This window comes from Chrysemys picta, chromosome 11, assembly GCF_011386835.1.
Source record: "Chrysemys picta bellii isolate R12L10 chromosome 11, ASM1138683v2, whole genome shotgun sequence".
In the NCBI taxonomy this organism is placed as follows: domain Eukaryota; kingdom Metazoa; phylum Chordata; order Testudines; family Emydidae; genus Chrysemys; species Chrysemys picta.
In genome coordinates, this window is record NC_088801.1 from 54,726,132 (window position 1) to 55,157,556 (window position 431,425).

The 431,425-nt window shown below is 42.0% G+C and overlaps 3 protein-coding genes and 1 long non-coding RNA gene across 16 annotated transcripts; 2 read left to right on the plus strand and 2 right to left on the minus strand.

The window, feature by feature from the left end:
- Positions 1-105,065: 105,065 nt before the first annotated feature.
- On the plus strand, positions 105,066-184,879 carry SLC39A10 (solute carrier family 39 member 10). Of its 10 annotated transcripts, XM_065562039.1 has the most exons (13): positions 119,295-119,485; positions 131,167-131,308; positions 132,137-132,368; positions 133,707-133,899; positions 144,331-145,593; positions 146,706-146,913; positions 151,665-151,834; positions 153,159-153,377; positions 158,720-158,882; positions 160,303-160,671; positions 162,073-162,153; positions 176,268-176,458; positions 181,653-184,879. In XM_065562039.1, the coding sequence occupies exons 5-13, from the start codon at positions 144,340-144,342 to the stop codon at positions 181,809-181,811; spliced, it is 2,814 nt and encodes a 937-aa protein (XP_065418111.1). In that variant the 5' UTR covers positions 119,295-119,485; positions 131,167-131,308; positions 132,137-132,368; positions 133,707-133,899; positions 144,331-144,339; the 3' UTR covers positions 181,812-184,879. The 10 variants fall into 10 exon arrangements, with proteins under 10 accessions (XP_065418109.1, XP_008172449.2, XP_023966546.2 ...); XM_065562041.1 differs by lacking the exon at positions 131,167-131,308; XM_065562038.1 differs by lacking the exons at positions 131,167-131,308; positions 132,137-132,368; positions 133,707-133,899 and adding an exon at positions 121,525-121,627.
- Positions 111,413-119,200, minus strand: LOC135974382 (uncharacterized). 2 transcript variants are annotated; one of them, XR_010591639.1, is made up of 2 exons: positions 118,723-119,200; positions 111,413-115,983 (listed from the first exon to the last, which is right to left on the minus strand). It is a non-coding gene; the product is annotated as an uncharacterized LOC135974382 (long non-coding RNA). The 2 variants fall into 2 exon arrangements; XR_010591638.1 differs by having other exon boundaries at positions 119,082-119,195.
- A 6-nt stretch (positions 184,880-184,885) lies between the features above and the next one.
- Positions 184,886-428,755, minus strand: DNAH7 (dynein axonemal heavy chain 7). Of its 2 annotated transcripts, XM_005294268.5 has the most exons (64): positions 428,566-428,754; positions 420,179-420,244; positions 418,399-418,507; positions 416,911-417,064; positions 414,226-414,319; positions 407,243-407,423; positions 406,769-406,844; positions 400,229-400,354; positions 392,332-392,451; positions 389,829-390,012; positions 387,462-387,641; positions 385,598-385,873; positions 375,484-375,611; positions 375,137-375,215; positions 371,563-371,787; positions 369,866-370,012; positions 367,474-368,159; positions 362,473-362,659; positions 355,519-355,712; positions 354,045-354,243; positions 349,343-349,483; positions 338,003-338,215; positions 333,865-333,974; positions 332,720-332,888; positions 329,891-329,993; positions 329,650-329,777; positions 326,274-326,486; positions 322,868-322,966; positions 320,360-320,608; positions 312,907-313,056; positions 311,412-311,594; positions 310,381-310,557; positions 309,935-310,066; positions 306,574-306,798; positions 302,580-302,777; positions 285,075-285,230; positions 284,232-284,400; positions 281,106-281,232; positions 268,957-269,176; positions 267,090-267,962; positions 261,346-261,575; positions 259,913-260,243; positions 249,740-250,086; positions 242,947-243,127; positions 236,757-236,942; positions 233,582-233,745; positions 232,383-232,537; positions 230,991-231,181; positions 226,325-226,458; positions 225,480-225,815; positions 220,445-220,571; positions 218,820-219,014; positions 209,513-209,605; positions 201,972-202,148; positions 199,482-199,643; positions 197,842-198,042; positions 196,568-196,729; positions 193,308-193,493; positions 192,387-192,524; positions 190,615-190,845; positions 187,943-188,095; positions 186,969-187,146; positions 185,738-185,841; positions 184,886-185,288 (listed from the first exon to the last, which is right to left on the minus strand). In XM_005294268.5, exons 1-64 carry the CDS (start codon positions 428,578-428,580, stop codon positions 185,082-185,084), a joined length of 12,030 nt encoding a protein of 4,009 aa, XP_005294325.2. In that variant the 5' UTR covers positions 428,581-428,754; the 3' UTR covers positions 184,886-185,081. The 2 variants fall into 2 exon arrangements, with proteins under 2 accessions (XP_005294325.2, XP_042707603.2); XM_042851669.2 differs by lacking the exon at positions 201,972-202,148 and having other exon boundaries at positions 428,566-428,755.
- LOC101942470 (baculoviral IAP repeat-containing protein 5.1-like) lies at positions 203,314-209,911 on the plus strand. 2 transcript variants are annotated; one of them, XM_005294267.3, is made up of 4 exons: positions 203,314-203,673; positions 206,282-206,391; positions 207,533-207,650; positions 208,538-209,901. In XM_005294267.3, the coding sequence occupies exons 1-4, from the start codon at positions 203,536-203,538 to the stop codon at positions 208,679-208,681; spliced, it is 510 nt and encodes a 169-aa protein (XP_005294324.2). In that variant the 5' UTR covers positions 203,314-203,535; the 3' UTR covers positions 208,682-209,901. The 2 variants fall into 2 exon arrangements, with proteins under 2 accessions (XP_005294324.2, XP_065418118.1); XM_065562046.1 differs by lacking the exon at positions 203,314-203,673 and adding an exon at positions 203,747-203,871 and having other exon boundaries at positions 208,538-209,911.
- Positions 428,756-431,425: the final 2,670 nt, after the last annotated feature.

The window sequence follows — 431,425 nt, forward strand, 5'->3', positions numbered from 1 at the left end:
TCCGCCATTGGAGGTTTTTAAGAACAGCTTAGAAAAACAGCTGTCAGGGATGGTCTAGAAAAATACTTAGTCCTGCCTCAGTGCAGGGGACTGGACTAGATGACCTACCAAGGCCCCTTCCAGTCCCACATTTCTATGATTCTATGAAAAACCTGCTTTGTTTCTGGTCATTGCCACAGTTAGATATTCTTCCATTTGTCCTTCTCCATTGGTGTTTGTCCTTGTTCAGAATGCAATAGCTACATTAAGAAGTTACACTAATTGGATGATTGCTGTGAGGCTCCCACCAACACAGTATTTGGAAATGTAACAGACTTTTTTGTTCCAAAGAATATTTGTTAAACACAGAGAGTGGAATAATACACTCTGTAGACACAAAGACAGTGTGGAACATTAAAGTGAACTTTGCTTGCAAACAGGGTGACCTGAGGAATTGGTATATTGTCTCTAATATCTTAAATTCAGTGGTTTTAATTCCCAGTTCTGCACTGTGTTTGACAGACCATTCATTTGAAGGGCTTCTGGGATATGCAGGTGACTCAAGTTCAGATAGTTATTTTAAGGATATGTCGCTTGTGTTTATTTTTTAATGCTAAAGAGAACACACAGAGAGGAGCCAAGAAGGACCTTTTGCACACAAAGAAAACTGTGCTTTCCAGAAGGAGAATATTTTGACATTTAACTGAGTTTATTTTGGGATACATTTCCTTTAAACTGTAACATTGGTAACAGAGGTGTCTCAGTTAACACTACTTTTAACTTTCACTGAAGCAGAGTCTCCTCTTGACAGGTGGAGAACTATTATTATAACGCTGATTGTTATTTATTATTCTTGCTGTTATTATTAATAGCATTTTTCTCCTAGGTAGCATCTTTGATCTGAAAGTGCATATTTTTAACAGCGAGGATAATTAATCATTGAAACAATTTACCAAGGGTTATGGTAGATCATCTCTGCCAATTTTTTTAAGTCAAGGATGGCTGTTTTCCTAAAACGTGTGCTCTAGTTCAAACAGGAATTAAGGCAGGGAAGTTATGTGGCCTATGTTATGCAGGAGGCCAGACTAGATGATCACAGAGGTCCCGTCTATGAATCTCAGACGGTGACAGAGTCAGAAATTAAACGTAGGAGTCCTGCCCTCTGGTCCCTTGAGCCTAACCATTAGAAACATTGCCTCCATACTAGAAGCTACTGTACCATATTCATTACTTCACCTGAGTGGAAATCAGATTAGACTAGTCAAGGACTAAACAAAATGTCTTGACCTACCTCAGATGCCCCTTTGTTGAAAAAAGCTCACTGTGTGTTTTTGTTGCAGTTTTCTTTGTAAGTTTTCTCTAATTTTGCAAAAGTTCCCCAATAAAAATGCAAGGCAATGCGCTATCCTGCAAGTGTTCTGCACGAGTAGACTCTGCACCTCCACTAAACATCATTATCTTCAATGGGCACAGGCATCTGCCTCTATGGAACAACTAAAGGATGGACATCTAAGTGATATGATCTTTTGACAATATCGCTAATAAGATTACCATATTTAGACCCAGTCCTGCAACTGACTTCACCAGGACCCTGCATGGGTGCAGCAGCCCACCTGCTCACAAGAAGTTGCAGAACAGGAGTCTTAAGCTGTACTCTTAAAATGCTGCAGTCGCTAATTATAAACATAAATAAATAAAGCAAAGATGAACACAGAGAATAAATGAGTAAATTCTAGGAAATGTTAGTTTGTTTTTCCATTTGTTTTTCTTTAACAGCCTTTTACCATATGTTCTCTAAGTTATGGTCTTTTTGCCACTCTGAAGGTAACAGCCATAATATTACCTGGTTGACCTTTTGTTGTGCAAAATAAAAGAAAATCTATAAAATAAACTGCAACAACAACAAAAGGTTTACAAAGTCAGAAATTTCACAACTGAACATCTAAAGGAGAATGGGGTCTCCTGTATAAGCATTAGGGTGCGATTTTCAGAGATTCTGAGCACTCCCAGATGTTGATGGGAGTTTTAAGTGCTAGGTGCCTCTGAAAATCAGATCCTAAGGACTTCAATAGCCAGAGGCCTTTAGGATAGTTTGAGGGGATTAGAGAGAGTTGGAAGAGCTGGGCAGGAGGCAGTTCCCAAAGGCATTGTCAGTGAATCAGAATGAATTGAGAAGCACTTGGGGAATGTACATCTCTGGCTGCCTCTGTAACATTTCTCTCCACTCCCACTTCTGCTTCATAAACACAGCTTGTGCTAGCCAACATGCAGCTGCATGCAGTTCATCTTCTGCTAGCCAGCACAATCATACCTCCTAACCTCATGCCAGGTGGAGCTGAGGCTCCCCTACTCCTCCCATTCCCCTGTCAGCCAGACCGTCTGCCTGTCCACCACTTTCCTCACTCCACGCACTTCTCCAGCCACTGCTAGGCTCCCACTCCCTTCCCTCCCCAGCTGCTCCAACTTCTGCCTTGCCACTTCTCCCAATACTCAGGTTCCCCAGTGCTTACCTCTCGGCTTTACTGTTACTTCTATCCCTCTCCTCCCCCTCCCCCCACCCCCCCATCCACCCGATAGTTCTGATATTAATCCAATTCTTCCATCTGCTGCTCAGACTCATCTGCCTACTACCCACCTCACAGCCTCCAAGGGACGCCTCCAGCAGCCAAACATTCCTCCACAACCTGGCACTGAAAATACAGGGGTGAAGGGAAGCACATCCACAACTCCCAGTTAGCAGTAAACACTTTGCTTTATCATCTTTGGAGTACTGTGTGCAGTTCTGGTCTCCCATGTTTAAAAAAGATGAACTTAAACTGGAACGGGTGCAGAGAAGGGCCACTAGGATGATCAGAGGAATGGAAAACCTGTCGTATGAAAGGAGACTAGAGGAGCTTGGGTTGTTTAGTCTGACAAAGCGAAGGCTGAGGGGGGATATGATTGCTATCTTTAAATATATTAGAGGGATTAATACAAGGGAGGGAGAGGAATTATTCCAGCTTAGTACTAATGTGGATACGAGAACGAATGGATATAAACTGGCCGTGGGGAAGTTCAGGCTTGAAATTAGACGAAGGTTTCTGACCGTCAGAGGGGTGAAATATTGGAACGGCCTTCCGAGGGAAACGGTGGGGGCGACGGACCTGTCTGGTTTTAAGATTAAGTTAGATAAGTTTATGGAGGGAATGGTTTAATGGTAAAACATAGTGGTCAAGGAAAATGGCTAACAGGGGTCAGGCTGGAGACTCTTGCCTATATGCTCGGGGTCTTACTGATCGCCATATTTGGGGTCGGGAAGGAATTTTCCTCCAGGGCAGATTGGCTGAGCCTCTGGAGGTTTTTCGCCTTCCTCTGCAGCATGGGGCAGGGATCACTAGCAGGAGGGTCTCTGCCGTTTGAAGTCACTAAAAACAGGATTGGGGACTTCAACAGCAGAGTCCAGGGAAGAGGTAGGGATGGTTTTATGGCCTGCAGCATGCAGGGGGTCAGACCAGATGATCATAATGGTCCCTTCTGACCTTAAAGTCTATGAGTCTATGAGTAATCTTTGTTTTCTGGTGAATGCCATGCTGGCGGAAGTGTCTGTGTGGTTTGAGCCAGTCCCTACGTAAGCTTCACCATGTAGCTCTTCCAGTGCACTTCAGTAACGACCTGCTGTTCCACCCCTGGGTTTTTTCTATGCAGAGAATGATGATCTGCCAAATCGCATGCTGATTTTTTTTCACATAGACAAACATCCAGTAGGGAATAACATGAGTTCATGAATCTCTCTTACTAGAAAGATAGAAAGCCTGGTTCCCAGAGGTGACAGCCTAGTGCATTATCCACTCCACTACCTAGTCCTCTAATAACAGGTTATTTCTCTAAAGAACAACTTCCTTCATATTCACAAGGTTTTCATTTAGCTTCCCTTAATATCCTTATGAATATTTTAAATTGGCCTATACCAGCAGTACTTCTTTCACACATTATTTTCCTGGGGACCTGGTTCACAATTTACGTACCATTTATCTGAAAATATTTTACTCAGAATGACTATATGCATCTGTAATTCACCTAAGTATTGTTCATTCTCATATACCAGTGCATTGGGCTACCTTTCCACTGCGTCTGAGTATCGTGGGAATCAATGTGCAGCTAAGTGAAAAAAGCTATATCTGTCCTGCACCGAGTTGTGCAGATTTTCTCACTGCCTCTGTCATGTTGTTTTATCTTTTAAATGTACTCACCTGGCACCATTTGCATTTCACATTAGAAAAAAAATATGCACTAGCTAGCCTAGGAAATCTGTCATATTTCCCCTTCTCCCTCCTGTTGTTTGTTGAGCCCACTTGCTGTAGCTGAAAGCATATAATTGCACTTTAGGTGTGGAAAAAACATACCACTGACTCACTGGCTGTTATCCAAGTGATCTACAAAGAGCAGTACTTCAAAAATGGGCTGAAGATAAATTGGTTTCTGGCCAATTGTCAAGTCATTTCAATGCTTAACATAGCTTTCATGAAAACACTTGACAGTATAACTGCAGTCATTATTTCACTGGGTACTTGATTAATCCTTTCACTAGTAGTGTGGATGGCATAACTATCTCTGTTTTCACTGTAATTCAGAATTAATTATCCAGACCAGTGTGTTAGTTTGTTGGTGTTTTGATATTATTTGTTTTGAGACAGCATTGAGTTATTAATTCAACACCTTTTTTCTTTTTCTAATTTTAAGTAAATTTTAATTTTCATGAAAGGTGTTAGGATTAAAAGACCTAGAGACTGAAGTCCTCTGTGTAGTTACACTACAGATACAGCATCTGCAGAAGTAGTGCAAGATTCCTCACCCTGTCCTATCAATGCACTTCAGTCCTGTTCTGGAAGGCTGGGGAAGAAGTGATGTCTCAGTATGTGCAAGACAATGGGCAGTCAGCTAGTGAGTGACAGCATGGTTGTATAGCTAGAAGGCACTGCTGCCAGGCTCTTGTTCTCTAATAGGGGCTCTGATGGGCTCAGTCAGCAAAACCAATTGTGCTTTGTGTGGCCTTGGGCCTAGAGACTTATGAAAAATGAGAACAGGGGTTGCTGAAGGAAGGGGAGGTTGGGTGGAAGAGGGAGCATGGTGTCTTTCTGGGTACCTTGCCTTACTATGGAGAGCCAATTTCCAGGAGAGCTGGGTATGGAAACTAGACCTCCTTGTTTATTTGGAGGAAGCTCCAGAACCCACACTATGGATACAGTGATGGGGGAGCAATCTGGAAGTTAGGGCATGTATCAGTGGCTGCCAGAGCTTGAGCTAGGAAGGAGAGGTCTCTAGAATGGCAAAGAGATGACCATGCACTTGGGTCTCCCTACTCTCTAACAGAGACAGGTGATGGGAGCCACAACGGTGGCTGACGGAGTGGAGATAAAGTGGCAGCAGATCTGTGTTGTCCTTCTACCCCAACATTCACTAGAATCTGTATTGGGTTTCTGCAGTTGTCCCAGGATTGTTTGTGTGTGCTAGAGAGAAGAAACTGTCTCTCTCTAATCCAGTCTTTTTTACATTTTGGTATATTTTGGAAACATTACTTGTGTTCCCTGTAAGAATTCCATGTGTACTTTGATTAAAAGGAAGTGAGATGCTGAATTTTACACAAAAGAAACAAAACAGTTAACTCCCTGAAATTCTTGGCTTAACTGAATGCAGCAGCTATCTCTCTGGTGCTGCTTTTTTCAATTCCGCTTTAAAAGGGGAAGGGGGAATGAGTTTAAAAATATTAACATTTGTCCTGTGATGACTTTCTGCAAGCTGCTGAGCAGGATATTTTTCAAGTACTGAAAATTTCAGCAGGATTGCCTTCCATTCTAATCAGGTGAAAATTGGCTACAGTCATTTAAATGCGTTGTGCAAAGGCAAACTCTTTAAAATCTGGAGCATAACTTATTGAACAGCAAGCAAAAGAGCATCTGAGATTTTTTTTAACTTACTGCCAGAAATGAAGCATGTGAACATCTACATCAAAAAAACAGGTAAGTGCATCAATTCTGATATTTTGATGCTAACATGCTATAAATTAAACCATATTTAGAACCTCAGCTTTCCCCAATGAAGTCAATGATAAAACTTAATGGACAAAACTCAGGAACAGGCCCTAATCTCTCTGATTTGCTGTGTGGTTGCAGTTGCACAGAATAATTTTTCATAGATAATTTCACTGCATATTTTACACTCCAATCCTGCAACTCCCTCGCTGCACCCAGTAGAGCCCCGGTGAAATCAATTCAGTTCCAAATCCAGGCATTGCTCATGAAAAACTTTAACTATTGGTCATAATTATATGATAATGCACTTGCTTCCGAGCAGCTAGGAAGGGTTTGTTCTCCTGGAAGAAGTTAATTCTTTGTTGGGAGAGGGATGAAAGGACACACTGAGACCAGTCTTTCCTAGTCTATTTTTAGTTAAAATATGCACATATAGCAGTTCATGTTGGCCAATCTTTTATCAAGGCAATATCAACAAAACAGTTGTAAAGATTACAGTTCACAGCCCCTTTTTCAGAATTCCAGCATGAGCAGCTTTGTTTGAACATCTTTGCTTAGATAGCCTGTTTCTGTGTCAAAACTGTCTCAAGATACCTCTTTGTATGGGTATGTTTTAATCTCTGCCCAGAACTCATTAAAACTCCACCCACTTGGGTGATTGCTACAAAAACACCTTGGATTTGAAGTTGCTGTGTTTGAGGGTACAAAATTGGGGCCAAATTGAGACCATTTGGAAAATCAGGGCCACAATATGTAGTCAACAGCAACAACATAATTTCACATCAAACAGAAATATTCTGTACTGAGTGTACGAAATTGTTTCTGGTTAGTCCTTTAGTGCACTCTTAATTCGAAGTCCTCACATTTTCTTACAGCTAGTTGTTATTTTGATTATGGTGAATCAAGTAAAAAAGATCAAATCACATAGATTACTTCTTCCTTTTTCTGGTCTTGATAATAGGCTTTTATTTTGTTTTTTGTATGGGAGAATTAAAGTGTTCAGCATCTAATTAATAAGTCGAACTATTACTGAATGCAAGAGCAGATTTTAAAATGTTGAATACTACACTTTTTAGCAATGGTACATAAAGAGAAGTAAATAAACTTAGCCAAGTAGTTCTGGCCACCAAGCTGAGAAAAATAACCTATTATGAAGAAGTGGGTTTGAACTGAAAGCCTGGATATGAATGTAATCAAAACTTTGGGAAACACTGGATCCAGATCAAAATGTCTCAGACAATGACTATTTTTGTAATGGCCTACACCAAACCCCAGATTTGAACACACCCAGCTGTGAGGAGGTGTTCTCTCCACACCCCACCTGAAGGGGTAAGGTAGCTTGGAAGAGGCTAATTAACCTGGTAGGCTGCACCTGTGGGAGAATTAGGCTGCATAGACAAGCCCTAGTGGAAGATGAAGCTCAGCTAAGCAGGTGTAAGCTTATACAAAGCTAGGACGCTGACAACAGAAGGGGCTACAGGAGAAGTAGGCTTTAGTCACTTCCTGGGAGTTGAGAGCTTGAGTTTGAGCCCCTGGGTGGGCCAGAACATCAAAAAAGAGACGTGAAGTAGGAAGAAGCACAGGGAAACAGCAATGGGGTCTGGGAGCGAGCAGCCCAAGGTTACTGGATAGAGGATCCCTGGGCTAGATTCTGGAGTAGTGTGCAGGCCCAGATTCCCCTACCTGCCACTGGGAAGGTGGCATAGTCTTAGATTAGAGGAAGGCCTGGAGAGTTGGACAGTTGGTTTGTCCCCACCCTGCCACAGAAGGAGAAAACAACAGTGACCTGGCCAGAGGGCAAAGCCATGAAGAAGGAGCAGCCAAGCCCATGAACAGAGCCGGCTCCAGGCACCAGCGAAGGAAGCAGGTACTTGGGGCAGCCAATGGAAAGGGGCGGCATGTCCAAGTCTTGACGGCAATTCGGCAGCTGGTCTCTCAATCAGGGCCATCCTTAGGCATACGCAACATAGGCAGCTGCGTAGGGCACCATGAAATTCGGGGCACCAAATTGCCCCAAATTTCATGGTGCCCTAAGCAGCTGTGTGCTGCATACACGGCAGCACCAGCCCCGGCGACCAGCCCTATCCCTCGGCCGGCCCCACCATGGTCTGCGCCCATGGAAAGGGGCAGGGCCGTCCCTGGTGGGGGGTGAGGCTCCGGACAATTCCCTCTGCTCCACCTCTTACCCTTCCCCCTGCTCCGCCCCTCTTCTCCCAGCGACCCCACACTCACCGGCAGCGGCGGGAAGCGGAGCAATCTGGCCCCAGCCCGCTCCACTTCGCTTCCTGCCACCAGTGTGTGAGGGGAGGTTGGGGAAAGGACGCCCCCCGCACTCACTGGCGGCGGGAAGCAGAGCACCGCAGCAGGAGCTGGCAGAGTAGAGTGGGCTGGGGCCGGGCTGCTCTGTTTCCCGCTGGTGAGTGCGGGGGGGGGAATATCCCTTCCCCCAAGCCTCCTCCCCCGAGTGACACGGCTGGGACTGGGGTGAGGGAAGCGGAGCAGACTGTTCCCGGCCCCCTGCTAATCCCCTGGGCCACTCTGGGCCTGTGGGGCCCCCAAAAGTGCCCCCCCCACAGCTCCTGCCTCCCAGACCCTGGGGGGGCTGGGTAGGACACCCAAATGGCTAGGGATGGCCCTGCCCTCAGTCTCTCTCTTCCTCTTTGAGCTGCCGCCAAAGTGCTACCGAAGAGGAAAAGAGAGCGAAGGACCCACTGCCGAATTGCCGCCAAAGAATGGAGCGGCACAATTGAGCTGCCACCGAAACGCCGTTGATGGGCTATATATTTTTTTTTTTTTTTTTTTTTTTTTTTTTTTGGTTCTCCGCTTCCGGCGGCAAAAAAGCTGGAGGCAGCCCTGCCCATGAAGAGGGAGCATGCTGAGTCCTGCGGGGGGAGGCTGCTAAGAGAGCAAAGGAAGAAAAGGGGCATTGGACCATTGGACCTGAATGGAGCTAATCCCCAGAATAGCCAGGAGGAGCTGCCAAAAGGTGAGTGTCACCCCTGGCACCCTTCTGAGGGATAGTTTGGGCCCATCTGTCCTATTACTCAATCCTGAAGAGTCAAAAGATACTATGGATTTTTTAGCATATAGGAGAAGAAATTCAAATCTCTGAATAGTGTGGGATGAGATTTTAAAATAAGTAGTAATCACATCTTTCCAGTATCCCATTTTATCTACTTTGCATGCCTTTCTTTCAGTGAAAATAAAATATTCAATATCCTATGATCAAACAGTTGCTCCAAATGAGCTGTGTTTGAATAATGAATCTATTGAATTCAGTCTAGGAGTCATTGTCTGTGACTCCCGAAAGTAAATTCTCAAAAAAAAAATTATCTTTTTAATAGTACAAGAACAATTTTATTCTAAAATTCCCTGAGAAGGACTCTACCTCCTCTTAATCCTTCCCTAATAATAAAAACAAGGAAAGCTGAACTGTAAGTGATAGCGATGTGAATTAAGAGCAACGTCCATATTTGTTTTTGCTGTGATACGTATTTCATGTAACTAGCTCACACACATACACATGTATTTTGCATCTAATGCATATTTGGAGGTAATATCTATGTGATAAATTACAGAGCTATGTGGCATATTCACTTATCATGCACCTCTGACTTCTTTGCCTGCCCAACAAATCCATCTCCCTGGGCATTATTCTAAAATCCCAACTCTGTCATCCGTTTCAAACAGCCACCGTTTCAAAAAAATCCAGACGACAAGAGAAATATTTCCGCTCCCCCGTTGTGGAACTTCCCCTAACCTTGCACCTGCCTGTGACTCAGGCTGGGCATTATTTAGTCCTGGGCTAGTGATAGCTTTATTAGGCATAAAACTGTCATGACTCTAAAGTGCAAAATCTCCGGATACTTCCGGCCTAGACACATTAAATATAAGCTTTCCCAATCTCAAACTAGCTCCTGTTCCGTCTGTGGATCCTGCTCACAGGAGAGACATCTCCAACCTGGCTACCTGCTCATGGTGAGAAATCGCTCCCCACTGCCTCACAGCTCCTGCTCAGAGGAGAGCACCCCCTACATGGCCCCTTCTTTCTGAGGTGCACTCTGTCAGAATGTCCACAGATGCTATCCCACATGCAAGCACCCTCCTGAAGGGTGGAGACTCCTCCCCTCTGCCCTACATGTTATTTTTTTTTAAGTTACATTGTCAGCTTGAAAAAGGAAAAAAAGGGATCTGAGGCAGGGATAGAGCCTACCCCGCTCTCCTCACTCCGGCACTTCATCACCATAGGATTTGCTAGAAATTTTGCTTCTCCAGCAAGCCCTCTGCCAGATTTGCAAGTTGCTGCAACACAGTTACTATGGTAATTATATGATAGCAGCTCCCCCTGCTGCTAGCACAGAACAATACTAGTTTCGGATAATCCAGTTGTTTCAATGAGTTTACTCAGGATTTATAGTAACTGACATCAGAGTTTGTCCCATTGTGTGTCTTTTGAAACAGTGAAGTTTATGAATGAAGTGAACATGAAATGAGAAATTCCTGTCTTGAGACTGCCGATATTGCTGCACTTTGCTATAAATAATGAACTCTCATATCTCAGTGTTTAGCTGACTAAAAACTAAAACAATTTGCTTGCTTTTATGCAAATAGCTGTTTATTTCCTCCCCATTCCCTCTTGCACATTTCACAAACTAAACCTAAAAATCCCTAAGAGCTTTAAGATTTTTAAAAGTTTTCAGTGAAACCCACTGGCAACTAACATAGCGGCTGAGATCCTGCAACTAGACTCCATGCTGTAATCAAGGAAGTGGTTTGGGAAATAAGGAAACAATGTTTCATAAGGAAAAATTCTCTTCCCATTTAGTGACTCATCTCTAGTGACCAGTTTTTTCAGATAATCACAGAGAAAAGAGCACTTAAGTGCCTGAGCTGCCAGAACCACCAATAGCACACAGATGTCGAGCAGGGAAGTAGCAATATCAGTAGCGATATTCCACATTGTGATTTTAAAATGTATGGAATAGGTGCCCAGAGCACAGATGGGCACCTATAGAATGGGGGGGGAGGGTTGTGTATGGAATTTGATAAATAAATAAATATGAAACATATTTAATATGAATCTAAAAAAACCACTTGAAACTTGCCTGTTTTAAAGTGCATAGTGCTTAGACAAACAGGCTGTGAGGATATGTGTATTGTACCATTAAATGCATATAGAAAGCCAGGCCAAAAGAGGGCTGGAGAAGATTCCAGACAGAAGCTCTAGAGTGAAGCAGAGAAACAGAATAAAAACACAAAAATTTCTTTGCAAGATCAGGGGTTACTCAAGCCCAATATCCTGCCTCCCCCAGTAGCCAGTACTGGATGCTTCTGAAGAAAGTGCAAGAACTCCAAAAAGGGCATAATCTGCCCAAAGGGGAAATTCTTCCTAAAACCCTCAGTAAAAAGTTGACTGATGTCCTAAAGCATGAGGGTTCATATTCCCTCCAAACTTATGGGCTGGTTATTTATTTTAACCTTAAATATACACAATGGTAAGTAGATGACGCTGTGACTATCCTTTCTCACGTAAACATTTGGCTTGTTCTTTCAGCTCTATTGCTGCCTGTGTTTGCTAATAAAGTCAATCTCTGGGCCGCCCTGCCTCCGTGCCCTTAATTCTCTTCTACACACCTCATGTCCTTTTTGGTAAAGCTGGCAAAAAGGCTGCCAGTGGATTTACTAGCTGGCATTCTCATTGGGTGACTTAGATAGCTGCAGAGATAAGACAATTCATCTCACAACAGACTTTTAGACTAGTAGTCAGACCATTGTTTACATGTATTGAGAACCCACTAGATCAACTTTAGGAGAGCAAACATGGACAAGGGGGTCACAAGGGAGCAGAACCATCATAAAGTCTTCTCTCTTTCTGTCTCTCTCTACTTTTCAACAGAATTAAATACCAATAAATTCCTCATTTCTGAGTCATTTGTAGTCCATCTCTAGTAACAAAAAGTGTCTTAAACACAAGTGTCAGATAATGATTAGCTGAGTATCAGAGATATGAACAAATCAGAAGCCTGAATTTTAAATACCTTCCTCCTTCCAAACGTGCAAGCTACTCAGTCTGAATCTACACATGGATCCACATGTAATGTCTGGCCATTCTCTCTACAATGGACTAAACCAAAACCTGGGTCTGAATACCTTTGAACTGGATTGATATCCAGAGCTGGATCCAAATTTGGTGACTCAGTGAGTACATGGGAGTCAAACAGCTCTTACAGACTGAGGAAGAAAGAACACTCACATTTTAAAGATGAAAACAGGAGTCATTCTGACCAGCGTAAAACCCATTCTGCAGTGAAATACTTGAAAACATGGTGACTCTAATCCTATGATTTCTCATACTAATGAGAAATTGCTAAAAATTAATCTGCCAAGTAGCTATCAGAAAAATGTGCAGAATATTAGCTGCATAAATATGAAAATTCCATTTATCCTGCTTTTCCCTGTCCTGCAGCTACCTTTTCTTACAGTCAATGACAAACAAGGAATAAGAAAGTTAAACTTCACAGTCTACGCAAAACCTATTTTGCTTCCTACCCATTTATTAGGTTGGCATTTTCACTCATAGGAAAACACTGCAGCAAGCCGTGCATTTATTTCCAAGTGTTCAAACATATGAGCGAAACCTGCTATGATTATGTTAAATAGCTGTGTGTGCAAAGTGTTATGCAGTAGATCTCCATATTGTTTCTTTTCCCAGCTTTTGCGTCTTACCTAATGTGGTAACGTTTTTGTTTTGTTTTGTTTTTTTAAATAAGTCAAAAATAAAAATGTTCTCATGTGGAAGCGAATTGCACCACAAGTTGGGTCAGCACCAGCAGGGTTAGGACACTTAGATTTATAGCACAGACTTTTGCCACTGGAGCTAATGGAGTGACTGATGGTGGTGGGCTGTTACACTTTACATAGATCAAGCACTAGAAGTGGGGGGAGGCACCTTTTACCAGTGGGTTTTACAGCTATTTGCTGACAGCAGAAGACTCCTGGAATCAGTTCCAGGTTCTAGAGAGGAGTGTGCTCTACTGGTTTATAGACCCTCTGTCCTGTCCCCACCACAAGCCTGTCTTTGTCTCCCCCATCCCCTCCACCCGCTCTATCTTCGCACCCTAGCTACTGTCCCTGACCCCCTGTCTTCCTATCTACCTCCTCATCCCATTGATAGCAAGGGAGAGGCAGTCAGCAGGCTCTGAATTCTTGTCCCTGGTTCTACAGTACCCCACGATCACCAGGAGCGGGACTTGTAGGAGAAATCCTGCTCTGCCCCTGCAGCCCCGGCTGGAGCATGCTCAATGCAGACAGAATCTTTAAAGAATTTAGCTGACATATTCCAACAAGTCTCTACTGAGCATGAACAAACTGAGATTTTTTCAAAGGCTAATAACTGCCCCCTGGGAACTCATGCCAAATTTTCAGACCCTATTCCAAAGCCAAGAGGAACTAGTGCTTCTGAACTAAACAGTTATAAGAATTCTTTTTAACGTGGGGAAAACAACATATTTTCTCCTAATCTTATTCTTAGAAACACCTGAATTGTTTTCGCTGAAACTTTCCAAAGACCGTTAGCCTGAGGCAGACACTCAGTATGGAAAATTTCACTCCAAATTGTTAATATTTGGCAATGTTATAAGCAAATGAAAAGATAGTGGATAGTATCAAGCAGCCTGTATTATAGGCCTCACCACCAGCTCCACCTGTCATTAGGATCACAGTTATTTTGCTTGGTTTAAAAAAAATGGATAGTGCACTCTACCTTCCCTTGCAGCTCTGACCAGTTCAACTGGCTGATACAGAGAGTAAAAAGATAGCATCCCATTTTTTCTCTGCACCATTGAAATGCTTGGGGTGGGCAGTTCTGAATTCAGGACTGAAACTGTCTCTCAACATTGTAGGGAGAGCATAAGGCATGTGGGTGGTAAGGCTTCTTGATCTGAACACCCACACGAACTGGCCCTATATATAGTTCTGTCAATGAGCTTTGAAATGAAATACTATGGTTGTCTTTAAGACTATGCTATAAAAAGAACACTAAGGTAGGTAAGATTATTCCTGCAAGACGTGGACTCATAGCAGAGCCTGGAATTAGATTAAACAAACTGACAAGTTGCATATATTTCTTAAACTCTTGACATTTATTTAACAACATTTGTGCTCTAGTTGGATTAAATCATGGAAAGAAATGTCTTGTCAGAAAAGTGCACTGTGATGAACATTGAATAACTGCCTTTCTAAGTAACTTCTGTTACTCTAAGATGATGGAAGTAGTTGCTTAGTTTCCATTATACAATTATTGGACTTCTAATTCTTTTATGGGCCATAATCTGACTTCAGGCCTTTTCCCATCCATAGCTATAGCTGTAATTGAGTTTACTAAGGAAGTGAATTATGCAGTTGTCAGTAAGAAAACTGACAGCCTAATTTTTCTAGTTCTCAAAAGCTAATCATGCAAACAGCCATAATATCTGGCATAATATATTAGGAAACCTAGTTATTTGTCTATCCATTCAGCAGTTTGTCTTCACTGTCTGTCCATCTCTACATTAATTTACAAGTTTAATATTCCTTCCTGAGGGTCAGGGAGATTCAGTAAAGGGAGACGGGTAAGTGTCAGCAACAGAAAGTGGTTTAGTTACCTGCACTAACTTGCAAATTTTCAAAAAGGCTAGATGGGCCAGAATGTTCCCATACAGCAGATTAGATAAATCCGCCCCAAAGTCAATGAGGTTTAGATCTGGTATTCGGCTCAGTTCCATTTCATAGAAATGGGTGCAAACAGGGAGGATTGGGCCCAGTGTTGGGTTGAGGAACTAGGCTGCAGAGGAGGTGGAGACCAGGGGTTCTCAACCTGTTGCAAAAAGTAAAATTGGCAAAAACCCTCCAGGAGTGTAAAAAGCATTCCAAAACATTCCAATTCAGTTCTCCCGAAGAGGAATTCTTCTGGAAATCTCTTCCCATGAAAAGTCTCACATTACAGACTTTTCATCCCAATTTGGGATTAATTATTTTTCAAAAACATAACATGTTTGGTTGGAAGTGACTTCCATTTTCTGGCCAGCTCTAGGCAGACAGGGGTCAGGGTGCCCATGTGTGCTACCCTCTGCCTCCAGCGAAATACTTTCTGGAGCTTACCTGGGTGCGAGCTCCCTGACACCACCAGTCTAATAGCCACCCAAACAGTCTTCTCAGGGCTCTGCCTTGCAGGTTAACAATAGGTGCACCGCAGTCCCCATGCTCCCTTGGAGCGTTCCCCTGTAGTATCCAGCCCCTGTTACTGGCTACTCACAAAAATACCAGGTTTGCAGTCCCAAAGCGCTCAGTGTACACATTAGCTTGTTTGATTCAACTGCGGATCAGCTCCTATATAACCGTGGCTCTCAACCTTTCCAGACTACTTCTGTATCCCTTTCAAGAATCCGATTTGTCTTGTGTACCCACAAGTTTCACCTCACTTAAAAACTACTTAAAATATCAGACATAAACATACAAAAGTGTCACAGCAATTACTGAAAAATTGCTTACTTTCTCATTTTTACCATATAATTATAAAATAAATCAATTGGAATATAAATATTGTACTTAGATTTCAGAGTATAGTATATAGAGTAATATAAACAAGTCATTGTCTGGATGAAATTTTAGTGTGTACTGACTTTGCTAGTGCTTTTTTATGTAGCCTGTTGTAAAACTAGGCAAATATCTAGATGAGCTGCTGTACCCCCTGGAAGACCTCTGCGTACCCTCAGGTTGCAGAGAGAACCACTGCTGTATAACATCACAACACTGAGATATATTTATAGTGGAAACAAATTTATTATCAAAGATTAAGATATAAGTGATCGTAAGTAAGGATAATGATGAAAACAGAAATAGTTACATATTTTTTAAAAAAATCTAAAGGGTGCAAATGTGGGTCTGCATTTATCAATGGTTACCTAATCTATGTAATAAGAGATTTTTCTCCAAAGGTTTAGTCTTTTGCAGAGCTATCTAGTTTCAGACAAATCAGGATCCAAGCATTTTATGAGGCAGGGGTTTTCCTCAGTGAATGGATAACAAAATGTCTCCTTGCATTCTATTCATATTCTTCAAAGTTCATTTTATGCCCACAGAGACAAGACAACTCCCTGTGGTTTAGTATTTGGTGTTTTCTCACCCCTGTTGACTTCATATGTAAATTGGGCTCCAATTGTGTTGGCTTACAGTGTTTAATTTTAACAGTGAACTGCAATAGGCAGGTGAATATACATCCTAACTCCTGTCTGGAAGAAACCTGTTTTTCTCTTTGGTTGGTGACTTTAAAACATATTTTCAGTACATATACACAACTCCTTATTAAACATTAGTACATACATTATACAATGATTATGAGAATCAGTATGATATAAGATTTTATTTGAGACCTTACATAGATAAATACTATGAAAGCAGTGTACTAGTTGTGGTGAGTTTTCCAGGTCAGCTAAGAGTTGCTGTTATAGAACAATAAACCCTTTGCCAGTTGACACTGAGGGATTCTTAGGGTCACAGCGGGAAATGTTATGGATATAGGATGTTCATTTCTTATCTTAAGTGCTTATCTTTTTTCACCAGCAAAACATCTCTCTCTCTCTCTCCTCTCCTCTCCCTGGTTCAGTTTTAGCTGAATATTCTTCATCCAGGTGCTGATTACTCTCAGGCCCTGAGATAATTGTAAGATGGTGTTGTTAATGTGAGAGAGATTGCAACTGCATGCAATATCTTTGGGGACCATATTGTACTGCATTTATGTATCCCTGTGGGCCAGGGATTGTAGGCAATTCCAGAGAGGAGGATTACCACAGCTCTTACAGAAACCAAAAAACAGTGTGGAGGTGGGGAGGGGGGGTGATTAAGGCAAGTCACTGAGACTAAACAACTCCAGAGAAGTTCCATTCCTTGGGGTGGTTTGCATATACTGGTTCAGACTGGGTTTTCCAGAGACTAGAAAACAAAGAAAGGGCTTTAGATATAAAAAGATGAGCTTGAACTGACTCATGGTCTTCTTTCTGATCCAGCAAATGGACAGGATCCTTGGGACCCTCAACCCTTCCAGAAGTATTGGAAAGACTTTGGATTACTAGGGCCCCATAAGACTGATGGGTGATCTCTGATAAGTTTTTACCAAGAGTATAGGAACTCTTACTTTAAAAAAAAAATGTTTTTGCTGTAATGCTTTTACCTTAAGAATAAATGTGCTTGCTTAGAAAGATTTGCATTGTCTCTTGCAATTGCTGGCAATGCACTGTTCATAGCTCTCAGAGAGAAAGCAAAGCATAGGCATTGCCCTTTAGGCAGACTAGCTTGCTGAGGATATCACAGTCGATAGCAGGGTAGCCTTAAAATCCTGGTCACCAGTGAGTGGGACAGGTGTCCATGACCAGTGACAGGTGATGGCTGGAGACCTGAGACCTGTGTGGGCACCCTGAAACTATGACAATTAGCATTTGGATGCTGTCTGTGTGTTGCTCATACTTGAGCCAAATACTGATGCATGATCTCCCGCAATGGCCTCATGCAAATGTTGAATAGAGCAGGGGAAAGAAGTGAGCCTCATGGGATTTCAGAGGTGGAAACCCTAGAAGAGGTAGTGTAGTTGCCCATTACAACGCTCTGAGTTCAGCCAAAGAGAAAAGATGGGAGCCATCTCAGTGTTCTCTTGTTCAACCCTGTGAAGTCTCTGAGGCAAGACAGATGTATGTGGTGGTGGGAGGTATCAAATACCATGGAAGGCTCTATCAGAATGAATTTAGATGTATGTCTTTTATCCATGGATAAGAAAAGGTCACAATCTCCAATTAAAAACTGACCTTGACTGCTGCCACATCTTCAAAGTCTAGGCTCCAATTACACAGAAGACAGTGTTAAAAGAATCCACCTTATGATATGCTTGCATGTCAATAATATTAATTATATTTCCACACCCACAGTGACAAGGAGAAGATATGATGTCTTTTCTTTTATATGAAATCCTAAAACTTTCATTTTGTTACAGATAAATCATTCTAAAGGAATTCTCTATCGATGACCACACTTTAGAGTTTCTGGTGCCCTAAGTAAGAGTGAATTAAAGTTCTATCAAAAAAGTATAGGAAAATCAAACCAAGATGGCCTGCGCATCATCCACAAAACTGTTAGTTCTGATTCCAGAATCTTTTTCTGTTGATCATTACATACAAAGCAAAAAGAACATAATTTGATGTTCAGATACTGTCTTGAGTTTGCTGGGCTTACAGAGGGGGGAAAAAATCGTGTTCAAACTACAACTCTAAGGAAATTTGATATGAAATCATTGACATTCCATATTTGTCATTCATCAATGTTTTACTGACCAAACTCCATATTAAGTGCTTATAGCTGCTTGAATAGCCAGTTGCATGCAATAAAAATACAGGGTATTCTGCCAATAGAATTGTTACTTTTGACATAGTTTTGCCACATAGTTCTATGGTTCAAATTCTGCTCTTGGTTACACAGTTGAAACCACATTTAATTTGAACCACTGTTGCAAATACCCATACTAGAGTTCTAACTAGGATAAGAAATTGTTATACTAAGGAGACCCACAATGATTAACATATAGTCATTCTCTAATTTAAAACAATTTATGTAGTGAATACTGAAAAAATATTTTTAAGTGGTGCCCTTCATTTAAAAATGTACACTAGTGAAAAGGGCACTGTATCTAATTATTAATTAATTCCAATCACATGTAAGCAAATTGGGAATGTTCATTTTCAAGAGGGATTATGCTTTGTATTTTCTAGCAGTAATCTGGATTTGACATTTGTAATATTGTCTTGCTCATGAGAGTTATTCAGGAGCTTGTAGGTGATCAACATAAGAAGCCAGTTCCTATTCTGGTACAGTCATTACAGCTTTCTACTTCTGTAGATCTTGGTTATTCAGATGAACTGTTTGTGTAACAGGCAGGGCCGGATTAACTTTTTGTGGGCCCGGTGCCAAACATATTGGTGGGCCCCCATGTGGTTGTGATGAACCCCTTCCAGATATGGTCCTAGAGTGACAGCACCATTGATGCCATAGTAAATGTGGTATTGCCGGGATGGGGATGAAAACATTTATTCAAAAACAAAATAAGCCAAACTGCGACCTCCACTCAGCCCATAGAGAACAAACTGGGCTAACATCAATGTACTCAGAACACTGAATTTGGTTTGTGTGGGAGGGGGGTTGTTAGTTTTGTCTTTTTTCTTTAAACACTCAGGGCCTGCTTAGGGCCCTGAACACAAGTGCTTAATTAGCACACTTATGAGCCATATTAAGCCCGGCTGCAGCAGTCAGTGGTGTCGCACCTGCATTTCCCCACCACCACCTCCTCCACCCAAATTTATGTTTCCTAAATACATTTTTTGAAAGCTGCATTTTCTGCTTTGGTACAATAATATTTACAAAACTTTGGGGCGGGGTGTGGGGAGGAAAATTGCTGGTTCCCATCTTTTGCAGGGAGAAAGGGCCACTGAAACACACACACTTTACCACAAAGGCTACCACAATCCAGCCTCAAATTCTTACCCCAATCTTCACACCTGGGCTCTCCTCCCATCCCTACTACTGTCCCCATCCCACACAATTAACCCCCTAACAAAGGCTCTCCTCAATCTCCCTGCTACTGCCCACTCCCTACACACTTTCACCCCAGGGCTGTCACCTCCCTTTCTTCTACTACCCCCCTTCTATACACACACACACTGAGCCAACCCCCATCTTCAACCCAGACTCTCCCCTCCCTCCCTCTGCCCCCTGCCACATCAACCCCCACCTTAACACCCTGCTTCTCCTACACCCCCCACACGGAGTCACCGCCAGCTCCCCATCGCACCCGGACTTGCCCCACAACTGCCCCTTTCCCCCAAAACTGGGCTGCGCCCCCTCCCCGGAGTGCAGGGAGGTAGTTTCTGGGCATTCCCACTGGCAGGGGGCGTGGCAGCCAGCACTGACAAGCCCCGCTGTCACTGCCCCCTCGTGCTCCCAGGCACCACAGACAATCCGTGTGTGGGGGTGCTGAGGAGGTGTGAGGGGAGTGCAGGGTCAGGGCAGGGGCTCAGGGGCCTGGGGGGTTGCAGGGGTTAGGGTGGGCAGGGGGCTGGGGGGTGCTCATGCAGGGGGCTGGAGGGAGTATGCCCCAATTCCAGCCCCTTCCCCAAGGCCTCACCCCGGCTTGTCTTCTCCTCCTCCCCGGAGTGGTGTGCTGCGGCTCGCTCCTCCTTGCCCCCCTCCTGCCTGCAAGCCTGATCCAACTGACCAGCGGGGGGGAGGGGAGGAACGTAGCATGCTGAGGAAAGAGGCGGGGGAGAGGCCTCATCCCCGCCTCTTCTTCTCCTCCTCCCCCCCGGACTCGGAGCAGCGTGCTGCAGCTCCCTCCTCCCCCCGGCAAGACATACGTAGCATGCTGGGGAAAGGGGCGGGGCAGGAGCCAGGCTGCTGGCAGAGGCTGCCAAGGAGCTGCAGCAGCCCGCAGCATCAAGCTCTGACCCCACAGGAGGGGGGGTGGAGGAGAGCGTGCCGGGGCCCCTTTTGACTGTGGACTCGGCGCCATGGCGCCACTGGCACCATTATAAATCTGGTATTGGTAACAGGGCACCATAGAAGGGAATGGATTGTCCATATTGCTGGGTTGGTTTAAAAATAGGCTGTCAATTATTTCTTCAGAAGTTGAAGTTTCTGGTTTTGAACTCCAGAGTAAACAATTTGTGCCCTGAGAAACCGAGATTGGTATAACTTCACATGGAAAAATTCAGTTTTGCAAAATGAGCATTCTGACAGAAATTCCCCAACCAGCTCTACTCCCACCCTTTGGGCATCAAGGCAATCTGCTGCCTTCAGACCCCGTAGGTTATGTGTACACTGCAACTGAAAGTAGCCTTCCAACCCAGGGAGACAGACTCATGTTGGGGAAGGCGGGGCTCGAGCAAGCACTAAAAATAGCAGTGTGACTGCTGCAGCACCAGGAGAGGCTTGGGCTGGCCACCCAAGCTCAGACTAACCTCACCCAGGGCAGGCTCCAGGGCTTTTGCCGCCCCAAGCGGCGCAAAAAAAAAAAAAAAAAAAAAAAAAAAAAAAAGCCGCGATCGCAATCTGCGGCGGCAATTCGGCGGGAGGTCCTTCGCTCCGAGTGGGAGTGAGGGACCGTCCACCGAATTGCTGCTGAATAGTTGGACCTGCCGCCCCTCTCCGGAGTGGCCGCCCCAAGCACCTGCTTGGCAAGCTGGTGCCTGGAGCCGGCCCTGACCTCACCCCTGGGTCCAAGCTCAGGTTACTAGCCCGAGCTTCCACCAGTGCAGATCCTGTCTTTCCAACAGGAATTTGGACAATTAAATATATTGGGATAAATTATTTTGAGGTTTGGAATTTCAGTGCAGTTTAGCAGGTAAGTGCAGTTACAGTTGGGATGAATTGGGTCCACTATGTTTAGTACTGATTTGAATGGCACGGGGAAATTTGAGGGTAGCCTTAGGTTGAATAAATTCATCTCTTCCTTCTGAGTCCCAGACAGGACTAAAACCAGATCTTCTTCTTCAGCTATCCCTCGATGCGAGGATGATGTCTGCCAAGGAGGTCCATTGGTGGGTTTTTAAGTGGCTGAGAAGCCCAATTCGTGCCCTGCAGATTTTCCCACTGAAGTGACAGGTGTAATCTTGGAGGAAACATAGTTTTTGGCTGGACTGTTGTCCCCCTTTCTTTCCTCCTTTGTCGCTTCTCTGTCTCATGAGCACGTCAGTTCTCCTCAAAGTGGGCTGTGGCTTGGTGTATGGTGTGGCTGCGCTGAGTCCTCCCAGTTTGTTGGGTTGATGCCTCCCTTTGTAAGGTGTGTTTTCAGTATGTCTTTGAAGCACTTCCGCTGCCCTCCACAGATATGTTTAAAGTGTAATAGAAAGGCTGTTCTACTATATTTCTGGCCAGATGGTTGCAGGAAATATTGGAAATCTTATGAAATTTCCAGTCCAGTTTGGCAGACTCCAGAGGTTCAGATAAGCATCTGAAGTTTGGTCTGTTTAACTCTGAACGCTGACACTGTAGAGATTCTTCTATCACTTATTTTCAGACAGGTTTTTGACCTAATGAGCCCTGAGGCTAAAACCCAATTTTAAAATATTCTAAGTCATTATATAAAAGAATTAATTGTTCTTAGTAACAAGCACATTATTGCTTTAAACTGACACCTGGGCCAACTGGATATTTTCAAAAAGGAGTGGTTAGCAGCTAATACACAGCACATACTCCATGCAGCACTTTGAAAAGGCACCCATTACAGGCACATTCTCATCACAATGCTCAGGCAGTTCTGCAAACAACTCCCATTAAGTATCAGGGGGTAGCCGTGTTAGTCTGTATCTACAAAAACAACAAGGAGTCTGGTGGCACCTTAAAGACTAACAGATTTATTTGGGCATAAGCTTTCGTGAGTAAAAACCTCACTTCTTCGGATGCAGCTTATGCCCAAATAAATCTGTTAGTCTTTAAACTCCCATTAACACACTCATAGGAGCTATGCATGCAGTTCATACTGTAATGAGAATTCTGCATAGTGGAATTCTGAATTGATGACCCAGTGTGACTTTGTTACTCTGTTACCAAGTTCCTCCGGGAAACTTAACCACCTAAGTATTACTATTGAAGCCCTTTAAGAAGTCTGAGCTAAGCCCCTTTTCTCCTTTGATTTGTGTGTTGCAGCATACAAAGGGTTAAACACTGAGGTCTGATCTACACTGAGGCCTGGTCTACACTAGAAAATTAGGTCTATTTAACTACATCAGTCAGGGATGTGAAAATCCACACCTCTGAGCGACATAGTTAAGCCTACCTAAGTCCCCATGAAGATAGCCCTAGAAAATTCTTCCAATCCACCTAGCTACCGACTCTCATTGAGGTGGCTTACCTACACAATGGAAGAACCCTTCCCATCAGCCTAGGTAATGTCTACACCAGGGATCAGCAACCTTTGGTGCATGATCCGTCAGGGAAATCCACTGGCAGGCCGGGATGGTTTGTTTACCGGCAGCGTCCGCAGGTTCGGCCGATCGCAGCTCCCACTGGCTGTGGTTTGCCGTCCCAGGCCAATGGGGGCTGCGGGAAGTGGCGCGGGCCGAGGGATGCCCTAGCATGCACAAGGAAAGCCGGGATTTGCACAAGGATTTATGTATGCTTTAGAGCAGTGGTGCTGAAAGCCGGTCCACCGCCGCAGGAAGCGGCGCGGGCCGAGGGATGTACTGGCTGCCTCTTCCCGCAGCCCCCATTGGCCTGGAGCGGCAAGCCGCGGCCAGTGGGAGCCGCGATCAGCCGAACCTGCGGACGCAGCAGGTAAACAAACCAGCCCGGCCCGCCAGCGGCTTTCCCTGAACAAGCGGCGGACCGGCTTTCAGAACCACTGCCCTAGCATGCACAATGAAAGCCAGGATTTGCACAAGAGCAACTTACCCCAATTTCAAGCAGGTATAATTTGCACTGGTGCAAATCAACACATGATGAGGGCCAACTATTTATGGGTATAATGGATCTGGACCAGAGGGCAAGCGTGGGTGCAAGGAACAGACACACGTGTAAGAAGATTTAGGTCCAGATCCTCAAAAGACTTTAGCTGTCTAACAGGAGTTAGGTACCTAAATAATTTTGAGGATCTAAGCTTTGGGCCATAGATATACAGCTGTTTCTCCTATCACTCAGGGTATGTCCACACTCGAAATGCTACAGCAGCACAGCTGCAGCACACTATTTGACTGGTTAGATTATGCCTACCCTATAGGATTGGTTTGTTTTTCTGCTGGATGTTTTATAAATACCCTAAGCCCCAAGGTTTTCTTATGCAGCATTATGCCTGGTGTGATAAATTACGAGGTAACCACCGATAATGAGAGTGCTGGCAGCAGGATCAAACCCCATAAACAGTCTTCCTGTAAATCCATATTAAAAATCAATATTTCAGATAACTTTGTCAAGGGTAGGAGAGTCAGTTTAAAAGCAAACAAAAGAGCAGCAGCATGAGTGACAGCTTTACTAAGACATTAGGTTTCACCTTAGGCCAAAAGCTAGTATAAGTGAAATAAAATTGCCAGTAATCTTCTTGGTCATTAATGCTTAATTATGCATTTCATTATGTGAAGTTTTTATTGTAAAGGAGTTCATTAGTAACAATTAGCCTGCCTCTCTATTCTAATTTATATGCACCTGTCCCTGATTACAGTGGAACTATATCAATACTAGAAAACCCTTAACCCTTTTATGTTCTGTGGATATATACCGGGGTGGGCAAACTTTTTGGGCCGAGGGCTACATCTGGGTATTGAAATTGTATGGCAGGCCATGAATGCTCATTAAATTGAGGGTTGGGGTGCGGGAGGGGGTGAGGGCTCCGGCTGGGGGTGCAGGCTCTGTGGCGGGTCCAGAAATTAGGAGTTCAGTGTGCAGGAAGGGGCTCCGAGCTAGGGCATGGGGGTTGGGGTGTAGGGAGTGAGGGCTCCGACTGGGGGTGCAGGATCGGGGGTGGGGCTCTGGATGAGGGTTTGGGGTGCAGGAGGGTGCTACATGGAGGAGCAGCCAGGCAGCGCTGTGTGCTGCCCCGTCCACAGACGCCGCCCCTGCATCTCCCATTGGCCATGGTTCCCGGCCAATAGGAGCTACAGGGTCAGCACATGGGATGGGGGCAGCATGCAGAGCCCCTTGGCTGCCTCTACATAGAATCATAGAATATCAGGGTTGGAAGGGACCTCAGGAGCTCATCTAGTCCAACCCCCTGCTCAAAGCAGGACCAATCCCCAGACAGGTTTTTGCCCCAGATCTCTAAATGGCCCCCTCAAGGATTGAAATCACAACCCTGGGTTTAGCAGGCCAATGCTCAAACCACTGAGCTATCCCTCCCACCCTGTAGGAACCGGAGGAGGACATGCCACTGCTTCCAGGAGCCATGTGGAGCGGGGCAAACCCCCAACTCCGCTCCCCAACCAGAGCGCCAAAGTGGGGCAAGCCTTGGACCCTGCTCCTCGGCGGGAGCTTGAGGGCTGGATTAAAATCTCTGAAGGGCCGGATGCGGCCTCCGGGCTGTAGTTTGCCCACCCCTGCTGTATACTATACCAGTTGTGCTGCGCTGACATACGATATACATCCTGCTACCTCTTGGTGCTTTTTTGCACCATCAGATCATTTGCTGAATACCAGCTTCAACTAGAATTGCTAAACAAACAATTCTCTTTGTTCCCAAACCAAGCTGAATTAATTTTGTGTTTGCTGTAACCACCGAGCATCACACCGAAGATAGAAGATATCTGAATCGATGTTTAGATCTTTCTAATCTATTTTAAATAAACTTAACATTCATGTTTCCCCTTTTTCTCTGAATATTATCTATCTTACTTCTAGAGTCTGTGTCATTTTTATGTATCATGGCAGGACACAGTATATGTACCGGTAATTGGACTTGTTAAAGGCAACCTGCAATGGCATTAGAATTTAATTCAGACTATGTTTGTGACTTGTGAGACCCTAGTTTTTAGGCTAGGAATGGTAATAAGATATCAACATTAGTGAACCTAGACTCAGAAGTGATATGTGAGAGGATAGTTATCAATGCACTACTAATATTATGTTTCAGGCTGAACATAACCCTTAAGTGAAATACATAATACAGTAGACATCTTCACCTCTTACAGTATTTTCACTTTGTCTTCTGTAACTAATGGTGTTTTCCCATATGCTTACCAAAAATTAGTTGTGTTTTCTAACATTTAAAGTTGATAGGAGTCGAAGTTTTAACCAGATCCTGCCAACCCTTATTCACATGATCAATCCCTTCAATAGAGCGTAAGTAAGGTTGAAGAGTGATGCCCTAGAATTACTGGGTTCTGGCACTGAAAATGGGAAATAGAGTGAAATATATTTCCTTATATTGATCTATCCAACCTTCTTATAGCACCTTCATTTGCTTCTGTAATGTCCAGAGGCAGATCATGCCTTTCCCCGAGATGTATTTATTAAAAACAAATTGTTCATCTGAATTTTCAAAAGGACTGCCACTTGATAGATATTGCAGCTCCGCAAGCTAAGAAAATGGTATAAGAGCAAATCAAACCTCAGACATAAACAGGAAGTCTCATCACCTACAGGAAGCTAAGAACATTGCAGATCCCGGCACTTCAGGATTCCCTCTGCATAAGAGTACCCAGTAGCATTAGGCCTCCCAGGTCTTAGTGCACAGTAGGGCTGCCAGAAAAGGGCCTTGTGGCTCTGACAGCCTGGCACAAGTAAAGTCCCAGCCTTTATGCCTGGGAAGGGCAAATGTTACTTAAAATCATCCTTGCATCCCTGTGGTTGAGCACAGTTCAGCCAAACCAAAGAACTGGGCCCATTGTTTCAAAACTCATCACGGTAAAGTCTTAGACAACTGAAACTGATCTCCACAATTAAATGCCAGTGAAAATATGAAACTGCATTCTCCTTTTGCCAGCTCTGGATATCATCTCTGTATTAACCTTTGCATTCAGATTTAGATATCATAGGACTTAAATGGAAAGGGCTACTCCAACCAAATAGGAGAGAGTCAGTGAAAATTATAGACAGCAGGCATTAACAAACAGGATGAGTATCAAAGCAGCAAAGAGTCCTGTGGCACCTTATAGACTAACAGACCTATTGGAGCATGAGCTTTCATGGGTGAATACCCACTTCGTCGGATGCATGAGTATGTCATCCCCACCATCTGCTTTGAGACCAAGGGCTGCCAAAATAACTTCTGGGCCACATAACATTAAAAAAAAAAAAATCCTATCCACTGCCACTTACTTCATAGAATCATGTACAAATCCACCTCATCCCAATGCTCTGGGTTTCTTGCCGGGTCACCCACCCACTTTTTCAAGCAGCAATGACATTGAAGTGGCCTCTGTGTGAGGAAGATTTCAATATTTCCTTCCCCTAGCCAGCCCCAGAAATCACATTGTATTCTTCTCTGCTTTTGGTGTTTGACTGTGCAGAGCAGAGAGAGGAGTGATGGATTAGAGGCAGTGTTGCAGGACAAGCCTGTGACAGTAGTGAAATATTAGCAGCACTCTCTCCAATATGGTTAGTACTGAGAGAAATACCTAACTAGAAAAATCTGGACCTGAGAAACTCTAGTAAACTTGAATACCATGAATAATCCTCATCTCTCTTAGCAACCCTGATGAAAGCATAATTGCAGTTACTATTTAAGGATACGACACGCACCGATAACAACAAATCTACAGCTGCTCATCTGTGTGAGAATTCTTTTTATATAGATTTCTTTTAATCTATTCAAATTAAAATTGTATATTGTACCCAAGGGTGGATATTCTCTTGAGCTCCAAACCTACACAACAAATTCCAAGTTAAAGAGGTCTACCTGTAAAATTGACTTGGGGAGAAAAGTGGAAAAATTGCCTTTCTATGTAGGAGATTAAGATACTAACATGGTAGTGGAACCTCCAAGGAATAACTGAGTGGTCTAGCAAGTACACACTAGAAGCAAGACCAAATCCAAACACTCTCAAATTTGAGACAGTTGGATTAGAATCTGAACTATGTAGCTCAGACCCATCTCTAGTAATCACGAACAAACCATAAAGTAGTGTAAACCAGACCTAATGCCTAAATTCTGCTCTGAGTCTAGAACAAGAAACATCCACTGGAGTCAATCGAGTGTTGGGTGTGAGATAAAAACCTACCCAATAATGGTTATTTAAGTGCACTGTGTTGAAGCGGATTGTCAAATTTTAACCTTTTTCTGTACCCTTAGGTGCTGAAAAGAACGAAATCAAAGAAACTGAATGGTTCTCTAAAAATAATGAAGAATTCCACAAACATTATTTATTAAAAACCTTTATTTAGACAAACAATCTCCCAAAGGAATATTTTGTTCACATAAGAACAGCTGCAAAAATTAATTCAGCACAGAATCACGTTTTCCATATATGCGATAGGCAATTACAATTTATTACCACAAGAAAATATTTAAGAACAATTCAAAACTAGCAGATGTAGTCACAGAAACTAGTTAATTCTCCAGACTGACCATTGTAAGTGTTTTTCGTTTTTGTTTTTTCTTCCTTGAGAGTGAATTCAGTGTTCATGAAAGTGAGGGGGACTAATAAAAGTAGACAGTATCGGACAAGCATTCCCTGTTCTGTCACTGCACCTCTGTAGCAAGCTTCAAATACCTCCGCTATTCCAGTCCTGGACCTCTCTTGAGTATACTGCCAATCATACTGAAATGTGTAGTGGTCTTGTGATGTGCAAAAATTATGTCTCAATTCCCTTCTTCCTCTGTAGCGTATCCAAGGGTAGTGATGCAGTACTAGACTTTTGTCTGGTTTTGGATCAATCATGAAGACTCCACTGCCATAAAGCAACTAGAGATGTTCATTAATCTTCTGCACCAATAGTTTTATCTTTGATGAAGTAAAATTGATTTCCTTATCTCAGCTTGTGAAGATCCGGAATGTGTCTCTGTCTTGATTCCTTGCCCAGGTTGGGAAGTAATGAAGAGGCTGTGAAAGCATCAGCTTTTAGGGTTCCAGAAATGGCAACTTTAGATGCAACAGCTTCAGAGTAACACGTGGGCAGATTGTGTAATGCACAGCAACTGGATAAGGCGAGGAAACTAAGAAACCAGTTTTTTGTTGTGCAGAAATGGGGATTCTGTCAGATAATGAATACTCTACAATATAGAAAATTGAGCTCAGTCCTGGGGGTTAACTACCAAACAGATGCCACTTCAGGCCGCCCAGAGGATTCAGGGGGCCTGGGGCAAAGCAATTGCGGGGGCCCCTTCCATAAAAAAAAGTTGCAATACTGTAGTAACATGTATTTGGAAATGTAAAAAATAACCAGTGAAATACATTCAAAAATTAATTTTTAATAATTTGAAAATACATGAAATACCATTAAAGCATTTAATGTTTTTAAATAATGTATGTATACATTTGCAATTACATAATGGGCTGTCACTGGGTGATGGTGATGGTTGGTGCCAATGGGCTGTCGCTGCCTGGGGGTGGCGCTACTGTTTCCCAGGGCTGGGTGGGGAGCTGGGCTCTGGGTCGGGGGGTGCCCAGCTCAGAGGTGCTGGGCTCGGAGATGGGGGTCAGGGCTGCGGGAGGGGTGGGGTCGGGGGTGCCCGGCACAGAGGGACTGGGCTCAGAGCTGGAGGTCAGGGCTGGAGGGGGGTGCCTGGCTCAGAGGGGCTGGGCTCAGAGCTGGGGGTCAGGGCTGGGGGGGTGCCCGGCTCAGAGGGGCTGGGCTCAGAGCGGGGGGTCAGGGCTGGGGGGGGGGGGATGGGGTCGTGGGGTGCCCAGCTCAGAGGGGCTGGGCTTGGAGCTGGGGGTCAGGGCTGGGGGAGGATGGGGTCGGGGAGTGCCCAGCTCAGATTGGCTGGGCTCGGAACTGGGGGTCAGGGCTGAAGGGGGGGGGAATGGAGTCAGCGGGTGCCCAGCTCAGAAGGGCTGGGCTCGGAGCTGGGGGTCAGGGTTGGGGGGGTGCCCAGCTCAGAAGGGCTGGGCTCGGAGCTGGGGGTCAGGGCTGAAGGGGGGCGAATGGAGTCAGCAGGTGCCCAGCTCAGAAGAGCTGGGCTCGGAGCTGGGGGTCAGGGTTGGGGGGGTGCCCAGCTCAGAAGGGCTGGGCTCGGAGCTGGGGGTCAGGGTTGGGGGGGTGCCCGGCTCAGAGGGGCTGGGCTCGGAGCGGGGGGTCAGGGCTGGGGGGGATGGGGTTGTGAGGTGCCTGCCTCAGAGGGGCTGGGCTCGGAGCTGGGGATGCCCGGCTCAGAGTGGCTGGGCTCGGAGCTGGGGGTCAGGGCTGGGGGGTGCCCGGCTCAGAGGGGCTTACCCCGCCGCTTATCCCCTCTCCCAGAGCCTCAGCGAGCCACGTCCAGTAGCTCCTGCCGCTCAGCCCGCCAAAGCTCGCAGCCCAGCCCCCTTACCACGCGGCTCCGAGCGGGAGGACCTCAGGCCCTGCCCGAGCCACGCCACTGCAGAGCTGTCCCCGGCCGCTCCTGGACGCAGCGCACTGAGGCACCAGGGGATGGGGAAAGGCGGAGGCGGGGGGGGAGCCTCCGACATTCTCGTGGGGGCCCCTGTGGGGCCCGGGGCCTGGGGCAAATTGCCCCACTTGCCCCCCTCTGCCCCCCCCCCCCCCCCTCTGGGCAGCCCTGTGCCACTTACCTGTAAAAGCAGCATTACTTCACACACTCCTATTCTGGCTGGTCTGGGACAGGAGTGCCCACAGAATCCTCACACAGCCATCATCCCAATACTCAAACCAGAAACCCTAGCAGTCTAAGCAAAAAGGCAGATGCAATGGGGCTGTTGGAATCTCAGTGGCTATTCCCTCTATGACCCCTAAACCCTGCCCGGCAATTCTCTTCCGCAGCAGGCCTGTGGAGTGTGAACTCTAATGTAGGGATAACTGGGTGCTATTTTAAGTAATTGAAATATAGGATGGGCTCAGGGTTTATTTTTAATGCTTTCACCTTTTTCCTCTACATAGGTTACTTTTGTCTGCCTTGAAGTTTTAAGCAATCAATCACTTCAGTGTATCTTTTATAAAGGTATTAAAAGATTAAACAGGCAGTTAAATTAGTTTTAAGCAAAATATATGACTAGCTAATTAAACATAGTTTTCCTAGCCTAATTTAAAATAATAACCATAGAATAGCCAAATCAAGGTTATAATTGAAATATAATCAGTAAGTCAATGGTTCAGTTTATCTGGCTCGCAAATTACTACAATAAGTAATTAAATCAAATTGTAATAAACAACTTAAGGAAACCAGTTCTCAATTTTAATGGGAAAGTTAAGAAGGGAAGCAATTCTTTTTGATTTAAGCTGTTTAGCTAAGAGTCTGATAAAGGCTGAGACTAGTCCTTGCCTTGGTTTTAAAGAAGTATAGCCTGCAAGTGATTTCCTCGTAACTCCTTTGGCTGCTCTCTGTTCATAGAACTCACATCAAGCTTTTGTTTATCTAGTCTATATCCCATCCCCTCTTTAACACATTTGTTTCATTCTGGCAGTCTTGCACAGATACAAAATGAGTTCTAGTATGCCATTCTTGTAGCTGTTTTAAAATGAGAGTGGCTTAACCCAGAGATCTTACTATTTAGATAACAGACTTAGGGGTTTTGTGTCTACTTCAGGGAACTGTCAGTCACACACACACACTATCACACTAATGGGCATTGGAGTCCATCAAGAGTCCTCAAATTGCTCTACAGAAGGATTTTTACATCTTCTCGAAATCTTTAAACTCATGTGATTGATCTTATGTCTACACTGGGGGAGTTACAGCGCTGGCAGGTACAGCGCCGCTCAGAGAGCACTGAAGGGAAACCACTGTTGTGTGTTCACACTACACAATAGTGTGTTCACATTGCGGCACTTGAAGCTGTATTTGGAGCAGTGCACTCTGGGCAGCTATCCCACAAAACATCTCTTCCTCTTCTGCCGCTAAGAGTTGTGGGAAGGCGGAGGGGGTCATGGGGCATCCTGGGTCCTGTCCCAATGCCCCGTGATGCATTACTTCACATCCCAGCAATCTCTGTGCTTACGTCCACATTTGGTGCCATCTTTCAACGGTTTGTGTACTGCGCACTCTGCCTCTTTGGTCTGCAGGAATGGATCCCGCACTGTTGAGCAATATGTTGCTTGCTCTCACTAACACGTCACGAGTGACAGTGGAGTTATTCCTTAGACTACAAAGGCAAGAGGAGTTTGACAGTGATCTCACCACACATACTAGCTACGACATGAGATTGCTTGTGGCATTCACGGACCACCGTGGAATGCCACTTTTGGGCTCGGGGAAACAAGCACTGAGTAGTGGGATCACATCGCCATGCATGTCTGGGATGATGAGCTATGGCTGCAGAACTTTTGGATGAGGAAAGCCACATTCATGGGACTGTGTGATGAGGTCACCCCAGCCCTGTGGCACAAAGACATGAGAATGAGAGCTGCCCTGCCATTGGAGAAGGGCGTGGCGATTGCACTGTGGAAGCTGGCTACTCCAGACTGCTTCCGATGGGTCGCTAACCAGTTCGGAGTGGGAAAGTTGACCGTTGGACTCATGTTGACGGAAGTGTGCAGGGCCATTAATCGCATCCTGCTCCGAAAGACCGTGACTCTGGGCAACGTGCATGACACTGTGGATGGCTTTCCACAAATGGGCTTCCCTAACTGTGGAGGGTTGATATATGGCACGCATATTCAAATTCTGGCACCAGACCATGTAGCCACTGAGTACATTAATCGGAAGGGGTATTTCTCAATGGTTCTCCAGGTACTTGTGGATCACTGTGGGCATTTCACGGACATTAACTTAGGCTGGTCCAGAAAGGTGCATGATGTATGTATTTTTCGGAACACTGGCCTGTTTAGGAAGTTGCAAGCAGGGACTTTCTTCCCGGACCAGAAGGTCACCGTAGGGCAGGGTTTCCAAAACTTGGTTCATGACTTGTTCAGGGTAAGCCCCTGGTGGGCCACGAGACACTTTGTTTATCTGAGCATCCACAGGTACGGCCGCTCACAGGAACAGCGAATCGCGGCCACTGAGAGCTGCGAGTGGCCGTACCTGCGGACGCTCAGGTAAACAAAGCGTCTCGCAGCCCATCAGGGGCTTACCCTGAACAAGCCGCAAACCAAGTTTGGGAACCCCTGCCATAGGGGAAGTCAAAATGCCCATTGTGATCCTGGGAGACCCTGCCTACCCTTTAATGCCGTGGCTTATGAAGCCATACACTGGGCACCTTGACAGCAGCAAAGAACAGTTCAGCAACAGGCTGAACAAGTGCAGAATGACTGTTGAGTGTGCTTTTGGCCATTTAAAGGCCCACTGGCGCTGCCTAGCTGGAAAGCTGGACCTGGCCGATGACAATATTCCTTTGCTTATAGCCACGTGCTGTACGCTCCATTATATTTGTGAAGGGATGAGTAAAAGCTTTGCTCGGGCTGGACCACTGAGGTTCAGCGCCTGGAGGCTGAATTTGAATAGCCAGAGACCAGGGCTATTAGAGGGGCGCAGCACGGGCCATAAAGATTAGGGGTGCCTTGAGGAAGCAATTTGAAGCTGAAAGCCACTAAAATTTGTTGCTATGATCGGGAGTGCAGTGCTTCTAAAGCTAGGAGGTGACTGTGCAGACAATGCATATGAAGGTTTAAGAAAATTGCCTGTTGCTTTTCAGGGCTCTGTTTGCTTTCAATTAATAGAATAAAGATTGCTTTCAAACCAACGCAATTATTTTATTAAACCGGAGGAGAGAGACAAACAAAAAAAAACACATCAGCATTGAGCGGGATGGGGGAAGGGAGGGTCCCAGGATGAGATGGGGTCCTGGGATGGTTAAAGATTTGTGTATGTCCAGGTATCATATCCAACCTTCTCCTTTGGAATACAGTGCAGCGGGTACTGTACTTCAGCAGAGCTAAACTTCAGAGGGATGGGTGTTGAGTGCAGTGGGTACTGGGAGTCCGCAGTGCTGGACTGTGACAGGGGAGGAGTGAAATGCCACGGGTACAGACTGGAACCAGGGGGTTGATAAGAGTGTGTTGGCGGTGTTGGGAGGGCGCATGGGAAAGAGTATTGCCACAGCGGCTGCAGGGGAGGGCGGGCACGGAGCTCCTCAGTTTGCAGTGCTAGTAGTACCTGGAGCGTATCCACTTCACGCTCCATAACATTTAGGAGCTCTGTCACGCCACATTCTCCTTTCAGTCCCTCTTCTCGCTGTCCCACCACTCCTTCTATTCTTGTTTTGTGGCCGCACAGTGGATCATGACATCACACACAAAGTCCTCTTTAGTTCTTCGTGGCCACTTTATAAATCTGCACGGCCATTCAGCCAGCAATAAAAAAGAGGGAGGCTGGGCTCTCAAGGTCATATCTGTGAAGCCAAAATGCAACATTTTACAGAAGCAGTATTGTTTGCAACACAGAGACCACTGATTCAGTGATTTAAAATACAGTCGCTAGTCACATACCTGTCACTAACTGGCTGACCCCAGGCAAGCACACATGAGCCACAAGACCCCCAAAATGGTGAGTAACTGCAGGGGCAGGGGAAATCAGTGTCCCAGGACCGTACTGTACACTGGGCACGTGGCTCTTGGGGAGAGCCAGCACTGTCGGTGGGGCCTTATAATCATTACTGTCCCCACATTTTCCACAGGCTGTGTTCATTATGGAAGATATCTCACTGTTGAGGGTGAGCAGGGAATCAACGGAGGGTCTTCTCTGAGACTGTGACTTCCACCCTGGCCCTTATGTGGCTTGCCTGTGTGCAGCAATGGTCCCGTTGCACAACCCCTCCCCAATGATAGCAGAGTGGTGCGGGAAAGTTACCCTTAATGGGGCAAGAAACAAAACAGCTTTGCCAAAGAACCTGTGGCTGCGGATTGACGAGTATTGCCATGAGAGTTTCCTGGAGATCTCTGAGGCAGATTCCCGTGAAGTGAGGAAGTCAATCAACACCCTGTTCCGACGCTCAGACTAGGCATGTGGTGGTACACGCATCATACAGACACAAGCCTACTTCCTGCAACCCTCCTTCCCCCAACAACTCACTTGAGTGATTCCCAAAATCAAAGCCACTTACCAGGGGCCTCCTCTCCTGATTGCACGTCGCCAAGCTTTGACAGCTGTGACTGGCTAGCCTCCTTCAGGGTAGAGAAGAGCTCGTGGCTGCATGCATCTCTGACCTCCAAATCGTCCTCTGCTTCTGGGTCCCCCTCTCCATCCACATCCTCATCCAAGATTTCCTGCTCCTGGCTCAGTCCACTCTCAACTAGCACATGAGCCACCGAAGTATCCAGAGTGGCCTTCGCAGTGGGGGTGGGGTCACCATCGAGTATCGTGTCCAGCTCTTTGTAGAACCAGCAGCTCATGGGTGCAGCCGTGCCTTGTGGTAGGTGTTCCGCAGCTCCTTCACTTTGACCCTGCACTGAGTGTGTCCCGATCATGGCCCCTTTCTGTCATGCATCATGAAATCTGTCCATAGGTGGTATAATTCCTATGGCTGGAGCACAGCTGGGACTGCATAGCCTCCTCTCCCCAAATGCTGATGAAGTCCATCAGCTCGGCATTGCTCCACGTGGGTGATCGCCTGGTGTGTGAAGCAGGCATGGTCACCTGCACTGAGACCACTGCATGCATCACTGAGAAAACAGGAAGGGGACTTAAAAATTTCCAAGGAATTTAAGGGGTGTGGTTCATGATTGGTCACCTGAGGGCAGGGAGTAGAGTTCAAACCCGATGACCAGAGAGGCAAGAACAGGCATTGCGGGACACCTCCCAGAGGCCAATCACAGCGCTGTAATCAACCAGGGTGTCTACACTGGCACCGTGGCGCTGTAGCCCTGGCACAGAAAGTTGGACGCCTCTCGTCGGGATGGTTTTTTTACAGCGCTGCAACTGCACAGTTTCTGTGCACTAAGTGGCTTGGCAGCGTGTACACCTCGGGAGTTACAGAGCAGAAAGCTGCTTTACTGCACAGAAACTGCCAATGCAGACAAGGCCTCAGTTTGGAACTAAGTTGACGTTTACTGGAGTTTCTATCAGTGACAGGATGAGTTTGAAGCTTTTCACCTGCAGGGGTGTGATGGACCTTGGTCTCTGCTCTCTCTCAGTTGTAGACTTCAGGCTTGACTTACCCATTGGTCAGCGTCTTTCACCTCTCCTCCTTTGGATACCCAGTCCAGGGAAGACAGTGGGATACAACTTTGTATGCTGTTATTGTTGCAAGAGAGCCCCCACTTTCCTCCACATGGTTAGGGTCTTTTGTAGGGATCAGTGTCCTTTTACTCCATCTCAGAGGACACCCCAATATCTTCAAAGGCCAATTAGGGGTTGCAGTCTGGTAGCCATAATCTGATGTGAGTTAATGGTCTGCGATCACATTGAAGGTTCCAGTTTAGTGTGTATGTGTCTCGTATCAATTCATTGATAAGCACAACCAGATGTCTCTCGAAAACAGGATGCAAGAATGTGCCATGTGATAAGGAGCTGGGAGGCAAACTTCTGTTTAGAACCATAACATAAATGTCTTAATTGTTTAAATGTAATTTATGACTTGTCAGCTCTCTCATACCCACTCATTCCCATGCAGCCTCGTGACAATAAGTTAATTATGAAACTGGAAAAGTAACTCTGAGAGGTGGAGGCACAGTCTAGGGCAAGTAGATGACCTTACCCTAATAAACTTTTGCCTACAAGCCAGAAAGCCGCTTTGACTATCTTGTAGTAATGCTAACTTTCATTAAACATATGCCCAACTAAAATTACTCAGGCCTAAATCTAAATATGACCTATGTTCCGTACACCAAGTTTGTGGGGGAGACAGAATTGGCACAACAGTTTTGTCCCATAACCCAGCCATATGTAAAAACCAAAAGTAATTTGGAGTTTCCCCATTTACTAAGATATTTGATTTGACCCTTTCACTGGTGAGTAGAATAAAATAAAAAAATCTCTGCACCCATGTTTATAATTCCCACTCAAGCAATCCAACAGCAATATCTATCAAGATGAACATATGCAGGCATGCAGTTTGGTTGACCTTGTTGTTGAATACCATTTAGCCAACACAATGATCTTCCCAGAGAGATACATAGGAGGAGAATATGCACACATGATATCAGAAATCCAAAACAGATCTCTCACTCTGCTACTCTAAAGGTAGTCTAGTACATTTTTCAGCTTGTAAAAAGAAAGCCAATTCTGCCTGGAGAATTAACCTGACATTTTTAAACTTAATTCAAAATTAAACAAATCTGATATTTGGACAAAACTGACAAAGGGGCTTCAGAGCTTCTTTTTATCTACAACCCAGTTAGAGAAAGCACTTAAACATGTGCTTAACACACTTAAGCATGTTCATAATCCCAATTATTTCTGTGGTGGATTTATTTGCTTAAGTGTGTATCTGGATTGGGACCTTGCTCTACATTTTTAAAGGGACACTATCAAGATGTATATCATATTAAATGAAATCCTTATTCATGTCATCAGTTCACTTTTTGCTAGATCGATTTTTGAGGCTCAGCTGGGCACTCAATAATGCCTCTCTCAAGCTATGATGTGATTATTGGATATATAAGGACATCACAATTCCATGCCACCTCAAAACTGCTTGAAGTGACACAGACATCATGAGACTTACTACACAGTAGACTACTGCACTAACATTCAAAAATCCACATGGAAACTGGGGGAGTTCTTGGCAGTCTGCTCTTCATTCTTCTGGTAATGCACTCATGTGTCACATTTGACTTTCAGTGGTCATGGATATTTAACATGCTTTATAATGGCCTTATTCACCAGATGGTTGTATTACTGTTTTGATGGCAGGCAGTTGCTGGGACCCAGTATCTGAGATGCAGGTCAAAGACACTGGAAACTAGATTTGTGTTTTTTATGAAACTCTGGACTCTCAGACTGCACCTGTGATTCCCCCTCCACTCCCACTGGAAAAACATTGATTGTGGTGGCATTTGGGATACCCACATTTAAACTTGTGGGTAGGGAGTTTACCACAAACCTCTCAATGCAAAAGATACTCAGAGCTTGAGGATCGCCTTAGGAAGAAGAAAAGAATGTGCCCCAACACCACCACAAACAGCCAGGACACATAGCATAAAGAGCTGCAGGACTGTATTGTGTTGTACTCCACCCACAGTCCACAATTTGCAGGCACAGGCAAAGTTTGTTCAAAAGTATCAAAGAAAGACTGAGTAAGCTCTCCTGCCCCGCTTAATTGTTTGGAGAGCAAAGTAGTCACCAGCGACCCCATCACACAAAAGGGAAACCTTGAACTCTTCCAAAGGGGATGAGATGCTTCATTGGCTGCCAAATAAGGGGACATTGCTCACCGTGGAGTAGCTTTGTGACTTCAGCAAGTTCTTTTTGGGAGGTTGATTCTTTTTTGCACAACACAAAATTTGTTCAAAAGTTTGGTTAGTGTTTTCTTTGTGATTTTTTTTAAATTATACACTTAATTCTTCATATTCTAATGAAATTTATTGTGGATTATAAATCTATATTTTTCCTAAAATAATGATGGGCTGGATGTGTTTCTCAGGAGCCCCTTGTTACAATCCCACTACCAAACTGAAAAGGACAGTGAATCAGACCAGGCACTGAAGAGCTATATGCCTTATTTTGGTTTAAATTTAGTTTGGAATTACTACTGTCTAAACCCACTTTCATACAGTGTAACTGAGAGCAGATTCAGGCCCCCAGAGGACTGGCAGTGGTGCATAGTGAATGAGTCCTAGGTCCACTTGTGGGAAAATGAGAATAAAATAAGAGTTGAACAGCTGTCTCATTCACTGTGCATTGTCCAACCTACTCACTGAGTACATTTACCCTGATGCAAAGAAGCAGCACATTGCCTATGCACCAGGTAAGACCCACATAAGACCTCAAAATAAGATGTAGGTGAGCCTAAATCAGTGCATAGATAATGTGTTGGCCCTCTGTAGTGGGGTGAATTTCACTCTGAATAAAGCAGAGATCTTGTGGAAATAACAGCATGTGATTGAATATCACAACACATATGTACAACGGGACAGAGTTAGGGCTGCATGAGAAACCTTAACTTTGGCATTTCCTATGCTTCATTTGCAAATGTAATGTTCCCTAACACAGATTTTAATATAAATAATATTAATATAGGACTAAAGTAGCAGTCCTTTATTCTTCAAATGTCATTAAAAATGAAGGTAAATACACCTACCAGTGCAAGAAAACTTTCATAGTTATAGGGAAAAATCAATGAGCTGCAGCAGTTCTCTTAAAACCTTATTACTTCAATGGATCACATTTATGAAGACACTAATAATTATAATATAAATACGGCACTCAGAACGATGTAAAATCACCCATCATATAATAGTCAGTAAGTCAACTTTATTACTACACAGTTACAATTACTGAAGTTAAATAGAGAAATATAAGACACATACAGAAAGTAATTGAGATAAAAGAGCACAGATTGGCATGGTACTGTGGAAAGTGATGAGCCACAATCATTAATCTCAACAATTACAAACACAGAGGCAAATTCTGCTCATCTTATTTACATGACTAATCATGTTAAAGTTAGTGGTCCAAATTCATCCCTGGTGCAACTCCACTTGGCCCTAACGCCTTCTTGATTTAAGGCATGCAGGATCGGAGCCATAGACACACCTACGAATGCTGTATCACAATTTAGTGAAATCTCTCTCTGTTTTTTAAATTAACTGCATTCAGATTCATTAAAATATAGCCTGGGATTTTTTTAATTCCCTGACTCCATTGATGAGGAATCCCAGACAATAGTTTTTAATGTATTTGGCTGAAGTCCTGAGATTCACAAAAGGAAATCTTTGGACTCTGGTGAAAGTGTGCACGTGTGTGTGTTTAACAGTGCATAGCCTCAGCTGTGAGATTGAATGAAAGGAAAGAGCTTTATGCGGATGGGTTAGAGAGTTATTTCTATGCCAGACTCATCCTCATTGCTGTAAGGAGGTGCAAATTACCAACCTGGCATACTGCACCCTGGGATTTCTGGGTTGAAAGCTTGTCTCTCTCACCAACAGATGTTGCTCTAATAAAAGATATTACCTCACCCACCTTTTCTTTCTTTGCCCTGGGGAGGAATTCATCCACAGGTAAGGGCAGGCCTTATTTCCACCACTACTCTTCTTCAGGTGTTCAAAGTTGCTCGGTGGATCTACACATCCCCTACCACCTTAGTCAGACCCCTTCCCAGGCGAGGGCATTCCATTATTGGAGCTGCACTGGTTGGCTGTGGGGTGAAGATTGCATCTCTCTCTGTACCCATGGTGATGACTCTGACCCTGGGTAAAGTATTTCACAAAAGCAGAAAGAGCTTCTTCGTTATTGTGAGAAGTTTCTTTGTTCCTTGATGTTTCAGCCTGGCTTAGACTTGACAGTGTTAGTTTCTGCTTATAAAGCAGGAATCACTGAATGTAAAGGGTGAATTGTCTCCATTATTCCCCTGAAAGTATAGGGCGATATTTCAAGGACATACTTACATCAATTTTGATACAGACCAGTTAGCAGCATTTATTAGAATGAAGTCAAATCAGATGCAAGCTGACTTCTCATCCACTTCTACAAAGGATAAAATAGACCAGCTCTTGGAGTCAGTTTTAGAGGACAATTTAGAAATGGTGGTGGTAAGCACAGCATACAAAGAGCTTCATGCAATAAGCTAGCTGCAGTGCACAGCAAAAAAGTTTTATTGATCCAATAAAAACCAGGAATAATGCTGCGAATGCTTGAGTACCATCTACTGGCACTTTATCTGTTGCCTATTTACACATCTACAGATATCTCAAGCACTTCTGTATCAGGTGGGGACCTGATTTTTCTGAGCACCCATAACTCCCAGTGCCTTAAACAGCAGTTGTGAGTGCTTAGCATTAGAGTTGGGTGAAGTGTGTCAGATGAACAGTTTGTTCAATGAAAAATATATTTTTGGCCAATCCAAAATCATTTGCAAATTTGATGTAAATAGTTTCACAAAATGACCATAGACAGAGGAGGAGGCTGTTGGTGCTGCTTCTACTTCCCACCCCCTTCCCCTCCCCCCACCCCTTTATAACTTTAAGCCCAATGGTTAGGGCATTCTCCTGGGTTGCTGAAGAGCCAGGTTCACATCCCTACTCTAGAACAGACCAGAAAATGGACTTCTTCAATTCACCAAAAATTCCAAAAAAATGTCAGATTTGGTTTGATTCAAAACAATTTTCTTTTCAGTTTTCCAGAACGGCCACCAAATCAAAAAAATCAGTTATTCACCCGGCTCTGTGAAGCACTTCTGAACAATCAGACCCTTAAACATGGAAGCAGAATTCCTGCTGGAATCAATTGCAGTTGCATAGGAGAAGCAACAACAGAAGTATATCCTTTGAGAGAGATCCTGACCTGGTGTCAGTAAGCATAGCTCCCATTACGTCAATGGAATTACACTGATTTATGCCTGCTAAGGAGCTGGGCCAATTTTTCTAGGTCTGCAGCTTTTCTGGACAGACAAGTCTTGAAATGAACAGAGTTCATTGCTCTTGGATTCAGAAAGTTCTGACATTTTTTCTTTTAATTTTTAAATGATTGTGGGCTGAAGATATTTTTGTCTTTTTGAAAGTGTGTTAGCGTTTAGTTCATATAGTTCAACTGGCTGCTGCTATGTTGAATCAGGTCTCTGTAATACACCTGTATCAGACCCATGTTCTAAAGTGTGTTTAAACAATTGACCTATGAGTTAGAAAATAATGTTGTCTGATGTATTTATTTTCCTTTTAGAAATAGTTAAGGAAGAACCTTGTCTTTTTTTTATTTTCCCTCTACTTACAGCCTAATGGAGATATTTACAACTGGGGAAGGCTTTTATTTTTTTATTTAAGTGTTGTGTTGTGAATAGTGATTTTATCGGGACTGTCCCGATATTTACTTGTTTGTCCCACATCCCGACCGATGTTTGGTCAGGATGCGAATTGTCCCGATATTTTGTGCTCCGGCGCACAGGCAGAGGGGGCTCACGCCCCCCCCACCCTAACTCCGCCCTCTCCCTCCCCCATTGGATCCCTCCCCAAATTCCCGCTCTTTCCCTGCCCCCAGCCCCGCCCCCTCACTGCCCCATTGGATCCCTCCCCAAATCCCCGCCCTGGCCCCGCCTCTTCCCCAAGAACGCCACATTCCTCCTCCTCACCCCTCCCTCCCAGGCTTGCACTAATCAACCCCCTCCCCTCCTCCCCCCACGTCCCGATATTTCACGTCTCTCATCTGGTCACCCTAGTTGTGAATCCCTGGTTTTGTGATCAATTGTTGTCATATTGGAACCATTGGGATTTTGATTGTTGTCCATTATGCAAATGATTAATAAAGAAATATATTAATTAAAAAGCCTCCCAGCCTACAGTAATGTTATAAAACTTTGTCCTAAGATCTGTGACTGCACATCTGTTAGGGTCTAATTCAAGATCCACTGAAGTTAAGGGAAACACTTCCATTGACTTCAGTGGTCTTTGGATCAAGTCTTTTGAGATAGACAGATGAGTTATTGGGATAGAGGTACAATGTTGTCAAATTCCCTGCCCATGGTTTTGAATTTGCTAGAGACAGAATTATTAGCATTTCTAACACTGGTCTTTCTCAAATTAGCTCAGTCTCATTCTGTTATTGTAGCATAACTGATTTTTTTCTTATTCTACTTAATAACCAGTAACTGGTTTGGGGACATAACTCCAAATGTGCTGTTCTGATTGAGAGTTATTAGTTTATAATCAGGTTATACAAATGATTATACACAAAATTTTAGTCCCATTATGAGTGTATTTTCAAAGTCTTGGGTAAGAAGGTTGGAACTCCCTCACCCCCACTCTATCATTTGTAAACTTATTACATTAGTAACAAAACACAAAAAATAATTTTTACACTTCAAGGAAAATGTCATAAATATGAAAAAAGTTAGACATTAGCATAACTCAGACAAGAAATTTCATGTAACGGCCTGCCAGCTTTATCAGCGTTATGTTAAATGATCCCATCCTCCATTTGCTTCATTGAGTCTTAATAACGTTTGCCTTTCTTCCTGAAATTAAATCATGTTAGCATGACAAACACTAGAAAAGAAATCTCCTGGGTGATTTACGGGAATGATTTATGGGAACTTGATACAAGGGCTTTATATAACACCTAATCCTGGAACCTTGGCCACGACCTTCATTAACCAGAGAACTTCACTAGTTATTAAAGAAAGATGAACTTCAAATGTCAAGTTTATATAAAGAAGACATAAAACAAAGGGATGGCAAGAGAAGCAGAGTCAGGGAGAGGAGGTAGGGAATGGGTGTTTAGAAAAAAGAGGCTTTGAAACTAATTTCCAAAGCAAAATTGAGTAACTACTTAAGACCAAATTCTGGATGCTGTGCACAACCTGTAGAAGCAGGGCGCTCCACTGGGGACAATAGGGATGGGAGAAAGGAATGCTCCCCACAGGTCACAAAGTGACAACAGAACAACTATGCAGCCTCTACTGAATAGTCCTCTTCTGGCAGGTGGAGCTAGGGAGCGGATCTGACAAATTAAAGTCTTTGCTGTCTTGGGGCCTGATCCTGCACCCTTTGAAGCCAATAAAAGTTTGGGGCCCAGAATCAGGCCTTTGGAGACAAAGGAACACACACGATTGTCTACAATGGGTGATATATTGAGTTTATATTAGATCCCCCCTCCACAGAGTGACTTGCTCACAGTTCTTTCCTTGTGTAACCTTAGAACGCAGTTTCTCTTACAGCCTGATGCAACTCCAACTGAAGTCAATGGGAGCTTTTCTATTGACTTTAGTGAGAAATGGATCCGGCCTTTCCTGTTTTTCCTTGACTATGAGTGATTTGTGCCTTTCTACTGTTTATATTTGCTCTGTTTGGTGGTTTTTTTTGCCATTAAAAGAAAAATGTTTTCAAATCTTTGGGTATGTCTACACAGCTTTTTGGAGCCTGCAGAAGCAAGCCTCCTAGCGTGGGTTGACAGACTCAGGATAGTGGGCTCTAAACATAGCGGTGTAGACAGCACGTTGAAGTTGCGGCTCTGGCTGGAGTTCAGGCAGGAAGAGTAGGGAGGGGAGTGGGCTTTGGAGCCTGAGCTCTAACCTAAGCCAGACCTTCAAAGAACTGCCTACACAGCTATTTTGAATGTGCTATTATTTGCATGAGTATTATTAGCCCAAGTCTGCTAACCTGGGCTGGGAGGCTCACTCCCACGAGCTCCAAAATGCTGTGTAAATGTACCCTTTGTGACTACAGTACTAATTCCACACGTTGTTGTTTGTATTACTGTAATGCCTAGGATCCCAAGTCATGGATCAGGGCCCCATTGTGCTAGGCCACTATTTTGCTCATGAGCCACTAAGCAAACACGGTGAAAACAAAAGGAGCTGCCTGTGTCTGCCATTAAACTCTTCTGGGTTATTCTGCAAGATCTTCAATGCCATACCAATCTTCTGGGCAGCCATTTGTAGCTGGTTATGCGCTATGCCCAGAATGTGTATCGAGAATGCTATATAAAACATCTGTGGCAAGGATAAGATGACCATGTGAACATTATTTCTTGAATAGGGTTTTGTCTCTCAGCTGCACTGAAGGACATTCCCACTGTATTAGCAAATTCCTACCTTTGCATTGACTTTTTATCATCAAAATGGAGAACAAAGGAGAATAAAATGGTGGAGGGGGGGAGGGAGGAAGAGAGTCAAACTTCCAGGCAAATAATCAGTGTGTACTGACTGGAATTCACAAGGCTGTGACAATTATGTCTCTGAACTGTAAAAACTATTCAATACGCTACAGTAAATATCACTGCTGAGTATCATTTTATGCTCCTAAATTCCCAATAAGCCATATGGAAAATGTCTTTCTAATGTGGACTAGCCAGAGCTTTTTGGAGAACTAAAACCCCACACACATGCTAAACTCTTCCAAAGTAATTCATATAGTCAGCTATGTGCAGTTTTTACAGCCTAATGGATACAGTAGATACTTAAGGGATAACTAAACTTTAGCAGCTGTCTTGTGTTGCATCACATTACTCTGCAATGGAAGCATTGGCACACAACATATGACCTCTAAAATGTAAAAGACGGTACATCTTATTCTTGCTGCAGAGAGTTGGGTTTGAAGGTTGGTATCTAAGTCCAAGTGATGTCTCCTCAATCTCACAAATTAGACACTTTCTAGAAGTTAGATAAATTGCTCAGGAATATTTCACATCTAAGCATCAAAAAGTAGTTCCATGGCAGCCCCATCTGTATTCAAAAATAAAATAAATAAAATAAAATAAGGACCCACTTGCTGGCAAGACACACACAATTCTTTGTCAGCAAACATGATGTTAATTACAATCTGTGTATTTCCCAGACTTATTATGTTAGTTTCTGAATAGAGTAAGCATTTTAAATATGCTCTCATCAGATATTTTTGGCTATGGCAATGGATGCAAGTCCCAACATGGGGAATAATCGCAAGCATTTCAAACTGGCAGATATGAAAAATTCCCAGTGGCTTACAATAACTGTTGAAATCCCATAAAAGTAACAATTTTTAGTTACGAAGAGTTCTGAATGTGGAATCTTCTTTAAGGAATTGATCCAAAGCTCACTGGATTCAACAGAAGTATTTCTATTGACTTTAATGGAGTTTGAATCCTGTCTTAAGCTTGTGAGATTTCAGTGGGACCAAAATGGTCATATCATGTACTCCATGCTCCTAAATCTGACTACCCTTAAAAGCTCTATAATCTGGCGGGGAAATCTTTCCCCATCTTCACTAGGAAATAATAGTAAAAAACAAAATAGTCCTTGCCCTTGCAATATTTGTTCTCTTATAACAATCCACCCAACAGGAGCACAACATCTATTCCCAGCCAGAACTGTCCCTCCGCTATTGATGGTATGCATGATACCAAGGAAATCAATGCACCAAAGCTATTAGACCTGGGCCAAACATGTTAAAATTTGGGATTCTGAAAACATTTTTTCATCAAAATTTCTAACTTCAACCAAAGAGAATGAATTTCTTGTGACAATGTTGTTGTTTTTCAAGCAGCTCTAAAACCATGCTGGCTGCTGCTCCATAAGGAACAGAAGTGGTAAAAGCAAATAGAAAAATGACAAAACATATAGGGAAAGAGCTTTCTTTCAAGCTTCTAACAAGCTATGAGAGCAAGGACTGACTACTACAAGCTGCTGTTGGGCGCTCTCATCTGGGTTCTCAGAAAGACTAGGCCTTGAACAAAAATGTAAAATTTATGAAGGATGTGACAGTGTTGTTTTAAACTGGGATACAGAAAAAATTACAAAATTGAGATATTATACTTAGGCCTTGACTGTGCAATCTAATCCATACAGGCAAACCCTGCACCCAGGGAATTGATATGAAGAGCCAGATCAGGGACGTCAATGAGGCTTTACACAGGAGCCGCCATCTGCAGGTTGCAAGATTGTGGCCTAATACAATATTCAACATGGGGGGGGGGAAACAATTCTGTCAGCAAAACATTTTGAGATGGGTAAAATGCCAAAAGCCTAAAAATTAACTTGTATCAGGGAGGAGCAGGAACTGAAGTCATACTATGCTCAGTGCAGAAAAAATACCTTTAATCTCACTGGTGAAGTGTGTGAGTTGAGAGGTATTAATTTAATACATGTACAACAACTGTAATTATAGTACCGCCACAAATGAACTCATAAATTACAAATTATTAAGGGAACATTTTTGTTATTAAAAAAATGTACAGACAATTAAAGCCTCTGAGTCATACTGTCATAATTGTGTACGTCAATTACAACTTAACACTGGTGTCCAGTGAGAAAAATAACATTTACAAAGGTCTTAAACATGAAATGAGATGAGAAATGTTTTCAAAGATAGCCTCAGAGGCTGATGGGAGTGGGAGGAACTTGGACCTATATAAACCAGACCCAGCTCATTCTGTGGGAAAGAGAAGGACAAGGTAGCATTCTAACCGGCTGAAGTAGTGCTTGGGGGGGAAAAAGAAATAGCTCAAGAAAGGGGCAGGAGAAGAGACACCTGCTGCGGAAAAGGTGCTGAGTTTGGGAAGAGCTGGGCACAGGCTGTGGCCTGCCTCCCCAGAAAACTGTGCTCTTGCTGTAAAGGTAAGAGGATAATGGGACTAAAGACTTCAGGTTACATGGTAAACTATATACTGATCTGTCCCTTTTATAAGTATTAGCATGTTAATGATAGCCTACCAAACTGCATGGAGCTGGTGAAGATGCACTGGTTTACGTACTCTATACCCACACTGTGGGCTAGCTGATTTAAAGGAGAAGTGTTAAGGTCTAGATTGCTTTACAAAATGGTGTGAAGTCCTCTATTAAAATCTCAAGAGGCTATTACCCTATTCAGTAAGGCTGGGGGATTAAGGCAATTCTTTTTATATGCAGCTGAACCACAGTCAGAAGGTGGTAGGGTTCCAACCAGCTTGCTTGCTGCTTCTGTAGTAAGTTTAAAAAATTGTTTACAGATATGGCACCTTAGGGTAGTACAAGCAATATAATTTCTCCATTATGCAGCATGTACAAGTAAAAACATACATGGAAAATCAGAAAATGTCTAGTCAAAATTATTTCTAAGTAACCTTGAAGTAAATTTTAAAAGCTAGAATTTACTGAAACACTCTAGTAATTATTTACAACTACAACATAAGTAATTAATTACAAATATTCTTCTGTAGCTTTTTTATTGCTGATAACCACACACTTTACTGGTTTTTAAGAAGTCTTATTTCATGGCAATCACAGATTTTTATAGTACATGTGAGACTATCCCATCTTTAGTTTAAACTTCCATGGTATCTAACTTTTCATTTGAGTCTTCACAAGATCAGCACTCTTCCTCACATGTCCTTATGAAATGACAAAGAGGAAGGCATTTTATCTTGTAAATGAACATTTAGACATTTTGGAGTGATGGTTGAGGGCTGTACCTTGTTCATTAGCACAATTACTGACCTAGCCATAATTAAATGAACACTGCATTGGAAGTAATATGCTGTAAACAGCAATGTACCAGGGCACCTAAACAGCAATTTAAATGCATCCATTTTTGTGGCATAAGCATTTAAATGCATTTGTTCATATTAGAAACAATTTCTTGCCTTACTCAGTATCTCTATATTTGATGTACTTATTTAGTCTTATCAATACCACTGGTGCTATTTCTTATTATAATGATAACATCAAAGTCACTTTACCAGGAATCTTATTTTCCATAATTGCTTCCCTACATTAGAACTTTTCAGAAATGACAACCTGACATTATTTTGTGGGGTGATATTGGAAGTTGAGGAGCAATCTCCTAGTCTTCACCCCTGCAAAAAAAAAAAAAAAACCCTGATATTTTCATATTGCTTGCAGGGATAAATTTTCAAGTGTCTTTTAAATCAGGAATTGAGTCTTCTGAAAAATCAGAATTCTCCTGCGAAGAAACAAGATGATGCTATCCCAGTCAGTCCAGTGCAAGTAGTATGTAGGGTTTTTCCTGGAACAAAGTTCATAATATTTACTGTAAGTACTGACATCAGAAGAAAGATCTCCTAATAGCAATGATTTAATATTCCATATCTCCTGTATCAGGTTCTGCTGCTTTTAATTCTCTGAACTGTCCAAATTTAGAAGCACTAGGATGAATGTGTTGTGGGGAGGTGGTTTGCTTTATCTGTCATTTACTTAGTTTAGGATGCTAGTGGTGGTCTGTTCGTATTCACTGAGCCAGGTTCATGCTGGTACCAGTAATGTAAACCCTGGCATGAAATATTGACAATAGATGGAGATTGTAGTGGTGGAAAGTCCTCTGAACTGCAATGGTTGTAGGAACTAGAACAGCTCAAAGAGTGGGCAGCAACAGGGAGGAAGGATATGCTGATTCAGTGTCTCTCCTCGGCACCCTCCTCTGGTGGGGCACAGTTACCAGAACTGCCCTGATTGAAAACACCAAGAGACTGCAACAGTAGTAGGGACACCCGCTGTCTAGGTAAATCCCACCTGAGGCACAAAGAAACTAGTTGGTGCAGGGAGCTATAGCTTGGATAAAAATGGTGTGAGATTAGAATTGGACCCCAAATGTATGGAGATACTTTCTCTATGAATCGGTCTGCAGAGCAAACCACCCTACAAAGAATTGTGGAAGTGTATCTTGGAAGAGTTTGAGCTCACCCCAATATCAGAGGTTCTAAACTTCCCTACAACCTCGGGTTGATGTTCTGTGTTGTGCCTCCCAGAGGGGCAGCTTAGAAGACACAGCCCAGACAGTGGAGAAGTCAAAGGTGCTTTATGTCACTTTTGCTCCATCAGGATTCTGGGTTGCTCCAGGAGCCAAAATTGCCACCAATACAAATTAGAGCAACCCCAGGGATGCTCTAGTTTATAGCAGCTTCCTGAAGGCTGTCAGGTACAGCCACAGGCAAATTAGAATCACAGTAGATGCAAATGCTATGTAGACTATCCTTCTACCCCCAGCATGCCCTCTGCACCAGGATCTTGGGAGAGGTATCAGTATCAGGTCTCTTACAGCAGACTGAAACATTGCCTGCACCTGTGGAATTCTTCCCTGGCCCTTGGTGTCCCAATCTGTTGCTGAGTCTCTTTGACGCTTGCACTCTAGAGTGAAGGCCTAAAAGGAATGACCTGAAAGAGCCCTGAAATCAAGATACAGCAAGATAGAAATGATGCAGCCACTTCAAAATCATTTGAATGTGAGAAATCCATTGGGCTGTGAGGTCCAGGGACAAAGAACCCAAGCCGAGTCTCTCCAGTAAGGAGACCAGATGCAGAACTCCCTTAGCCAGACACTGAAAATGGCACTCCTTCATTTCAAATATATAGGGGGTTGGGGCTAGATAGGCACCCCCAGTCAGCTCTGTTGTAGGAAACATGGGCCCCTACAAGTTTACCATACCTTTTCCAACATTGGAAAACCTTTTAAAGAGGCAAATATCTAAAGCCTCAATCCTGTAAGTTACTCCATGCACTAAGATTCCTGCTCTTGTGCAGACGCCCACTGACTTCAATATGGAACTATTGGCAGAATCCTGGCCCAAATGTGACCGGCACTAGCATTTCCTGCTATCATGTCTCAGGCCTGCCTCATTGTATTCTCCTGTAAATAGAAGATGACTTATAAATAGGTGTCCACCTGGAAGGCTTAATTACCTACTTTTTGTATAGGTCTCTCTTTAAGATGAAAAGTGCTATATAAAAGCTGATGGTATTCTAGTGTGCCATTAATGGACATATAGACTACGATATACTAGGAAGTATGTTTATTTTCAGTGTATGACTTTTAAGTTCATGGTATCCCTTAGACTCCCAATATTCTATTCAAAACTAAGATTGTGAAAAGTACAGTTTTTCCACCACGCTAATCAATTTCTGCAAGAAATGCATACGCTGCTTTTCATATACAACCTGGTAACACACTTAAAGGACAGCAGTACTTTTTGTAAAGATGTTTAAAGCAAGGCCACATGAAGGTATGTGAATTGGTTAGGCACTTTCATTAGCCAGAGGTAGCTCAATGGCTTTTGTAATCTGGAACAGTTATTTCATGATCCTTAGCTAGCAAGATGAACAGTACTGTTGATTAAATGAAATATTTTATCTTCTTTCAGTGTAGAAATACCCCATGGAACATGACAGTATATTTTTGCTGGCTTTTGAAAGCTGGTGTTCTAAAGATATCTATCTTTAAGGCTAGTACCTAGCAAGGCTTTCTCTACTAATTAACAACACCTGTATAGGCCTGACCAGCTCCTGTGGTTTACAGCTCAGGTGCTGTAGGGCTTCTAAAAAAAGCAGAGTCTTTGCTTTGCCTTTTAACCTATTTTATAATAGTTTAAGACTATATAAATTGAGACATAAAAGCAGTTCCCTGCCCTTGCTAGAGGATTTTTAACTTTATTCTAAGTGAAGTAATAGCACCACTTCCTTTATGTAAGCATTGGGAAAAGAGGGGACTGGAAAGCAAGAGGAGAAGAGACTGGAACTGTAAAAACTAGCACCCAGCATACAGACATCCAGGTAGGTATAATTTACATTCCTTTATTTCTTGAATAGTGCCCAAGAAAGCGGCTAAATTCTGATCGTATGTATGGTTCCAGCAACACATTAAAGCATGTAATGCAACAAAATACACTATTTTACTATACCAGCTTTAACTCTATTGGCAAGAATCCTCTGTATTTCATTTGGCTCACTGGTGTGTTCTTTTCTTACGGTGCAATCATGCAAACACTCACGAGTTAGCATATGAGTAAGAACTATACTTGGTTGTGATTGCAGGTTTAGGACCTCTCTCTGTGTTTGGGAGATTTTGTTTTCTGAACCATGATCAGATGTTTTTGTTCTTAATTGCTCAAAAGGTCACTTATTGAACATGTATTTTATTTGTAAGAAACACATAAGGGGTCCTCTTCTTCATTTCTATTTTATGTATCTTTCTATAATTCAATTTTCCTCTTTTACAAAGGTGGTTCATAGTAAACTAAATTATCGCACAGAGTAAAAATCATGCTAGAATTCTTGCGGCGGAGGGGTTGTTTTGTTTGTTTTTATCAGCACTTCTGAGATTCTTCTGGAGACTTAAGAGAAATAACAGTTCAGTAGTGTATTCATTTTATGTACATCAACAAAATATTAGCTCTGTCATAACAATCATGAAAAAGACTTATGACACTCTTGCTGGAAGCAGGAACAGGATAATTCTTTGTTCCTCCATGACGGGTACTGGAACAATTTGTACAGTGGGGGTGCTGAACCATTGAACCAAACTGTCCATCTTGTATATGATGGAAACCACTTCAAGCCAGGGGGTGCAGCAGCACCCCCAACAGCCCTAGATCCAGCATCTATGCTCCATGAATAGCAAAAACTCAGTACAAACATTGTCTGTTATCTATGTTTCACTGCCAGAAAATCCCTTTACTTTCTGTTTGCCTGTTGATCATACGGAAGCAAGGGTCTTATGGGTTTTATGAAGTGTTTATCATGAGAACTTTTGCCTCTATCATGTCGGGAAAGGAACTTTCTGTTCCTTCTACCACCGTAAATGAAAGCGTCTGTTTGCATTAGCTATGCTTCGAAAGCTTGTACTCTGCAAAAGTTCACTGCCCAAAGATAGATAATTTTTAACAACAATCTTGAAATAACTCTTTCTGAAGTCTACTCTTACTGGCATATTAAACCCTGTTTGGTTTATAGTTTTGTTTTGTTTTCTGTGTCCTGTAAACTTCCTCCTACCCTTGCTATTTAACCTCAACTGGTCACAAGATATCTGCCTGTGGTCACAAGGAAGGCTCTGCTGCATAACAGCAAAGTACTTGAAGTTTTGAGGGATGGTGAGATGAACAAACACTTTCCAAAATATATGTTGGAAAGGAAGTTTGTCTCAAATGTAAAGTATGCACTTATTCATGCAGCAGATCTTGGGTTCTATTCAGCACCTTCTATACTCAAGGTATTCCAAATTGTTTCAACAGAGCAATGAGTTAGGATTGATTAGCCATATTTATACTGTTGTGGGAGCAGAGAAAGAACTGTCATGCATTGCATCCCCTTCCTGTCAGTTCTGTCTCTGCTTCCACACTGTCATATTTTACACATGAAAGTGTATGTACATAGCCTTGGATTAAACCTATATTTACTGAGGAGATAAATATTTGCCATACTAACAGTTGTTCCTTACTCTTGTCAAAAGTGCTACCAGATCTTTTTCACACTTGGCCAATAGAGTTCGGTTCATTATCTAATCTAAAAAGACTGGTGGAACTAACAAATCAGTGCATTTTCCCTGCCTCCCTTCCCCTACACCCCCCCCCCCCGCCCCGCTCCCTCTCCCATACTTAATATTTTACTGCAGTGCCAGCGCAAGGTGTGAGCCCAAGTTCTGATAGGCAAATTGAACTCGAGTCCTTCTAAGGCTCCCTGCTCTGGCCCTTAATTGTTTTAGTCTAGAGATGACAGTGCTCCATTATGAGCAATACTTAGTGGGACCCAATCCTGCAACTGGATCCCTGTTGGCGGATATCTACATCTGTATGGTGACCCATGAATGTCAATGGAAACCCATTTGTTAAAAGAAGAGCTAAATCCTCTTCTCTGCCCACCACCACCAAACAAAGCTCCTTCTTGAGTGTTGGGACAAGCTTGTTTAGCCTGACTTCTCACTTTGTGTGGATAGCTGTAATGGACAGAAGACCCTGTTACCAAAGTACTCCCTAGTCAGTGAAATATTGAGGGACGGGGGTAGGAAGCTTGGAAAGATAGAGCTTGCAGAAAACTACCATACAGAGTCTTTGGATTAATGGAGGGTAGGAAAATTAATCCAGATCTCCAAACAATGCAGTTAAACCAATCTAACTCCCAGTGCAGACAGCACTAGGTCCATGGGAGAATTCTCCCATCAGCCTAGCTACTGCCTCTCAGGGAGGTGGAGTACCTATGTCAACAGGAAAACCCCTCCCATCAGTGCAGGTAGTGTCTTCACTGACGTGCTATAGCAATGCAAGAGCAGCAGAGCTGCTGCAGCATTTTAAGTGTAGACAAGCTCTTAGGCCTTGGCTACACTTACCCGCTAGTTCGGCGGCTGGCAATCGAACTTCTGGGTTCGACTTATCGCGTCTAGTCTGGACGCGATAAGTCGAACCTGGAAGTGCTCGCCGTCGACTGCGGTACTCCAGCTCGGCGAGAGGAGTACCGCGGAGTCGACGGGGGAGCCTGCCTGCCGAGTGTGGACCAAGGTAAGTTCGAACTAAGGTACTTCGACTTCAGCTACGTTATTCACGTAGCTGAAGTTGCGTACCTTAGTTCGAATTAGGGGGGTAGTGTAGACCAAGCCTTAGATAGCTCTATTAACACTATTTTTGGACTTAACTTTAGAAATGTTTTTTTTAAAGTTTGTAGATATGCAAATGTATTGGAATTTCTACCATTGCCACTAAATAGCAGTACTTAAACACAAAGTGGCCAGGCCGTGAGCGGCTGTAAATCAGCATGGTTCTATTGACTTCAAGCCCCAGAAGAGGATCTGACCAAAGGCATGATGCACTACTTTTTTTTTATTTAAATTACTCTCAATATTGTTTGGTGCAGTAAGTGGGTTTTCTGTGGCAGATTACTCATCTAACATCAGACCTGAGCCAGTCTATTTTTTTTATTTTTATTTTTATTTTAAATGGCATCTCAAACCTATAATCCTTAATTTTGACAACTCAGCAGCTGTGAAACTTCCCAGTTTTCTGCACTGACACAGAGTCCCAGAGTCTGCAGTAGAAGTCGTCTTTCAATTTCACATTGACTCTCTTGGTGTTTGTCATTTTAGAGCTTTAGGAAGTTTGCAGTGCCTGGATTCATTAGATAAGGGAAATGGGTAATCTAAATCTTAGCAAACCCTGGCTGCTACAGAGATTCACTACTGCAAACTTCTTTCAAGATTAAAATGGAAAGAAACCCCATAGGTCTCGGTCAGCGCTGACTTCTGATGGTTACTGTTATAACAGCTGCTGAAGTTGGTGTCTTGATAAAAAGTCTATTTTAAGTTTCTGTATCTTTAAAAAAAATGTATTTTCTTTAATATATATGCTGAGTACTGTGGAAATGCGGGAGGAAATGTGGATTTAAAGTTCAGTTTGCCAGTCACATGAGAAGAGAATTCATTTTAAAAGGAGCTTTTCTGCATGAAAAGGCCAAATTCTGCTCTTGTTAAAAGCAATGTAGTCTGGAATAAATCCCTTGCATTCTGTGTGTCACTCTAGATTTATACTGGTGTAATTTAGATCAGAATTTCTCACATAATGATTAAGAGCACAAAAAAAGTCACGTCTAGTCTCAGACACATTTTATAGGACTCTGCAAGAACTCTGAGCCAGCCTGTAGGATATCCTTTGACTCAAAACAAACAGAGCTATAATTCCAGCCTGAACAGGAGCTCCATGTTCTTGCTTGGAATTCCTGAACATATCAATCATCATAGACTATTGATTAGCTATAGCTCCTATGGCTTGCACCTTAGATTGGTACCTACTCAAAAGAATGAATTCCCTTTGTCTGGAAAAAGTGGGCTCTGTCAATAGACTTTTAAAATGTATTGGGGGGGGGAATGACTGTGATAGCTGTAAGAGACAAGGTGGGTGAGGGAGTATCTCTTATTGAACCAACTTCTGTTTGGTGAGAGACAAGCTTTCAGAACAGAAGTTGGTCCAATAAAAGTGATTATTTCCCCCACCTTGTGCTTCTAATATCTTGGGACTGACATCAGCTGCACTGCGTGTGGCAGCTCTAGGCATCATGGTCTGTAAGTAGGTTGTTAGTTTCTTCATCATGATCTTATAAATAGACATGTATGTGGACTAGGGTGACCAGATATCCTGATTTTTTTTTTTTTTTTTTTTTTTTTTTATAGGGACAGTCCCGATTTTGGAGTCTTTTTCTTATATAGGATCCTATTACCCCCAGCACCCCCTGTCCCGATTTTTACACTTGTTGTCTGGTCACCCTAATTTGGACTTTAATTCTTCAAATTGCAGTGGAGGAGCAAAAGCTTGAGTGGCTCTGTCAGTGGGCTTCAGCAGGTTCTGTGTTGTATATCTGATAAGTTGTTGTGTTTTTTAAATAAAATATATAGACAAAAGTTCACTTAAAAACCTTAAGTACTGAAGCTGAGATTAAGGAGAAGTTTCTTGAATTTGAAGTCCAAGGGTTGGTTGGTTGGTTGTTTTTCATAAAACTTGGTTGATATTTGAAGTCAATTGCTTCAAATCAAAGTATGAATATCCTATCAACTGAAGACAATAGGCCTAATTCTAACTGCCCCTTAAACAACTTCCTTAAAGTCAGTAGGATTGCATAGGGTGGGTAGTCAGTGCAGAGAATAGAGTGGTACTTTATATCGAGGTAGCAAAATATGCATGCCTTGCTCGGTTTGCAAGGAAATCTATAGGGGATGCCTAAGAAAGATCTCTGTGCCTGATTTTCTCCACCTGTGATAGCAATGGTGAGACAGCTAGCATAGATGTGGCCACCAGCATTTCAAGACTAGTGTCATCTTAAACTGGCTCAGAGCAGGTTTACACAACATGATGATTTAGATGCTGGCAGCTACCAACACCTTGTCTGAACAGATGCTCCAATAATGAATAGTGATAGCAACTCTCAGCTAAGTTTTGGCCCAAAATTAGCTCACTTTAGACAAGGCCAAAGATGAAGTCCCCTGAAAAGGTCACCGACAAAAGAAAGCATTGTCTTATTCACATGGGGAATAGAGGCAGGAGGAGTAATATTGTAATGGTGATGCAAGGAAATTTAGGACAAACTGCTTTGGGACTTCTTTCCTGTGGAGGAAAAGGAGAGAGTAGTGTTCAGGAAGCCTAAAAGTTTCTTTTCTCTCTCTTCGGAGGGAGGTCAAATCACACGGAATAGAGAGAATGTTCCGGGCTGATGGAGGAGGATTCTGAAGCAGTACAACAGTTGGCAATGACTACAGAGCTGCCATGCCATTAGCACTCCTACAGTGTAGCAATTGCAGCAGGGTTGGTTTCCATATGGGGAAAACATGAGAAATTTTGGTGCAGCTACTCTAGGTTTTTGTTGTTGTTTTGTTCTCTAATGCTTAACAATGGGGGAGGCGATAAATAGCAAGGTTTACATGGAGAAGAGCCTTTCAACAATGCTTTTGCGATGGGTATTTCAGGGAACAAAACTGTTGCATGTTGCCATCATCTGATGTAGGGATGTCATGGAGTTGCGGGGGAGCGGCATCAAATCAGGACAGACTCTTGGAAAGTTGGTTGGGTTTTGGAGAGTAGGCTTGTTTTTTAGGACACTGGTGACCAAAATTTAGATGAAAGATCACTGAACTTTTATCCCTGAACTGAATACTGCCAGTTCACTTGAAAGAAAAAGCAATTTTCACTCTGGTAGTAAACCTCTGCCTTTGCCAGTAATAACTGAAGGGAATGAATAACAGGTGATAGGAAGGAATGCAGTGGAAAAGAGGAAATGCCATATTTATTACATACAGTATTGGTGATAAACTTGTGAGTCTCTTTCCAGATTTTGAACATAAACGCTAATTTAAAGCTCAGAAATCCTAAGGCAGTCTAAAAGATTGCATGTAACTATCAAGGTCAGGTTGTCCTCTTGAAAAGTACTGGCTCTGTGTTTTTTGTGTGTGAGTTAGTGGTGTTTCCCTTCTAAGGGCTTGCCTGTGGAGAGGATAAGTAGCCTACTTTTTCTTTTTTTCTTTAGTTCAAATAGTAATGACCTGAAGGGTGGTGGTGGGGTTTTTTTGTTTGTTTGTTGTTTTGTTTTTGTTTTTTAGCCAAAGCCTCACTGCGATCTTACATGGAAACTGACTTCGGTCTACCAACATGAATTCATCACACTTCTTCTTCTGTGTTTATATGGACAATAACTATTAACTGTGTTAATGGACAATAACTATCAAAGTTACGTGATGCTCAAGGTGGCCTATTAAAATGAATCTGTTTGAGGTGAACATTGCAAATTGAATTGTCTGTCCTGTAACAAGTGTCAAAACTACTTATTTTATTCATGCAACACAATAGTGTGGTAGTCCTCAAGCAATTGGGGGATACATGGATTCACTGTTATATTAGATCTTAATAGAATTTCTTCTTAGGATTTATTTTATAGTGCTAAAGCATGCTATGTAAATCATCTCACATGAGCAAAATCAGTCATAATGGCTTACCATCTAAGACCCTAATCCTGCAATTCACTATACTTCTGTGCCTGCACAGAGCCCAACTAACATTCAGGTCCTAATCCTTCAAGTCACTCATAGCCCAATGAGTGGGAATGACAAATTATATGGAGGGGATAGGGAAAGAAAGGATGAGGGTTACAGCAGTACTATTACATGGTTACTCAGTTCGGACTGAAAGGTATGAGGGTCAAGTCTGAGTGGAGCGAGTCACAGACTACACAGGACCCTGAGCAGCCGCTAGTAAGAATGTTTTTGCTGCTACTTCAAAGAACACAAGAAACTGACATCTCCTGAGTAGCAGTGGTGGGCTGATAGAAATAGTGCAAGGTGGGAAAGAAACATTTAAGACATCTGATAAGGTGGGACTCTCTCTGGCTGTGCTTGCAGGACCCACTGAATGCCAGAAATAAAATACATAGATGTTGGCAACTTAACTTTGCAGTATTTGATATAATTTTATTTCTGTGACTCTAGTTGTGGAGAGGGCAATCTGACACTACAGCAGAATTAATAACATGAACAATTAATGCTCTTTGTTTATGGGCTGTGCTTGTATTTCTCTGTAAGATTTTGGACTTTATTCATACAAGATGAAAACTTGAGTTCAAATAAGAGATGCATGTTTTCTCTACTTGTGTGAGCTTGAGCTGCTATTACCCCCTGCTTTTACTAATGTAAGGGCCCAATCCTGCACAGATTTATGCATGACACTAACTTTCAGGGGTGCTGGAACAATTTGTATAGTGGGGGTGCTGAGAGCCATTGAACCGAACTGTAAACCCTGTATATAATGTAAACCACTTCAAGCCAGGGGGTGTGGCAGCTCCCCTAGTTCCAGCACGTGTGCTAACTTTACTCATGTGCTTAGTCCCACTGAACTACTATGCGATTATTCACATGTACGAAGTACCTTGCATGTTTGGTTTGTGTTCACAGGATCAGGACTGTCATTACCCAAATTAATTGACAGTAGTGATTGTAGAATCTGACTGGTTCTTTTTCAGTATCCCACAGTTTGTCAATGGCAACATCAAGGTAAAACATCCCTTGTTCTCCAAGATGCTCAAGGAAGTTTGTTCAGCTTGAGGTGGTCTGGTTTAGAGCATTTAAACAAACAGAAATGTCAGTTTACTTTCCTAAATATGTGCTTCGGTTTGTGCCTTCTCCTTAATCTCTGCACTACATTTTTATTGAGCTCATTGGCTGCTGTACCACAGTAAAAGCAGCACTGGTAACTCAAATGCTGCTGCCAGCTTTCTCTGTGTATTTTTGCCAATATCTAGCCTTAAGCTATTGAACTCAAGGATTAAGGCATGCCAGAACAAAGCACCTGGACATTTGACAGCTGTGGTTTATTACCACTAACTTTGAGTGAGTAAACTGACATTTGTATACAAGAGGGTGAGGGGAGGAGGGGGGCAATGTAACTTATTTACGATAGTCTCTGCATAAGGAACCTAATGTTTACAAGGGTTTTGTGTTTTTTTTTTTATTATTATTATTTTTTATTTTACCCAAGTACTGTTGAATATTTTGAAGCCCAGATTTAGCCATGGAATCTGTTTTCAAACCTAATACATGAGATATTGAAATTGTTTTAAAGACAAACAAAATAAAAATCGCAGACCTTCTCTAACCTTTTTCCAGGAGTTACATAATGAAATGGGGAGGGGGGGAGTTCTCACAAGGTTTGATATATCCTCCTCCACTTACTCTTCTTCTTCCATCATATCTATACACACAACTTTGTATTTTATTATAATTTTTAATTGAGGCAAGGAATGATTTAGGGTTAAGGCACAGCCTCAAGTGGCATGATGCAGTTAGCAAAAAATGATCAAACCATACTATTTCAAAATACAAAAGAAACCCAGGTAAAGAACAGGACATCTTGCAGGGCAGATGTTAATGCTCTTTTGGATCATACTAGAACAATAGGGGGGATGCTTTCAAGTAATTCTATCACAATCACAAAGAAATCTACTCTAGATGGAAGATAAAGAAAACTTAACAATACTGGGAATAACTTCAATGCTTTTAACAAGTATGTAGAAAATCTATAACCTCTATTGCAACTTTGCATAGCCTTCCCTTATTTCCTCTTTGAGGTCTGTTTTAAATTGGTGTCCCTTATTTCTGAAGCCACATCGAATTCAGAAGCCTACAGTGTTGAAATACAGGGGTTATTCTGTGAAATGGAACTAGACTCCCATCTGCTATAGGAAATGGAGGGCAGCTGATTTGATTTAGGCCCTCCAGCTTCAAAACACAAGAGGTGTACAGCCTCCAGGCCTAATGCCTGTGCTCCCCCATCCGGGGGATCATTCAGGACCGTGAGGCAAAGGAGAGAAGAGAATGTATCCTATAGATAGGTGAGTGTGCAGGTATGCACAGAGGAAGTTAAGAAAAAGTACATGAAAGTTTCCTGTTAAACAGGAAGAGATGGAAATCTGAAGTGCTCCAGCAAAGGCCATGATGGGGATGGGGGGGGGGGGGGGAGGGGGGAAAAGGCATCCTGATTCCCTGCTTAGGTTGTCACCTTGGTGCTTTTATTTAACATAAAATAGCTCATTCTCCCCACAACTGGCGCATGAGCAGTGAAATGCTAGTGTAATATGCAGTCTGTGCATGATCATTGTTGGAGTATCTATGAGCCAGGATCTCTATGGTTGTAGGCTGAGCAGCATTTTAAAGCCATATTATTATGTCTTAAGGCAATAATGTAATGCTGAAAGGGGAAGGAAACCTGGACTTGAAAGACTGGGAATATTCATTCTGGATTTTCTGGTTTCTTTAAGTGAAAAATAACAAACTAACCATTGTGTTAATGTAGCGTGGAACATATATCCATTCTATGTACACAGCAATATCAAGGCTTGAACCCCTGTAAAGCTTCACCATTGCCACTCTGCTGACACCAGAATTTCAAAGTTTACTTTAATTTGGAGCTATACTAGACAAAGTTATATCTTCCAGATAGTAATACTTGAGGCTGTAAATTGACGCTTTATAATTGAACGAAGCATACTAGATATTCTTCCAGTGACAAGAACAAGTTAATAAAATCTTATAGGAAGACTTCAGGGGCTGTAACAGTAGTCACTGAAAACTATGGATACTGAGCCTTGTCATGAGACTGCAGTATTATAACTCTGACCTGTGACTGGGGCCAGGGAGTAAAGATCAGTCTTTTACCAGCCCTACTATGTCACTGAACTTCTACTGTACCTCATAGCTATCTACTTCTGGTTTTACTGTACTACATACTTACTAATAAATTAAAAATGGTTCCTAATGAAAGCTACAGAACTACTACTTCCTTCTAACTTTTCTTCACAAACTGAAAGTGGAATGTACTCTGGACAGGCTATAGTCTTTAGTCTCAACATTCTTTTGCTTATATTAGGATTTGTCCATAAACACATCTGCCTCACTAATGTGCGTAGCCCTTTGATTTCAGTGGAATTAGGTAAGCAAGTAAAGCAAGCAGGATTCGGCTCTTGCAGGGTTAAGTTTTTTAACATGCTTTTTTGTATCTGCTTTAAGTGCAGCTGTCCTCTTAAAAAGTAATTGTTACAAAGCCTCATGGTGCGTTGTTTTGTTTTTAATATACATATGTATCTCAACAGATCACATTTGATGTTGTCATTGAGCAGTAAAGTGGTGGTGGTTTTTCTTCTGACTGCCAGCCCTGCAAACTGAACCTGGCATTTAAGAGTCAAGCTGAGTTCTTTCCTTCCTGTTCATTACCAATCATAAAGGTTGGCAGGCCAGATTAGGCCTCCATTGACAACGCTGTTAAACCTCATGGAGTTGCAGCTGACTAGAACTGAGCAAATCGCTCGCCCGATGAGGAGCAAGAAGCAGCCAAATCTGTAGCTCTTTCCTGGCTGTGTCTGATTCACCTGGGGGTGGAGGGTGAATGCCTCGGGAACAGGAGCAGGAAATAATGTCCATACCTTTTTGCATTAAGCTCTGCTTGAAGTCCACTGTAGGCAGGTGACCCCTGTCCACTATCAGTGGCTTCAGACATCTGCTGTGATACACAGGTGCCCAGGAAACATCAAGCATCTATCCTGAAGGTAACCGAGCCAGTCAGCCACAACAGAAGCTTGTCACACATTTGTGGACAGGACTCGGGTATTCTGTGTGGTGGCTTTTCTCCATGTCCCTCTGTCTTTACTGACTGAAGTGCTCTGAGATGCATGTGGTTGTTTCTTGTTTCTCTCTTTAAAGACGTCGTGTGACTAAAACCATTTGCTGACTCCATTTTTTTTCCCTTCCCACAGTGATGGTAGGTGGAAGCAGCCTGAGATACCAGGTGACCAAATACTCTAGCATGGATATTGCTTGCTATTCATGGAACCTCTGTATGAAATAGTAATATGGTAGTGTCTTTGGGGTTTGTCACAAATTATTATTCAATAATAGTATTCCTATATAGCACTCTACAGGTTGAGGTCTGTACAAACTAACCCTGAAGATCTGTGAGGTAACTGGGGATTATTAGCTATATTTTAGCAATGACCGTGGGAGGGGTGGCGGGGAATGGGGGGAGGAGGAAGAGTTACAGTAAAGATGGCATGGTGGCCACATTCCTTGTTCAGCCAGTAAGAAGAAACAGGATAAAGCATGTGGGGGTTTGTTTTGTTGTGACTCCCTCCCTCCCCACTCCCTTTAACTTCCCCCTGGCTGAGCACGTACCCTCCAGAGAGTCCTCATGCTAGCTGACAGGATTTTCTGGTGAACTCCTTAGGCACATGTATAGTTGTACCAGTATACACTCTCTATAGATTCCAAAACCTTAACTAAACATTTTATACCCTTAAAAGAACACTGTTCCTTATACACCCCATGTTACCAAGAGATCATAAAGAGCTTAATTCTTTTGTATAAGAATTTACGCCTTCATCCATATAAATGAAAACCGGGTGCAAACTGCACACATTCTCATGGTGTTTACAGCAAGGATCCTAGTATACAACTGTTGGCTAGAGGGAAGCTTGACAAGTGGAACAGTTTCTCCCTTCTCTTGCCGGTCTCTCTGTTTGGGGAGGGAATTGCAGGGGGGGGGGGAAACAGGGACAGCTTGCTTCAAGCAGAGATATGTACAATATGACAAGCAGTGAGACAAAAAGGAGATGTTGAAACAAGCTTATTGCAAGCACTAAATGCAGCTCTTTATAGTAATAAGCTATCCCTGTGTGTTATGTTCAAACATGTATTGGAATTGCAACTGAGCCACAGATGTTCTGTTTATATATCTAGTATCAGGAGAATTTAGGTTACATTCAGAAAACTTTCCTCTCCCCTTTTAAGAAGGGGAAGAAAAAATAACTAAAACTAAATTAGCCCAGTACCAGAAAGAACAGAATTCTCAGCAAACAAGTACCATTGCAAGAAACTAGTGTAGAGCAGAGCTCAAAACCCTACTAATTTCAGTGGAATTGTAGCAGTGTCTGAGGGTATAATCTGACTCCTGTATTCTCTAGGGTAACACTGACATAGAACTGCACCCATGAAACTTGCACAAGATGTCCTACCCTAGCTATGATTCAATGAACAACAGAGTATAAAATACAAAACTGGAGGAAACATTGTCACTTAACTCCAGGGAAAAATGAATATTGGAGCATTACACTGGTCTACAATTTTTGAGAAGTCGTCTGCTTCAGAGATGAAAATGTGCTATTTATTATGTATTTTGATGTGCTGAATTCAAATATGACAATTAAAACAACTGATTGGCTACTGTTTCTAAGATATTTAAGTTTTTACATTTTATGTCTATGTATATGGTGTAGATAGTATAGTTTTAATCATAAATTGTAAACCTAGGTCTTTTCATGTGTTTATGGTTGCTTTACATGATAATATTTCACCTGTCCTGTTTATGTAACACTTTAAAAATCAGCAAAAGGGTTATATAAATAAAATTTATTATGAAACAAAAAGCAAAAAAGTATTATGTACATAGTTTAGTCCTAGTCAGTGTCTACTCGGCGCTTCTTGGCTTGTCTCTTGTATTCATTAAATGGAGCATCTCTTGTCACTGTCCAGCAATAGTCTGCAAGCATTGATGGGCTCCATTTGCCCTGATAGCGTTCCTCCATTGTTGCAATGTCCTGGTGAAATCGCTCGTCGCTCACTGCTCCACAGTTCGGTGGAAAAAAATCTAGATGAGAGTGCAAAAAATGTATCTTTAGTGACATGTTGCAACCAAGGCTTTTGTATGCCTTGAGGAGGTTTTCCACCAACAACCTGTAGTTGTCTGCCTTGTTGTTTCAGAGAAAATTTATTGCCACTAACTGGAAGGCATTCCATGCCGTCTTTTCCTTGCCACGCAGTGCATGGTCAAATGCATCATCTCGAAGAAGTTCACGAATCTGAGGACCAACAAAGACACCTTCCTTTATCTTAGCTTCACTTAACCTTGGAAATTTTCTACGGAGGTACTTGAAAGCTGCTTGTGTTTTGTCAATGGCCTTGACAAAGTTCTTCATCAGACCCAGCTTGATGTGTAAGGGTGGTAACAAAATCTTCCTTGATTCAACAAGTGGTGGATGCTGAACAGTTTTTCCTCCCAGGCTCCAATGACTGTCGGAGTGGCCAATCTTTCTTGATGTAGTGGGAATCTCTTGCACGACTATCCCATTTGCAGAGAAAACAGCAGTACTTTGTGTATCCAGTCTACAGACCAAGCAAGAGAGCAACAACCTTCAAATTGCCACAAAGCTGCCACTGATGTTGGTCCTAGTTTATGCACCTCAAAAGTTGTTTCATGTTGTCATAGGTTTCCTTCATATGGACTGCATGACCAACTGGAATTGATGGCAAAACATTGCCATTATGCAGTAAAACAGCTTTAAGACTCCTCTTCGATGAATCAATGAACAGTCTACACTCATCTGGATCGTGAACGATGTTGAGGGCTGCCATCACACATCGATGTTGTTGCAGGCTACAATATCCCCTTCCAAGAAGAAGAATGGGACAAGATCCTTTTGACGGTCACGGAACATGGAAACCCTAACATCATCTGCCAGGAGATTCCACTGCTGTAGTCTGGAGCCCAACAGCTCTGCCTTACTCTTGGGTAGTTCCAAATCCCTGACAAGGTCATTTAGTTCACCTTGTGTTATGAGGTGTGGTTCAGAGGAGGAGGATGGGAGAAAATGTGGGTCCTGTGAAATTGATGGTTCAGGACCAGAAGTTTCATCCTCTTCCTCTTCCTCATCTGACTCAAGTGAGAATGATTCTGATGCATCAGGAACCGGCAGTCCTTCTCCGTGGGGTACTGGGCGTATAGCTGATGGAATGTTTGGATAATGCACAGTCCACTTTTTCTTCTTTGACACACCTTTCCCAACTGGAGGCACCATGCAGAAGTAACAATTGCTGGTATGATCTGTTGGCTCTCTCCAAATCATTGGCACTGCAAAAGGCATAGATTTCCTTTTCCTGTTCAACCACTGGCGAAGATTTGTTGCACAAGTGTTGCAGCATATGTGTGGGGCCCACCTCTTGTCCTGATCTCCAATTTTGCAGCCAAAATAAAGGTAATAGGCTTTCTTAACCATAGTGGTTATACTGTGCTTTTGTGAGGCAAAAGTCACTTCACCACAAAGATAGCAGAAGTTTATCTGCACTGTTCACATGTACGAGGCATCTCTGCTCACTTTGGCTAAACAGAAATGTGTCCCTTTGCAAAATCAAACACTGACAAATAAGAGCACGACACTGTATGATTTCTAGAGCTGATATAGGGCAATTTGTTCAGCAGAGTGATGCAAGCTTCGTTATGATTGCATCATCCATGACTTCTAGGAATAACATGATGCAATACCAGCTTCAGATTGCATCATTCATTGTTTTGCTTAAAAAGCAAGTACTGTCTAAACCCAGTCATAGATGTATTCATAGATCCAGTCAAAGATGTATTTTAGTCATTTCTGGTTTAAATTGAGATCCCTTCACTTTATAACTCACTTATCCTCCGCCATTCCCAAGTCAAGGGTCGTATATACTGACCCAATTGCATACCTTGAAAACTAGAGCCAATCCACAATTTTAAGCATCATTTTCGTTCTCAGTGACCCAGAATTAGGAAAGTTTGACTACATTTATTTCAGAAGCATTTTGGCTGTAGAGCAGTGTTATTAGCAGAGTGGGGTGGCACCAGTGTAAACATATCAGCACTTGCAAATTATCTGTGGCACTACAGTTTTATTTTTCTTGTCAAAACCTGAGTCATTACGGCATGATTGTATCGGTTACTAACACTGAATGTGAGACTGATCTTGCACTCTAGTAACCTCATCAGCTTTTCTCTGGAAGTGAGGTGAGGGCAGATCCAGCTCCTCTATATCTAAGCATTTTTATCAGCAGCATATAGAGAGCCCAACTGAGATCATGGCCCCGTTGTGCTAGGAGCTGTGCAAACACAAATGTGTCAAACATCAGAAATGCTAAAATGAAGAAAACTTCTTAGGAATGTGCTGCTGGTTGCTATTCGAAAGCAAGTCTCTCCTCACTGCACTGCTAAATCTGTAAAAGGACAATAGATGTGTGCAACTTTTGCAGCTCTATAATGCATGTGAGATCCAGAAATTAGATGGGATTTTGTTCTTGTTGAGGTGTTCTGGTGTGTTTTTGTACTGGATGTTTGTTTGTTTTGTTTGTTTTTGGGTGGGTGGGTGGGGTGTGTGTTTTCATGTATGTCTCGGATGTGCCCAGTGAGCTTTCTCCGCCTTTAGATGAAAGAGAATGGCAGGTTAAATCTTTATAAAAAGAGTAAGATCTTCGTTCAGCTAAAACAATGTTGGAAATATTTATGAATAAAAATCACTTCACCTTTCATAGTCTAACTGGCTTTCAATCTATCATAATTGAGTTCTCCATATGTCCATAAAATCTTTTTGCATAACTAATTTTAAGACTTCAGGCCTTTAGTCAAGAAAAAAGACTGCACATGTATGAGATTTTGGGGGGCGGGGGTTGTGTGGTTTGGGAGGAGGAAGGTGGCATAGTTATTTTTGTTCTGTGTGGGGTTATTTGTTTTGTTTTCTGAGAGATGTTTGCTTTGCAGTTCACTTTTAAAATCCAAGACCACGTTTGTTCAGGTGGTACTTTCCTCAGATAAATGCAACTTAACTTACATAGCATGAAGTATAGCACACAACTGTAACATTTCGAGGCTTACTAGTTACTACAGAAATAGTATAGTGTAGATCCAAAAGAAATGTGACACATACATTTATATTTAAGACCTACTGTTAGCACCACTCTACTGACATTAATACAAGTGGTCTAAAAACATAATTCATCATTTTTATTTTTGCCATAATTTTAGTTACCGATCAGAAGTATTACCTTTTTCTCTTTTATTTGGTGAAAAGGGATCTATAGAAATATTCATTAAGTAAGAATTCTGACTTGGGCACTTTAACCTCTCTTTATATTCTTTCCTTCCATATGTGTTCCCTGTTTCAAGATTTGAATAGTTCACTCTCCATTCAAAATAGAAAGATTTAACTTAATTCTGTCACCCTTTCCCTCCCCCCCCCCCCCCGAGACAACTACTGCTAAGTGTGAAAATGTACAGATTCAGAAGTCCATCTCCTCTTGATTTGTTATGTCTTAATACATTGTGGTAGGGTGTCTGGGATGCCTTCTCATCTGAATAGGTTACTTAGAAAGGGTTTGGGGAGAAACACTTAGTACCTTGGTTTAAAGCTAAGTTCCTTACCCTCCTCTGCCTGTCAAAAGATTTCTCTGAAACTGGCTTTGGTTATCGAGATTTTTCCTTGCCTATGACAAAATAAAGGGAATTAGACTGTTTGGGATTTTTCTTTAGAAAGTCTCTCTAACTTCCAGGTAACAGTGTAATCTTAGATCAGTAATATATAATGTTAATGCCATCAGCTTTCTAAACACCTCATTATATGGTCACCTGCTTTTTTTAGAGCAGCTAACTTTCATCAAGAGCGCTGTTAATTGCAGTAGGTAAAAAACATGCCATTAACCCCTTACCTTGTGTAGACACCAAGATGTCTGTAGGAGCAGGTAGCACAACAATGGCTAAATAACTGGTTTTAAGTTAAGTTCTCTGTTTTAACTGATAACTGAATTTTAACGCATGAAAACCACAGTTAGACATCATAATGCTATGGCAAAGGTAGTAATAAAAGGCAGATTAAGAATTAGTGATACATCAAGTAGCTGATGTAAAAGGTTAAATGTAGCTTTTCTCAAACGACCCATAATGGTTGGCTCTAGCAACCATGCCTGGATGGATCATAAGGGTTCTCTTGTTCGGGCTGGACACTTGTAGAGATGCCAGTTCCAATGGACATTGTCTGACTAGCTGAACCTATTTTGAGTCATAAGAACAGTCATACTAGGTCAGACCAATGGTCCATCTAGCCCAGTATCCTGTCTTCTGACAGTGGGGAACGATAGACTTATTCCCTCTGAAGCACCTATGTTCCAGAGCAGCTGGAGAAAAGTGGATGTGAGATCTAATGCCCAGGACCATCTGAAGTAGCCAATGCAGAGTACTGACAACAAGGACCATGTGACTTTTGGCTAAGAGAAGCTTCACAGGTGAGAACAGATTGCAGGCACAACAGTATCTACTAGAAGCAGGCCCAAGAGAGTAAGTGTGTGTCTATTCTTGTTGAGAGTCTTGTGTATCCACATTAAGTGATCTGCAACAGCTGTTGCACAAGCATTACATACTGTGACAGACCCAGACCAGTCGGGTACAGGAGTCTGGTAGAGGGCAAATATACTGGTCACTGGATGAGTAGTTTTCTATTCCCTGAGTGACCAGAGCAGGGGCTGCACTAGAGTAATCAGGAACCTGCTAGAACCAGTTAAGGAAGGCAGGCTAATTAGGACACCTGGAGCCAATTAAGAAGCTGCTAGAATCAATTAAGGCAGGCTAATCAGGGCACCTGGGTTTTAAAAGGAGCTCACTTCAGTTTGTGGGGCGAGTGTGAAGAGCTGGGAGCAAGAGGCGCAAGAAGCTGAGAGTGAGAGGGTGTGTTGCTGGAGGACTGAGAAGCACAAGTGTTATCAGACACCAGGAGGAAGGTCCTGTGGTGAGAATAAGGATGGTGTTTGGAGGAGGCCATGGGGAAGTAGCCCAGGGAGTTGTAGCTGTCATGCAGCTGTTACAGGAGGCACTATCGACAGCTGCAGCTCACAGGGCCCTGGGCTGGAACCCGGAGTAGAGGGCAGGTCCGGGTTCCCCCCCAAACCTCCCAATTGACCTGGACTGTGGGTTCTCCCAGAGGGGAAGGTCTCTGGGCTGTTCCCCAACCCACATGGTGAATCTCTGAGGCAAGAAAATCCGCCAATAAGCGCAGGACCCACCAAGATAGAGGAGGAACTTTGTCACAATACCCAACACCATGTTATCCTGTGGTTCAGCTACAACACTACCATCTTTCAAAATAACTGCTCCGCATTCTGGTCAGGCATCCCATTGCTCTGCCACTGTATTGTATGCATTCTGGGATTTTTTTGTGCTGTGCATTTGTGGGATTGGGGTCAAACGACATGATTTTTATTTTTCATTCTATCATCCATCTTTTTTTAAAGCCAGCACCACATACAAGTGCTGTCAGGCACCATGGAGGAAACATTGAGTGATGTGATCCTCACTGTGATGACTATAAACCAGCTGCTGCAAGAATATCTAAAACAGTTCAGTGACTTCAGAACCAGGGTGATAAAGGCACCTAAGTAGGATAAGGCTATCATCACTTTTCTTGGATGGTTGGAGATCAAGATGGGCAAGCTTGATCTTCTTACAGATTGGGCCGAGCAGCCATTTGTAAGTATGTCCTATACTCAGTGGTTCTCAAACTAGGGCTGCTGCTTGTTCAGGGTAAGGCCCGGCCGGGACAGTTTGTTTACCTGTCGCGTCCACAGGTTCGGCCGATCGCAGCTCCCACTAGTCATGGTTCACCGCTCCAGGCCAATGGGGGCTGCAGGAAGCGGTGCAGACGCAGCATGTAAACAAACCTGAACAAGCGGCGGGCCTAATTTTAGAACCACTGCTATACATCTCTCCACTCCCTTCAACCAGCTAGATCATCAGAGGTATCTCCCGTAGTTTCTATACTGAGGACCTGGTATCAACTGGAAACTTCTAGTTGTGTAGAATTTCTTTTGGTCCTCCTTTTCCTTGGTCACAGCCTGCCCCTCCTCATCTGTCTCAGTTAGACTGTGTGAGCTCTCCCAGAGGCCCTGTTATTGTCTTTAACTTTCTTATAGCCCAGCAGGAGCACCTCTGCCTTACTGCAGCACTGACTTGCATCACATTTGTTGCCCCTGCCCTATATTACTTGTGATCTATAAACAGATGATTACCATTCAGATGGGACAGGAGTGTATACAGGCCGCAGAAAGTAATGAAGTCCAGGGTCTCCGTTTGGGACCACACTGAAACATGAGACATGACTGCACTGCTGATTATTCAGCAGTCATATCACACAGTTATATGAACTCGCCACAAGCTAGAATTGCAAAGAACAGCACCTGGCTGCACATGAGCATTTAAACAGTGAAGTGTCCTCCTGTCAGGAGGAGCCGGAAGGATATACAAGTAAACAGACGGGCAGACCCAGTTAACCAGCAAAGCAGTGTGGGATATCAGTGGGAGGACTCCTTAACTGCATCTCTATCCCAAAACCTACCTGCTTTGTGGGTAAACTCATTCTGCATCTCATTAAACCCACTTTGGAAGTGGGTTTAATAAGGCACTTTAAAACATCCAATTTACACTCCAAAAAATGTTTGGATGCATGACTTTTGAATGTAGGACATGTTAACGTGAAATAACTAGAGTTAACCCCAACAAACTTCAAGTGTAGATGACCCCTAAGGGTCAGAGAAGAGCTGGACATAGCAATGCCTTAGCTGTGGTGGGGAAGGTTCTATAGGTGAAATGGCCTGCGGGAAGCCATATTACTGGGGGCGGGGGTTCCACTCTGTTCAGTGTAAACAGGACTCCTATACATAATCTAAACATAGATGTAGAGGAGGAAATATCTGGAGTATCTCATGGATTTATCTTCTTACAAGAAACTGACCCATTCCACGCCCTCCAAAACTGCTATCCTTTGGCAAAGGGACAACTATATATGCAATACACTTCATTCCAGCAAAAGCAATATTATGTCTTCAGAGACAATCCTAACACACACATGCTGATATTACCAAGCAAATTGCCTAGCCAGTGAGTTAATCTTGTTATAAAAATCTAAAGAAGGTGAGCAGAGGTTAAGAGGCCATGAGGGAAAACAAGGTTCTGGTGACCTCCTAATTAAAACAGCAAAATATTGTGATAACCTCTGTTAGAAGAAGCTTGTGGGTTTTTTTTTTTTTTTTTTTTTTTTGGAAGCTCTGCAGCTACATGGAGTCAAACCTAGGCCTTAGAACAAGAAAGCCTGCTCATGGCAAGGAAGGAGGTAGATCAAGAAGGCTCAAGTTGAAACTTCCAGCTGTACAGAGTTTGTTACAGCTAAAGCTAACATTTTATTCTTCCCTCTCTACGGGATCAGGAAAACTCTGTCCTAAAGCTTTGAGTCACAACATACAGTGCAGCCCATCTGCTTTGGTAAGTGCTGCCTCTGGAAACTGAACTTGAGACTCAGAAACACATTTTCTGGGTGGATTTATGACCAGGGTGTGCAGTGTTATACCAATAGAATAAAAACCAGCAGGATCTTATTAAGAGGGATAAGGCAAAGATGCCACATTTATTGTAAATATACTGATAAAGCAAAAGATAAAAGTAAACAACGTTGTTTGACTACTTATTGCGCGCGCACACGCACACGCACACACACACACAGATTCATTCACACAATCATTCATTCAAGTTCTGTATAGGTGTTATAGTTACCAGTCTAGAAGTTGCTCATGCCAAGTTACTGGCCAGGTATCTTGGTCATGAGGATGGAGCCAAGTCTATGTCAGGTGCACCTGATGCTCCTGGAGGTTGGCAGCAGAACCAGAGACTCAAAGTCATCAGTCTTTAGAGTCCATTCTTATAGGAATTAATTCCTATGTTAGTCTATGGGAACTGTTTCATCCTGCTGTTGCTGACTCAATCAGCAGATGGCACATTCCTGTCCAAAGTGGCACATTCCTGGTGGCTCCACACTGTCCAAAGTTTGTTTCTCATCCTTCCAGGTGATGGGGTGGATCCCAGTTTACCCTCAGGGGGTTGTCTGGGGTCCTACTTGACACATTCTTCGGCCGATGGATACTCCCTTTCTAGGCTGGCACCTCCCTAACCATCCATGTTTATCGAGCATTCATCAGCATACATTCCATACCTTAACCATATTTTAATTTACTGTCTCCACCACTTTCAGGGTGTGTGCTAATTCATTTGAGACTCCCGGCCCTTTAATCATAGAGGGTGAGGGTCTGTCCTAGGAGCCCTTGAATGAAGTGAAAATCACCCCTCAGAAACAAATTTTCTGGGTGGATTTATGACCAGGGTGTGCAGCACTAGTTGGATAAAGGAATATGAAGAACAGTTAAGCTTTGCCAGTAAAGGGCTACTTTAAATTCTCAGCTGTAAGAGATCATATTAGCAGAAAGAGAAATGATGGTGAAGCCCCAGCTGTGCCCACAATTATTCAGAATCCTTTAAGTTCCTATAGGAAGGAAAAATCTTTATTCCATAGTTTTCCTGGAGCAAATTATTTCCCTCCAAATTAGATAGTGAAGTTCAAGATGACCCAATATATGTAGTTACTGTAAATGCATAGGGTTTTGCCATAGGGTTAACAAAACAGAAAACACTACTGACATAGTTTCAGATCAGACTGATTCTTAGCAGCAGCTGGTGGCAGGGGGAAGAGATGCTTTTAACCTACTCACAGGCCTGGGCTCTGCCAGACACATGGGGGCCAGAAGGGAAACTTTCCAAGAAAAAAATGGAGCTTCAATTCTGTACCCAGCAATGTTTGTTACGTGATTATAAAAGCAAAATGTACATCTCTTGGGGATTCAAAATCAGCTAGCTGGATCATAGATGAAAACTAAGGATAAGCTCCTGAAGAAGAGTTACAGGAGTGACCGCTCCAGTTAGATCTAGATTCTAGATCTTGGTTGGCTTGTAATGTTCTATAAGAAATTAAAGTACCTTCAGCTACAAAGATTTTGCTGAATCTTGGTTTCTTGCTACATTAAATTTTTGCTTTGCTGCTATCTCCTCCTAAAATCTATAGATGGATATTTTAAGATTTCTAGCTATATGCTGTGATGCATTATCTGAAAAGGAAACACTGTTTATTGGGGAAGGGGGATATGCACACATCCTTAGAGGGCAACCTAGTCCCAAGTTAATATCCATATTGAAATATTAAAACAATAAAATCCCTGCAAAGACGTAGACACGTACTTAACTTTAGGCACATGAATAGGCCCGCTAAAGTCAAGGGGACAATTAATGTGTAAAATAAGTATTTATGTAAGTCTTTGCAGGATCAGGGCCTTGTATAGCACACAAGTCATGCTGAAGACCTGCTCTAGTGTCTCTCTGCCTCTGTTGCATGACCTAGTAACGCAGCTCACCGGGGAGAGCTGGACTCCTTGGAGCTAAAGTCTTGAATCCTGATTTTGTATGTGTGTCGCCATGGATTGTTATATAAATATTTCACTCCTCATAAGCATCTTATAGTTTTAAAACATTACTGAATTCCTTACTCTAGAGCAGGGGTTTGTGTATCCCAAGGGGCATGCAGAGATCTTCCAGGGGGTACATCAACTCATCTATATATATGGCTTAACAGATTGTTAGAATAGATCATATTCCTTTCATTTTGAAATATAGAATTGTGCCATTTCTTTAAGGCACTTGCTGCGACTAATGTTGCCTAATTTGTCTCTCCAAACTAGCTGCTTAAAATACCTTGTAAATTTACAACATACAACAAAATTGAGATCCCAGTTTTTAGGCTATTCAAATAGGTATAACCAAATGCCCTTTATCTTTAGCATTGATTGATTGCATTTAAACTGAATTCTGAGATTGCTTACATAATGGTGCCATATATTTATGAATGTAAATAAGACTTTTAACGTAGAACTTGGGTTTGTGTAGCACATCATATTCCAGGTGTCTCGAAGAACCTACAGAGTGATGTTAGAACTTACAGTTCCATCTGCAACATGTGGGTTTGAAAAGAAATTGCTTTAAAGGCACATTCTAGTCTCTTGGCTAAAAACAATTTGAAGCAGCAAGTTTGTAGATCTTAGAGAAGTCAAAATCCTTTTAGATCTTTTAGTCCAGTCCTCTGCCAATACATGACTGTTCTTTCACTGTTTTATACCTAATTGACATGATTAGATCTAATCAAACACTCTGCTATAGCAAGAACCTCTAAACCGATACTTCAGCATAGATTAGAGACATTTAATCATATTTTCATTCTTGAAACCATCCCATCTATTGTAAGTATAACAGCCAGTTCTTGCTTTCTCAATATGGTGTCTTTCAAATTACTCTTTGTTCCTCTTTATCCATGGATATATTGTACATAAGTTCGGGGTTTTTTTTATAAAACTATTTAAATTTCCAAAGCTTATTCAGTCTTTTAAACTCTTCCATTATTAAAGCACATACTATCCAGAAAGATTTAGCAGGGAAGTTAAAATGTCTGATAGAAACTGAATCTACAAACATTCTTCAACTGAGGGTGTCTGTGGCTGTTTTGAGGGGGTTGTTTTTAGTGGGAGGGGGGTTAATATCCAGATGCCCCGGGATGGCTCTCTTAACATACAGTAGTTTGCCTTCAGTGCTTAAAAGCTTCTGAAAGTTTGCAATAACACTGCAAATAATAGAGAGACAAGGTGGGTGAGGTAATATCTTTTATTGGACCAACTTCTGTTGGTGAGAGAGACAACTTCTCAGCTGTGTAAGATTGTCTCTCTCACTAATGGAAGTTGATCCAAAAAACAGGTATTCCCTCACCCACCCGTCTCTGTAATACCCTGGGACCGCCACAGCTCCAACAACACTGCATATGTAGCAAATAAAAGCTGCGTTGCAACAGCTCACCTCTGTACACTAAAGCAGGGGTGTCAAAGCTGCGTGGATTTTAAGTGCATGAGACAGAGTTTAGAAAAGCTTCCAAAAAATGAAACATATCCTTAATCTGGTGTTAAGGGTTGTTTGATCTTTTGTAACCTGAAAAAGTCAAAGAAGCCTATATAGGGCTACAAGAGGCTCTTGCACAAATGCACTTAATTTTTAATAATAATAGTCCATTTAAAAACTCCCACACATCTTGACATTTGGCTATAAGGCTGGGATTTTCAAGAGACCAGATGCCCAAATGCCACTACATTTTAGTGTGATTGGACTGCCTGACTCCCTTAGGCTTTTTGGAAAGCCCCAGCCCAAAGTGATGTTCCCAATTGGCAGTTCAAATCTAAAGGTATATTTGACTTTTGTATGCTAGACTAATGCAAGCTACCACTGTAATCGCACATAAAGCCATAACCTTTTATATTGGCTCTGAATAATGCAGTCATTATTATAGCTAAATAACTCTATCTTCAAATGGCTATTTCATCTTCCTATTATGTCCTATCTTGATTTATTTTTTTTTCTCTTCCACAGACATTAAAGAGAGAACTAGCATGGGCCAAATACTGCCATTCCCATTCCCGTGTTGCAAATCCCAAGTAAGTGGGCTTTGCAAAGGAGATCTAAGATGGGTTTGGGAAGGAATCCCCAGTCCATTCCCTTCCAGTTATGGTGGATAAGCATGGAACAACTGCACAGCCACCACTTCAACTCACAGATTGTAGCAATTCCCCCAAGGGGATTTAAATGAGTGGATTTGCATGATTGTGGATCTACCTGCTCTTCCCGTAACCAAATGTCAAGGCTGTCAGAGCCATGCATGATATTTAGGTTGGGGAATTTCCCTGTATGGTAGAACAGTGGGAGGGGGGACTTACTGTCTCCACTGAGAGGATAGGCACCAGCAGGTGTTCCTTTGTCTTGGTTCTCCTTGGCATAAATCCTGAATTTCAGGTACGTCTTCCACATGTACTGTACTCTCCCATCCAAGCACTTCCTGAAATTAGAGTTCTTTAAAAAGTAGAGTTCTTTAGGGGGAGGGATAGTTCAGTGGTTTGAGCATTGGCCTGCTAAACCCAGGGTTGTCAGTTCAATCCTTGAGGGAGCCATTTAGGGATCTGGGGCAAAATCAGTACTTGGTCCTGCTACTGAAGGCAGGGGGGAGGCTGGACTTGATGAACTTTCAGGGTCCCTTCCAGTTCTATGAGAAAGGTATATCTCCATTTAAAAAAAAAAAAAAAGCTATCCTGTGCATACGCATATTACATGCTACTCTATTCCCTACTGTGCCAGCAAGAACTGCAGGAAGTTTTCGGGGCATGTAAACTGCTACAGTCCCCAGCATTATGACTTTGCTGCCCAGGACAGACTTGGTTTCCCTCATCTTATAAGATAAGGTGAGAATTGCTGGAAGCAAGTAGGCCCTACATTTTTTTCTTATCATTATTCCTTTATCTCCATTAAACTGAGAAAGCTCAATTTAACCCCATTTCCCCCACCCAATGTTGCCTTCTGCAAGAGGGCAGGGGGATGGAGTGAAAGAGGTGGAGGGAGTGGGGGAAACTTTGAATGGACTCAGAGGGGAGTATAGGGGACTGAATAAGAGGACTGGCTTTTTCCCAGTATCCCCTCCTCAAATGCATTTTAAGGAATCAGGATTTCGCTCTTGCACATAGACCCCCCCCAGCCCCATGAAAGAAAGTGTTTTAGGATGAAGTCCAGATCAGTCCATAATTAATTCCTGTTTGTGATAATTTATTTGAAGAGCAGTACTCATAAGTACAAAGGATGAACCTAAAACTCTGTTTAGATCCTGTAGTATATAATGTAAATAGCAGATATAGCACACAGATATCACTCTGGATTTGCATACAGCAGAACCCCATCACTGAAGAACAGTTGCATTCTTCTGAATAATCCATTAATTTGAGACAATTGTTTAAAAGAATGCTTGTCACTCAATCAAACGGAACCAAATTAAAGTTATATGTTGTGTGTATGTGGTATAGCATCAGGGCTGTAGATGGTTCTGAGTTACAAAACTCATTTCTAATAGCAGTATATATGCTAAATCAGGCTATGCTAGTAATTCCCTGCGCTCCCTCTACTGCCATTCACTGTTGAAGGAATTCTGTGCCTAACAATTCTGCACACAATATTTTAAAATTCTGCAAATTTTATTTGTCAAATGTGGAGACTCCAGCATGGCAGTGGGGCGCACAGACCACTGGCTGCATGGAAGTGGGAGATCACCTTGCAGTGCCCTCTGTCCCCCCAGGACACTGACTCAGTAGTGAAGCTGTACCCAAGCCTGACACCGCGCAAGGGCCGGGGCTGCCCCAGAAAAACCCCAGGGCCCTGCTGCTCTATGCCTGGTGCGGCCAGGCAGGCTCAGCCCAGCAAGATTCAAGTGTGAAGGGGCTAATCTGAATGCACAGGGGCTTGTTGAGTGCAGGGGCAACAGGATGCTGCAGGGGGGTCCAAGTGAAGGTGGTTGGAGCTCAGCAGAGGGGATATGGATGGGGGCGGGGAAGGGGTCCAGGTGTGTATCTCTCATGCTAAGTAAAGGGTAATAGTGCTTCAGAATCCTGGGTGTCTGTTGGCTTTCACTATCATGTACCTCTGAAGAAAAACTATAAACCAGAAGGCTCATACCATCAGTGGTATCCTGTGGAATATGCAAGAGCTGCCCGAGAAACCCCTCATTTTCAGCCCCATCCCAGAACCCGCACCTCCACCCCACCACCCAACCGGCTGCCCCAGCCAAGGTCCCCCTCCCCCACCATGAACCCCTCATTTCTGGCTGCACCTCCAGCCCAGAGCCTGTATACCATCCCACACCCCAACCCTCCATCCCCGCCTGGAGCCCCCTCCAACCCCCCAAGCCCCTTATCTCCAGCCCCAACCCAGAGCCGACAGCCACATCCCAATCCCCTTCCCCAGCCCGGTGAAAATGAGCAAGTGAGCAAGGGTGGGGAAGAGCAAGTGATGGAGGGGGGATGGAGTGAGCGGGGGCAGGGCCTCAGAGAAGGTGCGGGGCGGGGCAGGGCAGGGCAAGGATGTTCTGCAAATAGAAAGTTGGCAACCCTAGGGGGAGATGGCATTAGTCTCAGAGCATAGGTATTTGGACTGTGGTGTGCCCACTTCCAAGAGGAGTGGAAGATAGGAGGGCCGCACCTGGAACATGTGCCCAGAGGCTCAGAGCCAGGACAGTGCCTAAACTCATCCCTGCACCTAGTAAGTTACAGGTAGGTGGGATGCAGCCTTTGGATCCCCTCAGAGTAATCCGGAGAGTGTCCAGGGGGACCTCAGCCATAACCATGACACCAGAGACACCGCCTGCTTTTGGACTAGTCTCTGCTTTTATCCTTAAAAGGGCTTTCTATGCCACGCTTGATGCTGAGAGAGCCTTAAAAATGTAACATTTCTAAATGTAGGTTTGTCAGACTCCTTTCCTCCCCCCAAGTTATCTACTGCCCCTAACCTTGCCCCTCCCATACAGAGCTGCGCAAATAACTGGCACTCTCTTCAGTTCACTGGCCTTTCCAAAAAAATAAGTAGCTCAAGCTAAACTGAAACCAATTGTTCTGGTGAATCAAAAGCTTAAGTTTGAGTCAAACAACATTTTGTTTGAATGAAATAGTTTTGTTGTGAATCAGGGCACTTTTAACTTCTATTTAAATAGAAGCAAAGGCGAAGGCTAGATTTACACAATGGGTTGCAGTTGTTGTCATTAGGCCAGAGAGTGAGACTAACTGTCCCTCTAGTCTAGTAGTTAGGGTATTCACCTGTGAGGTGGAAAGAACTGGGTTTCATCCTCACTCCAGAGAGGGGGTTTGAATCTGACCCTTGCCTACATCCCACCAGAGTGTCCTAACCTCTGAACTGAGGGGGGCTAGCACCACTTTTTGTAAATAGCACCTTAAGTCCACCTGTGAATATAGCTCCCCCCATCCAAAAAACCTATAGTGGTAATCAAGAAAGTAGCAGGGAGGGGTGGATGGGAAATCAGGAAAGAGAATATGGGCGGGGGGGAAGAAATACAACCTGGGAGTGAGCAAGACGTGGAAAACAGGGAATTGGAAGTGAATTGGAGAATAAGTGGCAGAAGAACGGATGAGGTTCGTCAGCTATAAAAGCAGTGAGGTTGAAATTAAATTAAGGAATTAATCAGAAAAAAGGTGCACACATTCTAAACTAGCAAATTGTAATTATTTCTCTGGCAGATGTTCTACAATTTTGTGCAAGGAGGTGGGGGAGGGAGTGGAGAGTATAAATGGGGAAAGGTTCTGAGAGTGCTTGTTAACCACCTGGCAGAACGGTTATGCTAGTGTAACAGCAGCAGTAAGGGCCAGGTTCCATATATTTAGAGTCCCTCTTGACAAATAACTAAAGTGGGTTGAGTCTTAACGCAGAAATCAGGAAAATTAAATGATCCTTCCCGGTGTGGCTTTAACAGGCAGAACTTCCCTACCTGCAGCAGTACTCTCACTGTGTACAAATGAGGAAATCTATACAAGAGGAAGAAACAGTCAAACTTGGCAAAACCCAACAACAGAATATAGAGGCCCACCACCACCCTTTCAGTAACTTGGCAGTAGTCCAACTCCAATTCTGACTGCCAGTGAATACATTGACAGGTGGTAGTTCCTTGGCTGCATCTTCATCTAAGGTGCTGGGTACACTGCTCCTGTCCTTTGGGATGGTTCTTGCAGTGAAGCCCATGTGGGAGAGGAACCAAGACCACTTAGTACCTCTGAGCAGACTCCTGCTGCTCGGAAATGAGCTCTCTGCTAACCAGTGCTCCGTGGGTGTCACTACTCATCCACACAAAATTTAAGTTCATGTATAATTGTGACCTCCCAAACCTTCCCAAGGTTTGCTAGATGAATTGTGGATAGGTAGCCCATGTAAATGAAGCTCTATTCCCTTTTCATCCAACAGAGGGAAGAGAGAGCAATTTACCTTGTGGGGCTTTTGCCCATAGGGCTTACACTAGCTGGCTGACTCTGCTGGATTTTGTAGTTCAATAACTGAAGTTTGGAGCCCCAGGCTTGTTTGGAGAATTGTCCCTTGGAATAAAATGTTATGCCTTGAACCCACTACTGTCTTCTGGCCTCCTTTTCTTATTCTGAAAAGGAGATGAATGAGGAGCACAACTAATCCCATTTTCCCCATCCCTCTTGTATATAAAATGGTGCGCTTAAGTTGGGGGGAGAAGGCAAAGAATCATCTTGTGGCTCATTCCAACAATCCGAAAACCTGTTCTGTGAAAAATGGTGTGATCAGGATTAACCAGTGTCAATGGAGTTTGGGGTGTGGGGGGGGGGAGTAACTGGAACTTTTGGTAAAATTGTTCTGCAAGCTCCCCATAAAATCTTTAAGGTTGATCCATGACACCTTCACAAACAAGGAGAAATGAATGAACTCTTCTTTTTTGTCGGGGGAAGGAGGGGGAAGAAGTATTTTTGAAAGATTCCAGGCTGGTCTACACTGAAAACCTACATTGCCGTAACCACACCCCTGAGAGACATAACTATGCCCACCTAATTCCCATTGTAGACCATGCTTGGTTGATGGAAGAGTTCTTCCACTGACCTAGCTGCTGTCTCTCAGGGAGGTGGATAACTACAGTGACAGGAGAACCACTCCCGTCACTGTAGTGAGTGTCTACACTGAAGCGCTACAGCAGTGCCATGGTAGTGTTTTATGTGTAGACATACCCTCAGTGTGTCACCTTGAATAAGCTTACCCAAGAGGCTCCTACTTTGTCTTGTTTAGGCTCATTGACTGCTTTGTAGAACACTGATGCCCCTAATCTGTCTCTTACAGACAAGCATATGGAAGAATCCTTTTTCCTGTCTAAAAAAGGAGCTGATACAGGGCAGGTCTACACTACCCGCTTGAATCGGCGGGTAGAAATCGATCTCTCGGGGATCAAATTATTGCATCTCGTTGGGACACAACTGTGACGTTGTGCAGTCTATATGGTTTTATAAAAATATAAGTGAATATAATGTAACTGGGATATGCTTCATGCAAAAGGTTTCTTGTAAGGTATCATTACAAAGCTCATAATCTACTGAGTGTGATCATCCTATTTGTAGAAATGTACCACTCTTGTATCTAAAACTAGAAATATAAAACATAACTCTGAAGGCCTATTGTAATTATGTAAAGTGTGGGCCATTAAGGATGGTTTGGAATCTCGATGACTCCCATTGTCTGCAGATGGCTGTATTTACCTGTGAGTCTTCCTGTATATGTGTGTGCTGGCAAGTGAGTAATGAAGTCTTGCAGTGACATGTGATCATGTCACCTGAACTGGAATCCATCTTTAACCGGGTGCTTTTCCAGTGAGGGGGGGTGGAAACCCAGAGGGACAAAGGGTTCCCGCCTTATGCAAAAGATATATAAAGGGGTGGAAGAGAACAAGAGGAGAGAGGAGCCATCATAAAGAATCCCCTAGCTATCACCTGAGCTGCAACAAGAGCTGTACCAGGGGAAAGAATTGTGCCCAGGCCTGGAAGGTGTCTAGTCTGAGAAAAAACTTACTGAAGCATCTGAGGGTTAGATTATCTGTATTCAGTTTGATTAGGCATAGATATGCACATTTTATTTTATTTTGCTTGGTGACTTACTTTGTTCTGTCTGTTACTACTTTGAACCACTGAAATCCTACTGCCTGTATTTAATAAAATCACTTTTTATTTAGTAATTTACTCAGAGTATGTATTAATACCTGAGGGAGTAAACAACTGTGCATATCTCTCTGTCAGTGTTATAGAGGGCGAACAATTTATGAGTTTGCCCTACATAAGCTTTATGCAGGGTAAAACAGATTTATCTGGGTTTAGACCCCATTGGGAGTTGGGCATCTGAGTGCTAAAGACAAGCACACTACTGTGAGCTGTTTTCAGGTAAACTTGCAGCTTTAGGACAAGTGATTCAGACCCTGGGTCTGTGTTAGAGCCAGACAGGAGTGTCTGGCTCAGCAAGACAGGGTGCTGGAGTCCTGAGCTGGCAGGGAAAACAGGAGCAGGGGTAGTCTTTCGCACATCGGGTGGCAGCTCCCAAGGGGGTTTCTGTGATCCAACCCGTCACAGTGACAATCGATCCCCGAATTGACGCTTCTACTCCACCAGCAGAGATAGGAGTAAGAGCCGTCGACGGGGGAGCCGCGGAGGTCGATTTGCCGCCGTCCTCACAGCGGGGTAAGTCGGCTCCGATATGTCGAATTCAGCTACGCTATTCGCATAGCTGAATTTACGTATCTTAAATCGACACACACACCCCCCGTAGTGAGGACGTAGCCACATTCTTAGGAGTGTTTATCTTCACTGAAGGGAGATAACCTTGAAAAGAGAAGGTAAAACATGAAGACATAGTATACAAGACATTTCTATACAACAGAGGTAGGGAAATGCGGACCCCCATTTGCCTCCTTTTTGGATTGAGGAAAGGAGGCCACAAGATGGTACTAGGGACAAGGTGTAACTGCTGCCAATGCTTCCAACTTAAAGCCTTTAGACAGACTTTATATCCAAAACTTTTTTCTTATTCCTCTTAATATAGTCAGTTTATGATCATGTCAATTTTTAATTCAGTAAAATAAAGATCCTATAAACAAGTGTAATACTTTGAAATCTGAAACATTATGAATGTCAAATATTTAGGAATGGGAAAATCTCTAGAAGGTTCTAAATTGTATATAAGCTTTTAAATATGCTCTTCAACCTGCCCTCTCTCTTTGGTCTCAGGCTTATTGTACCCAAGGAACAATGAAATCTTGGTATGAAAAACCATTTTGGTGTCTTAGTTATTCACTGAAGAATTAAACAATAAGATATTGCACTGTGGAAGTTCCTTCAGATATAGAAAAATGGCTGGCCTTAAATAGACCCATCTCCTGCATTCTTTGATTCTCCTGCCCTCTTTCAATTGGGAACCTATTCATCAGAGATACTGTAGAACTATTCACTATTTCACCAGTACAGGAGTCTCTTGTTATCTTAAATCTTGCATCATTGTTCTTATTCCTGTCATACAGAGACTGCACAATTTCATTATTTTAAGTTAAAGACACTGATGTGATGTGCCAGACGCGTCCATTTATAAATAGCCCCAGACAATAAGAAAACTCCCCTTTTCCTGAATAGATTAAGTTGCTAATCCCCTTGTCTGCAATTTCTAGGCAAGTGTTTTCAAGCTGGTATAGACCTCTCTTTTTGCAAAGACTGTCATCAACAAAATGGGGGAAATAATTTGGAACAACTGAGAGAATGCATGAATAATTGTTCAGCTAAATCATGCAAAAGCTTGTTACTTGGCTCTTATTCACAAGAGCTAAGTAGTGATTGGACATGATTCTGCAACCCCTTATCACACTGAGTAGCACTTATATGAATAACACTATGTGACTTGCTTGAGTAAATATTACTCACTGTGAAGTAATGGTTGCAGAACTGGCCCCACTATATGTAATCAATAATTCATTATATAGTGTGCCAGACAATGTACTATGTCAGTTACTCAGAAGAATCTTGGCAGTTCCACTAGATTTCCGAGAAAAAGGAATAGGGAACTCTTACAATCCCAGGCGTCTTCAGCACCAATCCATCTTGAAAGTGAAGGAAAGGACTTTCAGTGCTGCTGATGATATTAACTAATAAATGCATACCTTGGAGTGTGGTGTTCTCACTAGTAAAACATGCAATAAAAACTAAACTGGATAGGCAGAATCTAATCACCTATACTGGATTTTGGCAAGAATAATGATGCAAACTGTAACATGCCTACTCTTGCCAAAGATTACTAATAACCATATATAGTCAGAACTTTGATCGTGCATCCAAAAAAGACATTTCCAGTGGCAAAGTACTCTCTTTTAAAAACATGCTGGGGCATTGGTTTAGTACAGGCTAACAGTTTGTCATGAGATGCTACTGAATTACCAATGCTTCTTTCTGCAGCAGGATTGTCCTGGGAATTCTTCCATCCAAATACTTACTTAGATTTAATAAACTAAGTACTAACAGGAAAACAGCTCAAGGCTGTATGGCTACTGCCACTAACTAGTGTCATGTCAAGCAAGCTCCTCTGCTGAACAGCTACTGTGATGACCTTATGCTGCAAGGAAAAGGACCTCAATAGTGATGAGACGCAGTGTGGTCTAGTGGACTGAGTGGAAGGGCTTAATCTCAGCTCTGTCACTGACTCCTTCTGTGGCCTTTGTCAAGTTATGCAGACCAAAGTTTTCAGACTTGGATTACTAAATCTAGGAGTGTTGATTGTCCCAAACTCCCAGTGTAGGAGCTGCAGATTCTCAGCAGCTCTAAAAATCATTTAGGTCCCTACATGTGGATTTTTTAGGTGGCTAGTTTTATACATGTATGCTTGAAAATTTTGGCTTGAACCTCTTTGCCTCCGTTCCCACATCTGTACAATGGAATAATATGAAACAGTAAATCATTTTAATGCTTATTAAAATGCCAAGTAAATCGTAACGCTTGCCCCAATATATACACCACACTACAGTGGCTGGGACCTAGAAACCAAACTTCTTTGAACAAGTGTCCCCTGCAAAACTTTACTAAATGTTGGCAACTAAGTACAGACCCCAACAAAAAATGCTTGAGTGGATAAGGGGTTTGGTGGGGGGAAGAGTTATCATAGGCAGGAAAAGGAGTGGTGGAACCCATGGGTGGAGGGGGAATAGGAAAAAGAAGAGGAAAAGGTGGAGGAAAGACAATGATCCAGAAGGGGACAGATAAGTGTGAATTACAAACAACGCTGTAGTTTATCAGAGGGATAGCCGTGTTAGTCTGAATCTGTAAAAAGCAACAGAGGGTCCTGCGGCACCTTTAAGACTAACAGAAGTATTGGGAGCAAAAGCTTTCGTGAGTAAGAACCTCACTTCTTCAGATGCAAGTAATGGAAATTTCCAGAGGCAGGTATAAATCAGTATGGAGATAACGAGGTTAGTTCAATCAGGGAGGGTGAGGTGCTCTGCTAGCAGTTGAGGTGTGAACACCAAGGGAGGAGAAACTGCTTCTGTAGTTGGATAGCCATTCACAGTCTTTGTTTAATCCTGATCTGATGGTGTCAAATTTGCAAATGAACTGGAGCTCAGCAGTTTCTCTTTGGAGTCTGGTCCTGAAGTTTTTTTGCTGTAAGATGGCTACCTTTACATCTGCTATTGTGTGGCCAGGGAGGTTGAAGTGTTCTCCTACAGGTTTTTGTATATTGCCATTCCTGATATCTGACTTGTGTCCATTTATCCTCTTGCGTAGTGACTGTCCAGTTTGGCCAATGTACATAGCAGAGGGGCATTGCTGGCACATGATGGCATATATAACATTGGTGGACGTGCAGGTGAATGAACCAGTGATATTGTAGCTGATCTGGTTAGGTCCTGTGATGGTGTTGCTGGTGTAGATATGTGGGCAAAGTTGGCATCGAGGTTTGTTGCATGGGTTGGTTCCTGAGTTAGAGTTGTTATGGTGCGGTGTGTGGTTGCTCGTGAGAATATGCTTAAGGTTGGCGGGTTCTCTGTGGGCGAGGACTGGCCTGCCTCCCACGGTCTGTGAAAGTGAGGGATCATTGTCCAGGATGGGTTGTAGATCACTGATGAAGCGTTGGAGAGGTTTAAGCTGAGGACTGTAGGTGATGGCCAGTGGAGTTCTGTTGGTTTCTTTTTTGGGCCTGTCTTGTAGCAGGAGGCTTCTGGGTACACGTCTGGCTCTGTTGATTTGTTTCTCTATTTCCCTGTGTGGGTATCGTAGTTTTGAGAATGCTTGGTGAAGATCTTGTAGGTGTTGGTCTCTGTCTGAGGGGCTGGAGCAGATGCGGTTGTACCTCAGCACTTGGCTGTAGACGATGGATCGTGTGGTGTGTCTGGGGTGGAAGCTGGAGGCATGAAGGTAGGCGTAGCAGTCGGTGGGTTTTTTTTATACAAAAATATGCAAGAATTGTTTTGGGGTATATTAAAAATATGTAAGGCAAAGGTTACAAAGATGTCCTGGATCTCAAAAGGTTTAGTTTATACAATAAAGTAAGTGAGGAACACAGCTGGCCACACAATAGCAGATGTAAAGGTAGCCATCTTACAGCAAAAAAACTTCAAGACCAGACTCCAAAGAGAAACTGCTGAGCTCCAGTTCATTTGCAAATTTGACACCATCAGATCAAGACTGTGAATGGCTATCCAACTACAGAAGCAGTTTCTCCTCCCTTGGTGTTCACACCTCAACTGCTAGCAGAGCACCTCACCCTCCCTGATTGAACTAACCTTGTTATCTCCATACTGATTTATACCTGCCTCTGGAAATTTCCATTACTTGCATCTGAAGAAGTGAGGTTCTTACCCACGAAAGCTTTTGCTCCCAATACTTCTGTTAGTCTTAAAGGTGCCATAGGACCCTCTGTTGCTTAACACTGTAGTGGAGTCGGTAGAAAGAGACCATGTAATGGGAAGCGGGGGGAGGAATGGTGGGGAACAGAGAATGGGATAAAAGATGAAAATATGAGGGGGGGGGAAGCTGTTGCTCTTCAAGGAAATGATAGGACATAGGAGGGAGGGTGAAGGAAGAAACATGGAGACAGAAGAACATTTTAATATTATAATTTTGGGCATCTATCACTATCATACCTAAGCACTATAGCAAGAAAGGTAACAGTGCAGTGGAAAAACTCTGAAAACCACATGGGAATTTACAAAATGCAAAGATCTTGGGTTTTAGTCACTGGAATTTTTATGTATACATTTGGTTATTTCATTCAGAGGTAAAGTCAATTTGGCAGAAACTTGCAGAGTTGTGTGCTGGGATTCGGCTAAACAGCGCATTAAAGTTAATGAGAGTCAAACAACTAAATCTCTTTGTACTAAAATATTGAACGCCTACCCCTGAAAGTCTAACTGCTGTCACAGATCTACTTAAAATTTTTCCCCTGCTCATATGATTAATCCACTGGTTTAAACTAATTTGGCATTCTAAAAGAGCAGTTTGCATAGAATAATTGCTCAATATTCTTGCCTGTGTGCATGCAGGCATATCACCCTTTTATGTAGTCAAAAATGCTGTGCCATTTAAAAAAAAAAAAAAAAAAAAGCAAGGTCAAACTTCAAGGGGTTCTCATCTCTTGTAGTGTTAGCCATTATAAAGCAAAAGCAAATTGCCAGTGCTTTTATACGTTAATTTTCTTTATTGTTATGGTCTTAGGGCCTGACCTTGTGATTCTTTTTTTTTAAACACAAAAGATACCTGTTGTGTTCTTGATTATTCATTCCTCTTGCCAGGGAAAATAAAATGCAACAGGCATGTTTCCCTTCAGTATATCCTTACCAGGGGGATGCATCCTGGGTGACTAATTGCAGGCCTCTTTCAAGTAGTGCAGTTGTACATTAATTACAACAAAGCTTGCTTTCAAATAAAAGAGCTAGTGGATACTTTCATTGTTTTTTATTACACATTAAAATAGTTTGGCTGGATCAGATTAAGCTTGGGATCTTTAGCTTTCATAAAAACAGAATTCTGTTCACATGTATTTCTTCATACAAGTCACTGAAATGGAAGAACTTTACAGGTAACCTTCAGAATAGTGTAAACAGATGGCTTCCAGTACTGGGGTATTGGGCTACATGGTGCTATGCTGAACCAGCTTCTAAGCCTTTTTTTAAATTTGTGAATTAACATCTGCAGTGCCCAATCTTAATAGAAACCACTCCAAACTTTTCTCTTCTCTTCAGTGGATCTGTATCAGGACCAGGAATGGAATGTTTTTGTGTTTTTGTCCTCTCTGGGTTGGGGTTTTATTGCAGGGTTCTGAGTTTAACCCAAGCTGATACTTGCTTGGAAAAACTCTAGCTGAAGTGTTTCCATTTCAACTCAACATTCCAAGACTATCTTCACAAGTAAAAAGGCTAGAAACTTTAAAATGAAAACTGAGATTCTGATTTACATTTCTAGATCTCCTAAGTTAGGAGAGGAAAGCTAGTTCTCTTTGCAATTACTTTGTCCAACAAAATAGAATTCAACACAAGATGTTAAGTAAAATTAAAATTGGCTGATTAGTCCTTAAACACTTATTCCTGATTTTCTGGACTGAAGACTGTGTAAATTCAAAAAAGAAAAGAACCTTCCTTATAGATTATATAATAATGCTGCCAGACATAGGATACTGGTTCATTTCAGCACTGTCCTGGGACAATGAATGACAGATGCTTTCTAATGTAAACAAATGTAAAACAGTGAGATTGGAACAAAGAATAGATGTCTGCTAATAAGAAAGGTGAAAAGAGCTTTAAAGCACAGGGAAAATAAAAACAAATTGTGCATTCAGCACCATGTGTATCTGAAAGGGAGAAGTGGCTTGGAGAGAAGCTTGCAGCATGATGGGGCATATATACCATGCCAAAGAAAATGCAGAGTTGTTTTTTAGGTCAAAGGAAATCTGATGTTTATACTCTTTAGACCTTACTTAGCTACACAACATGCCTCTGAAATATGGTCACTTAAAATCCATTTTGTATTGTATTTTAAAACATAGGCGGAAGCCAACAAAATGTTATCTTAACATCCAGGAACTTCCAGAGCAGAATAACCTTACCATACAAGACCTGGATTCTGAAAACACTTAAGCATGTGCTTTGCTTTAGTATTGTGAATAGTTCCATGAGACTACTCAAACTAAGCACATGTGTAAGAGTTTCCAGGATTGGGACCTAACTTTCTCAGTAGGTATATGCATATACAAAAATTTAAAAACATATATGGTAATCTAATTTAGGATATTCAAAATCAGACAATAAGATAAAGGAAAGAGGGAAAGTCAGCTGTGTTCCTCACTTACTTTATTGTATAAACTAAACCTTTTGAGATCCAGGACATCTTTGTAACCTTTGCCTTACACATTTTTAATATACCCCAAAACAATTCTTGCATATTTTTGTATCATAAATACAAAATCATGCAAAGGAAGCAAACATACAAGTACTGATCCAAAGCCCACTAATGTTCCTAGAAAGACTCCAGGTGACTTCAGCTGGCATGTAGCTTGGTCTTTAGGCCTTCCTGCACTGGGCAACATCTTTTCTACAGTTTGTCTGCCAACGAAGTAAATGTAACCATCGCAAAATGTACCAAATCCTGTATCCCCCTGCATTAAGAGTAGTTTCTGTTTGCACTATTTATCAGATCACCAGGGCGAGGCAAACGTTTTGGCCTGAGGGCCACATCTGGATGGGGAAATTGCATGCAGGGCCATGAATGTAGGGCTGGGCAGGGGTTTGGGGTGTGGGAGGGGGTACGATGTGCAGGAGGGGGCTCAGGGCAGGGGTTGGGGTACAGGAGGGATTCAGAGTGTGGGCTCCGGCCCAGCTCCCCTTACCTCGAGTGGCTCCGGGGTGGCAGCTGCGCACAGCGGGGCTAAGGCAGGCTCCCTGCCTGCCCCGGTCCCGGTCCCGGCCCCACGCTGTTCCCAGAAGTGGCCAGCATGTCTGACAGTGGCTCCTGGGGGTGGGGTGAGGCAGGTGGCTCTGCCATGCGCTGCCCTTGCCTGTGGGTACCATCCTCGAAGCTCCCAGTGGCCACAGTTCTGTGTTCCTGGCGAGGGCAGCGCACGGAGCCCTCTGCCACACACACACCCCCGCCCCCCTCCCCTCCAGGGCTCAGGGACGTGGTGCCGGTCGCTTCTGGGAGCAACATGGGGCCATGGCAGGCAGGGAACCTGCCTTAGCCCCACTGTGCTGGCAATCCCGCAGGCCAGATTGAAAGCCCTGAGGGGCTGGATCCGGCCCGCAGGCCGTAGTTTGCCCTCCCCGGATTAGACTGTGCACTGATTTATATTATCAGCTGCCACTTTTCTTTAACAGACGAGAACTGCAACCGTCACTTCCTGTGTGAGAATGTTTTTTCCATTGATCTTCAATTGAGGATTATGGTGGTACAAATTGTATTATGAAAGGAATCTGAAACCATATTAGGAGCTTCTGTAAAAAGACTATAAAATATGACCTAGAACAGCCAGACTTTAGCTTCCAACCATGTCTCTTCTAAAATGAGATCATAACTGCATATCATTAGAACAATTAAGATGATTAGCCCTTAAGAATGGTTCTGTAATGAGGGAAGTATAATTGGGTTCAGTTAACTGAACAAATCCAATTTAATTAAAAAATCAGTTGCCTCTGTTTTGAAGAAAAGAAAATGCCTGTATTTAAAATAAAATAACAAAACCCAGATTTGTCTGTGCTTACTAAGTTGCTTTTAATATTTAATGATAAGGATGAAAAATAAACATCCCATACACATAGGATACCTAACATGCATAGCTGATAGCTAGAAGTGATCATACTAATCCTATTTTGTAAAGTGCACAGCTTGTTCAACAGACGCACAAAGAATATTGTTAGCATAGCTGAGCTAATTAACCTGTAATTAGCTTGATTTTCAGTAGTCAGAAGGTATAAATGCTAGGAAAAATGTAACTCCCTTGGCTTTTAAAGACTCAACATATTTCCCTCCAATGCAGAAGACAGCTTATTTGGTCCAATACATAAAGTAATTCACCACACAGATGTAATACCTATAAAATTTAGATTTTGCTATGACAGGGATTAGTTTACACAGTGTATAACAAGGAACGCTGCACCTCACCTACACACCTTGCCAATAGCTTGTACTGAAGACTTATAGACAGGAGTCGCAAAACAGCTGCTGGAATTCACAAATGTAAAAATGTTACAGAGGAAAACTTTGGTGACATTCTTGGGGTAGGTCTATACTTTCCTCCAGGTCCGGGGGTAAGCAATCGATCTTCTGGGATCGATTTATCGCGTCTTGTCTAGATGCAATAAATCGATCCCGGAAGTGCTTGCCATCGACGCTGGTACTCCTGCTCCGTGAGAGGAGTACGCGGCATCGACGGGGGAGCCTGCCTGCCGCGTCTGGACCCGCGGTAAGTTCGAACTAAGGTACTTAGACTTCAGCTACGTTATTAACGTTATTAACGTAGCTGAAGTTGCGTACCTTAGTTCGAAGTGGGGGGTTAGTGTGGACCAGGCCTAGGTCTCAAGAATGTTCCATTTTACAAGCTGGTACTAAGCAAATGTTGTCAGCTGTTCTCTATTCAAATTAGTCTCCATCTTAATGAGCACTATCGCCCTATAACTGAGAGAAGTTGGTGCCTGCCGATGACAGTTGAATGGTTGTGGAGATCGTAGTGAATTCCACTGGCTTGCATGAAACTAGACTACTAAGTAAATGGTCTGTGATCCGTGTGTTATACCTGCAGAGTGTTTGCTTCTCCTTGTACCCCAAATGGTATCAAATCAACTTCTGTGGCACTTCTGAAGATGAAACATGGCAGTCTCATCTGTATGCTTGACCTATACAGGCTTGTGCATTAATCTTTCTCCTCCTCATTTGAGGACAGAGTTCAGATTTCTCCTAGATAGCTAATAGGTATATAATGGGAACTAACAAATTTCCTTCTTTTACAACTGCTGAGCAAACAGTTAGCTGTTGGACAATGAAATGATGACAGATGAGGCACAATAAACGTCAACAGAATTTTTAACTAAGTCCAGTTGCGGAGCCAGACTTTGTCCTTGCACTCTCCATTGTGATAATGTAAAATAATTGGACAGGGTAACTGTAACTGAGGGTGGAATTTGAGCCATGGTGATTAGTACAGGAACCACAGGGAACTCAGCTTGATTTTTCACACTTTCAGGTTGAATTTGTGCCACTATCAGAAAGGGAGGGAAAAACATCTTTTCATTTGCAAACTAAGACAAAAACATGGAAACCCCAGAGGCCATTTTTAGAGGAGCATGTTCCAGAGTAGACCTCCATTTTTACAATTACTATGGACTTGCTAGGAAAATATACTATAGGAACCAGTCCTTTAGTAGTGGGAGCCAGGCTAGATGACTATCTAATAGATCTCTTTCAACTCTACTTCATTATTATTTATTTTATTTATTTTATTAATTCAGTAAAGTTGCAAGTTCTGCTGAGCAACAAGATGCAATCTCCTTTTCGTAGCACATGTAAAGTAGTTTGTAGCTTGGTCAGAAAAGGGTGTAATTTACTTTGCAAAATTGACAGTTTGATCAGTAAAGATCTGCTACGTGATCAATACACGTATGCATTCTTTCTGAAGTAGTGAAGATGTAGTTGAATCAGTGAAGTGTACATATCTGTGATGAATCAGAGACATGCTGTTATTTCTAATAACGTCATAGCCATTTGTCACAAAATTCATGCATTCAGAGATGAGGGCATATGTTCAGAAGTAGCTCAGAAAAAAACAACTAAACTATATTAATATCTCTTGACACCTATTCTGTGGAGTGATTTTACAACTTAAAGCACACAGTAAGCAATGTGACGCTGCAGGCAGAGTGGAGGAAGCATTAAATACCCAAACCTAATCACACAATATTACAAATGCTAAAATGTTTTTGAAAAGGTACAGTAGATTTTATTAGACTTTTTTAGACCATAATTTTTCTACAGTACATTTTAAAGTGTCAGTGGATTAAGAAAGCTGTTAAATATTTCAGTATGAAACTATGTAATCATTCCAAGATCACTGCACTTTTTAAAATGTGTTTTAGCAGGGTAGGTGGCTTAGTATCATCACTACTCACAGATCAAACAGCAAGGACCCTTGTGGTATGAGATAATTTTGCAGCCTCTTTGCAATGCATACTTGTTTAACTCCTTATTTATTTGCTAAATCCCACACAAAGTTGTTACTTTAATACCATTAATTGTGTGTGTGAGAAAGAGAGAGAAATGTGTATTATTAAAAATGCCCATTGGCCCTCTGAGGACTTTTGGGCAGATTTAAAACAAAAGCAACATTTCTTTACTTTAGACTCCTGTTAATCTGACTGTAAAGAGGATACTCCTCAAATGTACAACTATCACAATTTAAAAAAAAATCTGAAGTAAAATCCCCAACCAACATCTGTCTCTGGCTCCTATGACCACACTATCTGTATGGACTAGCACTTGGGACTGAACCAAGGATCTCCAGAATTAAATATGTCTGTACAGTTTGAACTAAAAAGCCAGAGTTTGTAGGTGGGGGCTGTAACAGACTAGTTTCTCTGTGGATTTGGCATAGAGGGGGACATGTAACACATATTGACTGATGTGTTATGTGAGTACCTCTAAACAGAACTAGCCTTAAATATAACATCCTAAGCAATTAGATGGACTCAGTACATTGCTGTGTGCTATTTAAATAGTGCCTTAATAGTAAAGTGCAGTATAAATACAACTTTAAGAGGGTTTTGCTTAAGCTGTCTAAAGGTACAGAGTTCTAACCACATTTAGGCCATAGCATTCTGTACTTCCAGTAGGAGCAGGAGTGGGCCCTTTATTCTGAAATTCCATTTTCTGTGATTGTGGGGCAGGGGGAAGTTTCAGAAGCACATGAAAGTAGATCGGAACTAGAAAGTTTTGCTGGCATAGCTATGTCAGTTAGGGGCGTGATTTTTTTTTATTATTATTAATTTTTATTCCCACCCTGCATACACCCCAACATAGCTATGCCAGTAAAAGCCCAAGTGTAGATACAATTATATCTGTATAAAAGTGCTTATGCTGGTTGGGGGAATGATACTTTCATATGGATAAAACTGCATCTATATTAGGAGGATTTTGCGGGTTTAGCTATGCTGGTATAACTATACCAGCAAAACCCTATTGGTGTAAACTCGGCCTGAGTCCTATGTTCAGAAGTGATATAGAAGCCCAAGTCATTTTTAAGTGCTTTTGAAATTTTATCCTTTGTCAACATAGTGCCAAACTTTGTCCAGACATGGGCCTGGTGTGATAAATTTGAACAGGTGTTACACATACTCTTAACCAAGAGCATAATTTCACCAGTAATATCTGAGTAACTATGATGTAAATTAAACCACACAAAGAATGTAGGGCGTGAATCAAATCTTAAGTTCACCAGAGTCTTTCCAGTAACTTCTTTGGGCTTTGGATCAGGCCCTTAATTAGCAAGATAAGTAGAATGACCTTAATTTTTCCAGAGCATTGCCAATGATTTACATACTAGATAAATAAAATCTAATTTGCCCAGATACGTTTTAAAGAAAGTCTTACCAAAAAAATTAAATATGATTAAGATTTAAAATACCTACTTCTAAAGCTGACTTTTCACTCTAACTTATTTTCTTGAAGTATCATGACTTTCTTTCAACCAGTAAAATCTGCCCGTTACTCTTCTTTTCCTGTTCATTTCTGAGATCCCTCTCCAAATTCCTTTGTGTTGTTTTTATCTCATAGGCATTTTTTAAATCCATTCCCATTCATGTAATGTACCTCTCCATCTTTTCAGTAAGTAAGTATTCCAGAATAATTACTTCTCCCCTCACTTGCATTTCCCTTATCATCTTTTACTTGGTTCCACTGAAATTTCTTAGCATTGTCAATTATTGTCCTCATTCAGATTTCACCACTCTCATTCTCTATATTCTTTTTATTATTCTCTGACTCTTCCGTTTACACACTTATATATAATTACAAGTGCAGATGTGTTGAAGAAGCAATTGTCCCTAAATTACTGAACGCATTAGACTGGGATTTAACCAACAGACTTTCTATTAAAGGAAGAACAGGAGTGTAGAGGCTAGTAGACAAAGCATGACACTGAAAGTCAGAAATTCCAGGATATAATCATATTTCTCTCACTGATTTGATGTGACTTTTGACAAGCCACCTCCACTTTCTGTGCTTCTGCTCCCCCACCTATAAAATGATGATAATCTTAGCATTCATTACATGGATGCTGTGAACCTTCATTGTTTATCTTTATAAAGCTTTGAGATTTGCCGATGGATGCTTTTATAAAATGCAAATAATTATTCATAATGCAAATAATTATTCATAAAGCAAATAGGAATGATGAATGCAGTACTTGGGGAAAAAATAGGTATAGATGTTTGTACAATGGCCTAGCTAGTAAAAATAATAGACTTCTGCTTTTTTGAGTAGGGAACTGTGCTAAACTATTTGTTGTTTTCCTCCTCCTTCCTCATCATTGGTTTTAAATCATTTTTTACCTCCTCTGCCTTTGACTGTGGCAGTGACAGAGTTGACTCTATACTTCATCAGGTGGAAAGACAAAGCATGATAATGTAGTTAATGTTGTTTATTGTTGAGACCTGGGCACCTCTGTCTCTAGTAATATGAAGTTCTGATTGATGAGATTAGTAATGGGTCCATTTTAAAGCTAAAGAGCTTCCTGAATTTTTTTTTGGCTGACAATGGATTCTATTCCAAAAGATGAGAATGCACCAAAATGTACTCTTGTATCAGAACTCTAATTTCTATTAATACATTACTTTATTTCAGAAAATTACCTAGACTGTGTGGCAGTCACTGGGTAATTCTGAGACTGCAGTCTATGGAAGCTGATTGTTCCTTTGGGGGGTGAGGGAAAGGGAGAGGATCTACTTCTGACATCTTGAGCTATGGCCATGAATATTTCTTGTTAACAAATCTTTAACTTCCTCAATGGTTATAATTTCCACTTTTCTCTACAGTTGGGCTAGAATTCTTTTCATACTATTTTGACTACCAATGAGAAATTGATTCTGAACAGAATTGAGGGATTTTTTGTCCCAATCCATTCCTCCCCCACCCCCCCGTAAAGACTTGGTCAGGTTTCTTTAGTTAGTCATGGTTTAGTATAACTAGTCATGAGAGGTGTCCTGTTTAGTACTAGGTTATGTCACTTATGCCTTGATTCTGCATTCATAAAGCAAATGAATATGTGGGTAGGTGAGTCCTTAGTCACTGAAGTTCCATGCAAGAGCAAGGTCGACCTGTCCAGCTCTGGTTGGAGGGTAAAAGGCCACATCTTCACTAAGTGGATGTTCCCATTTTCCCTTCTGCAAGAAGAGGAACAGGCCTATATGGGAATATGATGAGGAGTTCTGCTCCAACATGCTCTGATCCTTAAGCAAGTGAAGGCTCTTCCATGCATACTCCACACATGTGAGGCTCTGTGCCTGCATCAACACTGAGAATTTTATTAAATTCTTCCACTATAGCGAGAGCAACTTCCCAAGTCTTCTCAGAGATGCAACACTAAGGCTTGGTCTACACTAAACCCCCAAATCGAACTAAGGTACGCAACTTCAGCTACGTGAATAACGTAGCTGAAGTTCGAAGTACCTTAGTTCGAACTTACCTCGGTCCACACGCGGCAGGCAGGCTCCCCCGTCGACTCCGCGGTACTCCTCTCACCGAGCTGGAGTACCGCAGTCGACGGCGAGCACTTCCGGGTTCGACTTATCGCGTCCAGACAAGACGCGATAAGTCGAACCCAGAAGTTCGATTGCCAGCTGCCGAACTAGCGGCTGGGTATAGACGTACCCTAAGAGAATGTTAGGGGTGGGAATCGTGAGGGTGTGTTTGGAAGAGACATATGTCCGGGACAAAAGAACGCGACCATTCCCATCCCCTAACAGCCTGAAGATTTCCAAACTGTACAATAAGTTCCTTCAAAGCTGGAGAGACGCATAATACTCCATAGCTCAAGTCATCTTCCAAATTTGATCACATGCATCAAATGAGGCACATTGTACAGTGTTCTCAACAGCTTTCTTCTTGGTATTCTTCTGACTCAGAAATAGCCTCCGAAGTTTCATCATAATGTTGCTTCAGCATGTCTGCCATCCACCTTTCCAAAAAAATAAATTAGAAAGCAAAAAGCTTCTTGACATTGCCAGTTCCCTCAGGCACTCTTTTCTGTTCTGGATTACTTTCTATTTTCTCTCTCTCCAGCTGAAGCTTTTATTTTCCCATGATTAAAGCAGTAAGCATATAAGCAGGTGTCATTTCTAGCTCTTTAATTTTGTTTTTAATTGCTCTGAAATAATCTTGAGTTGCATCAAAGCTATTGTGAAGCAAGCCCATACTATACCTCTTAATTGTGTTTCTGAAGCAGAGCAGTCTTGTCTGCTAGTCCTGAGATGTTTATACTTCAGCTAAGTCCTAAAATGTTTCTGTAGTCAAAGAACTTCCCAGCAAATAAATAAATAAAATTAAAACTTTAATCAGAGTAGCCCAGTGTAACTTCAGATTCCAACACAGGACAGTCAGCAGAATGTTACAAACTCAAGTCTGCAGAAATAAAATGAAGCCACGGCAATTTGTGCCTCACCAGTTTGTGCATCGGTGCCATTTAAAATGTTTTAATCCTTATTTTTAAATGGATGTATGTGTGTACATGGACACAGCCCTACAACCTGAATTACATGCAGAGGGCACTGCCACCAAGGTGGATGCAGGTTATTTGAGCTTTGAAGCAGCCCATGGAGAATTGCCAAATATCATCCCCTAAACCCCACCATCCAACCCCAGGAAATATGGTGCCTGACTACTGAAACCCCCAATATGCCCTTTAGCTCTACATCTTCCTTTCCAAATCTGAAAGCACCAAAAAACAGAGGAGATCTGCCTTCTACAAACAAAATGATGTCTGAATGAGCCTGATGGAACACAGTTGATGGCTGTTCTACAACAGGTGGCCGCAGATAAAGCAGAACAGAGAATTTCTGAAATGGAAGATGATTTCAAAGAAAACAAATTGCAGGTTTATGAAGAACTGTAATGATATTAAGACCAAGCTAAAAATCTCAAAAAGCCACTCGTGACAATGTAACATCAGGAGTGTGGGGTGCCCCTGAGGGAATAGAAAGGTAAAGCCTCCAAATTTGTCTCTAAACTGCTAACTAAGATCTGCCAGTAGTTTTGATACAGAATGGGCACACCAGACACTTGCCCCCAAGCCAGCTCCAGGATGTCAGCCTAGAGCATTGATTGTGAAGTTCCTGAAATTTACCACTAAGGCGCTTATATTGCAGAAATCCAGAGGGAAAAAAGGAACTGTTATGGAAGAATCAATAATTAAAATACTGCTCTTTCAAGATTATGCCCATGTTTTGGTCGCAATGAGGGCAGCTTTTAATCAAGCAAAACAATTAGCCAGGAAGATGGACTTGACGTATTTTATTAAATACATGGCAGTGCTCTGTATTAAGAATGGCGAGAAGATAGTATCATTCAGTTCCCCTCAGGAGGCAGAAAAATACCTAAAAATCAAACTGCTCCCTCACATCTGTGGAATGATTCAACTCTGTGGAATTTTATGTATTCCTCTCTGAGATCTGATATGGCTGCTCTAAACAAGTGTGCACTCTCTCTCTCTTGATCAGATTGAAAGATTAAAGGGTTATTATCTATTTACTTCCTGTTGCCTAAACTCATGGGAAAGAAGCATCAGTGTAAATATCTATTATTAGATTGGTAATTATATATCATTGCTTTATTAGATTATGCTTCCTTATGGACTAATGTATCAAGGTTCTTTTGGCATCAGGGATCCTAGAAATCGGTTTCTGCTATGAAAAAATGCGGAATTTGCATTTTTACAGAGAATCTTTAGTTTTTACATTTTTGTGAAAAAATAAAAACACATAACTAAATTTTACTCAAAGTGCCAATTCGTGCAACTTCCCCTTCTTGTGGTTGATTTTTTGAATGCACTTTAAATTTACAGTTGAACCCCATTTATCCGATCTAATTGGGGCCAGGACCAGATAAGACAATCAAAAATGGGGATAATCAGCTGCCTGGAACTGACCACCTGAGCCCGCTGGTGGTTCGGTTAATAAGGAGAGCTGGATGATGGAGGCTTGGATAAACGGGTTCTATTGTATATCAATAAAACATTGTGTTTAACTGATACCTATATATATTGTGGCTAGGGAAACTAAAGTTCAGCGTTACATTTCAGTCGTGGAAAAATGTGGATTTTTATGTTTTTTTTTTAAATCGGAGAATTTTGAGGGTTTTTTATCATGGAAAACAAGGATGCTTGGTAATGCTTGGGGGCCCTAGGGTCTGGGAGGATCTTCAACTTTCACTCAGCCAAACCCCCTGGGTGTCAAGTGTATCTTTTTGGACTGTTTTACAAATTCTCCTTTTTGATTGTATGGTACTAATGTGCATTTCTCTCTCCACTGTCTTTTCCAGTTTGTTTTTTCACTTATTTAATTCCTCTTTCTGCCCCCTCCTGTTACTGTCCCATGGGAGTTTTCTTCTCACTCCTCTAGAATATGTACTGCGAAGTGGACACACTAATCAGTTTCAACCGTTTTATTCAAAACTATATTTAGCTGAAGAAGGAATCAGTAAAGATGCCTTAGATAACTTATTTAGTAGATTGTCTCTGCCACAGATCTGACTCTCAGAACTTTTACATGCCCCTCATGACATTGTAGAACTAACTCAGATACAAAAGGAATGAAAGTTGAAAAGACCATTTTACAAAATGTTCTCTGAAAATTGAACATGTAGTTTATTGAATATGTTAAATGAGGCCAAAAATGAGCAAACTCTTCTGCCTACTCTAAGAGAGAAGCTGTAATTTCCATTATTTCTAAATCTGGGAAAGACCTTGAACTATGTAGTAACTACAGGCCAACTTCTTTAATCAATTATGACACTAAGATTTTAGCTAAAGCTCTTGCTATGTGGCTGGACAAAGTTCTCACACATTAAACACCACGGGTTCTCAAACTGGGGGTCAGGAGCTGTCAACCTCCACCCAAAACCCCGCTTGCCTCCAGCATTTATAATGGTGTTTAATTTATTAGGGGGGTCACACTCAGAGGCTTGCAATGTGAAAGGGGTCACCAGTAAAAAAAGTTTCAGAGCCACTGTTATACACGTAAGTCAGGAAGGCTTTCTTCATAATAGAGATGGCTCAGATAACTTGCGTCAATGGATTGATATAATTGCAAGAGATTCTGAAGAACGCTTAGCTGTCATTTCTTTAGACTTTTGACCACATAGCCTTTTGTGTTAGCAAAATTTGGATTTGGTAAACAATTTATTGCTTGGATTAAGCTTTTATTCTCTACATTACCAATGATATTATTTCCACCCCATTTCCTTTACAGAGAGGTATGAAATAGGGCTGCCTCCATTCTCCTCATCCATTTGATTTAGCTCTAGAACATTTAGTCATTGCCATCCAAGCAAATCAACATATTCATAGTATCAAGGTGGGCCAAACAGAACAAAATTATGGTTAATGTGGATGATACTCTTGTATTTGTACCTAAGCCCGAGGTTACCATTCCTAACTTTCTAGCCACTATTAATAAGTTTGGACTCCCTGAAGGATATAAAATTAGTTATAGTAAATCCGAAGTTTTAGGCATTAACAAAAATGCCCCCAAAGGATTTTCTCAAACTGGGACTTTGAATGGCAATACTCTGATATGAAATATTTAGGAATACTGACTCCCAAAAAATATTCAGGACATCTCTAAGAGAAATATAGAACCAGTTATTGCCCAAGTGGCTCACAATGTGGGGAGATGGAGTGTGTGTCCTAGCTAACTGACAATTGTCCAGATGCACTGGGAGCTCCAGAACTTCAAGCTGAAAAACCTTGCTTGCTGCCTATAGCTCAGCAGGAGCAAATGTGTGAGTATCACTCCAGATGTGTGACACTGCAAACACTCTGGGCACAGATTGTCCAAGTCTGCCTCCCTTCTGCTTGTGTTATGGGAGGAGAGCATCTGGCCTAATGTTACTCGCTCCCCCTCTCTGAGTCCCTTTGGCACAGTTATCAAGCCTTAGACCTGCCTCTCACAAACCAAGGGATGAAAGAGGTGGATAGAGCAACTAGGTTTTGCTATTAGATACAGTTTCAGTCCTCTGCTGAAAAGCACTGCAGAAAGAGACCCCACTGATATAGCGGGGAATTCAGTTACTCTGTGAACATGGTAACGGAGTCTGTCTACCATTCCTTTTCTAACTCCACTGCTGGAGTTCAAAACGGTCTTGACTGAAATCTGGAAAAGCACCTTTTTTTTTTTTTTTTTTTTTAAGTGTACCACTCAGTCCAAAAATAAAACCAAAACATTCCAGTAGATTTTCAATAGTCTGCTCTGGTGCCCATACAAACCTGTTTTCTGCTTCCCTTGCAGCAAGAGTTAGCTAAACAAAGACTATTTTGTTAATGATTCTAGTGCCCAAACCAGGCTCAGGCATTATGTAACTTAGTCATTATTAACCAAAACCAAGTATGTTAACTCCAGATTAATTGAAAACACAGGAACCTGATCCAATGCCCACTAACATCATAGGAAAGAACCCCGATAACTTCAGTGAACATTAGATCAGGCCAAAGGGAAGCAAAACAATGATCACCATAGGAGAAAACAAATTTTTGTGGACACGCGGAGGAATATTCTTGTGTATTCCTAAGACTATATTAAAGTCAATGAAAAGTCACTTTGTTTTATTTACAGTATCCTTTTAAATGTGTGCAATGAGAGATGTTTTAGGAATGAAAACTTAATACATTTTCAGAGACATGAAATAGTAGACAGTGCTGCCACTAATTTTCATTAATACATTGACTGTTGAAATCAATTCTAAAATAGAGTAATGGATTGCAGAATTTGTGCCCCCACTGTGTAAGAGAACATAGCTATTTATCTGTACTAATATAGATTACAATGTGAGAGTTTCTCAGGTTGATACCAGCAAAGTTGCAAATGAGGTCTGCCGTCACACATTGTTGACCACTGTAGCCACTCTGCAAAGGCCAGGAACTTGCCAGCACAACAACTGATAACATAAAACATTCCAATCAAAGGGGACAGAATCTAATAACAAGCTGAAGATGCCTAATTCAGTTTGACTGAGCTAAATACTTTCTAAGCACGTCTTCTTGTGCTCTAGCTATAAAGTTGTCCTCGGGGCATAGTTTGCTTTCTGCTCCTGCTGTTCTGTCTTAATCTGCTAAACCTCTGCCCCTAAACTCATTAGAATATTTTATTTCCTGGGTATAAAACACTTGATCCATTCATTTCTATGCAGGACCATCCACTTTGTGATGATAACATATCAGTACAGTATTGGATGCAGTGTGGTGTCTTTTTTGTGTTTACAAAAAACAGCATAGAAATTATTTTGACTGTGATATATAATAGGATGTTCAATTTTATCGCATTAAAAGGAAATTGTACAAGTATATCCTTTTATTTGTGGGCTGGCCTCAAGAAAAGAGGTTTCTAATGGCTGTTCTGGTACTTGGTGGCTGCGAGGGTGGGACAAGTGTTCGTTACAACTCTAATAAGGACAGGAAACAGAAAGTGCCTCTGAACAAACTACTCTAAAGATGTAAATTTAGAACCATAACATTTAGACCCAGATTGATTTTTTACCCCCCAAGTTAAAGGAGTTTTCAGATTCCAGGTTTTGGTTTAGTCAGTTATTGGTAGAGAGGTGAACTATGAAAGTTAGATTTGCATCTGGTTTCTGAATTTCATTTAAATTCATAGTTGTTCAAATCTAGGTTTTGGGGTTCTAGCCCAAGTCTTCTGTAAATGGCGATGATGTTTTCCTCTGGCATGGAAAATGGAATAAAAGATATTAAAGTTAAAAACAGACTTCCAAGGATCTTACCAAGGTCAGACTGAAGTGGTGTGATCTAAACTCTGCTATGAAAATGAAACCATGTGTCCATTATCAAGTCACAGTAATTCTTTTGTTCTATGGAGGCTAAATTCATCTCTGGTGTGGACCAGTATTGCTAAACTATTACCCCTTGAGCAAGAAAACTAAACATGCTGTAATAGAAAAGCTATATGACTAATATACTGGTTTTCATCTAAGAATTAGAAGGAGGGAAGAGAACTTGGTTGAGTCTGTTCCTTTGGCTATCTTTTAAAGGAAAAATATCTCAAAAACGAATATAAATGGACAACTTTATCACCAAAAAAACTTTTCCAACTTGATATGGGAGAAGCCCTTGATGGTTTGAGTTTTGTAAAACCACCTAGAAGTTTTTATTAGGGCTGTCAAGCGATTTAAAAAAATAATCACCATTAATTGCGCGATTAAACAATAAGAGAATACCATTTATTTCAATATTTTCAAATATAGTGATTTCAGTTACAACACAGAATACAAAGTGCTCACATCATATTTATTTTTTATTACAAATATTTGCACTGTAAAAAATAAAAGAAATAGTATTTTTTAATTCACCTCATACAAGTGCTGTAGTGCAATTGTTTGTTGTGAAAGTGTAACTTTCAAATGTAGGTTTCTTTTGTTACATAACTGCACTCAAAGACAAAACAATGTAAAACTCAGTCCTACTTCTTGTTCAGCCAATTGCTCAGACAAACAAGTTTGGTTACAATTTGCAGCAGATAATGCTGCCTGCTTCTTGTTTACAATGTCACCTGACAGTGAGAACAGGTGTTCACATGGCACTGTTGTAGCCAGCATCGCAAGATATTTATGGGCCAGATGCGCTAAAGATTCATATGTCCCTTCATGCTTCAACCACCATTCCAGAGGACATACGTCCATGCTAATGGCGGGTTCTGCTCAATAACGATCCAAAGCAGAGTGGACTGACGCATGTTCATTTTCCATTTACCAAGTGGGAGGGTCAGTGTTGGCTCGTTAGCACAGGATTGGATCCTAAAGCAAACAGTCCCTGCATATTTGCAATGTAGGAAGAAAGATGCCCAAGCTATTAAAATATTTAAAAATTATTCCACTAAGGTACTACAGACAAAAACTAAGGTTCCTCTGCTTTGTACAGATACTCATTATGTATAGCATTGACATTTGAACTAACAAAAAAGATGTGAAGATGTATATAATACAGGATCACTTATGAATCAATCTGCAAATACTGTACAGGCAAATCAAATAGTTAATGATGCTTTTTAAGGGGCAGATACAGTCCTTGGTTTCTGGCAGTATCTACCCTACATATAACTTTGGAACAAATTCTGACTTCCATTGAAAGTCATGGAACACTATGCTTCTTTATGCTGATATATTTAATGGAATTTTTCTTTAATAGGCTACAGAGCTTAAATCTGATCCAAAATGTTTCACACATTTAAAAAAAGCCAAGCTTAGGGTATGTTTACACGGGCAGAGTCACAGCACCGGCAGTTACAGCGCCGCTCAGAGAGCGCTGAAGGGAAACAGTTGTTGTGCGTTCACCCTGTCACCTGCCTGCGCGATAGTGTGTTCACACTTGAGGCACTTGCAGTGGTATTTGGAGTGGTGCACTCTGGGCAGCTATCCCACAGAGCATCTCTTCCTCTTCTGCTGCTAAGAGTTGTGGGAAGGCAAATGGGGTTGCAGGACATCCTGGGTCCTTTCCCAATGCCCTGTGATGCATTGCTTCACATCCCAGCAATCCCTGTGCTTCCGTCTGCATTTGGCGCCATCTTTCAACGGTTTGTGTACTGCGTGCTCTGCCTCTTCGGTCTGCAGGAATGGATCCCGCACTGTTAACCTGTCATTGGAGAAGCATGTGGCGATTGCACTGTGGAAGCTGGCTACTCCAGACTGCTACCAATTGGTTGCTAACCAGTTTGGAGTGGGAAAGTCAATGGTTGGACTCGTGTTGACAGAAGTGTGCAAGGCCATTAATCACATCCTGCCCATGACTCTGGACAATGTGTGTGACATTGTGGATGGCTTTGCACAAATGGGCTTCCCTAACTGCGGAGGGGCGATAGATGGCATGCATATTCCAATTCTGGCACCAGACCACCTAGGGGACTTTCAAAATTCCCAAGGATGACGGTTGGTCACCTGAGGGCAGGGCAGTAGAGTTCAACCGATGACCAGAGAGGCAAGAACAGGCATTGAGGGACACCTCCTGGAGGCCAGTTGCAGCACTGTAATCAACCATGGTGTCTACACTGGCACTGCGGCGCTGTAGCCCTGGCACAGAAAGCTGTATGCCTCTCGTCGGGGTGGTTTTTTTACAGCACTGCAACTGCGCAGTTTCTGTGCACTAGGTGGCTTGGCAGTGTGTATACATCGGGAGTTACAACGCAGAAAGCTGCTTTACTGTGCAGAAACTTGCCAGTGTAGACAAGGCCTTAGAAAAAGACTTCAGCCATACAAAGATGGGATCTCTAGAAAAACAGCAAGTCCTTTAATGACAGATGGCTATTGTCTTGTCTTGTCTTGTTTAGTGAATTTCCTCTTTGTATTTTTTCCACTTACTTGTATTGGTTTTTCATATCAATACAAAAGGGCTATTGAAACAGTCAGGTTTACCTGTTTTTAGAGTAGCAGCCATGTTAGTCTGTATATGCAAAAAGAATAGGAGTACTTGTGGCCCCTTAGAGACTAACAAATTTATTAGAGCATAGGCTTTTGTGGGCTACAGCCCACTTCTTCGGATGCATATAGAGTGAACCATATATTAAGGAGCCCCTGATGGTATGGCTGATGTGATTGGCTCATTCACCTGCACATCTACCAATGTGATATATGCCATCATGTGCCAGCAATGCCCCTCTGCCATGTACATTGGCCAAACCGGACAGTCTCTATGCAAAAGAATTAATGGACACAAATCTGACATCAGAAATCATAATACTCAAAAACCAGTGGGAGAACATTTTAACCTATCTGGCCATTCAATGACAGACCTGCGGGTGGCTATCTTACAACAGAAAAACTTCAAAAACAGACTCCAATGAGAGACTGCTGAGCTGGAATTGATATGCAAACTAGACACAATCAACTCAGGATTGAATAAGGACTGGGAATGGCTGAGCCATTACAAACATTGAATCTATCTCCCCTTGTAAGTATTCTCACACTTCTTATCAAACTGTCTGTACTGAGCTATCTTGATTATCACTTCAAAAGTTTTTTTCTCTTACTTAATTGGCCTCTCAAAGTTGGTAAGACAACTCTCACCTGTTCATGCTCTCTGTATGTGTGTATATATATCTCCTTAATATATGTTTCACTCTATATGCATCCGAAGAAGTGGGCTGTAGCCCACGAAAGCTTATGCTCTAATAGGTTTACCTGTGTAGCTTGTTTAAATTTAACTTGGAACCTGCTCCAAAATCCATTGAAGTCAGTAGGTGTCTTTCCATTGACTTCAATGGACCTGGGATCAGTCCTTTGGTCCCCCACAGTCACCGTACACCACATAATATTTAGGAATTCTGATAGATTTCAGGAAGGATTAAATATTAAAATGAATTTGAAAACAGAAAAATTGAGTAATCTGGTGCCTTAGTTCATAAATTCTACTTGTAGCAAAATTTTGTAAAAATCAGATTTATTGTGCTTTGGGTGCCTTGGAAAGAATTGTTTGCAGTGTTGTAGCCGTGTTGTATTAGCCCAGAATATTAGAGAGGCAAGGTGGGTACAGTAATATTTTTTTATTGGACCAACTTCTGTTGGTGGAAAAAGACAAAGCTCTTGAGCTTACACAGAGCTCTTCTTCAGGCCTGGGAAAGGTACTTGGTGTCAGCTAAATACAAGGTGGAATAGATTGTTTAGCATAAATAGTTAACACATATTCCGAGAGACCATTCAAGGTGAAGTGTACAGTTAACACCCCCCTCATAGAACAAAAAAGGGGGGTTAGTGGGTTGCAAGTTGCTATAATAAGCATAAATCCAGTCTCCAGTCCACGATTTTGAGTGTTTAGCAAGTTATGAATGTAAATTCCCAGGCTCCTATTTTGAAGGTGTTGAGCAGGTTTTTCTTTGAGGGCAAGGACTGAGAGGTCCGCTATGGAATGATCACGTTGTCAAAAGTGTTTTCCCATGGAAGATATGTTTTTGTGTTTTATTTTTCTGTCTGGGTTCGTTCAAGAAAGAATGTGTATGATGTTAAAGGCCAAGATTTTTCAAAACTGGATGCTCAAACTTAGGCACGTCCCATTGAGATGTTGGCCCCAAAAATTTAAGCATATAGAAAAAGTATCAACTCTTGGCCTTGTCAGGGCAACACCTGAGATTTCCCGTCAAGCTGTCTTCCATAGAGTAGTGAGTGTTCTTTTTCTTATTTGGTTTAAGAGTTCAACACCATATCTCCCAATAGTGCATGTGACAGAGGCTGAAATTCAGGAAGGGGTTTAAGCTTATGCTGAACTTTAAACATGTGAATAGTCATGTTGTCTTGAATGGGACTGTTTACATACTTAGTCAATGGGACTATTTGCGTGCTTGAAGTCTGGTACATGCTTAAGTACCCTCCAGAACTGAAGCCTGAATGAAGGTTTGTGTAGTATTCCTTTACAAACTTGCTTGATCCTCATTTTCAAGGAAAAACTGAAACCAGACAGATTTTCACTGGGGCTTACTCAGAAACCACTGGAAATGACTGTTTCCAAATAATGGAAACCAAATAATCATTTCCCACATCCTCTTGGAACTTTGATCAGCAGACTGATTTTCCTGAGTTGTATTTATGGTTGGTAAGTAGCTGAACAAGGTTTTGCCTCCCCTAGTGAAAATCAACTTAAGGATTTTTAACAGATTGGCTCGGTGGAGATTTTCTTTCCATCCTAGAGAGTTTATAAATTTTCAGTAGATTAGAAAAAAAAAATCTGTTTCACTACTGTAGTTATTTCAAAATGGTATTAGGGGAAAAAATTACAGTGCCAGCTTCCAACTGTCATCTTCACTGTCATTTATGTTTTTTTAAACAAAGGCAGGTGTGAAAAGTTGAAATAATTGTCCAAAAATGTTCTAATAGTCAGCTTTTGTGTTTGTGTGGGATGTTTGTGGTGTCTACTCTGTCCTTGCTAAAATATGACAAAGTGAAACTGAAGAAAAACATTTTTGCTTCTTCTCTTCCTAACCCTAGATTAACAAAGTTTTTGTAAGAAATGAGTTCCAAGACAAACTTCTTTGGAGTTAAAACTTGACATATAAAAATTTAAAGAAAAGTACAGGATCCAACTATTATGGACCACTGAGAGGGAATTAACTGTAATGACACTGCTGGGGACCATTGTTGTGTGTGACTATATAACTTTTTTGAGTAGGACAGTTTTCTAAAGCCTCCAAGGCATTCTGTGAAAATTTAATAATCTTCTTGGATTTAAATTTTAATATTATTACAAGTATTTATAATGTACCCATCACTGTACCTGAGGGTACTTTATGTAGGTTAGAATTGTACCAAACTGCTTCTCAAGGACAGAAAGTATATACTTTGTTCCCCTCTGCAGCAGTGAGGACATCTCCTCTGAAAGGATCTACAGGAACAGATAGCAGTTAGTAGATTTCAAGCTTCCCACTGCAGGCCTTTGAGAGGGAGAGGTGGCTTACTTACTTACTTTCACTTAGCCCTTATCTACACCAGCAGGGCTGGCTCCAGGTTTTCTGCCGCCCCAAGCGGGCCCCCCCCCAAAAAACCCCCCAATCGGCAGCACTTTGGCGGCAGCTCAATTGTGCCGCTCCATTCTTCGGCGGCGGATCCTTCACTCCCTCTTCCTCTTAAGCGGCACTTCGGTGGCAGCTCAAAGAGGAAGAAAGAGACTGAGGGACCCACCGCCGAATTCCTGCCGAAGACCTGGATGTGCTGCCCCAATAGCGGACGGAGTGCCGCCCTTTGTATTGGCCACCCCAAGCACCTGCTTCCTTAGTTGGTGCCTGGAGCTGGCCCTGTACACCAGACATATTCTGCCTATACAATCTCCTGCCATTGCTACCACTGCTTCAGCTCCACCATTGGGAGTGCAAGTATAGACAAGACGCCACTAGACCCTTCCTAAAAATGGATTAAGTTGAGTTCAGAGATACATCTGACAGGACTGAATTGCAGAGGCAATGGTCTTGTTATTGGGAGCACTTTCCTTCCTACTTCTCCATTAATCTCCCCATTGGCACAGATAGCCATTGTATTTCTTCAGAGTGCAGTTTGCTGTGGGGAGGCATCATGGGAGAGACAGGCTCTGAGATAATGGGGCCTATCATCAATCATTCTTTTCCCCACTGTTTTACTAAGGTTCTTGGAATTCGAGAGACAGTAACCAGAACCCCAAGTTTCCACATACACACACTTCCCTCCCCTGGTCCCAACAAAGAATACAGATATAATATGCCAACTTTCTCTCCTCTGCCTAAAAGGTGGACAGTTATAACTTGCACTAGCTGGTGGTTCCAAATGACCTTCTGTATTGACCCTGTCCAAGCATATTGCAATAAGCTAACCTCACGTTAACAAAAGCACATGGATGAACCTGGCCAAAAAAAAAAAAAAAAAATTGCATGCTGGCTTGGTCAGCTAAAGGTGAAAGATTGTTTCTGGCTACTGCTATCTGGGGGTCCAGATACGTGTATCAAGATCATGAAATACTTTGACAACAGGCAGATAGGCCTCCTTCCGTTAAGTTCTTGAAGATGCTCACCCATCTTCTGGCAGATATACAGACACTGACATGCATGGGAAAGGCACTTAAATTTAGGCTCAGTCTGGTAAAATAGAACTCAGTGAATGTCACCAACAACCTTGCATTGTTTTCTGCTATGTCACTCAGCAACCTGTCCTCAAAGAAACTGTCATGTCCCCCACTGTGGTGGTTGGTCTTGCTGCTCTGATAATAATGGAGAATCGTGCATCCTGTGTATTTGCAATGTTCATGACGATGGTACAGAGCGCTGCGGGCCTCTGTACTTCTGTCAGAGATAATTGACACTGAACAGTGTCATGCGAGTTTGTGGGATCTTAAAAAAAAATTATGGGATATGCATGGCATTATTAGATGGAGAACATTACATGCTGGTAACTTGACCCTTAGCACCCAGGGATCCTTCGGTAAGTTATCTGTATCTCAGAACACATTGCCAAAACTTCCCAGAAGGTATTGCACTGGAGTGTGGTACTTGGCACACTGGGATTCTTACTTGTTGTGCATCGCGCTTTGCATCAACACAAACACTCCTGGTGAGTACATGCAGCACTTACACAAGCCAGCAAGTATTCATGAACAAGCGATGCACTATCTTCGGCAGCTGTATGCTGATGTCACTTGCGTTGATCAAAGTTTGTGATGTAGACGTGGCCTATGAAAGTGTTGATACAGTCATATCTGCATGGATGTCTGACCTCTATCTTTTGCCCACAGGAGACTGATGACCAAAATGAATGTTGTTTCTGTGTTGTGTCACTCTGAAACATGGGTGGCATTCACAAAAACTGAAGACTCTCATTCATTTTGTTTTCTTTAAAAACAAAAGCTCTACTTTTTCAAAGCTAAACTTTAGATGAAATTTAAAACTTTCTCCATAAATTCCTGGAAAAAATTTGCCACTGCCCTATTCCCAATAGCTGGCAGTTACACACTGCAATCAACTCGAGGCTCAAAAAGTTAAAACGGCTGTGAAGCAATTTTAACAAATGATCTTCTGTAAAAACAGCAAAACTGGCTTCAGCATTACCATGATATTGTTTTACTAGCTCAAGGTTCAAATTCAACTTAAAAAAGCTGTTGACACAACTCCTTCAAATACAGTCAGTTACAGAAGGAGCTGCCTAGATAGCAAACATTCCAATGGAGGGAGTGACTATATGGGGCAATGCAGTTCCCTGTAATCCAAGAAGAGGTAGAAGGAAGGAGAGAATGAGACCGGCCTCCTGAGTGGTGAAGTCTATATTCATATAGCTATGTAAGTGGATTGAGCCCATCTGTATGCCTGAGTGTTAATATCAGGGACGTGCAAAAGTCTGATTCACAAGCCTGTAGTTATTTTCTGACTCACTGCATCTAAGGAGAAACAAATCTGTTTCTGTCTAAGCAATGATAGCCATAATATTGCTAACATCTTCTATGTTCTCATTCTAAGGCAAGTAGAATAGTTTTATAATGATAACAAATGTAATTCCTGACACGACTCCATTTCATTCCAACTGTTTCTCTATTGTTTTTATAAAAACAATAGAATAGGCATAGCCTAAAAATTAATGTTAACAAATAAATCAAGCTATTACTATCTAAACTAAATACATTAATGTAATTGAAAATGAGCTCAAGCTGAACTTCAGGATCTGAATTTCAGAATCTGAATAGTGATCCATGTCTGAATTTGACAATGGGGCAAACCAAAAACTCAGAGCTGAACCTACGTGTGCACATGTGGGGGAGCATGACCTTCGTTGTGGTTATTGAATGGTTGTATATAATGTTCCTATTCTAAACTTACTTTAAACAATGCAGTAAGTGCTGACTTCCAGTTTAGTTTGAACGTCTGTTTTGTTTTAGGAAACATCTGGAAGCCTACTGTTTTCTCTTTCCATTCATCATATGTTCATTCACTAAAGTATATCACCTTGTCCTTCGGAAATCAGTTATCATCATTTTAGTCAACTGGAAATTCAACAGATTAGGCTTTGAACTGTATGCTTAAATCTCATTTGCAATTAACAAAAGTGGCATTGTTTCTAACATTGACACCTTTAATCATAAAAGTGATTCTATGCTCGGTTTCTGGAAAGGTAAATCCCTCAAAGTAAGGCCAAGATTTAAAAAACAAAACAAAACAAAACACAGGTGTGTCACATTAAGCTCCTAAAGCACTATTTAGACCTTTTAAATAATCACAAGTTTTCGAAAGTGTTGAATGCCCCGCAGCTTTCATCCTAATTGAATTGGCCTCGTTAGCACTAACACCCCACTTGGTAAGGCAACTCCCATCTTTTCATGTGCTGTATTTACACATGAAATACCTGCTTACTGTATTTTCCACTCCATGCATCTGATGAAGTGGGTTATATCCCACAAAAGCTTATGCCCAAATAAATGTGTTAGTCTCTAAGGTGCCACAAGCACTCCTTGTTTTTTTTTACTGATACAGACTATCACGGCTACCCCTCTGAAACCTAATGGGTGTTCAGCACTCTTGGAAATCAGGCTACTTGTATAGGTTCAGAAATATGGATATAGTAGCTTAACAATGAGGCACATATTTCTAAACAAACCTGGGGCTAAAAAATTATGTAAATCCATGTCCATTTCCTTAAGAATGTAAAATGGAAAATTATACTTTAGGTATTATGCAGAGATGCTCTTTACACATTTAAAATAAATGCACCTGCCACAAATGTTACAAGGACCATATATGTTTATTAAAAAATGACACCATAAAGATTAACCGCTCTCCCACCCAAAGCCTTGAAATCTGCTACCACTTGGTAAAGGGGCAGTAGTATTTATACTTGTATTAATTTTCAATCTCAAATTACCTCCCTTAACATTTGTACAGCTTTTCTGGTGTACATTCAGGAATGCAAAACTAGTATACTTCTTTAATTTAACATTTTCCCTAAGAAGATTTGGAATGCGCCATTTTTACCAATATGTAGTGTAAGTCTGGCTGATTTTATCTTCTTGGAAAGCCTCATGATGACTTCAGCAGAACTGCTACTGAAAAAAATTATTACTCAGTTACACAAAGGCTAAACTCAAACATGAACCTCCGTTCTTGGTTGACTTTTATGACGAGATAGGTACTGTATTAAAGGAGGGAAGATTACAGGGGGAACATGGAGAGAGAGGGAAAGAAGATAAATGGTGTGAATGAAATGAGTAGGTGGTTTCAGCCAAGTTCTTTGTGGACAAGTGTTCACAACATAATTGAAATAATTATTGGCAGTCTCAGAGGACAAGCTAAGAATTGATACTCATCTGTATGTATCTATAACATCCTTAACTCCTTCCTGTCTATTCTCTCTGTCTTTATCCTAGTAAGCTTGTGGTTCTGCCTCATTTTATTTCAGCTAAATGTTTGAGGCAGGAGGGCTTGGACCCTCCCCCCCCCAAAAAGCGTCTACAAACATAACTCTGTCTCCTTCCTCAACTCAACATTTTGAACCCTGGCATCAGCCTTGACCTTGAACTTTGCTTCTTTTCCCGCATCTCTGAAGTCTTCAAATCTGCCAGTTGTCAACTTCACCATTGTAGAAATCCTTCTGCATGGCTTCATCTTTTCTTGACTTAATTGTTGCAACTCCCTTCTGTGGCCTCCCCAAAAGCCACCTCTCAGCCTTGCCATCTTGGGAAAAATATTTGACCATACCTCCTGCCATCCTTAAGCAACTCTACTAACCCCACATTAGTTTGAGGAACCTATTCAAAACTGCTTCTTCATTTCCTAAAATGCTCTGTGGACTTGCTCTCACTTGCTGCACAAACTTTCGGTGTTGTAATGGGGTGGGGCCAGCCAGCCAGCCCCGTCCATTTATCAGACCCAGCTGGGAAGGAAGAAAGTTAATATAAAAGCAAGCAAGTGGCTAAATTGACGGGGAGCAGGAGGAGGGAGATGGGATCCTGCAAGGGGGAGAGTGGGGTGGAAATTGAAGATAAGGGTATGGCCCCCTTTGGTAGTGAGAGACAAAAGGAAAAGCCTTATGGTGGGCAGAGGAACTGCTTCTTGTTTTGATGTTTTGCCTAAGTTTTATGTTGAATAAAATTGTGTCTTTAAGGAGACATAGGCCTGTAAGTCTTTTCTGGGCTGGGGAAACCAGCCAGCAGTTTACAGGCCTTATTCACCCATGTGGTGTTTCAGTTTAACACCACTATAGTTCACTGATTTCAATCGAGTTTTATGCCAGGACAGCTCCATCGAGATCAATGAGTTATAGAGGTGTCAAACTGTAATACTGCAATGGTGATATAGGCCCCTCATTTCTCTAATCTCCCCTACACTCTGGCTGCTCATCTAGATCTGGCCTTATCCCTGTCTTTCTACATAATCTCATTGCTGTTGGTTCCTGTCTCTCTCCCCAGTTTAGCAGCCCTTCATTTGATTTCAAGCTGAAATTATCATTGTTCTCCTTAGTTTATCACTCTTAATGTCTCTCGCCGTCTGGCATTCTTAAACTCTAACTATTCTCTATCCTGCAAAGTGTTTTGTGATATTTTACATGAAGGAAATGCTATGCAAAACAGTGATCTAGGGTGACAGTTTTAATTAAAGATTAGGGAAATGGGGCTGTGCTCTAAAACTGATTATCTTGATAATCCTCTATGATCTCTTTTGTTTATTTCTTACAGAGCTTAGTCTCTAGTAGGCCTTTCTTTTATAGGGAGCTATACAGAGTTACAGTAGGAATATATGGAAAAAATGTAGGAATGTTAGAATGCTTCACGGGGTCTCAACATTTCAGGGCTATATCCAAACAGCTTTGGTAATGGACACTTGGTTCCTCTACATTCCTGCAGAATGGTGCTTCAGGTAGCAACTCAGCCTGGATATACATTTTTCATCTTTCTACAGATGATGAAAGTGCAATCTTTCCATAAAGTTCCTCTCTGAGCTGCAAAAATAGATGGCACCCTGGGAGCAAGTGTTTCATAAGTCAAAAAACCCATGCCTCCCACCGATCTACATCTGCTCAACTATTACCCTAGGTAGAAATAAATAGTTACATTTAAGCAACTCTTCGGGGGACAAATCCTGAGCTACATATTCAGCCTTTACGAAGCCAAACACTGGGTACGTCTATACTTACCTCCGGGTCTGGTGGTAAACAATCGATCTTCTGGGATCGATTTATCGCGTCTTGTCTAGATGCGATAAATCGATCCCGGAAGTGCTCGCTGTCGACACCGGTACTCCTGCTCGGTGAGAGGAGTACGCGGAGTTGACGGGGGAGCCTGCCTGCCGCGTGTGGACTCGCGGTAAGTTCCAACTAAGATAGTTCGATACGTATCTTAGTTCGAAGTGGAGGGTTAGTGTGGACCAGCCCCCTCAGTGACTCCTGGATACATCCTGCTCCTACTGAGCTCACTAGGAGATTTTCCGTTGACTTCAGATTCTGCTGCCAGTGCAACTGAGTGAAAACAAAAGCCCTCATGCTCTCCTGTGTTCTTGCAAGCAGAGGAGAGCCTATACCCAGGGAATGTGCCATGGATAAGCAATGTCTCCTCTCTTCCCCTGCAAAAGCCCCTCCTGGGCTTAAAGTCTCAGACATTATTTCCCGGAGCCCCGATGACCCCTCCTCCCCCCATTTGGGGCTCTGGGTTTCAGCTGTGGGGCGGGGCTGGGGCTCCTGTAGGTTAGAAAATATTTACCAGCGTTCTGCTCTGGACTGCTTCAGCTGAATTTAAGCCCTGTGTCCCCCCCAAAGTTCAGCATCAACTGTAAAGAGATGGTGGGGTGGCAGGGGGGCACAGCTGTGCTCTACCACATTCTCCAACTCTAAAGCCACAGGACATACTGTGTGTTATTGCAAAGAGTCCATATTAGCTAATGCTGCTTCTCCTTCCAACATGGTACTCTTGAGGTGGGTTTTAGGGGTAGCCAGTAACTAGGGAAGCAGCGGCAGCACAGTTCCCAGCTGCCCACAATAGAAGAATTGCATGAGTTGAAATTTTGCCATTTTACTTACACATTATACAACAAGGGTGGAGGCAACATGGGACTTAGCTCCAGGGGCATAGTTAAGAGTTTTAGAAGAGCTGTGCTTCTATTACTCAGTAAAGGATGAATGATTTCATTATATATAAAGGTTACCAATTGTCAGTTAAGTTTGCAAGGACCAACTTGTAGGAATCTAGCATTCATAGTCTAACCACTCTAGATTTTGCCCATTTATTCCTTCCAATGAATCTACAGTTTCTCAGTTTAAAGGACAGAATCAATAAAACTTTGTATTCATACCCTCTTCTCAAATACAATAAAGTTACTCAGCATATAAACAGATTAGTTTAGAAGACAACATTTCCTTTCCACAGAGGAATCACTCCAGTTTGCTTTCAAAATACATTTCTAGAACTCTCATGTAATTTCCAGTCTGCCCTATCCAACTAGCTAACACAGCCTTGGCCCAGCAGAAAATATCCAGTAACTATTGACACAGAGCTACTGATGCACTCAGAACTCCTACTGACATCAGTGCAGAATTGGGCCTTGTGAGTGTCTTATCACATCACGTCCTGCATGGAGTCCAGTCCAGTGAGGTGTTCAGTGCTCACAATTCCCATTGATTTCTTAAAAAGAAAAGATGCTGATGGGAGGCCTCATCCTGCTCCCACTGTCATCAATGGCGGGGGGGGGGGGGGGTTGCCATTGACTTAAATGGGATTAAGGTCAGGCTGATTTTTATATATAGATGGTGTAAACTTTTATTGATCTATGCATGCCATTTTATGTTCACATGGATGTAATCAGAATGGGAAGCCAACACAGCAGAAACTTCTCATTAGGGAGAGTGAAGAAAAATCCTAATGATTAGAATGTTCCAAAACTGAACCTAGAAGGTACCCACATGTATCTGAGCCCTACCTTTTCTCGTTTGTCATTAGAAGTTAGTCTTAAAATGAAAAGGTATGAGAATATGCATAAACTGAAAAGAAATAGGCACATTAGGTGACAACAGCCAGGCACTAGTCATATAAACTTGCCATAGTTGTGCAGGAAACCTCCTAAAGAAGTTGCTTCTGTAACTTTTGTGACTGTTTTTTTCCTCTATGCACAAAGAGGAAAAACAGGTACTTCCCATATAGATTTACTTTGTATTAGATTTAGGAGAGACTAAACAAATGTGTGTGAGAGAAATTTGGGTGTGGGTCTCTTTTGTCATTCTTGAATCCTGTGACAGTCCTGTTACTAACAGAAGTTGTCTCCCAAAGTCCAATAAAAGAAAATTTGTAGTTACATTAGGCAAATGCGATCTGAAAAACAAGAAGAAAATAATTTAACAGAATAAAGTTAGCACAGTGAGAAGATTTCTGTTCATATACTACGTCCAATCCCACTTACAAATAATGGCTAGCCCTGGAAACTCAAACTGGGTTCTTTCCAGCTTGTATATAACAAGGGCTCTGTAGCACAAATTAGTTCCTCAGTTACACCTGTGTAACCTTAAATCTTCACTGGAGTTTGCACAGGAAACTGATTGGAACATAGTAAATAACTCTGCTGAGGAACAAAATAAAATACAATCTGAAGCTCACTCAGTTTAACAGGGCTAATAGGAGTAAAAAGTAGCAAAAACTTAATTTTGTCACTATAGTGAACTGATCTGACTCTGAATACGTGTGGGGAGTAACTTGCTGAAGGTGTCACTTTTACATAATCACTTTTAACAGTAGAATTTCACTTAAAAACTGATCACCAATAACCCTACTACTTCTGAGGCTCAAAACAGTATCTGGATAATTCCCAAACAGGTCAGACACAGTTCTGTGTATGGCTCGCTCTAACTCTATCCCTCCCCATCACTGCTCATTTCCTTGATGGACCCTAGACTGAAAGTTTACAACTACTTGTGCAAGTGGTCAAACTTCACGCTAGAGATTATACACCCTGAAAGCCTCCCACCTATATGAAAATTTTTAAGGGGACTCCCTACCTACTCTGTGTCCAATGTCCTCTCCCAGCATCATTCCCACCATGTACATTGTCAGTGTGTATCACACTGCCACAGTGAATGTTAGAAAGTGTAAATAAAACAACAGACCAAATACAGATACAGCAGAAAATACATAGAAAGAAAACTGGAAATCTTGTACCAGAACAGCATATTTCAGCTACAGGCCAGAAAATTATTCAGTAGGGAAGGGGGAATGCTTTATATGCTATCCTCTGCTACGCTACTTATCAGCTATCGTCTACTTACTTTTGAGCCAAAGCTCTTTTAACAACACTTTCTCATGTTCAAGCATTTTATTAAATTTCTCTTCATGCTTGGCCAGTGTGGCTTGAGAAGGCTACAGAAGTGTTACCCACGTTTATTCTTTTCCTTGAGCTTAAACCTGCCAGATGACGACTCTATGAAACTCTTTAGCATAGGCGCCATCTACTCCCGGTGCCGGTGGGTGCATGACACCCCCCGCCCAGCTCCACACGTGCCCCACCCCAATTCCACCCCCTCCCTGACCCTATTGGACTCCTTCCTCAAATCCCAGCCCCGCCTCCTGCCCTGAGCGTGCTGCGGTCCCGCTCTTCCCTCCTTCCCCCCACAGCTTGTTACGCTGCAAAACAGCTGTCATCCTCATTGAATCCAAGAAGTCTGGGATAGGTTTATATGTGACTATATAAGAAAAATTAGTTTCCTCATAGTGAGGCAGTTACCTAGTAACTAAAAATCCAATCTTTATAAATCAAATTGAGTACAAAACTACACTGATTTATTAAGACTGGAGTTTTAGTTAATGAACACATTCGTTATAAGATATGTAGCTAAATTAAATTTCTTCCTACTACTCTATGTCTGCTGACAATGCCATTTCCAGTTTCAGTCCGAAATGTGGCATCTCTTGCTTTTAAAATAGCTGTTTGGGACTGAAGCTGCTTTGAATTCAGTTAAAACAGCATTTTTTGAAAAGATCTTTCTAGTGTGTAATGGTTGTGAAGACTAGAAAGTTTCTTTTCAAGCCACTTAGTTATGGTTCAGGATGAACCAAGCTGCTTTAAAGGTGGCATATGCTTTAGCCAAAGACCAACTGAGCTCAATAAGGGTTAAGTGGGTGAAACTGAATGACCTGTGACAAACAGGAGGTCAGACTAAATGATTTAATGGTCCCTTCTGGCCTTAAAAGCTATGAATACGTGTTTCAACGCCTTACTGTGATGGCAGTCAGACTAGTATAAAGGTGCTGGTTTAGTGTAAATTTATGTGGGGTAAATTTATGACACTATACTATACCAGTATAGACTGACACCTTTATATCAGTATTAATACCTCCACAGGGAGTTGCACCAATTTAATACATCAGTTTCTAAACTGCTAATTCAGTATAAAAACTGGTTACAGACCACTCCTTAAACATGAAAGGACCTGTCCACATTTGGTATATTTGTTTCAATTTACCTAACAGGCTTTGACCTGTCATGATTTTTACCTTTTTTTTTTTTAAATGCTTGATGACCTAGACTTTAACTGGAAAAGCAATCAGACCCAGAGAAAAAAATGCAATCACATACACATTGCAAATACTGAGTTATTGCCCAGTAACAAATTCTAATGTCAGGTAGCAGATATAGGACTCCATTCTGCATTCCCTACTGTCAATGGGAATTTTGGATACAGACGGAATATGGGACTAGGGCTGTAAAATAGCTTAATAGCTATGCAAAATTTAAACTAAATTTTCACTAAAGGACCAAATATTCTGCTGGTGTAACGGGCAAAACTTAAGTCTACGGCGCTGTACAACTGTACACCAGCCAACAAGAGAGTGTGATGGAGAGAGTTGCCGTGAGAGGCACAGATTAAGGTATTAGCCCTGTGCTGTGGTTTGAACTGGTCTCCAGTAAAACCTGTAGGGCGGGTAACACTGTTCTCCTCTCCAAAGTACAGAAAAGCAGAAGTTGCACCAGTTTAATTTAAATGGGTTGAACAACTGCTGTAGCTCAACTACCGCTGCCTTTGCCAGTTTAAAACAGCCCTTTCGGGTCGGGTGCCCCACCCCTGGCCGGGGGAAGGCCCAGTCGCTCGAGGCCAGCTTTAAAGTGATCTGCGCCTGAGATCCCCAGCGGCCGGCCGGCACCGCTTCACCAACACGAGTTCGCTGAAACCCCCGCCCAGGGGCAAAGCCTCCCGCGTGGCGCTGGCCCGGGGCAGGCTGCAGCCTAGCGACGCTCCGTCCCGCTCTCTCGCCATTTCGCGCCGTGCCCATCACCGTGGCGCCTCTGCCCAACCCCCGCGTCCCTCCTGCGGGCAAAGGTGCCCGGGTACGATCACCCCCTCCGCCCCCCGGCTGTACAGGGCCTGCGGGTCCCGCTCCTCTCCGGGGCCGCGCGGGAGCGGGGGTCACGCGCGCCCTACCCCGGGGGCGACTGCACAGACACCGTCCGCAGCAGGCGCGCCCACACCGAACATGGCCGCGCAGCATCCGGTGGAGCTACCCGACTGCGCATGCGCCTCTTCCTCCTGAGTAAACTGGCGATGAGCTCAGCAGGCCCGGGTGGGAGGGGGCAGAGAATAGAAGAGGTTGTGCTACGCCGTTTACGTAGAAGGGGGCGGGGGGAAGCCCGCATTGGCTAGGCTGAGACACCAAGGTGGTGGCTTAGCCTATGCGCATGGTTCGTAGCAGTGTGCGTGCAGAGCGCGGCTGGCACGGCGTAAGTGTGTTTGGTGAATGGCGTAGCGCGGCGGCCGCTGCGGAGGAGGAGGCGCCCCGGCGGTTTGGTACCGAGCGGAGAGGGAGATGCACACGGCACTCGAGTGAGGTAGCTATAAAACCCCATTTGTTTACATTCCCTCCCCCACACAACCGGCCGGCGCTGCCGAGAAGGCGGCGGCCGGGCCCCGGGCCGGCTGGGGGGCGGGGGGCCGCGGCCCCCATCCCTGCGCGGGCTGCAGAGCGGCATGTGGGGGGCAGCGAGGCGGCCGCCGCCGCCTCATCACGTGGCGCCGGCGGCGGCCGCAGCAGTGAGACCCCGCCGCCGGGGCCGCCTTAGTGAAGGGGCTTTGGGGGGGCGGGGGAGGCTCCATTGAGTTTATCCCAAACTGCTTCCGGCCCCAGTGCGGGCTCCCCCCCCATATCTCCCCTCCCCCCCCCCCCCAGTTGCGGCCCGGGCGCCCCCGGCCCAGCGCAGCGGCAGCCCGGTAATGGGGGGGCGGGGGGGGCTCCACAGAAGATCTCTCGCTAGAGGCACCGAGGTAACTGCCCATATGCCTTGGCCAGGCTGAACACGGTTTCTCACGGCTGTGAATCGCCGCCGGGGCTGTACCGGGGGAAGGGCACCCGGCTCAGCTTTGCAAGCTGTAGTGACCAGGGTTGGGGAGGCTCCCACATGGGCCTGAAAGCCCAAGCGCGCTCTGCACGCCCCGGAGCAATAAACCCAGCTTCCAGCCAGGGCTGCATGGGGGTGACTGGCATGGGTGGGCCTCTGCCCCTTCCCAGGGGAACAAACGTTTGCTGTTGGCCTCCAGCTTAAATGCCCATTTCATTATGCTCCCAACTCTACAGCTAGGTGTACATTATAAACATACACCAGTATAGCTATGTTTTTCAGGGATGTGAAAAATCCACATCCCTGAGTGTCACATTTATACCAACCAAACCCTGGGTGTAGACAGCACTATGTTGAAGGGAGAGCTTTTCTTGTTGACATAGCTACTGCCTCTTGGGGAGATGGAACTATACCAGGCCTGCACAACTCGTAAAGCGGCGAGGGCCATATTACTCCAAAGAAAATAGCTGAGGGCCGAAACCCCCCGGCCGTGCTGAAACAGGCCCCCAGTGCCACCCAGCCCCGCCGAACCCCAGCCCTGACCCCTAGCTCCGAGCCCAGCCCCTCTGAGCTAAGCACCCCCCGACCCCATCCCCCCGCAGCCCTGACCCCTAGCTCTGAGCCCAGCCCCTGTGAGCTGAGCAGCCCCCGACCCCATCCTCCAGCAGCCCTGACCCCCAGCTCCGAGTCCAGCCCCTCTGAGCCGGACACCCCCCTGACCGCCAGCCCCTCTGAGCCTGACACGCCCTGACCCCAGCCCCCCCTAGCTCTGACCCCTAGCTCTGAGCTAAGCACCCCCCGACCCCATCCCCCAGCAGCCCTGACCCCCAGCTCCGAGCCCAGCCCCTCTGAGCCAGACACCCCCCTGACCCCATCCTCCCCCCAGCCCTGACCTCAGCTCCGAGCCCAGCCCCTCTGAGCTGGACATTCCCCTGACCCCAGCCCCCATGAGCTGCGGCTCGAGCCCAGGCCGGGTGCCTCTCCCCTCGCTCGGACTTACCGGTTCTGCCTTGTGCCCAGTGCTTCCCGCCTCAGCAGCCCCGGAAGTGACGCTGGACGCCAGGCAGGAGGAGCGGGAGACGGAGACGCGTGTGCAGGGGGGCGACCTCACAGCCCTGCGCGCCGCGCTCTGACTGCCCTGACAGTCAGAAGCGCGGCTGCCGGGTTCGCCCCCTGCCGTGGGGGGGAAGGTGACCTCAGCCCTGCGCGCCGCGCTCGGACCGCCCTGATGGTCAGAAGCGCGGCTGCCGGGTTTGCCCCATGCCCAGGGGTGGGGGAAGTTGGGCCCCCCTGCCCCGGCAGGGGGCGAACCCGGCAGCCGTGCTTCTGACTGTCAGGGCGGTCAGAGCGCGGCGCGCGGGGCTGAGGTCGCCTCCCCCCGCGTGTCAGAGCGGGCAGCGTGTTGTGCAGGCCTGAACTACACCAACAGAAGATGCTTTCCCAACCGCATATAGCATCTTCACTAACATGTTGCAGCTGTGCCAGTGAAATGTTTTAATTGTAGACCTGCCGTAAGTTACTGTGTATTTTAGGTCTTCCCAACCAGCCATCATTATGCCTCAGCTGCAGTATGTGCTCTGAAGGACTACACATAGGGTACCTTCCTTAGAATGATATAGAAGGGAACACTAGAAGGTGGGTGGTGCATGCATTTTTGTACTTTTCAGTTTCATATTCTTGGTTTGCTCTGTTATTGGGGAAACTTCTTATCATGAGATGCATCTCAGGTAAATTATGTGTAACCTTGAACAGTGTCAAAAAAGCAAGAGCTAAGTGGTACTGTTGGAAGTGAGGGTAACTTGGTTGGCCATTGTCACTGAGACAGCTTCTGCAAAATCACTCAGTCACAAGTGGCATACAGGAAAGAAAAATAAGGTTAAGGTGATATAGCAATTAAACACCTATTGCTAGCCTTCCCCCTCACAGGGTCCTGGAGTTACAGTCCAAGCCTGGGAAGAGCTGTGTGTGGCTTGAAAGCTTGTCTCTTTCAGCAACAGGAGTTGGGTCAATAAAAGATACTACCCCACCCACCTCGTGTCTCTAATATTCTGGGACTGACATGGTTACAACTACACTACATACAACTTTTAGAAAATGTTTAGAGGGAGTAAGTGGTTCAGCCTTTTCTTGTCTGTCTTGCCATTTTTCAGTGCCTGAACTGGTTCTTCTTGAAGCAGAACTCCCTGATAGTAAATCATGTTGAGATGCTGTGTGGGATACAACTCTTTTAATAGTCTCTTCCCCCCCCCTCCCGCCTCCCCGTGCTTTTTTTGTCTTCTCAGGTCTATCCTTCTCAACTATTTTGTCTGTGCCGCTTTTTTCTCACCTCTCCCTTCCACAACTCAAAATGCTACTCAAGTTAAGGTAGATACAGTTTTAGCTTCTAACTCTACAAACATTTCACACATCTAGCCTAAATAACTACTCTTGATTTCCCCAGTAGAACACTATGGGCTTGTCTACACCACACAGCTTTTAGCGACAAGACTGTGTCGACACAGCCCTGTCTCTAAATGTCGGCATACTTCCAGTCCCGCGAGCAGCATTCACTTTGTCAGCAGGAGAGTGCTCCTGCTGACAAAGCCGCATTCACACTGTCACAGAAAAACTTCAAAAACAGACTCCAACGAGAGACTGCTGAGCTGGAATTAATATGCAGACTAGACACAATCAACTCAGGATTGAATAAGGACTGGGAATGGCTGAGCCATTACAAATATTGAATCTATCTCCCCTTGTAAGTATTCTCACACTTCTTATCAAACTGTCTGTACTGGGCTATCTTGATTATCACTTCAAAAGTTTTTTTTCTCTTACTTAATTGGCCTCTCAGAGTTGGTAAGACAACTCCCACCTGTTTATGCTCTCTGTATGTGTGTATATATATCTCCTCAATATTTATTCCACTCTATATGCATCCGAAGAAGTGGGCTGTAGTCCACGAAAGCTTATGCTCTAATAAATTTGTTAGGGTACGTCTATACCCAGCCGCTAGTTCGGCGGCTGGCAATCGAACTTCTGGGTTCGACTTATCGCATCTTGTCTGGACGCGATAAGTCGAACCCGGAAGTGCAAGCCATCGACTGCGGTACTCCAGCTAGACGAGAGGAGTACCGCGGAGTCGACGGGGGAGCCTGCCTGCCGCGTGTGGACCGAGGTAAGATCGAACTAAGGTACTTCGAACTTCAGCTACGTTATTCACGTAGCTGAAGTTGCGTACCTTAGTTCGATTTGGGGGGTTAGTGTAGACCAAGCCTTAGTCTCTAAGGTGCCACAAGTACTCCTGTTCTTTTTACTGTCACTTGCTGCGGCAAAACCTTTATCTTTTCGGGGGAAGGGAGCTTTTTTAAGTACCTGTGAAAGACAAAAGTTTTGTTGACAACTTGGCAGTGTAGACAAGCCCTATGCCATGCTTTTTCCATGTGAGAGCAGCAGCCTGAAATCACTGAAAAATACATATTGAAGGTATCTGGTTAGTGTTTAGAAGTTGAGAACTAGTTGCTCTTTTAACTGACATAAGTGGTTGAAGGGGAGTGTATGCTTTTTAAATTAAAAAAAATGTTCTTTTGGGGACTACCATGCAGAATAACTAATGTGATACAAGATGATTAAAAATAGATAACATTACATTTGCAAAGGGAATACACTTAATAGACTATCCAAGGAATTTTTTTATTAATAGGTTCTCTTTTGGAGACCATAAGAGGTTGCCAAAGGAATGGCTTCTAATTTAAAAAGATTTTAATTGTGTATCCTGTGAAAACTGGTTGATTTCTTTTGGGAGGAGGGTGAAGGGAGGAGGATAAATAAAACACACCACTCTAATCCCCAAAAAGGACTTCTAACTTCTTTTGTATAATCGTTAGTGTGTGGAATATTGGTCTAAAAGGAATGCTAATGTAAAAAAACTTTCTGAATTAATTAATTCATCCATGAGAATTGTCAAAAAACAAGTGTAGCTGAATGGGTAGCACTTTCTCATTAACAAACTTGTTTTGAAATAGATGTCCTTGTCCAAAATAAATTTTTTAAATATTATTGAATGTTAAGCCTTGTTATTAGAACTTTAATTTTTATTTAGTCTCCTTGGTCAAATTGCAACAACGTACTTTTGGAAGAATGAGTACAAAAGACCCTGAAAACTGTGTATAGATTTGCTGTAAATCGGGGGTTCTCAAACTGGGTGAGTGGACCCCCCTGGGTCACAAGGTTATTACATGGGGGGGTCGAGAGCTGTCAGCCTCCACTCCAAACCCCGCTTTGCCTCCAGCATTTATAATGATGTTAAATATATTATAAAGTGTTTTTAATTACGAGGGGTCGCACTCAGAGGCTTGCTATATGTGAAAGGGGTCACTTACAAAAGTTTGAGAAGCACTGCTGCAAATCATACGTATTTTACTTAGTTCATGTAGCTCATGTGGGTTTTCGGTAGGGGAAAGTACTTCAGTGTCCATGGAAGGTGGATGCAGTAGGTAGCTAGTATCCCATCTACTGGAGTACTAAAAATAATTTAACATGGAAGTGTAAACCAGCAGGGTAACAAGTTTTTAAGCTTTTACAAAGCTGTTCTTCAGGTTTGGGCAGTCTGAAGAAGACCTCTGTGCAAGCTCAAAAGCTTCTCTCTTTCACCAACAGAAGTTGGTCCAATAAAAGATAGTACCTCGCCCACTTTGTCTCTCTAGCATCATGGTACCAACATGGTACCATGGTCCAACAACACTGCAAACAATGAATAAGATGTTGTCAGGTCACATTTGGCCTACAACTTATATTTTACAGGGAGAAAAAAAAATTGTAGAAAACAAAAGGCAAATCAAAATATTTTATGGCTTTTAATCTTTTAAAATGAAACAGCTTGTTTAAATAATTTCTCTACTGGTTGTGACAGTCACTGCAGCAGGTGCTTAATACATAAGATTAGTATATTTAAATTGGCTCTGGGCAAAAGTGCAATTGACTAGAGCCTTAGTCTGCACAAACTTGTATTGAAATAACGAAATTATTATAATTAACACCTTTGTTTTGATGAAGTCTGTGTGCATGTGCTTTTTTTGTAAGTTTTGCTTACATTTTGCAGTTTTGCTTACATTTTGTACAAATGTAAGCAAAACTGCAATAGAACACTTATTCCAAAGTAGGTGTCCATACACAGACTGGCATCATATACAAATAACCAGCTATTAATTGAAAACAATTTAATTATTTTGGTGCAGATTTTAGCATGGACCAGCCCTAAATATCTTCATTTTGCATTTGAGAAGAAAAAGTAAACAGTATATTTAGTGAAAACTTAATTCATTTTCAGTAATCTAGGGATCCATTAGAAATGTACTTCCAAATGTGTTTTTAAAAAAGTCGAGTTCTGATGGTGTCCCTTTATCTACTGTAATACCTGGAAGAAACCCATGCTAATCAGTAGTTTTGAACCCAAATGAGTGTGGCTTGGATAAAAAGTATGCTCTTTTCAGTATGGTGTCCTGTAAAGGTTTCAGCAACAGAATATTGGGCCACTGTGGTAGCTAGTCCCTAAGTATAAATAGTTCATTCTCTTCATATTTTATAGGAAATTACAATAACATATAAACTGATATTCCTAGTCAAACAGCAGAAAACCACAAATTGAGAAATTGGTGGTTGTGGGGGTGGCGGGGGGGAGCAAATACAACTAACATGCATGTACAGGAATAATAGTACACCTCTACCCTGATATAATGCTGTCCTCGGGAGCCAAAAAATCTTACCGTGTTATATTGAACTTACTTTGATCCGCCGGAGCACACAGCCCCGCCCCCCCGGAGCGCTGCTTTACCGTGTTATATCCAAATTCGGGTTATATCGGGTCGTGTTATATTGGGGTAGAGGTGCAGTAGGTGCTTTCTGTCTGACGCAGACTTACTGTGTGGATTTGGCCAAACAGGCAAGGAATCACATTTAGTACTTTAAATTGAATATCAGTGCTTAATTGTCTGGCTAGGCAGTATCAATTGGAGAAAATTCTGTAATATCTGGGTTAAAAATCTATGCAGGCCAGATTATCCCAGGCTTAAGTATGGTATATAGTTCTGTTTACCTAGTTAAAATGTCATTTGGTTACATTTACTTTGCCTTATTAATCTGTAGGTGAAAGGCCGCAAGCAGTATCTAAGGATTCAGAGGGAGAGAGAGGAAAAGGTCTTCTATAGTTAATGTAGAAATTTGTTTGTTTTTTCTCAAAGTATAGCTGAGATTTTATTTAAAATGTACCCCAGGTCTTCAATATGGTGCCAATTCCTGAGCAAAGCACTTACTTGTAGCTATTAAAAAGAACATCAACAAAAAAGTGTTGAGGCACCACTTAACAAAAGATGCCAGCAGCTATGTGGCCTGAAGCAGGTATCTGCCAAAGGAGAAGAGCTCTTTCATTCAGAGGCTTAGGGCATGTCTTCACTAGCAATGTTAAAGTGCTGCCGTGGCAGCGCTTTAATGTTGCTTGTGTGATCGCAGAGAGAGCTCTCCCAGCGCTATAAAAAAACCACCTCCACGAGGGGAGTAACTACCAGCGCTGGGAGTGCAGCGACCAGCGGTTGTGCACTGTCTACACTGGCACTTTGCACCGCTGAAAGTTGCAGTGCTCGGGGGTGCTTTTTCACACCTCTGAGCGAGAAAGTTGCAGCACTGTAAAGTGCCAGTGTCGACGAGCCCTTAGCGAAGTGATTTTGACTCCATACTGAGGCCTTGGCTACACTGGCAATTCACAGCGCTGCACTTTCTGCGCTCAGAGGTGTGAAAAAACACCCCCCCTGAGCGCAGCGAGTGCAGCGCTGTAAAGCGCCAGTGTAATCAGCGCCTGCAGCACTGCACGCTGGCTCGCAGCTCTGCAAGCTATTCCCCTCGGAGAGGTGGAGTACTTGCAGCTCTCGCAGCGCTGGCGGCAGTGCTGTGAATCCATGAGTGTAGCCAAGGCCTGAGATTCTACTTTCTTGGGTGTGTATTTCTTTTTAATATGGGGCTAGTCTGTAGTATGAATAAAATCAGGGATGTGAAGGGAGAAATGGTTCTTATAACCAGCAGCACTTTTATCTTTGTTTTTTAACTGGCTTCTTTTTAGGTCACATTTGCTTTACCACATTATGTGATAATCAAGTTGGAAAAAAATCTACTAGGCCTCTAAAAACCAGAAGCCAATGGAAGATTGGCAGGAGAAACCCAGTGCCTCTCCCACTAGCTTCTGGAAGGGAGAGTCAGTGGGATTGTTTGCAGGCTGGTGTATCTGGTCCATGGCCAATCTTGGTTAGTAAGGGGTCTGATTAGATTTAGAACTCACTCTTCTCTGTTTACTAGCTGCTGCATTACCCGTCTTATTCCCATCTCTCCATGTCCCAACTTCTCTTTCCTTCTGACCCCCACCTGCTGTAAAGGAGGAACTACTTTCCTCTCTTTTCCCTCCAACTACTGAAAAAGAATGGTGAGTTTTAGGCTATGGCTACAGCGTATGTCGGCATAATTTATGTCGCTCAGGGAGGAAATACACCACCCCGCTGAGTGACATAAGTAACACCGACATAAGTGCTTGTGTGCACAGCGCCATATTGGCGGGCCAATATAGCTTCTGCAGTTCACAGAGGTGGTTTTATAATGCCAATGGGAGAGAGTGTTTCCATTGGTGTAGAGCATATTTACCAGATGAGGTGCAGCTGCAGTAGCACTGTATGTGTAGACATGCCCTCCTCCTGCTATCACTTTTAATGTGGCTCATAGCTTTCAGAGAAGCAGTACCATGACACTGAAGAGAATGAGTGCAGTTTTGCTGAGGCAAAACAAAAGAAACTCTGAAGCTATCTTAGTTTATCTTGTAACTTTCACTCTGCTGCTTCTTGGAAAACCATGAACATAAGTAGGGAGAATTTTCTGCCACTTCTGGGAGTTCTTTTGGCTGAAGGGAGTGGAGAAAGCAGACTCCCAGAACAATTTGGGAGCAGCAGCAAAGTAAAGCTAACAAGCCCTTATCAATTTTACTGCTGCTTTTCAGAATTTTTGATCTATTGTGAATTTAATGAGAAAATCTCCAGGTTCATTCTATAAACTAATGGCTCCACCTACTTCCCAGAGAAAGCTTTTTATTGTCACTGCCTAGTAAATGCATTTTTAGTGTCTATGCTTTAAATCAGTGTTTCCAAAACTTGGGACGCCACTTGTGTAGGGAAAGCCCTGGCGGGCTGGGCCGGTTTGTTTACCTGCCGTGTACGCAGGACCGGCCGATGGGAGCTGCTGGAAGCGGCAGCCAGTACATCCCTCGGCCCACGCCGCTTCCAGCAGCTCCCATTGGTCTGGAGCAGCGAACCACGGCCAGTGGGAGCTGCGATCGGCTGGACCTGTGGACGCAGCAGATAAACAAACCGGCCCGGCCCGCCAGGGGCTTTCCCTTCACAAGGGGCGTCCAAGTTTGGGAAACACTGCTTTAGATAATCTCTGCTGTCTTTTGTATTGACACTTGTACCTTCTTACCATTAAGCAAAGTGTAAAAAAAAAAAAATGATTTTAAAGATGTTTAAAACACATTAAACACTCAAAAGCTAGGAAAATCAGTTTGGGCTAGAACTGTGTAAGTCACCTGATTATTCGTTTATGTTGGGCCTCCATAACCATTCAGCTGCAAACTGCTCTTAAGGGACAAAGGTCAAGATCTTCAAATGGTGGGGAGACTTTTTTTTTTTTTTTTTTTAACTAGTCATAACTGATCTTTGTTTGCTAGTCTAGGTGATCTGAAATCTAATGGTCACATTTTACTGGAAGTTGATGAATGACTATGGCTATGGTCAAAATATGTGACTGACTCGCTCTATTAGTTGAGATATTTCTAGACTTTTTGTGCTCAGTTGTAAGGTTAAAAATATCCTACTAGATCTTTTTAAATGATTAAAAATAAATATATGGGGATTTTATTTATATAGAAGTCCAATAGCTTGTATAAAAATAGGTGCTTCAACTGAGGCCTGATGTTAGATTTTAGTCCAGGTTATAAACAGTCTGCATCCAGGTTATAAACACTTCAAAAATAGAGATTTATAATGGAAACTAAGAGATCTTAACTATAGCTGCTGGCAGCTGCTGCTGTAATAAAATATTAAGTCCACATAGACCCTGTTATCCTGTGAACGTGCCGTGATCATCCAACTTGTAGCAGTTATGTAAACAGAACTCTGCTAGCCTTTCATTCAGGGCTACAGTGCTACGGTCACTACTACGTGGATTAAAATAATCCTACGAGTTATGCATGATAACTGGAAATGTAATCTGATGTACTGCTGATAATTGATGAGTATCCAATAGATAGCTTTTCCCTTTAGTAGATCTAATTGCCGATGAAGGTGCATATAGTCATTTTTAGTATTGATAGTCCAAGCTATATGTAGCATAAAGAAAATGTAACTTTGTTTAATTTTATTTAAAGCATTCTTTAACAGAGATGTAAATAGAACGACCAAATTCAGTTTGTGATTTTTTGTGTGTGAGTAGCATTAGTGTGTCATCTTAATACTGGTTTTTCATTTGAAGTGGAGCTAAATAGCGCTATATATCCAATGCTGTCTGGTTATAAAGTTGCTCAGAATGGTAGCAGTATGTCAGTTCTACAGCTGTGAATGTTATAATTAGCAGTCTTCTCTACAGGGCAAGTATCCTATGCGTACAGCTGTATGTTTTCTATGATGGCGGCTGGTAGACAATCCTCTAGATCTACTTGGCTGACAGTGCAGAACAGTGACACTTCCTCATTTCATACTGAATGCAAACTAAACCAGAAAAGCTTCCCTAAATGCTTAAACTGAGCACTCAGTATCTAGGTTTTTAATAAATAATTCTATTTTATAACCTAAAAACCTTACCTAGGAATTTACTTGTGGAAGGTGCCAGATTGACAGTCATGGAAAGAGAAGTCTTCTACTTATTGTTGCCTCAACCCACCTGAGCAATGATCTGTAGGGGGATCACTTGTAGGGGTAAGAGCAGGGGTCGGCAACCTTTTGGAAGTGGTGTGCCGAGTCTTCATTTATTCGCTCTAATTTAAGGTTTCGCGTGCCATTTAATGTTTTTAGAAGGTCTCTTTCTCTAAGTCTATAATATATAACTAAACTATTGTTGTATGTAAAGTAAATAAGGTTTTTAAAATGTTTAAGAAGCTTCATTTAAAATTAAATTAAAATGCAGAGCCCCCCCGGACTGGTGGCCAGGACCCGGGCAGTGTGAGTGCCACTGAAAATCAGCTCGCATGCCGCCTTTGGCACGCGGGCCATAGGTTGCCTACCCCAGGGTAAGAGGATAATTCAGCATCCTACCATCCTAATCATTGGCCTCTGCTTAACACTTAATTAGTATGCTAGCTAGTTTCAGTTGCGATGGCTGTTTTTTGTGATGCGGACAGTTTGCCTCACTAGATTTTTATGCTAAAATATGGTTCACTTATTTCATGTACAGTATGATACATTGGGGATATCTGTGACACAGCAGTTAAACAACTGTGGCTGGCCTAGGGCTTGGGCTGTGGGGTTGTAAAATAGATGTGTGCATGTTTGGACTGGAGCCTGGGACTCCACGAGAGGGAGGATCCTAGAGCCTGGGCTCCAGTCTGAGCCCGAATGTTTACGCTGTAGTTTTTAGCCTTGCAAGCCCGAGTCAGCTGACCCGGGCCAGCCCCAGTTGTCAGTGGGTCTCTTATTCCAATATAGACATACCTATAGACCAAAGACTTTCGGTCACTACTAACCTGGGCTTCATTTGAAGTAGTTATTTAGAGGAGGCTCTGTATTTTTTTTCAGCAGTCCTTGGATTATCTATTTGTCCTTTACTCTCGTTTACGTCTATGTATCTTCACTGAAGTGAATGGAATCTGAATGCATAAACAATGAGAGAAATTAGTTGTTAATGATGATCTGCCCTTAGCTAACATCTAAAATATTTGTGAATATATTGTACACTTGGTTATTTTGTTCACATTTTCATCACAGGGAAACTCTCTTACTTGGTTCTTGTATTGAGACTTATTACTATAGCATGAGGGTAATGTACATAAAATAACACAAAATATATTGTGCTACTAGAATTCATACACTCTTAATCATGAGGAAGGTATATGCATTTCTGACTCTTGAAGTGTACAAATCTAAAATACCAACAGAGGTTCATTTTTTGTTTAGTGGATTCATGGCACAATCCTTATGTCAAGTGACTTCGCTGAGCGCATGATATGTTTGAATAATGCAGAGAGGAATGTGTAAAAGGGTTTATGATGCTTGGAATTAAGAAACTGCATGAATGCTCTTAGTGGGATGAGTTAAGGTAAGGAGATGTTTTAAGACTTTTAAAAATGACAGTGGCTGCAGGTAATTATTGTGAATTATATACTTAAAAATAAGTGTTTTTATTTTGTACTTGTATAATTAAATTAATGGTATAAAATGATTGAATTACACCACAAGTAAGTGGTTCTAGTTAAATATTATAAAAAATACTTTATCTGTCTTCAAAAGACATTCTTTGACTTATGGCACTTCTTTTCAGGATTTCCAGTGTCAAAGGGCTACATATGTTGATTTAACATTTTTCTTAAGAGAGCAAAGAATTATGGTACTTTTAATCTTTGGACAGGAACGTTGGTTCATAAAGTAATAAAACTTAATAATTTATTAAGGGGCACTAATTTTTTGTATGGTGTATAGAATGTATTTTTTTTTAAGTAAGTGCTTTCCTGTTAATACATATTAAAATTGAACTAGGAAAGAAGCACAATTGCATTTTTGGAGTTAAAGAAAACATACTACTATTACATTTTCAATCTAGTAGTAAAATTGAAATACACAAAGTGTCATTTCCTGAGAGAGTGTTTTGGCAGTGTCTACTGAAATTTAGATTACTCTTTTACTATAACTTGATTACTTACTATAAATTCATAATATAGGTTTGAAATTACCTTCTAAGGCAAGGTGTTAATTATATATTGTAATAAGGGGATTCTCAAAGGGAGATAGACTTATTTCAATTCAATGAAGCAGCCATATACCTAGCTGTGTGTCAGATAAATATTAGACAATACACAAGGGACAGAACAATTCTGGGATTGTTACTTAATTTTGGTCAGCATCATTTATGTAATCTTGTGCTTTACAGTAGCTTCCAGTAGTGATGGAAGAACACAGTGATGACCTCTGACGTATTATGCTTTTCACTGAGCACACTTTCCAACCCTAGTCCACATACGCTTTTGGATGGGTGGGTAAGGTGGCGGTGGAGAAGGACGTTTGAATTTCTGATGCCTTCAACAAATTATTTCCTTTGACTGCTTGGTAATGACCAAAGTAGTATTCAAGAAATTTTCTCATGCTACCATCTACCCCGAAAGGTAACTATTTTTTAATACTGAATTTACTTTATCTGTAAAGGTGCAATCTGAATCATACAGAAAATACAAGCAGCTTAACTGAGAATTTCTTAATGTTTAAATCATTAATGAGAAAATATGAGACAGTAAGAGAACCTGAGGTGTCCTTTGTCTCTTATTATTTTTTACACTTTGTACATGACGCACTAGTATGTTGGCTGAAGATATAATCTGCTAGGCATGTGAAATTACTAAAAATAGTAGTCCAACCGTAACACAATTATCTAGGGCATCAGGTTATGGGATTTTTTCCAAACCTTGGAGTCAAAATCCAATTGAGGACTAAGGTGTCAGTAGCTAGACATTTGCTGTTTCTACTCCAAATAAATGACCTATGCAGAGCAACAGGTTGTAACTTTAATCTGGCAATGACGCAGAATGAGGAGAGGGACAAATTATTTGAGTGAACAGCTAGCACAAAAAGTTAATGAAGTGGCTCTGTGATAGGGTGAGTAGAATAAAATAACCTGTTATGCACTTTAATATGTATAGAAATCAGAAAATATGGGTGTGGTAGCACCTCCTACGAGGTATTAAGCATCCTCTACTCCAGTGGAAGTTGAGAGAGCTCAGCACTTCTCAGGGTCAGACTAAAATCACTTATATGTAATAATTAGACTAAACTTTAGATGAGTGTGGACTTACATTAAAAAGATTCTTTATGTGCAACATTTGATAGCATCATAAAGATTGAACACAGGGTGGATTGATTTAAATCAAAGCAATTTACATTACGAGTTTTTATCATGATTTAAATCAGCAAGCAGGAAACCTTGATTTACATAATCAGTTTTAATCATGTTTTACATTTGTACTTTTTATTTATTTTCCTAAAGGAAAGTTAATTCTCAGTGGCTGGTAATCATTAAAATGTGTTGATTTGCAACTAAATATAACCATTACATTAAATTTGGTGCTACTTTTTGCCAGCCATGAGGATACACATTTATTTAAACAATTATATAACTTAACATACATTTATTCAGATTCCTAATTTTTAAATTTTTTATTATTTTAGAAGAAGGTGAATAATGTGATGATTAATTTTTTACTTGTGATTAGTGTCAAGCTCTATTTGGATGAAAACGCAAATTCAGTTGCACAAAAGCATTTTAATTGATTTTTATTAAATGAGCTGGAAACATAAAAGAAAACTTTATCAAAACTTTTTTGTATTTAAAATTAACTGATTTATTAAATAAAGGAAATATTGCCAGAAGTTAGTGAATTTAACTGATTATTTCTGATCAATGTCCTTCAAGATTTTAGAAGTAGTAAATCTCATCCTTTCACGCTTAGATTTTTTTCATAGATTGGAAGAAGAAAACAGGCTTTTCTCCTTTTTTCAACTCTAATTGATTTCTTAACTTCGAGTGAACTAGTCAACTGAACTAGTTGAATACATTGAAATGAAGAAAATATTCTCTGTGCACCTGTGGAAGAGGGTTACCGCTGTAGAAAGTTGGTTTAGCACTTCAAACTCTGGTTTCAGGTGTGTAGCCAGTGACTTCACCATTTTAGTGGTTTGACTTTCTTTAAAACTTGGCAGCAAATTTGTACTACTTGATGTTTTTTGTATTTAATTTAAAGGATTTCAATAGATTTAGGCCTTAACATGGGTTGTCAACTTCCAATCTAATTTTAATAGGCTTATTTTTTAAATAAACCTATATTTAACTTAAGTAAAAAAAAAATAAAAAAAGTTATCAATCCAGATTGAACATACCTACTTCAATTTCTTTCAGAGAGATTTTTGCATGGAGTATAACTTTTGCTGATGCTGACCAGTTTGACTTAGTCTACCAATTTACTACTGTTGTTTGAACCATCTATTTTACTTTTCAGTTGGCATTAGTTAACGAAATTATAGGCTTATATACAGTAGATGTAATCTGTAGGTTTTTTCAGGAAAGAGGGACAGACAATTATGTTTTGCATTTACCTTGGATAGCTTACAACGCTCATAATCAAGTGTTTTGAATTTTGTAATAGCAAATAGCAAAATTACCATCAGATGCTACAGTTTACTTTAAACCATTGATTTAAAACACTTCTAAAGATGATTTGCAAATGCATTTGACACACAAAGAACTGTAGAAAACTGTGGTATGCTCTAAATAATAAGGGGAAATAATTAAGGGACAAAAAATAAACAGAAAACCCCTTCCTGTTTTTTAAAAGAAGATCCATGAAGATCCAGGCCTTTCTGATTTGCTGTTTGCTACTTGGCGTGACAACAAGATCTTTACTGTTTTCTGTTATCCTGAAACTGTAGTAGAGAAGAGTCTACCTATGGAATAATAAAAAAGTTTAGAATAATAGAAAGCAGTTAATGTTAAAGTTCTGGTATTCTTAAATATTTTTTGTTTAAAAAAGCTTTCAGATTATGCAATATTGTAATAAATAGCACACATGCCACTCAAGTTATGATCAGACTCCAGCCTTCGCCAAGTTTCATGGTAAGTATGACATCAATGAAGAGCTTATGGGGAATCTCTTTCAGAGCAGGAACTTGGTGATCCATAGTGTAAGTGATATGAAAACTAAAAGATAAGGCAGGGTTTTAAACATGGCAAATGTATGGAATATGTCTCTGAAAGCTCCTGCTCACTTGGGGTATTTTTGCTATGCTAACACATGTGACTCATTTTTTAAATAATCTAGCCAATTATCTATCTTTAAAAAGAAGGAAATGAACTACGCATTGTACACATTAGTTACAACATGTCTTGATGTTCTGCTGAAACAAAAATACTTGAATTTTTGGATTTAATTTGTGTCCAAAATTGTCAAGAACAGTCTGTTGAACAGTACCTATTCAGTTATCATTGACTAAAATTATTAATGCCAGGCTTTGCACTGGGAGCCACTGTCTGGTACTGTCAAAGTATTGCAGACTTAGTGGACAGATGTCTTTCCCTATAGAAATGGATTGAGTCACTAATAAAATTGTATGAAAATAGACTAGACATTTCATCTGGCCTTGGAGTAGGAGACAAAATCATGCAAAGTTGAGAGGAAAGCGGGAAATAATGACTGAAGGAGGGAAGAGACAGAGTTAAGTGGCTCTGGGAGTAGAAGAGGAAATATTTCCATGCAGTTACCATGATGACATGGAATCAGTTCAGCAGGTAGCTTTGGGGAACCAAAATCCTTTAAAAAACATGATCATAGTGAAGGGAGAGGCAATTCATATATATATATATGTATAAGCCAGCCACTTACAGTGTATCAAATTACATGCAGAAGACTAGTCTAGAATAGATGCATCTAATTATCTTACAGTTATTTCTTTCCAAATTTTTCATATAAGCTAACTAATCATAATTAACGCTATGATTTAGTCACGGGTATTTTTAGTAAAAGTCAAGGACACGTCACAGGCAATAACCAAAAAGTCTAAAAATATCCCTAACTTAATCTTAGGTGCTTGGGGGGGGGAGGGCGAGAGATGCTCCGGTGGTTGCTGCTGCTCATATATGTGGGGGTAGCCTGGGGCCCCACCACCACCACACCCGGCAGGGGGCAGCCCAAGGCCTTGCCGCCACTGCTCATGTGGGGGCGGGGGAGGGCGCATGGCCCCGCTGCTGCTCTTCCAGGTGGGGGGCAGCCCGGGGCCCCGCCACTGCTGCTCCTGGACCAGTGCTCCAGGGCAGCACCCGGGACTAGTTGCCTGGGGCCACCAGAGCAGCAGCCAGTGTGGCTGGCCCCAGGGCAACCCCAACTGCTCCGGTGGCCCTGGGGTCAGCCACACCAACCGCTGCAGCTGCGGAGGTCACGGAGTCCGTGACCTCTGTGAAAGACTCGCAGCCTTAATCATAATGCATTGTCTAACTTGCCTTTTCCAGCCAATCATGATGTGTGGCCATAGAATGTACAGTAACATGATGATGGGCCCATGGAAAGTGCACATAGGTAGTTGCATAGTTAAAGGAACGCTCAGCTTGAATGTTTTTAAACTGACAGATAGATGCTCTGTTAGGATTTTTCCCAATCTATTTTTAAAAGAAAATTCTTTTTAAAAATGTGTGCAAGTTTCCTGCTTCACTGTTGATATTATAAGGTTCATTTCAGAAAGGGAGATGCTAACTATACAGGAAGAAACATTGAATTTCACCAGACCCAAAGTGCTCACATGTACACAAAGTAAACACACTGAAAAATAGAGTTCTTTGCCATCTTTTGGCTACAGTAATACTGTGTGTTACAAATAACTATAGTAGATACAACATTTTCAGATGATGACTTTCCAGTTGTATCCCTTCAAAGTTCTGTGTTCTTCTACTGAATATGGCAAGAACTAACTTTTGAGTGAAGTTGCACTTGCATTGTGGGTGTGCAAAGAACTGAGGCCAGAATAAACACTTGCCTCATACAGTTCTAGTACAATCCTAAAATGGTAGCCCTAAGGCTTTTAAAAATAATCTTCACTAAAATGGAGCTGGGAAGATCGAAGATATTTTACAGTAATCATATGGTCCTGGAGGTTGTCAGATATTGAGGTCTCAGTTGAAATTAGTTGTGATTGATAAAGGTTTGGTACACAACTGTTGTAATAACCATCAGTCTCTACTTAGAGGAGCTCCAGGATGAAATAATGTGACTCTTGTAGGTTGTAAGTCATAGGGCTGGATGGCAGTGTGTGAGGAGGCTTTTTCAGTACTTTGATCACCTGTAGAGAAGAAAGATGGCCCAGTACTTACGATTTGGGTGGTAGTCTGGGATTCAGGAAACCCAGGTTCAATTCTTTGCTCTGCCTAAAATTTCCTGTGATTTTAAGCAAGTCAGCTGCAGTTCCCCATCTGTAAAATGGGGATAATAATACATCCTATCCCCATCGGGGTGCTGTGAGGATAAATACATTAAAAAGACTGAGACACTCAATACTATGATATAAAGGCCATACGAGTATCTAAATGATGACTTTAAAACTAATCCCAAAATATGTGGTAGTGATGGTGTTAATTTTTTTAATAAGTATTAGAACCTGAGTTACGAATACCTCAGGAATCGAGGTTGTTCATAACTCTGAAATGTTCGTAACTCTGAACAAAACATTATTCTTTCAAAAGTTTACAACTGAACATTGACTTAATACAGCTTTGAAATTTTAATATGCAGAAAAATGCTGCTTTTAACCATCTTAATTTAAATAAAAGTACAGAAACAGTTTCCGTACTTTGTCAGATCTTTTTATAAACTCCCTTTATTTTTTAGTAGTTTACATTTAACGCAGTACTGTACTGTATTTGCCTATTTTTATTTTTTGTCTCTGCTGCTGTCTGATTGTGTACTTCCAGTTCCAAATGAGGTGTGTGGTTGACAGGTTACAGTTTGTAACTCTGGTGTTCGTAGCTCTGAGGTCCTACTGTATATCTATTGGGGCAATGAGGTAGTAGTGGTGGCTATCGCTTATACCCTTTAATTTGCAAACAGATATATAGATATATTGTACACCATAATCATTAGGAACTTACTGAATCAAGGCCTAAAGTCCCATTTTCAAAAGTGATTTTTGCACATAGGACCCTGAAGTCATTGGTGCTAATCACTTGCTTAAGTGCTTAGCTGGATCAGGGTCTTACTGTCTTGTATAACTGGACAGAAAATTTATTTAGCACTTACAATTTGTAAGTCTTGTGATTATATATATTTGAAGGTTTTGGTAGTGTTTTTTATTTTTAAACTGCAGCAATGGAGGCATGTAAAAATTAAGACAGTGCTGCCTTTCCAGTGAAATAAATCAACATGTACAACGGTTCCCACTACTGATGAGAAAATAAAAATATCTCCATTACTTTTTATAGGTAGTGGCAACATTCACGAGTCTAGTTTAGCATTGAGGAAAAAACGATTTTCTATAATCTTGAGTAGGAAAACCCTCTAGCATTGTTACTGATGTGGTAGTTATCATATACTGTAGTCATTCTGAAGTGACCATCTAACTCAAGGAACTGCTTTTAATCTGTATTGCTCTGTTAATTCATACAAATTATTTAGTTTTATTACACTGGGAAAAGAATATTATTTACAGCACATATGTATTTATGGTTCACATTCTTAAATAACACATACATGAGCACTAAGCTTCTGATGGAGCATTATTAGACAATAGAATATTGACACTTTGCACTTTCAAATGTTTCAGCACTACAAGGCTACAAAAAAAGTATGCTTCCAAACACTATCTTAATTATTGTCTCCCAAGTATTTTCCTAAGTAAACAAATAGTCTTTTCCCACTTCACCAGTTATTTCACCCTCTACACATTTTTTACTGAAACCTCCTACTTTTTATCTTAAGCTAAAATGTAAGCAAAATAAGTGTTCCAGAAAATTGTAACTTTTTAACTCCTCAGTTACACCTCCAAGTCCATCTGCTCATGCACAGAACCCACATTTGCCATACAAAATGGATAATTGTCTGCTCAAAATTTTGTTCTTTTCTGGTAGCTGTCTTTACTCTTCATAAATTTTAGAGTTGGGGAGGTCATCTCGTGACTGGTGTGCTGTAAAAGCAAGGTAAGTGCTAGATACTCAAATGGTGTCGCTCCATCAAATGACCTAGGTTTTTTGGGGGGAGAGGGGAGAATGTTCCCACAGTTAAGGGTAGGAAACTGAAAACTTCACTTTTCCTTACCCGAAAGTATGAATGCTCTATTAGGATCTAGAAATTTGACTAATTCCATGAGAAATAATTCTCGTCTGTTGGAGACAAAGCATCATATTGTGACAGTTTTAACAGTGGTAATAGATATCTGTTTTACAGTACTCCTAACATGATCTTTGGGGCCTTTCAGAACTTTTGTTCATAATTTTACCAGTTATCTCTATATAAGAATTAATAAATGAGCCTTGGAGTAGCCTTGTTTCTAGAGGAAGCTGGTAGTAAGACCAACCCCATAAATTATCCATTGATGACACTTGTGCAGTGCACATGTTGCTTGTTGTATATGAAAGACTTTGAGACTCTAATGCTCAATCAATATGCACAGCTGCTAGTGGAAGAAAGAGCTTGAAACAATCAAAAACATAGCTTGCAGTTATTGTATTGTTTGAGTATAGCTCTAAGGGGGCCATATACTCAGTGGATTAATTATGGGTAATTTTTAAGTAGCTGGGGTAGTTTTCTTTAATTAAAATAAAATGTAACAGCTATATGTAGTAATTTGGTCTAACAGATTGCTATCTGGGTTTATTTAAAATCAGTTTTCTTGTGTGCTGGGACGCTTTGCCTTTCAAATACTTCACATTTTAATCTTTTTAAATGCTCATGGCATGTTTAGTTATGCATAAATGCTTCCTACCTGTTCTAGGTTTTATCTGGTATTAACATAGCAAATACAGCTTGGAACAATTAGTTAGTGTCCTGTTCTTGTGAAGTGCCCCCTTACTGAGTTGTAGGTCTTCAAATGAATGAGTATTACATAAATCCGCAACCAGTTTCACTGAAAACAAGGGCAGAAAATGCAGGAGATAGGTGGAAAATAGAGTAAAATCAGATATAATATTTAACTGTTTTTACATCTGTAGAAAATATTTTTTCCTAATGGTATACCCAAAAGTTAGTATCAGCCAAAGACTTGATAAACTAAACTAAAAATGTAAGTTGACTCATTTTAAATGAATTTTCTATAATGCTTTTCAGTAGTAGTGTATTCCTTTCTCTTTATAGTTTTTTTAAAAAAATCACTTGTCTTCAGAATAACTAAGTACTGGTGTGATAGGAATTAATGGTTCTGTCTTTGTTATAAGTTTGACTTTTAGGAAGTTGAAAACAAGATCCATATTTGTTTTTGAAGTGTCACCCTTAAGAATCCACTTAAAAGCCAAGCAAGAACAGCAATGTATGATCTGTATGTGTCGAGAAATTGCAATAGTAAGGTGTAGATTGACATCCATTACTGAAGTAACTTCTAAATATTTTCCTTTTAAATTTAGACATTAAGATTTTTAATCTAAAACAATGTATATATAGTAACTATTAAAATTTGATTTCCCATCTCTCCTACCATGTGGAATGTCTCTGCTACTAAGCCAGATCCTTGGAATTGTATTCCCTATGCAGTGACAAAACACAAATGAAATAAATGAGTGAGAACACACACAGTGGACTAGGTCATGGAGCATACCCACTTAAACTGGATGTAAACTGTTGAAGTGAAAGCAAGTTTCTAGTCTCTACTAAGTCATCATCTCTTTACAATTATAAGGGATTACCATTTTGATTGCTAGGAGCAGTTTCCACAGTACTTTGTCTGTTTTTAAAGAGTCACAGTCAACTTAAAAAAAACCCCACACTAACAGACTTTCTGCCTATGACTTCTATAACTGAAAATATATAAAAAAAATCTTTTCAGTTTGCTTTGTGCATTTATTTAACATCACTGTTTGTTCTGAGATCTTGGCTAGCAGGTAGAAACCTCTTTCAAGTCTTTCTTTTATAGTCCATTAGGAACATTGCAAGATCTTTGTTAATTTGGCATAGAATTGTAAATTTCATTTTAAAATGAATATTAAGAATTGTATCTCTATTTTGTGTAAACTTGAATTTGTTTTTTAATAGAAAAATGTTTTCCTACTGATATCTGCTTATCCTACAATTATCTGTACCAGTATTTCTCCTGTCCCTAAATCCCAATTTCCTTTTAGACAGCCATTCATAACAAATTATTTTTACTGTGGAGCCTAGGGACTTAATCATAAATAAGTTGCTTGAAGAATCCTGTACTGAACAATTTAGAACCTCTACCCAGAGGACACAGCCAAGGGTGTCATTGCCAATGTAAAACTAGGGAGGGTGAGCCTAGTCTATGGGAGATGCCTAACACATTATCACTTGTTACATTGCTATACTCCAGTATAGGTGATGGAAACCAAATTTTATTTTATTCTGAACCTATTTTAGTTCAAGTCAGCCTAAATCATAAGTTGTAATTTTGCAGTCAGTGTTAATATTGTGTCTGTTTTGGAGGTGCTCAAGGACTCAGACAGGAACTCCCCATTGAGCCCTCTTAACCCTATTCTGTTCTCCCTCTCCTCCTCGTCCCCCCATCTTGTGCCTTTGTACTCCTGGGGAGATTTGCAGACCAGTTTCAGTCAATTTTTCCATGTTGGAATAAGCTGTGTGCACAGACATTGAAATGTGTTAGAATTTATACATACTTTAGTATTCTAGTATTTTATATATATGAATATATGACTGTTGTGTGGGGCGTATAGAAGCTGGGATCGGAGCATATTTTCTTTGATGATAAAAATAGGGCCTGATGGTAAAAACAAAATATTTTTTAAAAAATTGAGAGCTGCTGCTGTAAATAGACTGAAAATTCAGAACAGAATAAATAAACATGTTTTTATGCTTGAGACTTGTAAGCTCCTTTCTTCCATGTATTGAGACTTGTACATACTAATATAAATACTTCATTAGGAGTTTTGTTTTTGTTGTTGAGTATTTATTGATTCCGATTTTAAATAATTTTATGGTTGTTAATGCCAGGTGCTGGAACTTCAGAAATGAAGCAGATTGACATGGGTGATTTGGTGAGCTTATATTGGCATCAGGTTATGATCACAGGTCACTTAAACTGTTTATCCTCTCAAAAAAAGGTACCAGTCAATACTAACCACCACCGTTAGAGATGTGTGACTTTCATATGTATTAGTTGCACTGTATCTGATAGTCACATGAAAAAGATCACAAGGCTGGGGAAAGGATTATGATCATGCTTTATACGTGAATTTCCTTGTGGGAATATTTTAGTGTTGATCACATTTTAAAGAAAAGGGAGGGTTTTGATGTCCCTTTGTGCTTTAATAGATAGACTGGCTCTGATTGTAAACAAGAAAAAAATTCTAATCACAAAGAGCCTTCTGCATTAATAGACTTAAACAGGCTTATCTTCAGTTGTATATTAAATTTTTTAAAACAAATAATTATTGCGGGCTTTGTTTTTATTTTTGAAAAGACTCCAACTTGAACAGAATGTGATTGCCTGCCTCTTCCACAGATTGGACAAACATGAGAGCGCATCTCCCATCTTTCCTTGTCCTCCATTCCCTCTATTGGCTCCATGCCTGCCTTTGCTGCCTGTTCAAGACCTTGGATCTAATCTTCAAATTTAACAGGTCTTGACAACATTAGCGGGATTGGGCCAGATCTTTAGTTGGTGTAAATCCATTTAAGTCAATGGAGCTATGCTGATTTACCTCACCTGAGGATCTAGCCCACTCAGATACACTTGTGCTTCTCTGTCTCAAAGCAGATTACAAAATCTAGAATGAAGTATGTGAGAGCCAGAGATAAAGCTTTCTTGGTTAAAGGGTCGCAACTGTGAAATGAGCTTTTAAAGGAAATCACAGTAACACAAAATGTGACCATGCTACAAGCCTTCCTCTTTGATTAAATCTTTCCTCTATACCCAGAATGACATTTATAACAACTTATTTCTTCCCACCACTGTGGCCCCTCCTTCTTCCCCAAAACGAATACCCCAAGCAGAGCTTTCTGTAAACGGAGAGGGCAGAAGAGCCAAAGAAGCCTGCCAGTATGTTAATCTGAGAAAGTGCTTGGACATCATTATGGTGGACACCAATACAAAACCTTAAATAGATTAGTGTATGTATAGGGCATTAATGACACTTTTAAATGATTCTATGAGTCAGAAAGTTACCTATGTGAAAATTACCCATCTTATTGACAAATCTGATCTCTCTGGGTCAGATTCGTCCCAATGCAGGGATGGGGCTGGAAGACAGATTGTTCCTCTCTAAGGGTTGCTGGAGGTGGTTCTGGGCATTTGACCAAATGACTTAAAAATGGACAGGTATTTGATTAAATGACAGAACATATTGTCATTCTAGACAGGTGATAGAACAGTTGTTTTATAAAAATCCAACTACAATTTATTATGAAGTTCTTACCAAAATTTTATTAGAATGAAAATCTGGAATCCCATTCTGATGCAGAAGCATCTTCCTCACACATTTCCTTCAAACCCTATGGTTGTAGGTAGATTGGCATTATGTTAAAAATTTTGTTTCTAAAGCTGGAGCCACTGGGAGCTCTCGTGAGGTTGAATCTTCACCTTTAATGTCTTTGGGGCTTGGAGGGGGGTAGGAATGAGCTTTTTCAGGGATTTCTGTGCACATGTATGCTCTGCAGGAGGCCACCAGAAGAATATCTTCAGTGTTTGCTGCATTGTGCTCTGGCAGGGCATGTCTTTATGTTCTGCAACTAGATGATGGAAAGCTCAACTGTCTGGACTCCTATTTGCCACACTCCTTCTATGGGCATGGAAGCTTTCAGCAGTACTTTTCCTTTCTTAGAACAAGGCAGAACAGAACTGGGACTTCTGTGTCAGTGCTATAAGGCTCATACCAAGGTTTACCAGGACCACCTGGCTAAATTATTCTGTGGGCACTATCAACTAAAATGATCACTGTGGTTGCATACAACTTTCTGTCTGTGCTGGTGGGTGCCCCATGTATCCTCATAAATGACAGTGAAACATATCCTGTGATGGAAGGTGCTATAGTATAGAGGTGCATTCATAAATATGTACAGTATAATTACCGCTTTTGTCATTTTTCGTTATTTAAATGCAGATATTTTTCTTGAAACCACATCACTGTATGGATGTTATAAAGACTTTGAATTTCTGCTATATATTAGTTTTCAAGGAGCCTACCTTGTTATAGGCTATACAAATATAAATACATGAGCAGAGGCTTTCATAGAAAATACTAGAGGGTCTGGGTGTTTGTGGATGTTTTGTTTGTTTTTAGTTCATGATTTTATTGATTTAAAGCTTTTTTATCAAAGATAAGATTTACATACAGGTACAGAGATGGTTGCATTGGAAATATTTAAATAGCTTTTTTTTTCTCCCCATTTTAAGTGTTTTCTTTTGTGTTTCTCATAGGAATCAGAGATGAAGGTACACATGCACACAAAATTTTGCCTCATTTGTTTGCTGACATTTATCTTTCATCAATGCAACCATTGTCATGAAGATGGCCATGACCCTAAAGAGAGCCACGTACACAACCATAATGACAGTCAGATCTCGGAGGCACCATATCTCCAGAATGGAGGAGCAGAATCCTCACCAAGTAAACTTTCAGTGCTGGAAGCTGAAAATGAACAAAAATACTACATTGAAAAACTTTTTGACCATTATGGTCAAAATGGAAGATTGTCATTTTTTGGTCTTGAAAAACTGCTAACAAGCCTTGGTCTTGGAGAGTTAAAAGTAGTGGAGATTAATCATGAGGATATTGGCCATGATCATGTTTCCCACTTGGATGCTTTAGACGTACAAGAAGGAAAGCATTCTCATTCTCATAACCATCCTCATTCTCGTAGCCACTCAGGTCCAGAAAACCAAACTGTGAATGGTGTATCTACAAAGAGAAACCATAAATGTGATCCTGAAAAAGACACAATAGAGTCATCGGTGAAACCTGCCATTAAGCGTGTTCGTGACAACAATAATCGCCGCCACCACCATCAGCATCATCATCATCATCACCTTGACCATAATGGTACTCATCATACTCATAATGATTCAGTCAGTCAGAGTGAACATGGAGACCCGAGCCATGAACCTTCAACAGAGACAAACACTACCCAAGAACAACCTGAGAGAAAACTACAGACACACATGAACAGGCAAAAAGGAAAGAAATTCAGTGAGACATTAGTAGATACTGCACAAGATGCTCAAGACCATGATCCAGGTGATCAATATGAGCACAATCATGTTGATAAACATGATCATGTACACGATGCATCTCACTCACATGTACGCATTCACAAACGCCATAATGACCAGGCCACCGATCATAGACACCAAGATCCTACTCCTGGTAACGAGGATCGCCATACCAGCAAGCGTGAAGCTCCTCATAAACAGATTAGTGTAAGAAACGAGGCCATCGGTCATAGACACCAAGATCCTACTCCTGGTAACGAGGATCGCCATACCAGCAAGCGTGAAGCTCCTCATAAACAGATTAGTGTAAGAAACCAGGCCACCAGTCATAGACACCAAGATCCTACTCCTGGTAACGAGGATCGCCATACCAGCAAGCGTGAAGCTCCTCAGAAACAGATTAGTGTAAGAAACATCTTTTCAACACATAGTCACAAGGATCACAGTGAGGATGAACATCAACATGAAGAGGTGAGTATAAACCAGAACTGGTATGCATACAATTATTATTGTGACACCATAAGAAGAGTAGTACTCACAGACAAAACTAGTACTAATAAATGGGTATGACTGTTATACACAATCTAAGTAACAGTATAAAAGTACTAAGAAGCTTACTATTACAGTTTTAGCTCAATTGCATGATTTTCCATCCCCTGTTTTGTCTTTACTCTATCTCCTCTGTCTCCACATTTATGAGATGCTTCAAATATCCTAAATCTTCATGCTAAGTATGTTGCATTTTATATATTAAGAATTATTTTTTTCTTATACAGATTTCATAAATATCATTTTACATCTCTTCCTAAATCTCTTACATCTTTAATGATTTTCAAAAACCTTTTTGACATAGATGCTTTTCAATCTCTCCTCAACATGTCCCCAATTTCAATCTTTATGGTCCTAAACTATGAGGATGAAGTGAAGTAGATGTATCACTAAATAAAGTCTAGCTTCTATACTATATACTGTATAGTTGTCTCTTCATACTCCTTCCCATTTTCATTTTTGCTTCTTTACCTCTCTCCAAAGGCCATTAGCTCTTCATTCCCATTAATCCTCGATGTTAATCTTTCTCCTTTAACTCTCAAAAAAAGGACTCTGTGTTTTATTGATTTAAAGTACTAAACAGAACAATGCAGTATGGACTACATAATCAATTTTAGGATTACATTTAAAGTGAAAACATCAAATGTGCAGCAGGGAGTTGAGAAATGATGGGATTCTTATTTCAGGGTTATGCTCTCTTCCCCATGGCAGGCATTGTTTGTACTGCTGCTTTTCATTGATCTTCCCATGTAATTGAAAAATGACATTTATTTTCAGTGACATTAAGTACTACTGAACATTGGAGGCTGTATATTATGTATAGTTTCACAGCCTCTTTTTTTTTTCCCCCTCTTGGTTTAGTATACACCTGTGTTTCAAAGGTGACATGTTATTGGTCAACATTTCTCCCTTTTCTGTGCAAACCTTCAAAATGAATTTCTAAGCAGCAAACAAACTCTTTAATTTTCTACAGCTGCATATTCTTTAGTGAAATCACTACAACATGTTTAATTTGTTGCATAAATTGCTTTCAGTGTTTAAATGTCACTCAACTACTGCGGTACTATGGTCTTGGAACCAACTCTCCAATATCTCCTGACTTGTTTACGTACCTGTGCCCTGCATTACTGTATCAGATTGACAGAAGACTTTGTATTGAGCATTATGATAATTTGCTGGTTGAAGACTTGAAGAAAGATAAAAGTGAAGCAGCTACGAATAAAGATAAAATAGGTGCATCAGGTAAGATAATATCCATATGCTCTTAGAGAATGTTTTGACTCTGTTATTTATTTGATTTGTATTATTGTAATGCCTGCAAGCCCCGGTCATGAACCAGGACCCAATTCTGCTAAGTGCAATACAAACTCAGAAAAAAGATAAATCCGTACATAGGGAATCCAATGTTTTGTTTTGTTTTTAATTAGTATTCTATTTTATTTGAATATTAATTCATTTTACTTAAGGAAGCTTTCACAGTAAAAGAATGGTTGAAAACTTGTCAACTGATCTTGTTCTGTAAATTAAAATTGAGATAAATACACTCTCAGACTTAGGGGAAGTAGCAGTTGAGAGGAAATGTGGCTGGAGTGCAGCTGTGTTCTCTTGCTGCCATGATAAAGCTTCCCCCCCACTCCCCTTCCCAATATACCCTCATATCTGGGCACGAGGGTGTCTAGGGCACATGTGTGGTCTGGTGGACACTGCTGATGGGAAAATCTCTGATCAGTAGCGTACAGGCGTATGCACACCCTGATGTGGTGCACGCATGGGGGGACACATCTCAAAGAACTCCAGGTACTGTACAAGGAAAGTAACCTCTCCTTCCATTTCCGTTCTAGTATTGATCTTATTTCGCAAAATCAACAATTTTGGTGTAGCAAGCTAAGAGAATTTAATTGATGGTTTTTGGTTACAGTTTACGCTTCTGTGATTTAATATCGTTTCATAGTATCAAAATAAAATGTTTTTCATTTCATTTCACTGCTGCTGTTTTTGTAATACATGTTAGAGAATTCACCAATGAGATTCCTCAAAGGCATTTTTTTTAAATTCTTCTTAATTTTACCTTGAAAAAAACAGTATAGGCTTTTCTTCCCTGTTGTTTTTTTTTTTTTTTTTTTGAAGTTAAGCTAAGTAGCCTTTTTCTAATGGTTTTTAAACTTAAATACTTTAAAGTTGTAATCTGTTGTTTTGATGTCCTAACAAGGATTGTCTTTTTAATTAGGGTTTACTGTGGCCATTACCCATATAGTCTAATGGAACTGTAGTATCTCTAGTAGTTAGAGATTTCTGTTGCAATTTCTGTGTTAAATTAAACCTCACTCATGATCTTGCAATAGAAGCCTTAAATGTCAAAATTAAATCCTTACATTCGAGAATGAGGCTTAATTTTACTTAGAAGTACTGTCAGCCGCCCAGAACACGGTAGCCATTTTATTAGTCACCTGGCCACAGAATCTGAAAGTCCTTAGGTTGGCACAGAGAGGCAAAAGTTAAGCTATAGTCCATCCTGGCCAAGCCAGTGCCGTGGTGACCCAGCCAACCTGTAATGGACTCCATTCCTGGCTCTCTCCCTGTGTCTCCCTTTGTCATCTCCAGTCTGTGTCACTGAGTTCCTCCAAAAGGACTACCCTTCTTCCAGTCACCTGATGCCTGTTCTCCAGCTCAGTTAGCATGTCCTGGCTGCTGGGGTTTCCTCTTTTTAGGTGTTCATTGTTCAGTCCTTGGGGCTTCCCTTTGTCATGATGGACTCTGTTGATTTGAGTTGGTTTGAGCCAGTTCTTTAATGACTCTATTCATTCCACCCAGACACCAACACACCTACTGTCTTCTGTGCTGTTCCAGGGGCAGTGTTAACGCTTTTGCATCCACATGGTAGCAATGCACAGGGAAACCGAGGCACATTTAGGATTCATAAAAATGTTACAGATTATTCCCACTTTGTCACAGTTACTAGTAGTGAATATTGGTTAGTTGTTTGCAGGTGCTTATTAGCATGGTAAAAAAAATCAAGCTTGTATTAATTATGTCCTGATAGATGTTAATAATTGTTGGGAAGGGTGCCCTTCTAGTCATTATTTTTAATGCCTGCAGCATCATTAAGAAAGGTTAACTTGTTCTATATAAATCTCCTATAGTGACACAGCTACTACCTCATTAACTTTGTTCAAAGATTGCTGTAAACCAAATGTGCTATACGGTGGGTATGGTAGCAGATTTTGTTTCACAAGGTAGGCTCATTTTAGTCAGAGTTGACTCTAGCTTAATTATCAAGAGGGTTTGTGAAAAGGCCGCTAAGCATTTTCTACCAATTAAAATGTTGAAACAGTGTAGAAAACTGTCATCTTATACATGCTTTGAGCCAAGCTAATTACAAAGCTTCCATAGATGAGCGCTTCTTTTTAAAAGAAAGTATTTTCTATTTCAATAATAAGAAAGGGAGCTGATGAATAACTAAGCTTGAAGACCTTTACTGTTTTGAGTGACCTAATTTGCAAAATAAGTGAAACTCATTGCAGACATTTAGCACTTCTTATGGCATCAGATATCTTGAGTACAAACATTTGCCAGTTGAATGTAATGGTTTGTGAATTGCTGGTTTGGGGTTGTCTGAAAACAAACTCCTTTGTTGTTTGTAAAACTGGGCTTGAGGCAGGGCAACTTGATTAGATAATGATGTGAAGCTTTCTGTTTCTCTTCTGTTGTCTCATTCAGTGTGGCTAGAGTGAGACTAGCACTAGGAGTATGTCCTAGAGAGAACCGAAATTATGCTTTTCAGCCCTTTCTTTTGCTCTTATTAATTGGTTATTTAACAACAAAGAAAATCCAGTTTCCTTCTTGCTGCAACTTTGTAATTCCTGTCTTTCCGTTAATACTACTAGTTTACCCAGTGAAAAATTATCATGTGTACATAAAAGGGGGCAAATTAAAGTTGCACAGGCAACTTTAATTCTGGGATTTCCTTACTGCTGAGTGCTTGACTTTTTCAGCCTTAATAATGTGCTTTTAACTGAGGTAAGGGAGTGTGTGAGGAGTGAAAAATTCTCTAAGTTATATCTATTACAATTACGATTTTTATTTGTACAGTGTAAGGAATGAGCATGCACTCTGGAATACAGAAAAAGCGGTTCTAGGATAGCCGCTATTAACTTGTTATCAAAGCAAAAGTAAAAAACTTCAAGATTATTTAAATGTTAGAAGAATGACTCTAATGAAGGGCTGGATCATAAATGACCCGTGCTTGCTGAGGGGGGAAGGCATGACTCTGAAACAGCTCAAGTCATGCCTCCCTGGCAGCCCCTCCCCTCCTGGAAAGCAGTGGCCCCTCTGTGGACCTCCTAGCAGTTCCTCTGCCTCTCCTGGCTGAGGAGGGGGCCTGGCCATGCCATGTAACCAAGCAATGGGGTGGGGGGGAAAGGTGATGTGACCCCTCTCCCCCACCCCACCCCCACGTCACCTCTGGGCTATATCCATCAGCAGTGAAAGGAATGATGAAACCTGCCTCCTATGGCTGCTAGTCAAGAGAGGGTGAGATCTGGGCCCTTTCTTTTCCCAGGCCTGAAGGGCTAAGGGAGGACCTCAATGGATTTGAATCATCATATCTTCTCTCCTCCCCCCTTCCCCCACTAGCTCTGATGCAGGAGACACTGCATCAGCACCATCTGCTGTCAGTGCAGGTCTGGTAATTGTGCAGAACATTTCCTTCTCTCCCCATACTCCTAGTCCTGTCTTTCCATCTTCATTCCCTCCCTAAAATGTAATCAAGTGTAGTCGGCTTTTAGTTAAAAGATGAATTCAGGAGGGGCTGGGATTCCTCTCAATTTGAATAAATTGAAACAAAAATGTATCAGTTATTCTGGGGGATATACCTTTGTTGACCTATTGGTGAGGAGAGGGGTTAGGGAGCCAAAGGGTATAATTCCCTTAAAAGAAAATTTCCATTTCATCAATTTAATGACCCTCTTTTTCTTTTCTTTTCTTTTTTCTTTTCTTTTCTTTTTTTAGTACATTTGTCTTATGTACATCTTGAAGCTTTCAAGCCATCTTTATTGCTGGCAAACAGCTTTAAATTTGGGGGGTGGGATTATAGTTAACTTTTAAATTTCCTCCATCAAAGGCCGGGCCTTGTTTCTTTTTTATAGCTGAAAATGTATATATCAAAATAGCGTGTCAGATAAGGAGCAACCCTCACCTGGCAAAGGAGAAGTCTCTCTATTCCACACAAGTCTTGGATAAAAACCTTGTTAAAATTAATGGCAGGTAGGAAATGTCCATAAAACAGTAAGCTAAAAGAAATGAGGCTATCTTTCTGTTCCCTTGTGTTTTTATATGTTTAATTAATGGACTACAGAACCAAGCTTTTGCAACTCTGCATTAGGAAGAATAACTGAAGTCTAGTGGCTCTCCTAGCTAATTGGCTTCTTTAATGCCCTCTAGAATGTTTTATTGTGGAAATAAACCTTTGAACACTGTTTACCTGTGTAATTAAAGATAAAGGGAATAAATACAAGATTTTATTTCTTTCCATGTTAAAATATTGCAGTACAAATAGATTATCATATTCTCACTACTTTTGTAAATGCAAAAAATCTCTAGCCCACATAAAGTATTAGCTGCTTGCTAAACAAATCAGGGGGCTAAATCCTCATTTCTTGCACCAATATAATTTGCAGTGCTTGGTGTGAGAATAGAATTTGGCCCTAAAACTTCCTCAGAGAAGTGCAAACATTGTTTAAAAGACTTTAATAGACAAATTATAAAAGCCCTGAAAACTTGAGTTTGTAATGAGAAATAGTGATAGATGCCTAACTATAATGTTTCTGTATGGGCTTACATCTTACATTTTTAAGCATTTTGGACGTTTATAAAGGCACAATTTAGGTTGACAGGTCACCTTCTTATCAGTTAATAGAATGTCATTCATCACTTATAGGAGTTTTCTTCATGTTCTGTTGATAAACCATTCTGTATTAATTTTTTCCCTCCTACAGCCTGGCTTTGTGGTATCATTTCTATCACTGTCATTAGCCTGCTCTCCTTGTTAGGCGTGATCTTGATACCTATCATTAACCAAGGGTGCTTCAAATTCCTTCTAACCTTCCTGGTTGCTCTGGCCGTTGGAACACTGAGTGGAGATGCACTACTCCATCTGTTGCCACATGTAAGTACCATTGCACTCCCACACACAGGTTTTAAAATTCCCAGAGGACTATTCAACATCAACACTGATTATTTGTTATGCTCATTGATTGTGCTGTAGATTGGGACTGTAAAGGAAATTTTAAAGCAGCATTTCTTTAAGTTAATTTGACCTCTGTGTGTTTCTTAAAAAACATGGGAGTGTTAAAACTACCGAAGTATCAAGAGTATGCTGAATTTTTCAATACACATGGTAAATGTTGTAGCTCCTATTTTTGTGTTTCCTCTTGGAACTTCTGTTTTCAGAAATTTTGAAAAGGTAATTAAGGAGGATTCTGGTTTGAAAACTCATGAGGGTGGGTCACAAGCTACCAGTTTCCAACTGAATATTTTTTGTGTGTGCTTTTAGTAACAAGGATGTAAACCTGGTTTTGGATCTTTTTTGTTATAAACTGTGCCCCATCCTTATTTTGTTTGGGTTTATATACTGTAGAAAACGTAAGTATTACCAGGAAATTGCTCATAAATCCAAGGAAGATGCGGTTTTAATGAGTTGCAGGATATTGACATTTATTTGAAGGGAGAAAATGGAGGGAATATATTCTATGAACTTCTTTGGGCATAATTCTTTTGGCCTAGACTATAAAGTTCACTTATTGTTTACTTTGCATAATCCATGATATACATGTTCTAGGGATGCATGTGTTGATAAGAGTTTGGAAATGTGTTTTGAGTTAGAGCTAAAGTCGTTGGATTGTTATTGCTGCTAACGATGCAGGAACTGTAAGGATAATCGACTTTTGTATGTTAACTGGTTATTTTTAGCTTAGTTAATGAGCAGGGTCAGATTCTCATTTACAATTAGTTTGCTTCACACCTGAGTGGTACAAAGGAGCTGAAGTCTGTCCTTCTAACTGCCTAAAACCTCTCTGGGGGAATGTTTCTATTGATAGCCATTGAAGGCAGGTCTTTCAGTGAAATAATTACTACACCTCTACCCCGATATAACGCGACCCGATATAACACGAATTCTGATATAATGCGGTAAAGCGGTGCTCCGGAGGGGCGGGGCTGCGCACTCTGGTGGATCAAAGCAAGTTCGATATAATGCGGTTTCACCTATAACGTGGTAAGATTTTTTTGGCTCCCAAGGACAGCGTAATATCAGGGTAGAGGTGTATATTTGATGGACCTTTTCTGAAGGAAAGAGACTTCATTTTTTTTTAATGGGTTTTTGGTAGTATATTTTTTTTAGCAGCACATCACACGTCATGGACCTGAAGTCACTCCAGTTTACTGAAATTGCAAATTCACAGTGTGGCTTTTTTTCCCCTCTTTCCTAATAGTCGCAAGGAGGCCATAACCACAGTCACCACGAGGACCATGGTCATATTCACGAACACAGGCATTCTCATGGACATTCCCATGGGCATGGAACAGGAAATGAAAGCTTTCTGGAAAAATACGATGCAGTATTGAAAGGGCTCGTAGCTGTTGCCGGCATTTATCTTTTGTTCATCATTGAGCACTGTATAAGAATGTTTAAGCACTACAACAAACAAAAGGTATGTGCTACTTTTTCTCATTCTGCATGCCGTCATTTAAGATAATACTTGGTCAAATTGCATCCTATAAAAAACCCAAAGATTTTCTTAGATAAATTCTTAAATACTCTACTTGGAAAGCACTCTTCATGGTGCAGTTTGAATGTTTTGTAAAAACTATTAGCTGTTACTCACCTATTTTCATTCTAGTTGGTAGCATGTGAAAAACTTGACTGGGCCCTTTACTATAGGGGATTGCTTTTCCAGCTGTAAATGACTCTGTTCTCGTCCACAAGATGTGAATATCTTGAATTGTCTCCTGCACATAACAGTCATAATAACTAGCACTAGCCAGGATGATGGCTGAGGAGTGCTTAAGCAAATAAGGATCACCGCATGTTGTTCCAGAATTGGGTGATCTACTTGTGAAAATATGAACTGAAGTATATGGAACATTCAGATGCTACAGTAATAGGGGTCAGATCTGTACCTAGGTAAATAGGCTGACTTAAGTGACAGGCTGTCTTTTTTTAAGAAGAGATATTACTGACACATTCAGCTGAGGGAGCTGTACTCCTTGTAGTATATTCAGTTAATCTGGTAATGACTTGCCTGACCATAACATGATGGTGTACAAAATTATGAATCCATTTACAAGGCCTCTGAATCATTAGGAATTTCTCTCCATAATAAAATATCAAGAATTACAGATCTTACATTTAAAACTTGACTAGCACTCTTTCTATAACACTCTTTATCTAAAAAGGATATGGTTTCCTCTCATAGTGCTTTTTCACATGAAAGGCATTTCTGAGAAAATATGGCAGAAGGGGATGTAAGTGGAATATACTGAAGGGGTTGTGAGACTACCTGCCCTGCAACCTTGGGTTCCTCATAATTCTTTGTGGCTGTAGCTTCCAACATGGGCCTCTCAGAAACAGTTTGTCTGTGTATAGCTACAGCCCTGGTCCAGCAATTCTGACCCCAGCAGCCTGTCAGCTACACATCAGCCACACTCTGGCTTCCAGCAGCCTTGATCACTATCTCCAGGATGATCCCAATGTGCTCCAAGTCCTGGATTTTCCCCAAAAACATGTATTCTGCACTGCCCAGTTTTTTCCTGGACAGATATTAGAGGTCCATGGCCTGTAAAGGGATCAGGGTAAAGGTTTGCTGCTTTAATTGGAGTTACCAAACAATTCAGTTTAAACACAACACTGAATTAGTTTTGATTAAAGAATAAAACAAGTTTATTTAACTGCAAAGATACAGATTTTTAAGTGAGTACAGGTATAAGACATTGAAGTCAGAAATGGTTACAAGAGAAATAAAGATAAAACACTTCCTAATCACTGAAACTTAACAAACTAGACTTGGTTCAAGGTAAAATTCTTACCACATGTTCCCAGCAACATAGCTTACCAAATTCTCAAGTCAGGATCTGCTCTCAAAGTCTTAAGGGCTGGTTTCTTTGTCGTCTGAAGTGAAAGAGAGAGAGAGAGAGAAAGAGAGAATACTTGGGGTGTTTTTGCCCTTCACTTTTGTAGTTCAGTAATCCCTTGAAATGGATATTCTTGAGCATTACCCCTAGATCAAGTTCCTGCCTGCTGTGCGGACGGAGACATGGAGTCTCGTGGTGAAAGAGGTTCTTCTTCGAGTGATTGCTCATGTGTATTCCACTATAGGTGTGCGTGCTCGCCACGTGCACCGGTGCCGGAAGTTTTTCCCTTAGCAGTACCCGTAGTGGGGGAGCACTGCTGCGACCCCTGGAGTGGCGCCAATATATTGCGCCATAAAGGGGGCTGTGTGCTCCCCCCACCCTCAGTTACTTCTTGCCGCCAGTGAAGGTAGTCGGAACTTGCTGCAGCCTTGGCTGCAGCGTTTATAGCCTTAGGCTTGGTCCACACTGGGGCGGGGGATCGATCTAGGAAACGCAACTTCAGCTACGAGAATAGCGTAGCTGAAGTTGACGTTTCCTAGATCGAATTAAGTTTACTTACTGCGGGTCCACGCGGCGCAGGCAAGCTCCCCCGTCAACAACGCTTCCTCCTCTCGGCGAGCAGGAGTTCCGCAGTCAATGGGGGAGCGCTTCTGGGATCGATTTATCGTGTCCAGATGAGACGCGATAAATCGATCCCAGAAGATCGATCTCTACCCGCCGAATCAGGCGGGTAGTGTGGACCTAGCCTTAGTGGTATCCAGTTTCACTGAACTTTTCTTTACTGAGCTTTTTCGTTAGTGCCTGGCTCAGGGCATGCCCCGTGGCCCAGGCTTCAAGTCGTGTGACTCTTGTCACAACTCTATGCCCAGAAGCGATCCACACATTCAGTGTCTTCACTGTCTGGGCGAGGCTCACAGTAGTGAGCGTTGTAAGATTTGCCGCTCCTTCAAGCCCCGGAAGAAGCATGAGCGTGAGATCCAACTCTGCGCTTTGCTAATGGAGTCGGCATTGGCCCCGGCACCGGCGTGTCGACCCGGCACCGCGTCTTCGGTGCACAGCAAGGCATCGTCGTCGACTCGGCACCACTCTCCCAGTAAGAAGCAAGGGAAGACTCAGCGGCGCCGAGAGAAGGAGAGGGGTGAGGCCAGACCCGAGTTGGGCAGCCCACGATCCCCGTCGGGACTGAGACCTCCGACTCGCGCTGAGCGGAGTAGTCTTGTCCTGTCCGCGCGAGCCTCGCCTGAAGTGCGCATGCCTTCGACGCCAGAGGCAGTTCAAGCCACGCTTGATATCCTAGCCCTTCTGGTGCTGGGAGCACCACCTCAGTCGGGTCCCTGGTCCCATGGGAAACCGCCTTTGGGTGCCCATCAGCCCTCCCCGGAGGTATCGGAGGTCGAGGTACCTTCCCGGGTCGAGGTGCCGAGCAGAGCCCCGCGATGCACATCAACTCCGCATGCCGGCTCTTCGGCGAGCAGATTCCACTTCTCCGTTCTCGGGTGCCGTAGAGGAGGTGACAAGAGGCGACGCTGTTCCTCCTCCAGCCAGTCCGAGAGGAACAGGTCTCGACGCTGTCAGCACCGGCGCTTGTACTCAAGCGCCAGCCATCACAGAGGCCATGCTCGGAGTGCGTCCCGAGAGTCCCCGGCACTAGGGCACCGTGGCCACAGGCGCCGCAGGGAGTCCAGAGACAGCTCTTCGGACATTTACCTATTGACTTCTTCCAGGTCGAAGTCTCGGGGCAGGAGCTGTCATGATAGAGACTGCTCCAGTCGTTCCTACGGCACCGTGCGCTCCTCCAGGATTTCAGCGTCAGCGCGCAGCCGTCTCTTTCCGGGTTGCACCGCACCACAGGAGCAACCAGCTCTGCCTGCACCCCAGGTGTCTCAGTTCCCTGGCAAGGACAGTGGTGCCAGTGGGCACTGTGGCCTCAGGCACCCGCTCAGCCGGGACCTCGCTCCGTGGTGGGAGCCTCTCAGGGCCACCCTGCGTCGCCTCCCCGGCACCAGGATCAGGCTGCAGGCGCCAACCCCCCGGCACCGAATCCGGGACAGGACCTGGACGTCGAGCCTATGATGCCGTCGGTGGCTGAAGGCACTGAACCATCTACTTCCTCGGCGCCGGGCAATTCAGTTGCGGTACCGCCTCCCTCTTCTCAAGAGGACTTCAAGGAGCACCAGGAACTGCTTAGGAGGGTGGCAGCAAACCTCGAGCTCCAGGCCGAGGAGATGGAGGAGCGCTCCGACACATTGTTTAATGTCCTCGCCTCCTTGGTACCGGGGCATGTGGCCCTCCCATTCCATCAGGGGGTAGCCAACATCACCTCTGGCAGACCCCGGCCTCTCTTGGGCCCATTTCCAAGAAGGCCGAAAGGAAGTATTTCGTCCCCACAAGGGGTCACGAGTACCTATACACCCACCCAGCTTCGAACTCTTTGGTGGTAGAGTTGGTCCACCACCATGAGCGGAATGGCCAGCCCGTGCCCACACCAAAGGACAAGGACGCTCGGAGACTTGACACCTTTGGAAAAAAGGTTTATTCGTCCGCGAGTTTCCAGCTCAGAGTGGCCAACCACCAGGCACTGCTGCGCCGGTATGAGTTTAATCTCTGGGGATCCCTCCCCAAGTTTGAGCCCCTTCTTCAAGATAAGGACGGGATGGAGTTCTGGGCTTTGATCGACGAGGGTGCGGCCGCTGCCAAAGCAGCTCTCCAGGCAGCTTCGGATGCAGCAGACACAGCCGCTCGTTCGATGGCTTCCGCAGTCTCCATGCAACGGGTGTCGTGGCTCTCGCTCTCCGGGCTGTCCATGGAGTCCCAGTCTATAATGCAGGACCTGCCATTCGATGGCAAAGCATTATTTGCGGACCAGACAGATACCCGTCTGCACGGGATGAAGGACTCCCGCACCACCCTGCAGATGCTAGGCCTGTATGTCCCGCCCCCTAAGGACAAGCCCAGGCCTCAAACCTCTGCTCCTCCGGCTCGGGGCAGATACGAACCCCCGCCTAAGCGGCAGAGGGAACAAAGGCGTTGGTCCCAACATCAATCCCATTCAGCCCCAAGACCCGGGCCCTCGAAGGGCAAGAGGCCAGGGAAACGGCGTTTTTGACTCGTTGAGGGGGGTCACCGGGCCTGTTGCCAATGTATCCCCCCCAGTTAATAAAGCAACACAATGCTGATTGATTTATTCCTGCTCCCCTTCCTTGCCAAAGAATGGCCACTTGATAGGTGATTGTCAGTAAACTTTGACACCCGGCTAGAGGCATCAGCTTGTCTTTTGTCTTTGAGAAACAGGTTTACCCCTCCCCAGACTTGTCTGGTAAACACATTTCCATCATAGTTTCATCTTCTGTTCATAACTTTATATATAATGTTGCAACACACATTTCAAAATATTATTGACCAGCAAGTTATTAGTTTTCAAGTGATACTTCACAAGGTGTATTTTGTACAAAGATTTATTACAATTGTGTATAGGCTGTGAATATAAGGTGCATGGATTTACATATATCTTCCACTAAGATTAATGAATTAAGTCCTCCAAATTGGTGTGGAAAACCTGTGGTCCCAGCCTGTAGTCTTGGTCATAAAACACACCAAACAGGAAGGGAGCAATTAAATGCAGATTTTAAACTTGAACAAATTAAACAAATATAACAGTTCTATATGGGAAGTGTCTCTTGGCTAATACAACAGGCATTGATGATGTATTCTGTGTATGAATTGTGCTAATTTAGGAAATTATACATTATTTGATTATGTAGGTCTATGGTCTATAGCTGAAAATTCCCATAATCTGTATCAGTGATGATCTTCGTGAATATTTGAAATTCTGTAGTTCTAAGATCCACATCAAAAGATAATTTTATTGAATATTAAAGTGATATGTATGACAAAACTTCAGTGAATCTTCCTTTCCTTTCAGTTTTGTTACAAACTAGGCACTGACAGTTATCTGTTTCAGTCTAACCAGAAGTGGTGCAAGAAAAAACAGAAGACTGAAGAATCACCAATTGGAAGGAAGCTTTCAGAACACAAACTGAATAATAGGCCAAATGCTGACTGGCTTCAGCTCAAACCTCTGGCAGGTAGACATTAATGTTGAGAATTTGTCCTTGACGTTTGAGACTCAAAAAAAAGAGCATCACTGCATGTAACCTATGGTTTTGGATATTAGCACTTCCTTTCTGTAAATCTTTGTTAATAAGACTAGTATTACCTAATCAACTGTCCTCATGTAAGACTGCAAGCCCCAGGTATAGTTATAGAAGCACTGAAACACTCTCTGTTATGAGAGCTTTGGTGTGTTAGGTGGCTTTCCTTTCCTTTAATAGAAGATGGGAATTTGGCTTCTAAGGAAAAATAAAATATTCTTTTCACTTAATTGGCAGAGTGCTGAAACCATCCAGTAAATCTCCCCCATAATAAAAAACAAAACAATTCTTTTGTTTAACTATAGGAGCCTACAGCTTTTTGAATTGCAGTACCATTGTCATTGTAAGGATCATCCCACTTAGATTAAGATCCTTCTCTTGAAATAGTCTCAAAATAATGTGTGAGAAACTGTTTGTCCAGTAATTTTGTCTATCTGCATAAACTGATTTAAGAAAATGTCAAAGAACATTTAAGAGTTGCTTAACTTTGATTTTGAAATAATGGGTTATCTTCTTGGCCAGTGTGAAATAACCCTTATTATATTTATCATTCCTGAAACCCCTCTCTCTCAGCTAGATCATTTTATCACTTCGACCTGCGTTGACACCAGCAAACTTATTTCACCTGGAACATGCTAAATACTTCCCAGCATTTGATTCACCTTTTTCCTTGTTCTTTGTTGTCATTGTGGCTTACAAGTAAAATTAGTTCTGGCACTCCTATAAAACTAATCACACTGATCTACTACATTGTGAAACAAGCACATATAAGAAAGGTGCAGTACAAATAACTTTAAAGAGCTGCCATGTTCAGACACAGAGGTTGCTGCACTCCAGTGCTGGTTAGATTACCTGTGTGTGCGCATGCATTCCGAAATAACCATGTAAAGTTTTCAGTGCACTTTGTCCTCAGTCTTTGGCCTGTAAGAGATTTTATTATTGTATTCTTGACATTTATTTTTTCTGCTTTTAACTCTGCTGAAACATGAGCTTTGTCTAAATATGTCAGTAGCAAATTATCAGGTACAAGCTAGGTCAGGCTGAAAGTGGCTCTGTGTACTGCAGATGATTTATTGTGCAGAGCAGTTGTATTGCATTTGAGATTTCTGCATGACCTGCAAACATTCCACAGTAAACAGAGCAAAAAAGAGAATTCTTTGTTACTCCAGCTGCATGCGGATACAATGATCTTTAGCTTGGGAAGTGTTGGAATGTTTAATAGGCTTCTATGTTTTCTTCTTGTGTTTTAGCAAAGCAGTTGAATATCTGAAAACATTGATATGCAATGGCATGCTTGCTGGTGGTTTCTTACTTAAGAATTAATGCATCGTGTCTTTCTCTGGCTTTAATACAGGTGCCGATGACTCAGTTGTATCTGAAGATCGATTTAATGAAACTGAACTAACTGATCTAGATGGCCAGTTGGAATCCCCTCCTAAAAACTTTCTGTCTGTAGAAGATGGAAACCACATGCACCATACTTACAATGACGTTTCTCACTCTGTTCACGACCATGATCTTCATGATACAGAGTATGATGACAACCATGGAGGGGATAAAATAGCTAGGAAACACAACCATCACTGGCATCACAAACATTCCCATCATTCCCATGGTCACTGCCATTCTGGAAAGGACCTGAAAGATACTGGAATTGCTAATATAGCTTGGATGGTAATTATGGGAGATGGCATCCACAATTTTAGCGATGGTTTAGCGATAGGTAAGTAAAAAAGGGTTGAGCATATTCTCTATGGCTGTACCTACCATAGGTAATTTTGGTAACATTTCCCATTGGTAAAGTTCTGTGGGTGACAGTAATATCAGGAGGACTAGTACAGACGAGGCTCCAGGTGGCCACTAGCATTTTGTTTAATCTTGCGCAGAGCAGGTCTAAGAACCTTGGTGTTTAAAAATGCCAGCAGCTATGGTGCAAGCCTAGTCTATGCTAATTTCAGAAAAGGGAACTACACAGAAATGAGGAAGCTAGCTAAATGGCAATTAAAAGGTACAGTCATAAAAGTGAAATGCCTGCAAGCTGCATGGAAACTTTTTAAAACACCATAATAAAGGCTCAAATTAAATGTATAGCCAAATTGAAAAACCATAGCGGATTCTTGTCAGTTTCTACATTACAGTGGTACTCCCAACGATGTAAATTGCCCATTACATTGACTTAATAACTCCACCTCTCCAAGAGGCATAGTGTTTAGGTCGATGTAGTTAGGGCAACTCAGTGTCCTGATAGCTGGGTCTGTGTGCTCCCACCCCCGCCCTGAAGCTGACAGCCTGAGCTGTCAGATGGGTGCCAGGCTCACAGCTGGAATCCCCCCCTGCCCTGCAGCTGACAGCCTGAGCTGTGAGCCCCACACAGGGCTCAGTTTCACAGCAGGGAGCCTACCAGGAATGAAATTGACATTCTTGTCAGCTTCACAGCTGCTATTGTTTCACATTTGTCTCTGGCTCCTGCTATCAGCCCTGAGGCCGCGGGCGCCAGCTGTGAGCCCAGTGCCACACTGACAGCCAGAGCTGGAGAGGAAATGTGAAATAATAGCAGCTGTAAAACTGACAAGAATGTCAGTTTCGTTCCTGGTAGGCTCCCTGCTGTGAAATTGAGTCCCATGCTGGGCTCACATCTTGGTCAGCCCGGGGGTGGGGCTCTAGCTGTAAGCCCCCGTGGCTATCGGTGCCACACTCTGGCTCTCAGTGCCCCACAATGCTCCACTTCAGTCAGTGTAAGCGCTTCCGGTGAGAACGCACACCACCAGCGGAAGGAAGGTAGTGTGGACGCTAATAGTTGATTTAATTGCTGTGGTGGCTGTAGGTCGACCTAACTTAAGAAACCTAATTTTGTAGCGTAGACAATCCTCTAGAGAGAGAAATTGGAACAGAAGTAAGCAGCTTTTGTGGCATTTTGGGTTCTGTTATAGCATCATCCATCCAGATTCACCCAGATCTTACCAGTGTCTTTGGAAGTAGAAAGTCCACTGTTCTGAATATTTCACATGTATGCTGAAAAATATTGGAATCTCTGCAGAGGGAACTGTACATTACCTATCTATCGATTGTTGTTTAACATAGTCAATAAAATTAAAATACCATTATTTGCATCTTATTTTTCCAGGAGCAGCTTTTAGTGCCGGATTGACAGGAGGAATTAGTACATCTGTAGCAGTGTTTTGTCATGAGCTTCCCCATGAATTAGGTAATTAATTCTGTAAACTTCAAATGTGGTTGTTTTTGGTCTCTTTGACATTGAATGAAAAGCTACTATATGAAAAATATATCCAGGGGTTCTCACAATAGTAATGAGGGTAAACAAAATGCAATATGAAAACCATTAGGGTGACCATTTACACCAGAAGAAACTCACATACAGAACATGATTATACTATGCCATTTATTCAATGTGTATAATCAGAACATTAGTCTGTATTTTAGTAGGAATCTAGCGTCATCAGTATACCATCCATTCTGCATGTGAAACTGTCAGAACGCATGTTATTAGAATGTTCTTACTGAATACATTTGAGTACATTGTTGGTTGGTCACGCACTTGTGACCTTATTGTTCTGTCAGGGATAGGCATCTGAATTTCATTCAGCTAAGAGCTCATAAGGAGGAATACTGTGTTCACTACCAGTCAACCCTGTTTGATATGGGGTCTTGCAAATAAAAGAGGTGTGCTGCATCACATTGCATATGTGATATTAGAGAAAAAATTGCATAGGCAAGAAGGAAAATTTTATGAACATGACTTTTTAAGATGCAGCTATCTTGCTGCTGTTTTGGCATGTGCCCTGGTTGGGGGTGGGTATGGATTATCAGGGTCTATACAATTCATAGTAGACCAAGTATGGGAGAATATTTTGCTTCCTTGCAAATTAGGGCTTCCAGGCAGGTATATGTAACTGAAATCCATTAGCACTAAGAGAATTTTTAAAGCAATTATTCTTTAAGGCTAGCATTAGCATTGCTGTTTTACAGATGTTTTTTCACAGTTTAGTGGGTAGTGATATGTTACAATCCCACTTCTCCTTGACTATTTTCCCTTGCTGAATTACAGCTCTGCCGTTTGCAGTCTTCTCCATCCCTTGGAAGATCTTTTGAGGCACTATTATCTGAGGCCATGGTTTCATTTCTAAAGATTTTTAAGACGGGGGGAAAGGATAAAATGATCATACCGGGATTAAAAGAATGTTGGCAGGTTTTCTCTCTGCAAAATGATCCTTTTGTCTTTGCTCTCTGTTCTTGCTGTCTCCAATACACCATACTTTAGTAGTAGAGGTCACTTCTAGTGTTTCAAACAATCATATCATGAATGACTTGTCCAACTAATGTCTGTTATTACCCGGAGAGGACCTAGCTGGGGCCTGTTTGTGCCCCTCCAAGAGAGGAGTAAAGCCACAAAATACTTGTAAAGCTTTTAGAGATCCTTGGATGAAAAGCACTATAGAAGTAAAATACAGATTTAGCCTGCCACCATTTCTCTGAGACAGATAAGAGATTATAGATGGGGTATTGCAGAAGTTTTTAGTATTGGACAACAATGCTACGCACAACAGTTTAGGATAAGAAGCGAAACTGCTGGGGAATTTAAGGAATTGGAATGTATGTTATTGGAGTTAGAATTTGTTCAGGATAATGGAATTCATTTAACGCCTTGTCAAGGCTGCTTCCCCACTTTGAACTTTAGGGTACAAATGTGGGGGCCTGCATGAAAACTTCTAAGCTTAACTACCAGCTTAGATCTGGTCCGCTGCCACCACTCCGAAAATGCTAATTCCCTTCCCTGGGTAGCCTTGAGAGACTCTTCACCAATTCCCTGGTGAATACAGATCCAAACCCCTTGAATCTTAAAACAAGGAGAAATTAACCATCCCCCCTCCTTTCTCCCACCAACTCCTGGTGGATCAAGATCCAACCCCCTTGGATCTTAGAAACAAGGAAAAATCAATCAGGTTCTTAAAAAGAAGGCTTTTAATTAAAGAAAAAGGTAAAAATCATCTCTGTAAAATGAGGATGGAAAATAACGTTACAGGGTAATCAAACTTAAAGAGCCCAGAGGAATCCCCTCTAGCCATAGGTTCAAAGTTACAGCAAACCAAGATAAACACTCTAGCAAAAGGTACATTTACAAGTTGAGAAAACAAAGATAAAAACTAACACGCCTTGCCTGGCTGTTTACTTACAAGTTTGAAATATGAGAGACTTGTTCAGAAAGATTTGGAGAGCCTGGATTGATGTCTGGTCCCTCTCAGTCCCAAGAACGAACAACCCCCAAAACAAAGAGCACAAACAAAAGCCTTCCCTCCACCAAGATTTGAAAGTATCTTGTCCCCTTATTGGTCCTTTGGGTCAGATGTCAGCCAGGTTACCTGAGCTTCTTAACCCTTTACAGGTAAAAGGATTTTGGAGTCTCTGGCCAGGAGGGATTTTATAGTATTGTACACAGGAGGGCTGTTACCCTTCCCTTTATAGTTATGACACACCTCCACTCTTGAGAGACACAACTGTGGGATTTTACTCCACATGGTCAGGACCATGGGTTTTGCATTTCATCGGAAAGAGAGGCAGGGAACCAGTGATTTAGTGTTCTGCACTGGAGGGTTCCGGAGCAACATTAGTGGAGAACAAAAGGAGACAATCATTTTATAACACATTTCCATGTTTGATTTGGATTTGACTGAGTCCTGTATTCTGCTGGGGTTCACTGAATGGCACTGAATCGCTTGGATGGTCTAGCCAAACTCAGCCTAGGTGTAAACAGTTGACAGTCATTTTTGTGCATTTACTTAGTTTTGTCTGTTTGCCAAACTCAGTGACAACCTCCGAATATGACAGGTGTTCCGCTTCCTGTCCAGGAGGCTGGAGAAGTTTTCTCTAGGTGCAAGGTAATGGTTGGCTGATCTATCACTGTAGGGCGCCTCCTCTTGGAGACCCAGTTCTGATGGAAGTGGAGGGCAAAGGACCTATACTGAGTTTTAAAGGATCACTCACAATTGGTTTCAGGCAAGCTGAGAGAGTTGCAGTCAGGATATGTTTCTTCTGGTGGCGCTCACTATATAGAGAGAGGAGACTTCTATATACGCACTTAAAAAGGTGGGGTAAAAATTAGCAAGTACTTTTGACCTACTTTTAAAGAATATACTGAATATTCCAGGTATGCAGAAGTTAGTTTAAATATTTTTCTTCTAAGGCCTTGGCTACACTCGGGACTTCCCAGCGCTGCCGTGAAGCACGAGTGTAGTCGCGCTGCCGTTTTCACACCCCTGAGCGCAGCAAGTTGCAGCGCTGTACAGTGCCAGTGTAGCCAAGGCCTAAGTGACTTCAGTTTGCCATTTGAAGTACTTTCCAGACATGCATGTTATTTATGGCCATTACTTGACTACATTAAGGCCAGGTCTACACTACAGACGTATACTGGTATAACTACGTCGCTCAGGGGTGTGAAAAATCCACACCCCTGGGCGATGTAATTATACTCACCTAACTCCTCACATAGACAAGCACTGTCTCGATGGGAGAGCTTTTCCCATTGACATAGCTACCGCCTCTCTGGATTAACTGCACCAATGGGAGAAGCTCTCCGGTTTGCGTAGGAGTGTCTCCACTAAAGTACTGTAGTGGCATAGCTGCACTGGCTCCGCTGTAGTGCTGCACGTGAAGACAAGCCCAAAATTAGAAGCAGATGGATTGAATCACTTAACCAGCTGTTTTCATCCTCTTCTGCTCAGCGGTCAGTTAATTTCCATCTGAAGAAGGCTTTTTGTGATTTATGGGCATTGGTTGAAGTGAAATTTCGCATTCTTCTTCGAAAAAAGTAACAGAGGGTCCTGTGTCACCTTTAAGACTAACAGAAGTATTGGGAGCATAAGCTTTCGTGTTAGTCTTAACGGTGCCACAGGACCCTCTGTTACTTTTTACAGATTCAGACTAACACGGCTACCCCTCTGATACTATTCTTCTTCGAGTGCTTATTCATGTCAATTCCAATCAGGTGTGTGCGTGCTGTGTGCAAGGTTGTTGGAAAGATTTCCCTTAGCAGCACCTGTCGGGTTGGCCATGGAGCCCCTGGAGTAGTGCCTTTATGGCACTCAATATATGACCCTGCCGACCCAACCCCCCTTCAGTTCCTTCTTACCGCTCGTGACGGTTGTTAGAACAGCGTTCACTTGCCTCGCAAGTGTTTCCCTTAGCTTGTTCGTTAGTTCTGTAGTTTAGCATAGTTTAGAGTTCTGTCAGAGATAGGCATTTGTGAATTTCATTCAGCTAAGAGCTCATAAGGAGGAATACTGTGTCCACTACCAGTCAATCCTGTTTGATATGGGGTCCTGCAAATAGAAGAGGAGTTATACTTTTGGTTAAGGACCGGGGTTCCATTCTGTCCCTTTCCTTCCCTTGGCTCTGGGGCATGCCTCGGGGCCAAGGGTTTAAACGGTGTGGGATCTGCAGTAAGCCCATGCCAACGGGCGATCCCCACGATGTGTGCCTGAAGTGTCTGGGGGAAGAACACCAAACAGACAGGTGCAAAATCTGCAGGTCCTTTCGACCCAGGATGGAAAAAAGAGCGGGACTTCTGTCTGAAACAGCTTTTGATGGAGTCTGCTCTCCGTCCTCAACCCGCCTCGGAGCGCAGGATCTCGGTGCCGACCGAATCAGTATGCAGCGCTCCAGCCTCGGTGCATGATACGACACTGAGAAAAGAGTCCAGAGGCCCTCTGCATGGCTCCCCGGTACCGCAGACTACCCAGTACCATTCCCATTTGTTGGTACCGCACAAGTGGAAGAAAACTGACAGAGGCCGCTTACCGAGGCCAAAGGTGTGTCAGCGTCTGGGTGCATCAGCTCCCAAAGGTGTGTCCAGGGAAGGAGCATTCAGCTCCCAAAGGGGGGACCGTTGAATCTGGCGCCCAGTGACTTCCTGGGCAGGCAGTTCCAGGTGGAGGAATTGGAGTTAAACTCCACCCCAGACACTTTCAAAGCTGACAGGGAGTTCATAGAACTGATGGCATCGCAACCCCTGGCAGTCAGGGACTAGCCTCCTGTACCTCCACGCCCAGCGCCATCTAGAGGGAAGCTGGCTATGAAGCAGCATTCTTCTTCTCCTGCATGGCACTGTTTTCCTTGGCACTGCTCGCCATCGCCCAGGCACCGGCAGGCATTTTGGGACTCCTTACACTCATCCCTGGCACAGCCCAGGCAATCCAGATCGCCGCCACCACTGGAACGGCACCAATCACCGGCACTGACAGAGTGGCACCGATTTCCAGTGCCCAGCTCTCGGCACCAATCCCCAGTGTGGGGGCATCAGCATCAATCCCCTGTGCAATACCGGTCAGCGCCGCTGTGGTCGTCCAGGTCCAGATTGGAGTCGTTGGACTTGGAAGCGGAATAATTCTACTCCTGCCACAGTGAGCACCATTCCCACAGACATAGGAGCGAGGCACCTGTAGCTTGGCCTCCACACTGGCAGCCTCAGACGCAATGGCCCTTTTGGAACCCCTAGGCTTATCACCAGGCCCGGGTTTCATTCTCCAGGGGCTCTCGTTTGGTCATCTACGAAACCAGAGCACCCCAACCACCTAGTGATTGCCCGGCCCCTAAGGGATCAGAGACAGTTACTTCCCATGAGCAGGCGGGGCCCAGATATCGAACAGGAGGAGGCCAGAGAACTTGAGGGACAAGAGGACCCTGTGCCACCCCTAGCCTCCTCATCCTCGTCCCCTGACGAGGCAGCGGCAGAGGTCTCAGCTTCTGGACCTCCACCGATAGACCATAGGTCACACTAGGACCTACTACGCAGATCGCCCGCAACATGGGGTTGCAGGCGGAGGAGGTTATCGAACCTGAGGACCCTGTGGTCGATATCATACACCGGAGGGCCTGTCCAGAGCACTCTGCCCCTGATTAAAACCATACAGAGCAATGTGCAAAAGCTCTGGCAGATCCCGGCATCCATTCCCCCTTCTGCCAGGGGCGTCAAATGCAAGTACTTTGTCCTGTCCAGGTGATACGAGTACTTGTTTTTTCATCCGCAGCCGTGTTCCCCAGTGGTCACTGCGGTTAATGAGAAAGAAAGACTGGCAACAGGAGCCAACTCTGAAGTCAAAATGGTTAGACCTATTCTGTAGAAAGGTCTATTCAACTGGGGGCCTGTAGCTGAGGATAGTGAATCAACAAGCTATCCTTAGCAGATACAGCTTCAACTCGTGGGCCTCAATGTTGAAGTTTAATGAGCTTATACTATCAGACTCCAGAGCCGAATTCATGGCTGTCATTGAAGAAGGTTAATCAGTGGCGAGGACCTCCCTTCAAGCTTCCCTGGATGCAGCAGACTCTGCCGCCCGCACACTTTCGTCTGGTCGAGCCATGAGAAGGGGTGCATGGCTACCTACAGAAGTTCAGTAAACCCTGCAGGACCTTCCGTTCGAGGGCACAGAGTTATTCTCAGACCAGACTGATTCTAAGCTGCATAGCTTAAAGGACTCCTGGGCAACGATGAAGTCACTGGGGATGCATACCCCAGCGAAAGCATTTCAAGCCCCAGTCCCAGCAGCAACAGTCCTACCCTCCTCATCCTAGACAAGACTTCTACAGACGGAGGGCTAGAAATTCTAAGTGAAAACCACCCCACTCCCAGTCAGGGTACATGGGGAATTATTAGTTAGTTAAATTGGAAAAGATGGGGATCAATATGAAAATTGAAAGGTGGATAAGAAACTGGTTAAAGGGGAGACTACAGTGGGTAATACTGAAAGGTGAACTGTCAGGCTGGAGGGAAGTTACTAGTGGAGTTCCTCAGGGATCGGTTTTGGGACCAATCTTATTTAATCTTTTTATTACTGACCTTGGCACAAAAAGTGGGAATGTGCTAATAAAGTTTGCGGATGACACAAAGCTGGGAGGTATTGCCAATACAGAGAAGGACTGGGATATCATACAGGAAGATCTGGATGACCTTGTAAACTGGAATAATAGTAATAGGATGAAATTTAATAGTGAAAAGGGAAAGGTCATGCATTTAGGGATTAATAACAAGAATTTTTGTTATAATCTGGAGGCTCATCAGTTGGAAGTAACAGAGGAGGAGAAGAATCTCGGGGTATTGGTTGATCACAGGATGACTATGAGCAGCCACTGTGATATGGCCGTGAAAAAAGCTAATGCGGTCTTGGGATGCATCAGGCGAGGTGTTTCCAGTAGAGATAAGGAGGTGTTAGTACCGTTATACAATGCACTGGTGAGGTCCCCAATCCTGAATGATATCTCTGTTACCACTCAACAATAAGTCAGTGGCTAGAAATACAAAGCAGATAGGACTACCGTGTTCATAAGCATTTGGGATATGATAGCTACCTGGTAGAAATCTGTTACCTAGTGGGTAAAATATTTAATCGGGGGTGGGGGGGAATTCATGGAATTAACAGATTAGCTGTGAATCTGTCTCTTGGAAAAACAAGATGATCTAGAGGTATGGATGAGATTTGTGTTGAAAACACAAGTCACCAAGCACGGTAGGTTGCAGACTTGTAGCTGCCGTCAGCAGGAAAGTAGTCGGTAGATCAATCGCTTTGAAACTATCTTACTGTATCCAAAACTGCATGCACATCATAGTGTAAAACCTTCCACCAGATGGACTAGATAATGATTCTGTCAGTCTCCTATTTCTCTAAAGCCAAAAGATTGTTTGAGCCAAATGAAGAATCATAATAATACCTAGATGTGTTATAGTGCTTTTCATCAGCAGATCTCAAAGCTTTTTTCCCTGTTTTACATATGGCGAAACTGAAACACAGGAAGGGAAAGTGACTTTCCCTAGGTCGCCCAGCAGACCAGTGCCACAGTTGGGAAGAAAACCTAGATCTCCTGAGTCCAAGTTCAGTGCTCTCTCTACCAGGCTCCCTCTACAAACTTCAGTGCTATGCAAGATAAAATCTTCTTTTAAATCAAGGAAATACATTGTATATTTCCCTGTTTTCATTGTCTGTAAACAAAACATTCACCTTATTCAGATAACATAATCCTACCACAGTTTGTTACTTCAAGATGCACTTAAGAGATAAAGTAATTTTAATAACAAAGTATAAAAGTCAGCATGACTGATATGCTGAGTAGATGAGAATTTTTAGCATCATCATATGTTCAGCATTCTGAAGAAGGAAAGTAAGCTTATAAAAGCAAACTCGAAACAGAGAAAATAAAGATGTTTAGCTTTTAAAGTAATTGGAAAGAGTTCAAATCTTGAAATACAAGATGAGTCACACATGGAAAGGAACATTAAAATAACAGTTACCCACATTTCAGCTCTGCATTTGTTATGCTCAGGGGAGGCATAGTATGGTGGAGTTCTGGAGGAGCTATAAAGGCAAAATTGTATAGCATCTGTCACTCTCTTTGGTTGGGTCACATCAGCATTCAGTCATTCAATTTCAGATTGCAGTCAGATGATAAGTTGGTGATGATTAGGTTTAAGGCATTTTGGAAGAAATGAGACCTAATTTAGAGGGGGCAAATGCAAGTTGGAATTTTGGATGCTCTAAGTAAAATCTAGGTGAGAACTGTTCTCTTAGCTGAAGAACCATTTTCTATAAACTGAAATGCTGAAAACTTACAGCTATACCTTAAGGGTTCCACCCAGCTGTATTCAAAGCTTTTATGATGTCACACTAACTTTCACAGTGGCGTCCTTAAAATTACCAAGGCCCTCTGGCAAACTCCGTCCTCTATCCCTCCCACCTCAAAACAGGCCGAAAAGAAATACTTTGTCCCAGCCAAAGGGGTTGAATACCTTTACACCAACCCTCCCCCAGGATCGCTGGTGGTTTCTGTGGCCAATGAAAGAGACAAACGGGCATATCAGCTCGACCCCCAAAAATAAAGAGGCCAAATGATTGCAGGACCTGTTTGGAAGAAAAATGTATTCAACGGCCAGTTTGCAGTTCCATGTGGCAAACCATCAAGCCCTCTTGGGCTGAAACAATTGTAACTTATGGGACTCCATCCATAAGTTCAAGGAGTCCCTCCCGCAGGGTTTGGCCCAAGAATGTGGCACCCTGGCAGAGGAGGGCAGTGTGGCTGCCAGGTGCTCCCTCCAGATGGCATGGGACGCAGCGGACTTGGCAGCCAGGGTGGTCGCGTCGGCGGTGGTAATGAGGTGCAGCTCCTGGCAGCACCGGACTCTCCCAAGAAATGCAGACCTCCATGCAGGGGGGAATGGGAATGGTCTCTTTTTGGACCAGACGGATGTGATGCTTCATGGACTACAGGACACCAGGGCCACCCTTCACTCGCTGGTCACGCATACACTGCAGCCTGCGAGAAAGCTGTTCCGGCTGCCACCCAGGCCTTGGCAGAGGGTCTGCAAGGAGAAGGGACAGAGGCATTAGTTTCAGCCACCGTTGCCCTTCCTCCAGCTCACCTGCGCAGCCCAGCCTAGCAAAACACCCCAGGGGTCAGAAGCACTCATTTTGAAGGTGCGGTCGAGAGCGATGCCCCAATCACCTCCCATGATCCACCCTGCTCTTTCCTCAACTATCTTTGTCCCTTCCGCTCGGCCTGGTCCCGAGTCACCTCAGACTGTTGGGTGCTGGACATAGTGTCTCAAGGTTGCACCCTGCCGTTTTCGGCCACTCCTCTTTCCATCCCTCCCTCCTTCCCATCCATCTTCAGGGACACTTCTCATGAGCAACTCCTCATCCAAGAGGTCGAGAAGCTCCTGCACGTGGGGGTGGTGGAGGAGGTCACGGGGACACGACAGGGAAAGGATTCTACTCTCATTATTTCCTAATCCTAAAAGCAGAAGACTGCCTCAGACCCATTTGGGACCTGCCACACCTCAGCAAGTCTCTCAAAAAGTTGAAATTTCGCATGGTCTCCATCATCCCCTCCCTGGATCCAGAAGACTGGTATGGTGCCCTCGACTTGAAAGATGCCTATTTCCATATCTCCATATTCCAAGGTCACAGACATTTCCTCCATTTTTTAGTGGGCAAATGCCATTTCCAATTTATGGCATTCCCCATTGGCCTCTCATCGACTCCAAGGGTCTTCACAAAATGTATGCCACCAGTGGCCGTCAGAGGGGTCCAGGTCATCCCAGATCTCAATAATTGGCTCATCAAGGGCAGGTCTCCGGAACAAGTGCAGAGAAGCTCGATCTGGTGCGTTCCACCTGCTGCGACCTGGGTCTGTTGATAAACGAGAAAAAACCCCACCTTAAGGCCAGACCAGTGCATAGAGTTCATTGGGGCGGTTCTCGACTCCACGCGAGCCAGAGCCTTCCTTCCAGAAATGCTTTTTCAGGCCATGTCAGACCTAATCTCCCATGTGAAGAACCACCCGCTCACAATGGCTCAGAGCCTAGCAACCGCAGGCAGGAAGATATGTGGCAGCCTGAAGATATGTGGTCAATCATGCATGCCCAGCTCCGGCCTTTGCAAGCGTGGCTGCTGTCCGTTTACACCCCCAACAGACACGATCTAGGGTGCTAGATCACATCCTGTCGTCCGTGGAGTGTTGGTTGACCCCTCGGTCAGCGTTGGAGGGTGTTCCCTTTATGGCCCCAGCCCTGTCGCGGAACCTGGTCTCTGATGCTTTGGACCTGGGATGGGGAGCCAAGCTGGGTGAACTCAGCACTCAAGGCTGCTGGCTGTGGCACGATCTGGCCATCGCATCAATTTCAGGGAGCTACGGGCAGTTCTTGCCCCACCTGACGGGCAAGGTGATGCAGGTCCTCACGGACAGTATCGCCAAGATGTATTGCACAACAAGCACGATGGAGCCAGATAGTCAGCCCTTTGTCAAGAAGCTCTCAGCCTTTGGGACTTCTGTGTGCAACATGCCATTCATCTGGTAGCAGCGCATCTGTCCAGGACCAAGAATGTGCTAGCATAGCGGTTCTCAAACTTCAGCAACCCAAGGACCCTCATTTTGATTTAAAAATTTTCAGGGACCCCCTACCCCAGCCTCCCTGCTCAGCCCCAGGCCCTGCCCCCACTCTACCCCTGCCCCATCTCCTTGGGAGGGTGTGAGGGGTGTGGGCTCTGGGCTGTGGCAGGGGTTTGGGATACAGGAGGGAGTGCAGGGTGCAGGCTCTGGGCTGGTGCAGGAGGTTGGGGTGCGGGAGGGAGTGAGAGGTGCAGGCTCTGGCCGTGCGGCGCTTTTCTCTGGTGGCTCCTGCAAGCGACCGGCACATCCCTCTGGCAGCAGCTCCTAGGCGGGGGGGCAGGGGGTCTCCGCGCGCTGTCCCTGCCCACAGGCAAGGCCCCCACCCAATGGGAGCTGAAGAGTTGGCGCACAGGTACATGCCGGCCGCTTCTGGGAGCGGCGCGGAGCCAAGGCATGCAGGGAACCTGCCTTAGTCCCGCTGCACCACTGGATTTTTAGTGCTGGGGGGAAGGAGGGGAGTTGATCAGCGAGGCCCGCGGACCCCCTGGAATACTCTCGGCGACCCCCCGGGGTCCACAGAACCCAGTTTGAGAAACGCTGTGCTAGCAGATCGCCTCAGCAGGACCTTCTCATCTCACCATGAGTGGTTGCTCCATCTGGAGGTGGCCAGTATGATCTTCCGAAAGTAGGAGACTCCCCAGGTGGACTTGTTCACGTCCCGCCAGAACAGGAAATGCCACGTATTCTGTTTGCTCCGGGGGATGGATGGGGGTTCCCTGTCAGATGCCTTCCTGCTTCCATGGTCAGGAGCCCTGATGTATATCTTCCGACCGGTGCCATTGATCCAGAGAATCCTTGTGAAGATTAAACAGGACAAGGCAAAGATTATCCTGATAGCCCCTGAATGGTCTTGCCGGCACTGATTCGGCACTCTGCTGGACCTTTCGGTAGCCACGCAGCTGTGACTCCCTCTCTGGCTGGACCTGCTGTCCCAGGGTCACAGCAGTCTCCTGAACCTGGAGGCATTGCACTTGACAGCATGGCTGCTGCGTGGCTGAACGCGGAAGAGCGGGAATGCTCGATCCAGATGCAACAGGTTTTGCTGGGTAGCAGAAAGTCTTCAACCAGAGCGACTTACCGTGCAAAGTGGAAAAGATTCACGTGCTGGGCTTCGCATCAACGCGTCCGGGCCACATAGGACTTGCTGCCAGTGATCCTGGATTATCTTCTGCACCTTAAAGTTGAGAACTTCTCCCTGTCGTCGCTTAGGGTCCACCTAGCTGCTCTTGAGGCTTTTCACTCTCTGTTCCAAGGCAGGTCGGTCGTCGCTCATGACATGATGGCCCGGTTCTTGAAAGGTCTGGAGCGTCTTTATCCTCACATCCGGGATCCTGTCCCTCCCTGGGATTTGACTCTCATGCTGTGGAGACTCATGGGGCTCCCTTCGAATCTCTGGTTTCCTGCTCTCCTCTCCTGGAAGGTTGTGTTCCTGGTGGTGGTTATATGCACCCGCAAAGCGTCTGAGATCAGGGCATTTACGTCAGAACCACCCTACACGGTGTTCTACAAAGATAAGATCCAGTTACGGCTGCATCTGGCGTTCCTGCGCAAGGTAGTTTCCCAGATTGATACCAGCCAGCACATTTTCTTACTGATCTTTCCAAAGCCTCATAAATCTGAAGAGGAGCACAGGTTACATGCCCTGGACGCCCGGAGGGCACTGGCCTTCTATATCAACAGGACACGGCTGTTCTGTAAATCAACGCAGCTGTTCGTTGCAGTGGCAGACAGGATGAAAGGTCGCCCAGTGTCCGCTCAAAGGATTTCATCCTGGATCACGGCCTGTGTCCGTTATTGCTACGAGCTGGCGAATGTGCCTCCACCGGCGATAGTCAAAGTGCACCCGACTAGAGCGCAAGCAGCAGCCTTCTTGGTTCAGGTGCCGATCCAAGAGATCTGTAGAGCTGCTACCTGGTCATGGGTCCACACGTTTAAGTCCCGTTATGCGCTGACCCAGCAGGCCCAGGACAATGCTGGCTTTGGCAGGGCAATGCTGCAAGACCATGAACTCCGAGCCCACCTCCATGGACACTGCTTGTGAGTCACCTAGAATGGAATCGACATGAGCAAGTACTTGAAGAAGAAACAACGGTTACCTACCTCTCCTAACTGTTGTTCTTCCTGCCCCTCTTTTGGAGTTGCCGGCAAGAAGAAAATGAGGGTGTAGGTACCTGATATACCGGCGCATGAATGCGGCACTCAAGGGGGTGCCATTGCTGACCCTACGGATCCTACTAATGCAAAAATCTCTAGCAACCGCACACATGGGTGTCTGCACACCTAGAATGGAATGGACATGAGTAACACATCCTGAAGAACAACAGTTACGGGAGGTAGGTAACCATTTTTTTTTTTCATCTGACTGTCAACTCTGATTAAATTGTCAGTGGGAGATGCTTTAGTTTTAGATCACTGTGAGTAATCCCAAATATTGCATTACATCGGACATGAAGTCTTCTGTTCTCATGGGGTGCATCAGTGTCACTTTTCACCCCAGAATTCACAAATAATATGTTTGACAGAAACAGAACCGTTGAAATAGAACTTGTGTCAAGTCCACTGCACTGGAAATTCTATTGTCCTGCATCTTTGGACACAGGTGATTTCTACTAAAACTAGCTTTAAAATAAACCAACAAAAGGAGGTACAAACTCCATCTCTCTATGCCTATATTAGTGTTGGAAATAATCATAGTGTAGCAAATACTTAATACTGACATCACAATAGGATACAAGGTTAATGTAACGTATCTCAAGCCAGTAATGTATAAATCAGTGTGGATTTGTGTAATCTTGCTTTCTTCTGAAAATCTGTTTGACCATCATTCTCTTCCCTTCCCCAGTGCTTCCAACTTCATATGCTGTAGCTCCCTTCTGGCACTAATGCCTGTTTATCATTCTTATGCACATGCAAAGTAGAATCTGTCAAGATGAGAAGAACGCTAATAAGATCTGAGGGACTGGTCAAGAATGAACCTGCATTTTTCATTAAAAAGCCATTACCCCACTCTCTGAACTTCTCTCTTTTTGTACATACAGATCTGACTAACCATAACTGCACTGTAGTTGGGAGGGCTGGATTGGGATCCTTTTAGAGCTCTGTTAAAGCCCCTCATCAGCTAGTATGAGTCATGATTGCCTTTGAAACTAAATTTTAATCAAGGAAGTGATATGTATTGTAGGCTATGTAGTCATACACTGTTGCCCCTTTTCCCCTTAAAAAAAAGCCTCCAGTATGTTTGCCACAGCGATAGGCACTTTAGTAATTCCTTAGATAGATTAGATAATATAACTGAGGGCAGATGCATCTATTTAGTCTCTTGTGGGATCATGACAATTAAAAACTTTCATTATTCTATTTCAATTTCAGGTGATTTTGCCGTGCTGCTTAAAGCAGGTATGACAGTAAAGCAAGCCATTGTGTACAACCTCCTGTCTGCTATGATGGCTTACGTAGGGATGCTGATAGGCACAGCTGTTGGACAATATGCCAATAACATCACTTTATGGATCTTTGCAGTCACCGCGGGCATGTTCCTTTATGTCGCTTTGGTAGATATGGTAAGATTATCGTTTCGCATTACCTTATTCTGCATGTATGAAATCTGTGACTTTAAATAACCCGACAGTGTAACTTATTTTTTTGTATTGCACAAAATAAAGCAAACCTACAGGCAAATATCTAGACAGCCATTCAGACCTTGCTATCTCTTAAAAAATATAGTATAGTAAATTCATGGGGAAAACCTCCAGTGTTTTGCAGTGTCCCACCTGTTTGGGTTTTCATCTGACCAAATCCCTTCACTCTCAGGGTTGCATGTTAAGATATAAAAACTTGTTTAATGCCACTTGCTGCTCTCCCAGTGACAAAGTCATCCTTCTAGCCTATCTTTTGATTTTTGCTGCTGGGTGAGGATATGTTTGGATACTCTAAGGCAGTCCATGATTGATTTTAAGTGGAGGTCAATCCTAAAACTGCATATATTTGGTCCCAAACAGATCCGTTTGGATGTTTAGAAAAGGTTGTTGGTAAATATGCTGCTTTGATAGCTAGCAGGTTAATTCTTGACAAATGTCAAATTTAACAAACGTTGCTTCTTCAAGTGATGATTAAGGCTAAGCTTATGTCACGGAAGTCAGAGATTCCGTGGACCTCCAGTGGGGCCGGAGCTGTCAGCCGCACGGACAGCGGGTGCTCTTTCCCCTTCCTCCCCCCACGCAGCAGGGTCATTCTCTCACATGCACCCCACGGGCTTCAGTCATCCCCTGTCATGTCTCCCCCTCCCCCCTTCCATTTTTAGTAAAAGTCAGAGACAGGCCACCGGCTTCCGTTAATTTTTTTTTAATATTATTATTACGACCTGTCCCTGACGTTTACTTAAAATAATCATGACAAAATCTTAACTTCAGTGATGATTGATGTGTGTTCCACTCTTGGTGTGGAGTCTTTTAGCCCATGCAGGCACCCTAAGTGCCCTCGCACCCCTCCTCCAAGAGCACAAAAGGGTGGAGCAAGGACAACCATCCCTCAGATCTTTATTATTGCACATGGCTGAAAAATGGAACTGCTATTAGTGTCCTTTACTCTAGAGCAGCAGAATAGTTAGTGACTGTAGTATCGTATTTTGATGGTTCTGTATTTTTGGTTAAGCTTCCTTTTTAGTCTCTGCCTTTTTGTTTTTTTGTCTTTGTTACCTGGTACCCGGTCTTTATCCTCTATGGTCGAACAGAAATCCCCCTGTTTTAAGTATTGGCCCTTATGCAAGATGGCTATATATATATCTTTTAATGCTGGTCACTCAGAATGTTCGTTTTGTTTAGGTGAGGGCACTTCACTAGCCAAATGTTCTATTTGATGTTCATTTTCAAAACAAACTCAGAGTCAGAGACGCTGACGTAAACTGTTTCTCTGGATAGATCTAAGACCTGCTTCTGGTCCAGTACACAAGACAGACTCGGATCTGAGCAGTCTTCTTCCAAGAGTGCCCTGGTCACTACTAGTTCCCAGGCTCCAGCCACTTCATCTTAGTCCACAGAGGTTTCTGTTCCCAAATCCTTGTCTGAGAGTGGGTGGGGCCTCATCATTGCTCTTCCAAAGAATAGATCACTGAATAGGACTTTCTAAGAAAAAAGGGCAGAGAGAGCCTAGCTTAGCCTTGTCTTAAGGGTTGCTCAAGGCTTGAATATGGTTTCCCATGGCACCCTAGTACCCATATGTCGGTACTGACGTAAAAACAGCCCATCGCATTCACCTGCACCGATGCTGCAGTATTGTTTTTAAGGAGTTCAACAACAGTGCTTTCTGTATCAGCTTCACCAGCTTCATCAGTATCATTGACACTGTCTACTCCAGCCCTGAAGATTTCTAATTTATTTTCATCAGTACTGGCCGTCATCAACACTGAGCTTCGTGGTACTGAGGGATTTGGTGGTGTCTGAATTTCCTGAGTGTCCTTTACTACCTTCAGCAGTTAGAATACCAAGCTCTGGCAGGCTATTGGCACAGATTGTATGTACAGCACCGATAAGGGAGGTCCCTAAACAAAGCTTAGGGACTCCTACTAGGTCTGCTCCACTTCTGCAGCAGGACTATACATTCTCTTCATCAGTCTCAAACAAGAGCAGGGAGAGTCTCTTCTCTGACGGGGAGTCCAAGGGTGCATGTACAATCAAAACAGGCACAGACATTATAAGGCCTGGTGTTTTACCTGGTGTGTATATACGCACGCACGTTTTGTAGACAACATGCCCGTGGCCCTCATTCCTGGTTCTGCTAAGCTCCTAGGGCCCTCTTCACTTTAGAAGACCCATCTCCTCTATCCACTCCAGGGTAAGAGTGGACTCCCTTGTAGAGTCTGAGAGTTCAACCCAGTCAATAACCTCAGGAGTTTCCTGCTCCACCACCACAACTTCAGACCACTGAGAAACATCACCACCCTTCCGAACTTGCTCCAGCTGCCACTTCTTCATCTTCCCCTGATGAGGCTGTAGTGCTATCTGCTCCATCACATCTAGATTGCAAGACATGCCAGGATCTACTCAGAAGAATGGCCAAAACAGTCTGGTAGAAGTAGTGTGTGAAAAATCACACAGTTTTAGTAGAGATGAAAAGAAGAAGCTGGAGGACCCAGAGGCAGATTAAGTAAACGGGCTTCTTTATTGCAGTACTTGTTCCCCTCGACCCAGTTGTCGAGTAAGCCCCGAGTTACACATCACACACTTTTATCTAAGTTAATATGTAAATACCCACATTTACTACAACACCCCCAAAACCCTTATTTAGTAATATGAATCCCCATATACTCGATATAATTATCCCCGCCTCTATTTATAGCATTAAGCATATTCTACAGACCTTTTAACCTTAAAAATACATTTCTTTGTAGTAATTGCAGCCACAAGTTCCCTTAATCAGCAGTTCACAGGAAAGGGAGGAAGGGGCCATGACCCCAAGCTCGTTTATGTAGCTGGAAAAAGAAGGGAGGGTATTCTTTAGACAACCACATTCCTTATGAGCTGCAATGCTTATCTATCCCTAGCAAGCAGAAGGGAAGGGAAAAGGATGGCATTTTATTTATCAAACATAGAAACGGCCCGTGCTTCTACTCCCTAATACCATGTCAGCACACCAGTGGTTTCCCAGGTCTTTACTTAACCCTTACATATCCCAACAAGGTTGACATCTTGCGCACCAGCTGCAGCGTAGACATACTCTAGAACAGTGGTTCTCAAAGCCGGTCTACCACTTGTTCAGGGAAAGCCCCTGGCGGGCCGGGCCGGTTTGTTTACCTGCCGAGTCCCCAGGTTCGGCCGATCGCGTCTCCCACTGGCCCCGGTTTGCTGCTCCAGGCCAATGGGGGCTGCGGGAAGCGGTGTGGGCCAAGGGGTGTGCTGCCGTCCTTCCCGCAGCCCCCGTTGGCTTGGAGCGGCGACCTGTCTAGCCTACTTCAGAACTAATTAATAAACATATTGGTCCATAAAGTGTTTTTTTTGTTTGTTTGTTTTTTTTTTAAAGAAATTTAAGGTCTCAATGTTTTTTAAAGTGACCAGATGCCTTGTGCAGTCTGCTACTAGCAGACAGTTGTATAAGACGGGTGGGCAATATGCATGTCCTGTTAGAGGCCACAGGCTTGACAACTTGTCACATTCTTTCCTGATACTTGCGGTGTATTCAGGTATTAAGAATAACCAATACACAGAAAAGCGATGCCTGTCGTCATACAGAATTTATAAATCGGAATTCTGGATCAGCAAGCTTGATTTCTCTGTGGATTACTTAAGTCTTCTAGTTAGAAGACAATTCCTTTATTGTATTTTTCTCCTGCATTATGTATGAAGTCTCTTCTTGAGGTTAGGAGTTCCTTGGATGAAGGAAAGAATTACATTTATTTTTCCTCATGTTCTTCTTGTGTAGGGATTTGAAATAGCATTTTTTTAAAAATATTTCTGTTGTTTATACACATGGTGGTTGTACTAGTAAGTGTCCCTTTTAATTTCCGAGCTTCCAACGTTAAGTTCATGATTCTTTTAGCTACAGGCGTTCAGTACTGTTTGGCCTTTATCTCTAATGAGGCATGTCAAGAAAATCCCCTTTTTTGTAATTGCTTATGTGGAATTTCTCTTGAATTGACACAATTACATGTTGTTTCCTATTACTTTTATACTTTAGAGGTATTGATAAATATATGTAATATAAAATAGTAATTAGTCATACATGGCTGTTAAGCTTGAGTAACAGAGCTTTGGATGCACTAATAAAATTAGATTATGGGATTTTCTGAGAACTTGTAAGGGAAAAACTTATCTTTCCTACCAATAAGCATGCAGTATGGCAAAAAATGGCAGAATTAATTAGCTCAATCAGTATAATATCAAGAATGTATTTATAGCAGTTTAATTACTGGACCAATATACAAAGCATTTTTACACTTCCCTTGTGATAGAGGTGTTTACCTCAGAGTGAGTGTGTGTGTGTGTGTGTTTTCTTGAATAGAATTATTTAACTTTTAACTCAAAAGAACAAAGCTCAAAGGAAGTAGGCGTGTTTCCTATCCTAAGGATATGTCTACCCAGGGTGCTGGGGTGTTTCAAACCACAATACATTAATGCACACTAGGGAAAATTTAGTGCACATCAGCACGTCCATACGGACACTCAGTGTGCGGCACGCTGCACTCACGTCCTAGCTTGCCACACAGTAAGAGTTTGGGTAGACATGCCCTGAGGAGCTTACATTCAAAATAAGCAAGCAACACAGTGGCCAAAAAACTGCATTTGAATACCCAAAGGAGGTTGCTGTAGCCCAGTGGTCTCCAAACTTTTTTGATTGCGCACCCCTATCAGTAAAAAAATTTTGAGCATGCACCCCCTGCCACCCCGGCTCTACCATTTTTGCCAAAGCAAAAAAAAAAAAAGCCGCTCGGATTCACACCCGAAGAAAAAAAGAAGCGCTCCTCCTGCCGCGCACCCCCAAGGATCCTCTTGCGCACCCCACTTTGGAGACCACTGCTGAAGCCTACTAGTTTCTTTTTGAAAAGTATATAATGGGTTGGTGACAATGGTTTTATAAGGTCAAGATCAGGTGGTGTTTTATTGACCACCTCTAAGCATGCTGCTACTCCAGCTGCACGGTAGTTGATAATTTTTCTAACTGAATCTCGGTATTGCTATTACTAAGTATCTTGTTGTGAACTAGACAGTTATTTCACTTCCATTACAATATTTGTAAACTATTGTAAAATGTTTCCTTTTTCAGCTTCCAGAAATGCTTCATGGAGATGGTGATAATGAAGAACATGGATATTGTCCAGTGGGGCAATTCATTCTCCAGAATTTAGGCTTGCTCCTTGGATTTGCTATCATGCTGGTGATTGCACTGTATGAAGATAAAATTGTGTTTGACATCCAGTTTTGACCATTTCCAGAAATTGCTGTGGTTACGATGTTACTGTATGGCTTTGAGTCTGCACTGTTGTACTGTATGCACATTGCTCAGAGAAAAGGCAGTGGCTTGCACTACTACACAAGTACAGTCTATTTGTTTCCACATAGATTAACTTTTGCTGCTTGCTAACTAAAATAAGACATGGTGCACATACTGCACCTTCCAAATTCAAGTGACAGAACTTAAGTAGGAAATGTTGCATATGAAAAGACAACGTTGTGTGTGCTGCACATGAAGCATTGTGCAACTGTTTACAAATCAGCAGGCAGCGAAAGACCTAGTCTGTTCAGGAAATGTCTTTTCACATTACAGTTAAACACAATCCACAAAACATTAAAGGTGAAATCCATTCCTCTGCAATGGGCCTGCACAAAGTCTATGTGCTGTGTAATTCCCACATAAGGCTTACATGCCACGTATACCTCATGCTAGCCCTCTGCACAATGGTGGATGTTACCCTAAGACAATTAAATGCTACACTTAGCACCTGACTGGAAAAACTGTGCTTTTTTTGAACTTAAAAAAAATCTGTTTAAAACACCTTGGTACACATTAAACTGCATTTCATCATTCTAAAGTTCGTGTTTAAGGAGGCAGACTGTTGCAATATGCACAGGTCTGTGTAATCGGCTGCAAAGAGCTATATTCCATTGAGAATCCGTTTTCCTGATTAAGATTTATTTGATGTTAGCTCCTTGCTATTGGTAGGAAAATGAAGTAGCGTTAGTATTAACTTGGGGAAGTCCCTGATGTCAGAAGGTTAATGGGCTATTCCTGAGTCTTTGCTTGAGAAACTAAACATTGGGTGCCACTTACAACCTAAACTACTGATGAATTGTGGCTGTGAGTTTGTGCAAACGCACCTCTAACAAAGGATCCATAATGGAATTTCTCAGTTTTAACAGTTCAATTTATTTTGGGATTCAAATTTTTTCTCCTTTTTACAGTAATATCTTCTGAAATCCAATGTACTGAACCCAGATACAAAGATTATAAAAATAATGCCCTGTAAATGTAGTACTGGTGGGTCATTTATAATGCTGTAATATCAGGTCTGAATGTATTATTTCCATGCCTTGGCATCAGAGTTTATAGCACCAGCCATTGCAGGCAATAGACTGTGTGCTAGAAGAGTCCCACTTCCAGCATAAAGGAGTTAATAATTTTTAATTGTTATATCTTAGGTATCTAGGGTATATAAATGCAGCTGTCATTAAATTACCGGTACGTGTGAGTTGGGAGGATAGGGTGAACCATCAAAATCCTTAACCTGCTGGAATCAGTTTATCTTTGCTTACTGCCGAGATGCTTGTATTGCCAGATGTGAATTAGTTTCTTTTCTCCCCCCTGTCCTATTAAAATTGTGAATTTGTGCGATGTACAAGCCCTGTGAATTCTGCAGTCTGATTTGATAATCTCGGACCAATCCTAAGCATGGTGGTGGTCTTTTTTTAACTTGCTGTTCTAGTTTTCGTTTTTATGTATGCCAGGTAAGCTGTATTTTGCTGCACACTGTCAAGTTTTGTTTCAGTCTGCTTAGCATCAGTGTCCTGCTAAAATTGCACTGGTTTAACATCTTAACGAGCCAGTCAGTATCGTCATTCTGGTTTAAAATTAATTCCTGTTCCTCTTTACTTTTAACTCTTCAGTTTAGCAATATAGTTGTTCCTTTTTCTTGGCCACTTCCTTCCCCCCAGGAACAGTCTGTACATTTTAAAGGTATAAGTTGGCTCCTGCGAGTATCAAGAAACTTGCATATACAGTATTAAGTGTCCATTCTATAAAAGTGAAGCAATCAAAGTCAAGGGTCCAATTCTGCAGTCCTTGGTGCACAAAACACACTGAAGTCAGTTAGAATTTTGCACATAAAAAGTCTAGATCAGACCCTAATTAGCACAGACATCATCTCATTTAATGTTTAGAGTGGATTTTTGTAACAAATGCTAGGTAAAATTTTCAAAAGCAACTAAACGACTTAGGAGTATAAAGGTATGTCTACACTACAGTGGAACAGCTGCACTGCTGTTCTGTAGACGCTTGCTACAGCGATGGTTTTTCTTTCACTAGTAAATCAAGTGGCAGTGGTTAGGTCACCAGCAGAATTCTTCGGTCAATCTAGCAGCGTCTATACCAGTGCTTAGATCAGTCCAACTACATCTCTTATTTCACACCCCTGACCCAAAGTAGCTAGGTCAAGCTAAGTTTTAGGTGAAGACCAGGCCTTAGGAGCATAAGTGCCACTGAATTTCAATGAGACGGAGGTCCAGATACTCAAAGATACTTAGGTGCCTAACTCCTATTGAAATCAATGGGAGTTAGGCCCAGATCCTCAAAGGTATTGAGGGGGCTAAGTGCCCAATTCATGTTTGAAAATGGTACTGAGGTACTAACTTTCCAGAAGACCTTTTTCCCACTTGGAAAAACAGGGTCATATTAAAACATTAGGTGTTGCATTTTCCACTAAGAATGGAATTTGTTTCCTTGTTTGCTACTATTTATTGTGATTGTGAAGAGCAATATAACAGCTGTGGCTTCTTCTGTAGGTTTCCACCAGTGTTAATTTCAAACCAATTCAATGTCGTTTTATGTCAAGTTACAGACAATCTGAATTTCAGTATACTTGGCTTCAACATTCCATTCTGCTTGAATACAGTCTCATTTAACATGTATTCGTTGGAGGGCATAAATGTTACTTGTATATTACAATGCTGTCACTGTGTGACATCCCATATGAATTTTGATGTAGATCACATTGCACTCAATCAGCAGTGATTATGCTTAGAAAATACTATAGTAGCTAGATGCAGTGTGAATTTTTTCCATTACGGTTTATAGTTTAAAAATGTGATTATGGTCCTACAAGATACTTGCTGAGCTATAAATCTTTTTTTGTTATAACTAAATCATTTAAATAATTTTTATAAAGCTGGGAATGATCAAATGCTGTTTGGTTCATTGTCAGCAGTGTTGTGTTCATTTTATGTATGTTCCTTATTTATAAGGAGCTTCAGAAAATAAAATTATTCAAGGAGCAAAAATACTGGTTGGTTTTTATAAAGTTTTTTATTACACAGCTTTATTTTATATTTTAGTATTTTTTTAAATCTCTTGAAAGGCAGAAGTGTAATGGATTTGTTTAAATATTTTGATTTCACTAAACAGTAGTATTTAAAAATTGAAATGCATCTTACACAAATGATTCATCTCAAAAATAAGCATCTATAAATGTCCATGCTAAATTTAGGAATTAAGCTGGCATAATAGTGCCACACCCCGTCCAATCCAGTGTTGTTCTGGTTTATCCGAAGGAAGAATCATTGCTATCACAAAGTTGGTAGAATGTCCGGTAGTGGAGAGGGTTCCTCTTCTCTCACTTGTCTTGTACACTGGAGCAACGTAACTTGGTCGTTGTGAAATGTCTGACCTCTTGCAAGGCTTTAACCACATCTATGATAAAGTACAGAATAAACTCTTTACCTTTCTGGGTAAAGTCTGTAAGATTTTAAATGTGAACACAACTCACTAAATACTTCCTAGACCCACTATAGTTCACCAGTAACTTGTGCATAATCCAGAAAAGTGCTGAGTGCTCCTTCCCCTCCCTGCAAAAAGTCCTCCCCTTGACTTCAGTATGAATTGTGGATGCTCAGTGCTCTGTTGCATACAAATTGCCTGATCTGCTGCTCAAAATATTTTCAGTTCAATATATGTAAAAAAAATATACAAGTTGCTACTTCACATTGGTTACCACACAGCCATGTGGAGACCATGACTAAGGTAGCTCTGATGGCAAAAGGTTTTACTTAGAAAAAATGTCTTCTTTTTTTTTTTTTTTGTACTCCTTTAGAACATTATTGTTCGAAGCTAAGCCTGCCATGCTAGACTGTCATACTGACCACAGGTACTGTATCATAGAGGATTTTCGGATAAGATTCTGCTAGCTTCTTAGTTTTTCTGTCCCAGCGAGCTCCATCCAGGAACAATCCTCGAATGTAGACCCCTGAATTAAGCAGAAAGTTTTAAAAAGGTGTTTGGGCACATAAACCAAATGTACTAGAATTCTGTGTGAAATTAGATCAGCTTTTCTAATCATACACTGTTTAGATCATGCATGAGGCTATAGTGCAACTGAATAATACAGAAATCCATGTGCCAGTTTTTTGACCCAGTACCCCTCAGGTGGTACAAAAGAAGTTGAGACCCCCCATGTCCTCTGATGGGGGTAGCCCTGCTATGTTGGAGTCCTTAGTAGGGATGGGGCTGACTTTTATGCCTCCTTCCTCGTAATCCCTGATTACAAGGAGGGATGGTCAAGGGCTGTGGCTGTAGTGCAAAGTAATTTGGCGCTTCAGTTGGGTATGGTCTTTTCGGTCCCCAATTCTTCATGTTCACTTAATGTAGGTACTTCTTAGTAATGATACTGTATTCACCTCTCTGAATGTTGGCTGGCAGTTAATAGCTACTCAAAAATAAAACTCAAACCAGGCAGGGGGCCTGTAACCTAAGCCTCACCACCCAGGGCTATAGCTTCAGCCCTGGGCCTCAGCAAGTCTAAGCCAGCCCTGGCAACCCCCTTAAAACAGGGTCATGACCCACAGCTGGGTTAGTGAAATGTTCTAAATACTGGGGCATAGAACTAAAGTAATAGGGTGAAATGAAGAACAGGAAAATTCAGGCTAAATATCACTTGAAATATGTTAGATGGTGGAAAAGTGTCTTAAGGCAAGTGGTAGATACTGGGTAAAGCGCTTGACCAGATCCTCAGCTGGTGTAATTGTCATAGCTCCACTGAGGATCTGCCCCAGATAAGTGTATGGAACAATCCTGCTTCAGGAGGTTACTGACCAGACACTAGGTAGTCTGAATGGGCTTGTTGATACTTAATTTGTGGTGTTCTACTAGGATTATTCAAAAGGTATTTTGTTGAATGTTGTCATTTTTATGCCTTTAATGCGCAAGCCTCCTTTAGTGACATTAGTGAATCACACTGTGGCCTATATTTTCCAGGATTCTGTGCATTAAGTGCTTAATGCCTGTTAATGCCAGGAATGTATCTACCTGTAACCCCTGAATAACACTTCCTACATGTACATCAGTGTAGGTGGCTAATAAAGCTTGTTTGTTTACCATCTTCAGGAGCATTTTTGTATTCCTTGTCCTCCAGCACTTCATAGTCAAACCCTAGTAGGTCAATTGGAATGGTGTATTTTCTGGCATAGTTCTGCTGGGCACCAGTTAAGAAGGCTTGAGTGAAGAAAAATCCTGAAAGCCAAAAGACTGGTGGAGTTCCATTTTCATACCATAGCTACAGCAGAAAAAGAGAGGAAAAATGTACCTTGAAATCATTAGGAGGCAAAAAATAATTTAGAATAGTATTAAAAGACATATCGTCTTTTTGCAGAAGCCACTGGTATTTTAGACAGCCAACAAAAACACTGTTTTATCGACCATGTTCTCCAAAATGCCACTAGCTGCTGAAAAAGGACAGTCCTGTTCCTCAAGTAGCTTTTAATGTGAGCATCAGTTTAGAACTGACTGAGATCACATCATAGCAGCAACCTGATAACATTTTAGTCAGACTTTATGTGAACCAGCAACCTAGAGGGGAAAGACTCCATAGTTTGTGGCTACTCCCCTCAGCCATCAAATTCCCAAGCAATTTACTGTAAGTACAATATCTGGCCTGTTAGGAAATCATTTTAATGCTCACTCTCTAATACCCAACTTCAGAAGTTCAGTGGAAAGGCCCATCAACAGTATTTTTGTCTTATGCTTTAATAAATGTAATACTGTTTATTAAACTTCACTGAACACCGCACCGTTGTGTGTGCCAGTAACAGTTGGCAGTTAAGAGGCCTTTAGAGAATCCACAGTGAGCACCAACATTGCCCATCTGTCATGCGGGAGTTTTAATAGACAGCAGCAATCTTAATGAGGTGTATGGTACATAACGAAGTTTAGTGGTTTATTATATGCACTGATGAGCACACTGCTGTGCACAACCCTATGCAAACTAAACATATGTGTTTCCATTCTCTTATGGTGTCACCTGAGACCAAGAGAAAAATCAGGCCAGAGTTGCATAATCAGTGTGTGCTCACCTGTAAGAACTTTAATCTGGTAAGAAAGTCATTCACATAACTGCCAAGTGGTTTGAGGCTTGGGTAAGATTTATTCATCCACATTCCTGGAATTCTGCCTTTCAAGATGCTGCTTACCACTTCTTCTAGTTCAGAGGACATCACCACCAGTCCCTAAAGCAGATGTGGGGAAGGAAACAGTTACCCTGCCTTGTCTGCTCAGTCCACACCCCAAAACAGTAATAAAAACACATGTGCTCTTATTCCAATAGCTATAATCCAAGTTTTAGCCACGCCAGACCAAGGGAACTTAAAAACATAGGAATTGCCATACTGCATCAGACCAGGGGCCAGTATCAGAGGTTTCAGAGAGGTTCATGATGCCCAGGGCTGGCTCCAGGCACCAGCTTGGCAAGCAGGTGCTTGGGGCGGCCGCTCTGGAGAGGGGCGGCATGTCCAGGTATTCGGCGGACGGTCCCTCACTCCCGCTGGGAGCAAAGGACCTCCCGCTGAATTGCTGCCACAGATCGCGGCTTTTTTTTTTTTTTTTTTTTGGCTGCTTGGGGCGGCCAAAACCCTGACGATACCCTCATAGAATAAAAAGTCTGTAAGGAAAGATTCTTCCTCCCCACCACTACAGTCCTGAAATGTGAGGGTTTCTATCCCTTCCAAAGCTCCAGTGGTTTTGGCAAGCCTTACTATCGTTATTCTGGATGTTCTCTTTACCAATATCAATGTTCCTGCCTTTTCTGAAAGTGCCACACCTATGTGTGTGACTAAGAATTTCCTTTTTATTCACTTTAACATCCTTTCAGTGCCTGCCTGACCTTGTAGTATGTGACTCCAAGTCCCCGCTGCATCACCGCCTCGCCTTTCATTATTTGACACGCATTTATCCTGACCCCGCTGACTGGTCGCCTAGCTAAAAGAAGGTTTGAAAAGGGACGCTGCTATAGCTGAAAGTTACTACGGCTAAGGGCCCAAGTTGAGGCAGGGCTGAGCACTCTCAACTCTCAGTTGAGGTCAGTGCACTCAGCAGCTTGTGTGAGGCGCCTCAGTCTTCCTCAGCAACAAGGCCAATTGCTGTTGCATCCAAAGCTCACTTTAATTTTTCTTGCCACATTCACTAAATATTGATCCATGTTTTTAGACAAGCTGTCACTCTTCCCAAACCCTTTGGCTTTCCCTAGGGGCGTCTGCAGTGACTTCATAGTGACTGGGCGAAATGGATAAAATGGTCAAAAGCATCTAAGTGACTTTGGAACCTAAAATCCTATTTTCAAAAGTAACTTTGGGCCAGATAGTCAAAGGTGTCACTGAGATTGTCAGAACGGCTGCTGCCTAACCACTTACCTGCCCAAAGTTCCTTAGGCCCATGTTTCTGCTCGTAGACAGGCACAAAGCCCCTAAGTGCTGATGCCGCTCTACAGCTGATAAGCTGCTCAGAGCTCTTGCACAAGCTGAAGCCCTTGCTTTGAGCCACTGGAGCGCGCAGCCCCGCCCCGCCAGAGCACTGCTTTACCATGTTATATCCGAATTCGTGTTATATCAGGGTAGAGGTGTACGTAGTGGTTAGGGCAGTGATGTGGGTGAGCCATTGCACAGGAGGGATTCAGAGACAACCACCCAAGCACCTGGGAGGAAGAGATGAGTACAAGCCCCTGCTCCAAGGCAGGTAGAGCAGGGCTTTGCATACAAATCTCCTACATCCCAGGTGAGTACCCTAACCACTATGCTTTAATCGGGGGGTGATGTCCCTTGTTTTTGCAAGCACGGTCTGGCTTTTAGCGGTTAGGGCAGCTGCCTCAGTTTAGGCACCTAACTCCAGGAATGGGTTCACGGGTGAGACTGGACTTAGAGCACCCGTCTCGCTTTCTCTCTGCTGCCACACGTTTTACTATTAATACACCATGAAACCGCTGAAACAGGAGAGACACTTTGATTAGGGCACTCACCTGAGAGGTGAGAAACCAAAATTCAAATCTCTTCAAACAGGGAATCCAATCTGGGTCTTGCACATCCCAGTTGCGTACCCTAAACCTCTGGCTTAAAAGTTATAAAGGAACCTTCCCCTTCCATTCTGTGTGAGGTTGTGCGTCTGAGACTGCCTACTGGTTTGGGCCCTGTAGGCCAGACAACGTCTCATTTGCACATCCTGCGGGGCTTAAGTATGAAATAGGTGTCTAGACACCTAGCCTGAGGCATCTAGGAGACAGTAACAGTGAAAACTCAAACACTTGGGGATTTTATGGTCCTCCATGGTTAGGCAGCAGCTGAGCAGGGGTTCTGAGGATCTCAGCGTCACCTAAATCTTAGGTGGACTTTGCTGAAGTGGAAGTTAAGCACCTACAGCTTTTCTGAAAATAGGACTTAGTGTCCTAAGTTGCTTAGGACCATTAAAAAATTATCCTGGAGCTATAACCTGCTAACGCAGAAGGCAAGTATGGCTTCTCTGCCCTACGCAGGACAGTATTTCCCGCTTCCGATGTACGTATAGACATATAGACAATTGTATTACAGCCATTTGGAACCTGGACTGTTGAATAGCTGATACTATAGGAACTGCCATAGTGCATCAGACAAATGGCTCAATTCTGCAGAGTGCCATTAAATGCAACTGAAGTTGATGGCTCAACAGTTCACAGGCTTTAGCCCCCTACTAATCTGCTTTTTTAAGGTTTGTTGCAGCGCACCTTGATTGCTTTCTGGATGTTAATACAGGAGTCTCTTATTGTCTGCAGTAACTTGTTAAAGCGCCCCATCTCTTGGACAAGTACAGTGTTCATACTCTGCGTGTAGGTGGTCGGATATCTCCTCATTGCAGCCTCAATGCTGAAGTTTGAGGGAAGTTTGCTCAGGATGTCACCTGCCACTTCATTAACAATTTCATCTGTTGATTTTGCACCAGCGCCTGTGGCTCGAGACTATAAACAGCCGAAGGTTAAACATGAGCTCTCCTGGTACAGACCAGTAAATATTTAAACACAGAAATAAAAATTAAATCAGTATTGTTAAAAATATTCTTATTGCTCCAAAAACAGTCTTGGGATGAAACAATCATGCAGCGCAATGCCCAAACTGGAGAGTCCCCCAATTGTAAATGTCCTATATGTGACAGCTTCAGCGAGTGGCCTAAGCCTTTTGAAGGTAAGGAACCCTACGTACGTTTAAGCAATGACCATTCTGATGACCTACTCCTGCTATAGCAGTGGCAAAGTGTTGTTTTCATTCAGTATTTTTGGTGTGTTTGAAATTACTCTAGAATTTGGCTGATCACAAACTCTAACATCACATCTCTCACCCAGGATTGTTGATCGTCATGAAGGATCAAGCCTAGAGAGGTCAGGAAGTGACTGGGCAAGGAGATTAAAAGGCAGATCTTGCTCCCATTCAAGACAACACGCCCAGTGACTTCAATGAGAACAGACTGAGCCTCTCACCCAATGGGTGATCCACTCCAGTGTGTCATATAACACATTGGCAGGGCACTGAAGGAACCTTACACTGCTGATAAAGGCACATACTGCAAATGTTTTGTGGATAAACACGGGACTTGCTGATGTAAACATGAAGAGTTTTATATGCACTAAAAGTAAGGAAACTATAAGTGTGAGGCCATGCCAGATTTCTACAGTTCACATAGAACAGAGCACAGCACATGTGGGTAGTCAGAACAGAACCCTTTAAAAATATTTTCATTTCAATTCCTCCCCAGACTGTACACATTATAAAATTTAGGATGATGACAAATGAACATAAGAGCAGCCACACTGGGTCAGACCAAAGGTCCATCTAGCCCAGTGTCCTGTGTTCCGACAGTGGCCAACGCCAGGGAATGAACAGAACAGGTAATCATCAAGTGAGCCAGTCCTGTCGCTTAATCCCAGCTTCTGGCAAGCAAAGGCTATTGACAGATTGAAAAACATCCTATTAAATGACAGTGTCTTCACGAGAACTTCAGTAGCTCTTTGATGCCTCAAAAGTAGCAACAGCTATCGTCCTGTGAGTAAAGCCATGCATATGCTTAAGTCTATGAAAGATTGGGGCCCAAATTAGTAACTCATCTCCTCCTATATGAACAAAATGAAAATAACCTACAGCTTTAATAATGAGTGTTAGGTGATTTATCATTACATTAGCAATACCAAGAACAATAGTTAGGAATGCTCAGCTCAGCTAGTGCTCTGAGTGTTCTCCTTCAATCCTTTGAATTTCAAAGAAATAATCTTGTTTCATAATTTTGTGAATTGATGTTACACAGAATTAACTGAATATCTTCCACAGAATGAAGCACCAGTAGAACAGTGAGTTTTGTAATCACAGTGGGGACACGGCAAAATGATATGAAACTTCCTGGAACACTTTTAAATACAGTATAGCTGAACAGTAAACTTAAGTAACGTGTACAGTAGATAAGCAGTATCTTTAATGTACTGACTAATTGACATAAAGGTCATTTACATACCTGAGTAAGAAGAATGTTATCAAAGAGCATCTGAGTTTCTGACTGATCTTTGGTAATATCAGCATTAGCATTCATCCCAAAAATCTCAGGGGAAGGATTCAATGGAAGGGTCTTTGTGTAGTCGATGTAGCTTTGGTACTTAAAAGATCATTGACAGGAGGTTAAAAAGGGTCAGAGATCAAACAGGCACTCCAGTCTATGCCAGTTGCAGCTCAAAGACCACACCCCTAAAGGCCCCTAATGTGATCAGTACAGTTTAAAAAAAAAAAAAAAAAAAAGCAGTATCTCCTTCTTGCTGTCCGGTCATCCTAAGCAAATGGATCATCTAGTGCCAGATTTACCAAATGCAATGGGTATTAATTTTAGAGCACAATTTTATTCTAATTAATTTCTCTCTGAGGTAGTGGCCGGATTCTCTCTCTGTCCTGTTTACACGAACACTTCTAAAACACCAAACTTGAACTAAGGCCCAGCTTTTTTGAGATATTTCAGCACCTAGTGGAATTTTTCAAAAGAATCGGGTACCTAACACGCTCAGAAAAAAATCCCACTAGCCATATAAATACCTTAAAAAAGGTATCTTTAATTCTTATGAATTCAGTGTTCAGATATCACAGTAATAAGCACCTTAGAAATATCACAATTAGCTACAACACCCTTGAGTTATATTGCAGACTGTATTTTCCAGAAGTGGAAACTATGATATTAAGAAGTGCTTGGCTACATTTAGTTCACGGCAAAGAGAGAGAGAGAGAGAGAGAGAGTATGTGTGTGTTGCGGGGGGGGAGAATGTGTGAGGCGGGGGTGTGACTTCACTGTGCTCTAGCTTGCCATGCCTTAACGACCCATGTGGCCTCTGCTGCTGTGCATTAAGTGTTCACTTTGGGTTATGGTTCAGTTCATTTATTTTAAAATACTTACGTCTCCTTCAGGTGGGGCAAAATAAAGACCACTGTTATCAAACTTGTATTCTAAATCCATAACAATTTCAGAATTGTAGAATTTGTTCAAAATGCTACGGAGCGTGCGCCGATCCCAATCATCAGTAACTCTGCCACCATAATTGCATTCTCCAGTCATATACCGTAAGGCATCATATGGCAGCTCCTGAAACATAAAACCAAGGGTCTGCCTGAATAGCTGCTTAACATTTGTCAGCACAGCTATACTTGAGCTTTTGGAATTTATTTGAAAAAATTACAAAATTCTCACTTTAAATAATATTCTGTGGTTGATATTTTAGGCTTCTCCACCAAAATCCCCCCTTTCTCAGCCACTAGGCCAAATTCTGCTCCCCACTGTATGCAACTGATGTTATTCAAAGGCAGAATTTGGCCTATGTACTTATCTTTATACCCAACCATTATTGGGTAACGTAAGCTGTGTTATAACTAGGCTTTGTCAGTATCCACCCAGTATCCATTGGTATCGCCTCTTTCTGTACCACATAGTAAGAGTAGCCCAAGTGATGCAATTAACATCTTCATCTATTAGTAATTTGGAACTTGAGCCTGCTAGAGTTTGATACAGAGGGGTTTTTTTTGGTACACATTTTTCTCTTTTACACTTTGATATTAAATCGACAATTACTGGCGGCGGGGGGAGGGCGGGGAGAAGCTGTGGGGGGCATGTGTGCAAAAAAATTTCTTGATTTCTTATTGTTATTTCAAGTCACAGCTTTCTGTACACTTTCACTTCTGGTCAAAATGTGTCTTATGTGAGGTTGGAAATTTAAATAGACTCAAGCCTACTGAGAATAACCTGAAATCAATGAATGCATTTCACTTCAAAACATTTACAGCCAACTCGTCAGATAGATGTTCACTGTGGTCAGTATCTGGGACTCATTCAAGGTTCAGCAATCAAAACACTGAGTCACCCAACTTCATTCTCCTATAGGAATAAGAAAACTCAAGAGTTTCATTTATAATACATATGAAACTAACATATACGCAAGAGTGATCATAGCCTTTTGCTAACTTTTTAGCTATGCAAACTAACTCAAGCTTTTCAGCGATTCATCCATACTTTTTTCATCACAGTGTCACAAGTCAAGTCCATCATCCCGTTATATCCACCTGCTTTTTAACTGCCCAGGTAGAAGCTGACCGAGATAGTCATTTGGGCTAATTTTAACAACAGCCAACTTTATTTAACTAAACACAAAGTGCCATATAGAAGTTTAAAAACATCTGCCTTCTATACATAGGGGCCATAAACAAGTTCCAGTCTGGCACAGCGGAATGGGATTTTATTCCAAGTATTTCCTGGTTCAAAAAAATATGTAGAATGGAGATCAATATTAGATCTCATATTTCTAACCACTACTGTGAAACCACAGAAATCCAGGATGGTAACTCTACAGCAAGATTACTGTTGTTAGAGTCTGAGAATTTGTCTGTGACCCTCAACCTTCATGTTTACTTTCACACCACCCCCTCACAAGAAGTTTCTTTGTTTCATAGGCTGCCAGGATCACTTCCAGTATCAAGAGCTCCCCTTTGCCACTTCTCATCTGCCCAAGAGTATTTTCCAAAATCTGGCAATAGTATCTGCTCAGCTTCATTGGCAGGGAATAATAGTCTTCCTGTACCTTTACGATTGGCTGTTCACAGATTGGTCATACACTGAAGTCCTTTCTGCAATACAGACATCCATGTCCCTGTTCTGCAATTTAGGACTACAAGGGTAGTTAAGTTCTGGAATAGGCTTCCAAACAGGGACTGGGGAATCCCTTTCATTGGAGGTTTTTAAGCACAGATTGAACAAACATCTGGCAGGAATGGTCTAGACTTGGTCCTGCTATGATCCTGGAGGCTGGACTTGATGACTTCTCAGTCCCTTCCAGCCCTAGGTTTCCATGATTAAAAAATAACAAACTTCTGCAGCTCATTAAATATATACGCATGCATAAAAATGCCCCTTTATAGACCATGAAATAAGCCTATGTATAGGCGTTTTAGAAATACAATAGTAACAAGTTAAGATTCAACAGAAGAGCATTTTTTTCATGGGGAGGACATATGTACAAGAAGCTTCTCAGAGAGCGACAAACAACTTCTAGAGTCAGAGCCTAAATGCTCAAAAGTCCAAGAATACTACAATTTGAAATCTAGTAAATTTTTTAAAAAAACCTTAAAAATATTTCCAGATATTACACCAAGCCGTTGAGTTCCTCCATCAATTTTTCTGATTTTACAGTTGCATTTTTTTAAATGCCTTTCTCTCTGCTGTCCCTGTTTGAAAGACTCACTGAAGCAAATGAGAAAATTAACAATACAAAACCACAGTGAAACTGACTATAACACAAAGTGCTCTCTAATGCAATGTAAACCAACAGAAAACACTAAGAAAAGCTTTTCCCCCAATCTAGTCTCTTTTATAATAATAATTAATAATGATTAATAATATCTAAATCTTATACAGAACGTTTCATCCACTACTCTTAAAGCACTTTTCAAAGGAGGGTCAGTATGATTATCCCCTTTTATAGATGTGGAAACTGATGCACACAAGGGGAAAATGACGTGCCCAAGGTCACTCAGCAGGCCAGTGGATCTTCTGAGCCCCAGTCCAGAGCTCTAGCCCCTATGAAATACTACCTCCCCCTCATTCCCCCCCCCCCCAAGAAAAAGAGGCTCAGAGAGTGACTTGCCAGATTTACACAGCAGGTCAGTGACATAGCTAGTAACAGAACTCCAATTCCTAAATGCTAATCAAGGTCCCTAGCTGCTGAACCTGCCACATTTAGTTATAATAATATTTGGAACAACATTTTCAGACACTAATATGAGTATTGTGTTGGTAGCATCTCTTTAAGGCCTTCTGGGACAAGATAAAGGCACCAAAAAGTGAACTGAATATGCAGCACAAAACCTGTTCCATTTCGCATGGAATAACATCTGGTTTGAAAAAGGTCTTCTGAATTAGTTTCTGGACTGGTATGAACTTTGATGGCCTTACAAATCCCTGAAAATACAGGCTTATAACAGAAATACCGACACCTTAATAATCGCAATTAGAACTTTGTTGTTATGAAGTACTATCTAGTAAACTTTCTTGTGCAATCATTTCCATTAATTCTGTAGGAGCAAAAATTAATGAGAAGGTATTGCTGCATGCATTTACAGTGCCATACAGAGCAAAATGGGTGACATCCTTCCTGTGATCCATTACTGTACCTCATATTGGTTCAGGAACATGTTCAGCTGCTGCACACTAATTCGCAGATCAGTCTCATTAAATTCATAAGGAATGTTCCAACCCAGTGGCCCAAATTTCCGCCTTTCTTGAACCAATGCATGGAAGAAACAGAGGCCATACAGCAACTTCTTGAATTCAGCCTTTTAACAGAACATGACAATAAGAATATAATCCATGGAATATGCTACAAACACTTTCACTTCCCCATAACCCATATAACAGCACAAAGAATCTCTCTAGCACACATAGGTGTAGAATCTCCCTTTGCTGTCTCTCCACAACATAGACCTGCCACAGTAGTGACATGTATTTCTGTTTTATTACACACCTTGCCCAGGCACACCTTCAGAATTTAGCCATCAATTTGTAATATATATGCCTTTGTCACAAATAATCGTTTTAAAAATTCTCTTAATCCTTCAAGTAACCTAGAAGCAATCCAGTTATGACTTTTTATACAGTACATATGAGCAGCAGCAATGTATATGTAATCCCCACATAGGCCACCAATCTTATTTGCTGCTCTGGTCTTAGAAAAGCATTGGTTCTACTGTATTTTACTTTTTTATGATCCAGATAGGTTTTGGTCCTGACGTAGCTTTCAAAAAAATCTTTACAATTAAGAAGTTGTGTTTTTTAATTGAGAAAACTTAGCAAGGCGTACAAATCTCAGTTAAAAGCAATTATCTACAGTTTTTAATTATAGCAAAATACTGCAAAACAATTTTAGGCCAAAACATTCACAAAGAAAAACCTAATTATGAAAACAGTAGGTGGTTTCCCAGTCTGACTAGTCATTCTAAAAAAGGCACTCATAATTCCTATCAATCAACCTGTCAAATCATTTGGCTCCCAGAGTCCTACGAAGGAAACATTTTTATGTTTAAGATTAACGATATGATTCTAAACAGCATAGGCCTCAGTTAATAATTCTGCAACAAGATTCCCTAACCTTGCAGATTTGTATCAGGAAATAACTTGCTTCTGGCTTCTTAAATAGAAAGCTGTATTATTAATGGCATACCACAAAATCTCTGCTGAGACAGAGTGAAACTGGTAGTAAAATAAAAATAAAATATTAATAAAATTCTCTTCAGTGAAGTCACTATTCAAAACCAACTTCACTGCAGTGCAGGAAGACTAATATGGTAGTTTTTAACCCAGCAATCACATATATAACCACTAGGGTTTACATTAGCTGCTTTATAAGTAATAAAAACAGAAGTAACAAGGCTAATAATACAATACTCACAGGCTTCTTGCAACTGTTGAAAAACTCAGGGTCAGAGATCGGATCCATCAGGTATGAACGGATAATATTAGCCCGTAAACCTTTTGGTGCTTCATTGGTCATTTTCACTCCATTCTGAAGGACAGAGACGGGAAAATTTGGAGATGGGTAACTGGTGAGCCACAGTCGGAAATCTGGATGTGTTGTATCAGGATTCAGCTCCTAAAAGAAAACACCACACACAAAAAATGAATGAAACCCAATAGGAATAATAAGGATTATACGTGTCAACGTTTGTTATTTCAGCAAGTCAATCTGTAAAATGTGAAAATACACCAGTGTAATGTTTATGAATTACTAGTTTGAAGCATAATTATAGTGGTAGCCAAAGTTATGCGTGACAGTTGCCATTCTAAAACCGCTCTATTTTACTCATAACTCTCTGAATCATTAGTATTTCAGGCTAAAATTTTCCACGGTTGGTCTCTATATGAAGGTAAATGATTATGGAATGTATGAGCAAAAACAGTTCAGCCACATCTGAGTACAAGAAGAATATAAACAATTTGTACTTTCTCCATTAATGAAATATTCTTACAACTTTATTTTGAACAGTTCTGCAGTCAAAATGGCTGATGGTAAACATCTGAAATTTGTATGAATTTGGTAAGATACTGTATGGTTCACAGGGAAGAGACCCACTCTAATACCCCTTTGCAGCTCTGTAACTGGGGAAAGGTGAAAACTTCCTAAACATCCCAGTTTCTGCAAAGACTTACGTGTGTGTTTAACCTTAAGCATGGTGTAAGACTTTGCAGGATTGAGGCCAACATCTGCAGGAGATATGATCTCTCTTTCAGATGTGTGGGACAGAGAAAATGAGTAGAAAATCTATTTACCTTTGAGCAAAACATTAAATGTGATTTGTTTTCATAAGACTATTAAATATGACTTTCAACACCAGGGATAGTTCAGTGGTTTGAGCATTGGCCTGCTAAACCCAGGATTGTGAGTTCAATCCTTGAGGGGGCCATTTAGGGTTCTGGACATAAATCTGTCTGGGGATTGGTCCTGTTTTGAGCAGGGAATTTGACTAGATGACCTCCTGAGGTCCCTTCCAACCCTGACATTCTGTGATATATTTTTTAAAAAATATTAAAAATCAGTGGGGGAGGGATAGCTCAGTGGTTTGAGCATTGGCCTCCTAAACCCAGGGTTGTGAGCTCAATCCTCAAGGGGGCAATTTGGGGCAAAAATCTGTCTGGGGATTGGTCCTCCTTTGAGCAGGTGATTGGACTAGATTACCTCCTGCAGTCCCTTCCAACCCTGACATTCTATGACTACATCCTTAGCTGCAGCTGAAATACCATTAATGTAGCTAGAAGAAGAGGGTAAAGGTGGTTGCAAGCCTGAGGGCTACTCTAAATTTACACTGTGATCTTTAGGGGATGCACCAGGTCCATACACTTTCTTGGGAAAACACCTCCTGCACCGGGAGTCAGGAGATAAGGGCTGGTGCAGAACCAGTATGCAGGGATTCCTTTACATAAGGGGAATCCTCAAGGAGTAAGGTAAGTAGGCTTTCTGGCTGCTTTGCACACCAGAGTGGATCTGAGAGTCAGGCAGTAAGTTTTATAAAAGAAAATATGAATGATTTTTACCTCACAGACTTTTTCCAGTGTTGGCATCCATGAAGTTGCTAGGTGACAGTTTTGTAGAACTACCCAGCTGCCCTCTTTTACTGCCTTCTCTATCATTCGCATGGCTATAGGACCTTGGCCCTGTCCCAGCGACAGAGAGCTCAGCTTTGATCCACCATATCCCTGTACATAGAGAACACTTTTAGAGTGACAACATTTTATGAAAGATTATAGAAACACCAAACACTGACATAATTAACATCCACATTTTTGTTTGTTAAACAAGTATAAAACCACATTAAATTCAAACTAATTCAATAATATAAACTGTATTAAGTAAATTCAACACACACAAAATTTCTAAACTAGAAAAATCTGATCACCTCTGGATAAGAAACCATCTCTTATTTAATATTTAGTTTGTTTTGAGGACAGCATCTTTGGGATTGTAAACTGGATTTAATTTGGTTTCTAAAGGCAGAAGGTAAACCTTTCCTTTTTGATACTACTTCTGACAAGAAAGAGGAAACCCGAGAGCCTACGCAGCCAAGAAGACGAGACGAGCAGAGATGAATACAGAAAGGTGGATTTCTGAAAGAGACTCACAGAGACACATGCAGAGAGAAGGACAGATGGTTAAAGTAACTGAGCAGGAAGTGGAAAAATGACCTAAAAGATGGGATGGCTCAGTGGTTTGAGCATTGACCTACTAAACCCAGGGTTGTGAGTTCAATCCTTGAGAGGACAATTTAGGGATCTGTGGCAAAAATCTGTCTGGGGATTAGTCCTGCTTTGAGCAGGGGGTTGGACTAGATGACCTCCTGCAGTCCCTTCCAACCCTGATATTCTAAGCCAGGAATATCCAAAGGATCTCCTTATACACTGCTCACACCATGTAAAACTATATAGTCTGTTTTAATGTGCTACTTGGTGGTAAAGTTTCTTGTTTAAAATTCTACAAGGAAAATTCTGCCTCCCCTTCTCTCTTATGTGAAATTAAAATTCCACAATTAAAGAAGGAAACCATATGATACATAAAAACTTCATATTAAGATTTCTATTACTGTATGTCTAGAAAGCACCTTGATTATCATGGGTGCTGCCATAAACAAATACCTAAAAATAATAATAACAATTATACTTATTAAATAAAGGGTGTGTCAGACTAGCAGTGTAAATGGTCTCTGGAACTTGGATTGGCAGGACTAAAGGTGCTGGTCAGGGAGTGCATTTTGCCCTTGATGTAAAGTACAGTGTACTTCACTTTCACTCTGGTCAACTGAAAAAGTAACATCCATGAAGCCTCCAGTCTTCACTAGGAGGGAGGTATTTGTAATACAAAGTCTTGAAGGGACTGAGAAAAAGGGGGAAAGAAGGTAAAATCCTGGATTTCCCATCAACAGATGGGAGGGGAAAGCTAAGCTTGTGACTCACTTGAGTTTTTCAGGCCTATTCTTTTTTAGTAAATATGGAAGATGTGATCAAGAAAAGCCTGAAAACCGTTTTATATAGTAATACCATTTAATGATCAGGTATCGGATACTCAAGGAGATATGTGCACTGAAATGAGGATTTACACCTACATATACATTTCAAACATTTAATTTGCAGTGTGTTTTAAACCCAGTTCAAATCTTCTTTTCATTCCATTCCAGTTCAGTTTAATCTAATCCCTGCCAGCCATTGGCTCTAGCTACACATCAATTTAATCCTGTACTGTAAAATTCTGCATATTTAAAAAGACTTCTCCAAACAGCTTATTGTTTGAGGCTGTAGATATCCTATTACAAACTGCGGGATATATTTACAGCTTGTTGAGTGGGGATTTACAGTATGCTAGTCACTCCCAAGAGCACAGAATTTTGACAGAATAATTGCCAAAAAATACAAGTCTTTCATCTTACTGGAAAAAGGCAATTTTCTGGTATTACTACAATATTACATTGTTTATGAGAACTTTTTTCTTGTAACAATGTCATGTTGCTAATGGCTAAATCAAATAAAAATATATTTGGCTTCTGTGGTATACAAGTCCACCCAAGACTATTGGACAAAACTTCTTTATTACCACATTAAGTTTTGTAACTAAGTGGTTTTTAGGTTAATATTTGCAAAAATTAACTTCAGTTTTCTGAAAAGAACTAATTAGAATTTCAAAAGATTTAAACCACTATTTTTGACTCTATCTTCCCATTTTCTATTAGAGATTACATAAACTAATCATTTTAACAGTTCTTAAAATCACAATGGGGAAGAAGATGCAGCAAATAATGAACGTGTAATTTCTTCAGTTAATGAACCAGTTGTACAACCTTCATTCATACAAAATATTCACTAAAGTGTTTAGTTCTTTGTGTGACTAAGGACCACAGACTCAGATGTAATGCATTGTTAAGAGTTCAAAAGTATACTCTATGAACTTACTCGACACTTCAACATTTAGGGTTTAAAAAGTATTGCTTTACATATATGAGAATGTCATCAAAATGAAGCTTAGAAATATTAATATACCTGGTCATCAGCAAACTTGAGAAGTGCAGCCATAGGGTCTGCACCAGGAGACAGCACAAAAATCAATGGTGCACAGCAGTGGCTATCAGAAAATGCCTTTGACAAATCAAATGGAGGTGGTTCAATAAATGGACGGCCCAGCTTGTCAATGATAAATTCTTGTACCATAGGGATAATCTAGAAAAGCAAATATGTGCTGTATGAAGTATGTGTGTTAAACCTCAAGATTTGTCATTCTGAATATTTTAATATAAATGTCAAACAAGCTACTCCAATTTGTAAAATTATGCACAGGAATAGTCTCATTGAATTCAATGTGTAAGTCTCAGCAGGATCAAGGTTCAAGTGGCAAGATTCAGGAAATAGGAGGACTAAATAGTTTCAAACAATGAACGATCTTATTTCTGGAGGTATTGCCTCTAGGTCAACTATTAGGCAGATTGGTAGGTCGGTGTACGAAGCTGGAATTGCTACTGCTCATGTTTTATCTGTATTATAGAGAGGATTCCAGTTTCCAGGGCTAATCAGTCAAGCCACTTTTACTAGTCCTAAACCCCAATCCTGTATGTTATTCTGCACAGAGGCCCCCTACACTGAAGTCAATGGCAAACTTACAGGAGCAAAGCCAAAGGTCCTGATCCTGCAAACATGTATGGATGTGCTTCATGTTAATATCATGAGTAGTCCCATTGAAATCATGGTACTAGTCACAGTAGTAAAATTAAGCATGTGTGTAAGGATTTGCACAAACACAAACTAAATGTGGGTGCAGACATACAAATCACAAAACTAGTGGCTAATTTGAAAACAAATAGAAGCAAATGTTTAAACGTATGTCATGAGTATACACATTAAAAAAGATTTTCTTAAGATTTCAGTTTCATAATTGCTGGTAGCATTTTTGATTTGCCCATCTCCATTGTGCAACAGATAAAAATCTTAGCACGTCTCCAGAGTGATGCAGTTTAAAACATATGCTAGAACATTTTAATATTTTTTCTTTTGTTGTCTTGAAAAGAACTGCAAAATCTTTTGCTAATGCACTATTAAAGTTTAAACTCTGAAAGAGAAACTGTCAAGAAATGCAAAAGTTTAAGTTTTTAATAGCAGTGTTAACTGAGCCACATTATGTACTATTTCTGTAGCATTTTTGATTACTAGTTAGGTTGTTAAATGCAAAGAGTCTGTATTAGCTCAGTATTAAAGTTACAAATTTAATCATTAAAGTATCAAGAAATACAAAGCTAAGCTCCAAATATCTGTGTTAATCCAGTCACTTTGCACATACTATACACTAAGTTGTACATTTAACAAAGATACACCTTTGAGTGCTAAGAATGTGACAGATGCAGAAATTCCATTGTGACCTCACTTCTCTAATTCTGCTGCTCAGAGACTCACCTGCCTTTACTTAGTTGAAGCACCCTCATGTTTACAGGTGGGAGCAATGAAGCCAATGAGTGAAGTGTCTTTAATATGAGAGGGAGCGGCACAGTATGAGTATTACACTGGCTAGGGCAAGGATCAGACAACAGGTTTTGTTTGTTTTTCTTCTTTCTTTCAGATGGAGACTTTTTTGAAAGAGCTTAATTTAGCCTGTAAGCATTTGATTGAGTTTAGAGACATGTATGAGTATGAGAATCGCATAAAAACCTTCACAGATTGGCCTTTTATGGAGAATTGCAAATGTACCCCTGAGCATGTAAGTCTGACAATTTTGTCTATACCTAGGAACTATAAGACAAAAATAATAGATTATATAAAATTTCATTAAAACTCCCAAATACTTCATTCTCTTCCCTGATAGACTATGTTAATTAAAAATGCTCTTAAACCACATGTTCAAGTTAAAGCAGGGTTAGGCGTCTCAATTAAGCCTACAGAAGTCAGGAAAAAAGAGGTAAGTACTTTAATGTCCTCCATATGCTGCTCTGAAATGTCACTTCAGTGAGATGAGTGGCTGTGTACAATCAGTCTGGAAGTTTACCTTTCAGGCATAAAGAAAAGGGGATTTAAAAAAAAAAAAAATTCTGAGTTCTACCTTTCCTGGAACTTCTGGATTAATCTGATACTTGATTTCATGCTGTGCAGACTAAAGTGTTCCCTTGCTCCTGTACCTAAAGTTGCATGCGGTAACAATAGCTACCCACATACATGCTAGAACTCCCTAAATGAACAACTCTTGCTACTTGGATTCTATTGTAGCAAGCTAAATTAACTACGAGAATATGGGCATGGTGGCTTTTATTTTGTTTTGGGGTTTTTAATGTATTAGAAACCTGTAACTTTCACAGTTTTGACTAGCTTGAGAACTGAGGAAGTGCCCACTAGAGCTAGGTAAATAGTGGAATGTTTGGGTAGGAGGGCCAAACAGAAAAATGTGAAAAACTATTTAAAACTCCTACTAAAACAACTTTTTAAAAAGCTTTCAATCAAATCTAAAACACTCACTTCAAACAACCCATAACACTTGAGCTGATGTAAAATGAAATTTTTGAATTGTATTTTTCTCCCAATTCAACCATTTCAGGTGGTTGTTTGTAGTTGTTAGCTGTGTGTGTTGAATTGGCCAAATTTAAAATCAAAATGCAGTTTCAAATTTGAAACTAAACATTTTGATTCTTCCCCAATTAAAATGGTTCTTTGAATTTGGGTCTTCTGATCCTGAAAAATGTCCCCCCCCTTCCGCTTCCCTGGAGGAAAACATTAATTGGGTGTGGGATCAATCCACACAGATCTAGTGCTTGTTATGTAGCAGGAAGGATAAATATCAGCCAATTCATTATTGGGCCTTTAGTACTTATAAAAGTGAATCATTTAAAATTAATGTCCACTCAGTGCTTTGAACATACAAAGTACAATTCAAATGCTACAATAATATTATGGCCCATAATGCTTTGAAACTGACACTTACGAGTCATGCTTGGGTGTCATGTATATATTGAGGGTTACACCTCAGATGAAGCATACTTGGAGTTATCAGAGCAGGTGTGAAGGAAGTTGAAACTACAACACATGCAGGACGACTTCTAAAGATGAGTAATTGTCGTTTTTAACTCTTTTTAGAATTGATTTAGCCATGTCTCTAATGCACCTACTGGTGGAATATAACTAACCTAAACCCTGATAGTGGGATATAACCTATTACTTTGGAAACTAGCTTGCTAAACTTTCTATACTAGGAAGCTCACTAATAATCAGAACTACAGAGTTCTAACTTCATGTTTGTGTGATTCTCTCCTTTTATTTGTGGGGTTGCCTGGACATAATTATATTTGCAAATGACTGTTTAGTTCAACAAACTATGACCTCACCACTGACTAGTCCAATATTCCTGAAATATTTGAGATGACAGTTTTCCTTATTTTTTTTCTCTAAGAGAAAACCTTGCATATATAGCAGTCAAATGTTGTTCTTGGACTCATGCATTAATACAACGCCAAACTGTCTTGCTTATTTCTGGATAAACTATTACTTCTCGTATTACTGTTCAGGCTAGAATTACAGGGTTTAGCCCTTGATTAGTTCCTGGGCAATACAGTGTGAATAACTAGCTCTTACTGTAATGCCTATGGAACACTGCCAATTGCCTAGTCCAGGGATCAGCAACGTTCGGCACGCGGCTCTCCAGGGTAAGCACCCTGGCGGGCCGGGCCAGTTTTATTTACCTGCTGACGCGGCAGGTTCGGCTGATCGCGGCCCCCACTGGCTGCGGTTCGCTGTCCCGGGCCAATGGGGGCGGTGAGAAGCCACGGCCAGCACATCGCTCGCCCGCGCTGCTTCTCGCCACCCCCATTGGCCAGGGACAGCGAACCGCGGCCGCTTCTCGCCGCCCCCATTGGCCCGGGACGGCGAACCGCAGCCAGTGGGGGCCGCGATCAGCCGAACCTGCCGCATCAGCAGGTAAATAAAACTGGCCCGGCCCGCCAGGGTGCTTACCCTGGAGAGCCGCGTGCCGAACGTTGCCGATCCCTGGCCTAGTCATTATCCGCTGGCAATCTCAAAAATGGGTACCTGCAAACAGCTCCTCCATGCAAAAACATGTTTGTTGCCTTTAGCCTCTCTTCTCATCCTACAGCTTGTCTGTTACATCCTATCAGTTTTAAACTTAGGTTCCTATCAAACCAGCTACTCCTTGCTGGAAGACCCCAATGTTTGTGAAGAGTAGCCTTGCAGGATTGAGACTTTAGACTGTAAACTCTCTGGGGCAGGGACTGTTGTCTCTTATTATATATTTGCACAGTGTATATTAAACTAGGGCCCAAAAAATTGGGCCCCTAAATACTACCATAACTAATTCTCCCCTGCAGATGGCCAGGGCTGGCTTTATCCACTGTCCAAGTGCAAATGAACCTGATGTGGCAAAGTGTTTCTTCTGCTTGATAGAGCTGGAGGGCTGGGAGCCAAATGATGATCCACAGTAAGCAGTAGTCTGCCTGTATTCTTCCTCACTCTTTATGCTGTGAAACTTTTCAAATTTCTTGAAATAGTCCTCCACATTACTCCCCTAATGTACTAGTTTGGGCATTATTTCCCCTCCTTTGAGTTCTCTGTGTGTTCTGGTTTAGTTACCAAAGCACTCATGTAAACTTGACCAGCAGACTTCAATTTTCCATTACTATGGAAAACATTTGTTTCTTTGCATTCAGTGTAGTTATATCCTGAAAAGTAACAAATACTGGTATTGAGGGTTCTTTGCCTCTCGATGTTTCAATATAAAAGTCTTCCCCATTTTACAATTTGAAAAAGGTCGGTCAGCACTGCAAACTCAACATAAACTCTAGCTGTATTCTTTCTGACTTACAACTGAAATAGAACTATTATTAGCTAAAAAACCTTAGCTCTTACCGTTAGCTGTATTGCCTCTGCAGTGCTTACACAAATAAACTCCTGTCACTCAAATAAGCAGCTGATTCTGAATAAGCACAGGTAGCAGAGCTGAATAAAGAGGTCCTGGTTTTTATATGGCCCATATTCTAACTAGGGCCACTGGAGTGTACACCTCCTCAACTCATGAAAACTGGTTTGTCTGTAAATTCTCTGTGGTCTAAAAACGAATGTGCGGGGGTGGGGTATGGAGGGGGAATGGAAGAAATGAAAAGAAGTGCTTCAGGCTGCTTAATTTTGAGGCCTAGGTACCAGCTCTTGGGTTAAGTTTGTCAGCTATTCTGAAATATTCACACAGACCATAAAAGATGCTTGCTTTCCCTCTTGTTGAAATGAATATTCTGGCGAGGTGGGAATAAACATAGCTGGGGGTGGGGGGATGCACTAACTTGTGGGTTTCTGCCACATGTATCTTAAAGAATTTACTTCACCTCTTCCATCTGGTGTTAGAGGAAAAGAGGAATTTCACAACTCTCCTCTTGACACTTGATCAGTAAAAGTTTGATCTATGCAGCTATTTAGGGGCAAAAGAGAACATAAAACAAGCCTGTGAAAGTTATAGAACATCTTTCATATTAGAAAATTGTGGAACTGTATCACTCTCTTCCATCTCCTCTGAAATGCTGTGGAAGACTAACTATTCCCAAAATCAAACTCTTGTGTTTGTGCTGCAGGGTAGAGCACTCCAAACGTCCTAGCAACTGTGGGTTTTTATCCCTTACTAAGAACTTTGATGATCTGACAATGGAGGAATACTACATGCTGGAGATGGACCGGTTGAGGACTTTTCTTGTAAGTGCTCATGCAAATATTGTTTAATGGCTTTGGCTTAAACAGAGGATGCTGTCTGAATAAAAATCTGCCCCCTTGGAGTGGTTTCCATATAGGAGAGAAGGCAGAAATCTCTCACTGAAGGAACCTGCCATGGCTGCAGTGTCTAGGAACTCAAGACTAGATTTTTTAAAAGTGTTTGGGCACTTAAAGATGCAGATAATGGGATTTTTTCCTAAGTGCCTATCCGTATTTTTAAGTACCTAAATGCTTTTTAAAAATATGGCCCTCTATGCCTAACTCCTTACAAAACTTTACTCCCCTGGACATGTTTAATCCAACACTCTTACGTTGGAAAAAAGAGTACTATCCCTTCTGTGTATATTATTAAAAACAGCTCTTGGAAGAACCACTGAGTATTAACCATACTCTGTGTCATCTTGAACTGACAGGGCTTCAAAGAGGACATGCTAAACATAGGCATAACTCTTGTCAAGCACTGTATCTTCCCCCTGCTTCAGTGTTGTTGTGCCAGCAGCTTTCCCATACAATTGCAGAAGACAAATTGGAGCCCCCCCATCACTAGTTCTGCAGTTATCCTGTTCACTGATAGATCATCTCTTTGGAATTCAAAGGAAAATGGCATTAATATCACACCTTAGAGCAGCCTTCCTTCTCCTGGGGTTACCTGAGTGGTAACGGTCATGCTGTTGATGTGTATAAAGTGATAGCTGGCCCCAGGAACTAGACTGCTTTAGTTAATAAAAATGGGAGACTTAATTAGAGGCTGTGCTAGTTCCCCATTAAGGTAACAATCACTGACAAAAGTTCTATATCCCACTTTCTGGGTAGCTTTTGAGTGTCGAGTGTCTAGGTCTAACACTTCAAAACTCTGGATTTACTTTAAGTGCAAAACCGGCAGAAGCACAATGAAGTCCTTTGAAGAAGAAGTTGATGCAACCAGAAAACGTCTCATTGATCACTTTGTCAGCAAACATCAGTACATTCCAGAGCCAAAGATGCCAGTATCAGAATCTCCCTCAACATGCTGATTCTACTACCCAAAGTTCAGGAAGCCACCAGGACCCCCAAATGCAGCCCACTGGGCAAAAAAAGATGAGATATCCACAGACTTTCAGGAAGGTGTGCATTTCTTTGTCTAAATTTCACATGGCTGTCCTAAACATTGTTGATCTTACTGGAATAGATATCAGATTCAGTTGTCTGAATAATAAAGTACTAATTTCTGTATACACTTACAAAGTACATAGGAATTCATATTGACTCTTATCTTTTGAGGTATATTTGATCAGTATGGCAGATGTGGACCAATAAATCTCCTAATAAACTAGTGTTTATAAAATAAAATGTACATTGACTTGTTAAGCAGAATACTTCTGTACTGTTTTTAGATGGTCAAAATTTGTTTTTTTTAAATAAAGATTTACAGCTGATACAAGTGTGCACCTGACCATGGTATACCCAAGCTTTGTGCATGTTCAACTCAGATTTACAATTTGAACTTGCAGAGGAATTTGACAAACAAGTGGCTTGCTTTCCACTTTCAAAATGGAAAGACTTCCATTCCTTTCCTGATAAATGGAAACTTCTACTTCCAAAGAAGCAGATTACATTCTGTCAAACTACAAACATGATCTGTTTCTTTTAAGGTAATCAGTGAATGCTTGAATATCTTTGAAATGCATAAGTATCTGGCAATTCTTTGGTTTTAAGAGCCACTTCCCTCAGATTACAGAAGAAGACAATTAATGGAGAGCGACAGAGAGTAAAATGGGGGAAAATCTAGACAATTTCTAAGGGAAGGGCAGTAGGTGAAACCTGTGATACTGTCCAACAGCAAGTCTTTGCACTTCCACACTTACTTTGTCAGGCCGCAGGCAGCGAATCATAAGCAGCCTCTGGAATTGGCCCATTTTGTTTTGCCACTCTTCAGGGAAATCCTCATGGTGGGGTTCCTATGAGCATAAAGGCAGATTAGCTTTATTTAATTAGCACTCAAATTATAGAGTGAGACTAATCTAACTGCTTTATTCTTAGAAACCCTTGATACAGGTGAGATTGCAAAAAATGTTGAATAACTGTTACAACACAATGTACTAATCAGTGTTTCGCACTATGCAGCAACTGATATAGGTAGACTGAAATATTTAAAAAGAAAGGGGACAACAAAAAATTCCTTCCATTCCTTGCTTTGGAGTAATTCTTAAATTACGATAATTTCCTTTCATTTCCCCCAATATATAAATGTATAACAATGCCTCATGCTGAGGCTGGGATGTAAGTATGGCAATGTTGCCAATTTATAATTTTATCATGAGTCTTACGATATTGGATATCTATCTTAAACCCACAGTGTCTGAAGTGATGTGATCACACACAAATGCCAGCTTCAATATTTTAAAAAAGTTTTGCGCCCTCATGGCTGAACAGAAAATACAAACCCTAAAAGCTCAAAGATCTGAAGGTGAATAAAAACAACCCAACATTTTTCAAAAGTCTTATGATATGATCTAATGACTACCTAAAGTGTCCATACGGTTATTGCCAAAAGTACCAGCCTATTTGGGTGTGAAGATGGTTTGTCAAGGGATAATATGAGAGTTCCTAAAAGCAATACCAAATTAGTGCTGCAGCAGAAAGAAACCATCCTTATAAGGGTGGAGAGAGAGGCAGGCTTAATTATAATGACTTCCTGGTAGCCTCTTCACAGCTATCAACCCCACCAACACAAAAAAACCATCCTGCTTTCACAGTTGTCTCTTCAGGCTCCTGAGAAGATGTCTTTTAGTCAATGGTCGGAGCTCTTGATTTTATTACCTGTGTTTTTAGCGTATTCCAAAGCCAATAATAAGTTCTCCTTGAATGTTGGTTTGGTTTGGTGACAAATGTTTTAACTAACCAAGAGCAGGTTATCTACCTTCAGCTAATTTTCATAGCAGTGCTTAGGAACATAGCTGTGCAACTATAATGCATGTCAGAGGGAGTTGGGCAGTTAGTTTCTCCATACCCATTTGAAAATGTACCCTTTAGAATAATCTAAATATCCATGGCTCTTCCTTTTAGTTTTCACATCAGTCTTTTCTATCTGGTTAGCATAGCATTCTACTTGCAATATTAGAAACAGTTGTAAATGGATACCAGCAATGAAGTTTCAAATAGTAATAGGAAATGCTCCTTTTGGATCATTTAAGGTACATGATGCTTTACCTCTAATGAAGACTTACAAAGCAAATTTACTTTTAAAATGTAGGGAAATAAAGAGCTAGATTCAGAAGGGCTTAGGTGTTGCAATGCTAAGGGTCCAGTGCCTAACTTTTAAGGACCCTGTTGATTAGGGGAATACACAACCATGAGTTAGGTGCCCATGGTCCCTATATAGTAAAGGGTGAGCGTTAGGTGATTAAAAAAGGGATTCACAGAAGCCAGCACACTGAGTGGGGATTTGAGATGTTGAAGTTAGCCAGGAGGAAATGCTGAGGAGGGTGCATAGCCTCATCCCTACCCCTTAAAGGGAGTTAGGAACCTATCTCAGCTTGGGCTTCACAGACATGACACTTCTCCTAGAGTCAGGGACTTAAGCCAGGTCAGCCCTTTCTCAAGAAAAATGGAAGAAGCAGAGGTGGTGCCCTTCTTCTACCATGTGGCCTAGGGGTTGGAACACTCCCTGTGACACAAGAATCTCTTAATGCCAACTGGCAAAGGGATTACAGGACAGTCCTAAATCTGGTATATACATTCTTGTTCACCAAAGTGTATCATGTGAGGATTTAAATGAAAACTGAGGTCACACTCGTCATTACTATCATTGTGAAATGTATGTACAGAAGTACATAAGGAATTACATACATACATTGAAAATATGCTTAGAGTCTGTATCAAGGTATGAGTCACCAGCAGAGATGAAAAAACAGCTTTTTTGTCAGACAATAGATGTTTATTCACCAATCTCTCTGTTGAGATGTAAATCAAGCATTATAAGCTAACACAGTGGATGCGTATTTACATACAAAGTCAACAAAAAGATGTAAAGTCAACAGGGAAGCAGCACACAGAAAAAATAAGCCATGAGTGGTTATCCTGTCTCTGAGTACAGACACCAAACTTTGGGACTATAAGTAGAAGGCAAAGAATGCCCCCATCACTGTACACCTAAAAGTTAATGGGTAATGACTTTACATTCATGAAAATGGCATCTTTGCCAACCTTGGTTGAAAAGGTGCAAAAGATGCTGGGTGAGATAAACTTTAGACAGGAGATTAACCTGTTAGTTAAGTGTAATCTCTAGAAAGTGGGTTCTGGTTTTGTTTTATATGTAACCTTTTGTTTCCAATATCCTAACTCACTTTCACTTGAATCTTGAATATCTGATAAATTTATTATTGTTTTCACTATAAATATATCTAAGTGCTGTGATGTTGAACAAAGTGCAGAACCACAGCTGACTCTTACAAACTGGTGTGTGTAAAATTTATTTGAGGCCAGCAGACCTGGTATTTCTGTGAGTAGCTAGTCACAGGGTGTGATGGGGTGTTTTGGGCCCTTTAAGGCCCCAGAAAAGAAGCATTAAAACTGGGTCCTCCAGGCCTGCCTAGAAAGGCTACAGGGAAGCAGCAAATCAGAGCACACCAGGCTCAGTTAAAAGACGCTGCTAGACCTGAGTAGGTCAGTTCCTGGCTGGCACCAGAAGGGATAAGACAGAGGAACTCTTCAGACAAGGAAGCCTGGGAGAGACCCTACTCTAGCAGGGAACAGACAAAGAACCCAAAGATTGTGTCCCTAAGGTAATGGGACAAAGTGAAATGTGGGGATGTATCATCCCTACACCAACCTAATGAAAAGTTCCACGAGGAGGTAAGGGTCACGATGGGACACTTGCCAGGTAAACAAATCATGGCCTTATGTAAGGCCCCCTGGTGGTCTAGGATTATATAAGATGATCATGGCCTTATGTAAGGCCCCCGGTGGTCTAGGATTATATAAGATGATCATGGCCTTATGTAAGCCCCCTGGTGGTCTAGGATTATATAAGATGAGGTAAACAAATCATGGCCTTATGTAAGGAACGGTTGAACCAATCGGTGTGGGGCTGTACATGTGATAAACACATGATTCTCCTTCTTGTCCAATCCGTAGATGTGTTATTATAGCCTAATTGTGTTATGTAATGTAAAGAAAAACTATAAAAGAAAGCTTGCAATAAACAGAATTCGGATTCAGCCTGCAACCACAGTGGTCGTGTGCTTTATCTGCTCCGCATGGGACCCCACAAATGGTGACCCCGACGTGATTCGGCTTGGACATCAAGGCAGCCAGGACTTTGCCCAGAGTGAGCTAGCAGAGATCATACTAGACGCCAGTGGAGCAGGGATCAATGTTCTCAGACAGTAGACCCAACAGGTGTTGTCTCAAAAGCTGAGCAAAGAGAAAGCAGATCCAACCAGAAAAAGGATCTGAGTGGTCAGACTCTATGTCATCTCTCATGAAGAAACTGGAACAATTGAATTTAGATATTGAAGAGGCTCTCAGTGCTGGCTCTTCTCCTTCCAGCACTCCTTCTACCAAAAGGCGCAAACAGCCATGCCCTGTTAAGGTGGAAACAGGCCTTCTTCACAAAGATCATCAAAGAAAGGGAATCTGTGGAAATAAGAGGGCAGGCTACCAAGATTTAGATGGTTTGCCAAGCTCAGTGTCAACTGGAGCACAGCCGACTGAAGCGTTCGGTGAGAAAAGGCGGAGGTGGCAGCCGCGGCAGGAGGTACCGGAGGATACCGGCTCCTGGTCGTCCGAGAGAGACGTTCGTGAGCTCACAGCCGACTGAAGCGTTCGGTGAGAAAAGGCGGAGGTGGCAGCTGCGGCAGGAGGTACCGGAGGATACCGGCTCCTGGTCGTCCGAGAGAGACGTTCGTGAGCTCACAGCCGACTGAAGCGTTCGGTAAGAAAAGGCGGAGGTGGCAGCCGCGGCAGGAGGTACCGGAGGATACCGGCTCCTGGTCGTCCGAGAGAGACGTTCGTGAGCTCACAGCCGACTGAAGCGTTCGGTGAGAAAAGGCGGAGGTGGCAGCCGTGGCAGGAGGTACCGGAGGATACCGGCTCCTGGTCGTCCGAGAGAGACGTTCGTGAGCTCACAGCCGACTGAAGCGTTCGGTGAGAAAAGGCGAAGGTGGCAGCCGTGGCAGGAGGTACCGGAGGATACCGGCTCCTGGTCGTCTAAGAAAGACGTTCGCCTGGTCGTCTAAGAAAGACGTTCGTGAGCTCACAGCCGACTGAAGCGTTCAGTGAGAAAAGGCGGAGGTGGCAGCCGTGGCAGGAGGTACCGGAGGATACCGGCTCCTGGTCGTCCGAGAGAGACGTTCGTGAGCTCACAGCCGACTGAAGCGTTCGGTGAGAAAAGGCGAAGGTGGCAGCCGTGGCAGGAGGTACCGGAGGATACCGGCTCCTGGTCGTCTAAGAAAGACGTTCGTGAGCTCACAGCCGACTGAAGCGTTCAGTGAGAAAAGGCGGAGGTGGCAGCCGCGGCAGGAGGTACCGGAGGATACCGGCTCCTGGTCGTCCGAGAGAGACGTTCGTGAGCTCACAGCCGACTGAAGCGTTCAGTAAGAAAAGGCGGAGGTGGCAGCCGCGGCAGGAGGTACCGGAGGATACCGGCTCCTGGTTGTCCAAGAGAGACGTTCGTGAGCTCACAGCCGACTGAAGCGTTCGGTGAGAAAAGGCGGAGGTGGCAGCCGTGGCAGGAGGTACCGGAGGATACCGGCTCCTGGTCGTCCGAGAGAGACGTTCGTGAGCTCACAGCCGACTGAAGCGTTCAGTGAGAAAAGGCGAAGGTGGCAGCCGTGGCAGGAGGTACCGGAGGATACCGGCTCCTGGTCGTCTAAGAAAGACGTTCGTGAGCTCACAGCCGACTGAAGCGTTCAGTGAGAAAAGGCGGAGGTGGCAGCCGCGGCAGGAGGTACCGGAGGATACCGGCTCCTGGTCGTCCGAGAGAGACGTTCGTGAGCTCACAGGTGAGCGGCTGCATTTAATAAAATGGGCTCTGCTTTGTCTGCAGAGAAGGAGACGGTGCATAATTTTTTATTACCCATCGCTAAAAAGCGGGGAGAGAAGCTTCCCTCTGACGCGTTGTCCCGTTTGTTGAAATGGGGGCAGAGACGCGGGTTTTTTGTTACTCCTAATACTGTCTTTAATAAGGCAGTCTGGGAAAGTCTAGGCTCTGACCTCTGGGAGTCGGTCTCTCACGGCAACAAGAAGGCCGTGTCATTGAGCCAAATATGGTGCAAATCTAAGAAACTAATAAAGACGCTTGCGGCAGAAGCCGAGGTCCAGTCGGCCATTAATGACCTCTTTCGGCCAAAAGAGAAGCCGCCTTATGTGTTGCCAGTGGGAGCCCGTGAGTTCTTTGGGGGTGAGGACACTATCATACCACTCATCCCCAGTGCACCCGAAGCTAATCCTAGTATCGTCCCATTACCGGACGACCCCGCGGATAAAATGAAGGTCTCAAGCCCAGAAGGGGATAAGTCACAAGAATTTCGGGCGGAAATGTACAAACAGGGCCTTCAGCTACAGGACATGCTGAATCAGTTGTCCCATTTGGCCGGTAAGAGCCATCCCCCGCAGTCCCACACATTGCAAGCCCTGAACCAGCCCGGCTTTCCTGTCACCAACAATGTTTGTACCCCAAAGTTCCAGGCGGAGTTCCCGGGGCAGGGTGAGCAGTTGCAGAATAGGTTAAAAAGAATGGCGGAGCCAGGCTTATCTAACTTTGAAAGGACATATAGGAAAAAAACACCGGATAAGATCCCTCCGGCCGTGGCTCAAGACACAAATTGCTAAAAAGCCCGACGCCGCCACGCAGAAGCCGGAGGACGACCCTGCGGCACCGGACCTGCACTTGTTGTTTGTCACAGCCTAAACACTTAATAACGCTGTACTTCTATTTGTTCGGACTCCTTATTATAGGAGCAGGGGTCTTTGTATGTCCAAACTCTGTACCTTTTGTTAACCCACGACAAAATGTTTGGGTCACCTGGGCAAACCAAACTGGCCAAGAAGCCCTTTTTGCTTGTCCATGGCCACCCCATCGGATCCCTTTAGAACATGTCTTATTGGCTATCCTTATTTACACCCCAATGGTTTTCGTGGGTATTTATGTAATGTTATGTTTTTTAATAGTTCCCAGTTGTTAAATGTCACCTGTCGTCAGTTTTATAGGTTCAAAAAAAGTAGTCAGGTGGCTAGTAATTGTCCTAATGTTAGTTGGACCCTCCTATAGGCCTTATTTAAGAAAAAGGGGGGAGGTGTGGGGATGTATCATCCCTACACCAACCTAATGAAAAGTTCCATGAGGAGGTAAGGGTCACAATGGGACACTTGCCAGGTAAACAAATCATGGCCTTATGTAAGGCCCCCTGGTGGTCTAGGATTATATAAAATGATCATGGCCTTATGTAAGGCCCCCAGTGGTCTAGGATTATATAAGATGATCATGGCCTTATGTAAGCCCCCTGGTGGTCTAGGATTATATAAGATGAGGTAAACAAATCATGGCCTTATGTAAGGAACGGTTGAACCAATCGGTGTGGGGCTATACATGTGATAAACACATGATTCTCCTTCTTGTCCAATCCGTAGATGTGTTATTATAGCCTAATTGTGTTATATAATGTAAAGAAAAACTATAAAAGAAAGCTTGCAATAAACAGAATTCGGATTCAGCCTGCAACCACAGTGGTCGTGTGCTTTATCTGCTCCGCATGGGACCCCACAGTGAAAAGTAGCCTAGGGAATGTAGCAAGAGAAGCTATTAAAAAAAGCAGCAATGTGGCTGCTATTTGTAGGACCCCTGGGTTGGGAGACAGAGTAGTGGGCAGGCCCAGGTTCCCCTGACCAACTACTGGGGAAGTGGCCTAAAGCCCCAGGAAAGGAACAAGTTTAGTTTGGAAGCCACAAAAAGGGGCTGGATGTTTAAACAGGAACAGGGCTGAAGACCCTGAAGAGGATCAATCATTTGCTGAACTTTGCATTTTGTGGTTTCCCAGCTCTCTAGCTAGGTCACTTCTTAACTTCATTCCCCTTCTGGGTGGTAACAAAGAGTCTCCAGGAAAAAAATCCTGGAGGCACCATATTATAACAGGGCAGGGTCAGACTTAAAGCTAGCCCAGAAGGGGCTGACAACTGAGCCCAGAGGCAGGCCTTTGTTACCCTGGAAGGGTTTCATCTGTTTAGACTATGTGTGACTTAGATGGAGGGCTGAGCCACTGAAGACCCCACCTGATGAGGGCAACAGCCAATGGGGGGGGGCACCGTGAGTATAGAGAGTGTGTGCAGGTTTGCACCCAACCAATAGGAGGTGCTCATGAGTGGCCCCCATCACATAGGGGCTGGATATCACAGAGAAACACTTCAAAGGGACTTGGAGACTAGGGCATAACTATTGTTAATCTGCAAGACAAAGTAAGGGCAAGCATAGCTCAGAGGAGGGTGCTTGATTGGCTAGGAGGCTGCCAGTGTTAGGAAGCTAACAGCAGCTAAGCACAGGCAAGATTACCGCACATTGGTAGCAGAGGGTAACAAGGCAAATCTCAGTGTTGGGTCCCTGCAAACCATCACTCTCCCTCACATTCAAATCCTACCCCTGGCCTGATGTGGAGCAGAGACTTGAATTCAGGTCTCCCACCTCCCAGGTTAATGCTCTAGCCAGGAGGCTATGGGGTATTCAGGGTGGGTCTCTTTCAATATCTCCCATTAAAGCTGTTCCACATCCTATGAAATATTTAAATGTTCATTGGGCAAGAGGAAAAGCAACTGCCTCTATAGCCTAGTGGTTAGTACAGTCACCTGAGCAATCCAGGTTCCAGTCCCTGCTTTCATCAGCTCCGTGCACACCTAATGGACCAGGTCTCATAGGTGAGACATACAGGGGAATGTCTAGTTTGTGCATCCTGTTGGACTTTGGCAGAAGATAGGTGCTGAGCTGCTCAGTGATGTTGGGATGTAGGCAGCCGTGCCACACAACAGAAACATAGGCACCATGGAGACTTTATCAGTGGAAACTTAAGAGCCTGTAACAGGCATTCCTAAAACCACTACTCCGCTGCCACCTACTAAGTCTTGGTCTTAGGCACCTAAAGTTGCAATTAAGTGCCTATGTCCCTCTTGGGCATAAGCTTTCGTGAGTAAAAACCTCACTTCTTCGGATGCATCCGAAGAAGTGAGGTTTTTACTCACGAAAGCTTATGCCCAAATAAATCTGTTAGTCTTTAAGGTGCCACCAGACTCCTTGTTGTTTTTGTAGATACAGACTAACACGGCTACCCCCTGATACTATGTCCCTCTTGTGAATCTAGCCTAAAGTGCCTATATGAAATAAGGGTAATAAAACATCAGTGGTTTGAGCATTGGCCTGCTAAACCCAGGGTTGTGAATTCAATCCTTGAGGGGGCCACTTAGGGATCTGGGGCAAAAATCAGTACTTGGTCCTGCTAGTGAAGTCAGGGGGCTGGACTTGATGACCTTTCAAGGTCCCTTCCAGTTCTATGAGATAGGTATATCTCCATATATTATCCTTTATCCCCCTCACTACAGATATTATAGGTCTGCCAAATGAAACACAGCTGCATTCATGTTGTTGATGACTGAATGTTGGTGATATTTTCCACCATTATAGTGGTGGCATAAAATAAAAATGGGGACAATTTAGCCTAATATAAACAGGTGCAACTTTGTTGGAAGTCTCTTAGCCAAATTCAGCACTGATGTCAGTGGTTGCATAAACTACAAATTGGGTGTAACATGGTCAGATTTGTGTAAGTGGCAAAGCAGTATATTTTTGCACCAACAACTAAACATGGTGAACAAATAGATTCAATGTACATTTTGGTTTTCTTAAGATTAGCAGACTTTCCCTGCACCCCTACTCATTTCAATAATTTTTATTTGAATTTGTTTAAAAATTCAATCCAAACTGTGACTCACTACACAGAAGTTAGCTGACAAACTAGGAGTACTGTACCCCTTCATACCATTTGCCTTAATATTTGCTACAAGAATGTAGCAGGGCAAAATTATATAATTTTCTTTGTTTTTCTGAATTAATATTTTAATGTGATCAGTTAACCTAGAGAGACAGAAAATCAGTAATGAAACAGACTTCAGTTGTTTCTGTTAACATACCAAACTATCATACACTGATTTCCATCCATCCTTCAGTCGCATAAAATCCTTACGAATGTTTCTGAAGTCTGGCAAATCATCTAGTCGACAAATTTCATCCCACGCCTTCTGAGGAAGCCAGGTGCAGGGATTAGAGAAGGGATTGTCCAGGCCTATGCCACCAGTTAGTAAAAACTTCCACTCATTTGCATTAATCTGCAGTAAAAGAGAGCACCACGAGACAGCTTAACAATGAAACCTAATGAGCGGACAAATACCGTATCAGCGCATGAAGTAGATAATTGATATACGTCTCTGGATTTCTGCACTAAAAGTGGGTAAAGCTTTCAGAGCAGTAATATTGGAGGTACACCTCCAAAAAGATTAAGTATTTGACTTCAATTTAATTAAAAATCTCATAGTCTGGAGTTGAATACTGTATAATTGAAATTTTAACTGAACCTGGTTTACAGCAGATGTGCACCAACCCTGAACCTTATTTTGACTAGTTTTTTCTTGAGCTGACAAATGGATAACTGTAGCTGGATTTTTTTTGACAAACCACCTTTGTTAAACACACATGTTTGTGATAACTTTGATACTTTCTGGGAATCAAAACTTATCAAGAGCTATGTATGGAAGCTAATGTGTTTCAAACTCTTTGGACCAAATTTCAGGTCTGAAAATGAAAACCAAATATTAGTCTCCAACAAGCCCTATCCCCTCGCCAACATTCTACCCAGTTGCAAATTCATTTGAGGGCTAGAACTTGTAAACCAAGGTCCCTGAAAGGAATTTTAAAAGATTGTCTGATTTAGTAGCTTTTCAGGTTTCTGCTCAACAAAAACTGCCACTGCTTCTCCTAGTTCTAAAATCAAGTACATTTCACTTCGCTGTATTCACTATTTAAAACACAGATTGCAGTACTATTCAAAATGTGCTAGGTGCTTTCTGAACACATAAAGGGACACAGGCCCTGTCCCAAAGAATTTACATTCTAATATATTTTATTAATTATAAATTAATACTGTTCCGCAGGGGATATAAATTAAAAGGGCTGCATTTTCCTATCAGTTTAAAACATTATTCTGCAAAATGACCAGGTACAACTTATTAGCCTTAAAAGACACAATTGTGTCAAAAGGGTTTGATTCTGAGAAATATATGTGTAATCTGTATTGAAGTAAACATATTTGGCATCATAAATGAATAAAATAGGCACTTTTTCCTCCTCCATCGTAACAATTAATGAGAAATGAAACTTCAATTTTGAAATGCTCCTAAAATTCATATTGTAAATTAATCAATTTCATCTATTCTAAATGGATAAAAGCTTTACAACTAATACAGGTATTGACAACCATCTAATAAAAAAAGTCTGTAGATAAATAACAACGTTGCAAAATATTTGCAATACTATAGGCTGGGTTTTATTTTGAATGAGATTTGAAAAATGGCTATTTAAGTTTGCTAGATCACTTTATATTTTATTCTATTGCTCTCTAATTGCTCACTAAAACATGTAAAACCAAAACACACCCAATCATGGCTTTTTACGTTACATGTTATATGTTCCTTTTTCAGGATATTGGTATGTCATTTAAATATATACAATACAAAATAGCAAATAACTTTAAAGTACTGACCAATTTTTCATGCTGCAGGAGATTTACATTTAAACAAAAAGAGAAGAGCAGCTTGTCCTTTTCAAAGAGTGAGCGGCAGATATTAACATAGAGTGAGTAAGTAAAATGATCCTTGAGAATCTTCAGCCTGCAAGTGTCAGAGAAAGAGAGAAGTTAAATTCATATCACTTTAAAGCCCATACACTTAAGCAACCCTATTGCAGCTCGCTTAGACCTCTGTTATTCTAATAAACTTTCTGGTCAATTACCCAAAAACAATCAAGGATCCTCATTAAACGTGTACACCAATTTGTGAGGAAAACAATGCAAAAACATTTCAACAGAATTACATTTTACTACTGACATAGATTTTTTTTGGAGGCTGCGGGGGGAGGGGAGAGCTGAACCTTCCTGTTGAAAAAAGCAGCAATAATCTTTTATTTATATTAATGAATTTTATAAAAAAGGGATTTGAGCAGATGATGGAGGAAAAGCAAGAGGAAGCTGAAGACATGTAGATACATGCTGGCCCAGAGAACTGTGAGGGGAGACTGCTGGACGAAGAAAACAGGATCTGATTTGGATATAGACAGACGGTAGACCTCTTTAATATTTTTAACAAAATAAATATTAATGGGAATTTGTGTCATTATGGGGGATTTTCCCAGATATTTATGGGACGACAAGTGCTACTAATAATGGTAGGGCCCAGATATTCCTAGTTGTGATAGCCTACAGATTTTTTCACCAGTCACTAAACCAACAAGAGGTGATGCCATTTTAGATTTAGTACTGGTAAGTAGTGAGGACCTTCTAGAAGAACTGATTAAAAAGGACAGCCCCCTTCCCCCTTGGCTCCTGACTGGAACTGGATGGCAATGACAGAGCCCCTTCCCTTCTGGTAAGATAAAGGGGCAGCCGGGCCAAATATAAATGAATGGCATCATGACCTGGCACACAGGATCACAACGCTACTCAAATTTGGCCCATTTTGTCCCCCCACACATACTTCTGCTATATTCACCAGACCTATTAGGAAATTTAAAAAAGTACGGAAGTGTTTAAAAGCTAGAGAAGGAGATTAAGTGTAGTCACTAGTGAGTGGATATAAAGGCATGGCTACTGGATGGAATCAACTGTGATTGCATATTGAAGAGAAGAGAATAGATAGAGTTATGAACAGTTGGGAGAGATTTGTTTACTAGAATCTAAAAATTCATTAAAAGTGGAAAGGGTATCTGCTAATTTGTTCCTATAGAAAGTTGTCTAGTTCATTTAGCTGATATGAGACTTGGTGAATAAAGGAGGGTAATATAATTGATGCCAATCAACATGGGTTTAAGGAAAATAGATCCTCTCAAACTAACTTATTTTTGGGGGTGGGGGTGTTACATGTTTAGTTGATAAAGTTAACAGAATTGATGTAGTAGTTTTATACTTCTGTAAGGGGTTTAACTTAGTACTGCATGACATTTTGATTAAAAAACGAGTACAATATAAAATTAACGATACATATTAAATCGATTAAAATCTGGCTAACTCAAAGGTCTCAAAACGTAATTGTAAATGGGGAATCATCATCTAGTGCACAGGTTTCTAGTGGGGCCCTTCTATTTTACATTTTTTAATCAATACCCTGGGAGAACCCATAGAATCGTCACTTATAAAGTTTGCAGATGACCCAAAGTTTGGGGGAGTGATAAATAATGAAGAGGACAGGTCATTGCTATAGAGCAATCTGGATCACTTAGAAAGAAGGCACATGCAAACAATATGCATTTCAAGATGGCTAGAATGTAAAAGTACACGCTAGGATCAAAAAATGTAGGTCAGACCTACAAGATGGGGGAGGGAAGACTCTATCCTGGGAAGCAGTGACAAAGATTTGGAGGTCATGTTGGATAATCAGCTGAACATAAGCTCTTCATGTGACACTGTAGCCAAAATGGCTAATGCAATCCTTGGATGCATAAACTGGGGAATCTCAAGTATGAGTAAAGAGGTTATACTATGTCTGTATTTGGCACTGGCGCGACAGCTGTTTGAATACTGTGTCCACAATTAGAGAAGGATATTGATAAATTGGAGCTTGTTCAGAGAGAGCCACAAGAATGATTAAAGGATTAGAAAACATGCCCCATACTGATAGAATCAAGCAGCTCAATCTATTTAGCTTAACAAAGAGAAGATTAATAGGTGTGTTGATGACAATCTGTACATACCTACATGGAGAACAAATATTTGATAATAGGCTCTTCAAGGTATAGTAAGATGCAATGACTAGAATTTGATGCTAAACCAATTCAGACTGGAAATAGGCATAAATTATTAACAGGGAGGGTAATTAAGCATTGGAACGATTTACTAAGTCATGACAGATTCTCCATCATTTGCAACTTTTAAATCAAGATTGGATTTTTTTTTCCTTTAAAATATCTGTGACAGATTGCACCTGCATGCAATATCTTTGGTGACCATATTGTATTATGCTTGTGAACAGTTTATGTATGATTGTATTGTATTTCATGGAGAAGGGTTACCGCAGTTCCCACAGGAACAGTATGCGGTGGGTGATTAATGCAAGTTACTAAGACTAAACAACTCCAGAGACATTCCATCCCTGGGGCTTGTTTGCATGTATTTGTTTTGGTATAAAAGGATGAGTTTGAACTGAGTCATGGCTTTCTTTCTGAGCCAGCAAACAGGCAGGACCTTCTGTCCAAAGAAGGGCACAACCCCTGCAGAAGGTTTCGAAAGACTTTGGCCTGCTAGAGCCACATAAGACAGATGAACAACTCCTAGTATGTTTGTGTGTGTTTAAATCTGTTTTTTATATGTTTTCTCTGTAATGCTTTTATTTTGAGAATAAATGTGCTTGGTTAGAAAGAGCTGTGTGGTAACTTTTAATTGATGGCAATATATTGTTCATAGCCCTTGGAAAGAAAGCAAAGCACAGGTGTTGGCCTTTTTGCAGACTGGCTTGCTGGGGATATGACAGTGTAAGGCAGGGAGTTATGCAACCTTAAATGAAGGGAGTGGGTCAAAGGTTATGGCTGGAGACGAGAGACTTGGTGGGAACTCCTGGAGTGGACTATGGAGGGAGGAATAGAGTTGCAGTTACCCTAAAACTGTGACATGCTCTTATCGAAAGGGAACTATTTTGGAGGAGTCCATGGCCTGTGCTATACAGGAGGTCAGAACAGGTGATCACAGTGGTCCCTTCGGGCCTTGGAATTTATTCATCTTATTTTTCAGTCTTCACAGTGTTGATTTAGTGTTTACTAAACAACTGATTTTCATTCTAATTGTAGTAAATAAGAAAACTATTGATCCACACTACAGTGATTGCCAAACATAAATGTATAGTCCCTTCTTTTGACACCAGTGTCTTGCAGTAGTCGATCTGTGGAGTATTGCAGGTTGGTTTTCAAGTTGATGACATGTACGGTGACCAGATGTATTGATTTTATAGGGACAGTCCCAATTTTTGGGTCTTTTTCTTATATAGGCTCCTATTGTCCCCCCACCTCCTGTCCCGATTTTTCACATTTGCTGTCAGAGTATACCTAGCTTCCATGTCATTAGGGTGACCAAAGTGTCACTTGCTTTATTTACACATATAAAGATCTCCTTAAATGAGATGATCAAACAGCATTCAGTGCAATCTGTCTTTCAAGGAATCTCAGCTCAACACCAATGGCCAGTTCCTAGGGAGAAATTTTGCCTAAGGAATGGACTTTATAGCCTAAGTTAGACAAAAAACTTTCCTGAAGCTCTCTCAGGCCCCTTTCTCCTGAAGTTGCCTCTACATCAAACTTTGCATACCCCCAAAACTAACTATAATTGCACATCTTCCCATGAATTAAAACTTGCTTGCACAATACAAAAAAAGAACTTGGAAAACAGTGTAACACCCCCCCCCCCATGGTAAACCTCGCCACAACAGTATAAATTTATCTGATGTAACATGCCTAAAGTTGAAGGAAATGATAGAAAATGAACAATGGAATGGACCGAAATAATTAAAACTGACTTTTCCAATGTAAAATACAAGCATCATCAAAAGCTATTAAGCAGCAAGATAGAATAGATCACAGGTCACTTCAAAGAATGTGGAAAATTGCTTTCTTCAAGATCAAATGGGCCACTGAATGAGAATTTATCTGTTGACATGGAAGAGCAGAACACTGATGAATTACAACCTTAAAAATATTCTTAACATTTTGGCCATATGTAATTTGACATATAGGTCTAGAGTTTTGACTAGCCTAATAAGAACATAGGCTTGCACATGGCTTAGGACCCCCTGCAAGTGTGCCAGGCACGAGTGGGAGAGCAAGCTGCATCCCAATAAGTGATGAAGTAAATTATTATCTGCTCACTTGCTATCTGCAAGCACAACTGTGAGTCACCATTTCTCTCTAGAGCTACTCCTGAGGCAGCTGCAACTCCATCATCTGTGAGGAACATAGCTTGGCTGTAGCTGAGGGACTAGCCCAATGTGTGGATTTCATTGGTGTGATGCACTGGAAGCATGTGTGCAACCCACTACTGGTGACGCAGGTGTGTAACTGAGAGTAGTAAACCTATTATTATTAGTTACATATTGCCAAAAATTTGCAGGGCAGTTTACAGACAACTACAGGTTCTAACCAAAACTGTGTTAAAATCTAAAAAAAGACAAGACACACACAGTTGGCAAAAGGGATACAGCATGAAAGCAAAGTGACTGGCCAATTACTGTGTGTCTTGCACGTATCTGTTAGTTCCACACAGGACTAAAATAGTAATAACTAAAATAAGAAATAATATAGAAAACAGCACTTACTAGCATATTGTACCCTCTTTATACCTGTAAACAAGTGGTCCTCAAGGAAAGACCAGATTAGAATATATGGATCTTTCTGCTTGGTGCAAGAGTACAAAACAGTATTCCAAGAGTAATTATAAATACAATATACTTTGGAGAAATGTCTGTGACACCTTCCTGAACAACAGTGAAAGCCAATGAACATTTTTTTTTTATTAAGTGAGAATGGAGAATTATCTTTCTTACCTTGTTTGTAACTCTTCTGATTTCTCTGAATTATCTATAGACATGACAAAAAGGTTAATAAACCACATAAGAGAATACTGGTACATTGGCTCAATGTTGGCTAAATCAGCAATTGAGAAAAACAGGATTGACGAATGAATAGAAATAGGACGGTAACCCATCCGGGTAGTATCAATCTTCTTTTCTGTCTCTTCAGCTATAGCTTGCTTCTCAGAAATCTCATTAGCCAGAACTTTGGAAGAAGATAATATCTTAATGGCAGTTTCATCCTCTAAAATATTTCCTTCTGAAGCTGAGAGAACTTCTAAAATCTTGTCTTCTATTTCTTTTAGTTGCCTAAAATAAAATACAATTTTTTCATACAACACATACATACATGCAATGCATATTCAAGATATGTAACCTGAGAATTAAAGACCTATTTTTGTTCTTAGCTTAATTTTTAAGAAAAATTATTTGTATTTTCTAAACACCTGTGGTCATACAGGACTCACTTATTCTTCTTACAAAGCAAAAATGACTCTAAGGGAATGCAGTGTGCAGCAGGTATAGTATAGCCAGCCTTCCTCCAACTTTGCAGACTTCCTGCTCTGTCTTCATGTGGAAAAGGGTCCTGTGGACACCCACTAAGTACAGTCGGACAGGCCAGACCAAATATGGCCCACTGTGAAGATTCATTTCTAAAAACATCAAGTAGAAGAACAAGTAGCAACCTTTGTCCCCAGCTCCTGCTCTCCCCAAAACCTGTTAAGACTCCTCAGAAAACAAAGCTATCAAGGGGACATTCAAAAATAGCGTTGAAGGACAAGAGATAGAGTCCCCAACCAAATAAATTATTCTGATACCTTTTATTCTCAGCTCCTTGCAAGATTAGGGCTTGTTTTTCTTCTTCAAGATCTGGTCTCTCTCTTGCTACTACAATTCCAAGAAGCTGATCTTGCATTCCTTCTGGAGTTATCATGAAGTTCAGTAAGGTTACCTGTAAATGAAAAGTGTTACAAAGCACAACACAATTAGAGACAGATCAAATTAAAGTATTGTTCCTCCTCCATGCTCAGGAAGTCTGCAAAAGACCATGCAAGAGCCTAAAACAGATGATCCTGAGGGCAGAAAAATTGAGGCTGAAGTTTCTACAATCCTCTGTGCTATGGAGTTTTTGTCCCACAGTTACAATAAGTAAGAAAGAAAAAGTCCATCTTATCTGTGAATTTTCTTTTCTTTCCTTCCTCCATGTAAGACAGCCTTCACAATAGGGCATTCCCCAGTTCCATAGCAAATGGAAGCAGACAAAAAACTCTGGCACTCAGTCTGGGCTTAGAATTACCCCTCAAAACAGAACTCTCCAGAATGATAGCTTTCAAAGTTGAAAAATACTAATTATAAAAAAGGTTAAAAAGTGCTATTCAACTCAAATCATTTACAATACAGCCTGGACAAAAAATGTAAGGATGTCCTAGAAGAACACGCTATTCTTCCAAATTACTTAACATGCAAGCAATAGCCAGAAAAACTATGGATATAATGCTCCAAGGGAGTGTACTCAAAAAAAAAAAAAAATCACAGATAAGACAGAATTTTCCCTTCTTCATCCCCTCCCCTCTGCTTCACAGAGGAAAGCAGAAAGCTGTAAATAAACCCTGGGAAGGGAGGAGGGATTTGACTATGCACAATTTGGATAGAAATTTAAGTGTTACAACAATCTAACAAATTTTGCATCTACAAAGGAGAGGCTGTTGACAGTCACCTTCTGAAAAAGTGTGAATAGAAGACTGCATAGAGCAGATCTCATTTTAAGATGTATATGATATTTCCACACATTAAATCACTGCTCCTTTCACAAAATGAGTGGTAACGTGTTAGGGAGGAGTTATACCCAAGGTTTTGAATGCCTGTACTATACGCACCTTTATCCACTTGATGGCCCTGTTCACATCCAATTTATGCCCTTCATTAGGATGTGTGGAATTAAACAGAATGAGAATACCACTTCCTACCATATGGTTATCCTGAGAAAGAAGTCCTTGTCATTTCAAAGAACTACCATGCTTGATAGAATATGCATAATTGAGGTTCCATAGAGAGCACGCCAAGCTCCAAAATTCAACTGGCCGAGCAGATGACAAGTAGAGAAGATACTGAGACACAGGAGAGGGGCATACTGACTGCAGGAGGCTAGAAAGATGGTTTTTATGATTTCTTGCAGCATAAAGGGCAATATCATGATAGGAATCTGCATACTACTGGAAGACTGATGAGCGTGGTGGTCTTATGATATCAGTTATGTAATGGTGATTAGCGATTTTCTTTGGTTTCTTACAGTGCAATACACATGCAGTCACAGACTTGTCTTTCCAAAAAGTGTTATCTTTGAGTCCAATGATCAGACCATCTTGTAGTAACTATAGAACATCTTTTACTTTAATTGACACTGCCTGATCCATCTCTCATAACAATATCTGAACCCCATTCAAGCAATTTGTAGATATCTTTTGAGAGTTTCATGTAATTTATTAGGAGGATGTTTATTACCTTCTTAGAATATCTGTGTGTCTGTTGTTCCCAGAGGCGATGTGGGGGGACAGGAGGGCATGCAGGGTCACATGCACCCCAGATTGCTTGGTCACATGTTATGGCCTGGCCCCCTCCCTGCAAAGCAGCTGAGCCAGTGATCTGTGCCAGGCAGGGAGAGGTAGGCCTACCTTGAAGCTCCTTTCCAAGAAAGGAAGTATTTTCAGACTTGTGAAACCCCAAGTTAAGAATTTGATAATTTTCTGGAGGAGCCCAGCTGGAGTCTTCTGACTCTTAGAAATGGCTACACTCATCTTGTTCTAATGTTTAATCTTGATGCTGGTCCCTGAAGGAGTATCAGTTTTAAAGGGAACAACTAGTAAGGTAAGAGAGCCTGAAGTTTCTCTCACTGGAAGGAGAAAGGGCCTTCTCTCCTCCATGGCCTCTCAGACTGCTTTGTCCCTATGCTCCCTAAAGTGCTTACCAACAGAATATTTGGAAGGATGTCATCAGAAGCAAGTGATCTCCAGATTCTTCCATGCTGCTACATGGAGACTTGGAATGTACAGAAAATCTTACATCAAGTGAAGCATTGGTCCCGAAAGAAGCTGTTACAGAAATATAGTTTACAATAGATTTTATGTGGGTTTTTCCACAAAATTGTTCCAGTGGCCTCCCATTCAAGATACGTCCTACAAAAGAAGAGGGTGCAGCCAATAATATGATGGCTGAGGCCACTGCGTTCAAGATTTGTTTAAGTGATGATTCCATTCTCCTGGGATATTCATTCTTCGCAGCTTTACACCAAGCCCCTCCCAGGCCTTCTTGCCCGGAGACTTTCCCTGCTTTGGCAGGCCACGTTCTATCTAGCTAGAGTCTTTTTCTCCCTGGTATCTCAGGGTCCTCAGCAGGAACCTTCCTGCTCTCTACAGCCTTCTCCAGGCCTTTGCTAAAACTCTGATGTCTCAGTGTCAGACCTGCCGGCCTGGAGTCTTTTAAGCCCCTCCCAGTGTCTTGGAACTCCAGCTAAGTTGTTTAATGAAAGTCCACCCCTTCCAGGGTATACCTGTCCAAAAAGACCAATGCAATAATCCCACAGAGTCTTTGCCTCAACCCCTCCATCCTGAGGATTTAGTCCATCTTCTACTCAGACATTAGTTTTTAGCCCTTCCTGTGTTCATTTTTCAGCCTCTGCCCATCGGCTCCTTGGGTCACTGCTTGCTCTTTTCCTGAGCAATCCCTTCCAGGATTTTCATCCTGGAGTCTTCATTCTCTCCCCCACAACCGTCTTCCCCCAGAGATAGAGTACCTTTGCTTCATCCTGTTGGAAAGATAAGAGGACCTAGGGAAATTTTTTCTACTGCATTTTAAAACCCACAGCAGTGACTCTCAGAGCCAAGGTCTACAGACTTGAACAGGTGTATACACTCTATAAATTCAAGCGTGGGCTGGAGTTCATGCCAGTCACCTTGTGGCAGGGAACTTCCATCTCTCTCCCCCACTCCTTGACAATAAAAGGCCAGATATGGGTGAAGAGGGGTGTTCAGAGTCAATTACCCAAGAGTGGTAACTCTCTGTGTACGGAATCATTGAAGACTGGTGATGAATAGGTAAATATGATCAATTGTTGACACAAGTGATAATGTGTAAAAGATTTATATATAACCAAAGTTGTACATACAAATGAAGACCATTACTGAACACAAGGAAAGTTTGTTTTTTTGTATTAGATATAGGACTTGAGTTTCCACTTCATTACATGAGTTTGATGCTGGTATAACTCCATTAAAATCAACAGAGTTCAACTATTATAAAACTGGTGCAACACAATGGAAATTCAGGGCCTGAAATATTATTGTCTTATTTAACTTGTTATGATACATGTATCAGATTTTTAAACTTTTTCTTGTCAAGTCATTTCTAAATTTATATGTAGCATAATAGTTTTTGGTTTTGTATTTTTTTTTTATATTTCATCTTTGCTTTTTAACTTGTACCTACATATTTTCATCTTTGATAAAAAAATCAATGTGTGGGTCCTTTGAGGTGTAATAAAGCAAAGAGAGGTTCTTTATTTTCATTAATTTCTATTTCTACCCTTTCTTCCTATGTCAGTGCTCCTTGTCAGTTAGAAATTAAGTTATTGTCCCAATCTACTGATTTTCAAATTACCGGTAGTTTTAAGACAAATTTCAGATCTAGTTTTCAGGGCTTCATGCTCTAATAGAAGCAACATTCAGCCTAATTGTATGTCTGTGACTCACTAACGTACAAAACTCTTTAAAAGTTACAGTGAATAAAAAGTGTAATAGAGCTTTTGAGTAACTGCAAGGAGCAAGAAAACACTAACCTTATTCTATGAAGCAGGAAATATACCTCTGCTCCCTAACTTGCAACAACCACAATAACTCATTTAGTTCCTTATAGTTTGATGATTGACAAGGGAAGTCTGATGTGAGTGGTTAAAGCTACTGTTATCACATTATAAAAACCTGGAAAAACTATATGGTGGAAACAGGAATAATTTTGTCACTTCTCTGTAAATTTGTATTCTTGTATATATCCAAGGCACAAAGCCTGGCACTGCTTGAAGTCCTGCCAACAGCAGTCACCATAGAACCAACTCTCTAGAAGATTTTAGAAGCCCAATTTGTAGCCTGTATGTGCATGGGGCTCCAAACTCCCAGTAGATATTTCTATGCAGAAAAGCAAATCAGTAAAATTGGCACAAAAAGTCATGAACTGGGGAGGAAGTTAAATACCAAAAAGTAATGTTTAGATTAAATTCTTCAGAGTATGAATGACTGTTTTGTGAACAGTAATGTTTTGTCAACTCTAATATCTGCAGTTAGAGATTACTCAGAGATGATGCCAATATTGTCAAAGAAAGAGAAGGAAAAAAACAAAAACAACTTAGATACCAGGAACTCTTTTCTGCCTGCAGCTTACAGGGGAAGTAATGTTAATATTCAAACAAAACTCATTGATTTTCAAATCTCTCACCTTAACAGATGTTTCAGGAAGATAGTGTGGGTTTCTCAGCTTCGTTGTAATATAAAAGCGAAAGTCAGGAGCATATTCAATGGTGGAGTCCCCAAGACGGATGCATATACTACCAGACTGCTTAAATGTTTGTTTGAGTAGAAGTGGTTCTAGGATAGGGTCCAGTTCTTCTCCAACATTTTCCAGCAGCACTTGAACACAACAATAACTAGGTTTTGATTCATTTTCTTGGCAAGAGAGATCTCTGTTAAATGTGTACTTATGAAGTGCAAACAGGTACTATTTCCACAATACAAATATGGGTCTAAAAGGATGTGGTAGAAATATGGTAAAACATTTTTAAATAATTTTTTTAAAAGTTCAAGGAAGTTTATATTTGCTTTGTGATATGTATCAAATTTGAATGGGGCAATGAAGATTCTCTGAACTGTAGTATTGTTTGAGTACACTAGCGTTTCAAAGGGTCCTAAAAGAATTAGTCACTCAAATCTTATTGAATGTCAATGGCATTGGGGCTCCTAATCCCAATTTTGAAATCTATTTTTGTTCCCCCTATAGCAGTGGTTCTCAAACTAGGGCCGCCACTTGTTCAGGGAAAGACTCTGGGGGGCCAGGCTGGTTTGTTTATCTGCCGCTGGTTTGTTTGACGGATCACAGCGGCGCGGGCTGAGGGACATACTGGCCGCCGCTTCCCACAGCCCCCATTGGCCTGGAGCGGCGACCCGCGGCCACTGGGAGCTGCGATCGGCCGAACCTGAGGATGCGGCAGGTAAACAAACCGGCCCGGCCCGCCAGGGGCTTTCCCTGAACAAGCGGCAGCCCTAGTTTGAGAACCACTGTCCTATAAGGAATTTAAAGGATATATGAGATGTTTCTTTACTTGTAGTTAAATTTTTCATTAAAAACAACAATAGAAATAACTCAAATAGTTAACTGTAAGTAATAATTTTCTGATTCTGTTACCTTGGATGAGATATGGTATATAAGAATGTCAGTAAAAGTATTACACTGAATACTATCTATTTGTAAAATAAGCAGAGCCATGCAGGAACAGACAATTTGACAGAAAGTGTGTTTTACATTTTTTGGAAGGTAAAAGTAGAATTATTGTAACATGAAAACAAGTATATGGCAAAATCTCAAACAATTAAAGGAGCCAAATTAAAGAGAGGATTTCAAATTGATATTTGAGATGAAAAATCTCACAACCTGCTGTGACTTCAATTACTAAAGATTTAATTTGATTAACTATCAATAAACGCTGGATAACAAAATCTCCCTTTTTCTATGAATCTGACAATATTTGGTACTTTTATCATCCTTATTTTTGAGTTAATTGTGCCCTCTCCAGGTTTTTTCGGAAATCTACACTTTCATTACTCAATCACTTACCAGGAGTGCCGAACTGAATGCAGTTTTCCAGTGTTCTCACAAATTCAGGGTCACTGAGTTTAATTATGTGCAAACTGTTGGTTTTTTCCATATTCTTTACCCATTTGTTTGCTTGGCCCTGGGGATCTATCATCAGAGGCCATCTTCTTGCATTTCTGGAGGGGGAAAAAATGGAGATATCTAAACTTTCAGAACTAGATTATATACCCTTAAAATGTTTACCGTAAGCTTGACTTTAATGCAGTTTACTTTATGGTGCCATTTAAACACAACCTTCTAATCTATTTTGTAAAATACTTAGGGACAAATTCTGCCTTCAGATGCTCGTGTGAGAGTCCCACTGACTCGAACAGACCCTTTGATCACAAAAATAATTAAAATATTTCTAGGTGCATACTTAGAATAAAGTTTCATCTGATTTAATTTTACAAATCTTTTAAGTTTAAAGATCTATATTGTACTTGTAGCATTTTGAACAGCTGTAATATATTCATGATACAAATAACTCGGAAATTTCTAATGAATGAACTCAGTTTTCTATCAAAGATAGATTTTACATCTAACATAACAGAAATGAAGCAGATAGTCAAGCAAATTCAGACTTAGCAAAAGTGGGTGCAACTCTTGAATTTGAGCTCTTATCTCAAGAGTATAGCAGCCATGCTTTAAAACTTTTGAATTTTGCCTTACATAAACGACATTCTGCTGAAAGCATAGTCCTGGAGCGTCCAGCAACAATGTTGGACTGCCTCTGAATTCCACAAGTGCAGGGTATTAATCTATTAGAGCTTCAGAATAACAGTCTCATTTCATAGAGCTGAACATTTCCTGCTGCTAGTCTACTCCAAGTTTACTCTACCAAGAGGTATCCAAGATTTGCTCTGTTTTAATTACTGATTGATCATTTACAAGTAAAATTACTACGTGTTCATAAAATGTAGTTTATTGCAACCTTCTAACATCAAAAAAGTTCAATCCCTTTACTGCAACTCATGAAAATTAAGAGGGGAGTGAATTACTTTACACACTAGAAGGCTTGAAAAAAGTATATAGCAAAAAAAATAGAAACAGTCTTGTTTTTGTTTCGTTTAATTGTTGAACTTGCCATACAGTAATATGTGTCCAAAAAAGTAATAACTGAAAAGTATGCTGTAAGAAGCTATTTCATGAAAGCTAGCAGGTGTGAATTTCCTACTTACGAGATAATGATACCGTTATCAATAGAAAACATGTCAGATGGTAATCCAGCAATGTTCCAAGCTCTGATTTTAACAGGTTCTCCCAAAGTATTTGTTAGGGAAAAATCATCTGAGCAAGGAATATCTCTCATTTTACATAGTGATGTCCACTCATTTGTTTGATTCTAGAAGACAAGAATGCAAATGTTAACTAAAGTTTTGTCTGTTCCCTATTACATTTATAAGATTTATAAAACTGTCAATACATTTATCTATATTTTTTTCAACTCTTTCCCCCAAACCATTGCTACAGTAAAGTCATTTCTGTACTTGTCTAAACACTAAAAAAAACACACATAAGAAACAATAACCACTGTTCATGTAGAACATACAGGACTAATTCTGTCAGCCAGGCTGAGTTGCACTCGGTGCAAGAAAGAAGAGATGAAGCAACATATCTGGCTTTAGGCTACATTTGCATTCCCTTGATCTTGGGGTCAGTTCTACACAGGATGCCTTTCTGGCAGCTGAGGATTGCTATGTCGTAGGGATGCTCCAGACACATGCCGTTTTCAGACACATACCACACAAGGGCCTGGAGAATAGATGATGTAGGAGTTGTTATGACAGCTTTTTGCCACTGGAGGATTTCCCTACATAATGGGAACCTACTGGGTCTGGATCTGCCGGCATTTGAGGGGAGTTTTGTTTATATTTTAAATAGAACATGTTTTAAATTTGTGCCAATTAGTCAAACATCACTTTGAGCGTACACTACTTTCCCTAGCTAAACATAAGATTTTATTCCTAAGCTAATCAGATTTTAATAATGGTCTGTGAATTCTTAGCCGAGGCAAACATTTTCAGCTAATGCAGATTTGTCAACTGCAGCCTTTTATTTTTCAATGATACATTAGTGACAATAGCAATAGTACAATATTTATTCCTACACAAAAAACTTCATTCACTTGAAATGAAGGTTACTCAAGAGCATTTCCTCTTAATGCAATTTAAAAAAAAGAAATTACCAGTTAAGGCAACAATAATAGCCACAGCGGCCCCAATTCACATGACTTACTGCCCAAACATCCTAACATCCAAATACACTCCATCTCCTCATCTCCACAGAAAAAATCCCTTTCAATTCCAACAAATAACAAATCACAATGCACACATCCAATTCTTCACAATCCCAATCAAATGCAGAACCTGAAATTTGATCACAGTGCCCTTCAGAGCTGAAGCCCCAAGACACCTCTTCTCCGCTGGGTAGAAGCCCCTATGCCACCACCCCGCTGCAAAGCAGAGGTCTCAAGCTCTGCCTCCCCCTCTCCCCCCTCCCACCCCCCAAATCTGGCAGGTGGCAAATGAGCCACTGTAGTGTTTAAAGTGTAGATAAAGCCTAAGACAAATGGACTGTTTTACATGGAATTGAGACACAACCTTGACTGTAAGCTTTGGATTAGGCCAAAGTATTTTATTGTCCTTACAAAACACAGCACTCTAAACAAAAGAGTGAACAGCAAAGCCTGAATTTTATTCATGTCCCTTTCCAAGGCAACAGCAATCACAAATTTAGAATGAAAGGAAATGATTTTCAGTGGATAGAGAACATCCACAGAGATGTCAATTGAAGGCTCTAGTACTTTATTCAAAACCAAGGTGCCAAAAAGATATAAAAGCTTCGTTCCTTGAAAAACTGGAGGAAATAAAGGAATTAGCTTCCTGAGAAACTGCAAAATGAGCAAATGTGAAAGTACTATCCAGAGTCTCAGGAAAGACTGAAACAGCCACCCAATGAATACATAACGATAACACAGACAATGACAAAGAGGCCATATATATATATTAAAATAAAAAATAGCTGTCAGGAAGTCACAGCTCCTGTTATACAAAGAAGGAAACACGTTAGTTTCATATCAGACAATGAGTGCCCACAACCAGCCCCATAAGGCTACACTAAACTAAACTTCTTGAGTAAAACCAGTAAAACTTAGTTATTGCTAAACAAATAAGGACATAACTGCCTTTGCTTCTCAGAACTGGCATGAAGGATCCCCCAATCACCACTTTTAAGAACCCCAATCATCTTTTACCAAAGGTCTAATACCTAGCCCTACTATATATGCCTGATAAATGGCTGCTTTCATCCAATACAGAATTACATTCTCTCAAAATTCAGTAACTGAGAACAGGAGAAAACTGCTGGCAAAATAAGATCTTGCAAAGTAAAACACTAAAAAAAAAATTCAAAATATGGAAATGATGAACAAAATAAAGTTTGAGAGATGTGACAGAATTTTCTAAAGAAAGAAAGATAAGGGAAATACAGTAAAAGTAGTTAAGTGGAGATAAGGGGAAAAAAAGATTTAGGCTCAAATGTTAGACTCAATTTTCAAAAGTGGTCATTGATTTTAGATGTCTCTATTTTTGGGTGTCTAACTTGTGACAACCTGGGATTGATTTTCAGCTGTGTTGAGCAATCATTTCTTCAGCTGAAGCCTCGAGAGATCCAGCTGCTCAGCAAATCTGAACATAAGAGCAAAAGTGCATCAAATTAGGCATCCAAAAATGGAGGCATCCAAAATGAATAGCTAGTAGAAAATTTTGACCTCAGGTCCTAATCCTGTAGTTATTTTACACACACAACTTCCATTTATGTCAATGGGAACTAAGCACACAAATTTATTATATTTAGTGATATATATAGTGATATTAAGTCCACTTTATCTCCCTGCTTCTCCTTGTTCTAAAGAATTATTTCACTTTAAATACGTTTACACTCGAGTTGCTGACCAGTGATTCTGCAGACACAGGACCTGTTCCTGCTCCCACAGAACTTAGTGTGAATCTATCCATTGACTAGAATGGTATCAGGTCATGCCATGAGGCCATGGGGCATAAAGTTACTTGCAGTCACTTTACAGATATTTGAGAAAACCAACCACAAGGTTCATGTATTTTACAATTAATTTTGTTAGGAAATAGTAAAGAAATATGAAGGAAGAATTTCCCGGAGGTCTTCTAAGTGAAGTTCAAAGTCTTACACACACAGACACACACCTATTTTTTCAATTCTTGAAAATTTTGAAGTCAATTAAAACATGTTTTTAAAAATCTAAATATTTTAACAGGAGAAAAAATGTTTGGTTGGTTTAATACAAAAACATTTAGATAAAACAACTGTATTCATTACTTGTCTATAGCTGGATGTGAAGGCTCCCAGGTAAGCCACAATTCCTGAAGAAATTAGGATATCTCCGGTCAAATTGATGTACTGCCTCCCCAGCTCCAAAGCAGACTGGTTCCAGCGAGTTTTCTCACCACCAAGGCCTCCAATCAATTGTTCTGCTCTCTGTAGCTTTTTGCTGCACAGGTCAACCTCAAAAACAAAAAATAAATTGCATATAATGGCAGCACTTGTGCTGCAGATTATTTACATGTTTTGATTTACGTCATACGAAGAACAGCCAGGCGACATCCTGAAATTATTTACCTGTATGCACCAATTTTTTTAAAATTTCAGCAAACAAAAACTTAATTAAATGTTTAAAAGTCTGAAGAAGGAAAATAATTTGTGCGACAGATTCTCTTGCTTACTTGTACAGAGACAAAGTCCATGACATTTAAGAGTTACTGTTTCCTCCAAATAAACTATGAAGTTCATATAAAACATTGAACTCCTAATAGCTTTGTATGTGATATAGAAAATATCAATATTTGAGGAAGTTACCCAGCGCTCATGTTCCTTCTCTCATAAAACATCCTTATGAATTCACATTCTAGGTTGCTTTTTAATCAAGCAGTCTTTTAAAGTATTTTTAACAACAGGGATGATTTAATAATAATTTAATTCAATTCTTTTACATTCATTTCTCGACTGTGGGGGGTTGGGGCTCTGCAGAATCCCCACCAGCCTCCAATTCAAGTTGTTTACCATGTCCTATCTGGATTCCAAACGCGGGTGTGCATGCATGCCATGAGCCGGAACTGTTCATAGTAGTGTCCATGTGTTGGCCGCATGGCACATCCAAGGTTTTAAGAGAACGCTCCAGTTCCCCCTTATCCAGCAACAGAGGGGCCTGGAGCAGAGAGGAAGGAGGGCAGGATTGGAATCCAGATAAGGACCGCACAACTTGAAGAACCTCCACTTACAGTAAGTAACCTTCTCTTCTTCGAGTGCTGGTCCCTATGTGGATTCCAAACGCGGGAGGGTAGTGAGCAGTGGTCAGGAAGGAGGTGGGTGAGAGGGCTCTCAAAAAGATCAAGTCTGTAGGACAGCATGACCAACTGCAGAACCCGTTGTTGTGGAGGAAGCAATGGCACAATGAGTGGAGAAGGTGTGGACAGAGGACCAAGTGGCAGTTCAACGTATGTCCTGCTACGGAATGTCCACGAGGAAGGCTGACATGGCGGCATATGCCCATGTGGAGTGAGCTGTGATTCCCAGCAAGAGTGGAGTGTCTGATAGCTCATAGCAGGTCTCGATGCAGCTGGAGAACCACTTAGAGAGACATTGTGAGGAGAGGGCAGAGCTGTGGCAGCACTCCGCGATGGCAACAAAGAGCCAGGGGATGCGCAGAAGGCGCGGGTGCGATGGAGATAAAAGGCTAGAGCCTGATAGATGTCAAGGGAGTGGAAGGCGCATTCCATGGGCAAGGCGTGGGATTTGGGGTAGAATAGTTTGGGGTTTGGGAGGTGTATACTTTGGTTGAGGTGGAAAGAGGAAGCCACCTTGGGCAGAAACTTGGGGTGTAGGCGAAAGGAGATGTTGTACCTATGGAAGACGGTGAACGGGGGATCCGCTATCATGGCTGCCAGTTCACTGACATGGCGTGCAGAGGTGATGGCCACCAAGAAGATGACCTTTATGGAGATATGGGTGAAGGATCAGGTGACCAAAGGTTTAAAAGGGGTCTTGTTGAGGGCCCAGAGGACCAAATTGAGATCCCACGGTGAGGCAGGCCTTTGTACAGGGGGAAAAACATTGAGGAAGTCCTGGAGGAATCAAGAGGTCATTGGGTGAGTAAAGATGGAGAAGTCATCCACGGGAGGGAGGAAAGGACTGAGCACAACTAGGTGAACATGGATAGAGGAGTGCGCTAGACCCAATTGGCGGAGATGGAGGAGGTAGTCCCGGAGAATAGGACTGGAGATGTCTGTTGAGATGTGGCGGTGATGTGCCAAAGCAGTGAAGCGGCGCCACTTAGCAGCATAACAGGTGCAAGTGGATTGGTGCCTGCTGTTAGTGAGGATTTCGCAGACAGGCGTAGAGCAGACCTGGTCTACATGTGATCCCCAACCAAATACTAGGCCGTGAGGTGAAGAGGGCACGGGTTGGGGTGTCTCAGTCATCTGCGGTCTTGTGTCAGGAGATCTGGGATGTGGGGAGGAGGATTGGGGGGTGAACAGAGAGGTAGAGAAGTTCAGTGTACCAGTATTGGCAAGGCCAGGAGAGAGCTACAAAGATTAACATTGCCCGGTCGTTGTGTAGGACCTGAGGGAAAAGGGGAACGGGTGGGAAGACGTAGAGAAGATCCGAAGTCCAGGGAATGATTAAGGCGTCGCCCTGAGATCCTGGGCCCACTCAAAGAAGAATGGAAGAATTACGTATTGTGTCTTGCTTACAGTACTCCTGCTAATACATCCCAGAATGATGTTTTCTTTTTTTGCAACAGTGTTACACTATTGACACGTATTTAGCTTGTGATCCACTATGAGGGGGGAGGGATAGCTCAGTGGTTTGAGCATTAGCCTGTTAAACCCAGGGTTGTGAGTTCAATCCTTGAGGGGACCACTTAGGGATCTGGGGCAAAATCAGTACTTGGTCCTGCTAGTGAAGGCAGGGGGCTGGACTTGATGACCTTTCAAGGTCCCTTCCAGTTCTAGGAGATAGGATATCTCCATTAATTAATTAAAAAATTAATTATGACCCCCAGATCCCTTTCTGTAGTACTCCTTTCTAGGCAGTCATTTCCCATTTTGTATGTGTGCAACTCATTGTTCCTTCAGAGTTCTAATCATGGTTCAGGGAGAAATTTCTGCTGAAGTGATCTGCTAGATGATTTTGGATCCCAGGTAAATGATCAGCCACAGGGTTAATGTTTTCCCCAGTGCAAAACTGCCAGAACCTGACTGCCTCTTGATACAGCACTTTGGAGTATGCTCCCCATGTCTGTTCACATAATACATCATTGGTAGTATTGTCAGTAAAGTCCTGAGTCCCTGACATGATCTCGAAGGGCCTGTCAGGCATTGTAGATAGCACAAACTTCCAGGACATTAATATAAAGAGAAGCTTCCTGTTCTGCCCACAGGATTTGAACTTTCAGCAACTCCAGGTGAGCTCCCCAACCTATTAAGGAGGCATCAGTGACAATAGTCCTGATTGCTGGTGACCAAGCAAAGGGCATGCCCTAGACACATTGCCCTGAACCGTCCATCAGCATAAGGAGTCCAGGATCAGTGGAGGAAGTCAGACAATGTGTCCAAGAGATGACAATTCAGATGATAGACCAACTTTAGCCACATTTGTAGAGACACAATCTGGCAAATTGGACAATCTGTGTGCATGCAGCCACATGACCTAGCAGCCTCAGGCATACACAGGCTGTGGCTGAGGGTTGACACTGCATTTCCAGACATAGATGGTGAATCAGTCAGTCAGCAGAAATACTCTCAAACTAATGGAGTCTATCAGGATCCCAATGAACTCAATCCTTTGATTTGGGACTAGTGTTGACTTTCCATTGTTTAGGATAAGACCTAGATGGTCTAGTAAGCGTAACACAAACTGAACATGAGAGACGACTTCTTCTCTGAACTTTTCCCATACTAACCAATTGTCCAGACATGGGAAGATACGAATTCCCTTCTTCCTGAGGTATGCTGTTACTACAATCATGCACTTGGTACCAGGGAGTGGAAGACAAAAGGGAACATGGTGACCTGATACTACCAGTCTGCCATGACAAACTGGAGAAATCTCTTGTGGGAACCAGGAAATAGCGGGAGTAGAATCCCTGTCCCCAATGCTTCAGCGGAACCTCCTGTACTGAACCTGCTTGAAGAGCAGTGTCTCATGAGAGGGCTCCAGAAGAAGGATGCAGTAGGAGATGGGGAAGAGGGATGGAGAAGAATAGTATGGCATAACCTAATCTGGTGGTGCTTAGGACCCACCTGTCTATAGTAATTGAGTCCTGAACACTGTAAAAACAAGCCAGTCAAAGATGGGGAGGTCACCACTGGATCGCTGCCCAGGACACACAAGTCGAAATGTGTGCTTGCTGAATGCTGGGGGAGGATGAGCCTGCTGGTTGAATCCAGAACCAGAAGCCTTTTACCACTTCCTGGGGTAGTCCTGCCTCCTTACAGGAAAGGGGAACTGCCCAAAGAAATGCTGCGAGTGGTATCACTGCTGTTGCTGATGACCACTATAGTGGGGTCTCTGTCCAGTTGAGTATAAACAAAGTAGCTCAGGAATCCTTAAAAGAGTGCAGGGTCTTGTCAGTTTTTTTTCAAAAACAAAATCTTATCACCAAAAGGTAAGTCCTCAATGCACATTGGGCACAATACCCAAATTCTACAGCCATGAGGCCCTGCACATGGTCACAACTGATGCCAGAATTCTGGCCAAGGCATCTGCCACATTCAGAGCTGACTGTAACAGAGTCTTGGCTACCATATAGCCTTCTGCAACAAACACCTTAAACTCTTCCCTGGAGGCGTCTGGTAATGTGTCCGCAAACTTAGATGTGGCCATCCAATTAATAAAGCGTATTTAGAGAGCAACACCTATTCATCTGCAGGGAAGAGGTATACATCTTCCTTCCCATCAAGTCCCTTTTTTTGGACTCTTTGTCCTTACGGGCCTTCGCTGATCTCGGTGCAGTACTGGAAAGTGGCTAGGCAAACCACCCTTGTGCTGGAAGGTATATGGTGCTTCCTTTTAAAATATGAGGAAGAATCTCTCCAAGGCCTGGAACAGTTCCAGTTAGATTTCGGGACCTCTTCCTCACTGCACCAGAGAAGAGGAAATGACTCCTCTTCCTCTTGGGGGAGACAGCAGGGTCTGAACATGGAGCGACAACACTTGTCCATTCCAACACTTGTCCAATCAGACAAGGGCCTCACTACTAAAGCAAGCCTCATGGCCTGCTCCAGAAGGTGCTGCTTCAGCCAGAAGTCTCTTGCCACTTGAATCCTCTCTAGAATGACTTACAGATTGAGCACTGCTCCTTAATGTGTTCCTCACCAAGACACAACAAGCACCTTGTGTGGGGATCAGTACTAGGGATGCCCCATCCCCCAAAGAGACAATGGTTGAACCGTGGTGAGGTCGTCACACAGGGCAGTCAACTACTCGAACACTAAACTAAACCAAAGATGCTTCTAACTAACTAATATCTAGAGGAAAACAAACAAACAAAAAACCCCTCAGAAAACGGAGACTGAAAACTTGAGGTAAAAACACCACACCGAGCTCTGACTCCAGCCATGGGCGGTCAGAAGGAACTGAGAGGGGTCAGGGCAGTGCCCTCCTTACATAGCGAGAGGAGGGGGTACAGCCTCAAGGTGTGAATGCTGCTCCTACGGATATTGCTAGGCAAAGTTCTTCAGTGGCTTCAGTGGGCTGGGCCTACACACACCTAAATGGACTACATGGCTACATCTACTCGAAGAAGAACTTTTGTGCTGTTGTTTAAAAATACGCATGTAAACTTCTTTTTTAAAGTGAGGACAGATTATTTTGTAAAGTACTGAATTATTGAAAAAGGAAAGAAACCATGCTTTAGAATTTGGTCTTACTAGACAAAAGAGTGCTGCATTCTAAACATTACCAGTTTCTATGTCTGATGGATGTTTAGTGACATTAGTGGACAAGCAATGAATTCACAAAACCCCAAACCACATATGATATTAATTTGCAACCCTGAATAACTACGAATAGTTAACTACACTCACCCCAGTCTAGAGGTGGTCAGTCCAGGTTAATGTAAAGTAAAATTGCCAGGGCAATGTTGAAAAATTTAACACCTAATGATTTCCTTTCTGGATCACCTGATGTTTTCATTTCTGTATTTCATTCTGTATTATCAAGTCAGATATGACTGGAGATATACGGGATATAATATAATGTGATATTTTGCATTTATGATTCTCATAATTATCACATACTTATTCTCCAAGCCACACCTATGCTATGGTTTAATAACCAATATGAGAATGAACAAAAATGATGGTAGCCTAAAACTGGGGGTTTTCTTTAAGCTTTGGCAGGGTTGAAGGTTAAAAGCAGAAATGTGATGGGCAAAACCCCCTTATTTTTAAACAACTTTTTCAATGCCCCAGTATTAGCAATAGTTTTATCTATGTGTATTATATACCTGATTCTCCAGATCAGCCTTCTCCTGCTTCTTTGATTCCAAAGTTTGTTGGAGTATAGCCAATTTGTCCTGAACTTCCTTTAGGGCTGCTTGTTTTTTTCTCAGACCATCCATGGCAACCTTCAGTTCCCCTTCAGCCTGATTTAGCTTTATCTTTTTGGGGGCAACAACTTTTGCCACTCTAAATAAAATAAATTAGTAAATTAAATTTATCACAATTATACTGCGTATGAATATATCTCGATACCTATGCACATACACTCACACCAGAATTGCCATTAAAACGTGTGCCAAAGTAGAGAAAACTGCAGTATAGCAAACTGCAGTATAGCAAGCAAACAGTATAGAACAAACAGTATAGAAAACTGCAGTATACCAAATAAGTTTGTCAGAAAATGTTAACTTTTTAAATATCTACTACTGTAGATTTCATTACATGCTTCTATTTTTGTCAATCTTGATTGGCTAAAACAGCATCAACTGACTTAGAACAATTTTTGCAATATTTCCTGGAATAACAGGCAATTAAAAAAACCAGCAAAAGGATTATTGCATATATTCACATTTGTCATACATCCAAAATATGAGATGGCTGAGGCAATATACACCTACAAATATTAGACACTTTGAGCCAATTTTTTAAAAGTCACTATAGATTTTGTGCCTAAAAACAGTTAGTTTTTATCTGCTTTTCACACATAAGGATCTATCTGCAGGGAGAACCCTTTTTTTTTTTTTTTTTTTTTTTGAGGACTGAAAATAATTGCCCACACATTTTTGTGCATTTTGTGCATTAGCTTGAAGACTACTGAAAATATGGCCCTATAATTTTAAAAAACAGTGGACAATTGCAAAATAAAATAAAAATGAACAAGTGATGCATGTATTTTCAAGTAATGGCTAGACAGTCAGTAGGTTGATATTTTACAACTATTCCCCTCAAAATCATACTAAGTCAGATCCTCAGTTGGTATAAAGAAGCATACCGCCATTACATACCACAGGCTCAGGACCTGGCCCACAGTTTTTTTGTTTTTGTTTTTTTTAGCTAACCTACAGTTTGTCTGCAGACATTTATGACATATACAGCTGTTTCTTGGTGTGACAGTGTGTACCCTTATGTTCACTCCTTTTACAAAACTATCACACATTTTGTACAAAGAATGCCTTGGGAGGTATCATTTGAAAACTCATAATTTGTTGATCATTATTGTCCTGGGAAAATATGTATGGCAAATCTTATATATAAAGTTATAAAATTCTACCATATGACATTACTAAGACATGTTCCAAGAAAAGCAGCCACAAACCAGTTCCTCAGAGACAAAAGGCAAACTGATGCATCAGCCAGGTGTCAACAAAATCAAATGGACCATCACCTGGTTAAGTGGCCATTCCTCAGCAGGAAAAAGGGTGTGAGCGAGAAATTTACATCTTGGCAAAGAAACAGCTGGAGGTTCCCATTCCCGCAGACTTTCTGTCTCCTGAACCCCAGCTGGAGATGATTCTCAAAGAAGAAGATGATTCTCAAAGTATAAGAATGGGGAACAGATGCCCTAAGTTATTCCTCCCTTTCTTTCTACCCACAGCAGCCACAACACCTGAGGAACAAAGAAATAGCTTTGGACTGAGGGAGGGATCCTGTCTGAAAGGAATTAAGCCAGTAAGACTACTGAAGTGTGTGGTGAGAGAGACTTTTGTTTTGAATTCACTTAGCTTGTTAAGTTAGGTATTAGTTGCATTTTACTTTTATTTTCTTGTAACCAATTCTGACTTTTATGCCTCATTACTTGTAATGACTTTAAAATCTATCTTTCTGTAGTTAATAAACTTGTTTTATTGTTTGATCTAAACCAGTGTGTTTGGGGAAACTCCGTTTGAGATAATAGGATTTGTGCATATCATTTTCTATTAATAAAATGACAGACTTTATATGACCTTGTGTTGTTCAGGAGATGGCTAGGCAGTAAGACCCACATTTCTGGAGGAAAGTCTGAGACTGTGAATTTTCTGGTTTTCCTCTTCAGTGTAATTCAAGAGTGGCTGACCATAGCACTCATACAGTATAGCTGGGAGTTACTTACATGCTGGAGGCTGTGTGTGAGGAGACCACCCAGAGAAGCAGAGAAAAGGCACCCAAGGCTGGGGAACTGAGGGGGGACAGCTGTTCAACAGTCCAGATTATACCCTGGGGAATGTCACACTCTGATAGGAAGCTTCAGTAAAAAAAACAATTACCTACCTTCCATAATTGTTCTTCAAGATGTGTTGCTCTTGTCGATTCCAAGTAGATGTGTGCGTGCCGCATGCACAGTTGCCAGAAGGATTTTCCCCTAGCAGTATCCATCTGGTTGGTTTAGACACCCCCTGAAGTTGCACCTTACAGGGTCTTGCCAACTGGCCACCTCTTCAGTTCCTTCTTGCTGGATTACTCCAACTGAGGGATAGGTGGCCGGGTCTTGGAATGGACACGAGCAACACATCTCGAAGAACATCAGTTACGAAAGGTAGGTACCCATTTTTCTTCGAGTGCTTGCTCATGTCAATTCTAAGTAGGTTACTTCCAAGCAGTACCATGGAGGCGGGGGCAGAGTTCATGGATTTGCTGATTGAAGCACTGCTCTGCCAAATGTGGCATTGTCCCCAGCCTGCTGAGTAATGGAATAATGAAAAATGAAGGTGTAGACTGATGACCATGTCACAGCCCTGCAGATCTCCTGGATCAGTACCTGCACCAGAAATGCCACCGAGGAGGCCTGCGCCATTGTGGAGTGCACTGTCAGTGCAGGGACACATATCTTTGCCAAATCATAGCATGCCCGGATATAGGACATGATCCATGATAAAATTCTTTGGGAAGCCACTGGGAGGCCATTCATCCTGTCCGCTACTGTGACAAATAGTTGGTTCGATTTCCAAAATGGCTTCATCCATTCGATATAAACGGCCAATACCCACCAAATGTCCAGGGAATGGAGCTTTTGTTCCCGGCTGTTAGCATGTGGCTTAGAGTAAAAAAAGGGGGGGGAAATGTCCTGATTGGCATTAAACCGAGAGACGACCTTAGGAAGAAAGGCTGGATGAGGCCAAAGCTGCAGCTTGTCCTTACAGAAGATTCTGTAAGGAGGTTCGGCTGTTAGGGCTTTAAGCTCAGACACCCTCCTAACTGAAGTGATTGCCACCAGAAATGCCACTTTCCATGACAGAGTAGTAAGAATGTCACTAGGGGCTCAAAGGCGGGGGGGCCCATTACTCTCTAAAGCACCAGGTTGAGGTCCCATGCAGGGATCGGTTGTCGTACTTGAGGATATAACCTGTCAAGTCCTTTAACAAAATCGGTCGACCACTGGGTTAGTGAAGACTGATCAGTTGGCAACCACTGGGTGAAATGCAGAAATGGCAGCCGGGTGAACCTTTATTGACAACACCGAGAGACCTTGCTGTTTCAAGTGCAAGAGATAGTCCAAGATAAAGGGTACTGATGAGTGCAGAAAAGAAGTGTGCTTCTGTAATGACCAAATCACGAATCTCTTCCACTTAGCTAAGTAGGTGGCCCTAGTGCATAGCTTCTACTGCCAAGAAGGACCTCTCTAACAGGACCCGAGCAAGCCAGCTCCAATGGGTTTAGCCAAGAAACTTCCAAGCCGTGAGGTGGAGAGACTCAAGGTTGGGATGCTGAAGGCGGCCATGATCCTGGGTGATTAGGTCTGGGAGCAGAGGCAGGGTGACCAGAGCTTCCACTGACAGTTCCAGGAGCATGGTGTACCAATGTTGATAGGCCAGGCTGGAGCTATTTATATCACAGAACGTCCATCTCTCCTCACTTCGTGCAGCACCTTGTGAATGAATGGAATGGGTTGAAATGCACAGAAGAGATGGCCCTTCCAGGGAAAGAGGAATACATCCACGATTGAGCCCAGGCTTTATTCAGGAAGGAGAAGAACTGCAGATGCTTCCTGTTGTGCCTCGTCAGGAACAAATCTATCTGGGGAACTCCCCACCATTGCAAGATGTTGTTCACAATGTCTGAGTGGATGCATCCGAAGAAGTGAGGTTTTTACTCACGAAAGCTTATGCCCAAATAAATCTGTTAGTCTTTAAGGTGCCACCAGACTCTTTGTTGTTTTTGTAGATACAGACTAACACGGCTACCCCCTGATACTTGAGTGGATGGACCACTCCTGGTTGTGAAAGGATCTGCTAAGATGGTCCACCAACACGTTCTGAGAACCTGGGAGGTAGGATGCCTCCAGGTGTGTTATGCAGAAGTCCCACAGCTTGAGGGCTTCCTGGCATAGGAGAGAGGAGCGTGGTCCATCGTGGGTTTATATCAAACACCATTGTTGTATTGTCTATCATGCCTGATATACATCTCCCCTTCAGGTGGACTTGGAAGTTCTGGCAGGCTAGACAAACTGCTCTCAGCTCCCTGACATTGATGTGGAGCATGAGTTCCGCTTGGGACCAGAGGCCCTGAGTTCTGAGCCTTCAAAGATGCGCTCCCCACCCCACGGCCGATGCATCCATGACCAGGGTTGTGGCCTGGAGAAAGGTACTCCTGTGCACATGCCTTGCGGGTTGACCCACCATATGAAAGACTCAAGCACCGCCAGAGAAAGCGTGACTATCTTATCCAGGCTGTCCCGGGTTGGCCAATACACCAATGCCAACCAAGCCTGAAGGGGCCTGAGCCTCAGTCTGGCATGCTGTACTACTTACGTACAGGCGCCCATGTGTCCAAGGAGCTTCAAGCAATTCCATGCAGTGGTGGTAGGGTATCGTCTGAGACCCTCTATAATGCCGCAAAGCATCTGGAACTGTGATTTTGATAGGAATGCCCTGGCTTGTCTCAAATCTAGCAATGCTCTTATGAACTCTATTCTCTGAGGGGGGGATAGGGTTGATTTTTTCCAGCACGGTACCATAACCAGTTTGCCAAGGGATGGTGCCAAGGATCTCTGTGGTGCCAGTGTTCTCAGGCCCAGTCTCGCCTGGTCGGAGAAGGCGGTGCTGTGAAGGCAACGAGCTCTCTAGCCACCTCAAAGGTCTCAGACATGGAGGGCAGCTCTAAAGCCGCTCCACGGCTCTCCTGAAGAGGAGAGTCCATTGGTACCAGACTCAACTGACCCCTTGTTGGGACAGGAGTCAAGAGTGCCAAGCTTAGGTCGTACAGTGCTTAAATGGCCCGGTGTGAATGGAACTGCACTCAACAGGGGGAAGGGATAGCTCAGTGGTTTGAGCATTGGACTGCTAAACCCTGGGTTGTGAGTTCAATCCTTGAGGGGGCCACTTAGGGATCTGGGGCAAAATCAGTACTTGGTCCTGCTAGTGAAGGCAGGGGGCTGGACTCAATGACCTTTCGGGGTCCCTTCCAGTTCTATGAGAGATATATATAATAATATGGAGATATACCTAAGTCCTTTCGCCCCAGTTTTGGAGTGGGGAGCACCCCCTGTCCGACTTCTTTTTCTTCTTATGGGGCACTGGAGATTGGGAGCGGTGTTGCATGCTAGTAGGAGCTGAGCCCCTCTGCAGAGAGCCCTTCCAGTGCTAAGAGTCTCTACCAGAGTCCTTTCTTAGAGCCGAGGCCTCCCTTGTCGATGCCAGCATGCTCTGCACTGATGCAGACGTGCTAAATATCATTTCGGCCGAACTAGGCTCCAAGTGGGGGGCAAATGGTGGCCTCCATCAGAAAAATTTTCAACCGTTGATCTCTCTCTTTTTGGGTGCTGGGGCGGAATCCCCGGCAAATCTTACAATGGTCCTTCTGATGAGATTCCCCCAGACGCTTCAGGCAAGAAGTGTGAGGGTTGCTCCTGGGCATAGGTTTATTACAAGCTGTGCAGGGTTTAAACCCCGGAGACCGAAGCATGCCCCGGTGGGTGGGTGGTAGGAAGGGGATAACCCTGACAACTATATATACTTAAACTAACTATCTAGACAACTAGTACTATTATAACTATTTATAGGGAATGATCAGAAGACCACTAGGGAAAGAGCTTGCCGAAGCAAGAGAGAATGAGCGTTCCAACCAACTGTCAGTCAGTAAGAAGGAACTGAAGAGGTGGTGGGTCGGCAGGGCCCTATATACAGCACCATGAAGGCATGATTCCACAGGCTCCTAAACCGACCCAATGGGTACCACTAAGGGAAAAACCTTCCGGCACACACCTACTTAGAATCGACATGAGCAAACACTCGAAGAAGAATATGTACTAGTACATCACATTTTGTTACCTTTAGTGGAAAGATTCCTATCCATCTCAGGCTTTTGCTACTTATTTTCAGATTGTAGGCTGAGTTTAGGCACCTAAGTGTGGATTTGATAGATTTATCCAGGCTCTGGGGATGTGTTACAATGATACTGTAAATTGGTGGGGTGACTCAGCACAAATAAGATAAGGCAGAAATCAGCAAGGTTTTTTTCATCAGGGTAAGCAAATACAAACAAAACAATTTCCAATGTGGGGTTTAACCCAGTCCTCAGAAACTAAATGATGAGCCCTTCCTTCCCACTGGCATTCTGCTGAAGACCTGTGCCATAAGGATGGGAAGAGAAACCAGAATTAACTCTTTGCTTACTGGAGATGGGATATTGCTCCCTTCATCCTATCCAACGTATCCAAATTTGAAAATCAGACCCTATACGTCCCTTTCAACAGCTGCCTCATAATCTTTACCAGTGAATATGTCAGGCCAGTTAGAATTTCCAACAAACTTTAAATCCCTCTTAGTATTAGAATAGACTAAACTCACTCTTTTTTTTTTTTTTTTTACACAAATGCTTACTTACTTATCATAGGAATCCATGGCTATGACCCATTTGCACAGACCTTCCGCTGCTGTGGAAGCATTTCGAACCTTGTCTGGTACAAACTCAGGATTTGTGATATATTGTTTCCTGATGATGGCCATGTAAGCTGGAGGAATGTTGTCCTTGTCATATTCATGAAGTGACTGCAGAAATCTTATATCACCTAGAAGTCTCTTTGCTGGACCCCAGAAATCCTCTATTTTTTTCCCTGAGCCTGATGGATCTGGAATTTTATCTGATTTGATGCCTTTCAGGATGCATATAGCTTCCATAACTAACTTGACACCAGAAGGAGGACTCTTCATGGACTTCACAACTGTGATATCCTTAAAATAAATGACATAAATATTACTGCTTCAGAAATAGCACTAGACCCGCTTTTCTAACGTATCACAATCATTCTATGTATGCATGTTACAGTACTATTTTTTCATATATGTTTGCTAGAGTCATACTTGGTATTTTAAACTTAATGTGATCTCAGGATCACAGACAAATTAATGTACACTGTACAAATATACGATATATTCATTTTTAATAGTATCTGTCTTTTAAATCTTTCATTTTTAAGTATAGGAAGACAACACCCCAGTGTTTTGTCTGCTTAGCCCCTTCTTCCAGAATATGCATTATGGCACTACATGGATTGAAATAATACTGACATTTAAACAAAGATGATCAAACTTGAAATCTAATCAACAGTTAGTTTAGCGAATGAGAAATTTCTTACCTGAGAGTTTTCTTTGGATTAGCAGCTCCTTTCCTCATTCATCACTAATGGTTAATGCCTACCCACATACCTATGAAATTCAGAGGCAGTCCAATATTGTTGCTGGAGGCTCCAGGCCTAAGTTCCAACCTTTGGTTCAGGCCACCAGAAGAGTTATTCCAAAGAGACAGAAAAATTTCAGCAACCTATTATTAGCACTAAGACAACAACTTGATATAATGTCTTAATTAAGACAATTATATTTTTAAGTCTCCCCTTTGAGAAAAAAATTCTATTTGTATTGTGGTCACTTATCAGACTACCAGGGTAGGCTGAATGAGGAGAGAAGCTGCTAACAGAAAGAAAATTATCAGGTAAGAAATTTCTCATTCTTTTGCACAGCTTCTCTTCTCGTTCATCAGTAATGGGAAGTAACTAGCAGTGAATCAAAGAAGTGGGGGGCGGAGAGAGGGGAGAAGATAAGCAAAATTTTATGTATTATTATAACAGAATGATAAACAGCAATGGAAGTTCTCCCATATAAAGCAAAAAATTATATGGGAGCCAACCCAGTAGCACATTCCGAACAAAGGATGCCTATGCAGAGGAATGGAATTTTACACTGCAGGATTTCAACATCTTGCTAGCAGCCATTTTGAGGCAATAAGGCCCTTTCATTTTGGATAGAATGAGATGAACAGTGTACAATTGGCAAGTGTATATAGACTTATATACCATATACTTCAGATATATCTTTAGAGCACTAGGAATGCTCATTTGTGGCACAATCTTCTGAAGGAGTGACCAAGGTTTAAACAAAATGATGGGAAAACTATTTCCCAGGAATTGTGCAAAGAGGAACTTACCTTTAATAGAAATTTTTCTGGAGCTATAAAAATAATCTTCTCCTCACCACAAGAGCAGATAATGGTGACAGGAAAGGCCAGCTCCAGGCTTGTCTAATCTGTCATTCTGATTAATCTTGGCACCTGATGATACTCAGATGGAATGTCCAATGTACCTACCTACTGCTAACTAGGACTGTTACCCGCGTATCTATCATACTTGGTTGTAGGACTCCAATCAACCATTCTGGAAAAACTCTAATGTAATGGAGATCATACAAACTTTGATTAACATTGTATTTGTATTACAGTACCATCTGAGGTCTGAGCCCCATTGTGACGAACACTGTACAAAGAGAGAGAGTCCCTAACTCAGAGAGCTTTCTATTTTCCATCACAACAAAAATATAAATCTGACCAGGTCAGTTGATGAAATTTCCTGGTTGAGTTCTGTATGGATACCAAAATGTATATGAGATTAATGGAGAATCTCTGCTGAATTACACTTCTCTTCCAATGCCTACACTATTAACTGTAGGTGTTCACGGTCTGGATGAAGAAGTCCCTGGTTGAAGAGGTCTGGTCTTTTCTGCAGATGCAATGTAGTCATTCAAATGTGAAGTGACTTGTGGGATACTGTGTTAGAACATGCAGGATTAGAACCTGGGACCATGGGGGTTCTGTGTCGTCACTTAAAGTTCAGTCTGGGTGTCCATTGGGGGAGTAACACCCAGCTGAGCCTGCACAGAGACTAAGGAGTTTTTATCCTTGTGGGTGCTGACAGATTTGTCCAGTATGTCCCTGTTTGGTCTGTAATCCGAGCTGAACCACATTTGGAGGCATCGCATGTGAAGTATTACCGCTGAGCCCACTGCCATATGCCCCAAGAGTTGAAGGCAAAGTCTTGCTGATATTTGTGGGCTGCTTTGAATGGTCTCTATAAGCGTGACTAAGGACAGGAACCTGTGTTGAGGCAAGAAGGCTCTGGCCTGTAACGAGCTGAGGTCAGCCCATATGAATTCCATGCATTGCACTGGAGTGAGGGTTGACTTCTGGGTGTTGAGCCATAAGCCCAGTTCTGTAAAGAAGTGCATCATAGCTTTGGTGACTTGGTGAGCCTCCCAGAGAAATTGGGCTCTGAGGAGACAATCATCCAGGTAAGGGTAGATCCCTTGTAAATGTAAGTGAGCAGCCACCACTGAAAGAACCTTGGAAAATACTTTCTGGGCCAATAATAACCCAATGGGAAGCACTCTGTATTGGTAGTGTTCGTGTCCCCCAGTGAATCTGAAAAATAGTCTGAATCGGTAGGACTGAGATATGAAAATAGGTGTCCTGGAGTTGGCTGAAAACCAGTCTTCCTATTCCAGTGGTGGGATGATCGCTGATAAGGTGACCATCTTGAATTTTTGAGCCTTTACAAACTTGTTAAGAGCTCTGAGATCTAGTATAGGTCTCCAACCTCCCTTCCTTTTCGGTATTAGGAAATAATGAGAACTGCTTTCCTTGTAGATGTTGAGGCACTAGTTCTATGGCTCCTAATTGGAGGAGACAATCTACCTCTTGTCATAGTAAACTTTTGTGAGAAGAGAAGCTGGGACATGCTTATGGCTATCTCAGGGCTCAACTGCCTCTCCAGTTCCAACTCTACTGCGAGGCCAAGAATGATGTTGTGACACAGGGCCAGAAAAGGTTACACAATTAACAGGCTAATTGACCCAGATTTAATCTTTAGAGACATATTGGAAGATAATGATTGTATTTTTTTGGGGGGGGGGTGTTTACATATATACTGTTAGAGGTTGACAATGTAACCAATGGTTCCTGTATTCTGTTAATTCAGAGATCAAAAGGACACATTAACATTTAGATGAACCATAAACAGAGTAATATTGTTGTCTTTATTTCTCTTTGAAGTTTGTCGCAAACTACCTGTAAATAGTTGGAGATGGATAGCATAGGCACTGGAACTATGGGTGTGGGGTGCTGCAGCACCCCCCAGTTTTATGCAGGGCCACTGACCCATATCCAGGCCTCCACTCCCCAGCCTGGGCCTTGGGTCCCGGCCGCTGGCCCTGGTCCCCAGCTGCTGGCCCTGTGCCCAGGGCCCCGTGACTGGGACTCCACTCCCCGACACTGCACCTGGGGCTTAGGTCCCAACTGGTGGCCCTGTGCCCGGGGCTCTACGCCCAGGGCTGAGGTCCTGGCTGCCATTCTGCTTCCCGGCTGCTGGCCCTGTGCCTGGGGCCCCACACCCGGCCCTCCATTTCCAGGGTCCCAGCTGTTAGCCCCGCAGCTGGGCTCTGCTACTGCCCCCACACACAGGGTCCCGGCTGTGGGTCCCATGCCTGGGGCTCTGCTCCTGGCCCCGTGCCTGCCCCCAGCCTTTTCCCTTTACCCCTGTCCGGGTCCCCCCCTTCCCCAAGATTGGCACTGCTCCCAGCCCCAGCTGGGGGCATCGCAGACAGGGGTAAGGGGGTTGGCTTTCAGCACCCCCACTATTAAAAGGGTTCCGGTGCCACTGATGGGTAGTTACCTTATGCCAGGGGTAGGCAGCCTTTCAGAAGTTCACTGTAATTTAAGGTTTCGCGTGCCGGTAATACATTTTAACGTTTTTAGAAGGTCTCTCTCTATAAATGTATATTATATAAATAAACTATTGTTGTATTTAAAGTAAATAAGGTTTTTAAAATATTTAAGAAGCTTCATTTAAAATAAAATTAAAATGCAGATCTTATCAGTTTAGTGTGATCCTTGCCCTCACTTTTCCTTGCTGAGTTTTCCAAGGTGGGCAACAGCAGGGGGTGACTGAAGAGCGCTGGGTCAAGGCCAGGAGCAGAGCCCCGGGCTGGCTGCCGGTACCCCAGGCTGGCAGTGGGCTGAGCGGGGCTGGCTCCACTCAGCCCACCGCTGAGCTCCGCTCAGTCCGCTGCTGATCTGGGGTTCCAGCAGGGGTGAAAGTAACTTAAATTTCTTTCAGGTACTGTCATATTGCAACCCCCTTTGGGGGGAGGAGCTCAGGGGCTGGGCATGTGTGGGTGCAGGGGGTTGGGGTGCGGGGTCTCAGGGCAGGGGCTGGGGATGTGGATGATGCAGGAGTCAGGGCTGGGAGCATGGGGGGTGCAGGAGTCAGGGTTGGGTGGCATGAGGGGCTCAGGGCAGGGGTTTGGGGTGTGTGTGTAGGGGGGAAGTCCTGGAGGGGCGGGGGGCTTGGGGCTGGCCTGGGACAGTCCCAGTTGCAGCCAGGTTACCTGGATGGTGGATGGGTCCCTGCCCCACGCTATTCCTGTTCCTGCCAAGGGAGCTGTGGGCCAGCTGTGTGGGGGCACTGCATCTGCAGGCAAATGGGGAGAGGCAGCAGAAGACCCCCTGGCCTGCCGCTCCCTTCCCCTTTCCTCCGAGGGGCCGCAGGGACGGCACATGCCTGCACTGCCCTGGTATCCAGCCACAGTGGCGAGAGAGGGGCAGCAGGACAGACTGGGACGTGGACACTCCATGGCACCTCCCTCTGACCCCTTTCACTTGCCTGACTGCCTGCTGCTTAGTCCGGTGCACAGGGCCGCCAGCGCCAGCCTGCAGGAGAGTTCCGGCAGCCAGCAGGACCCCAGCTGGGAGTCCGGCTGCTGGAACCTAGAAGTGAAAGTAAGGCGGAGTGTTCACGGGGCTGAGCGGGGTCGGCGTGCCATTAAAAATCAGCTTGCGTGCCACCTTTGCAGTTAATCACAGGTGTTGCTTAGGAAATAGGTTTTACTTCAAAGCCACCCAAGCAACACCTACTCTCCAGAGGCTGCCAGAGAACTATAAAAGGAACTCTTGGGCCTGATCCTGTTCTTTCAGATCTACTTAAGCTTCGTCAGAGGAAGTTTGAGTCTCAAGACTGAGGTCTCCAGCTTCAGTGTGGAATATTGGACATTGGACTATAACCTACGGAACTGATTCTGAAAGAACTTTTTCAACTCTGAAGCTCACCATCTCTACTATGAAACTGACCTAAGAACTTTATTCATATCTGTATGTATAATGATCTTTTAACTTACGCTCGCTCTCTTTTCTTTTTTAAGACATTTTAGTTTAGGTAATAAGACGTGGCTGTAAGAGTGTATTTGGGTAAGATCTGAAATATTCATTGACCTGGTGGGTAATGTGTCCAATCCTTTGAGATTGGTAGAATTTTTTATATGATGAACAAGATTTTCAGTAATCCTTATCATATTTGACTTGACTGTCTGGGGAGGAGCCCAAGGCAGGCTGGCTTTAAGGGAACTGTATTTCTGACTTCTGGGTAACCAGTAAGGAATTGTAGAAGCTGTTTTGTTGCTGGCTTGGTGAATAAGTATTAGAATAGCCACCAGTTTGGGGGATCATCTGCCCCATTCTTTGCAATTTGCCCTGATTGAGCAATCTCAGCCTGGCCCCCTGACGCCCCAGTCACAGATGCAAAGCAGAAGGGAATTAGGTAGTGGAAAACAGATAGGGACCACATATCTTGAAGAACCTCCAGTTACTCTACAGGAAGTAACTTTCTCTTCTTCTTCGAGTGCTGGTCCCTGTGTGTATTCCATTGTAGGTGACTGAGAAGCAGTGCTCAAGTAGGAGGCGGCTGCAAGAATGCAAGCAGCAGAGCCATTTGAAGAACAACCATTCCAAAGGATGCATCAGTGGAGGAGTCCTGTGTTAGAGCAACATGCCTCAGGTCAGTAGACGGAAGTCCACATAGCTGCTTTGCAAATGTCAAGTAGAGGTACTTCTTAAAGTTATGCCATTGACGTCACTTGTACTCTCACCCCAAAAGGGGAGGGAGATGCGACAACTGATAGCAGGGTAAGATACAGCCTGAGATCCATTTTAGAGATCCTCCAAGAGGATAGACCCTGACCATGGACTCTGCTATAGTGATAAACAACCTAGGAGATTTTCTGACTGGCTTTGTCCTTTGTAGATAAAAGGCTAAGGCTTGTCTCATGTCAAGGGAATGAAGTCTCCTCTCCTTTTCAGATGCATGTGGTTTTGGAGCAAAACACAGGTAAGAGGATTTACTGATTTAGGTCAAATTCAAAAAGAACTTTGGGGGTGAACTTAGGATGTAAACACAATAAAACTGTCTCTGTGGAATATGATGTAAGGCAGATCCTATCATCAGTACTCCAAGCTGACCCACCCTCCTGGCTGAGGTGATGGCTACGAGGAATGCAACCTTAATAGATGGGAGAGACACGGAACATCTGGTAGCTAGCGGTCTGAAGAACAAGATTTAAGTCCCTTTGAGAGAAGGTTTTCTTACTGCCAGAAAAGTTCTAACTAGGCCATTCCAGAACCTGGTAGTGAGCGGGTAAGCAAAAATTGAGTGACCATGTGATTGCTGGCAGGTGAACCCATAAAGAGTTGATGGAAAGACCAGCCGTTTTGAGGGAAAGAATCAGGTGAATACCAGTTGGTTAAGTAACATTTCCTAGTAGAATCCTTTCAACTTCTAGTAAGGATGTTTTGCATCATTTCAGAGCATGAATGTTCTAGAGTTAATGGCCACCCAAAACTACCCTGAGCCGGAGTGGCTGGAGGTTGAGATGCTTGATTCTGCCCTTCCCCTTTGTCAGGTGATTGGAAAAGGAATGAGTGTTGATCAGTGACCAAGAGGACATATATAGGAGACTCGGGAACCAAAACTGTATGGGCCAGTTGGGGGCAAGGAGGATGATTGGGGATCTGGCAAAGCAAAGATGTCATCAGGTGGAATATAAGACTCTGCTCTCCCTGGAGTGTGAGGAGGTCCTATCAGCCTAGACCAACAGAGCAGACGTAGTTTGTGCCTCAGTTGCATGAGGTAGAGCCAGTACAGATGCTGATTGAAGCTCGCAATTGCTGTCTTTTGGTGGTACTGTTGGTTTCCAGAGTTTAGGCTTAGTTGGTATTAGTGGCACCATTGCTGCCAGAGCATAGTCTGTTACCGACTTATGGGCTTTTTGTCAAGACCCTAAGATTTAGGACGTTTTAAGTCTTCATGGGAGGAGCAGGAAGATTTGTTCAACTTAGGCAGGGCTGTATCTGACTTCTTTGAAGTAGATTTAGAGGAGGATTTGTTCTTGTGTTTATGAGAGTGCTCCCTGCCCTCGTGACAAGTACTCATTGGGGGATCTGTATGGGTAGATTTCCTCACTGCTAAGTCAGACCTTGCATAAAGAGGCACACACTCTTCGCTGAGTCAGCCCAATATATGGGGGGGGGTACCCTGGCCTGAGTCCAAGTGTGGCTTCATGGCCTTCTCCATTAAGTGCTTCTTAAGGTATGACTGGGGAAAGAGCAGCAGATATCACACCTTGCTGCAACTTGAGCTTCCACAAGGCAGTACAAGCAGCATTGATGGTTGTCACTGACTTGGAAGGAGCATGTGCAAGAAACCAATTTTGAAGCCTAGAGTCCTGGCCATAGTCCAGTACCCATATCAAGATGTGTATTTGGGGATGAGGGTGCGGGGTGGAATTCCCCATGATGGAGAATCTATCAAACTGTAAAACTTAGCTAAAACTAATGGATAAAATTCTAAAAACTATTTACAAAATATATACATATGTTTTTACAGGTTGAAGAATAAAGGAAGACTAAGCTTCTGACACTGCAGGTTCCAACCCAAGCCATGCAGCGGTAAGAAGGAACTAGAGAGGCGGTTGGTCTGCTCCGCCCTTTATCTCCTCAGTTGGAGGAACAAGCAGAGCAAGGGTACATGTGCAGATGAACAAACACTGCTTTCAAAATTCTCTGATTCCGGACACATGGAGCGCAAAGTGCACCAACAGTGGGATACACATCAGAACCAGCACTCAAAGAATAATGTTGTTTTCTTGGAATTATTCTCAGCCACATGGATCTACTATGGAAGGATGGTTTTCACTAGAACCTTTATATTGACACTGAGAGTAAGACATCCTTTTCCACACTCAGTCCACTGGGCAAAAGGTCTGGAGTGTTGTAAAGGTGCATTAAAAGACCCAGCTCTGGTTGGAAGAGGATTCCCCTAGCACAGACACTGTGGAAGATTGCCCTCCAAGAGCCGTTGTGCAATTCCTGGCATAGTAAGAGTGTGTATTGGAGGCAGAGCCACTGCCTGTAGTACTACAGAAATTAGAGCACAGCTGTGGCCCATAGAGTGATTGCTGTCATTTAGACTGACCCCCAGGCAGGGTTCCCTCTAATTTTTCCTACCCATGTGCAGAATGAATTTTGTTATGTGTAACAATATGGAGGTGATGTGTCACCTCCATACTGGTACACACAACAAAATTAATGTGGTGGGGGTGGGGCCAAGGGATTTGGAGTGTGGGAGGGGGCTCAGGGCTGGGGCAGAGGGTTGGGCGCAGGGGATGCGGGTTCTGGGGTGGGGCTGGGGATGAGGGGTTTGGGGTGCAGGAGGGTGCTCTAGTGCTATGGCAGGGAGAGAGGACTCCCCCGGCTCTCTCTCCCCGCAACAGCACCTGGGCTGGGGGTGCGGGCTTTGGGGTGGGGCCAGGGATGAGGGGCTCAGGGTTGGAGCCGAGGGTTGGGTGCAGGGGATGTGGGCTCTGTCTGGGGATGCAGGTTCTGGGGTGGGGCTGGGGATGAAGGGTGTGGGTGCAGAAGGGTGCTCCAGGGCTACGGCAGGGAGAGAGGACTCCCCCCAGCTCTCTCTCCCTGCAGCAGCACCTGGGCTGTGGGGGGGGAGGGGAAGAATGCCTCGCCCCTCCGTGGCAGCTCTGGGGCTGGGGCTGCAGGATAGGTGCCCCTCCACTGGCCCTAGCAGATCCGGGCCGGAACTGGGTTAGGGCTGGGGGAGGGGTGCCCTGGCTGCGGTGGGGGCCGTCCTGTGGTGCCCCAGCTGCGGCAGGCCTGGGCTACAGCAGGGTTGGGGCCGGGAGAGGGGCAACCCGGCCATGGCAGGTTGGGGGCTGAGCTAGGTGGCTTCCCTGAGCACCTACGTGGCGCTAAATAGGCTGTGGCCATGCAGCTTACAGGGAACTTAACCCACAGGGTTATATAAGTTATGTATGGGACCTCTTTCTTTTCAACACCAGAGCAGCTGGGGAGAGCATAAGGGTGGTATAAAGCCACCTTAGCCCTCACTACCTCCCTTGGGCTGCAAGTTAAAGGTGCAGTACAGAATCTCAGCGTCTGTTTCTAGTCTCTGAAAGAATAGATATCTATGTGAATATATCAAAACAATTACATGGCAAGTATGCAGTTTTGCTGAGGAAGCAAGCAGGAAGAAGCAGATTCTTTTTAATTTGTCATTTGTTGATTCAGAATATTATTTTGTTTATGAATTTTTAAATGGCTAGTGAGAAATGTTTGATTTTATACCTCCAGAGCATATAAGTGTTATAGTTCACTAGATTATGTTATAGCTGTCCACACACGGAATGAAAATAAAAGATTGCCTTGATTTTGAAACTAAATGTTTTAAGAAATTTCAGATGCTACAAAATTACACAATTTTTAATTCAGTAACAACGTGAAATCTGAAAATTAATAGCTATGCAGCATATTCAAATTTTCTCTGAAGGCAGACATGGTTTGTTTTTGTTAGTCTGAATACCTGGTCAACGTGTAAATACGTAAAGTTAGCTTTACCTGTGCAGTAAGAGTGTCAAGAGCAGACAGGGCACTTTCCAGAATCGGCAAGGCTTGTGCCAAATCAGCATCACATTCATCTTTGATCGCTTTTGCAGCCATAGCTTGTTCATTCGCCACAGCTTCATCAGCTTTCACTATTTTTTCAGTTTTAGCTACTTCCAAGGACTCCTTTTCAATAACCAACATCATCTCATCAACTTGTTTGCTAGCTTCCTTTAGCTGAGGCTGTAGGGCTTCCAGCTCATACTGCATTGAAGCCACCTGTGATGCAGCAGAATTCAGTTTCTCCAAGCCAACTTCATATCTTCTTTTCATTTTCATCACCTCACTAAAAGTAACATTAAGCAGTGCTTAATTTTACAGACATTTTTATAAATATATTGTCAATTTTTCTTAGCCCTATTTCTCAAATTTCTAATTTCACACCATTCTTAAAATTCAAACACCATGTGCCATCTTGTTGTATTTGCCCATCAGATGGTGCAATATAGTACTTGTGTCTGAGTCTCATTTGCCCTCAGACTCTTTTACGCTACTTCAGTAATGTACAAGCACCTTAAAGGTACGAAAAATGACAAGTGAGTGATCAAGGATGGATTTACTGTATGAACAGATGAGGAGGGTGACAAGTTAAAAAACAAGAGTGGGAAAGTAGATGGGTGCAGAGTTACGAAGGCCCTTAGGGATGAGAAGTTGGGATGTGATGGAGGAGGTGCTAGTAGAAGGACACAGAAGGGGGTTACATGATCAGGAATATTATTTTAATATCTATGTTTTATATGGAACTGAGGGGAGTAATCTGCGCATCAAGAAAGTCAGAGAGGAGGAGGTTGAACTAGTCAAGAGGAAATAATGAGGTTCTGGACAAGTAGGAACTGAAACTTCCTATTCTTTTCACTAAGACATGAAAGAGTCTTCTGATGGTAATGACTTTCAGTCACTACTGACCTAGACATACTGGTGACCTAGAGGAATATCCCTAGATTCTGCATGACTATACTAAGTCCCTGAGCCCTTTTATTTTCCCTCAGAGCTTACATACAGTTGCAGAGAGCTAAAACTCCACCCATCATGAAGGAAGGGAGTGTCTTTATACAGCAACTCAGTGTTGTTCAGTGGTATTCACCCTGCAGAACAGGTGTAACTTCTAGGGTCTGGGACTGCATCAGAAGAAAAAAACCCTGATATTTTAAAGTATCAATAGGCATCAACTTAATAATGAATATTAGAACTGGCCTAATGCGATACAAGATATAAACTGGGTCTAACTGGCTCTTTAGTCCACTGAATGCAGATGTATCCAAGAAATGGCCATCTGAGTATACTTAACTTTTTTATTAGATTAGCTACACAAATTAATTATATGTAGAAAATACTATTTTAAGGGAACTTTGGGCTCCCCTAGCAAAATGCATGTTATATATCCTTACGTGCGTTTCTTTTCCAGTAAGGTTTTGAAAGTGGAGATTAATTCCAGGTATGAGGTAGGTGTAACATAGTTGTGCCTTTGAAGCTCAGTATGGAACAGGTCAGACAAAACAATGGTAGAAGTGTGAAAGCTTTTACACATATCAATACAGCCATCACGTGTTGCCTCTGACATTTCAATATCTTCCAAGAAGCGAGAGGCAACAGCTTGCAATGCATCTTCAGGCCATGTCTAAATTTAAAATAAACATAATATTACTTCACCTATCATACAAATAGGTATTACATGGAGAGTTTTTCATTTCTACATTCACATAAAAAAGGAAAACCTAATATAGAACAACTCTAGTTTTCTGAAAGCCCTTCCCTCAATATGAAAATTCAGAAAAACGGGGCTCCAAATAAGTAGGGTGAATGCAATGCAGGGTAAACTGTGTTGCCATAAAGATCTGACCAACCTTTGATTAAATGGAAGTCAGATAATTGGGGCTTTATTGTGAAAAATGAAAAGACTCAAATTCTGCCTTTGGGCATGATGGGCAACTGCCATTAAAGTCAGAGTTGCCAGTGCTCAACCAAGGGCAAATTTTCCCTCAATTCGTCCAATAAGAAAAAGCACAATATGTTATCAATTTGTTAGAATTTTATTAGAATAAACACTTATATGCTCTCTTTGCATAAACTTTCCATATAAAGAATGGCTATAACATTGTCTAATGAAACTTATTTTGGGGGGGGAATCCTGAATTTTGTTTAAACATCAAAATTTACTGCAGAGAACAACTGCTTCGTTGTTTCTATAAAAAGTAAAACTGTCTTTTAAAAACATATTTAGTTTAACATTTATTTCCAAAACTTGTAAAGATGGATATAAGGCAAATAAATAGAATTCAAATGTAAACTGGAGCACAGGAGAACTCTGAAATACTGTTGCACTTTAAAAAGTGACTCCATAGAAGTGTCATTGTGGGATTCTTGGTTAATTGTTTTTCACTGATTTCCGTATTACCAACACTAAGTTTACAAGTAAAAAATTGTCTTTTTTCAAACTGCTAACACTACAAATTCAATTTGGGCCCTGCAAGTCCATTTGGGTTCTTTCCTTCTTGAATATTATTGTCTATAATAAAGATTTTGCTAGTCAAATTGGGCTCTCAGTAAACCCCATTTTTTTCAAATTACCTCTTTGCAACCTTTAATGGGTTTCCAGAGGTGTCACCAACTGGAGCTTGGTAAACAAAGTAAACAATATTGCTGAGAATGCACAAGAAGGAATAATACTCTCTTAGTAGTTTTAACTCTTCATGGCTAAAAGGTGTAAAAAGTAGTAAAATCTTATTTTAATTACTACAGTCAAAAGATACGACTGACACACAGGGAGACGGCTTATTGAGTAAAGAGCTGTCATGTTTACAGTCACTTTTCAGAACAGAATCATACTTAAAACAGAAACCAACAATTGCAAAATTGCACAAGAAAATGCACATAATACTAAAACATTCAATTATTAGACTGAAATATGAAAACATATGCATTACACAAACACATGTCTTGCTTTCTGAGTATATTGAAGTTGGATACTAAGATTTATTTTTAATTTCATTATCCTCATGAGAAAACTAAACTTTTATTTTTTATAGAGGGCCCAGTGCTTACCTAGCAAAATGAAGAATCTTAGAGGAACTTACCATGCTGATATCAATCAGTGCTTACACTTTTTGCTCTACAGATTGTGGAAGAAGGATGTGTGAATGATCACACACTATTTATACCTCACTTGTATCTGTGTACATAGAATTTACAGAATTTTCTATTGCTCCAAACCCGAAAAGACTAACTGATATGATTAACTTTATACATGAGTTGTTCCACTGATTACTCACATAGAAAAAGTTAAGCGTGTGTGCAAGTAAGTCTTTTCAGGATTGTGGCCTATATGTGCATGCACCCTGCAGTCACAAGTTAAAGAGATGTAAATACTAAAAAGTATTTTGATGTGAATATTTAACAATATGTTTTCAGTGGCAGATCTGCAAGACAAAGTTACAACAATCAATTCTGGATTACAACTCTGATTCTTTGCTTCTTAGAACAGAGTAGGTCATAAATGAAGCATTTTGAGTTTGTCAGTGTCCAGCACAGCAGTCATTAAAAACATATTCAGCAATTTGTTTTTGTTGGTTTGCTTTCTAATATTACACATTTAAAAAAATTATTCATATCAAAATATCAGTAAGCATTTGACAGAATTTCATACATTCCAAAATTTATAAACCACTTCTCAGATGTTAATATGTGATTTATCAATTGACTGCAGGCTGGCAAAATTAATAATAATGATTTCAATGTAAGTGCACTCATCACTGTAATTGCTCTGTTCCTTACCAACAGTAAGACTCTGTGCTGGTAAATAGGATTCTGCAAAAAGGTCTATATATCTACGTGTGTAAATAACTGGTGCTAAAAACTGGAAAATAAAGAAATATCTTCATTTTTATCCACACTTAAATTTAACTGTAGTAAACATCCTGAGTAGCTTTTTAATTACTCACCAAACTGAATCCATTATTTAATTAATTTTAAATTGTTTTTCACCCCTTCAAAAGATACTTTGAAAGATAATTTGCCACTAAACTTTCTCTGGGATTCAGGGTGAAAGAATCCTCCACCTCCAAAGAAAAACAGGATTTTGATATTTTTGAAAGATTAGTCAAAAGCTGCCTAGAATTTACCATTCCTCTCCCTTTGAGCTGTACAGGTGTGTTACTATAACCCAAGGACTGGAGAAACTTCAGAAGGCTGCAGAGCTTCAAAGTTGGTGAAAGGGCAGGATCAGGCTAGGGAGCTGTGGAATATGAAAGATGGGAGCTTATTTGCATGAGCTCTCTCCCTTCTCTAGCTAGCTTGGAACTCCCTCACATGTTCTCAAGAAGAGGCAGGAAACAAAAGCTGTATCTAGCCAGCCCTTCCCTCTCCTTCAACCCTTTTTGGGGGAGCAAAATCCTTTGCTCCAGAAGGGACTTGGTGGGGGAACAGAGAGGCTCAGTAGTTGTATAACTTCCTTTTCTCTTCCCTCCAAATGCCACAAAAGGGCTACCATGTCAGGGAGTAGGGATAGCAGCAGCAGCCCCACCTGGAGCAGTAAAGAGGAAGAAGGTAGATCGAAGCTCAGGCAGACTGTTTCCACAAGCAGTTAAATGGGCTGCTGCTCTTGCTGTCCACTCCCTGCCTGCTGGAACCATGGCATGTTTTTATGGAGTGTGAATGTTTGTTCACAGCCCCCTCCAAACAGATAAACAAGCATGTGAGAAGGGAGCTTTACATGGCCTCATCCTATTTATCTTTTTGGGGATGGGTACTGGTGCTGCCCCTTGACTACTGGTCTTCTGAGAAACACACATGGCTGTCCTACTCTCTCTACCCCCATTTCTGCTGGATTTTAAGGGCAGCAGAACACACAGCCTTAATGATGAATGCAGCCAGATGATCTATTCCTGTGAGGAAGTTCTAGAGTCTTCTCTCAAATGTCATTAGAATGAGGTAGGTTTTATTTCTCAGAGGGGAACTATGGGAAACCTTCAAATTCTTCCCTTTGTATATATGTACAGATAGATTTTTTTTTAAATATACCTTTGCTGGTTATGTTGCCCTGGATTTGAGGGATTTGTGTCTCTAGAATGTGATCAAGCAACTTGCAACCATATTATGTGCATTCAGCCACCATGAATTAATAAAATAGTTAAGGGTTAATTGGAAAGCAGGCTCTTAGATGCAAGATGAAAACTATTTGGCAGTTTCTGCTAATCAGTATTGGAGGATGGGAGAAAAAAGTAAATAATTGAGAATGAAAGAAGATAAGTGGATGAAAACCTTGAGTCTAGACGCCTCTGATATTAGAAGCTTATTGAAAGTTAGAAAAAGTGATGCTCCAGTAGGGGTCATTATGACCTATGTTTTTTCTAGAAGTTAGCTATAAAAAGTTTAGATAATAGAGTGTACTTTGGAACAGTCCTCTGAAGCCATCTTGAGAGACGTTTTTCCTGACACCTTTTCTCCCCGGTGGGTGAGCAACTGGCCACTGTGAACCCACTGTTAATTACTCAATACCATGTGTAGCAGCGTGGTCACCCGCTCCTGCTTTAAAAGGCTTAAAACAGCCCTGGGGAGAGGGCTGTGGCTGGGAGAAAGCAGCCTCGGCTGATTGGGGAAACAGCCACAGCTGTGGCCATGCCCCAATCAGGCCACAGCTAGCCCTACAAAAGGCCAGTGAGCCAGGAGCTGGCAGAGACTTTATCTAGCTTTGAGAGGGAGGGACCTGGCTGCAGGGATCTGAGAGAAGGTACCTGGAGTGGAGCAGGGCTGGAGGAAGGCCAAGGGAGCTGTGGAGCTCTGGCCTGGAAATCCCCCAGGCTGCGGCCTAGTGGAAGGCAAATTAGGTACTGCGGTTTCAGGGGGAAGACGACGGGTAGGCAGAGGCAGCAGGTCCAAACCCCCCTTGCCTATGATGAGTGGCATTTGCACTGCAGTCTGCTCCAGTGAGTGGGGGCTAGATGGTGACTGGCAGTAGCCCATGACTGAGGCAAGGTGGGGATAGAGGGTTGGGGGTTCCCTGGGTAGGGAGACCCTGAGACTGTGGGGGTATTGCCAGGGGGCAGCACCCCAAAGACAAGGGGCACTGGGTCCTGGGAGGGACACGGGGGCCAGCAGAAGCAGGACACCGGCCTGCAGAGGGTGCTCCGGAGGCTGGAAATGCTAATTCCCTGAGACAACCAGCAGGAGGCGCCGCAGGGGTGAGTCCTGCCCCGTTACACTGTTCCAGATGTTAGGTAAATATCTGGGATGTTCTAAACCTATTGCGCTTATGTCTGTATGTGCTTAAATCTAAAAAACTGCAGATTTAGATAGACCACGCTTACTTGCATGAATCTTTTATCAGATGGAATTGCTGTGTTCCCACTGATTTATTCCTGACACTGCCTGGAGTGAAATAGTTAAGTTACCACTATTGGGGGTTCTGAAAACCCTGGGTAACAGTTCTGGATCAGTATTCACGTTGCACTCCCCATCAGTACCTGGCCCAAGCCAGGGAAGCTAATGATCCAACCAAATTTGGTGATGAATCCCAGTCATGTGCCACCTGAGGCACACTGCGCATACACTAAGAAGACTGGTTATAACTTACCCTCTTCTCTTTAAAATGAGGCTCAGAGATACAGCAATGCATTTTAAGGGTAGCATAAGTCTGAATTTCCTAACTTGTGTGATCAAATTTTGAACCTTACTGTTAGTATAATGTAGGTATTTTGTACATAACATATAGATAGATTATAGTAGTTTGCAAGTTAGTAGGGATGAAGGTCATGCTTGGGCCTGGGAGATTTCTATACTAGTTCTTGCCAATCCATACCAGACCCAATTTTGGGGGGGTACCTGGCAAATCATCACTGAGATTTTGCAAGCTGAGTACATTGGATAGTTCATTCTCTAATTTCTACTGTACTGTGTTTACTCAGATATTAATCTTAGTGATTGTGACAATCTTGCCCTTATTTACACCCTGTGCAACCCCTCTGAAGTCAGTAGGGCAGAGTACCATCATATAATTCTAAATCCAGAAAACATTTTAACTGTTCTCTAACAGATTTAAAGAGCCAATTACTTGACATGAAAAGAACTGAGGCCATATTTCGAATAATGCATTTGTGGTGTTTCCATCAGAAAATTTGTACACAGTAAATAACTGTACCTGAAACCAGTCAAGCGTGCAGCAGTTAACAAGAGCTGGAAATTTTCGAAGGCGATTACGAAAAGCATCTCCAATGGGACTCATTGCCAATACCACATGGAGCTGGTCTCGGCAGCGATCAATGAACATGTTAAAAAGAGCTATGGGGCTACCATCAGTTTGCTTTGTTTTATCTCGCTGGCGGTCTATCTGACGCATTCGTTCACAAATTTCTTGTTTCTCATCTAGTGCAAAGAGGTTTGGTACCTCCCCCGCATTTAGTAAGTTGTTAATGTCTTCTAAAAATGACTCCTTCTTTATCTGAGAATCAGTGAATAAGAAAACTCCTTGCATCTCACCCTCAGTAGATTTCCTTAGGATGACTTTTAAGTCTTCATGCCACTCATTGTTACCGTAGCTCTTAGATATTTCAACCTGAAAAAGTGTATAATCAGCCATATGTGCTGCTAATCGAGTGAGGGACTGCCTGCCACTGCCTCCGACACCAACCAGAAGGGCATGGCTGCGAGGTTGTTTCAGGATCCGTGAAATTCTACAGACGTGTTCAATAGCAAATCGGAACAAGACAAGTTGCATAGGTTTTTTACTCATGTTATTAAATTCTTCCAAGTGGCTCTCTACAACTAATCTCAATGTGTCCACATCATTGATCTCCCTGTAGTTGGTGTCCTCTCGTTTGGGGTCATGAAAGTCACAAAACATCAGGCTACGTAAGTCATCCTCTTCTACCTTGCCATCCAAATTGAAGTCCAGGCTCTGGAAAAGTTCGTGAAAGTCTTCATTTAAATGACTTTTCACTACTTCTTGGATATACCCAACAAGCCAGGCTCGATCTGCATTATCCACTAAGCGATCATAGTACACTCTAAGAACCTGCATAATAAATAATAATATAATAGTTTTAGTAGTGAATGCTAGCATTCTGTTCATTTTATACTGACATTAATCAAAGTGAAACATATATATACACACACACATGCACACATATGAAAAAATGGCTTCAAAGTGAAAATTCCCTTAAATTCCAGTACAATGAAAATTAAAATAAATGTTCAGAAGCAACTGGAACAGTTGATCCTTTTATCTTCTAAATGAAAGTTAAGCTCCATATGGGAAAATAAAATTTCCCACATACTGTATGCATACTTTAAATATATTAATTGTATTTTGATGACATTTTGTAAAGAGTGGCAGGTGTCACTATCCTTACTTTTATGTAAAGTCAGAATAAATGAAAGACCAGACTCGGTACATTTTTGCTTTTTCTTCCTGTTTCTAAATAGATGAGTTAACGCCACTCCCCTAATCAGTTAGCTTGTGATGTTATCTTTAGGAGAGAGGTAGTCACAGTTGCTGAAGTCTTGGGAGTTCCTACCGAAGAGGACCCACAGGGAGAGAGGAACAAGACCATGTTCTTTCCCCACCCAACCTTCCAATGACCCTCGCCCACTGCTGGCTCTCTCTCCACTGACTCTTTGTTCTGCCATTGGGAGGGAGAGGAGAGGAAATGGAGGTAGGTGCACTGTGTGATCACTTATGGCAGGAGATGTAGTCTGGATAATTGTGAATGGAAGGAAAGGAGCCCACAATCCATTAAGATGTGGTTCATACTTCAAACAAGTTGGAGAACCTCTGCCTGTAAAGTATGCATAATTAAAATCCCATTGCTAACTATCAAAAAAGTCACACCTTATGACTATGGCATAATTACATCGCTATTAGTCATAGCTCTTATATCATGGCTATGATATAAGATAATTCAACTAAATTATATTACTAAAGAAAAATAAATGTCTAAATCCAACTTTGGATCTTCAATTATTTATTATAAATATCATATACAATTTATTACTAATATGAGATTTACCTCGTGAACCCAAAGACGTTTTATCATTCCTACAGATTCTGTTGTTTCAGGTCTTGACAGACAAACACCTTGAATAACACGGGAGAAATCACGGAGGTTGAACAAGTAGTGAGATTTGGCTGGAGTGGGCAGCAGATTCTTCATAGCTTCTTTATACACCGCCATGGTTGCGTTAATAATTTGTGGAGTCAAGTCTAAATATTCGGATGTGAAGTTAAAACTGACAAATAAAAGAAGGTGCTAAGAATAAAATGATTTTCACAGTTCCATCATACCAAAAATATATACTTAAATACTGATTCACTTCTCAATGCCAATTTTAAGTCTCAAGATGATACTTTTTTATAGACAACCTTATAAATTCCACTGCTCTTGCTGGATTAATGGAGTTTCCAATCAAGTCAGGTTGTGAATTAAAACTAATAATTGTAGAAAATATTGAGGATTCAACCACTTTCTTTTTCTTCTTATTATTATTAGTGTGGTGCTGAATGCACCATTATAATCAGGGCTTTCCCAATTTTACAGTACATCTTGCTGTTTCAAATAGCAGCTAACTGAAACTATTATAAATTGCCCTGGAGTTTGAGCCTTCAACCTGGTTTGGATATGTGAAAATCCTTTGCAGTAAGTTAAACTTATCAGATTCAAGGATGGTAACAATCTGATGAGCTTCTCCTCCCAGGACCAAAGTGCTCAAGGTGAAAGGGCAGCTTCTGTGCTGCTACTTCCAGGGGACCCAGCACAGAAAGTACAGTCCTGAAGAAGCAGGCACCAAGTGTTTTTAAACTAATTGACTGGTGGCCACTGTGGCCCCTGCACACTGCTACAGCAGCATGCACAGGCTTCAAGGTATGCTATAATCAGGCCTCACAACTAGATATGCCACTGACCTTAAGGCAAATGACACCCACTATGATTATCTGACATCTCTCTGATACAACTAAGGCACCATTTGAAGTTACCGGACCATTTACATGAAGAAAAGTAAATCTCACCTCCAAAGTAATAAACGTACTTACTTGCTTATAAGGCAAAGACAATTAAAGAGAACTTTTAGAGGTAGAAAACCATTGTACTTTTTGCAAAATTCAAGATTTTCCCCAGAAAAGCAAGTTTTCCATTTTAATCCCAGAGGGTTATTTTTGTTTGTGAATATTATGTATTTTCATTTTGTATCACATCTGCAAGACTGTGCAGTACCCTAAAAAATAAGTTATTTACTTGTACAGATGTATTGTTCATATACATTCTCCATATCTAGTTGTATACAGATGATTGTGTGCTCAAGATCAGAGATTTTTTGTCAGTAGTGACCATTGCTGCCACACATGTGCCATGAATGTCCTTCTTCTGCTCTGCTGAGGGAATATTGAGTGGAGTAGGCCAACTGCCCACCCCTCAGTTCTTTCTCCAACACAGAATCTGAAGGCAATAGGACTCAGAAATAGGTGGCAAGGAGGGAACATTGTGGAATATGTTTATGGACATGGGAAACATCTCAAAGAACTCCAGTTACTGTACAGATAAGTAACTTTTCTTTCTCCAGTCCATATACACATTCCACTTCTGATGATTCACAAACACTAGTCAAGAGATGGGAGCTTAGAGTCTAGGTGAATAAAGACTGAAGCACAGTTTTGCTGAATGTATCATCTAATTTAGAGGTTTCAGTAATGGAACAGTGTTTCATGAATGTGTGCACAGACTCCCAGGTGGCTACTTTGCAAATATCTATGATGGAAATATTTCTCAAGGATGCTGTAAGACCTATAGTGGAATGAGCTCTGAGGAGGATCCAATTTTGCCATTTCATAAAAGGTGCTCACACAGTTCGACATCCATCTAGGTAGTCTTTGAGTAGAAACAGGTTTCTGTTTCATAGACTCATAGACTTTAAGGCCACAAGAGACCATCACGGTCATCTAGTCTGACCTCCTGCACATTACAGGCCAGAACCTCGCCCACCCACTGCTGTAACAGACCCATAACCTCTGGATGAGTTACTGAAGTCTTCAAATCATGATTTAAAAACTTCAAGTTACAGAAAACCCACCATTTACACTCATTTAAACTTCTCTGCTACTGCCATGGATAATCTCAGTGTAGCCCTAAATGGCTTTGTTCTTTGCAAATAAAATGCCAGAGCCCTTCTGGTGTCCAAAGTACAAAGCTCAGTCTCTTCCTTGGAAGAGTGAAGCTTGGGGAAAAAATATAGACAGAGGGACCTGTTGGTTGAGTTGAAAATTAGTGATGACTTCAGGAAGGCACTTCAGATGTGTTCTCAGAGATACCATGTCTGCATAAAAACAGTATATGGTGGCTCTGCCATAAAGACTTGAATTTTACCAACTCTCCTTGCTTATTTGAATGAAATTAAAATTCCAGTTTCATAGACAGATGTAGCAAGGAACATGTTGCCATGGGTCCAAGTGGTGGGCCCATCCGGGCAGATAAAGCCAAGTTAATGTCTCATGCAGAGAGTGGTTCTCTGATTGTCAGAAAAACCTTGACAAGACCCAACCCCTCAAAAACTTGTTCACAGTCAGAGTATTTTCTTCCCGTTAATGCATTCTGACTCCACCTTTTCCCCCAGGAGCTTCACTAAATCCCCCTGGATCAACAAACATTGCAAGGCAGCATCTATGATTCCCCTTTGGCACCTCCTTCTCACCTTTATAGGGACGGTATTTGTTTTCTTTTTTATCCTTCCCTGAGAGTCCCAGTCCATTTGCATAATTCTGCGAACCCACATTCTACCTTGGGGAAGTCTCGTTTTATATGTCCTATCCTTCTACACTGATAATACATTTTTCCCCAATTCTCTAAAAGAGTTTATTTTGCCTCCTTCCTCTTCTTCTCCGGGCTTTTCAATTCACAAATCCTCCTCCTCAGCTCTGGACCTGTAAGTGCCCAGACCTCTCTGCTGCACATTTACTGGGGATGTGCAACTCCACCAAACACAAAAAAATAGATCAAGAATGTCCATGTTAATTGCACCCTTGCATGACGGGTAGTACTTAAATCTGGGGGATTTAGGATTGGCCCTCTCTAACCCCTGGTACCAGGAGAGGATTTTTTAAAATTCCTCATTGAAAGTAAACCTATCAAATAAATTGCAAATAAATAAGGTAGGCAATCTTACTAACTATGAACGGACTATGGCGATAGGAGTATTTACAAGTGTGACACTATACCCAGGGGGAGTGCTCTGTGACCCCAATATTCATCGTTTATATATAATTGTGATATTTCATATAAAGCATGCCATGTAAAGTATCATGGGAAAGGTTATGATCCGCTGAAATCCATTGTTCTATCTAAGCATGTATATTATATGAAATTATGAGACTGTGTTGTAAGGTTGTCACTAAAATATGCTTTGAGTTGGGGAATCACCCAGATATTAGATCCCCAGATATAACAAAGGAGGTAACCAATGCTCGGGCGGGAGTCAAACAACCATCAACAGCCATTGTCCAGCAAGGGAGTTACAATTCAATGACTCACTTGCACAAGGACACATCAGGGGAACTGCTCAGCCTCACCCACAAGACTTAGCAATGCCCCCAAGACATGCCGGATCCTGTGTTCTCCAAGTACATGGAATGAGGATATAAAATAGAGGACAGAGGCCACATGGTTGGTCCTGTCTCTTCCCCCACGTATGCTGAAGGCAACGAGGATGCTGGAGCTGAGCAGACTGGTCCCCAGGCTAACAGGGAGAGCCTGCTTATGAAAGACTGTACCCAACTTGCAGTATCCAGATGAGTGAGCAAAACTGCTTAGTCCAGATATTGCATAGTCTATTAAGGTTGAGAATTTAGACTGCATGCTTATCTTTTATTTTCCTTTGGTAACTACTCTGACTTTTGCCTATCACTATAATCACTTAAAATCCATCTACTGTAATCAATAAACTTATTCTAATGTTTATCCTTACCACTGAGTTTGACTGAAGTGCTTAGTAAATCTGCTCAGGTTACAAAGGCTCATGTATATCCACTTTCCATTGATGAAGTGATGAGCCATTTAATAAACCTGCATTGCTCAAAAAAGGTCTTGAGCAGTGCAAGACAGTATATTCCTGAGGTACAAGACTGGGACTGGGGGAATCTGGCTGGTGCCTTGCTCTGTGTGATTTGTGAGCGGCTCTGGGAGCATTCATGCAATCTAGCTGGGTGTGTGGCTCCGCATATGGCTATACTGAGTGGTAACAGCACCTGGGGCGGGGGGGAGGGGACTGCTACTTGTCACCAGTAAGGCATTGTGAGAGACAACCCACATTAGTGAGTTAAGGGGTGTGGTGGGGCGGCTGCCCCACACCCGGAGAGGGTGGGCTGCAGCAGGCCTAGGCGCCTGCGTAGACGCGCGGCCAATCAAAAAAGGGCTTACTGGGAGCCAATCAGAGGATAGATTGGGGCCAGCCAATCAGGGCCCGGCTGAGCCATATAAAAGGCTGCTCAGAGTGAAAGCAGTCAGTCTGTCCCAGACCTTCAGAGGGGAAGGTCTGTCTCCAGAGCGGGGAGGCCAGCACCACAGACAGCGCAGTGCAGGCCAGCTTTAGAGAGTGGGAGAAGGCCCTACTCCATAGCCTGCCAGGCGGCAGGTCTGGAAGGAGGAGGCCTAGCACAGAGAAGGGCCATTGGGGAAGCGGTCCAGAGGAGTAGCCAGAGGAGGAAGGAGAAGGAGGACAGCGAGACTGTCGCCAGAGGGCCTCTGGATCGGGACTCAGAGTAGTGGGCGGGCCTGAGTCCCCCCCCTTCCCCCTTTTTGTTCTATGGGGCCATACACCCAGCCATAGGCCGCAGGGAGCGGCCGGCTGGAACCACGCCAGATCCTGGACTATAGGGATCGGGCTTGAAGGTGTGGAGCTGTTGATTACCCCCCCCCCCCCCGGAAGGGGGTGTGAATGGACAAAGAGACACTGTCGGAGGACAGTATTCCAGAAGAGGACGCTGTGCGTTGGGAGCAACGCGAGTCCGCGCGCCTACCAAAGGCGAGACGACAGGCGGGACACCACCTGAAGGGGACGCTCTATTGGTTCGAACCAATTCCCCGAGACGACCAGTAGGAGGCGCCGCAGCAGTGAGTCACGACCCTGTCACACGTGGTGGAGAATGCGGGCGTAGCGGTCCGCCCCTGATACGAGGGGCCAGGGCCAAGACTGTGGACTATTGCCCGGAGCAGAGACTTGTGCAGACAGACAGTCGACCCAGATTGCGGGTACAGATCCGGACCTGTCAAAGGGGTCCAGAGTGTGGGGGTTGAATCGGGAGTACCCTGCTGAACCCCAACATGGAGGCCGAGAAGCTATTAAAATGGATGCTAGAAAAGCAACAGGAGCAGTCAGCCCAGCAGCACCAGCAGCAGGTGCAAATGCTGCAGCAAATGACTATCCAACAGCAACTGCTGATGACTCAGCACCAAGAACATCAGCAGCAGCTCCTCCGGGAGTTGGCCACCCAGCAGCGGGTGCAGCAGGAACATTTGGTGCAACAGATGGCCGCGCTATTACGCCCAGCGGGAGGCACCCCTGCCGCACCCATGGGGACCAGACTGGGGGATACTTCGGAGGCACTACCGGTACGCCTCACCAAAATGGGGCCTGAGGACGATCCAGAAGCATTTCTGGTGACGTTTGAATGGGTGGCGACCGCTGCCCGGTGGCCCTCAGAACATTGGGCCACTTTGCTAGCCCCCTATTTGACGGGGCAGGCTCAGGCCGCATATCGTAGCCTCGACCCCCGGGAAGCACTCGAGTACGCCCGAGTGAAGGCGGCCATCCTGGACCATACCGGCATTAGCCCGGAGACCTACCGACAACGCCTCCGCAAGGAACAATACCCTCCGGGGGCCCGACCCCGCGCCGTGGCCCAACGCATCCGAGACCACTGCTGGAAGAGGTTGAACCCGGAAGGCCTGACGGGAACCCAGGTGGCGGAGATGGTAGCCTTAGAACAGTTCACCCAGATCCTACCCCCGGGAGGGAGGGCCTGGGTGCGACGGCATCGACCGGCCACCCTGTCCACAGTGGTGGCCTTGATGGAGGACTACTTATCGGCCGAAGGGGCGGAGACGCTACCCCGAGCGGCAGGGAGCCTTGGTCGCAAGGGCGGGACAGAGAAGGGGAACTTTCGTGGGTCAGGACCCTCTGGACCACTGGCAGGCAACAGCCATGGGTATCCCAGGCCCCCCAACCCCGAGCCCCGACACAAGTTACCACAGATGACGACTCGGAGGGAGCAACAGCCCCCGGAGCGACCAGGCCCCCTTGGAAGAGGCCCAGGCCCGGCTGAGACCCGAGAGAGGTGTTGGGGTTGCGGTCAAGAAGGACATTTTCGGCGAGATTGCCCTTTTATGGACTGCAGCTACGGGCAAGCCTGGGTGGCTGGACGAAGGGCTCGGAAGGGAGGGATAGGAAAATTGATAGTCCCTGTCCGGGTCGAAGGGAACCCCACAAATGCCCTTGTAGACTCGGGGTGTAGTCAGACCCTCATACGAGAGGGGCTGGTCCCGAATCTTAATCTTTCGGGGGCCCCGATCTACCTACAGTGTGTGCATGGGGACATCCGCCAGTACCCCACAGCCTGGGTAGGCTGCCGAGAGGAGGTTCTCCGGGTAGGAGTGGCCCCCAGGCTGGCCTACCTGGTGGTGCTGGGACGGGATTGGCCGGGCTTCGGAGAAGTCCTCCTGAGATATCAGCCGCCCAAGCCCCGACCAGACCGGACTATAGTACCTAGAACGGGGCTGCTCGGGCGCAGACCAAGGGGTGACCCCGGCGAGGGGACCTCCTCGACTGCGGAGGCCCCTGTGAATCATCTTGGCGACAGACCCCGTTCGGTGGAGGACGCCCAAGTAGAACTAGAGCGTGACGGGGACTTCTTACAGGAGCAACGGGAAGACCAAACCCTAAGCAGAGCCTGGGAACAAGCCACCAACCCTGCTACTGAGGGGGACATGACGCCACGGACTCCGCAGGGCCCCCGCTTTGAAGTATGGAAGGACCGCCTGTACCACATAGCGCAGGAACCCCAGACCCAGGAGACATTCCGCCAGGTGTTGGTCCCCCGGAGACTGCGAGCCGGCCTCCTCCACTTAGCCCATGCGAACCCTTGGGCAGGACACCTGGGGCGCGAGAAGACCTTACAGAGGGTAGCTCCCCGGTTCTTCTGGCCAGGCATACACCGAGAAGTGGCGGACTTTTGCGCCTCGTGCCCAGAATGCCAGCGAGCCGGACCGAAGGGGGTAGCCCGTGCACCCCTGGTACCCATGCCGGTCGTGGGGGTACCCTTTGAGCGGATTGGGATGGACCTCGTCGGCCCCCTCGAACAAAGTAAGACAGGGAACCGCTTTATACTAGTAGTCGTGGATTATGCAACGCTCTATCCCGAAGCCGTTCCCCTAAAGACAGCGACGGCACCAACCATCGTGAACGAATTGGTAAAGATTTTCGCCCGGGTTGGGATACCCGGGGAAATATTGACGGATCAGGGCACGAACGTGTCCTCCAAATTAATAGCCGAGCTATGTTGCCTCCTCCATATACGGACCCTCCGGACATCGGTGTACCATCTGCAGACCGATGGCCTGGTAGAACGATTCAACGGTACACTAAAAGCTATGCTACGGAAGTTTGTAGAGGAGGACCCCTCGCATTGGGACGCCTTGTTGCCGGCCCTGTTATTCGCGATAAGAGAGGTACCACAGGCCTCGACGGGGTTCTCGCCCTTCGGGCTCTTATACGGCAGACAGCCCAGGGGAATACTGGACTTCCTGAAGGAGGAGTGGGAAGCACAGGAAACACGGGTCCTTGGAACCACACAATATGTGCTACACCTCCGGGAGCGACTCCAAACATTAGGGGCCTTTGCCCAGGAAAACCTGGAACGGGCCCAGGCATGCCAGGAGCGCCTCTATAATCGCGGGACTAGACGGAGGAAATTCAGCCCAGGCGATCGGGTGCTGCTCTTACTGCCCTCTGCGGAGTCGAAACTCCTAGCCAAATGGCAGGGCCCCTATGAAGTAATCCGACGAGTGGGGCCGGTTGATTACGAGGTCAGACTACCTGGACGACGTAAAGAGATTTGTATTTATCATGTTAATCTTCTAAAGGCCTGGAAAACCCGGGAAGCCCTGTTCATCGGCCCGTCCACCCCAGACTCGGAACTTGGACCCCTAGCAGGAGATCTTCCCAATCCCGGACCGGCCACGTTTGGGTCAGGCCTTAACCCCAGACAGAGAGAGCAACTACAACAGATGGTGGAGGAATTTCCAGACGTTTTATCAGCCCGCCCGGGTTGGACGACCGTAATGAGTTGTCATATTGCCACCGACCCCGGGAAGAAGGTGACGGACAACCACCGACCATTACCCAAGAGAATGTGGGATACAGTCCGACAGGAGGTAGAGACGATGTTGGAGATGGGAGTGGTGGAGGAATCAACGAGCAAATGGCGAAGCCCTATCGTCTTAGTCTCGAAACCAGACGGGACGACCCGGTTTTGCATCGACTTCCGAAAGGCCAACGCTATCTCCCGTTTCGATGCATATCCAATGCCGAGGGTGGATGAACTGTTGGAGCGCCTCGGGGGAGCCAGGTATCTGTCAACCATAGACCTAACTAAAGGATACTGGCAGATCCCGCTTACACCAAACTCCCGTGCGAAGACCGCCTTCCCCACGCCTTTCGGCCTCTTCCAGTTCATAACCATGCCATTCGGGTTACACGGAGCGGCAGCTACGTTCCAGCGCTTGATGAACAAGGTCCTCCAACCCCACGACCAATACGCGGCGGCCTACATAGACGATATTGTGGTTTACAGCCTTGACTGGGAGAGCCACCTACATCACCTGCAGAGGTGTTACAGGCCCTCAGAGCGGCCGGCCTAAGGGCTAACCCGGCAAAATGCCACTTAGGCCAAGAAGAAGTGACCTATCTGGGATACACGGTAGGAGGGGGGAAACTAACGCCCCTGATTAGCAAGGTGCAAGCCCTCAAAGACGTACCCATCCCCACGACGAAGAAACAAGTACGTCAGTTTCTAGGATTAGCGGGGTACTATCGCCGTTTTGTGCCGGATTTCGCATCTATAGCCGCCCCCTTGTCAGACCTGACAAAGAACTCTCAACCTCGACAGGTACAGTGGTCTGAACAATGTGAGAGATCCTTTGCCACACTAAAGGAACGGCTCACTCAAGAACCTGTCCTACGACACCCCGACTTCACGAAGGAGTTTATACTTCAAACAGACGCTTCCGAAGTCGGCTTGGGCGCAGTGCTCTCCCAAGAAGTAGAAGGGGAAGAACATCCAGTACTGTACCTAAGTCGTAAGCTGTTCCCCCGGGAAAGGTATTTTTCAACGATAGAGAAAGAGGCCCTGGCGGTACGGTGGGCTATCGATGCCCTACGTTACTACCTGCTGGGGAACAGTTTTAAATTGATTACAGACCACGCCCCTTTGCGATGGATCCACAGCATGAAGGACACGAACGCTAGAATTATCCGGTGGTACCTCGCCCTCCAGCCTTACGACTTCCAGGTGTTCCACCGCCCGGGTAAGGCCCATACTAATGCAGATTTCTTCTCCAGGCTAGGGGAGGAGGGCGAGGAAATGGGCCAAGATGGGGGATCCTTAGTGCGGGGGGAGGTTTGCGAGGAGGCAGCCAAGAACCAATCCAACTACAGAGGCCCCAGATAGGTAGCCCTGACGGCGGAGGATTTGTCCCGCTCGTACGGGGTATGTCCCAAATGCACAGAGAGTGCAAAAGGAGGGAGCATACCCCAGTCTAGGCAGGCAGCTGTGGGAGAAGAACCTATGCGGGGAGCCCCGGCGGAGGACCGGCCTGCACTCCCGGAGCCGCCAGGGACCGCAACTTCCCCAGGTCGAGGGGGAGCCGCACCATGGGAGGAACCAAAAAAGGCGGCGGACCACGAGACCCGTGGAGAATCGGGAGACCTGTGGGACACCCCAGCACCCGAACTAATAGGAAGCAGTCTAAGGGAATCGACGGATTGGTACGTCGGAACCGGTAAGCCTCAGCGTGTTTCGGTAGGACCTCCCCACTGAGATGGTGACTAGGCCGGATTGCCCTGTGACAAGGGCTAACTTCCTAGACTTAGGCCAGTAGGCCATATTGCCCGGTGAAGAGGGCTAATTTCCTAGACTGTGAGCCGGTAAGCAGGGCCACCGTGAGACGAAGGCTAAGTTCCGAGCTCTAGGCCATTAGGCCGGTTAGGACACCCCCCCCCCCCCGGGAGGGTTCTTAAGGGGGACGGTGTGTGGTGGGGCGGCTGCCCCACACCCGGAGAGGGTGAGCTGCGGCAGGTCTAGGCGCCTGCGTAGACGCGCGGCCAATCAGAAAAGGGCTTACTGGGAGCCAATCAGAGGACAGATTGGGGCCAGCCAATCAGGGCCCGGCTGAGCCATATAAAAGGCTGCTCAGAGTGAGAGCAGTCAGTCTGTCCCAGACCTTCAGAGGGGAAGGTCTGTCTCCAGAGCGGGGAGGCCAGCACCATGGACAGCGCAGTGCAGGCCAGCTTTAGAGAGTGGGAGAAGGCCTTACTCCATAGCCTGCCAGGCGGCAGGTCTGGAAGGAGGAGGCCTAGCACAGAGAAGGGCCATTGGGGAAGCAGTCCAGAGGAGTAGCCAGAGGAGGAAGGAGAAGGAGGACAGCGAGACTGTCGCCAGAGGGCCTCTGGACCGGGACTCAGAGTAGTGGGCGGGCCTGAGTCCCCCCCCCCATTCCCCCTTTTTGTTCTATGGGGCCATACACCCAGCCATAGGTCGCAGGGAGCGGCCGGCCGGAACCACGCCAGATCCTGGACTATAGGGATTGGGCTTGAAGGTGTGGAGCTGTTGATTACCCCCCCCCCCCCCCGGAAGGGGGTGTGAATGGACAAAGAGACACTGTCGGAGGACAGTATTCCAGAAGAGGACGCTGTGCGTTGGGAGCAACACAAGTCCGCGCACCTACCAAAGGCGAGACGACAGGCGGGACGCCATCTGAAGGGGACGCTCTACTGGTTCGAACCAATTCCCCGAGATGACCAGTAGGAGGCACGGCAGCAGTGAGTCACGACCCTGTCACAAGGGGGCACAGTGGTCCCACAGTCCCAGGTTGCACCCCAGAGATCCCGTCACAACAAGGTTAAGGTAAGTAAGCTAGTAATTTGTAGGAAATGGTCAGCAAGGAGCTCTGTCTCTTAGCCTGAATCAATGAGAAGGAACTGAATGGCAGTTTGTCCACTCTGGACTATACGCCCTTGACACAAGACACAAAGAGACTCAGGGTACATGCACAGCCACCACAGACATTACTGGCCAATAGACTCTGATCTGGAGCACACTGAGTGCATGCACACCACCAGAAGTGGAATATGTATATGGACAACGTATCTCCAAGGAGAACCCTCAATTCCCACAGAAGTGGGAGCTCAGTATTAAATTGGTATTTAAACACAGGTCTAGTGTTAAGAGATCTGGATTAAATGAAAGACGAAAAATACTTTCACAAAAAACCCAAAACAAAAATCAATTTTTTTCTAGACAGCACATAAATGAGATATTAGTAGATGAAATTCAGATTCAACAATAATTTATCATTATTTTATTTAATCAAAAAAGTATAATATAATGACAATTAGATGAATTTTTCATTAGAATTCTATTTTCCACCAATTGACTAACTTTCTATTTTTATTGACTTCTGACAGATAATAAAATATTAGAGGAAGAAGCTAATAGTATTCTAAGTTATAATTTGCTAAGAGTAGTAAGCAAAGGTGATGACTAGTATAATATATTACAGAAAATCCTAGGTTCTTAGAATAGTCACTGATATGGCTGTATTTTTATTTACTTTACATTGAAATAATATTTTCAAAACATCTGAATTAACTGAAGCAATATGAACGATTCTAACACACTGTGAGAAGCTTAGGTTTATGAAACAGAACTATTTTCCAAAGAAGTTTCCTAATAAGAAACCTTGTCCCAAGAAATACTGACAACCTGTCAAATCGATGGGAACCACAGACGCTCAATTCCTCTCAAGAACAGGGTCCTAGAAAGGTATTTTGATAGACTTCCCAAAGACACAGTTTAAATATTTACTTTAGCCATTTGCAATATACAAAAGTTACTTACCAAGTAGAGAGATGCCAGTCTAAAATTCTAGAGAAAATCGTATACATGGAATCATCATCAAACTCATTAATAGTAACTGTATTGAAATGTCGCAAGTATCGAGGAGTTATTGGGTTTCGGCCACCACCTAAAATGAGAAAGCACAAATACTGAAAATAAAACGATGAAACAAGTTTTAAACTATAAATGTTTAACACTTTTGTACTAATCATCTTGGGTCAGTTTCTACCACCCTAATTCACATTAAAAAGTACCTTAACTCCAAGAATAGTCCCAGTGACCGCAATGGGACTACTAGTAGAATAAGGTATTATCCAACCTGAATGAAGGCATCAGAATCTGGCTTTCTGAAAGTGAGAATAGTCTATAAAATGCATATTGAAGTGGCTAAACCTGTCCTGTTCTAAGTAAGTTTTAAACTACTTTAAAAGGTGTTTGTTATAGAATCATAGAAGTATAGGACTGGAAGGGTCCCAAGACAGGACTAAGTATCATCTAGACCAGGGGTGGGAACCTCTGGCCCATGGGCCGAATCCAGCCCGCTGCTTAATTTAATCCAGTCCACAGCAAGTCTCTGCGCCGCGGGCCAGAAGCCCCGAGCCTTGGTTCCCCCCGATCCAGCTCCCGGGCAGATGGGCGATCAGGGAAGCTCCGGGAGCTGCCCCCGCCCCCAGCATGGACTCCGCAGCTTCCAATGGGAGCTGCGGGGCCAGCGCCTCCGGGTGTGGGCACCATGCACTGTGCAGAGCCCCCTGGCCGCCCCACTGCCTAGTGGACGGACATGTAGACCACTTCTGGGAGCAGTGTGGAGCCAGGATAGGCAGGGAGCCTGCCTTAGCCCTGCTGCACCAACGACTGGGAGCCGCCTCAGGTAAGCGCCACCTGGCCGGAGCCCGCACCCCAACCTCCCTGCCCCAGGTCGGAACCCCCTGCCGCACCTTAACTCCCTCCCAGACCCCACACCCCTACCTGCAGCCCTCTCCCGCACCCAAACTCCCTTCCAGACCCTGCACCCCATCCACAACCCAACCCCCTGCCCTGAGCCCCCTCCCACACCCAAACTCCCTCCCAGAGCCTGCACCCCCACCTGCACCCCAACCCCCTGTCCCAGCCCAGAGCCTGCTCCCGCACCCTGAATCCCCCATTTCCGGCCCCACCCCGGAGCCTAGGGGAAGCCGCACCCCCCCCTCCGCGGGGCTGTGTGTGGCCCACAACTGATTATTTCTGTGGGTCAATGGCCCCTGATATAAAAAAGTCTCCTCACCCTGATCTAGATCATCCCTGACAGGTGTTTGTCTAACCCTCTCTTAAAAATCTCCAATGACAGAGATTCCACCACCTCCCTAGTTCATTATAACCTGACAGTTAGGAAGTATTTCCTAATGTCTAACCTAAACCGCCCTGGCTGCAATTTAAGCCCATTGCTTCTTATCCTATATTCAGAGATTAAAGATAACAACTTTTCTCCCTCCTCCTTGTAACAATCTTTTATGCACTTGAAAACTGTTATCATTTCCCCCTCAGTCTTCTCTTCTCCAGACTGAACAAACCCACTTTTTTCAATCTTCCCTCATAAGTCATGTTTTATAGATCTTTAATCATTTTTGTTGCTCTCCTCTGGACTGTCTCCAATTTGTTCATATCTTCCCTGAAATGTGGTGCCCAGAATGGGACACAATACTCCAGCTGAGGCCTAATCAGCACAGAGTAGAACAGAAGAATTACTTCTCATGTCTTGCTTACAACACTCCTGCTAATGCATCCCAGAATGATGTTTTATTTTTTTTGCAACAGTGTTACACCGTTGACTCATATTTAAGTTTGTGATCCACTATGATCCCCAAATCCCTTTCCGCGGTATTCCTTCCTAGGGATAGGTACCGTATCAGGGTCACCATCTAGCCCCCAAACCTGGTAATACTTTGACTGGGATAGAATTTCAGTACAATAATGTAAAATCTACTACATAAATTATAGAGCATGGTGTGCCTGAAATTAGTAAGACACATTTAGAATCTATTATATGAGCTTGCCAGGATACACCCATTTATTTCTGCATGTGCTAATTTTAATTACTAATTTCCAGTATATGCCTGCTAATCTCTGCATGCCAGAACACAATGGCATCCTCCACACAGCATGACCTTGCACACAGCAGGAAATTAGCCCTGTCTTCCTGAGGCAGTTTGTCCTTAAAGTCTAGGAACTTAAAGTAGTCCAGAAAATTATGTTTGGAGAGAAGGGCCTGATAATTTGAGATCCCTTTTGACTATGCCTATGAGGTTTAGGAGAACATAAATCCTTAAGGCTTGAACGTGAAGGCTCACCAGACAAACAGGGTTGGGATGGGTCTCTCAGAGATTCTAAAAGCAGATTTGCTTTTGTATTTGTGAGCACACCCTTTACTCATGTGAGGTGGGTCTTTCCCTCGTTTTCTCTGGATTCAGACACAGAATTGGGGGATGCGCTCTTTGCTGACTATGGATGATGTATTGGGGGGGGGTCTCCCTGACCTGGATCTGACTGAGGTCTCATTGAAGGTGTTTTTGAAGTTGGAGCTCTCGCACCTGCCATGTTCAGCTGGGGAAGGAGCAGCAGATACTGCACTTGGCAGAGATATGCGCTGCCCAGGGCAGTAAACGGTGTCACTGACCGAAAAGAAGCACGGCCAAGAAACACATTTTTGAAGCCCGGAATCCTGGACATAATCCAAGCCCCACACTGACCAGGAGTGTTCTGCAGGGTGGGGATTTTAACACTAGCCAAGTATAACTATCTAGTAGAACACTAACAACAAACTAGGAATAAAATAACTCAATATATTTATAGGATAAAGAGAAAGGAGAGGTTCTGGACAGTGGAGGATTCTGACTAGGATCATGCAGCAGTAAGAAAGAACTAGAGAGGGGGTCAGTCCACCCCACCCCTTATACTCTTGGTGCAGAGCAAGAGGATAACTGGGGTGCAGGCATGGACCAACGAACACTACTTGCAAGAAGTCTCCAGTCTCAGGTGTATGCACAGTGGAACAAACATATGGACCAGCATTTGAAAAGTAACACATTTTCTTATAGGCACTTAGAATTTTATTCATGTATAAAAGAACATATGATGCACATATCTTACCTGCTGGTCCCATCGCACACATAATTTGAACGTCCACAAGTTTAATCATAGTGCAGTCTTTAAGGTCATACCAATTCCAGTGATCTAACCACTGGCGAAGTAACTCAACTGGAGGCTGAGCACCATAGACTTCTCGTGCTGGCATATTTACATCATCTACAAATACAACCTGAAAATGAAAATATGAAGGAAATTTGCTTTTCTAAGTTTCTTTTTAATACGCTCCCTAAACCTATGGATATTCTGAGATCCACATGGATCTTGAAGGATCCATCAGAACCCAGGGGCATCAACAAAGAGGATTCTGGCCTAGATCTTGCTGCCAGATCCCTAGAAACTCTAGACATCACAGCTCCTGAGGAGTTACGCTGCCAGCAGCTCACCTGAATGTGGATGACTCTAGAATATGCCTTTGAGGGTGAAGTTACACAGTGTGGAGGGGGAAACAATTCTGGGTACCGTGGATTCAGTTTGCAATTATTTGCACTGGCTACTCCTGTGGATATGGGACGGAAAACAGCTACGATATATATCACTCACCTGCTGCCCTTATCCTCCCCTCTCCCCTGCCATCCCTTCAAGAAGCTGGAACATTGTGAGAGAGTCTCAGGATAGGTGGAAGAAAGTACACCACCGAAGTATCCCTTTCCCTCAATTCGGATCTGAGGACATAGACTCCCTTACATTTACATGAATAGAATAGGGAGCACGAAAGTCTAAATTAGGAGAATTAGAACTCTGTCACTCTAGAATTAAACTATATTAATTATTCCTGCTTAATTTTACTTGAGAAATAATGCATTTAAATATTTATTTTGGTAAAAAAAAATAGATTTCAGTTACCATTCGCTTCCCAAGAGGAGGACCAAAAACTCCCTTCCTCCTTTTATCCAGCTTTGACATGATAATATTCTGAGTCTGAGCTGCTGTAGTTTGTGCTGAGAAATTAATGAGGAGTGGTTTGTAGACTTCTTTATTCAAGTTATTTAAAAGAAAATGCTGAAAGGATGATGAAGAGGAAAAAAATTAAACCACATTTGTACATAAATCTGACAAATTTTCCAGTGTTTCAGCAAAAGGCACAAGACTAAAATTTATTATCAAACATCTATGGGACAGTTTTCACAACAACTTAACAAGTCACTGCTTAAAAATGATGGGATGATAATTGATCCCTGATCATTAACATTCAGATCTCTTACATTTTTTATTCCAGAGATAAACCAACATTCTCAGGATAATTCAAAAAGTGTTAGGATCCAATTTGTTAAGGGGAAAAAAAACATCTAGATCTCATCATATATATTTCACATTTTCTCAGATTGTCTATATACTTACAGTATATCACGCAAATTCAGTACATGAATCTCTCTTTCCAAACACATCATCTCAGAATCTAACTAGGTATGATTTGATCAAGTATTGCTTGTAGAAACCTAGGCACTAATTCTGTAAAAGGATCCACAAGTGTGGACCTTTATGCCTGCACAAAGTCTCTTTGGCTTCAAAGTAACTCTATACAGGCATAAGGGTGTGTGCTTGTAGTTCCATTTGAAGAACCAACATCTTAATGTGAGAAAAGCAAACATATCTAAATGTATGGTTTTACAGTTGGCATTAATAATATTGTAATATATTCACTCCAGAAAAGCCAACACTATGGAACAGAAAATAATGAAAACATCATTTATAACTATTAGTTCCAGCTAGATAAAACAAACAACCCACTCCCTCCCTAAATCCTCCTTCTAACTGTTAGGATCCTCAGAAACGCCTTATTTCATTCTCAGTTTAACTCCTCCCACAAAACTTTGTATCACTGTCACCATCCCTTCAAGGAAAACTGACAAAGCTTCTTTTCAAGAAGCACTGTGAATTGGTCATTAAAAGTCTGACCCTATTCCCATTTAAGTCAATGAAAGTTTTGACATTGACTTCAGCTGGATGAGAACCTAATAGATTACTGTTGTGCAGCACCAGACATTTCCTTTCACTTTAGGGTGGAACTGACCTGGGTGCAAGAGACCAAGAAAGGGAATGAACTGATTTCAATTACAACACAGAATACAAAGTGTACAGTGCTCACTTTATATTATTTTTATTACAAATATTTGCACTGTAAAAATGATAAACAAAAGAAATAGTATTTTTCAACTGCAAATTTGACAAAATGCATAGAAGGTACCAATGTGAAATTTCTAAAGATAGCTACAGCACTCAACCCAAGGTTTAAGAATCTGAAGTGCCTTCCAAAATCTGAGAGGGATGAGGTGTGGAGCATGCTTTCAGAAGTCTAAGGCCTGGTCTACACTAGGCGTTTATGTCGAAGTTAGCGCCGTTACATCAAATTAACCCTGCACCCGTCCACACTGCGATGCTATTTAGTTCGACATAGAGGTCTCTTTAATTCGACTTCTGTACTCCTCCCCGATGAGGGGAGTAGCGCTAAATTCGACATGGCCATGTCGAATTAGGCTAGGTGTGGATGGAAATCGATGCTAATAGCTCCGGGAGCTATCCCACAGTGCACCACTCTGTTGACGCTCTGGACAGCAGTGCGAGCTCGGATGCTCTGACCAGCCACACAGGAAAAGCCCCGGGAAAATTTGAATTTGAATTCCTTTTCCTGTCTGGCCAGTTTGAATCTCATTTCCTGTCTGGACATCGTGGCGAGCACAGCAGCACTGGCAACGATGCAGAGCTCTCCAGCAGTGATGGCCGTGCAGTCTGTGAATAGAAAGAGAGCCCCAGCATGGACTGATCGTGAAGTCTTGGATCTCATCGCTGTGTGGGGCGATGAGTCCGTGCTTTCCGAGCTGCGATCCAAAAGAAGGAATGCAAAGATCTATGAGAAGATCTCTAAAGACATGGCAGAGAGAGGATACAGCCGGGATGCAACGCAGTGCCGCGTGAAAATCAAGGAGCTGAGACAAGGCTACCAGAAGACCAAAGAGGCAAACGGACGCTCCGGATCCCATCCCCAGACATCCCGTTTCTACGAGGCACTGCATTCCATCCTCGGTGCGGCCGCCACCACTACCCCACCAGTGACCGTGGACTCTGAGGATGGGATACTGTCCACGGCCGGTTCCTCGGACATGTTAGGGGACGGGGAAGATGAGGAAGGAGATGAGGAGGGCGAGGCAGTCGGCAGCTCTCACAACGCTGATTTCCATGACAGCCAGGATCTCTTCATCACCCTTACAGAGATCCCCTACGAAGCGTCCCCAGCCGTTACCCCGGACACAGAATCTGGTGAAGGATCAGCCAGTAAGTGTTGTAAACATCTAAACATTTATTTTTAACAAAACAGGAATATTAACAATTAAAAGAATGGGTTGTTCATGATTAGTGTGCCCTAGGCGCTTAACGGTTTACTAATGGGCAGTGCAAGTTTTGAAAAGAAATCTAGCAATGTCTGGTTTTCAGTGATTGTCCTGCACAAGCCGCTCTACTGTTTATTCCCTGCTACTGCAGCTACAGTAAAATGCGGTCTATATGTCCGGGGATAGAGCAGTAATCCTCCTGGGACATCTCGATGAAGCTCTCCTGGAGGTAATTTGAAAGCCGTTGCATGAGGTTCTTGGGGAGAGCGGCCTTATTGGGTCCTCCGAAGTACGACACGTTGCCGCGCCACGAGATTATCAAGTACTCGGGGATCATTGCTCTGCACAGCAGGGCGGCATACGGCCCTGGTCTTTGGAGGCTTTCCCGGAGCATTCTCTCTTTGTCGCTCTCGGAGATCCTCATCAGGGTGATGTCGGCCATGGTGACCTGCTGTTAATTAGGTAGGGGAATGTTAGTGTTGGTACTGCTTTCCCGTTCCTTTACAGAACTGTAACCGCTGGTTTGCAGCCACGCGGTGGAGGCGGGAGAGGGGCAGCCGAAAGGGATCGTTCCCGGGGACAGCCGCGAGGGGGTGGGACAGGGGCAGAGTTCCCGCTTGCCGGATTGCTGGCAGCAGGGACTGACATTGATTTAAATGTGAAATGAGGCCAGTGGTAATATAAAAGTTTTAAACTGCCACAAGTGTACGGCTTACCATGTCTGCCTGCAACAGAAATTCCGTTGTGCTGCCTCGCTTCTCAAATGTGCTGTTCAAGACCCCAGGCACTGAATGCGAAGGCCGAGAATTCGACCTTGTGCTGAGTGCGCATGTGAAAGGTGCTGTGCATGGTCTTGTTCACAGAGAAAGACTATGTTCTTTGTTCACAACTACATTTATCTTTCTGAGGAATTCACTCCCTTTTTCCCATTCCCACAGCCACATCTGCGACTGTCTCACAACCTAGCCTGGAATCACACTCCCAGAGGCTAGCGCGGATTAGGCGTAGGAAGAAGAGGACACGGGAGGACATGTTCTCTGAGCTTATGGCCTGTTCCCAAGCCCAGGCAGCACAGCAGACCCAGTGGCGGGAGAACTTGACCCGAATGCACCAAGCCAACATGGATCGGGAGGAGAGGTGGCGGCAGGAAGACCAGCAGGCGACTCAAACGCTGCTTGGACTACTGAGGGAGCAAACGGACACGCTCCGGCGCCTTGTGGATGTTCTGCAGGAACGGAGGCAGGAGGACAGAGCCCCGCTGCAGTCCATCTCTAACCGCCCTCCCCCGCCACCAAGTCCCATACCCACCTCACCCAAAGTGCAAAGAAGGAGAGGCGGCAGAGTCCCTGCTAAGTCTCACTCCACCCCTGCAGAGAGCTCTAGTAGCAGAAGGCTCTCATTTCCCAAATTTTGAAAAGTTCTTTCCTTCCCGCCTGACACAAGCCCACGTCCAAGTTTGACCTCCCAATGCCATGTGTAGTTGATAATTAAAAATTCGTTTCTGTTAACTACTGTTTCAATCATGTTCTTTTGGAGGAGGAGGGGAAAGGGGGTTGGTAATTGGACAGGACAGTCTCCTTTGGCAGGGTACATAGTCGGGGGCAGGCACAGCAGCAGGGCACATACACAGTGCAGTGATGCAGTGACTAGTTACCCCGGTTAGTCTGGGAGGTTGTTTTGATGTAATGTTGGGGGTGGGTGGGTTGCTCTGTGACTTTGTGGCGGGGGAGGGCAGTTACAGATCTTAAGCGCCGGTCCTTAGGCAGGATCACAGAGCCACACAGCATGGGATCTGTAACCGTCCTCCCCCTGCCACAAAGTCACATAGACCCCCCATACACACAGTCCCGATCAGGAGGGGTGACAGGCTCCGTTGAAACAAGCATCCCACCGCAGCGGAGCCTGTCAATCCTTGAGTTTAGAAGCTGCATTCGCGTCACAACACTACACCCGCTCCGCACCACAGTCTGCGTCCCAGTTTTAAAAAATTCCCGCGAAAACAGTATTAAAGAAAACGGTGTGCTTTAACAAAGTAGAACTATTTTTATTTCGACACGTGTGTTGGAGGAGGGGTGAAGGGGGTATGTAACTGGATAGGATAGTCAACATTAACTGGGTAAAGAAACGGGGGCAGGTTTAGCTTCTCAGTACACAAACTATAAAGTCACAGGTTACCCTGCTCACTCAGGAACTTTGCTTTCAAAGCCTCCCGGATGCACAGCGCTTCCCGCTGGTCTCTTCTAATCGCCCGGCTGTCTGGCTGTGAGTAATCACCAGCCAGGCTATTTTCCTCAACCTCCCACCCTGCCATAAAGGTCTCCCCCTTGCTCTCACAGAGATTGTGGAGCACACAGCAAGCTGCAATAACAATGGGGATATTGGTTTCGCTGAGATCACAGCGAGTCAGTAAGCTTCTCCATCTCCCCTTGAGACGGCCAAAAGCACACTCCACCACCATTCTGCACTTGCTCAGCCGGTAGTTGAAGAGTTCTTTTTCAGTGTCCAGGGCGCCAGTATAGGGCTTCATGAGCCAGGGCATTAGCGGGTAGGCTGGGTCCCCGAGGATGACTATAGGCATCTCCACATCCCCAACAGTTATTTTGTGGTCCGGGAAGTAAATACCTTGTTGCAGCCGTCTAAACAGACCAGAGTTCCTGAAAACACGAGCGTCATGAACCTTGCCCGGCCATCCCACGTAGATGTTGGTAAAACGTCCCCTGTGGTCCACCAGTGCTTGCAGCACCATGGAAAAGTAGCCCTTTCGGTTAATGTACTGGGTGGCCTGGTGGTCCGGTGCCAGGATAGGGATGTGAGTTCCATCTATGGCCCCACCGCAGTTTGGGAATCCCATCGCTGCGAAGCCATCTATGATCGCCTCCACGTTTCCCAGGGTCACTACCTTTGGCAGCAGTACATCAACGATTGCCTTCGCTACTTGCATCACAACAACCCCCACGGTAGATTTGCCCACCCCAAACTGGTTCGCGACTGACCGGTAGCTGTCTGGCGTTGCAAGCTTCCAGAGGGCTATGGCCACTCGCTTCTGTACACTCAGTGCAGCTCGCAACCGGGTGTCACTGCGCTTCAGGGCAGGGGACAGCAACTCACAAAGTTCCAGGAAAGTTCCCTTCCGCATGCGAAAGTTTCGCAGCCACTGGGATTCATCCCAGAGCTGCAGCACTATGCGGTCCCACCACTCAGTGCTTGTTTCCCGTGCCCAGAATCGCCGTTCCACGGCATCAACATGACCCATTGCCACTGTGATGTCCTCGGCGCTGGGTCCCCTGCTTTCTGACAGGTCTGTGCTACTCTCAGACTTCAGGACATCACCGCGGTGCCGTAGCCTCCTCGCCTGACTTTTCTGCATCTGCCTCAGGGAAACCTTTATGATAAGCTGCGAGGCGTTGAGAGCGGCCACAACTGCAGCGATGGTCGCAGCGGGCTCCATGCTCAGAGTACAGTGGCGTCCGCGCTGTCAATGACTGGAAAAGCGCGCGAACTGATTTCCCGCCGGCGCTTTCAGGGAGGGAGGGCGGGAGTGATGGACGGATGACGACAGTTTCCCAAAAGCACCCTCGACTCATTTTGTTACCCAGAAGGCATTGCCGGCTACACCCAGAATTCCAATGGGCAGAGGGGACTGCGGGAACTGTGGGATAGCTGACCACAGTGCACCGCTTCGAATGTCGAAGCTTTCACCATTAGTGAGGACGCACAAAGTCGAATTACTGTCCTTAGTGTGGACACACACGTTCGACTTTGCAATATCGATTACAAAAATTCGATGCAAGTAAAATCGAACTACTCTCGTAGTGTAGACAAGGCCTTAAAAGAGCAACACTCTGATGTGGAAACTACAGAACCCAAACCACCTTCTGCTGGTGGCATCTGAGTCAGATGATGAAAATGAACATGCGTCGGTCTGCACTGCTTTGGATCGTTATCGAGCCGAACCCGTCATCAGCATGGATGACTGTCCTCTGGAATGGTGGTTGAAGCATGAAGGGACATATGAATCTTCAGTGCATCTGGCACGTAAATATCTTGCGACGCTGGCTACAACAGTGCCATGCAAATGTCTGTTCTCACTTTCAGGTGACATTGTAAAGAAGAAGCAGGCAGCATTAGCTGCTGCAAATGTGAACAAACTTGTTTGGCTAAGCGACTGGCTGAACAAGAAGTAGGACTGATTGGACTTGTAGGCTCTAAAGTTTTACATTGTTTTATTTTTGAATGCAATCTTTTTTTTTTTACATAATTCTACATTTGTAAATTCAACTTTCATGATAAAGAGATTGCACTACAGTACTTGTATTAGGTGAACTGAAAAATACTATTTCTTGTTTTTTACAGTGAAAATATTTGTTATCAATAATAAATATAAAACGAGCACTGTACACTTTGTATTCTGTGTTGCAATTGAAATCAATATATTTGAAAATGTAGAAAACATCCAAAAATATTTAAATAAATTGTATTCTATTATTGTTTAACAGTGCGATTAATTGCGCGATTAATTTTTTTAATCATTTGACGGCCCTAATATATATATTAAAAAAAGGAATTGTGTGTGTGAGGACTATAATTATTGAAAAAAATGAATGAATATATGAGAAACTATGTCATCTTATTCTAAAACAATCAGTACTCATGCTAAAAGGAATTTGTCAAGAAATACATTACAAATTAGAATCTCTGTAACTACTGTCCTTAGACCATCTTAATTTCCAATTTTAAAATATATTATTAGAATGAAAATGCATGAAAACTAGAAAGTCAGACTTTACCTTTCTATATTGAATAAGAATTTTGAGGGTTGCATAAATCAGCATATTCCTTCAATTACAGACAAGCCAAATTTACTTACAAAATAACCTACTTTGTTTTGGGCCAAATCATGCTTTGTCATAGAAAAAGGCTGGGAAGCTTCATGAGTTTTCACTTTCATAGTTTCCTCTTGCAAAGGAGATGCTCCTATATGAAACAGGCAGGTAGTGGGTGGCTTCCACAGAAAGCCATGACTTTAATGAGAGAGTACTACTTCCATGACTTCCCTGGTGGAATGGCCCCTTTATTAGTCATGTTTACATTTATTCCTCACCTTCTTCTGCTCACAAACCCATTCTAACATGGTATTCTGAATGCATCAGAATATGTATCAAATAATAAGAGAACCTAGATTCCCTAACACCCAGTCCTGTTCTTTAACCAGAATATTATCCTTTTGACAGGGCAAGCCTCATTTTATCCAGGGAAATCCCCGGGGGGCCGGGGGAAGAATGAAACCACGGTGGAAAGTTGTCCTCGGGTTCCTCCCAAGCAGCCATGCTTCTGTCAAAACTGCAAAGCCACATGAACAAAGATTGTGCATAAGGGCCTTTTACAGAGTCAAAAGAAGGAAAGGATAATGTTGTGTTTGCACAATCTCTTTCCTTTGACAAATGTGGTTCAAAGGAGCAGAATTTTTAGTCCTTTCATCACCTCCATAGGAATATAAAAGGATATAATCTGGTCCTTTGTAGTCAAATAATGCAAAAAACTATATTGCACATGTTTGCAATGAGAAATATAATTTTTTTTGAAAGAGCCAAACCATTTTTTTTGGTTTTATACAGCTTCAAATGTCTTTTTTAATCTCTGCTAACAGCTATTAAACTTGTCAGATTATACCTTTTAGAGCTAAATCATAATAAACTCAACAAAAAGAATATTTAATCTCTACTCTGGATGGAAAAATCTGAACTTCTATAAAGGCAAAGATAACAGAGAAAATAGTTATCACAATTCAATGAAACTACTGAGTATTGTGACTGAGCAGGTGATAAGCTTCATGCAGGGTAAGAACCATATTTACTTTTTTCTTTTGATCATTTCAAAATTCCCAAAAGAGGAGTGCATACCTATCAGTCTATGGATACAGAACAAAAGACTATCTTTATCAGCTAGAAGCTTGTCATATACTGCATTAGAGAGAGAGATTTAACTTGATTAACTATGATTTAACTTCTTTGTATTTCTGCAGTAGGTAGTAGCAGCATTACCTGCTGTACTTCAAAGTATAGTCATACCTGCCCACACGAGCCTCAGCTTCAGCTGGAGTCAAAGGCCCAAGGGTAATGAGTGAACGCCAATGACAGACCCAGCAGATAAGCGCTAAATTTTCCAATGATGGTGAAGATGGATGGGACATGACTGTTGGTGAATGGATTGTACAAGGCAGAAAATGAACTAGATCTTCCAAATGATCATTCACACCCTCATGAACCAATGGCATTTGGCAGAAGAATTCCTGAGAAGACGGATGGTTACCCCTCTGAAAAACCCCTCTAGGTTTTCCAAGACCCAAATAGGGAAAGCAAAACAAATAGGCAGCCAGTCATGACAGTACCAGAGTTAAAGCCCCTGTTATTGCCAGATCCAGAAGAAGGAGTGTTTCACGTGCATATAGTGGGCAAGACCCAAACCCCACTTAGCTTATTTCATGTCTCCACATGGATCATGTTAACACTGAATGGTACTGAGTACAAGACAGCCCTTGTCAAAGAACTCACTAGCTACAAGATCATAATCACTGGCATCATATCTCACTTGCCATAAAGTGATCAAGTCACTGTGGAAGCAGCAACCTTCCTCCACTCCAGTAGTCCAGATAGTAGTCAAGGTGTGGCAGTTATCAGTCGACCTCTAGCACAGATCTTAACCACACAGAACCACATCTTCTCATGCTTACTTCATGCTCCGCTTTAACACTGCCATCTGTCATTATGGCCAACAGAAGATGCATCATCTGTGGAAAAGGATGCATTCTACCACCAGCTAGCAGCAAAAATCAAATTCCACCACATGACTGTTAGTGAGCAGAGATTTCAATGGTGTAACTGGTCGTGGTTGAAAGGGGTGTGAAATCATGATAGGTCACTATGGTTTGGATTCCCCAAATGACCACACCATTCAGTTTCTGACACTGTGTGCTGTTGAGAGATTCTGTGTCACAGGCTCCTGGTTTAGGCACCTCAATAACCATTGCTGAACCTGGATTTCAATCAATGGACATGCCATGAAAGACCACATAGTGAAATCTCACCAGCAAACTCAGACCATTGACTAATTGCTGCTGAGCTCTCATTGCATTATCCAACTCCTCACAAACCAGATGTCCACACACAGTAATTGCCACCATCTTTCCAAGCACCCTGTTGAAGCCATAAAATATACACAGGCCATCGAAGATCACATACGTAATCTCGATGCCCTCTTGGATGACATGGAGATCGCCTGGAGTTGACATGTAATGCTATATATATCACATGCTGCCACTGAAACAATCAGCTTCAGAGAGTTGTGCAGAAACCTTGGCTTTCTGAAGAGGCCTTTGATATATTAGCAACAAAATCAGAACGCCCAAGCAGGGAGATGTCCCAGAATGTAAGTGATTGAAAGGCATTTTTCAGGCCATATCAAAATGTGACTGTGAAGTCTACATCAGTTCCTTGACCAATAAAGCAGAGGACGTGCCAAAGCACAATATTCTGCGTCCTGTCTACAGGACTATCTCATGTGTGGTTGATAGCCACAAACAGCCTTCTAATATTCTCAAGATGAAACCAAATGGGTCTTCCTGCTCATCAATGGACGAAATCCTGGGAAGATGGAAAACACATTATGAAAGTGTGCAGAACCATGCACCTGCTGATGACTGCCCAGAGCAATGTGATCTGGCAAACTGTATGGCTAAAGACCCAGGGACAAAAACAGAGCCTCCATCACTCAAGGCAATATGAAAGGTCTTACAAAAGTTATGGAATGGATGTGCTGCTGGAACTGATAACATTCAACATGAGCAGTTCAAACGTTCCTTGGAATCAGTGAGCACTGGCCTGAATCAAATGTTTTTAAAAGTATGGGCATCAGGCATAGTACTAGCAGAATGGAAACATGGTATCATAATACAAGAGTTAAAGATCTGACATCAAGTTTGGCAATTACAGGCCAATCTTATTGCTACTGGTCCCCAGAAAGGTTTTCATTACTGTTTTATTAGTAGGACATCACTTAACATGCATCACTGTCCACAGCAATCAGGTTTCATTCCTGGGTGGCCGACGGTGAACATTGTCCTTTCCCTCCGGTTTCTGGTTGAGCTGCATTGACAATTTAATTGCCTGCTTCACATGGCATATATAGACATCAAAGCAACTTTTTATTTGGCTGACAGATCAACACTTTGGCTGTCACAGAAAGGATTTGGTGTCCCAAATGTTCTGCTAAATCTGGTGCACTTTCACACTGATACCAGTGCAAGAATGTGCACTGGTTCATGACTTTTGCTGCATTTCTATTCAACCTCAGGTGTGTGGCAGAATGTATTCTCACCCTGGCACTATCCTGTTGAGCTATTGACTGGATATTAGGGCTTGCCACACCACATATTGGAATCAAGCTTCGTCAAGAAGTGTTCACTGACCAAGACTATGCCAACAACATTACCTTGATTGTGGCAAAGCTAGAAAATTTCAGCACTGCCCTTCAAGGTTTCCAAAACACTGCCCATACTACAGGGTTGAAGATCAAGGTCCAGAACTGCAGAGCTGGGCCACCAGGAACCTTGGTGCAGAAGGGATTAAGCACCGTGGAGAATGTTGAGGCATCTGTCTACCTCAGCTGCAAGCATCATTCAAATTACTGCAGCACCTAAGAGGTCCTATGACAATTAAGTATCACCTCCTCTTCCATGAAGTCCATGTCTCTCCTATGGATGCAAAAATGTACTGAGACAAAGTTCAGGATCTATCAAACCTGTGTACTGCCTGTACTGCCATTTGGGTCAGAAACCTGGACCCTCTTAGAAGCAGATTTGGAGAGGCTAGAAGCATTCCATATGCACTGTCAGCACTAAATCCTGAGCATAAAGTGGTTCAACTTTGTCTGAAATGCCATAATCTCGCAGAGACATGGCCTTCCTCCAATAGCCCAATACATTCAAAAGTGGTGTTGCGTGCTCTTTGGCCACATTGCCAGGATAGACAAAAACACCACACACTGTGCTTTCAAACTCTCATTGACAAGTGAAGGGGTGTACACCTTGACCCTACCTGGCATCACCATGGGGCTGCCCCAGAGAGTTGTAGATTTGCAGGACTGAGCCAGATCTCAGACCTTCACTCTGCAGTGCCTGGTATGGTGCCATCAACCATGGTCACTCTGACTGGCACAATGGTCCTCAGTAGACTATGCACATTTGATAATGATAATGATGAAGAATTTCTGTAGAAAATATTGCTATGTACATTTCAAGAAAACAAGTGGTGTACCCAGGTTTCCTTCCACTCTTATCCTACGTATACACTACCGCAGTAAGTCGACCTATGCTATGCAAGGTACATTAGGTCGAGTTACCATGGGGGGTCGACGTGAGAAACTCTCCCGTCAACTTACCGTACTCTTCTCGTTGGGGATAGAGTACAGGGGTCGACTGGAGAGTGATCTGCTGTTGATTTGGCGGGTCTTCACTAGACCCACTAAATCGACCGCCAGTGGATCGATCTCAGAGCGTCGATCCTGGCTGTAGGGTAGATTTAGCCACAGTCTTCCTTCATTTTCACAAAAGTTCTTCAGTAAAGTTATTACAAAACAAAACTAAGCCATTAATCTTGAGGCAGGCTCTTTTATCATTTAGTGAATTTTATCATGCTGAGGGGGGATGGAGGGAGAAGGAGGAAAGACATAAAATTTAAAGACCATAAAACTAAGACTTCCTAAACACTGTTTCATTCCATCATAAAACTAATAACCCGTGAATATTTTTTAATCACAGACTAAATACTACTGTAATTAACACCACAAGTATTCACTTTGTTCTTAAATATCAAAACAGATACTCACATTACAAGTAGAGGTTGTCAGCCTGGAAGGACATAAAGGAGCTTGAGGATATCTCAAAGAAACTGGTAGGGGGAATGGGCATTGGAACTTATTTATTCTTCCAAATACAAGTAGTATGCTCACATCACTGGCACATTATGTCAACACCAGCATACAGAGGAGCCAGATTGTGCCTCCAAGCCTTCAGGATATAACGTTGGGGGCCATGTTAGGCTAAGATGCACCGTAGCTCCAACGTAATGCTCTCCCAAGTGTAAGTTTGCAGTTCTGTACAGAATTAAGAAAACTTTCCTTCACCCCCTTCTCCCATGTAAGACATCAACATAGCACAGGAAAGGAGTTTGTCCAGATCTACAATAGATTAATTCCTGAACAACAAAACTGCCACAGAAAACTAATAAACCATTACAGCTTTAGACTTAAATATTGATACACCATCTCCCCCTCTCAAATTTCAAATTTAAAGGCTGTGTGTTTGGGGTTCTGCAGTGACCAGGAGGCACCAAATCTCCCACTCCAGACCACGGAGCACAAGCAGAGCCATTCGGAGGCTGCTCCTGCAGCAGCCTCTGTGATGGCTGCTTTCCCCTCCCTTTTCCTGATAGGGAGATTTAGTTGATGAATCCATACAGCTGTGGATTTGACAGACACATTGCCACCTCTCCCTGGTCCCATCCCTGCTTCACCCTGTATGCTGGTACATACAGAACTCTGAAGTATGCAGCATTGGAAGTCCCTTTAAGTGGACTGCATCCTGCCCCACCGCCTAGAGCAACAATACTCCACTGTACTAGTTCCATTGTCTATCAGGCTTTACATGTCTACAAAAAGAGTGGCGAAGGAAGGATTTGCCCCATAATTCTTGTCAATTCTGTATGATGAATTAGAGTTGTTCCAACCCTTTCATCATGCAAATTAGGATCCTTTTTAAATAGTACCCAAAATACTATTCTTTTAATAATCAAATGACAAAATTAAGATGAACAAGGTACTACTCAGTTGTTGACTCCTGTAAAGAGTCCTTTGGGAATCTAGATTTGCTTTCCATGATTTCACCTATTACTTCTTTGTTTCAGTGACTGGATCCTTTCTCCTTCCTGTTTATGTTGGTACGCAACTGCTGAAGTGGTGTCTTATTAGACGACATGGTTTCCTCCTTCTGAGCTTTCCATGCTAGAAGTGCATTTTTTTTTGTTGCCTTTTGCCCAAAGAAATGTGTTTCTTCTCTTCGTGTTTTGAGCAGTTTTCTTGATTGATTAGGTGATTCAGGTAGGCTCCAATATACTTATGTGAACTATCTATTGTGAACACTTTGCATTTTCTTTTTGTCAAAATTCCTCCAGCCAGGGCTCCTTGCTGTTGTGTCCACCATCCCAGAAATTCTAGGATTGGTGTGTGTACTTGTTTCTGTTTGTTAATTGTAGTGAAGGACTTCATAAGTATTTGCATCTGTTTCTATGTAGTCTTTCACAAGATGTAATCACAATGCAGAATAGATAAATGTAATATTGAACTGAGGAAGTTCTGTTTCTCCAAACCTGACTTTGAAGTTCAAGCCTTTCTCATGGAAAAGAAGGACTTGGCTTTGAAGAATGTTTATTCTACTCTCCCATATAAATAAACCCATGAGCTGGAAATATGAGAATATTTCAAGTTTGTGATGTATCTGTGTTACTGAACCTTAGTTAAGGGTCAGCAGTTGCATCCCTAAATTCCTGAGGTATAGGAATGGATAGAGGTGAATGCCATCAGCCCTCAACTTGGCTATTATCACCACCAATACCTGTATGAACACCCTTAATATAGACAAAAGAACAAACAGAATAATTTTGTACTGGTAGTGTTTGTTACTGTGTAAAAATCACAGAAATAAGTTATGACATCTTTGTTGGGAACATGGGGAAAAGGACGGTTTTGCTATGTTTTAATTAACTCCTTTGGGGTTTGGAGGTTTAAAAGACAGAATTTATGTATCCCTGTATTATCTGCTGCCACTCCTACCATGATTTTGTCAAACAACATTTAATTTCTGAGGATTCCTAAGTGAGTTGTTGCTAACTTGGAAAGGGGATTCCCCTGATCTTCAGTAACCACTATTTTATCCTATAGGCTCGATTGGAGGCTGTTGAGGTACAATGCTGCAGCCCCACAGTCTGCTCTTCTAGCATCACATCAGAAATTTTCTGCAAGCATATAATATTTCAAAAACTTTTCCTTTATCAGGTTGTAAAAGATTAGAGTAGACAACAGACTTGTATTTTAAATTAATAAATCTAGCTGAATGTTCTTAATTACACATATCATACTTCTGCTTTTGTGTTCTTTCAAAATAGCTAAGAACTGTAGTGTTAAATACTATTTTAGTGTAATGTGTGCAAAACACAACAGATTACTTTTGAGTTAATTAGCAATGTGGCTAAATAGATCCTAAATATAGTAATCAAATATGAATTTGTCAAATGTAGCGATGTGGCACAGCTTGTTAAAATTGCAGCTGTTCCTCCTCCCAGAATGCTCAAGTTCTAGTATTAATTTGTATACCTGTAACATGATTTTCACAATATCATCATAGTCCTTTAGATTGACTTTCACCCCAGGTAATTCCAGGACAGAATATACCTCCCCATAATTCATGGATAGGACCAAGGGGCTGTATCATTGGACATCTGTTGCTGCTATTATGGCCTATAGGATGGAACAATGGCCACCAATTCAGAGGTTTGCGACTAATGGATCTGAATAAGCATTCATCCAATAGCTCCTCTCCCAGCCCACTCTAATGGCCCCTTTGGTACTTATTCTGGGACCAGTGCAGAACCCCATCTCTACAGAGCACAGGGGGGGAAACGTCCTCTCCTGGCTATTTTACCAATGCACCCTTACCATGAGAGGAGGGGTTTCAAGAGGTTTAAGTGGAGCAGAGAACATTAAACATAGCCCCCCAAAATTAGATGAATTTTACCCTTTGAAAGCTCAATAAATTGGCAGGATTGTCATTCTCTACCCAGTGAAGGTCCATCATAATAGATGCAGGTCAGGAATGAGAGATATTAGCATAATTTGTTTGGAAAAGCCTGTATTGTACAAGTCAGCACTAGACAACAATATGACACTTCCATTTTCACCAGTAATAAAATTTCAGCAACCATATTACAGAGATTTTAATTGATTATTCAGTTACACTTTCCTAATATTTCATTAATATGACAACATAAAAGTCAAATTAAACAAAGCCCGCTATATTCCTAAATTGCTATTTTAATTTTCCAATGTTGTTAATGAATAGTGAGTTTATAAAAATCAGAATCAGCACTAATGAAAAAAGCCACTTTCCTGAATAACTCCAGTAAAGAGTTGGTCTAATTACAGATAGCATTAGCACAATGATTAATTGTATTAATAACACTTTAATTATGGTGGGGGGAGTGGACAAGAGAGAGAGAGAAATGTTTGTACATTGACAATAAATCTTCAGAGAATTTTAATAGAGGTTTGATTGGGATCATAAAGATACGTGTCCTAGATAATGAATCTATAAACTTCATGCAATGTAGTTGTAGCTATGTTGGTCCCAGGATATTAGAGAGACAAGATGGATGAGGAAATATCTTTTACTGGACCAACTTCCGTTGGTGAGAGAGGCAAGGCTGTCTCATCAACAAAAGTTGATCCAATAAAAGATATTACACCTCACCTATCTTGTCTCTCTCGAACTTCACGTACATGGATAATTAATTTAACTCAAAGGAGCTTTGCTGGGGAAAAAGTAATCCTTTGATATTTTTGTTTAGTACTTGCACTCCTAAAGGTAAGCAACATTATAGTGAAAATAATTTTATTTTTATATTTATCCAAAGCAATCATAATAACTTTTAGAGTAATGTAAAGCATTCTGATAATTTGTTTAAAACAAAATTCCTCTCTATACCAAACAATATTTTCCATAGTAAACACTAACAGACTTTTCAGTTGAATATACTATACCAGTTCAACTGTAAGACCTTATATTTTTTCTTGAAACCATGTTTATTCTCTATTTTAAGAGTTTAATTACAGAATCAATGTATGTATAATTATTTTGCCTCTCAGCTACATAATTTTTTTTGATAAACAAAGCCCTGATAGACAAAGAGATACTGTTTTTACCACCTTGTAAACTTCCAATAAACAGAAAACAGACTTGTCAAGAAATCTGAGATATAATCAAGCACTATATAATAGGCCATTTGCTCAAAGTAATCCATAGGATTATTTTGACAAGGAACAAATCATTATAAACTGTTTTTGTCAGTCAAGCTCTCATTGGCTCCCTCAAGTGAGCCTAAATGCCCAAAAATTCATGTCAGATGGAATTTGCTGTCTACTATGCACAGTCACTTTACTTGGTGAATTAGTAAAGTCTACACAATTGCACCAATGATACACTGGAATTTTAAAGAATCTTGTGATCACAATAATAAAAGGAAAGTTATAATAGAATAATACAATAGAAGCAATAATACAAACAAAGTTTTATCAGCATGTTCTGGTGATGCCAATAAATCATGACACCAGAGCTTAAGGCCTCAATTCAGCAAAGCACTTAAGTATGTGCTTAACTTTAAAATTGACAGGACTTAAGACATGCTTAAAGTTACGCATGTGCTTACATTCTTTGCTGTGTAGGGATGATTTTCTGAATCAGGGCCTAAGTGGTGTTTTAGCAGAACCCCAAGGCTGAATTTTCTTGCTCAGAAATATTTTTTATAACATACTAGTATATTTCAACTTAAATTATATTTCTATATACTGGATTCACACCATAGCATTATTATTTATCTCGCTGCCATTAGGGGTGAATGCCAAACTTTAAAAGCAGCAAAGGCCAAGATGTGTATCATGTATCAGGAGCAAAATATTTTCTTTTTCCCCTCACAGTTACACAAGATGAACACAGTACAGTTACTTGAACTTAATAAAAACTGGTGAACTTTTCTGATCTACATGTTTAATAAATAAAACTAATATTAGCCATAATTTCACATCTGAATGTCCAGTAATTTGTTTCTTGATTTGCTTTTATCTACAATTTTGGCAGTTTAGTCTTCACCATACACATTTTAAGCCATATAGAGTTTCAGTTTAAAAAAACAACACTTACAATAATATAGATACTCTTTCCAGTTCCTGTTGGCCCCACAAATATAGAAGGTTTTTGATGCACTGTCAGCAACTCCATTAACGCAGAGTATCGAATAGTATCCAGAGTTGGAACAATGATTTCATTAAACATCATATCTCGAGATATGGGAGGAGCTGATTTGAGTGTTTCCACCCAGGGTTCCCATAATCCTGCTCCCTGTTTTAAATTACATGAATATTCAAACATTTAATAGTAAGCAGTAAAACCAAAAAGGTCAGTATTAATATAGTGGATTGTATTATAGATGAACACTTAAAGGATAATCACTACTAAAAGTTGTTATTTTCACGTTTGTTTCAGTATCAAAAATTGGACTACACTTAACCAGTTTTGTGCTTTCAGTTAAATATAGAGAACCAGCTGTTGCTTATATGAGCAAAGACATAAAGATAAAGATTTTGTCCTAAAGCAAATAAACAGTTACTGAAAATTTTCAGGCCAATTTATCATTAGAAAAAAATAATAATAAATTTCTTACCTGATAATTTTCTCTCTTTTAGCAACTTCTCTCCTAATTCATCACTAATATGTGATATCTTTCTGTGGAACTCAGAGTCCAATGTGGCTGGAGTATCCAGGACTAAGCCCCATCCTTCATCTCAAGCCACCAGAAGACTTCGTTAAAGGTGCAGAAATACTCCAGTAACCAATTATTGTCATTATGACAACAATTTGTAATTACTGACTAGCCTTAAGGAAATTATTGTGCGCAAGTCTCCCTTTAGAGAAAGATTTCAATATGTTAACAAATCATATTCCTGACATTTACCAGACTATCAGAGTGAGATGAATAGAGAGAAGTTGCTAACAGAAAGAAAATTATCAGGTAAGAAATTTCTCATTCTGCTGCACAACTTCTCTCCTCATTCATCACTAAAGGAAAGCAGTGAGTAGTGAATCACACAAATAGACAAAAAAAGAAGCAGCAGAGTTTTAATTATTATCAGAGTAGAATAATAAACAGAAATAGGAATTACCCCTATATAGAGCAAGATATTTGCAATTTAAGGAATTATTTGTGAAGCCACGCAACAACACCTTTCTATCAAAGGATGCCTCTGCAGAGAAATGGAGCCTACTTTGCAAACCTTTCCCAGATGAGGTTCATACACATTTCCACACAGTACCAGAGGGGAACTTATAGAGGGAGCATTAACTCCTTCTTCAGCATTCCCAGATGCTTACCATGCCAACCGGTGCAAGATTTTAACAGATTGTCTGCAACAACTTTGAGGCCCTCAGGTTCTGGCATTTTGGACAGAATCAGTTGAACAGGGTACAACTCGCAAATGTATTCCATACACTTGGGATATATCTTCAGAACTCCAGGAATAATTATTTATGACACAACCTTCTTAAGGGGTAGTAAGGATTGCTACTCTTAAGAGCTGGGTGAAACCTTAATATGGCTTGAGCTAAAACCTCTTTAAACTGATGCATCCACCATTTAAGTCATTTGTAAGAGACAGTTAAGGGGCCACACCTAAAACAAAGCCTAACAGAGTCTTCCCAGAAACTAGCAACAGCTAGGCAAAGGGTTCAACTGGGTATTGAGACCAGGTGGATATAGGGTGGAGGTGGGGAGAGAATATACAGAAACTGAAAACAGACTGAAAGAGACACATGAAGGAACAGCTGAAATATGTGGCTTATCCTGGAAGAAACCTGGGGAAAGGTTTTTTGGGTTACAGTGTAGGCTGAAAAGTGTGCTCTTGGTGTAGTGAGCAAAAGAAGCCATTTCCTACTATTTGGTTCAGAGACACACAACTTTGTACATTATTTGTAAACAAACAAAACTGCATCAAAAATATCTATCACCAATTTCTATTCCAAACTATTCCACTAATGTTATATATGCCATCATGTGCCAGCAATGCCTCTCTGCCATGTACATTGGCCAAACCGGACAGTCCCTCTGCAAAAGAATAAATGGACACAAATCGGACATCAGGAATGGTAACATACATAAGCCAGTAAGTGAACACTTCAATCTCCCTGGTCATTCTATTACAGATTTAAAAGTCACTATCATTGAACAAAAAAACTTCAGAAACAGACTTCAAAGAGAAACAGCAGAACTAAAATTCATTTGCAAATTTAACACCGTTAATCTGGGCTTGAATAGGGACTGGGAGTGGCTTGTTCATTACAGAAGCAGCTTTTCCTCTCCTGGAATTAACACCTCCTCATCCATTATTGGGAGTGGACTACATCCACCTTGATTGAATTGGCCCTGTCAACACTGGTTCTCCACTTGCAAAGTAACTCCCTGCTCTCCATGTGTCAGTATATAATGCCTGCATCTGTAACTTTCACTCTATGCATCTGAAGAAGTGAGGTTTTTACCCACGAAAGCTTATGCCCAAATAAATCTGTTAGTCTTTAAGGTGCCACCAGACTCCTTGTTGTTATTCCAAACTATGACTCACTGCTCAGTTAGAAAAGGGCCAACAATACAAAATGAGGGTCAACCGTACAAAATGATGGGAGAACTATTTTCCAATAATTGTGGAAGGAAGAAGTTACCTGGAATGAAAAGGTTTCTGGAGCTATACACTGAAAAATTATGAATGAGCCTGTTTCTCTGATCATGGCACTAACTGACATGTTATCTATGAACGCGTACATATGCATAACTTGTGACCTAAGTCTTGCTGTAACAACAAAGAACCTCTTCTTAAGGCTCTGGATGCAGAAGATAGAGCAAAAGGAAGAGTCTTGTACAGGAACTGTTAGCTCTCAGACACAAATGCTCTTTGTCTTTGTCATGCTGATGATTTTGTTGGTTTGAAGGAAAGCTTAATCTGAGTTTCTTTGGAAGCTTCTTCTCCAGATTTTCCCCTTGGGTTAGGGCAATGCTATCTTTTTGGATACCCTTGGAGATAGTAGTTACCAAAGGATTGCTGTGCTAGCTTTCATGGTGAGGGTTGAGGCTTCCTGCTACCTCAGCTACTAATTTCTCTACTGTTTTCCCAAACAACTGTTCCCCTGCACATTTGGATGCACAAGATATCTGTCTAGGATGACTGATTGCTATTCACAGGTGTAGCACAGCTTTCTTACAGCTATCAATTATTAGAAGCCATTGTTCTGGTCACAAATCACATCAATGATCTGACCAAGGCAGAATCCAAGACATCTCACTCCAAACAAAGATCATACTCCCTAGATCATGAGCCACCACTTGCTTGCCACCAAGAAGGGTTCCCTTACCAAGTATATGAAAATCCTTTGCTCTGAATGGCTATATCTGAGGCCCTTGTCAAGATTTCCCATGGTGGAGTCATGGTTTTGGGTCGGAGGTTGAGTCCCTAGCACAGCTTTCCAACTCAAAGCACCATGACCTCGAAAAGGTTGGTGGCTTTTGGCAGCATGGCATAGTTCATCCTCACAAGCCCCATGCCCTGGCAGAGCAAAGATCAGTAGCTTGCAGTAGCAAGGCATAGCTCATGCTCTGAGGTTCCCAAAAAACTATTTATAGCACCTCAAGGACTTGTTTCAATGTTTGCATGGCTTCTCTTCTGCTGGGATGAGGAGCAGAGAGACCCCACTCGATCAGTGCTGTATTGGAGAAATCAGAGGGTTAGAGCCTAAATATTCTAGTGCTTCCTCAGCTGATGAGAGGCAGCAAAGATGCAGGAACTGAAATGAAGCCATTAGTGCAAGAAAATGAATTAAAATTAAAAAATTATAAAACAAAGTGGTTGGTACAAACTGAACTGTCAACTTATTCCACCACCAGAAGTAAAAATTCTGGTGACCTGAGTTGATGGGCAGAGCTTAGTCCTGGAGCAACAACAATGGACTGCCTCTGAATTTCACAGGTAGGAGGTATTGTTACCCATTTATAATGAATGAGAGAATCTGTGCAACAGAAATTATACCATATAATCTTCACAAAAAAAAAGATTACTTCAGAATGGGTGTCCCCATTTTGTTTTGTAATCCTCACCTTTTTGACAAACCGATATTCATAAATTGTTCCCTCTGTAGGAAATGGAACTGTGAAGGTCTTTGAAGATAGTTGGTCAATACCACTCAGCAATTTATATTTTTCTCTTGTTTCCTCACTAATTGGTCCATCAAGTATTTCTCGCACAATCTTGTCAAATTTTAGTCGATCATCTTCCTTACAGCTAGCTCCTACAGACCAGATCAGTGAAAACAGGAAAATACCCTAGAGTGGGGGTGGGGAGAATATAAAGTAGTTCTTCAGTAGCTGTGTATTACAATATGCCTATCCTTTGCTCACTGAAATCAATGAGATCTTTGCCATTGAATGCAGTAGGAGCTGACTGGGACAAACGTCTTAACATATAAATTAAATATATAATAAAAGTATTATAGAAGTAATGAAATATGACAGGGAATGTATTACACAGATATGACAGCTCAATCTGTGTTCTCTTGTGGTTTCCAGTACTTGAGAAAGCCTTTTATAGGAATGCAACATGTGATCTTATTTATTCATTGGCTTGTTCTTTTAAAACAGCAATTCATTTCTTTATTTGCTGAACACCATATAAAGGAGCTTAGCCTTCTGACTCAAGGAGCTTACATTGTTAAATAAATAATACAATAGCAATATTTCACTATATGACCTTCTATGGGCCCTATTCATCATTGCCTTACTTCCCCTTTGCACCAACTAAGGTCCCAATCCTGCAAACACTTAGAGATATGCTTAACTTTATTCTCATGATTGAAATCAATAGAACTACTCACAGCAGTAAAGTCAAGAGTGGGCATAATTGTTTGCAAGATTGGGCTTTCAGCGGGTGCAAAGGGGCTGGAGAGCAGGGTAAAGCTCCCTACTGGAAATATCTTTGGTGAGGAAGATCCCTGAATAGGAGCATGTCAAGCTGCTGCCCTTCTGTCCTGGACCAGCACCTGGCACTATAGATTTACCTTTGAAAACATTTTTTCAATTTTTATTTTCAATATAAGGCCACCCTATGTATAATGAAAATTATTTTGTTGGTTAGTTAAGGATCAATCAGTTAAGGATCAATCTATATCTATCATCAGCTGGACAAAGACACCCTTATAAATACTCTGTCAAAAATAAGTTACCATTACACCTGGTTAAATAATGTATTTTATTTTCTGTGAAAATTTTCAAATTTTCATCGATTTTTCAGTTTTTTTTATTTTGATATTTCCATGAAAACCTGACAGATTTTGACAAGGATAGAAATTTTCTCATTAAAATTTCAATTTTGTCAAAAGCCATTTTTTGTTGTAAAAAAGTTTCAGTGAAAACATTTCAACCAGCTCTAATTCCTACTGCGTAATATTGAAATCCCTGGGAAACTGGAGTTACTGTTCAAACCAATTGGTAATGAACAGTAAATGATAAGTTAAAACATTTTCACAAGATTCATCAGCATGACCACAAAAAAATTTGTGAACCATGGGCCACATCCTCAGCTATCGTAAACCAGCGTAACTCCTTTGAAGTTAATGGAACTATGTTGAGTTATATCAGCTGAGGATTTTACCCTTTGTCTACTATAACAATTGCATCTATGTAAGCAACAAATGAGGCTCTATGGCTAGGAAGAACCTCGTGCCAAAATCTTCAGTAATAGTGTCCAGCATCATAATAAAAACAATTTGTATCTTGCAAAATTGCTACTGTACAATCCATGTGTTTGGAGGTAGAGAATTGGTAATATTCACTGCACAGTGAAGCACAGAACTGAATAGTATATGAACAGGTTCTTATCTACTTATAAATACAGTATCAATCTGTAGTTATATTTAGAATGTACTGAAAGCATGTAAAAGACACTATGGTAGATAGTGGTGATGTAGGTTTGTGATCAGGATTTCGGATGGAGGGGTAGTGTCTCCTTTTTGCACTGTCTATATGAGTATTATACCCACTCATCCCAAAGAATGCTTGCAGGGTTATACTTTCTCTCTCTCTGCCACCAAAGCAGAAAAAATAATTGCAGCAGATGGTCCTATTCCAGGAAAGATCCCCATGTTATTTTATATACTTCTTTCTGTTTACATCTCCAAAATTTTGGTTCCAGAGAAGGAAAATGGAGAAAGAGTGAACTGCTCACTAATGCATAACAATTGGCTTGAAAAGCCAAGAAATTACAAGGAAAGAAGAGAAAGCAAAACCAGTAATTATGTCTACATTGCAGGCTTATCCTGGGCTCAAACCAAGGTTGTAGCTAACTCCCCACCCCACCCAAACCATCTTCATACAAAACCCTTATGCCTAGACTTACATGTGCTTTGAACTGGGGCATAGGTTACAGCCCAGATTTTGCTTTAAGGTAGGCTCTGATCACATACACCTCTACCCCGATATAACGCGACCCGATATAACATGAATTCAGATATAACATGGTAAAGCAGAGCTCTGGAGAGGCGGGGCTGAGCGCTCTGGCGGATCAAAACAAGTTCGATATAACACAGTTATATCGAGTTAGCAAGTTCACCTATAACGCAGTAAGATTTTTTGGCTCCCGAGGACAGCGTTATATCGGGGTAGAGGTGTACTTTGAATTCAAGATGAAGCTAATGTCTGGGTAGCAAAGCTTAGGTTTTGATAGTCCTCCACAGATCCCAAGCCTGCATTTTCCTGCCCTTCTACCTACTCACTTCCCTCTTGTCTTTTGTGCACTGGAAGCTACCTGCTGGTTTATATACACCTGATCAGTGTTAAACCCTTAATTTCACATGGTCTGTTCTATTTCTGCAGTATTCAGCTCACCTCAGCCAAACAGTCCTAGAAGCTTCCATCTCAGCATGGTGCTAGCTGGCCAGAAGATCATACCAGGGTTCTGGTTAACCTCTGGTGTGACTAAGCAAAGAACATGATTTTGAGATGTACTCAAAATCATCATTGGTATGAAAACCTCTCAAAGAGGTTTGTTAAGGTGAGGATCAAGCGGACCACTGTACAGTGAACGGATCACATTAAAAACCTAAATATGGCCTACAACAAGGCAAAGGATGGGAACTGCAAGTCTGGCAACTCCCCATCTATCTGCCCTTACTACAAGGAGTCTGACCGGGTGCTTGCCACAGTCCCAAATATAGAGCCAGATGCTATATAGCTTATTAACAGTTATTATAGTTATTATTTCAGTAAACCAGACATCAAAGACTAAAATGTGTGTTAATTAAAAAGTACCTAATAAGGAGGTAACAATTTTTCCCAGACGAATTAACAGGATGTTTATTTTGATGACCAAAGATTGTCGATTTTATTGTTTATGGATCCATTCCTGGCTGTAAAGTCCAATTTGGGACTTACCAGTCTATGTGTTAAAAAGATGAATGTTGCCTACCTCAAGCCAAGAGAAAACATCACGTTCACTCATGGCTTTAATTTTGGCCTCATCAGCAAACTCATCCATCATGCAGTCCATTAGATTCATCAAGGATCGAACTAAGTTTGTGTCTGAAGTAGGAGACAATTCCTGAAATAACAGAAATGTTCTCTATGGCACATGTATTTAAGTAATTGAAAAGAATCCAGTGTACATTTATTTATTACTTATTACAGACATGACAATAATCCTCTATGGTGTATGTGCCAAAAACATATACTAAAGCAAAATAAAAATATAAATGAAAAAGACCATTCACAGGACAGAATTCCCAATATACATTATCTAAAAAAAATAAACATAATTTGATAATGTTATTTTGAAATGATTTGCTTGTTTGACACTTTTGAATTACCGCATTCATAAATTTGTTTTGCAACTCCTAAAAGCATTCTTTATCCTACCTTTGCACATTTTCTAATGAACTCAACAGAAAGCGGGACCATTCTCTCAAACAAGCCTACTATAAATTCTTTATGCATAGAGCTGACTCCAGGTGGCATTAGATTTAGCCAAGACACCATCAGTGGTCTCCAGCCTAACATTTGAGGCTCCATGTAGATCATGCCACATCTAGAAACCTACACAAAAAAAAGTATATCTGTTACCTTGTGTGACCTCTGTAGTTTTTCCTGCTGAAAAGAGACTTAAATAATATCAAATGTTGTCCTATCCAGATTCTGAAGTCATTAGAAATTGGAGACAATTATACTATGCTGAACATAAAGATACATACATACCCCTCACCTCGTCAGAGTGTGCTTTGGTGAACTCTGAGGAAAAATTCAAACACAACTTCACCACTGACTGGCCTGGTGGGGAAAGTGGGAGTATTCTCTTCTTCAACCGATTTAGACCACAATAATCAATTTATAGCAGAGCATAAGTCAACAACTAGTAGCACCCAACCTGCCCTCTCATTGTTGATCTTTTATTCAATTTTAAGTCAAAGTTCCTGATTATGCCAGATATCCTGTTGTGCTTCCAATATTATATGACCTGCAGCTGATTGCACTTGCAGACTGGCCCTGAGGAGGAAGCTCACACCTTCCCCTGTTATCCATCTGGTAGGTGCAATTAGATAGTGAGCCAGAGGTTCATTGATCTTTGGTTTTACCAGAATTTGCCTGGTGGTTAATTTAAAGATTTGCTGTTTCTTTTTCCTTGTCAGAAATTCCAAAGGTCCTGAATGCTCTAGGTATACTTTAAGGAACGTACATAACTTATCTCATTCTTTGTCATTATCAACAACTTAAGAATAATTGCTACAAAATGTTTTATTTTTTTAAAAAGTTGCATAAACACAAACTGTCACACAAGACATTGTTAATGCAAAGAAATTGGAAAAGAAGCTCCTTCACAATATTAACTTGCCACAAGGCTTCAGAATAACAGACTATATTTGATAACCACTCTTCCAAAAATGGATACTTACAGTAGCAGGGGAAGCAACTTCTAAATCCATTGGTTCAAAAATAAGGCTCATTTGCTGTGACATCTGAATGATCTCTCCACTCATGAGACATAGTTTCTTGTTATCGTCCAGCACAGTATTCATATTCTCAATCCACACTGCATCTACCGGTCCATCAAAAATCAACCATTTCCTGTCTGGTGTCTGGTTTACAGAAAATATTTTGAAAGAATATTTAGCCAAGTAAATTTGGAATATTTTAGATCTAATATATTTCCACAAATTATATTTCTCTGAAAATGTGCTGAGAGCCAGGTTGTTACATTCAGAATTCATTTTTGGAAAATGAACATAATATATGAATATTATCTAGTCTTAAAACTTTTACAAACATATACTATGGTGGTCCCTAAAAGCTTGCTACCTTTGGGCCACATTCTGCCAGGGCCACATTCTTACTCAGGCAGAGCAGTACATTATTTCTCAAATAGTGTAACTGATCCAGATTCTGCTATTTTTGCTCACGGTGAGCAGCATCTTGAAATCAATTGGACTACTAATAGAGTATTTTAGTACTCAGCATGAGTAAGAAGATCCCAGTCTTACATATAGGTGCCAATGGGACTACTTGAGGAGTAAGATATATTCAATATGACTAAGTGCGCAGAATCTGGCCCATAGTAAGATACTACACAACGTGTGTAAACAACCATCAGCAGTATTCAAGGTATTTCCTGTGGGAAGTATAGGGAAGTACAAAGGGCCCACTTCCACAAACACTTACATATGTGTAACTGGACTCACGTGAGTAGTCCCATCAACTTCAATAAGTTACTAATGTGCTTCTGATGTGCTTAAGTTTATACAGGGTCAGAATCTTATACGGCAGATACATGAGGTAACCTGCCCTTCATGTGCCAGATCCACCTCTCATTGTAGTCAAGGCAAAGATCATGAAGCTGTTTCCACTGAGTCAATGGCAATACTCTCATTAACTTCAGTAGTGTAGGGGCAGGGCCAATATTTGGTAAAATTGCCAAAGTTTAAGGGATACCATGTATAAGACTTAAATATTCATTGGAATACAAATGACCATATATAATATCTATTAACATTCCTAAACAGCAGAGTCCCTCTTTAGGAACAGTTTATTCCTGGTCGCTACACAGGTGTGCACCATGGGGAGTGATGCAAGGAGCCTCCCACAGGAGTACTACAGAAGGAGCCCAAGAAGTACTTGCTAGGAATGTGCAGAGCCAGGCCAAATTGCAGTGCCTGCACTCAGTTCTTCCAGTCAAGGGAGCACAGACTGCTCCGTCCAGCGTGATCAGTGAGGTCACAGGGCCATGTCTGGCTGCTCAGGGTGTACTAAGCTTCCATAAAGGTGTGTAGCAATGGTTGTCTCATTACAGGTTGTGCATACAAGGCACAATCAAGCCCCTACACATCAATATTGTATGTCTATCATAGAATTATTTTTTACATAGACCACAAAATACTTTAATCTTGTGCATACCAAGGAAGAAGCAAATGCTCTAAAGCTCACTGCCAGGATGCCATCCGACCATTCATGTGAGACTGGATCAAATTGTCCATACAGCTGCCCCATGGTTATAGACTTGGGATTTATTACAGTGATCTGAACCTTGTTTTCCTCCATCAACCCCTAGATACACAAAAATAAAATGTATTTGATTCATACAGAGTTTAATTTATAGTGCCATCTATTTTATTTTGGTTTCTCCTATTTTATATAATTACATCTTAAAACTCCTAGTGCTGGAACCAAGACGGACAAGAACTAATTTGTGCAAATTGAACTTTAAAGATGATCTGAAAATATTTTAAAGAAAAATACCCTAACTGTATCATAAGGAGCCGGAGGTCAAATTTTGTAACTAAACAATATCCTGATAAACGAAACGTAAAGAATGGCAGTCCAGTCCAGTGAATGGGGCACTAGATTGTGCGTTAAATGATCTGGGTTCTATTTCCACACCAACTGTGTGGCCTTAGACAAGTCCCTTCACCTCACTGTGCCCCAGTTTCCACATCTCTAAAATGGGAATAATGATGCCCTCCTTTGTAAAGTGTTTTGAGATCGACAGATGAAAATCACTATGTAAGGGCTAAGCACTATTGTTATTTAAAGCACATAAGGAGCTCTAATTTTACTTTTGGTTAACTTATGTTGACCCTTTTCTTCTGTCTCTGACATGATGTAACATTTTACACTACATGTATCTTATAGTTCTGAAGTGATAAGAAACCACTGTTTCATAGGAATGCATGGCAACCAAAAGTGACAACTCCCATCAGTTTGTTTGAGCACAGTCATGCTATGGCCTGTGGCCTGATAATATAGAAAACATGTGTCACACTGTGCTTACTCTGGGGAAAAATTCTGTCTTAATTCTTTCTGGAAGTGAACGCTGTTCTTCATTCCAAAAGCAGCACAATAGTATTAATTTCAGGATATCTTTATGAATCAGGAGTCAGGAATACATTCATTCATGTTTAAGTGTTTTAACAGCCTCCCCGTATGGACAGACATATCTTTCATTGGTTATGTTCCCTCTGTGAACTGTAAAATGTGGGAATTTTTATTATACTCTTTCAAAGGAAAGCCAACTATTTCTGTAAGGATTTATGTTACAGCTTCTCCTTTCTGTCAAGGAGTCTGTATTGGATTATAACTTACCATGACATGCTTTTTTTTTAAATTTCCCCAAAGAGAGAGAGTTGGGAAAAACTATAGTAAGTCAGTCAACCCAGGCTTTTAAGGAACGTCAGATAAAGTTGTTCATCTAAGCCAGTGGTGTTCAAACTTTTCCAGTCATGCCCCCCTTACCATTAACAGAATCTGTCTGCACCCCCCTACCCCCCCATTACTGCACAGCCAAGGCTTCCTCAGCAGCAGAGCTTGGCCTGAAGGCAGAGACGGGAGCGGAACTGGGGATGGAGGAGGAGCTGGGGATGGAGGAGGAGCTAGGCTGGGGACAGAGAGGGCATGAGAGCAGAACTGGGCTGGGGGCGGAGCAGGGGGCAGAGTGGAGCTGGGGCTGGGAGTAAAGCTGGAGTGGGGTGGAGTGGGATGAGGTACAGATCTGGCCTGGAGGTGGAGCTGGACCTGGAGGCAGAGCAGGACTGGGGGCTGAACAGGGTTGGGGGCAGAGCTGGTTTGGGGGCAGAGCAGGGCCCCCCCAGACCTTCCCAAAGTTCCTCCATGCCCCTTAGAGGGGTTCACCCCACAGTTTGGGGATCCCTGCTCTAAGCAAAGGAAAAGAGCACACTGACTATATTTCTGAAGAGGCTTGACTCATCATATCCATGGGAATATCAAACATGAAACAGTAACAAAATACAATGTCAGTTCTAGAATTTAACTATAATCACATAATATGGCCAACTCTATCCTTGTCTAATATTATAATACATAATAAAATATTTATAATAAACAACAACAATAATAATAGATGATAATAATAAAATGCTCAAGCAACAAAGTTTGGGTCGAGACTTCAAAATTACAAATTCCTTACCTGATAACTTTCTATTAGCAGCTTCCCTTCTAATTCACCACAAATGGGTAATGGTTCTCACCTGAGAAATTCAGAGGCAGTCCTATGTGTTTGCTGGTAGCTCCAAGACTAAATTCTACCCATCAATTCAAGCCAATAGAACAGTTCTTCCAAAGATGTAGAAACATTCCAGTTTTTTATTAGCATTAGAAAAACAACTTAAATTTATATTGACTAGCCTTAAGGCAATGATGTATGTAAGTCTCTCTTTCAAGAAAATTTCCAATTTGTATTCCAGTCATTTACCAGCTACCATGGTGAGATGGTTGAGAAAAGAAGCTGCTAACAGAAAGAAAATTATCAAGTAAGAAAGTTCTCATTCTGCTGTATAGCCTCTCTCCTTATTCATCACAAATAGGAAGTAGTAAGGAATGAATCCCAGAAATAGGGGGGAAAGAATAATGCAGAATTTAATTATTATTACTGTAGAATAATATGCTAAAATATAAGTTCCCCCATATAAAGCAAAAGCTTTATAAGAAACTATTTGGGACCTAAAAGTATCACCTACCCACAAAGGAAGCTTTTGCAGAGGAATGGAAGCCTATTTTGGAGGTAATAGCAATGAAAAGGGCCAGCCACAGGCTTGTCTAATCTATCATTCTGATTCATCTTGACACCTGATGCTACTCAGATGGGGAGTCTAATGTGCCTATCTCTGGAACACCACTAGGGTTGGTGCCCATGTTTCTATGGTGCTTGTTTGTAGGACTCTAATCAACCACACTAGAGAAACTTCAGTGCAGCTGAAATTACCAGAACTTTGTGGTGATTATGATGATTTATTTGTATTATGGTCATTTACACATCAAGGTCCCATTGTTGTTGGCACTGTATATACAAAGAGACAGTCTCTGACCCAGAGAACTTTCTGTTTCCCCTCGCACCAGAAATTAAATTTGACCAAATCAATTAACGTAATTTTCTGGTTGAGTTGTTCTTAGATAACAGAATATGTAAATGATGGTAATGAGGGCCTACGGAACTATACTTCTCATCTGATGCCCAGGCTAATGTATGCAGTTCAGGTCTTCTTTGGGATTAAAAAGCAATGGGAATAGAACACCTTGCCTCTGAATTCCAGGGGCACCTCCTCCACCACTCCAAGTTCTAGAAGGGTGTTGACCACTTGTTTCAACTGTATCACATAAAAGGGGCCCTTATAAAGGGAGGGGGAAGGAGGATGGAAAGTAGGAAGTGCTTGAAATTGGATAGAATACCTCTTGCTTGTAATTTCTAGGGCCCAGTGATTGTAGGTGATTTGGTTCCAGGCCTCCCAAAGATAAAAAAGTGGTTGCCAAAAGGAAGCCGGAGGGGTATAGCTCCTGATATGGTTCTGATGAGTTCTCAACAATGGCATCGAACTTTCTGCTCTGAGATAGGTACAGGGTGTGCAACAGAGGAGAAAGAGCGTGAGGGCTTCCTACACTGGAACCTCTGCTTTTTCCTCAGTAGTTTTGACAACACCAGCAGATTGTAGTAATAAGAGGTAAAAGGACTCTGGCTGGTGAAGCTTTGGCGTCTGGCCTGCTTCCTCCTTGGGGCTGCTCCATATGCAGTCAGCAAGTGGAGAGTGGCTCTCAAATCCTTCAGTGAACACAAAGCTTCAGCAGTTCAGGAATTAAATGAGTCACAACCTTCAAATGGCATGTCCACGATCGTTGTTTGGACCTTCTTCAGTATTCTGGAATACTGGAGACATGAAGCCCTGGATACCTCAATGGAAATGGCCATTAAATATGCTGCCATATCAGACGCATCTAGAGCAACATGTAAAGATGTTCAGACCAGTAACTGCCCTTCAGACACTAGGGAATTTAGCTCCTCCCTTTGATCTTGTGGAAGCTTCTCAATGAATTGTGACACCTTGTTTCAGTTTAGATTGTTGTATTTTGACAGACGTGCCTGCTGTCACCTATTCAAAAGGCACATCTGGAGATTAGCTGAGGAGGAAACCTTCCTCCTGAATAAATCAAGTTTTTTGGTTTCCTTCTTCCTTGGAATCATTTTTGCAGGTGTATATTGTTTGGACCTTTCATACACCAAGTGATCTTGGTACTAGATAACTGTAGACATGTTCAACTCCCAGAGAGGGAACTAGATAGTGTCAGTCTGCTTTCTTAGACACAGGTGCTACAGATGCTGGGGTCTGCCACAGATCTTTAGTCAGTTCCAACAGTCATTCATTGATAGGTAAGACAAGCCTATCAAGCATGGAGGATGAAGAAGATCCACTACTTTTCAGGATTCTTCAGCTCCCTCCATCAGAATTACTAAGGTGTCTGCCATGTGATGTAAAAGACATTAGAAAAATTCTAAAATAATCCTGCTGGCTAGGAGCAGAAGTCTCCTTGTCTGTATAGGAAGAGGATATTGCTGATGGAATCAATCAATCTTCCATGTCCTGCAGGTGGTTCTTCTTCACTGTCATCATCCTGTTGGTGCTACCTGTGACGCTATAGACACTGACCTTCTTGAGCAGACCTACAATGTCTTATAATGGAGGGAGATCAAATTCAGGGGATGGTGGCAGTAGAGGAAGGTTTTCTAGTTGGTTGCATACTCCAAGGAGCCCCATAATGCCTAGATTGTATGTGGTAAAGACAAGGCACTGAGGTCCATGGGGGTGGATACCAAGGTGAATATTCCGCACAAGATCCCTGAGGTCTGTTCTTGAAAGGATGATTCCTGGATTCCCTATCAGACAGTACTGTTTGCAAGAGTGAGGTGAATGAGTGTAGGATACCTCCCCATAATGTTCATAGAGTGGATACTTCTTTCCAGGGGAGAGCTATTAAGTCTGGGGTCACAGAGTGCTCTCAAATCCCCCCTCAACAGCCAGAGCAAGAGTGCTCATAGATACCATGGCATTAGTAGTGAGTGGTACTAAGACAGAAACACCATTAGTGGCCTTAGAAGAGCAAAGATGACTCCGGTAGTGCGTTTACCACAAGATCATTCAGTACCAAGAAAGTCTTCCTACCAAGAAAGTCGATGCCAGAAACATCTGCAGCATGGAGGTCAACACCAGAATCCTGAGCACTGAAGTTACTGGTACCGAGCATGCCAATGTCACCATCAGTACTGAAGGGTCAGTAATGGGAAAGTGCCAACTGCTATTTCAGGAGATACCATGGGTACCATGTGACCAACTTGTGTCAAACCATGAGAAGGACTTGATGTGAGCCATCAACTGTCTTTCAGCGGAGCAACATGAGGTGATATAGCAGCACAGTGCGCTTTTTGCATCACTTTAGTACAGGGGTGAGCAAACGATGGTCCGCGGGCCAAATCCGGCCTGTCAGGGTTTCGGATCCAACCCACAGGATTGCCACCCCCGTGGCGCTGCAGGGCTAAGGCAGGCTCCCTGTCTGCCCTGGCCCCGTGCCACTCCTGGAAGCGGCTGGCACCATGTCCCTGAAACCCCTGGGGGTGGGAGGACAGAGGGCTCCACGCGCTGCCCTCACCTGCGGGTACCTCCCCCTGCAACTCCCATTGGCTGGAAACAGGGAACCGTGGCCAATGGGAGCTTTGGGGGAGGTACCTGCAGGCAAGGGCAGCACGCGGCGCCCTCTACCCCCCTCCCAGGGGCCGCAGGGACATGGTGCCGGCCGCTTCCCATCCCTGCCCAGAGCCCCCTGTCGTGCCCCTCCTGCACCCCAGCCCCCTGCCCTGAGCCCCCTGCCGCACCCCACACCCGTCCAGCACCCCAACCCCTGCCCTGAGCCCCCAACCCCCTGCACTGAGCGACCTGCCGCACCCCACGCCCTTCCTGCACCCCTGCCCTGAGCCTCCAACCCCTTGCCCTGAGCCCCCTCCTGCATGCTGCACCCCCTCCTGCACCCCAACTCCCTATCCTGAGCCCCCTCAAACACACCTCACCGCTCCTGTGTCCCATCCCCTTGCCCTGAGCCCCTTCCTGCACCCCACACCCACTCCTGCACCCCACACTCCCTCCCGCACCCCAACCCTCTGCCCCAGCCCTTCATTCATGGCCCTGCATGCAATTTCTCCACCCAGATGTGGCCCTCGGGCCAAAAAGTTTGGCCACCCCTGCTTTAGTAGGTACCAGAATGGGTAAACTATGCCTGTGCTTGCTCTTGGAATAATGTTCATTCTTCCTTCCTACCCCTTTCTGATGACTGGGTGGAACAGACCTAGACTGCTTTGCTGGACTCAATAGTTGAAGAGCTTGATATTTTTTATGAAGAATTAACCTAGAAGCTCAGAATAATGCTGCAGCTTACAGGATCAGTAGCAGATGAAGACTGTTCAGGCATGGTGGGATCTTTTTTCTCATGCTCTCAGGAGGCTCTCAATGAGAACTTCAGAAGAAAAAGCTTCATGTGGGCATCTCACCAATTGCTGCCTTATGAAGGAGACACTTCCTTTTGTCTTTTTGGAACCTGGAGTCTCTGGAGTTTGCAAGACTTACCTTTGAGCAGGCTGTAAGGCATTCCCAAGTAGAGGAGAACCCTCTTGCTCCTGGTCTAGCATTCCCACAGTGGAATCATAGCTTCAGATGGGGATCAAGGCCCTGGCATGCCTTTCTGACTCAAAGCCCCATGCCCTAGCAGAGCAAGGGTCTGCAGCTTACAGGTGCCGGGCCTAGCTCGCCTTCTGAAGCTCCTAAAAAGTTGCTTGCAGCATCTCTTGGATGTTGCTCAATGCTTACAGGGCTCCTCTGCTGCTTGGGGTGGCAGGCAGAGGGAGCCCGCTCAAGAAGTGCTGCGTCAGAGAAATCAAAGTGTTAGAGACTTGGTGCTCAGGTGATTGCTCACATCTAGAGAGGGAGAGAAAAGCTATAAGATGAAACAAAGTTGCTCCAATATAAGAGCAAATAAAAATTAAAGTTACAAAACAAAGTGGTTGGGAGAAACTGAAGTGTTCATTTGTTCCACCACTGGAAGCAGAAGTTCTGGTGCCAGAGTTGAAGGGTGGATTTAGTCCTTCCAGTAACAACAATGGAGTACCTCTGTATTGCACACATGAGAGGCGTTACCCATTTGTGATGAATAAGGAGAGAAGCCACCTCCCAGATGAGGAATCCTTGATAATGTGTGTCTATTGGAACCACATTGCCAGGAAGCCAGTGGCTTGCATACAGGCACAGGGCTTCCATACAGATGTATTATTAGAACCCTGGTTTTTCCTAAGAGGTCAATTCTTTCTTCACCCAACCCGCAGGAGGACATGGAGTTTTCCTTCCACATACCTGCTCCTGTGGGTATTGTGGACGCTCAAAAAAATGTGTCACTACCTTACTGCAAGTTTACAAGTACATCTGTTCTACCAAACACTTTCCTGTATAAGTACTGAATATGCTACTGCATTTGCTTACTTTGAAAACTGTTTTGATAAAAAATATCTAGCAAAATATTTAGTTACCTTCTCACATAAGTCACCCAAAGCTGCTGCCAAAACTCGATAGGCACATGTTTTTCCCCCGAATGGTTCTCCCACTATCATAAAACCATGACGCACAATCATCATTTCAAATATCTGCAAGATCTTCTCAGCAAACATGTCGGTCATTTGCAAATTCATAGCATCACAGTTCATTTTGATTGCTTCTAGTAAGTCATTGTAATCCGGTTTTGGCAGCTTCACACCAGGAAACAAATCTGAAGTAATGCCCTGACAAAGAATGAATTACAATGTGTGTTTAACTTATCTTCATAGACTTTCAGGATGCACTCCCTTTATCCTGTGACTCTAAACAGATAAATATGTACTTATACTTTTTGAATCAAAGAGTATAAATCACAACACCTAGATACAGTAGTGTTAATTGCGCAATTCATTGCTAACAACTGAATGAGTAAAAATATTTGAATTATGTGAAGAAGATGCAGTTCCAAAATATACATGACCAATGGTTTGATGTTCTAACTCATTACTACTATATATTTTATGCATTCCACATCACATATTTAACAGTGTCAACAGAAAGGAAACTGGCTCTATGAGATCATATATTGCTCTCTGTTAAACTTTAGCTTTTATCAGAGCAGGCTTAAACTAGTTGGTATGATTTACAGTTTGAAGGTTGAGAAAGCAGTTATGGTTCTCTCTCAATACCTCATAGTAAGTGGAGAATTATTTAAACAATCATTTTAATGTAAAAGCAGAAATCCTACATTTTTACCTCTAGTCACAGTACTGAAGCAAAACAAGAATGATGTTGAACATTTCATCAGATACTGCAGGCAATAATTTCATTCCTACAATATCAACTTAGAAATCTTAGTGAAATTACATCCATAGAGAATCCAACCCAGAAATGACAGTCTTCTTATGTTATACCCAGTCACAATTTAAAAACTCACTATTAATGATTTTAGAAAAGGAGCTATTGTGGCCTCTCTCTTTCACCATGTCCAAGAACACTGTTAGCCACTGATGTCAGGGTACCAACAAAGATATCATCCTGACCTGATAAATAATATAAATATACAGTAGCCTGTGCTACCAGCATCTGCTGTAGCAGATACCTGGTATTAGGGACTGACAGTGACCAGTTTTCCCTCCCCGCTTGACCACAGCAGAAGCTTGGGGGAGAAGATGAAAGCTTTCCCACTTAAAGACAATCACATTCCCTACAAAGAACAATTTGAGATATCAAGCTTCCCCCAAGGTGAATAGCTCCTCTCCTTTGAAATGTACTTCCCCACATTCCCTCTCCATTAGTCATCTATCTCTTTGCTTGCTCTCCTGATCATCAGAATCAAAGTGTTCTGCTTGCCTTCACATTGTATATTATAGTACTGTGCCATTGGATTTTATAATTTAGATAACTGAAGATTAAGAAAAAATATATAGTCTCCGTGCCTCAGTTTACCAGTGTTGCCCCCAAATTCCTAAGAGATGGCTCTATCACACTTTCATACCTCCATGAATTCCCTACCTGAAACCTTCCTGTCCTTTTAATTCATTCTAAAATAATACAAAAGTAAGTACTATGGGCCAAAGTTTGAAAATGCACCTACAAAATGCAATCTATGCACCTACAAAATGACACATACACCTATCACAAACAGATAAAATTATATTTACATCTGTACTTTGGAAAATTGCATACAAATATCCATGTCTGTGTGTGCACATCTCTCACTTTAGCACCACACATTAGCTCAGATTCTCTTTTCCTCTTTTAGCCAGATGAGAATACCCACAACACAGGGGAGCTCTAAGATGGTCTAAAGCATTGTAGCCTGGGCTGCACCCACTGCCTCCCAATGCCGGTGTAGGGGCATGTCTAGTCACATCACAGATAGAGACAAACATGCTTGTGCGCTCCACTAATATTCACCTTGTGTGAGCCCATAGGGAGCACAGACAGATTGCGTAAATTAGAACAGCCACTAGGACACAGGGGCACAACGGCTCCACCCTGAGAAGGTTAGAGTTAACTTGCTGTGTCCCCCAACCTAGTCCTGCACCAAGCTCCACTCAGGCAGGAGAGAATCTGGGCCACTGAATCTATTTGACTGTTTTCTCTATTCATTACACTTAAAATCTTGGGTGAAACAATGAATTTCCTCATCTAAAAATGGGAATACTATTACTTACCTATCTCACATGATTGTTTGTAAAGTGTTTTGAAATCTTTGAATAGAAGGCTATAATGTATTATTATGTTATCATTTTTAGTTGGAAAATTGTGTTGGCAATTTACATTAATCTAAGCTATTAAAACCAGAAGCAGCATTTCCTAGAAAGAGGACTAAATGCATTGCCTGGGGAGAAACTGTTAAGACTAAATTTTAAATTGCTTATAGGTAAGATTAAAGTATTCCTTGGACCATTTGTTTGACATCCTTGCTTTATGCTAATTACATCAATGAGTATCTAGAAAAATCTTACTGCATTACTAAAACTACTTTAGCTTCTTACCTCAAAAAGTGGTAAATCGTGGGACAAAAACTTAGGCAGGTTTACGTCTATAATAGATCTTAGTAGCAAAATTTCTTCGTTCTCTGATGGATATTTCAGCTAAAAAAGAAATTACACTGATGCAAATATGTTCTTAATTTATTTTTATGGTTTCAGAAAATAGATGCTTGTTTTACAGCTTTGTATTTATTCATCACAGGTTTCAGGTCCACTGACAATACTATATGTTCCAGCTGTAGGTTTATAAACTTACATCCAGTCTTTACAACCTAACACTGATCTTATTGTTTGGGAACTGGCTGCCAGTCCACTTTCATATTAACATTCTGTTGAGAGGTGATGATATGAATTTGACTTTGACATTCTTTCTGTATTGCAAAATGCATTCTGGGCTATGTGCCAACTATCTCTAAAGATGGGTAACTTACCACACTGTCAGATAAAGTTAAAGCATTCAATGCAGTGGACATTCTTATAAGCCTATACTTTAAAGAGCTCTATCAGGCTATAAAAAAAATCTAGAGTGAATATGTATGTAACTTCTCTTTTGAACCACGCCATATTTATTTACTATTTTTTCTTGTGTATTAGGATATACAGGTAGCAGATTCAAAAAGGTAGGCATGTTACTGAGTAAGTCTAAATATAAAGAGTCAGATTTACAAACATGGACACCTAAGTTATGCCTGCAAAATTTATGCATTCATGCACCGTACAAACCAAACCCACATTTGCACACAAAAAACCTGGTTACTAACATTCCATAACTGTTGTTCTTCGAGATGTGTTACTCATGTCCATTCCGCATTAGGTGTGTGCGCACTGCGTGCACTGCTGCTGGAGATTTTTCCCTCAGTGGTATCTGTCGGGCTAGCTCTAGCACCCTCTGGAGCCGCGCACTCATGCACTGGTAGAAGGGTTGCTGAGGGCCATGCACTCTCTCAGTTCCTTCTTTCCAGACAACTTTGACAGAGGGGGTAGAGGGTGGGTCATGGAATGGACACATCTCGAAGAACAACAGTAACAGAAGGTTAGTAACTGTTTTTTCTCCTTTGAGTGCTTGCTCGTGTCCATTCCACGTTAGGTGACTCACATGCAGTATCGCAGGAGCTGGGTTTGGAGTTCATGGACATGCTGACTCCAGCACAGCTCTTCTGAATCTGGTGTTGTCTCGAGCCTGTTGGGTGATGGCGTAATGGGATGCAAAGGTATGCACCAATGACCAACTTGTGGCCCTACAGATGTCTTGGATTGGCATTTGCATGAGGAATGCTGCTGAAGAGGCCTGAGCTCTCGTGGAGTGAGTGATTAGGATAGTTGGTGACAGAGCATTTGCCTGCTCGTAGCAAGCTCGAATACGGGCGGTTATCCAGGACGAGATCCTCTAGGCTGACACCAGAAGCCCTTTCATCCAACTCTTTGTAACGGGGACCTTGTGAAACAGAGGGACTGGGGGGAAAACATAGAGCAGGGGCCGTGATGGCACTTCCTGTTCTGCTTGGTGGCGACCCTTAGGTGGCACGTAGGGATTCCCTTCTGACTCCAACAAGGAATCCTCCCTTGCTGACCACGGTGGAAGAATACCCCTCTCTGCCTCCCTATGGTATCAAGGATCCAGGCGGCATGATAACAATGGGATCAGAGCCAGTTTGCTCTAGAAGGTGCCAGTGGGCCTGGTGCCAGGAAAGAACTCCCTGCTCCTTCCTTTTTCTGTCACTGGAGCCAGCGGCTGTCCCATCAGATTCGGGGAGACCAGGAGTGACAGTAAGTCCCTGGCCACTGCGAAGGCCTCTGGGATTGAAGGGACAGTCAAGCCGCTGGTACCGTGGTGGCTTCCAGGTGTCAGCGGAGGGTCCTGCACCGAACTCATGCTCTGGGCGGAGTCAACAGTGCCACCATGAGACCGGGGGTGGTGGTCTGGCCCAGCGTGGGTCGCACTGTGCTGCCTTTCCCATGCTTGTCCTTTTGTTGTACCATCGAGCGCCCTCTAGCTGTGCACTACTTCTTGTGCTTTTTCCTTGGCATAGGAGATGGTGAATGGTGCCGGGAAGAGTGCAGTGCCAGAGGAGCACTTCACACCAAAGCTGAAGTGCTCAGTGCAGAATCGGAGTGGCTTTGCTCTGAGGCTAGTCTGAGAGCGGCCTCCATTAGGATAGCCTTGAGCCATCACTCTCTAGCTAAAGTCCTTATGACAGATCTGGCACTTGTCCCTCACGTGAGTTTCTCTCAAGCACTTCAAGCAACTGGAGTGTGGGTCACTCACAGGCATAGGTTTGCCACAGAAGGCACAAGGTTTGAAGCCGGGGACTGGGGCATACTTGGCCCCTGGGGTGAAGAGAGTCCTTCAACGATAGGGACTAACTATATACAATAACCATTTACACTACAACTAACTACAATATCTATATACACTAAAACTATGTTTAAAACAAAAGCTAAGAAACAGAGTCTAAAAATCACTGGGAAGAAGCCTGGCCAAAGCAAGAGGGGTTCTTCCAGCAACGATCACAGGCAGTAAGAAGGAACTCAGAGAGTGCGAGACCGGGGACATTCCTTACAATGGCATATGAGCATGCGGCTCTACAGGGCGCTAGAGCCAGCACGACAGATAGCACTCAGGGAAAAATCTCCTGCAACAGTGCATGCAGCACACACACGCCTAATGTGGAATGGAGATAAGCAAGCACTCAAAGAAGAACAAAACTCTACACTGCACACACAGCTCTCCCCATGGAATGAGAATGAGAGCGAGCTCAAACCCACATGTGGTAGATGTTAGTCACATTGCTTAATGCACTACTGGAAGGTGCTCAGATACTATGGCAAGGTGGGCAGGATAAGAACCTACATAGCATTGAATAGAATCGAATAAAGCCTCACTCCCCAATACCTCACCAAGTGTAAGATTGGTTAGAGTCTCCTGCATGAACAGGAAGTAAAAGAACCAGCCAAAAGTGGACTGAGCTAGTACACCTTGAATTCTGTCATGGGACAAGTTCATTGTGCATGGACAAAGGTCCATGAAATTTGCAAGGATAGCAGCTAGCATAGCCATAGACAAAGCCTGACTATAGTTACACAGGAGTGTATTTGGCTTTCAATCAATATGTAATTCCCATTAGTTATGAGAGCTGTACATGCACATCAAAAAGTGATTAGTCCCTGGAATGATCACAGCAAGTTAAATTGTGCCCTGTAATATATGCTCTCACCCCTAAATTTTCAGAGTCACACAGCATTTTAGCTATTTATATGATTGATATTAACAGGACTCATATGCATAAAACCCCAAATTTCTATTTGAAAATGTACAGAACAGTGTGAACAAATTCTTCTGCTACAAACATGAAACAAACTTTTCTGATTAAAATACTGGATACCAAAGAAAATGCAAGAAATCTTTTACCTTCAAGTTACCAGCTGCAGTAAGCACTGACTTTACAGCTCTCATTCCATAATCGTAATGATGCTGGGAAGACAATTGCTCTGAACATAGACGATATGTAGCTACAATTTTCACTGACAGAGGTCGAGCAGTAACAAAACCACAGGAATACAAGACAATTTCTGCAATCATGGCATAATCAGGAACCATCATAGCTACTGTTCTAAAGAGAGCCTATTAAATAAACATTAAAAATCACATCAGCCATAGTGACATACAATACCGTAATACTTTGTATAACTTATTTTACATATACATAAAATTATGTAATTTTTCATTATACTGGCATCCAATTAAATTCCAGTATCAATAAGTCAATGACTATACTATATGTTTTATTACGTTCCATAAATATTTATAGATGCCTAATGTCAGAGTGAAAATTCATTTTTGTTAGTATTTTTTACTCAACATAAACCAGAAAAACACACAAAATACCACAAAGCTGCAGAAGGAATGACTGAAATCTCGGTGCAAGTGGCTTAATAAGCTCTGAAGCAGCTGCTACCAGAACTGTTGCTGATACCATTGTTTGGCTGTAGCCTGGGCTTACTGATGATATTGCTGTTTCTTCCTAAATAGCATCAAGACCTGTTGATACAGCACGAACTTACTGCTGTTTTTGCTGTTCTACCAGCCGTTTCAGGACATCTTTCATTTTCCATTTCTGTACAGAGGGTCATTTTTTTTCATCCCATCCTAATACCACATGTAACCATATGAAGTTCCTATCCTGCTTTGAAAAGAATCTGCAAACACTGCATATAACAGTAACTTGAATTACAATAACAAAACATAAGCCTCAGCTTTCTCCCCTGAGAAAGTTCCTAGGGTTCCTGTAGGAATTGCTCTGATCCTCAGAGAGACACTCCAGCTCCTCTTGTATTAACCTATATATCACCTGGTTGCGTGCTAACACCAGATTTTAAGATGGCTCAAAAGAGGAGTTCCACATTCCTACATAGCTTTTAGAATGTGACATCAGGTTACAACGATATTATTAATGATCATTATTAATTACATTATTAATGATCTGGATGATGGGATTAAATGAACCCTCAGCAAATTCGCAGATAACACTAAGCTGGGGAGAGAGGTAGATATGCTGGAGGGTAGGGATAGGGTTCAGAGTGGACCTAGATAAATTAGAAGATTGGGCCAAAAGAAATCTGATGAGGTTCAACAAGGACAAGTGCAGAGTCCTGCACTTAGGAAAGAAGAATCTCATGCACTGCTACAGGCTGGGGACTGACTGGCTAAGCAACAGTTCTGCAGAAAAGGACCTGGGGATTACAGTGGACGAGAAGCTGGATATAAGTCAGCAGTGTGCCCTTGTTGCAAGAAGACCAAGAGCATATTGGGCTGTATTAGTAGGAGCATTGCCAGCAGATTGGGGGAAGTGATTATTCGGCACTGGTGAGGCCACACCTAGAGTATTGCATCCAGTTTTGGTCCCCCCAATGCAGAGGGGATGTGGATAAATTGGAGAAAGTCCAGAGGAGGGCAACGAAAATTATTAGGGGGCTGAGGCACATGACTTACGAAAAGATGCTGAGGGAACTGTGGTTATTTAGTCTGTGGAAGAGAACAGTAAGGGGGGATTTGATAGCAGACTTCAACTACCTGAAGGGGGGTTCCAAAGAAGATGGAGATAGGCTGTTCTCAGTGGTGGTAGATGATAGACCAAGAAGCAATGGTCTCAAGTTGCAGTGGGAGAGGTCTAGATTGGATATTAGGAAACACTGTCACTAGGAGGGTGTGAAGCACTGGAATGGGTTACCTAGGGAGGTGGTGGAATCTTCATCCTTAGAGGTTTTTAAGGCCTGGCTTGACAAAGCCCTGGCTGGGATGATTTAGTTAGTGTTGGTCCTGCTTTGAGCAGGGGATTGGACTAGATGACCTCCTGGGTTCTCTTCCAATTCTAATATTCTATGATTCTATGACATTATTTGTGAAACCATCAGAAAAATGCACAATAGAGTTTTTCTTTTACTTTAACATTCATATCTTCTTGCTTCAGAGAATACTTGGGCTAAAAAACTGACCCCCAGTGATGTCAATAGCAAAACTCTCCTTGACTTCAATGGGGGTTTCACAACTGGCTCCCACAAACTTCAGTGGCAGTTGTGCATCCATATTCAAAGTAAGAATATGTCTGTTTATGTTTGGAAATCAAGTTATTTGAAAAATAGTAAACAGTACAATTAATTCTAATTCTTAACTTGATATTAAAGCAAGACAGAAACTGGTTTGCAATTTCTCACATCAAACACTCTGGCTTCCTGTACAGCAAATCAAGTCACCTTTCAACAAGTAACAATCATCAGCAATAATCAATTAAAACCCATTATTTACAAATATTGTTCACAACTTATGAGATGTGAAATGTTCCTCTTACTTTCTGAACTTTCAGCATTCTGGGCTGAGGAAAATATGCAGCAATTTCCTTTAAATATTCTGTTTCTTATTCAAAAGCACTGTTAACACAGCAAGTTGTAAAATTTCTGACAAACCGTCATTGCACTAGAAAACGCCAATTCAATAAAAGAAAATGTTTCACTAAATATATAAGAAATTCAACAAAACTTTTGTCAAAACACAGGCAGGTCTCTCCACCTCCCACCCTAGCCACCTGCTCCTAGGGATGAAGAGGCACAGTGCCGGGCACTCTGCCTCCCCACCTGCCCCTTATTCTGGCCATGGAGAGGCTCAGCACCAGGGCAGTCTGCCTCCTTACCTCCCATCTTTCTCCCAGCCATGGAGAGACACAATGCCAGGAGCTCTACTTCCCTGCCTCCCAACCTGTTCTGGGGGATGGGCAGCACCCCTCTCTATATCCCTGGAGCTGGGGATTAATTTCACAATTGAAATTAATACCGTCCTAGAGGGCAGCTGGGAAGCAGAAAAATTCCATTTTGGCTCTCCTGAAGCAGAATATTCTTGAAATCCTTTTCCATTGAAATTTCATGATTTTGATGTTTTATTGTGCTTCGAGACAAAACTTTTTTTCTCAAAAACACAAAAATATTTATGAAAATGGATCCCCCATTTTCTACCAACTGTATGTGTTAGATCCTTCTCTTAAAAATACCTCTTGACATTGACAATTTTTCTAATTATTGCACTGTCTTCAGGCTAATTTTTCTTTTTTGTTCCTCTTCATGGGAGGAGATAATAATTATTGGTTTGAATATTGAGTTTAGAGCAGTAGAGGTTGATTTGATTAAATATTCTCAGTAATGTATGTATTTGATGAGACCATTATTTCTTCTGTATTAACTTCAAAAATTAATAAAACTGAAACTGTAATAGTTATTCTAACTATTTTCTACAGTACCTTAAGATTATCTGGAAGCTCTGAACGCCCAGCATAACCTGGATTCATGGTTATAAAGACAGCACATGTGGGGTTCAGTTTCAGTTCAGTTCCTTCAAATATTAGTAAGTCAGACCCTGAATTGATACCTATGGACAAATGAAAATTAATGTAATTGTAGTTACTAGTCAAATACTACTTTTTCTTACTCTTTATTTTATTCATATTTAGCATAGAAGATGTGACTAAAGCAATAAATTACCTCTTTGGATTGTAAGAATTTGTTGAGCAACAACAGAAAGTACTTCCAAATCAATTCTGTTAAATTCATCAAAGCAAGCCCAGGCTCCACAAGATAACAAACCCTGGAAGGGTATAACAAACAAACTATTCATTCATATTCATTATTTATTTTCATTGTAACAGTGATAAGTGAATAATGAATAATGAAAAATATGTATTTACATTTAATATACAAAAGATTACTACACACAATCTTTGGGCATGTTAACAACTAACCAAACTCACAATTCATATTAGAACATTTCCCAGAAGCAATACACTGTAAAATATATTAATTTGTCAGCCAATAAATCAAAACAACAAAATAAAATAATATCCCAATTTAACCCAAACACCTATCAAATAGATGGATATCCTGAAGGTCAGCACATTTTGACTATTTTGGACAAGGAAGCAAGTTTCAGCTCCAATGGGCCTATATGGACAACAATAGGTGTTCAGCCCCCTCTTATTTCTAACAGGAGAGCTTCAGAGCTAATGCCTCCACTGACTCCAGCTGGCACCATGGCATGGAGAGAGAGGTATTCTCTCAATCAAAGAGGTCTCCCTGGCCATTCAGGGCTTTGTAGGTCCAAAAAACCCAAACACCCTAAACTCCATCTGGAGACCAATCAGCTGCTAATGCAGGTCCCAGAATACCGGTGGAATGTGGTCCAGATGACATACTTCATATAATAAAGGGGATGTGGCATTCTGCACCAGCTTCAGTCTGCAGTCGATTTGAGTGTATTGCAATAATCTAATCCTGAGATGACTAAGAAGTGGATAACAGTAGCCAGGATCCAAAAGAAAAAGTAATTAATGCCATTCACACACTCTCTCATAAAACCTGAGTAAAATGGACAAATCAAGAAACTCTACAAGGCTGAAATTCATCTCCATGCCCACAGTCAATGGGTGGGCGACAATGCACTTCTCCTGGGCAACTATTACTTTTCCAAGCAGGAGTAACCATCACCATCCCTTTACATACCTATGCAGGGTGCCAAGCTAGGGAATATCTGTAACTGGATTAATTTGCCCTTCCCCCATGATCCATTCTTTACTGACCTATTTGGAGCCAAGACAGAAACCCCTTCCAGGTATGCAATATCTTCCAAAGATGCTACTGCAGGGGTTCTGCAGCACATGCTGTGGTAAATTTCACTCTCCATGAATATTTTTCTGTAATTTAATATGTTTTACTTTTTCACATTTTGAACACAGCATTTTGTTTTCCCATTATGGATAGATTATTCTAGTCAAGCACCAGTGTTTCAGACAAATTTGGATGAACTTTGGAAACCACAGGTTTCTTATATTTATAGATTTATTTATATAGCCCTAGTATAGGTAGGGCTCTGATATTTTCACTATAGTGTCATGGAAACCTGTTTAGAGCAGATTTTTATTATACAAATTAAAACAGCAGAGCTCTGTCTACCTTAGCAGCTTAATGTGGTTTCAGTAATGAATGTACTGATTTTTATAGTTTAGATGCATTCCTAAACTTCCAATGTTAATACCACACCCCTGTCAGTGGTATTTGAGTTCTGAACATTACAGTACTTTCCAGTATTGTTAGTTTCCCTTTGTCTCTGTAGTCCCTGTGCTATATGATTAACATTTGCTATAAATGCTGTATCTTTCTCCATCAAACAAATAGGATAAAAATGTCAGTAGTTCAAACCCCTTCTAGGACATAAAATTTAGGCTTGTTTAAAAAAAGAGGCTGTAAATGTGGAATCTGTTTGCAAATATAGCCAAAACAGTGTTTCACAAGAAAAATGATGTATCTGCCATCAGAAAATAAAACACTTATCTTTAAAAATGCTAACAAGTATGATGTTTTATACAGAATATTGTGTACTGAAGGGAATTTTTCCAGCTATCTACTAAATCTGGTTTTCTTAAAAGGGTAACTGGTAGCCTTCTGATTGTATTACAAAAAGTTATTGAGCCAGTCCTCAAATCCTTTGTAACTTAAGTGGGAGTTTTGACTAGGTGAAGATTACAGAATTTGTCTCATTATTTATACTTAAAAGATGGAAGCAGACATGAACAATTTTATGTCCATGATATATGTAATATACATGATATAAAAATACAAAAGTTTACTGGTTTGAATACAGCTTTTCACCTGAAAAGCTTTCTTTTTTACTGGACAATTATTAGTGTTTAGAACACCCCTAATTTTGTGTCTATCCATTACCACATAGCTAATAAAATTGTTCTTAGTAAAATGCAACCTATGCTTCCTACTAAAAAATAAATAAAATCACTGTGGTATTTTTTATTTTTAAAACAAAACCTAAAATATAATTTAAACATTTTGGCTGAATTACCTATTGAATTTTACATCATTTTAGCAGTGTCAAGAGGCTTTAAAGTGAGATAAATTACATATACACTCTCTTCACATAATAAAAAGATCTTGGAGTCACTGGATGGCATTAATAGGCAGCAGATGAAAAACAAACAAAAGGAAGTACTTCTCCACACACAGTCAACAATTCATTGCTGTGGGATGTTGTGATGGCCAAAAATATAACTGGGTTAAAAAACAGAATTAGTTAAGTTTATGGAAGATAGGTCCACCAATGGCTATTAGTCAATGTGTCAGGGATGCAACCCCATTCTCCAGGTGCCCCTAAACCTCTCACTGCCAAAATCTGGGACTGGATGACAGGACGCTGATCACTCATAGCCCACTATGACCAACTCTATATTCTATGCTATTTCACATGCCAGAGTGAAATAAAGAGGCCTTAGTGTAAATGAAAATATGGCCCTCAAGATTAATCCAAACCTTAAAAAATTTTCCTAACGCAAGGTAATCCAATCCATCAGAACAATTGAAAACCACACATTGCTTCGCTACAGCCTTTGCTAAGTCTTTCGTAGTTTCAGTTTTTCCAGTTCCAGCAGGACCTTCAGGGGCACCTCCTAGATGAAGGTGAAGTGCTCCAAACAGGGTTCTGAAATTAAAAAAGAGTTGATAAAAGTGTGCCATTTTCGATACTATCATTGGTAACACGTCATTTTTCCTGCTATTCCAGTATTTACAGGAAACTTTAAAAACTGCTGTTCAATGTCTATATATCCATATCCAACAAATTCTACAAGATTTCCTACAGTACCGACAGTTGGAGTCACCAACATTACAGTCATACATGAAGTAATTTACCCAGAGTCCAAAATACTACTTATTTCTAGTCACTTTCCAAAATATCAAAAATGGGGCTACAGACCGAAAAGTGGTGTAATAAATGACACCAATGGATTACAATACTGATTTAATCTCAAATTTGTTCAGTTTACAATTTAAAAAATGATTTCAAACTAGTGGCATTTTAACCTAAACTGGGGTCTGAAAAAATAGCTGCATTACCTATAAAAAAGTGCCTCAGTCAAAATTTAGCACATACCTGTAATTTTATTTTTCATTTATGAGGCAGAATAGCATCTAACACACTCTACCTTAGCAGGTGTTAGCTCTGAAATACTTACAGTAGTAAAAACATTTTTTTGTTCAGTAAAATCCCTATCTAAGTACTTATATGGCTCTCATCACAGTGGTATTAGAGCACCTATGTCCAAGCAGAAATGACCTCAAGCCATAAAGGAAACATGTTGAATGAGAAACTGCCATTTTTATAGTTACTTTTGTGAGCACATCTGTTCTTTAAAACAGGAATCTATAGATAATTAATTTTTCTCAAAATGTCAATTATATCACAATAAAATATTAACACATACCCTAATCTAATCAATAAACAAAGAGCATACCATATCATCATGCATAAAAGAACAATAGAATAATAAGTAATAACACAAGTAATAAAGTAGAATCATCCATTTCATGTTGGCAGACATCTATTCTGAGGACTCAATTAAATTATTTCAGTAACATAAATTCATGTTTCTAACACATTCACTAATTTGTGGTTTTACCTGTAGCATCTGTCTGTAAGTGGAGTGATAACCAATCTTGGGGTATTACCAAGATACTCATATCCATATTGCAAACCAGCATTGATCATCTTTGTTTGTAGATGTCCTTCCTATGGGAACAAAATACATATTTTATATAATACAGGAAACTAAAATAAATAAAACTAATCAGGCTTATTCTTTAAACGTGCAGCTTGGCATGCTGCTATTAGAAACAACTACTGAGCAGATCACATGGCTTATGGTATATAAATGAAATGAGTAGGCTTTCATCTCTTGATCCTCTAAGCAAAAATCTCTTCAGGGCAGTGATTTTCTCTTATTTCTTTACACAGCACATGGCATCATGGAGGCCTGATACTGACTGGGGCATCTAGGTACTACAATAACACTAATTAATAAATTTAAAGACAGACAGTAGTGTGACACTTTCAGGGTTAACTAGAAATAACGGATGAATCACCACATCCTGTTTACAGCATGAGGAAGCCTCATCTGTACCCACCAGGGAAAACATGTCCAAAACTTCCAACTGCTGGCAACACTGCCACTCCAGGTTTTGCAAGCCCCATTCTTTCCCACTGCATGCTAGCAATTTCCACACCCCAGCCCTTATGCTCCCTAAGTAAGTCCTTAGGTCAGAACAGAGACAACTTGTGGCTAAATCTATGGAGCTAGGTAGCCACCAGAGCTCTACTCTGGCCCTGAGGCACAGGCCACTCCAACCTGTCTGTACATTCCACTTTGTTGCACTTGAATGCCCAGATCCACAACTTCTGGACATCCACAATGCACACAGATTTGCTGCCTCCATGGAATCTGTGCCCCCCCAGTTCACCAGTCTCATTAGTTTAGCACTCTCCTTAGCACACAGCACTTAGTCATGTATATAGAAGAACCAAACGGAAGTTTATCTGACAAAGCTTAAAATAAAGATTCAAACAGAAGCAAATATAAGGATTGGAAATATATGGTTACAGATTAAAGGAAAACATACAACACAGTCTAGAGCCTATACTTATTAACAAGTTTCTTTCCTGTCTAATAAGTTATTTCTCACCCAATGGTCCCTATAAAGCTTGTCCCATCAGGAGAGCTGGGATCCACTTTTCATGAGACACACACTGGCACTGTTGCCTCCATAATGGATGCCATCTTGTGCCCTCCTTTCTCCTATTATACAGTTCCATACCTTTTGTCTTTTTTCATAACCATGGCATTTTGTTAACTTTAGTTCACCCCGATGGTCCCCCTATTCAAGATCTTTTGCTTGGGCTCTTTTGTGATTTGTAAAGGCCCAAGCCACCATTTTGTCCAGATTGCCAACATTTGGCTAGGCTGGGTCAAAAGATGTCAATTTTTCTCATGCTTGATTGCATTAGTACTGAAATCCATGCCAGCTCAAGTGACCAGTTTCACTTCCAGCAGCTTTGGAACATAATATTCTACATGTGACATAACTCAAAATATTTTACATACCTACATCCTACAATAACCATGACAACCAGCAAGTTCTTAGCTTTCAGCAGAGACTGCACATGTCCCTCTTCGCAAAATATTGTGAGGATGGCAATCAGAAAAGAACATGCCCACCTGGGCATGTCTAATCATGTCCCTGGGTACAGACTTCTAATTGTGTACCCCGCTCTGTTGCCAACATGGGTCAACAGGGGCATAAGTGATTCTCAAAATGTTAGCTAAGGAGCAGATCTATGTAGTTCCCAGAGATATTTTGATCACAATTGGGTTGTATCTGTCAGATTTCATGCAATAAGGATTCTTGCAGTTGTTCAGGGTTCTCAGAATGTTAAGTAGTTTTTCAATTAACTAAACTCAAAACCAGCCCTTCTCTGCACCCTGTTTCACGTATGTCTCTGTTGGATGTTTCTTTGGAATATATTCAACAGTGACCAACTTATGGAGAATGGAGGGTAGCAAACACAAAAAATAAAACATGCCTGGGAGAAATTACATCTATGAGAGCCATTGGCAATGAGTGAGATTCAGTATCAATAAATGTAAAGTCTCACATCTAAAGAGAAAAAATAAATAGTACAGATACAAAATATGGAGATGTAAAACTTCAATAAAATAAACTATTTCACAATGTCCCTTTAATATTACCTTGATATTACTTGTTAATAAAACCAAACAATGTAGCTACCAAAGTGTAGGGTCATGTTTAGGAGGTGAACCCATAAGATCTATCTGCAATTACATGCCACAGTATGAAAATGTTTGAGAACTGTTCTAGGACAATAGCTCAAATATGACTCGCGTCACGTGAGTAGTGGTAACTGATAGATATAAATGACCTACACAAAAATAAGATGCAGCCAGATTTTTGTTCTATTATATACAAATTTCTCTAGTTAAAAATGAAACAATAAATGTTAGCAATGCACATGATTTTATCATCCCAACAGTGGAAAAAGCATTAGTACGATTGACCTATATGTCAGACTTCTATAAGTCCTTATAGCATAACTGCCAGCCAGAGTCCCATAATGCTCTGAGATCATGCTAAGGGAAAAAAATGCTAGCTTGCTAAACTTATCAGAAAAGATATAGTAATCTTTGGAATATTTTTGCAAGAATTGTTAAGCAAGAAATAAATATTTTTAGCAAGGTACTAGCCACATAACTAAATAGGAGCTTGAGCTAAAACAGATATTATGCAGCTGGAAATGTATGAAATGTAACAGAAAACTAGGAAAAATACTACAAAAGATATGTCTGTATGTGAAAAAGAGGAAATAATGAGAATGAAACGTTAAACAACTTAGGTATAGAAGTGCCAAGTTGTAAGCAAATAAGCAACTTGACAGCACTATACCTGACTGTCATCTGCTGCAAGGATTGGTTCAACAGACTTTGGTAACATATACCTCCTTTCTGTTATGCACTGACTAATCATCACCTAAAAAACTTGATCAAAATGAGTTATCTGAGATCTCTTTAGTTATGAAATAATTCAAAGTCATGAAACGTACCGATCATTATTGACTATTAATTTGTAACAGTACAGTGTATTTGTAAATCTTATTGCAGCTCAAAACAGTCCATGTTTAGATACAAGACCAACTGGCATTTCGAAAAATACTTTAGCACATTTTCTGGACAAGGCCAGTATAGTGATTCTAGTCTTCTGGTAACAACTGTTCCCAACAGATTTCTCTAATTACTGCTACAAGCAGGGCCGGCTCTAGGATTTTTGCCACTCAAAGCAAAAATAATTTTGGCCGCCCCCCCGTTCTTTAATTACCCCACCCCGGGCCCTGCCTCAACTCCGCCCCTTCCCCAAATCCCCAGCCCTGCCTCCTCCCCCCAGGCTCTCAAGCCTGGGAGGGAGGGGGGGCAGCGGCGCACGAAATGGCTGCTCGGGATCTCCCCCTCCCTCCCAGGTTTGAGAGCCTGGGAGGGAGGGGGAGACCCCGAGCCGCCACGTCGCACGAAACAGCTGATTCGCGCGCCGCTGCTCCCCCTCCCTCCCAGGCTCCCAAGCCTGGGAGGGAGGGGGAGTAGCAGCGCGCGAAACAGCTGTTTCGCGCGCCGTGGCAGCAGCAGCGGAGGTGAGCTAGGGCGGCGGGGCACATTTTTAGGGGCGGCATTCTGGCTTGTTTTGCTGGTGCCTAGAGCCGGCCCTGGCTACAAGCTGCTCTTTATATTGGAACATCTCCTGGTGAATGTAATGTTTAAAAACATGGTCTCCGAGACAAATATTTAGACCTTTGCCAAGAAGTGTAATGCATTCTCATAACACAGAAATCTTGATAAGTCAGACTAAAGCTTTTAACTCAAAACTTAAGATCACTACTAAAAAATTCTCTACCTTGCCAGCAGTGTCAGGGAATCAAACTATACTCTTAGACCAAATTAGTTTTTATCTGTAAACCTGCAGATTCAGCAAGTGCACTGACAGTCAACAGTGATGAAAAAAGTAATTTTAATTAAAATCATATATTTATGGCTATTGGCCATTTTATCTTGCAATCGGCAGAATGATTGGATAGATATATTTTGTCATCAGCAAAAATTCTCATATTAGTGCTACTATTACCTGTGTCAGCAAGCAAGCACAAATTGAAAAGCTGTGAACCAAAATTCTCTTCTAATAGGATTCAGTGACATTACTTACCTCCCAGTAGTACCTAAGCTGACTTAACCATTCAAAGTCACTTTCATCACTGACTTTCTTGCTTACTAGAGATGCAAGAACATCCCTAGCATGAACATCCAGCACAACAAGTGCTCCGAGAGTCACTCGATTCTGCTTAGACAGCTTTCCTCGCACCAAGGTAACAATGTCATCAATCTGTCTAGTATTCTGTTCCAGATAATCCTCGAGTGCCTGAGAGAATTAAAAAATGGATTACATTGTTAATCTAAGGAACTACCACAAATTCTGCTTATTTTACCATGAATTTTGTGGTTTTAAGATGTACTCTGACAAAGAATAATAGTACAAATTTTCATTGGTATATTTCACGTGAGATTGTTACTTGCTTTTAAATTCTACTTTTAAAATACATGTAACCCTCACTTGGACTTTGCCATCTCCTGGAACTCTGGACTGAGCCTAGTGGGTCCTACCCTAGGGTCTACAACAATAATGGGTACCAAAGCTCTCTGACACTATTTCCCAGCATGCTTGGCGTCAGGGGTGTGAGCAGAATGGACTAGAAGCTCCTGCTGAGGCCACTATGGAGGTTCTACATTGGGAGATATAAACAAGCAGTTTGCTGGACCAATGATGAGCAAGGGCTGTTCAGCCCCCTCAGTGGATGACCAGCCTGATTCAGAGACAATGTATATGTCTACACTGCAATTCAACACCCATGGCTGGCCTGTGCCAGCTGACTTGGGCTCGCACTGTTCAAGCGAAGGGGCTGTTTAATTGCAGTGTAGATGTAAAGGCTTGGGCAGGAGACTTGGGCACGAGACCCAAGCGGGAGGGTCCCAGAACTCAGGCTCCTAACCAAGCCTGCACATTTACACTGCCCCTTAGCCCAAATCAGCTGGCATGGACTAGCCATGGGCTTTTAATTGTAGTCTAGATGTACCCAAAGAGACTAGCTTTAGTTTCAGTTTGAGCTTTGAGTTTTGGGGGAACTGAGAGAGAAAAGAACAGCTCAGGGAATCTCTGATTAATTCCCATGCCCCACAAACGGAGCCTGAACTGCTGTTGGATCTAGTGCCTGGGTCAAGCAGTTCCAGCCCTGCAGAGATCAGCATCCAGAGTGGCAATGGTCTGACCCAACACTGACTACTGAGAGCCAGATGAGATCTACACAGGACTCCAGACCACAGAGCTAGGAGAGGATCCTGCCCCACCCAGGGGTGAAGACATAGTAAGGGGGCCCTTTCTGTTTAATCCGTCCAACATTCACAGAGCTGCAGCACTCATCTCAGGACTCAACCTTAGCATACCATCTGCTTGGAAAGGTGACGGGTGGATCTGGGGGCTGGGAAGTGTTGTGAGCACTGGGAGGTGGAGAATAGGTTGATTTGTTAATGATTTATTAGTTAACCCTGACCCTTTCCTTCCCCACATTCTATTTTCCTATTCCCAGTAAAGCCACTCCTTTATTATACTGTTATTTTTGGGTGTGTCATGCATTTGCTGGGGTTTGTATTAATGTACTTTAATGTTTTTCTTGTACTGGGCTGTATACTCCTTGCCAGCATGGTAGCATAATTTATTTTCCCAAGGGATAACACCCCTTGTGTCTTGGGCACAGTGAGGAGCCACCCTGAGTGGATGCATCAGGCATTCACAAAAAAAGAAACCATGGCCCAACCCACATGAGGAGAGTGGAGAACCCAAGCAGTAAGCACCAGGAAGAAGCTTGAGCCACATATTAAGAAACGGACTACTTACAATATGTAAAAGACAAAAATATATTACTAGAAGTATAAGAGCATCTATTATTTTCTCCCACGGATATAAGAAATGGTCCTTTTCATTTTGTAGTTTTTATATTATGAAAATGCCAAGCCCTCTCTCAAAAGTTAAAGTGACATTATCAATCAGAAAATCACATTTGTGTCTGCAAATTTTATACCTACCATAGATACAAGTAACAACTAATATGTCTGTAACTAAAAGTAGCTAATGAGGAGAAAATATTTTCTTCCTTTTTTTTAGTTAAACAAACTTAAGTCTTAGTCAGTCTCACTGTTTCTCCTCTACGGAGTTAGTGTCTTTCTTGCTAAAAAAGGCCTTAGTAAACATTAAGGCTTCAGCTGGTTGAGAATTTTTCACCAGAATAATTTTGACAGAAAATGCCCTTTTTGCAAAAATAAAAATTTCTTCTCCCCCCAGCTCCAGACCAGGGAGGCTGAACATTCTGGCTCTCTGCCTTTCCAGTTCCCAGCGCCGGGGGAGAGGAAGGAATGTTGAGTGGCCATGCTCTCTGCCTCACCTTTCCAGAGGCCAGGCTGGAAGATGTCGGTTTCACTGAAGTTTCTGACCAATCAGCCCAAAAGCTGAAAACATTCTGTTTTTGGTCTCCTGAAAAAGAATTTTTCTTGATGTTTTTGTCCCAGTTCAAGATGAAATTTTTTCAGAACTGAAATTTTACATGTGAAGGTATTTCCATTTTCAGGCCAGCTCTAATTAAGGCCCCAACTGAAGAAAACACTCCTATTTAGAATGGTACTTAAGTTCTTGACACTTAATTAGGAAGAGGGGAATAAAAAAAATAACTTTTTTTAATTGTTTTTTATTTTAATTTCAGGATATACTTTTAAAAGGTGCTCTATAAGAAACATGATTTTTTTTAATTAATCCATTTAAAAATGAATTCAAGTTAGCAATGTCCCTTTAACATGTTAAAGTTATGGTCACTAGAAAGTTTCAAGAAATAAGTTTGTTCTCTTGTATACAAAAAGCTGTGAAGATTATGCTTTTCCCCCACAAATCACCAAAGTAATTCTAGAAAAAAAAGATTAATGATTAATGTAATGCAAAGTTGTCATTTTGTGGTTGTTAATAGTTTTAAAGTTATAGAGATGTATTAATGTTCACAGAAACAGGTTTTGAATATAAATGTGACAGAGGAGATTTTTGCAGCACATATTAGAAATTCCTAAAAGAAATACATACTAGAAAATGCATAATGCTTTACTTTTTGGTGAAAAATTATCAACTACGAACTCTCAATTATTGCGCTAGTAAGGGCCCAATTCTGGCCTCAACAGCAATTGGCATTCCTGTTTACTGAAATCAATAGGAACTGCACATAGCTATGTGAGAGAAAATTTGTCCCAACAATAGGATCACAAAATTTAGATCCAGATTCTGATCCAAATACAAACATCTCCAAAGGTTGGGGGATGATAGGAATCAGTATTTCATTTTGGCCTGTTAGAGAGATTTTATTTATTTTATTATTTTTGTATCGATTTTACTATGGCTAGTAACACCATAATTATCCTCATAATTATTTATGGATTTAGCCTCACAACATCCCTGTGAGGTATGAAAGTATTATCTGTTTTACAGATGGGAAATTGAGACAAAGGACTTGTTTACACAGTACTTCAGTCAACACCAATGTGCCTTTCAAACAGTACTACATTAACCCAAACTAAAGAACATTCAGTATGCACCAGCCTGGTTCACACAGGCCAATTAATGCCTGACACACTAGTGCTGATTAAAATTTACATCCCTTCTGGTGAAGACAAAAGCACCATGTACACAAACCCAAAGAGAGGTCAAATGACTTGCCCAAGCATGCAGTGTAGTTGTAGCCACATCGGTCACAGGATATTAGAGAGACAAGGTGGGTGAGGTCCTATGGAAGATATTATCTCACCCACCTTGCCCAAGCATGAAATTTATGGCAGACCTGGGTATGGAACTGAGAAATTTCTTAACTGATAATTTGTTGTTAGCAGCTTCTCTCCTCATTCATCACGAATATGTAACATATCCCACTGTGGAATTTAGAGGCGGGCCAATATCATTGCCAGAGGCTTTAAGACTAAGCCCTGACCTTCAACTCAGGGCAATTAAAGAGTTCTTCAAAGCTGTAAAAACACTGCAGCAAATAATTATTAGCATTAAAACAACTTGATATAATGTTTTCATTAATCTGAAGACAAGATTTCCCTAAGTCTCCCTTTAAAGAAAAAATTCAATTTGTAATTGACCAGACTAGTAGGGCGGGTTGAATGAGGAGAGACATTGCTAACAGAGATTTCTCATTCTCTTGCACACCTTCTCTCCTCATTCATCACTAATGGGAAGTAGTGAGCAGTGAATCACAGAAGTGTGTGTGTGTGTGTGTGTGTGTGTGTGTGTGTGTGTGTGTGTGTGTGTGTGTGTGTGTGTGATAAACAGAGTTTTAATTATTAGAATATAATAATAGGCAGGTATGGAAATTCCCCCCATGTATAGCAAGGAATTATGTGGCAGCCAACCTAGTACAATCTTACTACCAAAGGATGCCTCCGCAGAAGAATGGAAACTTGGTTTGCAAATCTTTCTCAGATGAGGTTCATACACTTTCCCCACAAACCCTCTAGGGACTTCTGTGAGTAGTTTCCCAGATTCCTAGAATGCCCACTGGTGCAGGATTTTAATATCTTACCTGCATCCACTTTCAGGCCATAAAGCCTTTGGCACTTGGGGTAGAATGAGAAGAACAGGGTACAATTGGCATGTGTACTCCATATACTTCAGATATACCTTTATAGCACTAGGAATGCCCATTTATGTCACAACCATCTAAAGGAATACCAAGGGTTAGAACAAAATGATGAGAAAACTATTTCCCTGGAATTGCAGAAGGAGGAACTTATCTTGAACAGAAAGGTTACTGGAGCTATAAAAATAACCTTTTTTTCCTCATGATAAGAGCAATGTGGTTCTTGCATAGATAGGGGAACAAATTCCTAAGAAAGGCCACCCATAGGCTTATCTAATCTGAAATTTGAATTAACCTTGGTATTTGATGATACTCAGATGGGAAGTCTGATGTGCCTTCCTACAGAACACCACTAGGACTGTTACCCATGTTTTATGGTGCTTGATTGTAGGACTCCAATCAACCATTTTGGAGAAACTCTAATGTAGGTGAGATCACCAGAACTTTGTGATTAATATTAGATTTATATAGTGGTAGCAACCAAGGGTGAAGGCCCCATTGTTCTCGGCATAAAGAGTTAGTCCTTGCCCCAGAGAGTTTTCTATCTTCCTCCCACCAGAAACATTAATTTGACTAGGCACAGTCAAACATTAATTTGAATAGATCAATTAATTTACTGATTGAGGTCTCTCTAGATACCAAAATGTATCAGAGGCTAATGGAGAATCCCTGCTGAACTACACATCTCTACTGATGCTGTTAACTGTAGGTGTTCCTGGTCCAGATGAAGGAGTCTCCTCCTTGAAGAGGTCTGATCTTTTCTGCAGGTGCAATGTAGGTTCCTTTGCTGTCTAGTAAATCCAAAGTGAGCAACATAATTGCCCACTATGTGGTTTCTTGCATCTTCTTCTGATGCAGCTGGTACTGTCCCCTGTCCTAGACAGGAGATTGAACTCGAAGGATCAAAGTCCAATCTCATATGGCCACGTTTAGGGGTTGGCTTTTTGTTTTGTTTTGTTCTGTTCAGACACACCAGTGATATAGCTGTCAAAGTGAAATAAAGTATTTTTGACATTGAGATTTTTGACATTTGTCTTCCAAGTATGCTTCCCATCCTGCAAGGCTTGCTTCCATAGTGAGCTGGCAAATATGGCTGGCTTTCAGCATGTTTCTACTTACCTGTCTACAAAGGGGCATTCGGATGTGATCTAAAAATGACTTTTAATCTTGCATTGCATCGAGCGTGATTCCATGTTCTCAAATGGAATTTTTGTAGAAGCATTTTTGAGAAACCCACCCAGAGAATAACGCTGATACGTAGCATCAGCAATCCACCCATTACAGATAATTAGCTCTGGATGACCACTCTCATGAAATGACTGATGAAATGAGGTTTTGGAACTTTACGAAATTTTACCATGATAGTAAAATTATGGCCAGAGCCATGCCTGGTTTGACCTCTGGGCAACCAATGCTCTGCATTGGGTTCACAAGATCATCTTGATTTTGAACTTGTGATTATGAATCCTGGCTAGTTATGAATGGTCTGTTTCTCTGGACAGGACACTGATTGGCATGTTGTCTAGGTGCACAGCTTGTGACCTGTGTCTTGCTGTGACTACTACCAGCCATATCTGAAGATTCTGGGTGTGGAGGGTGGATCGGAATTAAGGATCTTATACAGGAATTGTTAGCCCTCGTATACAAATTATATTTTTCCCTTTGTCATGCTGAGAATGTTTTCATTTGGAGGAAATTTTATCTAGGTTCCATTGGATACTCCTGCTCCAGATGTTTCACTCTGTGACAGCAATAGTTTCTAATTTGATTCCCTTGGTAGTAGTAAAAACAACAAGGAGTCCTTGTGGCACCTTAGAGACTAAAACATTTATTTGGGCATAAACTTTTGTGTGCTAGAACCCACTTCATCAGATGCATGGGGTGGAAAATACAGGAGCAAGTATAAATACATGAAAGGATGGGAGTTGCCTTACCAAGTGTAAGGTCAGTCTAATGAGACAATTCAATTAATAGCAGGATACCAAGGGAGGAAAAATAACTTTTGAAGTGGTAATGAGAGTGGCCCATTTCAGACAATTGACAAGAAGGTGTGAGTAACAGTAAGGGGAAATTAGTATTAGGGAAATTAAGTTTAGGTTTTGTAATGACCCAACCACTCCCAGTCTTTATTCAGGCCTAATCTGATGGTGTCCAGTTTGCAAATTAATTCCAGTTCTGCAGTTTCACATTGGAGTCTGTTTTTGAAGTTTTTTGGTTGAAGAATTGCCACTTTTAGGTCTGTTACTGAGTGTCCAGAGAGACTGAAGTGTTCTCTTACTGGTTTTTGAATGTTATGAGTCCTGATGTCACAGTTGTGTCCATTTATTCTTTTGCGTAGAGACTGTCCGGTTCAACCAATGTACATGGCAGAGGGGCATTGCTGGCACATGATGGCATATATTACATTGGTAGATGTGCAGGTGAACGAACCCCTGATGGTGTGGCTGATGTGGTTAGGTCCTATGATGGTGTCCCTTGAATAGATATTTGGACAGAGTTGGCACCGGGGTTTGTTGCAGGATTTGGTTCCTGGGTTGGTGTTTTTGTTGTGTGGTGTGTAGTTGCTGGTGAGTATTTGCTTCAGGTTGTGGGGCTGTCTGTAAGCAAGGATTGGCCTGTTTCCCAATGTCTGTGAGAGTGAGGGATTGTCCTTCAGGCTAGGTTATAGATCCTTGATGATGCGCTGGAGAGGTTTTAGTTGGGGACTGTAGGTGATGGCTAGTGGCATTCTGTTACTTTCTTTGTTGGGCCTGTCTTGTAGTAGGTGACTTCTGGGTACCAATCTGTTTCTTCACTTCACTAGGTCGGTATTGTAGTTTTAAGAATGCTTGATAGAGATCCTGTAGGTATTTGTCTCTGTCTGAGGGATTGGAGCAAATGCGGTTGTTTCTTAGAGCTTGGCTGTAGACAATGGATCGTGTGATGTGGTCTGGATGAAAGCTGGAGGCATGTAGGTAAGTATAGCGGTCAGTAGGTTTCTGGTTAGGGTGGTGTTTATGTGACCATCGCTTATTAGCATTGTAGTGTCTAGGAAGTGGACCTCTTATGTGGACTGGTCCAGGCTGAGGTGGATGGTGTGGTAGAAATTGTTGAAATCTTGGTGGAATTCCTCAAAGGAATGCTATGCTGCTTTCAATCCAAACACTCAAGGCTTGACTCAGTACATCTCCAGTCATTTTGAACACAGGAAATTATTTCTCTTCTACAGTTCTGTAATCCCACAACAGTGCAGCTTTCTGGGTAGTGGAATCTTCATATGCATCTATCCAGGTCACAGAGTGCCTGAAAGTGTTCCTTATGCTTTAAGATGGAGCCAGCCTGTGGCTCAGGGGAGGGGTGGAAAAGTGGACCCTTTCCCACCTTTCAGAATCTGAACTTCTTTCCCAGGCAAAGAAAGGGTCCGTGCACTGAAAGCCAGAATAATAGGAATAATTCCTATTACACAGCAACCTGAGTTAGGACTTCACAGGAGTGACTTTTGGATCCTTTCAGGGGGTTTTATCACTCCAGACTAGGTCTATTGCAGGACTTATCCCCTGAGCTGGCTGGATAGAGTCATGCTTATCTTCAGAATTCTCTCCTGAAATGTTCAGAGTCTCTTGATTGGGCTTTTCTGCACAAGAGTCGTGGCTCTGGCCAAACTCAGAGCTCATGTTCTGGCAGTGCTAAGGTCAGTTAGTTGTGAACAAATAGGGTGTAATTTGCCTTCTTTAGGGCCTGTAAGTGCTGCCTCGTATAGGGAATACTGCTTAACTTTAGCCCAGTGTTTGTAGGATAGAATCATAGAATCATAGGACTGGAAGGGACCTCAAGAGGTCATCTAGTCCAGTCCCATGCACTGATGGCAGGACTAAGTATTAACTAGATCATCTCTGACAGGTGTCTAACCTACTCTTAAAAATCTCCAATAATGGAGATTCCACAACCTCCCTACGCAATTTATTGCAGTGCTTAACCACCCTGGCAGTTAGGAAGTTTTTCCTAATGTCCAACCTAAACCTCCCTTGCTGAAATTTAAGCCCATTGCTTCTTGTCCTCAGAGGTTAAGAAGAACAATTTTTCTCTCTCCTCCTCATAACAACCTTTTATGTATTTGAAAACTGTTATCATGTCCCATCTCAGTCTTCTCTTTTCCAGACTGAACAACCCCAATTTTTTCAATCTTCCCTCATAGGTCATGTTTTCTAGACCTTTAATTATTTTTGTTGTTCTTCTCTGGACTTTTTCCAATTTGTCCACATTTTTACTGAAATGTGGCACCCAGAACTGAATACAATTGTCCAGTTGAGACCTAATCAGCACGGAGTAGAGCAGAAAAATTACTTCTAGTGTCTTTCTTACAACACTCCTGCTAATACTTCCCAGAATGATGTTCACTTTTTTTGCAACAGTGTTATACTGTTGATTCATATCTAGCTTGTGGTCCACTATGACCCCCAGATCCCTTTCCGCAGCACTCCTTCCTAGGCAGTCATTTCCCATTTTGTGTGTGTGCAACTAATTGTTCCTTCCTAAGTGGAGTACTTTGAGTTTGTCTTTATTGAACTTCATCCTATTTACTTCAGATCATTTCTCCAGTTTGTCCAGATCATTTTGAATTTTAATCCTATCCTCCCCAAAGCTCTTGCATCCCCTCCCAGCTTGGTATCATCTGCAAACTTTATAAGTGTACTCTCTATGCCATTATCTAAATCATTGATGAAGATATTGAACAGAACTGGACCCAGAACTGATCCCTGCAGGACCCCCCTCATTATGTCCTTCCAGCCTGACTGTGAACCACTGATAACTACTCGCTAGGACCGGTTTTCCAACCAATTATGCATCCACCTTATGATAGCTCCATCTAGGTTGCATTTCCCTAGTTTGTTTATGAGAAGGTCATGCGAGACAGTATCAAAAGCTTTACTAAAGTTAAGACATACCACATCTGCTGCTTCCCCCCCATCCACAACGCTTGTTACCCTGTCAAAGAAACCTATCAGGTTGGTTTGACATGATTTGATCTTGACAAATCCACACTGACTATTACTTATCACCTTATTATCTTCTAGATATTTGCAAATTGATTGCTTAATTATTTGCTCTATTATCTTTCCGGGTACAGAAGTTAAACTGACTGGTCTGTAATTCCCCTGGTTGTCCTTATTTCCCCTTTTATAGATTGGCACTATATTTGCCCTTTTCCAGTTTTCTGGAATCTCTCCCGTCTTCCATGACTTTTCAAAGATAATTGCTAATGGGCTCTGATATATCCTCAGTCAGCTGCTTGAGTATTCTAGGATGCATTTCATCAGGCCCTGGTGACTTGAAGACATCTAACTTGCCGGAGTAATTTTTAACTTGTTCCTTCCCTATTTTAGCCTCTGATCCTACCTCATTTTCATTGGCATTCACTATGTTAGACGTCCAATCACCACCAACCTTCTTGGTGAAAACCGCAATCAATAAGTCATTAAGCACATCTGCCATTTCCACATTTTCTGTTATTATTTTTCCACCCTCATTGAGTAACAGGCCTACCTGTCCTTGGTCTTCCTCTTGCTTCTAATGTATTTGTAGAATATTTTCTTGTTAGCCGTTATGTCTCTAGCTAGTTTGATCTCATTTTGTGCCTTGGCCTTTCTAATTTTGTCTCTACATACTTGTGTTATTTGTTTATATTCATCCTTTGTAATTTGGCCTACTTTCCACTTTTTGTAAGACTCTTATTTTTATTAGATCATTGAAGCTCTGGTTAAGCCAGGGTGGTCTGCCATGACTGAGTGGAGCAAGGGATTCTGGAGACAAGACACTACAGTGGTGGACCCAGGTGGTTGAAACCTGCCAAATACCCAATTCAGGAGGGAAGCAAGAGAAAGAAAGATAATAAGTTGTCATTGCACAAAAATCAATAAAAATTAAAGTTATAAATCAAAATGGTTGGGAGAAATTGAGCCACCAACCTGTTCTATCGCTGGAGTCAGAAAATCTGGTGACCTGAGCTGAAGGTTGGGATTTTGTTCTGGAGCCTTCAAAAACATTAGACCACCTCTGAATTCCACAGAATTCCAATTCTTTAACCCACTAGTGATGTATGAGGAGAGAAGCAACCTTCCCCCCATTGACGGACCCAGGTCACAAGTTCTGATCCAAACTTTCCCAAAGTTGAGGGTAGATCAGATCCACTTTGCTGGTCCAACCTCGTAGTTTGAACAAGTACTAAACACTTTAAGTCAGAGACAAGTAGTGCCAGATCAGAAAGCTATGCCAACAGAAACCGCCTGAGAATCTAGAACATAAAGAACATGAGAGCTGCCATACTGGGTTAGACCATAGTCCATCTTGCCCAGTATCCTGCCACTGACAGTGTCCTGTACCAGAGCTTCAGGGGGAGTGTACAGTATCAGGCAATTTTGGAGTGATCTATCCCTGTCTTCCACCCCCAGCTTTTGGTAATCAGAGATTTAGGGTCACCCTGAGCATGGGATTGCATCCCTGATCATCTTGGCTAATAGCTATTGATGACACATATCTGGCACCTACATGTCACTGAGATATATGTTCAGTTGTTGAAGAATCTCCATTCCAATATAGTTCTAAAGCATCATTACATATCGTAGAGAAGAAATATTTCCTTCGTATTCTCCCAGGGTAAAAATTCAGGTACACCTTTCAAGTGGATATTCAAAAACATAATAATTACATCCCAAATAGATATTTATCCAAATATTTCTGAACTCAACTGGTTTATACAACATGGGCCCAATTCACCACTGTATTACTCCAGTTTTATGTGAGAGTAACTTAAATTGTTCTTATAAGCTTTAACAAATGTTTACCTGTTGGCCATTCCTAATAGATTTTTGTACCTCCGAAGTCCAGAAAATCTGGGATACACAAAGAACTGTCTGTCCAGGCCACTCCCTCACCCAGTTAATACGTAGAGTTCTTGGATAGGCTTCAATTGCATCAGCAATCACCTAGTCATAGGGGGTGGGGAGAGGAAACATAGTGTAGAGTTGAAACACACAGACAGTGTTCGGATCTTGAATAAGTTTAGGTAGGCTCCAATTTTAGATCCAACACAGAACTAAAATTGAAGGGGTAGTTGTGCCTGGACATTTTAATCCCAAACCCGATTCTAAAGAATGAAGAAGTTCAAAGTTGAGGTTCATTTGGACTTATCTCTGTCAGCTTCTTTTCTAATAATGGAATAATGGTCCTGATTCTCCTCTAATTTACACAAGAGTCATCCAACTGAAATCAATGTAGCTGCACTGGAGATCACAGTCAAGGCCAATAGCTTTTTCCTCCCATCAACAAAACTTACAAGCAAAGTTGAGGCCATTTACTGATTAAATCTTTACATTTTTTAGCATTCTGCAAGTGATCTAGAGAAAATGCAATGTTAAATGAAACATTTGAGCTAAAGTCTGTTATTAGTTTTGTAGTTGTAAGTCCCAGTGACATCAATAGAAACTAAACACATAACCAATGGCAGAATTTGGGCCATAGATTTGACAAGCTTAACATTTAGCTCATCTAAATAATATGAACTCAAGTCAATGTAAAAACCAAGCATTACATTCAAAGAACCTCAACAAGCCACAAACAGATTTAAATCTAAGTGAAAAACTGACCTGAAACTTTCAGCTTTAAGTTTGCTTCAAAAAATTGTGTGTTGATACCAAAGAAAATTTCAAAATAATATAAAGCAAAAGACTGGCTAGATGGAATTCTGAGATGACTATATTTAAATTATACAATGAAAAGTCAGTGTGAGAATTACTAATTTTATCCTAAATCTTCTGCAGTTCTTACTCTCTCATGTGAATGCTGACTGTAACAGAGAAAAGTTGGGAACACAGATGTGTCCATCGTAATAAGCCTATACTGCACCCAAAACTGAAAATTTTTGTGAATTAGAAGTGAACAGAATTGTTTAAAAAACAATAAGCTCCCAAATTAAGAATTGATCCTGTGCCCAGATGTACACATGCACATAATCAAAAAATAGAATAGTCTATTATTTGAGGAGACAGCACACTCAATGTTCTTCCACTGAGAAAATGATGAGGTTTGTTAAGATATTCTGATCTACATTACATATTTTCCAAGATCACTCAAGTGGGGTGCAGCCATTCAAAGCAGGTTTTCATCTTATAGAATAGTTACTCGTATATCATCTACAGAAATGGAGAAGTCAATAACAAAATCACAAAAAACAATGTATACAAACTTCCACAAAGTACACTGAAGTAATTGACTCCTTCTGCATATCCATATGTTAGGGATCTGGGAGAAGAAAACTTTGCAAGGTTCCTTCTTGTGGAATTTTTCTTTAAGTGTTCCATTTTGGGTGGAGGTGCAACCTTGCAGATTGGGAAGAAGTTTTGCAGCCAAATCCTGTGAATCTCAAAAATCCACAGGTTGCTAGGTTCATCCACACTTATCCTCTGGGCTTTTGTACTGATTCTATAACCTTCCCTACCCGCCCTACGTTGCTCATACAGCAGGGATCCATTAGAGTTGTGCTGCCAAGGAATCCTTAGCTCGCGTTGCCTCTGGAACACCCTTCAAAAGGAAGATTCCTAGGCCAGAGGGAGAGCTGTGAAAAAGTTAATAGAACCAGCTGCCTTGACTTTACACTAGATTCTCCAGGGGTTATGGACTATGTCCACACTTCCAGCCTCATTGTTTCCACTACAGATTCCTGACCCAGCTGAGGACTCTCCATAGAGGTTTGTTGTAGGCAGGGTTGTGCCACAAGGTGAGTGATTTCCCCTGCTCCATTGGGAAGGAGAGATCAAGGCTGAAAGTCTGCTTCCCTATCAATGCTGCTCAGTTTTGGGGAAGAATCTGGCCAAGAATAAATAGGGAACTGTCAAGCTTCTTTTACACAATCCTGAGATCCAAATGTATCATTTAGCACCAAAAGCAGCAGATAAACTTATGACCCTCCGAGGAGAAATCTCTCGCCATAAAAAATGAATGTATTGCATTCATACATGTATATAGTTTTTTTGGTCTGCAACAGAATATGTCTAGCATTTTTCATTTAATCCGAGAGTAATACATTCTCTATATTAATATACATTAAAACTATTTTTAATTGTATCTGTTTCAGAACACCAGGATAAAGTGAAACTACTCTGTAGCAATCAATAAGACTGCACCTTGGAATACAACGTGAAATTTTAAACACCTCACATTAAGAAAGATATAACAAAAATTGATAAGATCCAGAGAAAGGCAACAAAAATGGCTAGAGGTGTGACAGGATTTGCATATGATGAGAGATTGCAAAGACCAGGATTATCTAGCCTGGAAAAAAGAAGAGTAAAACTGATGGCCACTATTCCAGGGCTCCGGCGGCTATTTAAAGGGCCAGGGCGGTAGAAGCAGGGGAGGCCCGAGCCCTTTAAATAGCCCCCAGAGTCCTGGGGTAGCCCGCGGACTGGAGTTTGCCCAACCGCCCACCCCTTTAGGAACCGGTTCTACACCAGCTTCTAAATTTAGCAACCAGTTCTTGCGAAACGGTGCGAAACGGCTCCAGCTCACCACTGGGCCCGGGCCAGCCCCCATTGGGCACAGGGAGGGAACACCATCCAGCCCTGCTCTGCCCCCAGCTCGCTCCAGCCACAACCCCAGCCCGAGCTTGGGCACTGGCCTCAGTCTAGCCCCTGCCTCAGCTCCCAGGTCCACTCCTGGCCACAGCCCAGTTGCAGCCCCAGCGCCTGGCCCCTGCCTCGGCCCAGCCCCGACCAAGGGCCCGGCTCCCAACTCTGGTTCTGCTTCAAGCTCCTGATTGCAGCACCAGCCTCTCTCACAGCCGCTGCTCCCAGGGGAGGAGGCACGGACAGGTTTGTTACAGGTAAGGGAGGGGGCGATGGAAAAAGTTTGGGGATCACTGATTTAATCTTCGTTGGGATTCAGTCAGACCTACTTCAAGAACAAGGAACACTCAATAAAATTAAAAGATAGTAAATTTAGAATGAATTAAGGAAAGACCTATTTACATGGAATATTAAAAAAAGGAATCCTCACCTCCCTTTGCTATGTGTACTAACAACTTGCAAGTTTCATCTTGCCTTCCACTGAAGTATCAAGCACTGGATACTGCCAGAGGCACAACACCAGGGGGTCACCCAATGAAATTATAGGCAACAGGTTTAACACAAACATAAGGAAGTACTTCTTCACACAACGCATAGTCAGTCTGTGGAACTTGTTGCCAGGGGATGTTGCAAAGGCCAAAAGTATAACTGGGTTCAAAAAAAGACTTAGATAAGTTCATGGAGGATAAATCCATCAGTGGCTATTAGCCAAAATGGTCGGGGTGCAACCCCTCGCTCTGGGTGTCCCTAAACCTTTCACTGCCAGAAGCTGGGACTGGATGAGAGGGGACTGATTCCTTGATAACTGTCCAGTTCTGTTCATTCTCTCTGAAGCATCTGGCACTGGCCACTGTTGGAAGACAGGATAATGGGCTAGATGGACCCAGTATGGTCATTCTTATGTTCTTATAATACCAGACCAAAAAGGACCAATGATTTGATCTAATCTGACAAATCCTTCACAAGGTCCCATCATGTATCATCACCATTTTACAGATGAAACTGAGATGCAGAAAGACTCGTATGACCAAAGTCACACAGGAAATTAACTGAACCTGAATCTCCTGATTTCCAGTCTAGCATCTTAACCAAAAGACCACCTTTCCTCTCCACCTCTTATGTGAAAAAGCAAAACAACAGAATGGAAATTGTTCATTCAAAATCTGGGTTTGCATTATTTTAAAGCTTTGGATGTCTCGGAATGAATCAAAAAGCATTTTGCTCTGCATTTTTAACTGTTGGAGAGACTGGTTTCTCAATAACTAGATTCAGACACTGAAGTATTAAGTATGGAGGAAAGAAACAGCAATACATACAGTTAAGGCTCAAAAAAAATCTGCTAATAACTTACAATATCTTTATCCAATACAAGTTGTACAAACTATCCTAAGTGGCTTACTAATCACTGGGGTCGGGCTGGAGCTCTGAGAGCCCAAGCACAAATGCATAAATTGCAATTAAACAACCCTGAGCCCGAGCCCTGCAAACCTGCCTCAGCTGGCATGGGCCAGGCCCGGGTGTCTAACTGCAATGTGGACAGACCCTTAGCATCTATAGGTCTGGGAATTAGAGACAGGAAATGTCATACCAGTATTTCAGAGCACTCCCGGTAGAACCACCAGACCAGGTCAAAACAAAATTGCCTCCATGTTGCGCTTAAATGCCTCATTTCAGCAAAGCAATTAAGTACGTGTTTAACTGTAAGAATATGGCTAAGTCTCACTGACTTCAAAGCACACTCCTAAGTGCTTTCATGAATCGCGGCCAAGTGAATATAATAATTTTGTACTACATGTGACACACTATGGTATTTCTACACTGGATTACTTTGCTTGATTGTTCCATCAGGAATGTATCAGGAATGGTACAGACTGCATTGTCATGTTTTATTGTACACAGAATAAAACAGAATATATTTTATTACCTTGTGGATAGAATTTATCATAGCTGCCTCCAACTCAACAAGCCACTTTTCAACTTGACCTCTAGCTTTAGATGTTGAGATTGTGTCTATGAGTTCCACAACCTCTCCTTCACTACTCTTAATATGTGTAATGTCTAAAACTTCAGTAAACTCAACACTTGCAATTCCTTCAAAACACTTTTTCAAGTGAGGGTTGACCCTGCAGAAAACAAAACAAAACATACAGAATTTAAGACTACATAAATAACCAAACTTTACTTTAAAACTCAGCCAAACTATTTTCCATCAATACTATAAAAGAAAAAAGGAATGTGCTTCTTAAAGGTATTTTTGAGGAATTTACTTTAGAAAAACATTTTTAACCTTCCAATTGTCAAAGATTTACACACACACATACGTACATTTAAAGATTTACACACACACACACACACACACACACAATGTTTTTAAAGAACAATTTACATTTTTTTAACATTGTTCAGGTCCTCAGCAATTCAAACATTGTTAAGGCTCAGGCACAACTGGTGTAAGTGTTGATCTTCCTATATAATCTAAAACCGTTTTTGAGTTATACATTCCATGCAAATAGTTACATTAAAACAACACTGCAAGTGAAGCGATCAAACAAGTTGCAAGTGAAGTGATTAAATGCAACCTTAATTCTGCTCCTTGTGCATATAAATTACAATAAAGTCTTTCATTACATGATAGGATATTTCTTTCTTTATTTTTTGTTCCCACAAAGTCCCCTGTCTCATTCATTGCACAGTATGTACATTTCTGAGTGAATGAGTCAGTTGTTCAACCTTCATTTTTATCCTCACTGTTCAGTGAACAGTCTTCTGGTGCATTCACTGTACACTGCGTGAGAAACTCCAATGCTCTACCCACAACTGATTATCACCTTACTTAACAAGTATTTTCATTTGCTTCAGTGGAACTACTTGTGGGGTAAGTGAGAGTTTCACAATCTTGCCATGAATGAGGCAGTAGTCCTACAAAGTATGAAATCCATTATTAACATACAGTTTAAGATGTGCAGAGGGCATTTGCAGACCTTTGCATTGGGGTGAACTGTACCCAAAACTCCAATGCTTAGTGTCATCAGAGGTCTCCCAGTCTCTACATCAAGCTCAGTCCTCCATAGGTAATAGCAGGAATGCAATGCTTTTTTTCTAACTTAGCTTTCAGTCTCTACCTTGACTCTCACTTTACTGAATTTCTCTAGTGTGCAACCAGGATGAACAGTTTGGCAAAACATATTGAATTTAATTAATACATATTTTAAAAGTAATCACTTTTGGTTTGGATACTTCCTTGATAACTCAAGGCCTGTTCTTGTAGTTACTTCAGATGCATAAGTCTCAATGAATAAAATGAGAGTTCTATGAATGGAGCAGCTACAGGATCACTCTAAACTACTCTTAAGATGCATGTATTAGGAGCCTCACACATATATCAAATATTACTGTACCGTGTAGGATCTTTGGTCTCTGAAAGGATCTCAAGGAGTTCATCGTTAGATAAGAAAAAAAATCTGGGGAAGTAAAGGCGCTTCTTTTCTAAGTATTCATTAAGTCCCTTAAGAATTAGTTCCAGCAATTCATTGCACTTCTTTAGCTTTTCCAACATCTTGTCTATCATCACCACTGTCAGAACATGTTTGTCCTGAAAAACAAAATGAAATTATTCCACTCAGAAAAGGTTGATGTCATACTGAGTAGTTTGCCACTCTGACATAGGAAGAAAAATCTGGAACAAAGTTACCTTTGAAGTCCTCTCTATTTTGTTTGAAATTTTGCTTTAACCGATAGCATTATCTAGTGCATATTTTATTATACGTGTTTTATGTTAATCTTCTTTAATATCTGATTTTTTGAAGGTATTAAAGTGAATTTTTGAATCATCCAATTACTATATGAAAATACAATCCAAAACATAGGATCCAATCCTAAACTGATCTACAGTGCCATAGTTTCATTGACTTCAATGTAGCTACATATATTCACACCAGCTGGGGATCTGGCCCATAATCTGTAGTCAGCCTATACAATTCACTAACATAGAAAATCAAACAGATGGCATTAGATGGATTTTTTAAGAAAAGCCTCTGGATAATTTTATGATCAACTACTGTACATTGATCATTACACTTTGTCACACTCTGTACCTCAAAGTCGCATCCTGGAACCCTCATATTCACCATGGCGATATGATTATTATATGTTTTGTACAAAATATATCTTGTGAGGTATCATTTTAAAAGTCTTGATCTGTTGGATTGCATGTGCTATCATTGTTTGTGAAGTTATGAAGCATTGCTATGTACGTTACTGAAATATGTTGTGAGGTTGAGAGATGCTCACAGACAAACTTTCAAAAAAGTACCAGCCAGATGTGCTGATGGACCATTAAAGGGAATCCACTCTCCCATCCCAGAGACTTCTCAAAGAGAGCACGTATGCAAGAGAGACTGTTTGACCAATGGGAACTGCCTGATCCCCACATCCCAGCAAAGATCTTTCCAGCAAGCTGGAAGAGAATATAAAAGAGGGGAAATGACATCATCACTTGGCCTCTCTCCACCCTCAACTCAACACCTGGAAGAATGTCTGGAGAACAAAGACTTTGAACTGCGGAAGGGTGGTCCCATGCTGGAAAAGAGTCCCAGCCTGTGTATTGAGGATCTGTAACCTGCTTGTACCATCTGTCAGGGTGAGACACTGCTTGATTCAAATCCAATTTAGTTTGTAGAACGAATTTATTTTTATTTTTTAAGTAACCAACTTTGATCTCTATGCTTGCTACTTATAGTCACTTAAAATCCATCTTTCTATAGTTAATAAATCTGTTTTATATTTTACCTAAAACAGTGTGTTTTGGTTGAAGTGCTTGGGAAATCTCAGCTCAGTTTACAAAGGCTAGTCAATGTGTGTCCATTCCACATTGAGCAAATAGTGAACTGGATAATGAACTTATACTGGCCAGCCTTCTGGCCAGTGCAAGACAGTAAAATTCTGGGTTGCAAGGCTAGGGAGCTGGGAAGAATTGGCTGGAGCCTCTATTGTTGGTTCATGAGTGGCTGGGAGAGCATTCGGGTAAAACAGTTGAATGTGTCCCTGCCTGTGGATGTCTGTGTAAGTGCAGTGCCTATCATAGCTTGACAACAGCATTACAGTGTGAGAGGGATATCCCAGGCTGGTGGGACAGAGGATTCAGCAGTCCCACAGTCCAGATTGCACTCTGGAGATCCCATCACACCCTTTCTAAGGCGGTAATCAAATCAAATGGGTTTACAGCATCAATAGATTTCTGCACAGGTCAGAATTCCTTTTATCCCTTGTGTAAAACATTACATACACTCTGTCAGAAATACTGAGATGGGGAAGTTATGGGTGGCAGGCGTTTTCCTACCTGTGAAGGGTCAATATGGTTAGATGTCAGAGTTAGAATACCAGACTTGATCACCCATTACTAAATATTAAAGGGTGCTGTTGCTTTTTAAAATATAAAACAAAGGGAAATATTATAGGGCTTTTTCACATTCCAACGTGAACTGGATTTCTTATTATATTTTTGTTCTGTTTAGAAGATAAAATAATTCATGTCAGGAATTTTATTGAGCCCTTTCTAAATTAATCCAGAATTTCAGCAAACAAAATTAATTCAAATGCTTAGTAGAGCTACTGTAATTATCTAAGTGAGTTATCTAATTTACCATAAATGAAAGAAAATGAGAGGTTTTGCAGACTTGTTAGTTCTAATGAATGTCATACTAATTGCAGAGAATGTGAAGTTGCTTGTGCATCAAGATCTATCTTTTAATAGGTCTTATGGTCAATGTATAAGCCAAAATAATACTCACCAAATACCAGTCTTTAAAAGCAAATTAAAAATCTAAATAAAAAGCGTTAAAATTATCCCATTCCAGTTAGCAATTATTTTGACCAGACATTTGAGTACTTGCAGTCGACCTACCTATGAAACACCGAATTAGTTGGTTATCTAGTTGATTTTGTTAGAAAGCACACATGCCTAATACCTGATTATAATGTTCCCTTGTAAATGAAGTATACTTTACATGAGCAAAAAAACAAAGGCAAAAAAAAAAAAACCCTGAAATTACTTGGCATTCTGTTAGTTGCACCTTTAATTATATCAAACCAGAACACAATCTGAATTAAATAACTATTCATGCTTTTCAACCATATAAAGATAAACTGAGCTGTCAAAATTCAGACATAACAAATAATTGGTTTTATAAGACAGCATTTAAAAGTGCATATTTAAGTACACTCTATAAACTGTCAAAGAATAAAGTCTTTGGTTTCCTTTCTAAGTACGTACATCATCAGCAATTTTTCTGAGTACAATTGATCTTGCAATTCAAAGCTGAATGTTGCCAAATGTGAGAAGGGGGAATCTTCCCTGGTTATGCTTAGATTCTTTTCATATGTGAAAAAGAGGTAAGACAAAAATAAACATTTCAACTTTCAACATGGATTTCCTATCTACAGTTCTGGGGAAGCATAAATGAAAATGCCATTGTTCTTTCACATTCAAAACATCAGTGTCACTTGTTTGTAGGGTGACCAGATAGCAAGTGTGAAAAATCGAGATGGGGGGTGGGGGTAATAGGAGCCTATATCAGAAAAAGACCCAAAAATCAGGACGATCCCTATAAAATCGGGACATCTGGTCACCCTACTTGTTTGATCACTTGCAGGAAAAGAAACTGTATTACAAACATAGTGGTTCAGCTAAACTAAGTGTATCTAAAGAGACCTGTTACAATAATCATATACCAGCAACTGTAGTTCCTATAAATTACTTTTAATTAAGGCTACATTTTAGTCATGGGTATTTTTAGTAAAAGTCATGGACAGGTCAGTAAACAAAAACTCACAGGCCCGTGACCAGTCCATGACTTTTACTAAAAATTTCCATGACTAAAACTGTGCGGGGAAACTAGGGGGGATGCCGCAGGTGCTGGGGAGGGGGGCACAGCCCTGGAGAAGCACCATTGGTGCTGGGGAGAGGGGAGGGAGTCCTTGGGGGGAGAGTCACGGCCCAGGGGGGGCACCGCAATGCTGGGGAGGGAGGCGCGGCCCGAGGAAGCACCACGGGTGCTGGAGAGGGAGGCGCAGGTGCTGGGGGCGGGAGTCATGGCCCAGGTGGCATGCGGGTGCGGGGGGTTTGGGGCAGGCTCCCTACCCAGCTCCTGGGAAGCGGCGGCCCCAGCTCCCTAGCTCCACATGCTCCCTCGCTCTGCCCCAAGCCCCGGTTCTGCAGCCCTAATTGGCTGCATGTGGGGTTAAGGGAGAAGAGTTCTCCCCCCCCCCACAGGTAAACAGCGGCTCCAATCCCAAACCATGAGCCCCCCCCCCCAAACGCTTACTGCTGGGGGGGCGGGATGTCCTGAGACTGCACCAGCAGCAGTCAGTGCGACTGATCCAGGAGCTGCCTGAGTTGCTCAGGTGGCTTCTGGGCCAGCCACACGGAGCTGCTGCAGAAGTCATGAGGTCACGGAAAGTCATGGAATCTGTGACTTCCGTGACCTCCGTGACAAACACAGAGCCTTACTTTTAATCTACCACAGACTTTTGTCTCAGATGTTTTAGCAAAATCTTGAATTTCTTCCACACTAAAAATTAACACTCCGCTTTTCTAGTTATCTAATTTATGAAAAGTAGAAATTAAATCACAAAGTAATTTCACTCTCATATGTCTTGCTTTAAAAAAAGATATGTTAAAGATACATAATCTATAATTATTCAAATTTGTGATGAAAACTGAGGCAAGTAAAAAAAAGCAGTTGTATTACCTCTCACATCAATTGTAAAGCACAATGGCATCTAAAGGCAAAAAAGCAAGGAGCAGAGTCAAGTTTTGTGATTTAGGAAGAAACAGTCATATTCATGGTGGAAGTGCCATCTTCTAAACCATAAAATCACGACACTATATTTCTGGACACAGAGTGCCATCTTCTGGGAAAATATTCCTTTCTGTTTATGACAGTGACACTTCAGAGAGGTTTGAATATTGAGTACTACAATGGGTTATCACAGCACTCTGAAAAAAATACTAAATATAAATGGATGAGTCTGATTCTTGTCATTGTAAAATATATTGCATTCCAATAGTTATTTATATTTGGTTCCCACCCTAGAACTAGAAATTGCATATGCCATCAAAATAGTAATTTCCCATAGAATTACAGGACTGGAAGGAACCTCAAAAGGTCACTTAGTCCAGTCCTCTGCACTCAAGGCAGGACTAAGTATTATCTAGACCATCCCTGACAGGCACTTGTCTAATAGAATTATAGGACTGGAAGGGACTTTTAAAATTGGATTTTTAAGACCAGGTTAGACAAACACCTGTCAGGGATGGTCTAGATAATACTTAGTCATGCCATGAGTGCAGGGGACTGGACTAGATGACCTTTGCAGGTCCCTTCCAACTCTACAATTCTATGATTCCACAACCTCCCTAGGCAATTTATTCTAGTGCTTAACCACCCTGGCAGTTAGGAAGTTTTTCCTAATGTCCAACCTAAACCACACTTGCTACCATTTAAACCCATTGCTTCTTGTCCTATCCTCAGAGGTTAAGAAGAACAATTTACCTCCTCATTCTTGTAACAACCTTTTATCTATTTGAAAACTGTTATGTCCCCACACAGTCTTCTCATCTCCAGAGTAAACAAACCCAATTTTTTCAATCTTCCCTCATAGGTCATGTTTTCTAGACCTTTAATCCTTTTTGTTGTTCTTCTCTGGACTCTCTCCAATTTGTCCACGTCTTTCCTGAAATGTGGTGCCCAGTACTGGACACAATACTCCAGTTGAGGCCTAATCAGCATTGAAACACTTCTTGTGTCTCGCTTACAGCACTCCTGCTAATACATCCTAGAATGATATTTTCTTTTTTTTCAACAGTGTGATACTGTTGACTCATATTTAGCTTGAGATCCACTATCCCCCAGATCCCTTTTCGCAGTACTCCTTCCTTGGCAGTCATTTCCCATTTTGTATGTGTGCAACTGATTGTTCCTTCCTAAGTGGAGTACATTGAGTTTGTCCTTATTGAATTTCATCCTATTTACTTTAGACCATTTGTCCAGTTTGTCCCATTACTTCAGTCATGGGGGGAAATGAGGGGTGTTAACGTGTCACTTCACTATGAATGGTCCCTTGAAATGTGTTAACTTCTTATGCTAAACAATCTGATCCATCTTGTATTTCCAAAACCTGAAGAAGAGCCTTGGGTAAGCTTAAAAGCTTGTCTCTGTTACCAACAGAAGTTGGTCCAATAAAAGATATTACCTCAACTCCTTCCCCCCCCGTCTCTCTATATACTCGATTTTTTGACATTTGTATACCTTATCAATATAAAATAAGTTAAATTTAATGAAAAGATGGCAGCATGTGAGAGCATGATAATGAAAATTTGTAAGGATGCTAATATTCTGAACAGTGTTCATATTGGGAATAACTTCAGAAGTTGAATGACTGCCAATTCAGAAAAGAGAAATATATCCCAAATAGAATTGCTGGGAAACTCAGAAAATGCTTCATTTTGTATATCATACTGCAAATGCTCCTCCCAACCTGTTGCTCAGAAAACAATCATTGGAGTTTGTGTATCCCTAAATTTTATATATATATCCTGAAAAAAGCACAGATCGAAATATTTTTTCGATAAACAAAGGTTTTGTCCAGGTAAAAATGAAACTTCACACTTTCACCTCCAAGCAGTAATTTCACATTCAGCACAATTTTAATGGAAAGGAATGGACATTCGTACATCTTTAAAAGATTCGACAATACAATGAATTTTTTACAGTCTACAAAGTCAGGTGGAAAACAAGCTTTGGCAATGTCCCCATACCACAGAAATGATTAAGGCTGAATGCAGATTTCTCTTTTATTTTATTATTTATTTCCTCACAGGTAACTGGTTATTTCCCTGATGTACCAAGTTCATAAAGCATGTATTTCCTTGTTGAGCTACAGGGGAGCTAACATAGAATATCTGATGCAGATTTAACATCTGGGGTTTTAGAGATAGGGATATCTCTCCTGTTCATTATGTGAGTAGATAAAACCCTTTAAAATGAGCAAATGCACAATTTCAGTAAACACTTAGGAATATTATAGCAGTCAGTCTTTTAGTGCTGAAAGAAGTGAATTGTTTTTATATTATTTTGCTTTACATACTGTTTAAATTGTTTAATTTTACTTGTTGATATACTGTCCTTCTAGGTAGCTGAAATAGGTTTGACAACAAACATTAACAACAACAACAACAGACTCAGGAAAAGAGTTAGTATGAAACATACAGAACACATTTTTATCTCACCAGAAGTAATTTTCTGATACACACTACAAACACACCCACTTTTTCTTAAGAGAGTTGTCCTTACCTGTAAAACAGATTTCATTAGATCTTTCCAGGTTTTATCCACAGCGGTGAATCGCCTACCTTCCTCGGGCATCTGTGCCATAATGTCAGGAGAACTGAAAATTGGCTCCAAATACAGCCAAGTAGCTTGAACCTTCAGCCATTCATCAAGGATTTCCTGTACCAACAACAGCTTTCCTTCCCATTCCCTACAAAACAGAAAGCATCGATTCATGCATTGTATTAATACTAACAATAAATCTTTTTACTTATAATGTTAAGATCTAAGACTTTTTTACAAGACACATACAAATTACAATCACTGAGGACCAGGAACTGGACAACATAAATAATAACTTCAATTTATAAAGTACTTTCCAACATTATCAGTTTTTCTTCATATTGTTTTCCAAAAGTACAATAGCTTTTTTTAACACAGATCCTTATTCCTCAGTTCCCTACAATGCCTTTGCAGGCAGACTGGGAAGTAAGAAATATATGCAACCCTTAAATGAAGGATGCCATCTTTGGTCAAAATGGGTAAATAAATACTGAACTACAGTTTCCAACAATTAATTATTTGTGACATGGATCCTAAACATGGGCCCCAAAACTGATGAAACTGAAATAACTCAAATAGCGTAGTTTGGCTTCTAAGGACTTGATCCAAAGCCATTGAAATCCATTGGAATATTTCCATTGATCTGAATGAGTTTTTGATCAGATCCTGAATGCGGATCTATGTACTTTCAGGAACGTTACCTTGAACAGAACTCACAGTTTAATCATGTGCTATTATATTTACAATAAGGAATAATGTACCCCACAACACACACACAACTGTATATAGTCTGCAAGTCCACCAAAAGTTTTTTTCTGTCCATATCATAAATCATTAGAGAACGAGAACTCAAATACTGGTAATATCACTGAAACCCTATAATGGAAAAACAACCTTAATCTATGTACAGAATATTTTGGACGTGATCTGGAGCCTTTGCTCATGTGAGTGACGCATTGACTTCACTGGAACTACTCACATAACAAAGCTACAGGAATTCATAGATCTCATAGATTTTAAGGTTACACGGGAACATTCTGTTCATCTAGCTTTCATTACATAGCCACAAAATTTCAAATAGTGATTTCTGCATCTAACCCTGCAACTTGTGGTTGAACAAGATAGTTTCTTTTAGAAAGACATTAAAAGTCTTCATTAAAAGAGTGGTGGAGAATTTACCACAACCTTTGGTAATCTGTTCCAATAGTTAATTAGCCTCACTGAAAATTTTTTATTTTATTTCTACTTTGAACTTTGCTGACTTCAATTTCCAGCCACTGAATGTTGCATGCCTTTGTCTGCTAATGAGACCGTTAATATTAGATATCTTCTCCCTTTGTAGTACATATTGATCATAGTTAAATTCTTTTTAAATTTTCTCTCTGATAAACTAAAAAGATTTGAGCTCTTTTAGTCTCTCATTATATAGCATGTTTTCCAGACCACAGGTCATCTTTTAGCTCTTCTCTGAACTCTTCTCAATTTTTCAATAACCTTCTTAAAATGCTGAAACTAAAATTAGGTACAAAATTTCAGTAGTCATCTCACCAGTGCCATAGGAGATAATATTACTACTAGGGCTGGTCAAAACTCAAAATTTCCATTTTGTGGGAAATTTTGACTTTTCAAACTTTGTTTTCATTTCAAATCAAAACAAAAGCAAAATAGTATCAACATTTTCCACAAAATGAAAATTTAAAAAATGCGTTTCCAAAATTTTATTGTAGACAAAATTTGATGTTTTGTTTTAAATGCTTTTTTTTAAATTTATTTTATTTGTTATTATATTTACATTATTTCATGATGCCTGCAGTAGTAGTGTATAATATGACAGTTCATATCATGTCATATTGATATAACAGCCAAAATATTATTTTAGTTTAGTATTTAAAAATACATTAAGAGCAACTGTTACTTAGTACAGATTGAAACATCTTGCCTTATTTTCTAGATCAAAATGTCTCCTGTTTGTGTTGTAATTAAACAGTTTACCACTAACACAAAGCAGAATGTTTTTAAAAAAATAAAATGTAAGAGTAAAATACGTTGACAATTTCTTATCATATGATCACTTGACATAACATGTCAGATTATGCACAACTACTTCTGACATGTCATGAAATAATGTAAACATAAGTAGAAATAAAAACAGAATAAAAAATTGGGGAAAATGTTTCAAAATATAATTTTCTAAACAAAAAAGCTTCTGTTTATAAAATATTTGTTTTAATGGGAAATTTCATCAGAATCAATATCATTTCATAAACAAAAATCCTTTTTGTCACACTGCATTTTGCGAGGGTAAACTGTTTTGACAAAAAATTTCTGACCAAATCTAATTACCACTTGCTTGATATTCCTGTTTCTCTGACATAAGAGAGGGGAACACAAATGGTACTAATACCCTGCCCTATATTTTGTGGGACCCTATGTAAAAGGACATAAGTTTCTTCTTTCATCCTATACCACTGGCAGCTTTCTGCCTGCATATGACCTCGCCACCCTCCAAAGGCTGTGATAACCTCCTAGTTCACCTACTCCAGTAACTTCTCCATCCAGAAGGCGGAGACAAAAATGGAATTTTGCAAGTAAGAAGTCAGGGAGAGCAGTTAAATAATTCAGTCTATCACCGTTTGCTGCCACCATCATCAGACAGAACTGCAGGAGGGAATCTGGGATTGTGCTCTGACAAGTGAGCCAGAGTTATAAATTCCACAATTTCCAGCAATTTCCACAAACAGCTGAGACCCCCTTTTTAGCAATAAAAACCATCAGTGCCTGTGTCCAAGTCTTGGATCATCTTCCAGGCGCTGAAATCACATTGGCAAGCTTATGGTACACCCAGATGAGTGCCTCTCTTTTAATTAGTTCTGATATGTTATCCACTCCGGTGACTTTATTGTTTCTCAGTGTTTCAGTGTTGGCCCACATCCTCAACTTCTTCAATCAGGATAAGTCAACTTCTCCAGTAGATTTCCTCTGCCTCTTACACTTTCAGCTTAGAATTTGTTTGTTCATATTGTATAGTTCTCAGCAATACCTGCCACAAGTGCTGGATGAAACATTATAAACCTTTCAAAAGAGTTTTGATGGTTTGGAAGGACTTCCTACTGGCATTTGCTGCACAAGAGTTCTGTATATCTATGCCCTGTCGTTCAAGTCACTCTTCTTTTACCACTTTAATCAGTGCATCAATTTCTTTCGTTATACAGGAATATCACTCTCTTGCAATTTCATCCATCTTCCTTTGTGCTCTTAGCTTCCTTCGTTGACCACACAACTCAATAATTATCTCCGTGATCCAAGGTTTCTTCTGTAGGATCTGTTTCCCCAGGAGTTTATTCACAGTCTATAATGCAGAAGATGATGTTGTGCTCTGTCTGATCTACACTACCTGTGCAGAGGTTAGCAGTTTGAACAAAAGCTGCGATCATCTTCCTAAATTCTATTTGTGTTTCACGGATTTTCTGTTTGTCAACATCATAGCAGACTCTGAGGGTACTTGCTAGTTATTCCTTGCTTCACAGTTTGATCTTTATGTTGGCTATAACTAGATTCTGATTAAATCCTTGGTCAGCCTTCTTGAAGGACTGAGTCCCCATCACACTAAAACACTATCTCTTCAAGACCATGATGAAGTCTGCAAAACCAGAATGTCAAAGTCCTTTGCCTTCACAGTTTGTGCTTGAACAAGGTATTCATTAATACTATGTAATTTCCAGTCACAAATTGCATGAGCCACTGTTTGTCTTGCCATACCCCAATCTCCAACACAGCTGCAGCATTCTGGGTAATTCTTAGGACCAATACTGTATGTACTTTTTGATATATGTAATTATAAATAATTATTGTTTAATATATTTCAGTGGAAATTTTCACTTTTTTGACATTAAGAGAGAACAACCATTATACTGCAATAAATCAGGAATTACATTATGAATATTTGACAATATATTTATTTGTTGAATGGGTCAACTTAAACAACATTTTTCAATTTAATATCAAGTAAGGATGCTCAAAGGTTAAAAGAGTCCATTTATGTTTAAATATTTAATTTAAATATATCATTGTAAATGTAAGATTTTCATGTTTTTTCCAATATGTCTAAGCCTGCTGGCTTTAAGAACAGAGCAAACTATTTACTGAGGAAACCGGGTAGGAATTAGGGAAAAATGAAGGCAAGAGTGTAAATAATTTTTTACTTGTTTTGTCTTTTTCATTTTCTTCATTCCCTTTATGTAGTTTACTGATTCCAATTTATTTAATATTCAGAAAGATTACAATTTAGGTAAAGATAACATTTTTTTCATTGGCCCACTACTTCCCCAATTATGCTGCCATATTTTATTATTAGGCCTTGTCTACACGACAGGGATAGATCGATCTAAGTTACGCAACTTCAGCTACGTGACTAACATACCTGCAGTCAATGTACTTAGATCTACTGACCGCGGGGTTCACACTATGCTATGTCAATGGGAGAGCGTCTCCTGTCAACTCCCCTTTTGCTTCTCGTTCAGGTGTACAGGAGTCAACAGGAGAGCGATTTGCGGTCAATTTAGCAGGTCTTCACTAGACCCGCTAAATTGACCGCAGATACATCAATTGCCGCGCGACGACAAGCCTTATTCTGTTGAAATAAATGGAATGTTAGGCTGTACCTTGTACATTTGGCAGCACAGCACGTGCATTCTAAATGAACATACTAAAAACGTCCAGCAGCTATCAAGTGGTTAAGCAGTTCCCTCACTTTTAATTAAAAGTAAAAACCAGCTATGTGGAATTAAATACCGATACCAGTAAATGGTTTTAGCCCTTTTAAAATGAGATTACCACCCTTTTTAGGAAGGATTACCAAAACTCACAAATATTCTATTCCAATTATATCTTTAGATTAAGGAGAATAACTCATTTTTGACTTGTTAAAGTCACTGTTGCTTTCTATTAGTAAAAACATTTTACCTTATTTTTTTTTCATAAGGCTTAATGAATGGAGATCCTCTCATGGTTTGTGTTTTGACAATGTGGTCATCCAATAACATCTGAATATCATCCACTGAAGACAAAATATAAGTTCCTGTTTCTCTATAAGAAAGGAGGATAAATTCCATTGCATCCCATTCAGATATCATTTTAATCATGGCCTTCTCAAGTGAATGTTCTTTGCTGGCTGCTTCACTTATAGCCTCAAATTTATCCAAGTATGGATCAAGTTGCATATTAATATATAAAGAGACAGTTGAGTCTTCTGAAGGATTCAGTGAAAACCCAACAATTTCTGACATGGCCTCCCAGTGCCGTTCTTGTAAACCAGGGTTACAAATCACCTGGATTAGAGGAAGGTGTTCTTTGAATTCTTCCACTTTTGTTCTAATCTTTGTTGTCATTGATAATGCATTTGGGGAATCATGGAAGGTTTTTTCTAGTTTATATAGTCCGCGCCAATAGTTTCCTACATCTACCTCTACTTGGTCTGGATTCACCTTTGTGAATAATCCCTCCATCCAGTTTCTGTGTTTGGTAGTGAACTCTACAGTCATATCATAGAGACGAAGATATGGGTTAAGAGTGTCTTGGATTTTTTTACGCTGAGGGAACTGAGAAGCTATCCATCCAAAGGCCTCTTCTTCTGCATTAAACTGATCCATCTGTAGAGGCAAAAGTGAGGTATGAAATATAGAACAATTTGTCCACACCCATTAACCATTTATACATTAATATTTATACACATATATTAATAGAAAATATAACTGTATATTTAAAAAAATTAAGATGATACAGAAGCAAAGATTTTTAAAAAATCAAAAATACAAGGACATGCCTACCTTATAAATAAAATCACAGTATAAATTAACAAACAACCACCCTTAATCACCTCTCTCAAGCCATCACCATCAGTTGTTCACAAAAATAGAAGCATGCTCTTAAGGTCAACAAATTCAGTCTCGGATGCAAGACTAAAGAGTGAACAACTTCCAGAGTCAAATATCTTACATAGAAAACGCTCTATCACCAGCCTCCTCTCTTTTAAAATGAGACTGTCAGCTCAAGCGTTGTATTTCTGCAGTGCAGGGAAATACTCAGATGACATAAAACTGGCAATATCTATAAAGGATATGTCAGAGAACAGGAAGAGGCAGGGAAAGGCAAGGCTCCATCTGATCCTTAGCTGGCAGAGCAGTCCCTAGGAGACAGTTTAATATGAACAACTTTAAAGAGCCTTTAAAGATCAACTTTAAGCTGCTCTAGATTATACTGAGGGACATTTCAGCCCCTCTCAAGCACAGTATCAAGGAAGCCATAAATATGGCATACAGTTACTTTTGCGTGGCACAGGTCAGAACTGAGCCAACAAAGAAGGATGCCATCATCACACTAGAGTGGTTCTTTCTCACTATGGGCCTGATCCAAAGATCAAGTCCATAGTCAGTCTTTCTACTAACTTCAGTGGGCTATGAATCAGGCACCTACAGCCCAATTCTGTTTCCAATGAAGTCAATAAATGTTTTACCATTGGTTTTAATGCAAGCAGGCCATGACACTTTTAATGGCCCAACATACATGTTGGGCAGTAAAGGAGACTACACAGAACCATACTGTACCCTGCAAGAGAGAACCATCAAGGTGGATGAGCACCCACCCAACACTAACCTCTGAAATCCCTCAGAAAGACAGAAATGCCAATTAAACGCTACTCCTTCAAACCCTCATAGGGACCATACATGTGTTACCAAAACCTCATTGTCAATAGCACGGAAGCCAGCTGACAGATCTAAAAAAGAGTCAATATAAATACCTGGGTCCAGATCCTAGGCCCCTGAAAAATCCTTTGTGCATCACAGCAGTTATACTTATCTCCCTTGTTAAATGCTCTGAAATCTTCATATGAAAAGCCCTATAAATGGGTTAGGTATTATTGCTCGCTTTGCCTTCACCTTGTCCCATTAACAGGGGTTGGTGATACAGGTTCATACAGCATGTGTGACGGGCACAACTTTTACAAACCAGCTGACCAGACAGAGGCACAGAGAAGAGAAGTGACTTACCCAAAGTAATGCAACTAGTGACTTAGCCAGAAATGGAACCTGAATCCCAGTCAAGCCCCCTCTCCATTGCCTCCACCGAGATAGGTATTATTATTATTAAGGTAACAGCTGATCATTCCCCAACAATTACCACATACCACAACAATTGCCAGCACAAGTTAGAATACCCATGATGCTATAATAATGGGCCCCAGAGTGTCCAAGATCAGGGAAAACTGGTAAGTTTTACTACTTGTCAATAACTGTCAACGCTTTTCATATTATATAAATTCATCCATTTACATTTAGGACAAATTTGAAATCTCTACCTTATCAGCAGCCACATCCAACTTTGCATTCAATGCCTGAGCTTTTTTTAGATATCTGTTGACTTCCTGGATGTCTCCAAATGTGTAAAATTCTTCAACTTGCTTAGAGTAACTCTCCAATTCCTCAACAAATCGTTCACAACGTATCTAATAAAGTGACAAACAATGTTATATACTTGTGTTCAAGAGGAATTCCGTCCCTCCCTCCCTCCCCCCCCCCCCGCCCAGGTATAGCATTATAACATTGACTAGGGCCCAGATGTTTAAAAATATTTAGTTGTTGCTCCATACAGCATTGCAAGGTCTATGCAATGTAGATGGCTAAGTCCCATTTTCAAAGGTGACGTAAGCACTTAGGCTCCTAAGTCCCACTGAAAATCAACTGAAAGTCAATAGCACTTAGAATCTAAGTGTCTAGGTCACTTTTGAAAGTCACTTAGGCCTTGCAATGCCGAATGAAGAACACCTAAATATCATTAAAAATCTGAGCCTTGGCGTATGTTATGTTAAAGTATCAGTACAGGTCAATGCCTGTGACAGATTATAAAACTATATGGACCAATTATCTGATCCAGTATAGTAAATTCTATGCCACCTTCTGGCTAATTACCATTTTCTTAATTTTTGAAAAACACCAAACATATATGTGATAAGTATGATACTAAGATCTGATTTTTAATCTTGGAATCAAGCCTTGTGCCCATAATGCCCCTTTCCAATTCCATCCAGATTCCAACTAGTGGTCACCAAGCCTAAGAGTTTGCATCAGGCCATGCAAATTCTTCAAGTACTCCCACTGAAGTCAGTTTGTGGTCCATACATTGGTTTACTAGACACTGAAGTCAACTGGATTACTACAATGAGTAATGTTTTGCAGTCTTTGTGAACATACAAATAATGCACCCACTGAAGCAATAATACAACTGACAAATTAAAATAATCATACTTACATTAAATACTGATAAATAAAACATTCACGGTTTACTTTTATGTGAAAAGGTTTTCCATTTCTAATCTGCATTTATCCGCTACAAAAATCAATGACACCCTCCAAAACTATACAATAATATAAAGAAAAATATTCTAGAGATAAAATACTATATGTAAAATATAACTGATTTTTTTAAAGTACAAATAAAATAAATATAAATATAGTCCACAGTAAATCTACAGTTACAAAATTGAATTATTTTAAAATGATCCTAGAAGCAATATTCACTTTTGTTAGTGAATGTAGATAACTTTCTTGTCAGAACTACGTTAGCTTTTTATTAGATCTGACACATTTCTGTCTATGTCAGTGGGGCTACTCACATGCTTTAAATTAAGCGGATGCACAAGTATTTTCAGGTTAAGGGCTTTAAAAGTTTCATACATATAACTCTTATCAACATCTATGGCGGTCCTGTACAAAGAAAGCTTACAGAATTGGGCCTAAACTGTGAAATATGGCTTAGACTGGAGAAGTCATTCATGGTATGTGCAGTCAAATGAATAAGAAATCAATACAAATTAGTTAATATTATATATTCTGATATGTAGTGTGTCATATGTTTATTTAATGTAATTAATTCTGCATTGTTTTTAAAAGGAGTGGTGTAAAATAAATTTTAGAAGATTATGTCCATCAATTGTCAATTGTGTTATTTAAAATATTCAAATAACACAAAGGTTTTTAAAATACTTTCATTACTAACCTTAAGTCCCTCTTGAAATTGCTCTGTTTTTTCTTTAATTATTTTTCCGTGCTCTTCAAAAATCTCTGACATTCGAGCATACCACTGAAAAACACTATTATTCAGTCGAATATCTGCTGGTGAAAAGTTTGCACACTCTATCAGGAAAGCAAGGTAATTTTTGGAGTCCACTAATTTCTGTTCCAACTCAAACATGTCCCGTGTTTCCACTTTCTGTATATATGCCTAGGGGATACAAAATTAAACAACATAAATGTCTTCCCATCAAACCCCCCAATTTCTTTAATCTGTCATATTAAACATGAAAAGTCTCTGTTCAAGATGAAGTGGGTAGTTAATACATCTATAGTCATAGGACAAAGGAGGGTTAGTGGGTTACAGTTTGCTGTAATGAACCATAAAAATCCAGTATCTTTATTAAGTCCATGATTTCTGGTGTATAGCAAAGTCAGATCCTGCACACCTTCAAAAGATGAGCCTGGAAACTTAAATTCAGAACTCTGCTAGACACCAAAAACCATGGATTTAATAAAGACACTGGATTTATGGCTCATTACAACAATCTGTAACCTATTAATCCTTCTTTGTTTTAGGACTATAGAGGTGTTAACTGCCCACTTCACCTTGCATGGTCCCTTGTTTTTAGCAGTGACATTCTGAGTACCTTTCCCAGACCTGAAGAAGAGCTCTGTGGAAGCTCGAAAGCTTGTCTCTATCACCATCAGAAGTTGGTCTAATAAAAGGCATTACCTCACTCACTTTGTCTCTCTAATATACTGGGACCAACATGGCTACAACACCACAGCAAAAATAATTAATGTGATGACACAAATTTATCAATGAAATAATACTTAGAAAGATACAATCTGTCCAGTAAAATGTATGATACCACTATCTTTTAAACAATAGTTTATATCCAGCAGAATATAGTCATGGCTTCTGGCTCTGGGGAACACTGGTCTTTTAAAAAAATAGCCTATATAAAAACTAAAATAGCTTTGTAGCTAAAAGACAAAGGAGTTATCTGGAGGGATTTGATCCCAGTGCATAATAATAAGCCACAACTGGGAAAACTTAATATGGTGTTTATCTGACATAAAACTGCAGTAATAGAGACTCAATACTTTAAGATGGCACACATTTCAGGTCTTTTAAAGCTTTCTTTTTCACTTGAAAAAGTCTCAGAGTGTGCCATTGTTCAGCTAGACTTTCAGAGTAAAAACAAAGCATTTAGATTCTGATTCAGCCAAGCATTCATTTGCTTGATTAACTTTAAGTATACACCTATGTTCCACTGACTTAAAATTAAGCATGTGCAAAAGTGCTTTGCTGAATAAGAATTAACTTAAGCACATGCTTAATTTTAAACATGTGTTTAAGTACATTGCTAAGATGGAGCCTGAGTATGCCCGAGAAGCCACTGGGACTCAATCCTCACTCTGGTATCTATAATGTGGTGGGATTTTATAGTTATTGAGATGGATGATCACACACAAGCCACACATCTAATTTTAAATGACAGCTCAATACATGATTTATAGGCAGAAATACTTTATATATAAATTACAGGCAGAATGCTTTTGAAAGTTTTCTATGCAGTACCAACTCTTCTCTAAGTTCTAATCAGACATTTCTCTGCTCCCCTGCAAGTTCATGTCTCTGACTAGCTCAGGATATTGGGAATGAGTCCCAGTGTATTTCACCTCTAATAAACTGAATCCAGCCCAAGTCAGTAATGGCCAGAAGTTTTTTACCATTTGATCACATTATCTGTTCAAAGGCTTGTGTGATGTTGTCTAATTAAAATACAAACATGCAAATCATTATTGTTACCACTGTTATATAATTGCAACGAATCTTATACAAAGTATAACACATGGCCAGAAAGAGTTAAACAGCTTGTAGGCTAACTAACCCAAAGCCAACCTTTAAAGACAATGTTAGAAATGGTAATTAGGGCCATTCTATGGGTAGGCATGCTTGAACTTTGAAATGCAAACATATATTGTTAGAAGTTAGAAGTGATTCTAATTGTATGTATCTTAGATGCTACCCAGTTCCTGTCTGTCACTATAGCTACTAATTCAGAGATCAAAAGGGAATATTAACATTTAGATGAATCTTGGGTGAAATAATGTCATTGTCTATATGTCTCTTTGAAGTTTGTGATAGACTGCCTAATGGATAAATTGCCCTATGTTAATTTGTGTAACTAATTACTGGTGGTGGTTAAAAAACAGAAGGTTACATCAAAAGCCTATTGTTTACCCAGGTCAAGTGGATGCTAGAACACTGTATAAAAAGACCCTTGGGTCCCGATCCTTTTTATCTCAGATATGCTCGAGGTTTCATGCAGAGGAAGCCTAAGCCACAAGGACTGAGATCCCAGTTCTGACTAGACTGCCCTGAAATATAAACATGGCCTAATTCTAAAAGAACTCTTTGCAACTACAAAGCTCCCCATCTCTGCTGTGTATCTGAACCTCAAGAACTGAACTCATGTCTGTATGTATATTGACTTTTTAACAATACTCTCTTTCCTTTTTTAATACATTTTAGTTTAGTTAATAGAAATAGGCTATAAGCATATTCATTAACCTGGGAGGTAATGTGTCTGATCCTTTGGGATTGGTAGAACCTTTTCTTTTACATGATGAAATAAGATTTTCATAAATCATCATGTTTGACTTGGGTACCTTCAAGGGAAATGTGCTGTTGGTTTCTGGGCAACCAGGTTGCAATAAAGAAGCTGTTTTGTGCTGGCTTGGTAAATCTAAGTATTAAAATATCTACCCGCTTTGGGGATTGACTGCCCATTCTTTGCAGTTCACCTTAGTTGAGTGACCTCAGCTGGCCCCCACTGGGACCCCGGTCATAGCCTGTATGAAAAGAATTATTTTCTCAATTCAGTTTTTGATAGGCATGTTCTCCATTACATATACATCGCTATTGGCACCTACTAGCACTAACTGGAAGGGCATAGGAATCTAATTATCCACTTACTAATAAAAATGGGGTGTGCAGTCTTGGTCCTATTGAGATCAATGGCAAAACTCCCACTCACTTATAGACTCATAGGTTTTAAAGTCAGAAGGGATCATCATGATCATCTAGCCTGAACTCCTGCAAATTTCAGGCCACAGAACCTTCCCCACCCACTCCTGTAATTGATCCATAACCTCTGAGTTACTGTAGTCCTCAAATCATGATTTAAAGACTTCAAGTTACAGAGAATCCATATTTACACTAGTTTAAGCCTGCAAGTGACCTGTGCCCCATGCTGCAGAGGAAGGGGGGAAAAAAACCCAGCATCTCTGACAATCTGACCTGGGAGAAAATCCCTTCCGGGCCCCAAATAAGGCCATCAGTTAGACCATGAGCATGTGGGCAAGACCCACCAGCCAGACAACTTGGGAACGAATTTTCTGTAGTAACTCAAAGTCCTCTCCATCTAGTGTCCCATCAGGGCCATACATGAGGCAACCCGGTTAAGCTTACACTGTTGTGTATCCAAGAGCAGATCAAGACATTGGTAATTATACCTTGCTTGCAGTAAATAAGAAGAAATGTATACCTTAAGTTCCATTAACTCCTGTGTATTTGATGGAGTGGTAAGAGCTTTCTCAGCTATCTTCTCAAATTCATCACATAACCTGAAATATATAAAAGAGAGCCAAAGTCTGATATGTGTGTCTATACATGTAATGTGCTTCTTTGCCTAAATATTCAAATAAGGGCAAAAAATCATTAGTTAGTTTTTCATTCAGTCTTTACTTAAACAAAGTACAAATAACATACCTTAACATCTCTGTGCAGTATAGACAATAGTAAAAATATAGATACTTTTCTAGTGTTTACAAAATTTAGCAATGGAAATAAAATAATGTACATTTACTTATGCAATTTTAATTTGAGATTTACCTCAGGTTTATATCTTGATGATCTTTGAACATTTTGGCAACAATTTTTCCAAAAATTGCATCTGCTCGCTTTGCCAAAGTCCTAATCAATTCATCACAGTGCAGCTCAAACATTCCTAGACGAATGTACTAGAACACAAGTGTAAAAATTAACATACTTGACAAATGGTATATGAAAGAAACAATAAATTATCCTAACCAGCAGTATTCATAATGCTTTCTTTGTTGATCTATTACAATCTTACAGTACCAGTTTTTAATTAATGAAGAGTACATAAGATGTGGAGATCTTGGCACTCTTTTCAGTAAGAAATTACTAGTCTTTTGCTCTTGGTACAGGGAAAAGATTGTTAACAAGAGATGCCTACTACCATTAGTTGTAGAGGGAAGTTCCTGTATGCCTCTTCACTAACATCTCTAGTAGCAATGGTTTTGATTCAATTTAAATCTTGCTCTCATTTACAATAATAAATCCAGAATAACTCCACTGACTTGACTGGAGTAGTAATGTAAGCGAGAGAAGCATCAGGTCCTAAAAGTGTTTGATTTTATACTCAATTCCTACCCACACAGTAGTGGTCAAATAAATCTGTGGTGTAATTCCATTAACTTCAGTGGAGTTACACTTGGAATGAATTGGGTCCGGGGGGGGGGACACGCAGGGGAAGGATCACACATTTGTGCACTTCAGTAGGGAGTATTTAGAGAAAGCTATTGTAAAATTTTATTTCAACCTGAGTTCAAATGTTGCTAGAATTAACTCTCCAAGCCTAATTCTTCTATACGTAAAATTGCCAAATAAAAAGTTACTTATCTGTACAGTAACTGGAGTCCTTTGAGATGTATTGTTAATATGCACGTTCCACTAATGGTGATGTGCTTGAGTTCAGAATCTTTGAGCCAGCATTGTCCATATGGCCACATGCAGTCTGAGAGTCCCTGTAGTCCACATCAAGGGCATATAAGGGTAGTGTCTGCTAATACCCATTCAGTTTCCTCTCCACCACAGAATCTCAGGTGTAAAGGACTCTGAGTAGAGGGGGATGGAGGGAAGTGGTGAAATATGCATCTGGACAACACATCTCGAAGACCAGCAGTTACTGTACAGGTAAGTAACTTTCCATTCTTCCTTGGGTGATTGCCCACATACACATTCCATTAATGGTGTCTCCACAGCAGTGAACCTGTGCAATGCAGGTGGGAGCTCAGAGTTTTTAGAAAAACAAAGACTGCAGCACCACTTTGCCGAACACAGTGTCCGATTTGGAGGCTTCAGTAAGGACACACATTCTTGACCACCACTGTCGCCATTGATCTCAAGGTGGTATGGATCATGTCAAGGGCCACCTGAAAGCTGGTTTTGTCCACCACAGAGTCATAGAGTTCAAGGCCAGAAGGGACCACTATATCATCCAGTCTGACCTCCAGTATATCACAGGCCACCACCAGCACCCAGGACTCACATGCTAAACCCAGCAACTGAAATGAAACCAAAGCATTACAGTCCATGTGAAATTAGACTATTATATGCTATGGGGAGAGAACAGGAGGGACCAAGGGGAACCAGGCTCAAGGCCCTCACAATGACAGGGAATGATTAAGTGAGATATACCCAGATAATTCTGGCAAGTGACCCACACCCACATACTGCAGAAGAAGTCATAAAACTCCCAAGGTCACTACCAATCTGACCTGGGGGGAAATTCCTTCCCGACCCCACATATAGCAATTGGTTAGCCCCTGAGTATGTAAGCAAGGACCAGTCAGCGCATCTCAAAGAGAGAATTCTTGGTGCCACCTCAGAGACCTGGGCCACCCTACCAAATGACCATCTGTAGCCAGGATTATCCCTTATGCTTCAGAGGAAGGAGATGAAAAAAACCCTCCCAGCATACGCTGGAGCAGGGGGAATGCCCTCCTGATCCCTGACTGAAACACTGAAGCATAAGCCTTAGGAACATAAGACACAAACCAAAAGTGAGCCCAAGGGTTGTCGAGCCCTGCCCCCTGCCATCGCAAGAAAATCATCATACATTTGTACTTAAATTTGTCCAGTTAGATAGACTTATTAAAAATCATTGATACTGAACTAGCTATCTCATGGGCCAGTTCTTTCAACATTCTGGGGCGAAAATTATCCTGTTGCACCTATTTAAACACGTAAAGCAATTTATGTTTTTCTTCCACCTCAGATGTGGTAATTTCCATTTCTAGTGTCTCCACCAGCCATTAGTTAAATACTGCCTTCATGCACATGTTCCATATTATAGCCTTCACTGAAAAATGAGGGAAAGTATTCATTTAGTTTTAGGGCCATATCTAGATTATCCTTAATCTCCTTCCCATTTACACTGCATAGCAGTCCAATCTCACCCTTCCTTATTCTGTTTTTATTTATGTAACTAAAAAAACCTATTATTTATTTTAATTTTCTTGGCAAGAGCTAATTTAGCTTGAATTTTAACAATTCTCATTCCATGTAGTAATCTCAATGATGTAGCTCTCTTTGCTGATCAACCCCTTTCTCCATTCCCTATAAACTCTCTGCTTACTCCTCTTGATCTCTTTACAGTTGCTATTCATCCAGCGAAGTCTGAAGCCTTTCCCTACAAGTTTTTTCCCCTTGCTTGGGATGCATATTTTTTTCAGATTGTTTTTGTATAGTTGATTTGAAGAAATTCCAAACCTCCTCCTCATTTAAATCCTTGTGCTCTTCAATCCAGATGACTTCTTTAACTAATTCCTGTAATTTCCCAAAGTGTGCCCCTTTGATATAAAAAATCCTAGGTTGACAACCTGGTTTTGATTATTCTTCCATTTAATTTAAACTGAATAAATTTGTGATCACTCAATCCAAGGTTACTAAAACTAAGACTAAAATTGCATCACCTCTTGTTGTTTCAGTGACGATTTGATGAAAAAAACTGTCATATGTTGTAACCTCTGGGTGAGCTAGAGTTCACTTCATTCCTCTTCTCCAGTCTCTAAAAAACCCAACTCCCATAGAAAAGCAGCTGGAGACCCAGAATTCAGTTTCTATGGATTTTCAGCAAAGATTGCACAGGGTCAACCTCCCCACATTCAAGTCCCAAAAAGAACAAAAGGAATCAACTTAAATAAGTACCAAATTTATAAAATCTTATAATAAAGAAACATAATAATTTACAACATAACATGACTATTTTATAACCCACATTCATTAACTTCACGGTTATACATAAACATAAAGAAACAAAACAAATTAAATCTAACTAGGTCATTCCCCACAGAAACACAGTGAGAAGAAAGTCAGGGTTCCCAAAAGCTTAGGTTGAGTTCACCTGAGTCTCAGTTAGAGTCTTTGATTACCAAACTATACAGTCAACTAAGTCAAAAGTGACATCTTCCCTCCACTTGCTTGTAGGAATCTTCAGTTGGAATCAATGCAAACTCTTATTCCTCCTCTGCTAAAATCACTGTTAGCCAGTCAGCTAACTGATTAACCAACTACTCAGTTAAGTATATAGATTTGTAAAAAGCCTACTGCAAAATGTTTCAGAGTTAGGTAAAACAGCCTGCTTTCTGCTCTTGGGCTCAGCTTCTCCCAGTCCACATAGGACATGTGGCCTTTTGTGAAGCAGCTCCCCTGACTGCTTGCCCTCATGTCCTGCTAGAGGGAACCCAGATCTGAAGTCAGTCTCATAGACTTCCTCATATCTGTAAGTGAGCTTCCCTATCCTTCCTGGTTTTCAAACTGAAGGATTTGCAGATAGCAAATTTCCCAAGAATGTGCGGTTCTCCTAAGAATCATTTACAGGCATTGCTCCCTTGCATGACAAGCAATATTTAAATCCAAGGAACCTAAAAGAGGCCATCCCTAAGTCTGAGGTCTAAGTCAGAAAAACTAAAAAATAAAGGCTTCCCAAAAGCAGGGCCAGCTCCAGGCACCAGCCGACCAAGCACATGCTTGGGGCGGCACCTTGTAAGGGGCGGCCAATCTTGGGGTGTCGGGGCGGCACTCAGGTTATTTTTTGTTTGTTTGTTTTGTTTCGGCGGGGCGCCGCTCAGGGGTATTTTTTTTTTGTTTGGTTCGGCAGGGCGGCGCTCGGGGGGGGGTTGTTTTTGGTTCGGTGGGGCAGCACTCGGGGGGGTTGTTTTTGGTTCGGCGGTGTGGCGCTGGGAGGGTTGTAATGGCAGGGCGACACCTTTTTTATTTGGGGGTTTTGGTTTTTGGGGGTTTTTTTTTGCTTGGGGCGGCAAAACAGTTAGAACCGGCCCTGCCCAAAAGGCAATAAAACTAGCTAACTTACTAAGAACATCTAAACTGCACTAAGTTAAATGACGAAAAGGGTGCTGCTAGCAGTGAACGTGGACAGGGAACCACTCTATCTAGAAACTAACAGGCAATGAGCAAAACTGAGTGGAGGTTGGCACGAGAGGCCCTTACACATCTTCAGTGCATACCAGAATGCCATACCAGAATGCCATACAATACGAGAATGCCATACAAACACTGCTAGCCAAAAGATTCCTGAAGCACATGTTCACCATTAGTGGAACGTGCATATGGACAATCATTCGGAGAAGTACAGTTTTCTCTTCGTTGTCATGAGCTGCATTCAGGAAAACTCAAATCTGTTATAAACTTTCAGTATACTATCTTTTTACACGTGCACATTTTAAATTGTAATTACACACACACACAAAACTATGTTAAAAGAATGTCATTTATTGACTCTGTAGGAATCCCTCCATCCATGCATCAAAGAAATTGGATTATTTCTATGTGTTATACAAGGGCTTGCTGATAAGAGGACGTACCATGGAGATGGATGCTTTTGAGGGTTATTCTGTCAATTCTGCTGGAAATTTCAGTGACAATTGATTTTCAGTGTTAGTACTTGCCAGTGTTAACTTACTTCAGTTTCCTTTGCACCAATAGCACTACCCCCCTAAATGTGAGGAGAGTAAGGTGGCAAAGACTGACTGGAGAAGAGTTCTGTTCCAATAGCGCTGCAGGGGGTGACAAGGGAGATAAGTCTTTGCTGACTCTGAATCGAACATGGCTCCTATGAACTCTATGCTTTGAGTAGAAGTGAATGTGGCTTTTTCTCTGTTTATTTTGAGGTGAAGAGTAGCAAAGAGCCTTTGCATTACACAGATCAAGCTGGTCACCTGCTGGGGTGATTTCCCTTAGATAAATCAATGGTTGAGATACAGGTAGACCTGGATACTTTGCCAAATCAGCTGCAACAATTGATAGGCACTGGGTAAAAACCAGCAGCAGTACGGAAAGATCAAAGGGCAGGACACTGTATTGGTAGTGAGTCTCTCCTACCAGGAATCTAAGGTATTTCCTGTATGCTGGGTATATGGAGAGGTGGAAATAAATGTACTAAAGACCAAGAGCTGCAAACCAATCCTGAGGCGCCCAATGATTTGTTAAATTGGGGTTGAGGTGTACAAACCCAGAAAGCGCTAGATAGCCTACAGCCTTTAACAAATGGAGAGTCTTGTCAGCCTCAGAGTTTAAAAGAGGTCACAGCCTTTGAAGGGAAAATCCTCTATAATTACTTGAACTTCCTGTGGTATCCTAGCTGACTGGAGCTGGGAGGATCTTTGCATTACTGCAGAAGTGGCCATGGTGCATGCAGCAGTGTCAGAAGCTTGCAGAGCAACATGCAGGAAGTGCAATTAATCAGCTACCCCTTGAGTATAGTCTCTGAGGCCTGGCACTAGATGCAAATAAAAGTACTCAAAGTCCTTGAGAGAGACTTGATATTGTGACAAAGTTCCTCCTCTATCTTGGTGGGTCCTGCACTTATTGGCGGATTTTCTTGCCTCAGAGATTCACCATGTGGGTTGAGGAACAGCCCAGAGACCTTCCCCTCTGGAAGAACCCACAGTCCAGGTCAATTGGGAGGTTTGGGGGGAACCCGGGCCCGCTCTCTACTCCGGGTTCCAGCCCAGGGCCCTGTGGACTGCAGCTGTCGATAGTGCCTCCTGTAACAGCTGCATGACAGCTACAACTCCCTGGGCTACTTCCCCATGGCCTCCTCCAAACACCTTCCTTATTCTCACCACAGGACCTTCCTCCTGGTGTCTGATAATGCTTGTGCTCCTCAGTCCTCCAGCAGCACACCCTCTCAGCTCCTTGCGCCTCTTGCTCCCAGCTCCTCACACTCTCGCACTACAAACTGAAGTGAGCTCCTTTTAAAACCCAGGTACCCTGATTAGACTGCCTTAATTGATTCTAGCAGCTTCTTCTTAATTGGCTCCAGGTGTCCTAATTAGCCTGCCTGCCTTAACTGGTTCTAGCATGTTCCTGATTACTCTAGTGCAGCCCTTGCTCTGGTCACTCAGGGAAAAGAAAACTACTCATCCAGTGACCAGTATATTTGCCCTCTACCAGACTCCTGTACCCCACCAGTCTGGGTCTGTCACAATATATCTATCCACTCTTTTGGATGTGGCCATTATTGATACTGGAATCTGCCACAATTCCTTTACAGGGTTGTTCAATCCCTCTTTAATAGGCATTCCAAGTCTATCAAACATGAAATTGTGCAGAATGTCTAGCAGCTTGTGAGACTTCTCTTGCGTTACCTCCAGCGGGATGTCAGGGATCTCAGCCATGCATTTCATGAACTCTTGGAATGCCTTAAAGTTGTCTGCTGGACAGGGCCTGGAGGGATTCACTGCCTCAGCAGGATGGAAGAAGAAATGAAATTGCAGCTGGGATCAATCATTCTTCCATGTATTCCTGTTGATTATCATCGCACTCCTCCTGTTCTTTTAGGATCTGTCACTGATCTATACTGCTTCTTAGAGAAAGGGGATCTAACCCTATATGGCAGTGGCAATGAATGTTGGCTTGCGGGAGTAGGATTGCATATCACAGAGTGCCAAGTAGGGACATAATTGATAACTATATGAATACTAGACTGATGGGTCCAGGGGAGGATAGCACATGGGTCTGTTCCTTATGAGACTCATGCCTTTTACTGCTCAGAGAGCAGCCTCTTGAGTTCCTAGCTAATTCCGAATGTGACACCCATTGTAAGAATGCTTGATAGAGATCTTGTAGGTCTCTTGTATCAAGATCTCTATCAAGCATTCTTACAACTACAGTACTCACCTGTTGAAGTGAAGAAACAGATTGACAGAGCCAGAAGAGTACCCAGAAGTCACCTACTACAGGACAGGCCCAACAAAGAAAGTAACAGAACGCCACTAGCCATCACCTTCAGCCCCCAACTAAAACCTCTCCAGCGCATCATCAAGGATCTACAACCTAGCCTGAAGGACGATCCCTCACTCTCACAGATCTTGGGAGACAGGCCAGTCCTCGCTTACAGACAGCCCCCCAACCTGAAGCAAATACTCACCAGCAACCACATACCACACAACAGAAACACTAACCCAGGAGCCTATCCTTGCAACAAAGCCCGTTGCCAACTCTGTCCACATATCTATTCAGGGGACACCATCATAGGACTTAATCACATCAGCCACACTATCAGAGGCTCGTTCACCTGCACATCTACCAATGTGATATATGCCATCATGTGTCAGCAATGCCCCTCTGCCATGTACATTGGTCAAACCGGACAGTCTCTACGCAAAAGAATAAATGGACACAAATCATAGACTCATAGACTCATAGACTTTAAGGTCAGAAGGGACCATTATGATCATCTGGTCTGACCCCCTGCATGCTGCAGGCCATAAAACCGTCCCTACCCCTTCCCTGGACTCTGCTGTTGAAGTCCCCAATCCTGTTTTTAGTGACTGCAATCGGCAGAGACCCTCCTGCTAGAGATCCCTGCCCCATGCTGCGGAGGAAGGCGAAAAACCTCCAGAGGCTCAGCCAATCTGCCCTGGAGGAAAATTCCTTCCCGACCCCAAATGTGGCGATCAGTAAGACCCCGAGCATATAGGCAAGAGTCTCCAGCCCGACCCCGTTAGCCATTATACTATTTACCCACCATTGCTTGGCTTTCCTTGACTACTATGTTTTACCATTAAACCATTCCCTCCATAAACTTATCTAACTTTATCTTAAAACCAGACAGGTCCGTCGCCCCCACCGTTTCCCTCGGTAGGCCGTTCCAATATTTCACCCCTCTGACGGTCAGAAACCTTCGTCTAATTTCAAGTCTGAACTTCCCCACGGCCAGTTTGTATCCATTCGTTCTGGTATCCACGTTAGTACTAAGCTGGAATAATTCTTCTCCCTCCCTTGTATTAATCCCTCTAATATATTTAAAGATAGCAATCATATCCCCTCTCAGCCTTCGCTTTGTCAGACTAAACAACCCAAGCTCCTCTAGTCTCCTTTCGTACGACAGCTTTTCCATTCCTCTGATCATCCTAGTGGCCCTTCTCTGCACCCGTTCCAGTTTGAGTTCATCTTTTTTAAACATGGGAGACCAGAACTGCACACAGTACTCCAAATGAGGTCTCACCAGCGCCTTGTACAACGGAAGCAGGACCTCCTTATCCCTACTAGATATACCTCGCCTAATGCATCCCAAGACAGCATTGGCTTTTTTCACCGCCACGTCACATTGTCGACTCATAGTCATCCTGCGGTCTACAAGAACCCCTAGGTCCTTCTCCTCTTCCGTTACTTCTAACCAATGCGTCCCCATCTTGTAACTAAAATTGTTATTAGTCATCCCCAAATGCATCACCTTACACTTTTCACTATTAAATCAGACGTCAAGAATTATAACATTCAAAAGCCAGTCGAAGAACACTTCAACCTCTCTGGTCACTCGATTACAGACCTCAAAGTCGCAATACTCCAACAAAAAGACTTCAAAAACAGACTCCAATGAGAAACTGCAGCATTGGAATTAATTTGCAAACTTGACATCATTAAATTAGGCTTGAATAAAGACTGGGAGTGGATGGGTCATTTGTGACGAAGTGGGACTGTTCTTAATGTTTCCTCTGAATACTGTGTGGGTACCTCAGTTTGCCCTATGCATTTCTTAAGTCTCTAGGGAGTGAGATTGTTGCAGAGCAAAGGGCCTGTGTGCATAAATAGCCGGCACTCTGTCTCCTGGCAACTAATGGCCGGGGCACTTCCCCCCTGCAAGGGGATAGCTAAAGGTGTTGGAGAACAAAGAGATCAGATGACCTCCTGGCCCGGGAAAGAGGAAAAGGCCAGAAAGGAGGGGCTGGAGTTTTTCAGTCCTGGGCTGGCTGGGGAATCGTACAGAACCCTGAGGTTGGGGGCTAAGTTCCCTACTACTCAGAAGGACCTGACTAAGGGGGTCCTGTTTATTGCCTACTAGCTCTAGTGTGGACTGTGCTCCTGTCATCTAATAAACCTTCTGTTCTACTGCCTGGCTGAGAGTCATGGTGAATCACAGGAAGCTGGGGGTGTAGGGCATTGTCTCCCCCAAACTCCGTGACAACATTACACAAAGTAAAACCTATTTCCCCATGCTATTTTTTTGTCCCTACTGTTACTCACACCTTCTTGAAATGGGTCATCCTAATTATCACTACAAAGGTTTTTTTTCTCCTGCTAATAGCCCACCTTAACAAATTTCCCTTGTTATAGTTAGTATGGCAACACCCATTTTTTCACGTCTTCTGTGTATGTATATCTTCCTATTGTATTTTCCACTGCATGCATCCGATGAAGTGGGTTTTAGCCCACAAAAGCTTATGCTCAAATTTGTTAGTCTCTAAGGTGCCACAAGTACTCCTCGTTCTTCTTGCTGATACAGACTAACACAGCTACCACTCTGAAACCTGAGCGTGTAAAAAAAGCAGACACTGCCACAGCCCTGGACAGCTAGAAGGAACTGAAGGACATTTGGGCCCACTCTCCCTTTATGCTCTCACGTGAAAGAGGAGCATTAGGGCCGCAGGAGTGGCCCCAATGGACACTGCTGGCCAAAACAATCCAATCACACATGCACAGGGTACATGCACACCAGAAGTTGGATCCATGTGGACAATTAGTCGAGAACCACCAGCTTCTTCTAGGAAACTGATGAGATCGAAATCACTTTAAGTACTGCTAATAATTATAAACTTTGATAAACAGCATACCTAGTACAAAACTAACTTTAAAATAAATTCAATGTCTTTTTATGAAAATAAAAATAATTTACCTTCCTAGAAGTGTACTGTATTTCCTCACTGAGGTTTTGGTACTTGACAGCTTCTTCTGTTATTTCTTCAAAGGTATGTTCCTCTGACAGGAACCGATCAATATCCTCGTCAGCTTGTTTGTTTATCAAGAAACTGTACTTATCATACAGTTTGAGATGCTCCATAGGTGCAATGCTTTCTTTGGCAATCTCTTCTTTGATCCTTCTCTTATGCTCATCCAGGATCTCATCCAGGATAATAGGTTTCAAATTAGTGGATTTAGACTTGCTTTCCGGCTTTGGAAAAACACATTATTTCTGTAACTTGTTTTACTATGTTTATCTCATGAACAATAAAAATTGCACAAAATAATCAATTAAATGTTACATAATCATGCAGCTTTCTAAACTGAATTTAGTTATGTAGGTCTTGTCTAGACAAACAGTTAGTTTGTGGAAAACTGGAGTATAAATCTACAAAGGTCCAGCATGCTTCATACTAAATGTCCCCGTGGACTCTGCATACTAAAAGTTCCCTAGTGTGTTCTGACCTACTGCCAAAGGACAGTTAGTGTGCAGCATCACAGCTTACCATGCACTAACTGTTCATCTACACATGTCCAAAAGATATTCCTGCTGTATGGCTACTCAAATTCAGCACCAAACTCCTTTCTGTCCTAGTTTATAAAATGGTAGTCTGAAAAGTCTCACTGGCTATCAAGAATATAGAAATGTATCATTCAGATATTGTTAGAGAATGTCAATATGCTATTTAAAAAATAAAATGTTTATTGCTATTTCAAATTTAATCTATATTAATTTTATTTTATCTGGAGAGTCACAACAACTTCAGTCTAGATAGTCTTGCTATCAACTGATGAATTGGTGATGTTCAAATTAAACTGAACAACTTCCTGCAAGTCCCTAATGAGCTTTCAAGCTTGGAGGCACAATATTTACATTCCTTAAAAAATAATCTTAATTTTATCCTTTTCCAACATTCATTCTTAAAATGAAAGTAATTATATTTGGTAGTCAGCCTCTTAATAAACTGATTATCTGTTTGAAAGACATGTTATTCTGTTTTATTTGTTTGTCACCTGATAGCTCATTGAGTAGAAACCTGATTCAGGAAAGTATAATTATTCAGGATAGCACTTTAAACATGTGCTTAACTTTAGGTATATTGATAACAAAATTGAAGGCCATACTGTCTCACTTTTTCCCCTAGCTTTACTATCACAAGTCTCTGGAAACAATCAAAGAGAGGAATGAGGAAGAAGCATCTCCGTTAACCTTTGCTAGGTTATGAATTACATCCTTAAATTGTAAGTAAGATGCAATTTGGAATCAAGATAGAGAAAACTAATTAAAATAGCTTTTTATGGTTTTGTTTAGTGTTCTTTAGTCTGGGTAGCTTTCCCATTTGGGCTATTATTTTAAATTGCTTCATCATGTTTAGATGATTAAAACAATTTAAACTTAGTGAGTTCCTTAAAAGATACGCTTTTAACCTCTATTAGTAATAATCAGTTCACAAGAATGTATATTTAACACAAGACTATCCTTTGCATTACCAAAAATGAAGGCAGTTTTCATAACATTAAGGTCAAAAAAGTTTTCAGAAATACAAACGTATTGCCTGTTTTCTACTATATATTTAGAAGAATAATTACAGAAATTGGATTTTTAAGAGAATAGTTTAAATGTCTTAGATTAATAAGGTTAGAATTGTTTCAAGTGTTCTACAATGTACTAAAAGAGGAATATTATACTACTGTGAAAGATATAAAAGGAGAATTATTAATCAAATTACCTATGATCTATATCTAACAACAACAAAGTGAGAAAACAAAAACAACGTTATAAAATAGTAATTTCTTACCCACTTAGAATACAATTTGGTCTCAACTCTTGGCACAAGATTGATAGCTTTAATCATAACATTATAAATATTCAGAAATATAACTTCATAATCATTAAACTCAGGTTCAAACTTAATACAGTCTTTGTCAAGGATCAGCCTCATGATGAAACCTGAATGCTCATAGGCTCGAACAGATTTCTAACAAAAACAGAATGCAATATATTAGTTACCTCAGCTCATATAGGAAAAATCAAAAAAATATTATTTCAAAACCATTGCAGCTTAAGCACTGAAATCCTTAAGGGTGCTAATTGCAAATGGCATGCCTTACATAAGGTAAGCATGATAAAAATTACATGTAAAACTGCTCTGATAAAATTTACGAAACATTGGCATTCATTAAGACTACATTCAACTTGTTATTTTGTCAGTATGTGGCAGGGATGTATACTATGTATTACTCCAAACCAGAACTTTAAAAAGTTGGTTACACAAGTCAAGGTTGTAGCAGCTTTACATTATTAGCACTCACACACGTAACACCACATGCAAGGTAAGATTCTGCTCTCAGTTGCACAATATAAATCCATTTACTTTAATAAAGCTACTGCAGATATACACTGGTGTAATGTAAGCACAATCTGATCCACAAAAACTAACCTGAGAGTATTGCGGGGATAATATTTGCACCACAGAACACTAGACTACTCTTTTTTTCCTGTGATGGGGCTTCTAATAGGGTTACCATACGTCCGGATTTTCCCGGACATGTCCGGCTTTTGGGGGCTCAAATCCCCGTCCGGGGGGAAATCCCCAAAAGCCGGGCATGTCCGGAAAATCGGGAGGTCAGCCGGGCCGGCGGGGAGCCGGGCGAGCCGGGCCGGCGGGGAGCCGGGCGAGCCGGGCCGGCTGGGAGCCGGGCCAGGCGGGCCCGCGGGGACCCCGGCCGGCGGGGAGCCGCGTCGGCCGGGCCCGCGGGGACCCCGGCCGGCGGGGAGCCGCGTCGGCCGGGCCCGCGGGGACCCCGGCCGGCGGGGAGCCGCGTCGGCCGGGCCCGCGGGGACCCCGGCCGGCGGGGAGCCGCGTCGGCCGGGCCCGCGGGGACCCCGGCCGGCGGGGAGCCGGGTCGGCCGGGCCCGCGGGGAGCCGGGTCGGCCGGGCCCGCGGGGACCCCGGCCGGCGGGGAGCCGGGTCGGCCGGGCCCGCGGGGACCCCGGCCGGCGGGGAGCCGCGTCATCCGGGCCCGCGGGGACCCCGGCCGGCGGGGAGCCGGGCCGGGGGGGAGCCGGGTCAGCCGGGCCCGCGGGGAGCCGGGGGTTTGCCGGGCCGCCGGGGGCCGGCAGTGCTGGGCGGGCCGGGGGTGGTCGGCCGGGGCCGGCACCGGCACCCCAGGGCCCGAGCTGACCCAGGCTGGAAACGCCGGGGGGCCAGCCTGGGCCGCGCCTCCTCCCCCCACACCCCCCTTACCTGCTTCAGGCTTCCCGCGAATCAAATATTCGCGGGAAGCAGGGGAGGGGGCGGAGACTTTGGGGAGGGGGCGGGGTTGGGCAGGGGTGTGGGCGGGGCTGGGGGCGGGGCCGTGGGCCTTGGAGTGTCCTCCATTTGGAGGCACAAAATATGGTAACCCTAGCTTCTAAGGAATCCAACCATGGGATCTCTAATACTGTATTAATCCCTGATGAATTCCATGGGCTTTTCACCACCCTTTCAAATTTGGAACAGCTATCTCTTTCCTGTTAAAACCCTTCTTTCATCTATGTCAGACTGCCACCATTTTAATAACATATTATAAATATGCTGAAATCACCATTATGAAGGGATATATATTTAATTGAACTACAGATAAAATTATCCATCAGACAACAAATATCACTTAATGAATGAGCAGACAAAATAACAGGAACAGAGGGGAGCTGGACTGGACACAAATTATGAAGGAAAAAGAGGATCATGCCAGCTCCCCAGCATGCTTCCCTGGGATCCTATGGAAGTTCCTCCACCAGCATTCTCTGGGAGTGGGGGTCCATGCAGATTTGAGGGCAAGGCTGGGGTCCAATGGAACAGAGATAGGGAACAACTACACTCCGCAAGGTTTGGATGCACATCAATGCCTTCCAGCTATAAATCTAATTGACTACAACTACAAATTATATTTTTGATTGATTGGATCCAAAATATGTTAATATTTCCCTTTTCACTTGACAAAAATAAAGGTGCTTTTGCTTTATTTTTCTTGGATATTTTAACAAGACTGTAGCTTGCCATCACAATTCTTATGACTTCTTTTTGATAAATCTTTTCAGAAAAAATAGATTAAACATGAAAAAAGTCATTTTATGTACATGGATTAGCAACACTGCCTTATTAGTATCTAACCCTACTTACTGGAGGCTGTACAATTAAATCCGTAAAGTCCTGAATTGAAAGTAAGGCTAAGTTTTGCAGTTGTCGAGTCATTAAAGTAGCAGCACAGTCGAAGAAAGATTCTAATTTGGCACTGCTGGCGTTAGTGGGCACCTGCTTTCTTTTATTACCTTGGTAATAGATATTTTGCACTTCTGGAAACCACCTTGAAAGAACAGAAAAGGATGTTTTAAGTGATTAGAATGAACAAACTCTGGTTTTTAAATAAATTTTTATATTATATCTCTTTTAATAAAGTCCTAAGACACTGTAGTATATCTGAGCAACTATAGTTTAACTTGAATGGTGTCATATGGCTGAGTGACTTAAACAGGAATGTTTACCTGAAATGTTATCTGCTATTATGGAATCAAATTTCAAATATAAAATATGAGAGAGCTAAGTTTGTTATCTTGTTCTGGTCTTTTATTTCTCAGGCAGAAGGGAACAGAAGTGTTGCAGAGGCAGCACTCTCAGTCCCTGGAAGAAATAGTTTCTTGTGTCACTTATGAGTAACCTCAGTAGGTATTAATAAAGAGAATTGACAGAGATCCAAAGGGAATTCTGTCCAACTGTTGCTGGCCATAAGATGGAGCCGTATGAATAGGGAAACATAAAGCACAAACACAAAAGAGTCTGTAACTCGAGGTTCTGCCAAGGATGCAGAGGAACCCTCTCCAAGATGTGGGTGGAATATATGTGACTCTAGCACAGTAAACCCAATAAATAACACAGAACTCACTGTAAGATTTAACATTTAAAGTTGATGACATAAACTCAGTTTTAATTTTAAAGATAGGTAAGAAACTGCTCACTCTGGAGTGTGTAGATAAACATCCAGCACTTCAAATAACAAAAAAGAAGGCGGAAAGTTTTGACAGAGTTTCTTTATACAAGTAAAAACCAAAATGGTAGCAAAAATAGTAATGAATGATTGCAGGAAGCCAAAAAGCAAACAGATTATAGAATGGTCACCAATCTGGAGTACACTGAAACAATATAGCCTCAAAATAAGCTTTTCAAAAATGAAAAAGTAATTCTGGGTACTACAATGGAGACCCCATTAGAAGATTGATTTTCAGAAAGTACTGAGTATTCACCCTCTGAAAAACAGGCTCTGTAAAGTGTCCCATATTGAACACGAAAAAGGCAAGTCACCCAAAATCATTGCTCATTTTTAAAATCCTGGCCATAATATCAAGTCTCTTTAGGTCTTCAGGTTTTTGTAAATACAATATTCCTTAGAGGATTTATTACTGTAACAACTACAGAGCTGAATGTGTAAGTAATGAAAGAACAAATTCAACACTGTCTTCAGAGACAGTGCCATTAATGCTACAGTAAATTAATCTGAGTTATAGACCTATATTTTTATTTGAATCTGCTCAAGAGTAACATGGTTAGGGCCTGATTCTTCTGCCAAAAAAGTCAATGGGAAAACTCGCTTTCAGCTCAGTGAGAGCAGAAGTTGGCTTTATTGTATAGTAGAAACGTTTAAATGCAAACTACAGATTATCTTAAATTGTCATAACTTATTTACTGGGCAGTGATAATAGATATATTTTTTCCTTTACTAATCTTGCAGTTCTTCAACATTCAAAACTGACTTCAGTAGGAATCTACAAGCATAGAACAAAGACAGGACTTGGCCCACTGAAGTGTCTTGCAAGAATAATATTGCCAAACTGCTCAACAAAACTTAAACTGAAAATCAAAGGAAGCAAAATACTAAAAAGTAGGTCTTCATTAAATTAAAATTACTAAACAATAAATTATACTCATTTTGACCCTGATCCTTCAATGGGGCTCCACAGCGGGTCTGTGCTAATGAATCCCATTGCAAGATTAGGGCCTTTTATAGGAGGGGTTCTAGATATGAAACTAAAGGCTATGGAACTATAGTTTTTCATCTATACTCAAGCAGTTTAAGAAAGGCTGCTTCTGGAGATCTGTGATTTAGATCTGTAGTACTGGAATAATATGTGGCTAATGTGAATTAGTATTCAAACCCTATCAATAACAATGTTTTTATGACAACAAACCAAAAACAGGCATTTTAAATGGATCCTGTAATCGGTATGTTAAAAATTTACAGTCTCCACAGAATGACAACCAAAATAAGCGAGCAAAGTAGACTCAAGTACAGTTTCTCATCGTTGTCTAAAATCCAGAATAAGCATTACTGCATAAATCAGTATGATATACTTAGCATTTATACATCTCTTTTCATCCATAAATCTCAAAGCATTTTACAAAGGAGAGTAAGCATCATTATCCCTGGTTTACACAACAGGAAATTAAAACAGAACAACAATTACATTGATACATTTTAATTGTACATATTAGAAAAAAAGATGCCACTCTTTCTCTTTCCCCCCAAAAAACAAAAAGGCAAACCAATAAAAAAACCTTCCAAAGATATATAGAGCAGAAGTTAAAGATTTCTCTCTGTGCAACTTAAGCATAAAGATATATTTGCTCATACTTTTTAAGCAGAACTTCTTTGGCAGATTCCATGTGCTTCAGGGCAATATTCTGGAAGAATGAGAGTTCCATTGCTTCCTGACGATTGTGAAATGTTTCTTTATCAACTAAGCGTAAATTTCTGTAAGACAGTCATAAAATGAATATTTTAAGTATATATACTTTTCACTTTGTATTTCTCTCTCTGAGTTATTGTTTGTAAAAGGAAAATTACCAGATTACATAGTTAAAAATTATAACTAGGACCATACCAAATTCACGGTCCATTTTGATCAATTTCATGGTCACAGGATTTTTAAAATCATAAATTTCATTATTTCAGCTATTTAAATCTAAAATTTCATGGTGTTGTAATTGTAGAGGTCCTGACCCAAAAAGGAGTTGTGTGAAGGGGGGACGTCACAAGGTTATTGTAGGGGGGGTTGCGATCAACGTTCCCTCTAATTTTTTACATCCATGTAGAATAAATTTTGTTATGTGCACCAATATGGAGAGTGAGAGCTCTGGCTGGGGGTGCGGGTTCTGGGGTGGGCTGGGAAAGAGGGGTTTGGGGTATGGGATGGAACTATGGGCTGGGGTGCAGGGATGAGGGCTCCAGCTGGGGGTGCAGACTCTGGGGTGGGGCTGTGGCAGAGACAGAGGACTCCCCCAACCCTCTCTCAGCGCAGCAGCCCCAGGGCTGGGGCAGGAGGAGAGGCACCTCTCCCCGACAGCAGCAGCTCTGGAACCCCCATCCCTCAGAATTCGCTACCCCTGGACCACTAGGGTACCAAATTGTGCTGGATAAGCAAAGAAAGCCATCCTTACATGGTGGTAACTGCTACTGGTGGGAAAATGTGCCAGTTACAGTTTGTGCCACTACACCCTGCATGCCCCAACTTGCTCCTCTCCCTGCCCACCCCATACCTGTCTCCTCTCCAGGTCCCCGTGGCTGCGCACCCCTTTATAGCCTGCTGCCTGGCCGCATAGCTTAGAAGGAACTTAGTTGCAGTACTGCTACCCTTACTTCTGCGCTGTTGCTGGTGGCAGCACTGCCTTCAGAGCTGGGCAGGTGGAAAGCGGCGGCTGCTGGCTGGGATCCCAGCCAGCAGCCGCCGCTTTCCACCTGCCCAGCTCTGAAGGCAGAGCTGCCACCAGCAACAGCGCAGAAGTAAGGGTGGCATGGTATGGTATTGCCACCCTTAATTCTGTGCTGCTGCCTGCAGAGCTGGGCCCTCAGTCAGCAGCTGCCACTCTCCAGCTGTCAGCTCTGAAGGCAGCAGCGCAGAACTAAGGGTGGCATGGTATGGTATTGCCACCCTTACTTCTGTGCTGCTGCTGGCGGGGCGCTGCCTTCAGAGCTGGGCACCCAGCCAACAGCCGCTGCTCGGCAGCTGCACAGCTCTGAAGGCAGTGCAGAAGTAAGGGTGGCAATACAGGTCTGTCGCATCTTACGCGCATTTAACATGTGCGATTTCAGCTTTACGCGGTCGGCAAAAACAAAACAAAACAAAAAAAGAGAAAAATAACAATTTTAATACTGTACCTGTAGTGCAGGCAATTCCGCCCGCCATTCAACTCAATGTAATTTTGACTATACGCGATTTTCGCTTTACACGTTAACCGTGGAACGGAACCCCCGCGTAAGATGAGACTCGCCTGTACTTCATTCCCCCCCCCCCACACACACACACAATAACCTTGCAACTCTTTTGAAACTCCTTTTTGGGTCAGGATCCCCAATTTGAGAAACACTGGTCTCCCCAGTGAAACCTGTATAGAATAGGATAAAAGCACATGAAAGACCAGATTTCACAGTCTGTGACATTTTTCATGGCTGTGAATTTGGCAGGGCCCTAATTATAACCTACTTCTTAAGTTTGAATTTAAAATTATTTCACATCCATGATTTTAATTAAAATAGCAAATTGCTATAAGATATTTGCTACTATTATTCTAGGAAAACAAAATATAAATTTAAAATAAATATTGCAATATTGCCTACAAGTTTTGCATATGCTTCACATGTGCAACGAGATGGCTGGGGTTTCAGAGAACTTTAAATATGATGTTAAGTTGAAGATAATGGAACTACTCACATAAGTAAAGTTAAGCATATGAATAAATGTTTGCAGAATTGGGGCCCATGTGCAGGTCACCAATTCTATTTACATTCAGGAAAAATACCTTGTATGCGCTTTAAATGGTTCCCTTCTAGTAAAATTCAACTCAAGAAGCTTCACAAATATACAAAAACACAAATATAAGACAGAAATAACATTTTAGTAAATTTAGTAATGTGAGTCAGCTAGCAAAATTGCTTTTAACATTTGTAAGATATTTAAAGCCAAATAAATTGGGTACTTGTCTGATAGTTAGCAGATGTAAAAACAAATGTGTAACCTACTACTGCAATTGCTTTCTTGGTTGGAAAGCCACTGTGGATGCAGTGTTGATTCAATCTTCTGGTGTCAGTCAAAAAGAGCAGGATCATGCAATTTTGTCTACTCTGAGATGCAAAAAGGAAACTCTGGGCCAATTAACTGACTGAGCAGAAATAATAAGGTGAATGAGGAAGAGGGTTGAGCAAAGAGGGGGAAAATACCTGCAAGTACCCTGCTGAGCAAGATACTAACCCTTTCCTACTTGGAAACAATCCTAGTGCAGATTGACTGACTGAAGCATTCCTTCTCTAAATGCCACATCAACTAGTATGGTCAGGTTCATATGGAGGTGCTTGGTGAAAAGGTGGACAGAGCTCCAGGTGACTACTCTGCAAAAGTCCATCCATTTTCAAACAGAGGGCTGGACCAAGAGAAGCTTGTATGAGGACCTCCCACAATTTAGGAAAAAAGGTAATTTCACTTCCTCCTGCTGTGTGGAAGAGGTCTTAAGGGACTGAGTAATATGAGAAAAGGTACAGGTGTAATTGTCTGAGAAAACATGCCTGGGGCATCTGCAGAAGGAGGGGGAGGACAAATTGAGAGGCGGGAGTGATAGGCAAAGGTATTGGGCCCAAATCTCACTTCCCCTCTTCAAGGGGTCTGGTATAAGGGGTATGTGATAATTGCTTTCAGTTGCAAAGAGCTCCCTAGAGGCTACAGAAGAAGGAATGAGGAAAAGAGGAACTCATTGAGAGGAGGATCAGTTTAAGAAGTTCCTTGTGGGGGACAGAGGTTCCATGACCCTTAAGCAGAGAAACTGTGTATACCCTATTGACTGAGGTAATGACCTAAGGTATAAGGAGCTCTTCTTCTCATACAGAGAACAGGGAGTCACTGAAGGGTGAGCCTGAAAGGAGCCTCCCAACTCCACTCCTTCCCCTTTACTGATGATCTGGCTGTCCTGTCCAAAAATGGGTAGAGCAGAGGTGTTCCAAAGCAAAGTGAGGATGCCTGGCTTGAGTCTACTCCTAGTGGCAAATAAGCTGGGTGGAGAGAACCACAGAGCTACTGCTTAAATGAGTATTGTAGGTACACTAGCCATGAGATGGGTGAGAAGAGGGAAACCCCACATACAGGGCACCTTCCCAACATTTTTATTTTAAACAACAGCAAAACAGGCTTGCAGACAGTGTCTTCAGTGGCTCCTGAGGCTGAAAAGATCATTTGATTTGGTGCAAGGGGCTTTCTGCCATCCTCAACACAAAGCAGGATGACTGAGATTTAAGAGAATGCCTGAGAGGGGAGGAGGCTGAGTGATAAAATTGCTTGTGCTAAACAGGTTCTCTGATGACTGTCAGTAGGGGAGGAAATCAACATAGTGTCCTCACTAGGGAGCCAAGTCACAGTTCAGCTTTTCAAATTTAAAGGCTTGATCGCCAATCATATTACAACAAATACTAAGATAATTTTTCTACAGAAAATGTATTTGGTATGAGGACAGAGGAAGATGGGATACAAAAAAACTGGAGCTTTGATATGCATATCAGATAATCTCCATTTAAATGGTAAGAAAAGGAACTTTGGGGCCTGATGCTGCACTCACTGTACAGTCAATACTCCAGCAGACTTACAGAAGAGTTTTGGGTGCAAAAACTGCTTTCAAAATCTAGTTATAACTGACCCTGTTACATATGGTTCCATTTTGTGGTGTACATAGAAGCTTAATCATGTTCCATTGCTCGGCCAAAGCTATTGAAGAAATTATCTTATCACCTTAAATAAGTATCTCCAACACTCAGCTGGGGACTGGTCCCCCTCCCACTGAAGTAGGTGGGAGTTTCTGATTAGGACCAGAGTTTCCAGTCACTGAGGGCTAATGTATCCAAAGAGGAGACCCACTGCCAAAGCCAGGGAGTGATTTAACCAAGGAGAGATCCTTGCTGGTGATGACCAAAGCAGTAAAAAAAAAAAAAAAAAAACCCACCACAAACAACAAAAAACTGGACATGTCCATATCAAAGATGCCTAGGAGAAATCCAGAACCCAGACAGGTGCACTCTGACTCCCCTTCTTCAACAGAACCCAAAAGAACTGGGAGGGCTGCCTCAAACTCTTTCTGATGAAGGAAGCTCTGAAGACCTATTTGACTGAGACTGGAACGGTCAACATCAAGAGGCATCTCAACTTTGAATACCCAATAAACATGGCTGTATGCATGGCAAAAGTAGTGTCAAAGTCCCAGGCCAAAGAGGAACATGAAGACTGATGTTGAAAGCTCCTCGCTGCTAAACCCTGCAAATTTGAGAACAGCTCTAAATGATTTTGCTTACTAGAAGCTTCCAAGATCATGTGACAAGGGCACATATATCGCAACAGTTAGCTATACAGAAATTTCTCAAAGCAGAACAACATCAATTTCAGAAGCCCAAGCTAAAGATTCTAAATTCTGCACCCTATTTGCCAGAATGTATGACATTTAGTAGATAAGTGAAGAATATCTGACAGAAATAGTTTATTGCCCCTTGATTAGTTCTGACAATTCAACAAAAATGTCTATTTAATTAAATGAATCAGTTTTAGTATCTTTAAAAGGTGCATTGTATTTTACTAAAAAGGAATCTTACTAGAATAGCTTGCATTTCTGATTATTACAGAATCTGATTAACTGTCAAATGCTGCTTACTGGGTAGCTTAATAAATCCCTGTCACAGAAATTGGGACTGTCCCCATTAGCCATATCTGTAGATTTAAAAGACAAACCTAAATTTGACAAAGAAACCCTTATAAAAGTTTTTTTCCATTGTCTTTTTCTTGGCTGTAAAAATATACATTTTAAAATTAATTGGATTTCACATCTGAAATTTTTCACTTGGAAGTTGATTCAACTGAAGATTCAAATTAATGTCACTGTTATTTGAAGGTCCTGAATCATCAGAAACAGAAATAATATCCTGCTCAACCACAACTTTCAAAACTTTTAAAGATAATTCCCTCTGACAATATAAAGTTACTTCAGGACTCTTGCTGTCAAAATGAGGAATTACCTAACCAGAATCAGCTACAGTAATCAAGTAAGAGGATTCTTCTTTGCTTTCACACCTCCTACACAATGAAAATATGTATATACTCAATCATAAGCCCGTTCGTTTCTAAGCCAACCCCCTGAAGGATAAGTAAAAATTGAATTTTTTTTATAACCCGTTCATAAGCTGACCCTATAATTCAGGGGTCAGCAAACTTTCACTCCTGGGCCATCAGGATGAGAGAAGAGAAGAATGAGGGGGGATTTGATAGCTGCTTTCAACTACCTGAAGGGGAGTTCCAAGGAGGATGGAGTTAGGCTGTTCTCAGTGGTGGTAGATGATAGAACAAGGAGCAATGGTCTCAAGTTGCAGTGGAGGAGGTCTAGGTTGGATATTAGGAAACACTATTTCACTAGGAGGGTGGTGAAGCACTGGAATGCGTTACCTAGGGAGGTGGTGGAACCTTCCTTGGAGGTTTTTAAGGCCCAGCTTGACAAAGCCCTGGCTGGGATGATTTAATTGGGAATTGGTCCTGCTTTGAGCAGGGGGTTGGACTAGATGACCTCCTGAGGTCCCTTCCAACCCTGATATTCTATGATTCTATGATTCTAGGATAAGCCGCTGGTAGGCCAAGATGGTTTGTTTACCTCAAGCGTCCGCAGGCACAGACGTAAACCTAAGTAAACAAAGTGTCCTGGCGCGCCAGCTGTTTACCCTGAGGGGCCAGGACAGCAACTGGTGGAGAAATTTTTTTGAGGGGGAGAAGCTGGGAGTCAGGGGAGTAACCCCTGTGACCACCCCCCACAGGACCCCACCCCTAGCCCACAACCCCCACACTCTGGCCTGGCTGGAGCTGCTCTGGCAGGCTGGGCAGCATGGCTGCAGCCTGCTCCGGCAGGCCAGACCAGGCAGCGTGGCCGCAGCATGTTCCAGCAAGCTGGGCCGGGCGGCATGGCTGCAGTGTGCTCCGGCGGGCTAGGCGGCGTGGCCACAGCCTGCTCTGGGGGGTGGGGCCAAGTGGCACAGCTGCAGCCTGCCAGCCTTGGAGCTGCAGCTGCTTCGGAGGCTGAGGGGAGAGCAGTGTGGCCAGAAGCAGAGAGACTCTGGCCCCACCTCTTCCCTTCTGTCTCTGCTGGCTGTGCTGCCTCTCCTTGCTCCCTCTGTTGGGGGAGGGGCTGTGTCCCACCTCTCCCTCTCTATACCCGTTCATAAGCCGACCCCCTTCTCTGGTGCTTCCCCTTTTTACTAAAAAAATTCGGCTTATGAATGAGTATATATGGTATTTTCAGCTATTAATCTCTTAGTTCTCTTAAGTTCTTAAAATTGAGGTTCTGCTATACATATGCACTTTGTCCCCACATATCACAGTTCCCAACTAACCTAATCAGCAAGGTATGATATGTTAACTAAGGCAGTGATTTTCAAGGAACCCAATGGAGTGAGAGTGATCTGCCCTCACATTACTAATGTGACTCATGGGAACATCAGAGACTGATATGACAGAAAACATTTTTGTACATTCAACATGAATCTGTGGGACTGCCATACTTGCATAATTTTCTCAATAGCTCACGTGGTACTCCTTCAACTGTTGATTATATCCCACAAGAATGGAAATACACCTCTACCCCGATATAACGCGGCCCGATATAACATGAATTCAGATATAACGCGGTAAAGCAGCGCTGTGGGGGGGCGGGACTGTGCACTCCGGCGGATCAAAGCAATTTCAATATAACATGGTTTCATTTATAACGCGGTAAGATTTTTTGGCTCCTGAGGACAGCGTTATATCGGGGTAGAGGTGTATATGAATTCCTCTTTTCTTAGCCTAGTAGTTAACACTGTTGAGAGCCTGAAAGATAACATTCTGAACTATGTATCCATTCGTAACAAAATATTCTGAGAGTCCTGCATAAAAGGATGTCAAGGCAGACATCAGTAAAATGTTATAAATTTGTGGGACTAGATGGATAGAGATCATAGACACTTTTTTCCATCCTGGAATAAGCCTTTTTGCATGCTCCTTTTCTGAGTAATCTAACATCATTTTTTTTAGACTATTAAACATTTTTCTAATGCTGAGTTTTTGCCTTTCACTATAGACTCAGTGGCTGTCCTTCTGGTCTCCTACTTGGTCACAATGATAGAAGCAGAAAAGTAACAAAAATGTGTTTGGAATGTCTGACTGGTTCAAGGACATCCTTCATTAACCAACTTTCAGATTTAGCAGAAGTAAATCAAAACAGATCCATTGCCCCAACGAAAACATGTAAGTCAGTTCAACTTCAAAATGAAAGGAGGCAATGGTCTTCCCATGACATGGGTATATAATCATCTCCCTCACTTTCAGTCCCAACCCACACACTGTATCAGGAATGTGGCCAGCTATATAGAGTCAACAATCACTTGGAAGAATTCCTTAGTAGCCTTAAATCCTAAAATGACACAGTAAGTAGATTTTGCACATTTTCTGTCAGAAGAACTTGAAATCTACAGGGTCCACACTTACTTAAAAGAAGTCTCCCATAAGTCCAGAACAGCCAACATTGTGGGGTTCATTGCATACAAATTTTCCTTTATGTAACTGCAGGCTGACAAGAAAGACTTGTTCCAAGGTTTTGGCACAACTTCCATTCTAAACAAAACAGTAAAATAAAGTCTCCAGTTAGTCATGCTAAGAATCCAAAATATATGTATATTTTCCTTAATAGTTATAATTGTGTTGCATGCCACTGAGATTTACAATTTGGGACATAAAACTAATTTCCTCTTTCACTCTTAAGAAATTAAAAATATTGTCCTAGAATATTGGGGAGTACATATAAAATTAAATATTGAGATAGAACTTTATGCTAAAACTTAAGCAGAGATATGTAACTCATTCATGGTCCCTTATGACTTCTCTGAGCTCATCAAACTAATTAGATTACATGCATGCTGCTTAAACAGGTAATTAACCAATATTTTTTCTCAATGAGCTTGAATATGTAATAGGTAAGGCTGGATGTTTGTCACAACCATGATTTTTGTCACAAAACCAGTGAATCCTAAGGTCTTTTAATAAAACGTCATTGCCTTTTTCACCTCAGTCTGCCTGCTACTGAGTACAATTTTCAAGTATTTTTGTGTTTAGCACTTTGTGGTATCCTGCTAACTTTACATACTTTAAAAACTGTTAACCATAGTTATTTAACACTTTCTAATGGAAAATAGATTTAATAGTTAAACTATTTTGTGCCATGACTTTTTAAAAAACTAAAATTATAACAAACATGTTTTATTGTGACAGAGATTAATGTTTCTCGCCTGTAACCAGAGTTCTTTGAGATGGACTCTGCATGTTCACATTCATGGGATGTGCTGATGGTGCGGCTCTGATGGTGGAATATTTTGATAGCAGTGCCTGCCTCTCTATTCACTGTTCCTGAATGTTGTGAGGATCAAGGTACAGAAGGGGACATGGTGTTCCAGCCACCTCATTTCCTTCCAACAATCTCCTCAAATCTGAGTTTGGAATTAGGACTCGGAGAAAGAAGGGAAGATGGTCTGGGAGTGAGAATAGAGAGAGTACCTCTAAAAAAACTTAAATTACAGGTGAGTAACCTTTATTTCTTCTTCGAGTGGCCTCTGCTTATTCCCATTCATGGGATATTTTGACAAGCAGTACTGACCTTGAAGAAAGGCGGGACATGGAGTCCTAATTAAAGAGGGACTGAAATACTGAGCATCTGATCTAGACACTAGGTCCAAAGAGCAGTGTTTTGTAAACATATCTATGGATCTCCACATTGCAGCCCTACAAACTTCTGTACGTGGAACATGTCTAAGGCATGCCATTGAGTTCACCCTAACTATGGTGGAATGGGGATAGGGATGGATGCTAATGTGCAGGCTCCTTATATGCATAGCCTAACCCAATTTGATAATGCCTAAGAGGTGATCACTTAACCTTTTTTATTATTAGCATAACATGAATAGATTAGGAAACTTTCTTAACTATTTAAATAATAAACTCAAGCCCTTATTGCATTTAAAACTAAATTATGCAATTTATTTTTCACCTGCATGTGCACGTGGGCTTGGGAAAATTACCAGCAGGTTAATTCACTGATTAATGTGAAATTGGGTTACCAGCGTAGGGAGAAACTTGTTGGTGACATAGCACAATTTTATCTTTTTGAAATACTATAAATCGCAGGTCAGCCCTGAGAGGCTGCAGTTCACTCACTTTTCTAGCTGATGTTACAGCTAAGGTGAAAGCTGTTTTAATTGAAAGGTGAAATAAAGAGCATTCTCCCACTGGCTCAAAGGGAAGCTTCATAAGCTGTGTTAGGACTATGCTAAGATCCAGTGCTGGTGAAGGGTTCTTGATTGGTTGGTAGAAGTTCATCAACCCTTTCATAAATCTCTTTACTGTCCCATGTGTGAAAACAGATTGTTTTCTATGAGTGATAAGTCGATATGGTGGGTAAATTAACTTTAATCGATAAAGGGACTTGAAAATTTCAGCTGTACCATGTATACCAATATAGCCTGAATGAAAGCTGTGGTTAGGACTATATTGTTACTGTTTGCCCAGAGGAAAAAAAATCTCTTCCACTTGAAGATATACCATTATGGGATGATTCTTTCCGAGGAGTTAATTAAGACATGTATCTCTAGTGAGAAGATTTTTCTAATTCTTCCCGAGCCCTATAGCCCAAGCTAGAAGGCACTAACAGGAAAAGTGGATATGAGTAATAATCCATTCCATGATGTAGAGCCAACAGATGTGGAGTGAATGGAAAGATTGGTAAATTCCTTTGGATCGCTGAAGAAGGTCTGGGAACCACTGTTGCCTCAGCTATTCTGGGGCAACCAGAATTATTTTGTCTTATTTCATCTTCCTTACTATGCTCTGGATTGGGGGAGATGAAGGGAAGGGATAAAGAAGACCTTGCCCCCGGTTTATGAGGACTGTTTTTGAGATGGATTGGCTGTCTTTTCCTGGTCTCAAGCAAAATCTAGGACATTTCATGTTTTTCTTGGTTGAAAAATCTGTCTACATCTGAATAACCCCATGACTGTAAGCTCTTGTGTACCACTGGTGTTTTTAATGACCATCTATGGACTTCAGTCCTGTCCCTTCTTACGAAGTCCACAAGGCAGCCAGGTTTGAAGCTTAGAGCCCTGTGCAGATACAAGATTTATAACCACGGATGTGGGTATACATGGAGCTACAGCACTCTACCAGGAACCGCAACGGCGAAAGCAGCAGCATGTCGGGCCACTGCTCACAGAAGTCAGTGCCCCATGCCAGCAGCTCCTCCGGCGTGGCTGTACCATCCACAGCCCTGGCCTCGCCCCACCCCGAGCCCCACCCACTAGGGTGGGCACCAAGAGCACCAGCAGCTGTCCCTGGTCGCACTGCTCTGTGCAAGTGGCTCGGATGCTCCTGGACAGCAGTCCCTTTCACACAGCGGTCTGTCTCTCCAGTCCAGGGGTGTGAGCTGGTTGCACACAATAGCATGGCCAAGGACAGCTGCTGGTGCGCCTAGTGCCCACCCCAGTGAGTGGGGCTGGAAGCAGAGCTGGGGGAAGTACAGCCACGCTGGAGGAGCTTCCAGCACAGAGCACTGGCTCCTGCATGTGGCAGCCTGACATGCTGCTGCTTTTGCTGCTGTGGTTCCTGGTAGAGTCCTGCAGCTCCACAGATATAAATCTTGTATCCGTGCAGGGCTCTATGTAGAGCTACAGCAAAGATCTTGTGCTCACTGCACCATTCCTACAGAGCCACTGCCTCCCACAGCTCCAGGGAGTAAGCGCCAACCTATTTTTTACATAATTTACTGCTATCATGTCATGACAAGGTCTCACACCAAAAGCTCTTAAGCAAAGTAAGTAGCCATTGGGTAAGAGGGAAGGTCCTCTCATGGATCTGTAACTGGTTAAAAGATAGGAAACAAAGGGTAGGAATAAATGGCCAGTTTTCACAATGGAGAGAGGTAAACAGTGGTGTCCCCCAGGGGTCTGTATTCATAAATGATCTGGAAAAGGGGGTAAACAGTGAGGTGGCAAAATTTGCAGACAATACAAAATTACTCAAGATAGTTAAGTCCAAAGCTGACTATAAAAAATTACAAAGGGATCTCACAAAACCAGGGAACTGGGCAACAAAATGACAGATGAAATTCAATGTTGATAAGTGCAAAGTAATCAACACTGGAAAACATAATCCAAACTATACATACAAATTGATGGGATCTAAGTTAGCTGTTAGCACTCAAGAAAGAGATCTTGGTGTCATTGTGGATAGTTCTCTGGAAACATCCACCCAATGTGCAGCGGCAGTCAAAAAACTTAACAGAATGTCAGGAACCATAAGGAAAGGGATAGATAATAAGATAGAAAATATTGTAATGTCATTATATAAATCCATGGTTTTCCCACACCTTGAATATTGAATGCAGTTTTGGTCACCTCATTTTAAAAAAAAAGATATATTAGAATTGGAAAAAGTGCAGAAAAAGGCAACAAAAATGTTTAGGGGTATGGAACAGCTTCCATATGAGGAAAGATAAAAAAAGACGGGGACTATTCAGCTTGGTAAAGAGATGACTGGTCAGGGGATATGATAGAAGTCTATCATGATTGGTGTGGAGAAAGTAAGTGTTATATACCTTCTCACAACACATGAACCAAGGGTCTCCCAATTAAATTAATATGCAGCAGGTTTAAAACAAACATAAGGAAGTACTTCTTCATACAGCACACTGTGGAACTCATTGCTGGGTGATGCTGTGAAGACCAAAAGTATAAATGGGTTCAAAACCAAATTAGATCAGTTCATGGAGGATAGGTCCATCAATGGCTATTAGCCAAGATGGTCAGGGACCATGCTTTGGGTATCTCTAAACCTCAGATTGCCAGAAGCTGAGACTGGATAACAGGGGATAATTGCCCTGTCTCTGAAGCATCTGGCACCAGCCACTGTCAGAAGACAGGATACCAGGCTAGACAGACCGTTGGTCTGACCTAGTATGGCCATTCTTATGTTGTCCTTGACAACCTGAACCACCTTGTGATGAAGATGAAGTAGAAAAGATTTGGAAACCCATTGTATTGCTGTCAGCTCAGCTAGCATACTGCTGTATGTTTGCTTTTCCTGGGAATTCCAATGGCCAGGAACTGTCCATTTATTGAAGTGTGCTCCTCATCCCACACCGGATGTTTCTGAGGTTACTGATGGAACTGGAGGGTTGAAAGCCAGACCCCTTAAAAATAGTGTGACTGAGTCTCCTATGATAGAGACAATTGCAAATTCTTTGGTATGGTCTTTGTTAGAGACATGCTGGCTAAATTTCAGTTTGAGCTGGGTGTAAGTTGTTGCATATATAGCTGAGGCTATTAAACCCATTAATTTAAGAAAGAATATGGTTCTCTGACATGGTAGTTGGTGTAGTAAAGCTATGGCTAACTGAATCTTTAAAAACCTCTTCTGGAAGAAGTGCTCTCCCTACTTGACAGTCCAGAATTATCCCTGTGAAGAGGATCATTTGAGTGAGTAGCAAGAGCAACTGCTCCAAATTTAGCCTAAGTCCCAACTTCTCAATTAGATAACTTTAGGATACATGGTTCTGGATAGATTTTCTTCTGGCAATGGTTTGAATAGCAATTAAGTCATCTAAATATGGGTATCCATGGATCTATTATCAGAGGGGTAGCCGTGTTAGTCTGAATCTATAAAAAGCAACAGAGGGTCCTGTGGCACCTTTAAAACTAACAGAAGTATTGGGAGCATAAGCTTTCGTGGGTAAGAACCTCACTGCTTCAGATGCAAGAAATGGAAATCCCCAGAGGCAGGTATAAATCAGTATCGAGATAATGAGGTTAGTTCAATCAGGGAGGGTGAGGTGCTCTGCTAGCAGTTGAGGTGAGAACACCAAGGGAGGAGAAGCTGCTTCTGTAGTTGGATAGCCATTCACAGTCTTTGTTTAATCCTGATCCATCACACCTCAACTGCTTGGTGTTCACACCTCAACTGCTAGCAGAGCACCTCACCCTCCCTGATTGAACTAACCTCATTATCTCGATACTGATTTATACCTGCCTCTGGAGATTTCCATTACTTGCATCTGAAGAAGTGAGGTTCTTACCTACGAAAGCTTATGCTTAAAGGTGCCACAGAACCCATGGATCTATTGTCTCTGTAAATGTGCTACCATAGCTGAGAGGCATTTTGTAAAACTTCTGGAGCCAGCAGAAAGACCAAACTGAAGGACCCTGAATGGGAAATCATCTTCCATACTAGAAAACAAAGACTGAGTCTGATTGAAATATGGCAATATACATCATTCATATCAAAAGCTGCAAACCAATTCTGTGTTGAAAGGGAAGGTATTATAAATGCTAGGGTCAGCATATGTAAGTGGAACTTTCTGACAAAGGAATGTTTTCTCAATTCTAATATAGGTCAAAAGCCTCCATCCTTTTTCAGGATTAGGAATTATCTTTAATAAACTACTTTTCCTCTGAATTCCCTTGACACCTCATCTATGGCCACTTTTGTCAAACCAGACAGAACCTCTGATCTTAGTAGACTTATGAGAAGGGTCCCTGAATAGGGATGAGATAGGGGGTATGCTTGAACTAAAACTTATCGAGATGGATCCTTCGCCAATGTAAACTGGCATACCTACATTGAAATCCATGCAGACTGTGCACTAAAATCAAAGGAGCAATGTCAATTTACATCAGCTGAGGATGTGACCAATTATCTTATGATCACTTGCTGTGGGACTACATCCAACCTTATAATCATTTATAAATGTTAAATGCTATGACAGGAAATTTGTTCTCAAAAGTTTGTCAGACTAACCACATATTTTTCAGAGCTTTAATACGCAACTATATGAGTTTATGCAACAAATAGCTAATATTATTTATTTTTAGGGATATTTAACATGCTCCAGTTTGAATCAATTGCCTTTGTCTAATAAGATTTCCCTATATACAGTATTCTCTCCTACTGCTGTCTAGTCAGTGTTCTTGAAGGAATATGTTTTCTTACTCTGCACGATGAGGTGGAAGAAAAGCTTGCTTCTTGTCTTCATCTTTTTCCCTGGGATCTCTTAAAACAAAGTCAACTAAAAGAAGGTATAAAAAAAGCCAAAACATAAATATGTTTAGTAAAGGAAAAACAACACTACACTAATGGATCCAAACAGTTGGGCAACCCCAGTGAAGTGAATGATGATGCAGGGGTGTAACTGTACAGGGTATGCAATTCAAAATAATTTTATTTAAGTGAGATTTACAAAATAAAAGCAATTTTTATGAAACAGCAAAAGTGTTGAATGAGGCCATATTTCTCCCTTTAGGGGACAAAAACATGAAATCCTGTGGAACTTTCCTATTAAAAATATGTATCCAACATCTCAGTCATCTACAAACTTCTAATTTATTTAATGATGGTATTCACAATGAATATATATATTTCAATAACTCATACAACTAGAAAGAACAGATATCATCATCAATTTACCTATAGCTTTCTTTACACTCAGAAGATAGTCTTCTCTCATTTCATCAGACAGTAAATATATACTTTCGCTGAGTACTTTCAGATGCTGTGGAACTAAATCCAAGACATGCTCCAACCAAGAGTCTTCCATTGGAGCGACATGTTCTGTATCAATTCCATGGTGAATGTAATAGTAGTATTTCTGTACAATAAAGGCATTAAATAAGTTGGCTCCATTTGGCATTATAACAAAAAGATAAAGATGTCATTGCTAGTGCTGCTTTTGATGGAAGCATAAGTACATTTCGGGAGTACTAAGGGTTGGTTTACATTATAAACTATACATAACTCTGTAAGTTTAATTTTAGGTTTTATCTGATTTCTTAATGTGTTTACTAAGTGAATCAAAATTATTTCTAAAAATTATAAAGATGGTATAACTGCATTCAAAAATATCATGTCATAATCCATATTAAACATTAATAACAGTGCCTCTGCAGAGCACTAGCTTTCCAGTCAGTAACACTGGATACTGCCACAACACACACATACTGAAAGTCCTAACAAATTGCACTCAGAGACCTTCACTGTATTGTAGCAGCATCCACATGGAACTTTACAGCACAGCAAGCTGGTGCACTCTAGCGTCATACCCTGACTTGCTGTGCAGTAATTTGCCATGTAAACCAGTCCTTTGTCAGTATATAACAAACATGCTGAAAATTGTGTAGACACAGGAAGAGGAGTCAGGGATGGAATATGAACCTTAACTTTGAATTTGCTTGCTTATTTGGTTTAAAGCTGATTTTTGAGATTAAGATTTTCTACTGTGGGTGCCAACATTATTCTCATATAATTAGCATATACATCTGTTGGGCCCACAAACCCACAGTTGTACATATCAATCAGACAACTGCATCACTAAGTTGCAGATGCAACTTAGAGTCCTCTATCTGATCAATTTCCTAATTTGTTCTTATGAGAAAAAAATATGTAATCATAACATGCACATTTTAAAAGTGATATTTTGAATTAATTTGTTTTAAAACATTCTTATGCAACAAATTCATAATGATTTTTCAATAACTGTTAGAAACACAGATTAAAATTATATATATTTTCTATCCAGTACATGTTTTCTTCTTTTTATTTGGGTTTTACTAGTCCATCTGTAAGGTCTGATTAGCTTGTTGTCATTTTGTCTTTAAAAAGTTAAGCAAATTAGGAGCTCTTTGATGGAACTAATTATAAGTAGTTTTCTACTACAAGATAAAACAGGCAGCTGGGTCAGACTGAAGGGGAAACACTGGTGAAACTCAAAGCCATCCACCATGTTGCGAAAAAGGAAAATGCAGTTTTTAATCTTCAAAGGAAAGCCACGGATGCGAGTTTCACCAACACTTAGTTTCCTCATAGTCCAACAGGCGTGTCAGTTTTATTTTGTATTACAAAAACTACCTCAGGGCATGAAGCAGGATAACATTTATTTTTTTTAATAAATTTTGAAACAGACAAGCTAACCAGGCTGCAGATGTGAGGTAAAAGTATAATTATAGAAGAGTCTGGAAAAAGGGATACTAAGCAGTGAAGGCAGGAACAAAGGACAAAATGCTATACACTCTGCTCCATGGCCCTGGTAAAAGACAAATAGCGGGAATCCGAGTAGAAAAGAGGCCTCATTTGTAGAAGGCAGCTGTGGTAGTTCCACCATATGTTCCACCTACTCTGCAGAAACCCCGCTGTGGTGCAATCAGAGGGTTAGAATTCTATGGGGTTTCAAGAAGCATTTTAGCCTTACAATAGATCAGCAGGAATAAGCAGCAGCCACTGCAATGTATGCTTCTCTAGAAAGCTGTTAGATGTTCAGGATATCCATGTAAGTTAATTCTTCTTCTTGCAACATTAACTACTGCTCTACACTTTCATCCTTCTTAGAGAGGGGATTAGGGAGTGGAAAATGCAAAGGCATCAGTGGTAGAATGGCGCTTCAGCAATTTGTTCCTTCACAGAGGTCCAGAGAGCAGCAGAGTGGCTAGCCCTTTCTGAAGAAGCTCCTAAGATCAGTTAAGGATGCATCTAGGTTTTCCTATCGATTCTCTGCCTCCATGTGGTGTGAAGCCCATGACGCCCATCCCTTCAGAATGGCCTTTATTTGGGAAGCATTTTCTCCCTTCACAAGGGTTATTCTGGGAGGGGTGAATAAAGTCCATACAATGGAAGAAGAGGGGGTGGGAAGAGAGTGGGAGAAAATACAGATCTGTGCAGACTGATAGGAAAGACTGTCCCAAGAAGTCCAGCTGGACAGAAATAATTATAAAATATGCAATTTGAGAAATTTTATAAAATAAAACTGGGAAGTTATCTTTAAACATATTTTCAAAAATGCACACCCAAAGTTAAGCTCCTAAATTCATATTCAGGTACCTTAAAAATGACCTAATTTTAAGAAACTCTGAGAACTTTTGAAAATCAGTTTGCTTATTTAGGTACTTAAAGATAGCTCTCAGAACCCAACTTTGGATGCCCATTTTTCAAATTCTTCAGCTGTATTTTTAGTCTGTTGGCTTAATCAAATGTCAGGTGCTTTGTTCCTTATTTTTATTCGTTAGTGAGATGTGGTAACCTACAGTACAGTAACTCCTCACTTAACGTTGTAGTTATGTTCCTGAAAAATGCGATTTTAAGCGAAACAATGTTAAGTGAATCCAATTTCCCCATAAGAATTAATGTAAATGAGGGGGTTAGGTTCCAGGGAATTTTTTTTCACCAGACTTAAGACTATATTATATATAGGGCCGGCTCTAGGTTTTTTGCTGCCCCAAGCAAAAAATTTTTTGGCTGCCCCCCACCCCAGCCCTGGGCTCTCCACCCCCTCACCCAAACCCCCTGCTGCCCCAGCGCTGGGCTTCCCCCGACCAGTGCTGACTCCGCCCGCTCCAGCCGGTCCGGTGCTGGCAGGGTCGGGGTAAGCAGCGGGGCTCCCGGGCTGCGTCTCAGCTCAGGGTCCCTCCAGCCAGGGCTTCCGCCTCCAGGACCGGCCGGAACCAGGGAGGGCAGAGCCGGGGGAACGCGCCCGCAGGGGGCTGAGGAGCCGGGGCAGGGTGGCCCCAGAGGGAGCGGAGCCCCAGAGATCGGGATGCGGGCCCCACACAGCAGCACCCCGGGCACCGGTCCCCACTATGCTGCTCCTGGCCGCCCTGCCGCAGTACCTGGGTGGCTCAGGCTGCTTCGCCCAGCCCCAGCTGCGGTGCTGGGGGGCAGCCGCCCTACAGCACCTGCAAGCGGCTCCATGCGCCCCGTGGGGTGGCCCCCAGCCCTAGTGTCCCCTGCTCGGAGCCCATCCAGCCATAAGGTGCGGGCGCTGCTCCCCGACGTGAACTGCAGGATGCACTGCTGTTGCCAGGGTCGGCTCTAGGCTTTTGCCGCCCCAAGCGCAAAAAAAAAAAAAAAAAAGCTGGCTGGAATGCTGCCCCTGAAAATGTGCCGCCACAAGCATGTGCTTGGTTTGCTGGTGCCTGGAGACAGCCCTGATTTTATATATATTAGGGTTACCATACGTCCGGTTTTTCCCGGACATGTCCTGCTTTTTGGTAATCAAACCCCCGTCCGGGGGCAATTGCCAAAAAGCCGAACATGTCCGGGAAAATGCCGGCCGGGCACTTCCCCTCCCGCGGCTGCTCTGCTCCTCCCCTGACTCTTCGGCTCTGTTTAAGAGCCGAGCTGCCCGAGCGCTATGGGCTTCAGGCAGCCCCCTTGCCTCCGGACCCCAGCCGCCGGCCGGGCACTTCCCCTCCCGGGATCCGGCGGCGCAGGGTCCGGAGGCACGGGGGCTGCCCGAAGCCGGTAGCACTCGGGCAGCCCGGCTCTTAAACAGAGCCGAAGAGTCAGGGGAGGAGCAGAGCCTCCGGCCGCGGCGGCTCTGCTCCTCCCCTGACTCTTCGGCTCTGTTTAAGAGCCGAGCGCTACGGGCTTCGGGCAGCCCCCATGCCTCCGGACCCTGCGCCGCCGGAGCCCGGGAGGGAAAGTGCCCGGCCGGGGGCGCAGGGTCCGGAGGCATAGGGGCTGCCCGAAGCCCGAGCGCTACCGGCTTCACGGTTTGCCGGGCAGCCTCCAGACCCTGCGCCCCCGGCTGGGTGCTTCCCCTCCCGGGCTCCAGCTGCGCTGGGGAAGCGCCGGCCGGGGGCGCAGGGTCTGGGGGCTGCCCAGCAAACCGTGAAGCCGGTAGCGCTCGGGCAGCCCTTTTCGCGTGGCTGGGAGTGGGAGGGAGGAGGGGGCGGGGAAGGGGCGGAGTTGGGGCGGAGCTGGGGGTGGGAAATGGGCAGGGCCAGGGCCCATGGAGGGTTCTCTTTTTTTATTTGTTAAATATGGTAACCCTAATATATATATATATGTACTCTGTGTGTGTGTGTGTGTGTGTGTGTGTGTGTGTGTGTGTATATATATATATACACACACACACACACACACACACACACAGTATAAGTTTTAAACAAACAATTTAATACTGGTACACAGTGATGATGATTGTGAAGCTTGGTTGAAGTGGAGGAGTCAGAGGGTGGGATATTTTCCAGGGAATGCCTTACTGCTAAATGATGAACTAGCAATTGACTGATCCCCTCAAGGGTTAACTCTCAAAGTCTATAAGGCAGCAGAAATGGAGGGAGGGGAGAGAGCATCGTAGACAGAGACACACACTGTGTGAGAAAGAAATGTGCATTTCCCCTTTAAGTACACTGCCTTGTTAATTAGATCAGCTTGCTGAGACCACAGCTGCTGCTGCCAGCAAGGTCCCTCTGTCCTGAGCCCTGTCCTGTGTTCCCCTTGCCCTATGGAAGATGGGATAAGTGGGGTGCAGGAGCAGGGGGGAGGGGGATGCCCTAACATTAGCCCCCCTCTTCTTCCCCTCCCCCCAGCACAGAAAGGAGGAGCCTCGGGGAGCAGCTCCAAGGCAGAGGGCAGGAGCAACATATGGCAGTGGAGGGAGGGACAGCTGCAATTGCTAGCCTGCTGGGCAGCTGCTGCACAGGGAACTTAGGGGAGCGGGGGACAGGGGGGCTGCCAGTCCACCCTGGTTCCAAGCCCGCACCAACTAGTTGCAATGGGCTGCTCTTCCTGCAAGCAGTGGACAAAGCAGGCGGCTGCCAAACGACGTGAGAAGGGAGCATTGCACAACTTTAAACAAGCATGTTCCCTAATTGATCAGCAACGTTACAACAAAACAACATTAACCAGGACGACTTTAAGTGAGGAGTTACTGTATATAGATTGATAATTCTAAAATTCTGTGGTAGTGGTAGTGCATTGATTTAATGACTTGTCAATAAGGACTTCTTAAGAACATTTATAAATACTGTATCATAGGATACACTTTAAGGACATAATTTAGAGTGCATCCTAAGGAATTCTGGTGTAATGATTCCACTGACTGAAAAACACATCAGTAGATATTTTACATTACACTAAGTGCACTCAAACAGCCATACAGTGTATTTATTCCATGGAAGAACACCCACTGACATCAACAGGAGTTGCCAAATAGACTGAGGATAATATGCTGCCCAAAGGACCCTCAAATGATCAAAATTCTACAGGGACATAGATAGTCCAATTTTAGGCTTTGTTCACACTGGCAAGTAAACGACAAAACATTTGTCATTCAGAGGTGTTAAAAAAACACACAACCCAAAAGACAAAAGTTTTGTCGAGGAAAAGGGCCAGTGTGAACAGCACTTTGTCAACAGGAGCGTTCTCCTGCTGACAAGAATACCGCCACTCGTTTGGGGTGGAATTTTGTCGGCAAGAGAGCTCTCTCCTGCCGACAAACTGTGGTTACACTGTGTGTCTTTTAGCGACACAGCCATGTCACTAAAAGGTGCGTAGTGTGGACAAAACCTAATTAGATTTTTATTGTTTTGTATCTTTAAGATTCTTTGTGTTATTAGGACTTAAAATATGTTTTTATGCAAAATGAGAGAGTAATGTATTTTTTTAATAGCGGTATTTGCTTAGTTTTTAGTCTGAAAGCTGGAGAGACAGTTATTGCAGAATATAATTTACCAAAGTCACACGGGAAAAAATGCTGTTGGACTCTATTTGGAATGCCAATCATTAAAGGGGAGAAGAAAGAAAACAAAGATCTGTTTTAGCAGATTTTAAAAAAATTAATTTACCATCTAAATTAACCACCAGATAACAAAGTTCTTCATAATAAAACTCTTTGCTGTGATCTTTAAAATCTAGATTTTAGTAATTAGGTAATATGGTAATTAGATGATCTATAAACATGTAAGACAATGGTCAATGGTTTGATTCATATAAATAGGTATAGTAATAAATCAGTGCCTAATTCTGGCCAAAGGAAGGAAAGCGGCATAATCTCTCCACAAATAGGCACATTGTTATGTTACAAAAGCAGAAATGATATATAGTATTTTCTAACTGAAACACACCCAAAATATAGTCCCCTTGTGAATTCTATTCCTGCTAAAAGTAGGAATAACTTTTGAGGGTACAACACATTGCTTGGTCTGAGTAGATACACATTCTTACATACATACTTGTGTCTCAAACCCGTTTCCCCCATGGCAATTCCCCTTTATACCCCTCACAGATGTTAGTCAGGGTGTCTAAAAAGCAGTGTCTTCTTAACTTTCTAGTAGTGAAACAGTAAGGAAGGTCAACTCTCTCAGCATGCTACTGCCTGCAGGTTTTCCATCATACACATACTTTCATTGTCAAAAAGAATATGGCCACTTAAAAACAAAACAAAAGAGCAAACTAAAATTGACTTAAATGTAGAGGATTTGTGACCAAATTATAAAAAAATAGTTATTCTAAATTCTCAACAATAAAACCTCTGTACTGTATGCCAAAATAAAACTAATATCAATTAAAGTGCCTACCACCATACAAATTCAGAATATTAGTCACCTTATCACTATTTCAGTGAAATAAAAAGCAATCATTTATAATAATACTGCAAACAACACTGTCTTAATTACCAAAATGTCTTTCTCTATGGGCATGGGAGAACCCATTCTTGGAGACTGGGTTTCATCTAGTGAAACAGGCTGTTGCAGAGTAAAGTCTTGCTGCCTAACAAAACAAAAATGACATAATATGCATTATGCAGTGTTGTTGCAGCCATGCTGGTTTCAGAATATTAGAGGTAATATATTTTATTGGACCAACTTCTGTTGGTGACAGAGACAAGCTTTTGGGCGTACACAGCTCTGTGTCTCTCACCAAGAGAAGTTGGTCCAATAAAAGATATTACCTCACCCACCTTGTGTCAGTACTATGCACTATGTTCTTCAGACAAACTGTATTGGCATCTCTAAAAGATACCATATCATATCTCAGTAGTGGTCAAAAGAATGATGCCTGCCACCAACTGAATCATAAGTATAATCAAGAATTCTGTATGGACCCAAATATTTTTTCAGACAATGGAATAGTTTACTAAATACCTTTTCTTTAAGGTTTCACAGGTGTAGTGTTCAATTCTGCCTTTAATGTGCATAGGGAACTGTTGTGCATATTGACCATATTTTGAAAACAAATCTAATTGTAAGATTTAAGCAGGAAATACTTCTAGAATATCAGTTAAGGTATCTTTATTTAGTAATTTCTTTCAAATCAAGGGACTAGTCATATTAGCAAGGACTATTCATATAGGTAAAGTTGGCAGACTCAAACCCATGGTTTGTGAAAAAATGGTCTTACAATTATGAGAATGTTAAATATATTCTAACAAGTCATTTAAATTAGTCCATTGCAATTAGTTGACAATATTAAAGAAAACAAGAAAGCTCCTCAAGAGGAGATATGTCCCTCATTATCCAACATTGCCACAACTTTGTTATTATAATTGCACTTTGCTAGTCAAATTTTTTTATACTTACACAGTTAGTAAATTCTAACCCATACATTTTTGTTTGTTTGTTTGCTTTATGCTAAACTACGGGATTAGATTCTGGCTTTCTGTTTGATTGAATTTGTCAATATTTTTGTACCAGTATTCGGCTGTGAAATAGTCCATCTCATACTCACCTTAGCAGCAGAAACACATAATGGAGAATATATTCAGTTAGAAAAAATAATATTTATAATATATTTAGTTTACAAAATTTCCAGATTATGTTAAGTAACAGGATTTATCAAACCAGTTCTTTTCATTTTGGGGATTGGTTTATCAGAAGGATAGTTTTATTCCACAGTTTACCATATAATAATGGTTCATTTATGGCAATAAAATGTTGTCAGTCATGCTGTGGGCACTTCTGCATCTGTGCAGCCAGATAAAAAATGGTCAATGACCCAGAAACTGTCTCCAAACTCCTAAATATTTAAGAAACAAAACATAAAACATGTCTTTTATAAACATCTTCAGGGCATTGTAAAGGTTGAGGTATTTACCCAAGAAGGAAAAGATTTTGGAGTAGCACAAGCTTCAGGGCATCTTACTAAGATTTTAAAATAACTTTAAAATATTTTAAAGATCCATTTTAATTATAGTGACACATCCTTACACTAAAATAATTTAGTAATTATCTTTTTTTGGAAAATCATTTCTCATTAGAGAATAAAAATGACAAAACAAATTTAAAAATCTTCCAGATTCACGAACTGCTGATATACAGACATTTTCCAGACACTCCTGGATATCACTCCTTGCTGTATTATAAAATAACAAGTGTGTCTTCAGTTAGTCAACTGGGAATATTCTAAATGCAGTTTAATAATACCAGTATCAGAGGGGTAGCTGTGTTAGTCTGTATCCAGAAAAACAACGACGAGTCTTGTGGCACCTTAAAGACTAACAGATTTATTTGGGCATAAGCTTTCGTAGGTAAAAAACCCACTTCTTCAGATGCATGGAGTGGTGCCACTGGACTCCACGTTGTTTTAACAATACCAGTGTCCACAATCACAGCTTTCTGTCCAAGTTATGAAACTAAGGTGAAGCTCAGCTAATAATTATGCTTAAAAAGTGTCACATGAGCAATAAAAACTGTCAGGATGTGCATTTCTGGGTAATTTTATCACACTTCAAATAATGTTTCAAATAGGAGTGAACAAGCACTTTCTGAAAAACTAATAAGCAGCCTGAATCCATCACACATTCCCTGCTGAATCCAACCCAAATCTTAAAGATTTTGATCACCTGATAAACTCCAGCTGCCAAATCTACTCTTAATCTAAATTCTAATACCTGCCCTTTCGTTCCCCAAAAGAATGATATGGCTAAGTCCCAGTCTGCGCAGTTCATAAATTACTCGTATATCCTCCCAATTTTAGAGGAATCAAGAGAAGTATAGAGAAGAGCATCTTACCTGGTAGTTTTTATTTCTTAAACTGGGGTCATTTTTTGCATTCATATACACCTCTACCCTGATGTAACGCTGTCCTCGGGAGCCAAAAAATCTTAAAGCGTTATAGGTGAAACCACATTATATCGAACTTGCTTTGATCCGCCGGAGTGCACAGCCCAGCCCCCACAGAGCAGTGCTTTACTGTTATATCTGAATTTGTGTTATATCGGGTCCCGTTATATCAGGGTAGAGATGTACATAATCTGTTACTGTCTTGCAATCTTAAACTTTTTGTTATATTACCATTTTTTAAAATTTAATTTCAACTTTGAAAAGGGAAAAATGCATTTATACAAACACAAGAAAACTCACATGATGATGTTAACAAGAGTACTTCTGAAATTTTCACGATCTTTTTTTGGATGATAGCTGCTCCGCCCTTTAGAAGTTGATGTTCCAGCAACTGGTTCATTAACCGCAGAGTCCTGTATCTTGCGTCTCTTATTCCTCTCCTCCAAATATTCTCCTTGCATGAAATATATATATGCAAGTTGCATACTAAGAGCCCAAACATGCAATGTGCTGTGTACCCTCTAAAGATTCTGAGAGTTCTCAACTCACATTTATTTCAATGAAAGTTCAGATTTCTCAGCATCCTTCAGGATCACACCCTACATCATTTGCAGCAAAATTAATGAAACAAAACTAATACCTGATTGTACTGTATAAACTGTTAAAGAATATTTCTATAAAATCTATTTCTAGATCTGTAAAGTTATTATTTTAAAATATTTCTTAATTTTATTTCCTGTGAATGGGTCCAAGTATTCTTGACGTGTGGCTTTTTTTTTTTAATCATGGATACAGAATCCCATTTCTGTTAACTGCTAAAGTAAATCTATATTCTAACTATATTTCTTTTGTAGTTATGGAGTGAAATTCTGGCTCCACTGATTTCAACATTGGGGCCCGAATTCCATGCATTGACTGTATGCAACATTTCACTGACTACTGTACTGATTTTTACATTTAAAAAAAATAATCAAACAACACAATTCTGTACCACTGAAGTCACTAACAGTTCTTCCATTGCCTTCAATAAAAGTAAGACTGGTTCCATAAATTACTAATATGAAAAGTAGGAGAAATTAAGTTAAATTATTTTGTACAACACAAAAAAATCAATTTTTAAAGCAAATATTCTGGTTCAAAGGATACTTGATAAGAAAAAACAGTACGAAGAATTTCAATTAAGGATTTCTAATATTCAGATATACTAAAAATTAATCTGACTTTTTGGAAACTTACATTATTGTATAAACTCTTTTTATGCTAGATCTCAACACAAACTTTTAAGTGAAGTATATTAAAATATGCAAATATTGTAAGGATTCTCTTTGCTGTTTGACTAGTTTTATGGCAAACATTCCATTTCCTAAACTAATGGCTTTTCGGTAATGTACAATCATATGCTAGCAGCTGGAACTATTTATTTTCTGATAAAGAAAATGTTAAATGAACAATGTTGTACTAACCAGGCAAATCACTTTTCCAGACCTAAAATACTAATAAAATAATAAACAATATTTTGCACTTCTACAGCATTCTTCATCCAAGGTGATTATGGCACTTTACAAACATTACTGAATTTACCTGCCCCATGTTTGTAAGATAGATAAGTATCATTGTACCCATTTTACAAAGGAAAAAAATGAGGCACATAAAGATTGTGACTTGCCTGAGATCGTATAGGAAGACTGCGGCAATCTGGGAATAAAATTCTATCCTCCTAACTCTATAATCTTGCATTAACTCAATTTTACACTATTTTTTTCATTAACTACGGAGTGGTAATCTTACCAGGTGAGAGCTCATTTTTGACAATAAATTGATCTGGCTCATCATCTTTCTGTTCTTGTCTCAGATGAAATGAAGGAGAAGCTTGCTGCCACTGTGGCTTAGAGCTTACCTGAAATAAATATTTTATTCTTAAGCTTTATAAAATAACAATAGCAAGAGACAGCTACATGTCTTTGACACACGCTTAAAAACACAATAAATTACAAAAGAAAACAGCAGCCCCATAACATAGAATAATAATAACAAAGCAACACAAAAATAAACCAAATTCCCTATTTTTCTCTAAAAACAGGAGATAATCATTCAGAAACCCAGAATAAAATATTATGTTTATGCCTATTATAAATTATTACTAATTTTTGGAATAAGTTAACAGTACAGTATATACCCACTACAAAGACAGACCCCAGACATTTATGAAGATGAGATCGATATGGAAAAAAAAGCAAAAGCTAAGAAAACAGGGGAAAAAGTGGTTTAATAGAATCTTTTTCTGGTGGATATGGTAGATATCAACAGTTTCTCCCAGGTGAAATCTACAATCAATTTATGTAACTGCTGCTCCCAAAAAATACTATTTGGGATCCAGGGTACCTATCCCCTTCAATGTTTTTGTTTTGTTGCTTTTTTAACACAAACAAAAGGCTTCCCTTCCTAGTTCTTGCCTATTTGGGGGGGTCCTAACTCCATGGCAAGATAACATAATGTACAATATTCAGCTATTAGGTAGCTTAGCAAATATCACACTGCTTACAAGAATCCAGTACTACCTTTCTTAAGCGTAACTTATTTAAACAGCTCCTTCAGCCTAGAATTTTTTTTATTATTATTCCCAGACCAATGTCCCTGGAAATATGTTTGTAAAGGAAATGGCTTCTCAGCCTTAACTACACTGACCCCACAATTACTCAAAAGCATTGCCCTTATCTTTTCAAGGGGCAACAGTATTCAAGAATTAAGAAACCTTATTAGTGACTGTTTACACTGCAACTGGGAGGTTTGATTCCCAGTGCAGATAGACAGATATGCTAGCTCACCTTGAGTTAGCACAATAAAAATAGCATTGTGGACATTGCAGTATGGGCAGTGGTTCAGGCTAGCCACCCAAGCTTGGACCCAGGGAGTGAGGCGGGCTTGGACTCAAGCAGGTAGCCCAAGCCACTGCCTGTGCTGCAGTGGTCACACTGCTATTTTTAGCATGCTAGCTTGAGTGAGCTAGTACAAATCAGTCTACCCATGCTGGGAATCACATCTCCTAGATAGCGTAAACATACTGTGACAGATTACTGATAGCCAATAGCTAATTCCCCACAAGCCCTGATGGAAGGTTAGAAGATGTAATTACCTAATCAGACTGTCAGCTGATGAACTAAGGGGTTAATTATCCCATCAGCTGAGAAGGTAGTTAAAAAGCACAAGAAGGAAGTGAAAGGGGAGAAAGAAATTTTCCTAGCCAGCGTCCCGTTTTTTCCCCTGGAGAAAGGGCTGAGGATTGACGGATGCTCCAGGTAAAAGATACAGAATGAATTATATTCCAATTTTTCTATAACATTTATTTTATAGCTTTCGTCTGTAGCTTTTATTCTTTTCAATATTTTCTGCTCGTCTAAGTTAACTAGTTTAATTGTTTTCCTAATATTTCTTGTACATATATGTAAAGCCTTGTTGTTTCCAATGTATACATTGCAATGAGGTCCAGTTTTCTCTGTGGGATCTCCCATGCTTTGCTGCATGTTTAAAAATAAAAAGTTGTTAAAACAAAAAATTACAAAAATATTACCTGAGCCAACTGTGGCAAAAATTTTACAGTCGTCTTCAATAATTTTCCTTTCCCAGTTGGTCTGGGCTACAAAAAAGAACAAAAAGAAAATAAATTATATAAATATTTAAACTAGTAAAACTAAATTTCTAAGCATGCTAAAACTTATGATTTATACTATAATTTTGTTTTCTGTCCAATAATTTTCACAAATACACTCAATTCATTTCCCCTATTCTCTGTAGATGATGGTTTCTAAAGCTATGACTACTCTGTGGCTGGGAGCATACATACAGCTGGGAGCCTGGGTAGACAGACTTGTGCGAACTCTTCAGTGTGGCTGCAGCGGCCTGGGTTATCACCTGTCTGGGTTTTCCCAGGATTGTCCCTTTTCTGAGGTAGCTGTCCCAGGAAATCTTTCAGGGTGTTCAGTACACACTACTGGCTGTCCCAGGAAATATGTAAGGGTGCTCAGTACATCATGCCAGCTGTGCAGTGTTATGGACTCAGGATCATCCCAGATATCCTGTTTTTTTGTACCTGAGAGGTGGCAATCCTAGCCGCATGATGGGCAGAGGCTCGGGCTAGTCACATGCCTGACCCCATGATCCAGCAAAGACTTTTCCAGGACAAAGGGTCAGAATATAAGAAGGGGAGAAAATGCCTTTAGACACCTCTCCTCCCCCATCTCTACTCATGACAGCAAGATTTCTTGAAAGACAAAGGTGCATCATTGAACTGGGGGAGAGTGGTCCTGGCCTGGAGGTTTTTTCTATCCAGTACAGACTGCTGGAAGCTTTTGGGTGAGAGAAAACCTTTTTACTTTTAAACATATTAGCCTTGGTAAAGTTTAGGAATTAGCTTGCATGTTCATCTTTTTATTTCTTTTGTAACTATGATTTTTATTTTATCACTTGAAAATCACTTAACATCTATCTTTCTCTAGTTAATAAATTTGTTTATTGTTTTATCTAAACCAATGTATTTGGATTGAAGTGTTTGGGAAGCCTCCACTTGAGACAACATGTCTGGTACACATTTATTATACTTTATTGGAATGATGGACTAATTTATGAGCTTCTGCGGTCCAGTGGGCTACTGAACAGTACAAGATGCACATTTCTGGGGGGCAAGGCTGGGACTGAGGGATATGTGCGTGTTGCTCTGTATCTATTCATGGGTGGCTGGGTGTAGAATTCATCTACTCAGCTGGGACTGACTTTGAATGCGAGCTGCTGTGAGCGATCAAAGCCTGGAGAGGTTTGCTGTTCACTAGCAATGCAGTGTAAAAGGCATCCCAGGCTGGAGAGGTAAGGGGACACAGCAGTTCAGGTTTCACCCTAGGGAACGTCATAGTACAGGGGTCGGCAACGTTCGGCACGTGGCTCGCCAGGGTAAGCACCCTGGCGGGCCGGGTCAGTTTATTTACACATTGCTCGCCCACGCCACTTCTCACCGCCCCCATTGGCCCAGGATGGCGAACCGCGGCCAGTGGGGGCCGCGATCGGCCGAACCTGCCGCGTCAGCAGGTAAATAAACTGGCCCGGCCCGCCAGGGTGCTTACCCTGGCGAGCCGCATGCCGAACGTTGCCGACCCCTGTCATAGTATCAGAGTCAGGCTGACTGGTCTATAATTCCCCAGGTCCTCTTTGTTCCCTTTTTTAAAGATATGTACTAAGTTTGCTCTTCTCCCATCTTCTGGGACCTTACCCTTTTTCCAGGAGTTCTCAAAGAAAAGTGCAACCAGTTCCAAGATTGCTTCAGCTAGTTTAGTTCCTTAAGTACAGTAGGATGAATTTCATCAGGCCGTGCTGACTTGAATACATCTAGCGCAGGGGTAGGCAACCTATGGCACGGGTGCCGAAGGCGGCACACGAGCTGATTTTCAATGGCACTCACACTGCCCAGGTCCTGGCCACTGGTCTGGGGGGGGCTCTGCATTTTAATTTAATTTTTAATGAAGCTTCTTAAACATTTTAAAAACCTTATTTACTTTACATACAACAACAGTTTAGTTATATATTATAGACTTATAGAAGGAGACCTTCTAAAAACGTTAAAATGTATTACTGGCACATGAAACATTAACTGAGAGTGAATAAATGAAGACTTGGCACACCACTTCTGAAAGGTTGCCGACCCCTGATCTAGCGTATCTAAATATTCTTTAACGTGTTCTTTCCTTATTTTGGCTTGCATTGCTTCCCCTTTGTTGTTAATATTAATTGTGTTGAGTCTCTAGTCTCCATTAACTTTTTTAGTGAAGACAAACAAAATAGGCATTAAGCACCTCAGTTTTCTTGATGTCATCAGTTACTAGCTCTCCTTCCTCAAAAAGTATCTACACTTTCCTTCATCATTCTCTTTCTCCTAATGTATTTAAAGAACCTCTTATTGCCTTTGATGTCCTTACTAGGTGTAACTCATTTTATGCTTTACCCTTTCTGATTTGTTCTTACATGTTTGTGCTATTATTTTGTACTCCTCCTTGGCAATTTGTCCATAGTTCCACATTTTGTAGGATTTTCCAGTTATTAAAGAGCTTCTGATGGAGTCATACTGGTCTCTTCCTATTCTTCCTTCTGTGATGCTCTGTACCTCAGGGGAACACCTTGCACCCTCATGTTCATCATTATAATATGATTGTGTGGTATCCAATGCAAAGTTTGTCATGTTGGGTGTCTTCGGAAGGCTCATGATGCACTGAGCATTGTTGTTATAGTAATGTTATAGGTTGTAATTTCATGTATATAGTTATGAAGCTGAAAATGTGTCATCATGGCTTAAAACAAGCCCAGGCAAAACTCTCCAGGAGAAGAGAGGCAGTTCACACCTCACCAGGACATGTATGGGACAAACCCAGCCCAGTCTCACAGGAACAAAGGACACTGGCCTAGGCAGCAACAAAGGATCTGTTGGACTCTCAAGTGAGTCACCCCCCTTCCCTTGGATAGTTTGGGACTGTGGTGAGGTAATACTCACCTGACTCTGAATGGGGGGGGGAAGCAAAGAGGGAAGAAAGAACAGATAAAAGGAAGAGACACTTGCCATGCTCTCTCTCTTCCACCTCCATCTACAGATACCACCACCACGCGACTGAAAAGCTGATCAAAGGGGAGAGCCTGGCTGAAGGGCAACCAGCTAGCCTGTGGTGAGAAGCATCTAAGTTTGTAAGGGCACTGAAGGTGTTAAGATCAACTTAGAATGTATTTTGCTTTTGTTTCATTTGACCAAATCTGACTTGTGCTTTGACTTATAATCACTTGAAATCTATCTTTTGTAGTTAATAAATTTGTTTATTCTACCTGAAGCAGTGTGTTTGGTTTGAAGCATGTCAGAGATGGGATAACAAGCCTGGTACATATCAATTTATTTGTTAAATTAACAAACTCCTATAAGCTTGCAGAGTACAATGGACATAACTGGAAACTGCAAGACAGAGGTTCCTAGGGTTGTGTCTGGGACTGGAGATATTAGCTAGTGTAATTCGGTTGCAAAATCCAAGCAGTGGCTGGCCAAAAGGGCTCACTCACTTACATGTAGCAGCTTACATGCTAGAGGCTGTGCATGAACATCTCGGGAGTGGGGGATTTTACAGCAGAGCAGGGTTAGGCTGGCTCCCGGAGTCAAAGATTGGAGTGACCTAGCAGATCACCAGTCTGTACAGATATATAAGATTTTGAGCAGATTCCCTCACTGATTTCCCTCTTGTTGCTCCTATGACCCTACTGTTTTTCATCTAAACCTCTGTTAAGATCACCATTTTTATATTTGCCTGTGGGCTTTTGTTACCTCCCCCCGTTTGACACCGATTAATCCAATTATCATCATAAACTAGTGGTCGAAAATTTTCATTCAAAACTTTTTTGATGGAAAATGGTCTTTTTTCTAAACCAAAAACTCTTGCAAAGTACTTTCAGTTTTTCCCAAATGTTCTGATTTTACATCAGAAAATAAAATGATATTCCACATTGATTATCCCTTTATTTCCCTTTTTCCACTGACTGCAACCCAATTAATGATGTTATATGGAGTTTTTTCCCCTCACTTTTTCTGGGTTTTTTTGGGGGGGGTTCTTCAATTTTTCACTCTAAATTTTCCAAACCTGGAGAAGCTTTTAAAAGGACAGAATAGCAAAGGAAAAGTTACAGAGTGAAAAAAACAATTCTTCCACCACAGGACTGGATTTTTCACCCTAGACCAATACAAGTAGCTGATGGTTCACCTATAAGCCCTTGAGATCCACACAAATCTTGCATCTGCACCTCTTCAACACTGCTGTGCAGTCCCCAAGTCTTGTTTCAGCCTTGGGGCAACAAAGTTTCCATGAGCCATGCTGTCAGCCAGGAACTTTCATGAAGGAAGTTACCCCTCTGCATTATGAAATCAGCACACGTTACTGCAGACTCTTTCCCCCATAAGTTTTGTGTGAGAAAAGACAGTTACAGTTACCTTTTCCGTAACTGGTGTTCTTTGAGATGTGTTGCTCAAGTCTATTCCACAATGGTGTGCGTGCTTGCCCCGTGCACCTGTGTCAGAAGCTTTTCCCCTAGCAGTACCCGTAGCGGAGCGCCCCTAGCAACCCCTGGAGTGGCGCCTCCATGCTGCGGTATAAGGGGCGCTGTGCACTCCCCGCACCCTCAGTTCCTTCTTGCCAAACAACTCTGACAGGGAAAGGAGGGTAGAATGTGGAATAGACATAAGCAACACATCTTGAAGAACAGAGTGATTGCTCATGTGTATTCCACAATAGGTGATTCCAAGCTATATCGGTTGGAGGTGGGTAGGAGTTCACAAATTCTCGGGACGGACCATAGCCCTGCCGAACCCAACGTCTTCCCTGGTCTGGGAGACGATCGCATAATGCGAGGTGAACATGTGAACTGAAGACCATGTGGCAGCCCTGCAAATGTCCTGAATGGGGACATGGGCTAAAAAGGCAACCAAAGAGGCTTGCACCCTATTCAAGTGTGCCCTCACAATGGACGGCAGAGGGATTCCCAGCAGGTCATAACAGGTACGGATGCACGAGGTGATCCAGTTGGAGAGCCGCTGAATGGAGATCTGCCGACCCCTCGTGTGTTCGGCCGAGGTGATGAACAACTGCGAAGACTTCCTGAATGGCTTAGTCCGCTCCAGGTAAAAAGCCAGAGCCTGTCTCACATGCAGCGGGTGGAGGTGGCGCTCCTCACTGGACACATGGGGCTTGGGGCAGAGGACTAGCAGGAAAATGTCCTGACCCATGTGGTAGGCGGAGACCACCTTCAGGACGAACGAAGGATGTGGGCGGAGCTGGACCTTATCCTTATGGAACACTGTGTATGAGGGCTCGGACGTCAGGGCCCGCCTAGCCAACGTGATCGCTACCAGGAAGGCTACCTTTCACGAGAGGTATCACCAGGAGCACGTAGCTAGCGGCTCAAACAGGGGACCCATCAGCCGCGTCAGCACCAAGTTCAGGTCCCACCGCGGGACCGGGGGCCTAACGTACGGGAAGAGATGATCCAATCCCTTAAGGAATCGGCCAACCATGGCATGGGAGAATACTGTGTGCCCCTGCACTGGCGGGTGGAAGGCCAATATGACTGCCAAGTGCACCTTGACGGTGAGGGCACCAGGCCCTGGGCTCTAGAGTGAAGGAAGTAGTCCAAAATGAGCTGGATCAGGGCAGTCATGGGGGAGACGCCCCATTCAGCCACCCATCGGGAAAACCAAGACCACTTTGCCAAGTAGGCTCAGCACGTGGAGGGCCGCCTGCTTTCCAAGAGGACATGCTGAACCCTTTCCGAGCACGTCCTTTCCTCCCAGCCTAACGATTGAACACCCATGCCGTGAGGTGGAGTGCTGCTAGGTTGGGGTGAAGAAGGCAGCCCTGGTCCTGAGAGAATAGGTCCGGGCGGGACGGTAACGGACGAGGCGGGGTGACCACCAGGCTCGTGAAGGTCCCGTACCAATGCCTCCTGGACCACGCCGGGGCAATCAGGAAGATCCAGGCCCTGCCCGTCTTTATCTTTTCCAGGACCTTGCCACCAGTGTAAATAATTACACAAAGAGCAAGGTAGTACAGAATATTTTTTATGTAAAAAGTTAAACTGATAATGCCACCAGAGAAGTGCTGACAGTGCCATGCATGGGCTAAATCCAATATTCAGTTATAGTGAAAAAAATGTATGCCTAACTATTCCTTATCCAGTTTGCTGTGTATATTTACTATAATAAACCAAACCCCAGAAGTCCCTGAATATGTGGGGTATGGTGGAATTATTTTAATATTCATCATCTTTCTATTTAATCTTGATTGTGTGAGATGATCTTTAACAGGTATTTAGGTATATAATTTCACTATGGAGCCACCTGCTAACATTCATAGCTGAAGCTGCAAATCAGCACTCTGTTATATATGCAGCATTTATACCCTGCATAATTCTGAAAATAAATTTAATCTTAAACTGTTCATGCTCCCTCCCTCATATAAGAATTCCCTATATGCAGCAAACTGTACCAAGCGATCGTCGAACTTGTTTCTGCAGTTTATAATGTAATACATTTTATAATGACTTTAGAGAAAGCTCTGCCCCTTAAAAATGCTTAAGAACAGCAACCCAGAAACAAAATGTCAGTTTATGTTTACATTTCAAAACTAATTTTAAAATTATATGAACAGCTGCAAGGAGGATTATATCACTTTTGAATACCTCATTTAAAAGAATTCAGAGCACAGACACTGCACTTTCATTTTCCTAGAGGATATCATCCTACAATCAACAATTCATCTAATGAGATGAATATGTTAAAGTCTCCTTCAACAAATATGGTTATACCACCTGCTCTGTTACTCAAACAGTATGCGTGTTTAAGTAAATGTCAGAGAGGAAAAACAAGTCATTTCAAAAAATTTAATCCAGTCTGTTTAGTTAAGCCAAAATATAAAAAAATTTCCATCTAGTTCAAAAGAAAACACCCTACATATGCTAGATTAGCATAAATATAAGTAACAACTAGGCTGAAACCATACGTAAGCAAAATACTGAAGTAAAAGAATGCCCTCCTCTGTTTAAAAGTATGCACAAATTCTGCATATGTTGCTATGATTCTATTTATCAGGCTATTTGAAAAACAAACACTCTAGGTCTTATTCTGGCTTGTCTTATATTGAGTTACCAGGTGGCGGGAAAGAGGTTACAATACTCCCTATGGTCCTGATCTTGCAAAGACTTATGCATGTACTTAACTTTTGCACAGTGAGTAGTAGTACTATTGATTTTAGGACTATTTTCACTGGTAAAGTTAAGCCCATGCATAAATCTCTGCAGGATGAGGAGCTATGTGCACAACCCTAAACCAAGCACCTCTTCTCTCTTCCTTAAATCCTTAACACCTTGTTCTTCATAGTTATAACTCCCCTCGTTCTTTCCTACTGGTACCCATTGTCTCCCTATCCTAAACTTATAGACGTAGGGCACATGTCTTATTCTATTTGTAAAATATCATGCACATTTACTCTGTTTAAAAAAATCTGATGAAACATGGCAACATTTGATTATGCACTGAAATCTCATCACATTTGGGTGTTGTGATATAAATGAGATAGTGCTAGCGATACAAGCCTGGCTGAAGTGATATAAAGATAGAGCCGGTGACCAGTACGTACACAGTCATTATGGCAACTGTAGCAGGAGCATGAAGGGAACAAGGTAGCAGTAAGAGTAACGCCAAGTGGAGATGGCAGTGGGCACAAGAGGTCACCACAATGGTGGTGGTGGGTTCCTAGAGGCTGCAGCAGCAATAACAAGGTCATCATGGTGGCAAAGGGATCACTGAGGTAGGTTATTGCAACAGCAGGGAAATCATTGTGGAGTGGAGGGTGACATCAGTGCAGGGGCCGGGAGGTGAAGTCAGCACAGAGGCAGGGGGTCACTGCGGAAGGTAGGGGGACGTGGTGGGGAAATAGCTGTAGCTGGCACAGGAAAGTCAGTGCAGGGGTGTCTCTGGGGGCGTTGGGGGTAATGGGGTGGTAGGAGGGAGCTCAGTGTGGCGCAGGTGGGGGCATTGGGGTGCAGCAGTCAGTAAAGGCAGGAGGCCAGCGCGGGGCCGGGTGTTGCTTTTGGTGGTCGGGGAGAGCAGTGCAGGTCGAGCGGTCAGTGCGGGGCCGGGGGTCGCTCTGGGGGCAGAGGAGAAGTCAGTTGAGTGCGAGGGTCGCTGTAGCGGAGCAGGGGGTCAATGTGGGAGAGGGAGGGCGGAGGCTCAGTGCGGGTCCGGGAGTTGCTGGGGGGGCAGGGGGAGGTCAGTAGGGGCGGCGGTCAGCACAGGGCTGCGGGGTCGCTGTAGGGGGCATGGGGCAGAGCGGAGATGGAAGCCGCTGAGCAGGCGTGGGGAGGTCGCCCCCAAGACCCGTCCCCCGCCCTCACCTGCTCGCTGCCCATGTCTGCGGCTCCTCCTGGCTCGGGGGCTCCGCTCACACGCACGCTCCCGCCAGCTCCCCTGGGGCCCACTTGCCGGCGGGAGGGGGAGGGGCTGTTGTGTAGAAGGAAGCCCCGTTGCTTAGCAGCGGTTCGGGCCCAGGCTCCGCCTCCGCCACGAGACGCAGAGCGAACCCCAACGGTCCCCGCCGGCAGTGCGCCCGCCTGATTGGCCCGGAGCTTCGGAACGCCCCCAGGAGGAGGCTGGCATTGGGCAACAATCTTAGCACCTAGTGCCGCTAACCCCGCTTTAAGGCTCGTACAACAGCCCTGGGATAGCGGCTCTGGGGTGGGGAGTGCGGTTGGCGAGAGCAAGGGGGGGGGGGTTAAGGGTATTGAGCGAGACGCTCTTACAGCTGCCCGAACGCTTCCAAAACCCGGCGCTTGTGGGGGATGGCGGAGGGTGTGTTTTCTTCTGAAGAAGCGATAGCCTCTAGCTGTGCACTACTGGACCTGCCACCGAGAATGGCTAGGGGGCGCTGCGGGGCAGGGGGCCGCCCGGGGCCAGAGGCACCAGCTGCAGGAGCCAGCAGACCGCCACTGCCGGGGCCGCTCGAGCAGCGGCTGGTGTAGCTATCCCTGGAGCCAGCTGCTTGGGCGGCCCTGGGGTCAACTACACTGGCCCCTGCAGACGTCACACAGGTTGTAGAAAGTCATGGAATGTAGGGTGCCTGTGATAAACATGGAGCCCTTGTGATGGCGAAGGAGACTAATGTGGCTTAGGCAGACATTGAAGAGTTCTGTGGAAGCTTGTCAGAAGTTTGTCCAGTAAAAGACATGACACATGAACGAAGGTGGGTGAAGTAAACAAGTATTGTTATGGTGCCTGATAAAATATCCACCTCCCTAACAGCACACAGTCAACAGTCACCACAAAAACAAAGCAAAACTTTCTGCTGTTCTGCAACATTCAAAATATTTTTGTACTGATTTTGAAATGATTCCTAGAAAGTCAAACAGAGCAAACTTAACACCTTGACCCGTTAATTGCAGGCAACATTAAGAGAGGAATAAAGATTGTTTTCTTATTTAAATACAGTACTGCATAAGTTCTTTACACATAATTTCCTTGATAATTGCATTAGCTTCTTTTGGCCACTGAGAGGTGTACGTTCAACATTAAAACTGAAATGCTCTGCCAAAGAAAAAAAGAGCGTATTCAGGAATGAACACCAGAAACATGACAATTTACTCCTTTGCTAATGATTTATAGTTATAATTTTCATTGTCCCACAACACCACAATTCAAGTATTAACATGTGAAGAAGTGTTCTCTGCTTGGTAAGCTTGGGGTCTGGTCCTGCTTCCCCTGAAGTCAATGGAATGTTGCCATTTTCTTCATTGAGGTTGAGGACAAAAGTGAGATCTTGCACTGGTCTATGCACACAAATTGCACCAATTTAACCGAATCTGGTACTAAATCAATATGGCTAACTCAATTCAACTCTTGTATGTGGACACTCTTAAATCAGTTTGTGTCCACACAAGAGTTGCACCAATTGAACTAAATCAATTTAGAAACCACATTTAGTTAAATTGGTGCAATTTCTGTATGTAAGTGAGACCATGTTTTGTTTTCAATAGGATGACAAAATAGTTTTATATTAAACATAACCACATATTAAAAGGAAACCAATTTCACATATGCTTGCTTTATATCATTTTTTCTGATACTATAGTTTCTATAAAATCATTCTTTTGACAATTGTGTATGTTCTTGCTTAGAGTGATATTAAGTGAAAGTTTCATCCTTAGAAATAGGATGAAATAGATTTTAATGGAGCTGTGCTGATTTATATCAGCTGAAGATCTGGCCCTTCCTTTCTTAAACAGCAAGGAAGGACCCAATCCTGAGAGTTGATGACAGTCCCCAAGACTCAGTGAAGTCAATGGGTGTTGTAATTTGCAATATGAGTTACCAAATTAGAGAGCTGCTTATCAAATTGATGCACAAGAGGATAGGACTGAGAGCACTTCTAAGTGTAAACAGGTCCCATATGAGGAGAGATTAAAGAGGCTAGGACTTTTCAAGCTTGGAAAAGAGGAGATATGATAGACTTATGAGTGGTGGGGATAAAATCATGAGTGGTGGGGAGAAAATGAATAAGGAAAAGTTATTTAGTAGGGGCCACCAAATGAAATTAATGGGCAGGTTTAAAACAAATAAAAGGAAATAGTTCTTTGCACAGTCAACCTGTGGAACTCCTTGCCTGAGAAGGTTCTGAAGGCTAGGACTATAATAGGGTTTAAAAGAGAACTAGATAAATTCATGGAGGTTAAGTCCATTAATGGCTATTAGCCGGATAGGTAAGGAATCATGTCCCTAGCCTCTGTTGGTCAGAGAGTAGAGATGGATGGCAGGAGAGAGATCACTTGATCATTACCTGTTAGGTTCACTCCCTCTGGGGCACCTAGTATTGGCCACTGTCGGTAGACAGGATACTGGGCTGGATGGACCTTTGGTCTGACCCAGTATGGCCATCCTTATGTACTTTACTTTCAGCCTTGTATGTCATACGCATCTCAAGCATATGTCTTTATTTGATCATATTTCTGTTTTTATCACGTAAGCAAAAAGTTATTACTATCTAAAGTGATAGCTATGACTATTTAAAGTCATACTTCATCCTTTTATTTGCCCAATAAAACAGCTTATCATGTTTTGTTAGTCAGTGACCTCCTGGTTACATAACTATATTTACATTATTGCTTGGGGCAACAGAAAAACTTTCCTTATTTGATCTGCCAGTTCTTTAGAAAAGTATGTTATTACTATATCAGCAACCAGTTCTAATTTGACAAAAGGTTA

What these genes read in the sequence shown, in the direction of transcription:
- SLC39A10 (XM_008174227.4), top strand. Translation starts at nt 119,330, where the DNA reads ATGCGCATGGTTCGTAGCAGTGTGCGTGCAGAGCGCGGCTGGCACGGC. An exon ending in GCACACGGCACTCGAGTGAG is followed by an intron (nt 119,486 to 144,330) that starts GTAGCTATAAAA and finishes TGTTTCTCATAG; the next exon opens with GAATCAGAGATGAAGGTACA. An exon ending in ATGTCGCTTTGGTAGATATG is followed by an intron (nt 176,459 to 181,652) that starts GTAAGATTATCG and finishes TTCCTTTTTCAG; the next exon opens with CTTCCAGAAATGCTTCATGG.
- LOC101942470 (XM_005294267.3), top strand. Translation starts at nt 203,536, where the DNA reads ATGGAGACTTTTTTGAAAGAGCTTAATTTAGCCTGTAAGCATTTGATT. An exon ending in GCAAATGTACCCCTGAGCAT is followed by an intron (nt 203,674 to 206,281) that starts GTAAGTCTGACA and finishes TCTCCCCTGCAG; the next exon opens with ATGGCCAGGGCTGGCTTTAT. An exon ending in GAGCCAAATGATGATCCACA is followed by an intron (nt 206,392 to 207,532) that starts GTAAGCAGTAGT and finishes TTTGTGCTGCAG; the next exon opens with GGTAGAGCACTCCAAACGTC.
- DNAH7 (XM_005294268.5), bottom strand. An exon ending in GCACGCTTGACTGGTTTCAG is followed by an intron (nt 261,576 to 267,089) that starts GTACAGTTATTT and finishes TTTTAAATTTAG; the next exon opens with ACATGGCCTGAAGATGCATT. An exon ending in TCAGAAGAGTTACAAACAAG is followed by an intron (nt 220,572 to 225,479) that starts GTAAGAAAGATA and finishes TGACACTTGCAG; the next exon opens with GCTGAAGATTCTCAAGGATC.